The sequence below is a fragment of the Desmodus rotundus genome, chromosome 1, assembly GCF_022682495.2.
Source record: "Desmodus rotundus isolate HL8 chromosome 1, HLdesRot8A.1, whole genome shotgun sequence".
NCBI classification, from domain to species: Eukaryota; Metazoa; Chordata; class Mammalia; order Chiroptera; family Phyllostomidae; genus Desmodus; species Desmodus rotundus.
The window spans coordinates 20196941-20734992 of NC_071387.1; the positions used below are offsets into that span (position 1 = coordinate 20196941).

The 538052-nt window shown below is 44.8% G+C and overlaps 3 protein-coding genes, 2 long non-coding RNA genes and 2 pseudogenes across 17 annotated transcripts; 6 read left to right on the top strand and 1 right to left on the bottom strand.

The window, feature by feature from the left end:
* The first annotated feature begins 22779 nt into the window (after nt 1-22779).
* Nucleotides 22780-33905, top strand: TXN (thioredoxin). The gene is made up of 5 exons (XM_053921865.1): nt 22780-22938; nt 27821-27925; nt 28385-28444; nt 32892-32957; nt 33646-33905. The coding sequence occupies exons 1-5, from the start codon at nt 22915-22917 to the stop codon at nt 33706-33708; spliced, it is 318 nt and encodes a 105-aa protein (XP_053777840.1). The 5' UTR covers nt 22780-22914; the 3' UTR covers nt 33709-33905.
* Nucleotides 33906-41141: 7236 nt separating this feature from the next.
* On the top strand, nt 41142-43282 carry LOC112304573 (protein mago nashi homolog 2 pseudogene; annotated as a pseudogene).
* Nucleotides 43283-52567: 9285 nt separating this feature from the next.
* On the top strand, nt 52568-59017 carry C1H9orf152 (chromosome 1 C9orf152 homolog). The gene is made up of 2 exons (XM_024560212.4): nt 52568-53666; nt 57133-59017. The coding sequence occupies exons 1-2, from the start codon at nt 53474-53476 to the stop codon at nt 57660-57662; spliced, it is 723 nt and encodes a 240-aa protein (XP_024415980.2). The 5' UTR covers nt 52568-53473; the 3' UTR covers nt 57663-59017.
* A 17446-nt stretch (nt 59018-76463) lies between these two features.
* On the bottom strand, nt 76464-483015 carry PALM2AKAP2 (PALM2 and AKAP2 fusion). Of its 9 annotated transcripts, XM_045195066.2 has the most exons (14): nt 482931-483002; nt 448140-448290; nt 382115-382160; nt 315584-315664; nt 303393-303523; nt 265740-265854; nt 264888-264909; nt 259266-259367; nt 248570-249265; nt 200783-200868; nt 104850-107241; nt 89241-89419; nt 84153-84191; nt 76464-80304 (listed from the first exon to the last, which is right to left on the bottom strand). In XM_045195066.2, exons 3-14 carry the CDS (start codon nt 382157-382159, stop codon nt 80206-80208), a joined length of 3987 nt encoding a protein of 1328 aa, XP_045051001.2. In that variant the 5' UTR covers nt 382160; nt 448140-448290; nt 482931-483002; the 3' UTR covers nt 76464-80205. The 9 variants fall into 9 exon arrangements, with proteins under 9 accessions (XP_045051001.2, XP_045051000.2, XP_053777861.1 ...); XM_045195065.2 differs by lacking the exon at nt 448140-448290 and having other exon boundaries at nt 482931-483015; XM_053921886.1 differs by lacking the exons at nt 84153-84191; nt 382115-382160; nt 448140-448290; nt 482931-483002 and adding an exon at nt 368731-368813.
* Nucleotides 206241-235947, top strand: LOC123479697 (uncharacterized). 3 transcript variants are annotated; one of them, XR_011651115.1, is made up of 5 exons: nt 206241-206571; nt 209626-209792; nt 219978-220063; nt 230338-231440; nt 235709-235947. It is a non-coding gene; the product is annotated as an uncharacterized lncRNA (long non-coding RNA). The 3 variants fall into 3 exon arrangements; XR_008426550.1 differs by lacking the exon at nt 235709-235947 and having other exon boundaries at nt 230338-233110; XR_006655395.2 differs by lacking the exons at nt 209626-209792; nt 235709-235947 and having other exon boundaries at nt 230338-233110.
* On the top strand, nt 357787-358325 carry LOC112304435 (large ribosomal subunit protein eL32-like; annotated as a pseudogene).
* LOC123479696 (uncharacterized) lies at nt 462197-467391 on the top strand. 3 transcript variants are annotated; one of them, XR_008426549.1, is made up of 6 exons: nt 462197-462544; nt 463398-463512; nt 464160-464525; nt 465417-465467; nt 465551-465684; nt 467262-467391. It is a non-coding gene; the product is annotated as an uncharacterized lncRNA (long non-coding RNA). The 3 variants fall into 3 exon arrangements; XR_006655392.2 differs by lacking the exons at nt 465417-465467; nt 465551-465684; nt 467262-467391 and having other exon boundaries at nt 464079-464797; XR_006655391.2 differs by lacking the exons at nt 465417-465467; nt 465551-465684; nt 467262-467391 and having other exon boundaries at nt 464160-464797.
* Nucleotides 483016-538052: the final 55037 nt, after the last annotated feature.

Below are 538052 nucleotides of genomic sequence, written 5' to 3' on the forward strand. Positions count from 1 at the left end.
CTGTGCACAAAAATGTTGGGGTGCATGTGGGAGACAACCAATCAATGTTTCCCTCACATCAGTATCCTCTCTTTCTCTCCCTCTCTCTCTCTCCCTCTGTCTCACACACACACACACAAATCAATAAACATATCCTTGGGTAAGGATTAAAATGCATTCAGACTCGCTGCATCATTTCCTTCCAGTGAAGATAATAACTTATTTAACCATAACAAAATCTTTGACCTAGCGCTTTCATCTGCAGTGAACACACCTTTAACATGCTAAGAAAGGTCTTCTTATTGTCCACATTTTATTCACCTAGCATCACCAAATGCAGTCTCAATATAAAGTCCTACTCCCCCTTGATTTTCTATGGGCACAATCGAAGATACTCCTGACAAAATTAGGAAGTAATTTGACCAAGATTAAGTTGAGACCTCCTCCACTCCTGGTTCCAGTACCTCCACCCCGCTTTTCTTCCTCCTCCTTTCCACTTCTGTCACCACCCAGCACACATTTTTACATCTGATTTACCAGAGCCTTTCTTGCTCTCAACTGATTCTGTATTCTTCACTCATTCATCCCACAACCATTGAGGGCTTTTTTATGCTAGCACCAGGCCTATCCTAGGGATACATAGACTATGAATACTACTTCATCAGAGGAAAGTCATGTACAAATGAAGGTAAGGGGATATTGATGAGGCCCTCATCAATATTAATGCAAATGCAAAATGATGTAGAAAAACAGGTAAGAGAGTGAGTGATGCTCCTAGAGGTGGGCGTGGGATGAGGTTGATCTCTGTTTAACGTTGACTTGCACATCTCTATCTTTAGGATGTTTAGACTGGGTCACTCCCAGAGGATGGAAGCATGTTCTTACTCATTTCTAATTCCCTGGTATCCAGCCCTGTGCACAGACGAGAGGAGACCAAGGAGACGTGACAACTGAATGCAATGCGGGGCCCTGAATTGGAACCTGGAGCAGAAAAGGGATGTAAGTGGAAAAACTAGTGAAATACAAATAAAATCTGGAGTTTAGTCTACAGTAACATACCAGTGCAGGTCTTGATAAATGATGAGGCTCAAGAATTTCACACACTATTATATCACTTAAGCACCCTTGTGGTAATACTGTTCTCATTTTATAAACACACAAATTCAGAGAGATGAAGTGCCTTGTCCAAGGTCACAGAGCTAGTACATGAGCCCAAATGTGAACCCAGGTGTGCTAGAGGAAATTAGAGGAATGATGAACTAACATGGAAAGAGTCTATAAGAGCAAATCTACTGCCTCTTATCAATCTTTTTATTAGTGCCATACTCAGACCCTTGCACCCTGATCCAGGAAAACAGATTTCAGAGAAATGTCCTCGCTGACACACTCTGCTCTCCCAGGAAAGTTCCTGAAAGTCTGCGTGACGCCAGTAACTTTTGGATGTGTCACAGGTGCTCACTATTTTAAAAATCATGGCCTTTTTTATGTCATCAAGTTCAAGGGCAAATACTTGGTATTTTCACATTAGGTATCTTAAGGGAAGCATTCATTTGACTCTTTCTCGTCGGGGCTTTTAAGAAAAGGAACATGTAACCAGGTGAGAACAGGAGGTCAAAGAAAAGCAGTGAAGGAAGACTTTAAGCAACAGATGGGATTTCACAAAAGACACTGCACCCACATGATCCTTACTCACTCCCACAAAAATGAGGGGCTTTTCTCTAGAAACTCCTCGTCAACCCTGAAAAGTCCAGAAGGGAGTGTCCCGCCAGGTCAGAAAGCGACCTTGGCCAGCACAGCCCCAGATTTCCCAAGCTTTGGTCACTCTCATGCTTTTATTATCAGCTACTTTATTCCCTTTTTGTATGTGAACCAGTCTCTTTGCAACAAACCTTGTTATCACCACGTGTTAAACAGAAAAGGAGTACTGTTCTTAGAACAAAACTTCACAAACAAGTACACGGAAAACAAGGTGATCTTGGTTTTGAGTGACTTGGGATGTGGAGTCAAAGACTCCAAGGCAGAGCGCCCTCTCTCCTCTGTCCTCTCCTCGCCTCTCTTCTCTCCCGTCTTCTTCCCTCGTCTTCTTTCTCCTCCTCCTTCTCCTCCTCCTTTTAATTCTTCTAACTCAGTCTCTCTCTCCTGCCCAACAGGGCAAACTACTGTAGAGGTTTTAAAGCTAGAATAGCACCAAATTAAGATTTCCTTCTTGAGTAACCAGTACGGAAAGAAAGTAAAGTAGGAATCGAGAGGGGGCATATGAGAACTCCCTGTATTTCTGCTCAGCATCTTCTAACCCTAAAACTGCTCTAAGAAAAGTCTATTAATTTTTTTAAGTGTACACATAAAAAATAAAATTGAGTTTTAAATTGAAAAAAAAAAAGAAATTAACCTTCCTCTGCATGAGTCAAAGTTATTTAGTCCTCATTCCCTATGCTATCTCCAGTCATCAGAATTATTACCTGAAATTATCTCTCACAGTAATGTTGGTCCATGGTCCACATTTGTGAAACACTGCTTAACCAAACTCTGATTATATAAAAAAAAATAAGAAAAAGTATAGATTGGATGGTTTCCTATTGATGGCAGAATGAAGTTGTGATTCATTCACCTTTCTACTGAAGCACCTCCTTTTTTTTTTTTAAGAGAGAGGGGAAGGAAGGGAGAGGGAGAGAAACATCAACTTGAGAGTGAAGCATCGATTGGTTGCCTCTCATACACACCCCATCCACGGACCAAACCCACAATCCAGGCATGTGCCCTGACCAGGAATTGAACTGGCAACCTTTCAGTTCATGGGACAATGCCCAACCCCCTGAGCCACACTGGCCAGGGCTCTGCCAAAGCCCTTTATTATCTGACCCTGATGTTCATTGTTGTCTTTCTCCCATTGCCATGTACACCAGACATTATCTCAAACTCTGTGCCCTTCCCTGTATCTGGAATTTCCTCCCTGCATCTCTGCCTTTCAAATTCAAGATCACCCAGCAAACACATCATTCCTCCAAGTCAGCGCAACCAGTCATGTGAAGCCTTCCCTGCCTATCCCAGACAGGGAAACACTCCTCCTTCTATGCGACAGGGAGCTGTGTATGCACAACCATTAGCACCGCCATCGTCTTGTAGGGTGTGGTGGATTTTTATGTCTGCCGAGGGTTACCATGTAAAATATAGGGCAGCCGATTAAATTTGAATTTCAGATAAAGGACAAATGTTTAGTGTCAGTGTGTCTCACGCAATATATAACTGGGTGTCCTTTATTTTTTATTTGCTAAGTTTGGCAACACTGTATCTGTCTGCAATGAGACTGAGCTTCCTAAGGATAAAAGCTATGACTGTACATCCTTGTGTGTGCATTACCAAGGGCGTTAGCAGGCACTTCGTGAGTCATGGTAACGACTGACCGACCGCTGTTCAAACTCAGCCAGGAAACCCTAAGCTTCCAACTTATCTCAGGAACACTCTTCCACTTCTACCTAGAATGGCAGGTTAGGAAGGGGGAAAGAAAATGTGCTCAAATTTAATACATTTAAAATCTCTAAACTAGGCCTGTAGGAAGGAGCAAAGGTGTCTCCACTACTCCCTCTCTTGTTTTAACACAATAATAATAAGTCACACATTGCATGGCTTCTGTATACTTTACAGTCCACAATCAGCTGCCACACAGATCACACATGAGGGTGAGAACTTAGTGTACTGACTCCAAAGGCAGGCGGAACGAAGAGCAGCGGCAGCCAAGAATATATCTACTCCGTGTTGGGGCCCGTTCCGTCTCAATGAATCAGGTTGGCAATTAACCATCACGTTTTGCTTCAGAGATTTCCTGTGAAGGGAGTATGTCGCGATGGAAGGATCATAGGCTGGAAAGTCAGACGGACCTGGGTGTGCAGTTATGACTCAGCTGCTGCCAGGAGGGAGGCCTCACTGGGGCTCAGTCTGCTCACCTATAAGCCGGGTTATAATGGCTACCACGGAAAGGTCCGTGTGAGCACGAAATGAAATAAAGTACATGAAGTGTTTTGTGTGGTACCTGTCCATAGCGAATGTTCAGGTGTAGTAACGATGATGTTGGTTGAGAATGATTATGCTTTCATTTCTACTGTTCCAGCCAGATTAGAATCTCTTTGAACATGAGGACTGCTTTATTCATTCATTGAGTATTTACTTATTTTGACTTCTTTTGCACCCTCCAACAGCCCCTAATATAATGTGCAATAAAACATATTCATCATCTAGACACCCAAAGAGACAGAAGTTTTAAAAAATGCTCAGTGTTTTATTGCCTGCAATAAAACGCTGTGTTTTGTTTAACCATAGCCATGTAGGGCAGGACCAGAAATTAACCTTTGTAAGCCCCTGGTGCCCTGCACACTGTCTTTCATAAGTCATTGATAGACTATGGTTAGGCTATAAGAAACACTAGAGAAATAAGGATGCAATCATGTTCTTTTTAAAATAGAGAAGAATCATTTTGATGGAAAAACCATCCTTCCCACATTTCCCATCAGGATGTTCTATTGCATATGTGTGCGAATCACACACACACACACACACCCCATTGGGAACACACCTCAGTGAGGCGGTGGATGCCCTTCTCACCAGCTGCTCAAGGGAACAGTCCAGAACGATGGCTAATCTACCCTCGGTGAATGAATATGGACCGTATAGACGCTGTCCTCCAGACTTGGTCTTTATTCATCTCTAGTTAAATTTAACTGCAGCTGCCATTACATGTGTAATTTCTTACTAAAATGTGACATAGCTAGCAAATTCTTCGTTGGCACTTGCCTTTACGAATATGTCACCCTTACTCTCCTTTTTCTTAGACTCTGTGGCTTTGGACAATTTGCTTTACCCGGGATGTAATTCTTTCCCCTGTACAATGAGAATGTTGGAACTGTGTGGTCTCTAAGCTCCCCTTCAGTTCTCTATCCTCAGGATCCCATCTCTCAATTTTGTCTCTGCATCTCTTTTAACTGAGACAATGCTAAGTCTAAGTCTATGAAAGACTACATCAAATTATTATTTTTTATAATTTTAGCATTCATTTCTAAGTCAGCTCACTGGTAGAAAAGGATCCAAAGATTGAGGTGTATTTAGCTCTTGCTAACCGAAAAGGTCACGGGTAACTTCTTTCACAAAGCCTGGAGATTGAAAGGGTAGAAAACGTTCGGTAACTGTTGGCTGTGCCATTGTTGTTACTGTTGTTATCACTGCAAAGGGGGAAATTCACATATGGAAATGATCCTGCCCTTGTCTATGTTTTTATGAAAAGAGATCCCACAGAGCTCCCACCCCCTTCTGCCATGTGAGGACACAAGAAGTCTGCAACTTAGGAGAGGACCCTCACTCGACCATGCCTGCACCCAGATGTTGGACTCCCAGCCTGCAGAACTGCAAGAAATAAATTCCTATTTTTTCATCATATTTTGAGCCAGAGCAAGCGAAGAGAACTGTTTGTGAGTAGCAGGGGACATAATCGCACCTTATACATGTCAAACTGCTTATGAAGGGCTTTCAGGAAGATTATTCCTGTCCACAGAGAGTGAATCAGTCTTTGGGACAGTTTCAGGTTGACTGAAATAGAAATAGAGCTAGGGAACAATACATGGGGCACGGAGACTTCTGGGGAGCCTCATTGCTTTCAGAATGAAGCCTTAAATCCTTAACACGGTACAGGGCCATACATGATCTTACCCTGACCCCCTTTGCACCCTCGTCTCATAGCACTCAATCCCTACCTACACACACACACACACACACACACACACACACACACACACACACACACCCCACTACAGCCATTCTGGCTTCTTTCCAGTTTGGGAAGGCACTGACCTCCTTCCCACCATGAGGCCTTTTTTACATGTTGTTTCCTCTCTCTTGGACACTCCTCCTTCCACCATCTTTCCCTCTTTACCTTTAACTCAAATGACTCTTCTTCCAGGAAGTGTTCTCTGGTTTCCCAAATTGTAAAAGCCTCGTTTTACATTTTAATAACACCGTGCAGTCTCCTTCCTGTTACTGCACAGTTGCAACTTTACATTTATTCCAGTTGTTGTGTCATTGAGACCTATTCCCTTAGTAAGCTACATGCTCTTTGCGGGTAGCTCCAAGTTTTTGCTCACCACTGGACTCATCCCCAATACATGCCAATACCTGGCACATGGTAGGCACATGATGAATCAGTCGGTGAACGAATTGAGTAAATGAGGCTACAATAACCTTCCTCAACCAGCTGCATGGGTGCTGAGGAATAGTATAGGACAATGGTTAACTGAGTATGTAGGCTCTAAATCAGCCAGGATAAAGTCCTGGCTCTGCCACCCACCAGCTGTGGGGTTTGGGGCCAGTTAATCCACATCATTGTGTCTCTGCTTCCTCGTCAGTGAAATGAGCGTAATAAAGCTGCATTTTATTGGCTCTTAGATGCCCTTGATTGTAAGACACACTATCTACCATTAAGGAAAAATAAACCTACCGACTAACCAGAACACAACGTGTTCTTATCACTGAGGCTCTTTTTCATACAAAACTGCCCTCTGTCCCATCCACAGGACTAGCTGGGCAGCATTTCTGAAAGAAGCACTCAGTCACACTAGGCCTCGGCTGTCCCAGTCTTATCTGGGGGACTTTCTTCCCTGCCCCTGGCATCCGTTCTTCAAGAGGATCTCCCGGGCAGGTGCCAACAGAGGTTGCAGACAAGAGCCAGGAAGACATTATAAAGAATGAATGACTGCACACACGCAGTAGCAACAATGCTTGCAATTCAGCTGAAATGTGATACTGTTTTTAATCCATGCCCAAGTGTGATATTGTAGGCAACGTCCCCATTACTACCGACACCCTCTGACAGCAGCTACAAGGGGCCATGGCCTCTAAGACACCCCTCAATTTCGGAGAACTTGAGTCAAAATAGGTGCATTGGCAAATTTTATTGATCGATTGGTTGTGTTCTGTGTTGTTTTTATTTTATGAAACAGCTGATTTCAATCTACATTAAACTAAACTGAATACCAAGTCTCAGTGAAGGAGGCCTAGTGGTCTTGCTTGCAAAAGCCTATGACCACTGGCCTCTCGCCTTTAAATTTCAGGAAGGGCATTTAAAATAGCCTCACATTTGTCTGCTGCAGCACCAGAGCACAGAACGGACTCCGGCATCTGCACGTGTTCTTTAGCCACCAGAGCACTGACTCTCTGCAGCACCTGATTCTTTGGTAAAGAAATTACTTTCCCAAATTCTCCATCCCCAGGCTTTGGCTCCACTCTCACATCCTCAGTCTCATCTCCATTAATAGTAACTGTCACGATGTGTGTGGTTCGGTTTGGCAAACCTGGATACCCACATCCAGCTGGGGAGTATTTAGCCACAGGACCTTGACAGTTAGTTTCTTTGGACATACCCCCTCCCCCCCCCCCGCCCACCCCCTCATCTCATCCCCCACCAAAGAGCAGCTGCTCTGGGCTTTTGTTATCACCGGTGCCCCTGCAGGGAATTCTAGACGGTAAGGTGTCACTGGTGGGCAGAAGTGCTTCACCAGGAAGATGCGTCCCCAGGGCTGGGTTCTTTGCCACTGAGATAACCCCTCACACTGTCGGCTGACTGTCCTTGCCTGGTGGCACATGTCGCAGTTTCCCGAGTTCTTGTTTTCCAGTGGGACCCATGTAAGTTGTTTTTTACAAGCGTGACCCATTTTCCTACTGAAATTTACTCCTCTGAAATAAGAATGTTTGGTATTTTGGGAAGAATCCATTGATTCTTGATTTTCCTTTTTTGAAGTAGTGTTTTACTGTCCTCAGGCAAGAAGTTCATGTCCAAGGTGTGTGTATTTGGGGTCGGGGAGGGTACTCTTTTGGGAAGGGGGATGAAGGAAGAAAGACAAGCCCAAGGCAGCAATCTCAGTAGATACAGTGCTACTGCTTTTAGACCTTAGGTGACTGTGACAATTAAGTGTGTTAGAATATATGAAGTGCATGGTTTGAACATGTGAAATCTGGGGTACATAATAACAAATTTTCATTATCTCCTAGCAGATACTGTTGCCTCTGCCACAATGGTGTTCTTGAGCCACAGCGTCCTTCCCTTGGGCACCTCTGGCAGCACCCGGCCAGCTCATGTTGCCCAGATGCACAGACTCAGCACAGCCGTCAGATGAACTCACTCTTTCATTCATTATAGTAACGAACACGATCAGGAGCTAGGGAGATCCAGGCTTGCTCAAATATTACGTGGCTGTGGAAGCACAACTCCTCACTAGAACACCAACGCCGTTGAGAGCAAGGATTGTCGCCTGCTTGTCCACCGTCATAATCCCGGTGCCCAGGACAGTGCTGGGCACTTAGCAGGTACTCGATGCATTTTGTTGAATGAATGGATGAATAGCTCCATAGACACTGCTAGAGTTAACAATGGTGAGACGAGAGCATTCTCACTGTGGAGGAAATATATGACTCCTAGCTGAGTCAACGGTAAGACATGCTTTGGGCCTGACTGGTGTGCTTCAGTTGGTGGGGCGTTGTCCCGCAAAGCAAAAGGTCACCGGTTCAATTCCTTCCTGGTCAAGGGCACACGCCTAGGTTGCAGGTTGAGTCAGGGCACATAAGGAGGACAACCCACTGATTTTTTTTCTTCCTCTGTTTATCCCTCCCTTGCCCTCTCTCGCTTAAATAAATAAATAAATAAATAAATAAACAATTGAGAAAGAAAAGAAAGAAGAAAGGCTCTGTTTTTCTAGTCTTTCCTTTTCTACAGCAGCCTTTAAAACATTCTGAAACTATGGGGCATGTTAATGGAAATAACTTAAACATTAAAGTTATATAATTAATTGTATCATTTTGCTTCCATCATAATTACTTATTGATCTAAGGCTGCTCATGCAGCACCTGGCAATAGTGAAAAGGAAACAGTAGCAGATTTTTGGACTTAGTTCGTGTTTGCTAACTAATAAGATAAGGATTTTTGTGGTTGGAAGGCCTAAGAAGTTTTCATTTCTCTCCAAGTTGAAAGTAGGAACCCAGGTGCTTCATCCAACTCTGTTTATCTTTCTTGCTTCTGGACCAGAAGATATTCTATCACTAAGACATTTTCTCAGATAACTAATCTTATTCATTAGAAGTCCTTTTTGTACTTTATGTCTCAGTATTCTGATGATGCCGGACTTTACACAGTGGGTAAAAGCATGGACTGGCGTCAGGGTGTCACGGTGTGAACTGTAAGTTCACCACTCACTAGCTGTGTACCCTTGACTATGTTACTTAACCTGTCTGTGTTCCAGTATCAAAATCTGTAAAATGGGGATAATGGAACTATTTACATCACTAGATTATAATGACGATTAAACAAATAAACAATGTCTTGGACACAGTAAGTGCTGTAAGAGTGGGGTTTTAATCTTAAAAATACATTTTAACTTCCAGTATTTCAGTCCCCTGTAAAGTTTTTGTTGGTAATTGATTATGCAATAGTTTAGGCACATGATAGATATTATAAACAGGCTTATAGTTACCTGTGCCTACTAAAAATTTAAAAAGCAACTCATGCCCTCATGGGTGTGGGTCAGTTGGTTGGGCGTTGTCCTGCAAAGCAAAATGTTGCCAGTTCAATTCCCGGTCCAGGCATAAGCCTCAGTTGTGGGTTCAGTTCCCAGTCAGGGCACGTGGGAGGGGCAACCCATCGATGTTTCCCTCTCACATCGATGTTTCTCTCCCTTTCCTTCTCCCTTCCTTCTCCTCTCTCTAAAAATAAATAAAGTCTTTAAAAAGCAACTCCTAAATAAAGACTTGCTTGTATTTGAGATTGTTGGGTGTAGAATATCAGCTAAGGTTTTTGACAACATGCAAGAGAAATTCACTCAAAGCCACTGGGGAGTGGGGGGTGGGGCGGTAGCCAAATCAAGCCTCAGAAAAGGCAAAAACCAGGCCCCTTTGGGAATGACATGGGTGCTTTTTCCCTCTTGCATCACTCTCCTAGAGACCTGAATTCTTGTGAGTGTGGCCTGAAGCCACGTGCCCGCCATTGGGTTTAGTGGAAGGAGCAGGTGTGGTGCCCAGGGGGCTGGTCCTGCAACAGGACCACAGGGAATGGAGGAGAGAGAGCTATCCAAAGGAAAAGCAGGGTGTCATTACCCAAAGAAGCAGGGAGGATCGCGACGCAAGCCAAAGCCACAGCTGTCCTCTCTCTCCCAGTGAAGAAAGAAGAAGGGAGGGTGAAGTTTTCTAAAGTACTATTTATGTTTGTACTGGAGCCCTTTCCAGGAATTTAAATGTTTCGGTCCTCAGAGAGCACTCCCCGAGACTTTGGCTCATCCTCGCAGCAAAGAGAGCAAGAAGCTGGCAATAATCGTAAACTGCCGCTTTCCCCAGCCTCACGAAGCAAATCTCCAGTTGTTTGTGTTGCTTGTGTAGCATTCATTTAAATGCTAATCTTTGCCTCACAATGTCATAATAGCAATAATTTCTAGTTCAGTCAAAACACATTATGCTGAACTCCACAAATTCCACAAATGCTAAGCTTACAAGAATGGCTCACACATTCATGAATTCTCTTTTCGGCTGGGTTGCTTTGGCTGTAAGTACAAGAACACCCAACTTGATGCTTAGACAGAAATGGGTTGGTACATGTAACTGGGTGTTCCGGTGTGTGAGAGGCATTGGGGGACTGAATCCAGTGGTTCCAGTTCTACGTCTCTGCAGTTACCACGGTGCTTTCTGCTCTCGTTTTCTCCCTCTTTGCTTCAGCTCGGGCAGGAGGCAAGATGGAGGCAGAATTTCCAGGCCTCACACCCACACGAAACAGTACCTGGAGGAAGACAAGATCATTTTTTAATGCAGGTATTTGGAATAAGGTAAATTCTTCTAGAATCCCCTAGCAAACTTTCCTCTCTTCCCCTTGGCCCAGATTAGGTCACGTGCCCAAACCTGAAACAGCTGCTGTGGCCAAGGACATGCCACGTGCTAGTAGGCTGAGATCTGGGTTCTCGAGCCAGTCCCTGGCAAAGAAAATTATATTATCACGCCTGGCTCCCAGCTCACAGGCCACTAGACGATGAGAAGGAAAGTATATTCAAGAGAAAATAGGGTAGGCATTTAGCTTTTTTCTCCTTCAATATCTGGAACTCACTACCGCCCCAACCTTGTGTCTGAGAAATTTAAGACATGGCAGGAGACAGAGGCCACTTTCCGTTCACAGTAGAAACACCATCAGCTTTCTGACCTCGGTGCCAGCTACAGCAGGGGCAAGTAACAATAACTCCACCAATCACACGTAACTGTCTCAACCAGGTTCTCTTTAGAACCAATGATGCAAAAAGCCAGGAACCTCCTGGAAAATCCACTTGGGTGGCAGGTGGTAGCTTGTTTCCAGGGAACAATGGCAATAGCAACGGTACATTCAGTATAGGGCTGCCAGATTTAGCAAATAAAAATACAAAAAAGGAACATTTTAATTTCAGATAAAAATATGATTTTTTTAGTATTTTTTAGCATAACTATGTCCTAAATATTGCATGGGACATACTTATACAAAAAATAATTATGCATTGTTTGTCTATAATTTAAATTTAAGTAGACATCCTGTATTTTATCTGGCAATCCTAATCCAACAGCAGCCAGTTTCCAGTGGTAGTGAAAAGTTCAGTTGCAATGGCAAAAGGGTCCTCGCTAGACAGGACCTGTGGCTTGTTTTCTGGTTGTGGTCCATCCTGCTACCTCCTTCCTGCTCAGTTTCCAAACCTAGTTCAACATTATTACCAGGAATTGTGTGAGAATAAGTCATACAATGTAAGCTTTGGTTGCTTGCAACTATGAACCCTGATCATGCAAATCTCCACTTCCACTACAAAAGTTTGCACCTGTCCATTAGCAAGTTCAAAGGAGGACACTTTTAAAGAAGTAGTATGTGAGTGTTAGCAGCGAAATGTCACCGGGATGATATCGTACCTCAGTTCAGCAAATTTGGTACTTGAATTCAGCAAATAAAGAACTCAGAACCAAGGAACTCACATTGAAGAAGGAAGTATATTTAGAAAGTCATAGAGGTAGAAAGAAGTGAGTCACCTGGTCTATGTGGGCTTAGGAAACAAGTTACAGAGGCAAAAGAAGGGCCCTTGGAGCTTAGGAAAAAGAATGACAGAGAGGACGTGCATGGGGAAAGAGGATGGGGAAAGGCACAGGCTTGCTCAAGAGGAAGAGAGAGCATGCCCTAGGTCCTCTGTCCTGAGGGGTTTTATCTGCTTCCTAAGGTGGGGATCTGAGTGCCACTGAATGATTTGGCATATCAATGCCCATGTAGGTAAGGAGCGCTAATCAAAAATACATACTTTATGGTTGATTGGTAGTTGTATGTAAGTAAGTTGTCTTCCCCACAAGAGTCAAGGTGACTCTTATCTCTAGACAAGTAGTTAATGGCTTTGGGAAAATGTTGGGAGCTGTCCTGCCTGGTTTCAGGGACTGAAGCATCACTAATGGACAAAAAGGGTCCCATGGCTAGAGCTGAGTGAAAAGGCCTTGGGAACATGAGCCACTAAGGAGACAGAACATTTCCTCCTGGCAGGAATGCAGCCCCTGCCTCCCTCACTTCCCCCTGCCTGGCCTGGGCAGATGACTGATTAAGCCAATACAGGTGAGACCCCTCAAAAGAGGAGGGGCAACCTAAGACAGGCACAGTCACGTTGGGCCATCAGGGAAGGACTTAGGGGTCTACAGAGAAGGGGCAGAAAGACCCTCACCCCTTGGCTCTGTCATAGCCTGAGTCCTCAGTCTTTCCATAGAGTCTCCTAGTCTCTTGTCTGCTTTGTTCTCCCAGCCTGACTCAGCCTGGGAACTATGCCAGAGGCAGATGCAACCTTGTACTGGAACAGACAGCTCCTGGGGGCAAATCTGGCCAGAGAAAGAATATACATTGTTTCCTTTGAGGCTTGCTCTGCCCTGTTGCTATGAAACAGACACTTGAGCTAAAGCCAACCCTGACCAGAGACAATCCCTGTGTTTCTTCAACTATTATCTGTAAATGATGTCAGTTTTTCATGACCGTAGTTTTTTGGACATTGGTTGATGAGCATTATGTTCATACTATCTATCTCTGTGTGAGCTGAACTCAATAAAAACGTAGGAAAGGAAATGTTCAGGACCTTTCTCCTCTGAGGGACTGGTTACCTTGCCTCCCCAAGCCAATCATGTCTTGGTAGATTTATTCTCATCTGTGAGGGCCCAGGGGAGCTCTGTGGGTGGTGCCCCCCCACATGAAAAGATAATCTATCCACCATTAACTCACACCTTTGAGAAAGATAATGTTTCCGAAGTAGAAGTACATGAACTGAACTCAACTAGCTACGGTAGGAGAGATTTTTCTTTCCTTCTTTTTTTTATAATTTATAAAACATATACATTTCCATTACATGATTTGGTGAAGACAGAATAAATATCCGTATCGCATTTTTGTTGTACACTTGAGTGTTCTTTAGTATATTTACAAAGTTGTATAATTATCACCATTATCTAATTCCAGAACATTCTGAAGACCTCAGAAAGAAACTCCATACCCATTAATAGTCATTCCCCATTCCCCTCTTTCCCCAAGCCTCCAGAAATCACTAATGTACTCAATGACCCTGTGAATTTGTCTGTTCTGGAGTTTCCAGATAAATGGAATCATATACTATGTGGACTTTTTTGTATGTCTTCTTTCACTGTGAATGTTTTCAAGGTTCAGCTGTATTGTGGCATGTATCATAACTTCATTCCAAATAGCATTTCATTATGTGGATATACCACAGTTTGTTATCCATCCATCAGCTGACGGACATTCAAATTGTTTCTACACTTTGGCTATTAAGAATAATGCTGCTTGTGATTATTTTGCTATGTATACAAATATCCAATTACTATGGCATGCACCTGAAACTAATATATGTCAACTATACCTCAATATAAACAATTTAAAAGCTGCTATGAACATTTTTGTGTAAGTTTTTGTGTGCGCGTTTATTATAAACTCTATTGGGTGTGTACCTAGAAGTAGAATTGCTGGATCATATAGTAATGCTATGTTTTACTTATTGAGGAATTGCTAAACTGTTTTACACAACAGCTTTACTCTTTTTTATTCCCACCAGCAATGTTTGAGCATTCCAATTTCTCCACATCCTCTCCAACACTTGTTGTCATCTGTCTTTTATTATAGCTTTCTTAGTGAGTATAAAGTAGTACCTCATTATGGTTCTGATTTACATTTCTCTAATAATTAATAATGTTGAACATATTTTCATATGCTTATTGGCCATTTGTATATCTTCTTTCAAGAAATGTCTAATCAAATCCTTTGCCCATGTTTTAATTGTTAAGTTGTAAGTGTTCATTATGTATTCTAGATACAAGTCCTTTATCAAACATATGATTTCCAAATATTTCCTCCTACTCTGTGGCTTGTCTGATGGTATTCTTTGAAGCACAAAACTTTTTAATATTGAAGAAGTCCAAATTATGTATTTTTTTATTTGGCTGTTTGTTGTTCCTTTGATGTCATATCTAAGCAATCGTTGCCTAATTCAAAGTCACAGAAATTTATATCTATGTTTTCTTCTAAGAGTTTTACAGTTTTAGCTTGTAGGTTTAGGTCTCTAATCCATTTTGAGTTAATTGTTGTAAATGGTGTGATGTAAGGATCCAAACTCCTTGTCCAAGTGGATATCCAGTTGTCCCTGCACCATTTGTTAAAGACACTATCCTTTCCCTGTTGAATTGTCTGGAATGCTTTAGAAAATCAATTGACCTCTATTCCATCCCATTGATCTATTGGTCTGTCCTTATGCCAGGACTATACTGTTTTGATTACTGTAGCTTTGTAGTAAGTTTTGAAATTAGGAAGTGAGTTTTCCAACTTTGTTCTTCTTTTTCAAGATCGTTTTGGCTATTCTGAATCCCTTGCACTTCAATATAAATGTCAGGATCAACTTGTCAATTTAAGGGGGGATAAAAGCACCTGGAGTTTTCATAGAAATTGTGTTGAATCTATAGGTCCTTTTGAGAAGTATTGCCATCTTAATAATATTGTCTTCCAATTCCTGAATATAAATTTCTTTCCACATATTTTACACTTTACTTTCTTTGAATAAAGTTTTGCAGTTTTCATAAAACAAGTCTTGTACTTATTTTTTTTTAATTTATATCCATATAATTCATTCTTTTTGAATTTTTTATATTGAACTTATATCCTGGATCTTTACTGAACTTGCTTATTAGTTCTGATAGCTTTTAGGATCTTTGGAATTATCTATATACAAGATATGTCATCTATAAATAGTGGTAGTTTTACTTCTTCCTTTCCAATCTGGATGCCTTTTATTTCTTTTTCTTGCCTAATTCCTCTGGCTAGAACCTCCAGTACAAAGTTGAGCAGAAGTGGTAAGAGTAGGCCTTCTTGTCCTTTACCTGTTCTTAGGGTGTGAGGGTTCTAACTCTTTCTTAGCTACATGCTTTCTTAGCACCTGAAGCATTAGGGTAGATAGCTCAAGACTTTTCCTGGTCTTTTACTGTTTAAATCAACTTTATTAGAATTATAGTTTACACTCATAATAAATAAAATGTACCCATTTTTAGTGCATTGTTCCATGAATTGTAAAAAATGAATAGGTCTATGTAGCCACCAGAAACTTTCCCCATGCCTTTCTGCGATCCCCCACCCCAACGCTGAGAAACCACTGATTTGCTTTCTGTCTTACCTGGTTCAGAACTTTCTATGAGTGGATTCACACAGTATGTAGTCTTTTGTGTCTGGCTTCTTCCACTCAGCATGTTGGGTTTTTTTAAATCCTCACCCAAAGACATTTTTTTCATTGCTCTTTTAGAGAGAGGAAGGGAGAGAGGGAAGGAGAAAGAGAAACATTGATTGGTTGCCTCCTGTATGTGCCTGGACTGGGGATAGAAACCACAACTTATGTATGTGCCCTGACCAGGCTTCAAGTCCACAACCTTCCAGTTATGGGACGATGCTCCAGCCAACTGAGCCACATCAGCCAGGGCTCAGCGTGGTTTTTTATATTTATCCATATTATTGTGTATGTAAGCAGTTTATTCTTTTTTGTGGCTGAGAATTTATCTATTATATAAATATATTATGAAGTAGTAGTACTAGTGGTAGTAGTAGTAATACTAGTAGCATCTCACCTATTGATGAACATTTGGGTTCGGTTTGGTCTGTTATGAACAGAGCTGGTATGAACATTCATAGGCAAGTCTTCGTGTAGATATGAGTATTAGTTGCTTTTTGGTAAATACCCAGAAGTGGAATTACTAGGTCATATGGTAAATGTGTGTTTAACTTCATAAAAAAAAAAATTTAAACCTACCAAACTATTTTATAAAGTGGTTGTACAATTTTACAGTCACACCAGCAATGTAAGGAAGTCATTTCTAGTTAATCCACAATTATCACCAATATTTGGCATTATCAGTCTCTGAAATTTTTTCAGTCTAGTGCATGCAATGTAATATCTCATTGGCATTTTAATTTCAATTTTCCTGTTGACAAATTATGTTGACCATCTCTCTGTTCATGTGTTTATACATCATCAATATATCTTCTTTTGAGAAGTGTGTGTTTATATGTATTGCCATGTTTTTCCAGTCGTTTGTCTTATAAATGAGTTGTAAGAGTTCTTAGTGAAATAACCCTGTCAGAGAAAGACAATTAACACACGGTTTCCTCATCTGTGGGCTCTAATGAACAAACTGAACTCACAAGCAAAATGGAGACAGAATCATAGACAGAGCGCAGGCTGGCAACTCTGGTGGGGACATTGTGGGGTGGAAGGGAGAGAGCAAAGAAGAAAAAAAAAGGAGAAAGAACCCACAGACATGGACAACAGTGTGGCGATTGCAGGGTGGGGGCGAGTCGGGGGCAGGGTGGGAATTTCAAGGTGGAAGAGGATGTAGGTGGGCTAAATATAATGGAAAAATGCAATAAAAATGTTTTAACAGATAAATAGATAAATAAATAAATTCCGGCTCTAAGCTTTTTGTTAGGTGCATGCAATGAGCATGTTTTCTCCCTGTATGTGACTTACTTGCTTTTTCATTTTTTTAAACAATGTTTTTCAAAGAACAGTGATTCTTAATTTTAATGAAGTCCAATGTATTAGCTTCTTTTATAGTTCGCGATTTCCATGTCCTGCCTAAGGAGTATTGCCTACCCCAGGGGGGCAAAGTTTGTTTCCAACATCTTCTAGTATAGTAAATTTTGAATGATTTTGTTGTGTGGTGCGGCATAATGTTCAAGTTCTTTCGTTTTCGTTTTCTTTTTTTTTCTTTTTTCAGAGTCATCAATGGCATTTTTGAAGGAGGGGTAGGAGTCCTGAAGCAGCAATACGGAGCATTTGCCCGACCTCCTGGCCGGTCCTGACCTACCTGGAGCCTGCGCCTGAGAAGAACAGAAGTTTCAGTGACGACAAAAGAAACCTCTGAGTCGAGGTGAAGAACGGAGCGGTGCTTGCTGAACCCAGCTGCTTCCAGCAGGGCGCGCAACAAAAGGGTTTGAGAGACAGAGGGGGGGTTGGTCGCACCAGATTAGGGGGTGTAAAGAACAACACTGCACAGGGTAGGTACTCACAGGGGTATTCTACCATTGACATTTGCATTCAAATACTTAGCAGTGAAAGTGTGATATATATGTATATGTATATGTATATTAGGTTTTTTTAATCTAAACAGTTAACATTTGAAGTACCCTAATCACGAGTCCACTCCTGGGGTGTTTAAATTAGCATCTGAAAATCGCCAAGCAGGAACTGATGTTCCAGAGGGAGTTTCTCTGCCAACTAGTCAAACGTCCTTATAGAGTTTGTAAATTAACGTAAGGAATGTCACTTTTCGCCACTGAAATGAGAAGTGTTCACCATATATGGATGAGCTGGCCTGAAAACGGCCACCACTTCCTCCCGTCGTGAACAGAGTGGAAGAGTCACTGCCCATGTGATCTGAGCAGACGGCTTCCCGAACCTCAGTGACTTTCCTGTGAAGTAGAAAGAATGATATCTGTCTCCTAGCAGGTGTTGAGAATAATGATGTAACACACCCTGACAATTATTAAACATGTGTATTTGTTTCTTTTCCTTTGACCATCTTCTTGATCATAGTATTTTGAGCTTCCAATTTTGTATCATTGACCACGTTTTCTTTCATGTCCTCATCTCAACTCTCCCGCCAGATGCCGTCTTCAAGCGTACCTGAAGGTTCCGGGACAGCCCATCCCAGCTCAGTGTGCCTAACACCCGGATATGTCTTTAAAATGCGGGTTCCTGGGATCTACTTCAAAAGACTGCCATTCCAAGTGTCTGTCTGGGTGTGGCCCAGGAATCTGCTGTATCATTAAGGATTCCCAGCTGTGCCAAGTGAGGCACTCAAGGACCACACTGAGAAAAGCTTGCTTCAGAAGTCCTAGAGCGGAATTTTCTTCAAATTTGGACCTGAACAAAAGCAGCAAACCTACTTTTCCAGCCCCGCTTGGAGCCTCGGGCTGAGCTGACCCAGAAACCTGAAGCAAGCTTATCACCTGTGCTACCTGTTTCTCCTCTCCTTGATGATGAGGAAATGTCATTTTTGCCTGTCCAGCCCCCATTTCCTCTCTCTCTGGTAGCCCTCTAGATTTTTCTCTCTCCTAATGGAAATGGTTCAAGTATAGCTGACACCTTCTCCCCACGTCCTACGCCCAACTCAAGTCAGTGAAGCTCAGCCTCTAGGACATTTACTATAGAACAAGGGAAAGGAATGTTCTTTCTTCAGGGATACTGAACTGTTGGGGACCTAAGCCGGCCAGGTCTTGTCTTACATAAATATGACAGAGTCTGCTGAGAGCGACACAATAGAGATGGCGCCCGGCGACAGACGTCTTTTGGCCCCTGGTGATAAGAGTAACTCTCCTTTTGGCTGAGGTCAGTTTAAGCTGGAATTTCTCCTGAGTTCTGACTAATACATACAACTCCCTACCCACACACCCAAGTAAAGGCCTTTACATCAACACCCTCTCTCTCCTCCTCTCCCCTCCACCTCTCTGCAGAAAACAGTCTGCCCTCACTGGGCTGTCTCAATTTCCCTGCCCCTCACACTCCTCACAGAACATCACCTCCTCGCCACCCTCAAATCATAAGGACTCAAGTTCCCTGTGTTCTGCAGGGAGGGACCTTCCTTTTTAGGGAGGGGCGGGCCTAGTCCACCTTCCTTTTACTCTTTAAGGAGAAAAAAATCCTTTTCGTTTTAGCCTCACATTAGGAAGCTCACTGTTCACTACTCATTTCCTGATTACTTAATTCACTTAGGACTTTGACACCTGTTTTGCAATGCCCCTTTCCATCCCTGCCATCATTCCAGAGGGGTTTCAGCATTCCATTCAGTTGCCTGTAATCATAGTTCATATAGCATTTACTACCAGGCATGGGCCCAAGCACTTTATGTATATTTTAGCTCAGTCAACCCTTATAAATAGCATGAGGTATTATTATTCCCATTTTATGGATGAGGAAACTGAGTCACGGGAAGGCTATTTAGACTTGACTAGTGTTACCCAGCTACTAAGTGGAGAGGAGAACAAGGGAATATCATTGCAGAGTCTAGGCTTTTAACACACACACTAGCCTCCCAGTTCCCTATAATTGTAGCATTCCCCCATCTCCATTCTATATGGGCCCTGTGAAGGCAGGAGGGAGTCACTACCTCCTCCAACTGAGTCACTGGACATTTGGAAGGTCTTTGGAGAGGAAGGAGTGTCAGCTGAGGATGGTTTGTAGCTCCTCTTCCTGCAGCTCAATTAGTTATTGTCATCTCCCATGTAAATGTGCCAACTAATAGACAGGTCCAGAAGCTGAGGTGCAAGTCAGGCTGAAGACACCACAGCAGAAAAGCGGGATATATATTCTGCCCCAGGGACCCCATAAGGCCTCTTCTGTACCAGCTGGTAGCTGTATTCAGGCCAGTCTCTCCTCCCTCTGTCTAGGACTGTCCTGAGAATATGTCCCTTGCCTATATCCTTACCCGTGGCCCCATGCTCCTCCACCTTCTAGGAACTTTGCACAGTAGGTTCAAAACTTCTGGTTTTCTTCCTGCCTCCCTTTGAAGAGTGAGGAGAAGGAAACCAGGGGCTCCAGAGAGAAGTCAGGGAGCAGTTTCACCATCCCAGGTTATCACTCCTATGCGTAGCTTGTTCCAGAGCTGCTCCACTCTGAAAATCTGTGCCCAGACCCCGCACACCAACATCACCCCGCCTCCTGGCTTTTATTCCTCTCTCCAACTCAATACCTTCTCCACCTCTACCTTCACCTGCTGAGAGACCCTCAAGACTTCACATTGCCCCCCGACGTACCTTTCACAATCCCCAGTCTTGCCAAACTGAAACATGTATCCCTGTATCAACAACAAAGAGCCCACTTCTCTGTTCCAGGGTCTACTACTGCTGGGGGAAAAAAATGCACAAAAATATGTGTATTGGTATTATTATAAATATAAGGCTGCCAAGCTCCTCCTGGCACCCCCATGGCCCCAAACAAGCCTAATTACTACTCACGACAGCTACAACTGTATATTGAGTGCTTACTATGTGCCAAGCACTGTCCTAATCACTTTACAAGCTCTTTAAGCCTCAGAACACCACTACCATGAGTTAGAGACCATTGTGGACGAAAAGGGGGCTTGACAAGCTCAGGGGAGGTCCATATGGTAGGCCTTACAAAACCAGAGACCAAAGTAACCACACCGGGTTGTCTGAACATAAAAATTCCTAACTAAAAGTAGATTATGGTGAGTAGTCATGTCTTAGGCCTGTAGCTTCCTTGACAAACATCAATCTTTAACTTTGAAATTATCTGTTGTTTTGGGGCATCGAAGATTGTTGGTGGCAGCAAAAATGACACCAGATGTTAGACCCGTGGAGTGAAACCAGACCTCAGTTCGGCAGCCTCGGTACTTGAGTTGGCAAAGAAAGAATTCTGAGACAAGACTCAAATTATAAGACAAAGTTTATTTAGAGGGTCACAGAGGTAAAAGAAGTGAGCAGGAGAAGAAATGGGCTCAGAAAACAAGTTACAGAGGCCAAAGAAGGGCCCTTGAAGTTTCAGAAAGGAAAAGGCAAAGGTAAAGGCCTAGCAGGGAGAAGAGGTGAAGAGGAAAGATGAGTGGGCTCTCCCAGGAGGGAGAGGGTGCTGGGTCCTCCATCCTAAGGGCTTTTAAGGGCTTGGGATTTTAGGGGAGGCCCCAGGGGAGGATCTCAACAGAATATTCATCAGCTTTCAAGGTGTATTTTTTCAGGGTTGTGATCTTCACTGATTGATTGGTGCTAGGGGTCATTAGTCAATGCAGCTGGTCCTGATGTTACCCACGACATTGCTTGCCTGGTTTTGCTGGTTTTCTGGGCCTGGAGCTGAAACACAACTGAAACCTGCTTAAGGGAGTGGTTATGTAAGGGTCCCACATGGGAGGCACATGAGGCCACTCTTCCACCCCTTGGTCCTCCTCTAAGGGCGTCTACCACATGACTAGCCATATGCCGGGAGAGGAGAGATCATCCTGGGGGGAAGGTCCTTGTTTTCAGTTTTGCCCACTGCTAGGCACCCAGGGCTTGGGCCCTGGTGACCTTCTGAACCAGGCCTCTAGCTCTTGCTCTTCTCAAGTCTAACTGCCTACCACGAAATAACACACCTTTGAAACATCAGAGAAATCTTCTTTTCCAGACCCATCAGGGCACAACTGTCAGTACCAGCGTCCACACCACTGTTATCTTGTTCCCACATGTGGGGGCAATGTTAGCTATCCAGTACCCACCAGTGTCTCTCCATGGGGCTTTTCATCCAACCTCGGAGATTTCCACACTTTGCTTCTCCCACCTCCCTAATCTACCATCAGTAAATTTCAAGTAACCCCTCTTATGCCTCCTCCTTTGATCTAATGTATAAAATAAGATGCAAAAACTACCATTCTCAGGAGCAATATGCCGATCTGTTGAGATTCTGTTTCCCAGCAATTGTTATGACTTTGGCACTAATAAATTCTTAATAAGGATCTCTTAGGCTGGAGGTTCTTTCATGGATACCATCATAATTTCCATTTTACAGAATGTGAAACTGAGCCACCAGGAAGTCAGAACCTGCTCAGGGTCACGATCCCACACAGGCCCTTGTCTGCTCTTCCAGAGATGGGCCAGTTCCCCTGACTGCCTACCACACTAAATTGCTGCGTCACTGCAGCGGTGGATTCATCAATGAAAGTGAAAGAACAGGAAGGAGGCAAGAGAAAACTGTCACTTTAAATTCCGGAAGGAAGGTGGGGGCACACGCAGATACACTTCCTAGTCATGGTTACTCAGCACTTTGTGTTGCTAGGGGGCTGGGGGGCCGTGAGATAAGGGCGGCGAGCCTTTTTGATGAACCCAGTCCTGCCTAGGTGGCCCCTTCTCGAGCCCAGTCCCATTCGATTAAGGCCTGGCTGATCCCTTCCCAGGTGAACCCGTGGCTCTGGAAGTGGACGTCTGACTCCCTGCCTCCCCACGCCATTCACAGGGCACGCTCTGTCTACGGTCCCCGCAGAACCCCCTCTCCCAGCCAGGGCGCGGGGATGGAGGTGGGGGCGGGGGCTTGCGGGGGAAGCCACGGAGGGTTTCCCGGGTTGGGGTTGTCCCGGGAGATCCGCCCCGCGCCGGCGCAGACTCGGCCCACTGACAGCGGTCCCGCCCCCACCCGGCGGTTAGGCGGCTCCAGGAGGCGGGACCCTCGCGGTGGCGTCTAGGCGGGCCCGGGGGCCGGAGCGGGCGCGCCCCCGCCACACGCACGCCGCGCGCTCCCGCCCGCCCGGATCCCATGTCTATAAAGGCAAGGCGGGCTGCGCACTCTCCAAGTTGGATCCGCGGCTTTGCATCCGTTTCCATCGGTTCTTACGGTCGTTTGCCAGACCTCAGCCGTCAAAATGGTGAAGCAGATTGAGAGTAAGGTATGCACTCCCGGGAAAGGCTAGGGCGCGACGCTCAGCCTCCATAGCTGGGGAAGGAGATAGGCTGGAGGTGGGCAGGCCGCCGGTCATCTTCCCTGGAGGAAGGGGTCGCGGCGGCTCGGCCTGGGACTGCGAGAAAACTGGGCCTCGGCGCTCCCGAGGCGCCGGAACACACCCTGGAGTAAGGGAGGAGAGGGCGAGAGCCCCTTGGAGGAAAGGGGCGAGTTGTCCCGTGAGCCGGGGAATGCACGCGAGCTTGGAGTGTGCGGGCATCCCCTCCCTGCGCGCTCCTTGCATCACCTCTGCCCCGGGAAACCTCACTTGGGTGAGGGGATGCAGGGAGTCTGCCCTTGGACCCCGTATTTGTCCGGATACGAGTCCGGACAAGGAGATCGAGGACCCTTTGGAGAAGACGCGGGGCTAGTAGCCGCCACTCCCTACCCTGTGAGTGGCATGATCCACCCGCGCTGGGTGGGGTGGGCTGCCGTGGGTGTGGGTCTACGCTGGAGCCCCCCGGCTGCCTCCATCACGGCCAGGCCCTAGAGATGACGCGTGCTGTATCCTCGCAAAAGGGGCGGCTCCGAGCCGCAGAACCTCCCTTCAGTCCACCCTCGCGTGTGCCAATCCGGCCCGGAGGCCCGAGGGCCCCAGGTGTCTGCGAGGAAGTGAGGTCCGGGCCGCGCCCTTGGGACTTCTCTTCCTGCGGCGCGGGGCGTTGCCGGCTGCTCGGGCTTTGGCATGACTCAGTCCCCAAGGCGGGGCCACTGGGCCTCCGCTGCCCTACCGATCTGTGTGATTTCACCCCCTATTGGTGGCTTTCGCTGAAGCCAGGTATGCCCCCGGGCACTCCTCGGCCTTCAGGTACACAGATGGTGGTTCTGCCCTTTTGGAATGCCCAAAGCAAAAAGTGTTCCATTCGAGAGTTATTGCGAGCGTAATACCATCTTGCACGGAACACTCAGAGCCGGCATAGTGTCTGGTATACTGTAACCAGTCAAGAAATGTTTGTTAAATGCAGAGTCAGAAAATTAAGTGGGAGAGAATTGGTGTTGTTCAAACAGTGGGAGACCGACCCCTCGGGAGCATTTACCCCGCGATAGTCCCTCCCCAGTAAGCAGGCCAAAGGCAGGTCCTTGAGTGCCCGGGCCTGTTGCTGGGGCAGGCTTCCAAAACCTCAGTTTCTCCGTAATGACCCCTTATCTTTTTGTTACTTTTAGAAAACCAGAAAATATATATGATCCTTACAGAAAATTTGAAGCGAGATCTTCTGTTTCCTACAAGCAGCTACAAAGGAGTTGAAATTACCTTATGTATATTGTTTTCTTTCTGAGCTTTTATTTCCCTAATTTAGCCTGAACACTTTGCACACAATCACAAGCTTTTTGTAGCCGTATCAGTATCTGAACACATGGCTGGAGCTGAGGCAGTGTTTGTTGCTTCAGTGAATATTTTGTTCAGGACGCATTGTACTTACTGTCCATTGTGCAGAGTTCAGGCAGTTTCCTCAGGTTAGGGGCTGGAGTGCATTGACTGGGCCAGGGGATGTGACGCTCCTAAGGCTTGTAAATGCCCAGAGAAGCACGTGAATGCTTCCCTTCAACACTGACTTCCCCCACAACATGGGCCAGATCACTAGAAAGAAAAATTCTCATTCTCATTTGAATGTCTTTGATTATCAGCGACGGAACTCATCTTCTCCCACATCTGTCGATTGGCTAATTAATTGTAGTCTTATCTGCTTGTCTTTGATGATTTTTTTTTCCTATTGGGATTTCTTTTTTAGATTGTGAGCATTTACATTAAAGTTAGCAGCCTTCTAGCCCTGACCAGGTGTGGCGCAGTCGGTTGGGTACCCCACCAAAAAATGAACATTGGGAAGTTTGCCAGTTCACTTCCTGGTGGGGACACAGGCCTGGCGTTCTGCCTTGTCCCCAGGCCAATAGGAGAGGCGTCCGATCTGTGTTTCTCCCACACATAGATTTTTCCCTCCCTTTTTCTCCCTCCCTTCCCTTGTCTCTAAAAATAAGTAAATACATCCTGTAAAAAGAAAATAAAATTAGCAGCCCTCTCATTGGTTGAAAACAGGAGTCATTAATGTCAATTTGTTCCACATACTTTTTAATACCTACGGAGTGACAAATACCAGTTTATTGCGGGCGGGTGTCGGAGGGGCAGGCGTGTTCCTCCAAGGTCTGGCGACCTCCTGAGTTTAACCTAAGAGGCGCAAACCCCTGAAAGATGTGAGAAGACCTTTGAAGGGTCTGTATAAGATAGTTGTCTCAGAATCCATACAGTACAAACGGAAAGTGATTGCTGGAGCACACCCTTCAGTCTTTCCCTCATTTCCTTGTCTGAGTTATGGGACCCCCGCTAATCTCTAAGACATGGAAGGGTGATAAGAAATTTCTTTCTCCAAAAAAGCACTACAGCCTGGGGCCCAAAGGCCCTCATAATCAACATTATAGTTGATCTTCAAAATTAGAATACAGGGTCATTAATCAAAAATTAAACTACAGTGATTTGAATGTTATTTGTGGATATTGAAAACACGTGGGAGTTTCCTCTTGCTGTTGTCCATCCAGGACAACTCTTTCTGAGCTGTTGGTGGTTCGGAGCCGCGGGGGTCTGTCTATTTCAGATACCATCGGGATAATATGATGAGGAAGAAATCGACACACAGGTTTATTGTTTCCTTTTTTTTAAATAAGAGGTGCCATTTATTGAACCTAGGCACTTTGCTAAGTGTTTTACAAACCACCCCTGTGTTATTAATTACCTTTGGTATTGTTATGTTTAGGAAAAGAGCTGGCTAGACTCTTTATTCAGGTACCCCACCTACAGAGTTTTATTTTTTAAATATTTGTGTCAGTGAAGAGGACCTTTATTAAGCTTCATTCTTAGTTTCAAGGGGCTGGAGGTTGTGGTTCACTACGAAGTCGGGCAATTTTGAGCTGTTTTCAAACTGGCGTCTGTAGGGGCGAGCTGCAGCATGGGGAGGAGAGAATCGGTTGTGCGGTCTGGACATGCCAGGCTGTCTCACCTTCGCTGGAGCCCCGTGTTCTTTGCTGTTGCCTTTTTCTTTGTAGAATTTTAGGTAGTTTTGCTGGAATATGATTCAGAATTGTTTTGGGAATTCCTTGCGTGTTTGAAATAACATTCTATGTTGAAAGGGAGCTTCCCAAGTATTTACTGAGAGCCAACCACGTTCACCAAACTACAGGCAGCTGACCCTTGTGCAGCCCGGGCTTTAGGGACACCGACCCCCACACAGTCAAAACTCTGGGTAGAGCTGTTGACTCCCCCAAAGCAGCCTGTTGACCAGGAAACATGAACAGTGAATTAACACATATTTTATACGTTATGCATATTACATACTGTATTCTTACCATAAAGTAAGCTAGAGAAAAGAAAATGTTTTAAAGAATCATAAGGAAGAGAGAATGCATTTACAGTACTATACATATTTATTGAAAAAAATGTGTATAAATGGACCCACGCAGTTCAAACCCATGTTGTTCAAGGGTCGGTCGTACCCATCTTACCCCAGAGTGTTACTCCGTGACTTTTCCCTGCCTCATCTGACGCTCGCTCTTGTAGGATGGCTTGTTTGACCTAAAAAGTCTTGTCAGGGAAGACTTTGAAGTTCGTCTGAGAAAGTCGGTGATGATTTGCCAATACCATTTCTATAATTCCAACGTGGCTCTCCCCACACACACCCAAAGGTGGCCGGGAGTTTATACCCGCAGGACTGAGAAGGCGACAGGAGCCATGACAGGCCGTTCTCGAGAAACCATTTGTGAACTGTTTCCAAAAACAACATGAGGTAGAAGTTAGAAATCTAGAGAAGTAACTGCACTTCGGGGACTTCCCTTTAGACTTTAGTGGTGCTTTATTTACTTACTTTCCCTTGTGCGGGACCAGATCTCATCTGAGTCTTAGCTCTCAGCGGAGGGGGATGTTGGTTTTTCATTAAACCGATGTGACCAGCGTTTTTCCCTTGAGGAAAAGCTAAACTTCAGATGGATGTCTGTGTTTTGATTTCTCTTTGTTGCCCCGGTTTTGGTCAGCACTAACTAATTGTGGTTAACTTGTGTTTCGTAACTGAAAGGCTAGGGTGCTTGGGTTACAGTATCAAGACCATTAGTAAATTATGCAGGGAGGTTGGTGGTAAGGGTTTTCTTGATCATTTCTGCACACGGAATTTTATTTAACTCGCATTCCTTATGAGGCACTAAAACTGTTTTTCATTTGGTCAACAATGAGGGCATAATTTTGAGATAAAGGGCAGAAATCAACTAGAAACAGTATGATCTCAACTCTGGAAACTCCATTAAAAAGAATACAAGGAAATATGCTTAATGTCAATAGTGATTAAATGTGGGGGTTTGGAGGAGGTTATTTTCTTTCTTTTTTGGAATATTCCACCATAGAAAATATTAATCAAAAAAGTGTTCACTTAGGAAAAAAAAACCCTATGTCACTTGCAGTGTTGTAGATGGCAAAATTCTGTGCCTTTGTGGCTTCTTCAGGTGACCCCTGCCATCAACTGATAAGCATTTCATTAATGTCTCCAAAATACCTAGATGTGATGTGGAAACATTTTTAATACAAATGTCTGTTTTCCTTTTGTTTGCTTAGTTAGGATGTAGAATGAGTAATATTCTATAATATATTTATGGAGCTATGAATATCTATACACATACTTGTTTTATCAAATAACACTATAGACAACACTGGAGGGGTTTTGTTCAAACAGTTTATTTGTTTTGGTTTTTCAGTGAAAGATAAGTCTTGCTTTCAGAACCTCGGAATTGTGCCTTGTGTCACATTTTATCAGGTTTTATTGAGGCTTTTTTAACACATGCTTCTCTTTTTCTCTTAGGAAGCTTTCCAGGAAGCCTTGAACAGCGCAGGAGACAAGCTTGTGGTGGTGGACTTCTCCGCCACGTGGTGTGGGCCTTGCAAAATGATCAAGCCTTTCTTTCACGTGAGTGTCAAACAACCGCTTTGCATTTAAGAGATTTGTGCCCTTCGGGTGGTCCCGAAGCTAGGGAGAAGAAAAGGACAAGTAAAGTTTGGGGGTTTGTTGTCATTGGCTGTTTGGTCTTAAAGTTAGCTTTGATACAGGTAGCCCATTGAAGTCAACTTTCAAAAGAGCCAATTTGCTTGTCTCACATGGGTTTGCTTTTGTTCATGTTGATACACGGGCCCTGCCCGTGTATCTGAAATTCCGGCCTCAAAAGTTGGCGTGCCCAGTTATCTGTACTAGGAGGGATTTGATTCAGAGAAAATGCACGTCCTTTATGCTTCCCGGTCCCTAGTCTAAATTTTTGCATCCCTAATTAGTCTCCACTTTGATTACATTTCCATTTAAGGAGGCTGAGTGTTGACTGCCAGTGACAAGTTCTAATTCTGCTTCATGTACTTTTCATTTTAAACGTTCCAGGCCCTCTCTGAGAAGTATACCAGTGTGCTGTTCCTTGAGGTAGATGTGGACGACTGTCAGGTACGTGGCTGGAAATCGGGAAACTACTGAGCATTTCACACTGGCCTTTTTCTCTGTATTGCAAATGATTGTTTGCATGTGTATGTCAAGTAGTCCTTAGAACCACAGCACTAGCAAAAATGTTCAATTTTGGAAGAATGGGTAATTGTGCCAATGATGAGCTTAATTCCAGATATCAGGAGGTATGTCTCAGGAGGTATATCAGGAGGTATGACCCCTTAGTTGGGGTCAAGTAGATTTTAAAGAAAAAAACACCAAGGTGCCTAGTAGAGAACTGAGAGAATAGTTAGGGGGGAAATTCCAGGGTTGGTTTAATTAACAAATGCTTATTGAGCACTTTCTGTGCCAGGCACTGTTCTCTGTGCTTTATAAGTATTGACTCGTTTAAGTTCTTGATGCTGCCGTCAGCCCTGCCCCCTCCACAGCTTAGAGGACACACGGGGGTGGTCCAGGGAGGTTTAAAATGAGGTCGTCTGGCTTCCCAGCCCTGGCTCCTCACCACACTGTAGGGGAGGCTGTCGTGTGGTGGGGGCAGATCAGGTTCCCAGCAGGCGACCGTACCTCTCACACAGCCCATGGAACTGAGAGGGCCTGTTCCGGGTGTATCACATATGGGCTCTTTACAGGCACGTGGGCATTTTCCCCAGCCCCAGCGGGGAGGAGAGGAGTAGGGTGTGACGAGGCGGCAGCAGTGCTAGACCTAGGTTCCAGACCCAGCTCAGTTCTGCTTCAGGCTAATCTCTTCCTCCTTGAGCCTTGGTTTTTCTGTATGATCAGACCTTAATACCTGCCAGCATCAGCTGGCCGAGGCTGCTTATTCATTGAGCAGCCACGGGATGTTTAATAAAAGTACCGAAGGGACAATAAAAACGGGCATATGGTTGTACTTTCTGCACCCGTGAGGACCTCCCTACCCACAGCACCTTGCTTATCCTCGGCACTTTCTGTGATTCCACCATTGTCCCTTTGCTGGCCCTGTCTCCTCTACTGGGCACAGCCTTTCCTTTCCTACCCGATGAGCTCTTCCAGGGACTCTTCTCCAATACCCCCTTCGACGTCCCAGACTAGATTAGTTTCCTTCCTTGGTGATGCCCTCTGCCCCTCTCTTCCTCTCGCGTAGATGGTAGTGGAATGGGGTGGACCCTGTACCTACACTGCTTGCTTTATTTCCCGGCTCTGTCCCTTGTTAGCTGTGTGGGCTTGGTCAAGTTACTTTGTCTGTGCCTCAGGCTGACCCTCTGTGAAGTGGCAATGTTAATGCAACATCAGAGGCTAGTCATCGGGATTCAGTGAGGCAATACCTATGAGGTGCTTGGAACAGTACCTGGCACAGGTGGAGTACTCACTGAATCCTGACTGTTATTACTGGGTTGGCCAGAAAGTCTGTTTAGTTGCGTCTGTAAAAGACAAGACACGTTTTTTATTTTCACCAATAACTTCATTGATTTGGCTATTTTGAGAATGCCAGCTCTCTCCCGCATAGTAGAGCACTGATTGTTCTCAGTTAATGTCTGTATTTGATCACCAGCAACTTCAACTGGTTTACTCAACCGTGGACCATCATCCAGCTAGAAATCTCCAGCATTAAATTAGCAAACCACCTTTGACACGTTCGATTGGTCATAGCACCTTCTCTATACACTGCACACAGTTTTTGCATTTTTGTTATGTTTTTACCTGTCTTGAAATGATGAAGCATAATATGCGAAAAATGTTGCATATTTTCTTCCAACTTCAACATTAAAATGGCTACACAAAAATTCACCGATTTTCATAAGGTTTTTAAATGCACGCTGACAGGACAGCTGTCACAATACAGTCTAACAGAATTGTTTCAAATGAAGTTAAAGACAACTAAGCGCTACTAGAGCCATCGTATGGAAAAGAGCAAACGAACTTTTTGGCCAACCCAGGATAATGATCTCTGTGTCTGTCCTTTACCGTTTGTCCCTGTAAGTTCTTGGGGGCTGGGGACCCTGTCTTACTCCTGTTTCTTTCTTCCCTAAGCACACCTGCCTGGCATGTAGTAGGTGTGGAGCGAATGAATGTTTTATGGTTATTGAGTAAAACTATTGTCCCAGAATTTTAGAAAAAAAAAAAAGGACTGAGAATAGCTACTATGTGTTTGAAAAAAAAACCTTGCTCCCTGTTTTAACCTAACTTAGTCTTGAGAGAACTTCTGGCTTCTCTAAACTTGCTGACCCTATCAGTTAGCAACTGAATACATTTTTATTTGAAAGTAATAACATGTGCTAGGTACTGTTAGACACGCTCTGCCTGCAGTAAGTCGCTCAGTCCTCAGGGTAACTATGAGAACAGTTTGCTAGGGCCCCACTGAAGAGGTCATGGGACTATAGCTCAGAAGAAGTAGATCACCAAGGCAGAGCCGGTGGCTTTGAGCCCTGCACGGTCCTGGCCCGGGGACAGGCGCCCTTACTGCCTCAGGGCGATCTATTGCAGAGTTAAAAACTGAACGAATTCCAGGACCCTTAGGTCACCGAGTACCTGTCTGCTCCTACTCACCTGGTCACTGAGCAGAATTAGCAAGGCAGGTAATTCAAACAGAAAGCAGTTCCTTAAAGGAACAGTGAGTGGTTTTTTCCCCATGGCATCTATGAATCACATGAGTGGATCTTCTGGTTGCCTGGGAACTCTAGGTAAAACCATCGCCTCGTTTCAGCTCTGGAAGAATACAGAGAAGGGGTAAAAATTAGATCAATCTCACTTTGGAATATCATTAAAGAGCTGGAATGGCCCTGACCAATGTGTGTAACTTTCCCATCACTGCAGAAATAGCCAACTAGCCCATAGAACAAGAAGTGGGAAACAAAAGTAAAGCATTACATTTGGATAGCAACGATCAAGTCCATAGAAGATTGTAATAGGCAGGTATGCTGTGGTCAGTGTTATTAACATGTCAGACTCCCGAATTTATCTCACTTGAACTCAGTCTGACATTTTGGGGAAATTGACCACGATATTCTGAAATCGTGTAGTCAGGAAAAATCCCACGAAAGTTCTCCGTTTCCCATGACCTGGGTCTGGGGGTCTGCCTCCTCCGTCGCTGTCCTGCACAGTTGTTGCTTCCCCGGGGGCTGTGAGGGTCTCCATTTCATGCCCAATCCTCTCTCAAGTGCCACGCCGGTGTTACCAATCCCTTAATAGACCTCTTCACCTGAAACACTTGTGCAAACAAAACCATTTTCATGCGATTTCCCTCCAAACCTCATGTGAACAAAGTACGGTGTTAAAAGTTCTCACATGGTGTTCCTGTAGCAAAATTGAAGAATGCTTGATATTTCAATGACCTTTGTGCTGTAGAAAAATCTTCCTATGTGGTGTAAGAGCCACACTGAGAAGATATGCACCCGCTAGTCCAATGAACAGCCTTTGGGTTTGCCCATTTTTCTCAGGTGGGCGGCCCACAAAGGTTAGAGCATCTGGGTCAGCTAGGGTTCAGCCTTGTCCCGACCGACCACACGGTTGTAGGGGAACCTTGTAGTGCCCCTCCGGTGACCCCGATAATGCAGCCAGGTTTGAGAACATACATTTTTAACTAAAAAAATCAAATAAAAACCAGCGTGCCGCTTTTTCGGTTCCTATGACATTATTCTTGAACAATTCCTCTGCGAGTAACTTGTTCCTCTTTCTGACACATTGGACCTTAGTCTTTGTGATCATCACTGAACCTCGTTCCCATCATAAAACTGGGCAAACTGGGAGCAAAGAGAAGAGGTGCTAATTCGGAAGGGTAGTTGGGATTATAGTCCTGGGTACGGGTAAAGAATTGTTACTGCTGCTTAGTGATTCTTGAAATGGGTGTCGTTGGAGTACACAGCTTATGGAATCACTGTGCGAGTACAGTATCTCATTATGGAATCACTGTGCAAGTACAGTATCTATTATGGAATCACTGTCCAAGTGCAGTATCTATTATGGAATCACTGTGCGAGTACAGTATCTATTATGGAATCACTGTGCGAGTACAGTATCTATTATGGAATCACTGTGCAAGTACAGTATCTATTATGGAATCACTGTGCGAGTACAGTATCTATTATGGAATCGCTGTGCGAGTACAGTATCATGGAATCACTGTGCGAGTACAGTATCTATTATGGAATCACTGTGCGAGTACAGTATCTATTATGGAATCACTGTGCGAGTACAGTATCTCATGGAATCACTGTGCGAGTACAGTATCTATTATGGAATCGCTGTGCGAGTACAGTATCTCATGGAATCACTGTTCGAGTATGGTATCTGATGCTGGAAGCATTCCACTCCTCAGTGGTCATTTTCGTTGAGACTATAAGCAGTTAGGCTTGTGCGCTACCATTGTATATTGTCAGTCTTCACGGCGTATGTAACAGGAAAAAAGGATCTGGTTTTGGATTACGTCTGTCAAAGCTCAATACTTAATCGTGTTTTTATTCCCTCCCCCCAGGATGTTGCCTCAGAGTGTGAAGTCAAATGCATGCCAACCTTCCAGTTTTTTAAAAAAGGAAAAAAGGTAGGTATAGCTGACCTTGAAGAAAACTAACGGAATAATGGGAACACACGGTATAAATGAAGAAACTGCAGTGACTTATTCCTTCATACTGGGAAGCATGTCCCCACAGTCTACTTTTAAGACTATTTAAATGTGCCACTCTTCATTGATTTAGGTATATAATGGTGCCTCTAACTGAAAGCTGATCTTTGCTAGAACTAGTCACTAAATCTGTGATTGGTACTTCATACAGGGTCCAGCAGAAGGAAGGCCTGCCTGACTGTGGTTGGTAGGGTAATAACATGGGTATAATCATTTAGTTTTAAGTTGAACATTTCACCTAAAATGTCATATGGTGTGCTTGAGAGTGATAGTCATATTACAGAGTTACATGCTTATGATTTTGTTACAAAAAGGTTTTGTAATTAAAAAGGTTATTTATACTGGACCCTGTATAATAAAGTACCTTTGTCTTTGTTAAGAGGTATTTATGTCCCCCTCAGAATTGCATTTGAGTCTTTTGCCTGTTCTTGAGAGGCTATATTTTCCTACATTTTGTTTTTAACTTAAAACTGTGTTCTCCGGGGGTGTCAATTTTAATTACACTTCTGCTCCCATGCCTTCAGCTTTCCCCCATTCTGTCAGGCCGTATGCACAACATAGAGATAAAGTGCCACCATCTAACGCCAATTTAATGTTCTCTTAACAGGTGGGTGAATTTTCCGGCGCTAATAAGGAAAAACTTGAAGCCACCATCAATGAATTAGTTTAATTATGTTTTCTGAAAACATAACCAGCCGTGGGCTCTTGTAATTTTTTTATTTACAAAAAGAAAGATCAAGTATAGATATTATAATACTCGACTGCCATCTGATATAGCAATGACAATAAAATATTAATTCTACCCTTTTTAAAACTGTCTGGTGTCTTGAATAGCTTTCAAAATAAATGAAAAGTGGCCAATTAGAAGATATTTATGAGTCCTAATTATTGTCATGTATTCTTGATCACTTTTTAGTAACCTTGTAGGTCACTGATTGCTCTTAAGATTTTTTTTTTCTATTATTACTACTTCAGTGTATTTCTAAGAAAATCACGTTGTGGGCAATGTAGATAATAGATTCGTATGTTTAAATTGTTATTTTTGACCTTTATGAACAAAGAAAATGATATTTTCTGTTCCCGTAGGCAAATCCCCTATGCCCTCTGAGTGGTCAGCAGCTGATGTCCACCCATAAAGGAATTGTTTCTCTAGTTTGAGATTTTTGTCCCACAGGTTCCCATGAACTTCTGATTTTGCTTCTGATTTGATACAACTCCTGTTACACCAATGCGGAATTCTTCATGGTCAGCTCACAGGGAATGAATTCCTGCAAACATTACCATGGGGATTGTGATTTGCTCAAAGTATCTAATAAACTGGTTTTGTGGGCTAGATAAAAGTTCCAGCCTGAGAAGTTACTGGTTATTTCATTCAAAGAACATTGTTTTCCTCATGCTTCAGAGACAGCCAAGTGCAGAGGGATGCTTGAAGTTTTTAAGGTTGTATAATTAGTCATATGCCCCATGACATCCTTATATTAATTAATCTTTGCCCCCAAAAGGTAGGTGTATAAACCCCACTTCCCAGTGAGGAAACGGGCAAAGAGGGTAAGTCATTTCCCCGGCATCACTCTAGTCAGAGGGTCTGAGACGCCAGCCACGGGAGACTGGAGCCCGAGTTCTCAGCTCTCCACCACGCTGCCTCTTACTGCAATGTCTCAATAAGTAAAACAGTGGGCCCTTTCCTCATCTAAAACTAGGGTGCTGATCTTAGATAATCTTTCAAAGTATTAACTGAACGCTTATTCTGTGCGAGACTAGGGATACAGCTGTAAGACACCCTTCTCGGAGATCACATGTGAGAAAGGGGGGCGAATGACAGGCTAAGGGATAGTCGACGAGACCCAAACATACACATGGACACCATAACTGAGAGTAACAGACTGGCTTTGGATGGGGTGGGTGGGGTAGTGTGCTGGGCGGTGACTGAGACCTGATTAGTGGAAAGGCCTGAGATGTGAAGTTCCAGCAGAGAGAATGGCACACACGAAGCCCTGAGTCAAGGAGGATCTTGGTACATTCTAGCAGACGCAGGAGCTAAAGCTGGATGGAGTGGCAGGGGCCAGGCATCGAAGGCCTGCCTTGTTCTAGGTGCGCATATCGGCCATCGGAGGGTAAGCCAGAGGTACAAGTAGTCCGACGGGTTTATTTTGGCCACTGTATGGAAGCAGGTGGGGGAAGGCCTGGAACATGGGGCTTTTGCAGGAATCTAGGCCAGAGAGGATGACAGCTGTGATTGAGGGGAGGTGGGGAGGTGATAAAGATGAAACTGCAAGTTCAGTAACAGGAAAGAGCACCCAATGACTTCTGGGAGTAGAGTTCTGGAGTAAATTCCAGGTTTGGGGTTGGAGCCCCTTGCTGGTTGGGGTGCTGAGTGACATGAGGTTTGGAGGAAGCGGCCCAGGTTGTCTGGACCTTGAAGACTGAGGCTTCAGTCGTGTGTGTTCAGATGACGTCCTGCAGGCTGTTGGTGCTAGCCTGGAACTCAGGACAGGTCCTGACTGGGGTTGGAATTTGGAAGATACTATTGTGCAGGTGGCCCTTAAACACAGATGCATGAGACCACCAGAGAGAGAATTCAGAGTGAAGAGCACTCCAGACGGCCTGACGGACTTCCGTATTTAAAGACTGGCAGAGTAGGAACCAACATAGAAAACTTAAGGGAAGCCCAAGGAGGAGGGAACCCAGAAAAGGGTTTTATCCCAGAAGTAAAGAGGACTTCAGAGAGGAAGGGGTGTCAGCCACCAAACGTCGAGAGGCTGAGAAAGATGACAGGAACACAAAGTGGAGGTGGTGGTTGTGACCAAAAAGTTCTATGAAACAGTTGGGATGGAAGCCACACTGGCGGGAACTGGAGAGAGTGATAGGAAATTACCTAGAAATGATACTTTTCATATCTATCCTCAAGGGAGTAACATGGGTAAAGAAAGATGCCCAAGGAGAAACTGTTGCAGCATTGTTTACACCAGCACAAAACTGAATCGCCATCAATAAAAGAATGGTTACCTTCAGTGATAAATCTCTTCTAGGTAATACAGAATAAGGAGCTGTTACTACTGAAATAGAAAAATCTCAGGCACTACGTGAAATAAAGCAAGTCGCAGACCAATATTAATGATGCAGAACAGTATGGTCCCGTCTGGGCAACCACAAGACTTGCTGTCTGTCTCTACAGGTAAACTGCATGTAAGTTAAAGGAAAGTATCTCCAGTTACACTTGTCTCACGAATCACAGTGGTGACTTCTGGAGCAGAGAACAGGTGGAGATTGGTGGTTTGTAGTTTTATCTGTATGTGTTTGGATATTTCATAACAAGAATGCACTCACGCATTGTTTACAAATTAAAATACCCTTTAAAAAGTGATAGAATGTGAACAGGGACAGACGGTCTATAGCACTCAGGAGAAGTTTTGCTCTCGACTGGAGCTGAGAGGTGGGGTAGTACGTTCTGTGTATTAGACGGGTGTGTTTGCTAGCATGCACAGGGCACTGGGACAGTTCCTGAGACAGAGGTAGCCGTTGGTTTTGCAGGAAGAGGGCACCTGAAAGCGGGAACACCTTGTGCAGCCAAGAAAAAAATGGGACTCGGCACACAAAGGGAGAAACCGGTCATTTCCTCCATCACAGCCGGTGAGTGAAGATGTGAGCAGGAGCCCCTAAACACAGAAAGCACGTATGAACAGACCTAAAGGGAGAGCTGCGTAGCTTACAATAATACAGGGAATGGAACACCCCCCTGACATCGATGGGTAGAGCATCCAGACAGAAAATCAATAAGGAAACATCAGACCGAACCCATTAGACCAGATGGCCTTCGCAGATCCACGGAACATTCCTCCCAAAAGCAACAGAACACACACTTCTCAACTGCGCGTGTCACATCACAATAGATCACGTTAGGCCACAAAACAAATCTTAACAAATTTAAGAAGATTGAAATGATACATCACCTTTCCCAACCGCAGCAGTATAAAACTAGAAATAAATCGCAGGAGAACTAGAAAACTGGCAAATATGTGGAGAGTGAACCACATGCCACTGGACAACCAATGAGTCAAAGAAATTTTTTTTAAAAAAACCTCTAGACAAATGAAAATACAATCTACCAAAACTTTTGGGGTGCAGCAAAAGCAGAGAAAAGTTTTCAAAGGGAAGTTCATTGTCATAAATGCCTGCTTCAAGAAATTAAAAAAAAAAATCTCAATCTACCTTTACACCTAAAGGAACGGGAATTACAACTAAATTACAGAAAAATCATCCTGAATTACAACTGAACACTAGCTGGAGAGAAGCCTTATAACCAAGGACTTCCCGGAAGAAACCACAGCAGCACAATGAGACTAGTGGGGATGCAGAGGTGCGACGGGCCTGACTGGGCTCCCACAGGTGGCAGCTGAAGTTCCAGAGATATATGCCAGTAGCCAGGGGTGGGGGGTTCTGCCTGAGAACTGGAGCTAGACTAAGCTAGGCTCCCCAGCCTGGAGCACCAGAACCAGGCAAGGAATCCAAATAACATCCAACTGTGAAACTCTGTCTGCCAGGAAAGATGGCTAGAGATGCAAAGAGCCTGAAGCAAACTATAGATTCAGTACAATCCCTATCAAAATTCTGATGATGTTTTGGTTTGGTTTTGTTTTTTCACAGAAATAGAACAATGCGTGTACAACCACTGTAGCCCCAAATGGCTGAAGCAATCCTAAGGAAGAAGACCAAAGCTGGAGGCATCTTACTTCCTGATTTCAAGCTATATTACAAAGCTATAGTAATCAAACAGCATGGTATTGGCATAAACACAGACACAGAGATCAACAGAACAGAATAGAGGCCCAAAAATAAGCCTACGGATAAAGATGTATGCAGATTTAAACGGGGTTGTGGACTTGGGGATAGGAGGATGGAATTTCCGTCTGATGGAAATGGGAGGAAAGCAAGTAGACAATTTTAATGAAGAGATACGGTGAAACAGTAGTCTTCAAAATGTGGAAGCAGAGCACGGTTTCTGGGCAGAGTTGAATGCTCAATGAGAAGTGCATTAGGACTGCAAAGCCCTGTTCTGTGCCTCTCCAGCCACATTCAGCTGCTACAGCGCAAGCAATCAAAGGTGGGGAGTCAGAGTGCAGGCAGGCAGGCTTGGGTCTCAGCAGGCAAGTCCAGTGGAGGGAGGATGCAAAAGAGTCGATGGCATTTTCAAAAGATGACTTACATGGATGCAGCAGAGCATGGAGGCTGGGGAGGCAGAGAAGCAAAGCCAGCAGGAAAAGGCTGGCAGAGATAAAGGAAGGTGATGGAGTCCAGGGATCAGAGGTCTCGACAAGGTCAAAGAGAGGTGGCAGGGGAGTGATTGAGCAAGATGGGAGATGGCGGGCAGGGTGGGATTTAGAAACAGATTTTGGAGGTGATGCAGTTTCCTGGGAAGACAAGGATTCAGGTACCTTAAAAGGGTGGTGAGGTGGGATAGAAGAAGATGTCATAACTCAGCAGGTCAAGGATCTGAGACCAGGGGTTAGAGGGGTCGCTGAGAAAGAGAATGGGAATAGGGATGGAAAGAGTCTTTGACGTGACCATCCTCAGTGATTAAGGGGTTTGGAAGACAGCAGATGGTTGCAATAAGGTGGGTGAGAAGTTGGTAAGGGCATAAATGAATTTCAAAAGGGTAGGAGATTCTGCTGGAAGGAGAACTGGTTTGTAAGGGACACTGGCGGTCTTGCAAAAACCCGATCACCTCCTGACTCTAGGGTGTGTGGAATATAAAAGGTTGGGAGGGAGACCCCTTGGGAGATTGCCGTAAAGGAAGGAGGGAATGCTTCTAGAACACATGGAAGATACAGAGAGGGCTCCTGCTGTAGATTCCAGCAGGTACCATGAAAGGGACTGGGAGGAAGGGAGAAAAGGGGAGGCATGGTTTGGACAGATGTAGGATCTGGCTCTCAGTCCTGGCAGCCTGTTGGAATCAGAGATTTTATTTTAAACTGTTACCAAGTTCATAATAATGGAGGTGAACACAGGATTTACAACTCCATAAGATATAAAGTAACTGGAGTTATGGAAAGGCAAATGGACATACTGCATAGTATACAACACCCTGCTTCAGAGTTGGTCGTGGTCCAGCAGAGGAAAAAGATACCAAGACAACTAAGCCTGACTTGATCAGGCCTTTCAGGTCTCTGGAAAGGAAAGAGGAATTATTCTGTCCAGGAATTCAGAGTCCCCTTTACAAAGGTAGGGGTGTTTGAGCAGAGCCTAAAGGAAAGAAAGAGCACCTGGGGGCGGGGGGCAGAGAAAGGCAAAGGACACAACAGCTAGAATCTGGAGCCCAGGGACGGAGGAAGCTGCAAGCGAAGGCCGGGACCTCAAAGGCCGTCGAGATGATTTGGCCCTAGATCCCTGCTTTGCAAGGTTTATGTCACGTACACAGAGAAAATACCTGAGCAGCCCACGGGGTTCAGGTGGAAAGGATTTGGGGACAGCAATGTGTGGTTTAGTATTTCACTAACTTTTTCAAAAATTATTTTAATACAAAAGCCAAGTAAAGCCATTAGGGAGGATATTATACAATTTGTATAAAACTTCCACAGAAACATCCTAATGTTGTAATGCGAGACTTTAAGCTTGTTTCCATGCACATAACTTCTTTTAAAAGTTTACTTGTGAAACACAGAAGACTGTATTAATACAAAACACATGTGTAAACAAATATAACTGGGATGATGATAAATGTATTCTTCCGTGATCTGCTTCTCCCTCATCTTCACGCTTGTGTCATCCATGTTACTGTGCACAGCTGTGGTTCATGTTTTCCTGACTGTGTAGTATTCCGTTCGGTGGCTACTCCACACTACCCGCCTTCCACTGTTATTGAACGAGGGTCAGTCTCTGATTTATTCACACGCAACGTTGCTGCAAACACTGTGCTGTGAAAGAGGTTCTCCCAGGTCGGTGCTTGGAGTGAGGCCTCTGTGACGCACAGCCGCGCTCCGCAGACGGCACGCACGCCCGCGATCACCTGGGGAGCTTGCTAAGGTGCCAGACCTGATTCAGCCTGAGGCCCTGCAGTGGGAAGCTCTCCCTGATGCCAGTGCTGCCGGTCACATCAAATAGGGCACAAATTCTCTCCATCGTATTAGCAAATGCCGGTTTTACCAGGTGCTTACGAACTCAATAATACTTAGTTATCAGACTTTTAAATGTAAATGAAATAAAGTTCAATTCGGTGGGTGTGTAACCGTATTTTCTTCTGCATTGCTGTGATCACTACTGATGTTGGGCATTTTTCATATGCTTTTGGTTACTCAGATTTCTCTTATGCGAAAAGCACCTACTCAAGTCTTTTCCTCTCTTTTTTTCTGCTGATTGTTCATTCTTTTCTTATTCATTTGTCAGCCTTCTTTATCCATACTGGATACTAGCTGTTTGTTGGTTTTATGTTGCAGGCACAGTTTCTAGCTTGTGGCCTATCTTTTCACCCACTTCGTGCAGTTCTGGGGTAAACAGAGGTTCACAATTTGGATACCACTGAAACCCTGGAAGTCAGGTAGGTAAGTTGCCTTTAGCACCTGGGAACCTGATGGGTTATCTACACACAGCAACTCCAAATCAAGTCCTTTAGACTATTCCCTTCGTATGACAGCTAGCAACCATCAGTAAAACCCACACTTCAATGCCACAAGCAGGTGACAAACCTATAAGCAACTTAACCACCAGCACTGAAACAATATTAAAAAAGAAACCAGTTCTTCCTTTTCTTTCATTGCCCAATACAGTGTTAAAATGTACTGTGATAATGCCAGTCGGTTTCAAATCCAGTTTCATGCCTTCAAATCAAATCTTTTAAAATGATAAAAGACAAGTAGTTTTCAGAACTCACATGCGCTGTTGGAGAGTCACCCTGTACCATGCAGAGGGCACAGCAGCGACAGTCGGGCTCCTGTTGCAGCTGGTGCTCCCACCCACCCCAGCCCACGTCAGCACTTCCCCTTCCCCAAGCAGCCATACCTTGGTGTTGAGCTTCCTGGGCACCTGGGCCCCATACTTCTTCTGCATCTTGACAGGCACCTCATCTTCAGTGGGCACCAGAAAACACAGGGCCCTGGAGGGGAGAGGAGAGCAAATGCCACTCAGCTCAAGCTATCTGCCATCCAAGGAGCTGCAGGACAGGCTGCTTAGAGTGGAGCCCACAGGCCCAGGACTGGGCTAATGACGGGTGGGTAGATGTCTTACCACACCTGCAGTCCGCTTGCCTTCTCAGGGATACAGGCTGGGAAGCTCTGCTCTAGGGAAGAAGGAATCTTAGAATGCCTTAAGGCCGGGTAAGAAAGACCAAGGGGGGAAGTGGATGGATTAGAACAGTCTTCCACGCTGGATGCAAAATCAAATCTACTGGGTTTGCTTTAAAATTACATTGGTAGCTGGAGCTCCACTCCCAGAGGGTCTGATTTAATGGGCTGTGGGCAAGGCACAGGCATCAGTAAATATTTAGAAGTTCTCCAGGTGATTTAAATGAATACCTGGTGATGAGAATCACTGTACTACTATGCCCCAGGGCCTGGATGTCAGTGGGGAGTCTGTGAGGTGAGAACCTGGAGAACGGAGAGGAGATGCAGGTGTAGACCAGTATCTCTTGGTGTGGTCCTGAAAATGACAAGCAAATGCAGATTCCTGGGCCTCTTGCTAATTAGGATTTCTAGGGACGGGGCCCAGTGATGTGCATTTTAAATAAGCTCTCTCTAGGTGGTTCTTAGAACACTATGTTTGAGAAGTGCGAGGTATTTTGAAGGTAGGACCTACATGATTTAATCATTGCCTACAGGTATTAACATAAAGATTTTTAATGACTTTCAGAATTCACCAGAGTGAATACCCCAAAAGAAATACTGCATGTATTCACCAACAGGGGTGCCTCAGAAGGAGCCTTGGAAAAACCAGTAAAAGACACCCCAGCCACCTTCAGAGAATTCACACACTGCTGTTCTTGTAAGCCACACTTTTGAGCTTGCTTGTGTCTCGGCAATTTATACCTGGTACAGCTGCGACATACTTGGACTGCTGCTGATGTGGGGAGGTTATGTTAGAATGCAGGGAGGAACTGTGCAGAGAAGCAATAGGTAAGAGAAAAAACACGCCAAACCTTCTCAGCCTGGAGGCAATTGATTTTTGAATGACAAAGTATCCTTCTTGGTCATCCAGAGACTCCCTCTTGCCTCTCTTTGTGTTTCAATTCCAGGCTTTGAGGTACTGCTCGCCTAATTAGTGTAGCGTTGGCAACAGTTGCACCTGGCAACCCAGGGACCATTTTGCAGTATTGCAGAATTCACCTCAGTCTTGAATTTGCATATAAATATATGGGTCTAGATGGAACACGTGAAATGTGATACTATTGTAATTGGCAAGCAGATGGACATTGGATACTAGAAATGGGTAGTTTTATTGCTATTAAAAATGTTTAATAAGATATAATTAATTTTAACAAAAATGTAGGCTTTATTGAAAAATCTTTGTTTTTGTCCCTGTATTTTCAAAGGAATTTTGAATATTTAAAGAGAAAATCAGGCCTTCAGCAGGCTTTCTGCAGAGAAAAATGGCTTTGGCCAGTGATTTCTATTTGTGCTACAATGTCGGGCACAAGGGCAAGTTTGGACACGAGTTTCTGGAGTTCGAGTTCCGGCCGGACGGAAAGCTTAGATATGGCAACAACAGCAACTATAAAAACGATGTCATGATCAGAAAAGAGGCCTACGCACACAAGAGTGTGATGGAAGAACTGAAGAGGGTTATTGATGACAGCGAAATCACAAAAGAATTTGTAATTACAAAAGAAGATGATGCTTTGTGCCCCCCGCCCCCGCCGACAGGGTTGGCCGGCAGGAGCTTGCAATTGTAATTGGAGATGAACACATTTCTTTTCCTACATCAAAAATAGGTTCTCTTATTGATGTAAATCAGTCAAAGGATCCCGAAGGCCTTCAAGTATTTTACTATTTGGTACAGGACCTGAAATGTTTAGTTTTCAGTCTTATTGGATTACATTTCAAGATTAAACCAATCTAAATTGTATGTGTTTTGAAGCTGTTTTTATATTTAATTAAGAGATTGGTAAAGAGGGGTTATTTGTCATTTACAATATTGGGATTTTTATGTATGTGAAGCAAACTCATTTTTTGTATGTACATTGAAAATAAGAAAATATATAAACAGGCTTAATGGTTATCTTCACTTTTGTCCAAGGGGGTTGGACAGCACCCACACACATTAAATTCTGTACATAAAAGACACCTTTGGTTGAAATTTTGCTCCAATAAAACTTACCAAGGCCTGAAAAAAAAGAGAAAATCATTTTGAAAACATGAGACCATTCTGATTTTTTATTTTCTAACTTCTAATTTACATTTTAGACTAAAATATATTCAAATTTTGAATATTTGGAAACAACTACACATCATTTTTTAATCCTTTGGATCACTGAAATTAATACAAGATCATAATAGAAATAGATAATAATGACAGAGGAGAAGAAAAACTGAAGGCAATGAATGGAAAAATTCCAAATAAGAAGGCTGCTTAAAATTTTAAAAGCTAGGAACAATGAAAACTTAGGACTTTATTGAGTATCATCCCTGTAAAATTCAGAAATAAGGCATTATAAATTATTTATTAATGAAGATTTAATTACTCGTGAAAATGAACAATTATTCTTATCAAATGCACACCTTGGACTTCAAGTCAGATTAAATGCTTGCAGCTTCATATTGCTTGCTAAGTGATGCTTTAGATATTAATGAAAACATTGAGATGGAAGAGATTGATGTCAATTACATAATTCAGAGGTAACAAATGTAACTCTGGGCTGCACCTTGCCAGACAAAGAAAAGCATATCCCTGACACCAGCAAATTAATCAAAACAGACAAAACCTCTGGAATGTTACTGTGTTAAATAACGATACTGAAAAGAGACTCTGACCCGTTCAATAGCATGAGATTATTTCCAGCAAAACACAAATGTGCTTCAGGTTAACGGTGGGGATGGGTAAGGGGCTTTGTCATAAACCTGACAAGCTGTGTGTGTTGGGGGGTGGGGGGCCCATGGCAGGCCTGAAAAGCTCAGTGACCAAGAGTAACCACACAGGATGGTCTGGTCACAAATTCCTAACTGAGCAGATCATGTGGGGAGTCACCGCTGCAGATTCCTAAGCAAAGGTCAGTCTTTACCTAAGTGAGCCCTGTCCACAGTGCCTGTGCATCTAGGATAGCATACCTTTGAAACAACGTCAGAGCAATTTTCTTTTCTAAACCCCTGAAGGCACAACCGCAGGCATCCGAGCGGGAGACCGGAGAAACCCTCGTTGTTATCCTGTCCCTCGCATACCATCTCCATGTGCTGTAACTGTTCGTTGTTAACTCTCCTGCACCCACCAGTGTAAGAGAAGTGTGGGTTTCTCCTATTGCCTTTCATCCAATCCCAGAGATTTTCCCACTTTGCTTTCTTCTGCCTCCTTAACCCACCACTGCGGGATTTCAAGTATCCCTCCTTCGGTCTCCGTCTCCTCCTTTGATTCTAATGTATAAAGCAAGCTGCAAAACTGCCATTTTCAGGAGCATTTTCTCAATTGAATGAGCTCTTGCTTCCAGACACGTCCTCAAAATTTGACTCAAACTCTTATAAAACTTTCTCTAGGTTTGGACGTTCTTTCGTCGACCGTGGTAATGGTTTCCCGTTGGTTAAACATGGGATAAAACACAGTATTACAGTGAGCACTGTCTTCCAAACCAAGTGTATGAAGCATGTCTTTTTATTCTGGTGTTTTAACATCTGGGGCCTTACGGACCCTGGAGGGGTCACAGCCACCCAGACCCCAAAACAGCTCATTAGAACATCAGAAAGGGCCAAATTAAACGTGAAAACTTAACAGAGAAATTATGCCAAACTGAACAGCTCCCACCTGGCTAGTTCACATCCGGTGATTTCTGTAAGCCCAAGCAAAACCTTCTGGGCTCCAAAACTTCTTTTCCAAAAGACATGGATGCAGTGGAAATCTTTAATCAAAATAGAAGCAGAGAACCACGGGACTTTCGGTAAATTTCCCTGGCACTTCGGGCACACACCTAGGTCTGTGCACTGATGAGCATGCTGTCTGATGCCCAGGGTGTAGGTGAGCAGCACAGCAGAGGCCCGCACCTGGGATAACAGCAGCCTGAGCTCCACAGCCTGGGTAACAAGAAAGGCAACATGTTCAGTAGGACAGCTGTAGGTAAGTGCAGCCCAAAGTCTGTGAAGTTAGGTTCTCTGCTCTCCCCTGAATCTGTGTAACAGGTTCAGAGATCAGGTTGCAGGGCAAAGGGCCCAGGTCACACCTGTGTTAATTAAGATGGGTCAGAGAACCCGCAGCAGGAGAATCTAGGAAGCTAGAGACCTCAGGTGGATCCCTTCTTCCACCCTCCCCCCACTACCACTCTCTTAGAAATGCCTCTCTGCAAACAGACCTGCCAGGAGTGTGAACAGAGAATAGTCTCCCCCAAACTAGGAAGCTTGACAAGCAACCACCTAAATAGTTCCATGCTTCTTGGTCTTGGCCGCACCCAGGCAAGGACCAGGCCCCTCCTTCTATGGTTTGGATACCATTGGTGTGGGATGAAGGCCCAGCGTATGTAACTTTGCAAAGTTACGCAAGTGCTTCTGAAGGAGCAGTCAGGATTAAGAACCCCTGAATGAGTTTATACACCTAGGACTGCAGTCATCTGACTTTGGCTAAAACAGAAAACAGTCCCAAAGAATGTGGGCCCAAATTCGGGAAGGCTTTCCAACCCATGATCGATTCAAAATGAGTTGATTAGAGGAAATCTTAAAATGATGGAGCTAGGATCGAATTGTGCCTAGATGTTAACTGATTTTAAAAGCCCCATACAGAACCTTGTCTGATAACCTGATTGCAGTCATTTAATCTAGTTATTTTTAAAAGAGGGTTTTGTGATAACAAAAAGTGGGATAACATCAAATTTCATGTCTCCATTGAAACTCAGGTTTCAATACCACAGATAGGGGTTATGGAGTAACGGAAGGTCTCCTGTCACATGGGCTGATGGCAGAAAGAAGTAGGTGCAAATTTAGTACTGCCAATTTTTAGCTGTGGGATCTGGGGTAGGTAACTCAACTTCTCTGAGCCCCTAAAATGGACGTAATAATACCTGTTTCTCAGGAGCCTTACAAGGACGAAACAGGACAGCATATTCAGAGCATCTTTGCTAGGCTCTTTGACAACAGAACGACCTGGGGTTACGGTAAAGATGTTCAGGGAAGGTAGGAAAAAGGCAAAGTTCACGAGCCCTGTGTGGACTTGTCCAGGGCTACTGCCACATTTGCACGAGGAGGTAGCCCTGGCTGATCAGTAGCAGGCGTTCTTCACACTGATACTCCTCCATCTTGGTTCAAATATAATGTTTTCCATTTTTTTCTCTGACTGTGGATTCATTGGTTCTGTATTGCTCCATAGTGAAGGCAGATTAGCTGGGCATAGTATCTCTGTCCTGTATGAGGAGCTCTGTTTACTAGAGTTTCCACTCCAGGCTACTTCACGGGCCACTGACTAGCCATCAGTGTTGCCCGGGAGGGTGGTGAGGTCACGTGGCACCAAGCGTGCATAAAGAAGCCCTGTGAAGGAAGTCATGGGCACGTGGGGCCCTAGAGCAGGCCTTGCTTGCCCTGTCTGTTACCGTGCTGGACATCCCAAAGAACAGGAGCGCATAAACAGCTGCTGAAACATCGGAAACACTCAACCTTTCTCGGTTGTGATTCAAAGTGCCCACTAGAGGGCGGAAAACTTTGAGATGATCAATTTTTTTTTTTTTTTAAACTGGTGAATAAATACACCGGCTAAGTTATGATTATCGGAATAATAAATAATCATGGATAACTATCACTGCATACTTTCTAAGGGCCAGGAAATCCTCTAAACACTTTATATGCATTATTTCATTTAAGTTATTATGGTATTCTCTTCATCTAGTTCATATCATAAGTTATAATTATGCAATTGTTAGTTGACTTGTTTTTTTCCTTCATTTTTAAGTGTGATTAAACTAAAATTTATTTATATTTGACCAGGAAATTTATTATTAGAAAATTTGTTTTTCCAATACCGTTTGCTTATGTTGTTAATGAGTTTTGTAGTTAACTTGTTTTTCTTTTCTTTCCCCACAGTGGACTGGAAGTTCTATGAGAATAACGTCTGTTTAATTTACTGTTCTGTACTGATTAGTGAGTCTGGACCACACTAGTAGCTGAATAAATTCTTATTTAATGAATAAATGTTGAGTGAATTGAATCTTGGCCTCAAAATGAAAATGTGGAGGCTGTTATGATTATAGTGCATTGTGTTTTGTTATTAGTAAAATCGTTTTAAAACTTGTGATATGTGTTTTCAAGTATTTGAGGTTAATTATTAAGTAATTGTCTCATATTCTATCGGTAACTTTTATATGTTCTGGGAGAAAAAATGTTCTTTTGTAGACATTTTCGTTTGACAGTGTGGACATTGTCAAAACTAAAATCTTTAAGATCCCACTTTAGAAGAACTTTCACTATCATTTAGTTGTTGATTATGGTGATTAAAGGTATTGTAATTATTTAGACCCATTTGTGAATTTACATTCAAAATATGCTCATATAGCGCGGGCCTCATACCAGGCACCGTTCGAAGGACATTGCACCCTTACAGAGTGACTATTATTAGCTCCATTGAACAGATGAGGAAACTGAGGCGCAGAGCTGTTTGTTATGCTAAGAAACTTGCCCAGGATTTCACAATTCGTAAGTGGCAGAGCCGGGTTTCAAACCCAGGTATCCTGGCTGCAGACTCCAGGCACATAATCACTGCCTCTAAAATTCACTAATGATTTTATACAGTCATTACCTAAAATACTGCATTTTGCCATGTATAATGTGCACTTTTGCCCAAATTTTTGAAGGAAAAATAAGGGCACGCATTATACATCGGTAGTACTAATTCCATATCTATAAAATTATTTTTAATTCTTTTATTTATGCTCATGCATTAAAAGTGTAACTCCTTTACAATTCTTTTGTAATACAAAAATAAGTACCTAAATATAAATAAATTTAAAAAGTTAAAATGAAAGCTTTTTTCCTGAAAGTTTGGGCCCAAAACGTGGGTGCATATTACACATGGGAGCACATTATACATGGCCAAATGTGCTAGTAATCGCACAGGTAACAATTCTTACCAGTCACAGCAAAACAAATTTGGGAGAACGTTCATGCATTTTTCACAGTGGACTTCTCATGTATTAAATATTTGAAATAGTAGTGTTGGGAAAAGAGGCACAAAATGTTTAGAAGGTATCACTCGTTCTCAAAATCTTGTTTCGAGCCAGAGAGTGATTTTGTCATTACATGGTAAAAATAAATAAATAAATAAAGTATTATCCTCTTTCCAAAAATACCAAACACATGAACCAAGTAATATGCAAAGGCCAGCCGACTGCAGGGCAGAGTTCTTGGCGTGTCCACAGAGAAGACAAAGCACCAGGCGCCGAAATCTCTTAATACCATCCAGGACGTTTCGCACTTGGGACAGCCTACAAAACCCGCAGGACTCGGCAGTTCTACCCCTAGACAGAACACCCCAAAGAACCGAACACAGGTATCCAGCAGAAACCTGTACATGAACACTCGGAGCAGCACTATTCGCAGTAGTGCGCTTCACACTCGCCCAAATGCCCAGCACCGGCTAAGTGGATAAACACGGTATTCACATGCAATGGAGTATGTTCAACCACAAAAAGGAACAAAGTACCGATCTCTGCTACAACATAGTGAAGTGTGAACACACGATGCCCAGTGGAAGTAGTCAGACAAAAGCTGCTTCGTTTATAGAAAGAGGCAAGTCCATAGAAACGGAAAGCAGATGAGTGAACTGGGGACAGAGGGGACAAGGGAAAACTGAAGATCGGGGTAACTTAAGCTTTCCCTGGAGTAGCCAGTGGAAAGAACTTGAAATGGAATTCCTACGCCGGGACTGGATTCACGGCTGTCCCACACCTACTGTATACCTAGCGCTGCTGCCCTGGGGCTCCCAAACCATTCCCTACCGCTTCCTTCTTCAGGCCTCTGGCTCTCCACTCACCAATGGCTGCTCCTTGGTCACAGTGCCTCCAGGTGGGGCAATTCTCTGGAGTAGCGCCGTAGTGAGCAGTGACACCTTGCTACCCAGGTCTCATGGAACAGCTGGATCTCCTGGACAGGAGCGAACCTGGATCCTCTAGGTCTAATTTCCCTCACTCTCAGCTCCAAGTGAGAGCTGCGGGACCTGTTGGCTGACCTGCTGGATTAAGCACAGGCTCATCTCTCAACCACAGAATTTAATTTTCAGGTTCAGCACAGTTTAATCACATACGGGCAAACATTTCCTCAAATACCAGAGCACCTCATCCTTACTCATGTATCTTGAACCTTGGGCAAACTTAAATCTCATTTCTTGCTCCCCTTGTGAGTCCACCTGAATCATTAAGGACACCCTTTCTCTTTTGTTTTAGAGATTGTATTTAGTTTTAGAGAGGCAGGGGGAGAGAAAGAGAGGGAGAGAAACATCGATGTGAGAGAGGAGCCCTGATCCATTGCTTCTTGTACACGCTCTAACCGGGAACCAGCCCTGCAACCCAAACATGGGCCCTGACTGAGAATCGAACCGGTGAACCTTCGGTGTGCGGGGCGACACCCAACCAACTTGAGCCACACCAGTCAGGGCTAAATGACAGCCTTTTGGTGTCACTACTCATTCTTTTCCAGCAAGGACTTCAGATTCAATCATATTTTTCATTTGTCCCTGAAGACTCCCTGAGGTGGGGTACATTTGCCATATTTTTCTTACACTATTATTGTTAAATCACAAGGAGAGAGTAGATTATACCACAAGTGGTACTGTGAGAACCGGGCAATTATTCGGAGGAGAAAACAGCTACATCCTTGCCTTATATCTAACACCCTAACACTAAAATCAGCTCTGAATGGGTTAAAGATTTGAGTGTTCAGAGAGACAGAAGAACCCTCTGAAGTAAAAGAAGGTACTTAAGCTTCAAAAAGGCATACAACTGGCAATTAATAGATACTTCTTACTGAAATATCTACAAAGATGCACCCATAGAAAAAGACAACTATGAATGCTAAAAGGTAAAGCCCGACACCTTAGTGACAAAACACAATAGAAGTCAAGTTCGATTTCATGGCAGGTGCTGCTGGACCAGGAGGTCTTGCCTTCTGCTTGTGATAGAGACCCTCTATTAAAAAGGGATGAAGAAGCTTGAACCAGCTTCTACTGCTTGTGTACTTAACCAGAGGCCTGCGGACTCGGTAAACTAGGCAGATGGCTCTCTAGAGCAGTGGAGAACTTCAGAAATGTGTCGCTCTACAGCCGCCACCCCAGAGTAATTAAATCAGGCTATTTAGGGGAGACACCCAAGCACTGGTGTTTCTTTACAAACTCCCAAGGTGGTTTCGATGTGTAGCCAGACTGGTGGCCAGTTGTCCGCATACATTTCCCAGATGCTATTCTACAGGGCAACGGCAGAGCGGGGATCAGGAGATTCTCTCCCCCCTGGTTTTGACCACCCTGCCTCATTGTGACATTTCTCCCCTTCCTCACAGTCTGTAATTTCCCTCTTTATGGTTTCTTCTCTTACCATTTTGATTGCTCTTTTCCAGTTTTCAATACTACTTTCTTACTTCTGCCTGCCCTTTAAATATTGGTCTTTCCAGAGCTTGGTTATCTTGAAATATTCTCCTAAACTGGAAATTTCATTCAATTCTAAAATGTCAGCTGCCACATGTGGGCTGCAGATTTCCATTCTTATGACATAGGGTGGGCATTTTCACCTCTGTAACCCGGTTCAGGGAGTACATACCCACTCTGCAGATGGAGCCACACCCAACCCAAGCCAGGAAAACTGAGAAGGTCTTGACAAGGTGGTGGAAAGAGAGAGACCTTTTAAAAAACATAATAGCACAGAAATTATGTTAAGAAGTACCCTTGTAGAAACTACACCAGCCTAGGCCACTCATCCTTTCTTTGGATACTTACAGCACGATGATGGACCAGAGGCCAAGAGAAAGAAGCCCGACCTGGGACAAGAGAAGAGAAAGAAGGCACTGGGGGAGCACAGAGGAAGCCTCTCTTCTGCCCATCAAACAGGGACAGGAACAAGCTAACAGGGGGACTGAAAGGGAAAGGAAAGAGCTACTTGGACCATCTCTCTGTTCCGTATATGCCTGACTGTCTAATGATAAAACATCCCCAGTAATGAGCTGTAACATTTTCTCAACTGATGACACATCTCTCTACCAAACATCTAACCCCGCCTGCTGACCCAGAGACATTGCAAACATAACATGTGAAACAAAGCCCCCCTCTTTTCCCTCCCCACCCCCACACTGTCTGCTCCTCACAGGCACCATCTCCACGAATGGAACTGCCGTCCCCCTGCCTGCTGTGGTGAAATTGTGTGCCCCCAAATTCATATGTTGAAGTCCTACTCCCAGTGCCTCAGAATGTGACCCTATTTGGAGATAGTCGTTGCAGATAAAAAAGAATTGAATGAAGATGAGGTCCTTAGTGGGCCCTAATCCAATACGACTGCTGTCCTTCCTTACAAAACGGGGAAATTTTGACAGAGACATGCACACTGGGAAAACACCACGTGACTCTAAAGGCAGAGATCAGATGATGCATCTACCAGCCAAAGAACACCAAAGGTTGCCAGCAAACCCCTAGAAGCTGGGTGACAGGCATGGCACAGATTCCCTCCACGGTCACCAGAAGGAACCGACCTACAAACCTTGGTCTCAGACTTCGAGTCTCCGGATCTGTGAGATGACACATTTCCGTTGTTTAGGCCCCTGATTTGTGGTTCTCTGTTTTGCAGCCCTAGCAAACTAACACATTACCCGAAGAGTATGCACCCTCCATCTCTCGCCCCCACAGCCAATGACTGCGACATGCATCCAATGACTAGCAATTTCCAGTGACACACAGATGACTAGCAATTTGTGGTACTTTGCTTTGTTTTGCAGCCCTAGCAAAGTCCAATGGAGATGTACCCTCCGCCTCTTACCCTGCATATCCAGTGACTAGATCCCATCCAGTCAACCCCCAGACTTCTAAGCTCAGGCTCTTCTCTGTTTCCATTGCCTCTGTAGGCATATTGGGTTAGCCTGATGTTAGGAGAAGATAGGAGGGGGCTTCACAGTGCACATGGAGCAAGGACAGGTCGAAGCTGGTGCAAAAGACAGAACGTCTAAGATTCAGAGGGTGTATAGAGGTGGGGGCAGGGCTGGCAGGCAGAGGATGAGGGAGCCCCCAGCTCTGGGAAAGATAAACACCCACTCACTGCCTGGTGGCAGAATGCTGAGACCTCAGAGGCTGTATCAAATGTCAAAGAGGTGGGGCTGGCTAGAGGTCTGGGCTCCCCTGGGCTCTGTCCCCAAGGAAGAGGACAAAGTGGGGTTGGGCTTTTTCCTGAGATGTGTTTTGGGGGCGAGTACAGATCTTGGGGACAACTTTGCTCCTGCGTTTCCCTAGGACATGGCTGCAGTCTGCACATTCCCAAGGCAGCAGCTGTGTGAGGCTGCAGAGGGTGTTTCTTTTCCGAATGCAAACTGAACGGACAGGTTTGCTGATGGGTGTCCAGGTTCCAGTCCAAGGGGTGTGAGCTAAGCAGGAGCTCGGCATTCCCAGCATCAGCCTCAGCTCTGCGGGCAGGTGGGAGACCTCACCGTGGTTCTTAGAACTGGATTCTAAACTTCAGGATCAAGCACTGAAGGACCTGGACTACGACGCTGCATTGGGCCCCCAGAAGGACTCTGAGCTACTCTGCTTGCCTTCCTCTTTATCCCCTGGCTCTTCCCCTCACCCCTGTGCCCCTCAATCTCTCACCCCCATTCATTCCTTTCCCCTTCTTCCCCCTGCTGCCCTGCCTGCCTCCCTCTTTTCTCACTCATTAACACGCCCCCACTATCACCTTCTTCCTCCATTCTCTCCTTCCCTCTTTGCATACCCCTTCCTGCTCCCCAATTTCCCTGCTTCCCCTGACTATTCCTCCCTCTCTCCCACCCCTTCTCCTCTGCTCTCCCCATTGCCCTTACTGGCCTTTCTCCCTGCCCCCACCCTCCCACCCCACGCTCGGCTTTACTCCTTCCCCAACCTTTTCACTGGGCCCTGCGTTTCCCTCCACTCTACTCTTTTTCACTTAGCTTCCCCCTGCCACTGTCCCCTTCTCCCTCCTTCTTCCTCCAGGTCATTTTTCTCTCTTTCTCCCTCCCCTGCATCTTTCTACCCTCTCTCCTCACTTCCCTCCCCACCCTCCTTTAGCCCCACCACCTCCCACTCCTCCCCCCTCCTGCCCCACCCAGTGTTTGCATTTCTCCCGGATCCAGATGAAGGGGTTGCCCTGCCCCAGCCTGTGCCTGCCCCACGTCTGGCAGCTGGGGTCTTGCTTCATGGCTGACGGCTCTGGGACGCAGGCCCTGGGGAAAGGGCCCCCACTCCACATCCAGCTCCTGCGAGCCCAGTACGAAGGCTTGAGGCAGCAGCAGAGGGCCCAGACCCACATCGTGGTGCTCCCGAAAGGTAGGGCTGGGCAGGTGCTGGGAGCAGCCATAGATGGGAGGAGGGCCAGCTGTGGGTGGACTGGACAGGGTGGCTGGGGGTCCCAAGCTGCAGGGTAGGGCCAGGGGAGGAGTTTCCCCTGGCGGGGAGGAGCAGGAAGGCAGGTCCCCTGGAGTAGGAGCCAGGGCGGGGAGGCTGGTTTAGGGTAGCCCTGCTGGATTCAGTCCCCTGTCCACTGAGCCAGGGGCCTCAGCCAGGCACCTGGCCAGCAGCCTGCTGTTCCCTGGCCTCTGCTCTTCTGTTTTGATCTTGCCGGACTGGTCTGCCAGGTAAGCCAGGCTGGGCCCCTCTGCTAGGCCAGATGGGGAGAAGGGAGCTCTGCTTCCTGGCTGGGTCTCACCCAGGCACCTCCTACAAACCCAAGAAACTGGCTGAGGAGAGAGAAGACGTGGCATCCCTAACAACCTGGGTCCTGGCCTGAGGAAGTGCAGGGCTCTGGGAGCTTGTTCCTCACAGCCTCAGACAGCAGCCAGGGAGGTGCAGTAAGACACAGAAGCCCCCTCTTCAAGGGGAGAAGCCTCTTCCTTTCGGGAACTCAGTTTTCATTGCAGGAGGAAGTTAGGAACACAGGAATTGGGAATCAAGTGACTGTCAAACCCCAGCCCTTCAACCTCTAACAGAGGAACAGGTCAAGGGAGGTGAGAAGGTCCCCTGAAAGGTCAAGGCTGTGTCTGGGAATTTCTGTGGCTATTTGTATAGTTCAGCACTCATTGAGAAACCCGTCCCAAAGTAGGTCAGGCTGGAAAGGAATCAGGAGCCAGAGGGACCTCACCATCCTGGACAGGAAGTGTGCTGCCTTTTAGAGACAAAAGTGCCACTTCTGAGCTGAAGACGACCATCTCCCATTACTTGGGCTGTTGCCAAGCAATGGGATCCATTTGAATGGAACTGTTACAGCCAAATAACCCCGCCCCCCATCTCTGCATGAAGGCTTAAGCTGAAAGTTTCCTAAAGCCCTATCTCAACGTCAAGGTTGTTCATTCATCCATTCATTCATTCAGCAAACATTCATTACATGAAGCCATTATCTAATGAAAGCACCGTGCTTAACACACCTGCAATTCAGACTCACGCATCCATGTACCAAAGACAACTCAAACTTAACGTGCCCCATGCAGTTCACCATCCCCTTCCCCTACTCTTCCCAGCTGGCCCATCCTCGTGCATTCTGTAACTCAGAGCTACCTGCTCCAGGAAGAAATCAGGGTAAATTTGCAAAACTAAGGTGAAAATGTTGCTAGGGAGACAAAAAAGCAACCTTGCCTGTCTTTGAGCAGCAGGGTAGATGGTGGTGCCGTTCGTTGAGACAGGGAATACAGAAGATGCAGGCATTGGGTGGGGAGGGAGAAATCTGCTTGTGAATGTGCTGCCTTGGAGACAGTTGCCTATAGGACTTCCAACCAGCCTGGGCCTCAGGGAAAAAGTTGGGGCTGGAGATAGAGATTTGTAGTTGAAGCTGTGAGCTTGGGTAAAGTTGTGGCAGGCCAATATGTAAATTGATAAGAGGCTAGGATAAAATTAGAGTTCTGGAGTATTCAACTATTTAAGAGACAGGCTGAGGACGAGAAGCATGGAGAGACAGCGAGAGGAGGCAAAATGATAGGAGAGGAACATTATAGCCTTAAAAACGAAGGAAACTCGTTCACAGGCTGGGACTTGGGTAACCACAGTTGAACTTTGAGAACATTATGCTAAGTGAAATAAGCCAGTCACAAGAAGACAAATACTGTGTCATTCCACTTATATGAGGTACCTGGAATCATCCAATTCATAGAGACAGAGAGGCGAGGGGTGGTTGCCAGGGGCAGGGAGGAGGGGGAAGCAGAGAGCTGTGGTTTGATGGGTACAGAGTTCAGCTGGGGAAGATGAATCAAGCACTGGAGATCAGCCGCGTGGCAGTATGAGTGTGCTCAACGCCACTGAACCGTACCCTTAAAATCGTTAAGATGCTAAATCATATGCCTGTTTTACCACAATTAAATATTTCTTCGTAGTAGGAAACAACAGGAGGTATTCATGTCATAAAGCCAAGTGCGTAGAGCAAACTTAGGAGACAGTGATTCTCTGTGTCCAGTACACAGACACCCAGGAGCATAAAGGGACCATTGAGATTGGCTCTGACTAAAACTAGACTCCAGCGTCTCAAGACATTGGGTTGTGTTTGGAAGGGCAGGTAGTCTGGGAGTTGACTCGTGGAATGAAGGACCCTTGAATTAGCTTTCTTCATCCTGACTTAGCATTATGGGATGGATCTAGATTCTAGACATTTCGTTCCAAGGAGCAGCATCGCTGGAGCTGGTGCTTGCGGGACTGTGACGTGGCAGAGATGGCTGCATCGGTCCTCTGTGTCTCCTGGGTTCCCAGGACTGGGCTCAGGGGCTTCCTCTGACTCAATTCCTCCAACACTCTCTCTCCGCTCCTTCCATACACTTTGTCGCCTACAGGGCCTCCTGCAGGTGACAAATACCAGAATGCTCAAGGGAGCTTTGCAGACATTTCAGAGGGCCCCCCAGGCTGGTCACAGGCCTACTTGCTATAAGAACATGCCTTTCAGACATCACCCCCACAGCCCTCGCGGCCCCCCAGAGCTGACAGGAAACTATCGTGTTCTACAAGGTGGTAAGAATATGGCCCTGAAGAAAGACCCTGGTCCGCATCCTCCTCCCTGAGGCCCGTTCAGGGAAGCAGTGGGTGCTGCAAACGTGTTCCCAGAACGGAGTCTGTGGGAAAGAAGGATAAGGGCCAGACCCCCCCCCCCCCCCCGGCTGGTAAACCCGCTATCAGAGTCATACAACACACAGACCAGTAAGTTGAGTCCTTTCCACCGGTGAGTGTATGTGATTCCCGGCAGGTGACTACATGTGTGCCTTCGCTCCTTGACATTCTTTCAGCCTGAGATGCTGCTCCCTTTGCTCTTCCTAGGGTTCACTCCCTCGACACAGCCAAAAACTGAGGTCTGTTATTCAATTCTGTTACACTTGAATTTTTCGCCATGGCACTGGTCACCATCTGAAACTTTATTATATTCATTTGCTTATTGCTTTTCTACTCCACTAGAAGACATCATGAAGGGATGGGTTTTGTCTCCACGTTCACTGCTGCATTTCCAGGACCTAGAATAAATAATGCCTGGCACATAAGTGCTCAATAAGTATTTGTTGTATGAATGAATGATTGTGTATGTGTGAGAGAGAGAGACAGAGACAGCTTGCATGGGTGTGAGTATGTGAATGAGCGAGGCTGGGAGGGAGTGCACTTGTGTGAGCATCTGTGAGTGGAATCACGTGTGTGTCCATGTACATGCATGCACACACATGCAATGTACTGGGCACCTGGCCTCTGTGCCGTTTGCAGGCATAGCCGCCATTAATGAGAGCTGCCCACATACCTTCCAGTGGCGACCCTGCTTGTGCCTTTGCTTTCTCAGGAGGGAACACACCTGCTCCTGCTGAATCCATGGTCAGTCCTGTTTGGATTAACAAGGAGAGGAGGCACTCACTGTTCCTGGACCAGGTGGATCCTGAGGCGGCCGGGATGTGGGAGGAGGTGGACAGAGGCTACCCGCAGGTCCTCGGGGCTCTGTGGCGCACACACCTACAGATGCACTGCTCGGTCCAAGCCTTCCACCAGGAGACCAGTCATCACATAAAACACAAGGGTGAGTTCACGGGGTCTGAGCAAAGGCTGCCTCAGCAAAGGGACCCAGGCTTGCTTGAAAATGAGCAGGTGACTCAGCAAGAGACCACAATGCCAGAGGCAGCCCCCCTGCACCAGTGTCAGGTGGGCAAAACCCAAATGCAGGCAGTGGCACCTGGCTTAAACAACGGCATTCGGGGCCCTTCCTCCATAAAGAACCCACACAGGTCTGGAAAAGCAGCTCACTATCCATTTCCCCAGAGGAAAACTCCCAGGATCTCCCAAGCTGCCCGCAACCTGGGCTTATATGGCCCAGCCTGAAGCTTTCCCCGCAGCCAGATGTCACGACTTTGAAGCCATCCGAGGTCTCATTAAAGAATCCACGAGGCAGAGCTACAATGAGGGCCTCCAGCTGTGCGCAAAACTGGACTAACTCCAGGGTAGGGACTGTGGGAAATGAACTGCGTGGTGGGCACAGGGGCTTGTCCTTCGGCAGAAGAGAGGCTGCCCAGACCCAACTGCTCACCCAGCTGAGGACGAAGGAGTGCTGTCTGACCAACGCAGCCCCGTTCTGCTTAAACGAGACATTGCCATGGAGCCCCAGATGGATGCCTAGTAGGATGCTCAGTCCCTAGCACCGGGAATGCCTTGGCATTACCCTGAAGTGTGGACGAATGTGGACGATCTTGTTTCCACTGCCTTCTGGTGATTTCTCACATGTTCTGGAGAAGCTGAGCTCTGAGAATTGCCTTTTTCTGGTTGCTCTGCCTGGAGGCCAGCTCAGTTAGAAGTCACTACATTCACTGGTAGTGACCACACCGCTTCAGCTTGAGCTTCCCATGGTATGGTCATCACCCAGGGGAAAAAGGGGCAGAACAATGCCACCTACCACTTCGGGTGTTTAAGGGGCCTTTAGGAAGGGTTGGTCACCTGTCACCTCTCACTGAGACGGCACACCCCAGTGTCACAATTATTTCCCCCTGTCCTTCCTCCTGCCCTTCCTCTCCCTTCCTTCTTTCCTTCTTTCTACTTTTCTGTTTGTCTGTCATCTCTTCCTCTTTCCCTCCCTCCCTCTCCCCTCTCTCTAAATTAAGTTTTTATTAACACTGCCCATCATTCAAGACCTATAGTCATAGGAGTCTGAGCAGAAGGAGCCAAAGAAAAGCTCCTGCTTAGAAAATACGTGTTTCCCTCACACTGTTCCCTTTGCTGCCACATTTGGATCGCTCGGTTCCCTCCTGGGATATTTTAAACCTAGGAGATAGTGAAGCAGGTGTTACTTGGGTGAGATGGGGAATAAAGTATGTCTTTCCTGGTTAATATTTAACTTTAGTAATGATATTTAAACACGTCTGAGGTGCCCTTTCCTCATATCGATTCTCTCTCTGTAAAGTTTCTCCCGCATCTTTACCCCTCTACGGCAGAGCCTTGCCTATCCACATCCGGAGTTGTTAAGTAGGATTGTCATCACCTGTCAAAAACACATGTGTGCTTGCTCCTTGGACCACCCAGAAACTCACTCCAATTTGGGTATTCATTGTGATTCCTTTTGTGAATAATTAATAAGAGCCAGTTATTAATTTTTTGTAGTCTAATGAAAACCAAGAATATATTCTGAAAAAAATCAAACAAACTGTGTCTTTTGATTTTATTTTAAAAAGGATTCCCACTCCCTGGCCAGGTGGCTCAGTTGGTTGGAACGTCGTCTTATATACCAAAAGGTTGATGGTTTGATCCCTGGTCAGGGTACATACGGGAGGCAACCAATCGGTTTCTCTTACATTGACCTCTCTCTCTCTCTCTCTCTCTCTCTCTCTCAAATCAATAAACATATACTCAAATGAGGATTTAAAAAAATTAAGAAAAAAAGATTCCCACAACTAACCCCCCTTTCTGTAGTGTATCAATCAGATAGGGTGTGTTTTGCTGCAGTAACAAACAACCCCCACATCTCACAACAGAAGCTTCTTTTTTTGTCCCACTCATCAAAAGCCTGCTATGGACTTGGGCAAACTCCCAGGGCAGCTTTCCTGAATTTATTACCAGCAATTCAAGCTGCTTCAGTGTTTTGGTACCACCATATCAACACTGGTTTCCCTAATCACTGTAGCAGGAGAAGAAATTATGCATCAATAGTCATGTATTGGCTCATCAATTTCTCTCACATTTCACTGTCCAAAGCAAGTCACACGTTCTTATCTCCACTTGAAGGGTATGAGAAAGTGTGATCATCTCATGAACCTAGAAGGAGAGAAGACATGGAAACACGGGTGAGTAGCACTAACGGCTAACACAGGTACACAAGAACCAGGTGATGGCACAATACTAAATTTTATTCTAAATACAAAAAGTAACCAGTAAGGGATTTACGTGTGAGACTAAAATAATTTGATTTGCAGCTTAACCAGGTTACTCTGGTTCTATGGAGAATGAGTTGAGGGTCACGTTAAGAGGCGATGTCGGGGGGAAAGGGCCATGGCAGAGCGAGTGGGAAAGATGCCGTTAGCTCAAGTGAGAGTGGAAGCAGAGAGGTGGAGAAAAAGTGTATTCATTTGATACGCACTTTGGAGATAGAATCAATAGGATTTCCAGAAGGAACATTAAGTTCAGTTTGAAGGACACTGCGTTTGAGATACTCATGAGACACACAAATGAAGGTATCAAATAGGCAGGTGGATAAATGGAACTAGAGTCCTGGGCTGGACATGAATTTAATTAAGTGTCACGAGTATGTAGAGATCCTCAAAAGAATGAGAAAAGATGAGCTCACCTATGCAGAGTGTGGAGACAGCATCCAGAGCGAGTCCCGAAAACTCCCAATTTCCTTGGTTGAAGATCTCTGAGCATTTTTCCAATTCTTACTTAGAGGAGGTGGAGTAGATAGAGGAGGAGGCCCCAAAGGACACTGAAGAGGAGTGACCAGGGGGAAGAAGAGCCAGGGGATGTGACGTCACAGACCCCAAGGGCAAGACGTTGCACAGTTCCTCCCCTCATTGCAAGACATCCACAGATCCCCGTTTTCTAGAGTCCACATTCTCCACTCTGGAGTCGCCTTTCCTAGACTATGGTTTGAAGAGGCCAGAGTCTGAAAGGAAATGCCAGAGGTGGGGAAAACATTCCTGCCAAGGGCAGGCCAGGCCATGGTTAGCAAGTTCAGGTCCTAGCTGCCGAGAATGCCTTTGCCCCAGAGGCCTACCTTTCCCCAGGACTGGGTTACCCCCAGCCTGGGGTGGGCTGCGGATAGAAAGTTCCCTCTGGCGGAAGTTGAAGAGAGATAAGGCGAGGAAAGGCTGGTTTGCAGTCCTTCCACTCCTTTCCCTCAAGGCTGCTTCTGCCAGGCATGAGACCTGAACCATTTCTCTAGGTTGCAATCACACACACTTTTACTAACACTTGGGTTGTAAAACTTGTTGGAGCCAAGGGCTCAGATTACATCTGGGTTGTCACTCTACCCAAGACCCTGATTTTCTCTCCATGCTGCTCAGGACCGGAGCTAATTTTCTCTTCCCACACTCTCCGCAGTGCTAGCAGAAGATTATCCTAAAGTAAAGAACAACCAGTTCACATCATAAATCCTGCATCAGGCAGGTTACATCCATTGGAGTCGCCCAAGTCAGAGCCCACCAACCCTCGCCACCCCTGCATCCTGCCTGCCCACAGTGAGGACGCCCCCACATGGCTGCCAGGAGATTTGCTTCAATCTTCCTGAGCTTAGAAGCCGGTGCATCTGGGCTTGTCTCAGCACTGTCTTTGGTAGACAAGACCTTGGCTGAATCATTTAACTCACAGAGTCACAGATTTCCCAGTTATACAATGAGGCGATAATACCCCCTGTGGGTTGAGGATGGGGACAGGAGGGTCCTTCTCATTAGCCATCAGTTCTGCCCCATCCAGACAAGGGGTCAGGCTCTCTTCACACCAGCTCAGCCTGATGCCCTAACTTGTCAGTCACCCCCCATCATGAAAGTGCTTTCATATCCGTTCTTAAGACTTGCAAGTATGCGAATTTGGAAGTCTATCTCCTATTCACGTCAGAGCCCAACAACTCGTCTCCCCATTTCCACCCAGGACAGCCTGATTTATACCTTTAAGACTAGAGGGAGGGACGTGGTCTTCTTGCTCAGCACCCCTCCCCCTTCTGGGCCCACAGCTTTCTGGCACTGGGTAAAAGGACACAGAGAGGCCACAGAGGGCTCTTTATGTGACTGGCTGCGGTGTACTTTGATCTCCTTTCCCTGGGCTGTTTAACTGACCTCCCTCAGGTCTGCAGGCTTGGTGCGGTCACATGGTGGCCCCCACAGGCTCCCGAGGAGGAGGGATGGATGCCCCTAGCACTGGGGGTGCCCTGTGAGAATGGTTATGCCTGCTCCAGCTGCAAACCCAGCCCCCCATTGCCTCAGAGGTCTGCCTCTCTTTGCTAATTACCCCAGTTTCATCTACCCACAGCTGGCCCCAAAATTCAGATCAGTTTACACTCAAATAAACAATTACACGTCTTATCATGCCTCAGTTTACCCTTTAATGCTACTATGTTAAACCACCTTCTTCTCAATCCTTCCTTCCCCTCACTGATTTCTACATCAGCACAGCTGGGAAAACCCTTTCAAATGCAGGATGGGGCAAAAGTAGTGTACAGTTTGTATGAAAAATAATACAATAATCAATAATAATAATACAAGAATAAACTCTGTGTTTCACGTCCTCACACCCGTAAACCTGTTTTTGCCCCACCCTGTGTTTTTGAAAGGAAACCACCGGTGGTGAAATCGGTGCTTCTATCTGGAGGCCAGAGAGAACCATGGCTTTTTCTAAATACTCGTGAACAAAGCAGGCTGTGGAATAAACCTGACACGCTGAGGGGCATAAAGCAGGCCTGACAAGCTCAGTGACCGAGAGTGACCACACAGGATGGTCTGGGCATACATTCCTAACTGGGGAGGTCATGCGGGGGGTCTCATCCCAGGCCTGGTGCTTCCATAGCGAAGGTCAGTCTTCACCTTCAGTGAGCCCTGTCCGAGATGCCTGTGCATCTAGGACACCACACCTTTGAAACGTCAGAGCCATTTTCTTCCAGGCCCCTCAAAGGCACAACCCCCAGCCGCGGAGCCCGAGACCACAGAAGCCCTCATTGTTATCTTGTCCCTCACATACCCTCTCTGTCTGAAAGTAGAGGATAATTATTAACTATCCTCTCCCCACCAACGTAAAGGAAGTGTGTGTCTCTGTTTTACTTCTTATCCAGCCCTAGAGATGAACCTGCTCTGCTTTCTTCCACTGCCAGAGGACTTCTTGTGCCTTCCGTGCGCCTCCTCCTTTGATTCTAACGTACAAAACAAGCTGCAAAGCTGCCATTTTCCAGAGCGTTTTCTTAGTCCCTTGAGATGTTGCTTCTGGGCGTGTCCTCGAACTTTTGGCTCAGATAAACTCTTACAAAACTTTTCTATAGTTTGGACATGCTCCCTAAAACCAGAACCTTTCCCGGCTTTGAAGCAACGATTGTCCCCGCTTTGCACAAACATTCTCTTAGGTCACTTCCTTGTGGTTGACAAAGACCCAATTCACCTGCTTCCAACAATTTCCATCAGCACCTCACTTTCTGAACGTCCTTCCCTGCTGTGATCATGTTTCTCCCACAGATAATAAACAATAGGCTTCCTAGGAACGACGTGCAAAGCCCTGAACTTTTCATTTTAGTTTTGTTTCTTGGGTTGGTGACAATTACATTGCTTTCTCCTCCATTTCCACCCAGGAAAACAATACACCCACTGTGTATTATTCATCCTTTTATCTCTGCTTTGTCTGTTTGTTGATAAATCCACAACCTGGCTCTGTTTGAATCCCCTCCACAAATTCCCCAAATCCAGGAGCATAATCAAGACTTGGCATCATGCTGAGCCTTCAGCCCTGGCTGAGAAACAGGGGGAGGAGGAGAACGAAAAACTGGTGGCGGCACAGACTGCATCTTCTGCCACCTGAACTCTGCGTGTTCCTAAAGGCACCCTGAGCCGGCCCTCAAGGTCACTATCAGGCCCAGACCCAGGTTAGAAAGTACGCTCCCAATGCAGGTGCCGCGCCCCTTCACAAGCAACGCAGGTGCTCTCGAGGTTGGAGGGGCCTGGGAGAGCCTGTCCCTGCCCCTGCCAACTCAGATTCCACTTGCTCGATTCTCCCTCAACACCTGAGCCTTGCTGTCCTTTCAAGGAGACTCAAAACTAGTGCATGCTGGGTGAAACCCTGGGGACGTTACAGGAGCCCCTCTTTGCCCCTTAGCCTTAGGATTACACCAAGGTTGGCCCGTCCTCTAAGGCAGGCTTTGCCACCTGGGCTGCCCAGGAGAACCATCAGGAAGCTTGGAGAGTATTCAGTTAAGTTACAGTCTCTGGAGTAGGGTCCCTGCATTGATATTCTATTTTTTTAAATTTAATCAAGGCATAAAATATGTAAAGTGTGGGAAGTGCACTAATCTTGCATATAGCTCAAAATTTATTTTCAGGTATACAGAATACTTATTTTCACAGAGATACTCACACACTTGTGTGATTAGACAAGATAGACATTTCCAGCATTCTAGCAAGTTGCCTTTGGCCTCTTCCCAGCAATCAACCACAATTTACTTTTCCATTGTCCTGGTCCCGTTTTTTGGTCATTGTGAATAAAGAATGAAGCTAGTATCATTCTTTTGCATGTCCTGCAGGGGGCGTTTGTTTCTGTCTCTTTATTACATTCTCTTTTCTTTTTTTTTTAACAGATGCCTGTCTAGATGGGCTGGGCTTGAGCACGGGCACTTTCTATTTTATTTATCTTTTATTGATTTTAGAGAGAGAGAGAAGTGAGAGAAAGAGAGACACTGATTTATCGTCCCACCCGTCCATGCCTTCATTGGCTGTTTCTTATGTGTGCCCGGACTGGGGATCAAACCTGCAACTCTAACAAACCGGGATGACACTGTAACCTGCAGGGTGAGCACCGGCACTTTGAGAAAGCTCTGCCTGGTGATGCCGAGGCCCAGTCAGCATTCAGGCCCACTTAGGCCCACATGGATTGCAAACAGGACGCACAAGATTGCTTAAGGGACAGGCTCCTCTGTGAGGCCAAGCACACCACTCGTCAGAATCTTTATGTCCCCTCTCCTTTGGGTCCCACTCCTATTCTCCTTGACTTTCCAAGGAGGGGGAGCCGCCGTGGGGGACGGTCCTGTGTGGGAGGCTGCCCCATGCCTATTTGATCGCACCAGCTCTGTGGGTGGAAAGATAAGGAAGCAAGTCCCCAGGGCCCTCTAAAAAAGAAAGTTGACCAGAAGGACCATGGCATCTCCTACCAACAGCAGGCCGCCTGTGTCGTCTACGTGGGGAGAGGAACAGTGGAGGGAAGACTTTGAACTTCCTCCCTAGGGCCAATCATAGAGGGAACCAGAAGCATCTTAGTCACTACTTGTGGGAGGGATCCTTCAGGATTCCTCTTGACATGAACTAGAAGCCACACACAGATGAGGGGGCACCCAGTGATTACAGCAAGGAACACTTTAGGTCAAGACCTGAAATGGTTTGGGGAAGAAGCTTCTGAAAATCTTCTCTTTGTTTTTGGCCAGAGGTGGAGGGCGGGGGGCAAATAATTTTTTTCAGATGCTGAAAATTTCAGATCGAGGCTGCCAAAGGTATCCCAGTCAGTCTCCTATAGTCCAGCTCAGTTGTTCTCCAAGTGGGTTCTGTGGACCAGGACCAGCAACATCAGCATCACCTAGGAACAGGCCAGCAGTGCAAATTCCCTGACCCCACCCAGACCTACCAACTCAGAAACTGAGAGTGAGGTCCTGCAACCCGTTTTAGCAAGTCCTCCAGGAGATTGTGGGGTAGGCCCCCCGATCATGACATAGGCTGTCCCCACCTCCATGTGTGATCAGTGTGGATGGGTCACATTTGGTAGATTCCCTCTTACAGATCTTTTTTTCAAGCAAAAATTATCCCCATTAGTGTCCCAAGCACTTGCATGGAGATATGGAGAATTGCTCACTAATTGGGAAGAGGGAAGAGGCGGTGCCATTTTAACGTTTGCTCAATAACTTTCAACTCCATGTTTCTATCCTTGTTTAAAGAATGGCAGTCCTGCCTGGCTGGTGTGGCTCACTGGACTGAGTGCTGGCCTGCAAACTGAAGGGTTGCGGGTTCAATTCCCAGTCAGGACATCAGAGCACATGCCTGGGTTGCCAGCCAGGTTCCCAGTAGGGAGCATGCAAGAGGCAACCAATCAATGTATCTCTTGTACATCATTGCTCTCAGTCTCTTTCTCCTTCTCTTCCCCTCTCTCTAAAAGTAAATAAATAAAATCTTTAAAAAATATTTTAAAAAGAAGAATGACAGTCTTGTTAGCCTCTCCTGAAGAGGAAAAGGAAAAGTTGCCCCCTGCAAGTCCCCACAGCAGGGTACAGAGCGCTGCCTCCCCCAGCTTTGTTACAGTAGCCCCCAGCGGATGGCTGGTGCGGAGCGCAGGCTGATGCAATGAGGTTAGGAAGTAGAGTCTACACACAGAGAGAAAACCTTTTTCCAGGTACTGACCATTGGCTGCCTGCCAGACTCAGCCTTGGGACAGAGGGGACGGACACGTAGGCAAGTCACACACTTTGTTCTTAAGGAAGGGAAATAAAATTCAATCACACTGAACAGACATGACTCATGGGCTATGACCATAAATGACTTCATTTTTGCCTTCCATGGGTGATATTCATGGCTGGGCCTGTCACTTTGCTAACCCCTTATAGGAACAAAAAGCGCTCCTGGCCACTCTGAGTCACAAAACAATTTCAGAACTTCATCTTTCTTTCTCTGCAGCTCCAGGCTAGATGTCCACAGTGCGAGGGGCGTGAGGCTTGGGTAGCTGCCCTCCCTCCCATGTGGGGCTTCCAGCTCCTGTCCCGAATGACTTAGTGAGGCTTCTGTCCTCTCCAGGGTTGGGGATATGTAATGGCTGGGACGGAGGGAGGTGAGGTAAGACCTTCTTTGATTAATACTGTCATGAGATGGGCAGGGAAGGAATTCAACACCAACAACTTTTCTTTCCTGGCTTTGGAGACTCACCTCACCGTTGGGCTCTTCCCGACCTGGGAGCACAGCCCGCCTTACCTGAGTGCTTCTCCCCGCCTTCAGCTTCCCGGACCACAGGCAAACCTCTAGCTCCTTGGTGGTCCTCGTATCTGGGATCTAAGAAAACCTCACACCACTCTCTTAAATGAGATGCCCATCTCTGCTCCCTGGGAAACCCACAGCATGCTTTGCACCCACAAATTCTGGAGGGAGGCTACACCCACATAGCCACATCTCTTTGCTATGTTGTCAGGAAGTGGCAGCTACCACCTGCAGCCCTTTGGTATGTCACATACCGATTTGCGTGTTCCGTGATCTCCATAGCACTCTGCTTGAGGGTCCCCTGTAACCTCTTGCTCTCAGCCTCAAAAAGAGGCTGGCACCCCCTTTCTGTGGGGAGGGACTGAGCTCACTGAGTATTCTCTCCAAAAACCCTCCTTAATTGCTAACTCCTGATGTGCATGGAGTCAAAGGTTATTTAGGAAGTTAAACAGAATTATCATTTGACCCCACAACTCCACTTCTAGCTGTATACCCCCCAAAATTAGATGGGGACTCAAGGCCATGTACACATATGCTCACAGCCGCGTTATCATTCCCTTTATAATAAGCCTTTACCTTTCCAAGTCTCCGGACTGAGGGGTACGGACCAAGCTGATGGTTTAGGTGACTTAAGTGTGTGAAGACGCATCGAGAACATGTGTGTTAATTACACATTAATGACCTTAACTGTTCTACTGCCGAAGGCACTCACAGATTCCAACAGTACACTCGCCAGACTTGCACAGGCAGAATGCAATACAGCAACCACAGAGGAGAGGCAGGCGCAAGCTTCATCGTTTCTTTTTCAATCACAGTTTAATTTCAATATTACTTATGCATTGGTTTCAGGTGTACAGCAAAGTGGTTAGACAATCACAGACTTTACAAAATGTCCCCGATACTTCCAGTACCCACCTGGCACCGTACATAGTTACCCCCTATTATTGCCTCTATCCCCTATGCTGCACTGTGCATCCCCATGACTGTGTTGTACCTGCCAATCTGTTCTTCTCAGTCCCTCACCCCTTCCACCCTGCCCCCAACCCCCTGCCCTCTGACAACCAACCACAAGTCTGCTCTCTGTGTCTGAGTCTGTTTCAATTTTGTTTGCTTTGTTCTTTAGATTCCACGTGTGAGTCTCTGACCGACTTATTCCACTGAGCGTAATACCCTCTAGGTCCATCTATGCTGTTGCCAATGGTAAGACTTCATTATTTTTTTAAGGCACAGGCTTCTCTAAGTCACACCGGTCTTTCACTGCCACCAGTATACATGCAAGTCGCCTGAGCACCAGAAGCCCAGTGTCTCCTTGTCCTGGGGGTCTCTACTATTGCTCCTCTAGGCAGGTTCCAGCTACCTGGCCAGCCTTCAGTGTCACTGTCCCTCCAGCCTCCTCTAAGACCAGATGCAGTTCATACACTCAGTGATTATGACTAAGCATCTCCGGCAGGCTGGTACTTCCCTCCCGAAACAACTCATAAACTTGTGATTGAAGAACATCGTTTATCTTTAGCTAATGCATCGTACAATGTTAGCAAAGGGTCGCTGCCATGCTCTGGCAGCTCTGCAGATAAGCATGGGGTGATTGAATTCGATGGAGACTAACCCAGACTAAACAACATAGCAAATGTATTCGCCAGCCCCCAGAACCTTCCTCAGGTCCATCTGTATGGCTTACGGCTCAGAGTTAGAGAAACTTGCCCAAGTCCAAGCAGCTGCATGACCCTGAGTGGCTCCAAAAAGCCCTCAGCTGCACAGGAGTGAGACACAGCTGACATGACTGAGGGGCATGTGAACAATCAACTTAATTGCATCTGTTAGCGATAGTCCTGTGACGTCACCATCCAGGCTAAGCCCCCCATGAGTCCTTGCTGAGCATGCCGGCACTGCTCCCATGTTATCCAGGATTTGTGCGATGTGGGGGTTTGAGTGACCTTTGTGTTGCCCAAGGAGGCATGCGTTACCCTTTGTGTTAGGATACAGTCGGTATCCTGATCAGTCTAGAGAGCTTTCCAGGACCAGTGGGCAGTTCATTGTCCCTCTCATCTGTCCTGCTAACTGCTCTTCTTCCCATAGTTTGTGTCGTTATAACTATAGGGAGGGATAAACTTGATGTGGACTGTGTAATGAGGGAGAATGTGCAACCTCAATGAAGGTTTTCTTTTCTCTAAATTGATTTGAGAGAGAGAAACATTGGTTTGTCGTTCTACTTATTTATGCCTTCATTGGTTGATTCTTGTATGTGTCCTGACCGGGGCTCAAACCTGCAACCTTGGCATTTTGGGATGACACTCTACCTAACCGACTGAGCTATCCATGGGCTCAGTGAAGGTTTAATAGCTTATTGCTTTGAGCTCTGAGTTGTCCCCTTGCCAGCATTCATGATAGCAGTGGAAATGCTAGAATTACTGTTGCCTAATCTCTACAAGCCAGTCTGCTGTCTCCTTTCACCAATTCAGGGAAGTCACAGATACTGAAGACCCGGGGGAAAGGCACACCTGTTATTCCAGGAAATAGAATCTCTTTACTGCATCTCACCATTTCCTAAGGTTGGACCACGCCCACGGCAACAGGTCCTGGGGATGGTGAAGGAAGAGGGTGGGAAAAGTTTGAGCTATGTAGCACTGTTTAAAACAAGTCCGCCCTCCAGCTGCGCGTGCTCTCCATGGACTGCCACGTGCGAGTTAAACTTCTATCTTCTTTCAGCCACTGAATGAAGCACTGGGTCTCTTTGTTGACAGCCCAGCTTTAAACCAGACTTAGACCTGGGGTGACTCTGTAATATGTGTGCATGTGTGTACGTACCTGTGAACAGTAGGGGCCAAAGAAAACAGGTTGGAGAGCTGGGGATGCTTTCGATGAGACTCTAGAACATTTGCATAACCCAGTAGGCACGTGTGGTAACTTAGTCCACAGGCCTGTGTGCTCAGGGAAGCTGCTGGAAAGAGCCAGAATTTTAGTGGGTGTTGGCTCTTAGTGACAGTGGCTGCTTCTAGCAGAGACTGTGGGTGTCCCACTCCTACTCACATCCCCACGTCTTAGCCACGTCAGCACACAAGCCTGACGTGGATCCCGGCCTGCAGCATCCTGGGTTGTGGCTGCAATATACAAATACACACGGTCTACAGAAATCCTGTGGAGGAAAAGGGATGGCATGGCCACTCTCTAAGTGAGAGAGGGTGAGAGGGCTAGAGAGAGCCCAAGAGAGAGAGAGCTGACCCCCGCCTGGACAGGCTTTTATTGCTTTTCTGGGCACATTACATGGAGGATGGTCCTTATTTACTATGCACAGGTTCACCACAGGTGATTACCTTTTACGGACAACAAAGGACAGAATACTGCTAATTACTTCAAAGAGAAGGATGTTACAGCTCAAAGGGGAAACTGGTCACACTCCATACTTGGGAGGTTTAGCACAGACTTTAGGAAGTTAAAGATACTCAGTAAACATTTGCTGCCTCAATTCAGGGTGAGGGAGTTTTAGCAAGAGCAAGTCTCATAGCAGTCCAGGTATAATGCAGGTCTGATTTCCCACGGGAGAACCTGTCCGTGGGCGTGGGTCCTGCCAGCCAACCTCGTTCCCCACTGGCTTTTCCGAGTGGGGGCTGGGCCACATTTCCCATGCGTGGAACGGTTCCCCATACAAGCCCAGTTTCCAACGGTCAGTGGTATCACCTCCCTGTTGGAGCTGGTCTGTGTGGGAGATAGGCTTCCCTGCCTGAGAGAGAACGGAGCTGGTCATTCATTTGCTGTTGAGTCAAGTCAATGAGAAGGAAAGTTCGAGGGGTAAGAGCACAGGCTTTGGCACAACCCCCTGGGTTTGAATGCTCCTTTTGCCACTGGTCACGTCACCTGAAGCAAGTTATTCAAACTGAGTGTGTTTCTTCATTTATAAAACCTGGATGACACTAATGGTATATACTGCAAAGGAGCATTGTAGGAATCAAATGGAATAATCTGTGTAAAGCTCTCAACACCCTGCCTGGTAGGTACGGAGCTAGTGGGGCTTTATTGGTAGCATGCAGATGTCTGCTGCCATCTAGTGGCAGCAGGCCACATTCCATTGAAATGTTAAGTATAAGGAGGATTGCAGGAGCGGTGGTTTTGTTTTGGTTCTTTTTTAAGATTTTTTTTTATTTATTTTGAGAGAGAGGGGAAAGGAAGGAGAAAGAGAAAAACATCAATGCAAGAGAAAAACATCAATGCACAGTTGAGGACCTGACCCACACTGACACCCTGCCTGGGAATCAAACCTGCAACCCTTTGGTGTGCAGGCCAGCACTCAATCCACTGAGCCACACCAGGCAGAGTCTGGAGTACAGTCTTGAGTGAAGGGTGGAAACGCTCCCCAGGCCCCAGGGACCACTGCCACCTCCTGGTCGCATTTCATACTTGCAGGCAAAGGTGACCATCTTGAGTCAACCCAAAACATTGAAAATAGTGAGAGTTACTCCCCACACCTTCCCGTTATCAATAAGGTGCTTCTGTAGCCTGCATGTTCACCTTGGGAAATTCCTTCCCAAACATCTCCTTGAAGCTCCTAGCACCTTTGTACCTTCCACTGATGGGTTCTGAATCTTTCTGGCTTGTATTAAACCCTCTCATCACTTAGATCTCTCTGGCCCAGAAAACCACCACATTACGGGGCCTACAGTGAGAGGAAAACTTAAAAGCATGCTAAGACAGTAACGGTTATCCTTGGCTGGCTCTAGTTAATGGGCAGGTGTGAAAACATTGCCTGACCTTGGAGCAGTTCTGTCCCCACATCCCCAGGAAGCTTCCCCAATTCCAGGTGAAACTATCTTTAAAAACCCCCTTTTCCTTTGCCTTTACTTGCAGAGAGCTGGACACATACTAAGCACTTGGTAAGCATTTGCCGACTGAATACAGGGCTTTAAAGAAAGTGAACTCTGAGCGCATTTGTACCTACTACTCACCAAGCACTTTCCACACGGCTTATTTAATCTTCATGCAACTCCATAAGTCAGAAATCCGACGCAGAGCAAGCAACTGGTCAACGGGCCGACTCAACAATGATGGGCCCCAACTCTGGGTTCCCTGCCTGATCCCCAAGCTGAGCACTTGTCAGGGAAATGACAACGACACTGGAGGTCGGAGTTGCTATAGATACTGGGAAACTGTCAGCAACACAGGCCCTCCTGTTCCCAGCATCCTTTCTGCCCTAACCCTGGCAGCGGGGCGGGCACACGACCTGGGCTGGTTTTTCGGTATCTAGGACCAATCACGGTCCAACCATCAGAATACTGAGCCCTTGATTGCTACCTGTGAGACTGGTTCGTAAGAGCCACTCTAGGCAGATGAAGGCTCTTATTAGTGGGGGCTTTAGTCCTACAACTCCGGCCATCCTGTGTGTCTTCGGATCGCAGTAGTTTTGTTCTCCGCCAAGGATTTAAATATTCAGGAATTCTGTGAACCGGTTGTGCAACTCTTGCTAGCTTGAAATCAGCCATTATAGGACTATTTATACGACGAAAACAGGCAAACAGTTATCAGCACAAATGGAAAGAATGGTCACAGCTTCCTATAGCAGGAATCACCCTGTGGCATTTGGGGCCTTTGTTCATTTGAGCTCCTCTTCTGTGCACACCTGTTACAGGCTAGCGCATGACCGTGGCACTCCCCTGTGGCTTGTTGATCCCTCAGCTAACCCAGCAGCTTTACAGCCGGGCCTGTGCCCAGAGACACAGAGGCTCCCTGGCGGGAGGAGAGCTGAGAGTATCACCGGCTCCACCACCACCAACAGGGCTCTGTCCCCTGGGTCACAACCCTGGCTCCACGTTAGAAGCACCTGGGGAGCTGCTAAAACATACCCATGTCCACATCCATGCCTGCCCCATTTAGAGAGTAAGTCAGCGTATCTAGGGATGAGGCCCAAGTGCAGATATCTTTTAAAAACCACGCCGGTGATCTGTGGGGTTTCAAACCACAGCACTAGACAGCGATGCTCGGTGCCCCTGGGATGCTCTGAATACATAACAATGCCAGGGTTCCAACCCAGACCAATAGAAGCCAAATGCCAAAGCTCTCCAGGTGATTCAGATGGAGTCAGAATCGAGAAATGCTGCTCTGCACCAAATGAGAACCATTAGATTGGCCAAAAAGTTTGTATGGTTTTTCCCATAAGATAAAAGACACACATTTCATGTTCACCAATAACTTTATTGATTTGGATATTTTGAGTATGTCAGCTATCTCCCGCTATTGGCTTCTAGTGGGGAGAGGCCAGGGGTGCTGCTAACCACCTTCCAATGCATAAGACAGCCCCACAGCAGAGAATTATCTGGCCAAAATGTCAATAGTACCAAGAATCTTCACAAACCACTTTTGACACATTCAATCGGTCACAGCACCCCCTCCACACACTGCACAAATCTTTTTCTGCATTTCAGTTGCTTTCACCTTTCTTGAAGCAATAAAGCATAATATGCCAAAAATGTTTTGTATCTTCTTCCATCTTCAATATTAAAATGACTGCACAAAAATTCACCAATTTTAACAAGTTTTTTTTTTTAATCCACGCTCATATAACAGCTGTCACAATACAATCTAACAAAATTGTTTCGAATGACGTTAAAGACAACTAAGTGTTACTAGAGCCATCGTACAGAAAAAAACGGACTTTCTGGCCAGCCCAGTACCTCTTATTTTGCATCTGTCTCAAATCAGGCAACCTCATCATTCAAACAAATTCACATTATTGAGTCCTGATTTGATTATCACCCTACACAACAAACACTTCTGAGAGTCAAACTAATCTCTTGTTCTTTCCCTGCAATTAAAGTCTTAACATACATAGACATTATCCTCTCTACGTTTTCTTCTTAATCTGCTCAGACCCACCAGAGGGGCTTCCCTGGAGAGTCTGGGTGGCATCTCAGGCCTGCTCCTCGGAGACCCACAAAGTGGTGAGTTGCAATGCTGGGCAAACACATAAAAACCCGCAAGAAATAGTCATACCAGCCCAGAACCACACGTGGCTGTATCTGTAGCTCACAAAGCATGCAGCAACCCCCCAGTCCTCACGCAGAAGTGTATGCCCAGGCCCTACATACTACTTACCCTCCAGACCAGCGATTCTCAGAGTGAGGTTGCTGGACCACCACCAGCAGCAGCAGCATCTCCAGGCTAGAGAGCACCTGGGTGGCACCCAGACTTACTGAATCTGAGACTCTGAGCATGGGGCCCAGATCTGTGCTTAACAAGCCCTCCAGGTGATGTGAATGTCCACTCATGTTTGAGAAAAGTGCTTTCCACGGCCACATGGCTGTTACCAGCTAATCACTGCAGAGACAGAATACTGTCTAAATGGCAGGGCAGAGAGAAGCCAGGAAGGGAGACAAGAGGCTTGTGGTTGCACTTCTTTCTCTAGGGTACCAGCAGATCTATTCCCAGTCGTTCAGAGCCCACCACCTGTGAATTTAGAACAAACGTTGGGATAATTCTCCCATGAAGGTTCTCGGACACTGAGGTTGCTTTCTCTTGGGGAAGTTGTTTTGTAAAGGCTATTGTGCATCCCTTCTTCTCTCTCTGAGAGAAGGCATCCGAGCGCTTGGACAGCCTTCCGCAGTGGCCGGTGTGGCTCCTGCGGTTATTCCCAGTGTCTGTTCTTGGCCTCAGTGTCATCGTGTACATCTAAAACGTTCGAACGCTCCTTTTCAATTCCCCATTTGCTCTCTGTGCCCCTAGCAGCCCAATTCTAATTCTGCATAGGGAGGGATATAGTCACCAGCCTCTTGAAGCCCAGGAATCCCTTAATTCACATGAGCAGGGCTCCAAAGAAACCTCACGGCCTCATGTGTCCCCCAAGATTGTTTCTTTGCCACCGTAAAAAAAAAAACCAACAGGGCAGATGAACCTGGGGTAGTAGCCACAAGCTCTCTCCCCCTCCCCACTGATGCTCTAGGTCTGAGATCAAAAAGCCTGCATACCTGCTCTCGGCCCCTTAGGGGTTAGTGCTTCACAGGGGTGGTTTTGCAGAAAGAGCCTCCTCAGAGTCCCTCCAAAATACTTCTACTCTGACCATCCCAGACACCACGTCCCACTCTCTCTCTGGCTTTTCTCTGCCCAAGTGCCCCGCAGCTCTGCCCACCAAACTTCAGTCGCATGTACCTTGGACTCACCTGGCTCTGCCTAATGCCCCGATGTTAGTATGGATAGGACGAGGACCAGGACATGTGAACCCACAGCCGATCGGACTCTACTGGTCCTGGTTTCGGGGGGGGGGCACCCCCGGACAGCAAGCTTTCTCCCTCACTGGCTGGCGGCCGCATGTTGGCATGAGGACTCTCCTCATCCCTCTCAACCCAAGGCGATGTGGGCTCCTTTGCCCCTTTCCACGGACTCTCTTTCTGCTTCCTTGTTCTCTCGGCTACAGCTTCACTGTGGTAGAATTTACACTCTATAAAATTTACCCATTGCAAGTGCATGGCTCAGTGATTTCTGGTAGAGTTGTGCAATCTTCACAACTCAATTTTAGCACATTTTCATGACTCCATTTGCGATCACTTCTGGTTCCCTTTTGGCAACTGGGATGCCCGGGTCAACTTCTCCCGCCGTCTCCTGGGACAGCTGACCCCCAAGAAGAGCTCAGAAGGAATTCATTCAAATGAAGAAACTTTGCTGCTCCCACCAAAACTGCACTTGCCCCCGCCCTGGCCCCTGGCCCCCATCACAGCCTTGGCCTTGACCCACTAGAGTGCTCTTCCTGGAGTCTGGTGAGAGACGAGACCTCACACACAGCATCACACCTGCTGGACCTTGCACGTGAGGTTGGCAGTGTGTGTTTCTGTGGGAAAAGTGGGTAAGAGCAAAGCCTTAAGTCAGTGCCCAGGTTCAAATTCAAGTGCTGCCATTTATGAGCTACATGGCATGTCTCCTGACATGTAAAGTGGACGTCAAAATAGTACAGGCCATGGAGTTGTAAGAAATAGATTACACGTGGAGACCATGAAAGTGCCTGTCCCGTTCTCAGCGCTTTATAAATGTTACACATTATTGTCGGTTTGATGGAATTTTCAAAGGGGCTGTATCACCTCCCCCTCCCCCCACCCTTGGCCCAGTTTAGAACTTACCCACATAGAGGTTGGAAGACACCACCCAGACAGGTGCCACGGGGAAGCCCAGAGATGCTCAGAAGAGGAAGATATGGTTGCAAAAAAGATGTCATATACATGAGGAGAATTAAGAGGTAGCTGGGCCCTGGCTGGTGTGGCTCACATGGTTGGAATGTTGTCCCATAAACCGAAAGGTCACAGGTTTGATTCTCAGTCAGGGCATGTGCCTGGGTTGTGGGTTTGGTCCCCAGTTGGGATGTCTGTGAGAGGCAACCAATCGATGCTTCTATCCCCCCCAAAGTAATAATAATAATAATAATAATTAGCTGTAAAGGAGCCCTAAGAGGGGCAGGACGGGAGTGGGGGTGCGTAAGGAAAAGCAGGACACAGGCGATCAGGGGCACAAGCACAAGGGTTGGTGTGGGACAAAGCAGCTGGAGACAGAGAGGAGGCAGAAAGGAGGGCAGGACGACAGGGGGGGTGGGGTACGGAGCTTCCCGACTAACCTGTACAGTCTGACAGTCTCTATTCTTCAGAGGAAAACCAACTGCAGGTGCTGGGAGACTAATAATAAAAATGGGAGCCTAAGAGCCACAGGCAAAGCTTGAGTTTTACCATTTGTCCTATCATCTCTTTGACCTTGACGTCTACCTCATCAAGAGTATCATTTTGGTGTGTTCTGTTGGAGTTTCTGGCTTCTATCCAGGGCAGCTGGAAACCAAATTGCAACAGGGGCTTTGGGAGCAATTTGTAAGAGTGGGGCTCCGCCAGCTAAGTGGCTTTCTTGTTTTCAAACATGCAAGAAGCGGATTCTGCTGTATGGAAGAACGGGCCGAGGGCGCTGGCTGCTGCTGGCTACTCAGTCCTCTGACCTCCCTCCCACCGTCAAACAAGTAGCCATCATTTATAAAAACACAACACACACTGGGTTTTAATGAGAAAATAATTGTATACTTGCATTGAATGCCTCACAATCACTATAAAACCAAAGCAGAATAATGACATTTAAGTGGTTAACATACACAGGAGAGCCAGATACAGAGTATAATATTCAAACACAGTATTGCTGCTTTTGCCCCCTCCTCGTCCTCCAAAAACAAACAAAAAAGTCATCTGGGTAAAGAGCAACACAAAAATCAAAGTTGGCAGCTCACTCACTGAATGCTTAAAATTCAGGAAATTGGTGGTCGCTAAAAGTGGATATATTCACCATCTCTAAACACTTAGGCTATTGTTTTTCAATACATAGTTTAATTACATTCATTTTTAGTTGGAAAAAAAAAAACCATTTAATTATTTGTCTCCAGAGACAAGAGTCAACACTGATGTAGTGCTCCTCATTACACTTTACATGTGTGTGCGTGTTGTGCAAATATGTGGACACTGGTCGATATACTGCTTCTATGTCACTGTCTAGGGCGGGCAGCATGCATGGGTGTGAAGAGGCGAGGAGACTGCATTGTGTCGTCTGAGCAGAACACAGCCTAGCCTCCCGCCACTGACAGACCCTGTTTCCATAACTTCTGGATGAGAGCGCCAAGGTGTGTCAGTAGTTAATCAGCTGCGGAGGAAAGGGAACATCTATTAAATACTGCGGAATGGAATGCTCTCAGGAAAGCCTTTAACATCTACAGAATCTAAACATTTGTCCTAGTTGAGAGTAACAAGCTTGTGTACTATTTGGGGACAGGGATGCCCATGGGAGGCCAAGTTTCCTACGAGGATCTGTTACATCTTCAGAAAGTTAACTAGGGGTTCGTTTGGGATCCCAGAGCCTAGCACAGTGCTATGTACAAAAGCAGGGGCCCAATGTTTCTTGGATGAATAAAAAACTCAGGAGCGCAGAGAAAATCTAGCTCTTCCAAGGGAACTGTAATTTACATGTTCACAGGATGAGTGAGTGGAGGGAGGAAATAGACAACAGGTATGCAAAAGGCAGTGTAAGAGAACAAGCAAATGCCAGAGAGGAAGGGGCCCCAGTTAAACATCTATGGGACTGTGGGGTGGTCTTGGAAACTCTGCATTTGTTGCCTTATCTACACATGGAGCGTGGACCAAAGGACACGCAGCAAGTGCCCCTGGTTCAACCAGCTGGAGTCAAAGACCAATTTTTCTGCCTCTAAAGTGGTCTCATGGTTGTGCGGCCTCCTAAGCATCCCTTTCAGCTGCAAACAGAACAAAAAAACTTTAGGTAAGTCCTGAGTGATTCCTCTCATGAAAGATGGGGGGAGTTCGTTCACATCACGTCTATGGTCTTAACCAGACCCAGAGTCAGGCCAGGAAATGGGCTGCATGTTTCTGGTGCAGCCCCCTCCTCCGGCCATCCTAGCTGCCGCTGGGCCCTGGGCCACTTGAAGCTGCCGCCCCATCTGTTCTCGCCCATGTGCCTGCCTTGAGGACCCTGGAAATCCGCAGGCAAAGCATCCTTCCTGGTTGTCCCATTTGACCTGCCAGGACTTGTAATCAAACCCAGACCTCATTTTCCTGAGAATGTCCGTCTCCATGCCAGCCTCCCCCACTGGAAAATGAATTCCTTGCAGCAGGGATAGTGCATTTCTTTGGTGTTCCCAATGGCTGGCACATGTTGTTGAGTATTCATCTGGAATATTCAGGAACATGGACCATGTACAGATGGCACCGACTCCCCGTCGGTAGAATTTGGCTTCAAATTGCAGGTTCCCTTGGCAGTTTTGAAGGATCCTTGTAGGCTATCAGAGAGTTCCGCTTTGACTCTGTGCCCACTACTGGTCTGGGAATAAACTTTCCCCTAAGTCAACACTAGTCTAAAAAAAGAAACAAAGAGAACGTGTGTAACATCTACATACAAATTTTGTGGGATTGCTACTTGTCAGAATAACATATTAGAGCTTATGCTATGACAATATAAAAACAAAAACTCGTTTCATGAGGTCTGACTTAATTATTGCTTATTTGTAAAAACCACAGTTTTAAAACAAAAAGGAAAAATAAAAAGAATGCTGGTAAGTTTTTTTCCTCTCTCATGGCCAGAATGGAACCTTTTCGCATCCAGAAATGTAGGGCACCCAACCATCCAACGCTCTCCTCCTACTGCTTTACGTGACGGAGAGAGTGAAGCTGGCATCCTCTACATGCATGACTACAAAGCAGGAGAATAAATATGATACTTTCCTAAGTGTCAAGTTACAAAACTGCTCAAAACCCTGCAATCGTGACTCACGCAAATGCCATGTTAGGTCAATTTAATACAATAGATACTGCATCAGTTTGGTGCCTCTATATCCCTTTTCATAAAAAAGAAATTCTCACTCACTCCCGACGCTGGCTAACAGCTTTGGAGGGAAACGCTGTACACTCTTGTCCCATGACCATCCTGGAATTTCAGTCCCAACCACACACACTTGCTCACAGGCACACACACCTGATACAAACACACAAAGGTACATGCATGTGTATGCACCAGCCTACACACACACACACCATCTTTAGGATTTGTAGCTGATTCTAAGCCCGCACTTCAACTTCTTTCCTGCATTTCTCTGTATCATCCTGAAAAACACGGGTTGCTCCACAAAAATATCTCCCACTTCCTTATTTCCCCCTCACTCTTTCTCCCTCCCTTCTCTCTCTACCTTCATCGCCTTTGTTTAAGGTTTCATTTCTGATTGATCCAAAATAATCTCATTCTTCCTACCACCCCTAAGGTCCACTTTATAATATAAAATATAAACCCCTTTTTTATTTCTTGTCATCTGCTTCTCTAAGGCAGAGTTCGCCCTTTTTACAATTATTGCCACTCTAAAAATACCCCTGCCCTCTTGAACCAGGCTGTTCAATGTGCACAGGCTTTCTACATGGATATATTCCCCCATCCCATCATAAAAATAGTTGTCCACTAAATATAGTTTTCGTGTGAAGAAACATAGTTGTGAAAATGTATTCTCATAACCTGCAGATCAGTCAATACTATAAGCAGACAAGATGCTAAAGCTAAAACAATCCATTTGGTTTGGCTTTCTCCCCCTTTCTCAACCTCCTAATGTAGAACAGATTGTGTTTGCAACAGGAAGAAACATTGTCTTAAAAATATGGATTTTATATATTGCGATCATTAGTTGTTCCCAATTAAAAACAATTAAAGGCAAGAGAAATGGAATCATAATTGCCTCTTCTTGGCAAGTGGAGAGAGAAACATTATTCATTTTATGGCTGCTGGAGTAAATGGAGTTAACCCAACACCCCCCTGATGCTGTGCGACGGGCGGGACACCAGTGTCCTGTGCTGCGTAGATGGCACCAGCATGGGCTCTACTGCTTTGTCAATGGCCCCGTCACCACTGTTTCCTCACCACCCAGCGAGGCTGGGCTCAGCTCTGCCTGCAGCAACCATGCTGATTTGCTTGTAACTTCGTTGTCCTGTCGGATCAGTTGTGGGTTGGTCCAAATCCAGGTGATTCTTTGAGTCACAAAAAATCCTCCCTCTGTTGACTCCTGGGTGTTAGAGTTTGATGGGTGGACTTCTTTTTCACTTGATGTTTTGTCATTGTACATTGCAGCTTCTGGTCTACAGAAGGATTGTTGAGTCTGTTTGCACTTTAATAAATATTCCATTAAAATGCTGTGATGTGTGTGGATTGCTTGGCTTCTTGGCGACCCAAGCACCAGTAATGCTTCCTGGGTGGCAGGAAGTTTATTATTCATTGTCCTCTTCCTCCTGGTTGGCATAGATCCCCGCCTCCCAGCGCAAGGCCAGTGCGCTCTTTCTTCGATTCACCCGTGTGGCCTCAAGGACCTGAAAAAAGAGGGAAAAAATTACGCTGAGTTCATGGATGCCAATTATGCATACAAACAAACTCCTCTGTTCCTTTCCTCCTTTCCCTCTCTCAACAACATGTAATGAGAGGGAAAAGTAATAAAGTGTGTGGTACTCTGGGAGGTAGGAAGAAATAAAGGGAGGCAGGAGCTGTGTGTACACTCTCATCTCACAGCCACAGTTCACTTGCTATTTGACCTATAGTCATCAATGTGGATTTAATTTTCCTGAAATGTTCTGCAAGTTTCTTCAAACTAGACTTGACTGTGTGGAGTTTTTAGAAAACAAAGCCAGTCCCCACCTGCTGTAAACTGGTGCTCTCTGATGGGAACACTCTGTTTCTGTCCCCCCACCCCATACAGTAGCCACTGGCCACATGTGGCTACTGAGCACTTCAAATAGGGCTGGCGTGTCTGAGAAACTAAATACTTAATTTTAACTAATTTTCATTTAAACATCCTCACGGAACTAGTAGTGACAGCAGAGCTATAGACTGTCTTAGTCACTTTGTAAACAAGCAAACCAGAGAACAAATCCAAAGAACTGGACCAGTGTGGATGCAATCCAGTAGGCTTTGTGAATCTTTACAAGATGTGATCCTGCGTATATCACGACAGCCTACTTTGGCATAATTAAACTTCAAAGAGATATTAAGTGGGGGAAAAATAGCTTTTCGGGCTAATGAAAAGCAATCTGAGCATTCTGAAGCAACTCGAGGGCCATGGGTGCTAGCAGTAAGTGCAAGGAAAGTGACCATATCGAGGGCGAGCCAGCCCACCACCGTCAGGGCAGGGGCCCCTCCCTCCGGCTCGCAAGGATAGTCTGTGGGCTCCGGAGGGAAACTTCGGCCAGTCTGTTCCAGCTTTGGTTTGATCAAGATGAGGTCCAGCTGAGTAACATTTAATGTTGCCAACATAGGAAACATGACTCAATTGCATGCCACTCCACCAAAAGCAAACCCATGCATGCCAGCCAGCCAGGTAAATTATGATGGCATCAACTTAGGATGTGAAGTTTCTGATTTTAAAGAAAAGGTCCAGCAGAGCCAACCCTGGTTAATTGCCCAAATAGCAATGAAGGCTTTGCTTATTCTAAGAACAATCATTTTTGCAAGGGACAGGGATCCTGGAAACTCCAGAGAAGCAAGGAGGTGCAGGTGACAGGCAAGGCTGGGAGTCCAGGCATGACCAGATTCTGGGGGCCCGTCTCACTCTGCTTCTCTGCCCCTCTGGCAAATGAACAGACTTCACAGCAGGGCCAGCTGGACCTCACATGTAGGACAGAGTCATGTCACCTGAATAAATGCTCACCGTTAGGCACATAAGCCATGTCACACAGTGTTTTGTGGGTAAGCATATCGTGGCCACTTACTCAGTATCTAAGAGTCAGATGTCAGTAGGAAAAAGCATGCTTTTAAACCCGCTGTAGTTACAAACGGAGGATTCTTGTGGCCAGTGCGTGGTAGCATGGCGCAGAGAAGCAGGGCTTGGCCGGACTTGGAAGTCCTGAGCTTTATTTCCAGCTCTAGAACATGCTGCTGCTGTTCACGATATCTCGTGCCTCAGTTTTCTTTACCTGCAAAATGGACGGAGCACCGCCACCCTACTTCACAGGCTTTCTCAAGAGGCAGTGCTGACTCTAAAGTCCAGGCAGGTCTTGGTTTAAGTCCTAGTGACTATGTCATCTTGGGAAAGTTTACCCCTGTGCCTTATATGTATAGGGGGAACAAGTCACTGCAGTACAGTTGGCATGAGGGAAACACGAGGCAATGCATGGGAGGCATTCAGCAATAGTTCCCCCTGCACAGTAAGTTCTCAAACAATGATTGTTTCTACCTTCATGTGAGGGGGCTTTATAAACTATGAAGTACTTTAAGTAAAAGGCGTTTTTATAAGGATCTCTGTACTGTGTAAAATGGTCATCTGTTCACCTTGCACATACAAACTGAAAGGTGTACCTAAAAGTTAAAAAATACATCTAAGCTTCTAAACACCACAATTAGACAGTGAGAAAAGTACATGTAATGATATTCTCAATACTCATTTTACACCTTATGAAAGAAAATTACCGATAACCATCAACTTACATGTATATAGTTAACTGTAATTATGGCTAAATAGGGAGATTTTAAAAATATATTGTGTTAGTCCTGACCGGTGTGGCTCAGTTGGTTGAGTGTCGTCCCACAAAGTGAAAGGTCACCGGTCCAATTCCGGGTCAGGGCACATGCCTGGGTTACGGGTTTGGTCCCCAGTCAAGGCCAACTGATGTTTCTCTCTCACATCAGTGTTTCTCTCCCTCTCTCCCCCCTCTTCCCCTCTCTCTAAAAATAAATAAAATCTTTTTTCAAATTTTATTGTGCTACAGGTTAGCACACCAATTTGAAGAATAATTTTATAATATGTAGTGAATGTAAGGATACCTAAGCCCTATAACCAGTATTTCTATTTCCAGGTATAGAGCGAAATACTGCCATAGAAGCACGAAGAGGTATGTATAATAACATTCAGCAAAGCATTGTTTGTAATGGCAAGCATTTTTTTTTCAGAGAAGAACCTACATTTCCCTCCCTAGGAGAATAAATAAACAGTGAGATGTTCCTTCAATGGAAGACTGTATCAGCAGTTATTATGAGTGGCCTAGAGCCATAGTATCAATATGGACACATCTAAAAACAATGCAGACAAAATGAAGCAAGGAGTACAGGACACTACAATATGTCATTTAGAGAAAGTTCTAAAACATGCAAAACTGTAACATACTGTTTACGTATAGGTAGGACAAGTATAAAAACATGCATGAAGATGAACCCCAAACTCAGGAACAGGTGCCTCTCAGGAGAGAGTGAGATGGGAACTGGGAGAAGTAAGAGGAGGAATTCAGTTCTCGTTGCAACATTCATTTTTTATGAAATATTAAGCAAATATTGTGGCATGATGAGAATGGACAAAGCTGGAAGGCTGGGCTTCATTATTTTACTATGTCATGGTATTTGGCGCATTGGAATGCCTGCTCCATAACATCAGGGACTTTGTTTTGCTGACTGATCTGTTCTTGGAACCTAGAAAAGTGCCTGATGCATAGTAGGTGCTCAATGAGCTGCTAACTGAGCGACTACCAGAACGATTCTCTTTATGATTCTGTATATTTGAAGTAATTCTTTTAAACTAGAAATGATACAATGCTTTAGAAATAAAAATAGGAAAAACACTGTGCTTTCTCAGAGCAAAAAAGAGAAAACAGGGAAAAAATGGGGAAAATGAAAAAGTACTTTTTCACAGCACAAGTTGGTGAAATCTGTGTAAAAGGAAGTTGTAGGGAAACGGAGACTTTGGGGAAGATTCAATGCTTTAAGAAGCTTCCAAAACAAAAAGTACAGATTGAACAACGGGGTAAAAGGGAAGCCGGCCTGGTTCACTTTTGGACGAATATACCCTAAAGCTGTGGCACGGAGCTCTCCGGATTTGCACAAAGGTAGACTCCGTCCTCTTGAGCTGCATTGTTTTCTAACCAGACTGGGGAACATTTACTACCAGTGCCTGAAGAAACGAAAGAAAAAATCCATCGTGTGTGCCCTCTCGTGCAAAGATCTTCCAGATCCACGAGCAGGGCCGGGTCCCCTGCAGTCCCACCACAGGGCACAGCAAAGCACAGCAGGGCGCATCCTTGCTGCCTGCGCGCCAACATTTTGAGGGCGGTAGAAAAACACATGGAGACAAACGGCTTTCTTGTCCTTCTCATTCAACCCACCGGGAAATGGCAAACCACAACAGCATGCACGTAGGCCAGGCATGCAGGAAAACCAAGACAAACAAGTTGAACAGTACCTCGGAAGTCACCTTGCAAGACAGTAACTTAGAGGTGTACTGGCAGAGAGGGAAAAGACCAGGGTTAGTACACGGCAGAGACGCACTCACAGAATACCCCCAGCTGGGCACCGGTCCCACACCGGGGCAGACAGGAGGGGTAACACCAGGAGACCATTGGACACCTACGCCAAGACTTGCTTCATCTGATATTAGTTTATTTAGAAGTCTGTATCTTTCAGAGCAAGTAGATACCCCATTACTATTTAATAAAAATATCAGATAAGCCATACTTTGTTAATTCAAGGTTTGTTGCTTCCAGTTTCTGTGCTTTGAATTAACAACATTCCCCAATCTCCAGGTATGCAACCAACCAGATGCCTACAGCAAGCTCCTTGGCGGCCCTTTTGGAAAAGCCAAGGAGCCTTTTCTCTTCCTGTAGGCTTCTCTGAACCCCAAAGCAGTCTTGCAGCCTGTTGTCCCATGACAAGGAGACCCTAACTACAGATAAATGTTGCTTGGCTGCAAGCTTTGTGGAGGCCCAAACCTAAGGATGCCTCCAGAAACCACATAGCCTCTCTTATCACTACCTTGGGGGTCTGGACAAGTACCTGTAGAAACTAAAATGATCCTTCAGTTCCTATAGGAGACTGAAAGTCCCTGCAAGAAAAGCTCAGGGGGAACAAAGTCCTGGTTATGGGAAATGAGATACAACGACCAACTTTGGACAGTCCAGTCTAGATTCGTGGTAATGACCTTGCACTTACACTACTAAGGATGTTGGAGGCATGATGGGTTTTTGGCATTTTAACCCTTGGGATCACACATCTGTGATCACTGCCTGCTTCTTATGTGTAGCACTTACAAATTAGTTCTGTAATCATTGGGCTGACGGCCAGGGGTGGATGAATCTGGAGCTCTCCCCTTCTTTGCACCTTCCTAGGGTGTGAGGGAGAACCCAGGAGAAAGCTGGGCGGCACCCAACATCACTGATTGTGGCTGAGCTTCTGTAGAGCCTGGGGTAGGGGGGAACCGGAGGCAGTGGGGCTTCTTTCAACCACTCAGTGGGATTACAGCCACAACCCTCCAAGGCTGTACTGGTCTAGAGAAAAATGTGAGCCAGGAATTCTTAGACGATTGGTAACTGCTTGTCCCCAGCTCTGAGTCAACCCAGGAGAACTGGTGAGGCCTTCTCTTATTTTCAGACAGGGCGGGTTGGCTGAAAGTCCTCTCGGCACCTATTCTTGGGGCAAGAGAGAGAGAACACAGGAAAAATCCACCAAGAATAGGTCCTGTGCTAGAAGTGAGGGTGGGGCTGAATGCCCAGGAGGCTGGAATTTGGACTCAGGTCAGCGTCCTTTCAGTCAAGAAAGGGAAAGCAATCCACGGAGTTCAAGGGCATCACTGGCTCAAGAACCCATCATCTTCCTAGGCTCAGGTCAAGTTGGGGAAACAACTGCCAGAAAAACAGTTGCCTAAATATCCTTTTTCTGCCCAGCACAAAAACCCTTCAGGACCCTACGAGTCACCCACCCAGTATACGTTGCATGACGGACCAGAGCTGGGCTCAGGCCCAGACAAGGGGGCATTTCCACCCAACATTTTCAGATAAGAGGGACCCACAATAGGAGCGGGGCTGCTGCACCTGGGTGTGTGGTGAGTGCACTGCACAGAAGCACCAGGATGAGGGAGGGGACTGATGGGGTTGAACTCAGTCCCCCACCTCCACTCACTGACTGACGGTGTGGCTGCAGCAGGGCTGGGTCCTCAGAGGAAACAGGTACCTTTTCCTAATTCTCACACAGGCCCTGGGTAGGCTGCTGAACAGCCCAGGGTAAGGTGTGGGGTGGGGAGAGCAACTCTCCTATCCCCACATACCCAGGGGTCCATTAGTACGTGGGGCCTGGCCGAAGCCTCGACCACTGGGACACTCACTGGTGACCACGCCACCTGGAACAAGGAAGCCAGCGCAGGTGGGCGCGGCCTATGCATTCCAGCTCTGAGACGGTAACCAGAATGGCCATTTGGGGATAACTTTTCAGGAAAAGAGGCTTTTCCTGGTTCTTCATCATGGACTTTTTCTGCAAAATGAGCAGAATACCCACAGAGGACTCAATATCACTGATACAGTGACTCCCGGGTCAATGTTCTGAGAGAGAGTCCGTGATTTAACTTTCCACCTTCTGACATTCTCTTAGCCCTCACCTTGTTCCCAGCGGGAGAGGGACAGCTCAGGAGCACGAAAAGCCCACCGGTTATTGTGCAGTGTCCCCCGCCCCACCCCCAGGCAGGGATTCCGTGGGCCAGAGGCCTCCCCGCCTGTCCTGCATATGGTTTTCCACCAAGTGGGAAAATGCAAGGGCCCTGAGCTGGGGCAGGACTCCAGAGACCCCTGCTGCTCGGGCTGTGGGGGGAGGGGGGGGCAGGCAGGCGGGAAGCGTGGGTTTGATGGCAAGGGTCAGTTGGCAAAAGTGACTCATGAAAACCGCAGGCACAGCTCCCGGGGGCTTCTCCGTCTTCTCTTTCTTCTGTCCTTCACGCTCTTTAACACCACTGTGTCAAATGTATCACTGTGTATACACCCCGGTCGCCGCATGTTGTTTTTTAAGTGTGCCTTCCCCTTAGGAAGCACAGCAAATAAGAACTGTTTTTGTTCAGTTCCGAGAGAGCTTGCTACTTCCTATGGACAAACGCATGGTTGGTCCTGGTCATGTGTGAGGGAGTTTTTGGAAGGCGTAACGGCAGGCGGAACAACCAGTGTTGGTGCCAGGGTGACACTGGACCCAGGTGAGCCATGTGAGGTTCTCAGAGGGTGGAGAATCGAAGAAGCCAGAGTTTGCCCGGAGAATAGCTAGCGTGTATGAATGGAGCAGAGCAGAGCTCCAGCTTCTAGGGGCAGGGGAGACAGTTACACAAGGCAAGCACCAGGCAATCTGTCTGCTCCTGTTTATGATCCCTCTGGCATCAGAGACAATTAAAGAGGGGGCCACGGATCAGCTAGGAAGACAAGTGAAGGCTTGTTCATTCCTACAGGTAAACTTCAACATGTTCTCCAGTGACTGACACAGACACAGTAGAAAAGATCCTCTGAATCAAGAGGAATAAGAAACGGGGGTGACAAGGGGCTCTGTTCATGTATTTGCTTTAGAAGCAATTTGAGTGCGCTTTTTCCAGGTTTGCGTATCTTAAAAGGGCTATCGTGGACTGAATAGATTTTGTTCTGTTCTGTTCCTAAGAATTTTCAACATCAGACTTGGTTTTCTTGCAATATCAACAACAGTGCCAAATACTTGGCTCTGACTCGGAGATCTGGGGGTACTAACAACTTGATTAGTTAGTAGGTTTCTCCCTTATACAAAATGTTTATTTACTCAAGAAAAATAGAGCCAGAAGGCTGCCACTTCATCGCATACAAGACGAGTGATCAATATATTAAAACTCTGATTCAGAGCAGCTGCCCTAAAGCAAGGGGGGAAATCCAACCTGGTTGGCATTCGCCAGGTGGCTGCCGCAGTGTCAGAGTTTGCACGAAAGAGGCTTCCAGCCTCTGCCTACGAAATGAGCTAAGAGTGGGCTCCACCTCTGTGCGCAGGCTTTTCCTCTGCATTTCAACACTAAAGGCATAGACATGGGGCATGTAGAGGGTGCTTAGAAAACACCTGCATGGTGCACACGCAAAGTGGTTCCACGTGTTCTTCCCCTTCCACTCCAGATGCGAGGGGCCCACTCAGCCAACTCCCCCAAAGCTGCTGATGCCGGGTGTGGAATCACCGCAGAAAAGAAACAGCCATTTTCGGAGCAGTAGGCTTCAAAATGGTCACAGGCTCCAAAAATACCTAAAAGGTAAACTCCATATTTTAAGGGGGCCTGCAAAGAAGGGCCTGCTGAAGTGACTTGGTGGGGAGAGACAGTCCTGTGGGCTGAGGGAGGAGCTCCGGCAGTGGGAAAACAGCCCAGCCGCACTCCAGCATAACAGAGGAGCTGAGTTCAGATGCCAGGGATGTAGGTGGAGACTCCAGAGAGAGCCTGGGAGACACCAAGCGAGCCACCAGGTTGCTATAGGAGTGTTTGCTTTCTTTACTGCCAAATGTGAAAGCAACATTGAGTCTCAACTGCAGAAATTCTTTAACCTAGTCAACCAGGATATGAAAGGCAATAAGTCAGCCTGGAATTCTTACTATAAGCACCGCAGCATTCAAGTTTAAGGTGACCAAATAATTTGTCATCCAAACTGGGGCACTTTTAAGAGTAAAAGGGGACACTATTATATAATGACACCAGGACAACAGGCATAAACCAGGACTGTCCCAGGTAAACAGGGTGGCTGGCACCCTCCACTAAGCCAAGCTATTTGTAACCTAAGTATAATCGGGGGGAAGTGGTGGTCACCTCAATAAATGCTTAGGGACTGAGGCCAGCAGACTCCTAAGAGGTTGGTGTGGACCCCCAAAGCTGATCCCTGGCTCATGGCTGTACAACAACAGTCCTTAGGTCTCTTACTGGAGAGAGAAACCACAGAGCAGATGACTTCCTTCAAGGTCAATGTGAACATCACGTGCAGTCCTCAGGGTAGCCGTGTGGTTTTTAACTGTCATTTTAAATAGCTCTTTCCTGCCAAACTGTAATACAAGGCTTGATAACAGCCCCAAACTCACTTAGTCTTTTGAGCACTGAGTAACAGTTACAGGGACTGCCCACAGCAGACGTTGAAAGAATAGTATTGTCACAGTTCTCTAGAGAAATAAAATCCTACAGAGCAGGCCAGTGGTGGGAGAAATCAGCTCCCTGGTGCCTGGGGTGGTTTCAGGGTCCTTAAGTCCTCCTTCTCACCCTGCGTAGTGCCTTTCCTCCCACTGAACATCTCACACCAGTGGGCTCCAACTACAGCTGGCAGCAAAAAGACCTGTTCCTTGCATGACCTGTATTTCTGAGAAACAAGGCGAAACCCCAACCCCAACTCCAGGCATAGCGAACCACACATGTGGAAATCAGTTTGGGAACCGCGATGCTGGCCAACACCTGCATGCACACCTGTACCTGAACTGGAACACCGCACGCGCGCTACGTCCGCCCTCGGAGAAGTGAAAGAGGAAAGGAGAAGAAACTTACACTACTATCATCCATTCTCTCGCGCCTTTTAGATTTGTGTGTCTCATAGTCTTCCATGAGGGTCTGCATCAGATTCTTGGGCCGCTGGGATCCGGCAGCCTCTTCGGGGGCTAAGTCAGGCTGCGAGCTGGGGCCTTCAGGTGTGGGGGATGGAGGAGGTCTGACTTTCTCTATTTTCCCTGAAACAATACGAAGAGAACACCCTTTCTAAGCTTGTCTGCTCACGACTGCTTTCAGAAAGAGCAGAAAACTGGCACACAAGCAATCTCCGACATAGAGAATAGTGCTACAACAACGGTATGAGCAGGACATCTCATTACAGGGACCAGAGAACTTAAGGATAATGTCACAAACCATCCAACAAGGGCCTCAGGGAACCCAGGGCTAAAACGTCAGACCCAAGGGGCCTGTTGGGCACTTTGCAAATATAGGTCAGACAGACAGACATGGGTTCCAGTTGTTTTGGGACATGTATTCTATGACAGAGCATAGAATTAGATTATGAAGATATAGCATCTTTGAGCCTTAGAGACCCACTTCTTAGAGATGAAGAAAACTGAGGTTGTGCAAAGGAAGGGCTATGTTGGGGTCCCTGGGAGGCAGTGATGGGACCCAGGTCTCCTGGTTTCCTCACCAGGCTCTTTCTTCTCTGTCAAAGGCCACCAGCTATCATGTGACCTGCCCTAGCCTTAGGCATGGACAATACAATGTTGTAAATAAAACCTTTGAAGGGAAACCAGGTTCGTTCTCCCCAGGTGGTCCCAGTCTTGCATAGGCCAGCTTCATTCATTCATCTTACCTGCCTTGGTCCCAGAGCATTTGGACTGGAGGCCCCCCTCCCTCCCCCAAACCCTAAGGAATGAATGCCCACAGAGACAGTGTGGGTGCTGTAGAAAAGCTGTGCACCAGCCTGGGGAAAGGTGCAGTCAGAACTTTGGAAATGCCTTATAGGAATTCTCAGGTGGGGAGAGCAGGGCAACGGTGGCAGGGCGTGGAGACTCTGGGCACTCCCACTGAGACCCTCTGTCTTCCTCCCTCTCGGGAAATGCCTGGCCCTGGCTTCTGCGGTGGGTTTTATTGCCACAGAGCCCCAAGTGCACCCCAAGATGTACCTCCTGGTGCCATGGTCAGGGCTGTTCCAACGATGGCCTCTGCCAGAGACAAAGGGCCCACGAACAGGGAATGTGGAAAAGCACATGAAAGAAGTGGGACCATTCGAGTCCGCAGTTTGGAAACTGCCAAGGTTAGATGGAAGACCCGTTTGACCCCTTCCAGTCCGCAGCTCAGGGGACTCCTCCTTCTTCATCTTCCTCCCCAGACTTTTAACTTGGCAACTGCCTGACCTAGCTCGACTTACAAGTGAAGCCGGGGGGTCCATGTCCCCAGGTGGGCCGCTCTAGCCCCTTTCTGGGCACAGCTGCTTTTGATGGGAGGTGGAAAGCCCCCTAGAATTCAGGAAACCCAGGTTTTAATGTCTGCTTTCCCATGAATGAGCCACGTGGTTGGCTACAGACAATCATTTAATACTCCCACGCTAATCTTGGGCTCATCACTTCAGTTCTCCTCGCAATAAAATGAGGATTTTGGAAGAAGTTGTCTTTGAGGTCCCCTCTGACTCACCCATTTAGCTATTCTATCAAATATATTTGGCAAGAACATCAACCCTTACTGATTTAAAGAAAACACATAGCAGTCACATTTGGCAATGAGGTGGGACGTTTTTAAAACACAGAACAGAGCCCTCGTTCTGCAAGAGCCACCGTTACATTAGTAACTTACGGAAACTCATTGCCTTGACCTAAATGACCCAGATCACCTACAGAGAGTCTGTTGCTATTAACAGCAAGGTAGAAAATATCTGAGTTCCCATATTCACTAGCAATGATTTCTATTTTTTTCTTATGGGAATTAGGGAATGCTACAATGGCTCCCATCAACTGCATTAAACACTTACCGAGATTTTACCACACCTGCTTCACCTAGCCTTCCCTCCTTCCTCTCTGCCCCCTCCTCCTAATACTGAAACATTTTAAAGCAATCCCAGACCTCAGGGTAATACCACCTCTGCATAAAAATATAGCTCTACAACTTCAGATTGACTTTTTAAATGAGGGTTTGAGAAAGGAAACCGCATAGAGGTAGGCACACAAGCCCTGGAGCCGGCCTGCTAGGGTTTGAACCCACCACTTAGCAGCGAAATAACCTTGGGCGAGTTTCTTACTGCGTGTCTATCTCAGGTCCCTCTCCTGTAAAATGGGTATGATAATAGAGGTACCTACCCCATCCAGGTGGCATAAGGACTAAGTTACGATTCATAAAGTTAATGTTTAGAACAGCAAGCATCTAATGTATCCAGTTACTATATATTTGGAATCTCAAAGAATAATGTCTATAGAATGAGAATGAGCCATTTCGCGGGTATTCTGCATAAAAGTTTTACAATTCTGCTGGAACCAGAAATAAACACCAAATTGCCAAGGTTGGTCATCATGGTTTACCAGTCGACCTCTTAAGTGTCCAAATCACCTCCCAGCAGCCATGCCTCCAGCCTCCAACTTCTAGAAAGCATAGTCCACCTTCCCTGCCTCACCCTTTTGCACACCACAGTCGGTCCCCTGCTTCACAGCACCTGCTTAGACTCCTGTGGAAGCCCTTTCACACACTGACTTGTATCATATCTGTCTGTTGAAGCTTCTCTTCTCAGTTAAGCTGTAAGGTCACCTGAGGATGGGGACCATTTCAATCACCTATGAACCCCTCAGTTCATCTGAACATAAACTCCACGAAGGCAGGACCTTGTCTGCCCTGGTCACTGCTGGATCACAGCACCCACTGTGGTATTTGGCACAAAGTAGGAGCTCAACTTTGTTGAGTGAACCAGTGAGTACATTATGACATCTACATAGCAACCTCTTATTAAATGCTTGTAGCTAGGGACAGAATTCCCAATAGACAATCTGAGGAAAGAAAGAGTTTAAATGTCTTCACCAAAGTGTTTGAAATGAAACAGTCTCGGTCTGCAGAATCACAGGCTCGGGGGCTCTGCAGTAATAAGAAGCACATTTAAACAGCACTTCATGTACGGGCTTCACATCACTCGATCCTCCCATTGACCTCGGGTGTAGTCAGGGTGGCTGTCATGCCTCCTGTGAACGGTTCGGACCATGGAGGCTCGGATGCTATTGTCAGCCCAAGTTACGTCAGCTAGTAACCATCAGAGTCGGGTCTGGCCTGGGAGCCAAATCGAGTTGATTACGGCTAAATTATATTGATGGGACGCAGGCTGAAAGAGAACTGGAAAGAGGGCAAAGGGTTAATATAGAGAAGTGGTTAACCGTTAAACATGAGAGACAGTTCCTCCTTACTTCTTTGTATTCTAGCAAAACCACCCGCCCCTACAGCAAGCCTTACCATTTACAGACGCTAGAGGTCACAGGAGCAATAGGAAAGACAGGCTGGGTTAGCAGGTCCAGAGCAGCTGCTTCCAAAGAGAAAGTAGCTGAGAGGTCTCTGAGAGAAGCAGACACCAAATAACCAAGCCCGCATCACAGCCTCAGGCAAAGCCATCAGAGATCCCCAAAGAAAGGAGACACGGCGCCCCATCCCCTTGGTGTCGGTACTGGAGGAGTCACCTTGGCCAGGCTTCTCTGCTGGGCCCTGTGATCTGCAACACCCGCCACCAACACACCCCAGTCTGGTTCAAACCAGGCACTGGCACTGTGTGCCATTCCAGGAATGCGCCATTTCACACAGACTGCTAAGACAGAGGGCCCTGCTCACACCCACCTTCTTCCTCGGAAGTCTAGAGCCAACAGTCCTCACAATTAGGACGGTGAAAAAAACCTCTAATGCTCTTCCCTCCGGGGTGGGCACCGGAACACCACCACTGTTGGGGCCTCAGGGATCATTGCATGAATGTGCCGCAAAGGATGTGTCCTGTAGTCCTGGAAAGTCTATCTCATCCTTGTCTGTGGCCTCAGGGCCCCTTGGAATTTCATGGCCCTGAGGACAAACCCCGGTAGGATCCTTAAACAGTGAAGTCATCTCTGGTGTCATCTCTGGTCCTCACCTCACACATCTCACCCAGCACTTCCCAGGACCCCCAGGCTCCACCCCCCACTTGCCTCATCAAAACCTGCTCTCTTTTTTGCTTATTCACCTGGTGAATGACTCATAGCTGATGACAGCCGAAAGGGAGCTCCGCTTTCAATGGCAAACATCCCGCCTTCTAGGTTCTCACCTGGGCCGAACACCCTAAACAGCTCTCAGACAGACCCCAGTCACTGTCCCTGGGAAGTAACGTGTAGCATAAGAGTCACACAGACCTCAGGGCGGAGCTGGTGGTCTTAGCCAACGGCTGGGGCCTGACATTTACAGAGCAGGCCATGGGTGAGACGTGAGCTTTATGACATGAGGAACCAACAGAGCAAAGCTGGACTGGAATTCCGAGAGGAGGGTAGGAACAGTTTTGAGTTAGTTTTATAAACGTGGTTTTGTTTGAACTATTCCATCAGGAGGAATTTTAGACTGAAGCGCGGAAAGGTGCTCGAGGGTAGTAAGCAGCTTCACTTGGCCGACATGATTCCAAAGCTGCGTCTCCAAAACCGTGTCTGATACCTAAGTTTTGTAATACTCAACGCTGCAAACACAAAGCCATCGGTCATATTCGCCCGGGGATCACTGGTTTAAAGAAAGCTTTGAAAAAAATGAGAGATTTCTTTACCAGAGGGCTTCTCCAAGGTTTTAGTGCTAATATGGCTGTAAATCTCCAATTCAAGGACGTGTGTGCAGCATTTCTCAAATGAGCTTAACCAGAGGACCTCACTTCATAGAATTCCCTGTTAGAAATTCCCATAGAGTTTCCTTATCTTGAGGAGAAGTCTGTGAAACACCATTCTCTAATGTATACCAGTTCACCAGCTCCCAAGGAACTCCACAAGTTCAGCAAATAAGTTCGGGCTCCAAACTTTCACCATTGTATGTTTTCCATAATGACACGTTTGGGAACAACCAAGGTATCTGACTACAGGAAAATGGTGGAAGCCGTTGTGGCTCATTTAGATGATGTGGGTGTTTACTTAGGCATCACAACTCATGTTTTAGTTAGATTTAGGAAAATAGTTAGGGTCATGGGGAAATCTTCAAAATATATTAAAAGGAAAGAACGGGTTGACAAATCAGATTTAAGAGTGTAGGCTCCAGACCTAGACTCCCTGGGTTCAAATCCCAGTCCACCCCTTATTAGCTGTGAAAGAAAGCATAAGTGTATACATGGCACACGGTGAAAACTCCATCCGCTAAGGTGAACAAGAGCGTGTCTTGTGGTAGGCAGGATAATACCTTCCACAAACATGCCTAAATCCTAATTCCCCAAATCTGTGAATATGTTGCCTTATGGGGCAAAAGGACTTTGCAAATGTGATTAAGTTAAGGGCTTTCAGAGGGGAAGCTTATCCCGGGATGTCCGGTTAGGCTTGATGTAATCACAAGGGTCCTTAAAAGAGGAAAGCTGGATGAGGGAGGAAGAGGAGGAGAGAGATTTGAAGACGTTAGGGTGCTGGCTTTGATGCAGGAAGGGGCCAGGAGCCAAGGAATGCAGGTGGCCTCTAGAATTGGAAAAGGGAAGGAAATGAACTCTCCCTTGAAGCCTCCAGAAGGAGCACAGCCCTGCTAACACCTTGATTTTGGCCCAGATAGACACCAGCTTCGTCTGCTTGAGCTGCCCTAACAAAATGCTATGAACTGGTGGCTTAAGCAACAGAAATTTTTTTCCTCACAGTTCTGGAGGCTGGGAGTCTGAGATCAGGATGCCAGCAAGGTTGGGTTCTGGTCAGAACTGTCTTTCTGTCCTGCAGACAGCCGCCTTCTAGCTGTGCCCTCACAGGCAGAGAGACTGAGTGAGCTCTTGGATAGCTTTTCTTAAAAGGGCACTGATTCCATGATGAGGGGCCCCACCCTCCTAGCATCTGACTCTAATTGCCTCCCAAAAGGTTCCACCTCCAAATACCATGCACATAGGCAGTCACGGCTTCAACATATGACTTTGGGGGTTGGGGGACAAAATCCACTCCACAATTGACACATTATAGACTTGGAACGTGTAGAACTATAAGATAGTGTGTGTTGTTTTAGGCCACTGTATTTGTGCAGTTTGTCCCAGCAGCGGCAGGAAACTAATACCAATATAAACCCAGCCTCGTCTTTCATGCACACACGTGCACGGAGAAAAACCAGACCGGTAGTGAGTGAGCGGGGCAGGACTGTGAGTCTCTGTGATTTGTATCCTTATCCTCCAAATTTTTTCTACACTAAGCATGAATTAATGTTAAAATATAAAATGAATCAGAAACATTTTTGAAAGTATTATTAGTCATGCTCAGAAAAGTAGAGAGAGCTGCTCACTTTGGCCTTCATGAACTGGGCAGACCCGGGAGCCTTCCCATCTCAGCAGGCAGCACACGCCAGGAGGGCTGACGGGCTGCCACCTCCCCGAGGCCTCAGAGAAGCACCGGTCACGCCTGTTGACAGCGGCACTAGCAGGCTGAAACACTGGAATTTCACTCCAAACCAGTAAGCATCGCCTCCCATCATGAGTGGAAGAGAAAACTAGGAAATGTGAATCTGATTTCCTGTTTATTTTTATAAGTAGTTAGAGCACTTTCTGGGCCCGAGAGAGCAGCCATGCCTTGGCTGCACTTCTGGATTTCCTGAGCAGGACGGACTTCCCTGGGGCATCCGTGACAGGCTGCACTGGCGGGGGCAGAGAGAAAAATCTGCAGTTGCTCCCACCCAAGGGAACCTGAGCGAGGGCTGCGTGTCCTCCGAACACTCCTTCTGCGGAAACAGGACTCGATTCTGAACAGCCAAGAATGCGGATTCCAAACGTTTAGAAAATGAATTGGATCAAACGCTTTGATTTTGGTGATTATTATATTATTCCATGTATATGGTGTCTGAGATCCTAAATCAAAGAGCCTTTGTTTCTACACTTTTCTAAAAGAAAAGAAAAAGCCAGCACCCACTCCCGTTTAAAAAGCAAACCGAACCGAACAAAGACGCCCACCAGAGGACATGCCTCAGCTCAGGACGCCTTCAGTGACCTTTCCATGCGCAGCATTGGGGTGAGGTTGCAGACATCAAAAACGGCTCACAGGTCATTGAAATGAGCTCCGAGAGAAATGAGCTCAGACTTGCATTTTCAATTTCATTTCCTCTCAATAAAGGGAAGATCCTGCTGTCAGACCCGGCGGGCATGGGGCTTGTGCCAGGTGCAGCTGTGACCCACACTCCGCGAGCCGGTCCCTAGTCCTTTCATCTCTAAAGGCCCAGGGGTGGGAGGATGCAATGATATGAATCTTCAGATTATAAGCCTCACTCAGAAATGACAAATTCCCTGCTTGGTGAAACAAGCCTGAGGAACATAGGAATATTATTACTTAATGGTAAGTTGGGGTGTTGGATTGAGTTGCTGATATTGGGCCATTCTTTCTGAACAAAACTGGAAGACAAAAACTCGAGAAGGAAAGATCTCTGCTTCTCCAGGGGAAACCCAGGTTAAGACCAAAACAGAAAACACTTCATTGAAACGGTAAGAATGAAAACGTGGTAGAAAGCAATTCGCTTACCAAGATCTTTTCGTTCAGCACATTTCTACCAACATGGCGGGCCTGGCTGTGTGAAGATCATTCCCCAAAGAGAGAAAAAGGGAAATATTTTATGGTCATAGTACTTGTCATTTTACTGTCGCCCAACACACTTGGTTTGGGACTTGGTTTTTCTGAAATCACAGCTGATCATTGAAAACTAATTCCTGAGCACAGATTTCATAAGAGGAACTTTAATTCTAAGGAAGCCACTAGGAAAAAAATCCCATCTAGAAAGCAATTTTCTAATGCATGTGCCGCCATTTATTTCAGGGACACAGCAAGTAACTCGTAAGTCGTTCTGCTGAGGTTTTCTAGGCCTTTTCGTAAAGCCCACCAGTAACTGTAGTAACAGCCACCACCGAAACCTTCCCGGGAGCCTTGTGTGTTCCAGGTGCTGTCCAGACTTACTGATGGGGTTGGTCCTACTTCACTCCCGTTTTTACTGGTGAGGACACAGAGGTGTAGACAGGTAGCGAGCAGTGGAGTCAGGATTTGAACTTTAGAAATAATTCCAGAGAAGTGGCTGTCACACTGAGGCCCATGATTTTCTTTGACCAGCTTTTTTACATAAAGTGGGAATTTATATTTGAGTAAGAGGGAATGGCTATGATGTCAGGTGCATACAACTTTTGGGAAAACCTCTGACATTTACACTCAAGGTCATGAGAAATAACATACGTTACATGAAATAGGAATGTATTCTTTGGGGGAATCTAAAAGGCCTGATCGGCACCTTCTCCTCTCCACCACTCCTGGTCCCTCCACCCTTTGAGCAGCAGCTTACTCACAAAGATCAAACGGATCTGGAATGCCATTCTCCTTAGGGAAGCGCACAGCAAGCCACCGCAGCAAGTAAGAGACACATCACATCCTGCCCTGAACTCCAGCAGTCACAGGGGGACAACATCCTGTTCCCAGGCCTGGCTTTGATTAGCTTACACTTCTTACCAGGGATCCTGCAGGAATTAAGTCCTTTGATTCAGCTTTTCTTTCTCAGCTCAAGACTGCATCTTTCTTTGCATGTGGTTAAGTCTGATTTTTCAGCAGCCACTCTCCCAGGAGTGTGGACTAGACACGTGGGGTAAAAGGAGAGCAACAAGGACACTCTTGGTGTCCCCAGCAAGGCACGAGCTCCACTAGGCACCTCAGACACCCTGGATCCACCAGGAGACCCAGCAGAACCTGCTTACAGAAGGGAACTCCACCACTGAGAAGTGTGCATTCTCCAAAGTCTATTTCCCAGAAGCCATGACTGTAGTCTGGTCACAGAAGACAAGACAAGAGCCTCCACCTTCTCGGGACAGCTGTAACTATGGCAACTGTTCTTCTCAAACCATTGAATGGAATGTCCAAAAAGAACTTTGAATTCTGTAATTTGAGAAGTCCATATTTCAGTACGTATCTTCACCCCTTGCCAAACACTATTTCAACCTCGTCTTTTCTTACCAATTCCTTCCCAAATACCACCTTAAAAAAATAAACGTATTTTGGGAGTTCGGATAAACAAAATTCAGGGAGGTTCTGACCCAAGGCCGAAGGACCAATCTCAGAGCCACAGAGAACAACAGAGCTGCCGTGGCGCTCCTTGACCACCAGTAAACTAGCTTCGTTGACTTTGGCCCCACTCTGCCAAACTCATTCAGTTAATGGAGTGAACACTTATCCCTGCTTGGCCTCAAATTAAGAAACTGATTCCTTGCACCCAGTTCTTTCGAAGATTTCAGCGCATGAGCCTGGGTGGATGGATGGCTGAGACCCTTCTTGGGGGTGAACTTTCAGAAAGAACTCTGAAGAACAACCAGGCTAGCCGGCTGGCCTGGGCCACACCAGTCCCTCTGTCATCGGCTCTGATCTGTGTACGGCACTAGCAATCTTGCCTGTTGTAATCTGGAGCACTGGAATTAAGTTCTAAAAGAACAAAGGAACCATTCTGGGTCACTGGGGTACCACTGTCTCACGGCGTCTTGGAGCAAACTCATTCACCCTATACAGGATTCCAGAGTTACAGGAGTTCTAAAAAGGAGGGGCAGGAAGGACCCCAGAACATGCAGGGGTCAGGTCTGAGGACTGGGGTGGGGGTGCTGAGGGAAACTGAGCTCAGTCACTGTAGGTGGGCGCAGGCCGCTGTCACCTCACACCTCACAGACCTCAAGGACAGAGCGGCAGCCTCAGTGGAAGGTGAGACAGGGTGTGGGAAAAATACAGACTTTGGAGTCAGGTAAACCTGGGTTGGAACCTGGCTCTGCCACTACCCAGCTGGGTGACCTGGGCCAAGTTACTTTGTATCTCTCTGGGCTCTAGTATTAATTCTTCGAAAAGGAAATGCTATTGTAAGTCCACGATCCCTTATGCACAATTCCAAAATCCAGAAAAAGCTCTGAAAACCAAGTTTTGTCATAACTTATTTTGGCAGCAAAACCTGACATGAACCGGCATCAGTCTCTTCATTGTCTTTATTTATCCCATTTAAGTTTTATGGCAGAAATCGAATTTTGTGATGGGGGCTGTCCCAGGCCCCTGCTTGAGTGTTACACAATAGTATATGCCGTGAATTGCTTTTCTAAATAACAGTATGTACTCTTTATGGCTTTTCTACAATTGGAAAAATTGTGAATATATCTGGCCTCAAGGGTTCGGATAATTTATATTACATCTTCAAGGCCTGTTGTAGGATCAAATGGGAAAATGAGTGTGGAGTAAGCAGTACCGGTCCCAGCTTTAAGGCCTCGGTCAGTCACAGCCATGATTAGGCTCATGTCACCAGAGAACGTCCAGGAAATGTGGCGGTAGACGTAACCCTCTGTAGGACGCTACACACAGAAGGAGTGAGCACGCTCTGCTTCATGAATATGGTGCTGACATACATTTCTTTTCTTCCCGGGGTGGTGTTGGGAGGGTAGGGTGGGTAAGGACTTTTCCTTTGATATTCAAAGATAATGCAGGGGGGAAAGGGGAAAAAAGGATCTAGTCAATAATCTTTATAATAATGTGATGATCCTCGCACGTGCATCGTAATGCAAACTGATGACAGAAGTGGAAACCCCTTGGAAATTTTACTTTTGTCATACACGTAGCTGCCACCTCTTCCCACCTGTTGAAGGACACGAGCAGACACTCTAAGTTATGGGAGTCAGTACCCACACCTTCTCCCTCACCACTCCCCACAATGTCCCACTGGGCAATTACTGGCCTTGATAGGTCAAGTCAATACCTGGCACGAAAAGAGAAACTCTTTCAAAAAACTACACTAAAGATTAAAAAAAAAACAAAACAAAACAAAAAAAAAAAGCAAAGCAACAAAACCCTAACCAATCACCCAACTCACTGGGTCTCTGTCATGCCTAGAACTTGGAAGTGAAACCAGGATATCTAATAATAGACTGTAGGCACTAAAAAGAGAACTGTCTATTAACACCCTTCATTTGAAAAGACATTTGAAGAGGCCAAAACTGTTAACTTCAGTACGATGTTTGAGTTATCCTCCCAAACTCACTCCTCATGTATTTTACAGTAGGGTGTGGGTTACACCTTCAAATTAGGCTTGTACACCTGCGGAAGCCCTTTCTTTATTCTCTACTGCTAAGTGCATCACCAGAAGGGGCACGTGTGTTCATTCTTGGGACTATGGCCTCTCACACGTCATTGGTCAAGTTGGCGGCAGTGGCGCGGCTTCAGAAGTGCTCGAGCAGAGGCAGGGCTCCGTAGAAGCTGGTGGGGTGAACTCATCACGGCAGGAAGACTTCAAGTCCATCAGTTCCTAGATGAAGGCAGGATGGCCTGGGACGTGTGGGGATAATTTCCCCTTTGAAAATCCTCATTGGCTCCCCACTGGCCGTGGGATAAAGTCTAAAATGTAAACCCTAAGAGTTGTCTGGCTCCAATCAACTTCATTTTCTTTCCAGTCTCTTCCTTTTACCCACCCAGACCTTATGTTAACACCTCAAGTGTGCCATGTTCTCTACTCTTTGGGGGCTCTATGGGTGCTTTTCCTATAGAAATTGTTCCTGGAACAATTTCCTCCACCCCCTGGACCATAACTTCCTCAATGCAAAGCCGAGATGGCAAAGGGGACTTCCCTTCTCCCCACAGTGAGGTGGTCTGCCTTGTTCTCTGCTCCTGCAGGTCCCCATGCTTCTCTGTCATGAAATTACCTCCTTTGTTTGATGTTGTTTTTCTTACTGAACTCTAAGCTCCCCAAGGGCAGGGAAATGCCCTGTTCACCTCTGTATGAACAAATGTAACACGAACTTATTTGAGTGGAAGTTTTTCCTCTAAAAACCACATCAGGACCCATAAGATGAAACTTCCAGATAATTTTTTCTAATGACTGATCTTTGAAAATGACTGTACCCCTTTAAAAATAGAACACCTGTCATCCTCCATTTTTCAAAGGGAAACTAAAAGCAAAAGCAGATATCTTTTCGACACTTAGGGTGTGGTTGGGGAGAATTTGTAGGTTTCCCTTCCCTTATCACATCTTCACTCAGTGAATTTTACTTAAGGTTTTAGGATTCCAGCATGTCTCCAGCATGATTGGTACCACCAGGGAAGTTAAAACTATATTTTTTCATCACCTAACATTAAATCGTCAATCTGAATCATACAACAAAGCAAGTGAGTCATCTCTACTGGCATGAAACATGGAGTAGTGCATCAGCAACATCCCCATTCACAAAACCGAAGTTGGAGCCAGCAGTTGTGATGCTGGCCGTGAATCGTCCAGTTTGGCCACCTCAAGTGATGCGTCAGCCTCCTCCCTGATCATGCACTTGGAGGCTAGCTAGTCAAGCAATACTCCAAATGTTCGCAGGCATAAACAGGAAGAAAATTTCACTTTGCATTCAGTTCATTTTAACCCAGGTTGCAATCCTGGGAAGCCCTGCCACCTACTTTAAATGTTTTAGAGATAAACATGAAGGAATGAGGTGCACAGACCTGAATAAATGAGTAACCATCTTACTAAACGGGGCAGACATCGATCCTATAGGGATGGGATATGGACAGGAGATTAGCATGAGTGTAGAAGGAAGTGCTGGGGAAATCAGTACTGGGCTGCTAGGATACTGAAGGCAAACTTCAGGACCCTGCCTCATTTTAAGTCTGGTGGGGAAGCCTGGAAGACGACAGCAGATACTAGGGAACTAGGGGACAGTGTTGAAATGTCTTTATTTTTGTCCATGCGCTAGAAGTAAAGTAAGGGGGCAATATGGTGAAATGAAGACAACTGAAAATACCCCTTGAGCACATGAACTTTAAAGAAGATTCTCTAATGAAATAATGTGAAGGTGGCCAGGTAGGTGGAGCTAGCTGTACCTGATAGGAGAACCATTGTACCTGCCTTCCATGTGAGCAGAAGGGGCTGAGATGCTTGAAGAACCTTCCTCCATCAGACCATGGGTTCTGATGCAGGCCATTTAGGGTCACTTGTGTGAGTAGGTTCTCCAGACTGGGCTGAAGTCAAGTGGTATGAAAAATTTTTCTAGGATACTGTGCAGAATGCCCAATTGGCATCTTGGTGCTAAGCCAGCCCCACTGTTAAGCATAAACAAAAAACCTCTTTTGTTAGTTTTCTCTCTCTCAAACACTCAGCTGACCATTGCCCTAAAACCTGGAGGGATTAAAAAACTTATCAAATCACCAGGTTTCTCATTTTCATGGTTCCTTCTCTTTCCTTCCTGAATAATTTAGTCCAAAAGCCATTAGGCGGGTATGGACAAGACTGTGTCTCCAGTGGGTGTGGGAAGAGCCACAGTGGCCCTGACTGGTGTGCTGAAGCCAGAGCTGGGTGGTTAGGGGACAGTGGTGACCCAGCACAGGATCAACCATATAATAAATATATTGAGGATGATAGAAATCAGGTATCTTGTTATTAAGAAGGAGGTTTAAATATGAAAAAGAGAAAATGAAACCTGTGGTATGAGATTAGAATTAAGATATGAGTGAGCTCATGGTTTTTAAGATGGAGGGAAGGAAGGAAGGAAGGAAGGAAGAAGGGAAGGAAGGAAGGAAGGAAGGAAAGAAGGAAGGAAGGAAGGAAGGAAGGAAAAGGAGAAAGGAAGGAAGGAAAAGAAAGAAAGAAAAGAATATTCTTTAATTCTGTCCATTGAGTGCCTGTGATAATCCAATAGCAATGAGCACATCCAACACTCAGAGATCTTGGTCTCTAAGTACCATTCTCCACTAGCATAAACTAGTGCTCTTCAGAGAAATGGCTGACTTCAGGGCTAGAAAAATGTAAGATGACACTGGACCTCTCACGGTACAAGTAAGGGCATGCCCAAATAAGAATGCAGACGTGTCAAAAGGACACTGAAGTTAGCTTGAAAGGGCTCCCATGAGCTAAATCTGAACAAATTAAGGATAAAAATAATAATAGAACTGGATTATAACCCACTGACTATAATAGGAATCCATGAGACCATAATGATAAATAGACAAATGAATAAATTGAAAGTTTTTTGAGGAGTAGGATAAAGATTACATAGTACCAAAGTGCCTCCCAACTAAATACATATTAATTACAAAAGGAGAAAATAAATAACTTCACTGTGTAGAAGCCTGGAAGACAATCCCTCAATCAAGTAACCAAAATTAGTACCACTTGAAAAAAATTAACATCTGTCCCCATAACGGGCCAAACTGACACTATGCACTACCTGACTGGATCCAGTGAAAATAAGCATTATTTCTGCAATACTCCTACCAGAGACGCGTCCGTCCCATCGTGTGAAAGCATCAGACGAACCCAAATGCAGAGACATTCTACACAACAGGGGGCTGATGAGCGTCCTGCTGGCAATTTCCTGGCAACTGGTTGAGAATAAAAACTTGGAAACTTTTCTTTAGGTTGAGATTGTTTCAGAATTTAAAAATGAATAACAAAAAGTTACCCTGCGTCATTGTAGATGCGATGGGAGCCAAGTATCAAAATGGGATTAAGATTTGGGTGGTCCCATTTAAAGGCCAACAATTATATATTAGGGCAATGCTTTACCAAAGTTATCGCTGGTAAAGAAACACTTTTACCCCCAGCCTTTTGCAGACCAACGCTTCATAAAACGACAAAGTCCCACACTTGGATTTGAGGACAGTATCAAATTGCTACAGGAGCTTTCAAAGCCTTACTCTCACTGTCTGTAACTGTGCCAGTATGGTCCCATAACCAAATCTTCGTAGACTAGCCGAGGCCATGCGTTCAGCAGCATCCCTCTGTGGTCTCCAATTGCCATCATATCCAAATGGGATATAAAAACTACTGGTCACACTGCCACCCATAATGGTAGCAATAACAATTACCACTATAACTAGCATTAACTAACCAACTATACAAAGTATTCAAGAAAGGGACTGCTCAGCCAATGGGAGAGGGGATGAAAGACCTGCCTTTTTGTAGAGTAACTCAACTGCTCTAAATGGGTCACAGGACACAAATAGCTGGGACCACCCCGAATTCCAAAGTAATTGCTCTGTGGTGACTGAAAGCAAACCCAATCACAGAGAAGAGGGACAATAGCATCTTCTATGGGTCAATCTATGACATCAAATCACCACTGCCATTGTTGGGAAGGGACCTCGTGTTCAGAAGGGGTTAGTAGAGCACATCCCCCCATCAGACGGGTTTGATTTAACTCACAGACACTAAGGGCGAATCTGCTGACTCCAACAGGCCCCATGAGCCCCATAGGCCCCACAGAGTCCCTCCCTCCACCAAGAAGCAGCCCCTTTGGATAAAAGATAACAATTCTCTGTGCTAAACAAAGACCAGAGCAGAATGACGAGCAGGGAGCGGTCGCATCCTCTGGGAAATGCCTAACACCATTCTCTGACACTCCCACCGCATGCCCCGAATGCTGAAGCCCTTGTGCTAGTGTACCCTGGACACACTGCAGCCACACACAGAGGAGGCTCCACATAGAAACCTGTAAGTGAAATCAACCAACAGCGTCCACGGCACTTCACTTACCGGGAGTGGTTTTGTAGTATGGTGTTCGGGAGGGCAGCGATAAGGCATTCTTCGCCCTGGAGCTCTGGGTACTCTGCAAGACTTGCCTCTGCCTCTTCAGCTCCTCTTCCCTTTCCTGGGCAGCACGGATCTCTTCTTCGATCATGGACAAAGTCCGCTGCTTCCTTGACCTCAGCTTGAAGGGCCCGACCATCACATCAGACTCATGTGTGGCCAGGAGTGAGGCTGTGCTTCTCAGCTCAGCTGCCTCTGAGTACTTGCTGAAATAGCTCCCTTCTGGTTTGGTCTCCTCCATGTTTATCGGGCCACTGGGTTGCACTGCTGGCAATGGCGGGGAAGGTCCCCGTTCCCTGAGCACCCTGTCTTCAGCAGGCAGGATCTTTGGTAATACATCCCTTTTCTCTTGAACAGGAGAGGACACCTGAGGTGGCTCAAACATGCTCTGAGGCTTCTCTGAGCTAGGAGCTCCAGTGCCAGCTCCCTCTGGAGTTGCTCCGGGTCCCCGCTGTGCTGCTCCACCCTTGCTGGTTCCAGACACAGCTCTATCCGCTTGCTCGGCTATGGCTTGTTGAATGGCATTTTGCACCAGAAGACCAGCCTGATATTCCAAGGGGTCGTCGACCAATGGGGAGTCTCCCAGCATGGATGAAGGGGAATAGAAACCATGATCACTAAATGACTTGGAGACACCTTCTCCTCGGCCTTCTGAAGGATTGTCAGTCTGGGGAGTCTGGGGCAGAGAAAAATCAGCCAGGGAATTTTCCTGGAGGGCATTGGTTGTCTCGTTGGAAGCCCCGCTGTCACTGATGTTGTCCATGCTGAAATCATTGGACAGGGTCTCCAGGACGGTGGTGTCCTGGGACCTCACAGACAATTCATCCAAACCAGAGTCAAGCTCCTCTTGAGTCAAACAGACATTGACAGACCTTGAAAACTGATCCAAAATCCCAGGGTCTTCGTCCTTGACCACAGTGAGGACGGCCCGGGCACTTGTGAACTCTCCATCCTCTGCCCACAGTTTGGATAAAGGCCCGCGTTTGGAGGGCTCACTGTAGGGCCCTTCTCTCCCCTGAGGAGCTGCGCTGCCCTGGGCCCCTCCCGAAGACTGGCTCTCCAGGGCGCAGTGGCCTTTCTGCCCCTTGGCTGCCGATGCACCACTCTCTTCTGGAGGACCTGCGATGGAAGCTGGTCTCGAGACAGTCAGTGGCTTGTCTGAGCCGATTGAACCCAGAGGCCTGTAGAAGGGCTTGATGGAGAAAAGCCTGGGTGTACTCTGGCCCTTGGCCACTGTTTGCCTGGAGTTCTCCATGAGCTGGAACTGTTTGCGAGCAGCAGAGAAATCTATCTGCTCTGTGACCACATCCTTCACATTCTCAGTTGTGCTGGAGGGTTCTTGGGAGGAGGCAGGGGGTGTGCAGGGCTGCGGTGGGGGCCGCTGCTGCATCAGCAACTGCTCCTGCTGTGCTCTCCTCTCCTTGCGCTCCTTGTACTTCTTATGCGACTCCAGATGTTCCTTGTCCAGCTGTTCCTCAATGGTTTTTTCCTGGGGAGGATTCCACCACTTGGCCGCAATGCCAGGATTCTTTTTCACAGCCTGACTCCGGATGAGTTCTCGCCTTTCCTTTTCCAGCTCCAGCATCTCTTCTGTAGGTCTCACTTTTTGGACACAGTACTGTTCTTTCTCATTCTCGTCATCCTCAAAGAGCTTGGAGGGCTTCTTGTCCTCATGGAAGGCACGCAGCTCAAACTTGGCTTCCTTCTTCAGCGTGGTGAGTGTGAATTCCCCATCTCGGGATGAGCACCAGGAGCTTGTGGAGGAGGTAGGGCTCACGGGTGCCTGCAGACTGTCCCCCAGCAGATCTCTGGGCTGGTCAGGGGAGTGGCCGTTCGCTCTTTCACCCTCTGCCATGGTGTCAGAGTTGCTTTTACTGAGCTCAATGTGAGGAGGCACCTGCCTGCCAGCTGCTCTCTCGCTGGGCTCCGGCTGGATGGCTGTATGGGCAGGCGGGCTTGGGCTGCCCGTCAGGATGGCTGCACCAGGCTCGGGGGAGGACGTGCCGTTGTAGGTTCCGTCCACAGCAGAATCGCAGCAGTTGGCCTCTAGCACTTCGTCTAGATACCGGATCTCACTGGCCACATCATTATCCAGAGACTCATGGTGATCAGCGAGGAGGCCATTGTGGGGGGGCGAGTAGAAAGGGGAGGGGTGGTCCATGGGATGTGGAGCAGAGGGGATTCCAGGGACACTTTTACATTCTGCAACAGAGACCTCAATTTCCATGTTTTTGTGATCTGAGGGAAGAGAGCTGATTGCAGGATCCAAGGGGCCGGCACCACAGATGTCTGTCTCGGTTTTTAGCCGGATATCATCCTCGGAGAGCTGGGGAGGCTTCTGGAATAAAGAGGAAATGAAAGGCAGGGTTAGTGCCACTTCCCTGATGGATGTGAAGGCTGAGAGGTTACCTGATAACTATCCGGGAGGAACACTGAAACAACAATGACAAGTCTTTCTGCATGGAGATTTCCCTTCCCATGAGGCTTTACAATTTTCATTCTGTTGCACTAACAGGTACCTACACCTCTCCATTTTACAGATTCCGTTGTGTTTACTGGGTGTCCAGAAACGTTCCTTCAATGCTACTCCCCTTTTTAAAATTTACAAGAAAATTAGGACTCATCATCTGAAGACGTACTCAAATATCTTCACAAGTAGAAGACATTATATAGAAATTGTACCAGAGTCTCCCAAAATAGTCGCAGCAAACTACTGCAGAAATGTAATAGGAATATTTGTGTGTCCTGAACTGTAAAAAGAAGGTCCTTTTACATGAACAAATCTTCTTGAAAACCTATGATTCTTTGCCAAATGTAATACAATTATTCTGGACACAAGAAACTTTTTAGCAATTTTTTTCCAAAATAAAATACTAGAACACAATCGATTCCTTCAGTGACTCCTTCAAGGCTCCAGGGCCCTGCTGCATTACAATCACCATAACCACAGCCACCGACGGCACAGTTCTGTTCTCTGGGACGTACATCAAAACAATGTTCTTAGTTTAGGCGTGAGCGTTGCTTGGAAAAGCTAATTTCTGGCTACACATCCCCTCTAGTTCCTAAAATGCTTTATATGAGATACCTCCAATTTTGTGGTTAAATAAGAAAAACACATCTTCTAAATGTTTTTAAATACATATTTTTTCCATCGGTTATCAATCCCATGTGACTTTGTTACTGACATTATTAGTAAGATTAATTCCAAATTCTAGGATAATTACAATTCCATACCAGAGAACTCTGGTCTGATCCAGATAACTCAGCAGTCAGTCATGAGTTTAATTTGAGGCCCCCTTGAAGATTTCACTAACACCTTGGCCAGCTTTGCTTCCCGGTCTCAGGTCTCTGTACGTCCGGGATTACTCACATAGCACAGTGCAAAATTGCAATAGGGTATAAATTTTCACTTATTTAAGTTTTAAGCAATTTTACAGGCTTACAACATAAAAATTAAACCACCGTAAGAAGATTCTAGGGGATTAATTTCAAAACCCTTCCCTCCAAAGTGGATAATTATAGATTTGTTCATGAGATCTAAGAAAAATATAGGCATTCACCTACGTGCTGTACTCTGCTGTCAGGATGTAGAAAAACTTGCATGGTTATCCCTGAACTACACAGTTGTCCCTGAACTGGGGATTTGCTTCATGCCCTGGTTTCCACAATCCCCTTTAGACTTAAGTCAATCAAGTAAAATACATTCCTTCTTTAGTAAGAGGCAAAAGACAATGGTCTTGGATGATCTAGTCCAGGTCTGGTGACTGGTACTTAAAACCACAAAAACTTTTTTATGTTTGACCATCATCAATACATTATCTATTATGTTTCTAATGAACTAAAGAGGCATGTCAAAGGCATTTTATTGTCCTTTTATTAACATTAACTAAACTTTCTTTTGGTAAGGCAATTATCAGTGACTTCTATGTAATTAAGAATGACAGAAATGGCCCTGATCAGTGTGGCTTAGTTAGTTGGACATCACCCCGCAAAGCCTGAGGTCACAGGTTCGATTCCTGGTCAGGGCACATGCATGGGTTATGGGTTCAGTTCCTGAGTCAGGTTGTGTACAAGAGGCAACTGATTGATGCTTCTCTCCCTCTTTCTCCCTCCCTTCCCCTCTTTCTAAAAAAATAAATACTATCTTTAAAAAAATAAAATAAAATAAAGAAGTGGCTGGAGCCCCCTCCAGCTGTGACTTTTAACAACTATATAATAATGTACAGAGAAAGTTGTTGGTATTCTAAGACTGTGCGGCTGTGCAATTTCTGTACATGTGCAATTACAAATATTAAAGATTTATTTAGCTATTTTTAAGAAAGAATTACAGATTTGAATGCCTGGCTGCTATTTGGTTTCAAGTAGACCTAAGTCAAAACTAGCCCACCCCATGGAAAGCTATAGCTGGAACAACCAGACCAACCCAAAGAGAAGCACAGTACTGCAGAGGAGAAACCAGATTACCCTTGACCCTCCCGCCCTCACCTTCATTCAGTCGATGATTTACTCCTATTATCCTTCATGGGAATAAGTGGAGCTTTCCTCCCATCCCTTTGGAGGGGGGTGGGGAGGAAGGTAGAAAACTAGTAGGAGCTGCTGGGACTGAAACATGGTTAAAAATCACTGCTCTCCTGAAATGAAACACTTGCAAATAGTCGACACGAGAGGGAAGAGGGCAGTCTAACGTTAAGGGAAGCTAAAGGGCAAATCATTGATCCTGTAGTTCATTTATTCCTCGGCTCAGGAAACATGTCAGAGGGTTTATTCTGTAGGGCTGGCATACAACTTGCAGCCACAATAAGCTCCAGGAGACAACACCTCTTTTCAACAAACACTCAATTTGCCACACTTCTTGGGAAGCTGTAAGTCTATTCCGGAGTTTGCTTAGTCTAGTTGGGTGAAGTCAAAACCTGGCCTATATTTATCTCCCGTACAGGGGAGCGGCTGAGCCTTTCTCCTCCGCATTTCTCAAGATCGCTTTATGGCTCCTCACGACTGCATGTCTCTTTGTCCTGGACACCTACAGGTCAGTGTTTTGACCATGGACGAGCAGATGCCATGACAGATTTCTTTTTTAGAACTTAAAAATCCTATCATTTCTTCCCAAGGCATACTTTCGGAACTAGCAACAACCGTTCCAATTCAAAATTTCAAGGCTGATAACCACATGTGACAGTACATCTTCGCAGTGTGAAAAAACTACCTTTGGCTTTCAGTCAGAAATCATGAGTCTCTTAGTTATGTCTTCTGGGACGTGTTCAACTGAGATTTTTTTTTAAATGCTGATTATTGTTTAAAAGCCAAAGTTTGCGGTCCCAGTGTAATGTGAGATGGTTCTTTCCCAACACATTTAAAAATATATATATTTAGACACTGGAAGATGTAAACAGGGAAGAGTCTCTCTTTTCGGTTACGTGTGTCTGCCCCCTCCTCTTCTTTCCCTGAATTCAGAAAATCCTTCCTGACAACCCTGTCAGCTTCAGGGAGTAGCCGCTCTAAGCTCTAAAGCCCAGTCAGGGCAGAAAGACTTAAAGAAATAAACAACTCTGCATCACTGATTCACAATCAGGCATCAGAGGTCCTGAGCTTAACAAAAGAGCAAATTCCTGAGTTCTAATCTCAGCAGGAGGAATTTACCTTCCCGCAAGACAGCCTGTTGTGATCAGAGTCCCCCCCCCCCCCCCCCCCCCCCGCCCCAACCCTCCACCCCGCAACTACACCAGGTACATGGAAATGGGCTGGAAATCCCACAGTCTGAATTTGGCAGGAGTCTGGACTTGACATCATTAAATGTTTTGTTTAAACCAACAAATGCTTATTGCTCCCTTTGAAGATCAGAAAGACCAGCATTTTCTCCATGCTTCAGGAAATGTGAACTTGATTCCAGATTCAGATAAAATTATAGATTCAATAAATGGACTGGAAAATCCTTTCTGAAATGAATTATGCCCCAGTGCAAAAACCAAGAAGATAGGGAAGAACCCCCACACTGGACTTCCAAAGGCCAGAGAACACCTAGGGTGCTAAGGAGCCCGTGGGATATGACGGGCTGGCCCCTGCTACCACTTCAAGTGGAGCCCTAGCAGCACAGCACATGATACCTGTTTTCCCAGAATAGCCGTCAGCTGGTCAGGATGTCTGCTCTACCATTTACTTAAAAATACTTGGACAGGGACAATGTAATGCAGCTGGGTATGTCCGAAATTAGTTTAAATTATAATCCAGCGGTAGACAGCCCTCCTCTCATCAGGAACAGAGGCCCCGACAGTGGTCAACCAGGATCTAATCAGAAACTCCTCACTCCACAGGAGGCAGTTTCCTAGTAGTTGAGCTCTCTTAACTCCCACAGGACCCCTAGGGCTTTGTTAATTGGCAATAATTAAGGTGAGAAATGAATTTTTCATCAGTGAAATTAATGGCCTGTCAATTAGCAGAATGAAATGGGAGAAGTTGGTGAAACTGATGGTGTTCAGTTTTGTGGAGTAGAGTTATCCTTCCATGATAGGACACACAAACAGAGTGAGCACTTTGGCTGGTGCACCCGTAGGGATGGTGCCTGAAGTTTGAGAACTCAACAGTCCCGTGCCCAGCCTTTGGTTCAGAGAGTGGTGGTTGTTTTAATGCCCACTATGTAGTAACGGAACCCTGCCTTTGTAAAACTGCCACATCTGTCCCATGCAAGGTGGGGACAGAGTATCTAGGATCTACCAGAGCTGAGACCTCTTTGGGACTACGGACAATGGCTTTGTACCTACTTTTACAAATGTGTGTTTAATAGATGAGCGGAGCACCAGAGTTCGGTCTAAGACCTGCTTTTACTACAACATGGTAGCCAGAGTGTAGCTAACAGCTGCCATTATTGTAACCCAAAAGTGTTTGTTTAATAATTACACAAAACAAGTTAGTTATGGGTTAATTTACAACATAGACGCCCATGTCTCCTGTAGAAATTCGGCCAGACCTTCTGCAAGACAACCATGGAGCTCTTCTGAGAATGTAACTCCTGCCCTGGCTGGTGGGGCTCAGTGGATTGAGCACTGGCCTGCAAAACGGCAGGTTTTCAGTTTGATTCCCGGCTGGGGCACATGCCTGGGTTGTGGGCCAGATCCCCAGTTTGGGGCATGGAAGAGACAACCAATTGATTTGATGTTTCTCTCCCTCACTTCCCCTCCATCTAAAAAATAAATAAAATCTTAAAAAAAAATGTAACCCCCTTGTAAGCAGGGCTCATAACAATCTCTCAAGTCTGGTTTGAGATCTAAATTAGGTAATATGTTTAAAAGTACTATGTAAAATGTAAATGCAAATATTCACTATTATTAAGCAATTTTACACCAAAGTGTCAATGATCAATGACATTAAATTCTTTCCAGGAGGAAGGGCAGGAGCTGATGGTGAAGTTTGCTTTTGAGAAGAAAAAAAATCAACTGTGAGATTAAAGGGCAAAGGCCCAGGCCCTAAGGTACCTCCAATCTCCCCATCCTCCCTCTCCCCCAGCATTCCAGATCCTTAAATGGTACTTTTAGATGGAGACGAGCGCAATTAGAAAGTTGCATTTACTGCTGCAGCAAACAGAATAATTGCATAAAATGTCCTTAAAAGTCAACTTCTGAAGATGCAGGAGAATGGACGGTCAAGAACACCTCAACCTGGGGCTGTGGTCACATGGGAAACAGGTGGGGTCACGCACTGGTCTGCACAGAGCCTGGTGCATCCCCAACACCCCACCATCCAAGTAATCGAGCAAATGAGCCTAAGGAGCCTGTCCTGTGGGCACACTATGAGGGTCACATCCCGATTCATTGTCGGTGTATGTCTAACAGCTTATTACAGTCACAAAACATGCATATACACGACCTTGACCAATGTTCATAATGAGAGTCTTTATTATGTGAGAAAGGCAGTTTTGGGTTCCAAACATTAGAATAAGATGTTTAGAACAATTGGGGGACTTTTCCCACGATCACCTGGCTAGTCAGGGGAACGGTGGGGATCTGAAGGCCAGTCTTCCTATCCCAGTATTCCCAAAGGTGTTCTCAAGGGCAGGAGCTTCCTAAACGATAAGGGAAGTGTTCAGAAGGGTGGAGGGATTTGAACAGCATTTACTTGGCTTCCTGGTTGATAGTCTGAACACTTGAATCTCTAGAAGTCATGTGAGACTCATGATTTGGCTTCAGAAGTCCAGGATCCCTTTCTTCTCTTTATTCAGAGCCGGCCAGAGATCGATTCCCCAAAGACTTCTACCTTCTGCTCCACTTGGAGGACCTACCTGTAGGACCCTCCAGCCAGGAATGGGGTGCTGGCTTCCTCCTTGGGGACTCTACCCTCTGGACTGGCCTCTGAGGCAGGTCCTCAGCTTCCTCTGATGATATCCCAGAGGCAAAATACTAAAACCCCGCATCCCGTCATCACAATGGACACTGTGGAAAAAGGCTGGGATTCCTTCCCAGCACCACAGAGTCCACAGCACAGGTGAGATTCTAGAAGCCTACTTAGTTTACACAGAAAATACATCAGGGCCCTGACACCTGGCCAACTGGAGTGATGGACAGCAAGCAGTGTGCTCTTTCCTCCTGGGGTACCTGGGCTGGCAGCCGGTGAATCAGGACAGAAAGAAGAAAGCATTTTCCTTAGCAGATCTGGCTTGGCCCAAGGGACACGAGAAAGGTGTCCTTCACTATACAGACAAGCATGAAGCTGAAGCTTCTACTCATGCCTGCTGTGTTCTCAGCTTCCCAACTTGCCCATCACACACAGGCTGTTACCTCCTGATGATATCTGTTACCAGCATCGACCTCCTAGGCTCAGAGCCTAAATGCAGTGTGACCCAAATCACTCACACATCAGGCGCCTGCGGCACAACCAGGTTTCTATGCTCTGAATAACCCAGATTACTTCCTCCTAAAGCCACGATATTTAAATTAGAAGCACTTTCCCCCAGGTAATAGGTGACCTGATCCTTTAATCCAGTTATTTTTAAGTTCCACCAAAAATACAAACTCACTATTGGCCTAGGAACAGAAGCATGGCTATGAAAGAAAACTTTCTCACATCAGTGAGGCCAAATGTCTCTGTTATCCCTCTTCCCTGCCTCTCTTTTCTAAGTAGGCTCAGCCGCTTCGGGCAAAGAACTGGTTTCACAGGCCATGCGTGGCTGGCGTTAGAATGTTTCTTTTTTTTTTTTAATTTATTTTTTATTGTTATTCAATTACAGTTGTATGCCTTTTCTCCCCTTCCCTCCCCCCACCCCGGCTGAACCCACCTCCCTCCCCCACCCCCACCATCCCCCGCGATTTTGTGCATGTGTCCTTTATAATAGTTCCTGCAATCCCCTCTTCCCACTGTCCCCACCTCACTCCCCCCTGGCCACTGCTAGACAGTTCCCCCCCTCAATGTCTCTAGTCGTTAGAATGTTCTTAAGGACCCTGAACTATCTGGCTGAAGTCTCCATCGTGAAGGCAATAGGAGGAGGGGTGACAACCTGGTTGATGGATGATTCTTAGACACCTACAAGATGCCCACTTTGGTCTGCTGACCTTCATCAGCCTGGGGGAACCAGCGTAGAGCTATGGCCGTCTAGGAGAGACAGACTAATCAAACCAAGGGAACCTGAGGAATGTGGGAGGGAAGCAAGAGGCTAAAGAGGTCAAAGTACAAGGCTAAGGAAGCACTGAGAACCTGCAGAGTGACAAGCCCTGTGCCTGGGGTCATGGGTGGGGGGAGGTCATGGGAGTTCCTTGGGGCTCTGAGGGGGCCCCCTCTCTGCAGCAAGGAACTTGGAGCAGCAATTGGTACTTGGAGGAAGAGTACCAATTCACATAAAGAGAGCAAACAGCACAAGGCATAGAAGTGCTGTAATAGTAATGAGGAAGAAACTTCTGACCCTGTTGATTGGTGCAGATTACGCAGGTTGAGAAGAGCTTGTGAAGGAAGCTGGAAGCACCAGTGGTCCTCGCCAGCTGGCCTGCAGCCCCTCAGCCCCAACCCTCACCCCCACTGAAGACATCAGGCTGGAGAGAAGCAGAGATTCTGAGCGGGCCCCTTCCACCCCCTGTCCTCCCACCCCCACCACCTCGTAGAGACACAGAGAGTAGGAATGTCTGAGAATGACTTGACTTGCTCCGGGCAAAGCCTTCAGGCCAGGAAGTGGAGGGTAGAGGTGATAACCTGGGCCACATTCCAGGCCAAGGCGGCCTTTCCTTTTCCACCCCCAGCTGAGCTTCTTCCGGCTGTAGGACCAGGGGCCTGTGTACATCGTGGGAAGCTGGAGCCCAGCCACTCCCCAAGGAGCACAAAGACCCCCCACCCCCCCACCCTGCTTTGGCTGATAGAAGGCAGACTTAAGACCCCAAACACAAAGTAGTCACAGGCTAAATTTAGACCAAGCAGGCTCAAGTTAACACTGCAACCCCCCCCACCCGGCACCTGCCCCCTTTAAGGGCATTAATACTAATACCGCCTCTTTGTTTCCCTCCCACTGACCTCCTGTCTTGAAGCCATTAAAGCTAAGAGTGACTAGGGCAGTTCCTATTCCTACAGACCCAGCCTTTCTTTCCCAGCGCTTCTGTGGCATTGGTCCACACAGCAGGCACACCCTGCTTTTCTCTCTGGAGTGTGTCTCAGGTACAGGCCCAGGCACAGGATGCAAAGACTTCTGAAAACCCCTTGGATGGGAACAAGGCTCGCCTGTATCTTGGCTCAGGCTCCGGGTGAAAGGAAAACGGCCCATCTGTACTGCCACGGAGACTCCCCAACCCCACAGCCTGCCTTATTAATAGCATCCCCCTAACCCTGCTGAAAAGTCACCAGCTCAAATGGCAGGCTGCAACATCTGGAAAATGTTAAGGTGTGGTTTGATTAGCACATTTACAGCTTGGGCTTTCTGCAAAAGAAACTGAAGACGGTGTGTGTGACTGGGGGAGAAGTGGGGAGGGGAGGAAGGGAAGGAAGCTGTGGCCTTTCCGGCAGCGCGACTGGTGAAAGGCATGTTTCTTTCGGGTTACTTGGCGGCCCACTCCCCACAGGAGTGATGGAGAACCTCGGGAGGTTTCAGGGTTTCCCCTGAATAAGGAGAGACAGGCTTCATTTCAGCTCCAAGAAAGTCAAGCTTTGCTTCCTCCTCAATGTGATACACTCTGTGCTCTGTGTCAAGGGGTCCTCAGATGCTCTCCTTACCGAAGGCCTTTTTCCCTGTGAGACGATTTTGCAGGGCAGTCCCCACCTCCAGAATAAGCCAAGATCAAGGCCACAGAGGAAACACTGGCTCCTGCAGCCTGAAATTTCTAGGGTAACTGATTGTGCTGGAGGCAAAAGCAGGCGCAGCTTTAGCTCTCTATAACTTAGCTGTATCCCTCTTGGTTTTAACATAGTTCAGGATCTTGGGTTCATGCCTGGCCCACCAGTAATGGCAGAGGGCAAACACCGAAAACAAAGGAAAACAAAACAAAAAACCCCCTAAACCGTGGACAGGGCTAAAACTCACTATGCTGAGGCAGAGAAGCAGGAGAAAGGAGAAAAGGGTGGCAGATGACTTTGAGACTAACCCTTCGTCCACAGTGACTCTGTACAAGCTAACGGAGTGGATGAGGGTCCCCTGGGTCCTACAGCAGATGGGCACACACATAACGTTCCCACAAGTCGCTGTGAACTGGAGAGTTCCCAACATGGAAACAGAAGACTCGCTGAAGACTAGATAAATACAAGGCAACGACTAGAAAACCAGTTACCAGTATCGCTGGGTCCCTTGGTTCCGTTCTGGAAAAGGACTCAGGCACTCTCTGTTTCACAGATAACACTCATGCACCACGCACACTGTGCAGCCTTTCTGGCCTTTGTGGCCTTCCTTTGGGGCTTTTATCATGAAAGCTGGAGTTTTACAAGATTTGAAAAAAAAAAAAATGCTGATGGTCAGTGGGATCTCAGCTGCCCACTCTTTCTCTAGCAGGAAAAAACTCCACAGCACAGCACTACACGAAGCCTCTGGCCTCCAAAGGAAACCCGCTCCTTGCCAATTAGAGAGAAAAGGACAGTAAGATAGGTCAGCAGACTCCACTTACCCTGCCCAGAGCGTGCACCTCAAACGTCCAGGCAGAATGGCCTCCTCTTCCAGACAGATTCCTGTGCCCTGGCTCAAGCTGGACACATTCCTTCTGAGCCTCCTGACTGAAGACTATGATGTCATAGCTGGCCCTCCCTCTGCTCCCTAAAAGGCCATTCACACAAAGAAGGACTTTAACCCCCTTCCAAGAACCTGCCCCTCCCTCGCTGGCCAGAGCCGGGAGGGCAGTGCTGTCCAGCCAGAGGCTCCCACGGTGTTGGGTGTTCGGGGCCGAGTGGGGAGGGCGGGTGCTGATAGGAACCAGTCACGGCTGTCTTCTTGGAAAGTCAGAGATGGGCCTTGGATAAGCTGGGAATTAATATCCTGGCATGGCTGAGGTAGCAAAAAATCTGAAAGAGCCTGAACAGCCAGTTAAATGAATGTTTTAGGAATTTTTACATGTGTCTGTATAAGAAAGGCTCATGGTAGAAAATAAGTTATTCATTTTCCCTCCACTCAGAGGAAAACAGTTGATATTTTATTGCATTCCATGTAGTCTCCTTTGTAAAAAATGTGTATCTAATGTGGCTGAGACCAGACAGCATATGTGATTTTGTTGCCAACTTTTTTTTTTTCACTCTGTATTACCTCACAAGCATTTTTCACGTCCTTTAACAGCCTTTGTAAGACATACTTTACATGATGTCCCATGCTGAGTGGGACAGGAATTTGAAGTCAGGGATGAGGGCTCTAATTTCAGGGAATGTCTGAGGGCTAGCTCCACTCTCCCGCGGCTAGCCAGAATCTTCTGCCAGGAAGAAAACATCCACACTTGCCTGGGGACGCACATGAGCGTCCCAAACATCTCTCTCTTTCACCAGAGTCGGACCTAGAAAATCTGGGGCATACCTCAGGGTCTGGCCAACTAGAAGGTCAATCAGAGTTTTAGGCCCATGCTGAGCCACGAAGAACTCATTTTCTTCAGCGAGAGTGTGGAGAAGACGGAGAGAATTGAGCTTTATAGTAAAGCGACGAGGAAGAGGAGGACAAAGGTCAAATGGGGTCCTGTGGAGGACAAAGGTCAAATGGGGTCCTGTGGGGCCACCTCTTTGGGGTCTGTTTGGGCACAGTCGGTCTTGGTGAATCAGGTGAGCAGCCCAAAGATGGCGGCAGGCCCCCCTGTGGCCTGGCAGGTTGGCCCACAATGCAGACCTCCTGAGACCCCCTGGAAAACCCAGTTCAAGGAAGGAACAATCAGAGTGGATGGAGCCTAGGGAGGCTCCTTTGCAAAGGAAGCTAGAAGTATGCTATCCATTCCAACTGCTTACAATGCCTAAACGACATTTTTAACATGCTGAGCCTCATGAAGAGCAATCCAGGAGTTTCTCAATGACTGACGTGGTAACGGCAAATCACCGGGGAGTGCTGTGGAAACCCTGAATTCATGTGCCCTTTAGAATAACTGGAATGTTTGGTTGCACAGCCAAACAAAGGCATTTCGAGATGCTACTTCATAATCTAAGGTAAAATGAGGTGGAAACAAAAAATCAAGCACCAAGGGCAGCGTTGCCCTGCTCGAGAAAGATGAACCAGGGTGGGGTCTTCCATGAAGAAGCGCCCCCATGCCAAGAGGCATGCGTGACAGCCAGAGCCTGCCACACAATCACACCTGCCTCTCAGTACCCATGAGGAGGCTGGTAAAAAAAAAAAAAAGGTTAGAAATGTGCCCTGCTCACAAGAGAGAAAATTGTATGTACTCTGAAAGTACTATCATCTAAGTAGTAGGCATGCTTCTGACTGGAGTCGGACAGGCCATGGTTCACCACGCACACATACATGTACACTGTTACAGAAGGACTGTGTCTCTTCTTACCCCCACCCCAACTTCAAGTGTTTAAGTCCCAACCCCTAGTTCTTCAAAATGTGACCTTATTTGGAGGTAGGGTCTCACGTAACCAAGTGGTCATTAGGGTTGGCCCTCAGCCAATATGAAGAGTGTCCTTAAAAAGAGATTTAGACACAGAGACATACCTAGAAGGAAGACCACGTGAAAGGAAGACAGTGAGAGAAGACAGCCCTATGTAAGCCACAGAGAGGGGCGATCCTTCCCTACACCCATCAGAAGGAACCAGCTCCAATGACACCTGGCTTTGGCACTTCTAATCTCCAAACTGGGAGACAATAAATTTCTGGTGCTTAAGCCACTCAGTGCACGGTCCTTCGTTACTGCAGGACTTGGAGCAAAGTGACACACATACTCACACAAATACACATGTGCACGCACACACGTGCATGCATGCATATCGGTGTACAAACATATGTGGGAACACATGCACACATACACACATGTACACACACCTCCCTCCAGCTACAAAAAGTAAAGTTTAGAAAAATATTCTGTTACAAAGTCCCAGTGAGATGCTTCAGGGAAGTGGCTGATACCCAGAGGCAGAGGGAGAAATCTAGTGGGCAAGGTGGCTTTAGGCTGCAGAAGCACAAACCTAGCTGCCCGGCACTCCAACGGGAAGGAGCAGAGCAGAAGCCAGCAGCACTCACCTGGCTCCTGCTCACCTTTCCACTTCCCTTTCCTCTCAACACAGGCTCTGGGCTTGGGTTGATTTTTCCGAGTTCACGAAAACCAGTTTGTAACGCCAGCTCACAGCTCCTAGTGCCTAGTGCGGTAACCTGATCTGTTTAGTCTAGGAGGGTGCCTTGCACTGGGGGACCTGACGCCATTTGGAAACACAGTCCTCCTGGTCGACTGAGATGCAACGTGCACGTGTGAGGCTCAGCAGCTGGAGTCTGGAGGCCATCAGCATTTTTCTGACCACCATTCAGCAGATGGCTATGGCGCACCTACTGGGTGCCAGGTTGGTGTCACACACCCTTACCTACCTTCTCTATTTGCTCCTCAGACCAACAGCAAGCTGGAGGGTCTCACCCATTCCACCCAGGGGCAGGCCCCAGCCCACAGGGCCAAGCCCTGCCCAGGGTCGGGAACAGAGCTCTGAATCCATGAATCCCACCCACAGGGCAGGGCTCTGCCCCTGGGAGCCACCCTGGGCAGTTCAGGAGAGACCAGACCCAGGAAGGGGGCTGTGCTAATCCCAAGAATCAAAAAGGAAAACTTAGAGAGCACAGGCAAGGCAGCGACAGGCTGTCTTTGAAAGCACGTGCCTGCCTGCTGCTTCCTGACGTTAACAAGGCTGTGTTTCTTTTCTGGGCCTCAGTTTCCTGCTCTGTAAAATGAGAGAACCAGACCAAGTGAAGCCCCCCACCCCAATTCACTTCCTTTCTGCTCCTAACCTGTAATTCTGTGATGTTAATGAGCCTAGTGCAAAGGTGAAGCACTGGGTCGTTCTGAGTTTAGTGATGGTGATGGGAAGGGCAGCGCAGAGAGAAAGCAAGCCAAGGCGGCAGCAGCAGCCGCCTCTGAAATCCGCTGGCTAGTTCTACCAACAGAGATTACAAGGGTTCTGGGAAGGAACTCCCTCCCCTCCTCAGAACTTTATCTCTTTAGTTGAAGAAGTTTATTCTGCTAAATGGAACCATCCCATTTTTGTGCCCTAGTGTGATGGAATGTTCCTAAATGGAGTTGCTGAGATCAGGAGGAAGTAGATGGAAGCAGGCAATGTGGACTCACTGGTTTCAAAACAAAACAAACAAACAAACAAAAACAGTAAGACCGGGAATTACAAAGTGAGGAAAGTAGGGGGCAATGAGGAGGGTTTCCTCTGCAGGCTCCCTGGGGCATAGGGAAGTGAAGATCCTTGGCTTTTCAAACTGCTCTAAGGCTTGCTTCAACACACACACACACACACACACACACATGAGAGCATGTTCATGTCTGCCTATGGCCCCCGGGACCCCAGACCAATCTCTCCCCAGTACCTTTCAGTTATATCCCTCCTCCAAGTCCCATCCCCAAAAGACTCCACATCTCAGCAGGGAGCCAGGCCTTTAAAGCAATTTGCACTTAGATGTGAATTTAATGGGAATATTTACAACTTAAAATAGGAGCTTGTTTACCCAAAGGAATCCCTCATAGGGTAAAGTGTGGGAAATGAAGACACACCCAGCCCCAATATATTCAGGGAGGACTGGTGAGCAGGGAACAGGACAGGCTTTTAGGAGACCTGGACTCGGCACCTTCCTAGGGGCAGGACCCTGACACCTACAGAGCCGGCAGTTGGGAAAAACATACATCGATGTACAGACCACCCAACTATGTCTGTGCCATGGTCTCATTTATTCTCGTAAGACACGCTATTCTATAGGAAAAAAAAGTAGTTTGCCAACTGCCAAGCTCTTGCCCTTCCCACTGCACCCTCCCATCTCCCAGCATACCCTCTAATTGCCTCCAATACTGCCCAAAAGATAGGCTTTGGTGGGGAGGAGAACCTGGTTTGCTTCATTCCAGAACCAGATGAAGCTCGTGGTGACCCAGGAAAGGGCCTGAAAAGTCTAGCAGGCCCCAGGTCAGTCAGTATCTGGCATACACCCCGTTTCTGCCTTGAGTCTGTGAGTCCCCCCATCAAAGACCTTAGACTCAAGAGGTCCCTCTGCTTGTGACCTCAGACACTATATTCTTATCTTCTGCAGGAACATTGGTGCCATCATGGTGAAGCATGGAGGGCAAAGCTCTAGAAGAAATGCATTGGGGTTTTGTCTAGAGCAGTGAAACCAGCAGGCAACAAAGTGTGTAGTAAAAGAACCAGCATCTGAAAATGGCTATTTGCTTAATGGATGAAATGCTATGCAACCTTTAGAAAGGGTGCATGTCAAAACTGCACAGCAATCTAGAATGATCTTGTATTGCTATAGCGTGCCTATGGGGTACAGAGTCCTGGGTAAGAATGGGTGGTGGTATGCAACAGACCTGGGCTTCTTCCTCTCTGTAACGGGTATAAACTACTACTACTGCCTTAGGGAGCTGACAGGAAGCACACGTGCCCAGGATGGGGCTTGTCCTACATTAAAAGGACCCAACAAATAGTAGCTAAGATAAAAATAAACAAGAAAATATTTGCAACTCAAACCACAAAGGTTTAATATTCACGATATATAAAGAACTCTTACAAATCACTAAGAACAAGAGCAAGAACCCAAACACAAAAATGGGCAAAAGACATGGACAGTCAACACACAAAACATACATAAATTATTCTTAGACACACAAAGATTCCCAATCCCGCTCATATAAAAGTAAAGCAAAAGTAAGTCGTGAGATCAGATTACCACCAATAAAATGAGTTACCAGTGTAAGAGGACACAGGAAACTCCATGAAGTTGTGTGGCAATTTGGCATATGGACCAAACTTTAAAATATGCAGTGTCTTTCGCCCAGTAATTCTAGCTCCAAGAATTTATACTCAGATACAGTGGCACAGGTATAAAATGACCTATGCCCAAGCATCTCCAATGCCACATTGCTTGCTATAATACAAGACTAAGCCGAAGTTAATAGAGAGCTGGAGTATTCATACAATGGAATATTATGCAACCTGTAAGAAAACAGTACAGTTCCCAGCTCTATGAGAACTGATACAGAACAATCTCAAAGGTCTACTGTTAAGTGATGAGTTGTCACGTGTATACGTGGTGTACAGTGTGTATACTATGTCAATTTTCTTAATAAAAATGAATGTGAATATATATGTAAATATATATATATTTATATGCAGAGATTATCCCTGGAAGGATAAATGAGAAACGGGTAACAAAGGTTTTGTCTGGCATGAGGAGGACTGGACACCTGAGGCGGCAGGCTTCCTTTCACTGTGTCCCTTTCTACACCGTCCGAATTCTCAACCATGTGCATATGCTAACTTGTGAAAAACATGTACTTAATAAAAGTATAAACAGTAAGACAGACGGGTAAGAACTAAAAGGAAATATGGCCCCCAGATGAAAAATTAGACACCTGGAGGAGATGGAGTCACCATCTCAACATCGAGGATATCATTAGCACACCTATCGTTTGGAAGAATCACATCCCTGTATTAACTGTGGTTAACCCTGGAGAATGGGGAAAACAACGTTGAAGGGAGGATTGAAAATCTGAAGGAAAACCTATCATTTTTATTTTACAAAGGTTTGCATTACTGAACTTGTTGCTTTGGTAATCAGAAAAGGAATACGTTGCAAATGGGAGCTTTAGATGCACAGGGATGTACAAAAGGCCAGGGCTGGCCGCTTGTTGGGTACTGTAGTCCCTCAGCCTCCGGTCTCAATCAGCACGAGCGGCGAGGCCCTCACTCAGCCACGAGGAACGAATGCATCCCAACCAAATCGTGGCCTTCTATTGAGGAAGTGCGCTTTCTTGTTGTGACATATCATACTTCTAGGAGCAGCCTTTTGAGGAAGTGCGCGTTCTTGTTGTAACGTACTTTTAGGAGCAGATTTTTCACTCCCTACAATTGTATGATAATATAATCTTCCTTTTCCACCGAAGATTGTAATCGGCTCGCAGTCACATATAGACGTGTTCCTTCCATGAGCTGTAGATTCCCAGAAGAGCTGTGAAACATTCTATGAGTAACCAAATTCCTCTTTGGGAAACAAATGTCATAGAATTTCATGGATTATGTCACAGACAGGATACGTCATAGGAAACCCCCACTGAAATTTTCCCAAGATCAGTCTAGTAAAGAACAAAAATTCGAGGCTGACTCTGTTATTCTACACAATAGTCATTCTTTGCTCCACTCAACTTAAATGTGCAGATGAGTTAATCATGTAAACTCACCATACACCTGCAAGACAGACAGACAGACACACACACAAGGACTCAGTACATTTGAATCAATTTTTTCAAAGATTTGAGTAAAGTTTTAAAAATAATGTGTTGGGTTTGCTAAATCTAGTCTTCTGTAAGCAAAACCCCCACCGTGCCTTTTATTAATGCTTAAAGCAGATGTGGGGGCAGAGGTTGGCAGGTGGACAGTAACTCTGCACTGAGGCCATCCCGACCTTGGACCCAATGCCAGTTCAGCCTCGGGATCCCTGTCCTCTTGTCTCCCAGTTCCCAGCCCCTGGGCTCGGCCCGAGGATATGAAGTCAGTGAAAGCACTTAGCGAGGAGCCAGTCCTCTTATGGGAATCACCAAGCTCTTCCCTGCTCCAAGGCAGGAAGTGTTAAACAACAAGCCTTCCTGGTCCCCAAGACAGCACTCACAATTCCAGGGAAGAACAGAAAAAAAAATACCAACAATCAAGAGATGTTTTTTAAATGAAATTCCTGGCGAGCACTAAGAAAACTCAACCAAAGGACAGACCTGCCACTTACGAGCAGGAAAAAGGTTTGAGACGATTGAAGCAGCTACTGATGGATTGCAGGGAACTGCTGGGAGGCTCTAGAAGGTTTTGATGACCATTCACAGAACAGGTCTCATCATCATGGATATTAGTGTCACCATGAACTGCCACTCACTCTAAGAACCCATGGAGGGCCTTCTCTTAAGTTTCTTTAAAAGCACAAAGCCACATGTGAAGCCAGACTGGGCAGCACGCAGGCCATGATCCCGTTCCATCTGACACTCTCTGGCAGAAAGAGAGAACCCCAGGAAAGTCCCGATGGTCAGTCCGAGAGCCCACCCTGCCAGGATTGAGGGGCGACTCTGGATGAGGCCGTGCACTGATGAAGAGCGGGGTGAGCCAGGCCCACTCCGATTTTCTGATTCCCACCTCATGCTGCAAACTACTGACATTGGCCACACAGGTTCTGAGCCTGGTACTAGAGGTGCGTTTGTGGTTTAAACTAAGAGAAACTTGCCCTCAACACCAAGGACCTGACTGTGGTTCTGGTTCTGCTCCACTCCTGTCCTATAGCCGAACCAGTGGATGACATGGAATCATCTCTTTCCTGCCACTGCTCTGTGCCCTCCCAGTCCTGTCTGGGGCCGCCAGCCCAGCTGGACCACATTCTGGGAAAAGTTAGGGCAGCCCAGCTCTGGGAGCAGCTGAGGGCCAGTCACCTGCTTCCGTCTAGTGCCTGTGTGGTTCTCAATGCCAGGAAGGAACCTCTGCAGGAGAAGGAAAACATGGAATTTCTCCATCCACCAAGGGGCTGCGTGATAAGCATTAGCTAGCAGTAAGATGGTGTACAGGAAAAGTTGTGGGAGGGTATTGGCTTCATGCAAAGAAATATACTCCTTCCTGAGCAGTAAAATGACAACAAACTCACAGCTATCAAAAAATGAACCTAAAAGAAAAGAAAAACAAAACCTAAGCAAACAACCAGAACAGGAACAGAAATCAGAGAAATGGATATCACACGGATGGATTTCAGTGGGAAGGGGGAAGGGAGGAATAGCGGGGGAAAGGTACAGGGAAGAAGAAGCGTAATCAGTAGGCATAAAATAGACGAGGAGAGATAAAAAATGGTATACGAAACAGAGGACTTATATGTACAACCCATGGACATGAACTAAGGGGTGGGGATACTGGAGGGTTGGGGGGACCGGGCGGAGGGGGGGAAAAATTGGGAAAACTGTAATAGCAAAATCAATAAAAATACTTAAAAAAAAAAAGAAATTAGTTCCCCCCACAAAAAGAACTATACTCCTTCCTTTTGCTTAAAGTCAACAGAAGCTGACCACTACCTCATGTCTCATTTATGAGGAATCTCTGCCCAACCACGGAACCCCAGGAGCAGAGAGCACTGAGGTAGAGAGCCAACCAGTTACACTGATCAGGCAAACAGGATAAAGCCTGAGAACCAGCAACAGGAGACGGGGTTGCCATTCGCTTGCATAGTCTCTGCTTCATCCTGTTTACCCTCCAGACGCCCCCTTTGATCTAGGGGCCAACTGCAGCTAACCACTTTGCTGCCACGGTTTTTAGACCCGTTTTATTGTCCATTAATTTGCGTGTGGTAGGCGACCCAGCGGGAAGTACGTGAGTCTCAAGAAAAGAAGGTCTGGGTTTGACCCCACTGGTGTCACACACTGACTGTGTGACGCTGACACAGGGACTGTCTCCTCTCTGAAACGCAGGTTCGTCATCTGTCAAATGGGTATAATTAATTACTGTAGTAGGCCACCCCAATTCCCGTCTGCTGGGAACCTCAGAATGTGACCACTTTTGGAAAGAGGGTCTTTGCAGATGCATTTAGTTAAGATGAGGTCATTGGATTCACGTGGGCCCTAAATCCAATGACTGGTGTCCTTGTAAGAGGAAAGGACACACTGAGATGTACACAGAGGAGAAGTCCATGAGAAGACAGAGGCAGAAGTTGGAGCGATTCATGCACAAGTGAAGGAGTGCCAAGGACAGCTAGCAACCACTGGGAGCTACGAGAGGGAGGGAACAGGTCTCCGCCAGAGCCTCCAGAAGGAACCAACCCTGCCATCCCTAATTTCAGACTTTCTGGCCTCCCGAACTAGGAGAAAATAAATTTCTCATTTTAAGCCACAAAGTTTGTGGTAATTGGGCACAGCAGCAATAAAAAACACACCTTCCTTCTACTGGTTACGCAGATTACCTGAGAGGCAGCCTGCGAAAGCGGCGGGTCTCACGGGGCAGGAGCAGACCCTCGTGCCAGGTAGTCTCTTGCCTTCTCCTCTGCCCACAGGCCAGTAAAGGCACTTTTCAATACACACCAGAGGCAGGTGGCCCCACACTATTTGCATGTTTTCAAACTTGTGGACAAAACAGGAAGAGTAAAGAACTACCTGTGGAGTAAGTGCACCCTCGGGCAGCAACGGCTACAGGCACAGATAATGTCCACGGAAGCTGTTTTGTGAAGACGAAGCTGCGAAGTCCCAGAGTTGGCAACAAGTATGCACCTTGTCAAACTGGAGAAGGGACACAGGGGTCCCAAGGCCCTAAAGACTTGCTGAGGCTGATGAGTAGGTGATCATAACGTATATTGAGCATTGGTGATATGCCAGTGATTTTATGCACTAAGTGATTTTAATGCACAATCACATTTATCTCTCAAAATCAGCCTATGAAGCCAGTGGTCTTGATGGTACAGGTCAGGAAACAGACTCAGAGTTTTAAGTGGTGACGTGCATCAAGGCCTCCAGCAATGAGTGGTGAAGCTGGGGTTAAATGGAGGCGCCTGTCCCAGGGCGTTTAACATCATCCTGCCTGTTGCAAATGCAGACAGAGAAGTTGAAACAATCTGGACTAGGGGCTTATCAAACAAGGAGGATTAGCTCTGGGATTCTTTATCTACTTGACCACATACTCTATCTGACAGGATCCTAGAACTCTTTCCAGCTGCCAGTTTTCTTTACAGGAAATAGGACTGATATGGGTGACAACTACTAATTGCAATGTGTAGTCATTTCACTGCGCCTTCTATATACATTATCTCAATAAATCCACACAGCAACACGGTGAAGTAGGGTATAATCTCTATATTTTGCAGATGAAGACATTGAAGATCAGAGCTTAAGTAATCTGCCCAAGGACATGAAGCAAGAGACAGAGCTGAGATCTAAACCCCGGCTGCCAGCTCTCCAAAGTCCACCCTAAAGAAGCAACCCTTGACATCCCTTTCTGCTTTCCCAGAACACATGGCACGCCACGGCTCACTGAACCCAAGAATTCACTTTGAGCTCTTAGCTCTATCTTAAAAAGCTGTGCCTGCCATCTGCCCCTACACCATCTGCCCCTACTTCAGATGTTTGGAGTTCTCTAAATGCTCCAGGTGAGTGACTTCCTCTTCAGCTGGGTGGTTGGAATTCTCTAGATAATGTCTAGACACTCCCAAGAATGTCTGTTTATTGTGTGCATAGTTCTGACCACAATAGCAGGGATCCAGTCGGTCCATTCCAGACAGGGACCCCTCCCCAGGCGAGCAGGGCAGAAGATGGAGATCCAAGAACAGCAAGTAACAGGAACTGGGTGTGGGGATGGGAGGCTTCCATGCGGCAGGAGCACAACCAACAAACATCTCGAGCTGTGAGATGTTAGAAGAGTGACTAGAGCCAAGATGTTGCGTTGTTGTATTCTAAAACGCTTAAATCTCCCATTCCCCCCACCCCTCGCTGAGTTTCTTGAGCACATCTTGTTATCAAGATATTTGGCCACTGGCAGATAGAGAAGGGAAAGAAGGCGAGACTCCCTGCGAAGACTGGGTCCTCCATAACAAGGGATTCTTGGTCCCCTACTAAGTCTTCCTCCCTCAATGGCACTGTGCAAGGCCAAAGTGCCAAAGTTGGCATGTTTTCCTTTCAGTAAAGTGGTTAAACCTCTTTACGAAAAGCATTCTTTAAAATCACTTCTTGATTTCACTCTCTAATTCATGTTTAACAAATAATGGACTGGGCCAATTAATGTAAGCGCTGGGATATAAACACAAAACAATCGCCCAAGAGAATATGAGATGTTTAAAACCTGGAGCCCAGTTAGATTCAAATATACAGGTTGTCTCGGCCTGGACCAGGTCAGCCGCAGAATTTAAGAATTCAGGAACATAAACGCAGCACTGACAACCACTTCTGGGAACAGGGGTCCGGGGTAAAGGAAGTCAGATGTGTGGTCCAGGAAGAAGCCCCTGGTCTGTGATCTGAACCCCGGCCACCCCAAAGGGTGCTCTAGAGCAGGGGTGCCATTGTGTCTTGCTCTGGGTCTTCCTTCCCCTTCCTCCTAAAGCTTAGCACAGACATTTCACGCTCTTCCCTCTCTCACTGGGCTTTCCCACAAGGCCCAGGTCAAACTTGCTCCCCACCCCCATGCCAAATCTCCTGGTGTGAGAAACACCCCGGGGCAGTGGAGGGAATGAACTGCCCTACCGCCTGCTCCCAGAGGATTCACCCCGTCATTGCTGGGGCTCCCCGAGGGCAGGGTTTGCAATTGCACTTTTGTAAACTGGAAGGCCGCTGGGGAAGCTACTCACCCGTGTTCGTCAGGGAAGCCCTATCATCAGGGCCCGCGTCCCCCACCCCCCCACCCTGCCCCCCGGAGGCTGCAGTGTTCCCCACAGGGCTTTAATGACCTCAGCCTAAAAGGTGACCTCGCAACCCCCACGGTTCTTCAGTTGTAACAACAGGCCACCCCACAGCTGACATTTTCCTTCCCAATGACCGGCTCATCCAAACTCTAAATACCATTGAGAAGTTTCATTTTTTTTCTTTTAAATCTCATGAAGAATAAACTCCACACTAAAATTTTCTCCTGGCATTTCAAACTTTGAAATCTGTCAGTGTTTTACTTCTCAAACAAACAAACAAAAAAAATGGGGAGACACAGTTTTCATATACTTTTTTAAAAATTGAGGTAGAATACATATAACATGAAAGCTGTTGTTTCTACCACTTTAAGTGGATCCTGAGCAGGTGTTGTTACACTCACAGTTGTGCAACCACCACCACTGTCTATTTCTAACACTTTTCGTCACCAAAACCAGAAACTCTGCGCCTATTAAGCAACATGGGCAACACTTTTGCAACATCTGTGAGGCCCATGAAGTAAGAAAGCGAACCCAGATCGGAGGGTCGCATCCTTGCGGCAAACGCAAGGGGGAAACAGACAAGAATAGACTAATTATTGATTGTATTAGGGTAGTGGAACGACTGTCCTAATTCACTTTCTAAATTTCTGGCAATTCATTTTTTATATCCATGTTTGGTCTCATAAGCATACTAGAAAACTAAAGGTATACTGAAAAACAATAGGGAATAGCTTGACTTATTAAATTAATGTTTTCCTGAAATTGTATGTAAATTAACAATGGCACTTCTCATTATTTGAAAGCATCTGAAAGTGAAAGAAATAAGAAAAACTTATTTTCACTCGCAAATCTCCAGCACACAATTACTGAGTCACCACATCTGCCTTAGACTTAAATTCAGTCTTGCTGATCCTATCACAAATCGCTCTGCTTATTTTTTCTTAAAGAAAAACAAACAAATGGGGACTTTAAAGGTATGAGGACCAATTCTTAAAGGAATCAAAATGGTAACTAGTTTGGAAAGGAAACTACAGTCATCCCTACCGCAGCCTCAGGTGATCAGAGATCCAATTACCAGAGTGACTTTGAAAACAAACCAAATAACTAGAATATTTCTGCACTTCTGTCAGCCTCTCCCTAGGTGGAGATTATGCCTTTGCATAAGAATATATCCCAGATAAATAATGTCAATCAATGGTTAACAACTCAGAGATAATCCCGTCCTTGGAAAGTCCATTTGCAGCTTAACCCGCCAGTTGGGTTAACTGATGACTTATCTTCCATTAGGAGTGCACAGCACATCAAAGCATCGTTTGGAAACAGAGCAAAGCAGACTGGGAGGAGGGAGGCTCTTTACCCCTCCCGGGCTAACCGCTGGAATTGAGTATTTCCTAATGGAGATAGCAGCTTTCAGTTGAATAAACAAGCCATTTGTTAGGGAACTGAATGGCAGTCCAACCTCTGGGCTGTTGATGGTTGTCTTTGTGTGCACACGCTTGTGCCCGACACACAAAGCAACACAATCCTCCGTCCTCCATTCCTCTCAAACTCCAGTCCATTGGCTGTTCCTCTCCCCACACCCCCAGGCCCTCTTCTCGCACTGCACTTTTAGGACCAGCGCAGTGGTCCCCAGCGCATCTGGAATCACAGAGATGAACGGAGCACCCATCATGTGCTCCGTCCTCTCTCTTCCCAGTAACTCCCTCCTCCCAGCGCACCCCCCACGGCAGCTTTCTCCTCTCCCCACTGACACAGAACACAGCAGGCTTTCACGCGCCCCCAGCAACTACGCCCAGGGGAGTCCGGAGGTGCTGAGAAGAGTGATCTCTCCAGTGTAGGCCAGTGCCTCACGCCACACTCCCAGAGCTGCACCTCTGGGGTCAGGATCTTGTTCCCACCAGCCACCTGTGGACCTGGCTCTCAGGACTTCTGGTCAACTCTCTCAGACTTCAGTCGTACATGCTCATCCTCTGAGGTCGGAGCTGTGACCCTGCTGAGTGAAAGCCGCGTCATTCCATCTGGGGATCTGCCTCAGAAAAAAATTAACCTGATGGACCCAAGGTTTTCCTCTTAAAAAAAGAAAAAGAAAAGAAACCTTGTTTGCTAAAGAACTCTTACCAATGCCTAGAACATGCAGATGTAGTCACCTGATGATTTCTAAAATAATTAAGGCTGCTGTCAACCCGGATGGCTTCGCCTTATCAAGCAGAGGTTCTTACGGCATTACACAAAAGGTTTGGAACGAAAACCAGCCAGACTCTTGTGCAAAACTGACTGACTGACTAGCTGAGGGAGCTTGCAAGTCTGCAAGGGTACTTGTAATAAAGTTAGCTCCTTTTGGATTTGCCTGCCGATAAATGTCTTGTCCACCTACGAGCAGAAACATAAAAGTGAGACCAACCACCCCACAGTAATGAGCAGTGAAACACAGCAGTACTGAGACGTCTCACTAACCCCGCTGCCCACCGCCAGCGAACGAGGGGGTAGGATGGATCTGGGCAAATAACAGGTGCTTTAAACAGGGTAATTTGTAGCCACCAGCTAGACACCATTAAAGACTGCTAATTATTTCTTAAATGACGGGTGCACATGTGGCTAAGTAACCAGAGTCCTTGCAAACTATCACCACAACCTCCCTCAAACTGTAGAAAAGCAAGGAGCTTCCATCATGTTAAACACTGAAGTTAATTTAAAATCTTGTTTTCTTAAAGATTTTTATTTCTTTATTTTTAGAGAGAGGAGAAGGGAGGGAGAGAAACATCAATGTGTGGTTGCCTCTAGCGCACCCCCAACTGGGGACCTGGCCCTCAACCCAGACATGTGCCCTGACTGGGAATCGAACTGGTCACCTTTCAGTTCTCCAACTCAATCCACTGAATCACAGCAGCCAGGGCTGAAGTAAATTTAGTTTTCTCAATTCAACTCCCAAGTAGGAACTACAAAGCAACCAAATTTCAAGTAGCAATAATATAAACACTTAGATGCCACCCTGGAAGCACTAGCATAGACTACTGCTGTTGCATAGGAGCTGAAAAGCAAGCATTTCCAACACAAATGTATTCTCTGAGCCCTTTTCTGGTATACTTAACCTAAAGGCTTTACTGCAAGCCAATCTTCTCAAAGGAAGACCAGGATCCGTGCTTATTTAAGCTTCTGATTTATTAACCTTGATAAATTCTTCATTAAAGTAACCATTCAAAAAGGTATACCGAGCCCTGCCTGAATTTACAGTCTAGAGGGAATTGCCTCCTGTAAACTGAGGCTATGACACGGGACAACACAGAATAGAACCTCAGAGATAATATCACTACCTGAGCAAGTTAATCAATCTCAATTTGGGGGCTGAGTTCCAGAGAGAAAGGGCTGAGGCAGTCCCAGGGCACACACAACACACACCCCGGCACTTTGGAAGCACTAGGAAGACAGGATCAATACTTCTGTGATGGCAACAGTAGCCTTCCTAGAAAGTGTGGACCTATCATCTTTACGTTTCAGAGATACATGCACAAAGGGAGCATAATTCCAGGTCCAAAACATCCTCACCAGCTCCAAAAACCTCAGGTGAGACCAGGTTCCTCAGGTGAGACCAGGTTCTAAGCACAGTACAGCTGAGCAGAGGAATCGGGTTTAGAAACTGGTTTCATTCCACATCTGTGAGCTTTGGCAGCTCTCTATCTCGATTCTGCCTTTTTGGAATTCCTAAGCCTGGCCCACTCTGCTCATCCCAAGGAGTCAAGTCTGAGGCGTTTCCAGGCTATTGGAGCTGATAAACCGAGGCTTTATACCAGCTCTAAAGCCATCCTTCAGAGCTCGGTAAGATGAGGCCTCAGAGGTGTTGTTGATGCTTATTTTTCAAGTCCCTGGAACACAAGCAGATTAATCATTAACTGTTTTTTTTACCACGAGTGTTTACTAGGAATGCAGAGATTCGAAACTGAAGAACGAGACTGAAGAACGCACTTAGGCGTAGCTTCAAGGTAAGGGTAGATTTGTACTCTGGGAGGAATCTTAAAAATGACCAAATCTGGACCTGTTTCAACTTCAACCTGGTTTTGTTTGGGGCTGAACATCTGAAACCCAAACAAAAATCTGGACAGAATTCAGTTTGACGTCTGAACTTGACTCAAGATAGCAGGACAACTTGCCCCTTGCCCCGCCCCCGCAAAGCACTGTAGGTTTTGTAGCCTGCATTTATATTTAGATTACAGACCAGGAGAGAAGAAGAGTAGAACTCTGTGTCCAAGTGACAAACAACAGGAACAGCAGAGCTTCCTGGCGGAAATTCAATAGGATTCACTGTTCCTGGGAGGGGCCCTTGAACAGTCGACAAGATGACGTGGCCGGCATGCCTTTAGATGCTTCAGGGGTCGTAAAGTAGGCCAAAAAGTAGCAGGGGGAGAGGAGAGGGCCCCAAGTTCATGTGGCCAAAAGAGAAATCTGAGCAAAAAAAAGTAATAAAAATTTAAAATGGATATTTTGCCAATAAGGCAAATAATTTCTCTCTATGCAACGGAGCTCTATCTAACCCCAGAAGTCTTGGTTTCAGTGCCCCTACTGATAGCAGATCAAATCTCAAATACACCTTTTAGGGCAACTTAGGTACACAGCGTGGATTCATATGAGGACATTGTCCCTCAAGACAAAAATGCAAGAAAAGTAGAAACATCAACCAGAGAAAGCAGTGCAAAGAAAGATCTCAGCAGAAGTCATACTCCAGGTTCTAATTCCCAAGCAGAATTTGCAGAAGATGAAGATCAAGGCTTTCTCAAGAACTGATTCTTCAGAATTCCCTCCCACTCCCCTGAAAGAGCTCTCCGTAGGCTGTTCACACTAGGAATGGCCCAAAAGGATGGAAACTTGAAGACAGAGGTGACAAGCTCTCCTTTTCAATTTAACACCACTGCTAAGAAATGTGAGCTGTTCGTTGTAGTGTCTCCCTGTTGCAATTCAAGCAGACTATTCAGTCTAGTCGCTGTGAACAGATCTGAATACCGTGCTGGGCTGTACTTCATTCATTCATTCATTCATTCATTCATTCATTCATCCATCCATCCTCAAATGGGTGCCTGCTGTGTTTTGTGCACTGTGGGGAGAACCAGGCACGGAGCTGCCCTCTGGAAACTTATTGCAAGAGGGAAGCCAGGTCTTTTCAGTCACAAAAAAATGCAAAGTTGTGTCTACACGCACTTTGAAGGAAAGGGACCTTAAGTGTTTTGACAGCCTCTAGTAGGGGAATTTGAGCTAGTCAGGGAGGTCAGAGGAGGCTTCTCTGAGGAGGTGACAATTGAGCAGCCATGTGAAAGCTCAGGAGTTGGTTCACGAAAGCCATGAAGGGCACTGAAGCTGTTCCAGGCCAGTGTGAAAGGCCCTGAGGTGGAAGCAAGAGAAGCTTACAAGAAATGGCAATCATTTCGGTGGCTGGTAGTGTAGCAGAAAATGCCTCCCTGAAACATGCCTCTTTGACGGGTGTTTTTTTTTTTTTTTGAGCTGAAGACAACTGAGAATAAGCAGATACAAGAAATGCTCTCCACCCTCCTCCTATTGGCCTAAAAGCTGGGCATAAATGCATAAAGGTGCCCCCTCTCCCAAGAAGGACAGAAGTTAGTCACCGGAGGTAACTCTAGACCCCCATCAGCCCAAAGTCGGCAGTAGAAGAATCCACGTAAGAAACCTTTACTAAAGCCGGCCCTTCTCCACCATTAGTTCCCCATAAACTGGCCTTACCACAATTTGCTTCTCCTAGAAACTCAAAGTCCTTTTCCCTTGGTCATGGTACCTCTCTATAAAATTATCATTCTTTGCTAAGATGCTGTAGAAGCTCAAGTTCTAACCACTCCCTTTGAGTTACTCATCATACTTTTGGGTTTTTTTTAAAGATTTTATTTATTTTTAGACAGAGGGGAAGGGAGGGACAAACAGAGAGAAACATCAATGTGTGGTTGCCTCTTGTGCGCCCCCTATGGGGACCTGGCCCACAACCCAGGCATGTACCCTGACTGGGAATCAAACTGGAGACCCTTTGGTTCATAGGCCAGCACTCCATCCACTGAGCCACACCAGGCAGGGCTATTCATCATACTTATGATGAGTAACTTATCTGATGTACACATTAATAAACTTCGGTTTGTTTTTTGCTCATTAATTTGTCTTTTGTCGCTCTAATTTTCAAGGCTCCAACCAATGAACCTAAGATGGGTAGAGGAAAAAGATTTTCTTCCTCCCCTCCATGGTGGAAAAGACTCCTGGAGGGGTGGCTGTGGCCAAATGCTGCAGGATTTGGGTCTTAATTTTAAGCGCCATTGAAAGGATTGAAGTGTGGGGGTGGGGGATGGCATACCGTTTGCTTCCCATCCTGATAGTGGTCTGCTGGTCAGGCTAACCCCCAACAGGGCCAGGAGCCTGGTCAGGGAACGGAATCGGGCAGTATCCAGGCCACCCTGGGCCTCCCACAGGCAGTGGCCCAAGGACTTCGGGATTCTAGTTCTGCAGCCACATAAAAACGGTGAATTTGAAGCCAGGCCTGAAATAATTTATTGACTTTGAGTGTCTGATTTCTTTTTTCTTAACCTGATCTTTCTAAATCCAGCCTTGGAGATAACACAAACGGAACGTATACGATGCCACAAACACTGGACAGCAAATTTACTCTCTGCTTGATGAAGTTTATGCTGTAATATGTAATACAAACTAACAAATTCCAGTGTTATTTTCCAACACTCGTATCTTTCTGACGTCCAGGAGACATGGTCTGGGATACAGAAGTGGGTTACGGCCTGATTCCGTTGGGTGCTCTCCTGCCTGTAAGGACGGTCCTGCTCTCCGGTGGCATTGGATGAGCACTTGAGGCTCAAAGGGCTGACGTGAAGCAGACTGTACTGCAGAGGCAGACAGTGTGGGATTCAGCACCAGGCAACAGTGGTTTGGGATCCTGGTTCTGCCACCTGCTCATTGTAGAACAGGCTGCTGGAGCTCTCTAAGTCTCAGGTTCCTCTACTGAAAATGCGATGAGAGTACCGCCCTTGGAGTGTCGCTGAGTCAAAGGACATCACGTATGTAACATGCACAGACGGTGCCCAGCAGGAGGGCTAATCTGGAAAGGCAGCCACAGCTCTCTGTGGGCCAGTGATCCCCCCGGCTGCCTGGTGAGTGGTGGTACGTTACATCCAAAAGGAAAGGGAGCCATGAGAGGGAAAATATTTCATAGAGGACTTTCCCAGATTAACCACTGCCTGAAACTACTTCACGCTCATTTTAAAAGCATGTGAGCAGTGCCAATGATTTCAGACAGGCCCACCGACCTCAGCCGCCTTCTCTCTCGCTGGGGAGGCCAGTGGCAAAGGCAGCGCCAGCTGCCCCGAGATCTCAAGTGCAGAAAGGAAACAGCAGGTCCGAATCCAGAAGTGCCCCTGCAAGGGGGTGCAGCTGTGCATGCCCACCTTGTCCTGGCCCACCCCCTGGGAGGCACTGACATAGTTTCCTACCCTCTATTTGTCTTTCAGGCAGACCCCCGGAAAGTGGCACTGAGAGACAATTAGCTCCCAGTAAATGTTCTGGATACAGTGGGATGAGTAGGGGACCCAGTTTCTGGACATATAGCCTTGGCACTGCGGCACTTACTGTGCCTTGGGATTTTTTCTTTTCTTTTTTTAAACAAGGTTTGATCCCTAGTTTTGGTAGAAAAGTTGAAGAGGGGACAACATCCACAAGAAGGCCACACAGTCATGCTGTGGACCTCCACTGCATGGTGGAGACTTGTGAGCTCTCAAAGCTTCAACTTCTGTGGAACGGTCTCCATCCTCTCCATTCATATTTCTTCTATTCTGTTTCTCAGAAAGATCTCATGGCACATAAAGTTGACATCAGAAGGCATCATATTCCAGCTTCTGGGAATGTTCTCCAGGCACCGGCTCCCCAGCAGCCACCCTTGGCTCACTTGGCAGAGACCTTCAGCCTCCTGGTATACCACAGACCAGCATCTTCAAGCGTGCTGTGGGAATCCACTCCTTCTCTAGGCTGAGGCGGGCTTGGGCCAGCCTCACATGTACCAGTCACGTGTTCAATGTAAAACCATCATGAGGTTTCTTGCAATTATTCAGAAAGATTTCTTGTAGTTATTCAGAAAGGTTGCTTGCCAAAATCCTAACAAGGAGCCCTCTCTTTTGCAAAAGTGCCTTTGTGGGCCTTCTAAAGGCCAGGGAGCAATTCTGAGTATCTACAAATCAGAGGCCTGGTGGCGTGGTTTCCTGCCTTTCTTTGGTACAAGGAGCTTCATACCTGGGACACAGGCATGAAGTTGAGGAGTGAAAATTAAGCTATCCATGTCCAGTGCCCTTTCTCAGCCTCCTTCCCCCCACCCATGTAAATAGAGGTCTTTGGGGAAATCACCCCATCATCTGAACCAAAACCAGAGCCCATTTTATATTAAATAATTCTGCAGTCTTAGGATCATCTGCCTCAGTTTCCTCCGTGTGACGGAGAGAAGACGAGGTCTATGGACAAACACTGAAGTAAGTAGACTGGTATCAGCTTCCTTGTAGGTGGGCAGGGGGCTGCTCACAGCCTTCTTTGCCATAGCCTCGCCTCTCCGGAATAGCAGCAACGCAACCTCCGCGTCTCTCTGGGCCCAGTGCTACCCACCCTGCCCTTTCAAACCTCAGCTTGGGTGAAGGTCAAATGTCTAGCCCTTGGTAAGTCAGATTTACAAAAGGCCTGAGGTTGTTTGATGAAGGGAATTTACTACCCAGTTCTTAGTACCTTAAGTCAAAAATTAAAAACGCATGTTGTGTGTGTGAACTGAGTGAGTCTCTTCTTGACGTCCCCTCTCCCTCCATTCTTTCCCTCCAGCTCTTAGCTGTCAGCTGAATTACATGCCCCAGATGCTACAGTCCTAGAAAACAGAAGGGGACGTAAAAGGTGTTTACAACTGGTTTTGTTCCTACTCTCAAGAAATGGAATTCCCTTAAAACCCTGCTCCATCACAAGTGCAAAATTACTGTAATTAGTACCTGCCAAGTCAGAGCAGTTTCAGGGCAAACCTGATTTTGATGGGTAGCTGTACATTACTGCCCTATTTCACCATTTTCCACTTCAGATTTTGTGTTCTTGGGACTCCTGAACTGATTCATGCAAAAGTAAATGACATTTCATAATAGGCTTCGCTACAATTCCACCCCCTGGAGGCAAACCTATTCATTCATCGCCCATTGAGGTAATGCTGCCATCTGCTAGGGAAAGCCTGCGTTGTCTGGGCCACTGAAGGAAGAAGTACTTCAAGTGCATCTTAGGGAAATGTGCAGGCTGAAAGCTGGTACCTTCTTAGGTTTCCTTCCTGAAAATGTTGTTCAGGAAAACATCTCATTCAGAGATGCCTGGAAACTTGAGCCATTTTTTTCCCTGATAGTAATTTCACTAGTTCAGGAGAAGTGGTTTTCCCTTGTCCTCAATACCAGATGTCAGGAGAAGGAAGAAATCCCAGGACAACGCATATGGCAGAGAAAGCAGGAGGTGGACGGGAGCCAAAGGCTGCGGGGCAACGCTGGATCTGAAATGGTTTCCATTACTATAGAAATGGAGTCAGCAGGAAAAAAACGCCACCGTTTCATTTTGAAAGCACTCCTCTCTGATCCTACATTCTCGATCTTTAGACTTAGAAAATCTCAACAATGAGTAAGATTTTCTGCACCATGGGAACAAAATTTGTTACTAGTTTTGGTAGTGGTAGTGTGGGGGGCTGAATATGAAATACTGTCCCTGTCTTGCAGTAGGAAGCTATCATTTTTTTTTCTTTTCTTAGAAGCTATCCTTGTATTTTTCTTTGACAGTAAATTCTTAACTGTTAGAAATTGGGGGAATGAAAACAATAGCTCAACCAAGCATATAGCTCCAGCTGCTATATCCAAAGCTGGAGAGAGGATACCAGATTTTTCCTAGTGTATTTACATAGGCATTTATAATAGGCCTGAAGTCTTGGAAAACGTGAAAACTGCGGGCAACGGCTGGAAATAGCTGGTGAAGGTAGAATGCTAAGGTCTTAGGTCAATAGCATTATTTTTTATTAGGGTCTGGCTCTACGCCAGAACAGAAAGTGACTTCCGCCTCCAATTTGAATTGCAATCTTCGTTTTACCCCTGACAGTTGGCAGATAGCTTGGCTTGTGGGCCAAGAGTCTTGAACTCCAGGTGGATCTCTGCTACTCACTCACCGTGAGCAAGTCACCTACCTGCTGAGTTTAAAAAGGCAGTGCCAGGCACATAATAGGAACTCAATTAATTTTCCTTTATTACAGCATCATTGGGGTGCAACTCACAAGCCATAAAAGTCACTAAACATACAACTCAGTGGTTTCTGGTACCTTCAGAGACGTGCACAACCAACACCACTACCCAGTTTCTGGCGAGTGAATGGATCAGAAGTTTAAAGGTGGCATGGCTTTCGGTGCCAAGCTGTATTCCGAACGCTTTGCTTCATGTGATGCCCCTACGAGGCTGTAGAACCGGTACTATTATCATCTCCTTCTTATAGAAAAGTCACCTGAGATGCGGACCCAGGTCATTCAGCTACAGAACCAGCATTCCTAGCCAGTCTGACAATTCTGTGATGCTATTAAAAGAATTCTTTTTTAAAAAAGGTTTTTATTTATTTACTTTTAGAGAGAGAGGAAGGAAGGAAGAAAGAGAGGGAGAGAAACACCAATGTGTGATTCATTGATCGGTTGCCTCTCCCTCACTTCCACCTGGGGACCTGGCCTGCAACCCAGGCATGTGCCCTCACTGGGAGTTGAACCAGTGACCTTTCGGTTTGCAGGCCCGCACTCAATCCACTGAGCCACACCAGCTATTAAAAGAATTCTTAATAAATTAAGTTCCTTATTTATTACATCATTCAGGCTATGAATAAGAAATCAAGAACCTTCCTTTTCATGTCCACGTCAAATTTGCTGCCCTAGCCTCCAAAACGTCTCTTTTCCAGGAAGCAGCAGTAAGCTCACTAGACCGCACACCCCTTCATGCGGGGCTGCATCTGACTGACAGGTCTCTAGCGCCTGTCACTTAGCAGAATCTCAATAACTGATTGGCTGGGGGGAAAAGAACTGCCTGCCACTCATCACACATGGACCGCCTAGACATCCCATTGAGGTGAGCCAGAAGGAAGAGCCAGGTGCCTGTGGTGAGTTATTAACCAGATCCAAATCCTATTAGCCATCGCCAGCTGGTGCCAGAGGGCTTTGGACCTGAAACTGGCATTAATGCCGCAGTTTTAGTCTTTGGAGCAGTAAGATTACATGAGTCCAGATAAACAACGAAGAGAAACATCACCCTCTGTACCACAGGAGGAGGGGCGTGAATCTGCCCAGCCCGTGCACTTCAATGGGAAACCCAACGCCAGCACGTGCTTTCAGACACCACGGGCTCACCGGTTTGGGGGCTTGTGTGAATGGGTGTGCATTTGAACAGGCAGGGGTTGGGGGGGGTGGGGAGACGTGGAGACATGGTACGTCAACACCATGCCCAGCCCCAGCCCCAGCCGAGAACAAGGAGTGGCCTGCCCAAGGTGTTCCTATTTCATGAGCTCAGCTTTCCTCCCAGCTAAGTCTCTTTAACAGCCATCACTTTTCCATTGCTATGGCCAAATGTTGCCTAGAAAAAAGGCAAAAGTTCTGGTGCCATTATGTAGCACAAAACGGGGAGAGGGTCATGGAAGGGGAGAATTACAGTTAATGTATTTTCATGCTAAAAAAAGATCTTTCTCCCCCTCTCTGACTTGCTTTGCTCTCCGGGAACAAAAAGACTATTCTCCCGCCTGACAGCAGGCCATATGTGATCTGCTTTCATAGCTCAGGGTCCACAGGAAATCCCAGGGTTAAAAGGAAACTCAGCTGGAAGCCTGGAGTGGCTGAAGGGAGGGTGGCTCCTGTGTTTCTAAGGCATGTCACCAACCAAACACAGCAGCTGCAAGTTAAAAGCAGGCCTCCCCTCTGGCCTGTCCCCCAGGAACTCACAGCTAGCAAGCTCGTGCGAAGTAAGACTGCCAGTGTCCCCTTGGTCTGCAGCATTAAATAACAAAATGGGTTTCGATCCTGCTGTATTCGGGACGACCCACTTCGGCAGTGTCCCCCATTTGCATGGTTTGCAGAGAAGTGTCCAGGAGGAGTTTCGGAGGTTTCCTGGCAGCCCTGTGCTCCCAGGCAAAAGTCCCAGGGAAAGCAGGAGTCACTGCCTTGCATGGTGGCTTGGCAGGAGAAGAAAAAAGTCCAGCAGCCAGAATACTCAAGTCATTATTTCTGCTCTCAGAATTGTTCCTTGTTGATTTCCTTTTTGTTTCCCAATAACTTCACCAATCTTGATGCCAACATATGTGGTAGGGAAAAGTGTAATGGTCAAGAGTGAAGGTGAACATTAGCAAAAATCTTTGCCACAGCAGCTGAAGGGTGTGGCCAGGCCACCCAGGTCACCCTGCAGAGTCAGACAGCATCAGAGGGGCATATCCAGAAGGGTGGAGAGCAAGGCCCAAACTGATGCTTGCACATCATGTCCACGGCAGCACGATACACAGTCGCCAAAAGGTGGACAAACCCCAATTGTCCACTGATGGACGAATGGGTAAGCAAAATTCGGTATACATGCAGGCACAAACGCAGGCACACGGGGATGTCACTCAGCCTTGAAAAGGAGTTAAACTCTGATGCACACTGTCATGTGCACAAGCTTTGAAAACATTTAGCTACATAAAAAAAAAAAATAAAAGGATGGAAAAGGACAAAAATCGTATAATTCTGTTTGGGGTAATGAAAAAGTTCTGGGCATAGCTAATGGTGATGGTAAGTGTACTTCATAATACTGAACGTCACACTTAAAGAGTTTTAAAATGGTAATTTTTATGTTGTGTATATTTTACCAGCTTCTGAGATCCTTTCTTAGGCATCTTTGAGTACCTCCAGCATCTAACACACTCCAGCTCAGAAGAGCGACTTCACAGAAGTCTGCAGAACTGACCACTTACGCAGTAGAGTGGTTGTAACGTCAATATTTAGATCCGTTTATAATGCACTTCCCACCAGGCACAGTGGATGCCCCAGGATCCAAACCACGTTGGAGTTGTCATTCCAAGAACTCACAAAAAAATCTCATCTGCAGAAGTAAAAATTCATCCAGCCATATTTCTTCTCCAGAAGCTTCTTCATGTGCATTAACCGTAGGAAAGTTTCACATAGATTTATTTCTCTTGCCACGGGGACTGAACATTGGCATCACAGCCTAAGTCGTGAACAGAAATGTAAAAACCACCCCAGATACACGGCTATTTGGCACAAGAAGTTAGAAGCAGCCGTTCATGAGTCTTCAAAGGCACTATTACTTTCCAGAAAAATGCAGATTTGGAAGGAGTCTTTCAGGTGATTTTTTTTAAAACCCTCAACTAAAGCATAAGGTTTACATTTATTCAACAATTATTTACTGAGCACCTAATTAATCTGTGCTGCTCAGTGCCCACAATTCAGGGATGTGGTATTTAGTGGATTTTCTTAGATTCTAAATTTGTGAAGATCAACTCAACCAGAACAACTTGTCCTTCCCTAAAATCATCTGTAACCAGGACCTATTAGCCTAATGAGACTGTAGCTTTTAGAAAGTACCATCCTAGCACTTTAAATTTTTTCCACTGTCTACTACAGTAAACCCAAAGCTCTTTTTGCAGAAGACTGAGAACACAAAGGAACAGGAAGACAGAGAGGGCCCTTGGGGTTTCAGGCTCCTAGTGCAAGATGAGTAGGGCCTCCAGTTGCCTTATTCTTGGAAATGACTAGTCTTTTCTATGTGTTCGTTCACTAGTAACTAAACTAGGAAGCATTTTATCTTCTCTTTCATCCAATACCTTTAAACTACTCTGTCCTGAGGACCTACTCTGTGCCGGACATGTTGGTATCAGAGACGCAAAGACACAGATTACACATACAGACCTCAGCCTTGGTAAGAAGGTAAAAATCAAAACACAAACATCAAACAATGTGGCGAGCGCAGTGGTAACCAGGGTTCTTAACTCTGACGCTACTGATGCTGTGGTACAGATATTCTTCGTCGGGGGCCGTCCTGTGCATTGTAAGATATTTAGCGGCACCCCTAGCCTCCACCAACTAGGTTTCAGTTGCACCTGCTCATCAAAAAAATAATCACAGATGTCTCCCAACTTTGCCAAATGCCCCTCTGGGGACAGAATAACCACCAGGTGAGAACTGCTGGTAAAGACACGCACGAGGTATCATGAAGGCACAGAAGAGAGATCCTTAAGCCAGAGAGGCACAGTTAGTGAGTGCTTGCTTCTCAGAGAGCCTGCCACCTGAACTGAGTCTGAAAGGATGAGCACGAGTGAGCCAGAGAGGGGTTCCAGGTAGAGGACCCCAGCTAGTGATAAAACAGGGTGCAGTGACATGCCCGATGTGGACTTCCAGCTACCAACGGATTAGTGATGTTGATGACAAAGTGCAAGGCGGCAGCAGAGGGAGGTGAGGCTGGAGGTCAGGCAGGGGCCAGGCTACCAATGCCACGTTTTGGAATGTGGACTTCATTGTGGAAGCAATCACTCTTCACATGATTAGACCAACTCTGCCGGTGTTTAACCTTCACGAATCCTCATCAAATGTTCCTTATAGTTATTTTTATCCAAGACAATATTTCTGCTCTTCCAGGCAGTGCTAATCAGTGCTGAATTTTCAGTGCATTGCTAATATCTATTGTCTATTTTTTGTCCTGACTTCTTCCCCTCAGATGCCGGGTTCCCTACTCATTGATAGGTACTGGGCCAGTTTTCCTCACGTCTCATCAATCTAACTGAGCAGAATCCCACAGTCTCTCGACCTCAACTACTCTCCTCCAAAAATACTGCGGCTCACATCACATTCAGTAAATGGTTGTCACCTCACAAGCAAAAAAACATCAGTCCTGGAAACTTTTGCTTGCTTGTCTGGGAGGTTAGCTTAGAGCAGATGTTTTTAAAGATGTTTAAAACACACACCCAACTGAATGTCCCAGCTATGGAGGTCAGGTATTGTCTTGATCTGTCTGGCGTGCCTGCCCCTTGATATCCCTTAATCTCTTCTGCCAGTACCTCCTTCTGTGCTGTGGTCTAGGGGAGCTGACACCCCTTCAACTCCTGCAGGCATGGAACCCAAGCCCAGCCAATCAGAACACTGCTCCCCACCACCTGGCCACTTCATGGCCACGAGGGGCAGGAGAACCAATCAGAGAGAATGAGACTCCAGTCTGAGACTTTGGTTGGAGATCTGAGAAAACGGGATAAAGGCCCAGAGCTGCTGTCAGTCATCTTGATACTACAAGAAAAAACGCCGACCAAAACTGGAGTCGGCACAAAGGAAAACAGAATCGAATGGGGGAAGGGGGACGTGGATGATGTCATTCAAACCCCTGCCTGAAGCCTCTGCACGCACCTTTCAGTGATTTGAGCCTTTAAGTCCCGCCTTGGAAGCCAGTTTGAGTTACGTACGCAGTCCTCGCTTTTAGCAGCATTTCACTTCCCTTGAGACCACACAGAACTGAATGTACACAGCAAGGTAGACCCAAGTTGCAAAAAAACTAACTTTTTCATTTTTAGCATATTACTTTTACTAATTACAGTATTTATTACAACTGTCTTCAGCTGCTTTTTATAAAGTGCACTTTACATTTTGCCATTTTAACCCACTAATTACAATATGAGGAAACAACTAATCCCACGGTGCAATTTTTTCATTTGTAACTCTTTGAGCAAAGAAGCAACAAATCAGACCTTGCTCCAAGCACCCCACTCACACGTACACATGGGAAGTAGCAGGCACTGCAGTGTTATTTGCTACCCAGTGGTTTGGCTCCCACTTCGAAAGTAAGAGTAAACTCCATACCAAACATGTCAATAGAAATTCTAAACAAAATATAATGTTTGGGGGTAATCTAACTGTTCTGTGTCTTGGCTGTGGTAATAAATCCTCAACTGTATGCATTTATCCAAACTCATAAAGGGTTAGTTTTACTATGTGTAAATAAAAAGTGAGTAAGTCTTAAACATGGATTAAAAATATCAGACACACACATAAACACATACCAACACAAAACCATAGATTAGAAAAGCAACAAAAACCGTCACACGCATTCACAAATCAGCACACGCACGTGTGAAAGGGTTCTCAAAATGAAGTCACCTCTCGAGTTAAGAAAAACAATATTTTTTAACAATCTGTATCGACCACGGACAATACCTGATCTTTGGGAACTTGAAGAAGTCCAAGTGTGCAACTCCACACTTCCTTTTGCTACTTCCCCATCACTTGAGTGCTACAGACAGAATTGCCCAACACCTCTTCCCACTCTTTCACTTGGGCGAAGAGAAGCTCACAAAACACAAAACTGCCCCCCAATCCCTGCAAGGTACAGAGTGGCGGGTCAGAAGCGGGCTTGAGAGGGAGTTCACATAATACTATCCAGCCTAAGAAAGATACTCTTTAGCTTTACCCCTCCTCCCCCCACCGCCTACCTACCTTGCCCACATGCTCGAGGTCAGGGACAAATAATCTGACCAGATTTTAAAGCAGGACATGTCTACCTTTCATGTATTCCACATCTTATAAACTCTATGCCTCGTTTCCCAGCAATGCATCTAAAATCATTACTAACTACTTTAGAAATAATTATAGTATTCAGTGATCAGGTAAAAATCCCAGAGAACATTTCCACTTAATCATTGCCTCCCTGAGAAGAATGGGCTATCTCCATACACGGAAAGTCCTAACATATTTCAGTAATTACTAGGGAGAGAGAAACAATTTACACCAAAATTGGAACATGAAACAAAACAGCATGCTTATTGCCTTAGAGCTATTCTGCCAGCTTTCTGAAAGAAAAGGTGGCCGTCAAAGTCCACCAGTAGCTATGGAGAACTTCCAGAGCCTGAAATGTCAGGGGCGCGGCGTGGGGGGGGGGGTGCCTTTTCTTTCCGGGCAACTCCAGTGCCTCGCGTTCCTTAAGGTGATTTTCCTAAGGAATGATGGAAAATGTGCCCACACGAGGTTGAGGCACGCAAGGCGTAGGCTCCCTGGGCGGCACTGGGCAGAACTCCGAGGAGACCTACCGTGAAGAGCGAGAAGAGCATCCAGGTGGCAATCATGACCTCACTCTCCCTCAGAGACAACCTGATCTTGAGAAGCAGCCGCTCCTAATGCTGCGCGCCCGGGGTTCCCTTTCCTCGGCGGGACACCCGAGGTTGAGGACGCAGCCCTCTGCCAGGTCACGGCGTTTCAGGTGAAGTGGGACAGAGCTGGCATCCTGTGTGCGCAGGGGCCCGGTGGACGCCGCCCCAGGAAGCACACAGCCTGCAACGTGAACCGGCCCGACTTCTCCGATTCAAAGGTACACTTTGGAACCCGCGTTAGAGTCTTCGAGGGCAAATGAAACAGGAGTCGAGTGTATTTATTTTTACACAGCTACTAATTATCAGATTACATTTTATCAGATCAGTTATGATCCAACAACTGCTAGCTGTTAGTTACATTCAAATAAGGTAATGGGATAACAAGCCCAAAGACAGCAGTGGGCGGTTCCTTTTTTTTTTTTTTTTTTTTTAAGTTTGGATGACTTCTTTTATAATACAAACACCTGAAAGTGACCTTCAAGACTTTTTTCCTCCGGCAAAGCCGCTGGCTCTCCACAACAAGGAGAGTCACTGGACACTGTGTTTACAGTAAAGACAAGTAACACTATTGGCTCAGACAAAGGTGCCTTTACAAAGGGAGGAAGAAAACCCGTTCAGCAAAGAGGCAGGTGCAAAAAGGGACGAGCCTTTCATGAAAAGTGACACCTGATGAAGTCAAGGCACTGATGTTCCTGTTAATGGAACAAGAGTTCTAGCCTCCTAAGATACAAAAGTCAAAATCCTACTTTTACGAGAACTGTGTTCAGAAGGATTTTCTTTTTTAAATAACGTCCTGTTTGTAAGAGATTTGGGGAAAGGCCATGAGAAATTATGTTCTTGGTGTCAGTTAGGATGGCTGGCTCCCTCCTTTTCTTTTTTTTAATTTTTATTTATTGGTTTGAGAAACATCAATTTGTTTTTCCACTTATTTATGCATTCTCGTATGTGTCCTGACCAGGGATCAAACCCGCAACCTTGGTATATGGAGACAATGCTCTGACCAACTGAACTACCCAGCCAGGGCTGGCTCTGTTCTTCTAAGGCTGACCGGCTGCAGCATGACCTCACCACTGGCCACTGAATCAATCACCATTGGTGTCCGAGGCAGGCTGTATTCTTCAAGAGAGGTCTTCTCTCAGTTGGGTTTCTACATGCTTTATGTTATCTATGGAGGTCATTTTCATTCTTTTAGAAATTCTATCGGGCCCAGCTAGCCTTGACGTCAGCCCCAATTTCAACGAGTGAAACTGAAGGAGGCTTTTCTTTGAAATACACACATGTGCTCTTCCACAAGTGATCTAATTTTTCCTCCCCTCTTTTCTTATTAGCCTAACCAAGGCCCTCTCTCCACCGCTCACTTCGCCCGAGCCACAACTGCCCCCTCCACACCAAATCTGTTCCTGCCTCGTGACCTCTGCACTTGCTGTCCCCTTGCCCCTGAGTGTTTTGTCTCTATCCCTGCTGTTTAATCAACTTTTCGGTGATGATGAGAATATTCTGTATCTGTGCTGTCCAAGAATATCATAGCCACTCACCATACGTTGACTGCTGACTATTTGAAATGCGCTTAGTGTGACTGAGGGACTCATTTTAAAATGTTAGTTCACCATTCAGGCCTTAGCATGAACGCTGCCTCCTCAAAGAGCCCAGTCCTGATGGCCTCGTCTAAGTAGGCTCCTCACCCCCACTCCCCTCTTCCCTTCTCCGCACGAACCACCTCAAATAGCTGTGCCTGTGTTTACTTCACATCATTTCCCTCCTCTAGAATGTAAGGTCCCTCAGAACAGACACCTCATCTCTCTTATTCCCTGCTATCTCTCAAGTACCCAGAACGGTGCCTGGCAAAGGCAAATATCCAGTCAATGAATGAATGAATGAATGAATGAGTTCACCTGGCCAAGGTGCTTCCTCAATGGAATGAAAAGAAAAGGGAAATCCATGCATCTTAGCAAAATAATTGTGAATTTCTTTCATCAGAACTCTGACCCATGGAACCACAGCTCATCTATAGTATCCAGCTTTGCGTTTACATGGTAAGGAGGTGAAGAAACCTCCCAACGAGAATCCCAAAGTTGGAGACTTGGAAGCCATGGCCTTGCAATCCTCCAAGAGGAGACATGAAGCTCCTCTCACGAACAGGAAGAACCACCTCTGAATAAATGGCTACAACTCCCAAGAGCCACAAGATCAGTGGCAGCCCCAGTGGGGACGAGCTGTGTCAGGTACTGGGTATACGGCAGTGACCAAGATGGACAGGATCCCCTACCCTCTGGGTGCTCGATTCTTCCCAGAAGAGACAGACACTTCAATAGTACTGAGATGATGCATTAGCTCCGAGACTCTGTAAAGAGGGCTTATACTGACGCTATGAGAACACTACAGGGGACACCTCACTTAGCTGCGGGTGGTCAGGGAAGGCTTCCTAGAGGAAGGTCTAGTTATGCTTTGTCTTGAAGGGGGATACAGTTAAGACAGTCATAGCTGTGGGAGTTGGGGGTTAGGAGTAACATGGAGCTGGGGAATAGCTATTCCAGGCTGGAAGAATAGCAAGAACAAAAACAGGCACGAAGTGGTGAACTGTTTACAGAGAACTACATGTACCTTGGTTTCACTGGAGTATAAAGAGTAAGGTCTGGAGTGGCAAGAAGCAAGGCTAGAGAAATGAGTGGAGAGTGAAATCATAGATCTTATAGACCTTGAATGCCAAGTATTTGGGCTTTTATTCTTAGGGCAACAGGCGAGAGGCTTTAAGAAGAAGGATGAAATGGTTACCTGCTTTAAATGATCTTCAGGATCCTCGAGATGCACAGGTGGTGAAGAAATTCGAAAAGGTCCTAACACTTGAGACAAATACACTATGTAGGACAGGGATGGAAAATACTGCCAGTGTGTCCAGGAGCCTGCTGGTGTCAGCTGGGCCAGACGCGATCTGGCTGCCAAAGAGGGGCGGATGCCTGCTCTCCCAGTGTTTTATTTACTTCACAAAGTTTGGTTAATTTTTCTTAAGTGTTTACATTATTAGGCTTCCGTAAATTTTGTGCAATGGTGACCTAAGAAGTACATGATGATTATGTTTTCTTGTCTCCTTTTTTTTCTTTGGAATGAAAATAATATTGGGAGTAAATATTGGGAGTAAATAATCTTTACTCCCAATTCTTAGTTTTTTATGTGCCTATTTCTAACTCTTTCCACAATTTTATAAGGTCTGTAAACCCCCACAGCAGCATTTTCTAAATAGTTCAGTTGATCAGAAAAATCAGTCATACGTATCCCACACTTTTTGTCTTCCTGCTGCAGTCTTGCTTGGCTGATGGCTGGACTACACTTGGCATGCTCCTAAGCTGGGATCCCTGGCCTTCTGCTTTTATTTACTCCCTCCTTTTGCTGGAGCATATCCTTTAGTACCTTTCCTTTTCCTTCCCCCATATTTCCTTTCATTTTAATTACTATTTTTATTAAAGTGTCTGATAGTTTTGTGGATTTTACAAAACACCACAATCCCTTAATTCCATACCTTCTATTCTTCCTCCCCCAAAGTAAGCATTTTAGAGGATTTTGGCAATTATTTTATATTGCTTCCTTGTGATTTTATTCCTTGTGATTTTTTTCAGTTCTTGACACTATTTACATTGACTTCCAATGTGGAGAATGAGGATTACATGATTTTTCCTCACTACGCCCTCACTACACATGTCTACCCTTCCCATGCCCCTATCCTTTCAATATAATTATACTAAAACCTCCAAAGGTCAGTGTTACCATGATTACATAACTCTCCTTTCAGGTGAGCCATGTGGTAAACTATAATGGCTGTTCCTTTTTAAACATCCTACTGTTTTCTCTGAAGTTGGTAACAGATCTTGTCTCCCTTTACTTAGAAGTCAAAACCCAGTTTGATTCCTGACCTCCACATGTGATCTATTTTTCTCCCCCTGGAAGACTGTCGATCTTCTCTTTGCCACTAATGGTTTTTAAATAAAACTCTGAAAGACAGAAAGCAAACACATAAATAATTATTTGAAAAAAGATTTTTTTTTTGCACACCTGAAAAAAGTACTAGATCCTGAGCTGTCAGTGGGGAAGGCTGAGAGCCAACAGATTCATATACAAGATTGCAAAGGCTCGGGAATGTTTTGACATTGTTAAAACAGACCCATCCTCTTTACTTTAGCCATATATCCCCCTCAGCTTAGAGCCAAGAACATTTTGTTCCTCTCCTGTTATCCGTGTGCTTGTGAATTTATACCGTTTTTAAAAACTCCCTTAAATGAAATAAGCCAGCCACGAAATGACAAAGGCTGTAAGATTCCATTTGCATGAGGTGCCTGGAGTAGTCAGTCAAACTCAAGACGAGGATGGTTTCCAGGGGCTGGGGGGAGGGCCGAATGGGGAGCTCGTGTTTACAGGGGACAGCGTTTGGGTCTGGGAAGACGAAAAAGTTTCGGGGGAGGATGGTGGTGACGGCTGCACAACAGTGTGAATGTACTCAGCACCACTCAACTGTACACTTGAAAATGGTTAAAATGGTAAATTTTATGTTACAGACAATTCACAAAAACCCCAAGCAAACCCCTTTTTACATCACTTTAATGAGATTTCATTTGGTAGGGGGGGAAAATGGATGTGCATGTCCCAGCCATTGTCTCCATGCTGCAGTCTTTGGCAGATAAGATTTCTTTTCATTCTCTTCTTTAGGCCAGACATTTAACTATATCCCTTAGGCTACATGGGAATTACTGTCAAGGGTTACAAAATCGTGTGGCGATTCTATAACTGCACTTAGTAGGGGGTTACGAGGGTTGACTTTTACTACACCAGTTTCCCCTTCACACATAGGCTGCTTTAGAGCCTGGGCTCCCATAGGAAGATGCTACTCTCTCTGTTACCTTGGGCTCCATTAGCAAAAGCATAAAACTAAGTAAGAAGGTAATGGTTAGTGGAGAGGGGCTTCAACTCTCTGATGAAATCCAGACGGAACTGGGCTCTATTTAGCCTGGGGCCACAGCTTGGGTGGGTTGGGGGGTACAGTGTGAGCATGCAAACATTCCTTCAAATCTCTAATATCTGAAGGGCTGTCACAGGACGAGGAAATGCCCAGATTTTGTAAAACCTGTAACAAGGAAGATGCTCAAGAAAAGTCCATGTGAGAACTTCCAGTTTAATATAAGGGAGAATGTTCCACTGCCAGGGCACTGCCCAAATACAGACTGGGCGGCCACGGAAAAATGGCGCCCTAGTGCTTGGCAGAAAGGCCAGTTGGGAAGAGGCGCTGGGGCCTGGACGAGGTGACCTTTAGGAGCACTTTTTTTTATCCTCAATTGAGGATATTTTTTCATTGCTTTTTAAAATTTTTATTTATTTTACCCTCACCCAAGGACATTTTTTCTTTCTTTCTCTTACTCTCTCTTTCACTCTCTTTCTTTCTTTCTTTCCTTCCTTCCTTTTTAAGAGAGAGACACACACACACCCTTTAAAAGCTCTTTTAGTGCTGGGATTGTCTGCAAAAGGTTCATGTCCACAGAACATAAGCCGGAGCAGTGAACAAAATGCTGGCCCTGCCAAGCCAGAGAGTAAATGTAGTAGGCTCTACTTTAAGTACATAATCCACTAAGAAAAACGGGCTCCTAAAAAAGGAATACATGATTACAGGCAAAGGGCAAGCCATGATTCCAGTCGCAACCCCCAACCTTCCCGAAGTTTCTCTTTTTAACAATGTGAATGCCAAAATGCAAGCAGTCATAACTCTCAATGCCATGCTCTGGTGCTAGCTGTGAATTTTTTTTTTTTCTCCCTAAAAATACTACCTTTGGATTCATTACTTTTCATCAAGAAGAAAACCTTCAACTTCAACTAATTTCATTGATTTTCCAAACCACACATTTTTCTAGAAGGCAGCTTTGCAAAATTAAGCAAGTAAGAATATCTGAAAAACCACTTCCTCTTATTTATTAAAATGTGCATGTTATTTCTGCAAGACTCCCAGACCAATAAATTCCTATTGAAGCAATTTAAATACATATCTTTTATTCAATTTCTGCCTATTGAAGCAATGTAAATATGTATCTTTTATTCAATTTCTGGAAAGACGTAATATATCATCTTGAACTTTTTGTCCTTTTATGGATGGAGTGAGTGGACAAATCACTGGGGTGACAGCGCTCTAGGACAGGCTTCCCGTGTCTAGTCACAGCCACTGTGTCCCGGTCAGACATTCCACATCGTGCCCCCTTCATCTCTATTCCTATCGGACGCCACTCTTCTGTGACTTGGCTTATCCAGAATTATCAGCCGTATGGGACACTTCTATTAAATCTGCGCCCACTGGTATAAAGCACAGAGATGAAAAGGGGTGGATGTATGGCTTTTTCTCCCCTAAGTCTTCATTCTCTTAGGAAAACAGAAGACACTGAAGGCTTTGCCTGCCTATCCCCCTGCCGACCATTGGTCTCCCTCTGGGAGGCTGCCTTCCGATTGCCAGCAGGTTAACAGGGATGCTGGGCTACACGTTCATATATCCCCAGGGCTACACCCAGGGTGGTGCCTTTCACATAGTAGCTGTCAAGTGCACGTTCATGAAACCGAATGATGGAGAGGGAACCAAGATACTTTTTGAGACAGGGAACCGCAATCTTCTAAGCAACGTCTATACGTACTTTTTCCCAGAAGGCAACAGGTAGAAAGGAACAGCTACCCAGAGCGACACTGTGCATCCTCTAGAGATGACAACAGTGACAGCGCTGCCCTGGTCATTGGCTGAGTCACAGTAATTTTCCCCCAAGTCTTTCTCATCCTACTGCTTGTGGAAATGCCCAAGGAGACTGAGGATGAACCCAACATTTCAGTTCAAAGGTTAAAACAAGCCATGTGGCCTCACTCCTTCCTCACTGTACAGCAGAAAGGTATATTTGCTTCCTTTCAAATAAAACGTTCACCACAGCCAGGAGCTTCTGAAGCACTTAATCGAATTCTACAAGTGGGAAACAATAGTTTTTGGCAGGCTAATGTAGAATAATCACTGAGGGCAACAAAGGACTGACTTTAAAAGAAAACATCTTTATTCAGCCAAGGTTGAACAGCCCAGGGCAATATTTCAAATTAACTATGCAAGTTTCCTAAAATAAACTGTCATATGGGGTTGTTATTATTGGACACCCTCATAGACAAAGCACAGCTAAATGTATCTCGACCATGAGAAATATTCTTGGAGCAAACACCCCAAGTGTATCCACAAGCTGGTTCTTTTCTAGATTATAAAGGCTAATTGTTTACTTTTGAGAGAACAAATGTGTCCTCAGACATCATTTTTCAAATCATTTGGGTTAGCAGCAGTACAAGAGCTGTCTTTCTAATTAAAACAAAGCTGTCTAAATCCCCAGAGAGAGTTTTTATTGAAAATTATCCTCGATGCAAGAGAATGAAAATAAAACAACAAACTCATATATAATAAACACTAAGAATACCTGAAAATATTTTGTTAATCTACATTTGGGGATGAAAGCTCTTTTCCCAATCTGCTTTTAATATCATTTCTGAACACTGAACAAAAACAAAACAAAATTTAAAATTCACAGATAAACAATGATTATTTAAAAGATAGAAATTGACAGTGTTGGAAAAATTCACCATAGGAAAATAAAGACTGCCCTGGCAGGTGCGGCTCAGGGGACTGAGTGCTGGCCTGCAAACTGAAAGGTCACTGGTTCGATTCCCAGTCAGGGAACGAGCCTGGTTGCAGGCCAGGTCCCCAGTTGGGGGAGTGTGAGACGCAACCAATTGATGTCTCTCTCACACTCTGATGTTTCTCTCCCTCTCTTTCTCCTTCCCTTCCCCCCTCTCTAAAATAAATAAAATCTTAAAAAAAAAAAAAAAAAAAAAGACTGATAGAAGAAGTTCTCTTATATTTAGCGAGGAGTGACCAGTACCTACTATTTGCTAGGCCTAAGCCATTGGAGCATTCTTCATTATGCCTTAATACTCAGAAGAAGGTTCTTGTGTGGCCAATACAATGAAACGCACATGCCTCCTGCCAGAAATGCAAACTGTCTAAATCAGGGGTTGCTAAAACAACTCATGCCTGAGCCGAGTCTGGTTGCCACCAGTTCCTACAAACATTGTTTTATCAGAAAGTGGCCATGCCCATTCATTTACACATTGCCTCAGTCTGTTTTCAAGTTCCGACAGCAGAGATATTGCAACAGAGACCATATTGCTTGCAAAGCCTAAAATATTTACTATCTGCTCTTTACAGAAAAGTTTACCAATGCCTGGTCTGTATTAAGACATATCTGTGGGAGAACCTTGGGGTTTATTCAACATTTGCCCAAAGAGCTTTGGACCTCCCGGGACAGAGTGGCGGAACAGGCAGCGGAGCTCAGGAAGAGCCCTGAGCTGGGAGTCAGAGGAGAGAGATGAATGCCCTGCCTCGCTGTGTATGGGCTGCATAGCTTTGGCAGGTCACAGAACCTCCCTGAGTCTGGGGTTTCCCAGCTGTCAAATGGAGGAGCCAACACCTCACAAGATACGAAAGCAACTTGGGTCACTGTAAAGCAGAGCCTCAAAGAGAATGGCCTGTTACAATGCTTATGAAAACTAACAGGCAACGCGTGCTTAGGATGTGCCGAGTATCATGCTAAGTGCTTGCTATGAGTTATCTGAAACACGCTGTTAGATGGGTACCATTACCATACTCCTTTTACAGATACATGAACCAAGGCTCAGAGAGGTTAAGGGATTTGACCAGTGTAACACAGCAAAGTAAGTAGTGAGGCTGAGACTCAGACCTAAGAGTGTCAGGTTCCAGAGCTTATGCTATTTACTACCAAGAGCACTGATTCCCAAAACTGACCCACTGAGTGGTTACCTACCAAATCGACCCATTTCATTGAACAAAGGCCTGCTGGGATCGTTTCTGAGACGAGCGCTGGGCCTGGGCCTGGCACTGGGGTGGTGCGGTCCGTGTGAGAGCCCCACTCATATGCTTGAAGTTAAGAGCTGCCCATGAAATAAACATTAAGCTTTATCTATACAGGCAATGAAAGGGAGCCCCAAGCAATGATACAGTAATCTTACCTTGGCGAGTGTTAGGATCAATTTCAAATTAATAAGTAACCCATAAAACTGGCTTGCCTACCACACTCTACAGAGGCAGCCTTGACTATCTTGTCGCTTCTATACTTCCAAACCTTATAAATGCAAAAGTTGGGATCCTGCATTTTTTAATGTTATTTTTTAAAAATCCTCACCCAAGAATATGATCTTATTTTTAGAGAAAGGAATGGGGAAGAGGTGGAGAGAGGGAGAGAAATATCAATTGGTTGCCTCCCATACACACGCGGACCAGGGGACTGGGGATCGAACCTGAAATCTAAGAATGTGGCCTGACTGGGAATCGAACCTGCAAACTTTTGGTGCAGGAGACAACACTGTAACTAGCTGAGCCACCCGGCCTGGGCGGGACCTTGCACTTTTGCTTAAGGAAGTACATCTAAAATACAAATATTAGAGAAAACTTTATAGTAATAACAAAGAATACAGCTTTAGGTCTTCATTTTATATTCTTACCTTTCAAAAATGGACCTGAATTTGGCAACTTGTGAAATTTTATTATTGCCAGTTTTACTCATCTGAAAAGCAATTTGGAAATATGTCTCAGGCATCTTCATAGCCCTGCCAACTTATACAGTATTTTCATCCCCAGGATCTGTTAGGTGGAAATGCTCAGGGATGCTCACAAAAACGTAAGGGTAAGCATGTTCACAGCAATATTATCGATAAAGGTAAACATCTGGAAGCTGCCAAACCACTCAGCATAAATTACATTATCTAAGTAAATCTCAATGGAACACTTTGTAGCTATTAATGACCATGTGGCAAAAACAGACTAACCTGCACAGAGGGATGTTGCCTGGACTCTCCACTGATGTCAATGGCAAGTAATGGGCGGAGGGACTGGTACAGATTAAAGGGGGCTAAAGAAGCATGATGTCTAATGATCCTGATTAGATCCCGGTTTGGGAATTTAAAAAATTGCTATAGAGGGTATTTTTGGAAAAATTAGCAAAATTTGAAAATGGAGTTTATATTAGATGTTAGTACTGTATCAATGTCAATTTTCCTGATTTTTAAAACTTTACCACAACTATATAAAGTAATATAAAGGCACATGAGGCCTGCAACTTATTTTAACTGGTTCATAAAAATCTTGGTGCAGTTCAGTTGGATGGGCATCATCCCACAAAGGGAAAGGTCCCCACCGATTCAATTCCCGGTCAGGGCATGTGCCTGGGCTGTGGGTTCAGTCCTGGTCAGGGCACCTGCGAGAGGCAACCGATCGCTGTTTCTCTCTCACATCAATGTTCCTCTCCCACTTTTTCCTCCTCCCTTCCCCTCCCTCTTAAGAAAGAAGGCAATAAAAATTATATATATTAATGTATATAATACACCTACATTATATATAAATTCATATACTGTATACGAATATGAAGAGACAAAAAGTGACTATGGGAAATGTTACTGATCGGTGAAGAGAACATAAAAATCCTTTCTACTATTTTTCTAACCGTTTTGTTCGTAAGTTTAAAATTATATTAAAATGAGAAGCTAAAAACAAAAGTCTGAAATTTTGTTACATGGGAAAATGCTTGTGCTATAATAAAATGAGTTAAAACATTAGGAATACAAACTATACACTCAGCATGCTGTCTCAAAAATGGGAGCAATTTGAAAAAAACATATGTTAGAAATAAGCCCAAGTGTCGCCTGTGACATGTCATTTCTGAGTGGTGAGATTCTATTTGAACTTTATTTTTTAAATTCTTTTCATACCTTTTATGTATCTACAGTCTTTATAGTAAATATGTAGCATTTTCACAATCAGGAAAGAATGAAATATTATAGGAAAAAATATACATTTTTATGAATCACATAAACATCTGATTCGGTCTTCAAAAATTTACACACTAGCTTCCTACTTCACACCAGAGAAATTTGAAGATGCGGTATCTGAAACTATATCCTGTGCCCGGCAGCAATATCACACTGGTAAATTTCACTGCATATTAGAAATTTCTTTCCACTCAAACCTCAGAAGAACAAGGGCAGACTATAGGACTGATGCATGAAAAAGCTGGCACTCCAAGCTGCAGCTAGAATTTTCTTGGGATAGCTAAACTGACAGCATGAATAATTGTGCCCATATTAAAGAATCTGTCTTTCTAATTTGTCTCTTATAATAATGTGTTTTACCTATTTTCAGTCCTAGAAATTAAAATACTGCATGGGTATCTGTGTGTGTATAACTTTTTTTTTAAACCACTAGAGTCAGTGGCAGACGTATGTAATGCCCCATTATTTCTCATGTTTCATGTACATTTCCTAAAAAACAAGGACAGTTTCGTACCTAACCACAATACCGCCTCAAAACCGCGCGGTTACCATTGACAGAATCCTGCCATCCAAACTATGCATGCACCCCATTCAAATTTTAACAGTTGTTTCAATGACATTCTTACCCACAAAATGGTCCAGTCCAGGGTCCCATGTAGCATTTAATTCTCTTGTCTCTTTAGAATCCTTCAACTTGGAACACCTTCTTGGTCTGTCATGTTTTTGACACTTTTAAAGATCACAGACTGGTTATTCTGTTGAATACTATCCAATTTGGGGCTATCTGCTATGTCCTCGTGGTGAAAGCCAAGTGACGCATTCTGTAGGAATGCCACATGCCGTGTTTCTCTCTTCATCTCAGTGCCAACTTGTCCAATTACTGATGGTTTTAACTTTGAGTATTCGATTAGGGTGGTATCTACCAGGTTCCTCCTCTGTAAAGTTACTATGTTCTCTTTGCAATTAACACATATTCTGTGGGGAGACACGTGAAGCTCTACAAAACCCCGACGGGACAGTGTAACAGTTAAAAATGCTATACTAAGTAGCAATAAATTCCCTCCAGGACAAATAAAAACCTAATGCATCCTCATAATGTATTTGCTAGCTACATTTAAGAAATATAGTACCCCTAAAAAAGATTTTTCAGAAATGAGATTTTTGGGTGAGGCGTGGGAGGGATTTCTCATAACAGAGACACTGCAATTTATCAAAAGCACAATCTAGGTTTATCTGCACGTGTTACAGAAGGATGTGCCACCTATAACCCCTGGGGAAACTGAGAAAAAGAAATATTATTTGATCTCTAGTTATATTCTTGGAGCTGGCATCTGAAATACATTCTTGACTCACCTGAACTGTGTTTGTTCTTTTAACAAAAGCCTTTTAACTGAGATAAAACAAGCTAGGCTAATGCTGGCACGAGTCGGTGGGTCACATACCAAGTGGGTCCATGCAGAACATTCCGTAAAAGCCAGTCCCACCTTGGTACTTCTCAGCCCAGGTCATGAGGCTCACTGCAAGTATTCCAAGCTGAGAAGGTCTCCAGAAAATCCCGTGGGAGCACAACCTTGGTCTCTTTACCTAAGCATTCCCCCCCAAAGCTTTGTGTTTATCTACAAACACAAGACCAGTGATGACGCACTCTTGCTCAGAACAGAGAACCTGTCATAAGATGAACTTGCAGATAGCAGGACCAGGGCTCATTCTGTGCTTCAGAATTTATGATGAGGTTATTAAAAAGACCAACGCAGAATCAATTGTAATTTTCCTTTCTCGCAGCCGGCGAGCACAATGGTAGAAATCTTTCCTAAGGCAATACTTAACAGTTTGGGTTTGTTGCTGCGTGAATTCCTAGGCCTGACTGAAGGTTCTAAAAATAAACAGTAATGCATTTCTACTCTTTTTGTCCGAGATTTCCATTTTTTTAATAAAAAGGTCTCTTTAGAGAATTGAAATGGAGCTGACATGCAAAGTTAAAGGGAAATCCAGCTAGGTGTGCCAGAGAAGAAGAGTCGTTTGGGGTGGCAGATCAAGGTGGGCCTGGGGCAGAACTCTGGAGCTGGGGAAGTGAACAGAGCAGTCTGGGAGATGAGAGCAGAGTACTGGAAAAGAGTCAATTATTCAGACAGTCGTCTACGATCTGGCTGCTCCCCAAGGTGCGGGGTCTGGGCAGTCTGGCAGCAGTTGGAGGACAAGAATCACACAGATACATCATGCCTTTCAGAGGTTCATTTACCTCTAGAGAGGTTAGGCTCTCGTAAACAACGCTCTCCCAATCAAGACATTCCTCCTGTACTGAAGGATGAGTGTCCTAGCTCCAGGCCTCTCGCAAGCCAATGTCTTCTTCATCCCCATGCCCATCCCTTAGTGCCATTTGTAGATGCTGGAGGACATAGGACAGGTCATCTCTCTCGGGTCCACCTTCAGTTTTTCTTCCCTGTCCACAAATGACACTACAGGCAAATTCTATCAACTGCACCACTGTGGAAAGAGCCAAGGTCAACAGCAGGCAGTTTTGGGAGACCTCTGATGGATCAGGGATCACCTCACTGTGCTTGGCCACTTGCCAGGTGAGACCTGGAGCTGACAGAGGGGGCCCCACATCCCAAGCCACAGTGGGCAGTCTGGCTTCGGGGTGTTCTCACAGGCTATTTTTTGCCCTCCTGGCCCACGCTTAGCACTCCCCCATCCTTCACACATGGGAAGGAAGCCCTGTGTTTGGAAGCACCCCGCCTCCGCACCAGCATCCCACTCCCTGGCTGGACATACCATCCCGTCTTTCTTATGTGCCAGCCCAGCTGACAGGTCACTAAATTTACAGGATGCAAGAATTCACCTGATAAACTCCCAGAGCTTAAGGTAAATGCCAGATCTTGAAAGGTTGCTGTGGAATCCAGCTCCCACAGAGGAGAAAAGGACAAAAAGAGGAAGGGTGGAAAGGGAGCCAAGCAGGGGTCACATGGAAGGTCACGGAAGAATAAACCTGCCTCTTCCTTGTTGTCGCACAGCCATCACCCTCCAGGGCTCATTGGCCTTTGGACCACCGCAAGTGCCTCTAAATCTATCAGCCAGTGGCCACCTGGGGAATCTTCCTAAATGATTATTCAACTTTAGGAAACTGTTTTCTTTCTGCCTTAAAGCTGGTTTTCCATAGGGCATCTAAACACACAGTACCTGACCCTCTCATATCATGGTATTATTGAGAGTCACCGCCACATGGGAGCGGTGAAATTTATTTCTCCGAGGTTCCCATTTGGTGTATTTCCCATTTTTATCTAGATCGCCAGGCTAATAAGAGGCCTGGCAATAAAACTATGCAGACAAGTAAAACAGATGACACACATCTGCAGTTTTAATGAAACAAGATAAATCTTGAAAATGTATGCGGAGAGATGTATATTTCCACTAGGCATAAGAAGTCGAAGTGATTGAATGAGTTCAGTTTTACATAAATGCCATCTTCCTTTTTCTTAATCCCTCAAAAGACAACAAACAAAAAGCCTTAGCTTGTCACTTCTGAGAACAGAAAACCGAGCTGAGTCCTAGGAAAGATGATGGAGATTTAGGATTGTCTCATTTTCTCTTCTTTCTCCCCCCTCCCAACCCCCATGTCAACAGTTTGCTTCACTGTTTAAGAATCCACATCTTGCCCAAGCTGATGTGGCTCAGAGGATTAAGCTCTGGCCTGCAAACCAAAGGGTCACTGGTTCAATTCCCAGTCAGGGCACATGCCTGGGTTGCAGGCCAGGTCCCACTGCATGAGAGGCAACCACACATTGATGTTTCTCTCCCTCTCTTTCTCCCTCCTTTACCCTCTCTCTAAAAATAAATAAATAAAATCTTTAAAACAAAGGAAAAAAAGGAATCCACATCTTACCGATAGGCTTAAACAACAAATTTCCCTGGTTGTAGTGTTATGGGTTCAGAGAAAAATTGTTGAGAGGAAAATATGGGAAAATACAATAAAATTAATTCATAATATGAACTAACGGTAACGTACCCTTCACTGTTTCCCTAAGGCTCACTGTCTGCACTATCTGTAAATAGATACTGGTGAGAACAATCACAAATAAACAATTATTTTACTTAGAATGATCTTATAGAGCTTATATATTACAAACAAGTCCTGTGAAGCCCAAGGTCAAACACTTAGTTAATAACACGGTGATGTCCAGAACACAGGTATCCCAAACGTCACCCTCAAAATCACTCAGTGACACTATTTCACTATAAGGGAATTATATAAATACAGTTGTAGCCAAAATTTACCCAAAAAAACTATGACTGCTAAAAACCCTGAAAATATACCCATTTTCTGTGCATCACTGAGGTAGGACAGTTATGGCACAGGAAAGCTTCTAACCTAAAAATATTTGATCTTCAATGAAAGAAAACTGGAAGAAGGAGGGGTTACAGAGGACCCGTCTCCACCCAGGTGAGCAATAAAAGCTTGGGAGAAAGTGAGCGGAGCCGGAGCCAAGAACCATCAGAGACGTCCAAACGATGGCCTGGGGGTGGGGGTGCTGTGAGGGGTGGTGGGCAATCGAATAAGCAGAAGGCTCTCCAAAGTCAGACAGAGACCACCTACAGAAATCTAAGAAAATATGCAAAGTCATATTTGTGTTCCTCATTTGTTTGAGAAAAGAAAGGGACACGTGGCATCTAACTATAATCTCTGTAAAAATTAGGCTGTTAGCCTGTATTGCAGCTCAAGTAGTTTTCCTCTTTACTCAGTGCCCATCAGACTCTTTAAATATTAGGGGTCCCCACAGGGCATTCCCACTATTGGACCATTTTTAATGTATAAAAATGGCAACTTCACCTGCATTCTACCTAACTCTTTATTTCTAATTGCTAATTCTAACTTTGCAAGATGGGCAGTATTATTCCCATGTATAGATGAAGAAAGAGACACGAAGAGGAAGAGTAAGTGGCACAATGTCACGGAGGAACCGAGAAGTGCCATCTTCTGACCCCAAGGACAAGCAGCCTCCCGCACAACAGCACACCCTGGAGTCCTCCGGGTTCGTTCAGGCAGCTAAACATGGATGTGGCAGAATGCAGACCTTACGTCATCACATTTAGACTATCGCGTGTATTTTATATTGAAATATATTTTTTAAATTGAAATATATAAACTTGTGTAAACTTGAGATGTCCAGCAAGTTAGCTTGATCCATATATATATTGTCCTACAATACTGAGCACTTCTATCACACTACTTTTAGTGATTGGAATAGCCTATTAAGTTTTGAGATGTAGTTTATACCACCAGCCAGGTTATCACATTGACCAAATTACTTAATCGCACTTGTCTTAAGATTTCTGGTCTATAAAAATGACAGGATTGGACTAAAGATCTTTTATTAATTTCCTTAAGTTTGAATAATGACAAATGTAATAAATGGAATTTTTAGCTTTTATAAATGATTATTTAAAAAATTATCATTGTTCTTTGGAAACTAGCCAACCAATATAGAAAAGTTGACAGTAGAGAAAGTCTTTCTAGACTTTCCCTTCCCCTCTAACTTTGGTGGTCCATATCCTTCTGGTGTATTGCCAGATCCAAGTGTGTGACTTTGAGCCATTCCCTTAGCCTCTGAGACTCAGTATCTTTGTGTGCAAAATGGACAAGGGGTGATGTCAGCTCAGCCTCCTCCCAGGGGAAGATGAGTGTATTCAGGCAGGCAAAACTGTACGTGTAATGGGTTTTGCGCGAGGTTGTTAGGACTGCTTTACTCATGATCACGTGTTTCCCTCTCTGGAATGGGCCAGAATACCCACCAGGTGGGGATGCCTGCCAACCCCCTTCCTCCCAGGGGTCTCACCATTAATTAGCAAGCAGCCTCCCTCCAGGAGTCCGGGCAACAAAGGCTAGGCATTTTAAGCTAATCGAGTGGCTTTAGAAAAATGGAAATAGCCATCAGATGATGATTCCACCCAAATAAAAATTCTTACAAAACCACCTGTGAATCATGTTCGAATCAGTCTCGATAAATCAGACCAGGCAGAACCCGGTTGGTGTGAGAGAGCCTGAGGAGTCACTTTTGCTGCAATGCTACCCCCGCCTCACTTGTCCGAAGACACAGGTTCTGCAGGGTGGAGGGACTGCCGGAAGCCGTCATTTCCTCGGTGCCTCCTGGTCACCCCATGGTTTTAGAATCCATAAGCAGACACAGACTGTGTCTCCAAGAATAGGGAAAGTTTTAAGTTAACCACATCAATACGTTGCAAGAATGACCTGCAGTGGATTTTAAGTACTAAAAATGCACTTGTCTTGTGATCAAAGATACTTCCCCTCTGTTTCCAGGACAAGCAAATGTTTTGAAGTCAACCAAGAGGCAAACACAAATAATACCAGTAGCTTTCAAAAAAACACTTTAACATCTCAACTCATTCCTTCCTGAATGCTCAGGGGAAGGAAATACGTATTTATTCAAAACTACATTATTGGAAAGGGGCCGGCCACTTTGGACGTGTTACTGCACTTAATCCTTACCAGCAACAGTCAGCCCTAGGTGTTCTTCCCCCCATTTTGCAGTTGACAAAACCAAGGCTTTGGGAAGCAGAATAACTAACTGGGTTAGGTCATTCTGAGTTTCCCCACCTTTTTAGGGCTCTTTCCCTACAACCTAGAACTCTGTAACCTTTGACCTTGGTGAATCTGTGGATTCCTGTATGGCTTTAGAAAATGTAAAACGTGTTGCAAATCCAGCCAGCTGGACACTGAAAAATGTCAGCCTCCTTCCTCCTCTACATTCTTGCTTCCATACTGTCGGGGGGCAGTCTCCCGCTCTGCCAGCCAGGGCTAATTATTTCCGGCACGTTGCTCACTCAGAAGTGAGACAACAGAGAGAGGGGCTGCTGTCATTTAAGAAGAGTTCCAATCCCACCCACCCGGGGGAACACCCAGACCCACCGCCACAGCAGCTGGAGCAGGCGCTCCCACACCAGCCCCTTCTCAGCGCGAGGGGGTTACCCAGCCCACCGCAACACCCTTCACTCAGGAACTGCACCGCCACCCGCACCCCTTATTTTCACGCGACTCAGCTGCCCCCTTAAAGGGGACAGAGGTCTCATCAGGAAAACAGAGGAATAACAAAATAACAAAATTAGCCAAGCAAGATCTGCTGGGGACTTTGTCCTACTTAACCATTCCATCACGCAAGTTTATTTGAGCAAAATATACAACCCCGAAAGATTATACGTTCCATGAAATTCTATCTGCCTCAAGTTCTACTGATACTCAAAATTATGGTCTTAAAAAAAAAAAGTTTCCCAATCTGGGAAATTCTCACTTGCTAAAAGCCACAGAAGTATTTCCAACACTGTTTTCTCAAGAGATTTTGGCCAAAAAAAAAAAAAAAAACCCCTCAAAATTTAAACAGAGAAAATAAAACTCCAAGGTCTGTTTTCACTTTTAATAACAAATATGAAAATAAATTTCAAGGCATGCAACAGACTTTTTCCCCATCCCAGCAGACTGAGCAATTGTCAACATAAAAAATTCTTGATCAGAAATGCTAATAGAAAGATCACAACAGACCTTGAGTTAACCAAAGCAAAATTCCAAAGCCAGCAAATTAAAATGCAGACCATTCAGCTTGAAAACAGCACTTTGGGGGAAAATCTTCCTTAATACTAGTAAACAAATATACAAAGCAATATGCCAAGGAAATTGAAACCTTGATATTTTTTCTCTCTCACAATATTAGTTTACAGCTTAGCAACGGGCTAGGGTGGAGGAGGAAATTCCTCTGTTCACACCCACCCCCCTCAAAGGCCTATTTTTTTAAAGGACTGTGTACAATGCATTTTAAAAAATCTATTGTTGGTTCCAGGGAGACTCAGATGTTTTTTCTCCCAGCTAATAATGGATCCGATTGCCTTGAAGTCAATGAACTCCTGGGTAGGAAATACCAGGCAGACAAACAGGAATAGAGTAAGAAATGGACCAGCCAGATGCTGTGTCTTAGACCTCCATTCTTTTGGGCATCCTTTCACAGAAAGATATATTTTACTATCTTTTAACTTTAAAATGTTTTCATAATTATTACGAGGAAAACAAGAGTAGTTCAATATTGATATGAAAACCATATAAATATGACATCTGTCATTGAGAAAACAGCCACAACAGCACTATTCACACGGGCAGGGACATCAGCCCTACAGTCACCGAGAAGCTTGAACCTGCGACCTACTGTCTGCTGGGAGTTAGAGGAAACCAACTCACTGTCAGCGGGAGGAAGGTTATCTGCCAACCATCACGTTCCTTCCTCATTCTACTTCTTCCCAATGATAAGAAAGCCAGGCCACATTTATGTGTATTGTCCATCGTCTGATAAGGACAAGTGAAGAGCTTTCTCTCCACCTGATAATATGAGAGTCTCCCAAATAGGTTGCTGGGACTATAATCTTAAAAGATCAAGTCGGAAAGGCAGGATAGGAACCATAATTACTTCCAAAACTGTGACAAATACAGATACTAACATTTATGGTCCTATTAAGAGGACCAGAGCCCTGGCTGGTGTGGTTCAGTGGATGGAGTGCCAGCCTGTGAACCAGAGGGTCAATGGTTCAATTCCCAGTCAGGGCACATGCCTGGGTTGAGAAGCAAACACACATTGATGTTTATCTCTCTTTCTCCTTCCCTTCCCCTCTCTAAAAATAAATAAATAAGATCTTAACAACAAAAACAAAAGAGGACAAGAATAGTATGTTAAAAACAGCCAAACTGCCTGACATTTAGGGTAATATGTTGCTTCTTCTATATTTTAATATTGAATGCTAACCCTGTGCCAGGCTCTCTGTTAAGTGAGCCTCTTTTCCTACATTCTCCCATTCAATTCTCCCAACAAGTCTAGGAGGAAAGTACTATCATCCCCATCTTACAGATGAGGAAACCGAATCTTTACAAAGGTTCAATGATTCACCCAAGGTGACATGGGTGGTAAGGGACAATGCCAGCATTTGAGTCTGGGCTACCTGAGGCAGGAACCCACGCTTTAGCATAAACTCTCTCCAAGTCCTCCATTTGGCAAAATCACCCATCCACGCTCTTGCGACTCGTCTTCCATGGATGTCTCCACTATACAACGCTTGCACTGTGATTCACTTTTCCTGTACTTGTGCTTTGGCACTTGCTAGAGACAGTGAACTTGAAGGTAGGGACTGGGGAATCCTCTGGATCCCCCGAAGCCCTCACCGATGGATCGTGCCTCTCCGACACAAGGGGGAGACAGAAGGTGGTGGCCGCCAGGTGTCCACTGAGGGATGGACGGACAAACAAAACGTGGTACATACATGCAAGGGAATATTATCACAAATATTAAAAAGAAAGGAAATTCTGACACGGATGAACCTTGAGAATATTATGCTAAATGAGACAGCCAGTCAACAAAAGACAAATCCCGTCTAATTCTAGCTGTATGAGGAACCCAGAGTAGCCAAATTCAGAGACAGAAATAGAATGGTGGTTGCCAGGGGGTCGGAGGGTAACATGGGGAAGTTGCTGTTTAGTGGATGGAGTTGCAGTGTGGCAAGAAGAAACGGTTCTGTGGGTGGCTGGCGGTGACGGTATCACAACATGCGAGTGCACTTAATGCCACAAATCTGTACATTTAAAAATAGTTCAGAAAAAAATAAAAAATAAATAAGTGGTTCAGATGGTAACTGTTATGTTATATGTATTTTACCACAATTACATTAAAAACCAACACACAAGGGCAGGAACTAGAAGGAGTGGCCACCGCAGAAACGCCTCCACACCACGGGGGGCTGGCAGGCAGAAGTCACACGGCTGTCGTGGCATCAGAAGGAACCTTGGGAGCTGGCCCTTCACCAGGAAGTCACCCGGTGGGTGAGGCACCAGAGCCTGCTGGCGGAACTGCTACCGCTGTATTTCCACAACCTTGCAACCCAAGGGTCACTCTCTGAACGAGCCCTTTGTGACAGCCACGGAAGCACGAGGAAGCAGCAGTGTCTAAGAAAGTGTGTCTCTGAGATGGGGACAGGCACCTCTTCCTGACCCAGAGGCTGGGCCAGTGCAGGGCCCCATGTCTCTCTGGCCCTTGGATGCCAGAGGACAAGTCTAGGCACCCATCATTTCCCTTGTCGTGGGGCCAGCGTGGGGGAAGAGACAGGGGGAGGACTTTCCACCTTGGGAAGGTGAGAGAGCTAATTTGCAAAGGAAACAGTAATTGAGAAATGTGGCAGCTCAGGAGTCCTTCAATGATGGGAATGAAGGAGCTGCCGTGGTCCCGGGGCCCAGGGCCGAGAGCTGCCTGGACAGTAGGGAAAATCACAGTCCTTTGGCCTCCAATGAGGGCACCATTGCCATCCAGGCTTGTCCCATTGAGGGCTCTTCAGGGGAATGGACCACTTGGACCCTCAAACACTCCCTGGGCCAATTCACGACTGGGCGTCTAGGGCCCACGGTGTTTAAGACTCAGGCTGGGCTCAGAGGTGAGACAAGACCCAGCATGTCCCAGGGAAGATGTCCTTGGCCTTTCAAATTAGTTTTCATGAGTATGTTTTATCATTAAAATTATTTATTTCTCATTTATATCATTTGGATATTATCTTTTTGCTATTTTTAATTAAAGTCAAAATCTGTACAAAGGACACATATTTTTGCATTGATGGCATTGGTTTTTTACTGTGGTAAAATATACCTAATATTTAGCATTTTAATCATTTTGAAGTGCACAGTTCCCTGGCACTAAGTACATTCACACTGTGCTACCATCGCCACCATCCGTACACATAACTCTTTTCATTTCGCACAACTGAAACATTGTACCCACTGAACCCAACTCCCCACTCCCCTCTCCCGCGGCCCCTGGCAATCGCCGTCCAGCTCCATGAACACTTTTGAGATCTTAATAAACGTCTTCTCCTTGCTTTCTCTCCTTCTTAGGTAGCCAGCCAACCTTTTTAATTTCAATGCTTGCTTGGGGATCTGGGGTCAAGGAGTCAAGGTACTTCCTGGCTTGTGCAAAAATCTAAGCCATCAACAAGATTATGCCAGGTGGTTTAGAAAGGGTCCTTTCTCCCTACACCCTGGGTGTTTTGCTCTACTCCCTGGAAGCTCCTAGGGGAACTGGCAAAACTTTAGAGAGGAGAGATTCCAGGCTCCACTTTTCCAGACTTGCCAAGGATTCCGTACTCCAGCTCATGCCTGCAAGGACTAGCAGAGAGCCTCAATCTTGACCACGTGGACAGAAACAGTCAGAGCTGTGTGGACTTGTGAGTGGAAATCACAGCTAACCCCAGTATAGATGGGTTTGCGGATGACCCGACTTCCCACAACCTAGCACCTTCTCAAACTTTGGATCTTGGATGCAATCAGTTACAAGGTGGGTGTGTTCCAAAAATAACTGAGGATAAATTTTCTGTTAGCTGAATAGGTTGAAGGCTTGGAGGCAAAAATTAATTCATGTAAGGTTTTTTTTTTTTTTAAGATTTTATTTATTTATTTTAGAGAGAGGGGAAGGGAGGAAGAAAGAGGGAGAGAAACATCAATGTGTGGTTGCCTCTCACACACACCCCACTGGGGACCTGGCCCGCAACCCCAGCATGTACCCCGGCCGGGAATTGAACCAGTGACCCTTTGGTTCGCAGGCCAGCACTCAATCCACTGAGCCACACCAGCCAGGGCTAATTCATGTAAGTTTTAAAATGCCATCTTTTTGCAAGCCTCTGCTTATGGTCTGAGATTTATACCCTCAACTATAGTCAAAGCAGAGGCCAAGCGCAGCTTATACCAAGCACTAAGAAGGCAAAATAGGAGGGTCATGATTAAGAGATTATCTATAGAAGCCAGACTACAGGAATTCAAATCCTGACTTTGCCACTAGCTATGTGCCCTTGACCCTAAACCCTGTGCCTCAGTTTATTTACCTGTAACAAAAAATTATAATAATAGTATCGTCCCCAATAGGATGTTATGAGGGCCGGAGATGACACTTGAAACAGGGCTGGACCTGCAGTAAGTGTCTATTAGCAGCAAGCAGTTTAAACTCGCTTCAGTCTCAGACTATAGCTTTTATGGAAGATTCAGCTCACTGAAGAAATGTGAAAATTTGAGGTTTTTCGAAGTTACACTCTTCTGAAAGCAGCTAGATCACAATGTGTGGATGAAAATTAGATCGTGTTAAAGGTTCAAGGTTTTGCCCTGACTGGTGTGGCTCGGTGGGTTGGGCATCGTTCTGCAGACGGAGGGATCACAGGTTCCATTTCCCGTTGGGGCACATGCCTGGGTTCCAGGCCAGGTCCCTGGTTGGGGCATGTGAAGGGCAGCCAATCGATGTTTCTCTTGCACATCGATGTTTCTCTCCCTCTCTTTCTCCCTGCCTTCCCCTCTATCTCAAAATAAATAAATAAGATCTTAAAAAAAAAAAAAAAAGGGTTCAAGGTTTTATTCAATTGTATGTGCAGTATATTATGTCCTCCTGTGCTCAAAGCAAGCTCTGTCCTTGGTTTGGGTCCATTCTTCATAAAGCCCTAGTAATTGTTACTTTGTATTTGTCCAAGTATTTTGCAGCAGTCCATTGTGTGATGATTCTTGTTAGCATTTTTCCAGGGCTATTTTGAAAGGCACAATTTGTGGTAGAGAGAGTTTAATGGATGTTGCAAGAGATGACACGCAGTATCAAGCCCAAGAGGGCCCTTAAGGAGTTCATGAAACGTGAGAATGCACTTGGAGGGTGTGGGTTAGAGAGAGGAGGGGAGTTGGGGGGCGGTGCAGGGAGGGGCAGAGCATTTAAGGAAAAAGAGACACAAGCAGAGATTACCTCTACCTTTTCCAATTTAAAGCCCTCTGGAGCGGATCAGCTGGTCTACCCTAGAAAGACACAGGCTTCCCAGACCAGGGCAGATACAGTCCACTCTGGCCGGAAGCCCAAGGCTCTGGCTTCTTCTGCCCTGAACCCTGAGTCCAAATGCTGGGCGTAGATATTCCGCACAGCCCGCCAGTCACTCCCCAGGCCTCCTTTCACTTCTATGGCCCCACCTTTCATTTGCAAGAGATGATGAAAGTTAAGAAAAAAAGGTACACGGAAGTGGTGAAGAGGTTTTCCCTTACTTGGAATGCGTTGTTATAAATCTATTGTACGTTGGTTCCAAAACTTGTCTAGACCAATCTACTTCACTGATAATGTTCATTAAAAACGAATGGAAATGACTGTTATAATACCAACAATGAAAGAAAGCTGGAAAACACAAGAGAACGGGGAAAGAACTCTGTTTTAAAATTCTGGAGCTCAATAAAAAGCAAGTATAACGGGAGTAAAACAAGAAAGTAGGTGGAGACGTTGGTAGCAACTTCGAAGGAGACTCACAACCGAAGGACAGGGGCTCTTTATTGTCTGCAACTTCAGTTCAGAAAATCCCCCCCTTCATATATATGCTGGGCATGCTGGCTTCACTGCCCAGTCAAGACTTGGGTTGATTTTTGGTTCACAAAAGGAAAAAAAGAGAGAGGGGCAGAGGAAATGAAGAACACATGGTCCCAGATGTTCTGGGCCAGAATTTAAAAAGAAGAAGGGAGAGAGAATAGCAGTTCACCAGTGGGAGTGCCTGCAACCTGGTGGGATTCAAGGAGCTGAGTGAGGATAAAGGGAGAGAGACACTTAGATCCCCAAGAGCAGGAATGAGGCTTCGCTTCTCTGGGTCTGCCACGTATTCCCTTCCTACCCCCCGCCTCCAGGTGGCACAGCTGACCCATCACAGCATGCTAGAGACCTGAAAGATAGGAAGGAGACCTGGGCAAGTTTGGGGAAGACAACAAAGAAACAAAAGGCATTGTTACCAGGCAGGATTGGGGGAGCGATGCCTGTTAGCATCCTCAGTGGCTCTGAGCTCTCGCTCAGAAACATCTCACTGCATAGGATAGGATGGCCAGACAGTCCCAAAACTACAATGGAAATCTTTCCTGCCACCACTTAAGCTCTTGTTCTCTTTTCCAGTCCCAGTAAAGAGAATCCCGTTTGCATAGCACATGGCAGTTTGTCTCATTTCATGTTATGACATGCTTGCTAGAGAGATCTGCAGTTATTTGAACCTAGAGAGACATACTTACAGGATGTGAATTCTAGATACGGACAACTCGGCCGGGGTTTCTCAACTGTGGACATTGGGCCAGGGGGTGAGAGGGCTGTCCAGTGCCTTATGGAATCTTTAGCTGTGTCCTACTAGATTCTATACAGTAGCACCCATCCCCTCTTCCAGGGAGCCTAATGTCTCAGAGTTTGTGGATTCAGTCCAGAGGTTGGGCTAGTTTTCACAGTAGTGGGTGCGTCTCACAATGGAGTTAGCTCAAAATGCAGATCCAATTCAGCAGGGGTCTGTGATGGCGCTCAGGATTCTTCAGTTTCCAGGAGCTCCTGGGCGGGCGATGCCGGTGCTGCAGGTCCCCAGACCAAGCTTTGAATGGCAAGGCCTCCTCACGCTGGTTTCGTGACAGGAGGGAGCTGGGTGGGAACACTGGCCTGACCCTGTGTCCCTGTGGGACCCCTGGCTGATGACAGAACTTCCAAGGGCCTCAACATCCTCATTTAAAAAAATGATGATAATTGTTAAGGATGAAGTCAATCAGTGAAAATGAAGCAACCAATTTGGCATCCAGTTTACAGAAAATGTTAATTCCCTTACCACTTCCCTCTTAGCTCCTCCCAGCCCCATGCCTGGAAACCTCAAGCTCAAGGCATCTCTGGGGATTACAGGGAATTCCCTGGAAGAGAAAAATCTATTCTACTCTGCATGGTGGTTGGAGAGGGAGCGATTTCTCCCCCCTTTCACTCCTCTATCTAATACCCCCTATGCGGGTTATGCCATAACATCGGTCAGTCTTTGGAGGCTGCGAATTGTTTTGATAATGAAGCATATGATGAAAAGAATATTTAAAAACAATGTACACATTGTGATTTCATGCCAGAGCAATGCCTCCCACTCAAGGCCCATCACTGTGCCACATTTAACACTGAATTGATCTTTTCTCTACAGGGCAAATGATCCCAAACAGGAATAATCACAAGTGCTTTGGATGGGATCTAAGTTTCCAATACAGCTCGTTCATTTTCCTCCCCCAGTGAACAAATTCTGCTCATCTGGAACTGTGTCAGAAGAGCATGCCTGCTCTCCTTTGCAAGGATAAAATGTTCTAATGCAAAATATGAACGAGCCAGCTAACTGAAGCACTGGAATCACATGGCACAGGGCACACGGACCCTGATTTTCATGCACATACAGAGAGAGCTTTTGAATCCAGGATTGTGAAATACTTGAATTTTCCACAAAATTAATTAAGATTTATTCCTTGGGGAATAAAATCACACTCCCAACTCCCCACATAAAAAAAGGCTAAACAATGGTGCCTTTCTCTGTTCATAGGCTGTATCACAAAACTTACACGAGGCATCACTCCAGACCAAGTCACTTTCAGCGCGATTCCACTGTGCAATGACGTCATCACAGCGGGAGCCAATGCGGCCAGGGAGAGGGGCTGACAGCAGGTAGTTAAGCACCTACAGGAAGGGGTAGTTTGGCCTTCCTCACGCCTTCTACACAAACTTCACCTAGGTATGGGGCTCAGCGGGGCCCTGACAGAACTTGGCCTTCAAGGCTGAAGTCAGGCTGGGTGGGAAGAAAGGCAGGTAGATTCCTCCCTGTCTTCTGCACGGGTGCAGGGCTTTCCCAGGCTGCAGGGCCAGTCTCTGCCCTGGGAAGCAATGGCTCAGCCCTAGCCCGCAGGTTCACCACAGACAGCCTGGCAAGAGTCACGAGCTATGGATAGGATGCCACCTAAGAAACCTCCTCTCTGTCTTTGCAGAATCTGGTGTGGGTGTGAGCAGCAGTTCCAAGCTCGCACACTGTCCTTCTAGCCAACAAAGGACTAAATACCTGGAAACCCCGGCAACCAACCCAGAGCACTCTAACCCTGTGGAAACCTGGTCCAGTCCCTCTGACAACCCGGGAACACTGCTCCCGCATCGCTGCGATCCTGACTCTGCACAGTAGTTGTCCTTCGCAAGGCCCCCTTACTACAAAGCACGTGGGAAGCAATAAAATACACCCTTATGTGTTCAAAAAGGGGTTCATATTCCCAGGCCGTTTTATCTATCTTTACAAATTGACTCAATTTCTTACCAATCCTAGATGGCAGATAAGGAGTTTAGGCACTCCAGAGAGCAGAAAGCTCAAGCAGAATCCATAGACCTGTTGGCATCGCCCCACAATGGCCATCTTTGCCTGGTACTTGGCATCACCAGGAACACTGGTTTAAGAGGCTGCATCCAGGCTCCTCCCAGATGGCGGATCCTGACAGTCTGTGCCAGTCTAGGAATCCCTACACGGACTTTGGGGCGAGTGGGCCACATACCCAGATGTGCCGCCCAAGTGAACAGGCAGATTCCTGAGGAACTGAATCTTCACGCAGAGCTGAGGTCCTTAAGCTCTCTGAGGACCAAAGAGTCACTAGACCTGAGCTGGGCAGTCCCTCCCAGCCCCCACAGGCATTTTGGGGGTGGGGGGGACTTCCCTCTGCAGAAAGTGACTAAAAAGAAAACTTCACAGTGGCATACAAACTGACTCACGTGCTACAATGTTTTGCTTTCTAAATCATGTTGCTAGTGAATTCCCCAACTGGTTTCTAACCACCTCACTTCCTTAAATGTACAAGTTCTTCCTAGTCCACGGACCCACCCACCGCTGGCTGGCACCACAAATTGGATGGCAAGGTATGGACCAAGGGTGGGAGACACCTTTCATACGTGTTTGTTTACAGCATGACGTGTAGCGCCTAAGAACTAACTCAAAATAACATTTCTGGTGTGTCCACCTCACTGTGGTGCTACTTAATCATCCACCTAGCCCGCCAACCCTACCGCGAATGAGTGAAAAGTTAGATGGGAAGACAGAAAGGACAGAACCCACTAGGCTTCCCAGGCTCATCTGAAAAGCTTTTCTATTGTAACCCTCATTGCAAATCTTTACTTAATATATTAATCCATGTCCTGTCCTGGTGACAGACAAAACTCCTAAGAGCTGGAGAAGGGGAGTCCCACTGACTCCTATCGCCTGCTGGTCACTGAGTGAGCTTAAAGCCCGGGATTAGGGTCCTGAAAACTTGGGTCCGTTGTCCCAATAAGAAGCAATTTCTGACTTAACATGTGACAAGGGAGCAAGTAAGGAAGAGTGGAAGAAGCCTCAGTACAACAGCGTCAGTGCTTTGGGGGTAAGAAGGAGGGGAAGGAGATCAGCCAGATTCCCCCAGGTCTAAAGGAGGGGGTGGTAGGGCAGGGGTGAAGGTCAGGCTTGCAGAACATCCACGCTCAAAGCTTCTCCCTGAGATCAGTGCAAAGGACGCACAACTGAACTGCTACACAGTTAGTGCAATTTTTAAAACCAGCTTTAAAAACTGTTTACTTATCCGCATCTGACATAAGCATGAAAGAAGACTTCGGTTAACTTAACAACCAATTTGGGGAAGAATACCACAGGTGCAAGTTGCTTCCATATACATCTCATTTAACAAGTGCTTTGAAACAGGTAGGTGTTGGTGTTCCCATTTGTACAGACGAGGGAACAGACTCCGTCTAGGTGCATGCTCCAGATCTCACAGAGCACTGGGCCCTGCCGTGGTCTGGATAACTGCCTGGGCCATTAGAGAAGCCGTGCATGTCCAAAACTTGAACAGCAGTCGTAACGTGTATCCTTGGAAGCACATTAGCTAACAGAGATGTATCCCTCACTGTGGTTCAGGAAGGCACCGTCTCCTTCAGTCCCCAGCCACCCCAAGTGCTGCTGGTGAAGCTGGTACCCATGCGGGGCCCCAAACCGTAGGCTTTTTTCAGCTTCGCAGAAAATCTGCCTCTGGGTATTAAGTTAACTAACACTAAAGTTATAACTGGTAAGTGTATTAATTCATTACTTCCAACTTCCAATAGCTGGCATAGGAGCCCTGGTCAATCAACTAAGCAAACGATGACTCTTATGTTACTTAAGATCATAGAACAGCTAATTCAAGGTAGGAAAAGGTTGAGAAACAGTATAACAGCAAAGAATGGAGCTAAACACCATCCCCTTGGTTTTCGGAAGTAAATTTTCACCACCCTCCTGTTTCAGTTATTTAAATCCCTCACTCAACACAACCTCCAACAAATTCAATTTCATCTCTCTTTGAAACATTTCGCATGACCCTACCAAGTAGAGACTTCTCACGTAACATGATAGAAATCTGGGATGTGTGTGCTTTAAGAGTCTCACAGATCTAAAAGGGCATCCAGACAGTAATTACAAATTAACAAGAAAGTGCAGGGTGTTTGCTTTTTTTAAGAGTAACATTTAACATGCTAGTTCTATACTAAAATACTGACAGTTTTTGAAATAAAAACAAACGGTGGACCACCTGCCCCGTACTTGCTAATGAAGTTAAAACAGCCTGCTTCGATGTATAACCCTGAGGTCCTGAGGTTACGAGCCACAACGAGCCCCTTAAGAAAAGTGAAATAAATTCTGACAACACTACCCCGAATGCTGCGTGCAGGACGCTTTGCCAACTGTCATTCCAGAGCTATGAGATAATGGGCATTTCACAATGTTTGTCCCATCGAAGGGCCCAGCCATCCCTCTCGGGCTGGCAGCACTTCAGCATCCCAGAAAGGACGTGGGGTGTACCTGGTGCCAGAGAGACAGCTCGACACTTAACTGCACAGTTTGCTAGGGAAGGGGTGGGGAGGCCCAGGTGGTATCACTTTCGTTATTCCTGGCTCATGACTAATTTTGTTAGAGCTGCCCAAAATAACTGCAGGGCCCCAAGACCCATGGTGTGTCCACTCAAAGGAGAAAAATGCCCTTTGAGCAAAGAGCCCGTGTCAGAAGTGGGGAGGAGAGCAAGCTGGCAGAGGACAGCTGTTCAGAAGGTGCTTTAGGGCAAGTTTCGATGCTTACAAGGCTTTTTGTTTAAAGAAACAGTAACCCCCTGACGTACCTCTTGTAGACGCACTACTCTGAAATGTCACTGGTCAAGAAACACGTTCAGGGGGCTGCCGTGCTGGGAGAGGAAGAGTGTTTCAATTGGGAACATTTCCGGGAAGAAAAGGGTGATGCTCAAGGGAACACTCTTTAATTAGAACAAAGCCGGGAAAACTTATCCTCTGGGATTACAACGGTGAGGGGTGGGCACCTGGTGAGGGGTGGGCGCCTGGAACCTTGCGTTAAGACGGGAGGGCGTGTCCTCAGAGAAGTTAAACTAGTTGGCAGACTCAAAGATAAACTATTATACGTGCAGAGATATATGTGGGTGTGTGTAGTTTGTTCTCAGAAGTAAATACATTGGGCGGAGGGGGGGGGCGCGCATTTGCCAAAATTAATGGCGCTGCACTGAAAACTGCTACTGGGAAGGGTACAGATTTGGTGGCAGTCTAACCACGCAGGCTTTCGGAGCCAAACCACTACTATCCCACGTGGGAAACTGGCTTTACCTGGTCCGGAGAGATAATCCACTGTCTCTCTAAGTGCACCACCTCTCTCTGAGAAGCCCCCTCCTCCTTTTATCGGATTGGGGAGGGACTCCCAGGGCTGGCAAGAGTCTAGCCTCAGTGCCAGGGAGCTCAGGAGCCCAGCTGCCCGTCTTGCTCCCGAGAGTCCTCTCGCCACCTGGCTTCCACGGCAAGCAGCCCGCCCTTTGCCTTCAGTTCTCACCCGGTCACCAGCGTGTCCGCTCCCTGCGCTGGCTCCGGGGTTCCCAGGCTCCCGGCTCTCAGCAACATCAGCTCTCAGCAACATCGATTCAGTCCCGGTTCTCCACTACCTTTCTCTAGATTAATGTCTCAGGGCGGCGGGTATCTCCTTGCCGCCTCTACCGGCACCATAAGCTCATTGTACCCAGGGCTCACCACCGCTACGCTCCTCTTTTGTCTCCCCAAAGTGTCCCAGAAAGGACCAAATGGGAGTACCCTCCAGCTTTATCCAAGATAAAACACCAGATCCTAAGAGCTGGAATCCCAGCCTGCGGCCAAACTTTCAGGCTCAGCTCGCCAGGACCCCTCCTGCCTCCCTGCGCAGAACGGCCGCTCCCTCCGTGCGCATCATCTCGAGAGTTCAGCTCCCCAGCCCAGAAAAGGCTAGGGCTGCCGGGACTGGAGCCTCCCTGGCCTCAGTCTGTCCGTAAAGCTCCTGACTTCTGAAAATGCCCCCGCTGCTGCTGCCTAAGGAGGCAGGACCGGCGCCTCCCCTGTGAGTTCCATCCACCACTGCTCCCCAGTCTGGGGAGGCAGCTATCGCTGTGTGATTTTTCACTGTTTTTCCTATACAGCCAGCTGAGCATATGTGTTGGGGAGGCGTCTTAAGTTTATTTTTTTAAGCATATATAAGCAAATAAGTATTGAATAAAGCAGGCAACGGCTTGGCCCTCCCCCAAACCTAGGAATTCAAAGCCACATGGCCACAGCCCTGTCTCTTCAGGCGTCCTCCCCGCACACACTCCGCTAGACAAGTACCATAAAAGCCCTTTAAGGTCCGAGGTGGTGCCCAGGACTCCCCAGATCACCAGTCCCTCCCGGACCACCTCCTCCCCACGCTGGAGGCCCCATCACCAGGAGGGGAAAGCGCCCCAGAGATGTGGTATTCGGACCGAAGCGCCACAACTTGGACACCTACCTCTGGGCACCGGATCCTGGGGGACGCAATCCTCGGGCTCCGCTCCAACGTGGCGCGGCCACTGCCTCCTCCTTAAGGAGTCCAGGAGACTCCAGAGAAAGGCTTGTGGCAGCCCCGGGGTGGGGCAAGAGCATCTGTCTAGAGCCTAGAGCCGTGGCCTCCGGCAGAGCTAGAGGGTAGCGAGTGCCGCCCGCCAGTTCCCGAGGCCCGCCCTCCTCCCCACCCCTTCCCCGCCCCCTCCCGGCCTTGGAGCTGGAGGTCCGCCCTCCGCTTCTTCTTACCCTGTCCTTCCACCCCACTTCATCTCTGAGACCTGGGCGAAATCTATGCAAAAACCAAGAAATGAATGAATGGATAGAAAGGAGGGATGAAGGGACAGAGGGATGGGAGGGTGGAGGGATGGGAGGTTGAGGGGAGGGAAGGGCGGAGGGATGGAGGGGAAGGAACAAGGCGGAAAGGGTTTGGACAGGTGAAGCCGGGTATTTCCCAGCTGGGGAGAGGGCTCTGTGTCTGTGAGTGTGTCAGCCCATGGGTGGGCGTTTCGGCGTGGGGGGGGGGGACGTGGGTGTTAGTGTGTGCGTAGATGTATATGAGTGTTTGAGGAAGCGTGCGGGAGCATGGGCCCACTCACAACGCCAGGAGCTGCGGAGTTTCTACCCACGTGGGGGGAGCGAGACTCTCACCCCGTACCCCGCACGCACCACAACGGTCCCTGGGGACGTCCCTGGGCGCAGTTGGGAATGCATCTTTGTGACAGGGATGGGGGTCTCCGTGCGTCTGGGGGCTCTCCTTGATGGTGCTCAGAGGCTGAAGTGTGGACAAGGGTGTTTCCAGCACGCTGCCTCGCCAGAGCCTTCATCTCGCCCTCCCCTTGCGGCCGCCGGTGGCCCGGTGTCAAAGCGCGTTTGCTAACAAAGCCAGCGCTGGGGAAGGAGGCAGCTGATACACTGCGTGGGGCTCGGTCAGGTGGGTGGCCAGCCATCCCTCACTCCCGAGCTGTCTGAAATTTCAGTCTGCAATCCCCTCCTCCACCATGAATATTTAAATAATGTTAATGACCCTGTGAAAACAGAAGGCCTAGAAATTCTGAGGACACACACAGAAACACCCTACCCAGAAAACAGAATTTAAAAAGCCAGCACTTATCTTACTCTGCACATTTTCTGCAGAGGAAACTAATATAAAGTCAGATTTCTTGAATTTAACTTTTTGCTAGGCATGATTAGGGTTTTCATTTTCCTAGTGATCCTCTCTCTCCAACTTTGCACGTCAGAGCTTCTTACTCTCCTGTGAGATTCCATTCTCGGTTGGAACTGGTGGCCAAGGTCCTGGGGTCCTCTTCTGAGAGGCAATTCTGTGTGCCAAACTTAGCAGGGAAAGACAGACCCCAGGGTCTAGTGCTTCTTTCCCAGTCCACAAAGGTCCTAGATTTCCAGGACAAAAAAAAAGAAATGGTATCATGGGAACTGCCCAGAAAGCCTGTCCACCCTGATGAAGTTAAAACAGTACTCAGGGGGAGGGGAGGAGGCTCCTTTCCGGTCTGGAGCTTTATTCACACCTTTACATTGGGAGGGGACAAAGTCTACGTTGGAAACATCCAGGGCTCTCCTCGGGGTTCCTGAATACCAACAGGCTTCTTTTTCTTCGCATTTAGGAATTATTTCACCTTCCAGTCTTTTTGCATGTTTGCCATTTACATTCTTGAATTTCAATAGAATTTACTGAGGATTACATCAATCACTTGAGCCTCAGTCAATTCCTTTCCCCCTCTCCTCTCCTCTCCTCCCCTCTCCTTGTTTTCTTCCACTCCGCCTGTGACTCACTTAAGTTAAATATTTGGGTGCCCTACATCATGACCTATTTTTAACATTTTACTATCATGTGAAAAAACTCACATTGAAATGAGCATGTTTGGGTACAGTTATTTATTTATATGGACCACAGACTTGCCAAGGAAAGAGGCTGAAATTACAGCACAGGTGAGATTTTATAAAGTATGTTGGCAGGGGTACCATCACTCTTTCTTCATATGCTCCTTAATTTGAGTAAGCGTAAAGTTTACAAATCCAATGTGTTTTGTTAGAAAAAGTACAGCTATTCACACTGGCTTTATTCTGAATTAGTTCTTTCCCATAGCAATGTCAATGTTATTATTAACATTAATTTAATATTATTCTTATATTCCTGTTAATAGGTATTTTAACAATCTGGTGCATCCTATAGAAAAAATGGGAATATTAATTTAGGGAAAAAGTGCCTGTTCGATAGATATTAATTTACAAGAACATTTCCTTTTCATCCATCTTATAAAATATTAAAGAGGTAGTCATGATTACACTAAACATTTTTATATAAAGGGCTTGGTACATACCAGGTGCTCAGAAATATTTAATTTGTTCAGTGAAATCAATGCCAGGGTACGGATGTCTGCATTCAAAAGTAAAAACTGTTTGTAATTAAGATCTTCTCATTTATTTTCCCCTAGGTCAACAGATCTCAATCAAGGATGACTTGACCCCCTGGGGGACATTTTGCAAGGTATGGACACCCTTTTGGTGGGGGAGTGCACCTGGCATCTAAGAGATAGAGGCCAGGGATGTTGCTAAACATCCTGAACTATACAGGGCAGCCCCCAAACAACAAAAAGTTATTGCATCCCCAATGTCAAAGTGCTGAGGCTCTGCCAGCTTTCTCTGGACTCAAAGCCAGCACTAGGAACCACAGATATCAGAACTGCATTTGTGCTTATTAAATGCAAATTCCTGTCCTGGCTGTTGGAGGCTCAGCGGATTCAGTGCTGGCATGCAAACCAAAAGGTCGCCAGTTCAATTCCCAGTCAGGACACGTGCCCAGGTTGTGGGCCAGTTCTCCAGTTGAGGATGTGCAGGAGGCAACCAATCAGTGTATCTCTCTCACACTGGTGTTTCTCTCCCTCCCACTTTCCCTCCCTTTCCGTTGCTTTATAAATAAATAAATAAATAAATAGTTTCCTGGGCTGTACCTTTGCCTCCTAAGTTGGAATCTCTGGGGACAGGGCCAGGGAAACTGGACTGTAAGGGCTCCCAGGTGATTCTTAAGAACATGGAGTGAGAAACGCTGGAGATGGGAAAGGACTTCATTACCCGGCGCATGCTTATAGGTTCATCACATCATATGGCTTTTAACATGGTCACAGTTATTAGAGCTGAGGATATTTTATGAAAGAAGCACATGTTTGGGGGGCTCTAGATGCACTTTAGAAGCACATCTAAAAAACAAAAAGGGTTACTAATTCTGCTGGAAAAGAAAAATCAAAACATAGTTGGGACTTGCAAATATCGAATGCGCCCGAGGGCCCTGCACCATTCAGGACACAAACCCTTCCACGCAGACTTCGCTTGGCGGGAGAGAAAAACAGGATTTCTTTTATAATGGTGTTCGTGTGCATTTTGCTCATGTTGTCTCTGCCACTCTGCTGGCCCACTTTAAACCGTGCCCTGAGCAAAAGTGGCTTCCAGGGGACCCAAGAAATAGAATGTCCTTACTAAAGAAAACACCAAAATTGAAGTTTGTGTTTCTAGGAAAGGAATCAGCCTAGACACAGATTAACAAAGCCTCTTCTCCCAAAACGGAACAAAGTGAACCAAATCTAGCAAGTGGTCTAGCAGTAGCCACATAACCCCAAGCCTAGAAGAAGAGTTGAAGCTTAAAAAAAGACCTGTGCCCCGCCCGGGTGGCTCAGTTAGTGGCATCACACCACAAAGTGAAAAGTCACTGGTTTGATTCCTGGCCAGGGCACATGCTTGGGTTGCGGGTTCCATCCCTGGTTGGGGCGTGTACGAGAGGCAACAGATCAATGTTTCTCTGTCACATAGATGTTTCTCTCCCTCCCTTCCCCTCTCTCTAAAAAATAAAATATTTTTTTAAATGTGAGTGACTCAAGAGAGCTGATCTGAAAACCCAAAGGAAAGGCCAAAACTGGCATCATAAAAGAGAATTTGCCATTTTCTCCCTCATCAAGGGGAGAGAACAAAGAGCACCAGGTAGGTGTCACCCCCAGGTGCTAAATGTGTCCCACAGAAAGTAAACTTTGGCCAGTGGCGAGGGGCGGGTAGGGAGAATAAGCGGGAGAACAAGCAGAACACCCAACGCTGGTCCACGTCAAACCAAGAGCCCTAGATGTGTGGGGCTTTCCCACCAAGCACCAAGGGGAAAGTCAGAAACAATCCCGATGCCAAGGGCATCCCCTGGGACTAGAGACACCTCTGAAAACCTAAGAGAAGAAACGAGCCCGGGGAAATACTTGCAACATACACAACAATGGGTCACCATCTTTAACGTGCAAAGAATTCTTACAAATCAGTAAGAAAATTACCAACTACCTAATTTTAAAAAAACAGTAGTTTATAGATAAATAAGTACCACTGGCCGTTGAACTCATGGAAAGATGCTCAAACTCTCCATAATTAAACAAATGAAGTGAAAATATCGGGACAATATATTTTGCCTGTGATATATAAGGGTACGTATATAAAATACAAATATCTATTGTTGGTGAGGGAATGATGAAAACTGAGTGGCTGCACTCTGTTGATGGAAATACAAATTGATATCAATAAAATGGTAAATGTGGTAGACAGTTTGACGCTATTTCTTGAGATAAAAAATGTTTAGACACGGCGCAAGTGCAATTCAGTTTTGGAATTCAGGAGCTTATAAAATCTGTGGACTCAGATGGAAGATTGGGGTATCGGGGAGGGGTCGGCAAATGAGAAATTCCTGATCACAGGGCCAAAAGAAAGAGAATCTTTCCTATCCACTTTTAAAGTTGTTTGCTGTGCTGTGTCGTGAAGGAAGCACTTCTGGTAACTCCTAGACCTCGGAATACAGACAACCAAAGGCAGGGGGCTTGAACATGGCTTATCAGCGGATGTCAGGCAAGATGGATGTGAGATTAAAAATTCAGGCAAAGTAGGAAATCAGAACAAGAAGTCACCAGGAGAACTAACCCTACCCCCTTGAGTTAATCACTTGAGTTAAAAATCCATAAAAATAGTGGGGCAGGCACTGGACAACCGCCAACATTTTTCCATTCTTGAGGTCCAAGTAATTTCGATTCAAATATAAAAGGAAAGACTTAGTCCTGGGGGCTGAAGAACTTGAGACAGGTAACTAAGTAACTCCTAGGATTCACGCAGGTCATTTGCTTGCTTTCTAGGTCAAACAGTGGTTTTACTCTGTTTGTCTGGGTGTTTTGTATGTTTAGGGATTTCCCACTTGAGACATTTCTCTACTGATCTCCCATTCTTATTTGGGGCCAGAAGGGTCACCTCCAAACAGTGTGGCCTTTTCAGAGGAGGGATAATCCAACCACAGACTCTTTTAACCACCCTCTTCCTGAATCCACACATATAAGACTGGCATGTGTCAGTCAGTCCATGGGCTATTTGCATGGACTTGTAGTTGTGTTTCATCACATTAAAAGCACCCTTCCTAAAAGCGTCTCTTCTGTAAAGTCAGGCCTGGTTGCAGAGGGGTGGTCAGCTCATCAGACTTGCAAATCAGCGTTTCCCAAGCTGACTCACTTGGAGAGTAGCTGGAAAACGGGGTGGAAGACATTCTGGGTTCATTTTCGTAGGTGATCTGGGGCCCAGGAATCTGTATCGGTTTACACTTGCCGGCTGATTCCGTTGCACGGCCTGCTCTGGGAACCACGTGGGGTGAATGCAGTCCTCTAAGGTGGGGGAAGGAGAGAGCAAGCGGATGCAGAGAGAGAGACCCTGTCATCCGAGAACCCTTGGCTCTTGGACTGTGTTTACTCCTGTTCTTGGCCTAGTTTGTGGTGCCTGCCTTTCCTTCATTTCCTCTCCAGGGTCTCTGGCTTCCTGTGCCAGTGTGAGTTCCTTTCCTGCCTATTCCACATTTATTTCCTTTCCCTGCATCCTCACACTTGGCCTTTCCTTTGCCAAACCCTCTAGCATAAGGAAAAGATGATTTGACTACATTTATCCCAGCTTCTTGAGACCCTTTCTTCAAAAGACCTTTAAAAACACTCCAGCAAAACATTCCCAGACCCAAGCAACATTTGCCCACCTAATTGCTTTCATTTTCTCCCACGTTTTAACTGGACCATGCCTTCTCTTCATTGTCAAAGCAGCATTATATCACCCAGACTGCCCATTGTAAGATGCATTTAAATGGTACCATTATAAAGACAAGATCATACATTATTCCACACTAAAATCTTCCATGAGAAACAGCAACTTGGGAAGCCCTGTGTTAGACAGGATGGAAGAAAGAGGCTATTTGTGGAGGGGAAAGAAGGGTGGGAAAGGGAAAGAGAGCAGAGGACAGAGACCCCTGGTGAGGGAAGTGAGAGGCACAGATGACTACCCCAAACTCCTGTGGGTCCCAGTTTGGGTTCCAGAGACCTCACAGCTCGTGCGCTAATGACAAGAATGTATCCAAGTATTCTTCAGTAATTAACAACAACAAAGCCCTGTAAGGCCCAAGCTCGTTGTTTCTTGGCTGACGATTTTATCTCATTGAACAACTGAAGCATTTAAAAAATCCAGTAAACACTCCAGAGTTCATGCCCTAACAGAGACACAACATAAAACAAGGTACTTTTTAAGTACAGCATAGAAAACACAAAATATGCCAAATATACTTGGAATGTATACAGCGGGATCTCAGAAAGGGGGCTGGGAAACTGTGCCCCAAGGCGGAGGGTAGTTTTCTCTGGGTAAACCCACTAAATTTGCTTCCCCGCAATGATGTGCATTTTAAATGCAGAACTGCCTTTCCTTCCAGTGATGCGTAATTCCGTTTTAATTTTAGGTAAGGTAAGAATTATTTTTTAGTTTTTAAAAAATGAGACTGCAACATTTTCCCAGGAATTCCCAAGTATTTCCCTTAGAACTTTTAAGTACAGGCTGTTAATTTATGAAAAGAATCATGAGGATTTTCTGTAATATTGGGGGTAGGGAGAGACAAAATCTGGCCATTTTAAACTGTACTAGTCCTGATGGTCACAGAGGTAGTCTTTGCAGTTGTCTCTAACTTGCTCATTGGATGCTTTAATATTGAAAACTACCCAATGAGAAAACAGGCTTTTTCCTTCTACGATATTGAACATAATCACATATCCTAACATTGATGTAAGGTCATTAAATATGATTGGGAAATACTTTGAAGGCATTTTTGAGTTTGTGTACACAAAGTAAGTTCATTCCTTACCTAAGTACCACTAAGATTACAATGTGTTAAGATGATTTAAATATGAACAATGTTAATAGCTTCTTTTACAGCATATTAAAAGCCTCTTGGAATGGGACCCTGGCCAATGTAAAATCCCTTTAGAACCACAGTAGCTTATGATAAAGTCAACTAAAACACACACATCCACATCACTGTGAAGATTCTCCAGCTCCTCCCGTGAATACCTTTGCCTTCTCTCCACCTCCCGTTTCCTCTCCTCCTCCCTCTTATCCTCCCATCCTTTCTTCCTTCTTCCTTCCTTCCTTCCTTCCTTCCACCCTTCCTTCCTTCCTTCTTTCCTCCAACCCTCCACCCTCCCTCTGTCCTCTCCCATCTTTTTTCCTTTTTGTGGACCACTGCCCAGTTGACTTTATGAGCAGGCATTACAAGCACAAATACCTTAAGAAGCCAGACAGCAGAGAGCATACATGAGCGGAGCTGCCAGGTCTCAGAAACAGTCTGTGCCGCTGTGAAGGGCTCGGGCAGCGAGGAGCCCCAGGGCTGGACTGCTAGGTAATTGATAGACTGGTTGAGATAAGATAGGCAAGCACGGAGAGGAGACCTGTGTGTGTAGGTAGCCGGTTGCTGCTGCTGCTCCTGTTTTAAATCGGGCATTTTCTTTACTTGCCTGGGGTGGGTGAGGGCGTATCAAAGTATCAGAGAAATAAGAATTAGATCTTGGAGGAAAATTACCTGTCACCTAAGCCCCTTTCCTCATTTTACAGTATAGCAAAGTATCAGTGAAAAACAGGGTCTCGAGCCAAAGCCCTGGGTTCGAATCTTGAGCTATTACTTGCTAGCTGTGCAAACTTGGGAAAGCGGCTCAGCCTCTCCATCTCTCCGAATCCTTGCCTGCAGAAGGCAGTGCATAAGCACACTCACCATATACAATTGTTGCGAGCATTACGAGATCATCCATGCAAAGCTGTAAGCTTGGGGCCAACCACAGGGAGAGAGTTAAATGTTATTTCTCACTAGTGCAACAAGTGAATCCCAGCGGGGGGCCGGGTCCTGTGCAGAACCACCCAGCAAGAATGGGTCAAAGTCAGGACTCACACCAGGCCTCCATACTCCCAGTTCAAGGCTAATTTATTTACTGTAAGCTTGCTTTCTTTGGTATTTTTATTATTTCTATAGAAAACAACAAACAATAACAATGAAGCCCTGGTTAATTTGGTGTGAAGGCCAGTCATACATATCTATGGCCCACCTCTAATGGTCTTGGCAATAAGGCCAGGCAGGTGAATAAGCAGTGGCTGCTGTCATTGTAAATGGCCCAGACACCCAGGATGGCTGTGCTGTTGGCCCAGTTATATGTCTACCAGCTCTATCACAGGATCCTAGGAATATTTTCCTCTTAGCCTTTTTGCCTGTGGTTTTGCTCTGAGTTCTATTAAAGCCTCCAGCCCATTCTCAATATTCTGGAATATTTTGCAGACAGAAGATGCTGCTCTAGATCTGAATTATCAGAGAGCAGAAGAGAAGGCTCCGAGTTAACACCCACAATGCTATAATTTGCAGCCACTTGCTGCAGGGACCCCTTGCAGGCACTGTATTGAGGGCCTGGTTCCTGTAAGAGCGGGGTGCTGTCTTATCCCAGGGACGGGCCCTGCAGGTGAAATGAGCAGTCAGTGGCCTCACCTCCTGGCCCTGCTCCCTCCTCATCTAGCCTTAGCTCTGCCAGCTGCTTTCATCTGTCCTGGGATCAATCACTCCGTCTACCCTGAATCCACCGGCTCTTTAACCACTTCACTCACACTCTGTTCTTTACCTAGAAAGCCCCGCTTACCAGTCACGCCCCATCCAACTCCTCCCTTCAAGGCCTCTCCCTCAGTCTGCCCCCAAGACTGCTGTTCCCCAAGGACCAGCCACAGCCTTCTTCCCCCTATTCTCATTATCCTTACCCTTCCCTAGGTAGAGATACTCAGTGCATCCTGGAGTCCTACCTGGAACTCAGCATCTTCCCTTGGGTATCCACCAAACCCACATATTCCAACCAAGACCTGCTCCCCCCAACTCATCTTCCCTGTTTTCCTGGCTTAATGGTCTCACAATCCCTGAGGTCACCCCCACCAAGAAAGGGAGTGAGGTGTGGGGGAAGGAGAGAGGAAACAAACAGGGAGAGGCAGGAAGAAAGAAGCAAAGGAGGTAGGGAGAGAGGGAGGGAGGGAAAAGAAAAGGAGGGAAGAAGGCAGGGAGGGGAGAGGGAGACAGGGGAAGAAGAAGGGTGAGAGAGAAGAAAAGAGGAAGGGTGGATCAACAACTATTACAGAATAAGAAAGTTTGATAAAGCTCACAAGAAAAAAGGTTTATTTTAATAAACTGTCAAATACAATGAAAGATGCTTAGAAACAGGAAGCATTTTTTTATTTGAAAAAGAAAGAGATTCTATGTCTCTTTTGCAATGTCATTTCTCTTAAGAGGGATTTTCCTGTGTCACTCATGGGATAAACTTAATATAAACTTGGAAATTTTTTTCATATTTGGGCTTTGTTTATATTTTCTTTGCAAGAACCAACATGACAGAACACTAAGAGTAATTTAAAAATAACTCAGTGGATGAATATTTGTCTGTTTCTCAGCTTAAATAAGCTTTTATTTTCAAAATTTCCAAAGGATTTATTGATATTCATTTGAAAAATTACTCTCAACATTTGAACCCGTGTAAATATGGTGAGCCACAAGGAAGGGCATGCAGTACAACACTCAGTAAGTTGGTTTTTTACCTAAACATTAACAAATGCTGTATAACAGAAATGCAGATATCTTAGGAAAAATGAAAGGGACTGCCCCAAGTTCAGGCATGGTGGGTACAACGGTTTCCTAATAAGTACCGCAGGACGCCTGTATCCTGAATTTCTTTAGAGTCAGTGAAAGGTGTATTTATTCATTGCAGGCCCGGTTTTCCTTATTTACTGAAGAAGCAATTCAGGTTTATCATATTCATAAATCACTGCAGTAGAATGATAATGAAAAATGTATCAGAATGTTGAGAGGATGAAGATCCAAGGGCAAGCCTGAAAAACAACCAATCTCTGCGACAAAAAGCTATAAATAATTGTATCCTACCAGGTAAGCTCCAGCTTTCCATCTGAAGAACTGCAAACAGAACTATGTAAAAGCTTCCTTACAGATCAGGAGCTGTGAGACCTACTTTCTAGGTTTGCATATGATCATCACCATGTTGTTCTACCAGGCAAAGTCATTAAGAGCAAGGGTTGGCTGGTTAGATCTGGGCTCTGAGACTCCTTGGCTGTGTGTCTTTGGACAAGTCACTGTACCTAGTCTTCCTCTTTAAGTTGGAGACACCCAGAGTACCCATCTCTTCGGGTTGCGGTAAGAATTAAATACTATGATGCCCTAAGCGCTCAGGGCAGTGAGAGCCACACAGAAAATCTCAATAAATGTTAGCTATTCTTCTCCTGATTCGTTTTTTCTAAACCAAAATTCACCAAAAAATTCATCAGGTTAGAGATCAAAATTCACAGTCTCTGAGCACGTGGAGAGTGGGGCAACTGATGCACCCTATTCTCTAGTACAGATCCCTTTGGGAAAGACAGTGAAGACTGTAACTGCTGGTGACTTCTTTTTCAGAAGCAGACATGACAATGCTGAGCTAAAATAAATGTCACATCTCCATTGGTTCACTTCTGAGTAAGAAACCATTGTTACAATGCTAATAAGCTCAAGTGACATCAAAACAGCCCAGCTCTTGGCCCTGGCAAGATAGCTCAGTTGGTTATAGCATTGTCCTGATATCCCGAGGTTGTGGGTTTGATCCCTGGTCAGGGCACATATGAGAGTCAACCAATGAATGCATGAATGGATGTGTCAAAAAAAATTGATGTTTCTCTCTAAATAGTAATTTTAAACAAATAGCCCAGCTCTTGGTGTGTAAATCTATTAGTGTTTGCAGCCTGTTCTCCTAGCCAGTGAACCAATCATCTTGTCTGAGCATATTTTTATCTCTTTACATATAGCTAACATGTACGTCATGGTTTTCACCATGTTAACTACACATTTTCACTACACAGAAAAAAGCAAGGGGGAAGGACATTGGAGGATGGGTAGAGGAAAGAGATGGAGAAGGAAGGTATTGGATATAATTTATCGAGAGGAACAATGGATGCTCACTTAAACGATCTTAAGTGCTTATAGAAGGCAGCAAGACCTTTCTGCCTATGAACAGATATTCTTGAGAATTATCCTCAAGATTTATGAGACCTCTGTGATACCTGACTTGTTTCAGAAGGATAAGTCCTATTATAAATGGCCACAAATTATTTTAGGAATAACTTGCGACCATTCCAACCCTCCTGGACATTAATGATAATTTGCTCATAAATTAACTGCCTAAGTGGGAGGCAGACAGGCAACCTTCCAAGAGCACGAAACACTTGTGGGTTCTGCCAATGGGATCTACATTTGGTTTGCTTGCCTTCGTTTTGTGGGAAGTCACTGACTTGGGTATTTGCAAAGCTAATTAGACTGGGGCATTATCTCATAAGAAAACAGGCTTCTCTGACATGCATGGGCAGAGATGGCTTCTAGAGATTTAACTGGAACAGTAGAAATATCCAAAGGAGGAAAACGCACTGGAGGAGTCAGGAAATATTGTGGAACATCCAGGTCGGTGCATCTATTTTAGAAGGTGATTCTCAGAGAGAAGGGATTTCTACCAAGGATTGGAGTTGGTAAAAGTACACGAAAAAAGTCATCAACGTTTTAAAAATTGATATGAGGCTCTCTGTGTGTGGAAAACGAAATCCAACCAATGTTGCTAGCCCACCTCGGAGCCATTACTAAAGATTTCCTGACTGTCTAACCGCTATGCTGCACCCCTGAAACCAGTACAAAATAACATGGAATGTAAATTGCAACTGAAAAAAATTTCTAATTTAAAAAAATTAATTAAAAAAAAAACGACTTCCCAAGCCCTGCCCAATATCCTCTTGGGTTTCAAATGAATTTTGGTTAAGTGTGCAAACCTACAAACCGGTTATTCAGATTCATATCAGTGAATCCATATTGGTAGGGAAAGGAAATGCAAAGAAATTGATGGAATTAGCCAACTGGAACGAACCTTTAGCAGATTTTTCCAACCAGCACGCAGCAGATAAAATGACAATTCAAAATCTGGCTAAAGAGTTGTGTGATAAAATACACGTCTTTCCACCCTGACTGGCATGACTCAATGGCTCGGATGTCATCCATCCAGAAAATCTAAAGGATGCTGGTTCGATTCCTCGTCAGGGCACACGCCCAGGTTGCAGGCTAGGTACCTGGTTGGGGGTGTGCAAGAGGCAACCGGTTAATATTTCTCTCACACGTCAATATTTCTTCCCCTTCCTCCCCCCTCTCTAAAACTAAATAAATAAAATGTTAAAAAATAAAATAAAATACAAGTCTTTCCAAAGAATATTGGTTGGAGGAAAATTGAGCAATGTGTTCAAATACTGAATGGAACTGTTTTTGATTACAATGGCCATTGAGAAAAGATATTCTTACAGTTTTCTGGCATTTAGAATGTCAGGAGTGAGGAAACTTCTTTTTCATACTACATTTTCAAATGGGTTAGATGATGAACTTGGTGCTCTAGTAAAAACAAAAACAAAAACAAAGACCCCAAAAAAGCTTCAGTAGGCCACTATGGATACTCATGATTTAGTTAATCTGGCCAGTCAATTATCCAAAACAACAGAGAAAAATAACAAAAGGAAAATTCTGAATTCTGAATAATTCAGAGAACAAAAGTCTCTGAATTATTAAAGCAACCCAAGTCATGAGTTTACAATTGCAATGAATATGCTCACCGTAGCTGAAAAATCAGGAAGGTCGCCTAACAACTGAAAAACGAATTTGCAGTTGTTGCAAAACCCCTGGACACTGTAAAAACATTGCCACAAGCTCAAATGGCTATGGGAAAAATGACAATGTGTTGCTGTAATACCAACAGGACCTAAAATGGGATAGGGCTACTCAGAGGGTAAGGTGGGGCAGGGGGAAAGTTCTCTTCTCCAAAGTTCTGATTGGAAAGCCTCACCAAAACTGATTATAGAGCTACCACAAAGTTCACCTTTAAGTTCAGCTGATACTCCATTACCATTTGACAAGTAGCCTAGTAACAGTACTATGGCCATGGTTTCTCCCCATCCTATAATGCTACTGTTCCAGCAGCCTGAAGGACTGGAAAGAGGGAGAATCCTGACCAAACCACCAGAGCAAGTGGACAATACGTACAAATTTGGGATGGGCTCATATGGTTAACTCCTGGATATGGATATTTAAGCTCCGCAGCTCCTTTGCTTTGATGACAAAGTAACCATTCTCTACTAGAGTTTCCTATTAGCACCAGAATGTTTGGGGACATAGCTAACCATCAATGTAATTCCTTTGTAACTTTAAGGTCTGATTGGTTTGGGATAGACTGGGAAAGAAGACTGGAATTTATTGTAGCCCCTAATGGAACACAGTGTCTACGTGGTACAGATTTCTGGCCTTGACCACCCCAGGTTGTATCGGGAGATGGGTTATATCAGATATCGGTGGGCTCAAGGACGTGTTTGCCCTTCTGTAACCTCTATTGCTAACCTCCCTTTTATGAAATCATGAGGGACTAGAACTGTTTTCCATTGGCATGATCACTTAGCAGGTATTTTTGCATCTTCCTTACAAACTGAAGATGTTATCATTCATATTGAAGCTGTAAGTTCACTCAGCAAGCTCCCAATGACAGTCATCAGAGCTGAACTTCAATAAACACTGAAGTGTTTTCAATGAGAAAAGCTGTCTTACAAAATAGGACAGCATTACCTATTATCCCTGCATCTCAAGGTGGCACCTGTGCCATCATGAAAACAGAATGTTGTGCTTGTACAACCAATGAGTCCAGAAATGTGACGTATCTTTTGGCACACACTCAGAAACAGATAAAATCCCTGAGCAATCCCACTCCAAGCTTAAGAGAATTATTGTTTAGTTGGTTCAGCTCTTGGGACTCCTGGAAAATGTAAATCAAAAATATATTTCATCCCTGGCTGATGTGGCTCAGTGGATTGAGTGCCAGTCTGAGAGCCAAAGGGTTGCTGGTTCGATTCTTGGTCAGGGCACATGCCTGGGTTGCTGCACCAGGTCCCGAGTGGGGGGCACTCGAGGGGCAGCCACACACTGATGTTTCTCTCCCTCTTTCTTTCCTTTCCCCTCTCTCTAAAAATAAATAAGATCTTTAAAAAAATTTAAAAATATATATATATATTTCAAGTTGGTGTGATTATTATTATTATCTTGGAAATATTTTTAAAGATATATTATATATTTGTTTTTAGAGGGAAGGGAAGCAGGAGGGAGAAAGAGAGGGAGAGAAACATTGATGTAAGAGACAAACATTGAATGGGTATCTCTCGAACGCCCCCAACTGGGGACCGAACCTGCAACCCAGTCATGTGCCCTGACCAGGAATCGAAACTAGCAGGATGACACCAAACCCACTGAGCCACACCAGTCAGGGTTTGGGAATATTTCTTATGATCATTTAAGGTTTATGTATGTTCTACTAACACTGAAGAAAACTAAGGCATGCACCCATTCATACTATGATAACATGATTCATTAGCCTCATTGGGCACAATAATCCATTCACTAAAACTGACATGTAAAAATAATTAGACTCTTCCCAATGCTTCAACCTAAAATTGGTACGAATATTGGCTGCTTATAAAACCCAGAGATGGCAAGCATGTCATGGACCCAGGGGAGGCATTACCGCCCTGGCGATGAGGAACTTTAAAATGTTTTGTTTGATCTATGAGGTTCTCTGAAAGACAAATCCTGATTGAAAGGTGGAAATAAGGAAAGAGTGGACATAAGAAAGAATATAAAAGGGAGTCATTTTAACCAAGTTGCTAACATTATTAACTTTATGAAGGCTGAGGCATGAGGAAAGATTACGTTCTTGTGCTACTAGCCTGGGAACTTAAATTTTTTTAAACTTTCCAGTCTTATGTCAATGGCTGGATAAAACATCTGGACATATACCAAGCCTCTAGAGGATGCTCTGATTACCCACTGAAGGGGTAATCCAGACCACCTGACATCCACCTGACATCACCACCCCACGTGATCAGACCTCCTGGTCTCCATCTTCCAGACCACCTGACAGCTGTCATCCTGACTGCCAGTTACCTGACGGATAACCATCCTGGACCAATCCTGGAGCTAAAAATGCAGGAATAATAATTCTCCAAGAATGCACTTTTTGCAATAAGAACATTTAACTTTCTTCTCATCTTAGAAATGCTTCTGGGTTTGTGCCTAGCTGTGTCTCCAGATTGCAAACTCTAAGACCCTTGAATAAATCTTTATAATTTATTTCTAGCAAAGTCTCCAGACTCCTTTTGAGTATGCTGAACAAGATCTAGACGTTGGTCAGGTTTCAAAGCCTTCAGTTCTAGGGGGAAAAAAGTGTACTAGGGGTGGTCTGTTCACAGGTTAGCAGTATGTTGTGCGAACTGAAAAACAAACAGTGTGTCCGTCCAATTTCAAGCTTAGCATAATATACTGTCATCCCTGAAATGAATAAAGTTGTAGTAAAAAAAAAAATCCAAACCACAAATAATCTTAAAGCACAATAATCAAATTCATTAAGCAATTCCATTCATCTCTTTTGCAGCACCCCTCCTGCCTAAAATTGCCAGACTTAGTAAGTTAAAACATAGGACACCCAGTTAAGTTTAAATTTTAGGTAGCCAATAAGCAATTTCTTAGTATGCCCCAAGCAATATTTAGGATGTACTGATACTAAAAAGTTATTTACTGCTTCTCTAAAACTCAAATTTACCTGGGTATTTCATCAGGCAAAGTCTCTCCTGCCCCTATCTTTGGGGCTCTTCTGTTTTAGCTAATGGCAAAATTAATTTGCATTCAAATAAAGAGATTAAAAAGTGTCTTTCTACTTGGGTTCAAAGGCTCACTTTGAGACCTTTGATTAGTTGCCTAACTTTACCATTTTTCACCACACCTGTAAAATGGGATTAATAACATTTCCTCCTTCTCAGGGTTGTTTGGAGGATTACAGGAGATGGTGGTACACGGGCGGGGTTGCCTAGTGCAATACTCAGTACTCAGCTCACCGCAAAGGCTCAGTCGGCATTAGCTGTTAGTGTTGGCAGGAAAATACAGTGAAGGAATAAAACGACAAAAAGAAGAAGGCACTTGACATCTTTCATTCACCAGGAATATTCCTCATCTATACATAAATAATTGAGAGCTGTCAATGTTGTGACTTCATTTATCTGGCTTTTATTTTAGTTGACACACAGGGAGTAACCCATTGGAATAATAAGCAATACTGATGCAGTGTATTACAATTTACAACAGGGCCTTTCACATCCGTCACCTTGTCATAGTGCAAAAGACGTATTTAATAGCATTTCAAGACTGTGATTCTCAAAGGGTGGGGGGAACTGTGAAAATTCAGCCAAATAGTCCTGGCATGCCTTCTACCCCCCACTGCCAACCCCCTCCCAAGATCCACTATCCTAAATAGTTTCAAGGATTTAAAACAATCTACAATAAAATATTTCCTTTGGCAAGGAAGTCAATGGAGAGCAATCTTTATGCATGTACTCAGTAATAAGAGAAAGGACTTCTGGTCCCCAGTGTGTCCTATCGTCCAGAGCCCCTGCACAAAACAAAATTCTCAGTGTCTGTCGTCATCATCAAAGACAAAGGACAACTGGCTCAACACTGCTGGCAACAAAAGCCCCTCAGCAGAATGTTTTTTTTAAAGCATCCTCCCAAGAAAGCTGCCACCTGCGGCCTCTATTCACCACGGGAAAGAGTCTAAACGCTTTCCCCCTTGTGTAATGAAGAACATCTGCCCTTCCAGAAGAACAGTCTCTCTCCCAGCAGTATAGTTTACATATAGAGACACAGCATCCTTTTTAATGCGGCTTGTCCATGTCCTTGATTAGGAAATGTGTCCCTTTCCAATGATTTTGTGGCCAGAATCTCCAACTTGCCTCAATGGTACCCATCTTGCTTCTTGCCTATACTCAAGTGAGAAATGTTATATACGTTGTTATACTCACTCAACAAGGAGGCCATTAGACAGAGGTGGCTCTAATGCCATGGTGGCCTACATAAACGAACCAAAACCTAAGCCTGAAACGCCTCTGGGTTATGAAATCAAAGCACTAAGAACAACCAATCACAAAGAGCCAACTAGGCTTTACGCGACGACCAATCGATCACAGCTATAGCCTTTCTCCACTTCTGCCCTTTCTCTATAAAAGTCTCCCCCAACCAACAAACCCCCTCTGAAGGGCAAGGACACTGAGGAAAGCGAAGGCGGGGAGGGTCGGGAATGGTGCACAGTTGAGGGGAGTGGACAGGAGGCTACTGCTGACACACAAAAACTGGCCTGCGAGTTTCCGAGCTGGCTCTGAATGGCCAAGGGCATAAAGTCTAGAAATATCTTTGAGGGTCACCTGATGACACTTCATTTCCAGCTTACACGCTGACTTTGGAGAACTGATCTCACAGAAGACAGGTCTCCGTGGCCCTCACAAAAGTTATTTATCCTTGCACCGTACGTATTACATACCCTCTCCTGGTAGGTGGGGGGATATGGTCTAACTCAGAATGTGAAGAATTTTGGAAAATAATTAAGTTTTATGCTCCCCCCCCCCAAAAAAAAAGCTCTGTCCCTGCCCTCCTGTCCACCAAGCACTCCCGACCACTTCCAGTTCGGCACAGCCCAGTTCCAACAGATTTTTGTCAAAGAAACTCTTGCAATTTTCACTATGCCTCAGTTTGTGTTTCAACAACATAAATAAGTACAAGGCTTCTTTCTGAGAGAATTCTAGTGCGCTAGAATTTTCTGTGCTCCTTTTGGCAAATACTTAGTTTTTAGTCTCTTTGTACGAAACGAAGGGGCAAAGTAAAGATAGCGTTTGGGATGTAGTTGGTGTATTTGACTGAAACGGCAGCCCAATCACCTAATTCCTACCAGGAGATAATTTTTTCACATACATTGACGTAGTTTTGAACAGTCACCAAATAAATGAAATTAAAAACAAAACAAAACAAAACAATGCAGAGCCAAACAGGTGTAACTGGCAGCTCCCAGCAATGCGCCTGGCGGAATAAAGCCGAGACACTTCCAGGATGTTGGCTCTGCACAGTCCACTCCCCAGAAGAAGGGCAGTTTTTAGCACGGGGCAGCTAACTAGTAACTTTGTTAGGGAACGCTACTCGTAGGTAGAGCTTGCCTTGCCCAGAGGATATTTAAATGCTCGGTTGGAGTGTAGCCATCTTCTCACTGGCCTTTTACACTTAACAGGATATATTTTAAATGCCTTTGAGAAAACAGCTAGAGATTATCACATATGAAATGTAGCACTGTGGTGGTTGCCCAGATCCGGAGGGAGGAACAAATGAGGAATGGGTGTTTAACGGGGAGGAGGAGAGAATGAGGAATTAGTATTTAAAGAGTATAGCGTTTCAGTTTGGTATGATGAACGGTGATGTTTGCAGAATAGTATGAATAACATAAGTGCCACAGAACTGCACACTTAAAAATGATTAAAAAGATCAATTTTATATTGTGTACATTTTACCACAATAAAAACATACAGCATTGCTTGGCTAATAAAGATATAAGGGGTGGGGGGGGGGGAGCTGAGATGTGAAGGGAAAATAACCAGACAATAAAAAAGAAAGAAAAAGAAAAAGGAATGGAAAGAAAAGAGATTGATGGGATTGATGACACCCCCTCCCCTGCCCAAGGCAGTTGGGGTGGGGAGTGGCAGCAGTGATCCTAAAGAGGAAAAGTGGGTTTCTCCCCAACCCTCCACAGTCAAGAAGATCGTCCTCACTCAGCAAACACTGGCTGGGCACCCGCAGTGAGAGGGTGCTGTGTGTGGTGGAGCATTTAATAACTGAACAAAATTCGGGAACCCACCCTGCAGCAAATAAAGCAAATCAAGCCACTAAAAAAGGAACTACACACGAATGGCCAGAAAGAAGTACACAAAAAAGACGCACAGCAGCATTGACCTTCGGGGAAATGCAAGTCCAAACCACGATGAAGGGCCACTGTACAGCCAGTCGGATGGTTACAATCGAAACACAGACAACAGCAAGTGCTGACTGGTCTGTGGAAAAGTCCGAACTCTCATCCATTGCTGGGGGGGGGATAAAACGGTGCAGCCACTCTGGAACACAGTCTGACAGTTCCTCAAGAAGTTAAACCCAGATTTACCATACAGCCCGGCAATTTCACTCCTACGAACATACCCATGACAAATAAGAATATAAGAAATACCAAAACTTGTGCATGAATATTCATAGCAGCCTTATTCCTAATAGCCTCAGAGCGGAGACAACCCCAAAGTCCGTCAGCTTGTGAATGGACTAAAACAAAACCAAACACTGGTGCACCCGTTAAATGAAATACTGTTTGGGACTAAAAGGAATGGGATACTGATAGAGGCCAAAACACAGATGAACCTCCGAAACATTAGGCTAAGTGAAAACAGCCAGACCCAAAAGACCACCTGTTGTGTGATCCCACTTAAACGAGGTGTACAAAACAGGCAAGACTACAGGACAGAAAACAGGTTAGTGTTTGCTCGGGACTGGGGTGGGAACAGAGGTTAACTGTAATAGGGCACGAGGGATCTTATTGGAGTAATAAAACTATTATCAAGCTGAATTACGGTAAGGGTTGGTAAACTTACTAAAAATTTTTGAATTGTACACTTAAAAGCATGAATTTTATGGTATTTAAAGTATATGCCTCCATGAGTTGTGTTTTTAAAGAAAGGAGTGGTTAGAAAAAGAACTGTAATTCAGATCTAACAAGTGAAAACCCAAACACTCAGGCTGGTGGCACGTGAGGGGAAAGTAGGAAGGAAGCCACAGGAGAAAGCCCCTGAAGTGAGAATACAGGGGGTGGGTTTGAGGAAGGCCCACGGTCCAGCTTCGGTGTGGCCCAGCTTAACTGCAGTCTAGATAAAGACTGGTCTTCATTTGGTCGTTCAGCAAGTATTGACGCAGCATGCTAGACGCTCGGCTCTGTGCTGGGGTGCGTGCCCTCAATGAAATCACTTTCTAGCAGGGGAGAGTGGACATCAAAAAGAGTAGGAGTAGTTCTTGGTAGATCTGAGTATGTTGGTCTCCTGGGGTTGCCATAACAAATGGCCATAAACTTGGTGGTGTAACAACAGAAATTTATTCTCTCACAGTTCTGGAGGCCAGCAGTCCCAAATCAAGATGCTGACAGAGCCGTGCTCCCTCCGAAGGCTCCAGGGGAGAATCCTTCCTGGCTCTTCCAGCTTCTGGAGGCTCTAGGTGGCCTTGGGCTTGCACCTACATATGACTCCGATTCCTGCCTCTGTCTTTTCACATGGCCTTCTCCATGTGTGTTTCTTCTTCTTCTGTTTCTTGTGGGGACACGTGTCATTGGACTTAGGTCCTACCTGGTTATTCCAGGATGCTCTCATCTTGAGAGTCTTAGTTATATCTGTGAAGACCCTTTTTCCAAACAAGGCCATATTCACAGGCACCAAGGTTTAGGACTTGGGTGTATCATTTTTGGGGGGAGGGAGGGGTTCACAATTCCACCTATTACACTGAGTGATTTGACACTGTTCATCAGGCCCATTGGATGCTCCTACCTACATTATGTCAGTATATGGAGAGGGTGTTTTTAATATAAATGCTCTTAGTTCAAGGTTCCTCAGAATGACAGAAGTTTGTTTATGAACAAATTCACTCATCTGAGTCATGTATATTTTTAGAAGCATGATTTTGCCATTTCAAAATAAGACATGGTATTACACATATTAGGAAAAAACACAATCCAACATTAGGGCATTGCAAAAAATTTTGCACCTTTTTCAGAAGGAACATTTTTAATCACTAAGATAGATGCATCTATCACAAGGAAAGTCATACAGAAGAAACCAAACTACCTTAGTGATTTCTGCTGATAGTCGCTTGGGAAGTGTCAATGAATCAGGTTTTATTGTAATAATGATTTAACAGAATGTTCCCTCCCCACCCAGGGCCAAAAGAATATATCAGGAACAGCTGATACTGCACGGATTGTTAAATAGCTATTAGAAACACGAATAGCTGTAGATACATAACTATATAGTGAGGAGCCTGTAGTCAATTAATGAACATCAGGCATTTATAGACACAGAAAAAATAGTCTTCAAAATGGATAGAAGGACAGGATGAACACATAAAGCAGCGTGGGGAGGGGAACAGCATGGCACTGAAGGGGAAAAACGGTGGTTGCTGATTTATTGGGAGACCTGAAGGGGAAGGTCTAAACAGAAGCATTCCCTGAGGTATATCCACCTAGAGGCTTCACAAGTTCTTTAGTGAGAAGAAACTGGCATTCATAGAGGAACTTAGTATTCATGCAAAGTTACTAGTGTATTTAAATACATTTCTATCTTGCATAACTCTTTAAAGTTTGTGGTGTTCACCCTTCACAGTGGGCTCAGTTCTTGTGAGCTAAAAGTCCTCTGTTCTTATAAAGAAAACTTCCAAGTATTCATTAAAAGAGAATAATATCTAAGCTGGATAGACCAAAATAAAACGTCAGCCAAGACCCTGGTACCAAGGAGAAGTGCTGATTAGGCCCAGTAGCAACCTCACAAGATGGAACTGGGGTTAAGACCTGCTTCTATCAGATTATGCCATTTGGGTTTATAAATCAAACTCTAGCCTTTCTGACCCTTTAAATGTCTTCACAACCTCTGCAACTAACACAGACAAGACATGAATTCCTAAAATGAGGGCAGATTCCAAAACAGCACATCTACATCCATCAGGCTCTACTATCAGCACCCACCCCTTTCCATCCATGCTTCTCCACGTTTATGTCTTTTCAACAGGAGGCAATGAAACACCAGCGCATCAATGTAACTTATAGTATTGTCTTGCAAATTCTGCTAAACATTATTACAAGCAAACAAACTTTCAGCCCTGGATCCTTATTTAGATTAGTGGATGTTTTTTGACCAATCAGGCTACTCCCCACCTTTTATTTAATTTCATTGGGGTATTTTTGTTTGCTTTCTCTAACATTTTTAACGTAGAGAACATAAGTTCAGCCTTCGTATCACAAAGGAAAGCTTGAATCCATTCATTCTGTATATTCTTTTGTACAACCTCTAGTGAATCCAGGAGTGAAATATCTGTAATTATAGCTCAATATATAAATGGACATTACTTTCTGTTTTCCAAGGAAAAATTCATAAGTGACATATATTTAAATTCTAATCATTCAAGCAAAAATGTGAGAAAGTCCTCCCACCCCAGCCTTTGTGAACTGAGACATAAACAGAATTCCAAGAGAGGGGGGCTATTCCTCTGTGCCTGATCCAGTAACAGAGGGGAAGTGGTTGAGTCTGATAAATTGTGCTACAAGTTCCTTAACCTAGGCCTTAATTACAAATTCATGTATTTATTTTGAAGAGTGATAATTAGGTTGATTTCCAGATGACACATTTTGTAAACCTTTGGCCATTAACGTTCCAGCTGGAATGGGCCATGTGCTGCCTTCCCACTGACATCAGTGGAAATCTTGAGTCAAGATCAAACCTACTTTATGCCTCACTGACCTTTCTTCACAATGCACAGTGGGGCCCAGTTTCTCAGCTCAGAATTTTCAGATTGGCTTCACTGTGCCCATGGGGTTACCATTTGCAGATAACCTACGTGTAGCTATTCACTGGAGACCCTACAATAGGCTCATTGGAAATCACATCTTGGCTTCCAGCTTTCAGGAAGTTTCCTAATCCAGATCCCAAATTTCAGGAAATGCGTGTCTGGGTGACTCACTGAGGCCTCAGTGACTAGAGAGGTGGAGGAGCAGTCCTCATTTTACCCCTAGAAGTCTACCGCAGGCTCACTTCCCTCTAGAGACACACTTGGAGAATCAAACTAAGAGAGGACACCTTACCTGGATAGTCATGTCTGCGCTGGATGTTCCTGGGGCATCCGAGGCTGCCTCGTCTTCCCTCAGCAGCACACTCTCCCACCCAACTCCTGAAAAATAACAGAACAGGGGCATTGGAGCCAAGTGCATTCAGCTGCCATGGAGAGACACACCTGATGTTTTGCAGATTCCAATCCCATGTGACTTGTAAAAGAAACCGATGATCATCCCCAGCACCTCACCTGCCTGGCAGTTACCATGGGGAATGCTTCCTTTTGGAAGTGTGGGCGGTCAGCACCTCCTTTGTTTTTACCTAACCTCCAGCTTTGGAGTCCATGGTCCAAATCTTGTATCTTACAGACAGTTCTGTTCCTAGCCCACAGTAAAGAAGGTGTTCAAATGAACTCCTCCAGAATCCAGGCCTCACACTGCAGTCTTCCTTAAGGCTTACAGTGAATCCCAGACACAGTAACACACACACCTGAATCTAATTCGACACTCAATAGAAACGATTCTAGATTATTCATTGTCCTACATGCCACACACCGACTGAAAATAGCTGGGCTGTCACACTCACTGTTAAAATCTATATATGCTTTCTCTCCAAGTCTTGATAAATCTTAGTGTTCCTTTTTTCTTAAGCTGTCAGACCATCTCTAAGAGTATTTGTCAAGATACAAGATTTTGCTCTCTCCAACCTCAAAAAAGAAGCCAAGGACTCTTATTTTGTAATACCTAAAACCAGAATATAGTAAAGCTACATTAATTCAGATGTAATGGTGTGTGTGAATGGAAGTGGAATGGCCTATATTAGTGAAAACTTTGAAGTAACGACAAGTATATTTTTAAAAACATAGACTTATTGGAATTTGACCTACAATAGCTAAGATATGGAAACAACCTAAGTGCCCATCGATGGATGAATGGATAAAGAAGATGTGATAAAACTCAGCTATATATAAAAAAGGAAATCTTATCATTTCTGGAAGGACCTTGAGGGCATTATGCTCAGTGAGATAAGTCAGACGGAGAAAGACAAATACCGTATGATTTCACTTATATGGGGAATCAAAAACAAAACAAGCTCATACTCCCACAGAACAGATTGGTGGTTACCAGAGGGGTATGGGATCGGGGGGGAGGGCGAAATGGGTGAAAGGGATTAACTGTACTGGAGTGAGCCGGACTTACAGTGGTGAACACTATGCAGTGCATACAAATATTGATTATACTGTTCTACACTTGTCGCTGATGGGTGTGGGCAGCAATGGCATCTCCCCTTTCTGAGCTGGAGCGTTTAATTGTTGATGCAGGACCTCCCAAGCACCCTTCCCCTCTACCGCGGTGAACGGTAATGTTCCAGATAGTGGCGGTTCTGTCAGCCTGAGTCCCAGCATAGAGGAATGCATAGTAGAGACAGCCAACCCACAATGCCGTGCAGAATAAGTGAGAACTAAACCTTTATTGTTCTTAGCCACGGGGGTTGGGGCTGTTTATCACAGCAACATAACCAAGCCCAGCTTTAGGAGAAGGAGCCCTTCCGTACTTGCCTTTCCCATCAACATCCAGCTCTCATTACAGAGTTCTTTTAATTTTTTTTAACTTTTTGATTTTAAAGAGAGAGAGAGAAAGCGTCAATTTGTTGTTTCACTCATGTGTGCATTCGTTGGTTGCTTCCTGTTTTCCTGCCTTGACTGAATATCTAACCTGCAACCTTGGTGTATCGGGATGATGTTCTAACCAACTGAGCTACCCAGCCAGGGCCTACAGAGAGTTCTTTATATAGATCCGTGTTCTAGTCTCTAAATCAGTTCTGCTGTTTATATTTTATCTCCTCAACCAAGTTATACTGGTCCCTACTTTCTACTGTTGGGGGGCCACTCTCTGTTGCCCAGTGCTTATTGTGCAGAGTAGTTGCATCTCATGAAGGTTTCCATTCCAAAGACACGGGCATAAGCCTGCACAGTCACAACTGTCCTTGGAAATTCCTTAAATCTTCCCTGCAGTACAATACGGGCCCATACTTCAGAAAGCCCCACAGAGCCACGTTTTGTTCTAGCTCCGGACAGACCATTTCTTCTGCTAAGTATCAGATGATGTTGTTGGCTTATACTAAGGATCATGTTGTACAAAAAAAAAGCAGAATTTGAAATTTTAGAATTCTCAGGGTTTGGAGATACTCAAACTATGAGAGAGAAGGAGCTGTGATCGGGTGCAGAAACAGAAGGCTGACACCTCCCTTTGTCATCTTCACTCTGGGGTGTATCATTTAGGGGTTTTTTTGGCCACAGGTAATAGAAAGTCTACTTCATGGAGACTTAAGCACCACAGGCTTGGCTGGCTCATGTAACGAGAACTCCCAAGGTAGCGTGGCACCACAGGTGATTAATTTAGAGGCTCCATGGCCTCATGGCCTTAGTTTGACTTCTCTGTAATTTTCCTGACTTTCCTCTGCAGTCACAAGTTGGACATAGCAGTTCCATGTGTCATGAAAATATCCAGAGACAGGGAAAAGGAGGAGTAAATAAGCCCTTCCCAAAAGCACTCTTCCACACCCCTAAGCTGACCCCCAAAGCCTCACAGGTCAAAAACAAAGCGTAAGTCTATTCCTAAACTGATCATGGAAAAAGGAATGGAATTATCCAGACTGGCTTGGAGCTAATTAATCAAGATTTGCCCTATGGTTTGGGGAGGGTCTCAGCCTTCTCTGAGTGTACAGCCACCCAGAAGATGAGGACCAAAGGCACTGAACAGGATCTTGGCCAGCAAGAAAGGAGGGAAGACGTTGATGGCCGTCACAGAAGCAACCAGTGGAGTCTGTCACAAGAAGACATGCACATAGCTTGCAGTGGCGGGCAGGATCACTTCTATTTTTAAAATCTCTCTTTTATTTCCTCTTTTTGTCATTTGTTTAGCTAGAAATATGTACTTGAACTCATTAAAGTTAAATACACAGGTGATGCCAGGACTAAGCCTTACCTTCCAGTGCCAGCTCCTCAGAGTCTTAGCTCAGTGTCAGAGTGACATCTCTACCTCCGGCCCCCACTGTGAACACACAGCCCTGACCATGAGCCCCACTTCTCCAGTTGCTCATTAGGGCCTCAGCCAGGAGCTCCTTTAAGTGTGCCTTATCTGCTGATGTCTGCTCATCAGCGCTGCCTCAGAGGGCCCTTGTCAATGAGCTTGTAAGCACAGTGGGCAGGACTGGGCCTGATACCCAGTTAGTGTCACCCAGCTGTCTGCTCAATGAGAAATGTGAGTTTGGGTAGCCAGGTTGGAGGGAGAGAAGCTTCTGAGTGGGCCTGGGTAAGGGCAGAGAGTGCCCAAAGGAGAAGAGGAAGACTAAAGAAAAGGGTGTGGAGGGCCTTGGAAACAGTTGTACCTGTGAGTTGGTTCACTCTAGATGCTGAAGAAACAAGCAGACTATGATTTGCCTTGTCCTCCAGAGCCAGGCAAGGTCTGGTGGCCCTGGACACTTGCCCGCAAACCCAGAAAGAGAAACCACATGAAGCTGTGGTCAGCAGATACAACATATCTGGGTGATAAGACCCTGAACCTTTGAAGAGAGGGCTGTCCATTCATGGGCCTGACCCCAGACCCACCTTGCTTCTTGGTCACCCCCTGGCACACAGCAAGGGTGCATTAAGTGTTTCCCTAATTGAACGGGTGTCAGACAGGACCTTGAGACTGCCAAAGCTGCTTTCTCATCAGGATAGAAAGCTCCCCTCACATCGACATGGCCTTTTCCCGGTCATGTTCCTCTCCACCTCCCAAGGTCATGCTGATTGGGCAGCTGGAATGGACTGTCTTAAGAAGAGCTGAGCCACAAATAGATTGGGGAGAAAAAATCCCAGATGGTGACCTGTGTAGCCTGGCTTAGGGAGGGAACAGAGGACACAGTGCAGGGCCTTCAAGAGCTGGGCGTGTCCCTTTGGTTTGCAGGGGTTTTGGAAAAGTCTTCTCGGATGTGTCCAACCTTCTTATCCCTCCGAGCTATTCTTCTTCTCATCACACCTCTGCCTCAGCTCTGACCAGCCCACTGACCTAGACAATGCCACGAAACTGCACAGAGTCTAGAGCCCAGGCTTCCACGTTCCAGTAGGAGAACCGAGGACCTGAGATAGAAAAGATGCCACAGTCTCAGGAAGTAGCTGGTAAGCTGGGACCAAAAGAGACTAGATGGCCAGATTTCCAAGACCAGGGTTCTTCCTGGGGGCCCAAATGATACCAAACCCATTTTACAGACACAAGACTCATTGTGAAATCATTTTGCTTGATCACAATGAAAAAAATGGGGTTTGGGCCTGGTTCCCACCACATCTTAGCTCTCTTCCTCGTCCAAGTCTCTGCATAAAGTCTCAGAATCCAGACTTGCCTAGATATTTGCCCTTCTTTTAGTTGCCTTTGACTCTGTGGGTTTCAAAAAACCGTACTCTGTTCTTGGAGGAGTTCTCAGCTGGGTGGTCATTAAAACTTAGCGGAACTGCAGAACAATGATTTGCCTTTAAACACTCTGGTTCTGGGAAACCCCACCCAAGGATAAGCTGATGGGGCTGCTTCCTCAGAATGGGAAGCCCTGCCCTAGGGTTTGGAGGACTAGAGCAGGATGTAACCCCACCCCAGCCCACCCCACTGCAGGTGGTGGTTCATCCTCGCATCCCTGAGCCCCAGCCTTCTCTTCCTTGGCACTGATGGAAAGCTAGGCCCTGGGGCCTCTAAGAGCAATGGTGGCGAGAGCATTTCCCCCTCTCTTGGCCCCTCTCCCTGCGATGAGCTCATTGGGAAAAAGAGAAAGGCCCACCCTTGGATGACAAGTCATTTCCTCAAACTCACCCAAAGGTTGTTTCCCCTTCCCCCACCTCTACGTGCCCGAGTAAGGGAAGCCTCTCTGGGTGCCTCTGAGGAGTAGATGTTCCGGTTGCTCCAGATGCACAAAGATAAACCTCAATACCTTGCCAAGCATGCCCCCCATGCCTTCTTAACCCCACTGCTCTCGCCACCACATGGCCACAGTAATACCAGCCATGGCAGCTTACCTGTACCGAGGACAAACTGTAGGTCGAGGACTATGTCTCTATGTGTATCATCTCGTTCAATTCTCACATGAGACAGGTACATGAGGCAGGTACGATATTATCCCCACTTTACAGAGGAGAAAACTGAGGCTTAAAAAAATTAAAATGAAACTACTATGTAATGGAACCAATACTCAATCCAAGCACTCAGACCTCAGAGGCTCTTTGCCTAACCAGTCACCTTACTACCATTCAAAAGATTAGTATTTCTTCTGTTTTCAGAGATACGAGAGCAGGAAGCCTGAGGATTCTGTTCCCAGAAGGGAAATTTTCTTCCCTGTGGTTCCAGCTCAAGCTGGCTCAGAGCTCACGACGCACAGGTCATTAAAGGTTTTTGTGGTGAGGCCTCTAGAGAGATATGGAGCCCTGGCTGGCACTGAACCCAACCCAGCGCAGTTCAGCAAACATTCACTAAGGGTTGACAGGGCATCTCCGTGGCAGCTAAGATGGGCAATTCTCCCTTCATGCAGGAAGAACTCCAAGGCATGGATCCCAGAGCCATCTAGTTCTACAGAGGGCGACCTGAGCAGCAGAGATCTTGAAAGATGGAAGAGGATTAAGACTTTATAAAGCACCTAGTGCCTCCGAGCTCCACTTTGGGTTTAGACACCCCACAAAAAAGCCAGGACAAACGCTGGGTGATCTGAGAAGCAGCCATGCATGGGGAAGACGTGGAAACTTACAGCGCTCAGAAGGTTGTTTGCCGCTTCTCCCGGCCCCTCTGCCTGTCAGCATGAGGTAAGAAGGACAATGCTGCCGCCGCTGCCGATGATGATGATGACAACGGCAGCTATCATTTCTTGAGTGCTTATTATGTGCTCTTTGTTGTGTTATATTTAACATATATTTTTTGCAAATGAAAGTAGACACTACTTTCATCCTCAAGGTCCAGATAGCAAAAATGAGGCTGAGAAAGGTAAATAATTTGCCCAAGAACACCCAAGTAATGGCAGATCTGGGATCTGCAAAGGCTCTCCAGGGCCAGTGTTCACGCTGCCATGGGCTGTTGCTACGCACCTCTGCTGACCAACGTGCCCTTGACCAGAAGGGCAAGAAAGACACCTGTCTTGAGATTGAAAAGATACATGCATACACGTACCTGCTCGCCATATGTATATACTCTGTGTAAGCACATGCACATGCACACGCACACACAGACATCTATGTGCATGCCTTTTGACACATGAAGACCACATGTGCACACATGCATAACCCATGTGCCTGCACATGCATGTGTGTACTGGGACATAAAGCTGCAACGATTTTTCAGCTACCCCCATTCCCTGTGCACTCTGGCGCCTTGGACCCCCGTTAAGGAGAAAAGACCCTTTTTCTGTCCCAGCCTCTGGGAGTGGGTGGGGAAACTGGGGGTTTCACTTCCAGCTCTCCCCTCAGGGTGCATTTTAAGCAGCCTTCCTTGTGGGAAAGGGGAAGCAGACTCCAACCGCATGAAAATGAGAGCACAAAAGGAACAGGGTACAGAGTTTAAAATGAGTGTTACAAGACCCTTGAGGCCCAAACCAATTTTGAAAATGGCTTGTTTGGGCTGGCCTGAACCGTTCCTCCGAAATTAAAGCCATTTTAGGCAACCTTGCTACCTGCTGCCGACCCAAGGGACTGTTCGCAAGCAGGCTCCCTACGCAGAGGTTACAGAGTCGGCAGCTCAAAGCCTTGTTCCCCTCTCAAAGTAATCTGAAAATATTACCACTTAGTGGGGCTTCTCCCCGAGTCCAATAAAGGATTCTGTTGTATTCTGTACAACGTCCTGATTTTTAGCTCTGTCAGCCTGCTTTTATGAGGCTGGAAAGATATTTGATATCATCCCTAAACAACCTGATGTAAAATTAAATAAAAACCCAAGCTACCACCTTGGATCCAGTTTTCAAGAACAGGCGATGTGCTGCTCTAATTCATAATTAAAACAGCAGGAGATGACAGGGGCACATCTAAGGCCCTTGGGCTCTTTGGAGGGTAAACTTCCCTCACTGGTATGCTGTGACTTTCCCTTTCCTGGCCGTGAAAAGGGCCATTGGCCTGGAGGCACTGTGGAGAGCATGGCCCATGGAGACATGAAGAAGCTGGTCTCTGCCATGTTTTACCCAGCTGACCACCCCCACCCCCCAAACCCACAGCCAGCTCCAGCCTCGTGAGGCAAGGTCCCCCAGCTCATATGTCTTCCATACCATCAGCATCATTATTTTTCACAAATGTGCCTGTGTTCACATCACTCCCCACCTGGACCTCATTCCTTTGCATTCCTACTGTGTGCCCTGCACTGTCCTTGGGCTGGGAACACCTGGGTAGAAAGACCTGGTCCCAGCCCTCAGAGAGCTGGACGTCAGGGAGGTGGTTTTCTCTCTGGGCCACCTGATTTCTAGCACTGCTCCTTTCCTCACTGCATGGGGCCTTCCCCCACTAGGTGGTCAGGATGTTACATTTCCTGGCTGAGTTCTGGGTGTCCTGCCAGCAGAGCTTCCTCCCCTTCCCCTGTGGAGGGGCTGTGGTGGTGTCAGGTGACCTGTGGGAGCTCACCCAGCCATTCAGAAAACCCAACTGAATTAAGGAAATGTGTAGAGGAAAGGATATTTTTAAAAGAATCCTCTGGAAAGTTCAGGAAGGTTCTTAGGGCAATCATCAGAAGTTATCGATGGTGACCCATCTAGCTTGTAGACATGCTTTAATCTGCAAAACATTGTTGTTTTAAATGACTTAGTTGCCAATGTTTAAAATTGGCAACAAGAATTTACGTGAACATCCAAACATCTAGTTTCTCCAAAAAAAAAAAAAGTTTTCGCAAAACTGGGCCCGGCATCCACAGCTCTGCATGGTAGCAGCAGATAAGAGATGCGATTGCTTCTTTGACTGCCCTCATTACCCATCATACCCTACGGCTTTACTTGTGGTTTGACGTCACTCACTAACAGTAACAGTCTGGCCCCTGACGGTATCTGAGTCTACCATCCTAATCTGCTTTAATTCCCTCAAAGTCCCCCATGAGGAGGCTCAGAAAAGTTGTGAACTAATCCCACTTCAAATTCTTTTTGGAAGAAGACATTTTTAAGTAGATTGAATTTAAGCCATCAATTTAAAATATAATTTGGCTTGGCCAAAGCTGGTTAGTAACTCATTGTGGAAACTGGCAGAAGAACGACATGACCACTCCCTTCACCCGCCTCACTTTCCTTTACCTGTAAAATGATGATAATCATAACAAACTCAGGGTTTGGATGTAGATTAGCTGAAATAGTATGCATCACTCCTCAGTTCCGTGCCAGGAACAGAGCAATTACTCAAGGAAAGGCATTATTATGATGTTTATGCTGTGATGCCCTAGTGGCTTCACTTTTAAATAAACGACTTCTAGGAATACGCAGCCTCACAAACTGTGGCTGAGAAGAGCGTTGCCAGGAGAAAGAGCAGAGGTCCAGATCGAAAGAGAAGCTTTGAAAACCTTCATGGGGCTGGGATCATAATTCACGCCTCTACTGGGTTATCAGCTAACTTCAATTTTCCCAAATAGTGGTGATGACTTCGTCCCTTCCTTACCCCTCAAATTATGGTCCTTAACTAGGCTTATGTAGAAATGACTTTAGCTAGGTGGGAGTTTCTGACTCCCAGTTTGGAGCAGATTGAGGGGCCTGCAGGTGGAGAGGTGGCCAGCCAAGGTTAAAGCCCTCATGCCCAGTCCCTAGGATGTGACTATGTTTGGAGATAGGGCCTTTAAAGAGGCTATTATGTTAAAATGAGGCCATTAGAGTCGACCCTAATCCAATGACTGGTGTCCTTATTTAGATGAGAGTATTTGGACACATGGAGACCCTCCGGGGTGCATGCACACAGAGAAAAGATCATGTGAGGACACGTGGAGAAGATGGTCATCTGTAAGCCAAGGAGAGAGGCCTCAGAAGAAACCACACCTGCCAACACCTTGATCTTGGACTTGATCTAGCCTCCAGAGTGTGAGAAAATAAATTTCTGTTGTTTAAGCAGCCCTAACAAATCAATCCAGCTGGGTACCACGGGGTCAGGGCATAAAACAGGACAGCCTCTGACTGGCAGCTGATGGGTGTGGGGCAGTGGGCAGTTCCCAGAAACAAGTCCATGGTAGGATGTGGGATCAGAGCCTCCACCCAAAGTCAGAGAGGGAGAAGGAGCAAGACCAGTGATGCAGGACGGGGAACAGAAGGTGGTCAGGATGCATCCCAGAGACAGGGCCAAAGGCCTTGGCTGGGATGCTAAATGCTCTTAGCAGGCTGTTTGCACAGAGGTAGGGGGAGGGTTGTTTTATCTAGAGGGTTTGAGTCTGAGCTGCTCTAGGGCTGAATGTGTTGAAGGCAGAGGATAAAAGATATCAATTAATTTTAATATTATTTCATGATCCAGTGTTTCCTCCCCCGCCCCTCCAATTCAAGAGTATCTGTGTGATAGAAAACAAACAAGCCTGATGTTTCTCAAGTTTAAAGTCCCATTTGGGAGTTCGGCTTGATCCACTGCAGATGTCTGGAAGCTGAAACACAGACCCTGCTTGACTAGACTTTAGGGATGCATCCGTAACTCGCATCAGGGCATTTATCTCCCAAACTCTTCTCACACTATCATGTGCAAACTTATCTACTTCTTCCCTGGACACAGATGCGAGATTTTAAAGCACCTGCAACTGAGATGACACAGGATCACTCTAGTGGTTTGATATGTGATGGGGACAAACGCCATTTCTGAGTCCCTCTCTTCCTCCCCACGGATGCCAAAGCAATCTGGTCTTGGCTGATTCCATGTTTTCCTCTTCACTACCCTTAAAGGAGGGATTAGTATTTGCCAATCAGTATTAGCTAGGTATTTATAATTTATATTTTTAGAAATGAGTAGGAAAGACAAGCTGAAAAGGCAGGGGGAAAAGGGAAGAGAAAACCAAGAGACAGATATTAAGCTGCCTAGATTTTAAATAGATAGGTAGGAGGGAGGATGGGAGGATGGATGGATGGATGGATGGATGGATGGATCTACCTAATGGATAATATTTATCTACCTATCCATCCACCTACCTACCCATCTACAAGGGGGACCCCCCCAAAAATGGAGTTATCTTCTGGAGGGTTGACCCCTGTAGCACAGGCTTCCCCTACTAGGTGAGTGTTCTAGGAACCCATCTGTATCAGTGTACCAGCTGGCATTGTTGTGAGAGGCTGCCTTCAGCTTCAGTGAATTTTTTTTTGAAGACTCTTTCAAGGTCTGCCCATTTCATCACAGATGATTTACGAGCACACCTGCCCAAATCGCACTGAGTGTTCAGCAGTTTTTGACCAAAACGGCATGATCCCCATGCCTCACCCTCCCTAATCACCCAATCTTGCCCTGAGTGACATTTTTTTCGTTCCTCTGATGAAAAAAAAGTCCTCAAAGGGAAACTTTCTGCTGACGTGGAAGAAGTGAAACAAAAAATGACAGAAGCACTAAAAGGCATCAAAATCAACAAGTTCAAACACTGTTTTGAGCAGTGGAAAAGTCTCAATAGGTGTATCACACCAAATGGAGAGCACTTTGAAGGTGACTGAAGTTTAAACATGTAAGAATGAATGTACAATTTTTTATAAATAAATTCTGGGTTTGGGGGGCCCCCCTCATATATCAGTCATTTGTGTCTGTCTATCCATCTCGCCACTAAGAAACACCATTAGTTTGAGGGAAGGAGCTAAGGAACCACAGTGGACAGCTATTACCTTGTCCTCTCCAACACTGATTGCTATGTATTATCTTAATAACACCCCAATTTTCCTTTGGAGTGCTATGCTCCATTCCCAGTCTGTGTGATTCAGGTGCAGCTATCTACAATCTTCACCTTCCCTCCTCAGGAGGACAGCAGAGTCCCAGTGACAAATTTAGGATAAGCATGTGACAGATACAAGATGACAAAGTTGGCCCAGCAACAGTCAGCCACAGCCCTTCCCTAACACTTGCCCAGTGAGTTGGATAATCAGCTAAGCTCTAACCCTAAGCGTCCAGCTTTTCCAAGAAGGAAGCCAGCAGAGCAGAAGGCAACGCTGAGGGAGGGACTCCAAGTCAAAGAACGATTACTAGACGTCACAATCTTGAGAATAAGTAAAACCTGCTTTGCAAAACTATTCTGAGTTAGGATTCGGTCATGTGCTCCCCAAAGAGCACTGACTAAAACAGAGAGTCTCCGAGAGGTGCAGCTGCAGAGGACAGAAAAAGGGATCTTCACGGATGTTCTTCGGAATTAAAAGGAAAGATTGGCATTCCTATTAGTGATCTTCGGAAGCTGGACTCTGTTTCTGTGCGTGTGACATTTCACCAAGACTGGCCGAGTATGGTCCCAGGATTTAGTAGAGCTCTTCCCAAGAGGACCCGTGGGATTAGGAAGTGCTGTGGTTGGAAGAGACACCAGAAGCCATCTAGTCCTATTCTCCATTAAATGCTCACATCTCTTTGTATGCATCTTGAAAAACAACTCACTCTGATTGTATTGGTAGGAAAAAAGGAAGTGACTACCATAGAGGCAGCTTGTTATGAGTTGAATTGTGTTCCTGAAAAAGATATGCTGAAGTCTTCGCCCCGGCACCTTATATATAAAACGGGGTCCTTGCAGAGCTAATCAAGTGCGGATGAGGTCATCAGAGTGGGGTCCAATATGATGTCCAATATGATGACAAAAAGAAAGACAGATGCACAGAGAAGGCCACAGGAAGACAGGTGGAAATTAGGGTTATGCTGCCACAAACCAAGGGGCGGCCAGGAGCTGCGAGAGGCCAGGAAGGATCTACCCAAAGGGTCCTCAGCGCGAGCAGAGCCCTGACAACACCTTGGTTTTGGACTTCCGGCCTCCCAAACTGTGAGAGACTACATTTCAACCCAGAAAAACACAGGGCTGTTTTAAGTCACCCAGTTTGCGGTACTTGGTTATGAGAACTAATACATAGCCCATTCCATTTTTACCGAGTTTCACGTTAAAATGTACTTCTGGATATTGAGCTAAAATTGAACTCTATGCAACTAGGAGCCCTAGCTCAGTTTTCTGGAGTCAGACACTTGTCTACTTCCACTGCAAAACAGCCTTCAAGTGTCCCAGGCTGTGATTACGCCCCAGCTGAGATGCCTCTGTGTTTCTGTTCCTGGGCCATGCCCCTCCTGGTGCCCCTCGAAAACTGCTGTGGGCAGCCACTGAGCCTTTTACTTTTTCTTTAGTGGCCAACCAGAGCTGCAATATTCAAGCACCGTCAGTGCCTTCTTCTTTGAGATGTGAGCTAAGGAGGGTTTGGGATCGCAGTTGCTACCTCTGAAAATCCTCCAAAGTGACACCTTTTCATTTATACTCTTAAAGAAATATGATGATGATGAAAACTATGATGAAAAACTGTTAGAGGAAGAAGCAACATCCTTAGAGGCAGAGAGAATGTTGCCAAAGGCAGCATTTAAAAAATACCCTGGCTCCTTTCCCTACCAGGGAGGCAGGGGTGCTTCTTAGGGAACCAGTCCCAGCCCCCTATTTTAAAAGATTTTATTTATTTGTGTTTAGAGAAAGGGAAGGAGAAAGAGAGGAAGAGAAACATCAATGTGTGGCTGTCTCTCACATGCCCTCAACTGGGGACCTGGCCCACAACCCAGGCATGTGCCCTGACTAGGAATTGAACTGACTTGGTTTGCAGGCTGGTGCTCAATCCACTGAACCACACTAGCCAGGGCATCCACTCCTTGCTCTCTGCTTTCAGGCCCCTCCCTTCACAGGCAGAACTAGAGGGAAGGCAGAATGGCCCTCAGGGAGCTGATAGCCCTGGGCCTTCACTTAGAGGAAGTCCCCACTAACCAGTGATAAAACCCTACATTAGTCAAAAGCAAATCACTCTGCACTGAGGGGTTATCTGGAAAAGGGAAAGAAAGCCTGTCAACATTGCCTTCTTCCTTTTTCTCCAAGAGTCAAAATATTACCCCAGAATTACAGGTTTCTGGGCACACTCTGATGTCACAATGAACAAAGAGGCAAGGTGTTCTGACAAATGGGCACCAATTTCTCACAGTGTCACTGACTCCGATTATGCACCCACACCCAGAGGACTTGTAGCTTTGGTCTGATGCCTACTGGGATAAAGATACTTTTCTCCTGCCCTGGCTGCTGTGGCTCAGTGGACTGAGCACTGGCCTACAAAACAAAGGGTTGCCGGTTCAATTCCTAGTCAGGGTGATGTTTCTCTCACACATTGATCCATTCCCACCCTTTCCTTCCCCTCTCTCTAAAAATGAATAAATAAAATCTTTTAAAAAATGCCTTTGTCCTATCCAGCCAGCGGTCTTCCATTTGCTTTGATGGGAGGTTATGTTTTTGAGCCATTTAAAAAGGCAGCTCTTGCAGCGTGGACTAAGACTCTGAAGAGCGGGTTCTGGACTCTCCCCTGGGGCTCATCTTTACATGGGGGTCATCTTTCATGGGGGTCACTTATGGAAAGAGTTTTGACAGCACCACATGGAAATGCGTGTGCATACTGTGCTACCCCCACGCGCCAACACAGTGGAGGGCAGCCCACCGTGCTGAAGAGCCCAGCCTCTTCATCAGGACTTCTGTAGCCGAACCATAGGAAACAGGGAAGGAGCAGTGAACTAGGGGTTTGCTTCCCCCTAAATTCTTTCCGTCCTAGAAGAAGAAGAATTTAGGGGGCAAAGCCCTGTATCTTCCCCTTCAATGGCTGCGTAGAGAAACCATTCTTTTTAATTGTTTAAATTTTTATTTAAAAATATTTATTTTTCCATTACTGTTTACTTTCAATATTACTCTGTATTGGTTTCAGGCGTACAGCACAATGCTGAGACAATACTTTACAAAGTGTCCCCCAATAGTTCCTGCACCCACGTGGCATCACACAGTTACTACAATATATACGGACTACATTCCCTGGGCTGTACTTGACTTCCCCACCACTATTTTGTAACTGCCAATTTGTACTTCTTAATCCCTCCGCCTTTTCCACTCAGTCCCCCGACTCCTCGCCCATCTGGCACCACCAGTCTGCTCTCTGTGTCTATGAGTCCGTTTAGAGAAAAAATTCTTAACTCAGGTGCCAGTTCAGTGTTGGGGATCTTTGGGAGGTATGATCTATGTTCCCACATGGCCGACTTACTACTTAGATAGGATGAGAAAAGATAATCTAGAATATACATACAAGAGAAGTGTGGCAGAAAGCATCCGTCTGTGAAATAGAGCCCATATGGTCCAGGTAAGCTACCCTCCTCCACATGGCCCTGTGTTTCACTAAATCAGTCATAGAAATCCCATGCCCCTCTCCAGTGACTCATGTAGGGCAGGCACTGGCCAATGAAACTGAAGGAACAATGAAACAGAAGCCCGATTGGGACCTTCGGGAAATCTTTTCTTGTTCTTTAAAATGATGAAGAAACTCCTCTCTTCTTCTACTGAACATTGCCATGTCTAGGAGGATCAGTGATGCCTGGACTGAGGCAGCCTCTTTGTGACCATGAGAATTGCCAGTTGATGACACAGATGAGCCCCTCGGGATGACAGAACAGAGACATGGAAGCACGCTGGGCCCTTGAGGATGTCCCTGTGTTGTGAAGTTAAACAACTCCAGGGCAGCCCCACCGCTGGAGTTCTTATGGGTCATTGTATTGCTTCCTTATTATTAAAGCCAATTGAGATATAATTTTCTGTTACTTGTAGCAGAAGAACTCCAGGAAACTATAAGATCATTTGTAATCTTTGACATAATAATTTGTTTTGGAGAAGATATATCAAAATAATGACAAAAAGATTAAAATTTTTCATCCCAAGCTGAAAAATGCAGAGGCGTGTACACGAAAATCACATTATGAAGAAGGAAAGCAGAATATAAAAGGGTCAGTACATCATCCTAACCTTGTAAATATTCATACAGTTTCTACCAAAGATCACGAGAAAATTCAGCTTCACAGTGATAGCTTATCAAATGTTCATTAGATTGTTTCTATAAATTATGACTCAAGTCGAAACAGTCACTTTAAACATTTATGGGAAAGGAAAAAGTATCAGACCCCAAATACAAACTTTTGCACAAAATAAATGGCAGAGAAATGACTGTTAAGGAGGGGTGGTATGTGCTTTAGGAAGTGCTTCTCGAACGAGTCATTCGACAGGGATTTGGAACTCTATCCCCTGATGCAATTTCCCATTACAATAACCCAAATGTGCGAAAGGCCTTTTCAAAAAATGTCAAATGCACAGACTTCAAAGGAGAGAAAGGAGAGGGGCGAGGAAAGAAGACTGAGGGAAAACAGTGCAGGAGACCATCAACATCTCTTACACAATAATCTCTGAAAATAAGGCACAAGCACAGCCTGGGGCTGGCTTTAATTGGCACAGACACAAGGGAAATAGAAAATCTAAGTCAGAGAGGCTGCCACACTGAGAAGGTGCCTGCACCTCTCTGCCTGCACATCCCAGGAAAGGTTGGGCAGGGAAAACGCGGACAGGAAGGAAACTTGTCAAATTTCCATCTGACAAAAGGCTATAGGGTTTGTATGTTTGTTTGTTTTTAGGGTGAGGGGAAGGGAAGGAGAAAGAAAGGGAGAGATATCAATTGGTTGCCAGTTGTACGTGCCCTGACCAGGGTCTGGACCCGCAGCCCAGGCATGTGCCTTGACTGGGAGTTGAACTGGTGACCTCTCACTTCTCAGGATGACACCCAACCACCTGAGCCACACCGGTCAGGGCTATAGGAATATTTCTGTAGCAGGTGATGATAGCCCTTTATTTTTGGAATTCTTCTGTCAAGTCACCAATGAAGGTGAATTCTTATTCATGGTATCGACAGCTAAACTAAGACAGATCAGAAAATCAAGGCCAAGAAAATCACTGCAATATTAGGAAGTTCCTTATGAACTGCAGCAAAATAATTCAAGAAAACATATTTAATTACCTTAGTTAAATGCACTTTTCCCCCTAAGATTTCTGTCATTAGATTTCTCAAATGTTGATTCAAGCAACGTAGGATATCAAGGCTTTATTAAATATGAGCTTTTTTTAAAAAATTTTGAACTACAGCTTAGGGTTGTTTTCAGATCTGGATGTGGTGAGGGGGTCACATTTCTTTTGAATTTGATGGAAGTATTCCCAGTTGCAACCAGTTCGATGAGGTGAAAAGAGACGTCAGGTTAACTGAAAGGTGTACGGTGGAATAAAAGAAATTTCAGAGAGTTTTAAAAGATAATTAGGTGCAGAGAAGAGCCTAGACACATTTTCCCTTGTTACAGGTAGCAAATATTTAGCGCAGGAATATTCTCCAGATGTGCCCTGCTTTCTAAAAAGTTAATGCACTAAATATCTAAAGTTGTAGAGCAAACATTCTTTAATTCTAAAAGGAGGGGCCTTGTATTGTCTTTAAAAGGTCAGTTTCCTGTGGAAATAGACATTCGATTTGTAACAATTACACATAGAAGGAGAATTTCAGAAATGGATTTGTTACTTTTTTTTAATTTTAATTTTTTATTGTTATTCAATTACAGTTGTGTGGCTTTTCTCCCCATCCCTCCACCCCACCCCAGCCAAACCCCCGTCCCTCCCCCACTTCCACCCTCCCCCTTGATTTTGTCCGTGTGTCCTTTATAGTAGTTCCTGTAGCATTTGTTACTTAAAGATCCATGTAAGAGACCAGCAATATACTTCACTATACTACCGTATTTTTGGGACCATAAGATGCACCTAGGTTTTAGAGGAGGAAAATAGGAAAAAAAATTTTGAGGCAAAAAATGTGGTACAATATTTAATAACATAAATAACATATTTCATCAATATAAATGTAAGCTACATTTGCACTATAAGACGCACCCCCCTTTTCCTCCCAAATTTGGGGGAAAAAAGTGCATCTTATAGTCTGAAAAATACGGTAATTTATTTTAGCCACCCACTAGTATTATTAAACTAGGATTAAGGATCTCAGAGTCAATGGAGAAGTTATCTGTAAAAAACAGTCAAGACCAAAAAGAAGGGTGAAGTCACGTGCACATTTGGTGAACTTTTAGTATCCCGTCAGAATTATTTGTTAAGTGAATGTCACTTTTTGATATTGAAAAAAAGCATTAATTATGGTGACAATCAATTATATCTCAATGCCTCTTTTCTGCCTATGATTTGTTTGATGCCACTGGTCACCTTGACTCACAGAGTTTTTTTGTTTGTTTTTTCCTCATCTAAGGACATTTTTTCATTGCTTTGAGAGAGAGAGAGAAAGGGATAGAGGGAGAAAAACAGAAAGAAACATCAACGTGAGAGGGAAACATTGACCAGCTGCCCTCTCCTACGTGCCCAAAATGGGAATCAAACCCCCAACCCTTCTTCGGCCTGCAGAATGATGCTCCAACCAACCGAGCCACACCAGTCAGGGTGCCTCACAGAGTTTTAAACTGAAGCACCTTGTGAATAACACGTATCCTGAGAGCCTGGCCCGAGTCCAAACTTTGCGTCTCCAGGCAACAAGGGGTGTCTCCCCGCCACAGGGCTGTGCCTGGTTTCTAAGCACATCGTAGTGCACAGCTGAGCCCACAGGAAGATCAGAGCCCACAGCACGCGGAAGCACTAATTCAGGAAGGCACGGGCACCCCATGTCTATTGTGGCGTTATTTACAATAGCCGAGATACCTGAGTGCCCATCGGTGGGTAAGTGAGTAAGAAAGTCGTGGTACACGTGCACGACGGAAAGCTGCTCGGTTACAGAAAGCACTGGCAGTTTACCGTTAGCGGTAACTCGTATGGACCTTCAGGGGATTGTGCTAAGTGAAATTAGACAGAAAAACACAAACACCATATGATTTCACTACGTAGAATCTAAAAATCAAACAAAGCTCATAGATACAGAGAAAAGATTGGTGGTTGCCAGAGGGAAGGTGGGTGGGGTGGGGGGTGAAATGGGTGAAGGGGGGGTGTCAAGAGGTACCAACTCCCAGTTATAAAATAAATAAGGCACAGAGATGCACCAAAGCGTACTAGAGATGTGATATAGAGCATGATGACAAGAGCTGATATTGCTGTATGACGTGTAGGAAAGTTGCTAACATAATAGATGGTAAGAGTTCTTATCGCAAGGAGAACTTTTTTTCTTTTCTCTCTATTGTATCTATATGAGATGTCAGAGGCTAACTAAACTTATTGTGCTAAACATTTTACATTTATTATAAAATAATATATGTATTATTTTATACACGGAGTCATCTTCCATGTCATCCATAGTCCCCTTGCCAGGACAGATGGGGTCTGGTTTTCACGGACCTTGAAGACTCTCAGTGGGTCAACAGCCATTGGGCTCTTTGTTGTTAAAAACCAAACCAAACCAAACCAAGGCAAAGCAAACCAGAACAAAGAACTCCCTCCCTGATCTCCGTCCCTGTCTCAAGTTAGATGCCAGGGAGAGATTCGCCAAGTTATATTTGTCTGTTAATGACTTCTTAACCTGCTTGGAGGCATTCCCCGCTCAGAGCTTCTTTATGAAAGTTTTGTGGCCGGTGGGGGCCCCACAGACAGCTCAGACATACATGGGAACCCACAGTAAATGGCCAGACCACAGCCCAAACTCAGGTTTTCTGGCTCCACTTCCCCATGCTCACAGAACTTAATCTCTGCTTGTCTTTCAAAGTCAGTGCCTGGAACCCAGTCGACCAACAAGTACGTACTGAATGTTTACGGCCGTGTGCAGGATGCTGAGGGAGGATGCAAATGGATGTTATTAATCACAACTGAACCTGCCTCTAAGCTGCTGACATGAACTTGAAGCGTTAAGAGAGCAGAGGAATGGAGGAAGGAAAGCAGCTTTGGATAGCAGCAGGAGCCGGTCTAGGGTGACGGGAGCCGGGGCAGAGGCCTTAGGCAAGCTGCTTGGTGTTCCTGAGCCTCAGTCTGCAGAAGGAACATGGAGAACTATTCCTAAATTATATAAGTCCTCTCACTTGATCCCCTAAATTGCCTTGAGAAAGGAGAACCCTCCTCACAAAAGAATTGGAGCTGCCTAGTATTGGAGGTGCTCTTAACCCAAGCGATGACAAGGTTGATAACACCTCATTCTATAGTGAAGTTCAAGGTGACTAAATGACTTTGTCCAAAGACACTAGAAAATGTAAGCCCATCGTCCAACATTTCATTCTCCTCTTCTTACCAGGGTAGCATCCACTATTTGCAAAGTTCCTAGGACCTGAGAACCAAGAGGAGTAATGGTGGAGAGGCCTGCTACAGGCGTGGGCACAGGTAAGGGCTTAAACAGCACAGAGCCAAAAGCTAGGGGGACAAGTTTTGAGCACTTGTGGTACCGCCTTTCCCCTCTTTTAGGAGATCGCGAGAACACCTGTTTCTCTCCTCTGGCCTTCTAACAGCAGCTTGCTCCTGGGGGAGGCCTGGGGGTGCCCACACCTGCCTGAAATTGGGCAGGAGGATTTAGTTCAGGAGAGGGATGGATTCTGCACACAGACCTAAACCACATGCTCTCATCAGCTTTAACAACAACCAAACAAACACCAACCCTCATTGTGACTGATTTTTCAATCGATTCTAAATTTAAAGATTTAAAAGGGACTTCAGAGGTGTTCTCAATTATTTTTCCCCAAACCCAACAATACACAGGAAACGGGCACAATAAACATCGTTCCCACTTCACTCCTTTTCTTTGCGTTAAGATGTAGGCTGGTTCTGCATAGTCCCATTAGTAGGGGGTAGTTCATTTACTGAGCCCTGTTGTGTCCAAGCCCTGTGCTAGGCATCGAAGAAACAGAGATAATAAAGACAATGGCCAAAAATAAAGTTCCTGGGAAGACAGGCACAGAGATAGGTAAGCCAATATGGAAAGTACAGAGATGAGTACCTTTCTGCAGAAGTGTGTGTGTGTGTTGGGGGGGGGGGTTGCTATTGGCATTCCCATTGGAAGAGAGACAGGCAACAAGTATCCCCCACTGCCACACGGAGTTCCTGAAGCTACACACACACACTCTGTACCTCAGATTCTTCCTCCACCCTCATGACCAGACTCTGAAAATAGGAGACCAGGAGCAGAGAGGCATGTAGAGAAGACAGGAAAGGGAACAAAGAGCTAATGACGTCTGCCTCCTGTCCTCGGTGCCCCTTGTTCACCACTCAGAGAAATGGAGTCGAGCGTGTGCACGGTGACACAGCCAAGTGACTCGGGAAGACTTGCAATGATCGCTCCACTTATTTAAAAGAAGCCCTGGGTGCCACAGATTAAGACAGACAGGAGTCTGGGGGAGAGCGTCAAGGAAATCGAAGGGGACAGCAGGACGGGATGGAAGAATCTCCGCTCAAGGATCCGGAGGACGCGGAGAGGCCACAGGGCAGACCGATCATTCTCCATGAGGGCACCCTGCCGGGACGATGGAAGCCGTGGACTGGGACAGTCTGGGCTGGTATAGGAAGCAAGTCCTCAAGCGACCATGTAAGGAGGGTGGGGACAGTGACTAGCTAAGACATAGGTGCTCCTTCTCAGGGAGCTTTACAAACAGCTTTGTGAGTGACTGGCTGGCTGGGGACAAGGCCAGAGGCCACCTTAAGGCGTTCCACTTCACTAAAATCACTGAGTGCAGGCAAGCTATTTAACCGGCGGCAGATGCCCAGCAGCTGGCTGGTGGGTGAATGAATGCATCAGCCTGGCCAGAAGAACTCGGCTTTTCTCAAAGCATGTGTGATACCCTTGCCTTGCCTCCCTCTGGGACCCACAGAAAATTCCTACCCAGTTCCACTGACGTCGATGGCATGCCTTAGCCTGCTTTCTAGACGGTGACCTCCAGGAAAGCTGGGGCTGTCCTTGCTTACCTGTCTCCATTTACTATAGCTGCCATTTACTATAGTGCCTGATCTTGAGAAGGTATGCATCCCCCCATTCCCTCACCCACACACCTGTGGACTTGTTTTCCTGTCCAGCATCTCCTCTACTATTTTCTGAAAAACATTCCTTCATTCGTTCCAACTTTATAGTTTGAGGGGGATCTCACATCCTCTAAAAAGCCTGTCCCGCTTCATCCCAGCCTGAACATGGGTGCACATCCGAAACAGTCCCAGGCTCTGGTCTAGGGATGGACAACTATCCAAGCTAGGCCGCTCAGACCTCTTTCCAGAAGCCAGCAACCATGCCTCCTTGTCCCTATTCCAAGGTGGGACTGCAAATAGAGCGCTTGAGAGTGGATGGCAGCCAAGTCTCCAGCTGTGGGGAGAGAGAGCACCTGCCTGAAAGGACAATACCGACAGAAAGAGGCCGAGGCAGGGGAAGAAGAGCAGAGGACAGTAGCATTGGGAGCCCCGCTGCACCCCCTCCCTTCCTGCAAGTCAGTCCCAGGGCCCTTCAAACTGGCTTTTGGCACTTGCAACCCCAACACTCTGGACTAATGCATGGAATGAGTTACCGTTTGCTGTAATTAGACCCTCAGGGAGCCACCAGAACCACAAGAAAACACGTGATCGTCATGCTCCTCCTTCCCCACACTGACAGTGGTGTCTGCGTCAATCCAGGAAGCACCTCAGACTTAGAACAGATGTTGTGGGACGTGGGGCTGCCTGGTTCTGCAGAAACACCCGCATGTGGGGAAGTCATTAGAGTCCACATGTGCAGAAAGCCATACTAAGGGCCTGAACAATCAAGAAGCTCAATGCCAAGTATCAGAGCAAAGAAAGGAACTGAAGTTAAAAAAAAAAAAAGAAAACAAAAAAAAAAGATGGAAGGCTCAGCAGTCGCTTGATTCTGGTCTGTGTAGCAAGAAAGAAGATGTGTTTTCTTTCCATTACCACCTATGCTGGTTTCCCAGCCCAGCTTAGGAGAGCAGGGCTTACTCTTGTTGCCGAGAGCTAATGTAGTGCAGCAGTTCTCAATGTCTGGTTCCTGCACCAGCAGCGTCAGCATCCCCTTGGGAACTTGTTAGAAATGCAAATTCTCAGCGCTGCCCCAGATCTATGGAATCAGAATCTCTGAGGGTTGGGGAAAGAAATCTGTTTTAACAAGCCATCCAGAGAATTCTGATGCATGACAAAGTGTGAGAACCACTGGCACTGTGTTTTGGCTAAGTGTGCAGCTCTGGTGCCAGGTTGTTGGCTCTTGCACGGACCACGATAGGAACAATGCCTACTGGAGATGTGCATTGTGGGTTCCCTGGGTCTGCACTGTGGCGTGGCCACTTACTATCTGTGCAGCCTGCAGCAAGTTACTTAACCCTTTTGACCCTCGGACTCTTCATCTGCAAAACAGAAATAAGAATAGTAGTAGCCATTCACAGTTGATTTGAGGATTTAATAACATAATACACATAAACTATTCAGGTCAGTACCCAGCACATGGGGTCAGTACTCAATAAATGCTGGTTATTTGTATTATTTGCTGCTGCTCTGATTCCAGAGCAGGGCCTGGGCCCAGGGAAGCTAGAGACGACCTCTCCAGAGAGACTTGCTCTTCTAAAACACTCACTGCTGCAGGCTGTATGAATATTTTCTGCCTATCAAGCTTCTACGTATCCTTCAACATTCTACTCAAGGTCACCTCCTCTGGGATGGCTTCCCAGAGCTGAGTCCTCCTTCCTTCTGCTAGGCATCTTCCATCAAAGACTACCTGGACACGAACCCTGGCTCTGCCTCTTCCTAGTATTTGATCTTAGAAAAGCATCTTCACCTTTCCGTGCCTTAGTTTCCTCGTCTGTAAAATGGCATAAAGAGTTATATGGCATAGTCTGCTCATTTAATTTTTTAAAAATACTGCATTGAATATTATTTGTCTTGATTACTGAGGCATGGGCATGGGACATGATTGCTTAATCTGCTTCTCCTCCCCGGTCTACCCTGAAAACAGGCCCCTCAGGTTCCCCAGCGACAGGTGTCTCTCCCTCGCTTCACCCTGTGTCTTAGAGTCTGCAAGGAGACTCCAGAGCAGAGGGCACTTTCGCCAGGCTTCCTGCCCGTGGCCTAGGGCCCAGTCAGCTCAGAAGGGGCTCCTTTCTGAACACCAAGAGAGAATTTTTAAAGGGAGTAGGTATAAACTCAAAGCACATCAGTGTCCACCTGCAGTTTTCAGATAAAAATAAAAGGTAAGAAGAGTATTTTTATATATTCATATACATACCTGTATGTGTATGCACATATATGTATACTATGCATACGTGTGTGTGTGTGTGTATGTTATATACATATTGGGTTGGCCAAAAAGTTTGCTATATTTTTTCTGTAAAATATAAGACACATTTTTCATTTTCACCAATAACTTTATTGATTTGGCTATTTTGAGTATGTTGCCTCTTTCCTGTCCCACTATTGGCTTTTAGTGGGTAGAGGCCAGGGGTGCTGCTAAACACCTTCCAATGCATAAGACAGCCCCACAGCAGAGAATTATTTGGCCAAAATGTCAGGAATACCAAGAAACTTCACAAACCACTTTTGTCACGTTCAATCAGTCACAGCAGCTTTTCCATATCCTACACAATTTTTTGTGTTTCAGTTGCATTTTTTACATTTCTTTAAATAAGGAAGTATAATACACTAAAAATGTTTGATATTTTTTCCATCTTCAATATTAAAATGGATGCACAAAAATTCACCAACTTTGATAAGTTTTTTAAAATGCACGCTGATATGACAGCTGTCACAATACAATCTAACATGATTGTTTCTAATGAAGTTAAAGACAACTAAGCGCTACTAGACCCACCATACAGGAAAAAACCCTGGAATTTTTTGGCCAACCCAATACATACAACATACATTTGGCTTTGTGATATTTTCTGAAATTTTCAAGGTTGTGTGTGTCCACAGCCAAATTGAAAATAGAGTCACCTTTTTAGAAAAACATTTCCTTGGAGATGTGATGTGTGGCCAGACGGTTCTGCCACGGGACATGTGGGCTCACATTTCAGGTGCCTTCCTCCTCCCACCGGAGACAGCCTGAGGCTCTGCTGGCTTTTTGCTGGGGCTCCACCTCACTAAGAGGCAGCCTATTTTCAGCACACACGCCGTCTCTGTGTGAGGGGCAACTGCTTCCTAGGTTGTTGGCCACCTGCAGAGACAGGCTGTCATGCTGGTCCCAGGCTCTGGTACAGAGGCAGCTGTGACAAGAAAAGGCTTGTTCTCATTATTGTAGGCCACTCTGCAAACTGCTGCTGGGGATTTCTTTCCTTCTCCTTTTCATTACCATGCCTTTAAAATGGAAACCCACTGGGGGAAGTGAGAGTGGTGTCTTCGGTAAGTGAGCAACCTGTGTCACTGAGCTGGTTCAAAATCAGATCAAATCTGGATTTCCCTTTCTGTCTGAGGCTGATGTTGGAGTCTCTAGGTCTTCGTGGCCTGCATGGTTCTGAGAGTTTACCAGGTGGGACAAAGTTTTAGGAGAGGCCCAGTAAGGGTTTGGGAGCAGACATGATGTCAGGATCCTGCCCATAGCTTCTGCCTCCGCAGGGCTGTTAGCAACGGGCTGGGCACCTGCCCATCTGCATAGAGCTCCTGTGAGTCCTTTTTGAGTTGTGAACAGGAAGCTGTCATTGGCACTCACCCTGCCAGGCAGAGCCCTGACAAGAGACAGGTGCCACAGCCCCTCAGCTCTCAGCTTCTGAGCTGTCATCAGGGATGTGCTCCAGTCACGGGCTCTCACTGGCTGTGCCCTGCTGGCCCTCGTGGAAGCACCCCGCTCATCCTCACACGCTTCCTATCTGCCTCTCTCCTCTGCTGGGCTATAGCCTCCATGAGGCAGGAACAGTGTCCTGCACATCATCGTGTTTGCAGTGCTAGCACAGGGCCAGGCACATAGTAGGCACTTAATCAATGTCTACTGAATGACCACATCTATATGAAAATGAGTTTTAAAGAAGCTGCTGCCCAGGCTAAGGCTGGTTTTGCACCGTTGGAACCAGCTTCATGTCAGACAACCCTGTTCATTTGCTGGCTACATCCTGGGCAACAAGTTAGTTAGCCAAACCAAGCCTTGGTTTTCCACTCTGTAAAATGGGGATAAAAATACCCACCTCATAGTGCTATTATGAGACTAAAATTAGATATACAGACTGTATCTAATTTTAGCGGACTGCATTATTATTCCCAATTTTCTGCCTTCCCTACAAGAGCATTTCATGTCCCCACTCATTGCCAGAAGACCTGGCAGTGCTGCTCTGTGGGAGGAGTCTACTTCCCCACTCCACAGTTGCCCCTGGGCCACATGACCTGCCTTGGCCAATGGAATACAAGCTATACATGCCACATCCAAGCATGAACTTAAAGGGCCCTGGATGGCTTTGCTAGTCCTTTTTCTCTCTGCCATGAGAATGGTGCATATCATCTAGAGGCTGCTCCTTCTCCCTGGATCCTGGAATGAAGACACCTGGCGCAGAGCAGTAGCCACCTCGCATCCAGTATACACTGAGACTGAGAAAGAAACCTTTGTTGGGTTTGTTTGTTACAGCATCAACAACTAGAGGGAAAAGCTGACTGATACACAGTGCGTCACAGGGCCGGGGCTTGGCGAGCCTCCGAGGAATGAATGCATATATTGTAAGGCCTCTGCCAGGTCAACTGTGCCAGTGCTTTTTGTTTTTTGGGTGTGACATTCAATCACTAGAATGAATTCAAGGTGGCATTTTGTGGCATAAGAGGGAAATGGGTTTTTTTTGATGGGGTGCAAAGGTGAACTGTTCTATTAGTGCATAGGAGTGCCTGTAACTTAGAAACCTCATCCAGAGTTTTCTTCATGGATTATTCACTCCCACTAATAGTAGTTTACATTGATTACGTCTTTTTGCTTCTGTTTATCAAACCATTTAAAAATATGTTTACTGATTTTAGAGAGAGAGGAAGTGGGAAGAGGGGAAGAAGGAGAGAGGGAGGGAGGGAGGGGGGAGATGGGGGAGAGGGTGGAGTGGGGGAGGAAGGGGGGTAGAGAGAGAGAGAGAGAGAAACATCGATTAGTTGCCTCCCATATGTGCCTCAACTCCAGGTATGTGCCCTGACTAGGAATAGAACCCTCAACCTTTTGGTGTATGGGATGATACTCCAACCAACTGAGCCACACCGGCCAGGGCTTGTCAAGCTTGTTCAATCCTCATGTGTGTGCTGTGAGATACAGCAATACAGTAAGAGCACAGGGTGTCCGGGCAACGATGTTTGTGAACCTCCTTTCCCCACAACTCTGTGCCAGAATTTGCAAAGATTAGCATCTTTGTGGCATGTCTGAAAGACTGGCAGTGGGATCAGACGTGCCCCTCAGCTTCCCCTTCACTATTCCCCTAGCACGAGAGGCACAAACATTACTCACATTGCACAGATGATGAAACCAAGACTTTGAGAAGTGAAAACATGCTGGAGGTCATCCAGCCAGGCAGCAGCAAAGCCAGGATTGGAGGCTAGATGTGCCCGACGTCAGATCACTAAGCCCTATGCTGGACTGTCTGCTGCCTTCGCCCACAATCTGGTCCCTTCTGTCTCTGGCTCCAGACTGAGGACTGGCACAGTCCTTCAGATTGGGGCCACTGTTCCTCCTACACTGTCAGGTTGTCCAGAAAGTGCCCACACTAAAGAAGTGGTAAGAGAAATGTGGTTTGGGGGCAGCTGACATGGGGCTTTCGTTTCCGCTTCTGATCAACACCCACGTCTGCCCACAGTGGGGTCTGCTAACCTTATACTTGCCCGTGGGGTCCTACCAACAACTTTAACTCTGTGAACATTTACGTATGTGCCAGCCCCGCATTGAGCACCGATGCCCCTTGTCCTTAAGGAGCCCCACCTCTGTACAGGGACAGACATACAAGGAGTTAACTAGATTACAAGGCCTTCTAAAGAGGGAGGGTGGAAGGGAGAATGATGGGATGTGGAAGACAGAACTCTGACTGACTACCAGCAACAGATTCAGGGAGTCGGTAGAATCAGTAATCTTTGAACAGGTGGGACCTGAGAAAGGCCACTTGGAGGAAGAGCAGGCTCGAGACACAGCAAACAGTCCCCTGCTGGGGTGCTATAGCTCATGGCGTTTCACATGCCTAGAAACACAGGTTGAACCAGATTTGGGGTCTAAATGAACCCTTGCCTGAGACCTTGTTTACAATTTGTAAAACTATATGTTGAGTCCAATCTTAAACGCCCTGCCCAGGAAGGGCTCACACCTGAGGGGCAGTTCAAGTCTTTCCTGCATGTGCTGGGGCTTGGAAAGCATATTATAGACACTAAGTGGCGGGGGTGGGGGGGGTGAGGGGGTCAGCCTGGAGGACAAATAGACCTTCCCTTTTCATAGAGTGAAGGACGAGATAAACACCCCTGTCGGAAGCTCAGCATGCGTTAGAAAGTTGATTCATTCCCTGGACAGATAGTCATTGAGCACCTACTACGTGCCAGCCCTGGTTCTAGGCACTTGGGAAACATCAGAGAATAAAAATCCCTGCCCTCCTAAAGCCGCATTTTAAGGAAACATTAATAATGCCAGGCATTTACTATCTGCCGGGCGTGACTCTGTGTGAATATCCACTTATTCATTCATCCAGTCTTTAAACAGCCCTGTGAGATAGTGCTGTTATCCCCATTGTTCAGATGGTACACTGAGGGGTCAGGGCAGTAGGTGGCAGGGCTGGAATGCATCGCCAGGCAGCGGGCTTTAGAAGCAAGCTCCAGACCCCGACACTGCCGCGTCTCTCTGCACCGGAAGCGGTTGTAAAGGAGGCTGAATTTTAGTTTCACAGTTCACAGGGGAATGACTGGCTCTGCTTCTAGCTTCTACGGTGACGCCTTGAAGAGTCCACACCCCACAAAGCTCCACAAGTTTAGAGTGAGGAGACCCTGTCCCCCATCCCAAGTGCTCTAAGGCAGTGCTCAAAGTGGGTGGCCCGGCAACCGGGGCCCCTCCCCAGCTGGTTACCTGACTGTGACAAGGTGTCTACAGATGGAGAGACAATGTTTAGAAACTTTTAGACCACAGGTGGCAAACACAAGGCCCGCTGGCCGAATCCGGCCCTCCACCTTGTTTTATCCGGCCCGGCACCTTATTTCTACCCGGCGGCAGCACTGAGCTCCTTTCCCCTAGAGTTAAGAAGTTACATTTAAACAGTCCTAAAATTACATTCAGCCCTTTGAAGGCAACCGCAAGGCTGATGTGGCCCCCAGTGAACATGAGTTTGACACCCTTATTTTAGAGCAATTTGTTGAACCTAATACAAAATTGGTACCTGCATTCTCTTTTTTTTATTTCGTCTTTCTAATAATTCACTTTATAAAAGTATTGTTCTGGAATGAATTGGAAATTTAAGAAGAAGAAAATAAAATCTGATCCTTCCCCATAGCATTGTTCTCAGGGAGTCCAAGCTCCCAGCCTGGGTGGATTGTGTCCCTGAGAACAGAGAGACCCTAATGGCAAGGGCCAGGAAACATCTGTGTGGGTGCTTCCTACATGTCACCCTCCTTTCCATTCCTAGCGGGTGGGTGGGTGGTGTGCACTCTTGCTTGGGGACAGGAGGGGTTGTGACCTAAGTTGCTTTTGGTCGTGGGCCTTCAGGTCTTTTGCAAAAGCCAAAATTCATTAAAGGAATCTCGCGAGGCCTCCTGGGGTGGGCTACACTTTCCTCCAGGAGCTACAGCGGGGAGAGGCCAGCCAGGCTGCTCCTGGTGGGAGGGCGGGGCCGGGAGAGCAGGAAGGAGAGGTGTGGGAGCGCCGTGTCACCCTGTAGGTAGGGAAACCGATCTGAGTCCAGGGGCTCCCAGACGCTGCCAAGGATCTTGTCCCCAAGCACGGCTCAGAAGCCACACAGACTTCAGCCCTGAAGGGGCTGTGAGGTTCAGAGCACAGGACTCTCAGGACAGACCAGTGAGGGCCAGCGATGGTGGGCCTCCCCCAGGTGACCACAGTACCCTTGCACAAGCCTGGGTGCAACAGAGTCAGTCCCAGGGTCATCTGAGACTGAACCGCCTGCCAGGCCGCAGCACTGGGGCTCAGACTCCAATGTACAGTCATTTCACTGAGAGACAATAAAGAGGTATTTCTTGCACGTGAGTTTGTGGAACAATAGTTATACCCACCACCCTTAGGGAATGAATTGAGGAGTTGCAGTGAATGAGAAAGATGCTGGAGGATTAGGACAGAGCAGGAGGGCTCACGGTCCCCAAGTGAGGAGGTGTAGGGTATCAGGAAGCTGTGAGTTGGACTCTTTGGCGGAGACTCCACCTGTGGTGCTGCTGAGCCTTTGCCATTACCGTCCCTTCTGCCTAAAACAATCTCAGCAAGGTCGCTTTTCTCCTGGTTCAGGTGTGAGCTGAAATGCCCCATCTTCGCAGAGCCTATCTGGGAGGGGTGTGTGTGTGTACACGTGTGTGGTGTGTGCACCTGTATCCAAGTGCCTGTTGTGTGTGTGTTCACATGTGTTCTATGGGCGTGTGTGTGCGTGGTGTGTATGGGGGGGTGCAGGGAAGAACTGTCAGATCAGACAGCCTTGCAGTTTGCAGCCCGACAACTGTTCAGTTGCTTTCCTGTCACTGTTTCCTCCGAGCCTCTAATTCCCCAAGTGTCCCTCTGTGTCCAGCTCTACAGGTTTACAGCCAGGACAGGAACTGGGTCTAGGGTCACTCCCTGAAAATCTGGGGCTCCTGTTCTGTGAATAAAGGACGTGCTGACTCTTCCCGTGAAGACAGAAGGCCTGCCATAGACCAACCGCCTTTCCTCCTGGGTGCCTGAAAGTGAAACGCAGCTGCCCAGGCAGCCCGAAAGCCACGTCTGCACTCCTGGGGCACCCCTCCCCAACCCCTCTTCCCTGACTGCACGTGAAGTCCCCTCGATTAGAGGACTGGGAGCTGCACACGAGTGGGGGATGCTGAAGGCCAGATGGAACCGAAGGCTCGCTCAGAAACCCACACTTCCCGGCCCACCGGGGGCATGGTCAAGCCTGACGGGTTGCCTGAAAGCCCGACTTCTGTCTTGGCAGAGTCCTCTTTCCTGTTGCTGATCCGGCTAGAAACCCCCAGAGAAAACCTTTCCCTTAGAGGTTTGGTCACTTTTGCTGTGTTCAGGCTATAAACAGGAAGTGGAGAGAGCTACGTAGAAATAGAGACCATTATCATCAAAATAGCCACCGCTGACTTTCATTTCCCCCTGAAATGCCGTTTTCAGTTTCCACGTAAGGGAAGTCAAGAAGGAGGTTTCCCAGGAGATCCAGGCCTCCCACAGCCTTGGGTCCCGCAGGGACCACGGTGCAACACAGACCAGAGTGACCTGTGATAAAACATAGGAGTTCCTCCCCTCAGGAGCAGTGATGAAGCAGACAATCCAGAGAGAGGTTTCCAGAACAACAGACCCCAGAGCCTCAGCCCTACCCCTTTCCAATTCATCCATCCATCCATGCATCCATCCCATAGAGACGTATCATGTCCCTTTTGTGTGCCAAGCACCGGGCTCAACTATCACACTGGGGCCGCTGCAGAGAAAAAGGTACCTGGCTGCTTTTGTGATGCTTATTGTCTAGTGGTTGAGACAGACCCCCACCCAGGTACTCACATGCCCTCCTGCCTGCCGGAGAGAAACCCCGTGCGGCCCAACCACACCACCTCCGAACTGCGAGTGCGAACAAGCCAGGCCGGCTTTCCGGCCCGGTCAGAACTTCCTGAAGCAAGACCCTGGGTTGGCTTCAAGGCACGCCTGCCACTCTCTGCCACTTCCCTCTTCCAGACACAGTCTAAGTGTCCGTCCCTTGTCCATAGGCTGGCCTCAGTAAAACACGTCTTGGTTTATTTTGACGCTCGTGTCGGTCATGTTTTGATGTTTAGACATACAGTCTTTTGGCCTAATCACTCAAAACAGTTACTGGTCTCCCGCCACGTGTTGTATGTTGTGAAGACGACACGCTCCTCCGTGGCATGAAATAGGCTACCCCCTTCCCCGCAGCTCTTATTCAACAGCAGCCGACCAGCAACTGTTAGTCGCAGACACTCTGCTGGGCTCGCTCACGTAGGTGCCCTCTAGTCACCTGCAGGTCTCCAGGGGAAAAAAAAACAACCTGTCTTACAAGACATGGAAACTGAGGCAGAAGGTATAATGATGTGGGGGAATTACTAGACCAGTACACTAGATCAGTGGCATAGTTACTTTTCATTCAAAAGTACTTACTGGGTCATTATATTTTTTCTTCTTCTTTTTTTTTCTGTGGTGAGAGTATTAAGATCTAGACCCTGAGCAGTTTCAAGTTTATATTACAGTATGGTTAACTATAGCCACAGAGCTGTGCATTATTAGACCCCAAGTCACATCTACGAGATAGAATATGCAGAAGTCAAGCCCTGGCTTGTGTGGCTCAGTAGATTGAGTGCTGGACTGCGGACCGAAGGGTCGCTGGTTCAATTCCCAGTCAGTGCACATGCCTGGGTTGCAGGCCAGGTCCCCATCTGGGGGCATGAGAGAGGCAACCAATCAATGTTTCTCTCACAAATCAAAGTTTCTCTCCTTCTCCTTCTCCCTCCTTTCTCCTCTCTCTAAAAATAAATAAAGTCTTAAAAAAAAAAAGAATATGCAAAAGTCACATGGAGAGACTGTGGAGGTGAGGCTAGAAAAGGTGGCACTCCTAGCTGGCTTTCTCTTGGGACACTTGGAGAGGCCATGGGGAGATATTCTGGCTGGTAGCCCCAGGGAAGGTCCCCGTGGACAGCAGCACCAACTACCACACACAAGCTGACTCAGCCCTGGCTGCTGCCTGGTGACCAATTCAAGAGAGAAACCCAGGAAGAACTGCCTAGCTGAAGTGTGAGAGGTAACAATAACGACAACAGCAACAATAAGAAATCGTTGTTTTGTTACGCTACTTGGTTTGGCTGATTTGTTGTAACAGAGCAGCACCCTGTCCTGGAAACACAGGTGGACCTCCGCTCCTCCACACCCTGGCTAATCACGCAGAGGACAGCAGACCGGCAGCGTCAGGTGACCTGGAATCTTGCTAGAAATGCAGAGCTTGGGCCCCCACTCAGACCCACTGAACCCAAACCTGCATTCTCACAAGACGGCCGAATGTTTCCCATACAAGTTAAAGTTTTAGAAGCACAGCTCTGCAGTATCTTTTTAAAAGTACGTTATTTTAATGCAGCGCTTACAAAATTCAAATAAAAATAACATAAAGGTATAAACTTCCAGTTATAGAAGAGATGGCACAGGGAAACAATGTACAGCTTGGCAACTATAGTTAATAAAACTGTATCGCATATTCGAAAGTTGCTAAGAGAGGAAATCTTTAAAGTTTTCATCACAAGAAAAAGTTTGTAACAATATGTAGTGACAGATGTTAACTAGACTTATTGTGGTGATCATTTCACAATACACACATATATCAAATCATTATGTTGTACACCTGAAATTAACACAATGTTGTTTGTCACTTAAACCTCAATAAAATAAAATAGAAAATAAAAAATAAGTCTGACCATACCAAGAGTCAGAGAGAATTAAAAAATAATAATAATGTCAGAGACCCTAACTCTAACCTGCCTACCACTTAGATTTAACAGATAATAATAGGAAGCATCTATTCTGTGCTGAACACTATTTTTTTAATTACTTTACAAACATGACCTCATTAACCTCCCTAACAGCTTTGTGTAAGAGGTGCTACTGTATCATTCATTCATCCGTATGTTACAGATGAGGAAATTGAGGACAGAAAGCTGAGGTAACTTAACACAAGGTCACAATTCATGAGCAACAGAGCAGGTACCTGAATGCAGAGTGCCTGGCCCCGGGGCTGGGCTGTTCTTTTTCTAAACAAAAAACACTCTGCCTCCTCTTCCTGTCCCCTACCCGGATCCCCCAACCTTCCCGTATCTTAAGTCTTTGAAATCTGTCTCCAGCTCCTCTCTCCCTTTCTTTTGCACAGTCACCATCCTACTTCAGCCGGGACTCCCCCCACAAGGACAGACTCCTGGCTGTCCTGCAGTGCCTCGAGTCCCAGCACGCCAGTCCATTTTACACTGTGCCCAGGTTGATCTTTCTGCAAACATTGCTCCTACCACCCGCCCTGCCCAAAGATCTTCAGTGCCTGTGCTCTGCCTGGCATCTCACCATGTCAGCTTGGGCTCCAAGGCCCTTGACACCTGGTGCCACCTCTGGTCTCCAACAGAAAACAGAACAGGACACAAGATCATCACCCCGCCTCCATGACAACACGCCACAGCTTCCCAGTTTGCTTACCCTTATCCTCCTTCCTGGGTTTGCCTCCTTCCTCGCCTGGTCTCCTCATCTTACAAACCCCACCTCAAATCCCACCTCACTGGGAAATTCTCCCTTGATTGTTTATAAAGTCTGAACTCCCACTCCTGAACTCAATTAACACATAGGAGTCTCCTGATACCTCCTTTTAGCATGCACTTATGCGCGCGCTCTCTCCCGCCCCCACCCCTCTCTTTGGGGGTATCTTTAATGGCCAATTACTGAATGAGGCATTTATCTTTATTGTGCTACAATATTCATAGCATAAAATTTACCACTTTGATCATTTCTAAGTGCACAGTTCAGCGGCAGTAAGTACATTCACAACGTCCTACAAACATCACCACTATCCACCTCCAGAACTTTTCCATCTTCCCAAACTGAAACTCTATACCCATTAACCAACACCTCCTGATCCTCCCTTCCTCCAGCTCCTGGTAACTTCTGATCTACTTTCTATCCAGGAATTTGTCTGGTCTTGCTACCTCACATAAGTGGAGTCACATTTACCCTTCTGTCTCTGGCTTGCTTAACTTAAATGTTTTCAAGGTCCATCCATGTTGTGGCATCATCAGAATTTCATTCCTTCCCAGGGATGAGCAATATTCCATTGCAGGGACAGACCACACCTTGTTTGTTCACTCATCTGCTGATGGACACTTCGGTTGTTTCCACCTTTTGGCCCCTGGGACTAAGGCTGCTATGCCCCCCTGCTTTCAGTTCTTTTGTGCACAAAGCATTTAACATTTTATTCTCAAAACAAATCTACGGTAAGGATGGTTAGTTCCAATTCATAGTCGAGGAAAGTGAGAGCTCAGAGAAGTTAAGTTCCATGTCCAAGAGCACATGTCTAGGACCTTAATACTGTTTTCCCAAGAATTCTGATTTTACAAATAAACACTTTTTCTAGAACAGATGGGGATCTACCTCCATAAGGATCCCACAATTTGTTGTTATGTGTGATCTCTATTAATGCCAGAGTCATGACAATGGCCAGAAACAGGTGGAGAAATGACATCCTGTGTAAAGCAAAAGTGAACTGGGAGACACTTTCTCTTCTAATGCAAATCTGGATTGCAAGCCTGTGGATGAGTTAATCTTAGGGCCTGAACACGCCGTTCACTAAAGCACTGAATCTGCAGCACCTGGGAGAAACCTCTGTGGCCTCAGACTTATTTGCCATGGTCAGGGGGAGTTTTTTGATTTAGGGTGAAGGAGCAGAAAAAATAGCTGGACAATTTGCTTTCAGAACAAAGCTGTAGTTTTCAAAACACACCCAAGAACTTAGAGTTCAGTGGTTTGGTTGATAAAGTAGTATCACGCTGTACATTTTACAAACTGAGTCACCCAAACAAAGGAGAGAAATAAACATTCAAAAATCTATGCTAGTCCGAGTCCTCTGGTTTCATCCTATTTTTCTCTTGACCTGATTTCTCTCTCTATTTTTTCCTGCTGCATTTTTAAGTAAATGCCTCAAACTCTTTTCTTTGGTAAGGAGAAATAAAGGACAAAGGGAAGGCAAAGAGTAAAGCCTTTAAAACATTCCTAATAGAAATCCTACATGATAAGCATTAGCCTCATTACACGGACGAGGAAACTAAGGTTTGATGAGTTGAAACCAATTGTCCAAGACTACCCACCTGGAGTGACAGAGTTGGGATTTGACTTTGGTCCTGACTCCAAAGCCTACTTATTGTTTTGTTTGTTTGCAGAGTTGAGACAAGGATTCCAGCCTGGACATCTCCCCTGGACCACGCCTGCCTACTCTCCGCTCTTCCCTGCTGTTGTTTGCAACCCTAGCTGCCCACTGGAATCACTTGGAGCCATTTAATACATGCCCCAGGCCTCACCCACACCAATTAAATCAGGATCTCTGGGGTGGGGCCCTAGTATAATTATATTTTTAAGGAAATGTCCTAGATTCTAATGTGCAGCAAGCAAAAAAAAAAAAAAGAGAGAGAGAGAGAGAACCAGAGAGCTACATTGCATGGTGCTTCCTAGGAGAATTCTTGGACTTTTTGGGAAGTTCAGCTCATCCTATAGGTGTGAGTATATTGCATGTGAAAAATAGGCTCATTCAATCAAAAAGTACAGAGAAGAGAAAGAAGGGAAGAGTGAAGAGAAGTTGAGATGCCCCTGAGCTATTCCTTTCCCATTAAACCTGGTTAGTCTTTAGTGCTGAGCCAGTTTTGCAGTTTGCATTGACTAAATCCCGACTCTTCAAGAGTTAACCACCAAGTCTTCTAAGCAGGAGCCAGCTCGCTAAAGCTCAGAAGATGTACTGAAGCTGAAGGCAGGAGTGTTTCACAATGGACCCGCCCTTGAGCCCACCAGGTGCTTGCATATTACATCACATTCCCCCTCTATCTGGAAACTCTCAACTGATCCTGTAATTTACTTTGCTCAAGTAAGACAGAAGCCCAATTAGATCTGGCCTCCGTCAGTGAAAAACTGCTTATGGCAGAGGCAGCTCTAGCTGGAACAGCTGTTACTTTTGTTTGTTTAAATGCTGAGGATCTTTAGTGGAGAGTTGGAAGTTTGCTGCTGATGCATCTGATTCATTCCTTATAACAGGAACAGCGGGACGGGCACCTGGTGTAACAGAAACAATGTGAAGTCACCCCGAACTGGGTTGAATCCCAGCTCTGAGTTCCGCTCTTACTTCCTGTTGCTTTGAATAAGTCACTTTGTGTATCTCACCCTAATCTTCAAAATGAGGAACTGGGGCTTTTAAGGGGATACAATGAGGCAGGGCAGAGTTTCCCAAGTTTTAGGGGTAAGTGGGCATGGCATTAAAACACTGAATCACATAGTGAGAAAGTTATTCCCATGTTGATTCTGTTTCATTCCATCTGATTATATTAGAGAGACAGAGGTATATGTTTGACATTTCTCTAACCCTGCTGTACCCTCCTTTAACAATGAAAGAGCTGGTCCAGGTAACTGTATATATTTTTAGACAATTGCACACAGCTGGAAATGAATAATAATGTTGATTTAAACTAATTTTTTATTTTTTAAGGTTTATTTTATCCTCTTTGGAGAGAGAGAGGAGGAGGGGGAGAGTGACAGAGAGAGAGAGAGAGAAACAATGATAAAATTGATTGCCTTCCACACATGCCCCGACCGGGGATCGAACCTGCAACCTAGGCATTTGCCTTAACTGGGAATCAAACTGGCAACCTTTTGGTATATGGGACAATGCTCCAATCAACTGAGCCACACCGGCCAGAGCAATTTATATTTACATTGACAGTTACTTTTATGGTGTGTGCTACCTATTGAAGATAGGACTACAAAGTTATTTTTAAGTAACTTTAAGACAAAGAAGTGGTTAAAATATCAAACAATGGTCCACAGGTGGTATACACACAGGACAAAACTAATCAAGGGGATACCCCAAAGTCAAGGTTTAGGAAGAACAGAGCAGAGGTATGTGACAGAACCTCAACAGAGTCTCTGAGTGTAGTCAGGATGTGGTCAGAATTCAGGGAAAGAAGACACTACTAAACCTGTCTGTGTACTCTGGCTTGAAATAAGCCCTTTAAGAAAGGAAATTTGAGACATCTTCTGATAGTATGGACGATTCTCACTCCCTGCAGAATTGGCCTGATGTTCAGGTTGTCCTTGAGCTGACCTACAAACCCTGGCCTGAAAAGAGTAGATCCACTGCTCGTGTTTTCAATACTCAGTTACCTGGGAATAAAAATATAATTGTCATCTTGAATTTGATTAGCTTAGCTAACAATTTTTTAAAAAGAAAACACCAGAAATACTAGACCACATTGGTTTTAGATGACAAGCTTTGGGAATAAAGATTCCTGTTTCATCAGTTCTTTGAATGGTCCAACTTCCTGCAGATGATTATTTTTAGTAAGAGCAGGAAGGGAACGTTAGAGAATACTACTATTCTGTGACCTCATGACCTCAGGAGCCCAATAAAAGACTGAGAATTTGGAGGGGAGAAAAGATCACATCTAAATTCAAGTACATTGGAGATTTGCCTTTTGTTATTTTGCCTAAGAAGAAATATGAAGTGCCCAGAACTATTCAATTATCGACTACAAAGTTTTTGTTTGTTTTTCTAGGAATGAAATTTTACCACGAAGCACATGATACCACAAAGTTCTAAAAATATTACATTGGTCATTTTACCTAAGGAACATAGAGTAGAATAATCGATACACTATAAATTGTTGCAGAAAAAGGGTTTTTTGTCTTAAGTTTGAAGTGATCTCACCAGCCTGTGATAATCTCTCATTGTACAAGTCGCATAGGTTCTTCTGTTAAAAAGGAAAAGCACCAGATTCTGATATCGGCTGTCTGCTTACAGCCTGATCATAATTTAAAATGCTTCTGTCCGCTTCAAATCCAAACACAGTGCCAAGCCTCATTCTTCCAAAGTAGTTGAAGACACATCATCTCTAGTTCTGGCTCCAGTATTATCTTGTTATGGACAGATCTCATCCCACTGTGGACTCATCTGACCCGGCCATAGAATGCGTGGGTTACGGTAGATCACGAGCCGTACACTCAACGCCAACAGGGCCCAGGCAGGCGGTCTAAACAGAGGAAGCCGGCCAGGAATCAGACAACAGGAACTGGTGGCGGTGATGGCGAATGGGAGAACATGTCTCCTCTAAAGGGCAATTTTGTTTATCTTTTTTATGAATGAGGAAGGAAACATTATCAACAGAAAAACAGGATTCCTAATTAACAGATAAGAGAACAAAGGGTGATTTCACCCTCTGCTTCTCCTTTGAGAAGTGCTGCAGAAACACCTCCCACCCTCTAGAGGGCGGTGTTACTACAGAGCATTTGCTTGAGCAGGTAAAGGCACAAAATAAGAACTAGTACCATTTTGCCTTTTTTTGTTTTCCACAGATGGTTCTGTTATCCAATTCTTTCTGCATCCAGCCTGAGTTGCATCCCCACATCACTTTCACGACACAGAGCCTTCTGCGGAGAAGGATATAGACAGCTGAGCTCGAAACTTGTTCCCCCGAGCCCAATTTTTACCTTTGCTACATTGGGCATGGTTCTATTTCTGTAGATCAGTTTCCTCATGTATAAAGAAGAATAATAGCAATGTCTACCTCATAGGGATGGCGTAGCACTAAAGGAAATCCTACCCACCCAGGGGAAATGCCTCGCTGTGCATCGATAGTACTGAACTATGTGCCCTTCCAAAGTTCTTGTTTTATCATCTCAGTTTCTGCTACTAAAGTTAGATTTTCATCATGTAAGCTTTTGCCCTCCATGATAGTAAATGAAACCTGGAATTAAATTATCATGTTGAATTACATGAAACTGTCAATGTTATTGGTCTATAATGTGGCAATTTCATATGGTTCGATGTAATACAAGCAGTCACCAACCCACAAGAGGGAAAAACAGCTTCCCTTTTTATACGGGTTCTGAAACACACCTCAACAATCTATAATCATTCCAGTTGGGAAAGTTGAGACCTTTGGTAGAGGGGTGGACACATTCTCATCACAAGTAGACTAACATCTGCTATCCACTTCCAGCTTACCAAGTGCTTTGCATGAATATAATTTCTTTTGACTCCACAATAACTCTGGGGAAGGATGTGAGCACGCAGCTTTTTATAGGCTCCTTGGTGTGTCAGTGTTGATACGCTCTAGAGTTGCGGGGTGTGTAACGTGCTATCATGTTCCAGTCTGCATGCCCACACAATAAAGACTATTTCTATTAACAAAGAGAATAACTAAAGAAAGCTCTGCCACTCACTGTAGAGGATGGACCAGACAAAACCCAGTTCCACAGACACTGGACTAGGTGCTTAGAAGCCCAGAGACCCCAGTTCTGGTACCCCCAGCACTTCTGACCAGGACAAGATGTCCTTGTACTTCCCAACTTTGTACTGGCTGAAATCCTTACTAGTATCAGCTTGGCAGTTTGAGCAGTCTCTAAGGCACCTTTCAAGTCTCAATCTTTCCAGTTCCCTCCATGCACAAAGACATAAAAAAAAAAAATCCACCATGGAACCCAAACATGTAAGCATTCCTCAGGTGATTTCATTTACCCCACATCCTCAAAGACAATGACTTTCTGTGACATTTTTACAGGGGACATCACATCTGTCCTTTGTTCATTCTTTCACGCAATAACTTTTAAACTTTTTAGTGACTACCTACAATGTGCCAGGCCTGTTGGAGGCCAGGGGTCAGCACACCACAAGCCTGCAGGCCTAATCCACCCAAAGGCTGTTTAATAAATAAAGTTCATTGGAACCCAGCCATAGTCATTCACTTGCGTATAGCGTATAGCTGCTTTCTAGTAGCTGAGTAGTTGTGGGACAGAAATCATCTGGCTCACGAAGCCCCAGAATATATACTACCTGGCCATTTACAGGAAAAGTTTGCTGGCCTTGTTCTAGGTGAAGAGGAAATAGCAGTAGAGAAGAGGAACAAGGTCCTCGTGTGCATTCAGATGTTTAGAAGCCACACTGGAGGAACGCTTAACCTCAGGGGTAGCCTGAGTTTCACCCATGAAATCCCAGTCAGTGCCGCTGCTGGGGGCTCGCAAGGAACGAGAAAACGGACGACAGGTGTGGAGAAAGATGTGTAAGAGCAGGTGACAGAAAGGATGTATTGGGAGATCATATTAGTTAGTGTGGAAACCAACTGGAACAGGCAGGCCACAGGATTCCCTCTGGGGGACACCCAAACCCATGGATGGGCCAGGTACCACATGGATCAGAATCACCTGGAGACGGCATTAAAAATACAGGTCACTAGGCCCTGACCTAGGAATCTGAAACTGAGTTCCAGAGGTGTGATTGAACTTCCACAGCCTCAGCAGGTACCCCCAGGTGATTCTGAAGTACGTTCAAGTTTGATTAGCGTTTAGGTTTTTAGTGAGAGGTTGAAGGCACTCCCAACGTGGTCTGGCCGGGCTTGCACTCGGGGCAGGTGAGCAGGGAAAGAACCGGGGCACAGACACGCAGAGGTAGATGCAGTGAAAAGGCAGTTTATTGTCTATTAATACTGTACAGAGGAACAGAGAGAAGCTACAAGTACAGCATCGGCTGTTGCTGGCAGTGTTATTTCTGAAGTTGGTTTTTGTTTTTGTTTCATCTGAAGGAAAGAGAACAGTCAAAGTACACTTCAGGTTACAAAGTACAGCAGCTAGCCCGGCAAGTCTAATTCAGAGTAAGCACGACAGGCCCCTGCCCCGCCCCCCCAACCAACCACAAAATGGATATATTTACAGAGATATCACTCACCCCGAGTGAGCTGCTAAAGCTGAAAATTCCATCAACACCTACATTCACTGAAAAGCTGCATCACACACAACATTTTCTGGATCCCCTGTATGATTTTAACTCTACTAAGTCAGGAGCTTGAGAGAAGGAAAGCATGTTTCTGAACCCCACACAGGATAGAACTCTTTCCTCTTGCCAGGATAGGAATTCACAAAATTGGGAGTTGGAGCACAGAATAGCTCTCATCAGGCATTGCCCGGTGGCCTCTCTATAGATAAAGACTTGTCATTGCAAAACCAAGGGGCCGGTGGCTCCCTACCATGCCCACCAAGAGGTTCCCGTAGGAATAAGAAACTAGAGTAAACTGGCTCTCCTGTAGCACCTTCAGGCAGTTGCATAGTTCTGTCATTTTTGGAAATTGTCTCCATGACACTGATGTTCACAGCTGGGCTTGAGTTGAGCCTGCCAGAGGGATTGTGGTAACAAAGGAACTAAGACGATTTGCACGGGAATCCAAAGGGTTCCTTTTCCCGAAATGGAAAGAGTGTCTATGACTTTGCCTTATTGGAGAAGGGATCTTAGTCTTTTAGGCTGATAGAAATAGGGCCCATCCTGGGAGAGGACGTCGCCTGGGAAGAGAGTCTAACAGGAGGGCTGAGCAGGCTGAGGCTGGTCCCGCCGTCAGCCAGAGGAATGGGTGTGGGCAAAGATCTTCACAAAACTGAGCGTGCTTGTGATGAGAACTCAGGAATTTGGTAAAAAATTGCGGGGGTGGGGGGGAGGGGTGGGGGTGGAATCCAAGCATTCTAAAAATTTAGAATCATCTTTGTGGATGGATAAAGACAATTTTTTCTCGACTCTACTTAGCGCTGGAGATACGATGCAGCCCTGTTCAAATTTACAAGGCCTAGAATGCCTGGTGAGCTTTATATTGTTGATTCACACATTTATGTGTAGACTGGAGAGTCAGATGCTTCTGACTCGCCATTTCACATCTGTGACTCAAATGCACCATAGTGAGTGGTCCCTCAACCTCAAAATTGCTCCTTAAATATGTGGAAGAGTTGGACTTTGATCATTGCTGGGCGTGGCTTACATTGAAAAGAGCTACCTCCTTCCAAAAGATCATCATGTGTTTATTATTAAAGACGGAGCCCAGAGAAGTGCTGACCAGTATAGCACAGTTTCTCTGACGACAGTTACAGGAAGTTTGATTTTACCAACTAGGTCTGTTTGGAAAATCTGGGCTTCATGCTGTGGAGGTACAAGGGCAGGTCACGGACCTTTGTCATGCCCCCCAAGGTCTGGGCTAGTACTACAGAACTCACCAGAAAGCTACCTTAATGGAATGGAGAAATAACTCAGTCAATCAAGGGAGTTTTCAAACTCAAGCTTCAGAATGCATATAGATTTCATTATAAAAATATTTTCCTTAAAAAAATACATAAATGTAAACTATTCCATTTCTATCGCCACTCCTCACTCCCACCCACATCTTGCTACAAGTCTTAGACTATAACGAATGGGCACACCCATCAGTAATGACTCAATCACATCATTTGAGTCCATCTATCTTGCTTTTTCAAACTATGCCAATTATGCTTAAAAATATGCTCCCAGACCCAGAGAGGGGGCTCCACAAGTTCACTTCCTTCACAGTGGGAAGGGCTGCAGGTCACGTGGTCCGCCCCAGGAATGTCAGAGTGTGATACGGCAGGCCAAGATGAGAACACAGAATGTGTCTGGTTGCCGGACAGGCCAAGGCAACCCCCAAGCTATGCCTACTTTATTCCCCCTGGGCCAGACCGTCAAGGTTCTGCCTCAAGGCTCCCGTGGTAAAATTCACAGCTCTGAAGAGGGCTGGGCAGGGGCCGGGGAGAGAATGTTGTGTTAATACAGCTTTGGAATACAACCTGCATTTTTAAGAAAAGGACAGAAAAGGAGAACATAAACAGCGACGCTAAGGCAAACTTTCGAATGGCACATCAGAACTCTTTTTTTTTTTTTTTGTCATTCATTTTGTTAACATCACAAGGCAGATACATTCTGTAAACATATATACCATACAGTACATTAACCATAGGAAAGTAAAAAGAAAGCCACCCTGTAATTCTCTTTTTTCTGTATTTCTGCTCTCTCACTCTAGGACTGCCTGAAGTCTAGGGAGAATTTTGTGGTTCATGAGATACACTTGTGATAAAAATGCAGTGACTTGCCCAAAAGAGCCCCAGGTGATGAGTAAGAGGCATTATGGGGAGAAGATGACCATTCACACCTCAACCTGTAGAAACTTAGAAAATAGTCACAAAATATAAAAAAGTCATTAATTTCAGGAAACATGTTGTTTTCCCGCTTTGTAAAAGAGAGCATTGAAAAACTGTGTTTTACAAAAGTTAAGGCTGTCCAGATCTTAGATGCAGAAAGTCTGTGGTCCCCCAAAATGACATTGTATTTTCACATTGAAAGCAGGGTTATTGTTGGTTTTGGGGGGGGTTTTTTGTTTGTTTTTTGGGTTTTTTGTTTTTTTTTTTCGCTACAGTTCTGGCCTTCCTATGTTGGACTAGAGTGGAGCGGGAGGCAGGGGTCTATTTCAGTCTTATAAAAATTAAGGGTCAGGGGCAAGGCTGATCTAAGGATTCCCTAGTGAAATTGCCCTTTGAAACTCTCAGGATGTAATCTTTACTCTATCCTTTTCTGCATTCAGATTATAAGTGTTTCGGGTTTTGTTAGACTGGGAATTTCATTATGGAGTTTGCTGAAGCTATGAAAACACAGACACGTAAGTGCACTGTGCTCCTCGGAAAAGATGTATGTTTCTTTTCCCCTAGAAAATGCAGGAAAATTTTCCTGCGAAGACCAGAAGGGGGCTACACAATGAAGGCAAAATGGTAGCAGAAATCAAAGACCCCCATCTTGCTCATGACTTTGAGCTGTTCTGGGACATACACTATATACCTCCCTGTACCTGCTGGTGGTATCACTCGATAGGACAAAAGGTCTTTCCAGTTCTCTCCTAATCAGTGGAGTTCTATATACTTTGCTTAGAAAATTGAGGAGCTTCTAAAAGATTGCCCATTTACAAAGTTTCTGACACTTATGTCTTAGCTATGCTGAGAATTTGTGGTTTCAATAACAAGTGTGCATATTGCAAAAATTCAACATAAAACTGCTCGCCTTGGAATTTGTTGTCAACGAAGTAACAGTAAGGGAGTTGAGAATATTTTCCCACAAGGAACTGGGACTTGGGTGAGTTACACTCCACAGGGGGTCTAGTGACAGGGACAGCTGAGCTTCTAGACTTCAGTACAAACAAAAACAGAGTCTTCTGTGCATACTTTGTCTATGTTCATCTGTGTCTTATTATTTTTATTTTTTATTTTTAAATGAATTTATGGGGGTGACATTGGCTAATAAAATTATAGGTTTTGGGCATACCATTCTGTAATGCATCATCTGCCTATTGTGCTGTGTGTTCACCACCCCAAGTCTCCTTCTGTTCATCTGTGTTCCAAATTGACAGGGTTAATGCTTTTTAAAAAGAAAGTGCCAGTTTAGTGGTTCTATTTTTGCTTCTATCACCATGTCCCCTCCTCCTCTTTTGCTACCTGTTCGTTTGTTGGAATTAAATAAATGACCTGTGGTCCTTTGAAATGAACTTCTGCAGAAGGGAAGAGAAATAAGCTGTTTCCACACTTGGCCTCAATGTTTTGCTCCAGAGACATCATATCTCTAGACATACAGTTTCCCCCCTTTGATAAAAACTTGGCCCTACCCAAAATAAAATATTACATTTGCATATAGGAAAGACACATTTATCACCAGGAGTAAGATGTAACTAGGCAGGAATTTGAAGCAATACATGTCTATCAACATTTCAGGAGGAAGTCAAATCAAATAAACACTAGAATTTGTTTGAGTTTCCCAAAAGTCTTCGAATAATTGTGGGTTGCTCAGAAGACTGTTTGAAGCTATGTTTTGGGTTTGGCCAGAAGGGAATTCCTAGCCCCTCGTCCTCTATACTCCTAATATTAAGTGACATCACTGGACATTGTCAAATCACTGTTAGAGCCAGCTAATGTTTGCTTATATAAGGAATTCATATACTGATGGGTAAAAGAGGTACAGCTAAAAAAAAAAAATTCCATGTAGTTTATCCTATTACACATCAAACCAAAAGAAAAAAAAAAGTCAAGGATATACAAGTCACCATGATTTTTCAGGATATATAAGATTAAACTTTATCATTTTGCCATTAAAGGATCTTTAATTCAATGCCACTGAAAATGTATTTATAAACAAGTGAAATATTCCTTCTTTCCCTCTTTCTCCTCTTTCCATTTAAAAGGGAACTAATGTTATGATTTTAAAAGAAAGCCCAAGTAACTCTTAGCTCACAAGAGCTATGGTCTTGCAGCTTCGTAATTGATTCTCTAGTTAGTCTGGTTATGTAGGCCAATACAGTGCCGATGACGGCGGGGAAGGCGGACTGTTCACAATCACAATTCGGTGTTTTCATTACGGAGGGCAGTTACTTGTTGCTGTAGGTGGCATTATAGGTCTCATTCCCTGAAAGTACCGGCTGAGCCTGAATCCCCTATTATAATAGGAAAATGATACAAAATATGCAAATACAGGCCATATTCAAACACACCTGCATTTACTGTGGCCTGAAATCATTTAAATAAAGGTAACACATCTTGCTTTAAAAACCATTACATGAAAAGCTTTAACAGTAAATGTGTAGAGAGCACTCTAATTGATATAAGTGGCTAATCCCTGTAATAATTACTGGTGGATGAGTGCAGACTATCGTTGGTCTTTTACATCTTCTATGCAGTGTTGTAGTGAGAGCTGATCATTTTCTTCGTGAGAAACTAGTTCACTTAGGGAAGGAAGGGCGGGTCATTTAGGGGAATAATTATCTGTCCTAGAAGATTCTGATTTTGTTTATCAGCCAGCAAGCCTGAGGGTGCTAAGTTCCACCTTTCCACTCATTAACTGTGCTTTTAAAAACTCATGTTGGATAGTTTTAATCCCCAAGGGAATTAAAAAAAAAAGATAATCTATGGTAAACTTTTAGAGTTTTCTTTCTTAAATAAATTATTAACATAATAGATTGTCCAAAACATTGAAACTCTCTTCCTTTTCAATGTAAATTAGTTTATCTGGTATGCCATTTTATTTAACATTTAAATAAAGCTCCTGTGACCATTTATTGAGAAGCATGACGCCGAGGAGTAGTGAGATTTATAGGCAGCCAAACCAGGTGTTATTTCTAGATGACGGAATGGGCTTATTCAATCGCAGCTGCTTCAGTGAACCTGAGATTTAGAGAAAATTCCCTCGACTGTTCAAAACCAAGCCATGGATGAAATCATCTCAGAAAGCAGGACTTAGCTCCTTTATATTCCCCCTTTTTAACTTGTTTTGTTTACATATTGGAGATAAAACGACTCACTTTGTGCTCGTTAAAATGTAATTAGAGAAAAATTAACCTTAAACAATAAAAAATATTTTTCTTTTTGATCAGAACACATATCATTTCAAGCCAAGAAATTAAAAATGCTAATAGAGTTAGCACTGAGAAAGCTATTCAGGCCAAATTCAGCTGGTTCTGCAGTGAAGTCCTTTCAAGACTAGCATCTTTTGTCCTCACCTATTTTTCACAGAGGTTGGGCTCGATGCAGGACATCTTATTGCATGTCTTTTGAAACTATGTTTTATGGAACCTAGATAATTTCGTGAACGACTTGCAGCAATGCCATTAGTACTGGGCAAATACCTTAGAGGTAAGAAAGATATCTCTGTTACTAAAATCAGTTAAAATATTACATCTTCATTTTACCACTATGTTATTATGCTATTAAGTTGCTTCCCTTTGGTTTTACTATACAGGTGGCCGTTTGCTTTTGGGGAGTGCTAAGGATTTATCGAAAGAATTGTTCATTATGTTCTAGATAAAAACCATTCTTCGATGTTCTAGAATCTCCAGAAGTTTGAGAAACATGCTTTAGGAAGCTCAGCTATGTGCCACTCAATCAACCAGTATTTGTGGAATGAATTGAAGCACTTAACGTTGAGAAGACAGGTCTTTCTTAATCTTTTACATTTTTTTTTAACATTTTAAAACTTATTTGGAGGGTGGCTAAGTCTACATGCTGACGTTACAGGAAACATTCTCTTTCTCAAATGGGGACAGAAAGAAAAGAGTCTAGAAGTAAGGCTCTGTAATCAACTGGGCAGGTGAGATGACAGGTAATTCAGTTACAGCACCGTCCGCAATGAAGTGGGGGTCTCGCAGCCCCCACTGTGAGTCAGAGAGACTGTCCTAGAAATACGGTCACTGCAGAGATGCGCCTCACAAGGATCCCTTCGTTGGAAATAGATGAACATGATCAGAAAGTATCCGTGAAAAAGAAAACTATAAAAATTTACATTGTTTTGAGAGAATAGAAGCAAGGTTCGTGGATTTGCCTATGTTTGGAGACCACTACTGATGCTTAAAACAATGTTTGTTTCACGTCCTTAGAAAATTAAAAAATGGTGCTTCAGATTCTACAAAGGGTCCATCAGTTAAGCCATGAATGAGAGACAGCTGCTGATGGGCAGGTGACAGACATCAGTCCCTACATTTCAGCTGTGACAAGCACTGGGTTCTTTCCTTTTACATCAGCTTCGTTTCAGGTTTAACAGAAGGAAAGCCATAGATGCACATACTGTAATCTGGAAGCTTATGTAAGGCAGCAAAAAGCATTACCCTAGATTGGACAGACTAAGTAAGGTCCACTTTTGGCTACGCTAGCAACCCGCTAGAGCCAACAGCAGTTTGCCACACCAGATATAAAAGCAAAGATCCACAGCAAGGGAGGCGAGTGAGACACCAGCAACGTGGCGACGTGTGAATACGGTATGGGAACACACTACCAAATGAAACCCCGGGGCCACTGGGTTCAAGTCCAGTCACGTGAATTAAGGCTACTATATAACGCGCTGATGTGAAGAGTCCATTCCAATTGAGCAGTAAGGAATCGATTCACTCTCGAGGACACAAGGAAAGGTTTAGAGGAAAAGCGAGTTCTTGGAAAGAACGGAGCACGCACATGCACGTTGCCTCTGAGGTGGAGGAAACTGGAGAAAAATGAAAGGGGAAAAAAAATAAGAGAGATCAAAGCAATCCGAACGCAAGGCAGGCAGGTGCTGGCTTCCAGTTCACAGTATGGCAGTTAGTGGTACAGTGAGGTCTGCGCAAGTGGAGAGAGCACAGAGGCTGCCCAGAAGAAAAGGGAAGAAAGAAGTGGTCACATGACAACACAGCATTGACAGCGCTTTTTCTTTTGGGTACCTGGGGCTGGCTCTGCGGCCAGGCTCTCTTCCTTCCCTTCTGGGGACGAGGGCTCTGTGGTGTCTGAGACAGGCCTCCCAGACACGAGCTCAGCTGCATTCCCATCAATAGTGGACACATCCGTCACTGTCTTCTCCCTCAGTGACTTCTCATCGTCTTCGTCAATGAGGACCAATTCAGCCTTGATGGTCTCATCATAGCCTAGCACCTTTTTAGTCTCCTCTTCATCCTCGATATTTTGGTAGCCCATGAAAATCATGGTGACGGGCTGATCCAGGTTTGCCTCCGGCCCTTCAGTGCTGGGGGCTTGGGTCTGCTGCCCTGGGTTCCCGGAAGAGTGATCTTTCCTAGACTTATGGACCATTTCTAACTTGGCCTCTTTGCAGAGCACATGTTCCTTAGGGGGGCTGAGGCTCCCATCTGCAATCACAGTCCTTTCTGACCCGTGCCCTCCTCTTAAGCTTGATTGTCCAGCCTTCTGAATAAGCTCTTCTACGTCCTTGGAGCTCAGTCTGTGCACTCCGTTCTCTACCACGGTGCCTCCCGAGCGCACCTCATACACTACTTTGGTACCATCGTCAGAGACTCTGACTCCTCTCTGATGGACCCCCTCTGGGCCAATGGTGGATGCAGAGAGAATCTTGGTCTCTCCTGTTTGTTTGTCTTTCTCCACATTAATTTCCATGGCGTACACAGCTTGAATGAAAACAAGAGAAAGGAAGTGCATGTTACAACAAAAAAAGCCAGTGAATGGTTAATTGCCAAACAGACCAAAAAAAAAAAAAAAAAAAAAGGTTTTGTGCCCCTTCTAGTCTAACGGCCAAGCATCTTGAGTGTTAGAGTGAGTGCACACTGTGGACAGAGGTGGTTATATATGTGTTTTTAACACGGCAGCTGAATGCACTGGGAAGACAGAGGTACAGGGTTACCACATCTCGTTGACACCTCTAGGGAAGATCTGTGGCAATACGGCCACAAGCAACTGTTTAGATCCAGGGTAAAGCATCACAGGGAGGCTGGCAACATGCAAGTTTACCTTGACTGACAGCTTACCCTCAGTTTATAGACAGTTGTAAAGCCCTTGCTTAAGCTGTATCCTAGTTCCAAAATCATATCTTTTTAACCCTTTCAATAAGCGTTCCACCATCTCCCCTTCGCCATCTCCCTTTACTGTTAACAGAGAACACGTGAAGCTTTTTGCAGGTGGGACATGTACTATAAAATAGGATTATTTGCAAAATTGAAAAGCTACAAACGCAATCAGACAGTATGCTCTGTGAGTACTTCAGTCACTTAGCTAGGTTTCTCAAACAGGAACTAGAAAAAGAACAAGATAGAGGGCACGTCATCCCCCTAACACTGGAACCTGAGGACGAGAATCTCAGGAGGTACCTCCTCTTCTTGCGTGGGCCCAGTGCCAAGTCCTTGCGGTGCAGCCCCGTGCCACCTTTCTCACCTGCCCCTTCTTTCTGTCCCACTGCCCCCGCTCCACCTGGGACACTCTTTCCTCTTCCCTGGACTATTGGGAGAGCTTCCTATGTGGCCTTCCTGCTCTGCTCTCACCTTCTGCAACGCACCCAAATCCACTGCGGCCAGTCTGGGGTTCCTAAGGACCAGCTCGTTCCTGTCCTATAGTCTCCTGTGACACCCCATCCTTTCAAATCTGTTACCTCAGAGGCACCTGTTCTGAGTGTGAGGAAACTGGGCATTAGACCCACGGAGCCAATTCTCCCCAGGCCCCCTTTCTCTGCATGACCCATAGATACATCGACCTCTGCAGCTTCTGAACTAAATCCACCTTCTTCTCTCCAAACTTCCTCAATCCTGGTGATAAATGATACCAGTGCCACCCAGTCTCTCAAGCGAGAAGGCTCAGAATTGCACCCAATTTGTTTGTCCTTTTCTTCCTAATTACTCAATACCAAACAATTCTTGAGAGTAACTAACTGTATTTCAGACCTACCCCCATGTCTCCCCTCCCCACTGCCTGCATCACCACTGCCCTAGGCCAGGCCCTCCACTGCCCTCCGCACCACAGTCTTCTTTCTGGTTTCACCTGCCACTTATCTCTTCTCATGGCCAGAGGGCCAAAGGTCGCTTGAGGCTTGCTTTTGTGTGGCCAGAGGAGCACAGGTAGTTTTTATATTATTAGAAGATAGTAAAAAGTTTTTAAAACAGGAAGGAAGGAAGGAAGAATGGGTGGATAGAAGGAAGGAAGGAAGGAAGGAAGGAAGGAAGGAAGGAAGGAAGGAAAGGGGGAAGGAAGGAGGGAAGGGGGGAAGGGAGGAGGAAGGGAGGGGGAAGGGAGGGAGGAAGGGAGGAAGGAAATGTGATAGACATCATACGTAGTCCACAAAGTCTGAAATATTGTGATCTGGCCGTTTACCGACAAAGCCTGCGGTCCCCTGCTAGCCTATGCTCCATCCTGCCCACAGTCACCTTACTCATAAGGCCTCTGTTGGTTCCCATGTCTGCATCGGATAAACATCAAACTCCTTAACTTGACATTCTATGCCCTTCTGAATTGGTCTGCAGCCTTCCTTTCTAGGCTTGTTTTGCAGCCCCTCTCACTCTATGTACGCTCCAGCCATAAGGAGCTGCTCACCATTCCCAGGACGCTCCACACCCTTCCATGACTGCCTTCTCTCTGCCCAGACGGCCTTTTATCCCTTCTCCACTCAGTCTTCTGGAGTCGTATGTCATGCTCTACTTATCATTGACTTTGCGTTCCTACCTCTTTCTGAATAACTACAAGGGTTACAAGCCCCACAACTGTGTCAAGGAGATTCAAAATATCTTTTCAATCGCTTGTGCTACCACTCCCTTTCCCTCTAGCACAACCGCGTAACGCCACCCCACACCCAGACATTTCCTGCTTTTGTTAAGACACCCTTCTCTTGAGTTTCTGTGCATCCAAAGGTGACTCATCCACCCTGTCCAGGTCAACCGCCCCTTCTTCCATGAGCTAACTTTGACCCTCCTATCTCTAAGTCATCCCTCTAAGATTCTTTGAACATGGCTTCTAGACCTCTCTGAAGGCATTTAACACTTTTATTGTACTTCCACTCAGTAGTATAATCACTTGTGGGAATGTTTAATTAGCATCTGTATAGACTTTTAAGATCTTTGAAGGCTGGTGTTTTGCCTGCCATCTCTCTGTGGCTCCCTCTCCCCACCAGCACCTACCTTAGAGCCTACCTGAAACGCATACCTGTGAAATATATGCTACTGACTGAAGAGTCTAATTGGGTTGTCTTAAGCTAATCACAGATACGTTGTATAATATGACACCCATGAAAAGGTACACACAGATTAATGAAGGTTTGAACTGGTTTGAAAAAAACAGCAATGATATATATGGTCCCATCTGCTTGTGTAATAAGATATAATCTGTTCATGGTTGACACTTAACTAACAGACTCTGAAGCCAAATCCAATGCTTGATTTTCACCGTGTCTATTTTGAAAGTTTCACCGTTTGGCACAAAGATCTTGCGTTTCCTTAAGTGATACGATGGGAGGCCAACCAATAGTTGTCATGGAGGTACATGGGCTCACACAATGACAGTGACATGCAAAGAAATATTTCTGTGTTTTTTCCTGATTTTCCACAAAATACAGCATCAGAAAAATAGACTAGGCATTTAAAATTTTGCATGGGCTATAAGAAATCAGTTCCTTAAATATCACACTTAATGAAAAAGTACATTTTGGGGGTTAAATATTATGTCCTATCGCTATTAACACACTCATGGGGGCAGATTTATAAATAAGAAAGGTAATAATGATTATTAGTTGTAAGTACAATAGTTAATTACCTCCCAAACGTCCAGCAATATGAGAACAAAATGACACCTTTATCTGCAACCAGTACAGAGTATGGAATAAAACATTTCTATTTTTATAGTCACATGACAGAATGCAAATTATTAACATGGGAAGCTTCAGAGATAGCCCTCTCCCTCAGCCCCCCAGGGAGAATGCTGGCATTGTTGGTCCATTTTCCCCTTCACCACCCTGACCCTCAACTTCATGCTGTTTTTGCCTGTTCCTAGAATCAGAGACTAGACAGAAAGGAGGTATGCTGATCTGTTCTTGGTGGGAAGGGTTAAGTAGAACACACAATAAAGAGTTGAGAAAGAAGGAGTTGAGTGGAAGAGAGGGTAAACACTGTGTGGGCATTGTGTGGCGTTAGATGAGGCTTTGGAGACAGTGATAAGTAGAGGGAAGAAATGAAAATATAAGAAATACGTACTTACTTACCTATACCTGTGATTTTAAACTGTATTCTGTTAAACGTGGCATGGCTCTGAATCTGAACCCCCATTGCATGTTTCGTTAGGGTTACACATTACTATTTATATTTACATGTCGTACCCTGCCTTTCCAATATTTCTAGAATAGGAGGGTAGAACATTTTAAGACATTTTTATAATGCAATAAACCTAGATATATTATGCCATAAAAGACAACAGCATCTGTATTCCCTCCCCCACCCCAGCTAAAACATAAAACTTCAAAGGAACCACAGAGTTTTAGCAGGTTTCTCCAGGGTTTGATCTCACATTCCTTGTCTGCATTCACTCTCTTCACTAGTAAGGGGGGCTTAGGTGAACACTGAGAAGCTCCGGCTTACCACAAAAGGCAATCTTTAGACTTCATGGATACACACAGAAGAATGTTATGAGACATTCAGAAAACGACAGGAGGCACCAGCGTCCATCTTCAATGTGTTGTTTATGAATGAGTCTATATTTTGCTCCAGTTCTCAGACAATTGTATTTCAAATGTTAACTAAGGGGGATATGAACCCACAGGAAAACGAGACTCACATTTTAAATTCAGCATCTTGTCGCCGATGCATGCACACAACTGTAAAACCTTCTGCTTTTACTACTGCCAGGAGCGTACACCGAAGAGCTCTCGCTTACACCATGCCGTCATCTCTGACCACAAAGAACCCTCTCTAATCCACCCTGTTCTTCTGTCAAGCTTCCCCACGCCACAGGGACACTACAGCCTGTGTATGAGGGTCCTGTGCTCATCTCATTGGAAAAAAATGAAGATGGGTGCTGCTCAGGGGAGCAGACTTTCTGGGGAGCCCCTAAAAGAGATCTTGGAAGAGCCCCACGGGCACAAAAGTATTTGAAGAAAAGCTCTCTGAAATTTCTTGGAGGAAGGATCTGGAGACAGAGCAGAAAGAAAGGGCACAGTGCCGTGGAAGTTTCCGTGATAGGGTAACTGAATGAAGTCTGTTCCTATGAAATGATCATTTAATTACTGATTTCCAAACATGACATAGTGATGACGACAAGATTGGAGTATACAGAACACTTTTGTTCTTCCTTCCCATAACCCCTTAAGACAGGAGAGTGACACATTCATTTTGTTAATGAAAAATAAGAACCAAAGTAGCTGGGTTCTGCAATGGGATATGAATGAATGACTGAACTGGTGCTTTGACTTTGGGCCTTGCTGTTTGGTTTACTAGGTTGTTACTCCCTGAAAAGCACTCAGTAAGGACCACTTTGAAGAAGCAGAAACACTAATGGGGCATGATAACCCCAGCCTCAGGCTTCTGAAAACAGCCATGTTCGGGCTAGAGTGGGAAGCACCTGGGGAAGACACCTGTCTAAAAACTGGGCTGAGGGAGGGATCAGAAGCTACTGTGGCCTGGCGTGCTGCAGCACCCAAAGAGATGGGCCTGAGCAGCAGAGAACGCTTGGTTCTGGTTCAGACTTATTCCCCTGGCTCTCTTACTGTCTTCTTCCCTGTCACTTTCAGCCTGAGCAAAAAGAGAGCAGCTCTAAGGGCTCCACAGAGCCCAGGGAAGAGGAAACATGAGCATGTGACACAGGACGGGGAAAGGGAACTGACATGATTCCATTTCAGAACGAAACTAAGAGCTTATAAAACAAGACACTGTGTCCCATAAGGATGGAAAATTCAACCACTGTTAGATCCTTTGACTCAGGCTTCTCCCAGCTGACTTCCCTAAACTCGCTGTGATCAGGGGAAAGAGGGACAAGCTGAGGGCCCACACGTAAAGTATAAAATGACACCCTTGCTGTCATTAGTCAGTAAGATGGGAGGTATCATAAGGAGGGAGAGTGACAGTGGGTCTGATTCCTAACCAGACAACACTCCATCTTTGGGCCTCATTGTTCCCATTTGTACAATGAAGGGTATCCAGCCTTGACATTCCATGGGGCCGTGAGCAACATGCATACTCGTGTGTCCCTGGTGGGTAAAGTGCAGTAGGAGGGTAGCAGACAGCCAGACGGTGACTGTCACCCAGAGCGAGATCATCCCACCATCAGGAACACTCAGTAGCTGGCACCACTTCTGGAATGTGGAAGAGAAGCAGCATGCAGGCTTGGCTCATTGAATGAACATACACATGTGTGCAGTCTTGTCCCTTCGGGCATGGGATTAGACATAAATATACACGTTCGCACTTTCTCTAGAGGCTGGAAATGGAAAGTTGACTATTGCGATGTCAATAACAATGAAAATGAGGAAATTAACTTCAAGTAGATTCTCCTCCTCATCCCAGAAGGCAATCTCTAACTTCAAAACCCAGTAATCAAAAATGTCTTTGAACAGTTGTTTGCCCAGGACACCTTGGTATTAACAAAAACAAGTTGGCAAATATATGATGTTGAGGGACAACAGAAGCCAAAGCCTATTTCTCACATGTAATCTTACTTCCATTTTTTGGTCAAGAAAGACAGTTTGCAGTCTGAAAAGTGATGGAAATAATATTGCCAAGAGGGATGTGAAGAGTGGAAAATAATAAAGTACCCGGAGATAGGAATGCTCTCGGTGCTTTGGGTCAAGGGTCCCAGTTCCCCTACTGATGAATGTGTCTCAAGGATCTTGCACGCCAGGAAAGCTGCTGGGGGCAGGCATTCAAAGTTCTGATGTGCAAAGCTGAGGAGGGAATCCCATAAACTACATGGAAGTGAGCTGGACAACACCGCTAGCCAAATTCAAAGAGCAGAGACCAACAGAGCCAGCAGGGGTCCTTCGGGCAGAAACTATGCAGATGAATCTCATTTTATTTTTTGTTCAAGGTCTCTATGCAGATTAGGCAAGTGCCAGAGATACAACACCTCTAGATCGCTACAAAGTCCCTCATATTCCTGTGGACAAGACAGAAACAGGACAACTGCTGGAACGTGTTATCTGTTGGATGATCTAGGGTTCCGACAGGCCAGCAGACCCTAAACGGTGTGCTTGCGGGCCTCTGACTTCAGGTCCAACTATGCAATGTTTTTATCACTGAAATGATGCAAAATAATAAAGGCATGCTTCTCAGATTCCAGGTGAGGAGAAAAGTAAGGCTATGGGGTGCCACAATCGCGAGCTATGAAAGTGCCGACAGCAGAGTTTTTTCTATTTTCAAAACTGTTAAACCCTTTATTCAAATGAAACCTGAAACAGAAATACAATTGTCAGCACAAGCATGGAGGAGCCGCTGTGTTTGAAATGGGAGAGAACACCAGAGCCCTAGCTACCAAATCAGCTTACCTTGTTCCCCTCCCACCTTCCTCTGAGGCTCCTCAGTGACCCCAGGAGAATCTCCCCCCTACACTTATGAGGGACAGTCTAACAGCAAGGAATTTAACAGATATACCAAATCTACAAAGGGCAGAAAGGTGCATAGCTCATCCTTATTTTCGCCTTTGGAGATTAAGAAATAAAGAATATTTAGGTTCTGCATGTGAGCGGGTGAAGCAGCGTGTGTACCGTTGTGGGGAAGAGACTGCACGTTTCACCTGAAATGATTCTGCACAGTGGCTGTGCTGGGTGAAGGGCATGAGGCTGAGCAGCGGCACGTGTGAAACGACTTTGAGGCTTTGCTTTTGACCCTGAAGCTGTAAGGCCGTGACGCCAGCAGAGTGAGTCAAATTATCTGTCATGTCATGTCCTGCTCTGTACGGGGATCAGCCCCTCCCAGAGTGTGCAGGGCTGCTCTGGGCACTTAAAGAAGATTGGGGACAAAGCGTGGCGTGTTCAGAGGGGAGTGACGGGGTGGTGGAAGGTGTCTCAAAGCAATCTCATCTTCTCGGGACCAGCTAAAGAGACTGGGGCTGTGGGTGTTAAGGGCGTGTAAAGTGAGGATCTGGGAAAGACAGGAAATGATAGTCATTTTCTTTCTTTTTTGAAAGATTTTATTTATTTATTTATTTAGAGAGAGGGGAAGGGAGGGAGAAAGAGAGGGAAGGAAACATCAATGTGTGAGAGATACATCTATTAGTTGCCTTTCCCATGCCCCCAACTAGGGACCTGGCTTGCAACCCAGACATGTGCCCTGACTGGGAACTGAACGGGAAACCTTTTGATTCACAGGTGGGCGCTCAGTCCACTCAACCACACCAGCCAGGGCATGACAGCATTTTCAAACACTTAAAGGAAAATCAGAAGTTAGGTTTGTTCTAAGTGGCTCCTGTGGGCAGGAGAGGAACTTAAGGGGGCAAGAAGAGGGAGGAAAAATGATAGCTCCATCAGAGGAAGAACTTCCCAAGAGTCAGAACCAATTACAGACAGAATGGGTCACTGGAGGGGGACTAAGCTCCAGGCACCGAGGTGTGTGACCACGGTTTGAGCGCCTCTTCGCAGGGCTGCTATACCCTGGCTTCCACGCTTGAATAAGGGATCAGAATAGATACCTCTTAATTCTGAAAAGTGATGAGTCTAAATATAGCCTCATTTATTCAGAATCCTAAAACTCCCAAACTCCAAATGACCGGAACATTTGGCATAATACTAATGACAATGACATTTATAAAAATGGCCCTAAGTTTGTGCAAATCTCCGAAAGGGCGATCCTAAAGCAAGGCAGATGACACCTAGGAAAATTCTAGGGGTGAGCGCCATTCGTTGGTGTGCTACCCACGCTCTGTGTAGTCACTGCCATTGACAATGAATGTGAACACTCTATTCCCATTTAACCAGTCTGGACAAAGGAGTACACAACACATCAACTGTGATTCCTCCCACAACGCTGCTTATCTGTATTTCCGCAGTAGATGCATTCATGAAAATTAGCTCCTTAATAAACAAAAGCACATGTCAACTTATTTTTGAAAAGATTCTGGTCACGTCATACTTTCTAAAAATTGCACTTGCTCTTTGGATCACTCTGGTTTTGCAGGACCTCTAAATGTGGAGGATGCTGGAGTGCGATGGTGTGTGTGCTCCCACACACACAGCACTACACTCACATTAACACACCACTCTCGCATGTAATACTTCCCGACTACCAACACTATGCACATCCTTCTCCTGCCTCTTACACAACAGTTCTCATACACTGCCCCTACCCTCTCCACGCGCCGATCCATCAGCTGGAAGCCATTGCCATGTCCTGGGAGGTGCAGGAATATGTGGGGCGGGGCTGGAAAGCTTTTTATCGGTGACTTTCTGATAAGACCCAAGTCTCTGATACCAAGCGGAAAGGTGTGTGGCTTTTGAACAGTCATTACCCGACTTGATCTCAGAAGTGCACCTTGCAGCTTAAGTCACTGCCAATGATCCCCGTGTAGCACAGCCGCAGGCTGCAAATTCTGGTTTATCCATTCTGCAACTATCCAGAGAAATGCGAACCAGACCTGGGTTGGACCAGACACCGCTTCTGGTCCCCCCCAACTCTAGAACTCTATGCGTCTGTATGTGAAACAATATGCGAAGATGTCTACAGACAGACCCAGGAGATATTTAAATTTAATCAGTGCCCATGACACATACGTCAATACTTATTTGCCAGTTCATTACACTTTTGCGCTAAAATAAGGAGGGATTATTTGCTTCATAAACTATATTCCGATTGGTCCACATAAAAGATTTCCTCTGGCTTAAACATCCATGACTGTTTTGTTTCATAAAAGGTGTCATTATGTGGCTTATTTTAAACATACATGTACCTGGATTATGGAAAGTATGACCTGACATCATATTTGAATTAACACACATTGTCACTAAATGTGCAACCTCGGCAATTCACTTTTTCATTTAATCCCCAGACACGCGGGGCATTTCTGCATAGAGCAAACAGATTCACTGTTCATGTCCTTCTGGTCTGATCCCCGAGGCACACTCGCGTTGAACAGAGCAAAGCATAGCTCTCGCTACACTTGTCCTCATGAATGGATTATTCTCTAGAATCCACAATTGGAAGAAACATATGTTTTTTAAATTGCTCCTTCCCCCCCCCACCAAATACACCATGGTAGCTAAGAAATACCTGAAGAAATGTGAAGACTTGGGCATATATGTTCACAATATACAAAGAGCTCAAATTCCAAAGGATTCCAGCAACATTCTCATACACTTTGAGAATACCTTCCACCCAGCTCCCAATATGGGAACTAAAAGTCCCTGGAGGCAGAGTACAGATTAACCTTGAGAATCAAGACAGGTATAAAGAACACAAACAAAACAGACAGATTTCTCTGAAGCTGGAGGAAACCACTGTATATCCTCAATACTCCCTCCGATTCGGTCCTCAGTCAGTCATCAGGGCCCAGTGCCTGCCCTTTGCGGCCACTGTAAATTCTATGTTTGAGGCTGGGCAGAGCACACTGTCCCTCTACGGAACAATACCTGGGCGTCCTCCATTAGTAAAGTGCAGAGAAATGCAAGCCCCATGGTCAGTCCTGGCATCAAAGCCAAATTAGCTCCCCAGGACTTACCAGCTGCTCTGCTGGTCCCGTCCTGCCCAGGTGCCGGCTCTGCTGTTCGTGAATAGAGGATTGGCAGGTCGGGGAGCTGGGAGGAAATGCAATTTACTGCATCTGGTAGCAGAGAACAGGGAATACAATTAGGCACAGTGTCGGGAGGCCCAATGGGTTCACTGCCGAGGCAGCGGCTGGTCTGCCCTACATAATGGAACTCCGAGGCGGACGCTGGGCGAGAGGATCAGAATAAACAGAGACAAGCGTTTGCCCAGTGGCTGGTATTCAGCAGAGTAGCTGAGGCAGGAGGGATCCTGGCCAGAGAGCTCAAGCCCAAGTCTGCGCTGTGTATTAAAAGATTCATCAGAAAGCTCTAGATTCTAAGAGTGCAATGAGTTCAGGGCCGGGGATTGACCTGGGCCAGTGGGAACCATTATCAGCTTGGTGGGATTGACTGCCTATGCTGAGCTAGAAATACAGCTTTAGTGCCTGATTTGTTCAGAAGGCCAGTTTTACATGCTTTAAAAAAAAATTTGAGAATTTATCCCATGATTTCAATACTGGTGTTTCAGCCAGAAAACCCTGAGATTCCAAATAACATCCCCATAGTGAACTCACCATTAGCTCAGCTGTAGAAAATGGTGCAAAAGAGGGAGACCGGCTCTGTTTGAGAAAATACCCTGACAAGCCCATCCAGGGAGGTGAGACCCCGGAGGGTGTGAACAGCAGCAGGTGCCAAAGTGTCTGAGGAGAGGCGAAGCCACTGGGGTGAGACAAGGGGAAGAATCTGTGTGTGCCCCAGAGAGAAGTGGAAAAGCCAAGGCAAGAACATCCTAGAAAGCTGGGCTCTATGTGGTGTGATTCCTTCCTGTGTCATAACGATGTCCCCAGATCCTGGAATGTCAATCACTTACCAAAAATTACCTCTAGCTTCTTACTGCACATCTTCACTGACTATCCCACAATCACCTCAAACTCAACATGCCCAAAATGAACGCTCATCTTCCCGCAACTGCTGCTTCCGCGGTTCACCAGGGGGCCTGGGCAGCACCCTCCACACCCCTGCCAGAGTCCAACCTGTCCCCTGGCCTCTGCCTCCTTCACATCTCTTCCATCTGTTCCATCCTCTGTATCCCTGTTGATGCCACCTTCGTTTAGTGGGTTTCTTTTCTCTTTTTGTGATGTCATGTTGGAGAGGGCCATGAACAGACACAATGTTAGGATTGATCAGTTCAGCTGCTATGCAGACTAGAACTTGCTGACTCGAATGTGCCTCTGAACACTCCAGAATGCGCTGATACTAGACCATTTGGTTCTGAGTGCAGAGAACACACTCTGTGAGTGAGGACGGAGCAGAGTTTCTCTAAGACTGCAGATTTTCCTTATCCACCACTCGGGGAGACGGAATGAAACCAGGAGCATGCAGGGGGGCAGGCCTTAGGTTGGAGTGAGGCTCAGGCTACCGGCTCTCTCTGGGGCCTATGGAGGCTAGAGCTCACACCCTGGACCGGGCAGACAGGGTTAAAGCCCCTTTATGGCAAGGAGGAAGGTGGAGCCTTTCAGATGGTGGGCTGGGAGATGGCTGTTAAAGCGGCCTGGTGTGCCCCTGAAAATGGGCTTGCGTTTGAGCCAGGGCTCTGGGCGCAGCCCTGTGTCTGAAGTTGCATGTTATTTTCTGTGTTGAACTGCCCTGCTAGTGTTCCTGAACTTAGGTTGCAGACCCTCTTCTCACTGTGAGAAGGGTCTGGGCCCCAAACCAGCACAAGGCAGGACCGGACAGAGCAGCAGCTTGGGGTAAACTGGTCCTGAGGGGTAGGGTATATGGCTAGCAGTGGTCCATGGGAAGAATGGAGCAGCAATCTGGGGCTAGAAGAACAGTTTAGGGCACAAGAGACGACCAAAGCAGATTTGCAGAACTTGTGAGTTTCACTGAGGATTTCCAGAGCTCTGCGGAACGGCATCTCATTAAATCCGACTCCCCGCATTTCAGAGAGGTGGAGGCTCAAGCCATTAAGACCAGGTGAGAACTCACAGAGTGGTCATATATATGTCTAGTACATTCTATGCTAAATATAGAGTTTCTAGGGCGCCTCTGCATACTAAAAGTTTTAGTAGCTGGAAACAAAAGCCACTCACAGCCAGGGGACTCTGCATCTGAAAGAGCATGTGATTCCTAGCGCCTATGTCTCAGCTTCCCCCAGGAGGCAGCTCCCTGCCCGATGTGGGAGGGTAATGGAGTGATCTTGGCCCAGGGTTCACTGGCTGATGGCCTGAGGACTACAGCTTTCAGAGGGCCGGGGCTACATGGCTTCTGCTAAGAGATGAGGGAGTGGCAAGGAATGGGGTATGAGGGAGAAAGTAGGGCAGCCCCCTCCGTATATCATTAGGTAGTAAATCCTAAGGCTATACAGCCAGGAGGTGTCTGATAGACCAACACAAGGAGTAGCCAACAGCATCCATGGGAAAAATGTTTTCATTTGGCCTCAGTCAGTACATTGCCCTCTTGCTGCCCAAGTCTGGGTGGCCTACCATTATTCATCCCGCCGTCAGAGAAGGCAGTGAGTAGTCCCAGAGAAGCAATTGAAGGTGAGTGCTTTTTATGAATTCCAGCACTGCCAGAATATTTACCGTAGCTATGAAGAACATAATTAGCCAAAGCTAGAGAAACAAAGGTGACGAAAACCCTCCCGAAAATGTGGATTCTGGGCAACTTGAAGACACACTGAGGTTCCCCAACAACTGGGATGAAAGCATTGCTGTGGGGAAGGCTCCTCGCCACCAGAGACTGGCATGGGGTGGGAACCGAAGATGATCAGTGTCACAGGGCCGAGGACCGAGGACCGAGACAGGGCCAGGGCATTTTTCCCTGCCCAGTTCTGGCCAAGGGGGCCACACCAGCTCCTCCCCGGGTAAGGCACAGAGCTAGCACTAGAAACCACATGCAGTTTATAGTTACACAGGGCGCTGTGCCCATTGAAGGCAGTAAAAGCAACCCACCCAACCGATGAAGATGCTGCTATAAAACAAGTGTGCAGATGGGGGAGGGAGGAAGTGTGGGGCGTTTAAGAATGTTTATGGCCAAGAAATTCTGCTCCTGATTGGAATATATTGCTCTTGATTGCCGGGACTACCATGGGATCAAAAGCCACTGGTGATCCAGCAGCACAGGACCTGTATTTCCACTGACACGCATAGGGTGACAGGCACAGGGCACCTGACATTGGGTCAGGACCCACGCACATGCCAGCAGCCATCTCCTTGGCACCTCATCAAACCCTGGCTGTTTCCGCTAATTATCTGCCACCTCTTGCATAGTCACATAATCTTAGTTGGCCCTGGATTCCATAATCAGTGTGTGTCAGAAGTTGGGTATTTTTCTTAAGGTATTATTATTATTCTATAATCATTTTGTATTAGTTCTTAAGTAACAACAGTTGATTGATTCTAAGAGGGTCTTGGCAACTTTGAAGTCAAAGGGGCCTTGGATATTAACGAATGAGAAACTACTCAGACGTTTCACATTTCTTTACTTCAGTTTCGCCCCTCAGACCTGTTCAGGTCACTCAGACGGAGTGACCTGAACAGCAACCACATTCTTGGAAGGACACATGTCCTCCTTCAGACTTCTTGCTTTGCCCGTAGATGTGGTGTGATGAAAAACCTCCCCCTCCCCCAGGTAACTTATAACCAGAGATGGCAGGAATCATAATCCAGGGTGACAGGTAAGACCACAGAAACACTTCCCTGGCCATTTCCTGGGATCCCTAAGACTTCTGCATCCTCTGAACTCTGAGGTCGCCCATCTTGTCAACAAGTGACAGAGGACAGAGTCATAAAGTCAGTTTCTCTGCAGGCATGACCGCTAGGTATGTCCCTTTAGGTGTGACCGGGTTTCTCGCCACCTCTCTGAACTGCTTAGGTGAACAGATAGAAAGAGTGGGAAGTGACGCAGGAGGAAATGAAGGAAGCTCAGAGTGAAAACGAAAGAGACGGTGGCAAGAGTTTACAATGAGGCTTTGTTTTGCTTGGTAGCGTGTCCTAGGATATGTGGTCTATACGCCCTGCACAGACTTTAAGGGACAGACACGACAGACAAGTCCTTCCCTTCCCTAATTAGAGAGAAGTGCAGGAGAGGTCCTGCTTTGAGAAAAGAGAGAGAGAAAAAAAACTGAAAACATAAAAGGTCAGTGTGCACCTTTCTGGTATGTGGGTGTCTGGGGTCGATGTTGCAAACCCCATCCCCGCCTGACACTTAGTGCACTACTGCCGACTGTGTGCATGGCCACAGGTCTTCCCTGGCACCACGGAAACGCACTCGCTTTCCCATGCTGCCCTCCCATTCTCCGAAACAGGCAAGGCCACGTCCGTCCTCAGACCAGGCTCCACCTCCAAAGCACAGATCTGATTTGGCCACACCCTAAAGAAGTTTCCAGAACTGTCATAGGTACTCCTGGAGTCTGCTGGCTTATCCATGACCTGTCTCTGCCCACACGCACTGAGGTTTAATTTAATACTTTCCCAAAGATTGCCCGGAAAGCCAAAATCCAGATCCTCTGCCTTTCACTGGACGGGGGAGAAAACAAACAAAATAATACTCCCCCCTACCCCGCCCATGAACTCAGAATTAGCCTTAGTGCAAGCTCTTTGATCATCCAGAAAACCCACTACCTATCTCTGCATTGTAAAATCTTTTCCCACATATTTCCAAGTGATACTGGGAAAACACTGATGTCAACTCTTATTCTGGCTCCTGATTTTCTTCCCAGTTGAGAGGTGGACGTGATGATAAGAACCAGATGAGCAGGTGGGATCTGATCCTTCTGGCAAGTCCGACATTCTGAAGCAGGTCTAGCTGAGGGCCAGAGTGAAAGTGGGAACTGAGTGGTTTTCCTGAGTTCACAGCTAACTAAGATTAGGGGAACGAGGTGAAGAACGAGAGGCACACAATCCCAAGTTCATCCCCACAGCCCTAGGTAAGAAGAGTGGATGGCAGGGGCTGGAATAGGCCAAGGAAGGGGAGGGAGAGCAGGAGGAAGGCCCCTCCTGCTAGGATGGGGAGAGGAAGCCAAGGCCCAGCTCCCACGGCTCCCACACCTCCTGTGCTTGGACCAAATGTGCCCCTCAGGGAGGAAGGTCCTGCCCAGCCCCTCGGGCCTCCATAGAAGGCTGGAGACACTGCAGCTTCCCGAATCAAAGAAAAACCAGAGGCCTTAGAAAGGTTTCCTAAACACCAGATAATGGGCTTCTGATGTGTTCTGTGATCTGGAGACCTACAATAACCAACAGGACAAATGAGCTCTTTCCAGCCGGAGATCTGCTCCTGGTGTTAACACTCTTTGCTGATCACCTTTCAAGGAAGATCCAAGCAGTGAACTTCGGGGAACGAATGGGACCGGAAGAGCCAGGTCAGCTGTACGAGACTAGAAACAGGGAGTAGAGAGACAGTGCTCGCAGAAGAGAGGCAGAGAAGGCTCAGGATGCGTGGGCCCCCTTGGTGCCCTGGGAACAGTGCGGCTCTCTCTTTCTGACGCCCTTACAAACCAACACACCACGTCTCCTGGTGAGCCTGTGTTAATGAAGCTAAGCTGACCAGGATGAAAACATCAATCTACGGGCAGGGAGCACTTGCACCGCACTTACCTCCATCCGCACTGGAGAAGCTCTGTGGAAACAAAAGCAGGGCGGAGCGTTACTACACAGGCAGGGTGACCATCCCTCCTTCATTCACCCCGTCTGTCTCCCCTAGGCCCAGGCCCCCGTTTCCACTGTGATGGGCAAGCCCAATGCTCTCTTTTCTTCTGGAAAAGTTTTGGGATCCTGGAATTTCAGGGAAAGGTTCACCATTCCCACCTTCTGCCGAATTCCTCCCAGTAGAGATTTATTTCGATTATCCAGAAAATAGCCTTGGTTGTGTTGGAGAAGTGATATCAGGAAACCCAATCTTAAAATTAATTTGTTTAGATTGCTCTCCTATGGCTGATGGGTACTGGAAGCAGCAGGAGTTATGAAATGGACACAAGGTCCTGAGACATTCAGAGCCTACAGGCTTCATGGGCTCTCTCCTCTTGCTACATGGCACCCCTGTTTTCCTACACAGTAAAACCTCATGTATTTGCACTTTGTTTTTCAAATTCATGCCCGTTTGATATAGTCTTGCCTCTGGTCTTTTTATAAAAGAAAGACTAAAATTAAAGCCACTTAATAAGAATTGGTTTTCAGATTCTAGAGTCCAAGAGAAGATGACTTTTCAGGCATTAGACATATAAACAAACAGTAGGTGAATGGGGTTAATTTAATGACTCTTCTCTGTGCCTCCCTGGCGTCAGAGATGGCAGATAGCTGAATGGCCTCACACACCTGCCCCTCGTTCCCAGAGTGCGTGGCTCAGCCTTGTCATCAATACCAATTGGCCTTTTCTCTGCTTGGCACCATTTTGCTGGTGCTCACTCCCCCGTGGGTATAATTTAGAGAAGTCACATTTGTTCCCTTCACCTTCTGAAAGTCCTTGAAGGATTTTTCCGTCTCCTTTAGTTTCTCTAGGATGACTTGCTCTTTGGCAGATATCTGGGACTCTTCACTTTCTAGCGCTTGGATTTCCTGCTCCAGCCTGGAAAACACACAAACAGAGGACAGGTTGCTTTATTGTCCTGCCATCATGGGGCCAGAGAGCAGCTCCTTCCTGCGGGGGGTGGCTTCCTGCCGGGCTCTGTTTTACCTTATGCTGAGGTCCCAGGCCAAGGTTCTACATTACAGAGCATCCTGTGTTTTCAACCTAGCCACTGAGCAGAAGCTGGTCAAAGGAAAACAACCCGGAGCTACAGCAACGGGTGCACTGCCGCTGCTCTGCAACTCGTGCTGCTGTCTCCCCTCCAGCTCAATGTGAGCATTCTTATCTTGGAGGCAGATATTTTTACATAGCAGAGGACATTATGTCTGAAGGGAAACAGCTTCATGTTCTCCTAGCTGTCTCGGAGTAACTGCCCTTCTATCAGGTTGGCCAAAGGGTGAAGAGCGCATCTTATGACCACCGAGAAATGACTGGTGGTCACTCCGCTTGCGAGCCTGCTGGCCTTTCCCTCAAGCTCCCAAAAGAGGGGAGATGCATTGGACACACACAGTAGCCCCCACTCTTCTGGAACTTTCCTCAGTTTTCACAGCCATCAAATATATAGTTCCAGAAAGGGAAATTTCAGCGCTGCCTGGAGACTCTGGGAATATTCCAGAACAGCAGCAACAGTTATAATATGGGGGAAGTCTCCGCAGCTGCATTCTTTCAATGAAATGATAGTAATAAATTAACTTTTATTGAGCACTCAGTCTGTGCCAGGAGCTGAGCTAAGAATTCCCATGGCTTACTTTATTTTACAGATGAGATCATTGAGGCTTGACAAAGGATTAGTCTACTGTGGCAGAGCCTTGAAGCAAGGGTTAGACACCCTGGCTAACTCTAGACCCTGCTCCTAACCTTTGTGCTAAACTCTTACCATCCGGGCTTTACAGTAGTAGTTCACATATGCCTGCCTTGTTAGACTTGGAGTATGCTGGCATACTGGGGCGGGAGCGTTCTGCAGCAACGCCTCTGGGGTTACGAAGGGATGGATGTTCCCTGCCGAAAGGACTGTAGACTATCGTGCCTCCTGAAATATTTGATCTGAGTTTATTTGTTCATGCATTCATTCAATTTTGCTTTTGGTCTGTTTCCCTTCTGTCTCGCTGCAGGGTCTGTGCCTGCCTATATTAGTCCTCTCCCTCCCCTGCTTCCCCTTCCATCTGCCAATCTGCTCCTGGGGACAGGCTAACCAAGTCCGTCAGTCTAAGACCTAAAGTTAAGAGTGCAGAGTAAAGTCTTCAGAAGGGTGAGAAACACCAAGATATAGGCACAGATTTACTTAGGGTTGTGCTGTGCCCCCTGAAACCTTTTCTGTTTCCTTCCTGGGCATCAAAAAAGAATAACCTCTGGATGGATGAGACTTTGCAGCAATTCCTTTGTGTTATACAGACAAACCCTAAGCAAAACGGCACCCCTCCAAATGAATACAGTTTCAGATATTCTTATCATTTCACTCACAGTAAAAGTGGAAGTTCTTACACTTACTTACAACACCCCAGGTACTGGGAGGCTAGTACCTATATGGCCTCCACCCTTACCAACTTGCCTATTTCACTTACACTTTCATCAATTAGAGCTACTCCTTATTCTCCCATTTGTGCCCCACATTTTCCCCTCCTCCAAGAAACCCATCTCAAAACCCTAACCATTTTTAAGTCTCTGCTCAGATACCACCCACCCCATGAGGCTTTCGTAGATTCACCACCAGGAAATAACACGCTTCCTCTGAGCACTTATTAGCACATTAATTTGGCCTACTAGAGGTCTTATCAAGTCTACTCTATGTTAGAGCAGTGGTTCTCAACCGAGGTGGGTTTTTGTCCCCTAGGAGATATTTGGCAAAGTCTGGAGGTACTTTGGTTGACTGTAATTCAAGGAGAGTGAAGTGGATGCTACTGGCATCTAGTGGGTAGAGATCAGAGATGTTGCTAAATATCCTGCAATGCACAGGACGATCCCCACAACAAAGAATTCTCACCCCAAATATCAATAGTGCTGAGGTTTAGTAACTCTAGAAACTCCATGTGTTGGAACATACATAAATTATTAATTTTCCCTACTACATTATACATTCTTCATGGAGAGGGCACAAATGCTCAGTACCAGTATATTGAATGAATGAAAGGAGCTGAACCAAGCTGCAAAAACCCATGGTCCAACCAAGGCGAGACCTTCAGGATTTCTGAAGCCAGGGTGATGTCATCCTCAAGCTTTGACTTGGGAGAGGCTGTGTGTGGGCTGGGGTGCAAACAGGATTTAGAGAAGGGGGCACCAAGTAACACAGATATTAAAGAAAAAGACACGAACTCCTTTGCCACTGCAAATGTTCGGCAAAATCTTCTACACACATCTATGTAAGTGATTGTGGGGGGAAGCTAGAAAAGGGATACGAGTGGGAATAGGGGTAACACACATGAAATAGCTGAATGACCCAGAACTAATTCAATAGGTAAAGGAGCTCTGGGCTAGAGGTTTCCTGGAAATACTAGATGATAGTCCTGGCCAGGTGGGTTCGGAGCAGATTTCATCTGAATCTCAATGGACAGAGGACCGCAGCAGGTATTTAGGATGTGGGCAGATTCTGCTATTCTCCAACATATTCCCTCCCTTCCTCCTTCACCACCATTGAAAGAGTATATGTGTTGACCCACTGATGTCGGTCTTGGCCACATGATTTGCTTTGGTCTCATGGTGTGCAGACATACTTCCCTGCCCCTTGACTTTGGGCTCAGTGATGTGACCTGCTTTAGTCAATGGGATGTTAGCAGACACAACACAAGCAGAGGCTTGAAATGTGTTTGCCTGACTGGGCTTGTCCTCTTGTGCCTCTGCCAGCAACACTGAAGAGCTTCTCTGGGTAACTGCTGTCCCTTCAGCCTGGGGCCCTGAAAGAACACATGGGCAGTGGACCGCAGCCCAACCTAGAGTCAGGAGCCACGCCCCTTTGGACCTGTTCCTCACATCAGGGCTGCTCAGCTGAGCCCAGGCTAAATCAGCACTATTCACAGGAGTATGAACAGGAATAAATGATTATTGCTTGAAACCACTGAGTTTGAGAGTGTTTTGTCATAAAGTACTATTGTGACAACAGCTAACTGATACAGCTCAAATAGTAACCTATTATAGGGATATATTATATATATGTGTATGCATCCTAATTATGTATAGATAGATATATAGATATACCAGTAACACCCAAAGATAAGAGATTGGAAAGAACATAAGCTACCTTTGCCCCACTTCCCCCAATCCTCAGAGAAATCTGGAAGCGTATAGGGCAGCCCTTCGTGAGCACTAAAATTGAGAAAATAGGAAGATATCAGTGGCAATTGTCTCTGGGTAATGGAATATTGGGTGATTTTAAATTGTAATTTTGTTCAACATGTTCCCATTTTTATAAAACTTCCACAGGCTGTGGCATAGGAAGGGAGCCAGGGCCTCAGCTTCTCATGGCAAGTGAGGGGTTAAATGGGTGCACCCCAACATTGATTTGCAGTCAGTTCAACCAATATTTATGAAGCGTGTTTGGCTGGACTTGGAGGGAGGGAAGTACTACAGGGGACTCTAAAATAAATAAGACTGTGGCTGACTTAAAAGAAAAACAACAAACAGCTGACTCAAGTAACTTGCTTCTCCTGGTGAAGCTGCCCCGAGTGGTTACGAATTCTCTGTGACCTGATGCCCCAGTGTCCCGGCCCTATGGGTTTCAGGGCTCTCAGCTATATAGTTCAAGTGCTAAAGATTTGGGTCATGATACTGCGTAACTGAGAAGGAACAGAGAGACAGAGAGAGAAAGAGAGAGGGGGAAGAAAGCAATGAAACTAGACTTTTGAGATAAGAACAACTAAGTTTCACCCAAAGGAAATGAATGCGGGAAATGGACAGTGTATACAAGTCTAAGCAACTCAGACCAAGTAACAGATTTCTCTACAAACACTCACGTAGGCTTGGGTCAGGTCCCAATGGCGCTGGATGGCCCAGGCCACTATTTTTCTTTGGGAAACCCAAGTCCTTGGGGCTGAGGAGCATCCAAAAAAAGTGTCATGGGTTAATAAGAGTCATTCCAGCAAGGCTAGAAATGCCACTGTTTTGTAGTTTCATGACTGAAATCTAATGCAGTCTTCCCTGGAGGAGCCAAGTAGGATATTGCTGAGCTAAAAATAAAGAATGGGCAGGAAGTGTAATTTATACACAAGGTTAATAGAGACTCGTTAGGCCGAGACAGGTGCACATAACAGCCTCTGACTGGCTTGCTCTGTCTCTTCTGAGCAAACAGCAGACTGTAATAGGTGGTAAGGAAAGGTGACGTACTGCAGCTGTGCAGGTGTAATTTACTGGAGATGAAGTTGCAAGCATGGCCGAATGGTCTTATAAAGACTACCTGACCCCACTATACCTTCCGCACAGGACATACAAAGCATCTATGGCTCTAGGAAGTGCATCGGTCATTCTCTCATTTCAAAATCCATTTACACACTCATCCATCCAGCTTTTTGTAAACACCTCTCTCTATCAGGCACTGTGTTGAGCATCAGGGACAGGGAGCTAAATCAGCCACAGTGTCTACACGTGAGCGTTCTTGGTCACGGGAAGAGGACAGACAGTTAAACACATAAATTATACTACAGCCCAAAAAGAGCCATCATAAAGGAAAGAAGGATGTGTTGTGGAAGCGACAGCTCTGCCTGGGAGTGTGGCAGGATTCCAAGTTGCCTGCCTGGTATCTATCCTCCCCTTCCTCCATGCTAACAGAATCCTTATTTTGCTGGGGGGTGGCAATGGGCTCAGCTGAAAATGTCCCCACCCCAGCTTCCATTACAGAGAACGGTGGCCACAGCTCTGACCAATGAGATGTAAGTTAAGACTGTTGGGGGGGAGACTTCCGGGAAATCTCCTTAAAAGGAGAGGGTTGACTTCAGTGGCATTTGTCTTTTGTCCCTTCCCTTCTTCCTACCTGCAGGGATCTGGTACTAGAGTGATGTATTAGTTCCCAATTGCTGCTATGATAACGACCACAAATGCAGTGGCTTACAACAATGCAAACTTACCATGTCACATTTCTGTGGTCATAAGTCTGATATGGGTGTCATTAGACTAAAATCAAGGAGTTGGCAGGGTTGTGTGCCCTTCTGGAGGCTCTAGGAGAGATTATGTTTCCTTGCTTTTCTAGCTTCCAGAGGCCACCCACATACCTTGCCTCATGGCCCCTTTCCTTCATTTTCAAAGCCAGCAATGATGCATCTCTCTGACCATTCTTCCCCAGTCCCATCTCCCTCTGACTCTCTTCTATTGCTTCCCTCTTCCACTTTAACGATTCTTATGATTACTCTGGGCCCACCCGGAAAATCGAGGATAATAATCTCCCTATTTTGAAGTCAGCTATTTGGAGACCTTATTCCACCTATAAGTTTAATTCCCCTTTGCCAGTATTTGCAGCTTCTGGGGATCAGGATGTGGACATCTTTGGGGGTCCATTACTCTGCCTACCATAAAGATGATAATGCCGGAGGTGAAACAGCAATCTTGTGTCCATGGGGGCAAGAGTATGCCAAGGATGGCTGAGTGTGCAGGAAGAGAGGAATTCTGGGTTCTCGATGGCATCTAGGAGTGACTGCACCAGCTCTGGATTGTTGGCTCCAGCTTTCTTGTTATGAACTTAAGCCACTGTTGTGATCACAGATGAATGCAGTTTCCAGCTGATACAAGGTGGTGGGAAGAGCTTGACTGAGCAGGTGATATGTTAGCTGGGCCTCGAAGGATGCATTTGCCAGGTGGAAAAGAGAAGAAAATGTGTCGGGCTGAGGAGACCACATGCGCCCAGGCCAAGAACATCCTGTGTCCCTACTCTCACCCAGGGGCATGTGGCTTTGCATGGCCTTTCCAGTCACTGCATGCTGAACCCTCCAGTTGGCACAGCTCAGCATGGTGCCTCAGAGAGATCCTCGACATTCCTGTCTCTCACCACCATAGCTCACTGTGCGCTTCCATTCTGCTGTGCCTTACCTGGCCCAGAAATACCTGGCCTTCCAGGCCCTGCTGGGAGCCTGCCTCCCCTCCTCCACAGTGGGAGAACACAAGGCTCAAACAAAGAGAGAAGAGAACAAGAGAGGCTGACTGAGAGGGACCCTGGGCCACCGATTCTCCACCTACTGCCTCCCATGATCCTCTGCTATACGTATACTTTTAGCCATTTTACCTAGGGGGTCATTACATTTTTCCTTTGTGTAGGCTTCTCTCAGTTGAATCCAAATGAGTACAGACTAATACAGACCGGGTTTTCAATAGTCTTACTGGGGTTTTTTTGGAGAGGACTTTGTCTGTAAACTCAGGTGTGCTTCATTTTTCCTTCTCCATCAGTGATGAGAGTATTAATTATAATAATAATTTTAATATTGTTTTTGTTATGTATATATTGCTTGTATAGTAGCAGCAAAAATATGACTAGGATTACTGAGTGCTTACTGTGTACTAGGTACTGTTCTAAATATATTACATGCATTCTGATACTTAACCTTTATAATATTCTATGAATTAAGAAAACCTTTAAGTCCCATTACATAGATAAAAGAACCGAGATGCAGAGAGGTCACTGATTTGCCCAGGGTCACAAAGATAATGTGATAATGTGGGGACCAGGATTTGAGCCCTGGCACTAGAGAAGTAGTATATATATATATATATATATATATATATATATATATATATATATCTCCACTATTTTCAGCTACCTCCCTATGACTACTTCCTTTTATCCCCTATTTCCTCAAGAATGTATAGTGTGACACAGTGTGCTCACAGAACCACAGAAGGTTGGGCTAGAAGTGGACGCCACTTAATCTAAGTGCTTTTCAGAAACACGAAGCCCCTGAACTGTACTCCACCCAACAGTCACCCTATCTCTGCTTGAAATCCTCCACGCATGGGAAACTCACCACCTCCCAAGGCAGCCCATTCCCTCTCTGAACAGCGCTGGCCATCAGAATGCTTGCTTGCAGATTCAGGCAGAGTGCATTTCCCTGTAGCTTTTACTAATTGTCTGAGTTCTATCCTTTGGAAGTGCAGAGGTCAAGTTTAGCAAATACGAGGACTTGTAGGACCTCCATTCTTGGAAATGGGAGGACCCAATATGAACTTACAACCCAGTAGGGAGCCTGGGTGGTGTGAACTGGGGCCCAGGATTGGAATTGGGGGGAGGGAGAAAGAGTGAAAGAGGAAAGGGGCGGGATGATCAAGAGGAAGGGGGACTTCCAGCTTCCTCATGAACTCAGCACCGACTAAAACCTCTAGCCAGAGGCATAGCAAAGAAATGTTCACAAAATCCTCAGCCCCTTAGGTATTTTTCCAAGCAAGCTCTGGGCAAGACTAGGCAATTCCTGACAATGGAGCAAGTTTTGATGACTTTCCTCACCACTGAGGGACGTGGGCTGGGGTTACATGTCAACTGTGAAGAGCTCAGTGGACATGCATTTGAGTCTCAGTCAATTCTCCCAGAACAAAGGAGATGCTGACAGATGGGCCAGAGGTGCTGAATTCAGACCTGTTCTTTTCTCTGGAGCTGTAATTTCATAGTTGAACAATCAAATGGGGTGCCTGACTGGCCAACCTACCAAAATGAAAACTTCAGGAAGAAGGTTTGCTTCTGTGGGGAGAGAAGGGCTGCCTACATCTTTGTGCATTGAGCCCCAGGGAACATGGAGGAGTCCACCAGCTGTCCATCAATTTCCACCCTCCCCTCCTTTCATATCGCCACAATCTCCAAGGTTTAGCTAGGCATGTGGCCACACAAAATAATGTCCACATTTCTCAGCATCTTCTGCAGCCACGCTGGCCAACGGGCTATAAGTGAAATCATTGTAGGCCAGCTTCTAGAACCTTCTTTAGACCTTTCTTTTTCAGCCCTTCCTTCATCCTTCTACCTGAAATGCACAGGACTGCAGGTGGAACTCTAATTGCCACTTTGGACTCCGAGGATGAAAACAGGAGAGGGATAAGCTGGAAGAAGCCTGGGTCCCTGGGAAGTCACAGAGAACAGCCACTGGACAGCTCTTGACTGCCTACTGGTGCATTTTTGCTCCAGGGAGAATTACCACCTTCTTGAAGCTACTGTTGCTGTGAGGGTCTCTGTTCCTTATATCTACTTCTAATCCTAATTAATTCAAGACATCTGCCATATGGTGTTAAATTTTGAATGAACACTCTTAAAAATATACTGAGGACAAGGGACCATAGTTAATCACAGCCCAGAGCTGCAGTAATGACTCAGCTGAAGCAGAAGCAAAAATGAGCAACTGCAAAGTTTGGAATTCAGTACCACTAATCAACTCTTATAAATGGGGCTCGGCTGGAGCTGCACCTCCATCCCACCGCAAAGCCCTGCCCCATCTTCACTGTCAGTGGGGAAGCTCCTTATCTTTGCACAGTGCCAGTCACCCATGTCATAGCATCTCTTTTGTGCTGTGACTGGGATGTTTGTGTTGATCTGACTCTTGGACCCTTTGCCAGCCAAATTAACATGAGAAAGAGCCAAGATTGGACTGTCCACATGCTTTAAAAACCTGTCCAGCCTTGCAGTGCAGTGAGCTAATCACTCCTATGCCTGAGGCTTACTACGGAGCTCACCCTTAACGCTGAAGTTTCACTTACACGGTGGAAGCAGAAGACACAGTAAGTACAGCTGGTTGGGAAGTGAGTGTGCTGACAGAGGCTAAGGTGGCCTTAGCTATTGATTTTGCCTGCCCTTCACTTCCCCCTTCACTTTCCTTTTGGGAACAAAATCTAGCTCCTTCACTTGGAAACAATCTCTCTGGAGTTCCTTGTGGATTCGGTGAAACTACTGATCAGAGGACCCACCCCCCTGGCCAAGGAATGGAAATATAACTATCCGAGATTGACTGAACTCTGGCCCAGTAATCTGCCTCCTGCGAGGAGTGGCCCAAGAATGGAGAGTACTCCTGGGCAAGTCACTCTCACAGCGGGATTCTAAAGCTGTCCCATTAGTTCCTGCTGCCCCGGTCCCAATTCTGCCTGATACCTCATTCTCTGACCCCTCCCTACAGTATTTGAATATTTAGCCTTCTCTCTCTCAGTATCTCTATCGCTATATCTCTGTCTTAATACCTCTTTCTATATTCTAGATAGAGCATTTGGGAAGAATAACGTTTGTTCTCTTACAAACGGATGCTACACAATTCACTTTCCATTATTTCAGGAAGATAGTGCATTTGTTTCTATGGCATTCACAAAATATTTTTCGTTTGTGACTCAATTTGCAAGTCAACAGCTTCCTTTTATTTAGATGAGTAGTATATCAGGAATCACTGCAGATCGGTCGGTATTTTACTGAGAAAACAGGTTATCGGCCCTTAAATAAACAGTGGATTTCCACTTCTCCTTATGAAAGAATGGGACCTTCCTTGACTGCAAAGTGGCAGTGGAAACTCAAGCTCATTTCATTTTTTCCCCCCCACATCATCATTGAGACAGAAATATGGCAGAGGAGAGAACGGTCCCTTTAAGAATTCCTAAAATACAGCTCATATCCTTTCCCTCGTCTCCACCACCTCCTTCCCGAATTTTAGCCAGCTGCTTAAACTGGAAGTTCACACCCTCCATGCTCTGCTCTAACCCCTTTCCAAGGCTTAGACCTCCCCTGTTTTCCAGCCAAAACAGATTGCTCATGTTCCCTGAAAAAGCCAGGAAAGACCCACCACTTCCAACTCCATCTACTGATAATACACCTACTAACAAAGACCCAACCCAATGCTTGTCTGTTCAGTAAAAATGTTTTCCTTAAGTCCCCTCAACCTAAGGTGTTCACTCCTCCCAAATAGCCACAGCATTTTCAGCCCTCGCAGGCACGTGGGATACCCCTCTCCCAAGCATAGGCTTATTGAGAGACAGAGCTATATTTTTATTTTACTACTGTACCTCCTATACTTCCCTGTACATATTTGTTGAAAAAATGAAAAGCAAGCTAAAGCAAGAACATACTTTTAAAGGATTCTATAGTAAAACTAGCTTGGAAGTGGTGATATTAAGTATAACTTTCAAATCTTGGCTTGGTTTTGCTACTTTCCCTCAAAATATACTGATTTATATACTACTTGAGGAAAAAAACATCGATATTAGATTGATTTATATCTTTATCTAAATGTACAGCTGGGACATAGTAGCACTTTTCATTACCAATATGGGTTCAATCAAATGTAATCCCAAATATGTATGAACAAAAGTTTCTCTCTGCATGAATTATCCTTAGCCCTCTCTCCTTTTCTTTTTATGTATTCCATCTGGAATCACATGGCTCGTACCCTCAGAATCTGGGCGAGTTGATTGCTGCTACAGGAAATCATTTCTAAGCTTACACTAAGCATTGATTCCTTGAAGTGTGATTCTTGTTTGACTCTGTTTCATTATAAAGAGTTTTGATTCCATGAAAGTGAGATAATCTCCTTTCCAACAGTATACTTCTCACAAGCTTAAACCCTTCCCGAGAAATGTCTCTTTTTATAGGAAAAGTCTCATCCAGCCTCCTTAGCTCCAGCCTCTGAGTCAGACACTCCCCTGAAGGCCAAAGCCTCCACCTGTGCACCTGATCTTGTGCAGAGCCCTCTGCGATGGCGCTCTATCAACTTCCCCCTCTGCCCTGGAGCTTCAGTCTGTCTCCAAGATGCCTCCTTCCTTTTAGTCCACAAAAAAGAATCAATTCTCTCACACTAAAAATAGGTGAACTTCTCTTGACCCTTCATCCTGTTCAAGTTCCTGTTGAATCTCTCTTCCAGATTTCCCCAACAACATTTGCCTCTTGCAACATCCTCACAACCCTGCCACCCCTTGGCTTACTCCCCTCTGCCTTCTGCCCCTCCACTCTGTTGTATATGGTCTTGTTGAAGTCCCTACCTGCCAAATCTAATGGAGACTTCATTGTGAATCTACTGACTTCATTGTAAAAAACATTTTAGACCACTCCTCCTTCCCTTTGGAGCCCACGACACCATGTACTTTCTCAACATGGGCTTCTCTCTACTATTCCATCAAATGTTCATTTGGTTTGCTGTTCTTCTTGTTCCACATTTTACCCTGGCTAATCATGTCCAGCCTTGTGCTTTCATTTCCACCGACATGCTGACATCTACCTAACTGATAGCTTCCACTTCTTCCCTGAACTCCAGCTTCTACATACCATTGTATTTTCAATGTCCCCACCTGGCTGTCCCCACAGATACCTCAAACCCAGCATATTCAAGACCAAGCTCATCATTCTGAAAGAGCTGCCCCTCCCTCCAGCACTCTTTAGGTCAGTTTTTGATGCCATCACCAATCCATTCCACTTAAGATGGAAACATGATGTTACTTGGACCTCTCACTTGCCCCTCTCTGAGAATCACCACACATATATTAGCCGCTAAGTCCTGCCAACTTGTCCCCCAAATTTCTTAAGTACCTCTTCTTCTTCAGCCTTGTACAGGCCCTCTGCTTCTTTCTCCTAAATGCCTACAGCAACCTTCTAACCAATTTCTTGCTTCACCTCTATCCACACTCATTACTCTCAAATCTAGATTGTGCCTGGACAGACCACAATTGCACTCCCCTGCTGAAAACCCCTCCCAGAGTCTATGCTTTAAGCTCCTTAATCTGACACACTTCTCGGCTCTCATTTACCTCCAGGAACAAGGAGCTCCTTGTAGGTCCCCGCACGCACAGTGCTCTTTCTTGCCTCAGTGCCTTTGCTCATACCTCCCCCTCTGCCTGGATTGCCCTGGTTCTCTCTCTCCCCCATCTCCTAAGTACTCATTCTTTAAGAATCGCCTTAGGTATTGTCTCTTTCTGGAAGTCACCGCTGATACCTTTCCCATGAAGGTGCCCTTCCTTCTTGCAGCCATATCTCCTGGAGGTATAGTGCATCACCAATTTTATCCCATTGTATTTTAATCACTTGTTTATGGAATTGGAATTTCCTCCCCAAATCCCATTTGCAGAGCTCTTGAGGTTAACAGCCATCTCTCTTCTTTATCTTTCTTTGAGAGATGAAGCATCTACCTAGCTTGCTTCTAGCAAGGAACCTGGCTCAGTTAAAGCCCCAAGAAATGTTGGTGAGTAAACGGCTGTTTCAGTGAATGCATAAATTGTTTCTCACTTGGAAGGAGCCTCAAAGACAGACCCTTTGACACAATTCCTCCAGTCAAATATGATTCTTTAAAAAAAAACAAATTCACACTATGGCAACTCTGGACTTAGTAAAAGAACTGATTAAAAAGAAACTTGTATTACTTGTTTTCTTGGAGATCAGGTAATGCCAAAAGTAACTGCTACCTTTTCCAGACTTCTCACTCTTTTCCCCAAATACCTCAGATATATAATTTCACCTGACGCCCTGTGTGTGTGCATTTGTGTGTGTGTGATGCACTGTTGCTATTTACTCTGGGGATCACCTAAATACAAACACAGGTGGAGGACACACAGATGTGCGGGGATTGGGCCAGCAGGATGGACAGTCTCAGCATTTACTTCGTTTCACCCCATGATTCTCTTTTGAGTTCACCCTTTCATGCAGGAAGCATCTGGGCTTTCCTTACTGATTGGGAAAATTGTTTATGTGGTGCATTCCTCTCTCCCAAATCTCTATTTACTCATTGTTTATGCCTAAATCCGGCACCCTGTGATAGCTTTCCTGCTGAGTTAGAGTTTCCCTTTGCCTCTGTGCGTGTGTGCGTGCGCACATCCACACAGCTTCAGACGCTGCTTTTGTAAATGCCCACACTGGGGACAGCACCTTTGTCTGCGGTCCACATTGGGATTGCTCTGGGGTGATGGTGGAGCACTCCAGATACTTGAGTTAGTATCTCAATAAGTTATTCACCGAATAAAATTATTTAATGCCCATAGTGGTACAATCAGCTAACATTTATTGAGTATTTACCATTAGATATTACACAGTCTGCTAAAAGCCTCATAAACCTTATTCAGTCTCTGAAATCTGCATAGTAACTGCTAGTGTAATCCATGCTTGAGAGATGGCAGACCTGAGGGTGAGAGAGTTCGGTGTCTTGTGACCCAGCAGCGCTGGGATGGAACCCCAGGTTTGCCTGTTGCTGGAGCCTAGGACATTATAGTTCCCTGTGCTGCCTCCTTCCGAGTGCAATGAAACTGCTCCAACTCCAAAGGTTTTCAGTATTTCCTCTTTCCAGCACAGACTTTTCTTTTCCAAACATCTTGATCAAATATTGCTGCTGTGGCTTAGGTGTGAGTGGACTGGGAGCCCCTCCCACAACATCCGTGCCTCAGTTCAGCTTTTGCACAGAACAAAACATGGTTTGGAAGCCACTGCTCTGTGACAGCAGAGAGAGTGTCCTGGGGTTTACTGTGGTTCCCACTGTGCCTACGGGACTGCTTTGTGCACAGCCAGTGCTCCACCCACAGGAATGTGGTTCTGAGAGGGAGCATTCCCTGCCTGTGGCTATAGCCTGGGCTTCCAGGAGCTGCCTGGATGGGCCACCAAAGGATAAACAGCCCCTCTGGCCTTTAAGCCCCAGAGGGTAGAATGCTACCCATCTGGAAGGCACAGGTGACAGCTCAATTGTGCCTGAAGTAGCCATTTAGAAGGAGGCTGGCTTGGGGAGCAGGTGCAGGGGCTGGGAGGCTCGGTAATCCAAACTGATCTTCCTAAAGGGGATTTCCTCTTAGGTTCTTTCTTTTTTTTTTTTTCCCCTAATCATGTTTTCCATGCACAGAGTGACCAGAGGACAGCTCCTCCTTAGTGGAGAAATGTGTCATCCCACTGGGATAATCCCAAAGTTATTCTAAGAGTTCCTGCTCCCAGCAAATCAAGCCAATCAGGAAGCTCCTCCACATGGGCTGTGCTTGCTGATTGTTTCCCCACTTGGTTGCTTCCTGCTATTGTTCCCCGACATGTTCTCAAAGACGCAGCTACTGAGCCCTGCCCCTTCCCCTCAGGAGCCCAGGGCAACCATCAGGACTTTGGGTCGAGGTATACTAGGCTCAATCCGGGCGCCTGGCTGGCAGAAACGGGCCTGAAATGAAATGAAGGGGTGCTTCCTGGCCCAGCTGGCTAGAGCGGGAACCACAGCGTTTGGGTCTCTTGGGCCCTGGAAGAGAGGTTCCACATAATCTGGATCATACATCAACTGCTTATCAAGCATGTGCTGCGCTAATACAGTGACAGTTGCCCAGTCTCTACTCTTGGAAAAGTCATCATTGGATGGAGAAAGCAGGTGTATAAACAAATACAAAACAGTGCTCAGTAGAACTCAAACTGCAAGTCCCAAATGCTGTGGGAATGCAAAGACCGGAGCTTGACTAACTCCGCTCAGGGAGTGGGCAGGGCAGGATCTGACGGGCTTGGAACATTTCAGTAGGATCTTGAAGGCTGAGAAGAAGAGTGTCACGGCAGTGAGGGGCCTGGGGGCCTTCTAAAAGGGCTCTGAGGCACAAATGTGCAAGGAGATTCAAGGGAGTGAGTGAGGACCTCTGTAGGACTGGATTGTTCTGCGTGTGAATAATGGGAAGGGAGTAACAGGGAGGGGAGGGCCCAGGGTGTGATGGCTCTTAAGTGACACAATAAGTTTAGGCTGGGTCCTGAAGGCAACAGGAAAGCATCAGAGTTTCTTGTTTGTCTGTTTATTTGTTTGTTTTAAGGGAGTGATTAGATTGGCTTTGTTCTAGAAAGACGGCAGGCAGCTTCATGGAGAATAACGCGGATAGGTAAAAGAGGTGCAGAACAGAAATGTAAAGATCAATTGGAGTTCTCCAGGCAAGAGATGAGGAGGCTGTGCTTGGCATGGACTACTGGGGGAAGGAAAAAAAAGAAGGCTCTATTTATTGATTTTTATGTTGTGATGACACTGAGGACTTTCTAAGTCAATCTTTTTGTACTACTGTGGTCCCACAGGCTGTGCTGAAAACAAAGAGGGCAACGTTAAATTGTGAAACCCTAAGCAAAAGTAGACTGAGCTGGCCCGGTGACTACAATCAGTATGGGGCCCGAGAAACCTCTGGTTTTGCCTTCTGCCCACCTCTCTCTGGACCACTTCCCTGTGACTGCCCAATTTGTAGAGGCACCAGAGGGCTCTGTTTCTCGGAAAAAGGGAGGAAACATAGCTGAAGCCAGCCATTTCTGCTCCCTTTGATGGCCTGGGGCAGTGGCTTTCAATCGCTGTGCCGCAAGAATTTTTAAAATGTGCTATATCTGACTATTTAACTGGGGGCACTGACCTCTTTTCTCTTAGATTGTTAAATTTAAAAAAATGACAACGACCAACACAAAATAGCCATCCAGTGTGAATGAATCAAAATTTTGCCTGTTTTTTGTCAGATTGGCAAAAAATGTACTTGTCTGCTGTGCTGCAGCATTTCAGTAATTAGTTGGTGTGTGTCGTGAGATGAAAAAGGTTGAAAATCGCTGGTCCAGGGTCAAGTGTTGGCCAGGACTTGAACTGGGACATTGAGGCTCTAATTTAAAATGTTCCAAGTTTTGAAATTGTCTCAGACGCAGGAGCTGCGACAAGAAAACAAGCCCTTAGCCTTGTGAGCTCTGTCACTGCCCTCTCGTGGACGCGGCAGGAAAGGCCTTGGAGAAACCGACGAAGGGATTATTGGGGAGTCTGGGAAAAGGCTGTTTTCACCTCTCCCTCACAGGCAGGCGCTGAGTCCACACCAAACACTGCGTGCTCCTTGAGGTCCTCGTGGGTTGTAGGTGCCAACTGGTCCCACACTGTTGGTTTCTCCTTGGCACGTTCTCAGGAGTCTCTGGCCTCTCCCTGTCATTTTTCTCTGTTACTGTGCAATAGAGACATTTGGTCTTTAGCCTGCCAGCAAGAAGGCTCAGTGAGGGCCTCTGCAGTGGTATATGGCTTTGAGGCAGAAGCTCCATCCCCTGGCTCTGGCTCATGCCTGCCCCTGGTGGCCTGGAGGCTGGCCAGGGAAGGATGGAATGGCCTTGGAATTTGAGCCCCCCTGCCCTGAGCTCTGGGAAACCAGGCTTAAGGCAGCTGAGTGAGCCAATGTCCTAAGGTGAGGCCCTGCAGAGGGTGAAAAAGTGACACTCACTACATTAATTATGGGCATGCGAGGCCAAAACTTTAGGAACTAAAAGTAAAGTTACAAAGATTCTCTCTGGTGAACTTTATAGACTTACCAACACCGATTCTGTTTTACAACAGCTTAGTGCTTTGAGAAGTCGAACAAGAATGATGTCTATTCCTGGGTGTTTAAATCCAGAAGGAAAATAGCATTTTCCTTATGCCAAGAGCCTACCAATAAGAACACTCAGATACAAAATGATTCAGATGTAGGGATCAGAGCCTAGCCCAGAAATTAAGCCAAATTAGAGGCGATCAGGAGCAAGGCCAAAGTGGCTGACATCAGCCCCAGACAAGAACGTCCTTCACAGTCTATCCAGACACTTGCGCTTTTAAATGAAGACCTCTCTCGAAGACATGATCAGACTGGCTGTTAGCAATGGGAGCTCTGGGTTGCAGAAATAGTAGTACATTGTGTTCCAAAATAATAATTCTTAAAAATGATCCACCTCTTCTTGGTGGTTTGGCATGTGCAGAATTGGTGTGGCCGTTGCCCTATTCAGCTGTGGTCCCACCCCTGAAGTTGTCCCGACACTGTCTATTATTTCTAGATCCTGAGACCAGGGGAGAATTACCTGCCAAAAGCACAAGGAAACTTCATTGCAACTCTCTACCGCAACAGAGAGTTCAGGGCAGACCAGATCTGCTGCTAAAATAGCACAGGCGCCTCAGAATGGGAGGTCTCGCTCAGAGGCATCCTATGCTTTTGTGTGAATAGTGAAGGATCACAAGCCTCTTGGGCATATATGATATGAGAGTTCCCGTATTCCCACAAAACCCCAATGATCCCAATAATGAGAATAGCAGGCACTTGTGTAATGCTTTAGGGCTTACAAAGTCCTTCACGGCAATTAGGGTTTAGGTCTGCCCCCCCATATTGCAGATAAGAAAATTGAGAGGAAGGGAAAAAGAGAAGTCAGAATCCAAATACCTTTCCTGACGCACGCAATCTGACTTCTGTCAAGCCTATCCTGGTTGTTGAGACCAGAGGCAGGCAGCAGGAGGCAGCGCAAACCAGCCAGGACCAGGAGGTCTGGCGGCCTGCCGTCTCCTGGCTGAAATCCTGCATAAACTCCTCACTTCTCTTAGTCTCTATTTCCTTGCCTATAGGGTGGTTGTAATGGTGTATATGGAAGAGCTAATTCAAAGCTATGGAGATTGAGTCAATATTTAAAATATTCCATAACACTGCCTGCTGTGGCATATATACTCTTCAAAATGTTTGTTCTTCCTTTCCCTTCTAGTGTTTTTTTTTAAAAAATTGAATATAAAGGCAATTTTGTTAAGCACCACATGTAGTACTTTACAAGACAAGCCGAAACATACTTTTTAATAGAATAAATTCAAATTCAGCTTCTTAATCATGTGGTTTGTGGCCCATAAGATTTAAGGAACACCCACAGATTTTTATGTTAAAGAAATTATCTAGAAATTTAAATAAGTCCTATCATTTGAATGCTGAAAGGAAAATTAAAGAATTGATTATTGGCTTCAAGAATGATGGAAGATTGTGTGTGTGTGTGTGTGTGTGTGTGCATAGTGAAAGAAAATCCAGAGTCAAATTCAAGTTCTCAGTATGGAAGAGGCTTATGTGCACACGGGGGGCCACCTAGTGGCGGGTACAGTCATATTCCACCAACTGGGGCGGCATGTCTGGGAATTCAGGTAAAGCACCTGGGAGGAAACTGCTGTCGTTCTGCTGATTCCATGTTGTTACTTCAGCAGAGAAAGCTCAGTATATCAAGGTTACAAGGTGCCTAACTCTGAATGCTTTGTCCTGTGTTCTTGTGACGGCGCACCTGTTCCTAGCGCTGGCTGCAGAAATCTCCAGCCGGGCTACGTAACCTGTGAACCTAATCTGTTACATGCTCTACAACAGGGAGAAAAACTGGACGAGAAGACCCAGAGGTTGGAGGCTTCAGGAAGCAATGGCTGGGAGTATTGGCACCATCTTCCTTGAGACCATTGCTTTTATAGGGGCCACATGATATAAGATGTTATCAATGGATTACATAGATGTCCCAAAAGGTCAATTATGAACAACCCAACCAGTGGCCCTGTGGTTCAGTATGGTCATCCTCCCAACACACATGTCTGCCCTACCATTGAAGGTCAGTCACTGGGCTGACATGGACCCCAAGACCCGCGGCTCTTCTAGCTTCTGCAAAGTAGCAGAGGCTCTGAAGGACATGTTGCTGCAAAGCCTCCTCCCTCCCTGAGTCTGGCTCAGCACACTTCTCCAGCACATGTGTGTGTCCCTGCTCCTTCCCTTAAGAAACTCAATAACAAGGGGCAGGAGTGACCTTTGGCTCAGAAGGTCAAGCACAAGAAGAGGTTCATGAAGACTGTGAGGTTCCAAGGGCTGGGCCTTTGTCATTTCAGGAACCCCAGCCCAGAGTAGACCCTGGGTGCCTATGACACTGCGCAGGGGCTTGCGCCCGTGGGTGTGGGTTGCTCTGCCACGTTCTCCTCTCATCCTGACCAGGGTAAGGGGGTAGCTGTGTACTCTTTTGGACAGGGAGACCCCCCCAGAGGGAATAGGTCACATGCATCCTTGGATTTCCAAGTCCGATCATGGCCAAGGGCATTATAAGTGTCTGGAGAGAGGCAGGCCCTGCTATGAGGCTGTGGGTACTTCTACTCTGAGGGCTAGCTAAGGAGTAGCTGTGTAGCTAACTAAGCTTGTAGTTGTCCTCCACCTTCAAATGAATTGAACTCAACAGAATCAGCACACATAAAAGATTTCAATGAAAGCATATCTCACCTGCCCACAAGCAGGGCTTCCTGGGGTATCCAGCTACTCAACTGCATTAAAATGATGGTTTCCTATACAGCCTTTTAGGGACCCAGTGCTGTGTAAACTGAGGGGCGGTTGAATTGACTTCATAATGAACGGATGTTACTATTCTGATCTCTTCCTCCCATCGAGGCTGTGCCTCTGGCTAGAGAGAAACAAATCCACAGAAGACAAGCTGTCTGCTGCTGCAGGGAGAGACAAAAGGATACTGACAGGGGCAGGGAACGTATTGTGCAATAGGCATTGCTTACACACTTTGCATATATTAACTAAGTTAAGCCTCACCACAGCCAGAGATACATATTACTAAGTCACTTTACAGATGGATTACATGGCTTGCCCAAGGTCCCATGCAATTAATGAGGTGTAGAGCTGAGATTTCAGACCAAGATGGGTAGATGCCAAAGAATGTAATCTTTTCACTGCATCTCTTATAAGTCCCTGCTCAGCCTTTCAGAACCCTGGGGGAGGAAGAACTCCTCATTCATGGAAGGACTGTATTGAGGCCCAAAATGCTGCTGAAATTTTAAAAAACAACAACAAAGACACAGCTGAGCAGGCCTAGAACTCATTCTAAGGCTGATGGTTTTTTTTCACAGTGCAGCAATGCCTCTCCCTGGGGACTATCGAGAGCCCTGGACAACTTCCTCCTGATGCTTTCTCTGGCCCAGGCCAGATCTTGGGATTGTTGAGTTATCTGTGTTATTTGCTCTCTAGTGTCCCGATCCACCACCCGCTGTTGGAAGAGCATCTTTTTGCACCCTGACTAATTCAACTTAAACTGGCCACCTGCTCAGTTGGTTCCCAGTCTACCCTTGACTTCTCTACTTCCCGCTTTCTCTATATGTGGCATTGAACCAGCATCCTAACTCCACCACTGGGTTTATTACAACTCCCCTACTCTGAAACTTTTAGTCATGCTCCCTGGCCTCTAGGATAAATTCTAAGTCCCTCAGCTCGGCATTCAAAGCTCTCTGTGATCTAGCTCCAAACTGTTATTCTGGTCTTTTCTCCACAGCTGCTTCTACAGTTAGGTCTGTGATCATTCTGTCTTCAAAGAGGCTGCAGGTCCTGTGCAGAAGGACCGTCCCACGTCTGGACCATTGCTCCTGATGAAGAAAGTGACTCCATGAGAGCGGCAATCAACTGTTTACTGTCCTCCCTGTTTCTACGCTCCCCCTCCCTTCCCTGGGAGAGACAACATACCAGACAGTGACAACGTCCAAATGGAGCCAGGCCCCGTCAGCTGTTTACAGCAGGCGGCTGAGCCGTGAAGAGCCAAATAACCTTGGTCAAGATGGGGCGTCCGTGACGACCAGCTGACAGTGCCAGTGTAGCTCCGTTCCAACGTGCGTGTGGCCACAGTCTCCTAACGACTGTGTCATCCGATAAGAAATGTCTAGCGCTAGATGGGAATCTGATGTGAAGCTGAAGGGGCCAAGCCCTCACTGGGGTGAAGGAAGGGCCCCCGTTTTCCAGTCTGGTTCTATCTGATGACATCCAGGCATATTGGCTCCATCTCAGTGACAGGCATGCAGCTCACATCCCAACACAGCCTTCACAGAGCATTTCCTATGAGTCTAGAATCTCCTTGTAATTCACTGGGGGGTATGAAACTTGACTTACTATCTTATATTTTTTAGAAGTGGAACCATCACTATTTAAAAGATTCAGTTATTAAAGTTCTGAATTGGGACCACGATGTGCTGTCTGAGGTCAAAGTTAACTCTCTCAGTGGGAAGAAATAATTCTCAGAAGGGGATCTTCTAATATCAAATGATGAGAATCACAAGCAATAAAAACGTAAGTCCAGAAGTTTCAGGAGATCCCTGAATACCTAAAGTTACGGGACTTGGCAGAGTTGTCTCGCATTATAACTGAGTGGATTATAGGTCTCTTGAGAGTAGTGATTGTGTTATTTTGACGTCTGTATCTCTGACCTAGCTCACGGTCTCCATCATAAGCATTTTATGGAATGAATAAATACATTTTAGAAAGATTAATCTCGGCCAAATCCCACTGGGGTAAAAGCCCAATCCTCAGGTCCTCGATGATCTTTCCTCTCTAGGAACTTCTACCATCTTGAGAACAGGTGGGACAACTCTCAGCACCTGTCACATTCTATTCCCTCCATCAGGAGCCCCGACTGTAGATCCAGAAGAGCAGTGAGAAGACCTGACCCCTTTTCTGTAACTCCCACACCTGGCCCACTGCTCCGCATAATGCTCAGTGAATATCTACTTAATAATCTGGTTCCAAATGAATATTATATCAACCACTTCAGAGCAATTAGTTGTGAGCATGAATGTTTGTTCCTAGCAGTACTTGTCCATACCTCTAGGTAAATAAAAGCAGTATCAAGAAAATAATTTCCTTCCATTAGTTCATGTCATGATTACATGTCAATCAAATGGATAGAGGCAAAGGCTCAGCTTTCAGATGGAAATGCCTTTGCAGAGAGAAATCTTACACGTGTACCCAAAGGGCATGTCACCTGTGCTACCTTCTTTCTTCTCTTCCTCCTTCCAGCAAATACATATAAAAGCCTTTTGTGTCAAGCACTGTGGTAGGATCTGGAAAAACAAAAGTGAACCCCACACTGTCTTGGCCTCCAGGAAGCTGAGGCTGGGGAAGGACACAGAGAGAAAACAGCTTCCTGTGTGCTAAAATACAGCAAGTTCTAGGCTAAAAATGACCAGGGGGGACGTTAAGCCAGTGTTCAGGGCTTGGGGTATTTGAACTGAGGTGTGAAGGATCAGTGGGAGTGAGCCAAGTAAAGAGGGGGTGAAGAGTGTTCCTGGCAGATGGGACAGGTTGTGCAAAGAACTTGACACAGAGACCGTGATACCTCCAGGGAACTGCAGGGAGTGACTGGGGCGGCCAGCGATGGGATGAGGAGGCAATGATGGGAGAGAAGGCCAGAGAGGCAAGAGAGGTCATATAAGTGGCTCTCTAAGCCATATTGTAACAGGGTGCAGCCAAGAGGGGGGCCCCAAATAGGGATTTGTGATGGGGTCCAGAACTCAAGGTGTCCAGGAAATATTAGAAAAATATATATAGGATGTCCTTACCCCTACAAGTCTGAGCTTAGGGGATGGGACACATGGAGCAGGGCCATTCAGAGCTGTTTTTGTATATCAACAGCTGTGCAGCTAACCTCTGGCATGGTCATTTAACATATCTATAACCTTTAACTGGTTTCATGGATATGTTAAATAGCTGTGGCCATGCTTTGAGCCAGGGAGATAGGAATGATTTCCACCTAAGATATAACTGGGAAGCAACTCCCGCTGGTTACAGCGCCTGCATGAGAGCTTGGAGATGATCGGCTCCATGCTATGGGGCCACACCTGCCCAGACTTACTATGGCAGCCCAGTAAAGCTGGAAGAATATGGGAATGCTGGCAGGTGTAACTGATTGTACGAGGAGTCGGAAATGGGGCTGCAGAGGAAGTCTGGCACTGGGATTTAAACCCAGGTGTGGCAGCCATACCCAGGGGAGAACCACACAGCTTTGGCAGAGTGGGGACCCCATGGCAGTGACACAGCTGATGGTGCCAGGAGCCTGAATCACAGACTTCTACTTCTTCTCCTGAGATACGGAACCCTGGACTGGGTAGAGGGAGAAGGAAGGACTGTGTGCATCTGTGGGTATTCTAAAGGACTTTAGTATTTTAATGAAGACATTAAGTCATTACTCTAAGCCTGTATAACTTTTAAATAAATAATTCCTTTCCTTTTCACCAGTCTCTAGCATTGAGAGACATCTTTCCTCTGGGGACGGACAAGGTGAACCTAGTAGGTGGGGGAGATCCCCAGAGAGAAAGGGGGGCTCCTTTCAGTAATAGTATATCGTTCACCCCCCACCCCCCGCCCCGTGGTCTGTTCTGTAACAATATGAGGAGTTTGGACTCTATCTATAGTCCAAGGGGAATGAGTAAAGGTTATCAAGCCGGAGAGTGACATCATGAGATGTTAATTTTGAGAGAGATTTCCGGTGGCCGGGTAGAGCTTGGGTTAGAAGGATGCAATGCTAGAGGAAGGGAGGCTGGGTAAGCGACTGCTGCACAGTCCACACAAGAGACAGTGACACTCTGGACTAGTGTCGTGGCAGTGGGAGTGGAAAAGAGGGGAGGGATTCTAGAAGGACTTGTGATATATACTTACTGAACAGAAAAAGGGTTGGAAGGGGGAGCAGAACCAGGAATGATGCCCTGGTTTCAGACTTGAGCAACTGGGCACACAGCGAGGCTCTTCAATGACATTAAGAACCAAAGAAAGGGAATAAATTAGAGCAAGTAATGAGTTCAATTCTGACATGTTGAGTTTTAGGCATTTGGGAGAGATCCAAATAGATGTGGCCAAGAGGCCATTGGATACATGGATGGCTCTGAAGAAAAAGCAGGCATAAAATTATGTTTGTATTTCAGAAGCCATGAGAACAGCTACTATCACTCCGAGAGAGTGTAAGAAGGAAGACAAGCTCCAAGGACCTCAAAGAATGAACACTTCAAGGCTGGAAGGAGGGAGAGGACTTGGGAAATCAAGGCCATTGTCATGTCAAGGTAACCAGGCAGGGAGGATGTGTCCGGGCAGAGGGAGCATTCGACAGTCTCGGCTCATGCTAGCAGTCGGCTCCTGCGAGGATGGAAACGTCTACGCTGTACTTAGCACTTAGCCGCTAAATGGTCACTGGCAACTTAGCAAGTGCAGGGTCCAAGGACACGAGGACATGTAGGAGCGTGAATGCCAGGTGAGGAGGTGGAAATGCTGAGCATGGAGGACAGCCAGTGAAAAAGGGGTACGGAGTCAGTGGAGTTTGTCTGAGGATGGGAAGAACATTTTATAACAAGGGGGTGTTCCAAAGTCAGCTACCCATAACTAGGATCTTCACAAAGTATTGTCTTGTTTTTATCAAAGATCCTAATTTTTAATCTCTAGATTGGCTTTAAAAAGCTGCAATAATTCAACGAGTAATGTCGGGTATGTCCTAATAAGGTGAACACCCGTCACCTGTCACATCTAGGAATATGATTATAAACTAGTCTGGGCAAAGACTCGTCTGTTTTATTTAAATATATCTAAATATATATGTATTTATATAAATTTCATATATTTATACATAAATATATATAAATTACCATGAATTTAGCTCTCTGAAAAATGTGTCTTCAAATAGCTAAGGAAGAAGACTTTTGAGATGTTTCCTATGTGTAAAATGGTACGGAGGGAAAACCAAGGAGAACGGGAGTGTGTGTGCATAGTGAAGTTATACTTGGACTTGAAATACTGGGAGGCTGATCTTGACGTTGCTGTCACTTGGGGCAGCTATAAAGGGTGTAACTGCTGCAAAGGAAGCAGGATACCACTGCTTATGTGACCTTTTAGTTCAAATTCATTTTAAAAAAGATGTGTCCATATTAATTCTCCTCAGAGAACAGAGGTGATCACAAATAGGGACACTCAGGTAAATTATTTTTACCCTATTAAGTTATCAATCATCTTGGTTTGTTAATGTGATTACCTATTATTTATTTGAATGCAAACTCCTACACTCCGGTGATTAAAGAACATTTCACCGAAACAGTAAGGGCCACACCCCCAATCTTACTGAAGGAGCAGGTAGCAAGTGCAGTGAGATCCTGATGTGAAGAGCAGCGTGAGGGACAAAGGTCATTTCCAAAAGGGGAAGAAGAAATCATTCCCAACCTTCCACCAAAAGAAAAAAACAACTATCTATCTACACTTATTTTTCTAGTGAATAAAGTGAATGTGAATTAGAACATAATCCAGAATTAAATTAAACCCCTTCTAATAAGAGGATATTTTAAAAATTTGGTCTGAGAATCACTCCATTTGCTTGAAGCAACCATAGGCTTCGGGTCAGAGGGAGGTAAACCCCGACTGCCCCCACTGTCAGAAACCATTCTGAGCATTTCACACGTGTTGACTCACTTGGTCCTCACATCAATCTCCAAAGTATGTAGCATGAATATTTCCACTTTACAGATAAGGAAGCGGAGGCACAAATTATTAAGTAACCAGTCCGAGGCTGTAAGCTAAAGATTCAAATGCAGTGAGCACGCCGGCTCTTGACCCTGTTCCACCCTGCCTCCCGCGGCGGGCGCCAGGTAGGCGCCAGTACGCCCTCCTGAAAGGCTGAGTGGTGAATATCCAAGCCTTGTGGAAAATCCACATTTCCTGTTACTAGAGTTCTGTATCTAGCATTGGATTCAGATCTAGGGAGTGGCAAAAAGTACTTGGGGCTAATTACTACATGAAGCAGAGTGGGCTGGGGAAAATGCTCATTCAGACATTTGAAAGCCAGTGAATTGTATAGAAGACATATCATCTGAAGGGAAGTGTGAGGAGCATCTTCACAATGTTCTTTATCAGAGCTGCATGGACGTACTCAGGAGGTAAATGCCGCCGTCCTTGAGACACGAGGATGTCCCTCTGACTTTCCACCAGTCGGGACTGTGACCTGAGAAAGCCGCGCTTCCTCCCTGCCTGACCCCATTAACACTGCCATGGGCATGACAGCACTGGCCATGGAAAGGCCACTCAACTGGGGACTCTCCCTCCCTTTCTTACAAACTGGGGAATCGTGCATCGCTCTGAAATGCGGTAAGTGTAGTCCCACCTGAAGGCAGAGGCCTGAACAAGCCAGCTGCTCTTGGATGATTTTTAGCCATGGAGAGTCTTACAGAGTGAAGAGCCAAGTTTTACTTCTGCTTTCCCAGACCAAAACATTCCTCTGGGCTTCCTTTTGTCACCTGATAAAACTTCTTGGCATGACCCCAGGGAGAGCAATCTTATTCTTGTTCCTATTTTCAGATTCAGCTGGGACATTCACTGATTTTCTCAAGATCAAAACCAAGATATCTGTGTGTCTGTGTAGCTAATATTAAAACGTCAGTATCTTAAAGAGTCCTGCCCTTTGCTTAATGGAGCAGACCCAAGCAACAGCACATTAGCCCATATGGAAGTCCAGGGTTGTTTATGAAAGAGCTGTTCCCAAGGAAACCGGTATCATCCTCGGGCATTCATTTGGAGTGCGTGATTCCTTGTCAGGGACTGAAATTGCTTTTGCATTAGCTACAAGAAAAGAACAACCACTCTGAAAGAGCACCGGAGACCTGGGTTTAGTTCCAGGAAAATCACTGGCTGGCTCATTCCAAGAGCCCCTTGGTCTGTCCCAGCCCCAGGTTATTCACCTTTAAGGTGAGAAGTGTGGGAAAGGGCTTAGTTTAAGCAGGGCTGTCCAACCCGTGGCCCAGGATGGCTATGAATGTGGCCCAACATAAAATCATAAATGTACCTAAAACCTTTTTTTTGCTCATCAGCTTTTGTTGGTGTTTGTGTATTTAATGTGTGGCCCAAGACAACTCTTCTTCCAGTGTGGCCCAGAGATGCCAAAAGGTTGGACACCCCTGGAGGACTCTCCAAGTTGCTTTTTCTAGATCTGAAGGTGAACGGTGCAAGAGACGGCAATGACAGTGTTTAAACACGTAGGCATTGGGCTTGCAGCGTGCTTCTCAAGCTCTCTGTGGGAAGGGCTGGGGTTTATTCCCAACTCACGGCAGACTAGTACTTGTCTTGTACTAGTAGTTGGACTAGTACTTGTCTCGTGACACAGGCAACTCACCACTGGATGTGACCGTACCCGGACTGGTCTCTTCAATGAGGCAGGTTCACTGATCACCCGCGTGGTTGTCATGGTGATGTCAAATTGTTATTAAACTTTCTAAACACCTAACTGGCAGCTTCTGTCCTTACATCATCGTAGATGGGTAACCAACAGTTGTCTGACCGGAAATAGCACGAGGACCATGCTTTGACCAGCACTGGGTCTGGCCATTTTGCTCTAACAGAGTGAGTCCCCTAAGGAGCTGAGCAGGGCATCCCTCAGACAACCCAGATGATTTTTTAAAATAAGCAACTGAAAAGCATAAAGTTACTTTGAAAAAAAATAACCCTCTGAGATAACTCCAGCCTCTTACCCTATTCAACCCAGTCTGCCCCACCAGTGTTCTAGATTCTTCTCAGGTCCATCAATCATACTGTCCTACTTCATCTGCCCTTGGAGTTGTTCTTTTTCATCTTCTACTTTAGCTGACAGGTCCCAGGAAGCCCTGGAATTCCTGCTGAGGGTCTCATGGGTAACAGACGTAAGCTGATCATAGGAGGGAAGCCTCGAGGGCCAGCTGCCCTGGGCACAGATGCTTCTCTGCCTTGTAAGGCATCACGCACTCTGCTCCCAGCACAGTGCACCAAGCCCCCTGCCCCTGCTCTGCCTGGACCTCACAGTGGGAGGGCTGAGGCTTCCAAAGTCACCACTGGACTCTTCTGTCCAGCTGGAGCTGACTTCTGAAATGGAATGCTAAGCTCAAAACATCCTCTCAGCTGTTTCTGAAAGTAGAGAGAAAGCCTTGTAAAATCAAACAACTTGGGATTACTTATATATTACACATTGTCTCACCACTCTTATTTTTATACTAAAAGCTAAAATTTATTAGGCATCAAGCCCTAGACAGTTCTGATTTGCATACATTAATTAAATCATTAATTTAATTCAATCATCGCCACTACCCAATAAAGTTTATCTCATTGTTATTGTCTTCCTTTATGTAGGAGAAGAAACTGAAGCAGACAGAGGCTGGAGGAACGTGCCTAAGATTACACAGGCAGCACGTGGAGACCCTGGACTTGAACTCAGCACGTGTTGCTGATGTTCTTGCCCGTACCTACAGCTCTTCACTATCTCTGGAGGTAAATCTTGGTTTTGAACCTCATGACAATCCTGTGGATGACCTAAGGCTGATGCAGATCAGTTAAATTAAAAAATATTTATTGAGCAACCTAGTAAGCACCAGGCAGCATTCTAGGCTCTCGGGGCACCTGCAGTGGGTGTAGTGTGTTGAATGGTGGCCTCCCAAAGATATGTCCATCTTTACCCCTGGGACCTGTGAATGTGACCTCATTTGGAAAAGGGGGTCTTTGAAGATGTAACTAGTTTAAGGATTTCGAAATAAGATTATCCAGGATTATCTGGTTAGGTCCTACATCTAATGGCAAATGTCCTTATAAGAAACAGAAGAGGGGAAGACACAGGGAGAAGAGGAGAGGCCCTGTGAAGACAGAGGAGGAGATTAGAGTTGTATGGCCACAAGTCAAGGATGCTTGGAACCACCAGGAGCTGGGAGAGGAAGGGAAGGATCCTCCCCTAGAGCCTTTGGAGGGAGCACAGCTCTTCTGACACCTTGATTTTGAACGTCTGGCCTTCAGAACTGTGAAAGAATACATTTCTGATGTTCCCGGCCACCCAGTTTAAGGCCATTTGTTACAGCAGCCTGAAGAGATGAATACGGTGAGTGACCAATAAAGCCCTTGCTCTTACAGAATTTATATCCTAACCGGGAACAATCAGAATATAATGGAAAGGAATGGAACGAAAAAAGAGAAAACATTTGCCTAGCAGAACAAAAACACATTCTCCTCAAACATCATCTTCTCTGGGAAGTCTCACCTGTACTCCCTAATCTGAGTCCCCCTCCCCTGTATATGTTCTCATAGGCCCTCTTGGACTCTGCTAATAGGAGCTTTCCCACACTTTTATGGTTGGATTACTTGTCTGAGCTCCCCCATGGCCTGAAAAAAGCTTCATGTCCATCTCTTTGCCCTCACCTGAGATTAGGTAAGAATGGGGGAAATTGGGAATGTCTTTTTTAAAAAAGATTTTATTTATTTTTAGAGAGAGGGGAAGGGAAGGAGAAAGAGAGGGAAAGAAACATCAATGTGTGGTTGCCTCTCTTGCGCCCCCTAGTGGGGTCCTGGCCTGCAACCCAGGCATGTGCCCTGACTAAGAATTGAACTAGTGACCCTTTGGTTCACAGGCCAGCACTCAATCCACTGAGCCACACCAGCCACGGTGAAATTGGGAATATCTTAATGACCAAACATGAACGAGGTCACTGGGGACAAAGACGGGAACAGGGCCACTGAATAAGCTTGCAAAGCTTATTTCTGCCCCCAGGATGCTGGCTGAAGGAGCGAAGCAGCTGGATTCCAGACAGTGGGCTTTCCAAGCAGCGGCCCCTGTGTGAAGCTGCATTTTCTAATTGGCGCAAAGGAGACATGTGGCCCAGCAGTGGCCTTGAATGCCACTGGTTTTTAGAGACATCCTGTCCTCTCATTCAGAATCTGGCGAAGGTCGCAGCCCTCATGCCACATAGTATGGCAGTCCTTAAAATCCCTCCCCCAGGCACCCAGACTAGAGTGACAGTCTATGCTGGCAGAGGTGTCCCTGAACCCTCACAGCTATTTATTCTCTGTGCACTGGCAGCATTCAGACATGGTTCACTTTTCCCTGGCCTTTCTGCACGGGAGAAACAAGCACAAGACTCCAGGATCCCTGGAGTGGGTATTATTCCAACAGAGATTCTGCTTCAAAGGAGATCAACAGGCCAGGCTACGAGGTGGGAGATGCTTCCTGTCAGCAGGAGGCACAGTGGTCTCCTCATTTCACATGTGGCTTTTAAGTCCCACTTAGGCCTCCATTCCTTAATCCTTTTATTTTAACTGCATCAACACAGATTTTAAGATGAAGAAAAATAAAGAGGAAGCAATAATAAAAGAAACATTCAAACAAACGTATATAATAATAAAGGCTAGTTTTCAAATATGCGCCAAACAACATAGGCTCTGAGGCAGACTGTATTTTCCAAGTCTGGCTGCAAAAATATCTCCCATCCCAAACGCCCTTCTGCACTGTGACCCTACCATTCCCATCAATAGACAGAGTTTAATTTTCCTCCCCTTGAATCTGAGTTGCTTTAGTGGGTTAGTTGAAAGCAGTGAGACGCAGCAGAAGTAATGCTACCGAGACCTCCATTGGCAAGGACAGAAGTCTTGCAGCTTCCATGTGGGTTTCTGGAAATGTTCCCCAGACACTCCGCCTCGAGTTGTTCTTTGTCAGAGCCCAGCTGCAATGCAGTGAGAGGGTCAAGCCCATGGAGGAGCCATGCAGACATGCCCTGGACGTTAGTCCTAGCCTTTGAGACACCACAGGCTCAGGCCCCGGACACGCAAGGATGAAGTCTCCAGCTGATTCCAGCTCCCAGCCTGTGGAGTCACCCCCAGCCACCTGTGTCTTCCCAGCTGAGGCCCCATGTGCTGTGGGGCAGAGACAAGCCATTCCTGCTGCTCTCTGCTCAAATTCCTGACTCAGAATCTGTGAGCATAACGAACCTCAATTCTTCATATAGCAAAGATAACTGAGCATGTGCTCTAAATGTGCTAAAACAGTTTCTCAAAGAAAAGGGAGGGGGGGACAGGATGTAGGTAAGTCCCTCCTAACAAACGTGCCCCAAACCTAACCCATCTATTGCTGTGTCCTGGTCTCCTCTCACCTGCCCTGAAATTCCCCCTGCTAGGGCTCACACCTAGGGTGAGAGATTCAAAGAATCCATGACGACAGGAGCTGCTTTTAGTGTGGGAGAACACACGGGGCACTTCTTCTAGTGTCCTAGTGATGGAGGGGTCACATCAGCCTGCCTAAGCATGTGTGCTCCCTGTCAAATCCTCCTGGTCGCTGGACCACAACCCCTAGACTTGCTGGTAAGAACCCCCTGCTCTAAGATCAAAGGCTGCCCTCGCTGGGAAAGACCCAAGGGACCATCCAACGCCTTCAGAAAGCACAATGGGTAAAGACTGTGCAAGAAAATATCAACAGGGCCCTTGATGTTTTCAGTCCACTAAGAATATAGAAGGATTAGAAGTGACCATGCTACAAGCTACAGGGGCAAAAAAAAATACTACTCTCAAAGCTTTTTGTAGAGGGAAAACTTGAGGGATGGCAACCATAGGCCAAAAAGCCTTGGCCCAGTGGCCAAGAGAGATGACTTTGCACAATTCCTTTAATTACAATGATTAAGTGCTAGAGAATGTAAGCATTCTCCAAAGGTGGCTCTTTCGTGGTTTCAGGGGAAATCTCCCACTATTTGCATAGTTCTGGGCACTTTAAACCCAATTTACCTGACCCATAATGAGGAATTATAGTGCGTAAGTCAAGAAGTGTGGGAAGCGTCTGGCAGTGGGCTCTTCCACTGCTGCCATGAAGAAACACACAGGCAATGTTGACAAGCTTGAGAGTAAGTTCAGGGTGCTTCCTCCTGCACCTGTCTCAGCTTCCCAAGCTGACCACAGGCCACAGGCATCCAGATTTCAGAGTCTGTAAAGAGTGACTTCTCTGTGTGGACCCAGGAAGGCAGGCCAGGAGCCACAGAGCCAGTGGAAATTGCACAGAACATAATTCTCATCCCAAAGGAGGGTCTTTGAGAATAATGACAGTTGTTCCGGTGTGGACTTGGGTGTTACTTTGAGAGGACATGAATTCCCTGTTACTTTCGGCCTTCAGGAAGAGACTGCTTATTGCTTCCCACTCACTGGGTTTATTGCACAGTTGACTGTCAAATAGGAGTTGATCCAGATAACACCTCAGTTACACGTACCTAAGAGTCTACGGTTTTATGAGCTGTCATAAAATCACTGCCTTCGCAAAATCAGTGTAGCATTGGATGCAACCTTTTAAAAAAAACAACAACAACTCAGAACTGACTTTCATGGCTCAGGGCTTAGGAGAAGCCTCATATTTCCAAGTAACTGAAACACTTTGTCATTCTGCCCCGAGAATCATTACTGTTATCTTCATAAGTCTTTTTAGGGTTCTATATCCCTAATCTACTTGATGGGTTATTTTTATCTTAGTATCAACACCTGTCACTCCAGGCTTTAGAGCAGTGGTTCTCAATTGAGGGCTATTCCCCCCGCAGTCCCCCCCAGGGGATATTTAGTAACGCTTGGACACATTTTTGATTGTCTTGACTAGCGTCAGGGGAGGACATGGTGCACCAACTGGGTGGAGGCCAGGAAGGCTGCTAAATATCCTGCAAAGCACACAACAGCTCCCCATAACAACAACAACAACAACAACAAAATGATCTGGCCCCAAATGTCCACAGGGATGCTACTGAGAAATCCTGTGCGAGAAGAACAGAGGAGAAAACAGTAGCAGGAGCAATACTCCTACTTGCCGACAGCCGACTGTACTTGGCACTTCACAAATTTCATGACCTCTGCACGTCACAACAATGCTTTATTGTTAACCCCAGTGAACAGGTGAGGAAGCCAGTCCAGGGAGGTTACATGGTTTGTCCAAGATCAAACAACTCGTAAATTCAGAACTAAGACTCAGACCAAGGTTGAACTCTAAGGTCCAGGTTCCTAATCAGCGTGCTATGCTAGAAGCCCTTTACATAATCACACACTGTTTCCAACAGAGATTTAGGCTGTGCATGTACAGCCAAGAAAGTGGACTCAACAGCAAAGGGCTTTGGAGACACAAAGCAACTAAGCCTGAAATGGAGCCTGTACTTCCTGAGAGAACCTGAAGGGGGCAGCCTCACCAGTCACAATGACCACTCACAATGGCTCCAAGCCGGACCCTTGCACATTTGCTACCCTGCCTCCTGAAAGAGCACTTGTGGGGGCAGAGGAGGGAGGCACACGTTCCTGTCCATCCACCTACAGTCATTATGACGTGAACTTTAGTGTGATTTCACTGAGCATCACAGGTCTCAGAAATTTTTAACTTAAAATAACTTTTGTTGAGATTTTTGATGATGTGCTCTGGAATTAGGCAGAGCTGAGTTCAAATACTCACTGTCTCACTTATATTAAAGGGGTCATTCCAGGCCGCACGTTACTCTACTTTACCTCCTAAGCCTCAGTTCTTCCAACTGTATTATGGGCATCATCACGATCACTGCTACTGCATGAGAGTGTTCAGAGGATCAAATGAGAAACTTAATGAATTAATGAGGGCCAAAAAGCCAGGTCAGTACCAGAACAGAGTAAGAGACCAATAAATATTAGATGATATAGTGATGTCTCTGTATCACTATATGATATATTGTATATATAATTTATTTTAGTGAAACACAAGGAACGGGGAGGAGAACAGAGCTGGATTGCCAAATGGGGCTGTGTGGGGTGGGGCGCAGGCTGGGAGAGCAGAGATGGAATGCCAATGTGGGACATTCCACTCCCTGCTGAGAAAGAACAGGGCATCGTGGGGTTAAAAATAGCAGGAAGAACACACTAAGTCCCATGCAAGTGTACACTGTGATTCCAATACGTTTCTGTGGTCGCCTTTTCTACATCTGTTATTTGTGGGGGACTGTCTTCTTGGTTGCCAGAATCCAATAATATAACACACACATGCTGATGCCTGATTCTGCCAGTCTTCTGCTCTGAGACTTAAGAATGTGGGAAATTAAGTGAATTCTGGTATCCATCAGAGACCACCGGAGGCACTCAGAGAATCTTAAATCAGACGCAGAAATGAACCAGTCCACTTGCATCTTGAATTTTCTTTTAAAAAGTTGCCCTCTCTGGCTTTGCAGCTGGGACTGCAATATTTTATTCAATGACTATGTGATGTGACATATTTTAGAACTGACAGCGGTTCAGATGAATTAGTCACATCTGTGATGAGTCAGTTACACACAGGGCTTTTGTTTCCTGAGAACTTAACCTCCTTCCCCGACGCTGGCCTGTCTCCAAAACCACTTCCTTCCACAGCAGTGACATTTCTCTGCACAGGTACATGTGTTCAAAAGAGGGATCTCGAGCCAGCCTCTCAAATCAGAGGATCTCAGAATACCGGAGCCGGAAAATCCCGAGAGAACTGTCACTGAAGAGACGAGAAAACCAGAGACAATGAGACACTTGCCCAAAGTCACAGAGCAAATTTTTGGCAGAACTAGAATTAACATCCTGGCTTTGGGACTGCTCATTTCATTTCCATTTACTACTCCACGAGGGTTCTCAACTTCACTGGGGTAATTCCAAGGCAGGGAGCAAATTTTCCCTGTATTTCTCACCTAATCAAAGCAAGTTAAGAACACTGTATTTCAAACACTTGAATAAAAAACCCTCATGGCCTTAGAAAGAGAATCCTAAGTGGTAAAATCACAATGCAAATGACAGGAATTGGTTGGAGCAGATGTGAAGTAGACAGGGCTAGTATGGCTCTAACTGCCTAAAATGTCCAAAAGCGTCCGTGTGAGACTCACGGGTGGCCTCCAGGCACCCATCACACACTGTGATGGCGTGGACAACGGTTGACAAGGGCCTGAACCGGAAACCATCCTTCGAGTTTTCTCAATGTGGTACCCCAATGGGCAATAAAGCATACAGAAGATGTGACTTTCCAACATCTTAAGGAAGAAAATTTTAAAGAGATATCTGTGGACAGATTTTGCTCTCAACAACTCTGACCTTTTTCAGTCTATCACACTTTTGGTTTCTAGCGAGCCAGGAATGTAATCAGTAGACCGCAGCATCCTGACGTCATCCCAGGAAAAGCTGTGCAAAGGCCTAACCACCTGCTCACCCACTGTGATGACCTGTTCTCTTCCTTTCCCACCACTTGAGGTCATCACTTCAGGGCTATAGCCCTCTGAATCTCAACCAGAAACCTTTGAAAAATGGTGGCATTTTCTGGCCTTTGGGAAAGTAGCCTGCTTTCCTGACCTGTGAAATGGTTAGTCTGGTAAACCACGGGTGAGTCTAATCAGGTTCAAATGGAGCTGGGCTTCACGGTGAGGCCTGCGGCAGAGAGACTGAGCTCTGTACCAGACAGAGCTCTGTTCCCACCTACAAGAGACCCAAAGCAGGCTTCGAATTTCCTTGAGTCAAAGCACCAAGGCTTAGAATCAACCGAAAATCCAGGGTCATGGTTGTCTTTATCTGTCTGTGTGAAATCAAGTTTCTTATAAACACTATTAATTTCTCACTTCCCTTGGGGGTTTCTAGGCACTAAAATGAGATTTCATTTTGTGATCTATTCTTTTTTCCATTTAAAGCAATTGTTCTTGAGCCTGACCATGCAAAAGAATTACATGGAGCAATCATTAAAAGCATAAATTACCGGGCTCCCCACCTGGGTCACTGAATCCAAATTTCCTGGAACAGGGCCTGGGAATCTGTATATTCAGTGTCCCAGATGACTGTAGCGCCCAGAATTTAATAGTCTATTTACATATTTCCTCCCTTCCCTCTCTCCCTCCCTTTGTGTGAGCTGACATCCAGACCTAAGCACTGTATATAATAGTTCTGGAAGCGAGACGACATTCTCAGTTCCAAACTACTAACAATTTACAACTAGCATTTTGGAAGAAAACCTGCCTGTAAACCTGAAACTTCTTGTGTGGCTACTAACACTATAAAGAATTTTAGAATTGAAATTAGAAAGGTGGTTATGTTCTTTCTTCTTGAAGACATCTAGGGAAATAGACATAGGTCTAATTCTCATGCTTTATTTTAAGTCTTTATCCTATCCAGAATGGCCCAGACATAAAAAACGAAAGCATGACCTACATCCTATAGACACTCAAGGTTCTGAGTTAGGCTGCTATTATCTTTTCTAGTTCTGAACTAAATGACCCAAATTTCCCTTAATTTCCCTTGTAGGCATTCTCCCTGTTCTTTGGGTACTATTCTCTCTCCTCTCTTGCTCCTTCAGGTTCTTCGTGTTACTCTTGGTTTGCCAACAGGGACTAAAATACCTTCAGGGTACAACTGCACTAAAATACTTTGTAGTTTGAAGAGTTCATGTATCTCTTTAGGAGAATCGAATTTGTTGCTGGGGAGGGACTTAGTCTAGTGGATCAAAATCTAAAGATTACAAATTAATGTTGTGCTTCAAGGTTTCCTTTAGAATTTCTTTCTTTAGCAGTTCAGCTGCATCCGATCTGTAGACAGTTTCCAGATTCTTATTATATAAAGATCAGATTCTGAATTTTATCTCTACATGCACAATGCTGCCCCACCCCAAACCTGAGCCACGGTTCTTGCTGTGAACAGACTGTGCCCAGGCCACTTGGCCTCTAGGATTTTTCCAAGTTGGACTGGAGGGTAAACTCCCAGGCTTGCTCCGCCAGGCAGGGGTTCCCTGAAGCACAGTACGCCCACCCCAATTCTTTGGTTCAGCACATACCTATGGAGCATCTCCTTTGCCCCATTTGTAGTTATTATGTAAAACCAGTAAGAAAGGGACAGGAAAATGACTGTCACTTTTAACATGAGTAAAGACAAAGAGAACCTGCAGCATGTCAACTGTCACTGCAGCAGAAAGCACCATGGGCCTATCACTTTGAGACTTAAAAACAAACCTCGTATAAAACCATTTCTCAGAACCGCCTTTTCCTCTCCAATTTACTGTCAACATTTCCAATAGTCCTTGGCTCCCTCATCTTGCCTAAGCTGAGCCACTTCTGAGGAGAAGAAACCCTCGAGGCTCAGGACTCTTCATCCTGCCTCTCACCTCCACATCCTCTGGGCTCCTAACAGGGAGTCCTTTCCTTTCCCAGGGTTCCGGAGGCACCTGTCCTCGCGAGCTTATGCCAGTATTTACAGCATTGAAATTTTCTTCTTCCAGTAGTATACACACAGGGTGGGCGGATATAGGTTTACAGTTGTAAGTACACGAAACAGGATATTCTTGCATTATTATTTATTATTGTATTATTTCCCACACGAACAATTGTAACCCTACTTTTGCCCACCCCTGTGTATAGCAAAGTTTAACCAAGCTGCTCTGAGAGCTCTTTAAAGGATATCAGAGCCCAAGCAAAGGAGGGACATGGGCCTCAGGGCGTTTCCCCTTTGGTGGCACTGCTGGAGCCCCCTCACAGTCTTCATTCACTCTGGGGTACAAATGGCTGGCAGGAAGTTAGCTATTGCCCTTTGTGTTTTAAAAGAGTTCATAACCCCAGGAGAAAGAGGAAGCTCCGCAGGGTGAGATTTCAGGCCAAATTTGGTGACATAGGTCGGAGGGGAAGAGTTGGTTCCAAAGCCTTCCACCACCTTCCACCACCACCTCATATCTCCAGCAAGGTGTCCTGGAACCTGTCGTGGCAACTGTTCCCAAGTGTAACGTACGTTATTGCTCCTGTGTGAGCCTGGTCAGCCCGTGGCCACAGGAAGGTCACTTATCTCCCAGACTGAAATGCTCAGAACCTGGCTGAGGACCATAGAGGAAGCCCCGCACCCTCTGAGCAGGGAAAGTAGACTGCACACCGTGAATTTTTGGAGTGCAGGCACGACATAACCCACAGGGGTGCCCGCGCTCAGTGCGCCTGCCTTCTTCGTTTCAATTCCAAGGCCCTTGCTTACAACTTTCCCGCGTGAAATCGATCAATCGCAGCACTGAAAACGGACCCTCTATATGGCAGGACTAACAGCTGACAGCCTGAGCCCAAGGAGGAAAAAGACAAAAGCTGATAGAAAACCCAAAAAGGGGCTATTAAGGAAGTGGCAAGCTGCTTACAACACCTCATTGGTCCCTGAGGACATCGCTGAACTGCGTGACAGCCCAATACAATAGCTAGTACTCAGAGTAATAATTCTGGGGTCTCTGGAAAAGTTTAAATGGTATCGATGTGCTCTGTTTAGGAAGATAATTCTAAACCTCTGGATAAAGGGTGACTGCATTGAGCACGGCCCCCTAGAGGACAGTAGTGGTTACTGCATGGTGACACCACAACCTGGGGGCTGCTGGGCAGGAAACCACCTACCTCTGAATGTTATCTTCAAGTTGTTTGACTCTGAATTCATCCTCTTCAGACTGCCGCCTCCTGGCTTCCTCCTCTTCGGCAGTTCCAGCGGGTATGCCCTGCAACAGCCATTTTTCCCGAAGCACTTTGGACTGTGGGAACAAGAGAAGAAAACAGACCGCGTGACCCCTTTCAGCCCACAGCCTCCGCTCCATCCTCAGAGCCTCTGCTGTAGCTGGGCCCCACCTCAGCACGCCCCCGAACCGCAGCCTTCACCTCCTCTTGGCTCCCTCCTTCCCCACTCCCACCTCCCTCCTTCACCGACTTGGCTCCCTACTTCCTTCCCGCCCAGTCCCTGGAGAGGGGTTTATTCTACATTTTCTATTATAAAAAAAAGTTTGAAAACATACAGAAAAATGGAGGAAACTGTATAAGGAATGCCCACGTAGCTCATTTATATGTAACAATTACAAACATTTTGCCACATTTTCTCATATACTTTTTTCACCAACACATAATAAAGTAAATAAGAAAATGTGATATTCCATGCATAGATACTTCAGTATGAATTTCTTTTTTTAAAAAAGGACATTCTTCCGTGCAACTACAGTCACATAATAAAATTTCCAAAGATCATCTAATATTCAGTCCATCTAAAAGACTTCTTTCTAAAAGATCAATCTATGCCACTGCTCTTCTTAAAAACTCTTTCATGACTCCCACCCATCCTCGGCCAGGGTCCCAGGTGGTATTGAAATCAGGCAGCCCATCTGGGCCAGCATCCTAATCTATCACGGAGCGAAAGGAAAAGGTTTTTGTGTTTTGGTCAGTTGTTGGAAAGGAGTGATGACTGCTTTGAGAAGGGAAACGAAAATAGCTCAAGAAAAAGGCATGTTGAAACTCCCTAAAATGAAGAGCAAGATGAAGAAAGTAGGTAAAATAATTTGTGACTTGGGTTTCCATTCCATGGACTCTAGCTGGCAGGTGGTGGCTATTGGATGTCTGCAGAGGCTGGACACTGGGCATGAGGGCTGAGTATCCCTGTGGGCAGATGGGTGGTTGTGGGAATGGACGACTATGAGGATGCACGGCCAGAAGCAGGGCACGTGATCAGTTCTTCCCAGCAACGACAGGCGTAACAGCTCTGAGGCCAGTCAACACACAGCAACACTGAGCTCCCTGGCTCCCTGACAGCACCTTCATCAGAATCTTATTTAACCTCCGTAGGCAGGGTGAGCAAGGTGAAAGGAAAGGGAGCCCTGTTAGTGACTAAGAGGCAGGTCATGCATGGCTTGGAGCCAGTTAAACATCATTCACAGAAATGAGAGAGTGGGACGGGTCTCTGAGATTGCGGACACAAAATTCACCCCCACTACCGTTTCCTTTCTGTTGCTCTTATGAGCAAAAAATACACAATTCCAGAGTTCCATGGGATTAGGGCTACTTATCTGAACCTGTGAAATGAGTCACTAAAACTTACTAATATTTAGTACTAGTGAACTGAAATTCACTGGTGGTTCTGATTCCCCATCCCGCTAAGGAGTCCGGCAGCCATTCAGCACTGCGGAGACCCTGCTGACGCACACGAGCAAGTTCTGACGTCTGCACCTGCAGCAGGACCTTTTGTTAGCAATGCTTCGTCAGTGTGGCGTCCGGGCGGCCATGGTGTTCACTGGTGTCGTTCTTGTTTTCTAATCATAAATCATTGTGGGTGGAGACCCGTTTGGTTACTCTCAGAGTGCATAGAGAAGCATGCTTACAGGACTTGGCCGGCAGTTTTCCATGAGTTAGAGACCCGAGTCTGTTCGCACTGCTAAAGTGAGTGTTGACAGGAACCGACCCCTCACTCCAATATGCTCAGTCACCCATCACTCACTGGCAACATATTGCCTGTAAGTGTATTATATACGAATAGTGGGAAAGTATAAAAAGGTACTGAAAATGTAGAGAGCATTTTAAATAATATAAAATCATGCATAGAAACGCACAGTATAATTTGTTTACTTTGTTGCTCTCACTGCTGGGCTGAATTGAGCCCCCCCCCCAACATTCACAGGTGAAATCCTAACCCCTATTACCCGAGAATGTAACTGTATTTGGAAAGAGGGCCTTTCAGGTTAAATGAAGCCATTGGGATGTGCCCTAACCCAGTGTAACTGGTGTCCCTACCAGAAAAGGGGGTCAGGACACAGACATGCACAGCAAGAAGACCACGTAAAGACCCCTGAGGAAGACGGCCATCGACAAGCCAAGGAGACAGCATTAGAGGAAACTAACCCTGCTGACACCTCAATCCTGGACTTCTAGCCTCCAGTTTTAAGAGAAAATAAATTTCTGTTGGTTAAGCCGCCCAGTCTATGTTATTTATTATGACAGCCCTAGCAATGGCTACATTCTCTGAGGCTTTGTCACTGTCCACAGGAAAATGGGAATGGATGGGATAAGCTGGTGGGTCTTGCTAACTGGAACACAGAAGAAAAGAAAATATTCAGAACCACTGTTCTCCGATCAAGCTACTCAAACCCCCCAGACAGAGCACGCTCACATCTACGAGAGGCCGTGTTGAACAGTACTTAACAGCCTGGATTCTAGAGCCACTCTGCCGCTCATTGGCTGTGTGACCTTGGACGGGCTCCTCAGCCTCACTGAGCCTCAGCGTCCTCATCTATGAAATGGGCACGACAACAGCGCCCACTGTGGGCTTGTTATGAGGACTAAATGAGTTCATGCGCTGAAAGTTCTGGGCCCACAGACAGCACTAGGGAAATATTTATTATGGTTGTTCATCCTGTTCCCTTGGCCTCTCCCACTTTCACCTGAGAAAGTGCAGGTAAAATGCCATCTGAGAAGCCTTCTTCCACTTTGGCTGGCAGGGTCAGGGGCTCTCTGTTCTGTCTCCTTAGAGCAGGGGTCCCCAACCCACAGGCCGTGGACTGGAACTGGTCTGTGGCCTGTTAGGAACCAGGCCACACAGCAGGAGGTAAGTAGAAGATGAGCAAGCGAAGCTTTGTTAGCATTGCCACCTGAATTCCACCTCCTGTCCCCCCTACCCCCTGCGCTGCTCCCCCTCCAGTCTGTGGAAAAACTGTCTTCCATGAAACCAGTTCCTGGGGCCAAAAAGGTTGGGGACCATTGCTCTAGAGCACTTCCATACTGTCCTCAAATTATTTCTTTTTAGATCTTCCACACCCTAGACTCCTGGCTCCTCGCAGGCTGGAGCTAATCCTTATTCACCCAGAGAATAAATTCAACGGGTAAACTGAAAAGTTCTTGAATCTCTTTCACTCTAATTACTTGGGGTGGGGGGAATGTCCCACTTTCAGAGTGCTTTCTCTGCTAAAATGTTTCACATTAATGTGGTTCAATCCATAGAAGGTAAACACCTTATGAGGATCTGGGGAGACAGATGTGCTGGCGACCTTGGTCACCAGAAAGGCAGCCACGAACAGCCCCGGCCTTCTGTGCCCGACCAGGGATGTTCTGAAGCCAGGGCTTCTTGAGACGCAAGAAAGCGCTGCCCTTGGGAATGCTGCCTCTGCTCCCGCCCACCATGGGAAGGGCCTAACCCCCTCATTCTGGTTGAGTTAGCCCTGGCCATCAGTCCATACCTGTGACAAAAGCAACCCGTGACCATGAACACAGGGAGCCCATGTGCCCCCAGATCTGTCCCTTCTTTGGATATGGCAGGGACGTCACTCAAACATCCCCCACAGCTGGAGCTGGGAAGAGAGGGGCTAACAGAACAAGGCAGGAGGCCTGGTCTCAGGGAAGTCTGTTTCATATAGGTGTTCTGCCATTACAAAAACAAAATGCAGAGTGGATTTTTTCAGCCGGCTCCAGAGCAATACTGTCAGGGGAAACCACCAAGCCAAATACATTTTCCTCCAAAGGCTTCCTTAACCCACCGCAGACCCCCGCGAGGTGTCTGTGGTGGCCAACTGCATGGGAAGGTCTCTCTGAGCACTTGAATGTTTGAGCTGAGACCTGAGATAACGCACTTGGGCGTTCTGGTCATGCACACCCACCAAGGCATCCGCTCCCCTTTTCTGCTCTGGGTTTTACCAGCTGTCTGAGTCTCAGAATTAAGTGGCAAGCAGAGCCTCAGCAGAAGTGAAAATGAAAAAGAGAAAGGTTTTCTAAATGTCCTTACTGTCCAAATACCACACATCAAAAAAAAAAAAAATGTGTCAGAGCCTACAGGTGCTAAGAACTGTCGAAACTTCGCATTTGTCAAGTGGATGCAACTGTGAAGGGTCAAGACAGGGAAGGAGCAGACGGAGAGCTGGCAGTACACAGACGGAGCCTTGACAGGGGTTCCTGAAAAGCAGATGGAGGGAGCTCCCAGAGTGCATCTGGTCCTTACTCTGTGGGGCCTGTCCAGCTTCGTCATTCAAAACGAGAACAGAGCCTCAAATGGCAGTGGGCCTACGGATCTGCAGGAGAGCTTGCTAAGACACAGATTCCAGGGCCCCACCCCCAGAGATGCTGATTCTGGAAGTCCAGGGCAGGGCCTGGGAATCTGAATTTTAACAAGCTCCAAGGTGCTGCTGTGGGTGACGCTGCTGGTCCGAGAACCACAACTTGAGTAAGCAGAGCATGAAGACCTGTGACTCTCCAAATGCCTGAAGAATGCATAAGCTTTCCCATTGGCCAGCCAAACGCACTAACCCAAAAAGGGACTCCTCGTCCTCTTGTAAACCTGTTTGTCTTCTTGTGCCCCCATCTCAGGTGCAGCAGTGCCCCCATCCATTCCCTACGTGCCAGACGCTGCCAGGCCCTGAGGACACCACTCAGGAAGACAGGCAAGTCCCCACTTTCCCTGAGACTTTGTCCCAATAAACAAGGATGCAAGACAACTTCAGACTATGATACGGGCATGGGAGGAGGTAGGCAGGATGATGTGACAAAAAGGGACCAAGGGAGGACACTGTAGGTGGGAAAGGTCTCTCTGAGTACATGAACATTTGAGCTGAGATCTGAGATCCACGGTAGGGCATTCCTGGTGGATGGACTGGCAAATGCAATAACCCAGAAGTGGGAGACAGGAGAGTGTTTGTAGACCAGAGAGAAACCCCTGATGGCTAACCCATAATGAGTGGCGCTGGACAGGAGGCATGGAACAGTTGATGATGGAGAGGAAGGCAGGGGTCAGGTTGGGTAGGATCCTGTAGCCTTGTTAAGGAGTTTGGCATTTGCCCTGAGTGCAATAGAAGAAAGATTGCAAGGGGCAGAGAGAGAGAATTACAAAGTGCAAATGACAGGACTATATCACATCATTCAGATGACAGTATGTTAGCTTGAAGTAGAGGAGTAGTGGAAGGAATGGAAGGCCTGGGGATGTATTGTAAAGGTGGAGTCAGCATGATGTGACAACACGGAATACTAGGATGAGGAAGAGGGTGGGATTAAAGGTGATGTGTATCTATGTGGTTTGAGCAAAAGGTGGATGGTGGTATCATCAAATGGAGCTCGGGAAGACTAGAAGCAGAACAAGAGCTAGAAAATCAAAACTTCCCATTGGGGTGTGTCAAGTGTGAGAGGCTAATAAATGGCAGTGAGATCCATCTAAGTGGACATGTCAGGGGAGCAGGTGGAGCCAAGAGCTTGGAGGTCAGGGGCCAGCCGCTGGGCCTGGAGACACCGTGTAATCTGGGAGTCATCAATATGTAAATAACACTCGAAGCCATGGTATTGGGTGATGATGACAATAATTCTTACAGAATTTTTACTGTTTTAAGTACGTTACATATAAATTCATTAAACTTTCGCAAAAATCACAAGAGGTAGGTGCCCATATCAAGGACCTCATCCCTGGTCACATACCTACTAAGGTGCGCATCTGAGATTTAAAGCTCAACCATGCACTCGGCTATCCTGCCTCTGCCTAAGATCACCCAAGGGTCTTTTTCCCCTCCAAACAGGATTTACAAAATCATCAGGCACCTCCACCCTGCTCCTGAACGTGGGTAACCATTTCCCAGCTTCCTAAACAATGGGTTCTGTATTGGTGCCCCGTCTCCCACTTGTCCCTGAGTCCCATAGAGCCAGGGACTGTATCTTTTATTCATCCACAGAGGCTGGCATGCATGGTTATAGTGGGCAATTAGAAATAGTCGTTGAATGAATGAATGACTGAAAAGCCATGCCCGAGCACTGTATTTTAGCACGTAGAAAATCTTAGACTATTAAGAAAGACCGTAAAGATCATCTGATCAAACTTTAACCTAGAGATGAGGTATCGGAGGTTAAGCAACTGCTCAGGGTGACTTAAATAAATAGTGAGGCATGTCTGGGACGGGTGGAGGAGAGTGGGCACTGGGAGAGGAATCAGAACTAGGATGTTTCCAAGTTTTTTCTGATCATTTGTAATTTTTACACAGTTACACGTGCCGATCTTTTTACTGTCTAGTTCTGGCTTTGGTGTAATACATAGATAAGACTTCCACCCAGGAGCAGGGTGGAGGTGCCTGATGATTTTGTAAATCCTGTTTGGAGGGGAAAAAGACCCTTGGGTGATCTTAGGCAGAGGCAGGATAGCCGAGTGCATGGCTGAGCTTTAAATCTCAGATGCGCACCTTAGTAGGTATGTGACCAGGGATGAGGTCCTTGATATGGGCACCTACCTCTTGCGATTTTTGTGTAAGTTTAATGAATTTATATGTAAAATACAGGGTCCTGCAGAAGGAAGGCCTGCTTGAGTGTGGTTGGCAGGGTAATAATATGGGTGCAATAATTTATAGTTTTAATTTGAACATTTCACCTAAAATGTCATATGGTGTGCTTGAGTGTGATATTGTTATGTTACAGAATGGCACGCTTATGATTTTGAAATAAAAGATTTTGTAATAAGAAGGGGGCTCTATTTGTGCTGGACCCTGTATTCAACTGTGATTTCTTCTTACACTTTTATGATTTTACTTTTTGCTCCAAACCTTTCATACACCTGTAACTGACATTGTGTATATGAATGGGTAGAAGCTGAGTAACTTGAATTTTCTAATGGAAAATGAATTAAACACAAGGTGGGAAACAGCTGTGCTTGTTTTCTCATTCATTCGTGTGCCCCCTCCATTTTCCTTCCCTTTACCTGGAACACTTCCCTTCCTCCCCACGTTGGATGGGTGTTGAGGTTTTGTTACCTAATTCAGTCCACTCAGAAGCTGATCCCTGACTTCTGATAGGAGAAACCCGGTCTTAACTCCCATTCACGTGGTTTACAGGGGCACGCGATAGAAGAAAAGGATGGGGCGTCGAGTCCCGGCATGCTGTGTACCTCGGCTGTCTGTTCAATAATTTAAAATTTGAAATTGGCCTTTCACACCCACTAAAAACCAAGACAACTCTCAAATTAGGGCTAAAGGTTCTTAAGAGCGAGACACACTATAGTATCTTTCCAGGCGCTTCAGCAAATGGCCTTGGTGGATTGACAACAAACATTTCCCAGGGTCACAATTCAGTCTTTGATTTTTTTTTTTCCAGTCAGTCTTCTTGAAAGAAAAGACTGTGGTTTTAAAAGTAGAATGACAATTTTCATAGCTTGGATTAGAGAAAAACTCTGGTCAGGGTTCCCTGCTCATGAATGAGTAATTCAAAAGCCGCTTCTGTGTGGAAGGGGTGGCATTAGCAGTGATGCTGACAGCGCTGCGTCTGTCACACAGGCCTTTATACATGTGCCAGCCCCGCAGGAGCTCGTGTGGCTGTGTGCGCTGTGCTGGGGCCTTGAACTGACCAATAAAATAGACAAATCTCTGGCAATTCAACCACAAGGCAAGGGGGATATTACATTTAGGCTGTTCTGGTAGAACACAGTTGTTGATTTATTATTTTTTTAAACTCACATTATCACAAGCCACATAATAAAAACAATAAAAATTGTTTCCATGGAATAAAAAGCCAAGACCGTTTTTTAAAAGAAGAAGAAGAATAGTTCTTGCTTCGTGAGATATTATATTAAAAACCTAGAGGGATTAAATGAGGGTGGTATTGGCACAGGAGTGGCAGGTTAATGGACTAGAAAGAATCCACAAAGGGTGGAGTTGAGAATAGGTGAGAAGTAGGTATCATAGCAAGAAGACTTTTAAATCAGTGAGGAAAAGAATGAATTAGTCAAAAATCGTGTTGAGAGAACTGGCTTACCATCAGTAAAAAGTGAAGTGATTGCCACCTCATACCTTATAGGAAAACAAATTCTGGCTGGACTAAAACTATTGAAGGATAAGGAACATCATAGTTAAGTGTCTGAAATGGAGATATTCTTTCCAAGCAGAACGTCAAAGCCAGGAATCATAATAGTAAAAGAAGGTTAGATGGGATGCCACAAAACTTTAAAGTTTTGTACGAGAATTTAAAAGAACCCATATGCAAAAATTAAAAGAACAGGTCAAGGTCAATACAAATGTTAATATAATTTCATTTTACTCACAGGCTGATGAGGTGTGGGAACAGGAGTTATATATACATATTGATCTGTACAAACATGTTGGGGAAAAATACACAAGGATACATCTGTGTGAGGCACATCTAGGCGGTGAGTATACAGTTGATACGCTTTCTCTCTATTTTCTTGTACTTGTAAACCTCACTTTTACAATTATACATTCCTTCCTTTTGTATCAGCAAAAATAACACAGCTATGAAAGTTGCTTCCTGGTCCCATATGTGAGCATTTCTTGGAAGTTCTTATGTCATACATATTAGATCCTAAATACAGCTAAGGATCTTGTAAAAAGAAATCTGAGTTTAATTTGTCCAGGGCTTCCAAGTACCTGGAGGCGTCGTAACCACTGGGGGGTCGCAGCTAACATTTCAGCATGTCATACTTTGCTCCTTCACTGCATTACAGCACTTGCTCATTGTCCATACGTAAGTATTAAGTAATGATACTCTACTTGGTGCAGTTACTCAGTGGATAGCCCTAATTACTATATAATTAGCAAGTATATTAATCAAACATACAAGTACCAAAACTACGGTCTTGAATTCTATTTATTTGCTTTGACACGAGGTCAGTGAATTTGTCTAACTCACTCATATCTCATTGCATGAGAATAAGTGTCCACGGACTGATCATGAGAAGTACAATGTAATAAATATGAAATCTAATTATATTGCTTTTCCATTTAATTCAACTTTGCACTGAGAATATTGATTTCTTAGGGACCATCTCAGATTTTGTAAACTGGTGAAACGTAAATATTAATTACCAACATACTTCCTAATATTTTCTACTGCAAGGAACTACCAATAATTACTGTGGTGTGTCTCCACCTGGTGTAACTTTTCTGGAGTCCATGAACATGTACTTAGAATAAAGACACGGGATGGGAATGATGGTAAATAAATGTGATGATGGTGATCAGCATCTAGACAAATTATTCAAAAGGAAGCATTCCATTGGAAAAAACTAGTGTCTGGGAGAAAGAAAGGTTACGGAGGCAGACAGTCCTGGGGTTCAGCCTGGGCACCCACACTGACCATCTCTAAGTTCTGGGGCAAGTTACTTGATCTCACAAATTTGTCTCCTCACCTGTAAGACAGGGAAAGTAATATCTACTTTGTGGTCGTTAATGAGGGGTTGTATTTCAAGGGCCAAGCACGTATTAGACACTCAAAAAAGAAGACAATTATTGAGTGTGGACCAGGGGAGAACAAGGCTGCCTACTGCCAGGACCAAGCTGGCTGAGTCTCCACCAAGAGGCTCGCAGATCAACTGTAACTTCAATGAATCCGCTACCATCTAGGAGCGAGGCTGCCAAGTTGGAAACTGAATGATAACAGGGAAGGTGACTCACACTATTCAAGTTCAATCAACATTTAACTGATCTGAAATAGGACATACTCCTTTCTGGTGCCTGAAGCGATCATATCTCTCAGTCAGGCACCACCTTCCTTGTATTAAAATAACTCAGTTGTTTGGGGGAGGTTGGAGTCAGAACAAACAGAGGTGGAGTCGTGAGGAAAGTTTCGCTCGGGTCAGGGGGAGGCCAAATGACTCTCCTCGCCAAACCGCAGACCCCGCCCGCCAGTGTACAGAAATCTAGTACCTCCCAGGGTCGGGCGTCTGTCTCCAAGGTGGTATAGCAGGTGAACCAATGTTGGGAGCTCGGAGCTTTCCTTTTTCATTGCTCAAGGCTAGTGATTCACCCTCATTCTGTCCACACAGGTCTTCCCCAGAGAGAGAAAATTACAACACACCGGTCTTTGCTTATGAAATTACCATCACTTCCAGTCCTTTCTCCCCCGACACCTTCCACCCCACCGTTATGGCAAGGTGACCTCGGTGCACACACTGGATGTTTCCTTAGATAGCCGCAGTAAACGAGAATTATACCTGGACAACCATTAAGAACTATCTCATTCCTTTGTTTCCAAGTCCCTGAGGGAATCTCACTGCTTCCCCATGTAACTGTCATTTTTACTGTTGTTTCTGTTGATTGGATGGATGGAAACGTGGATGGATGGATGGATGCATGGGTGGAGGGAGGAAGGGGGGAAGGCAGAGATGAGGGGATGGAGGAAAAATGGAAGGACAGAACATAAACAGAATGTCGTAACAGTGTGCTGGACATTAGTGATGAATGAGTCCTTGGCATCTCATTTGGCACCCAGAATCATGAGAAGCTGGACAAAAGAAACTTGATCTGCTCACATAGGCTTATTGCCTGATTTTGATTCAAGGAATGCAAAGGCAAAGAATCACACTGACCTTAAAAAGGAGAGAGGCTGTCTAGTCAAAAACAGCCTCTCATCTTTCAGTCTCCTTATTAACAAGCTCACCTTAAACCAAGAATTCACTGAGGTTTTAGTACCTTTTGCTCTTTTGTAAGGAGCGAGTTGACTGTACTCTGAGCCAGAGATACAGCTCTGTCCACATTGACCTTGAACGATTCACTTGGTTCCGCTAAGTGTTTCTCAGCCCCCCTCTCTGTGAGGACAGGATACTAACTTAAGCCCTCCATCCTCCCGCAGGAATGTTCTAAGGAAAGAGCAGTGACATATGGGGCATGTTGCAGGCTCCTACAAAGAAAGGTCCATAAATGGATTTAAATGATGAGCAAGGAAAGTACCACGCTGCTTTTCTTCCCTTAAAACACGTTTCTCTGGTTCAAGTTAATGACCACGGGTAAATAAGCTAAGCAGATTTAGGTCACATTGCTCTTTGAAACCAGCAGCTAGCCTGCCTCATGATTTACATTTTGAGGACTCATTTAGCACAACCCTGTCTTCCAGAAAAGAATGGGAAATGCCACTACACGGGTCCTCCCGGCTTAAAAGAATTCAAATAACCCCGAGCTAGCACCACCCTGCAAGTCAGCCCCACCTCCCCAACCAGCCTCTGAGCCCTACAGTTCCGCACGTGCTAGGGCAGGGCTGCTGGAGGTGAGCAGGTTTGCCTGAAAAAGCCCAGGAGCCTGGGAAAGCAGCAGCGCCTGGCTGACCCCTAGAATGTGCTCACATAATTCCTAAGCCTGCAGGAAGCAATGTGCTGCGACCAGGGGAGCCCGGTGACAGTGACAGAGCTTTCTCCTGGGCTGTAATCAATTGTGATGCTTAAGGGTCTGAGGTTTTCAAGAAAAATAAATAAATAAACAGCTTGTCCTCCCTCCCCACCCCCAACACCCTCTTTACCTCAGTGCAATGGAGACTCATCCAAGTCACATCATTGCAATGCTGTCTTTTGACCAACTGGTTGTTCTAATAGAACACTTTTGAAATTGTTCAAGTAGAGATAAAACAAATGAATAATCAGAAATTCACAGGGCGGCTCAGCACACTGCTGTTAACCCCCTTTTCTCCATAGCAAGAAAGGATGATTGCTACTATTTTTAATCTTAAGAAAAGGCATTATGTTCAATGTGTCTGTGAGAACCTCAGAACAAACACACGCAGCACCTGTGCCCTGGGGACACAGCCCTGGAACACTTCCTCACCCACCATGTGGAAATCCTCATCCAATTCCTATAAATAACCGCCACATTCACATGCACCCCCCGCCAAACCTGGCCACACACACACTATAATCTCATCATGCTGGCAGAAACTGGAATGCTGGAACAACGCTCTGAACGTGAGACATTCACAGGGAAAGCCCAGCGATGGTTTCCTGGCTGAATGAAAACGAGCGGCTTCACGCCAGGGCAGGCTCTGCCCAGCTCTCTGCCGGGTGAGCTGCAGGTCTAATCATGGGAGAGGCTCGTGGATCAGCTGCTTACCTTGCAGTGCTGCAGCAGAAGTATCTGCTCCTCGAGCTCTTGCCGCTTGCCTTCTATCTCAGTCTGCCTCTTTCTTTTTTCCTTGAAAATAAAGAGAGAGAGCCTGTAAGAGTGGGTGGGCGTTGGCTCCAGGAATTTGACGGCAGGAAGCGGCCGTGTCACACATCTGTCGAGACACTTCCAGAGCAGCTGGGCACACACGCAGTGTCACCTGCCCCTCCGTCTCTGGGTGTGTTGCAAGCAGCAGCATTCTCCTAACATGTCTGCTGTGGGCTCGGTGAGTGGGAGAAACTCTCCCTCAGCCAAGCTGCAACAATCTAATCCAGAAGAAAAGGCGGTTTACACGCACACACACACACAGTCGTGTTCTGTGCAGTGTTCACTTGGAGACAAAGAATAAGAATGTCTCCATCGAAAGCACGGACGCTGTTACAAACTGCAAATATGATAGAACAGAACAGTGGGAATTCTAGGATAGATTTATCGAAGTCATATACACACAAACAGTCCAAGGTAATTTCACGTTCTGTGGGGCAAATCATTCACTTGCACACACCAAGCATTACAAACTGGATGGTGATCTCTCTTCAGCTAGCCTTGTGGGAGGGGGTGCACTTCATGTGGGTGGGGCTCGCTGAGGTTCTGGTAGATACGAAGTCTGGGGTTGGTCTGCCTGCATCCAACTCCCAGTTCTACCATTTGCTACCTGTGTGACCTCTGGCAAGTTCTTCTACCTCCTGGGTCTAAGTCTTCTCTTGCATAAAGCGGAGGCAATAACTATACCTAAACCATAGGCTGGGCACGTGTTAAATGACCTAATACATGTAAAAGGACTAAGAACAATGCCTGGCACATAGTAAACACTCAGTAAATGTTACTTGCTATCATCCTCATTGCCACATACTACTTCTAGGGAATGCCTAGGAACTGGTGATAACGGGATGTATCTCCCTTGTATTGACAGCACGACCTTTCCATTTCATGTTTTTCTTCTCCATGTTGTGCAAATGTAAATAATAAACATTGTAGGACTGGGTATTTATCCAAAGAAACCCAAAACTCTAATTAAAAAAGACACATGCATCCCTATGTTCATTGCGGCATAATTTACAACTGCTATGATATCGAAGCAACCTAAGTATCCACTGATAGACAAATGGACAAAGAAGAGATAGTAGTATCTATATACAATGGAATATTACTCAATCATAAAAAAGAACGAAACCCAGCCATTTGTGACGACAGGGATGGACGTAGAAGGTATCATGCTAAGCAGAGTAAGTCAGACAGAGAAAGACAAATACCATACGATCTCACTTATATGTGGAATCTGAAAAACTAAGTAAATGAACAAACAAAATGGAAATAAACTCATAGATACAGAGAACATTTTGATGGCTGCCAGATGGGAGGGAGGTTGGGAGCAGTGGGTGAAAAAGAGAACAGGATTAAGATGCACAAATTGCCGGTTATAAAAACAGTCAGGTAAAGCACAGCACAGGGAATACAGCCGATAATATTGTAATAACTGTGCGGTGTCAGACGGGTACCAGACTTATCGGAGTGAACACTTCATAAGTCATATAAAGATTTAAGCACTATGTTGGACACCTGAAACCAATATGATACTGTATATCAACTGTAATTGAAAAATAAGAAAATTATTGAACAAATAAACATCATATGAATGTGATTAATTTAAGAATAGAAAGGCTTTCCCTTGTGAGAGCTTATTCGTTCAATGTGTTTCTTTCAAAGTGCACAGGGTGGGGTTTACTGACACATTTACTGCACTGAATTATTTTGCTTTACTCACATATGCAGGGAGAAACTTGTTAGACCAGACATGACGGCATTTTACAGTACAGCAGCCGAATCCTGGAGGAGATACTAATGCAGAGGGCTGGCTGCGGTCCTCTGTGTTAACAGAAGCTTTTATTTTAAGCCATTGCTATGTTTCCAGGGATGTGCTCGCACCACTGTTATTCAAATAAACGTAGTAATAATTTGTGTTATAACCAAGTTCCGTGCAATGCACAGACCTTAAAAAATATCTTTAAATATTTCTGGGACATAATATCCAAGTCAGGGACATAACCTCCTTGCCAAAGTGAGGCCAGAGAATATTTTAGAAACGTACCATTTATCAAAAGGTTCCAATCAATGGTGCCTCATTGATGCTATTTAATCCCAGAGCGTGTCCAAGAACATACAATATGTGACAGTAGGTGGGAAAAGTGAAGCCCAGTGAGGAAAGTCCACCTATCCAGAAACTCTGAGTTGCCACATGAAAAAGCAGGAACCTCCAGAACCGGCCACTGTCTCTGTAGCCTAGGGTTCCTCACGAGTAGGTTTGCTGGACATTCTCATTCATTCTCATTGACTATCAAGATATGAATGGTCCTGAATTTAAATACAGAACCAAGATGTAGCATGTCAAGAATACAAGATGCTAATGACTCAAGACTTCCATAAATGTTAATTGAGTGCTGTGTGATTGCTATAGACTGAATATGTATACCCGCCCCAGAATTCCTATGATGAGACCTAACCCCCAAGGTGATGGAATTAGGAGGTGGGACTCTGGGAGGTGATTAGGTCATGAGTGTGGAGCCCTCATGGATGGAATTAGTACCCTTTTAAAAGAGTCCACAGAGAGCTCTTTCACCTCTTCCTCTGTATGAGGATACAGCAAGAAGACACTGTTTATGAACCAGGAAGCCGGCCCCCACCAGACACTGAGTCTGGCAGAGCCTTGATCTTGGACTTCCCAGACTCCAGAGCTGTGAGAAGTAAATATGTTGTTTATAAGCCACCCAGTCTGTGGTATTTTGTTATAGAAGCCTGAATGGACTAAGGCAGTGCTACAATTACACTTCTGGTCATTTGCAAACCTTTCCTAGGCCATCTCACTTCTGCACCCTTGTTCATAGGGAAAGTCCTCACTCCACAGTTGCCCACCATCACACTGGCGAACCATGCCTGGAACAGAAGAAATATTACCAGATGTTTCAAGCAGTGAATCTTTACATGCTCGAGCAGTAGGTATGTCGATGGTCACTGTGAACAGATACAACATGACAGATGCATGTTTAAGTTAGTTCTTTAAGAATGGGTAGGGACTAGGTAGATACAGATCACTGGGCAGTGCAGTCCAGGCAAAGGGAGCTGTGTGAGCAAGGGCTGTGTGGACTTCATATTCCAGGGACAATGAGGAGGAAAACATAACTTGGGTGAAGGGCTTGCCTTTAGGAATGGAGAGCAATGATTCAAGAGACTGGCTAGGGCTAGATCACTGAAGGCCTTGGATGTTAGGCCAAGAAGTTGAGGTTTTACTGTACGGACAATGCAATGTCATTGCAAAGTTCTCAGCGAGAGAGTGATATAGTGAGATGGCATTTGGGGACATTAACCTGGCACTGATATAGGGTGGGTTAATAGGGGTTGGGATACCTTTCCTTTAATGAGCCAAATAGTAAACATTTTAGGTTTTGTGGGAAATATAGTCTTTATTGCAACTACTCCATGCTGCCATTACAGCGCAGAACATCCTTAGACAACCTATAAATGAACATGTAAGCTGTGTTCTAATAAAGCTTTATTTACAGCCACAGCTGGTGGGCCAGATTTAGCCCACAGTCGTAGTTTGCTGACCTCTGAGTGAAAAGATCTTTAAGCATCTTAGGAGGACGCTACATTCACCCTAGGATGTAGCAGGGACGGATGGGTTAACAAGTTCACCCCAGCTTAGGTTTTTTCAGTAAGAATAGAAAGAAGAAGATAAATATAACCACCAGAATTGACGAGGCTCGGGGCTAATAGGGTCTAGGGGATGAGGCAAGGTGGTGTGTTGGCTTTGAACCACACAGACCAGAATGCTGGTGTAGGAACTGGCAGTAGTGGGAAAACAGTACGTTCCCATTTGTGCTGTATGTGTATTTTCCCTGAGGAAACTCATTCTTGGGTTGAAGCCTGAAAAGAACCAGTCGTTAATGTATGTAGCCAGGCATCCGCATCAGCATGGTCACACCTGTGTTCTGTCAGAGGAGGCCCCCGAACTTGGTCCCATCTGTGGCTATTACAGAATATTTGGTCGGTGGGGTCCCATTCCACAGTGATGGGGTTGGGTCCTGAAGTCACTTCTAGCCAAGAAAGAGGTAAAGCGCGCAGTCCTCCTCTGTGCAGGGTCACACACGAGTCAAAGCTTGGCAGGTTCCCGTGGGCTGCCTTGGCGTTCCTGACGCCTGCTTGGGCCGCTGCGGTCTGAGCCGTGCTCCTCGCCTGGCTCTCCTGCAAGTCCTCAGACTGCTCCTTCCCTTCACTGAGGCGAAACCGCTGAGCCCTGGGCCCTCTTCTCATTCCAGACATTTAGGGTATGTGATTTCCTTTACTCTCCTCACTGATTCAACCCACCTAAGCGGTTAACTTCCAGATCTATATTTCAATCTCGACTTCTCCTTTGAGCTCCAGACCCCCACTCCAACTTCCAACTGTTCAAATCTGAGCTCTCAAACTCGACCCTGTAGTCATCATCTCAGCCATCCCTCCCCCCTTCTCTCACATCTGTTCCCCCTGTAGTTCTCATCTCAGCGATGACCACTCAAGTCATGAATCTTAGTTGTCCTGGGTACTTTACCTTCTTGACAGATCAAGTCCTTTGATTCTGCTTGTCATTTTCCACATCTGCTGGTTCCCCACAGTACCCTTTATTACTTACTACCCCAATACTCTCTCTTTTATCTCCCCACCTGCACACGCAACTAGTCTATATTAGTATCTCTAGCACTCTGAAACATTTAACTGCTTCTACCCTATTTCCATCTGTATTACTGCAGTGGTTTGCTCCATAGTCTCCCTGCTCCTGGGTCTCAGCTCTGAGCAAGTCACCCCCCGTTGCTCTCAGAGTGATATTCTAAAATGGAAATCTGAGTACCACTAACCTTGGCCTAAAATCCCAGAATGTCTCCCACTGCCTACAGGGAAAAGAGCGAGTTCCTTAGCCTAGCTAATGAGCACACCACCCCCACTCAGACCGTGACCCCCTCAACCATATGTTTCCTTTAACAAAAATGGATTGTCCTCACTGCTTCATCTGACAAAAAAATTCTTCTTCTTGGACAACATAGCTTAAATATCAATGAAGCCAGACTGATCAGCTGCCCAGCCTTCCTTCTTTTGGCAAACCCACTTACCCTCACTGTCAATGGCATTGTGAGAATGCCAGCCATAGTTAGTCACATATAGCCCAGCTCATCCCTGCCACCAGGACTTGCATGTGACACGAGTTAGGCCAATAATACGACCTCATTTTACTGCAACAGGCATTGGTCTCAGGGGTGGCTAAATGCCCCAAGCAGGACCAACAAGAGACATTTCTAGGGAAAGACACATGTATACCGGGAGAGGAAGTGTCCCTTTCCACTAAGGATAAGCTGGGATGATGTACATCTGAGTGGCAATTCTCCCAAGTCACAAAGAAGAAATGCATCCGTGTTGGAGAAAGGTCAACAAGCAGAGAAAAGCAGAGCTTAAAGACAGAGAAAGAAGGATTCTAATGACATTGCTTGAGCCCCAGACCTAGTTATGCATGAATCCAGAACCATCCCTGGGCTTCCTAAATTATATACACTAATAAATCTCCCTTTTGCTTATGCTACTTTAAGTGCAACTCAAAGAGTACTGACAAGTACAAAAGTCTTTCCTGCTCTCTCCAAATAGAACTCATCACTCTTTCTTTCCTTCCTCCCTTCATAGGCTGTGGGATACTTCTACATCAGCACCCTGAGAACTTTAGCACTTCATACACTTAACTGTTCGCACATATTCTTCCTCTTCCAAACTATGGGCTCCTTAAAGACAAGGATCTTGGCTGATGCATCTCCAAAGCCTAGAGTGTTGCATGATGAACACTTGTGATAGATGCTCCCTAAGTCCCTCTGAACGAGATACTTGCTCTCCTCTGGCCACGCTTCTGTTTGTCCATATCCCTCACTCAAACGCATTATGAATCTGCACTCATGATTTCAATGGCAGTAAAATGTATCATCGAAAGCACATTAGCCATCAGTCTATAAAACCAGAAGTGTCTTTCTGTGGAAGACATCAGCCCATATGGAATAGACCATTATTACTCTGCATATAAGAAACTGTTGAAAAAGCTGATGCTGGGAAAGAATCATGGGAAGCTCATCCTGGGGAGGAGAACCAGGGGAAGTGGAAATTCCAGGAAAAGTGTAATGAGCTGACAGTAGCAAATCACTCAGGGAAAATGTGCCTCAAGAGACATCTGAAATGAAGTCATCTCACTCCATTAGGAAGATTTCCAGATCACTCCACTCTCTAGGAGGGCTAGCAAGTCACTTTCATTGCCTCTCCGTATATTATACATTTTCCTGGCAAGTATTTCTGGAAGTATTGCGACATTGTGAAACTGCAAACTCTCAGTACAGTCGGGAGCACCCACCAGAATGGAGCGCACTCTGTTCAAAGGTGGTTCATAAGAATGATGGGAAGACAGATATTAAAAGTACTTAAGAAGTCATTAACCATTTTGGAAAATATTTCAGTGTATTTTCTTCTAGTATGTCTGTGAATGTAGCTACTAATGCATTTCTCTTTTACAAAATTGTTATTATATGTTTATGTATATACTGATTTTAAATATATTTAATATTTGTTGTATCATTAAATATTCTATTAAAACAAACAAAAAATAGTTAAGAAGCCTATGTCCACCATTCTGTGCTTCAAGTAGAAACCCTCTTCTCTCCTGCTGGCCCCACTGTAACTCAGGCACTGGGAAATGCAAGGTAGAGGGTGGGGGAGGGGTCCCAAGCGAGTCTGTGAGGAACCTGGAGAAGGGGGAAGAGGCTGAGCAGCTCAGGCAGAGAGAAACAGTGAGGCCCACTCTGACTTTAGCTGATACCTAGAGTCCCAGGGCACAGCAGGGGAGGGGGAGCGGGGGGGGGGGGGGGGGGGGGGTTGGTGGGAGAGGGGAACAGAAGAACTACTCAAAGCGCCATTGCCATCGGTATATCCCAGATTTTAGATGAGAGGGAGAAAAAGAAAATATGTTCAGTTTTAAATGTTGCAGTCTTCCCTCCAGCTATGGCTAGATGAAGAGAATTTTGCTTTGACACTTCCCATTGTGGGCTAAAGGGAATTGTGTGGCCCTCCCCCTCACACAGGCCTTTAAGGGATGTGGGCCAGCTGGCTCCTAGGCTTTCACAAGGCAGCAGCAGGGAAAGGGGTAGAGCACTGAAAAACTGCACGAACCAGACTGTTTTTAATAGCCTGCACTTGGAAAGGGAACGGGGGACAGGACAGATGCGGGGGCGGGGGGAAATCAAAGACTCAGAAAAGGAGAGAAGGGATGAAGAAAAAAAAATGAAAGGGCTTGGGGACTGTTTCTGAAGTTCAAGAATTTAAAAATAAAGGGACTGGGATATTAAGACCAGAAAATCAGGGAGAGAGCACTTAAGATATTTTATTGTGGCTGATAAATTGAATCTCCTTGGCTGTTTTCCAAAAGAATCCAGTAAGGATACTGGACTTCTGTCTTCTAGACGATGTTTCTTTGAACGTGATTTCATGCTGAAACTGGATCACCAGGGTGTCAGGTTTTATATAGGTTACGCTAAGAAGTAAGGTGACATTCTGAGAATTAAATTATGGAAATAAAAAAAAACCCTGCAAATGGGGCCCCAATGAGCTTTTTCTATTAAGGAATCAGAATGTCATCTCAGTCATGGCTGGATTATAATTACCTGTTTAACGCTGCTGCAGAGCCAGTGCTATTTATACACCCGAGGAAAGAAGGGGAGGGTGGTCTGTCTGAGAACCGAGAAGCTGAGTGATCAAGCATAAAGCGATCAAGGAGGTGCCCACTCGGCTCTGTCCAATTGCCTGTCCGGCTAACTGGAATGTTGAGCTTGCTTAGCAGACACACCCCTACTAGAGACCAGTTATCTGGTCTCAGTGTCATTACATAGGAAAACTCTCTCTCCTCTGGCTCTGACTTCAAGGTCACCAATCATGATTCTAATTCTGTTCAGGCTTCCCAAGTCGTTAGCTAAATGGAGAGATAATACCTGTTAAGCCCCCTGCCATGGTCGTCCACTGTAAAAGAACAAAATGGCCCTTGGGTTGGTAGATGAGGGTATTGAAAGCTAAGTTGGTATGTGATTTTGTGATCCCACAAAACTAAGGAGCAGAACCTGGAGTCAGCTTAAAAGTCTTGGTTAAAAGGACAAGTAAACTAGAATTGCTATAATCACACTGTCCTCCCTAGTCATGCACCCATTCAACCTACCACATCACCACCGTGTGAAGTACAAAATTCTGCAAGTCTTTTCACGCCTCATTGCTAAGTTTTTTTGGTTTTTTAAAAAATATATTTATTGATTATGCTATTACTGGAGCCAAGGAGGAACACACCAAGGCACATCATAATTTCATTGCTTAGTTTTGACCAGCCTTTCCATTTAGGTAACTTCTCTTTTACTCAACTGATTACTTGGCCTTGAACTTATCATCTATTGGTAAAAGAGGGAACTGCCTGCTTTGTTTTGTTTGTAACAAATTATAAAGTCAAGAGAAAAAATTTGTAAATGGGAAAAGAAGACATTGATTAGTTCAAATGTCACTGCTGGTTTTTGAAAAAACACTTGAACACCTAAAACCTTAAGAAACATCATAGAGAGTTTAGATGCAAAAGTGTTATCAATTACACTGAACAGTTAAAACAGCTAGCCTATTAGCCACAATTCTAATGCCTCACACAGAAGAGTTTTAGTTTAAAGTCTTTTGTAGATGCTTTACAGTCCATGTGGATTATATCTTAGATTTATTTTTAAGGTCTACCCACAGTGTTACTCTTTAAATAATTGCTTAACCACACAGCTATATTTTTGCTGTAACGTTCATACATCAAATTCCTTGCTGGGTATCTTTCTCTGAAGACCAACTCTAATGTGAAAGTGAGATCTGTTCCTTATCACATTGAAAACCCATTATGGTGACAAAATCGAGCCCGTTCTGTACAGGTAAAATGGCAGAGAACTGTGAGCAAGTCCCAATGCCAGAAATAACATCGCTAAGTGCACCTGCAGAATCTCCACGTCGTTACTCTTAACCTACTGCGTTATTCCCACCATGAAGCCACGTAAGCACTGAACGGGTCAGGAGGCCTGGCTTCCGGTAGAGGTTTCGCCACTAACCCCTGGGGGACTTAGACAAGCCTCTTATTGTTCCTGGGCCTTACATTCCCCATGTAGGAAATGCGGTTGGACCAGCTTTGCTTTTAAGATTTCACGATGCTGAGAACGATGACGACTTCACATTCTAGACTGTCCCAAATGCACCTCCTCACCTACAGAGTAATGCTGGCACACATGTGCGTAGTGCTTATTGTGTGTGCCAGGCACTGTTCTGATTAATACATATTAACACATTTAATTTTTATGATAACCCACTGAGTTAGGTACTATCATTATCCCCATGTTACAATGGAGACAACCGAGGCAGAGGGGGTTTAAGAGATAAGGTCAGATGGCTAGTAAGTACCAAACAGAGTTGCAACCCAGCATGAAACATGGACACAGAAACATCTTAAAGTGCTACTGCGGAGTTGAAATGAAGTACAGCAAAGATGGATCCGAGCACATCGCCTGCTGGAGTTCAAAGAGTCAATGAGTAAAGGTGCCTCTCTGGACCCGGTACACAGATTGTTGGCTTGGGATTTTGTCTAAGCAACTGCAGTTTACTCCTGGACCCAAAATTCAGTTCTGTAGTGATGGAACCTAAAAACAGCCATGATGGTGGTGGTAAAAATCATCACAATAGCACTGGCCGGTGTGGCTCAGTGGATTGAGTGCCGGCCTGAGAACCTAAGTGTCGCCAGTTCAATTCCCAGGCAGAGGACACGCCTGGGTTGCAGGCCAGGTCCCTGGTGGAGGGCATGCAAGAGGCAACCACACATTGATGTCTCCCCCTCTCTCTCCCTTGCTTCTCCTCTCTCTAAAAATAAATAAATAAAATTTAAAAAAATAATGATATAATAAATATGCCAACTAAGTTTCTTGACTACTGGCTATGTGCCAGGCACTATTCTAAGGATTCCTCCTCGGCTTTTAGTTTAATCCTCAGAACACCTTGAGGTAGGTACCTTTAAGATCCCTGACTTTATGGATGAGAACAGTGAAGGCTCAGGGATGGCGAGTAAACACATTCAAGGCCCTGAGCTAGGAAGTAGCCAAGCAGGGGTCGCCGTCCAGACAGTCTGACTCCAGAACACTTTATCATGAACAGAGATGTGTTTCAGCTACAAGCATTTGTTTAGCTGAATGCCACGCAGGACAAATGGAACACATCACCTCACCACGTAAGCACATGTGCCAAGACCTTCCAGAACAAATGAGATGTTAAAAATGCAAAACACTCTGACTGTCACATCCCTCCGCCACCCCAAACAGAAGGCCTCTTACAAAATCTGGGAGCATTTCCCAATCCCAAGCAGAAATAGGTTGAGGCTGGGTTGAAACTTTCAGTAATGCCTGGTGAACCAATCTATTTGTTTATTTCAGTCCCTGAACGAGACATTTCCAGGGGGTTGAATGATCTAATAAGGAGAGCAAATGCAAAATATTGCTCTGCCACTGAGACTTTTCATCAGAGAGGGACTACTGCAAATGAGGCAGCAGTTCAGACGGCTCTCAGTGGACCGTGTTGAGCTCATGCACGGGGAATACTCTAATCCGGGGCTTCTAGATATCAGAACATATCTCCCTAAAATTAGACGACAGGCAGAGGAAGGGACAGCGCAATCTATTGCACCGACAGTCCACTCCTGGGGAGACATGAAGGCCTGGAGGAAGTGTTGCCAGGCAGGAAGCAGGCATGGACACCGTGTGGATCTCACAGTGAGCTGCTTTCCCATTGGCTCCTCACATGTCTCAAAGCAGCAGCCCATGGAACCATAGAGGGGCTGGGACTCAACTGAACCAAGCTGTGCTCCTTGGAAAGACAAAACAAAACAGGGCAGCAAATAGAAGAACACAATATTTAGCATTCCGAGGACAATGAAGGAAGGTGAACTCCAAGAAATTAGCATAATTCCAAACAGAGATGTACACGCCTTTACTGACTTCTGCCAGTCATGCTTTTTGTTGTTGTTCCTTTAGATGTCAATATCTGGTGAATTTCTATATCTATCTATGCACCATCTATATATCAATGTCTATCAGAAAGGTATAAAGAAGAAAATACAAACAGTCCAAATACAGCATTCCAATAAATAGAAATCAAACTAACAAATGCACATGATCAGAAAATTCAAACAATACACACAAAAATAATATCAACAGTTTTTCGCCCTTCACTACACCACCATCAATTCCTTTAGGTTTTGCATATATCCTATTTAGTAAAAAATATAAATCTACCAATGTATTATCCATAGATATCTTTTATTCTTCACATAAAAGGAATTTTACTGTATACTCCCTACTTTTCAGCTCACCTTCTTCTTATTGAGTGATGTATCTTTGAGATTTTTCTATATCAGCACGTGGAGTCCCACCTCTTCTAGCTGTTGCCTGGTAGTTCACAGATGTACCTTAATCTCCTTTACCGGACTGCTGCTGATAGACTATTTAGCTGGTTCCCAGTGCTTTATTTGCCATTATAGGCAGAGCTGCAATGAGTCTTCCTCTACATACATCTGAGATGTACTTTTGTGGCTACATCCACAGGGTGAATTTCTAGCAGTAGAACTGCCAAATCAGAGGATTTGAGCATTTAAGACTTTAATGGGGCCAAATTGTCCTCCCCCCAAAACATCTTTCCTATGTTTTAAATTATACAAATCTGAGTTGAAAGAAAGACTCCAGCAACTAGTAAGAGTTTTAAGTTTTTCCCCTATTGGTCATATATTTAATGACCCAGGGAGATTTTAGATGCAAGAAAATATCTAGCCCTTTGTTAATAATTCTAAGCTGTTCTTAAAACATACTCAGGTAATCTGCCCTTATCATAGGCTATTACTGTCTTTTCAGGTTAAAAAAGGACAATTTGCTACCTTATGAGCCGAAGGCTAATTTAACTTCATCAGTTTTCTAAGAGGATTTGAATCTGTACCTCTCTTCCTTGTACTGTTAACATTAGAATCATCACATTGCCAAGCTGTGCCCATTTGTCCACAATGGAAGAGTGGTTATTCCTTCTCTGGGGGTTGTTCTCCTACATGCTTTAAAATACAAAATTTCCACCTACCAACATAATGTGTAGATGACTCGGGCAATGTGAAAAATGAAAGCATGAGAAAATACAGTGACACTCTGGTTTTAGGATCAGAAAGGACTTTGAAAACATAAAGCGCAGAAAGAAACCACAAAGTACAAAACTGATAAACTTCATTACATAAAACCTAGAACGTTGAGGTTTTTTTGTGCCGACTAAACATAACTCAAAGGCAAGTGCCAATCTGGATGAAGTACATGCAATGTGTATGGCAAAAGGCTAAGACCTTTAGAGAATAAAGAGTTCTTACAAAACAATATAATTTGTAAATAAAGATGTGAACACTTCAATATAGAAAAAAGAACAAATTATAGAAAAAATGTTCAATGTTATTAATAACCAAAGAAAAGCAAATTAAGCACTGAGATGTCACTGTTCCTCTATGAAATATACTCTCCCCCTTCCCACACACACCCAGTATATTTTAAAATATCATGTGTTCTGTGTTGGGGAGAGTGTGAGGGAAAAGAGCCTCTCTTTAGTCTCTGTTAGAATTGGAAATCAGAAACCATCCTTCCGGAAGTCTAGTTCAAAAGAGTTTATTGAGTTTATCATACATAATTGATCCAGAGAAAATTATCTTTGCTATGTTCAAATATTTTTGTAAAGAATATTCAACACAGATACATGCAACACATATACAAACATTCAGACAGCAAATGATTGGCTAGATAGGATGGCACCTTATGAAAAAAAAATCAAAGCAAGCCCATTGCCTTTCTTTCTCTTCATCTCATCTTGCCCCTCCCTCCTCCTCCTTACTCCCACTCTAGCCACACTGGCTTTAACCAGAGATCTACCGTGGGAGAGGTGTGCAGGGCAGGCAGGCGAGTGGGGATTCACACTAAGTCTGGCTCAGACTATAGTGGTATTTCGAGTTCCTTTGCCCATGTGTCTGTCTCCCTGGGGAATCCTCCTGAGTTATGGTTGCATTGGGGCAAGATTCTAGATTTCTTACTGCTAATACCGGGTAATCGGTGCCCTGACCAAACCATTTTTAACATCTGCCTTCTAGTCTCATCCAGTTCTTAACATGCATGAGCCAGTCAGATGCCTCCACACCTTGACCTTAACTCTCCCCAGAGTGAGCAACCCCAGATGACCATTAAGATCACCTGAGGACCATTAAAAAGTACCAAGCCCAGGCCCCACCTCCAGAGACTCTGATCTTATTGGTCTGGGCACCTGAGGCTGTAAATGTTCCCAGGTAGTCTGAACGTCAGCCAGGGTGGAAAATCGTTGCTGAGCATGTGGTGGTCTCATGGGCCAGGCTGATAAGCATTTCCTGCTGCTTCAGCTGGTCTGAGCTCTGTCTTCATCAGTCTGAAATAAGCTATTGGGTTAAATTTTGCTAGAAGACTGAATCAGTCACTTTTCTAGTTTAGCAGTTAAGTCCTTGCTTTGTTTGATCTTCAGAGTCTGGGTTGCAGCCACAGGTCAGTGGGGTTTTTGAGTAATGAAACAAACAAACAAAAAAGACTTGTGGGGCTTGGACTGAGCTCTTGATGGCCCCGAGTCAGCGCCGCCTGTTCCCTGGAGTAGTAACCGCCCTTACCAGCTGCTGTGTCATTTCTCTTCCCCTCCTGGGAGGACCCCTCTTATCAGCGGATTATTATTTTCTACCCTAGGACGAGGGTGATTAACCAGGACAGAAGGGACAAAGGGGGGGGGGCAGTGAATACGGAATTACAGAAAACACCTCAAATGCGGGTCAAACTGAGTCTGGCTTGAATTCTAAGGTAAACAAGTTTTGTGCTTTAAAAATTTGTTTAATTGCATTATTGCTATACTAATTTCAAAATTCAGAAAGACAATAGTTAAGAAGAAGATCATCCCCAAGACAGGGTTTCTTCCATGCAGCCTCCACCACTACCACCCATGAGCGCTCAGAGAGAGCAATAGCAGGACCTGTGTAGGTCCCACCCAGCTTTGACTCACAGACCACAGAGTCCACGTATAGCTCCAAAGCCTCACAGGGTTCCCTACGCCATCTCACTGGGGACAGATGACACCCTGAGACCAGGAGAGGGAATCCGTTCTAGTGAGGGCCTGTGGGACCCGTGGATCTCCCCGAACTGGCTCAGCCTCCCTGGGGCTCCCCTACACACGATGAGCAAGCAGACCCAGTCTACCCTTCTCCTTTGTGCTGGCACTTTCCATGATTTTCTCAGCACTTATTTTAGGCAAGCTCCTGATCAGGGGGAAAACTGAAGAACCCATACTGATATATGGTAAAGGTCGAAGTTAATGAAAAGTATTTTTTAAAAAGTACAAGAATGGGAAATCAGAAACTTGGCAAATGGCATCCCTCGCATCACATGCTTCTTCCTCTCATTTGCTTTCTGACACGGGAGAGCAACCAAACTGCAAAGGGAAAATGCTCTCCAAGAAACAAACAAAATTATATTAAGTGATGCCAAATAGTTATTTTTAATGGGGGAAGGTATTTATCTGCAAATCCCCAGCTGTCTGATCATTTTGAGTTGTCTGCCTCCCTAAAGTGTTTATTAACTAAGGCCAGCCTGGAGTCCTGGGGCTCCGGGCCCCGCTTTGACCTCCGGAAGATTCCTTCCTTTAAGCTGAAGACTGAAAGTGCCACCGGTAATGCCTAAACACTGGGCATCACATTTGTTAAGGAATAAAGGGCTTTCTTCGTGACAACTCTGAGTGATATCTCTCTCCCTCTTCTTCCCTCTCCCTCTCTTTTTTCTAAGGATCCCATGCTCTATCCTATACCCTACAACCTCTACCCTCTAATGTAGGGGTTGGCAAACCTGTTCTGTAAAGGACACACAGTAAATATTTTTGGCTTCACAACCTCTGTCTCAAGGACTCAGCTCTGCCCTTGTAACACAAAAACAGCCCCGGACAGCACTTGGCCAAATGGCTGCCTTCCATCTGGCCGGCAGGCTGTATGCAGTTTGCAGACCCCTGGCTATACCACTGCACCAAAGCTGGACGAAAGAGGAGCAGGGATGAAGAAGTACAAACGGACAGTTACAAAACAGTCATGAAGATGTAAGTACCGCATAGGGCGTGTAGCCAGTAATAGTGTAATAACCATGTTTGGTGCCAGGTGGGTACAGGAAGTATTAGGGAAACACTTGTAAAGTATATGGTCACCTAACCACTTTGCCATACACTTCAAACTAATATGAAATAATATTGAATGTAAACTGTAATTGAAAAAAAAAACCCCAAGAACCACCACCACCTCCTGAAACGGGTTACAGACACAGGGGGTGTACTGGAGCTGGAGGCAGTGCTGGGTGGGCACGCATGGCTGAGTGCGGGAGGAACACTGGAGGAAACAGCAAGTCTCACAATTCCTGAACTGGTGCCCTCCCAATTCCTTAGACGGAAGGAGAAAGCAGGGAAGATGAGGGGATGAGATTCTCACTGAGTGTTACGTGCACCTGAACTTTACTTATAAAGTTCAGACATTATTCAGGGGTCACGACACCAAGAAAAAGGTTGTGCCTTCCCCACTTTGCAGAGGAAGTAACTAAGACCCCAATGGATGGAGCACCTGGGACATAGAAGGAGAAAGGTGTGGCGCTAGTATCTGAGTCTAGCTCCATCTGGCTCTGAGCCAGGGCTTCCCCCACCCCCAGGGTGAGTGGGTTTGCTTCCTCTCCCTGGGACCTACCGTACAGTGACAGTCACCCAGAAAACACAGAATACACATTGCTCCTGCTCACTGGGGGCCCCTAGCAATTACACCGAGGAGCAGGATGAAATTAACACAGTCTCACCCATGAACCCTGAAAATTCCCGAATCTAGTCAATAGAGTGATTTTTAGCAAGTCAAGCCCTTTTCATGGCCGCATCAAGCCCTCTGGGAAAGCAACCTCTCTGCTCAATTGTGAGGTGTCTTCACTCCGGCCATTGGCTACAGCACAGACTATTCTCTCGGCATTGACGCAACACACGTTGAGAAACAAAGCAAAAGTCTGTGGCCAGCAGATCCCGGACTTGCCTTTTAGATCCATGCTCCAAGGGACCCTTCTGTTTCCTTCTGGGAGGACGATGAAAGGATAAAACAGAGGAGCCCTCAAATGCTCTTGCTAAAAAGAGGTGGGTGGCAATGGCCTTGCCTGAGAAGAGCATTTAAAGTGCAAACTGGCCGTTCCGAATTCTGCCCTCCATCTTCATGCCTGACCGCACGAAGCCCTCCTGCCGACCTCCTACACGCACCCCTCCCCGACCTTTGACACCAGACAATACGACTACCACCTGCCTTGGCCTGTGTGAGTCAGTTGGGTGGAGTGTTGCTCCCTAACTGAAAGGCTGAGGGTTCAATTCCCAGTCTGGGTGCAGCCCTTGTGCACACGATCCCCTGGGCACGTACAGGAAGCAACCAATCGATGTTTTTCTCTCACATTGATGTTTCTCTTTCCTTTCCTCTCTCTAAAAAGCAATGAAAAAGTGTCTTAGGTTGAGGATTAAAAAAACCAAAAAAGACTACCACCTGTCATAACGAGTTTCCACTGCCAAGGTGAGGTGTGGCTACCCAGGGCGTGTCACCTGGGCGTTGTGTGGGCTTCCCGCTCACTGGCAGCGGTGTTAAGTCCCAGATGGAGCTGGCTGACCAGCTGCCAAGTTGCCCAGCATGCGGGGAGAGTGGCTGGTGCGCAGTAACGTGCAGGTGCCTCAAAGCCTCGGCACGTGCAGAACCACACCAGGCACATGTGTGTGTGAACATACACACATGAGGCTGGCTTTTCCACTGTTAAATACACTTTTTATTTATAATAATTTTAGGTGTAGAAAGATGTTGCAAAGATAGTGCGGAAAGTCAGCATATAATCTTTACACACCCAGCTTCCTGTAGCAGGGGTGTCAGACTCATGTTCACCAGGGGCCACATCAGCCTCGTGGTAGCCTTCAAAGGGCCGAATGTAATTTCAGCTCCTTAACAGTTAAGGAGTGGCTACATTTACACAGTCCTAGAATTACCTTCGGCCCTTCGAAGGCCACTGTGCGGCTGACGCCCCTGCTGTAATGTTAGCGTCTTGCAGAACTGTGATGCTCTTGTCAAAACTAAGAAGTTAACATTGACACGCTGCTGTTAACTAAACTATAGACTCTTTGCATTTACCATTTCTTTCACTTACATCCTTTCTGCAATCCAGAATCCAATCCAGGACACCACAGGGCCTTTAGGGCATTTCTATTTAATGGTTGAGGGTGGTACATCCCCTCAGTTCCTTACAAAATGGGCTTTGGCAATAGAGAAAATGGTGCTTGGGCCACTGAGACTTCTTCCTTCCACCTTTATTTTACTTACCTTTGGTAAAACCACTTAACTTCGCTACGTCTCAGTTTGCTAATGTGTAAAATGAAGCTAGCAGCAGAACTCACTTCATGTGATTGCTGTGAAAATTAAATTAAATGATTCTAGAAAGGGGCTTAGCTGAAGGCTGGGTGTACAAGCACAGTAAATGGTGACTACTGTAAGCCGCTGTCACCACTACGAGGAGCAACCGTATCCCGTGTTCAGATTCACCAATAAATGAAAGGTCAGCCGCCAGTCTGAGGACTAGCCCCCCACATTTGAAAACTGTAGTTTTTGTGTACAACCAAAAACTACATTGGGGGTCAGGAGCTACATATTTGAGTATTGGCTTCTCCTTCACCATCTGGTTGTTTGATGCCAGGGCTGTGACAACTGAGCAGTGCCAGAAGAAGGCCACTAACAGGCAGCCAGCTGGCCTCGGCCTGGCTCCTTGCAAATGTCTGCGGCTCACCGTGAACACCTGAGATGCGGCCAGGCCTATGGCAGCACGGCCAGCTAGCTTTAGACGCGCCTTGTTCCAGAAGCCAACCCAGCCACTCTCCCGTGGTCAGCAAGTTTCATTGAAGTATACTACGGACTCCATTACAAGGGGGGAGAGGATGGAAATCAACACTTATGAAGCATGTCCTGGGTGCTAGGCCCTGCCCATATATTACACATAGTGGTCTTCAATTATTTTTCACGTGCCTTTATCTGTAAAATATGTTGAGTACGTACCATGTATGCAGCTACAAATAAGAGACGTAGTACACACGCCCCACTGAACTGCGATGTGTGCGTTACAGAACACGCACGAAGTGGGCACTTAAGACAGATCATCTGTAGATGAAATTAAGCAACATATTGAATCAAAAGTTAATGGGACTGTTGAAGAGAGTAGATGTAAATCCTTAGTTCAAAGGGTCTTCCTGATAACTATGAACTTCTTGGGGCCAACATCCTATCAGATATGATTAGCCTGCCTTTGTTTTTATACCTTACTGAAGGTGACTGAGGAAACAAACAAACAAACAAAAAAATTCTTTTCCCGGAGAAGTGTTATCTCTGCCATTTTTTTTTGGTTTGTGTTGACATTTTTAGTATCAGCCTTTAATTCATGGTTTCTGTGGAAAAACTTTGTGAAGCCACATCTTCAGTTTGTAGGGCTTGTCACATTTAAAATAGAGACTATACCCTGTGAGCCCACGTCACCTGCAGAGACCAAGTGCTGCCTGAGGCTGGAGCCGCCCCCTCCAGTTCTGGAAGTTCCCTCTTTCCTTTCAGCACATGCGCAGCATAGGAGCCTGCCAAGGTGGAAAGCTTCATTTCTTCTTCAGGACAAAAGAAATAGAAATGCTGAAATTTTCTACCCATATTCCCAACGATCTGTCTACCCCCGGGGGCATTTGTCTCTTTCGATTCCATAGTCTCGTTGCTCTGAATCATCACAACAGCCCTATGTGGTCCGTGGAGAATGCCATCTGTTTCACATGCGAACGGGAAACCGAGGCTCAGAGGATCTGTGCAGGTGTGGTGTCACCCAGTGGGTAAATTTCAAAGTGGGGGTTCAACCTGGGTCTCTCTTTATGTCACTCTCTCCTTCTGTCCCTCCACCTTGCCGGGGTGCCACCGCTCCTCTTCTCACCTATCAGTTGCTGACATCAAATGCCAGCTCCAAGAGGCCACAGTCTGAGCCAGCTCTGCCCTCACAGTCCTTTGTGAGCGCTGTCGTCATGTAGGGAAGCCCCTTCTGCAGGGCCTCCTCCGCTGGACCGAGAGCTCCATGCCAGCTCTCTCCATGCTGACTCATCTGTGAGCTGCAGGCCCACCACGCTGCCTGCCACACAGGAGGAGCTCCGTACATGGCTAGGAGCTTGATTTTAAAAGGTGAGTCAGTTTGTCTTTAGTGGGATGGGCTGGTTAGACAACGGAGAACCACTGCCCCAAGGACACAGGTGCTACAGGGATAAAAGGAAGCCAAGGACTTAGGTCTTGTACATCCAAGTGCCATATACTAACGTCCTGCATCAAAATGCATGTTCCTAGGTCCCATCAGCCTCCCAGGGACAGGGCTCAGATATATGCATTTTAAACAAGCTCTTACCATTTGAGAACCACAACGAAACTGCTCGAGCAATCTGTGACTGCAGAGTGGTTTTGTTGGAATAAAGGAAATTTTAGGCTTGTTAGAGCTCTCAGCACTGCCGAGGGGTTTTCTGGGTCAGAAATCTGTTTCTGTGAAAGTCTTTTAAGATGTCTCTGGGTGTTTCCACTGAGGCATGGAAATTAAATTAGAAATTAGATTTCTAGGGACATTTTTCTTAACTGTAAAATAACGTTTCTTTTGAAAGTGGCAATCAGCCCCGGATTACCGTTAGGCAGGGAAGAGAGATTAACACAGCCCTGGAGACTGAAGCAAGAAAGTTCCAAAGAGCTAATTGCTGACTTCCACTGAGCCCCCAGTGCGAGCCCAGCCCTGCACTACATACGTACTGATGCAGATGTCTCATTTACTCCTCCTAACACACAGCACCCTCATGAAGTGGGCATGGTTACCACCATGCCCTTTTCACGGTGGAACTGAGGCTTAGAAGCATTAAGTAATTTGGCTACATTTACACATCAGTAAGTAACTGAACCGGGATTCGAACTCAGTAAGACTGGCCGAACCTCAAGCCTGGAGCACTTCTGGCACCTTCTATGCAACCCAAACGGCCCCGATAAGCACACTCTGCACTCGTCCCCATGAGAAGATGAGGGTCTTGCTTCTGTATGCGCTGAATCTGTTCCACGGCGCAGCCTTGCCAGTTATGAGGCTTTCCCGTATCCCTGTCTGCGTGTGGGAGCGGAGCACTGGGATTGGAATGAAACGGAAAGCATCTGTCAGTATTCCCCCCAAAAGGAAATATTTACACCCTGGATGGCTGGTTGGCTTCCCGTCCATGACTCTAAATCTGTAAGGCTCTACTGCTTGAAAATAATTGGCTTTTAGAATTTAACTGACAGCTCAAGTCACCCCAAACGAGAATGTGTTAGATCATTTTCTTTACCCCCCGCAAAAAGACTAATTCTGCAATTAAAAAAAATGGAGTTCTCTACTGACTTAGACAGTTAGCTGGTTCACCAGAGCAAAGCACTGTAAGCTCAATATTTTCCAATGATTGTCAACAAATGCTGTACATATCAATTATAAACAATTAAGAGGACTTGCATAATTTTAGATGTCTCTATTCTGTTCCCCTAACTGCATCTATCACTAATTTTGAGGTAAGCCCAGAAAGGAGGCCTGGAATCAAAGAAGATTCCATAGTCAGCCTCCCTTGAGGAAATGGCTCTGCTAGGGATGTTTTTATTGTGATTTTAAAAAGCTACCCAGCTTCATTTAATATGTACCCACATAGTGTAACCAGTGGTAACACAAACGTCAAACGGTTGTCTATGTTACTTGTCAGGATTCACCCCAAACCATCAGATAGCTTCATGGCCCTTGTGCCAGGAAATACTCAGGGGAAAGGGGGGCTCAGAGATAAAGGATGCATGCTCTCCGGGCCCTGGGTGGGGAGTTCTTACTTGTCAGTGCCTTAATACAAGGCAAGGTTCGGCCACAGAGAGGCACACGTTGCTATGGGCTGGTGGGGAAGGAGCCCTTATGTGGGAGAAAAGACCTGTCTGTATTTGAGTGCATGTACCTGTATGTACATGTGCACAAGCAGTCCTGTGTGACCATGTGCCTGAGCAATCTTGTGTGTATGTGTACATGAATGCCCCTCTGTGTATGGGCATAAGCACTCCTGTGTTCACACATGCCTGAGCACCCCTATGTGCACATGTGCATGAGCACCCCTGTGTGCACACGTGCATGAGCACCCCTGTGTGTATGAGTGCATGAGCACCCCTGTGTGTACATGTGCATGAGCACCCCCGTGTGTATGAGTGCATGAGCACCCCTGTGTGCACACATGCATGAGCACCCCATGTGTATGAGTGCATGAGCACCCCTGTGTGTATGAGTGCATGAGCACCCCTGTGTGTACATGTGCATGAGCACCCCCGTGTGTATGAGTGCATGAGCACCCCTGTGTGCACAAGTGCATGAGCACCCCTGTGTGTATGAGTGCATGAGCACCCCTGTGTGTATGAGTGCATGAGCACCCCTGTGTGTACATGTGCATGAGCACCCCCGTGTGTGAGTGCATGAGCACCCCTGTGTGCACACATGCATGAGCACCCCGTGTGTATGAGTGCATGAGCACCCCTGTGTGCACACGTGCATGAGCACCCCTGTGTGTATGAGTGCATGAGCACCCCTGTGTGTATGAGTGCATGAACACCCCTGTGTGTACATGTGCATGAGCACCCCCGTGTGTATGAGTGCATGAGCACCCCTGTGTGCACACATGCATGAGCACCCCGTGTGTATGAGTGCATGAGCACCCCTGTGTGCACACGTGCATGAGCACCCCTGTGTGTATGAGTGCATGAGCACCCCTGTGTGTATGAGTGCATGAGCACCCCTGTGTGCACAAGTGCATGAGCACCCCTGTGTGTATGAGTGCATGAGCACCCCTGTGTGTATGAGTGCATGAGCACCCCTGTGTGCACAGGTGCATGAGCACCCCTATGTGCACATGTGCATGAGCACCCCTGTGTGCACACGTGCATGAGCACCCCTGTGTATATGAGTGCATGAGCACCCCTGTGTGCACACGTGCATGAGCACCCCTGTATGTATGAGTGCATGAGCACCCCTGTGTGTATGAGTGCATGAGCACCCCTGTGTGTACATGTGCATGAGCACCCCCGTGTGTATGAGTGCATGAGCACCCCTGTGTGCACATGTGCATGAGCACTCCTTTGTATGGGCCACAGGGAGGAGTTGCAGTTGTCCACAGGAAAGAAATGACTGCACTGGAAATTCCTACTGAGCACCTCACCTCCAACAGAACAGCTCCTAATTCCAACAGCAGCTTTTCTCTCCAAGGCTCAGGGGACCCAAAGACTCACAATCTACTCATTCTCCTAACACTCAACCCTAAGCCTGACCCTTCCACCCCAGTCTGGGATAGCATCAGGTGTCCCCATCAGCCTTTACCCTTTGCCAATTTTAAGAATCTGCAGTGAGAAAAGTACAGATGTTGGGTTGAGACAGGACTGGGCTGCAGTCTAGACTTTGTCATTGCTGACTTTGTGGCCTTTAGTAGTCCCTGAGCTTCACTAGCATAGTTAGCAACAAGGATAGAGTTGTTCCTTCTACTCGGGGTTGTCATGAGTATTAAGCACAGCACTTAGTGTACAGCAGACATGAAAAACCAAGCATCCTCTTCTCTCTCCCTCTCCCTCAAGGCCACCCTGTTATTCCAACCCAGGTTTACAATTATTGGCTGGGACTTTTCAACTAAAATTAAATAAGCACACTCCATTCTCCTTAGTGAATGGAATCTTTGCTTGGCGGATGTTGTTCTTTCCTTTTCCTTAACAGTTCCTTTTTCTCTCTAACTGAGATAGGAAAGGAAAGCACAAAAACACTTTGCTCAACCCAAGCTTGCAATTGGACCAAGATCAGAATCGCAGGCCCAGGTGTGTTTTGTTGATCAGACATCAGCACTCACCCTTGGTCTGCTGACTGACGGGGGGCCCCCTGTCCTCCCTCCAGCCCCTACACCTATACACACTATGTTCACAAAACCTGCCAACCCTGGAGTCTATCAGGACAATGACTTTCGAGTCTCCAAGAAAGTCACATTCAGTTTCCAGTCAGTCAAAAAAGTGGAAGTTATCTATAATCAAAATTAGCCTTGAGAATCCCTTACAATGTTCATCAAGTGTCCAACAGCAGTGTCTCACACGAGCCAGCGCAGTCACCTCTTTCTCCTACTGTGAACCAGGTCATCACCTCTTCGTCGGACCACCAGGTAAAGAAAGCTGGCTTGTGCTTTTCACGCAGAGGCGTGACAGACATTTCCCATCCTTAAACACTCAAATCTCGAACAGACGCCAGTAGAGATGTCAGCTAATTCATCAGTCTCCCACTCCACACTCACCTGGCGCATTTGCCCATTGAGAATCAATCACTGACACTATTCAAATAGGTTGTTATTTTTCCTTCTCTCAGTCTTGTCTTTCTTTCAGTTGTTTGTCTGTTTGCCTAACTGGCCTCACTTATGTGAAATATTTACACGATCACATTCTAAATTAAGGTTTATTTCATATTGGCTCTTCATTAAAAATTAATGATTGATTGATGACTTAATTTTTCAAAGTGAAAAAAAAATTACCAAGCAAAACTGGCTATCTCGGTCCTGAGGCCTAAATGAAAGACACTGAAAATTGCAGGAGCACACTGCAAATGACGTTCTGGCCAGGACCGAGGGTGGGGCCCTGCGAAGACGGGAGAGAGAAGGGAGCAGGCTAGATGGAAAATTGTGAAATGCAAGGCTTCAGTGAGTGCAGAAAGGCACACTTCATACTTTCCCCTCCCAGAACTCTGTGGCAGGTACACAACTTAGAAACCTCAGTTTTTATCTTCTACCCACAGTAAGCAGGACAGTCCCAAGATTCCTTGAGTTACATTTGCCACCAGTCCCACTATGAGCTGTGCCCTTTGATCCGGGGGCTGGAAAAACCAAGATAAGAAGGTCACTCTCCCAGTCCTCAAGGCACCCACACCGGACAGAGGAAAGCAGGTAAGGGAACAATAAACATACTAAACGTTGTGGATCTAACATGACACACTTGGATGGAAAGCAAACGATGGGTTCTTGGGAGAGGATGGCCATTGGCCTCACAGGGGCAGAGACACAGAGGGTCTCTACTCCCCAGACCAATGGAGGAGTGAGGTGGGCATCCCAGAGGGACAACAGAGCCTACACAAATAAACAAGGTTAACCACTGGGAATTTTCACTATCTTAAAAAAATTTTTTAAATAAGTAAGCAATACTTCCACTTTGCGCTGGTTGGTGGCTGAACAAAAGCTGAAGCAGAAGCCAAACTCCTGTGAAATCAATGACAAAGCACTACATGACGAATCATATTTCATATCGCCTCACCTGAGAATTTGGAATTAAAGTCCATTCACAGGAAAACCTCTACACCCCGTCACCACATCATTGCCTTTCGGCAACACTCTTTCAAGATCCATTTTCTGATTATAATAAATGGGGCTTATTTTAGGTCTGTTTCTGAAGACTTACTTTACTCTCTCCTCCCACTATTAGACTCACATACTGATAGTGATCTTTCCATAGGGTCAGAAATCATGAACCCATGGCTGGGTAGCTCAATTGGTTGGAGTGTCACCCCCATACACCAAGGTTGTGGGTTCAATCCCCAGTCAGGGCACATACATGAAGCAACCAATGAATGCATGAATAAGTAGAAACAAATCAAAGCTTTCTCTCTCTCTCCTTCTCCCTCTAAAATCAATAAATATAAAATTTATTAAAAAAAGGAAACATGACCTCAGGAACTCAATGCCACAACACTCACCATCTTTTAAGAAAACCCAAAGTGTAATTTTTCTGTGTGAATGCATCTTCTTTATGAAATCGATTCCCATTTTGTGAATTAATGGCAGAAGTCAAATAAAAATCTGTAGCCAATGGTACAGCTTCACCCTGATAGAGTTACGATACATATATCATTTCATATCACAAAGCACGCTTGAAATGAGGTAGCAGCTCGGCAGGGGAGTGTGCCACCACTCACAAATCGTGATAGACGCCCATGAACAGACCACTCGTATGGCATGTCAGTAAATCACTGCCTGATACCTGATGAGCAAAACAGAAGCAGGCTGCACAATACTGCACTGATTCAAGGAATTGCGTACGCGAATCAGTCCTCAGGGGACAGACACACATGGCCACTCCATACCTGGCAGATATGCTAAAAGAATAGCAACAGAAGGCATGTTGGTCATGTCACATTTGGAGACCTGGAGTGAGGGTGATGTACCTCCTTAGCAAGTGGGAGATAGCCTGGTAGGCTACCACAACAAAATAAATTAAAAAACAAACAAACCCTAGATGCCGAGAGGAAGGACACAAATTCTGGCTTACCATATCCCAGATAGGTAATCCAATCCAAATCCCCTACAAACTCCGAACTTCAGTTTTTAAATCTGTCAAATGCCAGTGACATTACAGAGCTTGTAAGCTTGCAGTGAGGACTAAAGGAGACGACAAATAAGAGGTGCTCGGGTCGTGGGTTGTAAGTACTCAAAGAAGGCTGGTACTACTTCTCTTGCCCTGTATGAATTGGTTATCCAGCTACTTCTTAGAATGTTTGGTCTTTCTAAATGAATAGTATATGCTCTTTGAAAGAAGAGACCTCTTTTGCTTTTATTTATGTTTTTTTAAACTGGATTCTTACACCCCATAGTAGGTTGTATAACCTGAAAACATAGTCGTGGTGATTTTCCTCGGTCAGCAAGGCTCTAGCCCTAGGGGATGAATCTTTACAACCCTGTTTTTGTTTGTTTGTTTGTTTGTCTGTCTGTGGCCAGTGGCTGACCAGCCATGGACATGTGGATGAGTTCTAGCCAATGAGAGGAAGGTAGTCCGCGGGGCAGAGGGTGGGTTCTCATTCAGTGGATCATCATGGCCGGAGTCCAACTGATCATAGTCCAACAAATCATAGTTCTTAAAGCGCGACAGACAGTCATGATGTCCAGCTGGGACTGAGAACAACTTTTCCAGACCAATGACTCTCGAGCGTCTTTAACCGCCGCCCACTTTGCTCATTCTATACCCCGTCTCCTCCTTCCTCTTTGGGCAGTTCCAACCATTTACGTGCATGCTGTGTTCTGGGAGCTTTGTTACTCAATAGCAACTAGATTTCTTAGTGGAACTAATTAGACCCTTGGTCTATGGTCTATGGTAACATGCCAATTTAAGTTCAGAAAAACCCTTAATAACTTATTTAATAGGTTATTTTAGCAATGCTTAGTCCTATGTAGAAACTGATATTTTTATGGGATTATTTGTCATTTATCAAAGCAAGAACTTGCATTTCCATCTCAGTTCATGATCAATCAGGAGGACTATACTTTGAGAGGATTGTACTTTGAAAGATACTGCTCTAGAACACAATCACGGTGTACTAAATCAACTCTGCACATTTATGAAAGCTGTGAAAAAGTATATGGTCTCGACTTCAATTATCACCAAGAGAAAATCCAAGTCCTAACAGATACATCCACTCCCCATTCCCCACCCTTTTCGCACCTTCAGGTAATTCTGTTCACAAATATTCATATCATCTTTAGCTTTCTCCTCATTCCCCTGTTTCTCCCAATTCTTACCTAATTAGTTCAGAAAATTTTATATCCCTATCTTCCTTGTGCAAGGCCAAAAAAAAAATCCAAATAATGTGAACACAAGTAATTATAACCATGCCAAAAATGTGTTTTCTGGCCCTGGCTGGTGTGGCTCAGTGGATTGAGTGCCAACCTGTGAACCAAAGGGTCACTGGTTCGATTCCCAGTCAGGGCACATGACTGGGTTGTGGTCCGGGTCAGGTCCACAGTAGAGGGTGCACGAGAGGCAACCACACATTGATGCTTCTCTTCCTCTCTCCCTTCTCCTCTGTCTAAAATAAATAAATAAATAAAATCTCTTTGAAAAATGTGTTTTCTGGTATAATCATACATAATAAAGTACCAGTGTCATTATCTTCTAAACTCTAGAGATCCCTGAATCCCTTTGAGAATCTCTGTGAGAGACTTCATTTGACCCCATTCAGTGCCTCAGATTAAACATGCTTTTCCTCAACACCATCACTCATGACAAAAAAAAAAACAACACCCAAAACAAAACAAAACACAACTGTATTTTAAATTCAATTTTGAGTTCTGTTTTATTTCATTGCCAGATAAACACAGTTTGGTTTTTTGGAAAGGTACACTAATTTAGTTACATGTTATGTGAAACTGCTGATTATGGACTGGGTTGGGAAGACATTTTTACACTCATTACCAAGTCATCTATCATCTTGGAGCATAACCCCTTGGTAGGTTGGCAACTCCTGCTTGTATAGGAATACCAAAACCTTCTTTTCTTATTTAAAAAAGGCATCATTAACAGCAACAGTAAGAAAAGAAAAACATAAAACAGTATGTCCAAGAGATCGTACCTTAAATTTTATATTTTAAATGTAGACATAGTTGTTGAATCTCTTTGTAGGTGAAAACTATGTTAATACTTCTAGACTGGTATTAAGGCTCATATGTGTACATCTGGCCAACATTCTGAATGAGCTAACAGCTCCATCAGGTAGCAATGCAAACCAGATAGAGGTTGGTAAACACTGAAAACCATGTCATTATCAAGGCAATTTGAGAAGACTTAACAAAAGGGTTCATTTGCAGGGAGTATTAGAGCCCTAAAGATGGAGAGGGCCAAATATGCCCTTGAACTGTCCCATTGTCTTAGCTGGTCAAACTCCAGCACAGACCATGGAAGGAGAAAGTGACATTATCAGAGGTTATGGTGACAGAGGCAGAGATGACCAGACACACACACACATACAGTCCTCCAGGAAACGGGCCAGCATCTCCATGCCACAGATCATTTTCGAGCTTCCCTTGGGTGTCCCACAGTGACGGGGAGTGCCAATTCTCCATAAGCCGTCGGCACCATGGTGGAGCATCCTGATTATGAGGACGTTCTCAGCCACAGTCACCACACCATAGTTCCTCTGTGGTTGGACAGGGAAACTGGAACTAGACAGGTAACACCTGCTCCTTTTCTTACACCATGACCTTTCCAACTATTGAAAACTGCCTCAGTGACTCCCAGTTTAAACCTAAAAAAGAAGGATCAGCCAGGGTGAGGATCGGTCCAAGGTCCCCAAGTTAGTTAATGGCAGGTCCACAACTGGAAACTAAGTATTCTGGCTCAGGCCCAGAGGTGCTCCCAGAACCTCCACACAATCCCATTGAATTCTTCAGCTCAAGTCGGTACCACATTCTCTCACATGGGTGCCGGGCAGGGCCCATCTGACCATCCTCAGTTAGACATGCAGCCACGAAAGGGATTTGAACAGATGGGCTACAGGTGCGCCTGTGTGTGTCACCCCAGGCGTGCTAGATATCTTTGGGTATGTCTATCCTGCTCAGCATGTGGCCCCTTCTCTAGAAGTTACCCACCTCCAGAAGAGTGACCTCTGGAGCCATTTTGGAACAATATGAGCCTGGCTCTGCCACACCTGATTTGAAGGGAGTCTCTGGGATATGGCCAGTTAACTTGAAAACTGTGGGGCAGCCATATTTGATTGACTGCATGCACCAGAAAAGCAGAGGAAGCGAGGGGAAGAAAGAGATATGGGGGAGAGGGAGGGAAGGAGAGAGAAAGACAGGAGGGGAAAAATGGAAAGGGAAGTGAGGTGGATGGATGAAGAAAATGAGCAGGGAGATGAAGGAGAGAAAGGATTCCAGTGACTATCTGCTTCCCAGCTTTGAGGCTCTCCATAGGCCCAACCACATTTCTGTCTCTGATTCTGTAAGACACCCCTGCATCACCCCTGCATCCTCCTAGCAAGCCACCCTTTCTTCCGTGAGCTAGCTCAATCTGGTCTCTATTTCCTAGAACCCCAGGCTTCGAACTAATACATTTCTCATGGATCATGCAATGATGAGTCTGGTATTATTTTACCCTACAGATCTGGTTAGCTGCATGGGCAGAGGATAAATAAGAGAAGGGCACCCAGGTCTAGAAGGAAAAACATTAACTTAAGAAAAACTATTTTTTCATTAAAAAAATAATAAAATGCCTTTGGCCCCAACATGCCTATTGTATGCAATGGAATCTGAGGCATTTTATTTTTTGGCCCAAGAAGATCAGCTTACAAAGGTACATAACAGAATGGGCCCCACCCCCCAAGGTGGAGTAATGACCAGGGAATAGATGAATGAAGATAAAGCAGGGCTGGAGGTCTTGGGCAGGCGCCAAGAGTCCTTTTCTAATCAGTGAACACAGGGGAAGCATCGTGACCAATTCACTGGGGTCATAGGACACCCTACAGCTATTCTAGAATATCTTTTCTGTTAGGTTATGAAGCTCTCTACGTCAGGGACCTTGCCTTTTCACCACCACGTCCCCACCACCTAGCCCGGCATCCAGCACGGACTAGGTACTTCATATGTGTTGAATGAAGGCATGAATGGGTGGATACACAGCCATCTTGGAGAGATTCCTCAAGGACGTGGATGGATCCCAGGAGACAAGTTACAAAGGTTCTGTGGTGAGGGAGAGGCCCATTCATTTTCCCAGATTCTGTGAATGTCTGTTCATTTAACCATTCCAGGAATATAGTTCAGTACCTACTCTACAGACCAGGATGTCAGGTGGCCCCTGCTTTGGGTGGTGCCTAGTCCCACCTAGCAGCTCACCGGGGGCCGCCTCTACTGGCAGCGACAGGAATTGGAAGTGTTGTCCATGCCTGGTGCAGTGACAGGGGAGCACTTTAAAAATAATTTGAAATTGAGAAGAGTGAAATAGACTGACTTCTTAGACTGAAATCAAGATGCTGTGTTGAATCTAAGAGTTCCTGGGGGTAGTTGGGAGCTCAACCGGGACCGCTTCGGGTAGCAAACAAGTAAATGAATTCCAGCCTCCTGCACTAACTGAACTGTCCAGGCAGCTTCCACGGCTGTCCCCTGATACAATATTACAGTAATGAAAACCAGGTCTACAAAGCCACTGGTATGTGTTCTGCAAACTGCTGTTCAGAGGAAAAGGCCAGACCCTCTTTCTCTAGTCACTCCATGAATTCCCCAAAGACAACAACTGAAGGAGACTTGCAGTTGCCCATGTTTCCCATGTCTTGGGCATGAGATCTGCTCCACAGCCAAAATCCAAAAGCTAAAGAAGCAGCTAGTATGGCCAGCATCTTTGCTGAGTCCTTTCTATCGACTGTATGGAGCTAGTGGCACCTTGAATAAAAAATATGGGAGTAGGATAGCATATGTCTCTAAGGCCCCAGGAAATTTTGAGATTGGTTAGCCCTCAGTGATTTCGCTGCCCTTACCCAGGGTCCTTGAGCTAACAGTGGGCAGAAGAGGGGTTGAGACTGAGCCCTAAACTGTCACAATCCACCAACACAGTGGACTGGGGTGACAATGTCCAGTCTCTGGAGCACCCCAGACAGACGCACACGAGGAGATTTTTTCCCCCTCTCTGTCCTTTGAAAAAGTCTTCAGATTAAAAGGTCCGATGAGAGTGAGAATTCAGGTTCCCATCGAAACTTTCATGTCGGTTTGTTTGTCCCCAGGCGGTGTGAAATAACTTTTAAAATGTAGAGTCCAAAGAGGTTTAAATTAGATTAAATTTTTTAACTACACAAGCATATACGAACACAGGTTTGATATTTAAAAATTCTGATAATACAGAAAAGACCAACCTTCCTTCTCTCTACCCTCTATGGAATCCCTAACCATTTCTTTATGTACTTACATAAAGTACGTGTACGTATATAGCTTTTTTCACGTTAGTCCATATAGATCTACTTTATTATTCAGACCACAGAACATATCCTTTTATCCTATTGAACTTTTCCATTTTTTTATTATTGCAAACAATGCTAAAAAACTTTCTAATCCACGTTTCTTTGGGCATATACTCTCATTTAAATTTTAATATTTTTTCATTTTAAAAGGCTTATTTTTCCTGGTGATTGGTGGTTGCACCATGCCAAACAAAAAAGGACAGTTTACCCCAGCTCAGAGTGGCTGATCTCTACATGCAGTGCTATGGAAAATGAAAAAAGCACGCTTCCCCCAGCTAAACACACACAACACACACATAGACACGTATAACCAGTCTGTGTGTGTGTCCGAACCGCTGGGAGGATGGCGGAGCTCCATGACGGGTGTGGGAGCTGCCCCTGAAATGTGTGTTATCGGAGCTTCCTGTCCACCTGGGGAGGCTGGAAGACGTGAATGGAGATGCAAGTTCAGATTAACCAAATCAAAATCGCATTTTCTAACCTGAGCACCTAGGAAAAAGTCCTTGCTCTTCCTAAGCCTCCTTCCCCCACAAAAGGCTAACAAGACTTTATGGAAACTTGGCAAGTGCTTCTGGAATCAATTTGGGTCTTTCACCTTCATTGCTTTTTTCTCGTTCCTCATCCGGATTGTACAAATGTGAAAGCCTTTCCGAGATTTCCTTTAAGGTAAAATTTGAAAGGCATTAGGTCTTGAAAAAATGTAATTCCAACTGAAAAACTTGGAATTAAACTATGTTGGATTTAATATTACAGTCCAATGTCGATTTACCATTTATTTACAGCACTCTTAAATAATTTCTCCTGTAAAACTCCCTGTAGGAGTTTTCACCATTGGAGGGAAGTAGTCAAACATCTCAGCATCACTAATGCATCTGTCCCACTCACGTCTAAAACAAAATGCAATTATTCTGAATTTTGGACTCAGCAAAAAATCTTTCTAACAGACACCTGCCCTCCTAAGGAATTCTTAGTTTCTCTCTCTGACTGGTCACTAAAATGAATTTGTAAACTAAATGATTATTTCTATGACACCTTGATATTCCAAGTGCATTACTGAATTTAGATTTCTCTGTAGTGCTTGGAAGGAGAAAATATGTGTCACAGAGAACATAAAAAGCTCATATTCAAACACACAATAGGACAAAAGTATACAGCCTATTAAAAAGCATAATACGTCTATTGAGGTAAACAACTTAACCAAGTGTGAATGGTGCTACCAGGCCTGTTGCCACAGGTGTTTCTCAGTACCTAAGCCTCATTTTGAAAGTAAAATAACGCCCTGGCCGGTGTGGCTCAGTGGATTGAGTGCTGGCCTGTGAACTAAAGGGCCACCGGTTTGATTCCCATTCCTAGTTGGGGCACATGCCTGGGTTGCAAGTCAGGTCCACAGAGGGGGACATGCAAGAGGCAACCACACATTAATGTTTTTCTCCCTCTCTCCCTTCCCTCTCCTCTGTCTCTAAATAAATAAAATCTTTTTTAAAAATGCAAAGTTTAAAAAAGTAAGATGAAATGAAATGTCAAAACCATACATGCCTTAGCATTCTTGAGGTTTCTCTGAACAGGGCTATAAATTTAGGAGGTGGTGTGATTGGTCGAGAGTTTCCATATTTTCTGACCTTTTAATTAAATACAGATACAGAAAACACCATAAAAATCAATGTTTAGTTAAATGAGTTCCCAGTTAAAAATAAACAGAACTTGCCAAGCACTTCCAGAAGCCTCTCTGTGTGCCTTATCGCAATTTCAACCCCTTTCCCTTTACTCAAAAATAACCACATCCTCAGTTTCCATATTATTAATCCCCATAGCTCATCCAGTTATAAGATACTGGAGCAAATAAGTCATTATTTGCACCATTAAAATACTGCGTAGTAAATTAAAATTTCTGAAATGATTATTTATACCTTCCTATTTTACGGCTTTCCACATTTAATCAATACATTCACTAAGGTATTTGTTAGTATCTTGCCCCTTTTCAGAAAAAATAATATTTTTTTAATGTGTTGGGTGGAACACGTGCTAAGAAATTGACTCCACTAGGCGGCACTACATTCTCTGATGTTCTCCAGTAGCTGGGAAGACAGAATTTAATGCAGCTGGGGAATCAATGCATTTCTATGAATGAAGTTACATATGAACACATGGGAAATCCATTGAATGACTTCTTTACCTTGCTACATATCACAAACAAGATCCCCTGTCTTAAAGTCCATACCCGAAGGTGCCCAGAAGTCCTGGTGACTGGCAGGCTCAGCAAGAGCGAAGGTGTATTTCAACAACTACTTTTCCACTAACGACCTAAGTCCATGAAATTGAGGGAGGGGGGCCAAGAACATTTGGAACAGACAAAAGGGCCCTGTTTCCAAGCTTAAATGAAATACAGCTGCTTTACAGCTGTGCTACCTTCCCCACTGTACGTCAAGTCACAAAACAGAATGAAACTTTCAGTGGTCACCACTGTGATTTTCAGGAATTCTCAGCGCCCCCATGGGCTCTGCGGTGATCAATTATTTGCTTTCTGGATTCCACTTTTTGACCTGTATACACATTACCACTCATCAGAAGGGCAAATTTCCACTGTAAATTTGTATGATATAATACATAAATCATCTTATATCATCTACTTTTACCCCAGTGTTTGTTGTTTGATTTTGTTTTTCAGATTAAAAAAAACATCTGAGGAACAGAACTATGAACTCTTTAGTTCTAGAGGTTTGAGGGGGGTGGTTCTTAGATCAAATTTACTGTTTTTTGTGATTTCTCTGGTCCAATAATTCTCCACTAAACAGGCAGGTGTGGGTGCCAAGCATCTGGTAGAGACAGCAGGACATCATGTATACGCATGGGGTATTTCTAGTTCAAAATTGGCCCCAGATCAGACCAAAAGGCCAGCAACTGTGCCCGAGCATCAACCCAAAGTGTCAGCTGGAATGTTTTCACATTTTACGTGTCCGCTGATGTCTAAATTTTAAACTTAGAGTTATAAGATTAGCTTGATGGATCAAATGTATTTTGTGGTGCATGTCATTTTATTCCTCTCACTTTTTTGTGCCTGAGATTTATTACTTAAAATGCAAACTCTCTGATTTGGAAAATTCAATAGAGGTAAATGAATCTTTTTTAGAAAGCTGAGAATGGAAAAGATCACTTCCCATAGCTTTCTTTCTTTTTCTTTTCATTTTATTTTAAGTCCTGGTACCACCTGCAGGCAAACTGGCAGCTGTCAAATCAGCTTTAGATTCAGTGAACGGTATAGAATAGTTTTTAAAAATATGGGCTTTTAAACCAAACTGTATCAGGATCAGGAAGTGGGTTTGGCAGTTTTTTTACTCCTTAATGTTGCTTCCAGACCATGACCCTCGGTGCTCCCCTGGAAAAAGTCGTGCTTGTTCCCTTGTCCTATCCACCCTCATGTCCGCCACCAACTGATCCCGTCACTTCCTCACACCCACTGGTGACTTCATGCCTGGGCTCCCAGAATCCATGTCACATCCCACCACCATCCTGGGTGACCTCAGGGTTTGTGTGTGTGACCCATCCAACCGTTATTCCCACAGTTCCTTGACAATCTTAGATAACCTTGATCTCCCCTCTCCTCAACCACCGCTACCCAGGGTGAAATGTTCAGGTCCAAAGGCCCAGACTCCAGTCACTCCCACTCATCCTTCCAACTCACACTGGCTTGTCCTCACCATGCCTGCTCTTGAATCTTTTCAAGCCCTCTTACCTCCAGCTTCCTTTATTTTCTCCCCACCCATCACAGCTATCCTATCTTCCCCTTCACCTCTTTTCAGGTAAGATCATGTGAACAAACATTTCTAACCACTGTCTTCCTGTATTCTCAATGATCTTGCCTCCTCATGCTTTTGCTACACCCACCTGGCAAAGTCCCAAATCAGGGTGAACCACCCATGCTGATTTCCAAAGACTAAACACCCATGCAGGGTGCCATACCATACCGGCGAGAAATCATACCACCGTGCAGGGGAACGCCATTCGAATCTACGGTTCTCGACCTCGGGTAGGCTCTCGACACTGCCCAGGAATCTCTGTCCGTGTTGTTTGTCAACTCTCTAGCTTCAAGAGAAGATACTTCCTCCCAGCACAAGCCCATGCTCATCATAAGTAGGAGCTCAAGATATTATTTTCTGTTTTTACATAAAAAGCTAACACCAGTGTCTTGAATTCTATCATCTCAAGGCCTCTCATGGACACCATTCAATTATCCTTCCATTCATCTGTAGCTTTCACCTCTTTCTCTATTTTCAACTAGTTCTTTCACTTCTTTAAAAAAAAATCCATACAAATCCTGTGCCCCTTCTAGTTAGTCTCACTTCTTCTCCTTCTCCTTTTTCTTCTTTATTATAACCACACTATTTGGGGAGGAAAAGGCTGCATTAAACACCCCACTTCATCTCAGCTCAACTCCTCACCCCACCCTCTATTTAACCAAGCTTCTTTCATTCCACCAGTGGCCTTCCAGTTGGAACATTCAGTTGTGTCATTTCCAGAAATCGTGTTATTGCCAGTCAGCAGCATTCAACGTCAAGCATCACCGTCTTCTTCTTGAAAAGTTCTCTCGTCCTCACCCACCCCAAGTGTACATTTAAGTACATATATGCATTTGCACTCATATGTACATGTGGGAAAGTACAGCAGTGCAATGGAACCATGCAGACATTAGTAGATGGTACAGGTAGGTCCTAGTGGGGAACTGGCATCTTTCTGATGTCGCCCCCAAGGACAATCCAAATTCCTACTACATCTCAGGGGATGAGAGCCAGGGAGTGAGTGGGTCAGCCTGGTTGTAGTTTTGACACAAACCCATGAGTCAAACATGGGGTCAAAATCAATAGCAAGGCCAAGTTCAGAAAGTGAGAATGATAAGGTTGGCACAAGAGCAGGTAGGAAACCAGTGAGGAAGATCCTGGGGACCATGACAAACCATCTTGTGCTGACCGTGGCTGAGTATTCGCTGTTGGGTTACACTGCTTTGTAGGCCTGACATAGGACACACGACAAGGGTTTGCCTCCAGGTTCTTCCCAGGAGTTTGTGGGCCGCTTGGAAAATCCAGGATGCCCTGGAATAGCTCCCACAGCCCCTGGGGCCATGCTGATTAGCCTCATGCCCTTCAGTACACACAGAACAGCCGTCCATGTCTCCACATCAGGACCAGCTCTCTGGGGCTCCCAGGTCAGGGCCCATAACAAGCCCACTCTCCATACCATTTTTCATCCCTACCTCCTTAAAGGGAGGCAGAAAATGGGAAAAATGCTGACCTCACAGCATGAGGCACTAAAAAGCAGCAGCTTCAGCATTGAGCCAAGCATTTACTAAGAGAAGAACAATGCAATCAGACGCCGTTATGGATTGCTGGCAACGGGGACTGAAGTCTGACCATTTATTTATTCTATACATGTGAGTTACACATCTCACCCCCAATTCATTAGGGCAAGCTGAGAGATAGGCAATCTTTTAATGCTGCGAAGATCTCTTGGCTCTTGACAAATCAAGCCTCAGCAGACACGCCGTGGTTTTTCTTTCACTTCCTGTGGGAACATTTCTGGGGAAATCTGGGTCAGTGATGGTCTACCATTGCATTTACAGCAATGACCAATTTCTGACTTGGCTTTATCTGATCTGCTCTGGAAAACATTTTCAGCTGCTGTGGGCAGTCCTGTTAAATTGTGCGGATCTGCAATCATTTTTTAAAAATCTCTCAACCATCAAAGATTTGATTTGGTCTGCTGAGTGTGTGCTGACCTCACTTCATTTTGCAAGGCCAGGCCTCTGTATCCCAACCAACCACTTAAGCCTTCCAGCTGTGTTTCGTACTGCATTTCCCCAAGTACTTCCATATCGCCTCTCTCCTGCTACTGAAAGAATGCAATTGCCACTTCCTTATCGAGGATGAGGAAACTCAGACAGGGGAAGATCTTGTGACAAGACCTTGATGCTGCTGCGTTAAAATCAGCACTCAGGCCCGGTAGCGCCACCCTACTTCATGAAATTAACACGCCATAAGCACATGCCCCAGGCAAGAATAAAGTTGGTGAGGCCAAGAGGAATACCTGTGGTTTCCTTCCACCGTGTCCTGATTTATGTTAAACACGGACAGTAGGGTCATGGGCAAATAAACATGGATTTTGTCACGGATGAAGCAAATGGTGTACTGGTATTCACGCCTTCCATCTGTACTGGGGAGAGAGAGCAGATGTTCCCCGTCAGCCCCTCCTTGCTTCCTCTGCCCTCTGCCTTTCCCACATTCTGCAGCTGGATCTGGCAGTGTCCCAACCCTCGGGCTCAAGTCCTACCCAATGCCTGAGCCAGTGCAGGCTGTGGCGGGAAGAGTGTCCCAAACTAAGGGGCTCACCCAGGGTCTTCCCTTTTGTCTGGGTTACCTTGGCTGCCTGTTCATTTCCGTAAATAACCCTGGCCCCCATCCAGACTTGATGGAGACCCATGCCATCCCTCCTCTGGGGTTCTGTCTGGGACACTGCCTACTACTCTGCTCCCTTTCGCAGATGGGCACCCTCAATGCCCCGCTATCCTCAACTCTTAGCAGTTCTCTTTTCCCAGACTGGACAGATCCTGGCTCCAGCTGGCCAGCTGCCCTCTCCCTGTTGGCAGTCCCTGCCCCTCTGACCAGACACTCCATTGATTGCCAGTTATTTTATTGTAACCAAGACTGTTGCTCCCTTGGCCAGTGGGCACCAGCTGCATATTCAAATTCAGCCCTTGGGGCTGGGCCACGTATCTCTAAGTTCACATGTGGCTTTGACTTAGATCCCTCCTAGTCAACCAATTGCATTTGGGACTTATCCATAATGCCTTACGTCTAGTTTCTTCCAGATATACCATGACTTGTGTTAAGAAAATACAATATAAACAGCAAGGCAGCAAATGACTTTTACTATCATATAGGATGCTTCATATGTAAAAATTGATTACAGGTTTTTAAAACATGGGAACTTTCCCATACGCATTGGAAATGATTTAATTTATATAAAAATCCAGTTTATAAAAAACATAGTACTCTTTTTACACTGTTTTGACCTTACCACCCTTTCACTTCCCAATACCCACCTCACCCCCCATGTCCCTCTTTGGCCAGATTTTAGATTCCATGATCAAGAACTATAATCATGCTCTTCCAAAAACCCAGATCAGCTGAAATCCAACACTTTGCCTATTTGTACCTGCACATATTCCATTGAAAATGCTGGAGAAAAACACATAACCATGTTGTCTGTTTCTTCTTTTGGTTTGTGACCTCAAATCACAGGGGGACCTTGAAGGGATCCAGAAATCTGACTGTAATTACTCTTGAACTTTCCTCGAACTCCCAGCACTTCTTTCCCCTTCCTCACTGCCAGTGGATGACCTTGCTTCTCATTTCGCAGAGCAAACAGAAACAGTGAGAAGGGGTCATCTGCACACTGCCATCACAGGGCTCCAGCCTGCTCATGGGTCCCAGAGGCTCTGCTGTCACTCTCATATAAAGATAATCCATTTGTGCTCTCAATGACATCCTCACTCTCCAACTCAAGATACCCTTCTCACCATCGTCTCCTCTCTCTCCTGCCTCATCAACTCTTCCCAGTCTCTGGATCATTCTCAACATGCTCCAGTATCTCTAAAAGCAGCCTCCTTTGAGGCCACATTGGCCTTCATCTACGCCTTCCTTTCTCTTTTTCCCTTTGTAACAAAATTCCTTGAAAGAGTCAACGCTCCTGCCATCTTTCATCCCTGTTGTCTTATTCTCATGAAAATCTAACCCATTCAATGTTTACTTCCACCTTTCCACCAAAATAGCTCTGGCCCAGGGCACCAGTAACCTCCACACTGCTGAATCCAATGGTCAATCCTCAGGCCTCAAATTTCTTGACATATCAGCAACATCTGCCAAAGAAGATCACACCCCCTTTCTTAAATTTCAGGTCACCACTTCTAGTTTTCTGCCTAACTCGTTTCTCACCCTTTCTTTGTTTCATTTGCTGGTTCCTCATTATCTCCCCCAAGAGTCCTAAGCTCTATCCTTGGACCTATTCTCTATTTACTTTCATCCCTTGGTGATCTCACCCAACTACCCAGCTTGAAATACCATGTAAATGTTGATGAGTCCCATCTTTATGCCACCAGCTCTGACCTCTCTGTTGGACTCCAGACTCATACATCGAACTGTCCACTGGAAACTTCCACTTGGGTATCAAGTAGGCATCTCTAATTTAACATTTCAAAGACTGAGCTTCTATTTCCCCTCCATAACAGATCTTCCCAGTCATCTCCACTCTGTTAAAGTGAAACTCCACCCTACTAGTTGCATAAGCCAAAACCCTTGAAGCATCCTTGACTTTTTTCTTTCTCTCATGTTCCACTTCTACTCAACAACTCCCTTGAGCTGTACCATAAAAATATATCCATCATTCACCACCTCCACTGCTACTATGTTGGTCCAAGTAGGTTTCATCTGTTTCTTGAATTACCACAGTACCCTCCCAACGGGCTCCCCGCTTCTACCCTTGCCCCCCTCCTAAGTTGTTTCATCAAAGCAGCCAGTGTATTCCTTTTAAAAGGGCAGTGTGTTCTAAACCCTCCAACGGATCCTCATCTCACTAAAATAAAAGGCAAAGTCCATACCCCAATATCTAGATGCCTTTGTAATCAACCTGGGCCATTACTTCTTTGATCACATCTCCTACCAATCTCCTTCACCCACTCTATTCCGGCCACATTGGCCCTCCTGCTGCCTCTTGAACTCATCAAGTACGCTCTCAACTCAGGGCCAATGCCCTTGCTGTGCCTTCTGCCAGGAGTGTGCTTCCCCCAGACATCTGCATGGCTTACTGCTTTGTTTTTTATTTTTGATTTGTTTTGTTTTGTCTTGTTTTGTTACAATTCAAATGTCATCTTATTAAAAAGGCTTTCTCTAACCATCCTATAGTGGTATACCCACTCCCTCCCCCTGCACTACAAACCAACACAGTTTATATTCACCTATTTGTAAGTTGTTCCTCTTCCTATATACATTCACCTGTCTACTTGTAAATTGTCCCCTCCACTCCATGAAGTCAGAGACTGTGTTGTATTTACTGTGACATCCTCAGCACCCATAAATGTGTCTACCACATAGGAGATGTTCTGACCTCATGCCCACAACCCAGGCACGTGCCCTGACTGGGAATCAAACCGGTGACCCTTTGGTTTGCAGGCCGGCACTCAATCCACGGAGCCACACCAGCCAGGGCCTTATTTTATAGTTGAGCAGTGTCAAAGATAGAGTCCACGTTGTTCTCCACATGAGGAGCATGTACATTTTGTTGGCACAAAAGGGGAAGTCTGTGGCATCAGGAAAAATAATAAAATCATGGTAACAGGCAGTTAAGAAAAAATGGTGTATAACTTTGATGGGGCTGGTTTAGAGGCCTGGTCATGGCTGGCCTAGAACCCAAGGCAGAGCTCTCCCATGGCACTGGAGCCAGGAGCCCAGGATGTGAGTCCTGCCGTCTTAGGCCATTACTCTGCCCAGCCACCTTTCAGGTAATTACATACTGATCTGAAGTAACATTGGAGCAAGGCTCTACCACACAGCTAATAGCCTAGGTGCCTGGGGAAGTATGTCAGCAAATGGACCATAATTTTAAAATCATGGAGATGTATAGCTGTTAGAGGTCACCTAGGTACACCCCACCAGATGCATAAATTACCTCTTCTGCCTATATACCAAGGATCTGTTTAGTCTCTGCACCTTGGGATAGGTTGCTCACCATCCCATGAAGTAGTTAGTTCCAAATTGGGCCAGCTCTAAATGTCGAGGAATTTGTCCTTATCTTGTGTTCACAGTTGCGTCCCTGAAATTGATATCCACCGTTCTGGGCGTTGATGCTACTTTCACGGCTGGTGTACATGCGTGCCTCTAGCGCCAGATTGGATGGTCGTAAATGGAGCACAGGCTGTTAAATCCTGCCACTTACCAGGCAGGCAATCAAACTACAATTCTGAAAATAAACAAACAACTACCCTTGACATGGTGCTTCTAATTCTGGCCATTCCATTCTAAGAAACCCCCATTCCTCCAATTACAGAGGCTGCAAAGCAATCAATTCACCTCCCCAGACTTTTCTGAGACGGGCGATCATGTGACTCAGTCTGCAGGAGGTGTAACTTCTGGTTCTGTGGCTGGTGTGTAGCAGTGTCCCTAAGAGAGGCAAGACATCAAGAGCTCCTTTTGTCTTCAGTGAGCAGTCCCCTTATCCCAAGGGCCTCCACAATTGTCCCAATTTCTTCTTCCATGAAACTAAAAAACTCCATAAGTCACTTTTTTTCAGGTTTTCTGGTACTCACAGTTGAATGTACTCCTAACAAATGATTATATAACCAACTAAAATTATATTTAAGATGGGTTTGTAACAGCATAAGGAAACGTTCATGAAGAGGTTGAATGAAAAAGTTCAAAGTAAAATATATATGGAGTAAATATAATTACGATAAAATCTATGCAAAGAAACCCCACCCCCAGATTTGTTTGATGTTGAGATTACAGGCATTTTTTTTTCTTTCAAAATGTTAATATATTCATTGAGTGTCAGGTTCCATGCTAAGCACTTTTAGATTATTTCATTCTTTTCACTTTCTTGTACATTTCGCATTTTGTTTAAAATGAAAAAATATTTAAGGAAATTAACAATCCTTTGTCTTGGAAAATCTAAAGGAAAAAAATCTACATCCTTCCCCCCGCCCCCAAAATCAACCAAGTATGATTTGGGTAAAATCTACAGAAGTAAACTTTGCCAGTCCTCTTTGCTTTACTAACATCACCATTCTGATTTGTCAGCTACCCAGGAAAATGTGCACTGGAAGTAACGGAAGACAGATAGGACACGGCCCTGGCCTGGCGGCTCAGTGGGTTACAGTGTCAGCCTCATACACCAACATGAGCGAGCTCATTGCAGGTTCTATCTCCCATGAGAGCACACACAAGGAGTCACCCATGAATGCATAAATAAGTGAAATAACACAGGGATCTTTCTCTCTCTCCCTTCCCCCTCCTCTAAAATCAATCAATAAAAATAAAATGAAATATTCTCTTCCTCGGCGCTGCCTACGGAGGCGGCAGCCATCTCTTCCTGGGCACCATGGCTGCCCTCAGACTCCTCACGAAAGCCAAGATTGTCAAAAAGAGGACCAAAAAGTTCATCCGGCACCAGTCAGACTGATATGTCAAAATTAAGCAGAACTGGCGGAAACCCAGAGGTACTGGCAACAGTAGGGTGTGCAGAAGATTCAAGGGCCAGATCTCGATGCCCAACATTGGTTATGGGAGCAACAAGAAAACAAAGCACATGCTGCCCAGTGGTTGGCACAGAAGCGGAAGTCCGTCGCACCAGGAAAAATAATAGAGTCATGGTAACAGGTAGTTAAGAAAAAATGGTGCGTAACTTTGGATGGGGCTGGTTTAGAGGCCAGGTAATGGCCGGCCTACTTCCTGGTCCACAACTTCAAGGAGCTTGAAGTGCTGCTGATGTGTGACAAATCTCACTGTGCTGAGATTGCTCACGTCTCCTCAAAGAACCACAAAGCCATGGTGGAAAGAGCAGCCCAACTGGCCATCCAAGTCACCAATCCCAATGCCAGGCTGCGCAGCAAAGGAAAGGAATAGACAGATTGTGTACACATTGTATTTGTGTTAATAAAACCTTAAAATTCTGCCAAAACCAAAAAATAAAGTACAATAAAAGACTGGCTGGAAACTGACAAATTAACCTCCACTACAGAAAAGTTTAAATGATAACAGCTTGATTTCATTGCTACTACATAATAATTGTTCAAAAGTGAGGGGAAAGCAACCAAGTTCTATGATTTCAGCATTAGAATGGCAGGCTGCTATTGGGCATGTATTTTCATGGAGGAAGCTCTTGAAATGCAGAGCCATTCAAATCCATACTGATATTATGGCGTGGAGTTAATTAACTGAACTCCACTTGTGTGTAAACTGAATTTTAAAATATAACCAAAATATGTAGATGGCACTATCTCTGACCTGCAGTGATGCCATGCTGACTATCTCATTTCCTTGATCCCATGGTAAAGAAACTGCGGGAGGTGGTGATGCATTTTCTCCAGTGATGTGGTGACACAGACATATAACACCACCCAGGCAGGTGACGATTTCTGCTTAACTCAGGGTAAAGCAGGAAACTTGGCTCCATCCTTCAGCCCCCCAGGGAAACGATCCAAGTGGTTTTGGCAACAGCAATGCCCACAACTCAGCCATCCAATTCAGCTGTCAGAGCAGGGCTTGGGAGTTGTCTTTCTCTGGAGCTGCCTGGGGAAAGGTGGGGCTTCAAGGGTGGCCAGCAAAGTTGTTATGTGACTGTCTTTGATTTTCTTTGGATTCCAAGGACTTGGTCTGGGACACAGCCAAGGGGCCTCCAAGCACCAAAGAGTATATTTATGGCCACTGCCTTCCTTTAGAGATCCCTTAACCTCATTTAATTCCTTAACTCCCAAGAAGCACATATCCATCAAATGCAGACACTGAAAATTCCAAGCCACTGTCTCCATTTTCTCTTCCCACCATGTCTGCCATGGGAGGGAGAAGCAGGGTGAGGGATGGGGCATCGGGCCTGTGGTCCTTGCTCCCTCACGTTGGTGCTGGGTTGCTTTTATACTTTCTGAACCCTTCCCATGCAGCTCACGGACATACCTCGACACCTGCACCGAGTTGAGGCGATGAAACAACTACACAGGATGTGTCCAGTTGCAGAGCTCTGTGAAGCCCTCCAGGTCTCTAATCCCCGCTTGGTGAATAACGAGCATTTCGGGAGATGAATTAAAATCATCTCCAAGGCAGCCGGAGCCCTGACCCTAAATCCCAGTCCTATGGCTGAGGTCCTGCACCCTGCTGACAGGCCTCCAGCAGCTGCTGACTTGAGCTTGCTTTTTTCCTTTTTAAAAGTAGAGCAAAAAGATGTTATTTTTGTTGAATGTTCCCTGCGTTGGCAATCCATATGTGCTACCCCTCCCTTTCAACCATTTCTACTCCTCAGCCCCACTGTAGCTCAATTATCTGGAATCTTGAAGAAATCATGGTAGCCTCCACGTTTCTAAGCAGTACATTTGCGTTACTGTTTCCTCATGTTCAGTTACAGATCTTGACCATGGACTTCCTCCCAGGCAGACTGCTATCTCATCCTGCTGCGTGGCTGGACCCTCGGTCTCCCTTCACCCCATTCTGGAGATTCCTTTCCCCTTTCTCTTGTCTGAGCTTGCTTTTGGGGAGCTCCTTTCTCCCTTTGGGCCCCCCCAGCCCCAGGTGGTGCTGTAGTTTCAAGGCAGCAGGCTTGCCTGCTGAGCTGGCTTCTTCGCAGCAACTGAAGCGAGCCTGTTCCCCAGAGTCTGCTCCATCATCTTGTTTTCTTGGCCTGCCCACCACATCCCCCACCCTACCTCACCAGCCTGCTGTACTTAATCAGACTGGGCTACTTGAAAATTTACTGTTCCAGACAGCCTGAGGTCTCAAGGTTCATTCTCCATCTCTGACTCATCACCATCACAGACACCAACACACAAGCCAATTGTCCATGTCAAGGCTTTGGGTCCTAAAATGTCATTCTTCCCTCCGAGGCAGTTAGGATCCCCTATTAAAGAATACAGAGTCTGTACTGACTGCAAAAGGAAACTGTATTAAGGGCTCTATTTTTTATAAGTGTATAGGAAATAAAAGATTATAAATAGGTCTGTAGAAATCAACAACCACCAAAAATTCTCCAGACTTAAAGATTCTATTTTGAGCAAATACAAAGATAAAATGAAGGTGACAGATGAGCTTTATCTCAAGTCCTAGTACTATGCAGTTGATTATAGTAGCTACCTAGAGCACTGTGTTAAGAAGGATCCTGAGGCCCGATCTGAGCTGAGCAGCAAATAATTCCAAGATGAATCAGTGATTCAAAGGACCAAAGAGTGGCAGCACACAAGCCTTTTATTTGCCAAACCTGGGGTGGTCATTTGCATGGGTTTTGGAACTGGATCTGAGTTCAAATCTGACCTCAACTACCTGGTCCTGGGCTAGTGTTTAACCCCCTTAAATTAACATTTCTCACCTATTAAAATAGTGATAATACCATACTGCTAACAGAGTATCAGTGTTTCCATTAAATTTTTGCAAAGCACTTACCATAATGTGTAGTACATATTAAATGCCCAATAAACAGGAATTCTTAAGATATTAGTTCTTTAGCACTAAACTCAGTTTTCAAATGGAAAGGCCCTGAAATATGCTCAGCTGACTCAAAGGTTTGTTTACACTGCTTCCTACCCTCTTTTCAAATCAATAAACCTCGGGCTGCTGTGTAGGAGGTTCTGAGTAACACCCAGTTGATAAATACGGCATTTTTGCCCAGCCACCTCTTCACCAATAGCACATTCTGCACAGTCAGGCAATGGGGATTCTGAGTGGTTCCAGACCAAATTCTCAGCCTTCTCTAAAAATAAGCTCACAGACTGAGTCACCCCTTTATTCCCAGGCTCCTCTGAAAGTTGAACAGGATGTCACAATGTCCAGAAATAGCCTTCACATTCCAACCCCAAACTGGCTTCCATCGGCCCTAAGGCTTTCAGATGAAGTTGGTTAAGACTCTTCTGGGTTTCAGTTAAAGAGATGATCTTGGCGATCTTAAAGGCTGACATAGACCCCTGCACAGAAGGACCAACGAGGCCACCTCCAAAGCCTTCAGGAATGTACCAGCACTGGCAGTGATGGGACCTCAGGTGGGCACTCGGGGACCTGAAATGGATCCTTGCTTTATCTTGCCACCAGAGCAATCTTTGATAAAACACGGATCTTCAGTGGCTCCTGCCACCCATGGGGCCAAGGCCCAGCATACCTGGCCTTCTGTGACCCAGCACCCCTACCCTTCTACCCTCATTTCCCAGCATGCTTCAGCAACATCCAACTCCTTGTCAGGTCTTCTGACACTGCTCTGTGCCTTCACAGCCTTGTGCCTTTGCCTCTGGCCACTTCCTCAGCTTTAGGCTCCTTTTTGACCCCTTGGGGAGGGTGGGAGGGCCTGAGATTGGACCCTGAGCCTCTGAGACTCAGGGTGCATGGACCACACCATGGGGACCCAGAGGAGAAATGGAGGGCAACAGGGCATGTACGTGGGAGGTAACAAAGAGAACCAGCATAGAGACGCAGGGCTACACATAGTAGCCCTGCATGAGCACAAACGAATTACTTAGCTGAACTTCTGGTTTTTTTCTGAAATAAAATGCAGAAAATACTGGTTCTGCTCATGGATGCCTCAAGAAGATAATGGAAGTGAGAGAATTCTGAAACTCTAAGTAGCCATGAACCCGCCAGGACTGTTTTGTTCTTTACTGATGGTGAGTGTGGGGGGCAACACAGACAGCTCCGATGGGGGCTGCGCGGCTCCTGGGATGCAGTTACAGCTCTTCCTTGCTTTGTAATGGCTTTTAGGGGGAGGAAATGTCTAAGCTTTCTTCATCACACTTCAGTGTAAAATGCAGTTCTGGACCTTTCTAGATAGAAGGCTTCGATGGGACACAGAGGGCTATAGGATACTGGAGGTCAAGGGTGCTAAAAGGAAGTCATGAGCATGAAAAGAGGGCAGAGATTTGAGGCATTAATGGCAAATGGCACCCACTACTTAGGGGTCCATGGGCCACTTCCCTTGGACACAATTTCTACTGCCATAGCCATAAGCAGAGTAGGGTGCAAATGGCCATCACTGTGAGATGCAGGTATCAGCTGACAACATGCAGAGATCCTGTTATGGGTTGAATTGTGTCCCTCTAAAAAAGACATATTGAAGTCCTAATCCCCAGTAACTCTGGACATTGCATTATTGGGAGACTGGGTCTTTAGAGAGGTAAAATAAAGTCAAAATTATGTCACTGGGGTTCCCTAATCCAATATGCCTGGTGTACTTATAAAAAAGAGAAAATTTGGACACAGAGGCAAACACACATAGAAGAAGGTGTGAAGAGACACAGGGAGAAGATGTCCATCCACAAGTGAAGGACAGAGGCCTGGAGCAGGTCCTTCCTCGCGGCCCTCAAAGAAAAAAACAATCCTGCTGACGCCTTGATTTGGACTTCCATTCTCTAAAACCGTGAGACAATGCATTTCTGTTCTTCAAGCCACCCAGTTGGTGGCATTCTGTTATGACAGCCCCAGGACACCAGTACAGAGCCTTTATAATAACCCAGGGCAAAAGAACTAGGGAAGATACAATGGTCCAAACTGGGTAGAACACTGAAGTGTTCACGTGATGCAAACCACAGGTGCTAAGTCCACCCCGCACATTTTGGAACCTGGCGACGTTCATTTCAGAGGGAACTAAATTACAGAAGGCATGCTTTTGTCATTTTTTAAAATATATACTTTATTGATTATGCTATTAAAGTTGTCCCAAATTTTCCCCCTTTGCCCCCCTCCACATGGTACCCCCCATTGCCTCCAGCAATCTCCCCCCTTAGTTCATGTCCATGGGTCATGCATATAAGTTCTTTGGTTACTTAATTTCCTATACTGTTTTTTACATCCCTCTGCCTATTCTGTATCTACCAATTTGGAATTCTTAATCCCGGCACCTTTCTCCCCATTCTTTCCTTTCCCCCACTAACCTGGTAACCATCCAAATGATCTCCATATCTATGATTCTATTTCTGTTGTATTTGTTTGCTTAGTTTGTTTTTTAGGTTCAATTGTTGATAATTATGAGTTTATTGCCCTTTTAATGTTCATAGTTTTGATCTTATTTTTCTTAAATAAGTACCTTTAATATATCTTATAATAATGGCTTGGTGATGATGAACTCCTTTAGCTTTACCTTATCTGGGAAGCACTTTATCTGCCCTTCCATTCTAAATGATAGCTTTGCTGGATAGAGTAACCTACATTGTAGATCCTTGCTTTTCATCACTTTGCATACTTCTTGCCTGCAAAGTTTCTTTTGAGAAATCAGCTGAAAATCTTATGGGAACTCCTGTGTAGGTAACTCTGATTTTCTCTTGCTGCTTTTAAGATTCTCTCTTTATCTTTAACCTTTGGCATTTTAATTATGATGTGTGGTCCTCTTTGTGTCCATCTCACTTGAGACTCTCCGTGCTTCCTGGACTTGTATGTCTATTTCCCTCACCAAATTAAGGAAGTAGTCTCTCATTATTTTTTCAAATCAGTTTTCAATTTCTTGCTCTTCCTGTTCTCCTTCCAGCACCCCTATGATTCAAATGTTGGTACTTTTGAAGTTGTCCCAGAGGTTCCTAACCATATCCTCATTTTTTTTTTTTTTGCCATTCTGATGGAATGTTTTTTTCTTCCTTTTACTCCAGATCATTGATTTGATTCTTGGCTTCATCCACTCCACTGCTGATTCCCTGTACATTTTTCTATATTTTGTTTAGTGTAATCTTCATTTCTGTCTGTGTTGAAGTACTCAGTGAGTTCCTCGAGCATCCTAATAACCAATGTTTTGAACTCCGCATCTGAGAGCTTGCTTATCTCCATTTCGTTTAGTTCTTTTTCTGGCTCTTTGTTCTGTTCTTTCATTTGGGCCATATCTTTTTCTTCTCATTTTGGCAGCCTCCCTGTGTTTGTTTCTGTGTATTAGGTAGAGCTGGTTTGATCCCCTGTCTTAGCAGTGTGGCCTAAGGTAGAAAGGCACACTGTAGCCCTGGCTGGTATGGCTCAGTGGATTGAGCACCAGCCTGCGAACCAAAGGGTCACTGGTTCGATTCCCAGTCGAGGCACATGCCTCGGTTGTAGGTCAAGTCCCTAGTGGGGGTTGCACAAGAAGAAATCACAAATTGATGTTTCTTTCCCTCTCTTTCTCCCTCCCTTCCCCTCTGTCTAAAGATAAATAAATAAAATCTTTTTTTAAAGTTTTTAAATAAGTGAAAAGCACACTGTAAGTCAGATGGGGCAGAGTCTTAGATAATCACCCAGGCAGACCAACCCATGTGAACCAGGTTGATGGAGTCTCAGATATGGTTCCCTGCTCTGTGGCTCTGTGTTGCAGAGGGCTCGGAAATGGAACGGTGGCTGCTGCCTGGCCTCTGGAGTTTTATTCAGGAGGAAGCTGTCCACCAGCATTCACACTAGTGCCAGACACTTCAGTTTCTCCCCATATGGCACTGGTGCCCTTCAAGCTGATGCTTCAGTTTTAGAGCCCAGAGTGACTCTGAGTAAGTCTAAGTCTATTGCAGGCCCTTTAATAGGAGATGCATGAGAATCCCACAGTTTCTTCTGCTGTCCCAACCTGCACTGGTTTTTACAGCCAGAAGTTATGGGGACTTATCTTCCTGGCACTGAAACCCTGGTCTGGGTGGTCTGGTGTGGGGCTGGGTTCCCTTGCTTCCAAGATATCCCTCCTGGTTTTTATCCACCACACGTGGGTGTGGGACCAGCCCATTCTGCATTTCCAAGTCTTCATGTCTGCCCATGCTACCAGTCTGAATGAATATGACTTCTTTAATTCCTTGGTTGTTGGACTTCCATACAGCTCAATTTTCTGATGGTTCTGGGTGATAGTTGTGTTGTAATTTGGTTGTAATTTTTGCTGTGGTTGAATAAGGAGGCAAGCTGTGTTCACCTATGCCTCCATCTTGACCAGAAGCTTTGTTTGTCATTTTTAATATGAAATTCCCATGTAGTAATAACTACCGCCCCCAGGCTACCTGGTTCACATGCATACATCCTTCCCCTGTGGTCCAGAACCAGGTATGCAATGGAGAAGGTGATGGGTTCTGTAGAGATGCTCATGGCAGGTGCATGTGGTGAGGTCATTGCTACCTCTACCGCTGCTCACTGCTGCTTCTGAGGTCACAGTGGGTATCTAGCCCTCTCCTGAGAGGAGAAGATCTCACAATATCACTCTGCAGACCTCCAGGGCAAGCCAGACTGAAAGCTCATGCTCTGACTGGACATGCTGGGGAGGCAATGAGAATGGACTGATCTCAAACACAGTCCAAGTATCCAACAGCAACCCCAGATAAAAAGGGTGGAGTTGGCAAAGCAACCATTTCAACTCAGCAAGCATCCACTGGGCATCTACAATGTGTCCACTTCTCTCTCTGAAGCTCAGGGGAACCCCAAGCCGGGGCTGGAAGCTTCCCCTATCTCACTGAGTGAGAACTTGCTAGGAGCCAAAGGACACAACCCAGCTGGGAGAGTTTAGATGGGAAGGAGTATGGAAGAAGGAGCCTGGAGAAACTTGCTAGGGGAGAGACCCAAGAAGGTGAAAGGGTAGATTCGGCCAAAGAAAAGAAGGGAGACTTGAAATCAACAACCTAGTTAGGGGAAAAGAATTCAGGGAGTTCAGGGAGAAGCCAGAATCCAGGGCGTCCAGTTAAGGGTTACTAACCTCTAAGTGAAATTTAGCAACATCACTTATGAACCTAAGCACAAGCCTCAGAAATATCATTAGTACCCATGACTTTGTCATGAATAGAAATCACAGGTATTTTCATATCACTTTACTGAATAGCTGCAGGAGAAAACTCACAATACCACTTAAGATCATCAGTAACTTGAAAATGGAAAATGTGTCAGAACTGCCACTTGATTTTACTTAATACAATAATAAAGTAGCACATTTCTTCTCTCACAATTTTCTAGTATTTTACTGACTGTCAGCATAATTGGTTATCTTTTTAATCCTAAGTATTTTATTTTGTGCATTAAGCATTACATTATTGAGTCCACAAGATTGCATGGCTCCAAGACAAAAAAACAGGTGAACCTTCTTAAAGTCACCAAATGGGCTTAACAGGATGCAAAATGTATCGTGGAAGACAACACACAGACAATGATGGGAATGACACATCCCTGTCTGCCAGAAGCTTATAGTCAAGTGATGCAGAGAGAGGAAGTTCCATCTTTGTTCCTCTCCTTTTGTTTCCTGCTGCTCCTTCCCATCACACCACCTACGATGCCTCCCCTAGTCCACAGGGCAGCTCTGCAGGACTTAGAAAAAACAACCCTTCCTCAAGACACCTCTCTAGACCTGCTGGAAAATCACCTTAACAAATCCACAAAGCCACAGTGGCCCCATGGGAATGGAGTAGTTACAACCCCAGGCGAAGGCCTGACTGTAATGAATCTCCGCAGAAACACTAGATAAATGGCTCCTTACACACATATGGCGGCTCCCTCATCCCGTGCACACAAAAGACAACTCTAATCTGTCATCATGGCGTTCTTTCCCCAAAACCCAAATGCAGCTTCAGAGAGCTTCCCACGACAGTACTATGGACGGCTGCTACCTGTCAGTCAGCGCTGACACAAGAGATGAAAACCATTTGCCATAAAGCTTGAAGCTTTACCCTTTTTGAGAAACTTGTATTTTCATGGGAGACTTTAATTTTCATGGGAAAATTTTTTTAAAAATCCTTCAAGACCTAAAGGAATGACTCCCCAAGGATTCCCTAGGGAATCCCTAAAGATTTAAGTGAACTCTTAAAACAACAAACCTGTAATGCTGAAAGCATGGGAAGTACATATGGTCACACCTTTATGTTTTGGGGCCATCAGTAGTTCTCACAGGCTTTCCTTAGTCCCCCAGAGGACATTCACAACATCTGGAGTCATTTTTTATTGTCATGAAGGGGCACGGGGGATGCTACTGGCATCTACCAGACAGAGACCCAGGGTACTGCTAAACATCTCAAAATGCACAGGACAGCCTCCCCACAGCAAAGGATTATCTGGTCTAAAATGTCAATAGTGACACAGTTGAGACACCCTGCATGACATAGTTTGGCTTCCTGGTCTCCAAGCATATCAAAGACCAGAGGGGCAAAGCTCCCCATTTGCAGAGCAAGCAACCACAGGTGTCGCTGCTGCTGCTCAGGCCGGCAAGTTCACCTGAGCAGCCCGAGTATTCATCATTTTTTTAAAACCTGATTTCACAATTATGGCTCTGCTATCTCCAAAAACCTTGGGCAATTTGAAAATATTTACTAAGGCACCAAAGTCCCTTTGGATATTTCCAGGAAATCAAGAATCAAAACTGCAGCTGGCCCTTCTGAACAAGAAAGGGAATGGGGGCAGGAAGGAAGTACTGGATGATTCAGAGAAGCCAGAGTGGACTCTGCTACCAGAGGCCACTGGCAGCTTTTACCTGATGGTCACGTCATTTGCAAGTGAAAGCACTGGCCCTGTGGGTTCCATGAGGTTACTGACCCTCGGTGAAGGGGTAACCAGTGATGAATAACAAGCTCGCTGGCCGGAAGCCCCACTCTTCATCGGCTTTCTGCTCAGACTTGGAGAATGTGGTGGATGCGTTTTGACCCTCGTTCTAACACTCCACCCTTAAATCCCCAGGGGAACAGAATGAGCGTTCTGGTCATTTCTCGGGAGAAAGAAAAATGATCTGGCAAATCAGTCTTTTTTCCCCTCTCCCCCTCCAGTCCCTGTCAATAGAAAAAAAAATGGTTTTAAAGGTAATGACTTACATTTAGATGAGCCAAACCATTACCTCTAAGAGATCAGATTTTCTGATTTTCAAAAGGAAACAATCTCCAGTTGGCTTAGACAGGAAGGATAGTCTACGAGAAAATTCTGCAGTAGCAAAACTCCCACACTGGCTCTTTCGTAGATAAATATAAGCCTCGCATCACAGCAGACCCAAAAACAGTGAAGAAAAGGTTGTCTGAAATGCTTCACTGTTTTGACTGCCAGCAAGGAGGCAGCAGCTACTTCTTTCGCTAAAAGATTCCTAGAGCCTTAATGGCAAATAAAACCATAGGAGATATGCTAGCTAGAGCAAAGGTTGGCAAAGTTTTTCCTCAAAGGGTCAGACCGTAAATATTTTAAGCTTTGCAGGCCATATGGTCTCTGTCGGAACTACCCACCCTTGCTGCTGTAGCATGAAGTCGGCCACCGACCACACACACATGAAGGGGAGGGGCTATAGTCCAAAAACAACTTCACTGGTGGACACTGAAATCTGAACTTCATATCATCTCCACCTGTCATAAAGTAGACGTAAAGTTTTTTCCCCAAACAATTACAAATGTAACCACCATGCCTTACTCACCGGCAATGGTTTGCTGCCCCTTGGTCTACACAGCAAATTGGAATTTCCATCCGTTCTTAATTCTGCAACTGCCATGTAAAATTGATTTTCCTTCCTGTCTCCTTGTGATTCTAAGACCACACTAGTAAAATCGATAAATGAAAAAAGCAAACAAACAAGACAAAGAAATCAATCATCGCAGCACTCTGCACCAAAACGTCCGGGCCGGGAATGATCTGGTCGGAACTACTGCGTGACTCATTTGCAGCAGCCACAAAACGCATCTTACTCAATGTAGTGCAAGATATATGGCCTGCTGAAGGCTAGCACTCCAGCGGTGTTGTTAAAAACGAGCCCAGCGGGAACAGTCTCCTTGTATAGTCTTTGCAGCTTTCTACCATCCCAAGGTTGGGCCAAGAGAAGGGTGCTGGGCAATGTACCAGTTTCTGAAACCCAGTTGCAGTCTTCCCTAATACACATCTGGCCATTTCTTATTCTCCATGAAGGGTATGTCTAGTGGGCACAAAACACTTCTTGAAAACACACTAATGTATTAAGGAAGCACTCTGAACCTTCCAATACATGTCCTATTTCCCCACAAACACATTATAATTTAAAATGGAGTATTTTCACACTCACAGTGGAAGAGCAATGCACGGCCCTAGAAAAAGTAGATTCTGTGAGTGCAGAATGTATGTGAAGGAGATGAGCTTGCCAGATAAACTCCAGGACGCCCAGTTAAATCTGAATTTCAGATAACCAACAAACAATTTTTTTAGTATAAAAGTTTGTCCCATGCGATAACTGGCACCCTACTAGTGAAAAAAGGAGCGAGGCTGGAGCAGAAGGTATTTATTGGGGGGTGGGGAGCAAGAATTTGTCACAGGTGTGGGAGGGGAGCTCATTATGAAACAGTCACCCACCCAAAGTCTGGGAACCCCAGTTTCCTGTCTGGTTCACCCTCCCACCCCTAACTGTCCCCAGAAGCCCTGCAGTCAGGGTGTGAGGTGGGGCCAAGCAGTACTGACATCCAGTGTTTGACACAATTTGAAGCATAGTGCTTCCCGGAGGAGTCCTGGGGGCTGAGGACCTGCTCCGTATCGTGACTCTGCTGGTGGTTACACCAACCTACACGTGTTAAAACTCGGAGACGTGAACATCAAAAAGGTCACTTTAGCTCTAGGCTAATTAATTTGTTTGAGGTCTTTCAGTGGTTACTTCTTACAGAGAACTCACGGGCTCCCCCGGCACACTGGATAAGGAACTCGTTTAAGCAGCAGTCCTGACACTAATCTGAGAGTATAGTTTTCTTATAGGGTCCCCATCCTTGTCCCAAAGGGCCCTCTGCGGGCTTCTGGTAGGCCTATCCCACCAGTGTTCCCCATGTGCCTAAACATAGCGCCACCTCGTCCAGCTTCAAGGTGTAATGCTACCACCCCATTACCCCTGCATACCACTGGCTTTACAATTAAATTTTAAAAAGTCTTTGAAAGGCAGATGTGGAAAACCAGTGGCTCAGGGTGGGGGCTGGGCTGGTGGCATGGGGAAGGAATCCTGCCCACACTGTGTTAAAATCTCATTGTGTACAGTTTGGCCCACACACTGTTTAAAGTTGTGAACATTGGAACATCAACCAACTTCCTCCAAAAGCCAGATTTCCAGGTTCTTCGGAAAAAGGAGAAGACTCCGGGTTTGCATTCCCACAAAGTACCAATCAGCTGGAGTTGAGTGCTGCCTGTCCCCTGATGAGTTTTTCCTCTCCTGTCACCACAGTCCCCAAAGGTCAGCCACTAAATAAATCAGCCTGGCACCTGGGCATACCTGGGGTTCTAACACCAACAATAAGGCTTTCAGCAGGATGCCTGGCACATATGAAGCTCTCAGGAACAGGGAGGCCCTTCCTCCCTCCCTATACAAGATGCTGAAGGACAAAGTTCCCATCTTGTGCTTGCTTTCTGAGCTCTGGCGTGCCCTGTCTCCCTATAGGGGCCATGTTCCGCTCCTGCCCCTCCACTGCTAAGCCATTCTGCTTCCAGCCTTTCTCTGTGGTCCCACGCTTAGAGCAGACGGAAGGCTGGAATCACCCAGAGGCAGAAGCAGTGACATGTCAGAGATGATGGAAGGAAGGGGAGAGAGAGGAGGATAACTGAGCAACTGAAATTATTTTCACCTTCGCCTCCTGTTCTGTGTCCTTAGTGCCTTCTCTTCACTCTCCCCTATTGGATTCCATACTGCCCAAATTCCTATGCTTCTCACTCGTGTGAGCAAGGGAGGTGGGGGGGGACTACGAGAGTCTTACTGCTAGTAGGCGGTAGGCTTCGAGACTATATTCTGCAGCCAGCCTCCAGGCTGCCCTGCCTTCTCACCCCGCCTCACCTGACTTACTCCACCTATCGTTAAAGATCCTCCGGGTGTTGCTTAAGTTGTATTTGATGACCAGCACTAAAGATTGAACACGCATGTTCAGATGTCCCTGTTTGTGAACAAGGCTGCCTGCACACCACCTGGAAAAAGAGCCGGGGCACTCAGATGACAGGCTCGTCACTACGCTACAGGGTGCTTTTACTTGTTTGGAGGAATAGCGGTATTTCCTTTCAGGGCCACCCATGTTACTTGTGCGCTTTAAGATCTTTTTATTTATTAATTGATCATTTTTTTCTAGCTTCATTAAGATATGGTTGACAACTGAAAATTGTATATATTTAAGGAGTACAACATGATGTCTTCTTGATATACATATGTATTATGAAATGGTTACCACTTCCAACTAATTAACATACCCATCACCTCACATAGTTACCTCTGTGTGTGTGTCATGGGAACACTCGAGATCTACTCTCTTGGCAAATGGCAGGTATATGACACATTATTATTTACTCTAGTCGTCACGCTGTACGTTCAGCCATTCATCTTATAACTGAAAGCTGTACCCTTTCATCAGTCTCTCTCCTTTCCCCCCACCTCCCGACCCTCTGGTAACCACCATTCTACTCTGTGTTACTATAAGTTTGACTTTATTTCTTAGATTCCACATGGAAGTAGGATCGTGCGGTATTTGTCTGTCTATGTCTGGCTTATTTCACTTAGCATAATGTCTGCAAGGTAGATACATGTGGTCACTAATGGCATCATTTCCTTCTTTTAGGGCTAGGTAATATTCCATTGTAGGTATGTATATACCACATTTCCTTTACCCATTCATGTAAATGGATGCTTACGTTTTTCCACATCTTGGCTGCTGTGAGTAATTCTGCAATGAACATAGGAATGTGGCTCTCTGTCTGAGAAAAGGATTTTATTTCTTTTGGATATATACCTAGAAGTAGAATTGCTGGATCACGTGGTAGTTATATTTGTAACATCTTGAGGAACCTCCATACTGTTTTCCACTTTCTAGATCTTATGGACCTCACAGTTCTACTGGGGCAAGGAAACCTTCAGACCACTACCCATCCCATTAGAGACAGCAAGTACTACCAGCCCAAGTTGACAAGACAGGTCATAGAAACTCAGATAAGGGGTTAATATTCAAAATACATATGGAACTCATACAATTTAACACCCAAAACCCCCAATCTGATTAAAAAGTGGGCAGAGAACCTGAATAGACACTTCTCCAAAGAGGACGTACACACGGTCAATACACCCACGAAAAGATGCTGAATGCCACTGATCATCAGAGAGATGCAAGTTAAAACCCAGTGAGATGCCACCTCACTCCCGTCCGGATGGCCGTCATCCATAGACTGACACACAACAAGTGCGGGGGAGGATGTGGAGAAAAGGGAGCCCTAGTGCACAGTTGGTGGGAATGCAGACTGGTGCAGCCACTGTGGAAAACTGTGTGGAGATACCTCAAAAAATTGAAAATGGAACTCCCATATGTCCCAGGAATTCCAGTTCTGGGTATTTATCTGAAGAAATTCAAAACACTAATTCAAAAAGATATATGCACCAGTATGTTCAATGCAGCATTATTTACAATGGCGAGGACATGGAAGCAACCTAAGTGTCCCTCAGTAGACGAATGAGTAAAGAAGATGCAGTACATATATAGAATGGAATATTACTCAGTCTTAAAGGAGAATAAATCGTACCATTTGCAACAGCGTAGATGGAACTAGAGGGTATAATGCTAAGTGAAAGACAGAGAAAGACCATATGATTTCTCTTATACGTGGAATCTAAAGGAATCTAAAGAACAAACAAAACAAAAACAAACTCATAGACACAGAGAGCAAATCGGTGGTCACCAGATGGAAGAGGGTCTGGAGGGATGAGTAAAAAAGGTGAAAGGGACTAAGAAGTAGAAATTGCCATTTATTAAAATAGTCATGGGGATGTAAAGTACAGCATAGGGGATACAGTCAATAATATTGTCCTAACTACGTACAGTGTCAGGTGGGGACTGGACTTACTGAGGTGATCACTTCGTAGGGCATATGAATATCTAATCACTATATTGTACAACTGAAATGCACAAATTCTATTGTAATTGAAAAAAAAAGAAGAAGTAAAGCTAGAAAGAGCTGGAGCCATTAGTATGGTGTTTTCCACTGTCTTAGGAGAGGAGAAAGGTAAGAGCTAAAGACTGAAAGGTTAACAACGAAACTGGATACAAATCTGAATATTCCTTTCAAGATTAGATTTTAGGATTTTAAGATTTAATTTCAAGATATTGTAGCAATATCCAAAGAATAGCAATAAAATAAATTTTAAAAAATTGTTTTAAGGAACAACCAGGAGCTTGGGGAAGCCACTGTTTGGACTCCATGCCTCTGAGCCAAAAGACACCTCTCCTAGATGCCCGACTATCACGTCACGCGTGGGACACGCATACTATCACAGCTGCCTCAGTCCTGAAGTCCCGTGTGGTATTTACTCCGGCAGAGTGGTTGGCATTATGACTCAAACTCAGAGAAAGAAGATCCCCTTGCCTACCGCCAAAGGGGTTAAATTTTCAAGCATGTTTTTTGCTTAAGAATAACATTTTTTATAACCCTCAAAGTTTTCAGTTTCAGGCCTGAATTTAAAAATAAATTGAATACTCAGATGACTCGTTATAATTTAGAAGAAGAAGGGAAAAAATCCCACCCACCTAGAAGAGTAAGTAGACCAGTATAATTCAGCAAAAAAAGTAAGGGCAGGTTCTACAAATGCCTTGAAGACATTCGGTGTTGCACAGACTGCCAACAGCCTAGGAGCCCGCAGGGTAATGAGATAGGCGAAGGCACAGGATGGGCAGGAGGGTGTGTTCTGACATCTGGCCCTCCGCCTTTTCACGTACAGCTGGAGCTTTTATCTCGGGGGGGCGTGTGGCTTTTCTTTCCCCTTCCAGCTTAGGCAAGGGAAAGGTACCAACTCGCTACTCCTTTCTTCGAGCTAAGTTCATACAATGCTACCGAAGCATTGATCCTAGAGCCAAAGGCTAACTCCGAAGTATTTTTAATACATGTTTAACATTATGGAAATGGGCTATCGGCTTGTCTCTGTCTGTCTGTCTGCCTGCCTCTCTCTGGGTGTATTTAATAATCTCCTTTTGAAGATTTTAATTCAACATGAGGCTAATGAAAAGGACTGACATAATCATTAACCAAGGTCACATGCAGCTCCACATGCAGCACCCCACAGGAACCTCCGCTTCTGCTGGCATTTCCTGTCCGAAATAGGTCTCGGCTGTGCGGGACGCACCCAACCCCACAGCCCTCATGTGCGAACTTTCCTCTGTGAAGCACCCCAGGGTGCTCGGCCATCGCCCACAGTCCATCCATTTTCTCAGGTCTCATCCTGTGCAGTGCGGCCTCTGTGCTTTGTGTCTTAAGACAGATAAGAATCTGGGGGAGGCTAAATCCTTCTGAAAATGAAGGGCTGACTCAAACAATGGAAGCTCCAAAATGGTGAGGGAAGCCCGTGGGACATCTTTGCAAGAATAAACTACTCTTCCATGTGCCGATGACACGCCATGCTTGCGTACACCTAGACTGGCTGAGGAGAATCACTGACCACGGTTAAGTAAACAGACCTCAGTGGCTGCTCATCCTGGCATCCTGTTAGAGTTGCACAGGTGAGAAGCGGCTGCATTGAGATTCTGTCTCTGCAGGCTGGAGCTGCTGCCACAAGACTTGACTGGCTGATGTGCTGAGAGACTTCTCCATCCAAACCTTCGTGATCTGTATCGTGCATCTCTCTCCAAAGGCCTCCCACTCTACTGTGAGATAACTGCCCCACTGCAAGACATCCCATCTCACTGAGGTGCTCCCTAAGGCTCCCCCAATTGAATTTTGCTGCTCACAGTTTTAATCAGCCAACCCCAAGCATACCCCTCAAATAGGTATCTTTAAGTGACTAACAGAACTATTACTTTATTTAAATAGACTAAAGAAACTACACAAGACAAAGACTTCTTGAAGTGAAAGGAACACAATTCCATCCCCCTCAAACTGAGCAATACTTAAGCTCTCACTACTTAAGACTGAATTTGGTCTTTCATTCCATGTTACCTCTTCAAAATATGCACACCTCACAAACCCCGGAGCATGTCACAACAGTCATGGGCCGCTTTTCAAGACTCAGGTCACAATCTCCCTTTACCACGTGTCTTCTGCCTCTTCATCCAGGGATCTTAAGGTGTATGCCCCAGAACAGCAGCTGCAGTTGGGAGCAGTAACTGGGAACTTGTTAGAAACGCACATTGTCACGCACTCTGAGAGTATAGGGCCCAGCAATCTGTGTTTTCAAGAGCCCTCCAGGTTACCCTAAAGCACTCACCTTTAAGAATCACTGTGTTCCTCCATTTCTGGCAAAAAGTTACTCCTATGATGAGAAGTTCTGAGCCCAGTCGGGTGGCCCTATATTATCTGTTACTTGACACTGATAAACTGAAATCATCTCGCACAGCCCGGGTGATATGTGATGGGCTCAGATTTGCATACCTTGTTCTTAAAGATTCTTCTATAATAACAGGAGTTTCTTACTTCAAGGTACTAATTGTCTTTTAAATGTTTCTGTTAATTTTCAGATAGCAATCACCTACCGAGATGGGAGTATTCTGAGTTACAATGTCCGTGATTGCAAGGAACTCACTTAACATCAAAAGATATGGCAAATATACACTATTTTTCCAATGATCCAAACATTTAGAGACCGAACTCACAGAGCCCTGGCGAAAATGCAACCTGATGTTGTAATATTATGAAAGATCTCGGGAAAGCACGTTGTAAAGTTCAAGCTCTACCTACATCTGGAGGTCACGAGAGGTCAACCTGTTGACCAAAAGCAATTGTTGTGCTGTCCATAAATTTTTAACAAGTTTTTAAACTAGTTGATACCATTCTTTTTTAAATGGGAGAGCCCACATTTTTAAAGAGCAGATTTCTGCTTTCTCTTGAAAATGAGTTGGTGTGACCACACAGGCCCACGTTCGCACATGGTATAAATTATCTGTATTGAAACTGAGAGGTGGCATCTGCTTCCCAGGCCCTCACAATTTCCCACCCGTCGGTGTCACTCGTTTATGTTACACGCTGGCCCCTGGGGCCTTTTGCCTTTGCAACTCCTGCCCACTACAAACAATCCTTTTTATTGTTATCACTCTCCTCATGCCTGGGAAACTCTCAGCAGTTACTATATCCATCTGAAATTTCCCAGTTTGGCATTAATGTTGACGTGAATAGACTTCATCTTCAGCTCTCGGTGTCCATTTTTCTGTGTATAGGTGCATGCGTTATGATTTGTTGATTCACTTATTGTAAATAGAACACTTTTGCTAGGGGGTTTCTGTGCATTTCCCATTAAATCTCTCAAATAACCTTCATAGCAATCCCACGAGGGCGGTAAGGTCAGCATCCCGTCTGACAGATGAGGAAAGCAGAAGACAGCAAGGTCATACAGATACTACTAGAACAGCCAGTATTTGTGCCAAGACTTGTGGACCCCAGAATCTATGCTCGTGAACTTGCACTGTCAGCCGAGGGAACCACCATCTCCAGGTATCAATGCCTACTTGCCATTTCAGTCAATGTCATACCACAGGATGACCAACTCCTACTGCCAAGCAAGTTGATACCATCTCCAAAAGGGATCAGTAATGAAACGTGGGTAGTTCAAAGGACCAACAGCAGGGGTTCCAGAAGCATTGGGTAGCCCCAAAGAAATGTAGAAGTGCCTCTACCGAGCCCCAATTTTCATTTAAATTTTGACAGATCATAACCCACAAGCCCCCTGCTTGGCTTTTTAAAGATGACTGCAATATTTCTCAGGGCACTTGCCCAAAAAGCTGCTTCTTTTCCCAAGAGGTAAAGCCTGAACTACTCAAGAGGTACAAACAAAAGTGGCTGGAGAGCTATATGAGCCTTGTGAATGTTTCTGCAGGACCTGACTCCGCACTCCTAGACCCGCCAAAGACTCCAAATGGGCCCAAAGTGTCAACTGCCTGCTGGGTGGCCCTGCAGGTTCAGCCAGGGTGAACCCTGCCTCAGCACCAATGTCCCGAACAACCTATTTTTTTGGCCTTAACTTGGAATTTTAGAAGCAGGGCATCACCTGTGTCTCTGAGATGGTAAATAACCAACGAGGGGCCAGCATCTTCAATTTTCCAGTCCTTTGCAGCTGCCAGACATTGACTGAGGTTTACAAGGCGCATGTAAGGGGACAGTCCCCTTAAGTATTAGCATTTTTGTTACTATAGGCTTGGGTTTAAGGCTCTAAACCCTCTGAGGGATCCCTGACCTGGAAAGCTGGGCTGGGCTGGATCCCATGGCAATCAAAGCCAGGACTTTTGCCCAGGCCATGCCGGCCAATCACAGAGGCTGGGGCAAAAAGCAGGAAGATTGGCCTCCTTGGCCCGTGGTCCCCCACTCCAACCCTGGTACTCAAGGCCATCTCGCTCCAAGGGAAGAAGCAGCATTGAGAGATGAATCCAAGGGAACATCAAAAGTATTTCTCTGCAAAGTGCAGGGAAGAGCCCAGCCTGTGCCATCCACCTACACACAGGCCTTCTCAACACAGAAAACGGGGTCAGGTGGAGCCACAGGCCCACTAACTGTATTCTAGGGGTAAGGGTTCCAAGAGGAAGAAGGCCCCAAGGTGAGACTCAAAGAGAGGCAGATTCCATAGAGGCAAATCCCGGCCCAAGCTCACCCCTCCCCCACCCGCCCTCTGAGAACACTAGCTCAGGAGAATCCTATGGCAGCTCCAGCCCCAATCAGCGCACTCACCGGAGGCCAGATCGGCCACTGACACAGGGGACCGAGAGGCAGGAGAGCCTGGACTTAACCCAGTTCTTGCACATCTCACTGTGTGAACTTGGATGTTCACCTCTGCGTGTTCAACTATAAAGTGGACACAATGAGGCCTGCCCGGACAGGTAATATGTGTAGGTTTTTTTTAAACTGTAAAGTGGTATGCAAATGCAAAAGATCGCTTTTATTATTCCATAGAGTACGCTCTTACTAAATGACACAATTCCCTAAAGACCACGTGCAGGTGAGATTGGCATTTCCTGTTGCAGTGCATATGAACACACTCGGGTTGGTCGTGGTGCCCGCCTGAGGCCTTGTCCATAGGGCTTTGAGCACCTCTGCCCAGGACCCCCTCTGTAACGTTTAGGCATCTTCACACATGCCCACGGGAGACTCTCTTCCTCTTGGCTCTGCGGACATCACAACATCTTCCCCTAGAGTTGGTTCCCACTGAGACCCAGTGACCTCTTCCCCAAGGGAATGTTACTCATTCAGTTACAGCTTATATGGGACATTTCCATGCACTGAAACTCAACTTGGAAGACTCTCAAAAGGATGTGGGCCTCCTGGTTTGTCTTGGACTTGCCTAGGGCTACTGAGTCAGTCTGCATCTCCCCCATCAGCCCACACTGAGGCTGCTGGAAACACCCGCATGACGAGCTTGTGGGTGAATCATGAGACAACACCACCATCCTGGGGTAATGATTAATATAGAGGCTCCAGTGCCCTGTAGTGTGGGTTCAAATCCTGGCTTTGACACTATCTGTTGGCATTGGGCTCTTCATCTATAAAACATGGACAATGTAGTTCTTCCCACCTCATCAACTTATTATCAGGATTAAGTTGCATAACACGTGTTAAAATGTACTTTAGTCTTATTACTGAGTTTGTACCATTAGCTACTGACTTAACTTCACACTTTGGGCTTTTTCTTTCTCAAAGTAACTGTTACAAATAAATAATAAAGAAACTAACAGCAAACAAATAGGTCAATGCCTTCTGCTAACTGGGAAGGTGATAATGTTATTTTATATTTCACCCCAGCTCCACATGTATGCTCATCAGTGCTCCTGGCACTGTACAGTAACTGTTTATGTGCTTTTCTATTTCCCTCATTAGACTATTAACAACTTAAGGTTAAAAAAAAAGCATGTCATGCAGTACCTTGTTGAAGAATGTTCAAAAAGTGGCAGGATTAGTCCTTGGGAGTACCACTCACATGCATTCTGCTCCAGAGGCATTCTTCTGTCTTCTAGAATTATAGCTTTGGAAGTGTCCCTAGAGGTGAAAGGAGCACCCGGGAGTGGGGACAGTGGTCAAAGATGGACTTTCTGTTGCTTTGGGCAGGAAATAGAATGCAATTCACTTCTGCTCACTGAGGGGCCTCTGGACTCAACGGGAAGAGCCAGAGTTTCTGAGCATTTCATTCCCTTCCGATGATCACAGGACAAGTATCCTGAGGCATAAGACTTTTCAGTACTTAAGTGTGCAAAGGGTAAAGCCTTCCCTCTGGTGGCTGAGACTCGGGGACACTGCCCTTTTGGTGTGGCCAGTACATCCCAGAGGAAGCATTCTGTAAGTACGTGTTGACTGAATCCTCAAGTGACGTCTCCATGCCTGTGTCTGAAGCAAGTAGAGGATGTGATGCTGGGCAGAGCTCTGACCTTCAGTGACTTAAAGAAAGGCATAAAAAAGGCCATTCAGACACTCTCCCCTTCAGACATGTCACCTCTAGTCCCCACAGGACAAGGCAGCAGTGTAGATAGGAACTGGGGGCTCTGCCTCAACTCCATGGGCAGCTGTGTGCCAGGTACTTTACCTACATCATATCTAAATCCTACAATCAGTCCTTGAGGCAGAACTCACGAGTCCCTTTCATAGATGAAGAAAGTGAGACCAGGCTAAAGACTACCCACGACCCTACTGAGTGGAGTCCCAGGCTGTCTGCTCTGCCCCTTGGAGAGGAGCCCAAGTTGGTGAAGAGGTGAGGACTCGTCTAGAGAGACTTCAGGAGTGCTAGGCTCTGAAGGTGGGTTTGTGAGCTCCTCGGGGGCTCCTGAAAACTCTAAGAAAGTGGAAGAGAGAAGCAGGGTTTGCTGAATTTGGGGAGTGTACTCTAAGCCAAAGCATGACTAGAATGAATTACTGATGTGATCACAAGCTCCCCACTCCCACTCCCCATCCCTTATTCATTCTCTCTCTCCGTCTCTCCCATTCTCCCTCTCTCTCTTCTCTCTCTCCCCCTCTCTCTTTCTCTCTCATACACACAGTGATCTCACTGTTGGAAAACCTGCACTGACAACAACATATACATATATTCATTGAGGCTGATATGTTCAAGAGAATTATCCACATCTTCCCAGGTACAAAGGACAAACTCAATTCCATAACAAAGTAAGCACAAGTATCTGTGTTTATTCTTCTCATACACCGACGAGCATTCCAAAAGTCTGTCTAGATCTTTCTTGTCCCCTGCTTGGATTACCCGATGCCACTTGGAAAGGGGCGGCCCCCGTGTTAGCTGCTATTGGCTCCCCGATCAGAAAGCAAGTCCTTTCATGAAGCTCAGCTGTTCCTCGGGCATCCAGTAAAGCTGGTCATGCAAAGGCAGAAACTGTGACAACTGTTGGAAACCTTCACCAGCAGCCTATGGGAGCCACCGAACGTTCTCTGGAGTAGCCACTTCACGGAGGGGTGAAGCAGCCCATTATGCAGTTTATATAAAACCCCCACCAGCTACATGGTACCAATAACTGACTATCCCCATTCTTATCAAGTTCACAATGCACTGGCCACACTGCCTGGCCACTAACTTTAGAAACCATACACAACTTCATTAACCATCAAAATACACAGGCACAAAGGGAAAGGGAGAGAAAAGGAAAAACCGCCTTCCTGAGTTCTGAGGACCAGAACTCAAAGACTGCTCGATCGGTGAAGCACAGTATTGCCCTCTAGCAAACTCCCCCTAAGTCTCTAAGACATTCAAGAGTGGAAGAGTTTGATAAAGAGGGTCTCAGAGCCACGGAGACCACATCAAATGCTTCTTTTAAAAAGAAGGGCCTGTGTGCCTTTTCCCCAACAAAGAAGCTGTCCAAAGGATTTTTTTTAAAAAAAACACTGTAATACGCTTTGCTTCCAAAATATTACACACTCTTTCTCCAACAAATTTATATGTGTTTCCAAGGAACTCCTGGACCAAAAAAAAAAAAGTACTTAAGTAGAAAAATGTCTGGTGATTCTCGTATGCCAATATGTTAACAGACCTTCTCTTTTAATTGTTATTATTTCATATAGCAGCAGTAATCATTCCCTCCTCTGCAAAGGAAATATATAATCCAGCTGTGGCGGCTCCAGTAAAAATGCCACATCTGCGGATCATTGGCAACACCGTAGAAGCTTGCTCAGATCCAGGCAGTCTGCGAGAGGGGATTTTTTTTTTTTTTACCAAAATACAGATGGGTACACTTTTCTAAAAGTGCATATAAACTTTGCCAAAACTGGTTGCTCCTTTGTGTGCTGAAAATGGGTTTTTAGATTATCCACACCCATTAGAAGGAGGTTCTCTGGAATGTTACCCCCAGGACCCAGACGTTATGAGAAGTCCCCAGGCCCCTCCAGCGTGATGGCTTGCTCCAGTGCCCTTGTCAATATCAAAACCAGAAAAATAAACGCTCCTGGTTGGTTTCGGAGAGAAGGTTCTACCGCGTGGCTGGCAGTGGAGCTGACGGCTGGTTTTCCACTTAGCAGAGAAACGTTTCCGCAGAGAGGATGGCAGCCGCCGTTCCGGTCACGGATCCCTCCGTTCTCCCGGGTATGAAGTCAGAAGTATTACTGAGCACTGGGTGATAATATTCCAGGAACCACAGCCTGCCCCCCAACTCTCCCTAACCACGCGTCTGTTTAGTCTTTCCTTAAAGCCCAGTAGCAAGCATCTCATTTCCAAGCCAGTTTTCCACAGTCAAATCCCCAGCCCAAAGCGCGCCCTGGGGGTTTCCATACAAGACTTGTAAAAGCAGCAGCAGCATCGCTGAGCCTCGACAGACTTACATCCCCACAACACATGCCCCGTGGGCTACTGTGCTGGAATGTCCATGGCCCGAAACACACGGCTCCCTTTGCATCCCAGACAATAGAGCAAGAAAGTAAAATGAAAGTGGACTTACAGCTATGGCTTGCAGCCTTTCCTTGTGCAATTCCGCCTCTGCCATCCTGGAGAAGGGCACACAGGGAGAGGAAAGAAGAAAGAGAAACAAATGTACGCTGTAGTCACTCAAAGAAATTGATGGGCACCCCGGGGGGCTTTGCTAGAACCCGGGGAGAGCCGACGGACGCCTGGAATCCGCTCAGGGGATTGCGGGCAGAGCTGTGTGCGCGGCTGGCTCGCCCGCCTGGCTGGCCGGGGCTCAGCCTCTGGCCCCCGCCCGCCCGGCCGCCTGGCTGCGCCCCAGCGCCGCTGCTAACTGCATCTCCCCGCTGCCGCCGCCGGCCGTGCTAGTGGGGAACGAGGGCCGTGGGCAGCCGCTGGGAGGGCTCGCTCGCCCTGTGCTCGTTCACCGCCCTGACGTCTCAGTGCCTTGCTCCGCCCCTGGGGTGTGCGGGACTCGGGGCCGCAGTGGGGGCCGCGGTCCCTGGCGGCTCTAGACAGCCAGGAGACGTAGGGGCTGTCGCCGCAGGGAGGGAGTGGGTGGTCCCCAAGGTGCAGACAGGCAGTGCGCGCGCGGGTGGGCACCTGGAGCTCGGCGCTCAGCGAGCTGCTAGGGCGCACGGCTGGCGCATCTGGGTGGACACACGCTCTGTGGGGCGCAAGCAAGACGAGGTGGCGCCTCCAGGGAGCAGATGCCAGCCAAGAGGCCTCTGGTTGGGGGGGTCGGGGAGGGGGTCAGAGCACTTGCCCTTATCTACCAGCTGTGGCCGCTGAGTCTTCTAGTCGCCTTGTAGCTCATGCCACATGCTTGGGCTCCACGTGGGGACATTTCCAATCGGGAAGCCTTAGATGGCCGGGTCCTCAGATATCAAGGCCGCTGCCCGAGGTATAACTCAAAACAGACCTCTGAGAGGCCGAAAGTGTTTGTAATCCTGCGAGCTCAGCTAGGCTGGGCTAGGCAACGTAATAGCTGTGAAACCTTGGGCAACTCACTTAACCACTCTGAACCTCTGTTTTCTCATCAGAAAATGGAGGGTCACAACAGTAATCCTCATAGAGTTGTCAGTAACGAATGAGATAAAGTCTATGAAGGTGCTTTGAGAAGGGCAATCTGTTCTATCACCACCCTGTGACATTCCAGGCTGAAGTTCTTTGAGGGTCTGTATTTCAACACAGTCTCTAAGATGAAAAATAGCACCTGGTCACTAAAATACTGGACCTCTTCTTTACTGAAACAGACAACAGCCTAGAGCGCATCTTTTGTGACAGGCCCCTGGCAGGATGTGAGCAATGGATAAGGCCAGTCCAAAAGGAAATAAACGCTAAAAATCAAACAAAATACTTCTTAACATTCAGGAGGGACTGCTAGAATCTGCAACATTCATAAGCAGACTCTCCTCCAAAAAATGAAATAAACGCCAAAAAATAAAAAAATAAAAACCCAATGTGCCCTTTTAAGGTCCTTGATGCTTCTCTAAACGCAGGACTTAAGAAAGCATTTGAAAAGGTATGCACATAAAATTTCCCCAAATCTCTTTCCTGGCCAAATTCTTACAAATCAACAAAAATGGCCTTTGCAGCTTGCACAGAGATTCTACTTGTCACTTGATGAGCAGTTACTACCCTGCCTGATGACTGGAGCAGTCACCAAACCAATGTTACTGCCTGATTGTTTTCTCTTCCTTTGCATACCGGGGCTAGGTGGAGCCGATTGTGTCACAAAGCCAAGCGGATGCCAGACTGGACAATCCCACTCCAATATAGCTGAACTTCTGCTTCTGGCTCAGACCCATCCCTGTCTTCAAACCATTCGTTTTCTCTTCACTTCCAGCAGCAGCTCACACACGGACAAAACCATTACTTCTTCAGCAGAGTGACTGCTACCCAACAAGAGTCGAGACTATCAGGATGTTGCAAGTGGGGCCAGCGAGGTAGAGAGACTCAGCCAGAGTCACAGAGCTGGGACTGAAATTCAGCCCAGACTCGGCAGAGCCCATGTTCTTAATACTCAGAGGAGCACAACAGTGTAGGTGACATAATGTCCCTCAGCTGTACGCCTACACTTAGCTTAATACACAGGTGGCAAACACAAGGCCTGCAGGCCGAGTCCAGTTCTTCACCCTGTTTCTACCCAGCAGCAGCACTGAGCTCTTGCTTAACTGTTAAGGAGTAGTTACATTTATACACTCCTAAAATTACATTCGGCCCATTGAAGGCAGCCGCAAGGCTGATGTGGCCCTCCCTTGAAAAGGAGTTTGACACCCCTGGTTTAATAGGTAAATTTTATGTTATAAATATTTCACAATACATTTTTTAAAAGGAATCACAGAAGAGGAGATGGGGTGGAAGAAGGACCTGAGCACCATTTTTAAAGGTGACCTGCTAGAAAGATCTGAAGCTCAGGACAGAAGGATCAGGATTCATGACCCATGTCTGGGTGTCATTTACCTTGAGGTTATAGCTAAAGAAATGAGAATGGCCAGAGGGAGAAAATAGAACAAGAAGGGGAGAAAGCCCAGCTGAGGAATCCAAAAAAGTATCACCCGAGAAGTAGAAGGGAAAAAATAGGAAGGGTTTTCAACAGGGTCAGATGCTTCTGAGAGGTCAAGGACACTAACTAAGAAGAGGCCGTTGGCTCAGGCAGTCAGGAAGCCATGGGTGGCACTGGAAGAGCACCGTATATGTGGAGGATGAACCTGGAAGGTGGGGAAGAAGCGACCATGAGTACAGAATACTCCTTTCAAATCTATGCATGTGAAGAATGAAGGGGTGGGTGGCAAGGGGTATAGCAAGGTGGTCTATAGGAAGCAGGGTCAAGTTGAGGGGTATTAGGTCAGGTGAGATTTGAATGTTTCAGGGCCAAAGGGAATTAGGCATCATAGAAATGAGGTCAAAGACATAGTCACAGAGAAGATAAGTATTAGATAGGTCTCAGATTAGACCAAAGAGCATCCAGGTGAGCACTGGTGGCCAGTTTAGCCTTAGAAAGAAGAACTAGCAAAGTAGGGCAGGAGGACAGTAGGTGAAGATGAGAAGACATTGTAAGGTGAAGGAGAGAGAAGTTGATAGTGAGTGTGCATTAGCTGGCCTAGACTTCCCAGCTGATGGAAGGGTCACTGGTTGAGACTGGTGGTATAATGGCGGGGGAGTTCAGAAAAGTAGAAATGGTTTGTAAAGAAGCTGTGGGACATGGGAGGAAAACGAAACATGTTTGACAACCAGAAGCATGCATCAGAATCTCCTGGGGCACATCTCTCTGAATACATGCACGGAGTTAAATTTCTAGGGGGTGAGGAGGAAGGGTTAGGGGTTCAGAACCATTGTACTAACTGAGTTTACTAGAAATAGACAAAGACTCACGACCAATCGTGTGTACTTTCTCAGTGGTTTTTAAACAGTTGAGATATTAACCAGCTAAGACGCACAATACGCAGTGAATGTGTTTCCTCAGTATTGAGGGTTGTCGAAGTACGACAAAGAGTCAAAGGAGACTTTTGGCCAGCTGGAAGTATAGCAGACTCTTTCATAAATTTTGGCTGCCTAACTTGTGAATCCCTCTCCATCTTGGGGAAATTCCCATATTACAAGCCACAGTGAGAGTGAGAGCCATGTCTCACGGAAGCTGGGAAATGCCAGACACTTGCACCCCCAGGTCCCCTGGGACCTCTGACATGGCTGGCACTCTGGGCTCTGTCAGGTGTGTGCACCTGTCAAGGATCTTGAAGACACAGCATTGGAGAATTCTTTCAAGTTGGTAGCTCACCTTTTGTCTTGCCCATTGGCTAAGCCTCCTCCTTCTCTAGCCTTCCCAGCCGTTCTGTGAGCCACTTTAAGGCACTCTCAGTTCACGCCTTCTCTGCTCCTACCCACTGGAATCAGTTCCTGTTGCTTGGACTAAGAATCCTAAGTGAAACAGAGGCATGGGGAGGCATGTGAAATGAATGGCTAATGCGCGGCCAAAGAGCAGAGGGAAAACATTTTCTCTTCTTCCAGCACTTCTCCCCTCACATATCTAATTTTAGCATTTTAGAATCATTGAACCCATTACAAATACAGACATTTAAACCCCAAATTTGCCATTTCTTTCACAAAATTCTGTTGTGTAACTTCTCCTATACCAGACATTAGGCTACAGCTTGGTATTACAAAGAAGAGATAGTCCAGCCCTAGCTGGTGTCGCTCAGTGGACTGAGTTCCAGCCTGCGAAACAAAGGGTCGCCGGTTCGATTCCCAGTCAGGGCACATGCCTGGGTTGCAGGCCAGGTCGGGCCCCCAGTAGGGGGTACGCAGAGGCAACCACACATGGATGTTTCTCTCCCTCTCCTTCTCTTTCCCTTCCCTTCTCTGTAAAAATAAATAAATAAAATATTTTTTAAGAAAAGAAGTCATAGTCCAGTGTTAATATCGGTGACTTTTTGCCCTCCACACATTTAAAATCTGGAAAGATCTATTACAATAGTATGTGACGCATGTAACGAATCACTGGTTCATGCTGGGACACAAATTGTGTTGCATAAGCACTATCTGTATTGTTTAATGGTTTTTCGGATAGATGCTGCTTTGCATAGCATTGCACAGAGAGAATACAGAATGCCAGATTTGCAAAATACATGTTTTGTTAACAAAAATTTCAAACTCTGTTTTAGGGTATGAGTCCTTTGGGAACCACAAATGCCCACAGCCTACGCCCCTGTGGGGGAAACAGGAGCTCTATAAACTGAAAGGAGATAACTTGCCAAAGCCCATCGAGTGGGTAAACGTCAAAGTCTTGTTGAGCAGCAGTGAAGAGTGTTAAAATTTCATCGTCGCTTGAAGCTTTCCTTTGACAAAGTAATTTTAAAAGGAACGCCAGCGTCCTCTACAATGTTTGTGTTTTGTATTAGCTGTCTTTTGCCCAGGACCTTGTAGAGCGAATGGTCATTCAAAACATACGTGATGGTTGCACAGAATTAAAAGGAGGGGAACAGGGTTGGAGCCCTTCTGGCCCCTGTGGTTGTGAACAATTTGGGAAAGTGGATGGGATATCAAGTACATGCTGTTTTTAACGATGGGGTTCAAACTATAGGTTCATACAGGGAGTGCCCCTGGTACAAGAAGACAGAGAAGAAGTGTGAGACAGTGCACCTGCATGAGCAGTAAACTAGGCTGGATGGCACTGAGGTCTCTGCCTGGCAGGTTCAATATGAGCAACTGGGAATCTACCTAGAAATGAGTGTAAGCATTTCTGTTCGCGGGTTTCCTTTTCTCTGGGTTAGCTTTGGCAGTGTCAGTGGACCAAGTCACGAGCCACAGAGGAACAGAGGTTGTTGCGAGGAATAGTAGGAATGATAGCTGGATGGTGAGCGATCGTTCTTCATTTACTTGCTGAGACTTTCAGATGTGGGTTCATAATAGTCTTGCTATTGACAAAAGTTTTGAAACGTGGGATTAGGAAGCGAGAGGTGGGTGTGGCACAGGAGGAAGGCATGAGCTCTGAAGATGAGTCAAAATCCGGTGCTCAGACTCACTGATGGCACTAACTTGAATCCTTTTAGACTCATTTTCCTCATATTTAATGGGGGGATAATAACTGTAATCTCACTGGGAAATTGTGATAAATCAGAAATAACAGGTATAAAATGCTCGAGAGCAGCCATTGGAGGTCATAATTACTCGACCCAATTATTGCTTCATTGAAAGCGTCATGGACCAAACCAAGTGACTTGATTTTATCCAGCCTTTTATGTAAGCTTTTTTCTTGTTTAATGAACTTTCGGTATTCTTAAACTTCTTCACATCAGTGAGTACTTCTCTCTTCTCACCTTTTAAAAGGGAAGATTCTGCTCTGTGTCACTTATTGTCTAGAAATTTGTTCACCAGGCTCCCTTTTTAATGATTCATATACTCCTACAATCTTATCTTTTGAAATGGATCAATTTAGTAATTATAACTAGGAAGGAATGAGAAGCAACTCATAAGAGGAGCTAGATTAAGTCCTAGGAAGCAATGAAAAAGAAAGCTTAATTTCAGAGGGTTTAGGAGGAGAGAGACATACCTACATATTAAAACTGCCTCTTGGTGTACTTGGTTCTCCATGTGGGTGTGAATTAGCTACAAAGCCAAAGAGCCTTCGGGAGGGCCAGTCTGGTTCTGTAATGCCAGTAGACACAATCGGGTCATCAGCTTCTCAGAGAGCTTAGGGGGCAGTCTAGTTTGCCTCAGTACAATGGCCATGATGTGCCCCGTCAGCCTGGAATCCCTTTATGCAGCATGGCCGTCAACATTTTCATTGTTAGCCATGGTCTGACAATGCCATACACATTCTGCAAGTCAGCACCGCTGACAAGAGAGAGATTTCTTGTGGGGCTGGGGGCAGAGGGACAGTGGCCTATCAACTAAATCCTGTGTGCCCGCCTGATTGGGGAATGAATAGTGAAATTGGAAAGTCTAGCTTCGGCTCCTTCCACCTGTGGATACTGAGCCTTTCTGATGCCCTTTGGGGTGTCCAGGGTCTTAATACTCCATGTCCACCTCTAGTCCACCCTCCAAACACTGGCCAAATGGATCCAACTCAATTCTAGCCCTTCTGAGCCTGTATCACCGAGAGGTCACAGTCTTAAAAATTGCTTCTAATACATAACCCTCCCAGCTGGGCCTGGTGGACAAATTGCCTTTTCCATAAGGAGCTTGAAGTGGAGTAGGAAGAGCACAAGATAAAAATCTCAATTCTAGGTCCTAATCCTAACTCTGCCACTAACTGTGTGACCTCCGAAAAGTCACTTAGCCACTCTGAGCTAAGGTTCTCTATTTGAAAACCGGGAATAGGCATAGCTAACTTCCCCAAGGATTCTTAGAACGATTAAAGGAACTCATGAGTGAGAAAGTGCTTTGAGAACTATAAATGCTCTGTGTGCTTGAAAAACGACAGTGAAAGGGATGACTTCAAAGTGAGGGCCTCAGGGAGATGCTGGCAGGTCAGCCGGGAGATGTCAGGAGGATTGCACAACGTTCTGTAGCAGCCACAGACTCAGCCCACCAGGAGAAAAGACTCCTAACACATTAGACAAAAGAGGCTTATAAGTTTCTGATGGGTTTCTAAGCCTATCCAACCGACACACAATAATGACCCATGCCACTGTGAGAAACATCGATGAGTTGCCTCCTGCACACACCTGAGCTGGGCGCGGAACCTACAACCCAAGCATCTGTGCTAACTGGGAATCCAACCGGTGCCCTTTCACTTTGCAAGACGGCACCCAACCAACTGAGCCACATCATTCAGGGCTCTCTCTGCCTTCTTGCTATTCCTCAGTCACTCAAGTGACTTCTATTTTATTTGTCCAAAGATAAACAGCCCTGTATTCTGATCTACATATTGAATTAGCTTAAATAAATGAAGAAAAGGGTGCAGGGGTCTGAGGATGACCTGGAAGAAGCAAGGAGAAGTAGGAGAGAAGGAAAAAGGAAAACTTGGATCTTCTGTGCCAACTGTGTGTGTGTCAAACCTATATTTGAAAGCTATTTGGTCTGTTTGCATTAATGTGCTTTCTTTTTCTGCATTCATTCAGAGCTAAATTTATCCCACTAGAGGGGAAGGCATCCTTGAAGAGGTTGGGGGAGGAACAGAGGCGGCTGCTTGAGTGGGAGCCAGGAGCACTGGGGGAGCCCCAGCACGCGCAAGGCAGCCCCTCTGGAGGCTCCCAGGATGGAGCCTGTGCAGACTTGACAAAGGAACTTGTTTTCATTGTAGTGTCTGCATCCTTGGCTTCTGAGAAGGGTATGAGCACAAATAAGATTCTGATCTTGTGGGCTGGAGAAAGCAGTTCCCAGACTCCCATGAGTTCCCAAGTCTGGTCCAGTTGTTCTGATACAGACACTCAGCGGCTCCCCTAACCTCCCCAGTGAAAGCAGTGTCTGTCCCCTTGGGGACAGGTAGCAAGGCAGCTGGCAGGGCCACTTCTGACACAAATTTGAGCTTCTGACACAAATATGTTGCGATGCCATTCTAGTTGTTTTCTTCAGCGGCAGGCAGCCTTTCTGGGGTGGGGCGGGGGACAAGGAGGTTGTTGCATTCCAAGACCGGGCTTGGACTCAGTGCTGTGCACCCACGACTGGATGCAAGATCGCTGATGCTTGTGTGAGGACTCAGGTGCCTCCTGTCAGTCCTGCTTGGCCCCTCTTCCCACTCAGTTACTGTTTTGCTTCCTCTAATTCCTTACCTTTCATTCGCCCTTAAGTCCAGCCCTTGTTAAACCATCTTTTACAAATGGACAAGTCATTGCAATTCAGACAGCTTTTCCTGTGACCAGAGTTAGTTCTCTGCTAGAATTAAAGACATCCATGTGGAACAGGCAGTCAGTTTCCATCTGGGACTGTGTCCCCTTCACTGTGTGGCACTTCCCTCCATGGGGAAGGGGGTGGGGGGGCTCCTTGCAGTCTGGGATGGTTCTCCTTTGTTTGAGGCTCAGCGAAGTCACCAGAGCATCTTGCCAGAGCTCTACTCTTTTTAGCCTCCAGTACCCTCTACTCCTCCCCAGAGAACTTGACACCTTCTTCATCTGTTTGTCCCACTCCAAATTTGGTGCTTTCTCATACCATGAGCTATGCCTGGAATGCAGCCTCCCCCTCCCTTTTCTAACTTTCCAAGTCTTCTCATGTTAACTCCACAGAGTTGCAGAAATCCCACTCCCACAGGGTTTGCCTGACAGTCCCTTTGGGAAGGAAAACTGGTTATTCCTCCCAATTCCTAACATAGTGTGTGACTTTCTGACAGATAAATCAATGTCCCCCCATCACGATGGCTGTTTACTTCAGTTGGGAGGAAGCATGGACTGGACAAACCTGACCTTAAATCCCAATTCTACCACTTAATGACCTTGAGAAATTCATTTGACATCGTCGAGCTTAAGCCACTCTATCATAAGATTATTGTGATGATCCAGTGAGGTGCTGTATCCAAAGCTCCTGGCATATTGTAGGTGCTCGGTGAATACTCTTTTATAATATGAACACAGTCTTGCTTATTCATTGATATCTGTATCACTCGATGTGTTTCCACACAGATGTGCCCGTGTTTCAGTGAAGGCTCCAGAGCTGCTTGTTGAGCCCAGCACCAGGCACTGGGGACTGCATGATTGTATCTACCCCGCCAAATTCATATATTAAAACCCTCATCCCCAATGGGATGGAAGTGGGTCCTTTGGGAGGTGATTAGAGGATGAGAGTGGAGCCCTTGTGATGAGATTAGTACCTTTATAGGGAGACACAGTAGAAAGCTTTCTTCTCTCTCTCCACCACGTAAAGACACAGCAAGAAGACAGCCAGCTGCAGACCAGGCAGAAAGCCTTCACTAGGAAGCACATCTGTTGGCACCCTGATCTCAGACATCCCAGACCCCAGAACTATGAGAAATAAGTGTGTGTTGTGTAAGCCGCCCAGCCTGTGGTAATTTGTTATAACCGCCTGAGCTGACGAAGATAGCAGACATGAATATGGCTGGCCCTTCAGACCAGACCAGCACTTTCTCAGAAATGCTCTTGACTCTTGCTTCTTACCTCTAGAGTTTGCAGTCCAAGGCTTTGCCAGATTCTGCACGTATTGTGAGAGATAAGAGTACAGTGTGTTTGTTCTACGCTGTGATTTATGATGCCATCTACAACACGGTTCTAAGCTTGGCAGGAGGGAAGATCACAGAATCCTTCTGAGAATCTGATGTGAACTATGGACTATTTCCTATGCATGCAATGCACATGCATACAACATTTTGTATAAAATTCCTGAGCTTTCAGGAAGACCTTGAACTCTTCCACAGACACTCTTAGAAGCCTCATGGACCTTTGGTTTAAAAAAAAAAAAAAAATCTCTGCTCTATAACCTAGAATATCAGAAAAATTGAGAATGACAAGAGAGTGGATTTATCTCCAAGAGCCAGGATGCTCTCCTTGGTTATTAATGCAAATCACCGGAAGTCTGGGTAACCCCTGCTCAGTCCCATATCTCCCCTGACCTAGCCAATGGCTGTCCAAGCTGCCCACTATCCACTCTGAGAGGTGCCCTTTCTTAGTTCCCACTCACAGCTGCAGGCAGAGAAGAGGCACGGGCTCCAAAGGATCCCTCTGTGGGTGTAGGCTACCTCTACTGTCTTTCTCTGACCGAAGCTTCATCGGACCTTATGCCCATCCAGCATTTAGTCCTTCTAGAGTGGCCTTCACTCGCTCTGCCTCGGAAAGGGTCTGTCTTGAGCCTATATACACTAGGAATCCTTTCAATCCATTCTTGTCTCACAAGATTAGCTTAAAACTGCTTTCTGTTCTAGATGGAAATAGTAAAAACAAACAAAACCAGATATAAGGACACTGCTTTTGAATAGGATCAGAAAATGGTTTGTTGACATCACTCTCAAAGAGCATTAACTTCTGCCTCATTAGACACCATGATGAATAGCCTCCAATATTCAAATTCCACTGTCCAAAGGCCAGCCCCACCTTCTCTCGAACCCCACCACTATTGAATGAAGTCATTTGACTTCCAGTTTGGAACTTGCAGCAAGAATTCAAGCTTGATCTAAAACCACTGGACTCTCCAGCTTCCAAGGAAAACAGTCTATCACTGAATTCAATACACTGTTAGGTTGGTTAGAGCCAAAATAAATGGAGCAGACTTCTGTGGTAAGGGGGAAGCAGCCTTCCAAGGTGGTGACCTAATGAGACAAACAACAAATGAATGTCAGGTTTCAAGCTTCCTCCCACCCCACCCCACACCCTAAATAAAGATACTGTCCTTTAGGATGGACTACAGAGCAGCCTGGAGATTTCATACTTGACCTCTGAGCAAGGGAAGTCCTGAATTTGATAATCCTATTAGTTTAAGAAAAATGTGGTAACAGCCCTAGTCCACAGAGGAGACACTTATTGGTACGACTATGACCACTGGTAGAGAAAAGAAATCAGCAAGGATGTACTTTTGCCATTTGGCTTGAATAGGCGTGTAAACTAGTATTTTCCTAAGTTATAAGAAAACAGAAACAAATTGACTTAAAGTAAAAACCTGAAAGTTTCCAAATGCTTTTCTAAATTAAATAAAGGCTGAATTGATTATTGGTGAGAATAGTTTGAATTTAAGTGTAAAAGCCTGGCTTAAAAAAAATTTAATAAACTCTTACATGATGTTTGTTCTGTCCCTGAATCCCTACTAAGCGCTTTGCAAACTTTGACATAAGCCTCATGACAGCCCGGTGAGCCCAGCACTATCATTATTATCCCCGTTTTACAGATGAGGACATCGACACACAGAGTTTCCGGTCACACGGCTTCTCATCGGCAGATTAACAATAGCGGGGAACAAGCTCATGCTGTTGGGAGTGTGTACCTGAGTGGAACTATTTAAATGTTGGGATGATTTAACTGTATTATAAATAATATGTATTTGAAAGAGGTGAAAGCGATTCCTTTCTTTTTGAGGTATTTGTAGTAGTAGCATCCTCTGTAAGTGATAAGGCCTCAGATAACAACCAAAACAGGGTAGTAACTAAGTGACTTCTTCCACCATTCCTTTTTTCCTTTTTTCCTTCCCTCCTTCCCTCCCTCCTTCCCTCCCTCCTTCCTTCCTTCCTTCCTTCCTCCCTTCCTTCCTTCCTTCCTTCCTTCCTTCCTTCCTTCCTTCCTTCCTTCCTTCCTTCTTTCCTTACCATGTATTGGGCACACGCTTCATATCAAACATTGTCCCACGTGCTGAGGATCTACAGCGAACAAGACAAAGAAGCTGCCTTTTTGCATTTTCCCTTCAGGGAAGGGAGAGAGACATTAAAAGGGGGGAACCCTACAACATAACTTCAGAAAAGTTCTGAAAAACCAACCACATGAAGGAAAGATAGTGGTATGGAGACGATGACATGACCATCAGAGCCACCTGAATGGAGCAAGTGACAAAGCCATGCAAGTACTGAGGGAAGAGTGCCTTGGGCTCAGGCAACAGCAAATGGGACGCCTTGGCACACTGGAGGAATAACAAGGAAACAGTGTGACAGGGGCAGAGGCAGCAAGGGGACAATCAGTGAGAAAGCAGGCCAGAGAGTTGCCGGTCAGATCATGCCTTTGGGAGGGTTTAGACAAGCTGTGAAGGGATGCATTTAGATTTGAAAAGATCACCCTGGCTTCCAGGGATGAGGGAGGGAAGAAGATGTGAGCAGGACGCAGATGGAAGACCATGCAGGAGTCACGTGGGAGAAGGATGAAATGGTGTGTGAGTGTGGACAGAATAATGGCCGCCAATGATGTCTCTGTCCTGGCCCCTGGGACCTGTGAAAAATGCTACCTTGCATGGCGGAGTGGGCCCAGGAGGGCACTGATGGAAGCAACGCATGGGCAGATCCAGGAAACCTTCTCTCGAGGGTTGGAGAAGAGGAGCGTCTGGGAGCAAGAAGCAGCGAAGGAGAGTCCCTTGGGTTCAAACCCCAGCTTGATTGCTTACAAGGGGGAGTGTAAGCTCGGGAAAATGACATCATTTCTCTAAGATCGGCCTCCTCAATCAGAAAATGAAATGAACAGTGCCTCAACTATATGGGCACTGTGAGGGCAAAAGGAGATAATCCACGTGGAGCCCTTGGCCCAAGCGTGGCAGGTACTAACACTCTCATAGATGCTGAGTAGCAGCGTTTTTAGAAAAAGAGTCCAGTGCAGTGGTTACAGCATCGGTGCCAGGAGGCCCTGGGTTGAAATACCAGCTCCATATTTATTAGGAAGGGGGACCTGGGCAAGGTACTTAACTTCTAGGGCCCCAATTTAATCCTAGGTAAATTGAGGCTAATAACATCTATATTGTGTGATACATGAGGAGGTCTGTGTTGGCGTTCATTGCTCTGGTGATGAGGATGATGGATAATGCATGCCTTCTTAAAAAAGATCAGTGTTGACTCCAGACTTTAGGAATCATAAAACATAAAATAAAAGCCTACAGCATGGGTGTCAAACTCATTTTTACCAGGGGCCACATCAGCCTCGCGGTTGCCTTCAGAGGGCCGAATGTAATTTTAGGACTGTATAAATGTAACTATTCCTTAACCAGGGGCAAGGAGCTTGGCACTGCAGCCAGGTAGAGACAAGGTGCCGGGCCAGATAAAACAAGGTGGAGGGCCTATTTGGCGCGCGGACCTTGTGTTTGCCACCTGTGGCCTACAGGATAGGTTTGCTATGTAAAAAGTCTTTGTAATCAGGTAAATAAATACTGTTTGTGCCTAATCAACACACAGAAAAAGGATGCTGTAATGTTAAATATGTGTAGATAAAGATGCTCTCAGCTTTGCCTTAAGGGTGATTCCTGACGCTCTGAATCCCATGTCCTACACCCAAGCAGCAAGGCCCTCTGCTTACAACTTCAACCTTGCAGAGGGTGGCTTAGGGGAAATCACATGGAGTTTGCAAGAAGACGCAGATATGGGTTTGCAGAATTAATATCCCATGCCTGTCAGCTGGCTCTGGTTTAAATCTTCCGTCCCCCTCACTTGCCCAGTTTGACAGTAAGCCTCTGACTGTCACACCTGGACCAAATCGAGGGCCAGGGACTTGGGCATTTAATGGTGTTGGAAAAACACTCAAATCATTTATGCCAAAAACAGGGGCAATCATACTCTTCCCACTTGACAGGGTCATTGACTCAGCAGTTTAGACACACGCAGAAATGACCCTTTTATCGGCAAAAGGATGACCCTGAGCTGCACAATCTGAAGAGTGAGGTGCTGGGCGCGCAGTATTTCCTTAAATGCCTTCTGAAAGAACTCCGGGGACAGCAATGAATGTTCACTTGACGTATCTTATCAGAGAAGTCGGAGAGAGCCTGCCTGAGTCTCCTCCCAGGGTTTGGCTGTGTTAGTGAGGGGCCAGGGAAGCTTCCCCGGCAGAGTGTGGCACTGGCATCTGATGGGCCTGGATGTAACCAGGAACTGAGTGGCCTCTGTCACAATCGTTTTCTGTGTTGACACTGAACCGCTAACCAAACCGTGGGTTTGTCTGTTTGTTGTCAGGGGTTTTACTCTAAAGCCTGCTACTCATAGTGTGGTCTGTGGACAGCAGCATCGGCATCATGGTTCAAATGTGATTCGAGGCTCGCCTGAAACCTTGTGAATCAAAATCTGCATTTTTAGCAGATTCTTTGGTGAATCATGTGTGCATTCAAGGCTGAGAAGCACTGATCTAGGGCCTGCTGGATCTCAGCTGTGAATCCACATTAAACCTTGGATGCTTTAAAATAACACCGCTCCCCAAGACCCAGACCAGCTATATCAGCATCTGCTTTTACTTTTCCCAGGTGATTTTATTATTCATCCGGGATTAAGAACCACTAATCCAGAATCTCATCGATGAGGATGAGGATGATGGCAGTGATGGCAGATACCCTTACTGAGCACTCAACCACGTCAAACTCTTCTTACTGCTATATTAACTCACCACAGTTCTAAGAAGAGATGCTATTATCTTCTCCACTTCGGACATGAAAAATTAAGAAACTATCTAAGGTCATACAGAGAAGCTTTGGCAGAGAGAGAGTTTGCACTTTTAACCTTTCACGAATCACTGAGCCTGCCCCAGAATGACTTTATTAGAGTCTCTGGAGAACCCTAAAGATTCTACCAAAAAACCACTAGAACTGATAAATGGATTCAGTAAATTAATAGGCTACAAAATAAATATCCAGAAGTCAGTTGCATTTTTATACACCAATAACAAAATATCAGAAAGGGAACCTAAGAAAACAATCCTATTCACAATTGCTTCAAAAACAATGAAATACCTAGGATTAAATTTAACCAAAAATGTAAAAGACCTGTACTTTGAAAATTAGGAGACACTGAAGAAAGAAAGTAAAGAAGATAAAAATAAGTGGAAGTACATACTGTGTTCATGGATAGAAGAATCAACATTATGAAAATGTCCATACTACCCAAAGCAATCTATAGATTCAACATATTCCTATCAAGATACCAATGGTGTATTTCACAGAGCTAGAACAAATATTCCAAACATTTCTATGGAATCACAAAAGACCCCAAATACCCACAGCAATCTTGAGAAAGAAGAACGAAGTTGGGGGGATCATGCTACCAAATATCAAACTAAACCACAAAGCCGTAATATTCAAAACAGCATAGCACTGGCATAAAAACAGACATGTAGATCAATGAAACAGAATAGACAGCTCATAAATAAACCCATGCTTGTATAGCCAATTAATATTTCACAAAGAAGGCAGAGACATACAATAGGGCAAAGATAATCTATTCAATAAATTGTGTTGGGAGAATTGGACAGATAATGTGCAAAAAAATGAAGCTGACCACCTTCTGATTTCCAGTCAAGATGGAAGCGTAGGTAAACAGCTTTGCCTCCTCATGCAACCACAGAACGAATTACAGCTAGATCTCAAAACAAATAATACCCAGAACTGTCAGAAAATCGAGCTGTATGGAAGTCTGACAACCAAGGATTTAAAAAAGCCACATTCACCCAGACGGGTAAGATGGGCTGAAATGTGGAGATGCCCAGAGAGGCACAGAGACGCGGTGTAGCATAGAGAGGCAGCAGTGGCAGATTGGGTGATCTCACATTCATGTGTAATGGATAAAAACTGGGAGGGATTCCTTGGGAGCGAGCATTTGCAACCCCAGGCCAGACCACACAGCCCAGGGTTCCAGTGCCAGGAAGATAAATCCCTGTAACTTCTGGCTGTAAAAACCAGTGGGGGTGGGCCAGTGGATGAAACTGCCAGATTTTCATAAGACTCAGCTTAAAGGGCCTACAAGGACTTAAAAAGTACACAGACCCACCCTCTCTGGGATTCAGCACCAGGGCAACAGCTAGAAGGGTGCCAGTACTCAGGGCGAGTACTGGGCAAACCTCCAGAAGCCAGCAAGCGGCACTGTCCCCTCTTGGAGCCCTCTACAATCCCTCCCCCACACAGAGCCACAGAGTGGTGTCAGGGGTTGCTCCACCCTGGCTGTTACCTAAGGCTACGCCCCATACAACTTATCAGTGCATTTTTCTACAATAGGCCATGCTACTAAGACAGGGAATCAAAGCAGCTCTACCTAATACATAGAAAAAACACAGGGAGGCTGCCAAAATTAGGAGACAATGAAATATGGCCCAAATGAAAGAACAAAACAAATCTCCAGGAAAAGAACTAAACAAAATGGAGATAACCAACCTATCAGATGCTGTTGAAAACACTGGGGATTAGGATGCTCAAACAACTCACTGAGTACAGCAACAAAATAAAAAAGACCCAGGAAGAAATGAAAGTCACACTAAGCGAAATAATGAAAAATCTATAGGGAATGATCAATGGAGAGGATGAAGCTGGGATTCAAATCAATGATTTGAAACATAAGCATTCAACCAGAACAGCAAGAAGAAAAAAGAATTGAAAAAAAAAAAACAAGGATAGTATAAGGTGCTTCTGGAACATCTCCAAACACCAACAACCAAACCACAGGGATGCCAGAAGATGAAGAGGTAGAACAAGAACTTGAAAACTTATTTGAAAAACTAATGAAAGAAAACTTCCCTAATTTGATGAAGGAAATAGACATACAAGTCCAGAAAGCACAGAGTCCCAAATAAGATGCATGCAAAGAGGACCACACCAAGACACATCATAATTAAAATGCCAAAAGTTAGCCCTCGCTGGCATGGATCAGTGTATTGAGTGCTGGCCTGCGAACCAAAGGGTCACCAGTTTGATTCCCAGTCAGGCTACATGTCTGGGTTGTGGACCAGGTCCCCAGTACAAGGAGCACAAGAGGCAACCACACATTGATGTTTCTCTCCCTCTTTTTCTCCTTCCCTTCCCTTTTTTCTAAAAGTGAATAAATAAAATCTTTTAAAAAATAAAAGAAAATGCCAAAGGTTAAAGATAAAGAAAGAATCTTAAAAGCATCAAGAGAAAAGCAGAGAGTTACCTACAAAGGAGTTCCCATAAGACTGTCAGCTGATTTCTCAAAAGAAATTTTGCAGGCAAGTATTCAAAGTGATAAAAAGCAAGGACCTACGACCTAGATTACTCTATCCAGCAAAGCTACCATTTGGAATGGAAGGGCAGATGAAGTGCTTCCCAGACAATGTAAGGCTAAAGGACTTTATCATCACCAAGCCATTATTACATGAAATGTTAAAGAGACTTATTTAAGAAAAAGAAGAAGATCAAAACTATGAACATTAAAATGCTAACAAATTCACAACTATCAACAACTGAATCTAAAAAAGCAAACCAAGCAAATAGCAGAACAAGAACAGATTCACAGAAATGGAGATGATCAGAAATGGAGCGTTCTCAGCTGGGAGGGGAAGAAGGAGAATGGGGGAAAAGTGCAGGGATTAAGAAGCATAATTGGTAGGTACAAAACAGACAAGAGGATGTTAAGAATAGTAAAGAAATGGAGGAGCCAAAGAACTTATATGCATGACCCATGGACAAGAACTAAGAGTGGGATTGCTGGGCGTGAGGGGGATATGGGGTAGAGGAGTACAAAGGGGGAAAATTTGGGACAACTGTAATAGCATAATCAACAAAATATATTTAAAAAGAAACTGACCACCTTCTTACACCATATACAGGAATAAACTCAAAAGGGATTAAAGACTTAAATGTTAGACTTGAAACCATAAAAATCCTAGAAGAAAACATAGGCCATAAATCTCCGACACTTCTTATAGCAATATTTTTTTTGATATATCTCCTCAGGCAAAGGAAACAAAAGAAAAAATAAGCCAATGGAAGTACATCAAACTAAAATATTTTTGCACAGCAAAGGAAATCATCAACAAAATGAAAATAACTCACTGAATGGGAGAACATATTCACCAATGACACATCTGATGAGGGGTTAATATCCAAAATTTATTAAAAAAAATATAACTCAACACCAAAAAAACAAACAATCCAATTAAAACATGGGCAAAGTACCTGAATAGGCACTTCTCCAAAGAGGACATACAGATGGCCAATAGACATATGAAAAAATGCTCAACTTCATTGATCATCAGAGAAATGCAAATTAAAACCACAATGAGATATCATCGCACACCTGTCAGAATGGCTATCGTCAATAAGTCAACAAACAAGTGTTGGCGAGAATGTGGAGAAAAGAGAACCCTTGTGCACTGTTGGTGGCAATGCAGATCGGTGCAGCCACTGTGGAAAGCAGTATGGAGATTCCTCAAAGGGTTAAAAATGGAACTGCCTTATGACCCAGCAATTCCTCCTCTGGGAATGTATCTGAAGAAACCTGACACACTAATTCAAAAGAATACATGCAGCCCTATGTTCATTGCAGTGTTATTTACTATAGCCAAGATTTGGGGCTACTTTTTGAGAACGAATTGTTGTGTGAAGGCTGTAGGCAGGGAGACTCTTTTCAGAGTCTAGAAAAGAGATGATAAGCTCCTGAATTGCAAATAATAATTATGACAACTGTAACAGGTTGAATAGTTCCCCAAAAGATGTGTCGAAGTCCTTCCTCTCTGTACCTGCTAATGTGACCTTATCTGAAAATAGGGTCTTCGCAGATGTAATTAAGTTAAGGATTTTGCAATGAGATCATCCCGGATTTAGGGTGGGCCCTACACACAATGACTGGTGTCTTTGTAAAAGAAAGGAGATGGCTGGCCATGTGAGGAAGGACAGAGAGAGGAGTTACGCAGCCACAAACCAAACAATGCCAAGGAGGCCGGCAATGCCCAGAACACAGGAGGGAGGCACAGAACGGAATCTCCCTCAGAGCCCTGAGAAGGCATCAACCCTGCCGACACCTTGGTTCCAGACTCCTGACCTCCAGAACTGTGAGAGAATATATTTCTGTTGTTTTAAGCTCTCTAGTTTTGATACTTTTTTTACATTAGCCCTTACACAGCCGTTAACATGGAGTACTTAACTTTATGCCAGGTATCGTGTGAATGCTTCCCAAGTGTTAGTTCATTTAGCACTCCCAACAATTCCATAAGATAGGTACTAGTATTATCATTCTCATCTTTCAGATGAGAAAACTGAGGCATAGGGAGGATAAGTAATTTACCGAGGGTTACAGAATAGTAGGTTTTGCAGGGTGTTACACGCAGGCACTCTGGGAGCAGAGCTGGGGGACTCAGTCCCTGGTCCGATGTCTGAGAAATGGAGAGGAAGGGGCAGATTTGAGTAGGTGAGGAGAATTACGAGGACCTGGCAATGAACCAGGCATCTGGAGGGTGGGCAGGAGGAGCTGAACCTTCCAGATTCCAGGTACTGAGCTGCCTCGGTCCTCTGAGTTTACATCAGCCTGTTTTCCATGTCACTCTGCACCCTGGGATGTGCAAGCCCCCCCAAAATCCCTAGTCCTGCTCTTTGCACCTGCTTCTCAAGGAGTCCTTTCTGGCTCTCTCCAGATATGTCCCCAGTGAACCCCTACTCTTGTTGACTCCCTGGACAGCAGCCTCACAGCCTCCTTTTATCTCCCCGGTTGTGGCTGCATGCTTTCACACCTGTGAGCCCTCCCCTGGCAGTCAAACTTCTCCTGAGCCTAGAAGGCTAATGTTTATTTTGGTGTCTGTTCTCAGCATCCCCATCCCTTTCCTCCCTCTGGGCCCACCCCCCTATAGGATGACACGGAGTAGCATCCAGGTGCATGGCTGGTAGGAAAACCGTGACTTCCAAGGAAAAAGATCACTTCCTCTATGCTGTTTTCCTATTTCCCTTTTCAAAATTTCTCATTCTCTCAAAGCTCAAGGCAAATGATGACCCCAAAAAAGCATGCCAAAGCACTTTTTGCTCCTTTATAATAATTTAGGCTTCCTTCTGGTCCTCAGTGAGTGAGTTACTTTAGCCTGAGTTGCAATGATAAAGCACAGAGTCTGCTGCGTTGTTTGCCAGGTAGCTGTGCACACTCCTATTTCAGGAAATCGCCAGCTCCTACAATTTCCTCTGCAGGTCTGGGCCGGCAAATCTGCCACTGAGCATGATCGATCGATTCATATACAGGCATGTGTTAATACTGTTCCCCACATCAAGCATTTCATTTTAAGTGGACTGTTATTATACTCTGATATAATACTTCATGGGAAAGGCCCACCATATTAAATAGACAAATATTTTAAATAAAATATGGCTACCTAGGCCAACAACCCGGTGCCACTAGACTCCCACAGATCAAGGGTCACTGCAAAAAGAGGAACTATTTTGGAGACACAATTACAAAAGACTGAAAACTTCCCAGTGTTGCTGCAGACACTTTGGAACCCCCTGTGGGAAGGACACATGTTCACGTGATAGAATATCATGTTTTACGTTGTTTATCTTTGCCCTCAGACATCGTTCACAACATGCCACAAAGTGCTATTGTCATCGTTCCTGACATACTTGCCTGCTTTCGAACATGCAGATTGTTTTTGGAAAAGCAATGCTCTTACTTGGAAAGAAATTTACCAAGTACCCAATCGGTTTGCCAGTGGTTTAAAAGACAGGAAGATTAGATTCTCCTTTTGTTCCAATATACTTTATATGTAGCCAATTTCGTATTCAAATCTATCTAAAACATTAAGTATTTATTAAAATTGTTTCTAAGTGTTCTTATTAAGTTCATTTTACTTCAAGTTGATTGTTATTTCTTGTGGTCTAGATACAGAAAATAGAAAGTAATGATTAACTGAATATTGCCTCCGGAGTGGTCTGTAATGAACATAAACCTTCACTCAAATAGCAGACAGTCCGAAAGTGGGTACTGGAACTCACTCACACTCCTTCAATGCACATGTTGGAATAATGTACCCTGACTCAAAACTGCAGACATTAAGAGACAATTTGCATTTTACTTTGAGTAAAAAAGAAGGAAACTTTTAAAAATAATAAAAAGTGTAACAGTTGGAAACTTCCCAGTGAGCTATTGGGAGGGGAAATTCAGTTCACTAGAAGAATCAGAAAGATAGATTCCCCTTTTCTTGGTTCGTTTAACAACATTTAATGAACACCTACTACATGGTGGGCACATGCTACTTACTCCCTGGGCTCACAGTGAGCGAGTTTCTGGGTCAGTGAGAGAGGGACACTCCCTTCTGGAGCTCAGAGTTCTCATTCACCCTCGCTTGCGAGACTTCAGGGAAGAGGAAGCCCAGAGAAGTCCACAAGGCTCGGTCTTTCAAATCGAAGCCCACTTAACACTGGTTCCACACTTACTAGGGTTCTGTCGGGGGACAAACCACTTAAACAATCTGAACCTCAGTGCCCTCATCTGCAGAATGGGAATAATAACAATTTTAAGGTTTTCTTTCTTTAAAAAAAAAAAGATTTTATTTATTTATTTATTTTAGAGAGAGGAAGGGGAAAGGAGAAAGGGAGAGAAACATCAGAGTGAGAGAGAAACATTGATTGGTTGCCTTCTGCACACGCCCCAACTGGAGATCGAACCCGCAACCCAGGCACGTGCCCTGACTGGACATTGAACCTGCGACATTTTGCTTTGAGGGATGACATCCAACCAACTGAGGCACACTGGCCAGGGCCAATTTTTAAGATTTTCATGTGGATTACATAAAATGCTGGGCACACTGGAAGCACTTCATACAGAGTAACAATTTCTATACGGCAAAGAGTATTGTAATGAATACAGAACGTTTCATTTGTCTCTGTCTCGATTTCTGTTCCGTCTCTCCCCCACTTCCTCCTCATCTCTTCTATCTGACCATTGCCTAACCAAGGGCATGATTTTGGTGAGCAAGCGTTCTAAATTCCACGAAGCAACGAGGAAATCGTGTCCCCTGAGTTTGATGGCAACGCACTGTGGCTTAGAGTAAAAATAGCCAGACACAAAGAGCTGAAGAATATGTGATTCCTTTTACATGGCATCCTGCAAAAGGCAAAACCCGCAGAAACAGAAATCAGACCAGTGATCAACAGGGACTAGGGGTATGGAGGGGACATGGATGACAAGGGGCCCAAGGGAGCACTTTCTGTGGTGAAGGAAATGTTCTATATCTCGATTTTGGAAGTGATTACACATCTGTATACATTTGTCAGCACTCACAGAACTGCACACTTGAGAAAGGTGAATTTTACTGTATGTAAATTAGACCTCAATAAACCTGACTTTACAAAAAGAGGACTGTAGCTTGGGAGCATCAAGCCTTCACGGAGGAAAAAAAAAAAAATCTGTGATCACGTCAGGAAATTGGAGGTGCTTCTGGGAATACTCTTGTAAGAAACTAACTGCAGTAAAGGCAGATGTTGCTGATCCCACTAAGAGACGTGCAAAGTTCTCCGGGAATGCGGAGGCTGCAGAAACATGTGTCCTGGGACACCAGAGGTTGACTTCCTGGAAGAGGTCACATTTCAAAGGGGTCTGAAGATGGCAATTAGCCACTGTTTTTTTTCTTCTCTACCAACTGTGGTCAATGTGTTAGACTGTAGCCTCTGTTTATAAATTGCTTGCAAAATTTATTATAGGTTTGACTGTTTTCTTCTAACAGTTTGTATATTGGGATGCATTGGCCAGAGATTAAATGATTCACAGTATCTTGCCCCCTAAAAAAAAAATCACACTTTTGAGGCTACGTTTTCTGGGTTTGTGGTGTTTAGGAAGTTGTTTACATACCCATTTATAAAGTGTTCTTTTATTCTATGGAATGAATGCTAGTACAATGTCAGCAGAGGAGACGGCCCGGCCAAGTGTAAGGATCAGAATGGGGTCCAAAACTCTGGATTCTATAACTCACAAGTGACTCTACCGATCAAGAAGATAAAGATCCGTAATCCAAAGATCAAAAAAGGAGGAAACTATATGAATGAACAGTTCAGGAGAGAAAATAGAGTGACTCTTAAACACATGACAAGATGTCCAATCTCAATAAATTAGTGAAATGTTTACTTCACTTAATAGATGTTTCTACAGATCAGTGAATCAGATGTTTCTATGAACCAGTGAAACATCAGCCATCCAGTTTAAAACATGAGCAAAGGAAATGAACAGACAGTTCACAGAACAGAAAATACAAATGGATTTGAAACACATGAAAAGACACTTACGTTCACTCACACTAAGAGGGAGACAAATTAAAATTACTCATCGCGCAAGCAACGTTTACCACGTCTGTCAGCGCCGTGTTAACGGGGGTGTAGGAAAATCCGCCACTGCTCGGGCAGCCCTTACAGAGGAACATTTGGCGATGTCGGTGAAAACTACACACACACCGTGATTCTGACCCAACAATCCCGCTTCCACGAATTCTATCCTACACGTCACCCGTGTATAAAATGTGTGTACCATGCTATTTACAGCTGCAATGGCAAGCCAATGACCCTAAGGAGGGTTCAATAAGTTGCTATGTATTCTACAACAGAATACTACTCCATTGTAAGAGAGAATGAGAACGCTCTTCATAAACTGATAAAGAAAAATTACCAAGATATATTTGAAATAAAGTCACAGTGCAGAACAGCATACAGTAGGTTAGCATTTAGGTCAAAGAGGGTCGGGTTGGAGAATGTGTGCATGTATTTGCTGGTGTGCACCTGGACTCTCTGCAAAGATGTCAGCAACGGGTACCAGGTTTGTCTTCGGGGCACATCAGAAGGGTAGAGGGGTGAGTGTGGGTAGAAGACTTTGGGGGTATATCATCTTTTATGCCTTTTGAATTTTAGCCATGTGAATATAGTACCTCCTTAAAATAAATAAAATTTAAGAATTAAAACTAACATAGATAAATTATGGGGAAAAAAATAGAGAAATCTAAGAGCTACTCCTCATTCTGCCATTAAGTTTTGTAACCATAGACAAGTCCCTTCCTTTCCGCATGTGGCTCTCCCCATGTGTAATATGTAAATAAGTGAATATTTAATGTCGGGTAGTCAGTTGGGCTTTATAGAAAAGTAAATCAGGGGAAGGGGATAGCAAGGGGTGGAGGTGGGGCCTGGGTGCTCTTTTCCATCAAGGTGTCGGAGAAGGAAGTGCCTTAGAAATCCAGAACCTCAGGCTCCACCCCAGGCCTCTGGAATCAGAATCCTCAGTATAACAAGATTCCCAGATGATTCTTATGCACATGAAGACTGAGAAGTTTGCTCTAGCTACTTCCTACCCGTGGTCACTTCCAGCTTGGCCTTCTAGCAGTCTTTTTCTCTCTCTTCACCTTTGTTCTACCCAGTCTACCCTGAATGCCTTTCTCTGGTCTCCCATTACCGTATGTGTTTTCCACCATAGTATCTGTCACCTTACAATTTTCTGGACTCCCTGTCACCCCCACCAGGACATATGCACCTCTAGCCATATGTAATAGTTGCTAAATAAATACTTTTGCATAAATAAAGGAATAAATGGGTACATGAGCCAGGTCAAATAAAAGTGTGAATGGAAAGGTTTACTTAGTTATCTTTTTGCCATATACTTTTTCTTAGATGTTTCTCCTTTCTGGTTCTTGCTACACGTTCAACTGCCAACCAATCATGGAAGAGCAGGGCAACCCTTGGGAATAGCTACTCCGTGCATACTCCCTCTGGCCAAGAACTTCAGGCATTTGAACAAATAAGTCTTCCAGATCTTTCCTTGGCTACAGATTCAGCTCAGATTAGAAATAAAAACTTTGGGTTCAGATGACATTTTTGAAGGGACAGAAACTCCCTAGAAACCCTAGCTTTGTCTTGCTTTATAAGATGGGTTTCCTGAACTGATTCAAGTTCTTCATTTGAGAGCGTTGCCTAACTGTTGCTCAGACTGCTGTATATTCCTGCCACCCAGAGAAAACGGACTCCAGGAAAAGCTAAAAGCACATGGTGCATTAGAAAGGATTTACCGGCATGTGGGCACGTGACTCTCAGGAGTGAAACCGAAGGGATGCTAGCCAAATCACCACACGGCCGGAGTTCCCTCCAGAGGCTGGCGCACGGATGGCAGAGAAAAGCAAACAAAAGAAACATTCTTTCTACTCGTGAGTGAAACAAAGACCCTACTGAGAAAACTCAAGTGAGCAGTGGATGGAGGTGTAAAATCAACAGAAATGGGGGCTGTCTGTGGAGGGGCCGTCTGGTTTCAATGTAAACATCCTTACAATGTTTCAAGAATGAATGCATATTTGAATAATTTATTATCAAATGTTTTTCTTTGGACCTCGAATATTTACGGCAGATTCAGAATGGAGGATATGCTTGCATGTACCTACCTTAGCTGTAGTTCACATTCAGTTTAGACGTTTTCTAAGTGGAATATGTTTGAAAAAAGCAAATTAAACAGAATTGCCTGTGCAAATCCGGGATCGCCTGGCTGGATGCAGGAATATTTTGAAAGACGCACATGAACAAAGCACATTAAGTTGACCGTGCGGTTTGTACAGGAAGCCAGAAGCGGGTGTAGGTGCGGGGTTGCCGGCTTCTGCCTGGCATTTCCTCACTGGGAAAGAACTTGGCCTTGAACTGTGCTGCTGCTTCTGATCATGAGCGTAAATGTGCAAAGTTCTGAAAGATGCTCTAGAAGAGAGGCTGCAAATTAGTGACCAATGGTCGTTTTGTTTGGGCCACACTGTCTTTTTAAAAAGTCTTAAATTGGTTAACAACATTTTCAAAATTTCTGGATGGCAACAACTGGCTGGGTCAATCGTTGTAGAACCCATTTGCTAATCACCTTTAGGAGAAGCACGCATTCCTGATCGTCCCAGTCCCAGCCATTCGCTTTTATCTAGCCCAGGTCACTCCTCCAGGCCAGCTGTTACACACACACATACACACGCACCCTGAGCACCCACGGTGAGAAGGAAGGAAGTTTTGTCTCCACTGGTTGTCCACCTTTGGCCAGTCTAATTTAAGCATTTTATTTGGTATTGCATGATTTTTTTTTGCACATGGTATCAGAAATTCTTTTTTCTTCTTTTTTTGTGCTATTTTCATTATATTATACTACTTGTGCAGAATCGTCTGAATGTTAAACTTGTATATACTTCCTCTGCTCCTTCTTTAATGAGGAACCAAACCTACCAGCGTTGGGGAGCGTCTCTATCAGCAGTCTTTCTCTCAGATAAGGTCTTCCATGAATTTGGGGGGGTGCAGTTCTTATGTACTTATTACACACTCACAGACACAGAGTATTTGGGTGGTTCTTGTGCCCTGGACTTATTACACACACAAGTGTGCACACACACACACATTTACTAGGGTGAGGGGAAGACATTCTTCTGTGCTTTCTAAAATAGAATCATCTAGCTAGCTTTTAAAAATAACTCCTATTTCCCTCCTAACCTGCTGGCATTCCCGGCTTCATTATCACAGAGAGCAGGCTCAAAGAGCAATAGCTCAGGGCAGATAGGACATCCTGGGACTAAGAGCAGAGGGGAGTTTTTGCTGTCATCTGTTCCTCACTGGCCGACACTCTTAAGTGGTTGTCATCCCCTCCTGCAGAAAAAAAATACCGTAAAAGGCAAGGCTCCTGCGCGCCGCTGAGCAGTCCGAAGTGGGCTTGGGCTGCGACCCGTCCGGGGGGAGCACAGCACACCCTGGCACGGATTCCAGCACGCTGCATGGCAAACTGGGGGACTAACAAAGCACACATTGTTACCTCCGAAGGCCAAGCTCCACAGGCTGGTAAAAATCCACACTATACCTTTTAATGGAGTAAGGGGAATTGGCTTCCCTGGAACGTTTTGGATGGAGACATAACACAAATAAACTGTATTCTAGGGTCTGAATTTATGAATCCCAGAGCCAAGCTGCATGGTCACAAATGGGGCAAGTCAGACCATTGTGTAAATCAAGTGCAGAAGCCGAGCAGTTCTGGCAGCTGCCCCTCTGCATGCTCGTGTGCGGAAAAGATGTGTTTGAACCACTTCCCAGACATCTTTACTGTCTGCCACTTTTTTCCTAAACATGTTTATTGTTCACAGAATCGATGGTATCTGCCTGCTTTTATTGTTGCTAAAAATCTGGCAGCCGAGTAACGTTTTGGATAAACTGCAGTGGGATTTAGCAAGACAGGAGAGGGTGTGAGTGTGTAGTCTGACTGATGTGGTTTGTGCCCCATGCGTTTCTTCTTGGAGCTGAGTGTGCTCTTGTCTGCAAACACACACACACACACACACACACACACACACACACACACACACGGCTTTGGGGCTGACTCCAGAGATCAGGGAAGGAAAGAAGTGAGGCAGCAGCACTCACTGCAGCCAACAAGTGAAGTCACAGAGGAAGTGAGAGGTTGGAACAATGAGTCCCGTTTTTAATTGGAGCCCACACCCACTGCTGGTAATGGCGGTGGTCTCAATGATTCGGAGCTGCCTTCCTGCCATTTTATGAAAGGCAGAAGCTCCTAAGAGCTCATCATTGGGCCCTGAAAATGAGCAAAAAGGAAATTTGTATTCACCGACGAGATGTGATGGAGAGGCCGAATAAGCCATCAGGAAAGTTGCTTGGTGCCTAATGCAGAGAGGAGGGTCTGTGGAAGCCAAAAGTTACTGCGGGGGGCTAGGGCACACACTTAAGTGGAGTTCAGGGAAAAGGCGCCCTGGTCTTGACTCTGATGGAAGAGAGGGCTGGAGCCGGAAGTGAACATTGCCGGAGGCTGTGGTCCCGATGTTACCATGAGAATATCTGGGGTATGGATAACATTCCTGGAATCCCAGTGAACACACTGGAGCAAATGATCGGAAGGGGAAGTAAAGCCTTGTTTGAAGGGACTTACAACCACTGAAATCATTGTTCGGTTCTTCTCAAAGACAATATTAAAATAGTCAATCACTGTTTGAGACCCTCCAGCCCTGAAAACATTTATGAAATCATCAGATAACCAAGTCCAGCAGGGACCTGGTGATTCTCTGCCAACCTCTCCTTCAAAGATGAAGAAATGGAGACTCAGAAAATTGCCCCGGGCCATGCAGCTAGACAATGTCAGCTGAGATTTGCAGGATATTGTTCTGTCCTCAAGATCCAGAAATACGGTCTTTCGTTTTGCACAGAGTGTGACAACCATATCCTTGGTTTCAGTATAGAAAACTGTTTCTTCAAAGTCTTTATAATTTATTTTGTCCCAGTTATTGTTACTAACTCAAAACTATCTACACGTTTTTAGGCTGGAACTCCATTCCTTGCTGTCCACTTCTAACAATCTCTCTCCTGTCTCGTGCATATCTTTACCTTTTGTCTCTGCATTCTGAGGGACATTTCTAATTTATCTTCTTCAATAATGGTTCAGTCCTCCACTGGCTCAGTTCAGTTATTTACTGCCTCTAATAAGGATTTTAACTCTGCTCTTGAGATCTTTCCCTTTTAGGCATATTTCATCCATCTATCATTTCTGTTTTCATTTCATTCCTCCCCATCCCTCTGACCTTGTGATTTTCTATTTCCAATGGTTAAAGGTCATACAGAACACAGACAAACGAGTATATCCACATACTAAACAAACAAAAAGAAGGGCACATTTTATCACTTGCTGTAATTCATTCACCCACTTACCCATTCAGAGTCTATGATATGCAAGCATTGTGCTAGGATCCAAAGCAAGACATGTCTCCTGTGCTCGAAGAGTGTGTGGATGTGTGTTAAAAAATACACTGATGCAAGGTAGAAAGCGTTACCTGACTTAAGAAAGGCTTAAATCTCAAGGTATTTTTTACATTTTTATTTTGTCATTTGAGCAAGAGAGACGGAGACAGAGACAGACAGAGAGGGATCCACCATTCCACCCACTCATGCACTCATTGGTTGATCCTTGCACGTACCCTGACGGGGGATTGAACTTGTATCTCTGTCACATCAGGATAAGGTTCTGACTAACCGAGCGACCCAGCCAGGGCTCAAAAGACATTTTCAATGCTACACATTTTTTGAGATTTTATTCCGGTTCCTGCAATAGATAATTCTCACAGGTTTAATTTTCCTCCAAACTGTTAAGATTAACGTTCCCTTTCCTAGGGTCTACATGTGGCACTTTTTTCCCAGTGGTGCCAAGTAGTCTTTGATTTTTTTCAGTATTTTTCTCAGTAGTATTAGTTAAATAAAGTGAGCTCACTCTCTAGACCATGTGTCAGCAGCAGTACGTGGCATGGACTTGGCCACGTCAACGCCCACCTCTCACTTGTATGATGGTCTCACATCTATAGCTGGAGAACAGGTGGCTCCTACCAAACTCCAGATTCTGACGCAGCTCTGCTCTCCTGAGACGGCATCTTCACCTACCCCCATTGTCTGATTCTTTGCAACTCTGACCCTACATGCATGAGAAGATACAACCCCGGCACATAAAATGTGCTGCCGTAACTCTTACTGTTGGACGCACCTGAGTGCTGAATTTATAGAACTACACTTCCCAGAATGCAATGAAACATGACACGGTTTGAGAGGGGAAAAGGTCCCTCCCTGGTTTCCATTCATGTGGTTTGGGGGAGTTGTTGAGGTCAGTGGACAGAGAACAGAAACAGCTTTGTACCTGCCTTAAAAGGAAGCAGTCCCTCGGAAGTAGGAGGAGGAGCTTTTGGGGTGAAACAGACCAAGGGTTACTGTAACAGGAAGATTCTAGGATAGGCATAAAAAGCTTCTCTCCTCTCCTTCTACCTCTGCTGCGCCCACAGGGAGACGGCCGCCAGATCTTGGCCATAGGCTGTCAGTCAGTCACACTGTTCAGGGCTGCGGTGAGCCTTCTTTGCTGTTTCTGCGTCTTTCTGGGCATTGCAGGAAAGAGTTGGGGGGCTGCCATGGGCTGTGATCCAGATGCCATTTCTCTGTTGTCCACATATGCTTTTTGATCTTCTCTACCCAAGCATGACAAGTAAAACTGAGAACAAAAATAGAAGCTAAGTTAACCACGCAAGGGGCCAGTATATGTTTATGTGGTATGGGTTGAAGAAATATATAATCCTGCGTACACTCTATAAATGCCCTGTCGATCTGAGACTAACAATCCTAAAGGAAAATGGTCATGGTGCGTTTGTGGCAGCCACACGGAACACAGACAAATGAGGCCATCATGTGCTAAACAAGAAAAGAAAAGCTAACTTAGCCATTTGTTGAAATTCATTCATTCGTTCGTTCATTCATTCATTCATAAGTGCCCATGATGTGCCACGCACTGTGCTAGGTGCTAACATTGGCGATAAAAATCCAAGGAAAATATGGTTCCTATTCTCAAACTGTGCATGGATGCTTTTTAAGATGTGCACATAGTCGACAGCTGTCAGAGGGGAGGGTGTTGGGGGAGGCAGGGTAAAAAAGGTAAAGGGATTAGGCAAAAAAAAAAATAGCAAAAACTCATAGACAGACAATGGTATGGTGATTACCAGAGGGAGAGGGGGCGGGGGAGATAGGGGGTGAAGGGGGGATAAATGGTGAGGGAAGGAGACTTGACTTTGGGTGGTGAACACACAACAGAGTGTACAGATGATGGGTTATAGAATTGTGTGCCTGAAACATGTAATTTTTAAAAAGACATGCACACAATCAACTATTATGCAGGGTAGAAGCTGTTAACTGCTTTCGGAGAGCCCTTCAAACTCTCCAGCAGATTTCTCCTCACTTGGAGTAAAAACAAACACCTTCTGCTGAAACAATTCAGTGGGAGAATAAAGCGTTTCTAACCAACGGTGCTGGAGCTGAATATCTGTACCTTCAGCCTGCCTACTGTATACACAAAATTTCCTTTAAGATGGATCTCAGAACTAAATCTCAAAGTAAAACCGTAGCGCTTCTAGAAGAAAGTGTTTTCGTGACTGGAATAGACAAACATTTCCTATAGAGGACACAAAAAATGGACTAATCTTAAAGGAAAAAATGATAAATCAAATTTCACCTCAATTAAAAATATCTGCCTCTCAAACAGAACCGTTAAGAAAATAAGGACGTGCCTTCAGGTTTAAAGTGATAGATAGACAGATCTGTTAAAGGGCTCTTACCAGAATATATTTTTTTAAAACTCCCACAAACAACAATAAAAATACAAACAACTCAATTTTGAAAGACTGGGCAAAACACATGAACAGACACTTTACAACAAAAGAATATGCAAATGCCAAGAAGTTCATGGTCATGTGCTCAATATCAGAAAGGACAAATGAAAATTAAAGCCACAGAGCAGTACTTCGAAGTGCCTAGAATAACTAGCACAAACACAAACAAGCCCGCCTGACAATACCATATGTTGGTGAGCGCATGGAACATACAGAATTCTTACACATTGCTGATGGGAGTGCAAAGTGACACCACACTTGGGAAAACTATCTGGCGGATTTATGTGAAGCTAAACCTATTATCACCCTACGACCCACTGCTATGTCCATACTGGAGAGAAATGAAAACGTATTTCCACAAAAAGACTGGCTCAAGTATATTCATGGCTGAATTCATAGAAACAGAGAACAGAGTGGTAGTTGCCAGAGGTGTGGGGTAGGGGATGGAAAAATGGGCGAAGATGGTCAAAGGCACAAAAAAATAAAAGAATATTCATTAAAAATTTTTTCACGATAGACAGGAGCAGGAAACATCCTAAATGCCCATCGACAGGACAATGGATAAACTAACTGTAATATAGGTACACGATGGAATACCGCTCAGCAACACACTACTGATAAAGGCCACCTACAGGGGTACACCTCTAAAACATGCTGAGTAAAAGGATACCTACTGCAGCATTCCATGTTCAGGAAGGTCAAGAACAGGGACAAAAATAACAACCCTGGTTATGCCTGCGCTGGGGGGAGAACCGACTGGGACTGTCACAAGGAAGCTTTCTGAGGGGACGGGCAGTGTCCTCCCTTTGGTTTTGCACAGCGGTTACCAGGTGTGCATAATATCTAAAGCCCTTCAAAACAAGTTCTTGAGATCTGTGCATTTTACTCTATGTGAATCGCATTGCAGTTTTTAAAACATAATTGAAAAAAGAAAAGTGCTTAATTGAAAAAGAAAAGGTCCCTAGGGGACCTGGCTCAGCTACCTCCCCGCTCTCTCCTCCTATCGCTCTGCACCTCACTCGCGCCTCTCTAACGGTGCGGGTGTTTCTGCTGTTTCTTGAACATCCAGAGCACTCTCCTGACTTGGGGACCATGCCGTGCTGTTGCCTCTGTCTGGAAAGTTCTCTCCCAGCTATGACATGGCTTGTGTCTCCATGTCCTTCAGGTCTCTTGAGCAAATGCCACCTTAGCAGAGTGGCCTTACTCAGCCTTCCTGTATAAAACGCAGTCACCACACCACACTCCCACCCTCCCTTACCATGCCACCTGCCACTCACCAACATCTGATATGGAGAAAATTAATTATGCTTCTGTTTATTGTCATTGCCTCTGGAATTAAAGTGTCTTGATAGCAAAGGTTTTGTTTGGCTCACTGCTATTCCCCAAGCAGTTAGTATAATTTCTGACATGTAAACACCCACTAAGTAGTCAATGAATGAATGAATGAATAGTGAATGAACGAATGGATAGAAAGTTTTGGTAATCAGATGAAAAATAACACCTTGGATTGGTATAGTTATTTTTGATTAAACTTGTCCTTCCAGTTGATGGCCAGAACAGTTGCATTTTACTTTATTGTATTCTATTCTGCTTTATTTTCAGTATTATTAGGTATTGGTTTCAGGTGTACACAATAGTCGTTAGACAATCACATGGTCTACCGAGTGCTTCCCCTTGATATTTCCAGTACTCACCAGGCACCATACGCAATCATGGCGACAGTGCTGACTACATTCCCTGTGCTGTGCTTTAGATCCCCAAAAACACACTTTAAAGCATAAATAAGATGAATAGCGGATGTGTTTCAGGAAAAATAAACAACTTATTTCAAAGAACTCTACAATATTGTTAAAGGCCTGTGTGGCCAACTTTGACAGGCCCTTTAAGATGAGGAGTCACGGAGCAAGATGATAGGACACTGTCCTCGGGGGTCAGGGTAGGAAGCTTTGCGGGGGGCACAGAGGGCGCGGGGGGCGGGGGTGACAGGCCCAGGAGTGACCTGCATGAGGCAGCCCGCCCTTGTGGCCCTGCAGGGCATCAGACGTGAAGTCTCTGAGCTGCCTTCACTCACATTCCAAAATCACAACCCTGTTCAGAGCCAAAGACCTAGAAGTTATGACTCACACAGTCTAAACTTTGACTTGAATCACACACACACATACACATTAGTAATAATGTATGAACAGGGTTCTTTATTTTGGCTCTTTGACAGCACAGACAAGCGATGGAGCCCTATGGGTGGACTACTTAGAGATCTGCTAAACAATACAGGGTCAAAATCCACTAATTGCAGCCTGTTAACTAGTTACTATTCTCGTTGAATCGTCAATTACTCTCCCTTTGAAAAGCTCAGTAAACGTATCTAGCTAAAATTAGCAAAGCCCATTTCTAACCCTGGTCCTGTTTTCCTTCAGCTTTCCACTGTTGTGTGCACACGCCTGCTGCGTGCTTCATTTCCGCTTATAGTGGCGGCGGCTGCCGTCTCCTGTTTCATCTGCCTCTGTCTCTTCTCAGATACACACTTGGCAGAGTACGTGACACTTCTCTGCATAATCAAACCAGACCTCACCCCTGGCCGCACGGTCATGGAGTCCGTGAGTTCCATAGTCACTTTCCCCAGGCTCTCAAGGGTACAGTCCTCGCTGTGCTGCTATGGGACACATGGGGCCACTGGTTATCCGATTGTGAGGACCACTCAGGCTACCTAGGATGCTGGTCCTGTATGTTGGTCTCACCAGTCCCTGGCCCTTACCTCTTTTCCACCACATCTCTGTGAGCCACTCGTCTGGTTCCCAGGCTCCCGTTGGTGCCTTCTGATCCTGAACAGAGATCTCTAAGCTTCCTCTTGCTTCTCTCAGGATTTAGCATGAGAAGGAATGTTTCTGGGCACAGACCTTCCCAAATGCTATTTCCCTAGAGATAAAAGGATCTTTGGCTATGTTGTCTTTCTAATCAATTTTTGCATGCTTCCTAGTTCTCCCACAATGATGTTAAAGATAGAACAGCTCAGCTTAATATGCAAAAGATATGGCTAAACCGGGCGGCAATTCAGTTCCTTAAGGCTGTTTAACTCTTTTCCGTTCACGGTACATGGGTTGCAAATTCATACCCATATTTTGGCCGTGATAAGGGAAGATGCTCTCTCCAGCCTTCAGAAAACGGCAGACGAATCCTTTCAATTATGAAGTGAAAGTGGCCATGTGTCTCCGCCTTCCACTAAAATTGAAGAAAGCGTAACTCATCTTGCTTGGACTGACACCCGTGGTGACTGTTACAAAAGTCTTACAACACTTAGACCATTGTTTGAGCATGTCTTCCAATACAGTATCAACGTATGCAATTTAAATGATGAATTGACCTCATGTTCACAGTCGCTACAGAAGAAAAGACATTGTTCCTGTAGTGTATGTTTACACAGCCATGCACAGATGGATGTGTGTTCATGACCATTTATTTTTTGAGAAGGGGAGCAGGATGAGACCCCTGGGACCTATTTTCCATATAGATAGATAAAGGCAAGACGAAAACACAGGGGATTTTAACCCTGCACGTGCCCCGAAGAAGCCTGAACGTGGTTGCTGGGATGGTTGGGGATTTTCCAGATTCCAGGAATCGATGTAAATTTGGCTCACAGCCCACGAGCAGGCGAGTTTCTCACAGCGGGAAATGACCTCAGCGGAGACTAAAGATAACCACCATGGGAGAAACGCCTACTTGGCTTTCATCTTCACATTTGGCCCCGTTCTTTAACATCTGAGAGCCAGACAGACGGCCTGTCTTCCTAAGTCCGTGGCACACATGCAGAAAGCAAACCCAAGTTACAGTCCTAAAATGCAGGGAAAAAATGAGTTTTTGTCCTGATTCTTTTCTTCCCACCCTGAGAATGACGACAAGGTGCGTGAAGGCCAACTTGCTACTCAGGCTTCGAACAAAAGTGACAAAAGCCTCAGGGAAAACCTATTAGGTGAACATCAACATCTACCTTATCTTCCCCTTTCTCCTTGGCACATAAAACATCTTTATAAAGAGTAGAACAGAGTGAAGAGAACAAAGTTCTCGATCGTGCAACGTGAATTTCAGTCCAAAAAAGTCATTTCTTGATTCCGTAATTAATTTGCTATGTGATTTCAGGCATTTTGTAGGGCCTCTCTGTGCCCAATTCCACGGCTCTAAATATGGAAATCATTAGACTCAGGCCTCCTGGCTTCAGTGGAATTTTGTCCCACGACGTTGCCCTTAATCCAGGCTCACCAGCTGCATGAAGCCATCTGAACGCCACCTCCAACCACCCTTAGACAGCGTGCTCTCTGAGTGTGCAGCCTGCATGTGTGCACACACACACGTTCTCCCGCACAGCAGTAGGGGATCATGTGGATGATGCGCCCAAGTTCCACTTGAGTTTGAGTTGCTAGGGATCCGAGTCAGCATGAGCCAGAGTCAAGAGAAGAGCACAAAGAGCTGGAAAGAGCTATGCTCGGAGAACAGGGTTGGGTTTTTCTACTCTCAAGGTAGTATTTGACAAGGAAAGTTGCTCTCATTTCTCAACACTTTGAAAAACAGCTTGGTGCACAAGATGGCCTCCTACTCAGAACGCTGGTTTGCTCCCCACCTCAACTGAGCAATGTAAACCGACCTGCCAAGATGGAAGTGAAGAGGTTTCACTCTGTTTGTCCAGGGATGAGAATGGCTCAGTTCATTGCAATAGGGCTTTGGGATTACTTGCTACAAATGCTTTTTCACTTTGCAAAATAATCTAAGATCTTGGGAAACTGTAGGAAAATTAGCTTCAGTTTTCTTCTTCTGGGTTAAGTAGCTAGTTCCAACACACAGATCCATTGCTGAAGATGTCAGTGGTTAAAGACTATGAAATTAAAATGTCATGAAAATTGTTTGACAAGAACCCCATGCTTCTTTACACATTCCAAAGAACACTTCTCTTGGTCCCAACTAATAAAATTCCCAGATCAGGCTATTTGTAGAATTCCTGCAATGAGGGAAATATTGATAGAATTGATATATTCCATATCTAAACTATCAATATTGTAGACACTAGCTACATGTGGCTACCAAGCACTTGAAATGTGTGTAGTGTGGCTGAAGAACCGAATTTTAAGATTATTTTATTGTAATTAATTACAATGTAAATAGACACATGTACCTAACAGCTATCTATTAGAGCAGCTCTGTTAGGGTAAACATTCATTTGTGATGTACTCTCTCTTCACTAGGTTTGATGCAATGCCAGGTTTGATGTATTACTTCTGGTAGTCTAGTTTGATGCCTAAAAGGATATGGCTGAAAGGGGAAAAGAATTGACTGCAGGATTCTTAAAATAGTTAAAGCCACTATCAAGGAGATAATTGAATAGAGGAGGTACCTTAAGTGAAATGAAACCAAAATGGACTCTAGGCTCTGCCAAGAAAAGGAGAAATTCGTTGTGATTATGGTCTCACCCTTGGGCTTACATCAAGTCAAGGTTAAATCATCTAGAAGAATCTGTTTGAACTGTTCTTTAATCAAACTACTCAACTGTGGCTGCATCTCCACCTCTGTAATGGTGCATCCACCTTCGGATGTATATCTGGGCTACCCAGAACCATCTTTTGGTCTCCTACAAGCTTTCACTGTCGGTGCAAAAGATACTATGATGCTGACTAGTGGCTGACAGCCGCAGCTTCTCATTTCCTGCAACATCAAAAGCAAAAATCTTGCCTTTACTTGATTGTACAATTGCTATCTGTGGCAGCAGTAAAAAGAAAAAGAGAATTCCCTGATAATTTCCAGATTGATCCCCAAATGATTATGTTAAATCCTGTGATTAAAATTAAGGGCTAATTTACATATAGTTGCTTCCCTTCTCCAAGAGATGAAAGCCATAAGGTTGGTTGTAAACTGTCAGTCTTGAAAGGCACTCGGGCTGATTCAATGTCATTCCACAAATGAGGAAATGGCCCTAGACGCTAATTGAAAACAAAGCAGGGACCAGGGATGAGGGATGGGGAAGCAAGGCACACTAAGGAGCGTCTGCTTTGTACCATGCTAGCGTAAGTGTACATGTATCACAGCCTCTGTTCTCACCCCGCTTAGCCATTACACAGACACAGAACTTCCTCCACCTGCCATTCAGCATCTACTCACCCTAAAGTGGTGTTGAGAAGTGCAGAACTTCCTGAAGATTTTCAGAGAGACATGTAAGTGTGAGCTTTCCTCACACACCACACTCTGAACCTAACACAGGTTCCTTGGCCATCTCTCTTCTCGCCAAGGTCCCTCTTTGTCAAGCCAACAGGAAGATACAGTAGGGGATATGCTTTCCCTCAACCCTTTCCAAGATGCATCTAAACCACTCTAACTCCTGTCTCTAAGCTCCCTCATTCTCTCTTCCAGGCTTCTAAATTCCTCACCAGTTCTGATACCCAGCGTCTACCAGATTATTCTTTTGACCCTTAAGTGGCTTCCCACCCTACTTAGGACAAAATCCAAATTCCTTGTCTGAGCCTCTCTACCTGACCTGGGCCCTTCCTACCTCTCAGCCTTCACCTCCTACCATGCATCAATCACTGTATTCACTCCTGGTTTGTTGATCTCTTTGGGAACCCATCAAACACACCCAGCTCATTCCCATTGAAGGGTCCTTGTACTTCAACAGCCTCTGTCTGGAATACTCTTCAATCCTGAGTTTTGCACAGCTTGTTCCATTGACTCTGAGAGAAGCCTTTTCTGGGCATCCTGTCCAAATGGACATCTTCCCCCTGCTACCCTGTCCACTCCAGGCATTCTCAAACTCCTTCTTTCACTTTATTTGCTCCCTAACACTCATCATTACTCACAGCATATGGTTTATCTGTTTGACTATTTGCTTATTATTTGCCTCCCCCAACTACAAGGTAAACTCTGTATGATCAGGGTCTTTGTCTGCCTTGTTCACCAATATCCCAAATGTCCATGTGTTGAATGAGTGAGTAGAAGCAATTTAGGTCTATCCTGACACTTTCAAACACACACAGCCACCAACCATCACTCTGATAAGCAAGCAAAAAGTCCTCCAACTACTATCACCCACTCACCTTAGATGGAAGCAATCAATTATAAATAAAATCTAATTTTTCCCAGGGGTATTTTGTTAATCATCACAGAGATCTTGCCAGCGAGATGTTATCATCTACCGTGAACATGTGAAGGCATAATAGGATACTGTGGGGTAGAGGTGCTCAGGGTCACACAGCTGAGCTTCCTGACGTTTTCATTCTGAAGCTGATGCTATTTTCATTCCACTCCCCTACCCTCCTAGTCTTCCAAAGTAATGCACCTGAGAACTTCAGGGAAACCGCAGAGCAGGGTACACATTCAAGGATCACTATTCTTATGTGTAATGCTTTTCACTGCCATTGATCTGTACACTGATCTGGTCTTTCACACAGATTCTCATCCCACACAAGCAGGTGCCTTGAACTTGCTTTGAGGAAGACTAGTCTCAGAGGGGTCTATCTGTCTCATTGTCCTCTGTGCTAAAATGGCTCCTGCTGAAGGCACTAAAGTGCTGGGCTTCCCAAATCACAGACCTGGCTGGACATCTACCCAGGATGTCATCTTTGGCACCATTCACAGTCCCCATCCAGCCCTATAGCTGGAACAAGAATCAAACCCAAGGTCACCTCACATCTTAGCTCCTCAGGCCAAAACAAGGTGAGATCTTACTCTCTCTTCTCTCTTGACACATGTCACACATCTGAACATTATCCTGAGCCATAGCTATTAGCTCCACCTTTCACTCTCTTCATAATGCAGGGAGATGTACAACATGATTAGGTGTACTCTAGCTCAAATCATTACATTTTTCACAATCTTCAGTATTTAATTACCATTAGCAATACATCAGATATAACATAACTCAGACCTAAGGTCCACTGTGACAAAGGATAATTAGGCAGTCAGATAATGTAAAGAAAAGCATGTTATAATTTCACTTTAATAGAAATATTACAGTTCACTATTCTTACTACTGAATACAAAATGTGATTATACTGGGTCTACAAATATTTTTTTTTAATTTTTGGAAGAGAGAGAAGATGGAACAGATAGGATAAAGATTAGCTTTTCAAAAAACTAACTTACTCCAAGATGTTAGAGAATTGCATCATTTGACAGAAAAAGAAACATGTCTAATATAAGTTGGTGCATTTATACACCCTTACTGATTCCATTTTTCACTGTAAATAAAGGCATAAAGAGGACCATTAGGGAAAATCCGAAATTAAGATAACTTTCTCTGTAACTACTCTAAAATAGCTCAACACAGAGAGTGTCTGTACATATATGCATTCATAAGTTAACTTTAATGAACACCCAGTGTGGTTAGCTAACATCGGCAGTACTTAGTAAGACATCCATATTCCAGGATGCTTAAGTAGCACTGATGGTCCCTAGTGGAAAGCAGAGGCAAGTAGTTGAAGAACAGCTATCTAAATCTATACCAGATGGTTTGTCAGTTAGCATAAGGGGTGATACACTTTTTCCATTGGTAAATGAGTGGTATCCAAGGTACTAGTTAGAAAGATTGTGGACATCTCCACCCTTGCATGAGTAGGGTGTATAAGCTGGTGAGCCCAGTAGCCTGACCTTTGGCAATAATTGTGCCCCCATTCCTATTTGTAAAGTATTCCACAGGCAGGGAAAGGGTGATTATTGCTCCTTAAGGACTCTTTGTATGCATAGACTAATTCTCTGAAAATACAACAGATGTCTAAAGACACAGTGATTTCTACAAATTGTTTTAGATTTCTTAAGCCAGATCCAAAATCTAAGAGCTATACTAGTGGCAAGAACATGGCAGTTTCCCAAAGACCAAGTGTAGAAGAATTTCTCACTTTATCAAACACAGGTTAGTGTATTTTCCTGACCAATCCTTGATTCGTTAGTATTCCTGGTGATGCAGCCCCAGGCAACATTCTAGGATAAGTCGACTTTAAGAAGTGGCCTTATAAAACCAGCAGGGAGGAACCCGCCAACTTCCAGAAATGGTTCATCACCTCACAAAGGTAATTGGCCTAGTACAATGCTTATGGGGGGCTAAATTCCAACTGCTGGCCAATGTCCACAGCAGGACACTTATAAATTGGGATTTTATTTGTACTTTGATTGTAAAGGCTTGTCATTCATTACCTTATGTAAGATTTGACTCATGGATTCCTGCTATGAATTATTATATACTTGAAATGCATGTCTCCATTCCTTTGTGCAGGCTGTTCCTGTTGACTATAATTCCCCTTCCCCCATCTCTCCTCCTTCCCTTCACCAAGACCTACTCATTCTTTAGTCCCCAGCTCCAAAAGTCTCCTCCGCCAGGTGGTTTCTGTCTTCTCAAGGCGTCACTCACCACTTTAGTGCATTTACTCCTTCAAGAGATACTTACTGGATGCTTCCTGTATGCAATCACTGTGCTAAAACTCTAGGAACTTAACATTAAGCAAAAACTGGTATAGTCCATGTTCTTTGATTAATTTGGAAGAAAATCAAATGAAACATGATTTAAGACCAAATCATAGCATTCTCACCCACAAACTTCCACAATGCAAGTTCCTCTTTTTTAGGAAACAAAGGTTCCTCTGGGGCAGAAATGTATTTTTGTAGTAGCCTAATTGCACAGAAAGGTTAACACAACCTTGAAAGTAGCCAAACTCTAGCCAAGGGACTACCTTGCATTCTGGAAGAATCCATCTCCTTATGTTTTTGGCAGAATAGCCAAAATGCACACGTTTTTAATTAATCCCTAGTTTCAGATCAGGACTGTCATACTGCAGTGACAGCAGAATTACTTTTGGTCTCCTCCGCTAAGGGGCCGACATGGTAGATTAGATCCTATTTATCTCCTCGATCAAAAATCGCTTGTGGAAGAGATCCAGTCTTTAAGATGCCTTTGGCTATACTGGCGTGTTCCTGATGGTAGTCACTTGTAATTATGTTTTCAAAGAATTAAACAGCAGTTTGAAATGTTAAAAATGCATGTATCCATTCTAAGTACCCAGCACCTACCTGGTTTGGGACACATTAAATTGGAGGTGCCTACTCCAGGTCCATGTGGCTGCCACAGGTCATCAGTAATACACCTACATTGTTAACCAAACCACTCTCTGCAAAGTTTATCAACTGGCTGCCTGTCACCTTTGACAAGGGGACAATTGAACAGCATGAAAGATATTGCAGTAAAAAAAAAATCTTGAAAGTATCCTCACAGAAACTTAAAAAATTCCTACAGGATTTGAAAAAAATAGCAGCCAACAGAGACCAAAATAAACCCCTTCAGGCCTATGTCAGCTCAACATGTTGTTAAAATATCCCAAGACCTTTCTCAGCACATGTATTATTCAAAGGTCAAAAAATTCCCTGTGCAAATAACTAAAATATCTACAGGATGTTTCAGCGAAATGCCATATTAACTCATTTCTTCAGTGCCATTCAGGGCTTTGGCTCCAAAATGAGGAGAGAGAGATGAGTGATGTGTGGACCCCCACATTCAGCCTGCTCTCAGGGGTCAGATTGAGTGTGATGTGGTGTTCACTGGCCTTACCCAGGAAAGAATAATTGATTTTTTTTACACACCCCAGAACTAAAATGTACTCTTTGGATAAGGAGATATATATATATATCTTTGTATTGGTAACATTAACTAAAACAAGTCTATATCAAGTAAAGATTCTAGAAAGTGCAAATGACAGAAAAACTGACCCCTCCAAAACTTCAATGCCTCACAATCTCAAAATGCAGGGCGAGGGCTGGCTTGGGCATGGCTGACTTCGGGGCTCAATTGCTGTTGTCAGGACGAGACTTTTCTCAGCTACTTTCACCTCTCCCTTCTGTGGGCTGTCATCGTGGTCCATCTGTATGTGGCTGCAGGACGGTTATGGCAGCTCGCAGTTTCAAATCCCCTCCGTGTATGCCCTTGGTTAACCATAAACTATAAGGCTAGGCAAGTCTCTGAACTCTCTGTCCCTCTGTTTCCACATCTGTAAATCGAGGATGCCAATAAAGTGCTTATTAACACACAGAAAATGCTTAATGAATGTTAATGACAGTGTTGTTATCATAACACAGTTCCCTGTTGACAATGAGGAATGTCCATTTTCCTGACAGAAAGCTCTAAACAATTATTCAAAGTTCCCAAATCTACTTAGCACTTACCACTTGCTCACCTGGAATACCCTTGTTTCCCGAGAATCTTGGTCCTAACATTTTACTGGTAATAGAAGCTGTAGGATCAGGAGATTCAACCGAGACAGGCTGATGCCGTGTGTGTTTGAATTCCTGAATAGAAAGGCTCACAGAGTCTTTCTCTGAAGTGGACTGGGCAGCTGACCTAATGGGGTAACTTTGAAATATGGGTTTGAATTTTTTAATAGAACATTTAGTGTGTTACAGGGGAAAACAATTTAATCGTTTTCGGGTAGACTGTGTCCCATAGCTGAGGAATGAATTGCCAAGCATGAAGCTGGGCCACCCAAAGAGAAAGTGCATATTTAAAATTTCACTGATTTGCAAGTTGCTTCTGAGCCTTTAAACATTAACAACAATGCAATAAAAATATGACCATTGCATAACTTGAGAGAAAGAGGTTGTCAACTAAGTTTTTCACTTTTTTATTCTGCCTTTCACATCCAAAGTAGATTGGACTCTTTCCCATCAAATCTTGAATAAAGATTCATTCAAGATTATCATCATCTCTGTCTTCTGGACCATTCATTGCCCATGAACATCAGAACTCTATTCTCAGCTCCCTTGAAGAGATAAATAAAGTCTTTAAGATTCTATATGGAATAATAGAATTTTTGAATGTTGGTAATGGAAGAAAGCTTAGAAATGATCTCATTCAACTTCTTTGAATGACTGGTGAGGAAACCAGGAAGACTGAGAGATCTGCTCAAAGTCAAATGGTTAAATCATAGAATCATCTCATCCCAGGACTCATTCCAGACCAGTCATCAACGTGAAATCCCCTCCTGAATTCTATTATTCTGCTCATAGCAACCTTGTGATGTTGGCAGGGCAAATGCTATTACAGACAACTTAAAGCATAAGCCTAAATAACGTGAACGGATTCACCAACATGGGCTTGGCAAAAGAAAAAACAAAAAAAAATGGGGGGAGAGGAAAAGAGAGGTTGGAAGGCAAAGAGCAAGACAGAATCAGTGTTGCTGAATTTTCCCTTTGCTTTGGGCTCCAAAGTAATATTCCTTGGCATGCTGTTGTTCCCACAAGGTACTCTTGCCAACCCCAGGCATTTATAAATCCTTTTTTGCTTTATCATTCTGATAGGAGAAAAATGATATCTCATTTTAATTTTCATTTCTTTGATTGTTATTGAGATTGAGCATCTTATATATTTATGGACCATTTGTATTTCTTCTCTGAACTAATCTATTTACATTGATTCCTTACTTTTTCTAATTAGGTAGTCATATTTTATTGATTCGTAAGAACTCATTATATATTAAGGATGGTAACCCTTTGTTATCATATATTTTGCAAATATTTTCCTAGTTTTTCATTTTCCTTTTAATATTATTTTTCAATTTATTGCTTTAAATGTTTATATAGTCAAATCTGTCAATCTTTTATTTTTCATTTATTTTTAAAAAATATTTCAGTATTATAAGTTCCCCTGGTTTTTACCTGCAGAAAGATCACTTTATTGTGATTGAAAATAAGGGATTTGCCCTGGCTGGTGTAGCTCAGTGGATTAAGTGTCGGCCTGTGACCCAAAGGGTCACTGGTTCGATTCCCAGTCAGGGCACATGCCTGGGTTGCAGGCCAGGTCCCCAGTGGGGGACACGCAGGAGGCAACCACACATTGATGTTTCTCTCCCTCTCTTCTCCCTCCTTTCCCCTCTATCTAAGAATAAATAAATAAAATATAAAAAAAAAAAAGAAAAAAAAAGAAAATAAGGGATTTTCAGTCTGACAGCCTGCATACCACTCACTAGCTTGCATGTAGCTTAATCCACATGTGCTTTTTTACATGTAAAATGGGGATAACAATAGGACTTGATTCATCAAGTTTTGTGAGAATTAAATGCATAATACAAAATGCTTAGAACAGTGCCAAGCACATAGTAAGTACTCAATAAACATTAGCTACAATCGTATGCTAACTACTATACATGCCCACGAGTCTGTTTCTGCATAGCCTATTCTGGTCCAGCTCTCTGTGTGTTCCTGCCCCATACCACACTGTTTTAATTACCGTAGATTTATATAGTGCCTTTTGATCTGGTTAAGTAAGCTCCCTTCTCATTTTTCTTGGTTTTTCATATTTTCCTTGGCTGTCCTCTTTCATTTATACATACAAATGAATTTTAAAAGCTATTTGTCAAGTACCACAAAATCCCACTGGGACTTTAACTGAAACTGTAATAAATTTATATATTATTTTAGGGAAACATGACATCTTTACAATATGAGTCGTCCTGCCCAGGAACGTGGTATTTCTCTTTACTTAGTGTTCTTTTTACTCTTCTATCATCAAGTTAATAGTTATCTTAATGTACATCTTGCATAGTTTTATTTTACTTGGTATTTTTAATTTTTATTGCTATGTATGTTATTACTGGCAATTACATATATGTATGATTGGATGATGTTTGCATGTGTATTTTGCATCCAGCCTTCATTTTGAGCCTTTTTATTCATTTTTCAGTTGGTTGTCTGCATGCTAATCATGTCACTCATCTGCCTAAAGTCCTTCAAAGACCCTTCAGGACAAAGTCTGAATTTCGAGACCCGACATACACTCATTTTTTTCATATCCAACCAATACACATCAAGCACCTCCCTCGTGCCAAGCACTGTGGAGCATCAGGGATATTTACATTCAAGAGGAATTTCTACTTTGTTTTGGCTCATGCCTATGGATCCATCCCTATCCCCTCTGCTTTTTCACAGGTTCTGTGCACTTCTGCTATACCAAATTACTTGTAATTCTCCTGAAGTGCCTTCTTATTGGACACCTCTTTGCTGTGTTATTTTTCTACTTGGCATCTGAAAATCTCCATTTATATCCTCATGACTCATGTCAAGTACATGAGCAGCTTTGGCTGACAACCCCCACCCCCCGCCCTGCAGAGTTAGGAGGTCTCTCTTCCATATCCCATGGACCTCAGTGATGACTTACTGCATCACTTAAATATAATTGCTACTTTATTGGTCCAAGTGTTTCTTGAGGGCCATAGTGGAGTCCTGATCATCTTTTTGCTACCTGGTAACATGGTATCAAGATGATATTCCAAAGAAATTTTTTGAAGTCATAAATGTATTGAGTTGGTTGGAGGGCACAGCACAATCATAAACGTTAGGGGAAGTGGCCACACCAGGTCGGTCCTGGGCAGTGTCATGGGCAGTCACAAGTAGACTTACGAGAGTTCATGGGAAGAGATCAGCAAGGCCATCTGGGGAGGTGCACTTTTAGGCAGAAATTGAAGAAGCTGGAGGCTTCTGCCAGCTCTTTCCACCCCATTCCTTCTCCTCCCTTCCACAAAAGGCCTAGCATCAAGGATAAGACCTAAAGGAGGTGCTATGGAAGGGTCCAGTCAGAGGTCACTGACCAGGCCATGATTTGTAGGGATGAAGCCCTAGGACACAAGACATAACAAACCTATGTAAACTTCCCCCAGGAAGGAGGCAAGGCAAGCCCTTCTGCCCACCCAATTTCTCATCGGGAAATGTGTTATGCTCCATTAACAGTCTAGTTTACAAAAACTCATCATTGAGGTTCTGGTCAAGGCTCTTACTAGTAATAAAGTGTCCAACATCCAGTCTCACTCCCTAGAGGCAGTCTAGCATCATAACCAAGTGGCTGGTCTCGGGATTCAGACTGCCTGGTTCTGAACCCTGGCCCTTTCATTTTTAAGCTGTGTGAGACCTTGGACATCAAATCAAGTTGAAAGTGAAGGGTCCAAAAGAGGGGGATCTTTAATAAAGACCCAAAAAATCATTCCAAAAAGATCATTGTATTGTTAACAGCTTATGTGTCACTAAGTGTAACGCATCGTGTTTAAGGGTTCGGGAGACAGAATACCTGGGTTCAAATCCCAGCTTCTACACTTAGCAGCAAATGACTCACCTCCATAGGTCTCAGTTTTTGTATCTATACAATAGGGATGCTCATAGTACCTGTGACATAGAGTTACTGTGAGGCAGTGAATGCATGTTGACTTGCTTGGAACTGTTCCTGACACAGAACACTTAAATATTTGTTAGCTATCACTATATAATTAATATTCCAATATCACATTGTATCTGGTACTGTTTTGGTGGGCCAAGAAAATATATAGATGGAGTTTTTCTGTTTTAGGTCAAAGTCCCATTTGGAAAGCACCAAATTTCTGTGCTAGGAGAGGCCGTTGGGATCTGGACCTTATGAAATTAAGCCCACCCTCTCAGCACAGTAGGCAGTGCGTCAGTGTCATAATCTGAAGGTCCAGAGCATATCACATTGGTGCCACTAAAGATCCACTAGGCAACATCATAGAGAATAACAGCACGTGGCATTAAGTAGAAAGGGGACTCATTGTTGGGTCAGAGAAGGCTCACAAGTGTACCTTCAGGCCTACTGAGCAGCATCTCACCTGGAGGCTGCAGAGATCTAGTGCTGGACAGGATGGGAATTCTTTTCTGGGGACTGTGGAATCTCACCTTGCAGGAGCCACTGCCCTCCATCAGAGTGTCATCCTATGACGGGGACGACACTCTATGAGTGGGGAAATGAGAAAAGTGGCATCAGCCTCTGCTCGGGTGGATCCCATGCTAGATTTGTTTCTAGGGATAGCTTTACTTCTAGGAGGCGAAGCTGCAGTGGGGCAGGTGCCTACACCAGTGAGGTCACCTCCTACAGCACACAGTTTGCTATCGTACCTCATTTGTCTCCTTCATCAGAACCTGCTGACTAAGAAAGAGAGGTGTGGAAAGGATATTGTCATAACGAACGTCACCATGATTCCAGAAATCCAAAAGTGAGAAAGGCTAAATTGGGAGGGTAGCACATGGCAGGTGGCACACTGATTTCCACTGAGGACCCAGGTGATGTAGAACTGGAATTGGAACTTGGCAATTTGACTTTGAAGGAATGTAAACGCAATAATGCACTCAGTAGGTGTTTGGGCGGACCCATATGGCAAGAGCAGAGGGCTTCTGCAAGAGAAATTATGGTAGTTCTAGAAATATGGTTGCAAATGCCATAGAGAGCCAGATTGTGAGGCCCTTCATTGCCTGATAAAGGATTTTAAAATTTAAAGTGTATATATGTAGGCATGTATGTATATACATACATATTTGTAAGATTTCACATGGCTCAAAAATCAAAAGGTATCCATGTATATTACAGTGAAAAGTCTCCTTCTCACTTGTATTCCTGTCTCCTAACTTACCACTCCACAGGCATCTGATGTTTCTCATGTATGCTATCAGGAATATTAAATGCACACAGAAAAAAATGTATGCATATGTTTGTGTGTGCATGTGAATCCAATTTTTCACAAATGTTAACTATTTTCACTTGACAGAATAGTTGAGAGATCATTGCTATCACAATGTAAGAATTTCCTTTATTATAATTACATAATAATCTACTGTAGGAATCAATCATAATTTGTTTAATCAGTCCCTAATTAATAGGCACATGAGCCATTTCCTGCCTTTCACAATTACACATAATGCTACAATAAATAATTTTATGAACAGGTCATTTTTGCATGCATGTGACTCTATCTGTAAGATTAATTCATAAAATGTTAATTACTGTATCAAAGGGTAGGCTATGAATTTGGATTCCCTTCCATGATAGGGATTCATTGAAAGTTACTGGCCAAAGAATGCATGTGTAAACAGTATTTTAAGAATTTGACTTTATATATAACTAATTAGATATGATAGATGATAGATAAGGAAGAATTCAAGGGTTATTCCAGTTTCATTAATTAAAAGGATGGGGACAGTCAACACTTAGGCATAATGGAGTATTTTTTCACAATTAAAGACTATTTCCTTTCTATCTCTTATACCAGATAGGTTTTCAACTAGGTCTAAACCAGACAATGGAGAAAGAACAGAGGGGAAGGAAAGTTTCCTGAATGGCAAATTACTTTAATGAACCAGAGATATTAGAGACATCATTGAATAGTGCCATAAAAAGAAATAGAAAATTCTAGAAGTGGAATTGGCTTATTAGCTTACGGGAACCCAAATAACACTGACCTCAAAATGGAGAAAAGTCTCTGATCTGTTAATTGTTCAAAAATTTTTATCAAAACAAAATTCCAGGGGAAACAAAAAGGTGGAAAGATATAGGGTAGATTTGCCTTTGCTTTATTTGGAGTTGGAAGACATGGAATTAGAATATTCTGACAATGGATTAAAATGAAAGAGTTTCCATCTAAAGTGATCCCTGCAGGCTTTGTCCTCAGAACCTGCCATCTCAGATTTGAACCATGACCTCCGCTGCTTGCTGTCATCCAGCAGTGACATTATGAAGGCAGATCAAGGTCCTACTGATGCCTCCGCAGTATGAGCTCAGCCTGCAGATGCCCAGCTCCTTAGTAATGGAAGACAGATGCCAAACCAGCTCAGCTTACTCATTAGCTGGGAACTCCTTTAAGAGAAGCATGCTTTGGCTAGACTCCTGTAATTCAACCATCCAGTTAACCTTTTAGGTGAATAAAAGACCAATACAAGAATAGAGCCAAAACAGTATGTTGGTGGTGATGACAGGTGAGCCTTTAGGAAGATAATGGATCTTGGCCCAGTAAAAATACAGGCTCATCTTCATCTACATTCTGCTCTGCCTACTGGGGAGCAGGCTCTAAAGTATTTGGTGTGGGGTGTGTGTGTTATACTAAAACTCCACTAGAGAAGAGACTTGACCTGTTTTCTCACTGTTGTATTCCCCAAAGATCAGAATAATTTCAGGCCTAGAATAGGCCCCCGCTAAACATTGGTTAAAAGAATGAATGCATTTACTGTGAATGAATGAACAGATCCACCACATATGTATGCCCTTGTCTATATTTATGTACGTCATCACATAACACAAATCATATCTACATGTGGACGTCAACTTGTCTCATGTTTTTGCTTATGAAATGACACTAAATCACTTTCTAAGTAGCTCCAAATGAGCCTACACATCTTGCTAGCTCCTTCTCTTTGCCAGCCCCTTAAATATTAGTACTCCCCTAAGCCCTTCCTTGGCTTCTTCCCATTCTTCAATGAAACCTCATCCATGCTTCAACCTCATCTATTCAAGCTGATGACTTCCAAACTCTCTTCATCCCAGGCTGCTTCGTGACTTTCAGATCTAGGGGCCCAGCTTGCATCTCAGTATCCACCCTTGGATGTCTCAGATGCTTCAGCATCAGTGTGTCACCAACTGAATCTATCCTCTCACCCCTATCAGGTATGTTCCTTCTCCTTCATTCGGGATTTTTTAATAAGAATTGAAGAATAAAACTGAAAAGGAGAGTTTTTAGTAGCTATCATGCTTATTGTGCAAACTGTCATTCTTCATCCACTAGTAAGTTCTGCTGTCTAGTCCAGAGCTTCCTGACTCATGAGCTAGGGTATGCTACAACTGGGTTATAAGTTGGTGCCCGTGATGTCAATCTTCTCAGCCCTTGGGACATCTGGGACAAGCCTAGGGAAACTAATCCTTAGGCTTGAGCATCCTCACCTGTTTGCCCCAGTTTTTTCTATGTGTGCCACATCATTGAAAGTGTTCAGAAGCATTGATCCTCAAAATCTCCATTGATTCTCAGCTACACATTTCATCAACACCATTGCTAACATTCACGTGTGCCCTCATCCACAGCAAAATCCTAAGTGTCAAGTGAATCATCAGATAATACCAAAAGCCTCAGTGTTTAGGGAATTTGATTTTGTTGTGGAATCTAGAATTTGGGGAAAACTTTATCTCTCTGTCTTAACCCATTTGGGATGCTATGAAAAAAATGCCATAGCCCTGGCTGGTGTGGCTCAGTTGGTTGGAGCATTGTTCCATACACCAAAAGATTGGGGGTTCAATTCCCAGTCAGGGCACATACCTAGATTGCATGTTCAATCCCCAGTCGTGGTGCATACAGGAAGCAACCAATTGATGATTATCTCTCACATCAGTGCTTCTCACCTTCTTTCTCTCTTTCCCTTCCTATCTCTTTAAAATCAATAAACAAATCTTTTTAAATGCCACAGACTGGATAGCTTATAAACATTAGAAATTTATTTCTCACAGTCCTGGAGGCTGGAAAGTCCAAGATCAAGGCACCCACAGATTTCTCATAGATTTCTCACTGTTAACCTCACATGGTGGAAGGGACAAGGGAGCTGTCTTGGACTGCTTTTATGAGGGCACAATCCCACGCATCAGGGCTCTGCCTTCATGACCTAATCACCTCCCAAAGGTCCCACCTCTTAATGCCATCACCTTGCAAGGGACACAAACATTCAGACCATAGACTATCTCTCATTTACAGGTGAAGACATCAGACCTAAAATTAAGTTACCTGCCATACATGAAACAAATCAGCCAGAAAGGCTGGAGGTATGTTCTACGTGCCCATGTTCTGGCTGACCCACTGGAACCTTCTTTGAAAACTGAACTTTCTTTACAGTGAACACACAGTGATCACCTTTTAACTTAAACACTTAAACAAAGCATGTTTTGCCCTTTTCATGCTCACAGAGCTTTATTGTCTTTATTCCCTGATAACAATTTCCGGACTGCATAGTGAATTCAGTAATTTTCAAATGGTTTATTTTTATGAGATGATTACATTCCAGAGTTTGGCCTTGAATTAGGAGAATGAATGTTTTTACTTTACCCTAATTAGTATATTTTCCCTTGCCAGAACAATGCATTTCTGCCTCAGTTTTAACTCTAGGAGTGTGAAAAAAAATCATGTTGATATTTTACAGTTAAGAATGTACATAGAGATGTAGCAAATACAAAAATGAAGTAACTGAGAGGAAAACACTATTTGAGCTGGGACCATACAGTGATACCAAAACCAGGGTAGGAAAGGTCAGGCTTATGGGGCTAGGGAAAACATTGGTCTAATGAGTTCACTTCTCAAATCCTGAAAACTTGGGTGGTTTGAAGGCCATTTAGAAGTTATGCTAAGGAGTATTCAGGACCAACAGTGAACTTTTCAACATATTAGTATAAATCAACATAGCAGACAGCAGCTTGGATAAGAAATACTTTATAGAAGTTGGTAATCACATTGAAAACATTTTTGTGTAAAGTCTAACATAAATACAAAAGAAAAGGCAACAATGTCTTGCAAAGACTAATCTTTAGAATGTTGAGTCAAAATGCCTAAATCAGCTTCTGGCCAAGATGGAGGAGTAGGAAGATAAGCTTCACTTGCTTGCACAACCAAAAGAAGGATAACAACAACTTTTAAAAGAAATCAACCAGAACTGCCAGAAGATCGAAATATATTAAAGTGTGACAACCAAGGAATCAAAGAAGAAACATTCATTCAGACTGGTAGGAGGGTCACAGATGGGCAGCTGGGGCAGACAGGACACATGGCAAGGCAGCGGCTGTGGACTGGGTAGTCCCACATTCATGTGTGGGTGAACCAGGAGGAACAACTGGAGAGCAAGACAGACCACGCAACCCAGGGTTCCAGTGCCAGGAAAATAAAAACTCAAAACCTCTGGCTGTAAAAATCTGTGAGGGTTGCATCAGTGGGAGAAACTCCCAGTCTCACAGAAGAGTCTGCTGGAGGGGCCCACAGGGTCCTAGAACATCCACAAGCCCACCCACCTGGGAATCAGCACCAGGGCTGCACCTGAAAGGGTGCAATTCACTTGTGGAAGTGGGCAAAGTGACTGAAAGCAGGACGAGAGCTGAGCAAGCAGTATTGTTCCCTGTCTGACCTCTCCCCAACATACAGTGCCACAACACAAAGATGGGGGTCACCCTGCCCTGCCAAATACATAAGGCTCTGCCCCTTACTATATAACAGGTGCACCAAGACAAAGAAATGTGGCTCAAATGAAAGAACAGATCAAAACTCCAGAAAAAGAACTAAATGAAGACAAGATACCCTATCTATAAGATGCAGGTTCAAAACACTGGTAATTGGGATGCTCACAGAAATCACTGAGTACTGACGAAAAAAAAAAAGTAAGAAGTTAAGGCTATACAAAGTGAAATAAAGAAAAATATACAGGGAACTGACAGGGAAGGGAAGAAAACCAGGACTCAAATCAAGGACTTGGAACAAAAGGAAGAAATAAACATTCAACCAGAACAGAATGAACAAACAAGAATTCAAAAAAATGATGAGATGCTTAGGAACCTCTGGGACAACTTTAAGCATTCCAACATCAGAATCATAGGGGGTACCAGAAGGAGAAGAGGAAGAGCAAGAAATTGAACACTTACTTGAAAACATAATGAAGGAGAACTTCCCTAATCTGACAAAGGAAATAGACTTCCAGAAAAGGAAGCTCAGAGGATCCCAAAAAATTTGGACCCAAGGAAGCACACAGCAAGGCACATCATATAATTCCATTACTCAAGATTAAAGATAAGGAGAAACAGACAAGTGTTTAATCTCCAAAATATATAAAGAACTCACACAACTCCATTCTAAGATGACAAGCAACCCAATTCAAAAATGGGCAAAGGACTTGAACAGATAATTCTCCAAGGAGGACATACTGAGGGTCCAGAGACATATGAAAAGATGCTCAGTATCGCTAGCCATCAGAGAGATGCAAATTAAAACCACAATGAGATACCACAATGTAACCAAAGCAACAAACAACAAGTGTTGGAGAGGTTGTGGAGAAAAGGGAACCCTAGTGCACTGTAGGTGGGATTGCAGACTGGTGCAACCACTATGGAAAACAGTATGGAATTACCTCAGAAAACTAAAAATGGATCTGCCTTTTGACCTGGCAATTCCACTGCTGGGATTATAACCTAAGAACCCTGAAACACCAGTCCAAAAGAACCTATGCACCCCAATGTTTATAGCAGCACAATTTACAATAACCAAGTGCTGGAAGCAACCTAGGTTCCCATCAGCAAATGAATGGATCAAAACACTATGGTACATTTACACAATGGAATTCTATGCAGCAGAAAGAAAGAAGGAGCTCCTACCCTTTGCGACAGCATGGATGGAACTGGAAAGCATTATGCTAAGCGAAATAAGCCAGGTGGTAAAAGATAAATACCATATGATCTCACCTTTAACAGGAACCTAATCAACAAAACAAACAAGCAAGCAAAATATAACCAAAGACACTGAAATTGAGAACAGGCTGACAGTTACCAGAGGGGAGAAGGGAAGGAATTTCAGGAGAAAAGGATGAAGGGTTTGTAGGAACAACTATAAAGGAGACATGGGCAATAACAGGGAGCGGGGGAGCAGGGTGGAAATGGAGGGAGGTGAGGAGGGCTGGGGGTTAGGCTGGGGTGGGGAGAAAAGGCAGAGAACTGTACTTGAACAATAAAACTCGGGGGAAAAAAGATAAGGAGAGAATATTAAAAGCAGCAAGAGAAAAGGAGAGAGGTACCTACAGAAGAGTTCCTGTAAAACTATCAGCTTACTTCTCAAAAGAAACCTTGCAAGCAAGAAGGGGCTGGAAAGAAGTATTCGAAGTCATGAAAGGCAAGGACCTACATCCAAGATTACTCTATCCAGCAAAGCTATCATTTAGAATGGAAGGGCAGATCAAGTGCTTCCCAGATGAAGGCAAGTTAAAGGAGTTCATCATCATCAAGCCTTTATTATATGAAATGTTAAAGGGACTTATTTAAGGAAAAGAAGAAGATCAAAAACACAAACAGTAAAATGACAACAGACTCACAACTATCAACAACTGAACATAAAAAAAAAACCAAAAACGAACAAATAAACAACTAGAACAGGAATAGAATCACAGAAATGGAGATCACATGCAGGGTTATCAGTGGGGAGGGGGAGAGGGATGAATGGGGGAAAAGCTATAGGGAATAAAAAGCATAAATGGTAAGTACAAAATAGACAGGGGGAAGTTAAGAATGGTATAGGAAATGAAGAAGCCAAAGAACTTATACGTATGACCCATGTACATGAACTAAGGGGTGGGGGGAATGGTGGAGGGAATTGGGGTACCAGGTGGAGGGGATAAAGGGGAGAAAAGTAATGTGACAACTGTAATAGCCTAATCAATAAAACATATTTTTAAAAATGCCTAAATCAGTGAAAATGAGTCAAAGAATACCTGCATGTTTTTGTGGCCTCTTTCTTTCTTTTCTGTGTCTTTCCATTTCCCCCTCACTTTCTCTCTTTTAATTTCTCATTCACTCCCCCAAACTCTCTTCTCTGTTAGCTTTGGTGTCCCCAGAGCACCTGGATTTATTTCTAGGACTTTGCACAAGCCCAACTGCACTCAATTCAATTGAGACCTCAGACCTCATGAAAACATGTGCCTTTCTGTTGAGGGCTTAGGCTGCTCACCCCGCAAGCTCTTTCCAGTGAAAGCCTTTTTGGGACAGATTCCTGCTAGTGCCTAGCCAGAGATCACAAACAACCTGCAAAAGCAGATTCTCACAGTTTTGTAATGGTTTCTGTTTTTCAAAGGAAGAAGACCTTTACGGCTTCTAGAGCTATCTTTATATGATGACGCACCTGCCTTTTTGGCCTGTACTTTCCTGTTTCAATCAGTCCTGCATCTCCAACTGTTTCTGCTGCTCCTTCAAATGCTGTCAGGGACACAGGCTGCTCTCTATCCCACACACCCTCCTGGCACAAATGGATGCAATTCTATGGCTGTTACCCCCGTCTTCTGAGCTACTCAGATCTTGGATCTTCCATCAGCCTCATGGGCCTACCACCTCCTGGACACTAGCCCAAGCAGACAGGACATGAGCTGGCCCAAGTCCCTCCTGGGCTAGGCCTAGAATCAAACAGGCTATGCTGGCAGGGTCACTAGAGTGTTGGGAGAAGCCCAGGAGTTCCAGAGCCTCAAGCTGCTATCTTCTCCCCTTCTCCAGCCACCAGCTTCCTTCATCATTACCTGCCATGCTTTCCAGGTCCCCACTGGGACCAGGGTCCTGACGCTTATCCAAACACTTGCCAATCCTCTCTCTTCAGGAATCAGGTCTTTGTCCTATAACTGGCCTGCTACGATGGACCTCATCAGATTTTATTACCAGCTCAAACTAAGACCAAGTATCTCTTGTAATTTTGAATAATACATATTAGACAACCAAACATCCCATCAGGGGCCAGCTCTGCCTGCCTGACTCCCCATGACCCCATCCTTCCTCCTTTCCCCAGCACAGGGCAAGGATATCAGCACCCCTCATAGCTGAACCTGCCCACATCAGCCAACTAATTTTGTAGATGTGCACACCTGGGGCCATCTGTCTTATTCTCCACCTTCCACAGACCACTGGTTATATCCACCTTCCCAAACTGTTTCTGTTTTCAAATGAAGAACAGATTTTGACGGGGCAACCTGCATTACTTTGACTTTCTTGCCTACCACTAAAAACACGCCCTTTCCCCCTTGCTCTGACCTTTACCCATGACCTGGTTTTCTCCTTGAGGGAAAAGAGGGGTCTTCTCAGGTTCCTGAAAGCCTACAGTTGCCAGATTTAGCAAGTAAAGATATGGAAGGTCTATTCATATTAAAATTTAAGAGAAGCAACAAATAATTTTTTAGTATAAGTATCTCCCACACAATTATTTGTTGTTTATCCTGTATTTGACCTGGCAACCCCTATCTCACTATAATAAGTGGGATTCAGATGACGGATAACCAAAATATCCTTCTGGGGCTGTGACGTAGAAGTCTCACACCCAGGGGGGATGAACGGCTCACAGGAGTCACACACGGTCACGCTCTCCTTCAGGCGATTTTGACCTTCAGGAATATTAGAAATATAAGTACACATATTAAGATTTGGGGGGAGTGATGTGACATAAAGGAGAAAGAATTCTGACACGCAGAGTTATCACAATAAAACCTTGACTTTTTCACATTTTTACACAATTCTCACTCCTAGAATTACATCATGGAACAGTCTGGACCTGTTTAAAATCTTGCTTCTGCCTTGGCTGACATAAGAATCGCTGGCATAGGAAAATATTCAGACAGTTCAGTGATTTCCCAGCTGCAGAAGATGAAACATTCTAGCCATCCTAGTCAAGCTGGCGGAACAATCCAGGCTCGATGGCACCCGAGAAACAGAAATCATATGCGGGCCATAGATGTGGTAATAAATAAAGAAGAGTACATCTGCTTAGCAAAGCTGGTGAAAACGGGCATTCTGGAGTTTATTATTCTCAGGAGCACTGGCACTGCATTAAAGCCACACATAGTGATGTCATTCTCCAGATACTTCCGGTCTTCTAAGCAAGGGTTCAGGAGAGGTGGAGGAAGGGGTGCTCGGTCCTCCAGTTTACATTCGGTGGACTCATTAGAACCCACATCTCAAGATGGGCATGGGAGGGCACTGTGCCCCATCCTCATATGTCCATAGAAGAGAGAGTTCATCCGCTGCTCTTCCCATGAGGACATAGTATTAAAAGGACATTTCATATTCCCAGTTCCCCCTTGTTGCTCCGGCTTCTCTGCTTTCCTGGTGAGATTGAACTGGCCAGCCTCCTTCCCTCTTTTAGACCTGCCAGAACTCAAACAGGGCCTGGGCTCTTGATCCACCGCTCCCGTCCCTTACAATAACTGTATTTGCCTCTGATGCCCGAGTTCAGATTTGGGTTTGAAGTACGAAACCAGAGCTTCCTCCTCTAAACCAGTATCCCCAAATGTCTGAATTTTAGAATAACGAATTTAGTATTATATTTAACTTCTATGCCTTTTCTTGATGAATTCAGGATGCCAGTGAGATTGGAGCTCCCAGCCCAACCAAATCTTCAACCTTTCTCAAGTCTAGGGGCAATCTTCTACAAGGTATGACTGAGGACAGAACAGCTGCAACCGCACTGACTTGGGAAGGTAAATTCCTTATGCGGGGGTAGGATTAGGGAAGCCTTTCTGAAGGAGATACATTTTTAACCAAATTAAACTGGATGTAATGGGCACGGACCAATGAATGGGCATTTCTGGAGGAAAAACAAGGCATAGACAAAGGCAGGTGCTGAGCTGGGTGACATGTGGCCAAAGAGATGGAAAGCAGAGTCGCTGGCTTAGAACGAGGAGCCCAGGTATGGAAGTAGATATGGTCGTGGCAATAGGGACAGCCACGAGCTGTTGTATGGGACGACTGTCCAGCCCTCTCAGACCTACTTAGCCGCCATCTCCTGGCACCAAACTTGTCCCTGGTCAGGAAGAAGTAAATGGTAATTCAGCACCAAGTCACTTATGTTCCTGCCTGTCATTTTGAGTCCGTACCACTTGCTGGACTTCCTTCCCTAAGTCCAAACACCTTTTTGAATGGACTGGTCCTGCACATTTCCAAATTCTTTAATCCTTAGTCCTCTCATCTGGAAAGCAGACCTGTCACGGGGCTGATGTAAAAATTAGAACTCATATATATTAAATATCCCAATATAGCACCTGGAACCTATAACATATTCAAAAATGCCAGTTGTTTTCTTTTTAATTTGAAAGATAGTGTACATCAGTGGAGACAGCACAGACTTGGCTGGATACACTTAACTTTGGATGCTGTCACAGATGTGGTCCCCCATGAAGCAGAGGCCCAGATGGAGATTTGTGTACAGGAAGTATAATGGAAGGGGTGGGGGGAGCAAGAGCTGTGGGGAGTTGGAGAAGAACTGCACTGTAATGCAGTCACAACTAGGCAGGCGGTCCCACGGGGAGCTCCAGTGTTCTTCTGAAATGCCCTGCTTCCAGGCAAGAAGATAAGGTTGTCATCCACCAGTCATTGGGTGCGGGCTGTCCCTGAGAGGCGGCTGTCTTCAGGTGAGAGCAGTTCTTAGAAAGGGGCTAACCTGAGAGCTGCCAGCCACCCACGGTCCCTGCAATGGGTTGGGGGAATGAGAGCCCCGGTCTGGGCAGCTACCCAGCATCCACGACAGGTGCTGAATAAATGGTCATTATTATCCTTGTCAATTAATTATCTTTGTTGGGTCTGCTAGTGACTGATCTTCACCCAGGTCCCTGTCCTGCCCTGGTGGGCACATGTAATATTCAGGTCCTTGGTCATTCCACCCATTGGATGTTTGGAAACACAGACTTGTAAATTCTCAAGCCAAGGAGGAAATGGGAAGAAATTGACATTAGCGCATCACTTTAACCTATGTTGGTGGATGTCAGAGTAGCCCAGCCTTGGGGTGATGAGAGCTCCCAGTCCGTGGCAATAGTTAGTTGTACAAGTTGAACACTCCTGAGATTCTAGAGACAGGGAGAGGAGGCGGTGGGGGAACAGAAAGATTCAATAGTAAACTGAATGTAGTAAAGTAAGGAGGAATAGGAGCCCTGTATCCTGTAGGATGAGCCTGAGGACCTCAGAAGTTGGCAACTGGGAGTAATGGGGTAGCAGTGCAATCTGGGGGCGGGGAGAAGGTGACTAATTTAGCTTTTGACATGAAATATCTTCCAGGTGAATGGAGATAGGACAGTGAGTAAACAGACTGGTGATCCTGGCTAATGAGATTTTTAAAAAATTAATAGACTGTTTTTTGAGCAGTTTTAGGCTTATGGAAAAATGGAACAGAAAGTATAGTCTCCATGTTCTCCCTCACTCACCCACCCCTATGATTAACATATTGCATTTGTGGGCTCCATTTGCTACACCTGATGAGCCAATATTGATACATTATTAACTGAAATGCTAATATCTTACATTAGGATTTACTCTTTGTGTTGTACATCCTACAGGTTTATTACAAATGTACAATGACATAGCTACCATTATAGTATCATACAGAAGCGTTTCACTGCCCTGAGACTCCCCTGTGCTCCATTTATTCACCCTTCCCTCCCCCGAGTGCTTGAGAACCACTGATGTTCCCACTGTCTCCAAAGTTTTGCCTTTTCCAGCGTATCACATTGGAATCACACAGTATGTAGCCTTTATAGATGGTTTGCAAATGAGGTTTTGAACCATATTTTTATTTCTTTGGAGACTCATTTGATTTTAAACAAGACACTATGAGCTTTTTTGGGGGGGGTGGGAGGTACTTGATTCACCTTTATTCTTAAATAAACTTATTTTTAAAGCAAGCTTTATATCATTATCATACAGGGAAAATAGTATCACCTGCAATATTAGAAGACAACTATGAAATGTCATTTAGACTGATAGAATAATTTTTAACAATCCATATGCTATCTAAAAATAGTCTTTCTCACCACCTGTCAATGCCAACACTTTAGGAAACACTGATCTAGCGATTTCCCACCCTCCTTCCCCCTCCCTAGCCTTCACTTTCAACTCCATCCCTTTGATCTGCAGTTTAGTGGCCGGAAAAAGGGAAGACCAAAGAAACAGATATGCTGCCTTCAAGTGTTTGAAGAGGTGCCAAGTAGAAGGAAGAGAGGAACATTCAATAAATGCCCATGATTTTTGCCAGGCACTATGATGGGTCATTAAAATATATTAAATGGTTCAAACCCCACAACAACCCAGGTGATTGGGACTTGGATCTTTGTCTAGGAGACCATGAAGCCGAGGTTCTGATGGATTCTGAGCTGCCCAGCTAGTTCCGTAATGGGGCAGGGTCAAACCCAGTATCTCTATGCATTTGTCTAGACCGCACAGTCATCATGGAGAGAGAGATTTATTCTTTGTTGCTTTAGGAAGCAGAACTAGGGCAAAATGTCACATAAGCATATTTCAGCTCAACAGAAGAACTTTCCTTGTGTTACTGTGGCGTTGCTGTAGAAATAGGCAGCCTGGGTTAGTGGTGAGCATCCCTTCCCCGCAGTGTGCAGAGACTGGAGCTGGGGACCACCCAGAGGGAAAGCCACAGAGGGCATATCTCCCCAAATGGGAAGTGGGTGCCGGAGCTCTAAGCCCCTCTGGGGCAAACATTCCATAACGCCAAGCCTCCCCGGCTCCTCGTGCTAACATGTAAACTTCCAAAGAGGGTGCTGACTTGTCTGAATGTCGGCAGGGCATTAAATACTACTTTGGGACACTTCAATCTTTCTGCAAACCATATTCTTTCTGTAGGCTTTATTAGGGGTCATATGAAAGACATAAAGCATCAAAACAACCATTTCCAGATGGACCTGACTTGCCGAATTATTTGAAAAACATGTCACTGGAAGGTTGACAAGCTTCTGGAGACCAGAAAAACTTATTCCATAAGTCTACCAATACCACCTTGGATAGAGATAAAACGGCCTTCTGCAAAGAATATGCTGAGACGTGACTTGGGCATCAGCGTGCTGTTTAGCAAAAGGCTCTGAGATTAATCTTCTCTTTTGTCGGTAGATATTGGCAGTAACACTGGGATAACACATGGATAATGTTTCAGTTAATCCTTTAGCATCTTTATTTAACTACCCTCTAAGCAACAAACTTCTGCCTAAAAGTTCCCAGTGATGCTGAGATGGTGCATAAAAACAGACATTCTTATCTTACCCCTGCTTTATTGGATGAACGAGTTCATAGTTCTAATGTAAATGCATCTGTCGGTTCAGAAGGCAGAACCTAGTCCTTTAGAGCCTACTTTTTGTGTGCACCGCTCACACATGTGCACACACACACTCAAGCATGCACAGGACAGGCACATGCCACAGGGGTTGCTCAGTAACTCACCACTCAGCTGGAATAGCCTCATTAATAAGTATATATGTAGAGATGAAAGAGCCATGATTTTGCTACCTCCTGCTCTGGAAAAACTAAGATCACAGCTACTGAATAGCCTGAAACCCTCTCACTCTCACTGAGGACTCTGAGGAATCCAACAGGAATATGCTCAGATTTCCTTAGGGATTGACCTGGGAGTGGAAGCCAAAACAGACTTAGCTCTCTCCTCAGTCCCCCTTTACCCCACCACAGGTGAAGCATCTGATTTCATAAGGCAGCTATGAAAGAGGCACGGGGTGCATCCATCACGTTCTCCTAATGCTCTGAGTCCCTGGACTCATTGCAATACTGGGCACCTGGGCACCTCAATAACCAGGGCACTCAGGACCAACCTTGGGGCCCTCATAGGTCTTTGACTCAGACACACGAACCACACTCCAATGTCACACTGGAATAGGTTTATAAAAATAGAGACTGTGGATCCCTTTATCCATGTAAATATCTGCAGTAAAAAAACAAAATATAATCAAATGAAATGAAAAATGAACAAGCTGTGTCTTATTACTTATTCAGTGAAGATTCAGCAGTAAACTTTCTCTCATACATGATTCATAAGGATTTTATACACCATCAAAACCCTCTTGATAGTGCATATCAACACTGTATTTCAACAAGCTCTTCTGTTCAGGTTCCAAAGATGTGGAATGTCCCTCTGCTTCAGGATGGCCAGACAGACTCCATTTGCTGAAAAAAATGTAAATCTGACCTCTTCTAACCCAGGAATAATGCACCACCATCTCTTTTTCTTTTTTAATTTTTTTTTAAAGGAAAGGAAGTCATTCCCTCTTGCGTGGCAAAGACAACAACATCCAAAATAATATGGGCACAGTGGAATAAAGAACCCATTTCCCACTTGCATTCCTACTGAGATCAAAATAGTGGTTAAAATACTAGGGTTCATCATGGAAATTGCCTTAAGCCAGTTATGCATGCACATAATGGTACCTATAAAATAGATACGCAGAGTAGATTTCACATTGTGTCCATGGTGGGGCAATAGTATGTACAACTGCAGCTCTTGCTTTATCTCTTCCCTCTTCTCTCCAGCTTTCTCCAGTGCTTTCATCTCATTGTACCTGCAAGGCCCACAGAGCCAAGGGCAGATACCACTGGGCTCCATTCCAAGAGACCCCAGCATTTCTGAGCTGAGCAAAGTTGTAGTGCAGATCCAAGCAGCCTCCTTGCTCCTGCAGTACTGATACCAGTTATCCAAGGAGGGAGGAGAAAAGGAAATAAATATATATTGAGGAAGGATGGGACACCAAGCACTGTACATTGTCATGCAATCCTGACAGCCATCCAGTGAAGTGAGAGGAATAATTCCCAGCAGGTGATCAATAAATGCTATTTCCTCATATGCAGATGAGAAAATGATGCTCAAAGTCCTATTAAGTTGTAACAGTGTTGGAATCCCAGGCTTCCATCTGCCTCCAGAATTCATTCTTTTCCCACTGCCACATGCTGACTTCTTTTAAGTCTCTGTGTGGATTGGGGCTCTGTTTCTTCAGTCTCAAGGAGAGCTTTGGTAAATGGTGGTGCAGTCTGCACCTGTGCCATGCTCAAAAACAAAAACAAACAAACAAACAAAAGCAAAAACAGGCTCAAGGGCAGGGATGGGCTCAAAGCCAGCCTGTGCTCTGCCCAGGAATCCAGGTCTTCCTGGAGTGTGTATTCGTTTCCCAGGGCTGGTGTAACAAATTACTGCAAACTGGGTAACTTAAAACAACAGAACTTTATTCTCTCATTGTTCTGGAAGCTGGAAGTCTGAAATCAAGTCATCAGCAGGGTGGGTTCCTTCTGGAGTCTCTGAGGGAGAATCTCGTCTTGCCTCTCCCCAAGCTTCCAGTGCCTGCCGACAGTCCTTGGCCTTCTTTGGCTTGTAGCTAAATAACTCCAATCTCTGCCTCCATCATCATATGGACTTCGCTCTGTGTCAATGCTGTTTTGTATAACAATGGCTGTCATTGTATTTGGGGCCCACCTGGTAAATTCTGGATGATTTCATTCCCAGATCCTTAACTCTATTATATTATTAAGACCCTTATTCCAAATAAGGTCACATTCACAGGTACTATTGGTTAGGACTTGGCTATATCTTTTAAGGGGCCACCATTCAACCCACAACAGGGTGTGTCTATCTAGCTTTTCCTAATGGTTCTGTCCAAAGGGGATGTGTTTTTTCTATTTAGCACAAAGGCACTTATGAACTAATGGACACCCTGGCCTCCTCAGTGTGTTCCCAGATTCCTGCTATCCATCAGCCTAAGATGTTGACCCATTCTTTCTATTCAAGGTTATTAGAGTCTTTAACTCATGACTTGGTATCATCCTCTGCAACCTCTCTGAGGAGTAGAGCCTGGCAAAATCAGCATGCAGCCAGGTTCTAAAATTAGAGTTGCCTAAAGGGTCATATGGTGGGAAGACAGGCCCTCTGGGCAGAGGCTCTACCTGACAAGTGGCTGTGAGGAGGGACTGTGCTGATGGAAAGCCGTGGCCTTAACAACAGACAGTGGCTCAGTGAGCAAGCAGCACCCAGCAGAGACACTCAATGAGCTCAAAGCTCATAGCAACAAGGGTGGAGTGGTGGCCATCGTGGGAGGGGCATAGGGACAGAAGGGGCAGCCGTCAGTCATCCAGGTGTTAGGCTGGGCCTTACAGGGGGTTTGACCAGATACTCTCTCAGAGTAGCATATTCAGGGTCCAAAGTCAGGGCCAGACACAGCAATAAAGGGACCTTTTATAAGTGCACCAGAATGTGGACTGTAGACCCTTCAATCCCTCTTGCTAAAGGTCAGGATCTGTTTGGAAGCCCAATAGCACAACTGAAGGGAGAGGAGTAGTGTGAGGCAGGAGCCAGGCAGGGCCACTCTGCATGTCCCCTTGACAGGATCAGGTACCCACTGTGGATGGCCTTGTCCCTCCTGGCCAACTTTCCCCAGTGGTCCTTGCTTTCCAGGTCCATCCTTGGCAGGTGCAGTCCAGTCCTGTGCACATTCCTGCTGAGCCTCCTTGATTCATTCTGCTTTGTACCATCCCAGACCTTGCCAAGTCTAGGCTTCAACTATCCAGTGCTGGCAGTGGGAGAAGCAAAGGAGAACTTACAAAGTATATGATCTTTCCTTGGAGAATTTCCAGTGCAACTGAAGCAGGAAGCAGGCAGAACCTCATGGTGATTTTATTTTTGGACTTCTTGCCACCAGTATAAGTGAGTAAGAATAGACATTCAAAGACTTTCTAAGAATGTGCATGTGTAAAAAGGCTTGCCCGGATTGATTTCAGAACACAAACCTAAATTCCATTCCAGGAATTGTATAGCCTTGCAAGTTCTTCAGCTTCTAAATAAAAGTCTCTGGAATCTAATAATAAAATCTTGATGATACATGACTTTTCAGTGTTTATATTTAGCAAACATTTTCCATTCCAAAATGATTTCCTGCCAAGAATATCCCATTCCAATAGACTTTGTCATATGATGCTGGATGCTTATTTTATTGTCCCCAAAATCATCCTTGCCACAGAATTTGGGGTTCATGATGGAGGAGTGAATTCAATATTTTGTCTTTAGTCTGTCTTCAGATTAAGATTAATAGAGGGCCCCACTGTCTGTGGTAAGTTGAGCCAGACTCAGAGAAATCAGGGCTGGTCCTTGTGGTATGTGATGGGCTTGTTTAGAAGTAGTGAGAAATACAGCCAGAGAGGAAGGAGGTGTCAGATGTCAGCAGTAATTGCCTTTCTGAGGTCTGATCATCTAGACAAGAAGAAACTGGTATAGACTTTTATTCAAAGGAATCAGCCATACTTTTTTGAAGAACTCTGGCAATGATGCCAACAATGATTTAAAGGAAGAAGAGAATAGAGGAAGGGAGGGGCATGGGGCCTTTCATTCATTGGATGATGGGTGAGATGTGGCAGCAGTGACCATGGAGAATGGGTCCAGAAGATCCAAAGGAAAGGACACTGGGGTCAGCCTGGGTTTGAATCTATAAGGTATTCATTCCAACAAGCTTGTTTCCTCATTTGTGCAAGGGGGACCAATAGCATCTGTATCACTAAGTTATTATGAGGCATAAATGAGACAATGGATGGCACAAAGGAGTCACTAAATAAAGAAATACCTACAGACTTGGAAGGATGGATCCAAGAAACCCTTTGGGATGAAAATCGACCTGCCTTACTGACTGCATCAAACAGGATTCTTAGTTAAATCCTTATGAGAATTATAAAGATACTGCCATCGTTCTTAATAATGGACTCATTTAACCCAATTCAAGCCCAGGTAGTCTGGCTCCAAAAATGTGTGCTTCTAACTGTTATGTTATATTTGGAAAAGGACAAACAGCACCTTGGTGAACTGGGCAGTTCTGCCTCCTGCTGGTAAGTCATGGAGAAGTATCTGGCTCCAACTGTTACTGGCTCTTCTCAAAATGTTGGACGGTTAGCAACATTCTGTCCAACCCAACATCCCGTGGAAGCTCTCAAGTGAATAGTAAGAAGTGAACCATAGACTACAACACAGGAGAAAGTGGAGAACACAAGTGCAGGGTAGTGGATGGTGCAAGGAAACCCGAGAGGACGGCACTTCCAAAAGTGTGCTCAAGAGTCTCAGAGTTCGCCTCAGGCCAAGGAAGATGGCAGAGAAGGTGGGATAATTGTGGGGACAAGGAACCTCAGGGATAAACAACAAGAAGAACACAGGTTTGCAGGTACATGGAGGAAAAGGCGATTAAGTGGAAATGGCAAGTGATACGTAGAAATTAATACCAAGTATCTTAAGGACAACATGCAGAGGGCACTTCGTTTTCCACATAAAGGAGGAATGAGGTTGTTCCCTCATTTTAAGGGAGACTACCCACCATCACAGATGACATTCATAAAGCCCTGTCCTCACACACTAGGTACTTTCCAGATACTGTGTAGGCTCACGGACGTTGGAGGTTAAGTTCTATGTATTATCATCTTCATTCTCCGGATGCAGTTAAGAAATTGGCAAAGGTCCCACAGCTGGCAAGTGCTCAACTGCTCATGTCCATACCCATGTGCTCCCACATTTTACTACCTTGACTCTCAGCAGGTAGGACTGGTGAGAGGGGAGGCAAGGAGAGAAAACTGTGTGAGACAGCCCTTGCAGAGACCTGCCAAGCACTGGTGAGAGCCAAGGTGAGCTGAATGGCAACACATGGAGAACCAGGTCTTTATGGTTACAGGTTGTCTCAGGTCCTTTGGGTCAGAGAAGCAAAAATGAGGAGGGAAGACGGTGGCAGAGGTAGGTTGGAGACTGTTACAAGTGTGAAAGGAGACCTATGAGTGAAAGGCCCAAATGATGGAACAGTGACCAGGGTTACCTGCTGGATCCCCAATAAGCACCCTATGACTTTGTTGGCTTCTCCAAAGATGATTTATGGCATGTCCATTGCATTGCAGTTTTGCGAGGGCAGAGACATTTTCTATCAGAATCTTCAATCTGCAATATCCTCTCTCTGAAAGTTTTTCTCCCTGCAGTGAGGCACCAAAAACTACATTTTGCTACTCTTCCCAAATTGATTGGGCCATTTCTATAATTGACATATTTGTGTGAGTGAATTCAGTCATGGTGCATCGAATTTCAGGCACTTACACAGCAGTGTTTATAGGGAAGTCATTCAGGGCCACGGGCTGGTTTAACTACAGCTTTGTGGGCTAAAAAGTGGGAAACTTTGGAATAAGCATGAATCTGAGGGCTTCACTATAGGGAACTGTTCCGCATGGCGTGGGGAATGTAGCTCGGCCCCCACTCAGAAAAGCCAGTGGGGAGCGAGGTCTGACACACAGGACCCATGCCCATGGATAGGTTCTCCCATGGGGAATCAGGCCTGCATTGTACCTAGGCTGCTATGAGACTTGCTTTTGCTAAAACTCCCTCACCCTGGATTGAGGCAGCAAATGTTTGCTGCACATCTCTAAAGTTACTTCCTAAAATCTGTGCTAAACCTCCCAAGTATGGAGTGTAACCAGTTCAGCCACTTTTCCCCTTGAGCTGTAACATCCTTCTCTTTGAAGTAATTTGCAACATTCTTTCCTTTGTTATCTGTAAAATGTGCATAGTAAGTGAGGGCCATCCTCAATGTAATGTGCCCAGACAAGCAATAAAAGCCTGTCCAGGCAGGGGTCGGGGCCCTCTCTCTCACTTAGAGAGCGGCCATGCCGTCCCTTTTTCTCCACAGGACTTCTGTAGTCCATCTGAATTTGTCCGTTGCAGCCACAGCACACAGACCCTGCTGACTGGGGTCCACATCACTTCACAGTCACGGTCTAGAACCTGCCACATCTGAGCACCAGCTTCCCTGTCCACCTGGTGATTCCCTCCCTAAAGCTCCTCTCTGGGAAGAGCATCTGTTCTCCCTGAAGCCCCTGGGCATTGGCTTCCTCTGCCCTAAGCTCCATCTCAGGCTCCTAGTGCCTGAGAACAGAATCTACCTGTTCTCACAGAGATGTCCCCTCACTCCTGACCCAAGGCTGGAGACACTCCACCCAGTGAGGTCCAAGACACAAGCGCCATACAAGGAGCTTTTCGGAAGTGACTAGTGTGGACTGAAGACAAGCAGGCCCTTCCCTACAGTCTGGACTACATAAGACCCCTCAATTTTTCTATGACCATCAGTCAGAGTGTGTGAAGAGTGCCTACAAAACACGTTGGGATTGAATTCCCCCCAGATATGAGTGTAGTGCCTCAAGGCAGGTTAATGTAATATTAGGAAATAAAGGAATATGAATTTTCTGGTGTCCAAGTATTGTGTAGTCAAATTGATGTCCTCCATATGTGAATTAGTTAAAATATTCTCCACCTATCACCCAGGTAAAGAATATTTTTACTTCTGCAACTTCTATGAAAGACCTTCACTGTCGACCAGCCTGAAACATATATGATATTGAATTTATATATCTAAGTTTTCTATTCCACAAAACATAACCACACACCAGCCTTTCACACCAGCACCATCTTCTTTTCTTTGAGATAATGTTTTATTTCTTATGTGAATAAATAAGCAAATTATTCCCAGTGATTCTCGGTCATAGAATTCACGAGAGGGTTGGTCTACTTCCTACTTTTTTTGACATACAACAATGATGCTGCTTTGAAAAAAGTTCATACACGTTCACTGTTCTAAAAATTTTACCATTACAAAATACCATTTTACAAAATACACTTTTCAGGACATAATGGAATTATCAGAAAAACGGCCTGAAGCATATTGGGTATGCAATACAAATGTTTTGAATGAATGAGAATATTCCATGATTTTCTATACTGAAAACTTAGATAATAAGAAAATTTTTTTCTCCTTAGTTACAACACAGACACATAGCAAACTGAAACCACTCCGGTCAGGTAAAGCCTGAAGAATATTATTGTAAGTTATATAATGCTGAGTACAATTTTTACTGGGAGTACTGCCACATTGCAAAAGCGAGCTAACAGTTACAAATATATGTACATTTAGCCTTCTTTAAAACAAGATTTTATTTATTCTATTTTTAGACAGAGTGGAAAGGAGGAAGAAAGAGAGGGAAAGAAACATCAGTGGGTTGCCTCTCGCATGCCCCATACTGGGGATGTGGCCCACGACCCAGGCCTGTGCCCTGACTGGGAATCAAACCACCAACCCTTGCATTCTCCGGCTGGCACTCAATCCACTGAGCCACACCAGCCAGGACTACATTTGACTTTCTGAATTCAACTAAATAAATTTGTTAATGATTTTTTAAAAGTTTCATTATCATGCCCAAGAGTTTATTTTATAGCCATAAAATGCTGTAGATTGTTCTGTTGTCTCCAAGTCTACTTCTTATATCCGAATCTTATATTAGTTCATAAAATTTAATACTTAATGCAAAATCATCTTATAAGCATTCCCTCTTCACCAGCTATAGAAAGTTGCATTTCAGCCTGAATTTCCATGTCTACCATATATGATATCCCAGACTTCGTATGTTGTAATTCCAATCATTGTTAACCTAATACATTTTTGCCAGCAATGTTCTTGTTTTGATTTTCCAATGGAAGAATAATTTTATGTGTTTAATTGCACAGACTGGGCTGGTGTGGCTCAGTGGACTGAGTGCCGGCCTATGAATCAAAGGGTCTCCGGTTCGATTCCCAGTCTAGGTCACATGCCTGGGTTTCCGACCAGGACCCTAGTAGGGGGCGAGCAAGAGGCAACCACACATTGATGTTTCTCTCCCTCTCTTTCTCCCTCCCTTCCCCTCTGTCTGAAAATAAAAACAAAATAAATTGATTTTAATTGCACAGACTGAAAACGAGATGCAGGAAGGGGAGGGGGTAGACAGACACAAAGAAAATAGGAAAATGATACACCTGCCTTCCTGGACTTTCTTCCCCCTGTACCTAAAAAACAAAAACAAAGCAGGTGTGATAGTGACATCCAGAACAAAAATTTAAATATATATTTGAGGAAGATGAGAACTTCTGGAGTAAGTTCTTAGAAATAGCCCAAACTTTCCAACGAGACACTAAAGATGTAAATGTGAGCAAAGAGAATGTTGAGAGGCTCTGAGACAGTTGTATTCAGAAGGACATCAGGAATCTTTAAGGGGTTTGAACAGTCATTTAAAGCACATTTGCTGATAAATACCAGGATTGGTGCAGAGTGAGCTGGGCGCTATTCATGTCTCTTCCTTCTCATTTGACATAATCTTTTACTGTATTATAAAAGCAATCTTTGTTCACAGTTGAGATTGGAAAATATGGGGGAAAACTAAAATGGAAATAAAAACCACTCTTATTCCATCACCCAGAAATAACTACTCACTTTTTTTACTTACTCCTCCTGTGTGTCTGTGTGCATGTCACTAACCCATTTGAGTTTTTACTGTGCTTTCCTGCTTTCTTCACTTACTAATATACCTTAGGTGTTTTCTCATATTTGTTCTTTGGAAATACGAATTTTAATGGTGGAATAATATTCCAACCTATAATTTTAAAAATAAAGTTTAACATCTAATTTTGTGATAGTTTGCAATTTTTCATGATTACAAATAATGCTACAATAACCATCCTTGTACAAAAATCTGTATTTATATCTCTGATTATTTCCTCAAGATAAAGTTTTGAAAAGTGACATTACAAAGTCAAGTGGCATAAACTGGTTTCAGGCTTTTGATTAATACAGTCTCACTGACCACCAGAGAGGGACTGGAAAGGAGGTACCAATTTATACTGCTAATGCCTGCATGGGGGAGTCTTTTCCACTTCATTCTGGCCTCATGGGGCCCTACGGAAAACATTTTGCTAGCTTAATGGGTGAAAGTGATATCTCATCGTTGAATGTGTTCATTCTTTGTGGATTGTCTGTCCCTGTCTTTTGCCCATTTTTCTACTGAGCTGTTTATCTTTCTTTTATTAATTTTTTTCCTGATCCCATCCCCTCATTGATTTTATCCATGTGTCCTTTGTAGTTGTTCCTGAAAATTTTCCCCCCCTTATCCCCTCCCACCTCCACTCTGGTTACTGTCAGTTTGTTCTTAATTTCAAAGTCTCTGGTTATATTTTGCTTGCTTGTTTGTTTTGTTGATTAGGTTCCACATAAAGGTGAGATCATATGGTATTTGTCCCTCACCGCCTGGCTTATTTCACTTAGCATAAAGTTCTCCAGCTCCATCCATGCAGTCACAAAGGGTAGGACACAGCCTGGTACTGGCATAAGAACAGACAGATAGACCAATGGAACAGAACAGAGAGCTCGGAAATAAACCCAAGTCTCTGTGGTCAATTAATATTTGACAAAGGGGGCAGAAGCATAAAATGGAGTAAAAATAGCCTCTTTAACAAATGGTGTTGGGAGATCTGGACAGCTACATGCAAAAGAATGAAACTTGATCACCAACTTACACCATACACAAAAATAAATTCAAGTTGGATAAAAGACTTAAATATAAGTCATGATACCACAAAAGTCCTAGAGGAAAACATAGGCAGGAAAATCTCAGATATTCTTTTATTAATTTTAAGTGACCCACCATTTTTCTGTCATTTGTGCCATATTCAAGCTATCATCTTTAGACTTTCAATTTTGCTTGTGCTATTTCTAATACATAGAAGTTTTGAATTTTATGTAGTGAAATAACATATGTATATACATAACACTCTCATATAGTGTTAAATTTTATGCACACACACTATTGTTTCTCCCTTTTCTGTTTGTTAAAAGAAGACATTTGCTTAAAAAGACATTTGCTTACTGTCTGACGATCATTTGCTTGCTGTTCTGCCTCCAAGTAGACCTGAACTCCATAAGGCGAGGTACCATATTCACCACTGCCTGCCCTGACCTTTAGCACCAAGCTGAGCACATAAGAATTCATTAAAAGTTTATTGAAGGAATGGAAGTACAGATGGCTGCCCTCTACCAAGATGCATTCGCACCAGCCTACCTTCTCTGCGCATCTCTGAGTGGACGTACAAATGTGGCAGCGGTGAGAGGTGGGGAGGGCACGTGGCAGGGTAAAGCACTTTGCCTGCCTGCAAAAGCAGCACCCATGCAAGTTGAAGGGTGAAGGCCAGTTTTTTCTGGTTGTTATATATACACCTAGTCTCTTTGATGGACAGGGAGAGAGGTATACGATATTTTCTATCATGTTTTTATTTAATCCTGACCTCTGTTTTTTGAGGCAGAGACAATGCGTGGTCTGTGGTTTGAGAACCTTGCGTTGTCATTACTTTCTGTGTTTAAGCCATAAATTGAGCATGTTTGATCTTTAATATAATGTACTATTTACAGCAAATATGCTGTAAGCCAACTATGCCAAAGGCCAACTATAACTAATAACGGTGTGATGTCTCTATGGCCACAGGCACGAGGGCGTCAGGAAATCTATCATAATTAATGCAGTGAAATGAATGGTAATTAACTTCAAGTTCAGAAAAAGCACATTCATTTGAGTGAAGATACTTGGTAATTTGTGGTCATTTAGAAAGGGCCCGTTGGAAGTTACCACAGCATTACCTATAAGGAAATTGTTTACTAGGTAAATTAACAAAATTGCAGAGAAAATCCTTAAGATACAGATAATTAGATAATTTTTAAGTACTATCAAGAGGCTTCAAAAACTTAGGTTTCCATTTAGAGCACTGACATGCTAATTTTTAAAAATATGGTCTATTCCTAAGGGCGAGAGAAAACAGATAAGTAACATTCTACTAAACCTAAGACATTTGATAGTATCAATGGTTTTTGTTTTAACATTGTTGGCACAATATAATTTAATAGGTTATTGATTTATGTGGTATGGCACCAAAAAGGCAGAAGAGAGCGTACAGTGTAAAGCGCACTCTCTGTTTTTTCCTCCCAACTCACAGACCCCAGTTGGGTTCCCCTTGGCCTCAAGCAAACACTGTTATCATTTCTTGGCTATACTTACAGAGATAGTCTATGCATATGCCAACGTATTTGTAAATTGACTATTTTAAGAAAAATGGTAGTTTATTATACAGACTTATTTGCAACTTGCTTTTTGCACTCTGTTTTGGAGATCTTTCCATATCAGTATATAGAGAGCTACTTCCTCTCTCTTCTTACTGTCTAGGTAGAATTCCACTGTATGGAATACCATAATTTTTTTAACCAGCCCCCTGTTAATGGACTTCTTAGATTGGACTTTCTAGAAGCAGATGACAGGACGGGAATTCTTGCACAAGTGATCTTTTGAGACATGCTGTAAGCATGTCTATAGAGAAACCAAGGAGAAGACACAGCGTGGGCAGAAGCTAAGGAAAGACATGGTTTTAGTCGAGTCTAACCTCAGCCTGATCCTGTTGGGAGCTCTGGAACCTGCATGGCACCAGGAAAGGGTGTCAAGCTTTTGTCTCACTGTATATGTATATATATATATATATATATATATATATATATATATATATATATATATGTATGTATGACAGATATTCAGGGGTAACCTCCCAGCCATTTGCAAGTGAGAAGGGTCCTTGTCAGTTGAGGACAACTTTCTGGAGAAGGGCACAGCGGTAAGCCTTTGCAACCAACACTTAGAGTGGGTGGAGATGAGTACTCTGGCCCAGAAGAGGGGATCTAGGGGGAGCACCTCAAGCAACTGATTATATCCTTTCCCGTTTTGCAAGAACAAGCAATGCTGGTGTCCTTGTGGGCGCATGCCTTTGCATATTGACCACTGAAGGGGTCAATGCCTAGAAGGGGAAGAACTGGATCGAAAGCTGTAAACATTTAAAGTCCTGGTAGATATTACCAAATCGCTCTCCAACTCACCTCCTACCCAAAAGTGTATAAGAGTTCCTATCTTCTCTTGCTGGAAATATATGAGGAAAAAAATTTAATATATAGGTCAAATAGAAAACAAATATCAAGGTAGTAGATTTACACCAAACCTTATTGATAATTATGTTAAACACTAACAATCTACCTACCCTAATTAAAAGGCAGATGTTCTCCAATTATTTTTAAAAGGAAAAAAAGATCCAGTTTTGTGCTATTTTCCGCACCCCCAAAAAGAAACTAGTTAAAATATAAAGACACAAATTAAAATGATGGAAAGATTTAGTCTGGAAACACTAATCTAAAGAAAGCTGGAATGGCTGTATTAACACCAGAAAAAGCAGACTTTAGAATAAGGACTACTATTAAGGAGGGAAAAAGGTATAAGTAAGGATAAAAGGGTAAATTCAACAAAGAACATAATCATACTAAATGTGTATACACCAAATAATCGAGCTATAAAATACATGAATCCAAAACTTATAGAATAAGGAAGGAAAAATAGACAAATCAAACTTATATTGGAGATTTCAATCCTCGCTTCATACTAGTTGGTAGAACAACCAAACAAAATCAATAAGGATATAGAATACCTGCACACTATCAATCACCTTGACCTAGATGGCATTTATAGGACATACTACCCAATAGTGGCTAGAGGTTGAATGTTTGTGTCCTTTCCCGCCCACATACACACGCACAAGCCCTAACCACCGAAGTGATGGTATTAGGTGGTGGGTCTTTTGGAAGGTGAATGGGCCGTGAGGGCAGAGCCCTTATGAATGGGATTAGCAACTCCATACAAGAGGCCTGAGAAAGCTCCCCTGCCCCTTCCGCCACGAGAGGACACAGCCAGAAGCAGGAAGTCTGCAACATGGAGGAGGGCCTTTACCAGGACCCGACTCTGTCAGCACCCTGACCTTGGACTCCCAACCCCCAGAACTGTGGGAAATAAATTTCTGTTGTTTGTAAGCCACCCAGCCTGTGGTGTTTTGTTACAACACCCTGAACAGATTAAGATACATATTCTTTTCAAATGAGCATGAAACATTCACCAAGATGCTGCATTCTGGTCCATAAAACATGTCTCGATAAATTTAAGGAGTGAAATTTGACCATAATTGAATGAAATTACAAATCATATCAGAAGAATATACTTAAAAATCCTCAAATGTTTGGAAATTAAGTAACACATTTCTAAATAACCCATGAGACAAAAAATAATCACACAGGAAATTGGAAAATATTTTAAACTTAATGAAAACAACATATCAAAATTAGTGACAGGTAGCTAAAACAGTGGTTACAGGGAATTTAAAGCATAAAATTGTAGAGACAATAAGCTTAAAATCAATGGTCTAAACTTGTACCTTAAAAGAGTAGAAAAAAATTACTTCTATCTAAAGTAAGCAGAAGAAAGGAAATAATAAAGATAAAATCAGAAGTTGTGAAATAAAAAACAGAAAAACAAAGCAAATCAATAATTCTTTGAAAAGGTCAGTAAAATTGATTACACTGATCAGAAAAAAGAGCAGATACTAACTACCAATATTATTAATGAAAGAGGGGAAATTTCTCAGAGGTTCTACAAACATTAGAATAATAAGGGAATATTAAGAAAAGTTTAAGGCAATAAATTTGACAAGTTAAGATAAAATGGGAAAAAAATTTTAAAGACCTATAACATCAAAGCTCACTCAGGAAAATAATAAATAACCTGTATAGCCTTGTAGCTATGAAATAATTTGATTTCATAATTGAAAACATTCCCACAATAAAAATACCTGGCCCAGATGGCATCTCTGGGTAAATTCTATTAAATATTTAAGGGAATATAATGCCGATTCTACACAAACCTTGCAGAGGAAAAAAAGGGGACACTTTCAAGCTCATTTTATGGGGTCAATTTATCACTCTGCTGACAAAACAGTCCCAAGAAGGAAACTACACCTTTCTCACGCACCTCAGACAACAGCACGGCCGCAGGGGAGGGGGTGGGGAGGCAGAAGAAGGAAAGGGGCGGGGTGTAAACGGCGACAGAGGGAGACTGGAGTGGCGACCACGCAGTACCACACACAGATGGTGTGTTGCACTGTAGAACTGTGCATTTGAAACCTACATAATTTTACTAACCAGTGTCACCCCAATAGATTCAGTTAAAAAATAAAATAAAAAATACATAAATAAATAAAGAGAAAATCACAGACCAATATCCCTCCATGCACATGGATGCGAAACTCCTTTTAAAAATGTCTAGCGAATCAAACAAACTAATACATCCTGACCAAGTGGGATACGCCCCAGAAAGGCAAGACTTGACATGTTTGTTTAACTGATGTAATTCCTCATATTAGCATATTCTAAATAGAAAACCATGCACTAATCCTCATAGAGAAAAGTCATTGGACAAAGTCCAATATCCATTCGTTAAAATAACTCTCAGTAAACTGAAAGTTGAAGGCAACTCGACACGTTAGTAAAGGGCATCTATGAAAATCCTGTAGCTGTGGCCTATCAAGGGTGGAAGACTGCTTCTTCCTGAGATCAGGAACAAGGCAAGGGCGTCTGCTCTCACCACCGCCATTACCAAGTTATTGAAAGCTTGGTAATAATGCAAAGTAAAAAAGAAAGGGATGGAGATGGGAAAGGAGAATTAAAACTGCCTTTTAAAGAATGCCATGATTGTTTATGTAGAAAATCCCATGGAATTTAAAAAAAACCCTATTAGAACTAAAAATGAGTTTAGTGAGGTCTCAAGATACAGTCAAAATACAAAATCAATTGTATATCTATACAGTAGCAACTATATACGCTACTTGTAAACAATTGGGAATTGAAACTTAAAATACCACTTTAAAACTATAATATGGTGATTTTTTGACAAGTTAGTGAAGATGCTAAAAGCCATTGAATCATACGCACTGTAAAGGGGTAAATTTATGTGAACTATAGTCTCAATTTTTAAAACCTATAAAATACGAAGACATCAATTTTAACAAATATGTGCAAAACCTGCACAGGGAAAAAATAAAAGGTATTACTGAGAGAAATTAAAGAATACGAAAGTAAATAAAGAGCCATACCATCTTTAAGGATTATAAAACTCAATATTGCTAAGATATTAATTGTCCCCTGGAAATGCCATTTCTTCAGATGGGAAAGACTGGGATATATGTTAGGGGAAAAAAGATGTGTTGCAAGGTGAGAGATTTCTTTCAACATCTGAAGGAGGGTTTTTTTGGGGGGGGGCAGGGAGTCAAGGGATTAAATTTATCCCCCTTAGTTCCAAAGACTGAATGCAAATCAAGGATGGATGTTGCAGGACGAGGGAGCTCAACTCAGATACCGAGCTGCCCCATGGCTGGCGCCATCTGCAGAGAACACAAATGCCATGACTTCAGAGCTCTGCATTTCTAGACCTCTTTCGATAGAAATAGGAAGACCAGAACTTGGAATGCTAGGGAGAGGATTTCTAAATTTGGTGGGAGATTAGGCTAGATCCTTTCTAAATAAGGTTCCCTCCATCTCGCAACATCTATGAGGCCATGTTGTAAATAAACCTAGTTAAATTATTCCGCTAGGAAAGACGATCAAAGAACATGGGGATGAATTTTTCTACTTCACTATTCAATCCAATACTGACGCAATCTCAGTTTCCCTCACTGTCTCAGTTTTTGCCCTGATTATAATTAGCTGCAGGATATATGAAGGGGTGTGTGTGTGTGTGTGTGTGTGTGTGTGTGTGTGAGAGAGAAATTCGATGTGATGCAACATTTATGCATCTCAGCGATCGAAGTGCTTTGGAGGAGAACATTTGTATATTTTATATTGCGGTTATGTTTTAACCTCCTCTGATTGTGTGCCAACAGCAAATTCTTCCACCACCCCTTCAACTTCCCGTCTCTTTCACTTCTTTCAAGATTTTCCAGGCCCCTCGTGAAGGCACTTAAAAGACATTTTTATAGCTTTTGTTCTGAAACATACACATTCATTCTTCATTCTGAGAAGTGGCCAGTGTGCCCACGCTGAACGTAGGAGACATATCCCATATAGGCAGAACTGCTGCTGCAAAACATACATAAAGGTAAGATATTGTTTTACTTCACAACTGCAGAGGACGTGATTGTAACTTTGTATACAGAACGTGTGTGTTAGGTGCACATGCAGGAAAAGAGGTTTAGTTTACACGTTTGTAAGTTTATTTATTGAGAAAATATTTATTTAGTTACTCATTTAACTAACATGTAATTCCTACATTTAGTAATAATTAGTAACTACATTTGGTAACATTCACTCTGATGCCTCTGTGTTCCCTATGGTAATTTTATCCTTCAATTCAATCGGGAGGGAAACCCTAAAAGTATATATGAGGACAATTACAATGGTATGCCTATTACAAATTGGGAACATTATATGCTATTCCTGATTATTTGGTATTAAGCCATAATGCCTAAGGGAAAATAGAAGATCACTTCAAAATTATGAATAGTTTTAAAGCCAACGGGAGATTGCAAGACATAAATTTAGAGCAAAGATCACACGGGCTTTTGGAGGAATATGTGAGAGAAAGAGAGAACTTCGGACCTCCATTTTAAGCCAGCATCCAGAAAAGAAAAAGACTTAGATTCTCCCAACTTCATAATTATCAAGATACAATTTAGCTGTAGCTGATTTATTTCAAGATCTTCTGCCAAAATACTACAGATTTTTAAAGTTTATATTTCTAGGTTGTAAACTAAATTAAAGACACCGTCTTGGACACACGCCAAGGCAGGGGAGGTGCTGGTGAGCAGTGGCTGGCAGGGACAACGATGTCACAAGGATGAGAATGGGACCATCCTGATGGCCGTGGGTCCTCCTCCCGCATGGGGAAGGCCACTCCATGGCTGAGCACAGGCTTAGCCTTACTGCACAGGTGGCAAACACAAGGACCCCGGGCCGAATCCAGCCCTCCACTTTGTTTTATCCGGCCCGGCACCTTGTTTCTACCGGATGGCAGCACTGAGCTCCTTGCCCCCAGTTAAGGAGTAGTTACATTTATACAGTCTTAAAATTACATTCGGTCCTTTGAAGGCAACCGCAAGGCTGATTGTGACCCCTGGTGAAAATGAGTTTGACACCCCTGCCTGGGTTAAGAAAACAGAAAGACATTTCCCACTCCTGGTGCTTCCAACCAGGTGGAAGAAGCTCTATTTCCATGACACCCTCCTCCTACTCCCACTTTCCCGGGGAGTCACTCAGCTGAGCAGTGCATTTGGTGGCACGAACTTGACCTCCATAATCCTGTCTCTTCCTCTGGAACTGGGCCAGACCCTGTGAGCATGCAGCTTGCCCAGCTTCCCCAGAGACAGGTTCTGTCCATTCTGTCCACTCAAGGGGATCCAGGGCAGCCTGAGGCCAGAACACTAAATCCACCCCAGGCAGAGACGTAGCTGTCACACCTGGCAGGAGTCTCACGCTAAGCTAGGGACTCCATCACAGCCTTTACTAACAGTCATGAAGGTGATTTTTGTTGTTGTTGTTTTTCATCAATTGGTTATTTTGCCTTATTTCTCCATTTGTTTAAAACTCAAGCAAGTAACAGGTATGCTATTGGTATCTATTGCCCTCTCTTAGAGACATATATCACACCTCTCACATGTTATGACTTCAATGAGGCTTTGAGGAAGGTACTATTTTTATCTACTGTACAGATGAAAAATAGAGGATCAGAAGATTAAGAGACCCAGGGTCAACCACTGAATTCACTGAATTCGTTTTCTCATCACCTCCAATGGGAATGGGATTCTGGAGAGCCTACGTCCACCCTGAGGATGGATCTCCCTGCTGACGGGGTGGTGGGGAGCTGGGGAGGAAAGATGGCATCCTTCAGAGGCAAAGATAGCAACCCAAGTTTCAAACTCACATAACCGATTATTACAGAAAAATACATTTGGCATCACAAAGGCTACAACGGAATTTGCCTCTCCTTTGAGAGTGTGAACCTTTCATTATCTTCCCTGCAGTGCCTAATTTCTTAGCAGCCTGATGAATTAGACCATTATGCACTTTTTAGAAATAAGCATTTATTTGCCTTTCATTCAATCCATAAATATTTATTAGCATCTACTTTGGTTCTCTTTGGAGGTTCTGAGGGAGAATCTGTTCCATGCCTCCCTCCTGGTTTCTCGTGGTTTCTGGCGATCTTTGGCATGCTTCTTGTTCCTTGGCTTGCAGCTCCGATCTCTGCCTCTGTCTTTACATGGCTTTCTCCTCTGTGGCTCCAATCTCCCTCAGCCTTTCCAAATCCAGGATGATCCCTTCTTGATAGCCTTGACTTCATTACATCTGCGGACACTCTTTTTTCCAAATAAGGTCACATTCATAGGTCTGCGCATTAGGACATGAGTGTATTTTTTTTTTTGGAGGGCTGCCATTTAACCTATTGTAGGAAGTTCAGAAATAAAGTCAAGAAGCCAGAGAATGGAAGTATGTTTCACCAATGACAGCGCTTCTCCGCGTGGTGCAAAATACACAGTGTACGTGGTCAGAAGGCCCCTGGCACCTGGCAGAGAAGTTCACGCACCATAAGGCACTCCAAACAAATAAAAAGATCGAGTGCCCTCAAAACGACCTCAGGTGGCAGCAGCCTCTTGTGGGGCCAAGCACGCAGGCTTGGGTCCTATCCCAGGGCCACTACCGCAGAGTCAAGGACCTTGGGCAAGTCCTTTCTCTCCCTTTCTGGGCCTGGAGGTCTTCATTTACAAAACAAGGTAATTGAACTAGAGCACTTTTAAGCCCCTTCTACTCAAATATTCCATGATTCCACACATTCAAAGGCCAAAGATATACTTAAGCAGATAATTATATGAAAACATCTTTTCAGCAGAAGATGCGACTGTTTCATTATCTAGTGAACTGTGTACACAGCAGTATTTTTCCTAGAGTGAGCAAAGCCACATGATCCAGAAACATCCAAGCGGCACGTTTCGAGAACCGGTTCCATTTATTCCATTCTGATAGCGAACACTCTGGTTGTTAGAGTTTACAAATTGTGTTTTGAGCTACATTAAACTGCCAGCCCTCATTATAAATCAGAGTGCCTCTCATTCAGATAAATAGAGGCATGGCACGGATGACGGCTCCCTAATTGCCTTGGCTAGTCTAAGAGAATAAAGTTGGATCAAATTACTATGTTATTAATTCTCTGAAATTTTTGATTTGGGAAAACGACGATGATGCTGAACCAGAGGCTAATGGCAGAGCAGAGCCTCAGATGAGGACGGATGGGGTGGGGACAGATGGCGCTGAGATGCCTCCGCTCCTGTCAGCCATCCAGGCACCTGAGTCTTTGGGCAATACTTCCACTGGGGATGAGGAGAGGAGTGCTGGTGGAGCATAATCTGAAAAGCTCAAGGTTCATTACGGTGTCTGTGAGGCTCCTACGAAATCACCATCATCTACTGTCAGTGCCATGGAGTGAGGTACAGCGTTGGTGCATCATTTGAAGGCAGTTGTGGTGTTTTTGTTGTTGTTGTTTTTAGGTTTTATTTATTTCTTTTTAGAGAGAGAGGAAGGGAAAGGGAATGAGAGGAAGAGAAACATCAATGTGTGGTTGCCTCTCACGCGCCCCCTACTGTGGAAACCTGGCCTGCAACCCAGGCATGTGCCCTGACTGGGAATCGAACAGGCAACCCTTTGATTCACAGGCTGGCGCTCATTCCACTGAACCGCACCAGCCAGGGCAGCAGTGGCGTTTTTGAACTATCCATAAGTCTGAAACACTTAGCTCTGCAATTCAAATCCCAAACCACCTTTCCAGCCTTCTCCCTTGTGCTGTTCCCCTGCCTTCTCTCCTCAAACTATTGTTCCTCTGAAAACTCCACCTTTCCTAGGGGGGAAAGAAATTCTTCATCCTGCCTGGGAGCCTTTTGTCATGCTGATCCCTCAGTCTTCCTTTGTTTACCTTGTCTCCGGAAGGCGGGAGCCCTTGTCTTTTTCATCTTTATACCCCCAGTGTGCCATTGCACTCAGTGTAATGCTGGCCACGGCTCACCACGCGTAAACTCTCAATCACATTTGAATCAGATTTTTGAGTGTGGGCCCTGTATAACCTGCAAGCTTCTCGTGAGTGTTAAATGACTTTATATCCCTGACACACAGTAAATACTCAACAAATTCGCCCTATTGAATAGCATTCTGCCAGAAATCAGGAACAGCTCTCTCTTTCTTTTCTGATAGAATATGACAAAGCAAAGCAGACATTATTTTGAAGATGTTCTGACTTAATCCAGGTAATGTATTATATCATTTCTTTCAATCAACAAACATTTACAGGGCTCCTATGTCATAGGGAAGCTGATGTGCCCGCAAAGAGTTCACAGTCCACGGGAGAAGAAGGACAAATAGTCGGATGGATGCAAAGCAATGTTTTTGTCAGTTTCTTCAACAGGTATCTACTGGGGCATGACAGTAGGCGAAAAATTGTGCTAACCAGTAAGCTAAAGCACATTTACTGCTAGTGGCTTGAAATGTAATTAACATTGTATGACTGTACATTGACACAGAAAGCTTTCGGTTTTTCTTACAGTTAATTTTTCTTCTGTTTTCATTATTGCCTCAATCTAGGGTCCTTAACTCAGGGTAGGATCTGGGGGATTCATGAACTAGTATAAGAAAAGAAATTACATATTTACTTTCACTAATCTCTAATGAAAATTTACCATTTCCTTGGACTATGCAGGTAGGTAACAAACCACAGTAGGATTAGCAATACCTGTGACTTTGTCACCAAAAGAAATCACAGGTGTTTTCATGTTACATGGTTCAGTGTGGCAGATATGTCAAAATTGCTGTTACACTCACCACAACTGCGAAATCAGTTATCTGATCTGCTGCTAGGCTTGGCATTTAGTGCGTGAATAGAAAGCACATGCTTTATAATAATTTAATGACTGTATTTCAGTATAATTATCTTTAAATTGTGGAATCCTATACATTTCATATAATTCTTTTAAGGTATCCACAGGCTTCACCAAATCGCCAAAGAGATCCGTGGCACAATAAAAGTTTACAGACTCTTGATCTGTGCCCTGATAGGAGCTGCTCCCTGCACACGTCTGAGAACTTCTCTGAGGTAATGTCTGCAACCAGGCTGAGCTTGGGCGTCGGACCACACAGGGACGCCTGCCTGCTGTGGAGCAGCGCTGAGAGCATGCGTCTGTGCGTTCCCACGGGACTGTCCCGCTCTGATCACCCACGAGAGAAAGCGGACCCACCTGCAAGTGAATCTGGGCCTTGCTGTGGGCGCGCCTTGGCTTCCTTAACAGAGAATAGAGTTTAAACACAACCTGCACCATCTGAATCAAAACCAAACCATAGACACTGTAGACAGGAAGACATTGACTCAACAGACCCAGGTGTAGCCAGCAGCACCTGGGAGCCTCGGGGGACCATCAGACAAATGTGAGTCATCTATGAAAACTGGTTAGTTCCCAGAATAACACCAACAAAATGTAAAATAACACGAGCACATAAGAGTTGAAAAAAATCTCTCTTCTTGCCATGGATGATGTGGCTTGGTGGATTGAGTGCTGGCCTGCGAACCAAAGGCTTGCCGGTTCAATTCCCAGTCAGGGCACATGTCTGGGTTGTGGGCCAGGTTCCCCGATGTGGAGCGCCCAAGAGGCAACCACACATTGATGTTTTTCTCCCTCCCCTCCCCTCTGTCTACAAATAAATAAACCTTTTTTAAAAAAATCTCTCTTCTTATATGAATCTACAGATAGGATTATTATTCCATTTTACACATGAACAATTCGGAATGATTAAGGTGATTTTACCAAATCACACAGATAGTAAAATGAAGCATCTTGTCAAACATAATTAGAGGATTCAATCTATATTATAGAACTTCCACATCCAGTCACAATATTTTTTACAAAGAGCAGCTCCTTGTCCAAGAGTAATGAAACACCTGAGCGCTCACTTGAAGAAGTTCCTTTAACCTTAGGAAGGGGGGCATTTAAAAATGTGGGCCCAACTGTAGTGAAGAACACTTACCACCTCTGAGCTCACATACCTGGAGACTAGGTTAAGCCAGATTACCTGTGAGCATCAGAAAGTTTTTTCTTTTTTATTGAATTTATTGGGGTGACACTGGTTAATAACATTTTATAGGTTTCAGGTGTATAATTTTATAATGCATTATCTGTACACTGTATTATGTGCTCACCACCCCAAGTTAAGTCTCCTTCCATCACCATTTATCTGCCCTTTATCCCCCTCTATCCCTCCACTCTCCTTTCCCCTCTGATAATCACCATACTGTTGTCTGTGTCTACCTTCTTCACCCAGGCAGAGATGTAGAATTCTGTGCTTTGGACTTGTTCTGCATCTCCCAGTGGGGTATGAAAAAGCCAAATATAATTAGTCTAGATCATACTCAAGTGGTACCTGAAGCCCAGAAGTTCAACTACCATATTTTTCAGACTATGAGATGCACCAGACCATAAGACGCACCTAGGTTTTAGAGTAAGAAAAAAAGTTTGAAGCAAAAAATGTGGTCCTGCTCCTGTCTCCTGTGACCCCGCTCCACCGCCACCTCCCCACCCCAGCAAGCCAGGTAAGCTATATTCAGACTATGAGACACACCCCCATTTTCCTCCCAAATTTGGGGGGGGGAAATGTGTCCTATAGTCCGAAAAATACAGTACTTTCTAAAAATCATATCAGTCAGAGTTTCCAAAGGCAAAACTTGGTGCCAAGGACTCAAAGTACACATAGGGTCCTTTCCCAGGAGAGAAATAATTTGCTTCCACCTGGTGGAACACAAGGTCTGTATCCATGAAACAGAAGAGACTAGACCACCTGGCTGGCCAAGGAACCAGATCTAAGCTCTTCACGTCACTTCTGCTTCTACACACTGACTCTTCCCATTCACACAACACAGCACTGGCCTCTATAGTGTAATGTCTTTGCTCTTCTCGCTTTTGAAACTGCTGTCATGGAGAATGTCTTCCCTCCAATCTGATACAGCTACAGAATGAAAACATTTTCATTGAAGTTAGTGCTGTCCACAGGACGGCCTCCACGGCCACAGCTTGGCTATAGCATCTGGACGACTCGTGGGAAGAAGCACCGATTTAGTTCTACACACTTAGAGGCCCTGTCCCCAGTAACAGAAACACACACTGGGAGGGCTTTCTGGCATGTGGAGATTGCTAAAATGATGGCCCCGGTGAGGAGGGGCCTCTGTAGTCACATCTACCAAGGCAGGTCAAAGCTCTAAACACGAGTCTGCCTTTACCACACCACATTTCTCAGAGTCCTCACCTCAAAAAGCTTTACACGTGGGATCTTACATTTGGATAAACTATTTCAAAGCAAACGTTATTATTCGTGAAAAAAAGTACTGATTCCCAGCCACCTATGAAGTAGTATCCATTATACTTGTCAAGCCGAACCATCAGCAATGTAATTAAATTTTGGCTCACTTCTAGCCAGAAAGCAAAGGGACTGCAACTTTTGGACCATGATTTCCTCTCCCCAGAACTCTCATTTCCTCTGTCTCTACCTTGTCTCTGCTGAACACTAGGAAGGTCCATAGATTATCTCTTCCAGATAAGTATGTACCTCAAGGGTGGCATCCATTGGAAAGTCTTAATGATTATAAATGAAATCCAACGTTATCAGCTCCTAGTACCAAACACTTTGCTTTTTTTTATATTGAATATAAAGCCTGATTTTAAAAAAATGAGAAAGGGAACTGAACTGAGGTCATTTTTTTCATCCTTTCTGATATGAACTGTGGATCATGTCTATTTCAGAGGTTTTAAGAGGAACAAAAATTAAGGGTGAACCATGAGACAGATGTTACTTGAGGAACTACCGCAGTGTGAGTGACAAAACCTATGAAAGTAGTCGGACTCTTTTAAGCATGTACGACCATTAACTGCCCCTTGCTAATACTTCATTCTATAACAGACGATGCACACAATTGTTTTGTCACCACTTTCAGCGAGGGTCATGGCCAGGAAGCCCCTGAGAAAGCTGATGGTGCATTTATTCTGCGAACACAGAGCATGAGAGAAATTTCTCTTAAGCCTTGGTACTAAGAAAAGCTGTTGTCTGCTTAATAATTGGTTTTTGTTGCTTAAACATTTTGAATCTTGTAACCAATTATTTCTCCCTTTGTTCTAGACACAGCCAAGCTGAGGGCCAAATCTGTAGGCCCTCTTTAGCAACTGAACTGAAGAACGTGCTGTGTGTTCGCTGGAATAACCTTGTTCAGCTTCATAGTCCCAAACCTAATTTTCCTCTTGTCTGGGTTTTATCATCCATTTCTTTTTATGCAATTGTATTATAAAAAAATGATAAATACCTATTAAATAATCACAAAGCCTTTTTAGAATGAAACAGCTTCTATTAGGGTTGCTCTGTTAATGTTATGAATATTAATGATTGCATGCTGTTGTTGTGAGGCTTGAGATAGAAAAGACATCTATTTTAAAATGTAAGGTAGAGCCAACCCCATCCTTACTTGGCAAGAATTCTATGGCTCTGTCAACCCTTATGTTAAAGCCCTCTATGAGCCCTATAGCAACATCGTAAACTGGGTCCTGTGAACCACAGAGTAAGTAGTTTGCCAATAAATTCACCTGTTCCTCTCTAGGTCCATCCACTGGAAACTAGTTCATGCTGATATTATTTTTAAATAAATTGGAAAGATAAATCTCTCATATAGAAGAATTCCAAATAAATTATCCAGATACAGCTGGTCCTGAAAAGTGTCATTTCACTCAATATATCTCCTTATAACATTGATGAGATGCCATAGGAACTTAACTTGTGCTTATATGGATTAGCCTATGGTAAAAGTAATTTTGTTATACATTGTTTTGCTTAAAGTCACAGCACCTACCAATGATGTTAAGTGAGGACTTCCTGTACTTTCTCCCTCAAGGAGGTGCGGCTTATGTCCATTCCCAGCCCTTAGAAAAGGAGGAAAAGTAACTTTACAATGCAGAGACTGGGCAAACCCTACCCTGGTCAGGTGATCGAGGTTCCCATCATCCGTGATAGATCATCAGCTGATGGTGTGCACCCCTGAGATAGTGTGATGTTACTAGCACTTCCTCTCTGAAGTCTTCCTTCCAAAAAGCCATAGCCCCACTGTACCATGAGAAAAACATCTGACAAACCCAACCTGGAGGAAATTCTAGAAAATACCTACCAGTTCTTCTCACAACCGTCAAGATAATAAAAAAAAACATGGGAAGTCTGAGAAACTGCCACAGACCAGGGGAGACTTAGGAAGCATGATGACCAACTGTAATGTGGTGTCCTGGATGGGATTTTGGAACACAGAAAGGGCAATAGGAAAACAACCTCATGAAATCGGTATCAAGTTTGGAGTTTCTTTCGATAATAATGATATTCCAATGTTGGTTCTTTGGTTGTGACAAATGTACACTAGTAATGTAAGGTGTTAACAACCTAAGAAACTAGGTCAGAGGAATATATGAAGCCTATGTTTGCAATTTTTATATAAATTTAAAACTATTTGTAAGTTTTTTAAATTGCTTAAATTAAAAAAGTTCAAAAACATGAGCAGAGTCACTTGTGGGATAGTAGCAAGCACTCTATTGTAGGAATAATTGGAGTTCCAAAAGGAAAGAATAGAGAATTGGGTGGGAAATGTATGTATGTATTTGTAAAAAACTTTATGCTGCAAATTCTCCAGCATGCCAAGCAGAAAATACCACAAGAAAACTACATTTAGGAATATTATAGTCAAACTACTGAAAAACAAAGGAGAGAAAATCTTAAAAGCAACCAAAGGAAAAAAGACATGTTACATATAGAGGAAAATGATAAAAATGATGACTGACTTCTCATGAGAAATGTTGAAAATGAAAGAGAACAGAATAACATCTTTATAGTACTGAAAGAAAAAAAAAACTGTCAACCTAGAATTCTATACCCAGCAAAAATGTTCCTCATAAATGAAGGTAAAATTAAAGACATTCTCACATAAACAACAACCAGGAGAATTTATCACCAGCATGAATATGTTACATAAGAACATGCTAAAGGAATTTCTGCAGGCTGAAGGAAAATAATACTAGATGTTACAGCATGAGTCAAAAAAAATCACAAGAGAAGTTAGAAAATATTTCAAATTAAGTGATAATAAAAATACAATGCCCTGGCTGGTGTGCATCAGTGGATTGAGCACCAGCCTGCAAACCAAAGGTTTATCAGTTCTATTCCCGGTCAGGGCACGTGACTGGGTTGTGGGCCAGATCCTCAGTTGGGCACATGTGAGAGGCGACCACACATTGGTGTTTCTCTCCTGCTCTTTCTCCCTCCTTTCCCCTCTCTCTTAAAAATAAATAAATAAAATAAAATGAAAATATCAGTATTTAAATATAGTATTTAAAAAATAAGTAAATACATAAAAACACAACAAATCAAAATATATAGAAAGCAGCTAGTAGTTAGAAATTCATAACTTGAAATATTGATATTTTAATGACCTAATGTTTAATTTTAAAATGGACAAAATTACCCCAGAGGACATAGAATAAAAGGAATAAAAATTACAAAATGGAAAACACACAATAGAAAATACAATAACAAAGAACTGGTACTTTGGAATGATTAACAAAACTGATAAATCCTTGTAAAAATTAGTCAAGGAAAAAAAGAAAAAACACAAATAACAAATATCAGGAATGATATCGAGGCATTACTATAGATCCTTGGACACATTAAAAAGATAAGAGGACATTATGAAAGAGTTTATCTCAATAAATTTAACATCTTTGATAGTACGAACAAGGAAAATGCAACTTACTGAAAATATCCCCAAAAGAAATGAAAACTCTGAGTAGTCCTATATCTATTAAAGAAATGAAATTGGTCATTTAAAACCTTCCAATCAAGAAAAACTCAGCCTAGAAAGTTTCACTAGTGAATTCTATCAAACATTTAGAGAAGAAGTACTATTACTATATAAATTGTTCCTGAAAATGAAGGAGGAAGACACCCTTTCCTACCAGTTACTTGACATCAACATAACATTGACACCAAAACCTGACAAGGGCATTACAGGAAAAAAAAAATCTTTTATGACTATAGATGCAAAAACCTCAAAAAATATTAGCAGAGGGAACCCATATGATTGTCTCATTAAATCTAGAAAAAGTACTTGACAAATGTAATAGCTGTTCATTAAAAGCAAAAAACAAAACAAAAGCCACTGTCGGCACACTAGGAAAAGAAGGGGACATCCCCAATTTGATAAAGGTCCTCTATGAGAACCCTATAATAATACTTAATGACAAAAAGGACAATTTTTGTACCTCCCCAAATGCTGACCTATGTATAGGCTTATCAGATGAGTGTAGGTTAGTTTTCTTCAACAGCTGCTAGCCTCAGCTTCCACGGCAGCACTGGGCAGGCAGCCTTTAGGCATTGGCATTACTTCTGATCTTGGTTTATGCTTTTCCACCCCACAGATCTCTTACTCTGTGAATCAAAAGCAGTGTCACCTTAAATTTTGACGGCATCAAAATAGGTCCCCAACTGTTGATGCTAATGTGGAAGCTGCATCTTAGTACCGCGTGGGAAGTCAGGGTCTAGGGATGTGGCTTAAGACATGATGAGAAGCAGACATGGGCAATGGAGATGGACTATAGCTCCCATTAGATTCCAGGGAGATGTCACCAAGATGGCTGCATAGGAGACCCCAGCCACCGCCCCCCACCCATGAAGATCAATGATTAGACAGCTTTCCATGAACAAAACAATTCTGGGAGAGCTCAGGAGTCTATTGAAGATACCTCTGTAACACAGTAGAACAAAAATGACCCCATCCTGCACAGTCCCACCCCCTAGGCTGGTACTGCCCCAAACCAGGAAATAATCCTCCATCTGGAAAGGGTCCCCCTCATTGCAAAAGAGAGAATGAGGTGAATAACTAGCTTCCCCAGCCTTTCAGGGAACTACATGAAGGACCCACTTGGGTTTTACCCCATCCGGGGACCAGGAAAGCAGAAATAAAGAGAGACAGATAAGGAAGAGGAAGAAAAGCAGAAGCTACCAATATCGGCCACACAGTGGGAGGGACTGCAGTTCCCAGTGACCTGCTCTGAAGATGACCCCGGCAGCTTTTGCCCCTGAAGAACCAACAGTTACCAAGAGTCCCCTGTAGATTTCACTGGTTTTCGCCTACAGGTATTTTCATTCACAGACACCACCTGTCTGAGTCCCCCATTCCCTCTCTTGCCTTTTCCTCCCACCTGCGCCTGAGCCCAGGATCTGCCTGGCAGCCAGCCCCAGCCTCTGTAATTGTGCCAGTGCAAGATGCCAGCCTATACCCCAGAGGCTGACCAAGCTCGTGAAGCAGGCCACTTTGGGCAGTGGGTGATAAAGGCCAAAGCTTTTCCATCTGCTTGGGGATTTTGGTCTTAGGAGTGCTTTTATAATTCCCAAGGTAAGGATGAACGGAAGAAAACAGAGTATCAAAATAAGACACACATATATGTAACTGAAGGGTGGCATTTTAGAGGGAGGCCTTAAAAAGTAGAGATTTTCAATAAAGAACCTAAAAATGCTTGGACTATACATGGTAATAACCAAAAGTGGTTGGTTCATTCAAGCTGGGCTCACTAAAGGAATCCATTCAGAAAGCACAGAAGGTGTTCGACCTCCACTCAGCGAATCTACCATCCATGTACAAGGCAGATGCTACCAGGACCGAGGTGATGGAGGAGAGCGGAATACAACAATAACACTAGAGTTCCAGGTGAATCATGTGGCTGTAAGTGCTGTGGACTAAATGCCTGTGCCCCACCCCCATCCCAATTTATGTGTTGAGGTCCTAATCCCCAATGTGATGGTATTTGGAGGTGAAGACTTTGGGAGGTAATGTGTTTTAGATAAAGTCATGGGAGGCTACACGGTGGGATTAGTGCCCTTAACGGAGGAGGAGACCAGAGCTTTCTCTCTCTCTCTCTCTCCTTCAGGTGAGGGTACGAAGGAAGCCCTCACCGCACACCAAATCTGCTGACACCTTGGTCGTGGACTTCGCCACCTCCACAACTGTGAGAAATAAATATTTGTTGTTTAAAACGTAGGGATGTTCACACACACACACACACACACACATCTAATCTTAGTTTTTCCAGGGAATGACACCCCTACTCTTCCTGCACTTCGGCCATAGGCACACCACCTGGATTTAATAAAATGATTCTGATTTTAAGACCTGGAGGGAAACTAACAGGAGGGCGCATTATGCAGCTGCCGTGGGCTGGGGGAGGACATACTAAGAGCCCTAAAGAACTGTGCTTTAATTCACACAAATGTAATTAAGGTTTGGAGAGCCATCATTTCATTAAACAATCAAGAATCTATAACTGAACCTGGTTCTGCAGAGTTTAATTCACAAACAGATATTGTCCTTATCATGTTTACCTTCCATAGCAAGGAAAGGGTTTTGTATACAATTCTCATCTCACGTAAATAAAAATACAATTTGATAACATGTTAGAATTATCCTTTATGACATAAGTTGCTCTACCTTAGCTTCCAATAATGAGGATCCCTAAGTCTGGAAATCTGGCTCAGAAAATATAACACCACAAACATCTTGGTCCTAACACATCACATTCATATTCATATGCGTATCACATTTATAGAATCATAACTTGACATTTACACCAAGATATTACTGATTTACAGACATCTGAGGCCCCAGGTAATAAGATTCACTAGCTATTTATTTTAAATATTTAGAAACTGGCCAAAGGAAAATATTTTAGATTTTAAATGATTTATAACCACAAAAAAATTTAAATTTCTATTTTAAAAGATAGAATTACCTTCATTTACCTCGTAAACACTGTTTCACACCCTCCAACCTGCCTTGATTTTCAAATAAAAACAAAACTGAAGACTGTGGCCAAATGGAATTGCCAAGTCATGCCAACTAAAATGAAGAGCCAGTTTTGCTGTGTAGATGGGCCTGTTTTATACGCAGATTGCTGAACACAAGTTCATTGGTGCGGTCCCCTACAGTGAGGGCTGTTTGGGACCCAACCGGGACACCTAGCCAAGCCCATCTTCTGAAGAACAGCCAACAGCATCCCAGCTGATATTCTTTCTGTTCTTCGCTTTATTTGCCCTGTTAGTGACCCCGGTTGCACTGCCCTCTGAGACACTGATTTTCTGCTTCCTCAAGGGGGCAGGCATTCGCCACGGTACTGCAGCATGAGTGATCTTGGAGGCAGCCTTAGCCAGAGGCTCATTAGTGTGAACAAAAACACTTGAAGACTGTCAGTTATTTGAACTAATTTAAATATTGGAGTTGGCTTGGCTATGTGTTTCAGAAAGGGACTTAAGCAATTGTAAAATGACAAGTCCAGACATTAAAAACGAAGTGCTTCTATGCTAAATTACTCTCAGGGGCTAAGAACGAGACTTGTAATTTGACCTCATCTAGAATCTCTGAGCTCCTAAGATTCAGGTAGGCCCTTGTCCCTTGCTATGTGCTTCCAACGGTATCCCATCAAACTTTCCCCTAGCACAGCACTTAGCACACGTCAGTATGATATTCTGGCCAATTATGTTCTTTCTTTAGTAGATTATGCCTTCTAGGGAGGCAGGAACTATGTCGTACTCACATTTGTAGCGGAGGTACCTAGAATAGTGTCTAGAGCATAGTAGGTACTTAAAAAGCATGAGTTTCGAGTGAATAAATAAACATAATTGTAAAATAGAGGCATTGAATGCAGGATAAGCAGTCTAATAAAAAACTTACTTTCCAAGTATGAAATACTGTGTCAAAAGAGATGCAACATAGTATCTTTAGTTTAGCGCTCACTTATCCAGACCTTATAAAACACACATTTGACTAGACTAAGTGTTGTGCTTTTGTACGCTCTGCAGAGAAGAACGAGCAGGTGGGGACAAGGAGAAGATGGGACAGATATTACTGACTCGGTATCAGTTCGGGAAGTTCATTCATATACCACTGACAGGTTAATTTATCATTTAGTTCTAAATGGTAGGTCAAATTTTATGAAGATCTATTCACAAAAATGGAATTTTGACTATTAAAGTTCCTTACTATATAAAAATAAAGTTTAATTCTTTAAATAAAGCTCTAACGAAGCCCTCCTAAAACTGAGATTGGCCTTCCGATCAAATCTGGGACATTTTTTATTATGCGTTATAGGAAAAATGACATTTTCGATGGAAAGCAAATGAACGCTTTGGTAGGTTATGAAATCAGAGCTTCTCCTCCTTAAGTTCATGAGTAAGCCCTTGACGACTCTCAATGCCTGTTTCATCTTTTGGAGCCTTGAGCACCAATGACCAGAATGCGTAGACAAGCAACAATTTCCAAGTTCCCTTCCTGTAATGCCAAGTGTGTTTTTATAAGACTTCAAACACTTCCCTGCTTTACGCACACTGCGAGCTAGGATCCAGCTAGAAATAGACGGCACACTCAAATTGGATCATTGAGGCAGCTCAATAAAAGCACTGCTTTACAAAGGCCTGGGCCGAATTCAGGAAAACCAGCAGGGCTGGGGAAGCTCCAGGGGCTAACAAAATGGGAGGTCTACCATGGTCACACCTAGTCCAGAAGGAGCAAAGGGAGGGAGTGGTGACCTGAACCGAGGGACCACAATCAGAGCCACAGCTGTAGGAGAGGGCTGCTAGCAGGGCCGTGGCCTTTAGAAGAGGAAAGACCGCTGCCACCCACTGCCCTGCAGGGAGGAAGACTATAGGGCTAACACGCTGACCTCACTCTTCTTTCACCCTTGGGTCCCCTGCTAGTCCTTCCGTGATCCAACCCAACAGGAAGCTGAAGGGCCCGACAGCCTAGCTGATACTGTGCATTGTGCTCAGCCCCCTAGGGCACGAAGTGGTGGGAGAAGGGTAAAGAGTGGATTTGAAGGGTGAGACAGAGAATGTCCACTATGTGCACCTTTTCCAAAATTCTCTACTGCTAAGTATTCATAATCTCACTATGAACTTCTTTTGCTATACGCATACTTAGGTTGATCTAAAAAAGATATATAATAACAACAAATTATACAATAACAATGATGTTGGGTAGTTCCTAATATTATTTTCATAGGAACACAAGATTCATTCATTCCAATGTATGGTAAAGCTAAGTTTTCTCTCTATCACCCTGAAACCTGCTGAAATGAAATGAAAAGAATGAAATACTGGAAAGATAATTTTATCTACTATGAAACTAGCAAAGAGCCAAGATTCTCCAATCACAGACTGAAAGAATTATCTGAGTAAAAACTTGATTAAATCAATAAACAACCCTAAAAGGTGATATATTCGTATACCTCTACAGATCTCAATTGGTTTTCAAATGTCTCTGTAAGTAAGAAGAGAGTTCAGAGAGGCCCAGGGTTGGAACGGTGAGGAGTGGTATGAGCAAGTCCTGGGGGACACAGGGAACCCCTGTGTGGAGGGGCCGGTTCCATAGCAGAGCAGTGCAGAATGGGACACAGATGGACATACTATGTGAACCCTCTAATGTTATTACCTGTGAACGCCCGAAACTTCAACACTTAACACAGAGGACTAGTTTAGAGGCAAGAGGTATAGGAAAACAGAAGGAAAGTAACAATTACCTTTGTAGAAGACTTGCCCCTCCCCTTCGCTTGTATGTGCTAAACAGAATCAACTATGTAGTGATAACTAAGCACCAAATACCTCTCTATTGCCCTGGGTTGTGTGGCTCAGTGGATTGGGTGCTGGCCTTCGAACCAACGGTCACTGGTTTGATTCCTGGTCAGGGTACTTGCCTGGTTTGGGGGGCCAGGTCCCCAGTTGGGTGTATGCAAGAAGCAACCAATCGATGTTTCTCTCCCTCACTTTCTCCCTCCCTTCCCCTGTCTCTGAAAATAAATAAATAAAATCTTTTTTTTTAAATCTGTCTATCCCCCTCCAACGCGCACACACACACACACACAGTGAGCTGGGGAGTAGATGTGTCTGACTCACTCGCTCACTACAAGGCATTTTTAGAGCAGAAGACATCGCAGACTTGTAAGAAATTTTTACAGGATGAAATATCTAAATACGCTGTCTCCCCAAACACTGCCTCTTTCCCTTCCACTTACTTACGGGCAAATAGCAGGTTTGGCTAGAATTACGTCCCTTGGAAATGCGTAGCAAGTGCAAAGCTGTCAACACGCATGGTTTCTGTATGCTTAATTGTTATTTCAATAGAGGAAAGCCAGAGACAGATAAAGAATTTCAAAAAATAACACAAGAAACAGACAAAAAATTTTAGATAAGTCTTCATGTGTTTAAAGAAGTTGAAACATGAAACCTTTCAGCGATAAGTGCAAAGTGAGCTGGCAGGGTCAGAAAATAAATTGAAGATGACAATAAAACCATCACAGAAGTGCAGGCTACATTGGAGTGAGTAGGAACTGAACAAATATTGCTTTAAAAAAAGTCACTTTCCTAGAGGATAGACTCGAACATGTACAAAAATTCACAGGAAAATGAGGGGAAAATGAAAGCAATTCAAAGTAGTTATGAAGGGCAGTGAGTCATACACGCACCTGCAGTAGGACACACAAGTGGACGTTTACACTGAAGGCCATGAAGAAAATGTCTTCACAAAACATACAGGAAAATATGAATCTTCAGATTAAAAACTGTATCATTTTCCAGAAAAAAACCAACACAATGACTTACAGTGAGAAATATCACAGAAGAGTTACTAAACTTTCACGTTTAGAAAATAATAATTTTTAAAAGAATGAATAATTTTAATAATAAATAAATAATTTTTTAAAATAATAAAGTAATTCTGTCCATATCAAGGCAAAAAAGGAGAAAGAAAGAAAGAAAGAAAAAGAAAGATCAGTTGCAAGAGAAGAGAGAGGAAGTAAAATAGCTACAAAGAGGAAATAACCAGGGTAGACTCAAACTTTTCCAGAGCAAGACTCAATGCCAGCACTCAGTGAAACAATGTCTTATAGAATAGGGGGGGGGGGGAGGGTGTGGACATGATTCTATTACCTTACAAACATCGTTTGTTCATAAAAGCAACAGAAAGGTGTTCAGAATATAACACCCTTGGGCCCTATTTGAAAACAAAACCTTCCAACTAAACACCAAATCAACACAAAATGCTCAGGAAAGAGGATGCCAGGGATAAAAGCGCTGGTGGTGACCTTGACTCCATTTAGACCCACGGCTAACACTGCCCACTAAGCACCGCCCCACCTCAGGACCTTTGCAACCGCTCTTCTCCCGCGCGCCTCGCTTTGTCCCAGTGCCCATTCAAACTCTCCAACTCAGACACCTGTTTCCTGACAACTCTATCAAATACGCCCTCCCTCATGACCCTCCCATCTCTTAATGTGTTTTACTTTCTATTCGCAACATTGATCACTTCCTGACCTTAATGAATACGCATGTATTGTACTGTCTCCACTATTACATAGACTCTATCGCGGGAGGACCATTTTCCAGTTTCGTCACTCACTGCTGTATTCTCAGCACACAGAACAGTGCCCAGTGCAGAAAGGCCACTCAACTGTCTGAATGAACCATGAGAATTATGTTTATTGTGCAAGCTTGCAGATGTTAAAAACTATGAAAATGTAAAACCACATAAATCAAGTGGTCAATGGGGGGTGGCTAAGTGAAATACTCTTAATTCCTCAAATGTGAAGAGCAAGGAATTAATAAAGCCTAGGTTTGACAAGCTAAAAAAAGAACACTTGACCACTTTTAAAAGTTAATGAGGCATTTTAAGGTTTGCCTTTGTAAATAATTTTCATGACTTTCTGGGCTCAAGCTTGCTATTTGTAACTGATGACTCACCAGCGCTTTGTGAAAATCTGACAAGTAGCCCAAAGGGCCTAAATCCAGCAGGGAATGATTACATGAAATTAGACTGCTCAGATACAAATACCCAGATACAAACACAGAATGTGGCTGGGTTTGTCAAGGATGTGAGGAAACAGGGACTCTCAAACATTACTGGTGGTGGTGTAAAGGGATGTAACACTTTTGGAAACAGTTTAACAATATGTAGCAAACTTTATAATGTGCACGTTTACTCACTCAGAAAACCAGTTCTGGAAATAGATTCATTTGCAAGGTGTACAAGGATGTTCGCTGCAGCATTGCAGATAACAGAAAAAAATGGAAGAAAGCCTAAATCTCCATCAAAGGCGACTGATGAATTACACTCCAAAAAGTAAATTCTAAGCAGCTAATAAAAGCATGTGAGGCAGATAATGTGAAAATATGCACAATATTGAAATGGAAAAAGCAAACTACAGAACAACATACGCAGTGTGATTTCATTTATGTGAAAGGAGGTATTTAAACCTACATAAACATGTGTCTCCAATGCTACGTTGTTGGCATGGAAAAATGTCAGGAAGGATACTTCCACACTGTTCTGGTAATGACCTCGAGGGCTGAGACTTGGGGGAGAGAATAGAGAAATGGGGAGGTTTACTTCATAAACTTCTATAACATTTAAAATTGTTTTAAACATCATACATTACTTTCATCATAAAAATTAATTTTAAAAGCCTCACACATTTTTAACACATTTGTTCAATGCCTATAATGTGTTGAACACATGAAATGATACGCTTTGTGACATAGAAGGACAGACTTAGCAGGGAAATGGTTCAAGGTCACATAGCATCCACAGTCACATATAGAAGAAACTGTAAACTCCTTGAAGACAGGATCAGTGACATGTTGGTCACTATTGATCCCCAGTGTCTATCACTGTGTTTGGTACATGGGAAATATTCAATTCAATAAATATTTGCTGCGTAAATGGATGAATTCATGAGTGAAGGCATATATTACGGGCCAGAAGCCGCCTGCAACTCAATAGCCCTACCACACTTGCCCTTCCAGGAGGCTGGACTTGTTTAGGTGAGAAATCAGACTTTAGTTTGGATGCTCTGTGATCTCCTCGGGATGCTTTAAACTTATCCTGTGGCTAACCCCACGTGAAAAGCAGTCACCTGGTGGGTGATGGGGAATATCACTTCTGAGCCCCAGTATTTGCAGGAAAGGTAACAATTTAAAGAGCTACTTTTTTGGTTCCCATACTAGAGTTTTGGGGAGAGGGGCGGGGTAACATTCAATGTTACATTAGTTTCAGGTGGACAACAGAAAGGTTAGACATAGATCTTACAAAGTCTCGCACTTGCCGAGCACCATGCACAGGTATCACAATATTATCAAATATATTCCCTACGCTGTACTTTACACCCTGGTTACTGCTTTGTAACTGCCAATTTGTACTTGTTAATCCCTCACCTGCTCCCACACTGTTTGGAAGGCTGTGTTCTAGAGATGTGTCCAGCAAAGCCCACCAGTGTGAGATGAAATTAGTGACTGCACGTACTAAAGTGCATAAACACATTGATCTCGCAACCCAAATAGGAGGGTAGCCAAGCGCAATCTGATAGGACCCTCTTTGCTTGTTACCTAGATTTGTTTTCTTATTTCAACCAAAACGTTCTTGTTTCATTAAAATCAATAGTGCTCACAAATAAATGATTGGGTTTTTATTTTCACTCAGTTTCATTTCAAATTACTGACCTTGACTTATTCTAAACTATCAGATATTGGCACACAACAGACTATCTGGCTTTCAAAATTGATAATTGCTCTCTCCTGTTATAGACATCTGCGGCATTCTGATGCTTGGCTGTGACACGTTTTCTATGTCATCTGTTTTAAGTACCTTCTAAAGGAAAGCTGGTTTCAGTCTTCTGAACTTTTAACCTTTGAAGTTTCAAAGCACAAACAATCACTATCCCACCCACGCAGAAAGCTCTTTGGTGACTCCCCTTGCATTCAGCTACATCTCCGAACCATTTTCCCTTTACTGCCAGAGCTCCAGCCTCACTACCTTTCTTGCAGCTCCTCCCACTTTGCCAAGGTCTCTCCTGCCTCAGGCCATTAGCACATGCTGCGTTCTCAGCCCAGAGTGTTTCTGCCCTCTACTCCTCACCAAGCCCACTCCTACTTGTCCTTCACATCCTATATTCCATATCAGTCCCTCCGAGAGGTCTCACTGGTCCCCATTGTAACCTGTATCTCCTTCTGCTTTTTTCTCTGTGTTTGTCCCTCTGTGGCACTTACTGGACTTTGTATTTATATATGCATTTGTGTTTACTGCTTTAACATCTACCCCTTCACTGGACTATAACCTCCAGCTGATGAGAGTCATGACTGTTTTGCTGACCAGTGCTCATCTCATTAAATATTTGTTGGTTAAATGAAAAACAAAGGAGGAAGTCAATTTTGTTCACCCCTTTTCATCCTTTTTTTTTTCATAAACATAAGTTGGACAAATAAGGAAGAATGGAGAACTCAGTCCCCACCTCACTCATATTCAAGGCAGGCTGTCCCAGGATGAGATTCTGGGAAGCTTTACATTAAGGGGAAGGTCAGGATGGGACATATGGGAAATTTTACTAGATCCCAGGTAGGACAGGAGAAGGTGGGATTCTGAAAGGGGATGAAGGGGTTAGAAAGCTAATTCTTTCAATGAAGCAAAGGAAGTGGGGCGGAGAATAGAGAGACGGCTGGAAATGCGGGTGATTAAAAGGAAGGTGAGGGGAGCTTTGGAATGTCACACTGGAATGGGAAAGCTGAGGCCAGGCTCAACAGGAGAGAACAGGTTGGTTGAGGCATCAGCCTGGCTCTTGCAGAGGTCGAGAGTGTGATGAGGAATGCCTCTGTTCACAAGGAGTTCCAGGTGGGAGGTAAGCTCACCTGTAACAAAAGCTTAACTGAGGGACGAAGAGGGAAAAAAAGGAGGAATGGTCGGAGCAATAAATGAACAAATCCTGTATGCTGTTTCACAATGATTGAGCACCAAGTTCTAAGTCTAGGAGACACATTATACATTAGAGTGTTAATGAGAGACCACAAAGATGAATGTTCCTGCCTTGGCGAACCTCCAGGGAGCCCTCTAACCTGACACAGTGGGATGGCTGGCCCTACACTCAATCTCTAATAAAGCCTCTATGTCTAAGAAAACGACAGTGAGAGGTGAGAATGGAGTGTGCCAGAGGCCCAGTTGTCCAGTTTCTGCTCTGTGTATCCAAGCCTACTGTGTCTTCTGGTAGGTTCTCCACACCTACGATGGCGTTACTCTTGGTTACACTTGGGGTGCTGGATTTCTTTATAAATTGTCTGGAAAAAAATAGCTCAGTAACAACCCAAGACCCCACAAAGTGTCAACAGAGGATGCTGGACCCAAGTAATAATAATGGACAACAGATAATATGTGTAGGGAATGGATGATATGTATTGAGCTCGCTTTGTGGCAGGTGTTGTTCTAAAACCCTTATTTATCTTCACCAAAATGGCATAAAATAGTTATTAGTATTATTATTCCTGTTTCCAGAAATAAAGGCTGGAGAGACTGACGTCATTCAGCAAAGGGCAAAAAGACTCAAACCCAACGGACTCCAGATCCTTAATCATTAGCTCCTAAAATTTGTATATATCTCACAATTTGCAAAGCCCTTTAGAAAAAAATAGAAATATTGTCTGATCCTCTCAACACTTAAAAGTGAGTAAGGAGCATTTTTGTCTCCGTTGTACAAATAGGGAAACTGAGGCTCAGGAACATTAAATTTCTGGTGCAGGAAATCATTAGCACTAGTACCTCCCAAGTCCGGGGCTGAAATCTACAACTCCTCACTCCTAAAATGCCACTCACTTCTGCTTTAGCAGCCTGGTTGGTAGGGATTAAATTACGTCCACACGATCAGATATGCAGAGGGATAAAAGCTGCATCTAGGGTTTATTGGGTTTGGCATGAAAGTCCTGATCCTGGGAACAGGACATTATCTCCAGGCTGAAATATGATTTCATACGGCCTCAGTGTCAGGGAGTATCCGTGGGAAGAGAACAGAGGAGGAGAAGCTGACCAAGTGAGAGGTATTCAGCAGCCGACTCCAAAAAAATTATCCTTTCTTGGAGCCTATCGCCTATCAGAGTGGCCCTGCCTCGGCAGCAGCCTGGGAGGATGACCGGAAAGCAGTGCAGGATGCTAAGACAGAGGAGAGGAACCCCAGTCAGAAGCCACCCCTGAAGCCATTTATTGTGTCTTTTCTGGTTAACGCCCCTCTTGCCTTCACGCTCTTGCCACCCCTCCCATACCGTGCCCACCGTGCCAAATGCTGTCATGCAACGCCCAGCCACAGTCCCTACGTTTCTTTCTCCTTTCTCAATTACCCTGGGAACAAATCAATTAATTGGCGGGGGGGGGGGGGGGGGGCTGATGGCTTCTAGCAGCCAGGGCATTACACCTCCGCCTCACATTGCCCACTAACTCATCATCCTTCCATTACACGCTTCACGCCGAACCACAGTTGCTTCCAATCCGCAGTGACCCACCCCGTCTTTAAAAATAATTAAAAAAAAAAAAAAACCAAAAAAGCTGCAGTCCAATAACGCTGAGATGGTTAGGAATAGGAAGTAATGGTTCTTGCGGCCAACTCCCTGAGAGGCGGAAGCTTAGGGCAGGGATGGGGAAGCCTAGAACGTGCTGCCCTCCTTGGCAACATCGTCCCCTCGGGAGGACCTGCTGGGCAAAGGGCAGCCGCAGAAAGCCGCACTTCCCAGGGCTCCTACCCCTTGGCTCTGGCGCTGCGACTGCTGCTATAGAAACACCGGGCGTACACACGGAGCTGAAATTAAACACCCATCCGGGACGGGACTGAGACTGCTCGGCCTGCTGTCTCGGTCGCCATGGCAACATGCTGGGAGCAGGGAGGCGAGCAACTCGAGTGGAGAGGGGATACTCACTCCATCTCGGGGCTCCGGGCTGCGGGCTGCCGGGCGCGCTGCTGCGTGGCTCACCGGCGCTGCTCACATCTGCCGGAGCCTGGTGGTCTGGCCAGCGCGCTGTGCGGCTCGCGAGGTGGAGCCGGGAGCTTCTCCCCTCCCCGCCCGCACCCTCTCCTCCCCTTGAGGGTTGAAAGTAAACGCTCAGGCTCTGTCAGCTCCCAGCCTACGAATAAAACGGGAAGCAATTGGATAATGTTGTTCTTTGGGCGCTAGACAAGCCACTCCACTTAAGTGTTTTGGGGAGGGAGCGAACTGGCAGCTGCGCCCCGGGCGATGTGGCCACCAGCGCTCAGTGCCTGGCGCCAGGTGCGCCGGCGGCTCCCCTGGGACGCGCGGCACAGCGCTGAGATGCGGGGTCGGAAAGGAGGGGGAGATGAGCCGCTGCGGAGGGTGGCACAACCCAAAGAGCGCAGGGAAACGGTGGAGTCATTGGCAAGGTTGCAAGCTCTCGCGGTTTGGAAGTTGGAAGAGAAAGGAGCGTCTGGCCTCCGCAAACAGCAAGTACTGCCCCCAGTGGGCTGGGCACGGGTGCGGAAACGCCATTGTGCCAGCCCAGCGGGCACCGGTCTGAGTTTCCCAAGGAAAACTCAGCCGCGTTGCGGTGCCTTAATGCAGTGTTTCATCACTTTGGCGATCCCACGCCCTTCTTATCATTCCACATTCTGCGTACTCGCGCCTACCAAAAGAAATACTCTCCTTAGTCCGTGTTCTTTGAAAACAATAGATATATTGAATATGGTTTCTCACATTACCGAGGCCCCACCGCAGAACTATAAATCCCCCTGGGGTGTGTATTGCCTCCCTACACCCCCTCTGAAAATCCCCTGCTCCTAAAGGTTTCCAGAGTGGGAAGCTGGCTCCCACCCAGGTGCCCTGCACCTGCTGCAGTGAAGAGTAGATGGGACAACTGTCAGGCTTCATTGTACCTTACCGCCCAGTTCCCGTGTGAGCCGGTGTCTGCCGTGCGGAGGATGACGCCCAGGCACAGTCACAACAGCCCCTGCCCCTGTGGAGCTCACAGATTAAAGTAGAAAGGAAAAGCACAGGGAGGAGAGACATAAGCAGAAGCACAGGCTGGAAAACATTGCTTTAAAAAGTCAAGCAACAAAATGTTGTGATGAAGGTTTTAAAATTACCTTGTGATGCTAATTGCACAACTCTGTAAAACCAGTGGATTGGACGTTCTGCGTGAATTTTATGGTATATGCACTTTATTATATCTTAAAGCTGTTTTTTAGAAAATACTCCAATGGAGAATAACAGGGAAGTGGAACCTGCCATGGTAGAGTGTTCGGGAAAGCTTCCCTGCCCCAAAGAGACCGGCCTGAGAGGGGAGAGGGGCTGGGATATGCAAGCCACAGGGGAAGGGCATTCTAGCCAGGCAACAGCTTGTTTTGCGTCTCTAGTGACTGCAAGGAGACTGGTGCAAAATGTTCTGGGTGGATTCACTGCTCCTCCCTTCCCTCTGGAAAGTGAACCACAAAATAAAAAGCAATGAGGACTCACAGTGCCGTTTTGTGGAAAGGGATTCTGGATCATCTCCAGGTTTCCATCACAGAATCTAGTGTGAATTGGAAGATCAGAGAACCATCCCTCAGCCCATGACCGTCTCCAGCTACCATCCTGTCCCTACTCCTTCCCTTCATAGTCAAGCCGCTTCAAAGGGTTGCTTATACTGTACTCACCGTTTCTACGTCCCCACTATCTTTACAGCCTCATGTCCTATTTACTCCTGTAGCACATAGGATTAAGTTCAGCTGTGAGTAATTAAGAAACTTAACTAGGAAAGAGATTTGATTTTTTTTACCTCTGAACTGTCCAGAGATAAGCAACCCGGGACCAGTTTAACAGCTCTCAAAGAGCAAAGGGACCCAGGCTCCTCCAAAATGTTTCTCTGTCATTTCTGTTCTCCCTTCTTAAGTCACTTCATGGTCCAAGTTAGCTGCTCCAGCTCCAGCCATCATGTCTGCATTCCAACCAACACAAAGGTAAAGGGAGCAAAGAAGGGGCAAAGGAAGCATGCTAGCTGCCTCTTAAGGAAGGCTTCCAGAAGCTGCCTCAGGACACCTTCACTTATATCTCTCTGGCACATGGCCATATTCAGTTTCCAAGGACACTGAGCAAAGCAGTCAGCACTCTGCATAGTCATGAGCCTCGCCAAAAATTGGAGGCTCCATTCCTAGGAAAGATGGGGAAAATGGGTGTTAGAGGCCAACCTGCAGTCGTTGTCATACTCCTGAATCCTTAGCATCCTAGCTCAGCATCTGCCTCCCCCATGCCACTGGCCCTGCTCACCAGAGCCATCAATGCCAGGTGTGGTGGGCATGTCTCGTCCCTCTCTTGCACAATTTATGAGCAGCATTTGATGTTTTGACCACCTCTTTTGTATTTGACTTTTTTACTTTAAGCTGGGCGTACTGAGGCATAATTTACATACGGTTGAAGTCATCCTTTTCAGGGGTACGGGTCTGTGAGTTTGGATGTGTTATACAGCCACGTAGCCACAAAAATAGTCACAATGTAGAACGTCACCATCATTCAAGCACTTCCTTCGTGCCCCTTGATAGACACCCTCCTGCTTCCACCTCCCGTCCCTGGCAACGACTGGTTGATTTCTGTCCCCGCTGTTTTGCTTTTTCCAGAATGCCATGTAAATGGAATCAAATGGTACATAGTCTTTCGTGTTTGGCTCATTTCACTGAGCAAATGCTTCCGAGAATCATCCATGCTGTTGTGTGTATAGACAATTCCTTTTTATTGCTGAGTAGTATTCCACTGTACCGATATATCGTGATTTATTTATCCGCCCATTGGTAGGTATTTAGATTGTTTCTGGTTTGTGGCAATTACTAATAAAACTGCCAAGAATACTCATGTACAGGTATTTTGTGAACATACGTTTTTATTTCTTTTGGGTAAATACCTAGGGTCACTCCTTTCATCTCAAAACGTCTTCTGTGATGTCACACTGCTACAACTCTGTCTACCCCTTCTCTGCTGCTTGTTTCTTAAATGTTGGAGTTCTGCAGGGTCTAGCCTAAACTCTCTTCACTTCACGGCACATACCCTCTCTCTTCACGGCACATACCCTCTCTCTTCACGGCACATACCCTCCCTGAGCAATTTCATCTACTCATGGCTTTATTTAACCACGAACATGTGCTGTCTTCCAAAACTGAATCTCCAGCCCACATCACTCCCCCAAACTTCAAAACTGAATATCCAAAGGCCACTGTAACATCTTCATAAACACCACAAATCTAATATGCCAAAAATTCACTCATCATTTTCACCTGTAAACCTCCTCCTAAGAACCTGCCAGCCTAACCTAACAGCAGAGAGGGAAGTGTCCACCCACATCTGGACATCTTTGATTCTTCCCCATCCTGAATTCCCATATCTAGGCAATGAACACGACTCATCCGGGCCACCTTCTGAAGAGCCCATTCACTTCTCCCTGTCCCTGCGGCTGCGGATAAACAGGCTCCCCTAGGCCTCCAGGCCTCCCAGCCCCCAGCCACATCTTGTTCTGACCCGTTCAACTAAACAGCCTGAGCAGTCTTCCAAAATCACAAATCTGATCATGTCGTCCCCTTCTCTAAAAACCTTTTCAAGGGCATCTCTTAACTTTAACATAAAGGGGTGTTTTTTTGGATTTCCTATTTTTATATGAATATATATTATTTTATTTTCCAACTACAGTTGGCATTCAATATTTTATGAGTTTCAGGTGTAGCATAGTGGTAAGACAATTATATGATTTACGAAGTGATCCCCCTAATAGATCTGGTGCCCACCTGGCACACGCATAGTTATCACAATATAATCGACTATATTCCCTATGCTGAACTTTATATCCCTTGACTGTTTCGTAACTACCAATCTGTACTTCTTAATTTCTTCATCTTTTGCACCCAGGCCCCAGTCCCCTCCTATCTGGCAACTATCAGTCTGTTCTCTGTATGAGATAAAGGTTAAATTGAATTGTAGGTGCATCCTAACTTTTTTTGAATATACTGATTTTTAATTTTTTTCATTTTATATATTTTTTTAATGTTTCAAATTACAGTTTAATATACAGTTTTCAAATTCAGTAGAAAAATTAATATGCAATGAAAGAATTCATTTTCTAGTGCTGGCTTATACCTTATTAAGAATCATAAACACATCACCTGCTATATTAAACTATAGGAAAAGATAACGGACTTTAGAGTCAAACAGACTTTGGTTAAAATTTCACTTGTTCATTTACTAGCTTTGTGATTTTGGACCTATTATTTAATCTAAGTCTCAGGTTTTTTACTTATAAAATGAGGACAATAATACTTATCTTTAAGGTTGGTTTTAAAATTAGATACAATGTGTGCAAATTGCCTAGCATGGTGCCTGGTACTTAGTAGATACTCAATAAACAGTAGCTATAATAAGCTATTTTTAGTATTATCATCACCACCACCATCATTATTATTACATTGTAACTTTCCTCTGAAATCTCAAACATTTTAAGAGATGTATCTTTATTTATCTTCCTGGCATCCTTTTAAAGAAGTGAAACCAATACAGATATTTAGAAGATCAATTTGTTTATCCTCCTCGATTAAATGAGAATATTACACTAAATGGTATATTTATTTATTCATTAAAATGATACAGCTATGTCAATAAATATGGAATAGCTACAAAGTAGCAGGATGGCTGCGTGGATCCATTGATCCACATTCTCTAACAGTTGATTCATTTAGCCGAGCTCACTGGCTACCGCTTGCACACAAATGCACATTAAGATCTCTCCAACTTGGAACTCATTAAGTTAACAGCTCTACCTATCAGAAATTTAGTCTAGACCTTGAAAATAAACAAAACGATACTATAAAGTCTATGCCATAAGCACTTACTCTTAACCTCACTAGGAATGCAAACTACGGACCCTTCTGCTGGAGAAACACGCAGGCCCCACAAGTCCACGTTGTGCCACATGGTATTGCTTCTAGAATCGGATGATTTGCAGACACCCATTCTCATCTGGAGTTGGCACCCTGCTGGCATATATGACTTTACATTTATCCTGCCAGTATCCCATGGGACAGTTATTATTATTAGCATTTTGTAAATGAAGAAACTGAAGCTGAGAGTAGTTACATAACTTACTCAGGTAGTATATTACCAAGAGTTAAATTTATCAGCAGAGCCAAACTCTTCAACTTCCTGGCCTAAAAAAGAAGGAGCCAGCTCTGAGAGATTCCCTAACAGGATTTTTATATAGGTTATACTGCAGAAGCTTTAGAACAGAAATTCTTAAACTGGGGACCACGGGTGGGCTTCAGGATCAGCTTGAGATTATAGGCAGAATTATGGGTTGGAAGTGTGTGTGAGGGAGAAAAATGGGGGGGGGGGGCCATACCTTTCACTGGGACCTCTATTCCCTGATTCAAGACAAAACTCTTAATATGACTGCTTTAGATAAAACACTTCCTATGTTTGGTGAAAGGGTTTTCTGGTTCACTAGAAATAGAAACACAATCAGAAGGGGTTGGAGAGAAACAAGAAGTGTGTTACTTCAAGCAGTAGCAGCTAAAAGGGAGGAAAGAACACATGAAAAGTGAAGAAGGAGTGTGTGAAAACGGGCACAAGACAACAAAGCAAAGACACAAAAACGTAAGTCTGGGCTCACTCTGCATCAGAACCAGCAGCTCCCTGGGGCTCCTGAGAATATCCCAGCGTAATCATGTTCAGCACCCATGCTTCAGACTAAACAGGCTTCCATTTTTTTCCATTTGTATTAGGTCTTTAATGCTTATATTTTGGCTGGGCTAAAATTTAGTTATTTAGCAAGTGTATTCAGTGTTTACGTTCATGCTCGTTCCTGGCCAGTGTTGGATAGGTGGTGGTGATATTACTATAATTTTAAATGTCTAACTGGGGAGGAAGGGAACAAAAAAAAAATAATAAGCACAATCGCTTTGTCGAGCTGGAGGCACCATTCCAAAACATTAACAAACCCAAAGCAAACCATTGGATTGATCATTAAAATATGAAAACAGGAAGTCTTCTTGTTTGCTTGACATCACTGGATTTCAACTGCACTCCTAGAAGTATCGTGTCCTGCGAAGCTTTCCATATTTTACTTACTTTATACATGTACCACTTTGCATTTTACTTCCACGTCAATAATGTTACCATTAAAGACATATAAGAAAGAAACATATCCCTAGAAGAAACTAGGGATTCATTCATCTACAGCTGTGCGTGTGAGAGGCATGCGTGTGTGCCGTTAAGGAACTTACTGTGTTGTATTGATCTGTAGACTTTGCACTTGGTTTACAGAGCTAGAGTTAATATTATGGAGTCACTATTGCCTGCATGTCTCACTCTTCTTCTACCATTAATAAGTTTTCTCTGAAAATATGTCACCTCAAATAGTGTCTTGTAATTCTACTGACATTGGGTAAAATTAACCCTTTGATCGTGATAGGAAAGATACTGGCAAAATGCAGAGTTATTTTCTTTGGTTAAACATCAGCAAAGGTTATATCTCTTTTTCATATGGACTTTTATTGTATTTATGAGCATGCTCAGGCAAGACACTAATAGCACTGACTTCTGATTCACAGAAGATTCTTGGAATCACAGTCTATTGACAGTGGAAGGGATTCTGGGGGTTACCTAACCCGAAAGCCAACAAAAACTTCTACAGTTGACCTGGGATCATCTCTGTGTTGAAACGCATTTATTGTTTTCTTTTAGCTCAAAAAACTGAAAAGGCCTATTTGTTTTTTGTTTTTAGAATCCTCTCTCCCACCCGCAAAATGACGTATGTGCTCAGAACAGCCCGTGATTATGTATGTACAGATGTAGCAAGAACATTTAGTTCACCGCTGCCAAGTCTGACCTAGGATGGCAGATGAACAATGACCTCTCAGAGATGACCCAGTGACACCATGGACTCATCAAGGGGACTTTGCCAAGGAAAAGCTTCCCCTTAACCACACATTGGAAAGAAACCAGTCCGATGTCACCCAGATACACTGCACACTGGAGAAGCTGAGAGCTGGGAGACCTTGACCATGCTTGTTACAAGGCTATTAATACTTAACTTAGTATAATCCTGTCAGCTCTGCTATTTATATTAGGAAATGCAAATGCTGAATGAAGCTGGAAAGCTATTTGGTGACTTGGTGGCATCTTTGAAGGTATATCATCCTCATCATTAAATACTTTCATCTCCTGAGACAAATATTAAATGCCAATATTTAAAGTAGCAATGCCTAAGATGGACCTTGAGATTTTTTTTTGGAATCTGCTTTGAAGGGGATCACTGGAATGTGGGAAACCATTTCTCCCTTCTGAGAATGGGGTACTTGGATTTATTAAGGCAAAATGTTCTTTCTCACCACGACAAATGCAGGTAGAGCATATTAATTAAGCAAATGTAATCAAGTACCCATTAGAATGTAAGCCCTATAGGGACAGGGATTTATTTGTCCATTTTGTTCACGTATATGTCCCCTAAAATAGGAGGCTCTTAATAAATATTTGTTGAATAAAACAATTAAAAAATTCCTCTTGAGCAAGACGCTCTTGAGTAATACCTGTGCTTTCTTAGACGTCTTTTTTATCTAATCCAAGTCTTTGCAGTGGATGGTTCCCATTGAGATGTTTCTTTCTCTGAGTGTTTACCGACTGTCTGATGCCCGTGCTATCGAAGAGATCAGGACCATAGCCCCCACACACAAAGACACGCATACACAATAGGTAGGAAAGCGTGCAGATCTGTCTTCTCTTCCTTTGAGGCTGAAGGAAAGTTCGAGAAGGGGCTAGATAACACTGCGGCGGTGCAGCTTGGTCTAGATTGTCTGTGTCCCACTGATGGCTCTAATACTCAGTAACCTAGACCTTGGGAATGCGTGGGGAACCAAGTATTATGTTTGGTGTCTTTCAGGGGTCCACAGGAAAAAAGCCATTGTAGGTTGAGCAGGGTTTCCAGTGAAAGGAGTAGATAGTCCACTCTCAGGCATCCGGGGAATTGGGTCGGGTTCAGGAAATCTGCACTGCAGAGAGGGCTGTTAGCAAGGGCTTCAAGGAAACATGGTATCAGGTACTGTGGTGGGAAACGGAACTACACTCATGCATGAGACACGGTGTCTGCCCGGAAGGATCTGAGGGTTTAGTGGAGGAGAGACATGTGTATAATCAAAATTGAAACACAATGCAAGTGTGGTCACAAAGGTGAGGCTGAGCAGGGAAACAGGAAAAGCTTGCTGGAGGAGTCAATGATTAGGCTGTGTCTTTAAGGATGAAAACAATCAGATGCACATGTGCGTTTCTGTGTATGTCTCTGTGTGTGCAAGGAGGTGGAAAAAAAGTAATGAGAAGACTTTCTAGAAAGAGATGCCAGCAAAATCAAAGACAAAGAAACTAGAGTCAGCAGGATAAGATCCACATCCATCAGTTGTGAGTACGTGAAACAGAGTTTATGCTTGTATTATGGTTTATTAACTATTGTAGTATTTAGCTGTATTACTACTGTAAACCTACTTTTGCCCACCCCGTACTTTTGGCATTTGCTCGAGCGCAAGGCAAAGAAGATCCATCATATCAGTCAACTCCAGTGGCGGCGCTTAAATACACAAAGCACAATGCGATGGTGCTCCCTGGAGCTGTGCGATGCAGTGGTCCTGAAGGAAATGGTTACGGGTGAGACTAAGGGAAGTGGCCAGAGGGCCTTGCATGCAGAAGTGGAGATGGGGTGATGACGGCAAAGCCAACACTCCTCTTCACCTCCACAGCACAAGAGAGCCATGATCGGAAACACATAGAGTCTCTCCTAGGTTCCATTTCCTTAAAAATGTTGAGACATAGAGACAAACAGAATCATGTTTCCTGATGGACATAGCTAATTTCTATAATCCTAGGTGATCAGTAGTCTTAGATGATGTTCCACTGTATTTTAAGTCATTTTCATTTTCTCCCCCAGGAATATTGAGAGAGCTTACTGTGAGGTGGAGGAAGGCATTATCTGTAGGTTCATCATGGCATCATGGCCTCCCTCTCTCTCTCAGGCGTATGCTGTTGTTTCCATCTCCTGCGAGCAAGGTACTGGATTTCCTGAGAGCGTGAGTGATGGCTTTTAGGGTGGACAAGACTGGAGGCTGGGATGCTGATTGCAAGGCTGCTGCAATAGTTCATACAAGAGATGAGAAGGTCTCAAATTAGGGCAGCCAGCGTTGGCATGGGAAGGAAAGGGAGTCAAGAAATATGCCAGGACTCAACATGTGAGGCTAAGAGAAAGGCATCAGGCCTGATTCTCACGGCTCAAATGACTCGGTAAAAGGCGATAAGACCAACTGAGCCAAAACATTCAAGAGGAGCCCACAGGTGCCACCAGAGGATTCTGACCTCAACGAACAAGCAGCTGGTCATCATTTCCCTCTGGACTGGGATCCCCTTGTGTTTTCTGTGTGACCTCTGAACTGCATTAAGGTGTTCACAGTAGAGCTATGCAGACAGGTCAGGAGAGAAGTAATATTAGAGGAGCCAACTGAACTTAAATTTCTACACTACACTATTCTTAAAAGCTGTGAAAGAATAGTATCAGAGGGCTCTGGGGAAAATAAGCGATGAGGCTGATCATTCAAAAGTTGTACTGTTTTTGGTTATGTGTTAATCTAGAGAATTAGGTAAAGTACTCCCAATAAGAAATCATTTGATTTTGAGGTAGCAAACTTTCCATCATTAGAAAAATCAGTAAATGAGGCTGGATGTTCTCCAAGCTACCAGTTAGTTGCCACTTCTCCTTATTGGACCTCCAATGTCAAATAACATTTTTAAATGTCTTTCTTTGAACCAAACGAACTATCCCAACCTTTCCCTTCCATCAACTTTGCCAATTACTCATATTCACTAACACCCCCAAAATTCCTCTCTAGGCCAGATATCATATCACCAACTCAAATGCTCACATGAATGCCTTAGGAAAATCCTTCTGCATAGTTTCTTGACCTCCTTAAAACCGGAAACTTTCCTTTCACCCTACTCAAGCCAACTACACCCATCAGATTTCAAGCTGAAATGCCAAATATGAATATAACTGATTTTTAAAGAAGAGTAAGAGTCTTATTTCACATTCTCAGATTTCTAGAATCTGTATTCTTCCCTATCGCTGTTTCCCCCCTCCTCCCACAAACCTACTGCAACACGAAAATAGCAGAGAGCAGGTACTTCTGGGTCGAAGTTCAGATCGTGGGAAAGATGTAGTACAATGGCATCTCACGGTCCTGGAACCCTCAGATTGTTTATGAGAGATGGAAGCGCACTCTGGCTTCTTTCTGATAAATGGAGGGGAATATTTGTACCCACACGTCCTACGTTTGCCCCATGAGGCTGGCACAGGCACAGATCCGGACAGTGAATCTCAGTCAGTGAGAAAGTCCAAGTCACTAGCAGGCTAAGGTTCTGTGGCCCACGGGGAGTGAGTGTCCAGTTAAACATTTTGAAAAAGAATAATTTTGTTTGTAGAGCCCTCCCCTATCCTCTGCACCCCACTCCCACCTGGATAAGACGTTAGTCTAGGTGAGTTTTGCAAACTTAGCATATAGAGACAAGGCATGTATTTTAAATGAATATAGTGGGCTGCATATGGGGACAATAGGGAATGGTGGAGACTGTGACCAGCGAGGAGTCTATATGCTATCTAACAGTAATAACCTCCACTTAGTCACAGCCAACTACCACAATGTAGAAATATAGATCTTGTTTCCAGATCTTCTAAACTTTCTCAAGGAAAATTCTTTATTTTTGTCTATAATCTCCCCCAAGACAATTGTGTGTGACTACTAAAATTTTTAAAATAACCTTATGGATCAGAAGGCCATATTTGCCCCTTTACAACCTCTGGCTTAGGGAGCAGCTGTGATCGAGGTTTGAATTTCACAAACCACATGCATGTGTCATAGCTTTCCTGCAGATTGACACAATTTACAGCACAGCTGGCCATTTAGTGATGGATTTGGGTCGGTGGAGGGTGGGGTCTGGACTTCTTTAAAAGTTGTTGGTTTTTAAGAAGCAGGAGAGATCAGGGCATAAACACATTTTGGGGGGATAGTTATAGGTTTCAGGACAAGTCAGAACAAGACACTTAATGAGCCCGTATGCAAATGAGTGAAGGAGGGGAGTAGGGGTACTTCTCACAGAACTCGGAGGTGGCAGCAGTCCCCGCAGCTTTGCCTCCTTGAGATGACTGGCTCGAAGCCCACTCTGTTGACTGTCTGCATGATGAACGAGATAACAGCCAGAAGCCCGTCTGTCCCAACTGTCTGAGCCTAGGGTGGCAATTCTGCCTCCCAAGCTCTCCTTGAGGCCTCCTGAATCTACTCCCCCATTCTCTGGGGCCCCTGCCCTGACCTGTGGCCCTATAACACTACAGATAGCTTATCTCCTGGGCACTCTCTTTAGCTTGAGCTAAGGTCCTCTGTGCCAGCATCTTAAGCGACACAAAGATTAACTTGAGCTACATGTGTTTGTCTCCAATAATGCAAATAACTTCCTCCCTTTTAATTTTCCATATTCATTAGCATCATTCACACAGCAGACCAAAACCAAAATTTTAGAAAGTTTTTGAAAAGTTAAAACAAAAATAGTGGGCAGGGCAGAGTTTGGCTCTGAAAAGTGAAATTGATCTCAAGACCCCCACAATCTTCTGGCTCCCAATCTCCCTTGGAGATTCATATTTCCATAGAGGGCACTTAAGGACCAAAAATATTTTAAAGATCCCTTCTTCATCAAATGAATCTCTAACATTCAAATTTTAGACTAGTCTTGGGAAAAAATATTTGGGTACTGGGTAGTCTTTCAAATAATACCAATTTAAAAATGAAGATTAAAATTCCACTGTAAAGGAGCAGCTTGGCTGATCAAATATAACCCTGTGTAAATCATAGGACTCTCCCATCCAAATAAAATGTTAACAACCAATGTCTTTTAGAGTAGTGCTGGGCTTTGGCTTCCTGCACTACAACGCAAAAATGTTCTAGAATGTGTTTTGCTTCTGTGTCATGTGCCTCTGCCCCAGTCAGCACTGTAGGAGCCTCATCGGGGACCAAAGCAAGTGCAGGCTGCCAAGACTGAGCCAGGGTGAGGGGAGGACACGAGGCTCAGGGATCATCTGAGGCCCGAACCAGCAGACTTGAGGAGGGGAAAGCTGAGATACCCAGAAACCCAAGGAAAACGTGTCATCTCACTGGTGGCTGGATCAGACAGAGTACAAGAAAGTGAGGTCTGTTAGTCCTGCCCGTTACCATTTCATAGCGGGAGAGGCCGGAGGAGTTTCGGGAGCGGGTTGTGCTGTTTTTATTAGAGTTAAACATGAAGAGTAAGCTCTTCCAAAAAGCTGGACAGTTTTGATTTTATCACACCAGTCACCCATTATGCTTTGACAGAATCCACATGGATAATGGTTACTTATTGGTGTGTCAGTCATTTGAAGCATTTTCTTTAATTTAGACTTTAACCTTAAGAACTGAGATTTTCTTCAGTTGAAATGCTTCCAATAAGTCATTACCTTTTTTTCTTTTATTTTTACACTATGTCAAAGCAATAGCTAACCCTGAAGACACAGTCACTATTGAAAGAGATATTACCTCTTGAACCTCTAGTAAGGTGGCTATCTGAATAGAAGGAGCTATAGGTAACAAACTATATGTAGTACCTTAAATTTATAGCACATCAGAGCAAGGTATACCTTGATGTTTTTAATGTATGAGGCGTTGTCAGACAATATCATATTAAAATTACCAACAGGGTTGACTGTCAATCAAGTCAAAATGGAAACATTGGCACAAACGGAAGATTGGCCACCTGCAGGAGGTTTGAACAAATTAAGTAAATACATGTGGAGAAGGGGGCCAGGTTTCTCAGTATCAGAGAAGGGAGTAATAAAGAAAGAAAGGGAGAAAACCAGAATGAAGCATGTGGTGTTGGATGGGAATTAGAGGGTTAACTCGTGGTTTTTAATAGACATAAATAGATATAGAAATAAATATAGATACAAATATGGGTATATACAATGTGTATATGTAATGTACACACACAAATGTATACTCTCTCTAGCCCTGTCCACAGAGAGCATGAAGGCAGCCACACTCCATTAAAAATAAGGATGCCTAGCCCCCAGATCTAGATTTCTAGATATCATTCTCTATTAAAAGGGACCAAAGATTCTTGGAGAAATGGCTCATTCCAGAACTGGGACTGAGAAAGTAGAAGATGAGTCTGAAATAATTTGTACCAGAAAGCAGAGAAGTACTCAAAGAATAATGGAACATATTAAAAAGACACAGGAACCCAACCTGAACTAATTTGGTCTCAGGGGCCAAATTAGGCACAATAGAAATAATGATAGAAACAGATTATAACACTCTAAATAAAGTAGAAATGTATGAGTCAATAGTGATAGAAGGAAGGGAGGGAGGGAGGAAGGGAAGGATGAAGAGAGGGATAGGTGGAGGGTAAGGGAGAGAAGGAAAGCAGCTTGGTTGGATGACAAATGGCCTATTGAGAAGAGAGCTTTCCTAGTGGAGAAGCCTAGAGGTTATCGCCTTCACAAGGGATCAAAGTGAGCATCACCAGTAAAGGGACAAGCCGACACCCTGTACCACCTGATGGGATACTGGGAGAACAAGCATTGTTTCTGTGGTATTCCTGACAAAGATGAATAGCCAGTGTTAGTCATGAGGAACCATCAGACAAATTCAAACTGAGGGACACTCTGCAAAATAACTGACCTATAACCTTCAAAGCTGTCAAGGTCATGAACATCAAGGAAAGAGTGAGGAACTGTTTACAGATGGAAGGAGACAAAAGAGACCTCAAAACTAAATGCAACTCACGATTCTGAACAGGGTCCTTTTCCTATAATGGACATTACAAGAAAGCTTGAATGTGGTCTGCGGATTGTATAGTAATAACATATCAAAGTTAATTTCCTAATTCAGATGCTTGTATTGTGGTTTTAGGGAAGAATGGCTGTGTAGGAAGTATCCTACACATCAGACAGAGTGATCGGGCATTCAGTTGGCAACTTACTCCCAAATGGCTCACAAAATGAAAGGTCTTTGTAGCACTTCCAACTTTTCTGTTTATGATTGTTTTATCTGTGTAATATATAAGACTATATATAAAATACATGAAGTTTTCCATCTTAATAAACTGTAAGAGTTCCCTTGATAAACATATTCATTAGCTTGTATACAAGTTTTTTTTGTTTTATACCAGTATGATCTCATCATTTTTAATAACTTATTTTTAACCAAAACAACTAGGGTTTTTTTTCAGAACAGAAAACCCGAAGCAGAAAATCAAAAACTATAAAGCTATTTTTATCTACAAGTAACATTATATGTCTCAAAAGAAATTACCTTTTATAATTTAATTTAGTCGAACACACAACTTTGTAATTTTGTAATCTTAACCAAAGTGATGTCGGTTAATCTAATCAGCTAAATCAAAAGAGAGAATTTAGTAAATGCAAATTAATTAGGATTTTCATGAAAAAATATATCCAAGACTGGCACATAAGGAAGAGACAAAGTTGTTTTTAAACAAATTATTAAGTCACTCTAATTTTGTCATTTTTATTATGAATATTGAAAGAGCTATTTCCTATGCTCTTCTTGTATATTATTGTATATTAAAACCTCCAACATATTTAAAAGCAAATTTTTTATTTGATTATCTAACCAAGTTACAAGACTGTTAATGAAACTCATAGTTTAACCTATTGTTTCTGAGTAAAAATGGTAGCAAGAAAAATTTCTTATACAGTCAACATATTTAAATCATATTTAGAATTTTTTCTCTTATTTTGCATTTATGTAAGCACTTAATATTTTGAAGTTATTTATTTACTTTTAATATATTTTATTGATTATGCTATTACAGTTGTCCCAATTATTCCCCTTTTGCCCCCCTCCACCTGGCACCCCACATTCCCTCTGGCAGTCTCCCCACTTAGTTCATGTCCATGGGTCATGTATGTAAGTTCTTTGGCTATTCCATTTCCTATGCTGTAATTTACATCCCCATAACTATTCTGTAACTACCAATTTGTACTTCTTAATCCCCGTATCTTTCCCCCCATTCTCCCCTTTCCCCTACCCAACTGATAACCCTCCAAATGATCTCCATATCCATGAATCTATTTCTGTTCTGGTTGTTTGCTTAGTTTGTTTTTTATTTTATATTTTTAAAGATTTTATTTATTTTCTTTTTAGAGAGAGGGGAAAGGAGGGAGAAAGAGAGGTAGAGAAACATCAACGTGTTGTTTCTTCCATGCCTCCTGCCAGGGACCTGGCCTACAACCCAGGCATGTGCCCCAACAAACCGGTGACACTTTGGTTCACAGGCCAGCACTCAACCCACTGAGCCACACCAGCCAGGGCCATAGTTTGTTTTTTATATTCAATTGTTGATAGTTGTGACTTTATTGCCATTTTAATTTTCATAGTTTTGATCTTCTTCGTTTCCTTAAATAAGCCCCTTTAACATTTCATATAATAATGATTTGATGATGTTGAACTCCTTTAGCTTTTACCTTGTCTGGGAAGCACTTCATCTGCCCTTCCATTCCAAACGATAGCTTTGCTGGATAGAGTAATCTAGGTTGTAGGCCCTTGCTTTTCATCCCTTTGAATACTTCTTGCCAGTCCCTTCATGCCTGCAAGGTTTCTTTTGAGAAATCAGCTGATAGTCTTATGGGAACTCCTGTGTAGGTAACTCTCTGCTTTTAAGATCCTCTCTTTATCTTTAACCTTTGGCATTTTAATTATGATGTGTCTTGGTCTGGTCCTCTTTGTGTGCATTTTGTTTGAGATTCTCTGTGCTTCCTGGACTTGTATGTCTATTTCCTTCACCAAATTAGGGAAGTTTTCTTTCATTATTTTTTCAAATAAAATTTCAATTTTCTGCTCTCTCTCTTCTCTTTCCAGTACCCCTATGATTCAAATGTTGATACATTTGAAGTTGTCCCAGAGGCTCCTTAGCCTATCCTTGTTTTGGGGGGATTATTTTTTCTTCTTACTTTTCTGATTGAATTTTTTTTCATCCTTATGTTCAAAATCACTGGTTTGAATCTCAGTTTCATCCACTCCACTGTTGGTTCCCTATAAATTTTTCTTTATTTCACTTAGTGTAACCTTCATTTCTACCTGAGTCATTTTTATGCTGTTGAAGTACCCAGTGAGTTCCTTGAGCATCCTAATAACTAGCACTTTGAACCTGCATCTGATAGATTGCTTATGTCCATTTTGTTTAGTTCTTTTTCTAGAGTTTTGTTCTGTTCTTTCATTTGAGTCATGTTTCTTTGTCTCCTCAGTTTGGCAGCCCCTCTGTGTTTGTTTCCATCTATTAGGTAGAGCTGCTTTGACTCCCTGTCTTAGTAGAATGGCCTATTGTAGAAAAGCACACTGCTAAGTTGGATGGGGCTGAGCCTTAGATAATCTCCAGGGCAGGGCAACCCAGGCGACTGCTCTTTGGTTCTGTGTGGGCAGTGCCACTGCCTGGCCTCTGGAGTTTTATTCAGGAGGAAGCTGTTCCCCAGCACTTGCCCTGATGCCAGATACTTCAATTTCTCCTCTTATGCCACTGGTGCCCTTCCAGCTGCTGCCCCAGTGCTGGAGCCCAGAGGGAGGGAGTCTGCATAAGTCCTAAGTCCATTGCAGGCCCTTTAGGAGGAGGTGCCTGAGAATCCCACAGTTTCTTCTACTGCCCCAACCCTCATTGGTTTTTATAGCCAGAAGTTATGGGGACTTACCTTCCTGGCACTGGAACCCTGGGCTGGGTGGTCTGGTGTGGGGCTGGAATCCCTTGCTCCTGAGGTATCCCTCCTGATTTTTATCCACCACACATGGGTATGAGACTGCCTATTCCATGTGTCCACCCTTCCTGTCCATCTGGATGAATATGACTTCTTTAATTCCTTGGTTGTCAGACTTCCATACAGTTCAATTTTCCGACTATTCTGGGTGATAGTTATTTTGTAGATTAGATGTAATTTTTGCTGTGGTTGTGTGAGGAGCCAAGCTGTGGTTGTGTTTACCTACGCCTCCATCTTGACTGATTGAAATTATGTATAAAAGCTAACTGGAAAAGGTACTTGTTCCATTAGTTTTAAGAGACTTTGTAATCTAATTTATTAGCTCACTCTAGAGATAGACAAAGTATACCTAATTTATTTGCTAAAAAACTATTTCATATTTATAAACTGGAAATTTTTATGCAACTTAGAGGAGCTAATTGTGATAAACAACAGAATTTAAAATAGAAATAAAGGAATAAGTATTTATTAAGGATGTTGATAAGCTCAAGAATAAAAATGTGCAATTAATCACCATTTGTTCCCTTTGGGAAACATCAGTGTTGACAAATTTGTATAGATTTGTAATTTCTCCTCTAAATTTACCAAAGTAATGTTTGTCTTTATTTATGGTATCCATACTTTTTTAAACAATAATGATAATCTCTCTTTAGCCTTATTTTATAAATCCTGGAGAGAGTAATTTTGTCATTATTCAATTGTTTTAAAAAATGAAGGCTGATCATTGAATACTAGGAACTCAGCTTCTTTTTAATTTTGGTGTAGGAATTTTTAAAGATATTGAAATGAATACTACTTGTTAACAAAAAGTAAAAGTTAATAGTATCCTACACCAATCTCATCCTTCAATCCCCCAAAGAGAGGAAAACACAATATTAATAGAATAGAGTCTATCTTTTCACCTCTTTTTCTCATAAAAATATTTCATCACAATATTCCATGAAAATTATAAAAATTTTGCTTCAAAGATATTACAAATAAATATACATACATATAGATGGATGTTTGATTATGTCCTTTGTTATCACACATCTTGCTTCTTTTTCTTTAGCAGATCACAGACTTCTCCCTCTGAGTCTTTATAATTCTGAAACTTTGGTTTGTTTCTCCCAAGAGAGAACAACAGCAGTGAGTGCTCAGGGTGTGATTTAGAGACACAGAAATAGAGGAGACATTGTCTGATGTCCAAAGCTGGCATTATTTTTCTAGCTGTGAAAGGCTGCTGACTCTCATTCATAAAGCATAGGTGACTATGTTCTTGAATGAAAGCAAAGAAAGAAAATGAATGAATGCTCCTTGGATGGAGTAGATGAATGATAGAATTAAGTAGCCAGTTGGTTTAATTTTAGCTGTCAGCCTTCCCTCAACCTAATAAGAGTTACAATTATTCCACCTCTGGTCAAAAATAATAAGTAGATTGTATTGTGTTTGTGATTATATATCTGAAATTAATAAAGGGAAAAATAAATAGTAAATTTATTCCTTGGATTTTTTTTCTTATGGTTTATAAGCAATTGATCTATTTTGCTGAGGTTCTGCTGTTTGTAAATGGTGCTTTATAGACCCTCAGCATCTGAATTATGAGGAACGCTATGAACAAATGCAGATTCCTAGGCCGTGTTTAGACCCCCCACTCCCAGAATCAAAATGTCTGGGGATGGAGACAGATTATTTGTTTTTTTAAAAAAATCTTTCTCCTGTAATTTTAATGTACACTAACCTAGTTGATAACTACCTCTAGGCCTCCCCACAGCCAAGAGATTCACCATCTTGTCTTTTAAAAGGTCCTGATTATCTTCTCTAGCCTGCAGTTTCCTAGCATTACTCCTATCTCCTCCCCTTCTCTATCCAGTACCCCCAAACAGGTTACGAAGGAGCAACCTGACATACTTTTAGGTTCAACCCAGTGTAGGCAGGCTCCAGTGGCAGCTGAGCCCCCAGAAGAATATGCAAAGCGGCTGCTGATTTGATTGGGCCTAAAAATTGGCCTTGACTCACTATGTTCAGACACAGGAAATATTAGTTCTAAGTCTGCTGGGACCCTCGGAGGTGCTCGAGATAGAATACTTTCCATCTATAGGAGAGACCAGAACAGCATGCAGACACTTTAGTGGAGCTAAAAAGAAATGCCATAAAAGCTAAGAACAGCAAGGACCAATAAGGGTAGCAACTTTGCTTTTTCATCTTCTCACTCAACACCAGCAGCCAATGACTGTCCTTGAATGAGTAAAGGTTAATCAATATGAGAATGAGTGACTGAGTGAATTAGTTTAATACTTTCAGGTGACCAAACAACAGCAGCAACAAATAATTTTCTAAATCCCAAGATTACAGCCCACTTTAAAAAGACACATGGGTGCTTTATATTTGTCATCAACCAGAATGTCATCTGTAACTTTTAGTAATGTCTACCGGGAAAACTGGTGGAAACAGCTCCAGAGAGTAAAGTATGGAGTTCCCTAGAAATGCTCTCTCGTGAACACAGTGCCAGGAAACAGCTCTGGAGCTTTCTGACAATTAATTCAGGGCCACACAAACATTGAAAAAGACATAGTGGAATTAAGAAAGCCAAGGTCAGAGAGCTACCCTGAGCAGACACAATACTGCTGCCCACCAAGTTCTAGGCTGCTCTGCCCAACCTCCAGGAATCTGAGCTCTTCCCAGGTTCTAATTTGACCAGACATTTCTTCCATTAGATTGTGATGAAAGGGGGAATGAAAGAAAATAGATTTCTTGGAAAGAATGAAAAATATCATTTTATTAGAAAGATGAGAAAGTTAGCTGAAATGCAGACAAAATTTGCCACTGGGACCTCATAGTTTCCTCAAGGATATAATTTGCCCACTGAACCTCTCCACAAATATTTTTGAAACTCAGAAACATGCAGCACATTCTTTATGAGAGGGCTCTACTGTGATTTCCTCAAACGGGGACACTGTCCTGGTGGACAGCTGAGTCTGTGGTAGCTCCCGATGATCTCCACCTCCTGGTGTTCAAACCCTGTGTAATCCCCTTGAGTGTGGAATGCCCAATAGAATACAGCAGAGGTGATGGGACGTCACCTCTATGATTATGTTATGATCTCTGTGTTGCTAACAGATGCTCTTTATTGCTTTCTCAGCTTGTGTACTTTGATGACGTAAGTAGTCATGTTGGAGAGGTCCACAAGACAAAGATCTGAGGGCAGACTACAGCCAATAGCTGCGAGGGATCTGTGCCCTCAGCCCAACAGCCCTCCAGGAACTGAATTCTGCCAACAACCTTCCCCAGTTGAGCTTTCAGATGAGACCACAGCCTTGGCTGGCAACTCTGTCGCAGCCTTGTGAGGAAGCCTAAAACCTCGAGGAATCAGCTAAACTGTTGCTAGACTCGTGACCTGCAGAAACTGTGAGTTAACAAATTTTATCATTTTAACCTACTAAATGCATGGTAATTTGTTACGGTGCAATGCTGATCCAAGCTGCCATCCAGGAGAGAATGCCTGGTTTTCAGAGTTCTGAACCATTACTCCTTCTGCCCTTGCCCTTGCTGGATTCTGTAAATAAGACACACTCTTTCAAGCTGCCAGTATCCAGCACATATACGGCAACTTCCACAGCCACAGTGGGGCTCTGAGAGGCACCAAATGGGAAAGTCAAGCCCGTGAAAATATACTTACTGATTTGTTAAAATAGTGACTGGCCTTGGCTTGTGTTCTAAAGAGCCCTTTAAATCTCACAGAAGAGGATAAGTTGAGTGCCACATCTGCATTTTCAGTCAAAAGCTTTAGTTATAAGTAATTCCATGTGCTACAACCATCAGCTGTGCGCAAGGAGGCTGCCATATGAATAAGCCTTCATTTGCTTGCAGCCAGGACTTATTTTTTCTTTAAGATGAGATTCACATCAATACACACACACAACACATACCCACGCCAGGCAGCTTTGTGGGAGGATGGATTCATTGAACTCACTTTTCAATTGCGTCAGCTTCTCTTTTAATGTAGTGATGAATGGATTCAATTAGACGGAAACCATACTTGTGACTGGCATATCCAAAGTGTTATTTCTTCCCACGGATTTCATAATGTGCAATCAGTAAAGGCATTGCATTTGTCTGCTATCTCCAGGTTACACCTGTAGGCGGCTCTCTGACCAGAAGACTACAGATGACTCTCAGTGTGACACTGGTATAAAGAAGAAGAGGAACGCCCTGAGACACTTGCCACGGTACAACAGGGCTCTTTATCTCTTTTAACTTAAGACTCAGGCCTCCCTCCACTCAGCTGACCAATGGAGTGTAAGACCTGGGTCACCCAGGGCGTCTCTCTGTCCAATGTGTACACTCCCATCACAAAGTTCAAGGGTCCACAAAACCAGCTTCACCTCTGTCACCAATTGCACGTTGGCATCTGTAAGTCCCTAAAATTACAATCTAAACCATATGGAGCTGTTGAAAGGTTTTGAACACGGACATACCACGACCAAAACGCTGCTTCAAAAATACTGAACTCAGGTAGGATCAGCTCGTGGGTATGCAAACTATGCAGTCACATAGGACCCCGAGCACAGAAGGGCCCCATGCTTGGTTCAATGCACGACCACTTCCGTGTTGAAAGTTGCAGCGATTTTGAAAAGGGATCCCTGTACTTTCATCTTGCACTGACTGGGAACTTCAGATTATGTGGCTGGTCCTGAGCTCAGGAGATAGTGGTTATGAATAGTGGAAAACCACATAAGAAACCATAATAGTAGTTCAAATGCAAGCAAACGAGGATGTGAGGTGAGGTACCCTTCCGATTCTCAGTAGATACTGTAAGTATTTAGGGGAGATAAAGAAAGCCTTGGGTCAGAGTCATAATGAATCTCTGAGCTCCAAACTACATAGAATGATTCTTAATTGAATACTTAAGTCAGAATGAAGTCCACAGTCTATGGGATGCCATTGAGAATTTTTATGCAGGGACATTACCTAAGAAAACCATTCAACAAATACTTATTGAACACCTATGAGACAGGCATGGTGGTGGAGTTAGAAACCTGCTGGTTCCTGCCATAAACATTATCATGGTTGGGAGAATTCTGTTTTTTAAACAGCTTTATTGAGATATACTTTACATACCATACAATTTTGAGAGCAGGCATTATTGGGTTATGGTGACCACATAATTTGATCACCATGTAAAGTGGCAAATGGAAAGAGAATAGAATGGTTGGGGGGGGGGATGGGGAAGCAGCACTGTGATCTTAAGAATAAGGTGGTAAGTGAGGAATTGGGTCCAAAAGTAACTTAAGCCTCATGTCAAGCAATATGTCATTTCCAAATACAGTGCCAGCTCCTGGAATTTTAATAAATCTCTAAGAATATAGTGATCTTTGCATTATGGGTTGGCTGCGTGTTTTTGGGGGGTTTTGGTTTTTGGTTTTGGTTTTTTCTCATTTGAAGCAGGCACAACTGACAGAAATGACTGGCTGAGATCCGGCTGGAAACAGAGAGAATGTCTTGGAGTCATTCCAGTCCAGAAGGGCTATTAGTTAGGGCAGAAGTGAAGCAAAAGAATAGAACCTTTGCCTGGGTGATAGTGCCGAGTGCTCTCTCTCTATTCCCAAGAGCAACTGCAAAAGTTCTAAGACCGATCCCTCACTGATACATTCTAACTGACGTGTCTTTCGTTTATTTTGCCTATCCCAAGTCAGAGTTCAGGGCCATTGGCTTATATAACCAGGAAAAAAATCTAAGAGCAAGCATTAGGTGGACACTGAGGGGTGGGAGAGAGCTAGCTAAGTCAGCTCTTGAACTTGTGCCACCCTCTAACAAGGGCAGGGACCACTTTTCTTGCCATGAAATCAGGAGACTGGCAGAGAAGGCAGTGACCGGTGCAAATGCAAAGATGTGGCTGCTCTCTGCGACTTTTCCTCTCCGCCTCAGAAAAATAAAGTGAACAGGCGTGGCTCGCTGTACAGTTCACCTGATTTGTTCCTTCCTGCCCTCTTCCCTCATGAGAAGAAAGTCTTTTTACATAATCATACAACAGAATTAAGCCTGTCTGTCTGGTAGGGGCCTCATTTGGAGGAAGGCCAGGATCCACGGTTATCTTCCCAAGTTGCAGCCACTGCAGACCAAAGGAGCACATGGTGTCCTGGGCGTGGCCATTTGGGGGAGTGGCTAGATGGAACCAGAACCTAGGGAGGTGGGCGGGGTTAGGGGAGAGGAGCAGAGGAGAAGAGAGGGAGCAAAGCTTGGGAAGGACTCTCCAGGCTCCAACCCAAGGTGTTCTGTGTGTGTATTACAGCTTTGGTTAAGCCCCTGGGATAGTCGTTGGTTCTGAGAGAGATTCAGACTTCACTGGCACAGAGTTGGTCTTGCACACTGTTCTGCCTCTATGGGACATCAAGATGCTCGGTTACACAAATTTCATACTAGGAAGTCTTCTCAGCCTCCAGGTCTTTACATATGGTATTCCTCTGCTCCCAGTCTGCTTCCTGTGCTGACAGGCATTTAGTCTTCTTCAAGACCCACCTTCCACTTTTTCTCCTCTTGAGAGCTTCCCCTGACCTCTGCAGACAATCACACTCCCCTGGTATAAGCTGCCAGAGTACCCCTCATATATTTCTTGGGATATCTCTAACTTGTTGTACAGTCATCATCGTTGTCTGATTGTCTTCTTTCTGCGATTGTGAACTGCTCAAAGGCTGAATTTGTCTTATTAATCTTGCATCTGGGTCGCTAGCACAGTGCTTGACACCTTATAGATGTTTAATTAGTGTTTAGTAAATGAGGAAAGTCCAAGAATAAAGAAAGAATCAGCTTTTGCAAGGCAACAGTACTACCCACTTGGAGATATGTGCTCGGTGTAGGGGGTCTGGGAGGGGCCTAAAAGTCATACATTCCATGGTGTCCGGTGAAATTTGGGATAAGTGGGAAGTGTCTTGCTGAACCTAAGATTGTACAGGCTCAATGCTCCTCTCTTGGGAGCCCCGGTGAGGGAAAATCATTGTGAAAAATGGGAATGATGTTGAAAGAGTCCCTCAGACTGCCCAGGAAATCTTATCATCCATTCCCAATCTATAGTTTTAAAGATGTGTATGCTCTTTTCTGATAGTCTTCTGTCTGCTAACCTACAAAAGGCCAGCAAGGGGTGGAGATGATCCTTCCCAGTCTAACATATTCCCACAAGTGTCTGCAGACAAAATGACCCGTGAGTCCAGACTCCTAGGAAAATAACTATTGGGAAGCTGTGCCAGGTGCAGCCTTAGCCTTGGGCTTTTCTCCAGTGTGTTGTGCGTTAACTTTGAATGGTTCTCGACATTTGGGTAGAGCTGATGTAATTGTTTGCAGAGAATGGTGTCTGTCTTCAACATGGGAGCATTTCATCTTTGAAGTGCTATGAGTTAGAATAATAATTCTACCCCAAAGAGACATATGGCAATAATATGAACAATCTTCACCTATAGTTTTTTCACATTTCAAAATATTTTCGTATGTAGTATCTCATTGGTAAACTCGCCAACAATCCTATGGAGGTAGCCAGACTAGGGGAGTATCACACACACAAGGGCCCCATGGAAATGACCAAATAACTATAAAAATAGGGATAAATCACATCTTCCTGGAAGCTAAGGGAGAGTACCATCAATAAGCCATGAGTTTTGAGGAAGTTAAGATAAAAAGCGTTTAAGGAAGGGTAACAAGGGTTGACTCAATACTCCTTCTTTAACTAAATCAATATCCTAGAGATTTTTACTTCTCCATGCTAAATAAGGACATGGTGAGGAGTACCCCCCACCTGCCCCCAAATAATAATACTCTCCAAGTTTATACTGGTTTTAGAGAAAGAAGAGCCTTACAGCTACTGGTGGGCATGCTGTGATAAGCACCAGCTCTGTTCCAGAATATACCATTCTATTCTCCCTCAGATAACACACACTGTATGCACACACAACATGCACACCGGAGCTCACCTCCCAAGTAGAGGTGGCAGCGTGTGATGACTGTCTGCTGAATCGGATGGACTGTTGATTGACAGACACACAGACCCACTTGTTTTCCAACAAGCACTCATATGACCCCAACTGGAAGACTCTATCTCCCATAGCAAAACCCTGAAGCATGAAAACAGAAACATATTCAGCATATTGCTGTTGGCTTTTAAATCACAGAGAACAAACATAGAAACAGCACTCTGTGAAATGTTCTTCACGTTCGGGGTAACAATGATGTCAGAGAGAAATGGAGCCCATTCGCACTGAGAGAGTACACCCTCCACATGGGCAGTGGGGACAGGGCAGATGGTCAGGACCATCGGGTCATGGAAAAGGCAAACAAGGGCCCCAAACCAGGAGACCGGGAAGCAACTTCTACCTCCCCCATTTAGCAGCTGAGTAACCTTGGCTAGGATTCTTGTTAAAGCTAATAAGAAAAACAAAGCTCGGGTTCTTGATCAATGAGGATAATAATACCTACCATTGATCAGTGCTGTGAAGGCAAAACATGGCCACGTGTGTGAGGAAGCACTTTGTCAATTATGACGTCTGGTACAAACGGTAACTGTTTACGTTTGGGCAGATGTGAATGTTCTAAATTCCTTTCTTAAACAGCTAAAAGCTGCCTCCTCCATCCCCCTGTGTCTCCTAGTTCAGTTCTCGATATTTAGTTGGCCTACGTTCAATGTCTATCGAGCAATAGGAAAGTGGGAAGGTAGAAGGGAGGGATGGGGGAAGGAGGATATCCTCATTTTGCCCATTGGGATCATAAGTCTAATTCCTCTCCCAGATAAATTTTTATTAACTCAAAAATGTGTTTTCTACTTTATTCCAGAAAGGATATAAAGGAGCTTACAAGGAAAACTAAAACACAACAAAGGAACATAAGTTTTCAGTGGTGCAAAAGAAGAGAGAATGCAAGAAAGGGGACAGGAATAAATTTGGAGGTGGGGTGGAAATCCACAGCCTGGCTATAGTGAAGCGCCAACTGGTTCTAAGCTCTGCAGCCTACAACACAAGAAAAGAAATGTGGTCATATATACAATTCCCAACATCCATGAGGCTAAGCACAGGCCCATCATTTAAGAGAAGTACTGATCTTCGTGGCGGTAAACGTAAGAACTTTCCTAAGAAGACACTGTGGGGAAAAAGGCATGACATCCCCAGCATTGCTCTTCAGCAGACGGAATGAGAAACTTTCTAGGGCTCTATCCATAGAGAGGCTGAATGCCCCAATAGAGACTGAAGGCATCAAATCCAGAAGCAATTTAGTAAAGCTAACTTCACGTGTCATCAGGAGCTGTGCAACCCCCGTCCTGGGTCTCCCGGATCTAGTGTGACTCGAGGATGTGATAGATTATCCAAAGGAGAGAATAATCGGCATGTCTTTCATACAAGGGTCTTCAAAACATCATTCAAATCCCCACAAATGCTTAGTGCTGCCAAGGGGTATATAAAACAACAATTGTCTAAATTATCATAAACACAAGTCTATGTGACCAATTTCTTTTGGTGCAGCTTGGAGGGAGAGGATGGAACTATGAAGACAAATCTCAACTTGCCTGTCAGATATGAAATCGAAACCACAAGATCCAGTTTTCTGTCATGTGAGAGGGACCACTTGACCAAAGTGTCCCTCTGATGCTGACGGAGTGAAGGGCGCCCATACCGCCTTTGTGTCTGCCATGGAGTTTTTTGTTGTTGTTATTAATGTTTTTAAGGAGAGAGAGAGAAACATGAATTCCACTTATTTGTGCACTCACTGATTGATTCTTGTATGTGCCCTGACCAGGGATCAAACCCACAACCTTGCTGTATCAGAATGATGCTGTAGCCAACTGACCTACCCAGCCAGGGCCTCTACCATGGAGTTTTATCCACAGGACCAAGACAAAGAAAAAAAGGCCTAAAATTAGGAATATGCAGAGATAAATTATCTGAAATGCAACTTACAAGCATATGCCATCGTGAAATATATTCTCACAAAAGCCAATGCGTAGGCTCCTCACCTTCCCAGAAGAGGAGTCACACCAGTGAGTGTGTAACAGGGCCAGTACACCCAGGATCTTCATGACATGATTGGCTCACCCCATTTATTGACTGGCTCTCCCTTCCTTTCCTGCTTACACCAAGGCCAGGGCCAGGGCCAAGGCCAGGTGCCTTTACAATTTCCTGATGGGAAGAGAAGCTGAGGCCTGTAAAGGTCAGATTGGCTGTCGTTAATGGGGACCGTGAGAGAGACCGCTGAAAGAGAAGCCTCAAAACTCATCTCCAGAGAGAGGAATCAGATCAGGAAACTGGCAAGGGGAGGGACTGCGAGCACCCTCTCTCGGGGAGGACATGGTGGGGAGGGGAAGGAACAATAGTAAAAACAACTACTAATAACTTATTGAGCACATTTTCTACTGTAGACACTGAAGCTGACTCCTGTTTGTGAATGACCTGAATTAACAGCAAAATCAACTGTAGGAAGCAGATACTCTTATTCTCCCCACTTTACAGGGGATGGAGTTGAGGCCGAGAGAAGTTAGCCGTTTCAGAAACTGGATGAGGGGTGCAAGAAGGTGAATGGACTGATAGCACTGTGACTTTCCTTTAGGGAGCTCAGAGTCACTCAGGGGGACTACAGAAGTCACCCACACGGCATTGGTAGGGGGTGCTCTTCAGAGAGTTGACAACATTTATTTGACAAGTAAGTTGGATTTGGGTTTTGGAATGCTTTGAATATCATTTATTCTCTAGGCTATGCATTCTCAACAACGATACTATCATCCCCAAGGGGGCAAAAATTAGTTCTTGGGATCTGTAGTGGGTTGAATGGTGTGCCCAAAATTCACGTCTACCAGGATTCTCAGAATGTCCCTATTTGGAGATAGGATCTTTGCAGATGTAATTAAGGTAAGGCATGAAATAAGATCATGCTGGATGAGAGTGGATCCTAAATCCAATGCCAGTGTCCTTATAAGAGGAAAAATAAAAAGAGGACACAGACACAGAGAGAAGAAGTTATATGAAGACTAAGGTGCAGATTGGAGTTACCCAGCCTCAAGCCAGACACTTCCTGGGACCACTGGAACTAGAAGAAACGAGGAAGAATTCCCCTCCAGAGCCTTCAGAGGGGAGAACAACCTGTCAAACCTTTCATTTTGGACTTCCAGGCCCCAGATCTGGAAGGCAATAAATATGTACTGTTGTAAATCACCAAGTTGGTGTTACTTTTTTATGGTAGTCCTAGGAAATTGATACAGGAGGTGAAAAAAATCTTATCCTTTTTATGTATCAAACACACACACACATATATGTATATATACAGATATATATGTGTATATATTATCCTTTTATGTATCAAACACATATATATATACATTTGTATATATGTATATGTACGTATACAGACATCTATGTATATGTAATATATACACAACATACACAGTAAGTGTATAAACAGATATATCTATGGTATTAAATTTTCATGGGAGGAGATTAGGAAAAAATCTTAAAACACTCCTTATAGGGCTATAATGAAAAAAGTCTGAGAAACACTGCTATAGGCTGTGACGATTTTAACGGAGGCTGGCAAGGGGCACAGAGGGGCAGAGGGAGAACGTTTTAGCCAGAGGCTACTTTGAACAGATGATTGGGTAAAGAAGATGTTGCACATATATACAATGGAGCATGACTCAGCCATAAGAGAAGATGAAATACCTCCATTTGCAACAACATGGGTGCATCCTGAGACTATCATGCTAAGCCGAAATAAGTCAGACAGAAAAAATCAAGAACCATATAATTCCACTCAAATGTGGAATATAAAACTGAGAGCTACAAATGAACAAGCACGACAAAGAGACAAGCAAAAACTCGTCCACACAGACAGCAGTATGGTGGCTAGCAGAGGGAAAGGGGCTGGGTTGGGGGGCGGGTAGTAAGGGGTGAAGGGGATCAAATACCTGGTGACGGAAGATTTGACCGTGAGTGTTGAGCACACCATGCAATATACAGACGACGTATCATAGAACTGTGCACTTGATACCTATATAATTTTATTAATGTCACCCCAATAAATTCCATTTTTAAAAAGATTATTTCTACTGCTATTAAAATTGCTCTTCTTGTTCTTGGCATTTAAACGAAATATTCCCAATTGTTTCTTCTTCCATTCTGGCCCAGATGCCATTATTACAACTTCCAGAAAAACCGTTCTGCTCTCTACTGGCAGTAGGATCTGTCCCCGAATTAAGCAGCGTGGTCACCCGCAAGGTGCCATCTTTCAGCCTCGTGTCTCCTTTTAACACACTCTCTGTTGTCACAGGAATGCTAAGGCATGTTGGCGTTTCTGCAGCCTTCGCCTGGTCGTGGAACCTCCAGCTGTATGTCACAACTTTGACGTCTAGAGGAAGATGCAAGGTAGTCAGTCCTTTCTTCCATACATTTGGTTTTTCCCCCGATATTTTTAGTATAGCTAAAAGGAAATTGTATGTGGTCGCTCATTATACTGTCCTCCAATGAAAGAGCATAGGCCTGTAAAGACTACTGTGGAAGCTGTCCATTCTGTCCTGATAGGGGCCTCAGACAGAGACACTCTGGAGACGGCTGGTGTGGCTCCCACTGTGTCTGGGATATTGACAGACGCCATTTGGCAGTTGACGCACAATGGAGGTCTCTAGGGAGTTAACTAACTCTGAGTACTCAGAGGGCTTGATTGAAGTCTCCACATTCTTCCCAGTGAGTTACAGTGAATATGATATTGGCCTGGTAGATTTTGAGAGTAGGTATTATCTACCCACTTTTATTGCAGTGGAATCTTATCATGGCTCCCCTGGAATGTCTCATTTTGAACAGGACCGTCTCCGGGTGTGGGTGGCGTCACGGGATATTAAATATGACTTCCCTTCTCATAGCAGAGTGTCGGCTGAGAGCAACAGGATGAGACCACCAGTGAGGATGTGCTGAGAAGTATGAGTCAGGTTCTGCAGGCCTGTACTGGTTGCATTGGGGCGGGCTTGAGGATTTGTCACAGAGACTGGGAAGTGGGAAGTGTTTTTTCGAAAAAGATTTGTTGTGCTGTGGCATGTCCCCTCCCTCCCCACTAGAAAGTAGAAAAGTTACAGGAAGCTGTTTTCACCTTAAACCACATGAAGATGGATTTCAGGTCTCAGAGAGCTTAATGGGTGTACTTGACCAATTGGAAGACAGAGTCTGGAGATGACCCATACCTAAAACTGTCAAAATGTGAGGGGCTGGCTGACCAGAAGGGCCATTGGTGGCTACCAGGTTTTTATGAAAGCAAATCTCAGACCAAAATCTTCCCCAGGTACAGATGTTAATTAAACCAACTTTTATAAGAAGGCACAAAACAGATCACACAACCACTTTTGATTTTAGGTGTTCCCTGCCTTGCGTGGGACACTAACCAGAGGCAGATGTCACGATATTCCAGAGGCAGGATTCTGCCACCCTATCGTCCACAGAAAGCAACCAGATGCATCCCATTCTGTGGCTCAACACAGGACCATTTAGGAATCAAACCTCAGGCGCCATCCCCAAGAGAACAGGCTACAGGACTTGCTAAGGGGACAACTGTGTCTAAAATATTATAGCCAATCCACATATTTGAAGAACACTTAATTTCACTAAGAGCCTATTTCTAACATCTGTTATACAGATTAACAAGACGTAAGCTCATTCCTGAAAACCATCGCTGATATTCATTATGTTAATTAATAAAGTCTCTGGTAGTGATTGAGATATGATGACATGTAAATGCCGCAGCAGCTGCCTTTGGGATGTGGCCTTTCTCATTCAATGCTAGCTGATCACCCCGGGGCTGTGAATTTTCGATTAGCGCAACTGACAGCCCTCAGAGGGTAGCTCACTAACTCTCCCTCCCTCTCTCTCTCTCTCATACACACACACACACACACACACACACACACACTCATATCTAGGCTGAAGTAATTTAAAGCAAATTACAGACATCATAACAATCTACAAATAGGAAAGAACTTCTGCCCAAAGTAACTCTTTTGCTATTGCTATAATTGACATTCATGACATTAAGTTGAAAACATTTAAATAATATAAAAATAATAAAATGTGTTATTATTCTTACACAACTTAGCCTTTTCATTTTTTAATTTGGGAAACATAAAAAGCATGAATTAGGTTAAAATCCACCACAACCCTATACAGAACTTACGTTAAATTCTAGCCTTTTCTGCATGCTCACACAGAGACACACTTTATTTTACAAAACCAGGTGATCCTGAATATGATACCCTGAACATTTTCATTTGCCATTAAATATTTTTTCAAAAACTTGAATTCAGAATTTCAGAAACTGCATATTGTGTCTCATAGCTATACCATCATTTGGTCAACTAATGCCCTATAATTTATGATTATTTAAGCTTGTTTCTCACCTTTCACTAACATAAACAACTTTTTTTTTTTTTACAGAAGGGAAGGGAGGGAGAAAGGGAGAGATACATCAGGGTGTGGTTGCCCCTCACATGCCCCCTACTGGGGACCTGGCCCACAACCCAGGTATGTGTCCTGACTGGGAATCAAACTGGCAACACTGATTCATAGGCCTTGTGCTCAATCCACTGAGCCACACCAGCCAGGGCCATAAACAACTTTTTCTACCTACCCCTCTGCAGGACACAGGTGGCAGCACCTATATTGGGAGGCTTAGGCGGAGTTTACTGAAGGTACTATTTTAAAGTCAAGGGGAAGATTTAGGAAAGGCAACCACGGATGATGCACTGTCTGGTGGCTTGGCCTGCTGGGGAGCTGTTACCTGATGGAGAATTAGCACACACCAGAGACAGAGCATTTGGAGAGGGCTGCTGAACAGGGACAGGTGCTGCGCCAGCAGTCGGGATGACAGCCAATCCACAAGGACAAGACAGGGAGGGAGCTACTGGAAGAAAACTGGGGCCTCACTCCAAGTCCCCTGCCGGTGTCTCCCATTGGCCAAACCCCGCCAGAAGCCAGAGGGCAAGGAGGCTCATTGATATCGTGCACAGGGTCAGCCTCCCGGCTGGAGCGGGGTAAAAAGATGGAGACGGAGTCCAGAGGGGCAAATGCACCACACCATGGGAAGTATTTTTCATTTTCATGCAAAACTTCACCAAAACTCCTGTGTTTAAAGAAAGTATATGATAAATAACTTCACCATTAAGAGATGCCATCTGTGAGCACAGTAAGAGAGCAGTGAGTTCTCTTCAGGACAGGTGAAAAGGGCCCAGCTGTCTAATCCTCTGATGAATAAAGCTACACCTGAACTCCAGAAGCAGGACTGAGCAAGCCGAGTCCTGTGGGAGGGCAGGGAGGAAGTTCTGGCGTTTGGCAGGGACTCTCCTGTGCCAGGATGGATCAATGAGGCAAAAGCCTGTTTCAAGAAGCTTCTTATAACAACAGCTCCCACTTTCCCCACCCTTACTACCTGCCAGGCCCTGTGTTAAGCATCTTACACACATCTCATTTAACACTCACAACAAGACTCCAAGCGAATATTAGTATCCCATTTTTTTACAGAAGAGAAACTGAAGCTTGGGAAAGTTTGGTGATATGGCTAAGGTCACGCACCTGCTAGGGTCACGCACCTGCTGAGTGGTGCAGCCAGGACTTGCACCTGTATCTACCAGACCCCAAGGCTAGTCCACTTAGCCACGCCGATAGACTGCTTCGACCATCAGCCACCGCACCCAGAACTGCTTCATGAAGGAATAGCAGTAAAAACATGGTGAATAAAGGTCAAACCACCCAGGGGACATTTGTCAAGAGTTAAAGGAACAAGAAAACCACCTGAGGGTGCTACTCAGGTTACTCTCTCATTTTTTAAATTAACAATAATATTAGTAATAATAAGCATTGGTCACTCTTGGAGGCCCTAGGGCATCAACTTATTTTTCTGAAAGTTAATAAAAAGCAATAACCAAGCATTTAGCCTGCTTTTCGAGTATAAACTGTATTTCAAGTTGTTCTTTATAAAGAAATTCCAGATACTATGTGCAGAAGGAATGATAGAATTAGATATAGAACTTTACAATACCTAATGAAACACTGAATCTAGACAATACTTATTGTTGGATGCTAAATTGTTGAATTGATGAGAGAATCTATAATGGATCCATCAGGCCGACAACTCTTAAACCCACTGATCATCTTAGCATCACACAAAAATTGGGGAAATGGGACATTGCATGTCATAGGAAGTAGTTAGCAAAATCTATGAATTTTTTTGCCAAAATAATTGAACCTGAATCAAATTGAGTCACTAGACATAACTACTCCTGTATAGAAGACATGAGAGATATAGGGACAGAAAAACAAGTTAAACACCACAAGAAACAACTAGCCAAATTCAGAATGTAGGAAGTTCTGCAGGAGAAATGACCATATCTCTTCCACAAATAAATGGCATGATGAAGGGGATGGAGAACAATTGTTAGAGATTAAAAAGATTTAAGAGAGCAACTGCTATTAATTTTTCCAGTTTACAACCTTTGAAACCATTCCCTGTGAAAATTCTCTTTTCCAGGGTGACCTAGCCCACCTTGAAGAAGGACCCAGCACTCCATCCCCGCCTGCAGCAATAGATCTCTCCCACAGCAAGAGTGAGCAAAGTAAACCAAAGGTTTCGTTGATGTGGCAGCGGGAGGGTTTCACAGCCCACAGCGCCCCATCCGACTTGTGCCTTCTTCCAAAAATCTTTCCTCTTGGTTGCCCTTATTTGGTCTCTAGCTTTCTCCTGGAATACCAGAAAGCCAAAGGTTATTATCCCAAGAAAGACTTTGCTTTCAGCAAACAAAAGAGCATTTAACCATTACCATCCAATGGGGAAGTTATAAATGGCAAGTAATTTTTTCTCTTATAATTCTTCCTGTCACCCAAGCTAATGCCTCCAGTTCCTTAGATTGTTACACAAACAACATAATTTCCTAGACTAACATTTGAATTTATTCCAGCTCAGTTATCTCTCGTTAGTTATGTGTGGAAACTAGAACCAAACATAAAATCCTGGTCTGGGCTGAAAAAAAGAAGCAGAAAAGGGCCCAAATCTTTGTCATTCTAATAATTTTACTCATGTGGCCTAGGCCCCAAAAAACTTTTGTTAGGAGTTGCTTTTCACCAATTATTTATGTTGAGATTCCTGGCAACAGAAATTTTCTTTTCCATTCAGGGTTCTATTAAACCACATCTTTCCTCATCCCAACCTGGTGGCATTGTTTTCACGCTAAAGAGTTGAGATCCACAAGTTCTTCCTATTAAAGAACATTTTAACAAATTAATCTGTCATTTTGCTCTATCAACATTTTGGGCTCTCTGATTCTAGTACCCAACTTTTGTATATTCCTAATTCCTCCGAGCATCACATCTGACAATTTGAGGCACATGCCATCTAGAAATTTCTAGACAGAGCAGGACACTGTAGTCTGCCCTACAAATCTCTCTCCGGGTTAATGTTTCTCCATTACTCGGCATTCTTAATGAGTCCTACTGATCACTCCACTATTTTCTACATGTTCTCAAGTAGGATAGCTGAGTGTTCTTCTCTTTTTCCAAGAATCATACCATGATGTGGTGCTACAGTTTCTCTCATGAAAACCTGCGCAGGTAACACATTACTTAAGAGCATCGCTTATAAGGAAGGACCATGTATACATGGTAAATATTTTAGATTTGAGTATTAAATGTTGTAAAATTTGTCCTGGCATAGGCTGTGAAGTGTCCCATTCTTTGAGAAGTATGTTATGATAATTCTCCAACAGAGGGGAGAGTATTTTAAGGAAGAGGTGTCTTTTGCTAATTCACAAAAAGGCTTTATATGGGCCACTGTTGGCTCTGCTAATAAGTGTGTTAGCTCCTGCTATTGAATGTGTATATGCTCCCCCAAAATTCTGTGTGGAAACCCTGAACCCCAATGTGAGGGTATTTGGAGTTGGGGTCTTTGGGAGCTATTTAGGTCATGAGGGTAGCACCCTTATAAATGAGACCCCAGAGAGCATCCTTGTCCCCTTCTGCCACGTGAGGACACAGTGAGAAGACAGATGTCTATAAACCAGAACTCGGTTCCTCACCAGACACTGAATCTGCTGGCACCTTAACCTTGGATGCCCAGACTCCAGGACTGTAAACAGTAAGTGTTTTCTGTTTATAAGCCTCCCAGCCTATGGTATTTGATTATAGCAGCCCAAACAGACTAAGACAACTCACCTCCAATCTGCAGGACAGCCCCAGTTTTCTACGACTGCTCATAGGTCATTGACAACAGCGTCATATAGTTCTAGCTCTTTAATCTCTGATTATAACTCATCAGGGCCTGGCTCTCACTATTTCCTTACCACTAGAAGGTTGCAATTCCCTTTTCACACACTCAGTGATCTACCCTTTCCAGAGTGAAGACCATATCCTTGAGAGAGAGGATGAGGGAAGAGATTGGAACCATTCTGCCTTCTCTGTCAACAGCCTTGGGGCCAAGCTGAGTATCACTCTCTCCTTCTTTTATGCAAACCAGGATCCCTTCCTCCCAAGCTTCCTGGCCCCAGCCTCCTCCCACATGTGGTCCAGTGTTCTCTGCCCTTTGTCTAGGGCTTCCTCCCAGATCCTGTTTCACTGATAAATGCCATTGATTTAGCTTCTAGTCTCACGCCTGCCGCACTGCTGCTGCTTCTATCAGCTTATTGCGATTATCAAGCTCTTCCTCCTCTATTGAGTACATGGGCTCTTTCTTTCTTCGCAACACCTGAGTTTTCTGTGAGTCAGTTTCCTGTTCGTCAGAGCTGCTCCCCAGCGGGCCTGTGACCGGCCCAGTGAAGCTGCCTTTCTCCTTCTCCTGTCTCCATGAAAGCTTCCCCTGCCCCCTGCCCCAGGCAAAGCCACCACCGCACCTGGTACAGGTCCCCTACTGAGAAACCCATTCTAAAATTTCCGTTGATTTTCCGCAGAGACTATAAAGCAGTTCTGCCACAAGGTCTTCAGTGCCTGCTTCCCTTTTCTTAAATTTTTTAAAAATGTATTGATTTGAGAGAGATAGTTTTTTGTTCCACTTAGTTATGCATTCATTTGTTGGTCCTTGTCTGTGCCCTGACCAGGGATCAATCAAACCTGCAACCTTGGCATATGGGGACGACTCTGTAACCAACTGAGCTACCCAGCTAGGACTTTCCTCCCTTCTTTAAGTTACCTTTAATTAGTCACTTCCTTGGAGAAATTATTTCTCTTCGAGCTCCCTCTTTCTAGTTTTGCTGCTCACACACCCAAAGCCACAAAGTGCACCCTGAGGGCTCCAGCCATGCCCTCCTTCTGTTCCTGGGAAACCCCACACCCTACCCACCAGCACCAGGCAGGCCCCACCCTTGGGCCTCATCCATGGTATTTGAAAGAAAAATAAAATGCAGGTGTGGTTCCTGTCTTCTGAAGGGATCCTGACTGTGATGCATCAGCAGCGCCATTGTAAGGGGACCTGAGCTTCCTTTTGGGGCAAGGCTCTATGGTTTTCAACACAGGAGAAAATTTTTTCAGAGTATTCTCCCCACTGCCCAGCCAACAACAACAAACAACAACAACAACCCCATGAGGCCCTGCTGGGCAGATTCTTCCACTGTGATCTTGGCTTTGCCAGTCTAGCCTACTGCTTCTGCTAGACTCACTTAGAGACAGGCTTGTCTGTCCTGGGAGCTTCTTCCTAGTAAACAGGAGAAATGCAATGGAACTTCCTGCTCTGAGAACACAATTGACTAGGCGTACTTGGCCTTGTGAAATTTTTTTGAATAAATGTTTACTCAGCCACAAAGCCACTGGCACCATTAAGTCTGTGTATCAGAAGGGCTCAAGGAAGAGTTTCTGCTTTGTGCCAGGAAAAGCAAATAACTTGTATATTATCTCTTTGGTGATGAGAAGAGCAGACACCTCATGGAGACAGCTCTACAATGGAGCTGTCACTCTGTCATCTCAGCCCATCACATCCCGGAGGTCACAGGACTCCATACCCAGGGCTCCATCCCTGTGTGCTGGCACTGGCCTTGGGGTGGAGTTAGGGCTGAGCCAGCCCAGCACAGATTTTCTTTGTAGCTTAAACCTGAACTAAAAACTAGATCAGCAATGAAGAATGGTGCACAGTGGCCCTAATCCCACCCAGAAGCGACGACACCCAGCAGTGCGATGACACCACCAGGTGCACCTCAGAAGTTGCAGCTTTGGCAGCCTTGGAAGACCCCTTGGCACAGACACTAGCACCCCCTGTGGGTGCTCACAGCCACTGCAGGGGTGAGGAGCCACTTTATAAAGTCTCATGGGCCCAAGGAACCATGAGACTCCTCCGAAGGCAGGAGAGAAGCTCATGGGCAGAGATTAGAGGTGGCAAAAGGACTGACAATTCAATGAAGGAACTCACAAGAGACACACCCTGGGACACCCAAGGGAAACTCTATTAACTCCAGGTCACAAGATGGAACTCAGTGTTTTTTTCCTCCTATGGAAAGAGTATTCTGGGTCCCAAACATGGAATGGAAATCCTAAAGAGAGGACTATGGGGGGAGGACACTGAGAGACAAGTTAGGGATAAGATACAATCATCACAGGGAAACTGTATCCCATAAGGCAAGTGCACTGTAGCAAGCAAGAAAGATGCAAAAACAGAAGCATGATTTGCTATTCCTGCCTCATCTCGGCTACCCCCCACCCCCATCACCCAGCTTTGGGCATGGAATTGAACTCTTGCAGGAAAACAACTGATGAGATCTCCATCGGAGCCAACTGCATAATCATTCTAGGGAAATGCAGGCAATGACAGGCACCCAATGAATCAGTACACAGAGAGGACAACTGACCAGTGGCTAACTCTTCAGCCTAAGAGAATGATGAGGCCGACTTCCCAGGGGTCCCCAGCACCCTAGAGAACAGCCAGTGACACCCTGGTCACTCTTCCTTTAAGCCCTGGTGTGTTCTCTTGGGTATTCGTATTCCTGCTGAAAAACTGGATAAACCAAGGAAAATAATGTTTAAGATCAATCAGTGTTTATTGCAGTATATGCTGTGGGAAAAGCCAAGACCTCATCACAGTCCAAACCACGCCTGCCTGCCATGAGAGCGTGCAGAGGCGCGGGAAAGCCAGCCCTACTTGGAAACCTTAGGAATTGCAATGGGAGCCTGTCAGAGGCCAGGGGGCTGGGGAGACAGCTTCATTAAGTGCAATCTCTGACAGCTCTGATTGGGAAATTGGGGACACAGTAACTGGGTGCCATTCGGGCAACAATCTGCTCCTTCTGTGAAGACACAGTGAGGGTCTCTTCTTTTGCCTACAACAAACAGGAGAGCTGTAATTATACAATGTCAAACTGCAGCTGGGCGCGCTATTTTGGATTTCAAATTTTCCTGGAGAGTTTCACAACCAAAAGGATGAAGTGCCACCCCACTTGAATGGTATCTGTGTTTGAGGTACATTCTTTGGAGGCAGGGGGTAGGGTGGAGGTCGCTGGTTGGAGAAGGGATGTCCTCCTTTAGGTCTCGGGAACTATTAGGATGGGCCCTCCTCTCCACCTCACCCACAGCTGCACCCAAGGCCCTGCCAGCAAGGAGAGAGGACTTCCTCAGTGGGTACAGGGCTTCCTCAGCTCCTCCTGGGAGACCGGGCTTTCTGGAATGCAGCACCAAGCTCTCCCCTCCCATCCTTTGCCTCTGCTGCCAAGTCCTTCCATGCCCTGCCCCTGGCCCCACCGGCTTTTCTCTCTCCCTCCAGTATACACATCAGGGGTCAACCCAGGGCTGTACAGGCATGCTGTTCAGCCATGTCCCTAAACTGGAAGCCCGCCAGCCTGGAGATCAGCCTGGTTCTGTCCTCTCTGGTATGCCTTCCCACCACTCTGAGCCTTCAAACTACAAGTTTGGGACCAGAGATCTAATTTCTAATTCACTTAGTGGCTATGTGACCTCGGTGACATCATTTCCCTAAGTTTCCATTTCCATCTTCCTAACCCTCAGCATGACAGTGAGGATAAACCAACGAGTGTAGCAAATGCTGTGGTCTTCCATCCAGGTCCCCTCTGGGACCTAGGACTGGGATACTCATTCCCCCAGCTCAGGGCACAGACACTCCTCGAAAACTGTCCCCTGCCAAAGGGAGCCACTTTGCCCAAGGTCATGACCCCTCTCCAGGAGTAGTCCACAGGCAATGGCAGGTCTGGGTGGGGGTACAAAGTCTCAGTCCACCAGCTCCACCCCTCCTCTGCCCAGTCCTTCACTCCCTTACACACTCCCTTGGGTGTGTTTTCAAGGGCACTAACGCAATGAATTTCTGCACAAAAGCCCTAGAGTCTTAGAGTCGGTTTCCTTGGGAACACGATCCTGCAACAATGAGATAATGCTGAGCACACAATAGGGGCTCAAATGTGCCACTAGCAAGTTATGTGACCTTTATCAAATCCCTTCTGTGTGGCCTGTTAGAAAACAAAGACGTCCCTAAAATAAGGTTTCACACCAACTAGTCAATTCTAATAGTCACTGACCCTATTGGGTGGACCAAAAAGTCCGTTACGTTTTTTTCCGTAAAATAAAAGACACATTTTTCATTTTCAATCAGTAAGTTAATTGATTTGGATATTTTGAGTATGTCAGCTTCCTCCCACTCTTGGCTTCTAGTAGGTAGAGGCCAGGGGTGCTGCTAAACACCTTCCCATGCATAAGACAGCCCCACAGCAGAGAATTATTCGGCCAAAATGTCAATAGTACCAAGAAACGTCACAAACCACTTTTGACACGTTCGGTCAATCACAGCACCTTCTCCATACACTGCACAAGTCTTCTTTTGTGTTTCAGTTGCAGTTCACCCTTCTTGAAATAACAAAGCACAATATCCTGAAAATGTCGCGTATCTTCTTCCATCTTCAGCATTAAAATGGCTACACAAAAATTCACCAATTTTGGTAAGGTTTTTTAAATGCACATTGATATGACAGCTGTCACCATACAGTCTAACACGATTGCTTCAAATGAAGTTAAAGACCACTAAGCACCACTGGAGCCATCATAGGGAAAAACCGAAATGAACTTTTTGGCCGATCCAATACAAACCACTGATGGATGTGTGCTTGGACGACAGACGCCAACCCTACCACTGCCTGGCATCACAAACATGCAATCCCACACTGGTGCAGCTATGAGAACAAAGTTACACCGGCCCCTGGCAGCTTGGCCCAGGCGTGGAGCAGGGGCACAGGCACATGGCCGGTTTTCTGCCTCCAATGGAAAAGCACATGACAGGGTGAGAGGGGGGCCACCCTGAGCAAGGTGAGCCGGCCTGAGATTGTTTCCCTTCCACATCCTGCCAGCCTCCCAAAATCAATATCCCTGGGAAAGGCTGACATCTTACAGAGTTACATTCAGCGTTGTCCTTAGCCACATGAGGGCTGGGATCTTGTCAGGGAGCCACACAGCAGCAGCCACACTGGGGATGAAGTTTCAGTCGCTTTGGGGTTGACTGCCTCCTGCTCAGCAATGCCCTGAAGCAGAAGTACATGGTGTAGCCCTCCACCCCTTGGCTAATGTATGTATGGTCCCTGAAATTCACAGTTCTCATTCCTGCTTGCAATTGAGAGAGACCTTGGGGACCTGAAAGCCCATAAACACTGCTGGGGTTGTAACATGCTCACACACACGCACACACACACACGCACACTTCCCACCACTACCTGAATGAGATTCTTGACACTTTATACCCAAGGAAACACACAATTCAAGCTTACACAGATGTATTTATTAGTTGTGAAACTTCAGGCAAATAAAATGTTTCAAGGCTCCGTTTTTTCACCCCTAAAATGAGGATGAGTATTAATGTGAGTACCACAAGTTGCTACAATAAGTAAATTCCAAAATCCTCATTGGCTTAGCACAGTAAAAGTTTATTGAACAGCCCTCGTCGGTGTGGCTCAGTTGGTTGGAGCATCATCCTGTAACCGAAGGGTTGCATGTTCGATCCCAAGTCTGGGCACATACCGTCCCAGGTCCAAGCACGTACAGGGGGCAACCAGTCGATGTTTCTCTCTCTTCCTTCTTCTCTCTCTAAAAGCAATGAAAAAAAAATGTTCTTGGATAAGGATTTTTTAAAAAGTTCACTGAACAGCACCTGTCTTCCAAAGTGTGATTCAAAAACCAGACTGCTTCATCTTGCTGTCCCTACATCACCATGCTTGTCTTCACAAGACAGAGGAGAAGAGAGCAAGGAGGAGCAGAGACGCAGGAGGAGCATGTACGCAGGCCTGGAGGTAACCAAAACTCAATCACAGCTGTCTGCTTGGGAAATGGAGTTTACCTGCAGGCCCCCCACAGGGAGCCCGCCAGTCCCTGCCACGGATGATAACCTTACGGGATTATTGTAAGATTAAGTAAGATAACAAGCACTCTAGGTCACAGTGAGTGTTCACTCGGTACTAATTATCGCAGATAAATTGTCGCAGGGGCACTCACCAGGCCCCCGAGAAGTGATGGGGGATGTCACATCAGACATAGAACCCAAGCCAAGGAAGGTGACTTTGTCTTGCTTGGGCCCAAACCGCACCCATGATGGGCTCAGAATGATGAACTCAAGCTCACACTTCTGCAGACTCCCCCTGGGGAGAGAAGAGTGGTGGGCTTTGGCTGTGAGGTCGGAGGAGGCAGGGAAATACTGGGCATTCCGGTTGCATTGGCACGCTCTCACCTGGCACGCTGCGGCCAGCGTTCTCAGCACACGCCAGCAGGCAGGCAGGACTTGCAACCACAACAACGCAAGGACTCCCAGCCAGGCTGTAAGAAGGATGTATGTTCTCCTGCTGCTTTGACATTGGCCACATTCCTTGAGAAATAATAACATTGGCCCTACTTTTCTAGAGATACATTTGCCTCTTTTCTTCCTTATTTTAAAAGATCTACCTAGTGTATCAAATGCCTCTACCGAAGACATTTGGGACAAAGGCTTCACACTCAAATTTCTTCTCTCCGACCTCCAAGTTTCTCTCCTAATAGTAGAACAGAGGAAAGGGGTTGTATTGATGCCAACATATGAGGGAGAAAATAAAAAGTCATTACTTGATATCCCCAACTGCCACATTCCACACACACACACACACACACACTCACACACACCCCTACACATGAGCCACAGGAACAACTTTTAGCTGCATTTGTCATTTTGGCTTGGGGGCTTGGGAAAGAAGAAAGAAACGAGGAATAAAGGAAGTGGGACAACAGGAAGATAAAACATCATGTAACTGGGAGAAAAGGGTAAGTGAAAGTTCTTCGGAGCCGTGTGCACCGTGATTTGCTGCTGCAGCCCTAGGTAACTTTAGTTCTGACCACCTGGGTTTCTTACAAGACAGCACATCACAGCACATAATTCTTTGGATGTGAAAATGCAGGACAAACAAAGAATAAAATGACTTTGTGACAAAATGCATCGGTCTTTGGGGAAATATTGGTTCACTGGCTTATGCAGATCTTGCAAACGTTGGCTCATGTTATTACATGATATCAAAAATTCCATTCGTTAGTATTACTACCTGTCCCATCGGAAAATTCGTCAAGTATTAAACTGTCAAGCTCATGGTGACAGAACCAAAATTCTGATTGTTGCTTGAAAACTGGTAGTTTGATCATTGGTAACAAACGCTGTCAGCTGTTTTCCTTGAAGTGGCAGTTTCGTTTTGTTCGTTTTCAGGGAAATATCTGCCAAATGGCCTATTCTGAATAACCACAGTTAGTCAGTCAATCATCCTTTTAAATAAAAAATGATACCTCATTTTTCATAAAGATTTTATTTATTTACTCTTTAGACAGAGGGCAATAGAGGGAGAAAGAAAGGGAGAAACATCGATTGGTTGCCTCTCACACACTCTCAGCTGGGGACCTGGCCTGCGACCCAGGCATGCGCTCTGACTGGGAATTGAAATAGCCAGGGTTGATATTTCATTTTAAAAAGTGATTGAGCTCTCAACTCAAACACACCAGTGCTTTTACTCAAGACAACCATCATACCTCAGAGTGCGGTGAAGGTACTTCATGCATACTTCATGAGAAAGGCAAATAACACCTTAATGTTATTAGAAAAATAGGCTGACTCCCAAGACCCCTGGAAAGGGTCATGGGTACTCTTAGGGATCCTCAGAGCACACTTTTGACCAAGACAGATCGAGCTGAAGCCCTCCTCATCATCCACTAGTCCTAGTCCTTCCAGCACAGCAAAGTAACCACAATTATAGGATTGGTACGGTATCCTTAATACCTCTTTTTACATACGACTCTGTCCATTGAAAATCTATAGGTTATTTACCATTTTTATTTTTTCAGTGTATATTATTGATCATGCTATCACAGTTGTCCCATTTCTTTCTCCCCTTTATCCGCCTCTGCCCTGCAACCCCCTCCCTCCAGCATTCCCCCCTTTAGTTCATGTCCATGGGTCATACAAAAAGTTCTTTGGCTTCTCGACTTCCTATACTATTCTTATCCTCACCCTGTCTATTTTGTACCTACCAGTTATGCTTCTTATATACTGTACCTTTTTCCCCCATTTTCCCCCATCCCCTCCCCACTGATAACCCTCCATGTGATCTCCATTTCCGTGAATCTGTTCCTGGTCTAGTTGTTTGCTGAGTTTATTTTTGTTTTTGTTTTTTTAGGTTCAGTTGTTGATAGTTGTAAGTTTATTGTCATTTTTACCGTTCATATTTTTGATCTTCTTTTTCTTAGATGAGTCCCTTTAACATTTCATATAATAAGGGCTTGGTGATGATGAACTCCTTTAACTTGACCTTATCTGGAAAGCATTTTATCTGCCCTTCCATTCTAAATGATAGATTTCTGGATACAGTAATCTTGGATGTAGGTCCTTGCTTTTCATCACTTTGAATACTTCTTTCCAGCCCCTTGTTGCCTGTAAATTTTCTTTTGAGAAATCAGCTGACAGTCTTATGGGAATGGGAACTCCTTTGTAGGTAACTCTCTCCTTTTCTCTTACTGCTTTTAAGATTCTCTCCTTATCTTTCATCTTGGGTAATTTAATTATGATATGTCTTGGTGTCTTTCTCCTTGGACCCAACTTCTTTGGGACTCTCTGACCTTCCTGGACTTGCATGTCTATTTCCTTTGCCAGACTGGGGAAGTTTTGCTTCATTATGTTTTCAAATAAGTGTTCAATTTCTTGCTCTTCCTCTTCTCCTTCTGGCACCCCTATGATTCAGATGTTGAGACATTTAAAGGTGTCCCAGAGGTTCCTCAGCACCCCCTCATTTTTTCTAATTCTTGTTTCTTTATTCTGTTCCAGTTGAATGTTTATTTCTTCCTTTTGTTCCAAATCATTGATTTGAGTCCTGGTTTTCTTCCCTTCACTGTTGGTTCTCTATATATCTTTCTTAATTTCACTTTGTATAGCCTTCACTTCTTCCTTTATTTTTTGTCTGTACTCAATCATTTCTGTGAGCATCCTGATTACCAGTGTCTGGAACTCTGCCTCTGACAGATTGGCTATCTCCTCATCTTAGTTCTTTTTCTAGAGCTTTGATCTGTTCTTTCATTTGGGCCACATTTCTTTGACTCGGTGCACCTGTTACATCATAAGGGGCAGTGCCTTAGGTATTCACCAGAGCAGGGCAACTCACATTGCTGTTTTGTGGTGCTGTATGTGGGGAAGGGGTCCAAGAGAGAACAATGCCTCTTGCTCGGCTCTAGCCCCACTTTGAATCACATCCCTTGCTTCCCACAAGTGGATCGTGCCCTTTCAGGTGTTGATTCCTGCAGGGGTGGGCTTGTGTATGCCCTAGAGCCCCATGGGCCCCTCCAACAGTCTCTCCTGTGAGACTGGGAGTTTCTCCCACCACCACAACCCCCACAGTTTTTACAGCCCGAGGTTTTGAGGTTTTAGTTTCCCACACTAGAACCCTGGGTTGCATGGTCTGTCTCGCTCCCCAGGTGTTCCTCCCAGCTTATCTGCACGCAAATGTGGGACTGCCCAGTCTGCCAGCTACTGCCTCGCCTGCCTGGTCCACTTCCTTGCCACATGGCCTCTCCACCCTGGCTGCCCATCTCCACCCCTCCTACTAGTATAAATGAATGTTTCTTCTTTAACACCTTGGTTGTCAGATTTCCATACCATTTGATTTTCTACCAGTTCTGGTTGTTTTTCGTTTTTAAATCGGTTGTTATCCTTCTTTTGGTTGTGCGAGGAAGTGAAGCATATCTACCTTCACCTCCATCTTGGCAGGAAGCCTGGTTATTTACTATTTTTACATTTTGATAATTATCATACTGTGTATGTCATTTTGCAATGTGTTATTTTCACACCTTAATCATGTATTTTTGAGCTTCTATTGGGTCAAATAGATCTAGTCCACTCTTTTAACGGTATAGTATTCCACAAATTGTATTTCCCTGTTTTATTTATTCAGTCCTCCATTAAGAAATTTTTTTCCTTTCCTTTTGAAAAGTATCAGTCTTAGTTTCATTTGTCTACATTTTTTAAGCCGTGCAGTGTGGAATGTATCACGAAATGTCCCATACCTATAACAGGCTACATATATAACATGCCTGTGATGTAAAGCATAGCATGCATGTGGAGCCCCGCAGACAGGGTGCGCTCACACCCCTGACAGAGCCTCGTATTTGGCAGGGACGGGTGCAGACTGGCCAGGGTGAGCTGCGTCTGGTTTCTCACTCGTGAGTTTTGGCAGAGCTTCAGGTATCCATGAAGACGTGAAAAGACATCATTCTTGTAGGTTGAGATGAAACTTGCCATTTCACTCAGGGACAAGCCACCCCCCCATCCCCCCGTTTTCTGGGACTGAAATATACAAAGTTTCCTTGTTTCCCTAAAGCAGGGCTGGCTCAGGTCAGAAAGACAGGTCACTTTCCACTCCTTCCTCTCAGCCCAAGAAAGCACAATGATTTTTTCTAAAAGTAACTTTAACAATTCTGGGGTGCCTAGGTTGCACCGTGATGAACAAATGATTGCCTTTTTTGACAGTTATGTGAACTTCCAGCATTTTTTATTTTTAAAATGCAGTTACTATGTAATAGTTGTTTTTTAATTTTTTTTTCAGATACTTAAGGGGGGCGGATGATCTGAGGTTGGAGCTGAGTTTCAGAGGAATGAACATGGGCTTTGGGGTGGGTCGGTGATAAGTACAACTCGCTGCTCTGTCACCTGGTAGTGCAAGGACATTGAGCAGATCAGTTAGGGCCTCTGAACCTCGCTGTCTGCATTTGTCAAAGGGGCACATTCCTCATAGCGTCACCGTATCACCGGAGGCAATGGGGGCAGGGTGCCCGGCACAGTCTCAGTGCACAGTAAGTAACAGCTAGGGATGCTCATTCACCAGACATGAGAATTAGAGCATAACTTCCTGGTGGAATAGTTTAATTATCAGAATTATCATGGACATGGGCAACACTGTGGTGACTGAGGGGTTGTGGGGGGAGGATAAGGGGACTAAATGGTAATGGAAAAATACAATTAAAAAATAAAAATAATTACCAGAATTATCACGGATTTGATTTGAACCTATGATTCTGGGAACATTTTATAAATACAACTTAACTCTTCATTCCTCCTTAGTTGCCATTCACGCTCCACAGAATTTTTCTTTCTGAAGAAGCCACGACTTTCCCGTGGCCAAACCCAATGGTGCTTCTGCCCTCACTTCTCGTCTGACCCTTCCACAGCCCTGACCGCTGACTGGGTAGAGCCTCTGCCCTCCCTGGCTTCAGTGACCCTCATTTCTCCTGGCTTCCCCACACTCCTTGGCAATAACATCCCTCATGATGTCCACCTGGCAGTATTCCTTGGGGCTTGGCCTTCAGCCTCCACCTCTCCTCATTTTTCTTCTCTCTTCTTGAGCAATTTTGTTTGGTTACACGTACAAATCAGACTCATATCCCCATCCCAGATCCGGCCTCTTGCTGAACTTCAGATTCTAGTTTCTAGATCTCTAATGAACTCCTCCACATCACGATCCCTCAGACATCGTAAAGTCAACATGTTGAAAATGCCCCAACTCTCCAGTCGGCTCTCACCTGCCTGGTTCCAGCCCCTCTTGTAGCTGACCTCTCTGCCTCTAGTCCTTCAAATCCATCCTCCAACATGTGTCCAGAAAGGTCTGTCTAAAACCCTCACACGCACACACACAGAGCTAACACGAGGATTGCCAATTAAGTATGACCATATAATTAATGAGCCAGACGGAGACCGTTCTGAGGGTGGAAGTGTGTGCAATGAATAATTATACGGGAACAACAGACAAACCCTAACTGTATATCACGTATTATGCTAAGTGCTTTATATAAAACAAATTTAGCAGGTAATCATTATTGCTATCCACTTACAGATGAAGAAATTCAGGCTTGCAGAGGTGAAGTGGTCTGCCCATAAGTACACAACTTAAATCCCACCAGCTACATGATCCTAGAGCATACTCTTAACCACTTCCCTATACTGATCATTATCATCTTCTTATTCAAAAAATATGTTAGGCCTCCGTATCAATTTCACAGCAAAGCTTTCGTGGCCTGACATAACCCCCCCACCCTCTCTCTGACCCCTCCTCCACAGGAACCCTTACTGCAGCTGGGCACACCACTAGCTGCTTCTCACCTCAGTGCCCTTGCTGTTTGTCCTGGTTTTTCTGCCAATCTCATTCCTCATAGTCCATCACACAGCTCACAAGTCACCTCTCCAGGTTAAGGCTCCCTCAGCACCACACGTACAGGTAAGTCGGAGCAGGAATTCTACTGCACTTCTCGATGTCCCCACTGGTGGAGTCTACTCTACTGTCTTCTTCCAACTATTGTGATAGAATGCTTTGTTTCCCTTCAAGTGTTCCTGCTTTCTGATAAATGCCTTTAAAACTATCGTTTTCCTTGTGATTACTCCTTTGGCTATGCCTCATGAATCTTGACATATAATGATACCTTTAACCCAAGGATTTGGGGGACTGTTTTTGATTTTTATGTGTTTTATTGTATGTTGGTTTCCAGCCAATGGAAATTTGTTTAACTCCTTTACTGCTACTGATTTTTAACTTTATTGCATTGTGACCACAGAACACAGTATGCAGGATATTGACTCTTTGGAATAGACAGGGCCTTTTTCTATGGCCTGGAACATGCCCAATTTTAATAAGTAGACAATATGATCTCAGGTGCATATTCTATTTGCCAGGTATAAAGTGTGGTAGGTATCTATCTTTTCATGCTTATTAGTCATGTTATTCAATTCTTTTATATCTTTGCTTATTTTAAGTCTGCTCTGTCAGTTGGTGTTCAAGAGAGCTGTATTAAAATTTCCAAATACCCTTTTCGAAACTGTATTCCCAGCATTCCGTACAGGCACCAGTTGCGATACAGTTAGTAGCTGAGTAAATAAAGATACACCAGGACTTTCTCGGTATCTAGGACTCACCTCATTAGAAACAAGTCATGTAGAACCCAGCTCAACCTTCCTTTTGCTCTGAGTCAACATGTCCTTGGCCACCACAGTGCCCTCCACCAGAGGAGATGGGTCACAGCGTGGACAGACGCCAGGGCATGGAAAGGGCCCATGCAAGAGAGGGGCAGTGGTGCTTAAGCTTCATTAACTTTTTGGCAACTCCCTTGCGAAAGTGCTTTCTCAGGCCTTAGCTCTCTGGTCTTATCTTCATGCCAGGACCACCAGGGAATCAAGTCAGGTTGTATTATCCCAAACCTGCAGCTGAGACTCTGAAGGGCTTGACCGTGCTGCAGGGTCACACAGTTAACAAGAGAAAATGGTAGTTAATGAGGGAAAAGCCCAGTTCGCTGTTGTTTGCGCAGAAGCATACAGAAGCCCCTCATTTTTAAAAAATTAAAAGTCCTCTTATTTTGAAAGGCGTTTCAGAATTTGATGATTTCCTTTTAATTAATTCCTTATCACAAGAGTGTGGTAAATCAATCACAAGCATTGGAAAGCATATGAAGGAGATTGCTGGTGGGAATGGAAAATGGAAAACAGCCTGAAAGCACCTCAGAAACCTAAACATAGAGTTAACATACAATCCAGCAATTCCACTCCTAGGTATATACCCAGAGACCTGAAAACATGCGTTCATGCAAAAACTGATACACAAATGTTCATAGCAGCATAGTCACAATTGCTTAAAAATGGCAACAACAAAAATGTCCATCCATGGAGGAATGGATAAACCAAACTGGTCCGTCCATACAATGGAATATTGTTCGGCCATAAAAAGGAATGAAGGACTGATATATGCTAAACCGTGGATGAACTTGAAAAACATTACGCACAGTGAAAAAAGCCAGACGCAAAAGGCTGCATATTGTATGATTCACATGAAATGCCTGGAACAGGGAACCCATAGAGCTGGAAAGTAAATGAGTGGTTTTCAGGGGCGGGGGGGGGGGGGAAGAAAATGGGGACTAACTGCTAATGGGTGTGGGTTTCTCTTTGGGGCAACAAAACAATCCTGGGATTAGACAGTGACGATGGTGGTACAACCTCGTGTTTATACTAAAAACCAGTTAGAAGGATGGATTTTATGGTATATGAATCATATCTCAATTTTTTTTAAAGGGCATGGCAAACCGGGAATTATGAACCGCACACCGCTACTCTGAATCCCAACAGAAAATTCCCAGGAAGCAGCACAGCGCACAGGAGTGTGGGCTTTGGGGAAAAAAGGGACGTATTTAAATTCTACCCTTCCAATCATGACCTCTAGCATGTGAGAATTGTATTTAATTTCTCTGAGCATCAGCTGTCTTACCTGTAAGATGAGGGGCAACATTACCTATTTCACCGGCTGGCTGTAAGGACTAAATAAAACCGTCCAGGTAAGATGCTTGTACTGTGCCACAGATTCACTAGGTATAAATAAATGACTGCCACAATAATTAGTACTCTTATAATTACTGTTATTATTTTCACATCTTGCAGACCCTTCGTATCGAATAATATTTTTAACATCATTCTTTTTTTACACTTCTATGAGCAGAGATGAAATGTTTCCGGTTTCTGTAAGCATAATCTTGGCAAATTCTTTAGAAGGCATGGTTTAAAGAAAAATCTATTTTTAGTATACTAAGCTATCTACTGTGCCTGTTCCATGGAATAAGTAATAATTAGCAAAACAGCTGCTGAGAATCATGTCACATGAATTCATTCAATACATTGTTATAAATGGAGCAGTAGAAATGTTTGCCCATTGCGCCCCCTTGTGAGAGTTTAGGGGAACTACCTGTACTCGAGACTACCTAGCTTTAAAGCCTTGCAGTTCGAAGTGCGGTCCTCAGATCAGCAGTATGGGCATCATATAAAACTTGATAGAAATTTAGATCTTGATTCCACCTCCTAATAAGAACCTACATTTTAACACTCTCCCTGGGTGATCTGTAAGCACATTAAGTTTGACAAGTACTAGCTTAGAGCATAGAGTAAACTTTACTTTTTATTTAGGAAATACTATCTTACCATTGAACGTTAGGCTTGGTGCCAGGAACTAGAAATGCTAAGGTAAATATAATTCTTTTTATAAAGATATGTGGGGTTAAAAACCTGTAGTAATGAGAATTAATTATGCACTTTTGAAAGGTGAGTTTGTCCTGACTGGTGTGGCTCAGTGGGTTCGGCATCATCCAGCAAACGCAAGGATCTCTGGTTCGATTCCCAGTCAGGGCACACACCTGGATTGCAGGCCAGGTCCCCAGTTGGGGGTGAGCGAGAGGTAATCAATCAATGTATCTCTCACACATTGATGTTTCTCTCCCTCTATTTCTCCCTCCCTTCCCCTCTCTCTAAAAATAAATAAGTAAATAAAATTTTTTAAATAAAAAATACCATGGCAAATCACGAATCATAGATCACTGCTCTGAAACCCAATTTTAAAAAGTTCCAAGGAAGCAGCACAACACACAAGAGTGTGGCCTCTGAAAACACATGGGTCGTATTGGAATTCTCCCCTCCCGTGAGATGAACGCTCGTCCAGCTGTACGCAAAGAGAAGAACAACTAACTGCCTGGAAAAACCGAAGGGATGTTATAGGCGAAGGTGGCATTTGGGGACTTTACCAGTAAGAGAATTTTCACCAAGGCACTCGGGGCTGAAGGAAGGCCAGGAGCACAACGCCCGTGCATTCAAAGGCATGGGATGTGTCAGAATGCCAAGTCCTTGGGTGTGTCTTTGGGGGGCAGACTGTCAGTGATACCTCAGGGAGACTGAACTGTGGGAAACTCTCACTTTTAAGGTGCACATTTCTGTAAGTCTGAAAAGCTGACAATGAAGGACAAGAACAAGAAACGTCTCAAATTAATTATCTAAACTTCCACCCTAACCCGGAAAAACAAAGTAAATGCAAAGTAAGTAAAAGAAAAGAAATTATAACAATATTAATAAAAGCAGAAATCAGTGAAATAGGACATGGTCAAACAAAAAATGCGTTAGTCTTGTCTCCCCTCATCTGTGGGAGATGCATTCAACAGCCCCCGGAAACTGCATATATTACCGAACCCTGTATATACTACATGTACATGCCTATGATAAAGTTTAAGTTATGAATTAGGTGCAGTAGATTGTCAACAATAACCATAATAAAATAGGGCAGTTATTACAATATGCTGTAATAACAGCTATGTGAATGTGGTCTCTCAAAATATCTTATTGTCCTGTACTCATCCTTCTTCCTGTGACCATTGATGGGAGGAGATAAAAGCCCACGTGAGGAGTGAGGTGAGTGACGTGCGCACGGTGACAGAGCCTCAAGATACCGCAGGGGGATTTGAGCACAGGCTGCAGTCAGTCTGGAAACGGGGAGCAGAGCGTGCGGGGAGCAGGGCGGAGGCAGCGGGAGCGCAGGTGGTGTGCGAGGTCAACTGCATGGCTGTGTGGACGAAGGGGCGATTCCCATCCGATGCTGTGGGATGGAAGAGAATATCGCAAGCTTCGTCACGCTACTCAGAACAGCATGCACTTTAAAAGATAAATTGTTTATTTCTGGAATGTTTCATTTAATATTTTCCAACCACAGTAAACCTCAGGTAACTGAAACCGCAGAAAATGGCACCACGAATGCGGGGGCACTACTGTAACGCAAAAGCTAATTCTCGGGGGGAAAGTATCAATAAAACTGGTAAAAGTTTAGCCAGACTGACCAAGTTAAAAAGAGAGGAAACACACTTGCCAGTATCAGAAATGAAGAAAGGACACCACTATCAAGTTTACAGTCATTACAGGGACAATAAGAGGGTATTCTGAAAAGATTTTTACCGATAAATTCAACAACTTAGATTAAATAGACAAATTTCTTGAAAGATACAAATTTTTAAAAAACGACTCAAGAAGAAACAAGAAGTCTGAGTATCCCCATATCTATTTAAAAAAATAAATTTGTAATTTAGAGCCTTCTGACCAAGAACCCTCCAGACCAGATATCTTTACCGACAAACTCTACCAGGCATGCAGGGAAGAAATACCGCCCCTTCTAGGCCAACCGTTCCAGCGGAGAGAGGGAGAGGGACAGCCCCCAGCTCGTGTATGAGACCAGCACAACCTCAGTACCTAAACCGGGCAAACACAGGGGCAAGAACCCAGACACCCAGACCAGTGTCCTTCATAACATACACGCAAAACTCTGGAACAACACTCGAGCAAATGAAGTCAGGCAAGGTATAAAAGGGTGATCCATCGTGGACCCGGTGTTTGAATATTTAACATTTGAAATTCAATTACTATATTTTACCATATTGACAGATTAAAGGAGAAATTCTGTATGATTTTTCTCAACAGATGCGAAAAAAGCCTTTGACAGAACATCAATTTCTTACAAGCCTAAGCACACAGAGACTCGGCAATTCCACTCCTAGGTGTTACACGAGACAAACTAAAACATGTCCACCCGAAAACCAGTAGACAAATGTTCACAGTGATTTTATTCACGCTAAGCGAAGAGCGGAAAGAGTTCAAGTGTCTGTCAGCAAGGGCATGGGTCAGCAGTGGCGTATCCATACAACTGAAAACCGCTCAGCAGTGACAACAGCAGCCTGTGGTACACGCAGTAACGGATGAATCTGCACAGGAGAGAAAGAAGCGAGGCGTAAAGGATACATACTATATGGCTTCACTTACATGGAATTATAAGAAAGACAAATTTGGTCTATTGTGACAGAAAACAGACCAGGGGATGGCCAGGACCAAGGGTGGCTGAAACACTGAGCGAGAAAGGACACAGGGGACATTTTAGGGTGATGGAAGTGTTCTATGTGTTGATTGTGATACTGATGACACCGGTGTATAAGTATGTCAGAGGTCACCACGTGCACCCATAAAACAGGTACATTGTAATGTGTTAGACGTTAGCAAAATCATTTTCCCAAAAGCATATTCATAAGGTTTTCACTGGAAGTAAAGGCACTGCCCTTGGAGAGCCTTACAGTTGCTGGGTGTCCGTTTGAACCGGACCATGGAATGTTCTGGTGTCACTGATGAGGTCTGAGACCCTGGTGGCAGTTTGAACCCTAACAGTCGTACTGTGCAGTGGGCACAGACAGGCTCACCGTGCCAGCTCAGTGAACATGCGACGGCCTCACAGCACTGAAGGCTGTGGTTCACACTCCTGTACCAGGCTCATTCCCAGTGGTTCCCAGAGGAGCAAGACTGGCCTGGCCTCATGGACAAGGGCATCGAGTCTCCAGTGACGTTTCTAGGGCCCCCCTCCCCCACTGAGGTGCTGGTGCTGTCCCCGTGGTGCAGAGGGGTAAAAGGAGGAGCATCCAGAGGTAAGGAGAACATGGCTTTGGGAGCTGAGAGTTGAGTCTGGCGGTCCAAAGCCAGCTAGACCAGACCGTGTTTCTCCTAGGGAGGAAGGAGAAGTGAGAACCAGGGTGTCCTTCCTGCCACAGCATGGCCACAGGGTGGGCTAGGGGATGACAAGGATTATTTTCACAGGTCTCAGCCATGACTGGATGAGAAATTATAGGAAGGTACATGGGCTTTGAAACTCCAAGCCCAAGATGAACTTTTATCTAGAGCTTACACGCTTCCTAGGTAACCTCGGTAACCATCCGACCCCTTCCAATGCCACCAACCCCTTCCTCCAGGTGGGGGTCATGGGCCATAGGTGCTCAAGCCCTGATTACTATTGACTTCATCTGTTTAGACTTTGCTCCCCATGATCCATGATGTCATCAGCATAAAGAGGCAACTCAAACTTGGGCAACCAGAAGGGATGGTCAGGCCACCAGTCCTTAGCCGAGCCCCCTGGGTCACATTCCACCACTTCACTTCACTTCTGTGGTCACAAGAAAGCCAAAATTATACAGCCTTCTAACCAAACGCATTTCATATACTCACTACTAAAACCTAACAAATGTCTGTATTGTGAGACTATAGATTTATGTTATGATTGAGACTATTCTTCAAATAATATCAATAATGGCTAGTACTTATTAAGCACTTACATTGTCCCAGAAACTGGGCTAAGTGTGTGAAATGCAGGATTTCACTTGATCCCTGCAACACTGTATGAGGAGGTTACCATCATACCCATTTCACAGATAAGCAAACTGGGGCTCTTTGAGTCACTGGCCCAACTAGTAAATAATAGAGAAGGGATTTGAACCCAGGTCCGTCTATTGCTCTAGTTATTATTCCCACCACCACTGTGTCATCATTGATTATAAAGCTGAAGGGAGTCCTGGCTGGTGTGGTTCAGTGGATTGAGTGCCAGCCTGAGAACCAAAGGGCCACAGGTTTGATTCCCAGTCAGGGCACATACCTGGGTTGCAGGCCGGGTCCCCAGTGCGGGGCACGTGAGAGGCAACCACACACTGATGTTTCTCTCCCCCTTTTTCTCCCTCATTTCCCCTCCCTCTAAAAATAAATAAAATCTTTAAAAGAAAAAAAAAAGGGAAACTTTTAGCCCCTATGCTATGGGTACAACTTTTGGGTGACTGAGACACATATCTGCTATTAATACACAATCAGACAGATGCTCTTCTCTGTGTTGACAATGTAGCCCTACCCTTCAGGTTCAAGAGGAGTTTCAAGGAACAGCTTAGCCTGGTAGGAAGTTACTGCCAGAGAGAAGAGGAAGCGAGTCCTTTGGTGGAAACACGTGGCCATTCTTTATTGGGCTCTGGTTTCCTGATGAATGGTGGTAATAATTCCGTTTGCCAGGTGACGCAAGTGTCTGGGATTTGATCCTGATGCCCTCACCTGGGATCAGTGCCTGGAGAGTCACTGAGGGTCTAGCAGGG

Coding starts and splice junctions, on each gene's coding strand:
- TXN (XM_053921865.1), top strand. CDS start 22,915: ATGGTGAAGCAGATTGAGAGTAAG. Junction 22,939..27,820: donor TGAAGCAGATTGAGAGTAAG/GTATGCACTCCC, acceptor TTTTTCTCTTAG/GAAGCTTTCCAGGAAGCCTT. Junction 28,445..32,891: donor TAGATGTGGACGACTGTCAG/GTACGTGGCTGG, acceptor CCCTCCCCCCAG/GATGTTGCCTCAGAGTGTGA.
- PALM2AKAP2 (XM_045195065.2), bottom strand. Junction 107,242..200,782: donor GCGCAGACATGACTATCCAG/GTAAGGTGTCCT, acceptor TCTTTATTCCAG/AAGCCTCCCCAGCTCTCCGA. Junction 80,305..84,152: donor CTTGCAAGGTGACTTCCGAG/GTACTGTTCAAC, acceptor CTCTTTTTTCAG/GTCCTTGAGGCCACACGGGT.
- C1H9orf152 (XM_024560212.4), top strand. CDS start 53,474: ATGAAGGGGTTGCCCTGCCCCAGCCTGTGCCTGCCCCACGTCTGGCAG. Junction 53,667..57,132: donor CATCGTGGTGCTCCCGAAAG/GTAGGGCTGGGC, acceptor TTGCTTTCTCAG/GAGGGAACACACCTGCTCCT.